Here is a 576,716-nt window from a genome sequence, read left to right as displayed (position 1 = left end):
AATGGCTATGTCATACTGTGTATGTCAGGCAATCCCCACATGTTTACTGGCTGTCTAACAGGTGCGAAACATGTGGGGACTTGAGCATGGGACTTGATCACCTCGATACTCAATCGAATAACAAGTATTCCAAAGCATCCCAATGCTGAATTGATAATCAAGCAGTACGCCTCACCAGAAATGCTACTCCAGTCAGTGACGGGAGTAACATTTCTAGTATAAGGCTACTTTCACACTAGCGTTAACTGCATTACGTCGCAAATCCGTTTTTTTGCCGAAAAAACGGATGCGTCAAAAAAGTGAAAAACGGTGACAAACGTATGCCACGCATCCAGCATTTCGACGGATCCGTCGCAAATCCGCTAAACGTTTCCGTCGAAAATACTGGATGCGTTGCATACGTTGCATACGTTTTACCATCCGTTGTATCCGTTTTTCCGACGGATCCGTTTTTAAAAGGGGAGGCTCCCAAAATTTGATTGGCTACTGGAAAATTTGAAAAACTATATAGTACTGTATTTACAGCCCATCTTTGTGGGTTTTAGTTTTGTGGCAGCGATGGAAGGTGTTCTTGGGAGGATTGCTAGTTTGGTTACCGACGTTATCTTTGAGACGAATCGCCTGGATATCATAGTGCGGGAGAAGGAGGCGGCAGCGGAAAGGCGTAGGATGCTTCTGCAGCAACGGAGACGGAGACGACTGTGGATTCATCCGATTAATCAACTACGGATGACCCGGGGTGTCCAGTCCACTCTCTACCTGGAGTTGCGGCACAATCCACACAAATTCCACAACTACGTGCGGATGAGGATTGAACATTTCGATTTTTTGCTTGCAAAAATGGAGGATGTCATCCGAAGACAGGATACAAGGATGAGGCTTGCCATCACACCGGCGGAGCGGCTGATGGTGACCCTGCGGTAAGCCTCTTTTTTTAATTTCATTGCTGATATTGGATGTTATATTACACGCTGCAGACAATACTGCGCTGCCATATTGCGCACTATTTTCTGCAGCATGTAGTTTTGGTTTTCTTGGCGGACATTCCACTGCTTTATTTAAATGTCATTGCTGATATTGAATGTTTTTCTGCATTTTTTTTTTTTGGGGGGGGTTTTTGGGTTTGATGACATGCAACTGCTTTTTTTCTGTCATTGGTCATTTTGAATGTTATATTACACGCTGCAGACAATACTGCGCTGCCATATTGCGCACTATTTTCTGCAGCATGTAGTTTTGGTTTTCTTGGCGGACATTCCACTGCTTTGTTTAAATGTCATTGCTGATATTGAATGTTTTTCTGCATTTTTTTTTTTTGGGGGGGTTTTTTGGGTTTGATGACATGCAACTGCTTTTTTTCTGTCATTGGTCATTTTGAATGTTATATTACACGCTGCAGACAATACTGCGCTGCCATATTGCGCACTATTTTCTGCAGCATGTAGTTTTGGTTTTCTTGGCGGACATTCCACTGCTTTATTTAAATGTCATTGCTGATATTGAATGTTAGATAACAGACTGCAGAAAATACTGCGCTGAAATATTGCGTTGCATTTTCTGCATTTTTTTTTGTTTTGTTTTGTTTTTTGGGTTTGATGACATGCAACTGCTTTTTTTCTGTCATTGGTCATTTTGAATGTTATATTACACGCTGCAGACAATACTGCGCTGCCATATTGCGCACTATTTTCTGCAGCATGTAATTTGGGTTTTCTTGGCGGACATTCCACTGTTTTTTTACACTGGTTTCATGCTGGTTTTATTGGGTGTCCCGTCCTTAAAAAAAAAATAACAGTGCCATATTAAAACTTGTTGGTCTGTGCAATTTTTTCTAACATTTTTTTTTTTTTTTTTTTTTTAAAGTTTCCTAGCTACGGGTGAATCTATGACTTCGCTCCATTATCAGTTCAGGCTGGGCATTTCAACTATCTCTGGAATAGTGAAGGACACATGTCGGGCTGTTTGGACCACTTTGCAACCAGAGTATATCCCCCAACCATCCATGGAAATCTGGTTGCGAAGTGCTGAAGAGTTTCTGCAAATTTGCAATTTCCCTAATTGTGTGGGTGCAGTTGACGGGAAACATATAAGGATTGCGAAACCGGCAGGAACAGGATCGGAGTATTATAATTATAAGAAGTATTTCTCCATCGTCCTTATGGCTATTGCAGATGCCAACTGCAGGTTCCTTGCCGTGGACATCGGAGCGTATGGACGGTCCAACGATTCGCAAGTTCTTAAAAACTCTCCGATGGGTCGTTGCCTTTATGGAGAGACCTACGATTTCCCGCCAGCCAGACCACTGCCAGGAACAAATGACCCAGCCCTGGAATATGTTTTTGTAGGTGATGAAGCCTTTCAACTGTCGCCGCACCTACTGAAACCGTACAGTAGCCGGAACTTAAACCATACCAAGCGGGTCTTTAATTACCGGCTTACTAGAGCACGAAGAGTAGTGGAGTGTTCCTTTGGCATATTGACGGCGAAGTGGCGAGTTCTGCTGACGGCTATCAAGCTGAAAACAACAACTATAGACGAGGTAGTTAAAGCCTGTGTGGTGCTCCACAACTTTGTCCTGTCAAAGGAGCCCGTTTCTTTGGATGATGAAGAGTTGGAGACCACCTTGTGGGACTACCGCAGCAGCTCGGTTCGCTCTACAAGTTCAGTTACAAGGATGAGGGACCAGTTTGCCGATTATTTTGTCTCACCTGTCGGGCGGATCCCGTGGCAAGACATGATTGTGTAACCTGTTTCCTATGTGTAACCTGTTTCCCATGTGTTTTGTTTATGTAAAAAAAGTGTTTCAGCCCCCCCCCAAAAAAAGGCCCAAAAGCGTGGTTTTCTTGCTAGTAAAACCATTATGTTATACCTTTTACATGTCTGGTGTTTGTTTTTATTAAACCTTTTTTTATTATATTACCTTATTAAATCCACACACACACAAAGAGTAGAATTGTAATCAGAAATTTATTTTATCTCTTTTTTTTTTTTTTGTTTTGCAAAAAAAAATATATTTTTATTTTCCAACTTTTTTTTTGAAAAATTTGAACATTTTTTATAATATTATTTACATTAATAACACTTTACAAATTTTCAAAGTGTTGGGTGGAGATATGAGAGGAGGAGGGGCAGGAAGGTTGGACCACGTCGATAGGTGGGGAAACCCTACTTGTTTGGGGTGCAGTGGAAGGGGGGGTTAAACCAAGAGGCTGACCAGAGGGGGGTGGTGTTGGGGTAGGGGGAAGAGAAAAGTTGAGTAAGGAAAACATTGGGGAAGTAATTTGGTCTGGGGGCCGGGATTGTTGTGGGGACTGGGTCGGGTATTGTGACTGGGTAGGGTAGTGGGACTGGCGTGGGGTTTGGTAATGGTGCTGGTGTGGGGATTGGAGCTGGGTTTGGTAATGGTGCTGGTGTGGGTATTGGGGCTGGGTTTGGTAATGGGGGGTATGGTGTGGAAATGGGGCCTGGGGTGGAATTGGAGTGGAGGTGTGGGGAGGTGTGTGGGTCGATTCATTAATGGCCTGCAGTGCAGCATTATGGCAGGTATTCATTACCCGCATCTGTTGCTCAAAAGAAAGCTTCTCCATGCTCATGAGCATGGATTGGAAAAAAAGATTGGCCGGATCGGGACTTACAGCTGGATGCAGCCTATCCAAGCGACTGCTGGTTTCACGGCTTGTTTCACTGATGCGTGACTGCACCATGTTGAAACCAGCAGTCACTTGCTCTCCCAAAATTTTGAAAGAGCCTTGGAAGGATGCATTCAGGTGTAAGAACTCAGGAGCATAGCTCCTTTCCTGACCCCTCTGTCGCTGCCGCCACGAACCTAATGGTGGTGTCGAGGTGGCAGGATCAGAGGGGTGGGGTAAAGGGAACGCTAACTGTTCAGCATCAGATGCGAGCAATGAAGCCTGCAATAATGCTCCACTGCTTGGGGTGGATGAAGTGGAGGGGACAGAGGGGTCAGAGGAGGGGACAGAGGGGTCAGAGGAGGGGACAGAGGTGTGGGGCCTACCGACGTGGCCCTCAGTGGCGGACTCAGGAGGGATCGCTCCAGAGGGCGCAGAGGAAGATGCAGGCGCCCGGTGGCTGGAGAAGGTGCTGTGAAAGAAAAAAAAAAAAATTAATACATTGGAATGAAAAAGCCCTGACTGAAAGCAAACTAAGTAGACAGGTTAACATGGTTATTAGTGGGCTGTAGAATACTTACACTCTGCTTAGCATGGTTCGCCTCAGGAAGGAGAGGGCCTGGCCATATTTATATTTGCTCCTCTTCCTTCCTGCAGAGCCACTCGGGGCCTGCATCTCATCGTTGAATTCCCTCTTAAAGCGATCCCTCAGTGACCGCCACCGCTTCCTAATCTTTCCAACTGTGAAGACAAGAATCAAAAGAAAAAACAAAAAATTGGTAAATGCAATACATTACAGTCAGCTCAAAACATCACTGGAAAGTGAATACTTACCTAGTTTGCTCAGCTGCTGAGGATGAAGGCTCTCCCGCCTTGGAAACAGGTTGCGACACACTTCGTCCCAGAGCCGACGGGTGACACCGGTATCAGCATGCCTGCGGTCAGCCATGTTCCACAGCGGCTCCCGCTCGCGAACCTCCTCAATTAGATTATCAATGTCGATGTCATCGTCTTCATCGTCATCTACTGCGGGAGCACGCTGTGAAGCCTGTGCCAAAAAAAAGGAAGAAGAAAAACAAACTTATTAGTACACTGAAACACTAAGTACCAATAGAATCCCCCTCCCAAAAAAAAAAAAAAAAAAAACTCACTGATGGCCGACCGCGGCGACGAGTCCGCCGACTCTGGGATTGTCTGGGAGAACCTTCAGCGGCAGCAGCAGGAGCAGCAGGAGCAGCAGCAGCAGCAGCCTGAAATAAAGGAAACAAATTCTCAGTAATGTAGGCATATATTTTCTGTGTTTAGTTATGTATGAAAATCTGTTTTGTGTATGGTGCAGTGTAATGTGCGAAAAAACTGTTTCACCACTACTTACACTTGGTTCCTCCTCCACTAGCATCTCTCCACCCGTCTCGCCCCCTTCTGACAGCTCCTCATCTGATTCAGCTTCCTGTTGAAACATAATTTATGCATGTGGTTAGACATCAAAATGTAATTTTAAAAAACCAAAAAAAAATAAACCCATTTTTTGCGTTAACTTTTACCGATACACGCTGTTGCTGTGGAGGAGGGCTGTCAGAAGAGGACATTGTTTTGTGGTCCTGGTGGGCAGCGGCTGTGGTCCTGGTGGGCAGCGGCTGTGGTCCTGGTGGGCAGCGGCTGTGGTCCTGGTGGGCAGCGGCTGTGGTCCTGGTGGGCAGCGGCTGTGGTCCTGGTGTTTCTGTAAGTTAAAGAGACACTTGCAATCTGCTCGACACATTGAAGTAGCAGATTGTGGGTCTTCAAAACTTACTTCTAACACTTAGCTGTGGTCCTGGTGGGCAGCGGCTGTGGTCCTGGTGGGCAGCGGCTGTGGTCCTGGTGGGCAGCGGCTGTGGTCCTGGTGTTTCTGTAAGTTAAAGAGACACTTGCAATCTGCTCGACACATTGAAGTAGCAGATTGTGGGTCTTCAAAACTTACTTCTAACACTTAGCTGTGGTCCTGGTGGGCAGCGGCTGTGGTCCTGGTGGGCAGCGGCTGTGGTCCTGGTGGGCAGCGGCTGTGGTCCTGGTGTTTCTGTAAGTTAAAGAGACACTTGCAATCTGCTCGACACATTGAAGTAGCAGATTGTGGGTCTTCAAAACTTACTTCTAACACTTAGCTGTGGTCCTGGTGGGCAGCGGCTGTGGTCCTGGTGGGTAGCGGCTGTGGTCCTGGTGGGCAGCGGCTGTGGTCCTGGTGGGCAGCGGCTGTGGTCCTGGTGTTTCTGTAAGTTAAAGAGACACTTGCAATCTGCTCGACACATTGAAGTAGCAGATTGTGGGTCTTCAAAACTTACTTCTAACACTTAGCTGTGGTCCTGGTGGGCAGCGGCTGTGGTCCTGGTGGGCAGCGGCTGTGGTCCTGGTGGGCAGCGGCTGTGGTCCTGGTGGGCAGCGGCTGTGGTCCTGGTGTTTCTGTAAGTTAAAGAGACACTTGCAATCTGCTCGACACATTGAAGTAGCAGATTGTGGGTCTTCAAAACTTACTTCTAACACTTAGCTGTGGTCCTGGTGGGCAGCGGCTGTGGTCCTGGTGGGCAGCGGCTGTGGTCCTGGTGGGCAGCGGCTGTGGTCCTGGTGGGCAGCGGCTGTGGTCCTGGTGTTTCTGTAAGTTAAAGAGACACTTGCAATCTGCTCGACACATTGAAGTAGCAGATTGTGGGTCTTCAAAACTTACTTCTAACACTTAGCTGTGGTCCTGGTGGGCAGCGGCTGTGGTCCTGGTGGGCAGCGGCTGTGGTCCTGGTGGGCAGCGGCTGTGGTCCTGGTGTTTCTGTAAGTTAAAGAGACACTTGCAATCTGCTCGACACATTGAAGTAGCAGATTGTGGGTCTTCAAAACTTACTTCTAACACTTAGCTGTGGTCCTGGTGGGCAGCGGCTGTGGTCCTGGTGGGCTGGTCAGTGGCTGCGGTCCTGGTTTATCTGTTAATATGTATAATGGATCTATAGTTAGACCACCCCCTGAACTAGGTAATGTTCAATGATAAACACCCTACTGAAATGATGTCAGAAATGTTCATACAGGTGAACAACAAAAACCCCCAAAAAGTTGCACGTTATACCATTCATTTCCATGTCCCAAAAAATAAAATTTTAAAATGTTAACACTATGAAAAAATATATTTGACACATTTTATTTAAAAAAAATAACCTCCCCCCCCCCCCCAAAAAAAAAACTTTACAAGTTAACCTTTATTAAAAAAATGAGCCCTCAACCAACCCTGTATTGCATGTGTAACCATTGGTACATACACCAGTTTTAAATTTACCTTTATGAAATAATACTACGGACATTTTTTTAAAACACATTTTATTATTATTTTTTTTCTCTCTTTTTTTAAAAATCACAATTAGGAGCTGACATGCTCTTTATTTTAAATACAAGTACTTCAACTGCTAATGGTTATAACAGTAATTAAAATAAAATCAACACTTTTATTAAATAGAAAAACCCCACACTCACACATTCAAACCACAAGCTGCAGACCGCTAGACTTTTTTAAAAAACACATCAGATTTAAAAAAAAAAAAAAAAAACACATTTAAACCACATGCTGCACAGACCACTATACAGTCCATACATCAGAAAAAGGCAAATAACCAATTACAGCATGGACAAATACACATGCAATCAACAAGACGTACACAAAAAACATGCATGGTATGTTTCCACATTCCGGATTGCATCAGAATTTGGTCAGGATTTCCCATCAGTATTTGTAAGCCAAAACCAGGAGTGTAAAAATTAGGTAAAGTATAATAGGAAAACAGGCACACTTTTGATTTTATCACCCACTCCTGGTTTTGGCGTACAAATACTGATGGAAAATCCTGACCACATCCTGATGCAATCCTGAACATGGACACATACCCTCCCACATGAACAGGCATAAGATTGGCAAAGGCATAATATGGTGCAGGCACATGATACAAAATCACACAGCCGTAAAAAAATACACACATACACATGCACGCACATAGCTTTATGCAAATACACATATGTACAACAAAGGCAGAAAGGTGAACCCAATCAGAAGACGCATACACACACACATACAAAAGGCTGACAATCCTTTGGCTGAAGCAGCAGGTCTTCACAGTGGCTGGCATCATGGTGGATCTGGACTCTAGCATGGCACTGGCTGGTGCAGGACGATGGCAGGCCTCAGGTTCTCTTCAGGTTTTAAGCTCTTTCTGTAGTCAGTACCTCATATACACACACAAATGCACAGGCACACAGATGCACACAAAAATTGCAATACTCACACTGGCTCTATGGTGGCTGGCTCCTGTGGCTGGAGTCCTGTGGCTGGCTCGGGTCTTGTGGCTGGCTGGGGTCCTGTGTCTGTCTCCTGTGGCTGGCTCTATGGTGGCTGGCTCCTGTGGCTGGCTCCTGTGGCTGGCTGGGGTCTTGTGGCTGGCTGGGGTCCTGTTGCTGGCTGGGCTCTTGCTGGCAGTCTTCTCTCTGGCTCTTGCTGGCATATGTGGGGTTGAAGGCCCAGGCCAGGTTTATATAGATTTGGGGGTGTCTGACCAATTGGCAACAAAATACTTCTTCTGAGCATGCTCAGTGTAAAAAAAAATGTATTGCAGCGCTGTATTGCGTCGTACGACGTGTCCCGACGCATCCGTCGCTCATAGGCTTCCATTGCAGCCAACGACGTATGCCGCAGGATGCGTCGCGACACGTTTTTTAGGCGGAGACAAAAAACGTTACAATCTACGTTTTTTTGAGACGACGTGTCGCCAAATTTCGACGCATCCGTCGTAAAACGTACACGACGTATGCCAATCCGTCGCCATACGTCGCCAATACAAGTCTATGGGAAAAAAACGCATCCAGCAAAAAGTTTTGCTGGATGCGTTTTTTCTGAAAAAAGACGTTTTGAAACGTAATGCAGTTAACGCTAGTGTGAAAGTAGCCTAAGAAACACAGGTACTTCTGCTGAATTTTGATGAGCAGACATAGTCTCGTCCTATTTTGTCTCTTCCCCAGCTCTCTCCATTTTGGTAGAGTTGCTTTGAACTAGGGTGAAAATACCAGTCGCAAAATGTTTGCACAACTCCACATGTACAAAACTTTTGCTGCTTTTCAAAGTGTTTTACCCCAGTTTTCTGGCAAAAAAAATACTTTAATGAATTGCTCCCAATGGGTCAGTGAGTTTTCCGAGGAAAAAAACATACAATACTAGGATCCGTACTACAGATGTGTGATGCAGCTTAACAAATCGATTCATATTCTTTTTACATAAAAGACCCTTTTGTCTGATATCTTGTTTCATTGTCCATAATATAACTAAGTTTGTATTTATTACAGCACGAGCATTAGATGTTCATAATATGCATCTTCGAATCCTAGCCAATTCATAGGATTACGTGAAGTGTCATAGTGGCAAGGCAATACATCACTTCTAAAAGAAACTTCCCCAAGACCCATAACTTTTTATGATGGTATTAATGAGTTTTTTTTAGTGATAACTCACCCTCTCTAGTGACAGTTGTCCAAAAATTGGAAATCATTGATTAATGGTATAGTATTGTATTATTTGCATATATGTGGTCATGTGTCGATTAGATATGTGCAGCCTCTCTCAAGAACAACTGAATTGAGCTAGGTCTCTAGTCTCAATGTGATTGTAATCACTTCCAGCACCTGTACCAGAGAATCCTGACAGTGCGCGCTATGAGGATTCACAAGTCTCCAGTCGCATACACAGACTTGAACACCAAGCCAGGACAACTTAAGATGCATTTAAGCTAAATAATAAAGAACATAGATTCATAGAATGTTTAAGTTAGAATGGACCTCCAGAGTCATCGTGCCCAACCGCCTGCTCAATGCAGGATTCACTGAGCCATCTCAGACAGATGTCTGTCCAGCCTCTGTTTGAAGCCTTCCATTGAAGGAGAACTCACCACCTCTCGTAGCAGCCTGTTTCACACATTGATCACCCTCACTGTCAAAAAGTTTTTTCTAATCTGTATCTTCTCCTTTTGAGTTTCATCCCATTGCTTCTCGTGTTTCCATGTGCAAATGAGAATAAGGATAATCCCTCTACACTGTGACATCCCTTCAGATATTTGCAGGGCCACTATCAGGGCATTACTGCCCTTACTGGCATTTGGGGCCCGGTGAGCAGAGGGGAACAGACAGGGCCCCCTCTCTTCTGCTCACCTGGCCCCAGCGGCAGGTTTCTGCTTGTTCAGTAACTAAACATGCGTCCTTGGACGCACATTCAGTTAAAATAATAAACAATATACCAACAACAGCCCATATAACATCAGAATTATGCTAAGATCGTATAGGGGTAGCATATCCCCAATGCACAACCTAGTAATAGTTGCTAGCAATGCTCTTAGACCATTTTATGTGGCGCCATATAGGGCACATATAATACCATGTCCCTGCATATGGAACTATACCCCCATAGAATATCACGGGAGTAGATCCCTGCTATATCAGTGTTCCTTGCATCAGAGCAATATAAAGGAGCAATATGTGCAACGAACATAAGGGAAAAATAGTAGGTAGCAATAATAAAGCCCAGACATACAACCAGGAAGGGGATCACCCGGCATGGCATGAGAATCTGAGAAGGTTATGTTCACCTATGAGCTGTAAATAGTAAAGGCCATAGTTCCAGTTCTGCAGAAATAACCAGGACTAAATAAGCCTGGAATTAAGAGTCAAAAAAAGGGGTGAGGTAAGAGCCCCACGTGTATCGCTGGGGCCCCACACGTATCGTAGTAAGTTCCGGACTGGATCAAGGGAACCCAGTGGACGTACTGTATATGGACTTTTCAAAATCTTTTGATACGGTGCCACACAAAAGGTTGATACATAAAATATGTGTAAGTGGGTTAAGAGCTGGCTCAGGGATAGGAAACAAAGGGTGGTTATTAATGGAGCACACTCGGACTGGGTCAATGTTAGCAGTGGGGTACCACAGGGGTCAGTATTGGGCCGTCTTCTTTTTAACATATTTATTAATGACTAGTGTTGAGCGATACTTTCCGATATCGGAAAGTATCGGTATCGGAAAGTATCGGCCGATACCGTCACAGTATCGGAATCCAATCCGATACCGATACCCGATCCCAATGCAAGTCAATGGGACGAAAATATCGGAATTAAAATAAACCCTTTCTTTCCTTGTAGGTTAATTCTACATGAAGGAAAACAACTAAGAATAATGTAGGATGTATTGGGGGAGGTGGCGGAGACATTAAAGGCACAGGGGTTTATCCCAATCAAATAGAATAGCAGTATTTTTAATTTTTTTATGACGTTCGGCGTTAGAAAGAATTTGACTATGTTAATTTTTTATTTATTTTGTCAGATATTGATGTTTCACTACTTCCACGCCCTTCACCCTATTTTTTACTTCTCCCACACTTTCTTCTTCATTATCCTCATCATCAGCTTCTGTGACATCAACTTCTTCACCTTATTCATCTTCTTCTTTTCTACGTATATATATTTTTTTTTTTTTACATTGTTCATATTCTTTTTATTTAACTATTATCTTTTTTATATTCAACTTCTTCATCATATTCTTATTTGTGACAGGCATTCCCGTAGTTGTTATCTATAAAAGTTTGAAGATTACACCTTCCGTTCTGCCTGTCACAAAACAGTTACATTTGTCCGCGTTCAGTTTGGCCTGCAGCATCAGGCTTTATCCAGGGGCACCACGAGGAGGAACGGACTCACCCCCATACACTGCTTAGTCTTCTTCTGCTTATAATTTAGATAATATCTTTTGCTCTGATATTTAGTCTTATGCTTAATGTTCTTCTGCTCTTTGTTCTGCAGCCTCTTGTTCTTCTGCTTCTCGGTCTTCCAGGTTGTCGTCGTCATCTCCAGGGTCGTCATCTCCAGGGTCGTCGTCATCGGGGTCGTCGTCATCGGGGTCGTCGTCATCGGGGTCGTCTTCAGGGTCATCGTCTCCAGGGTCGTCGTCATCTCGGTGGTTGTCGTCTCTGGTGTCGTCATCATCTTAGGGGTGGTCTTCCGGGTCATCGTCTTTCGGGTCTTGAACTTGGAAATGTAGCAGAAGGTACAAGAAGGCTGAGAAAATGCCGAGAAACAGCTGATGGAACTGGAACTCGGATGGCTACCCGAAGGTCCAAGAGCCAATGGAACTACCGAGGACCAGCTGACGTTACTGGAACCCGGTTACTAAGCAGGAGGTACCCGTGCCTGAAAGCACTACCAAGGACCACCTGACGTTGGTGGAACTCGGATACCCAGAGGGAGGCACCTAAGCCAAAGGCTCTGCCCGGAACCAGCTGACGGTACTGGAACCAGGATGGGGAGCAGAAGGTACAAGAGCAAAAGACACTGCCGAGAACCAGCTGACGGTACTGGAACCCGGATGGGTAGCCGAAGGTCCAAGAGCCAATGGAACTACCGAGGACCAGCTGACGTTACTGGAACCCGGTTACTAAGCAGGAGTGTTATGGTTACCCCAATGACCATGGGAAAAAAATGCAAAACGGACTAGCTCTCGGGTGATGGAAACTAAGGTCGACCGTGACCTGAACCTGACCCAACACTTACAGTAGCCGGGGGATGTACCTACGATGCCCTAGACACCACGCGCCAGCCGGAGATCTAACTACCCCTATAAGAGGAATATACAGGCCTGCCTTACCTCCAGTGAGGAACCCCAAAAGATGATAGTAGGCCCCCACAGATATTGACGGTGAGTTCAGAGGAAATGACATACGTAGGATGAACAGCAGATTTAGCACAGTGAGGTCCGCTTACTAGATAGCAGAAGGACAGGAAAGAGTTACTTCACGGTCGACCTAAAAATCACTATTCAAAAACACCATCCAGAAATTACTTTAAACTCCAGTGACAACTCATGCCACTGGAGTAGTAATTTTCTGTCCACAAGAGCTTCCAGCACTGAAGAGTCACATTGCAGATAGCTGGACAAAAATAGCAAAACAAGAAACAAAATTCAACTTAGCTGAACTGGAACTTGAGGCAGGTGAATGCAACAGAATGCTACTAGCACATTGCTGGCCGGCATGTGACTAACAGCCAAGCAGCCTTAAATAGGAAACTCCCCAAGAGGGTGGCGACAGGTAATCAGAGATGGAGGAAGGCACATAAGAGACACTACCATAACAGACCACCGGGGGAGCCCACAAACCGAATTCACAACAGTACCCCCCCCTTAAGGAGGGGGCACCGAACCCTCACCAGAACCACCAGGGCGACCTGGATGAGCACTATGAAATGCACGAACCAAATCGGGAGCATGAACATCGGATGCTGTCACCCAAGAATTATCCTCCTGGCCATAACCTTTCCACTTAACCAGATACTGAAGTTTCCGTCTGGAAACACGGGAGTCCAAGATCTTTTCCACCACATACTCCAATTCACCCTCAACCAACACAGGAGCAGGTGGATCAGCAGAAGGAACAACCGGTACCTCATACCTCCGCAATAATGACCGATGGAAAACATTATGGATATTAAAAGATGCTGGGAGGTCCAAACGAAAGGACACAGGATTAAGAACCTCCAGAATCCTATAAGGGCCGATAAACCGAGGCTTAAACTTAGGAGACGAGACCTTCATAGGAACAAATCGAGAAGACAGCCACACCAGGTCCCCAACACAAAGACGAGGACCAATACGCCGATGACGATTAGTGAACTGTTGAGTCTTCTCCTGGGACAACTTCAGATTGTCCACAACCTGTCCCCAAATCTGATGCATCCTATCAACCACAGCATCCACTCCAGGACAATCCGAAGACTCCAATTGACCGGACGAAAACCGAGGGTGAAACCCTGAATTACAAAAAAATGGAGAAACCAAAGTGGCAGAACTAGCCCGATTGTTAAGGGCAAACTCTGCCAATGGCAAAAAGTCAAGCCAATCATCCTGATCAGCGGACACAAAACACCTCAAGTAAGTCTCCAAGGTCTGATTAGTACGCTCAGTCTGGCCATTAGTCTGAGGATGGAATGCAGACGAAAAAGACAAATCGATACCCATCCTGGCACAGAACGTCCGCCAAAATCTAGACACAAACTGAGTACCCCTGTCAGACACTATATTCTCAGGAATACCATGCAAACGCACCACATTCTGAAAAAATAGAGGAACCAACTCAGAGGAGGAGGGCAATTTGGGTAAAGGTACCAAATGAACCATCTTGGAAAAACGGTCACAAATCACCCAGATAACAGACATCCTACGAGAAACCGGAAGGTCAGAAATAAAGTCCATAGAGATGTGCGTCCAAGGCCTCTTAGGAATAGGCAAGGGCAACAACAACCCACTGGCCCTAGAACAGCAGGGCTTGGCCCGAGCACAAACATCACAAGACTGCACAAACATGCGCACATCTCGAGACAAAGAAGGCCACCAGAAGGACCTAGACACCAAATCCCTGGTGCCAAAAATTCCAGGATGACCTGTCAACGCGGAAGAATGAACCTCCGAGATAACTCTACTGGTCCAATCATCAGGGACAAACAGTCTACCAGGCGGACAGCGATCAGGCCTATCCACCTGAAACTCCTGCAAAGAACGCCGCAGGTCTGGGGAGACAGCTGACAATATCACCCCATCCTTCAGGATGCCGGTAGGTTCGGAATCACCAGGCGAGTCAGGCTCAAAACTCCTAGAGAGGGCATCCGCCCTCACATTCTTGGACCCAGGCAGATATGACACCACAAAGTTAAATCGGGAGAAAAACAACGACCAGCGCGCCTGTCTAGGATTCAGACGCCTGGCCGACTCAAGATAAATTAGATTCTTGTGGTCAGTGAGGACCACCACCTGGTGTCTAGCACCCTCAAGCCAATGACGCCACTCCTCAAACGCCCACTTCATGGCCAGAAGTTCCCGATTTCCCACATCATAATTTCGCTCAGCGGGCGAAAACTTTCGGGAGAAAAACGCACATGGTCTCATTACTGAGCAGTCAGGATCTTTCTGCGACAAAACTGCACCTGCTCCGATCTCCGAAGCATCCACCTCAACCTGGAACGGAAGTAACACATCAGGTTGGCGCAACACAGGAGCGGAAGAAAAGCGGCGCTTAAGCTCTTGAAAGGCCTCCACAGCCGCAGAGGACCAATTAGCAACATCAGCACCCTTTTTGGTCAAATCAGTCAAAGGTTTAGCAATGGCAGAAAAACCCGCTATAAATCGGCGATAGAAATTAGCAAAACCCAAGAACTTTTGCAGACTCTTCAAAGAAGTAGGTTGCATCCAATCACAAATAGCCTGGACCTTGACAGGGTCCATCTCCATAGATGAAGGGGAAAAAATATATCCCAAAAAGGAAATTCTCTGAACTCCAAAACTACACTTTGAGCCCTTTACAAAAAGAGAATTAGCTCGCAAAACCTGAAAAACTCTCCTGACCTGTTGAACGTGAGATTCCCAGTCCTCCGAAAAAACAAGAATATCATCCAAATACACAATCATAAACTTATCCAGATATTCACGGAAAATATCGTGCATAAAGGACTGAAAAACGGAAGGGGCATTTGCGAGACCGAAAGGCATTACCAAATACTCAAAATGGCCTTCAGGCGTATTAAATGCGGTCTTCCACTCATCCCCCTGCTTAATCCGCACCAAATTATACGCACCACGTAGATCGATCTTAGTGAACCACTTAGCCCCCTTTATACGAGCAAACAGATCAGTCAGTAAAGGTAACGGGTACTGGTATTTAACTGTAATCTTATTCAAAAGTCGATAGTCGATACAAGGTCTCAATGAACCATCCTTTTTACCTACAAAGAAAAATCCTGCCCCTAGTGGAGACAACGAGGGGCGAATATGACCCTTTTCCAAGGATTCTCTGATATACTCCCGCATAGCAGTATGTTCAGGTACAGACAAATTAAACAAGCGACCCTTAGGAAACTTACTACCGGGAATCAATTCAATAGCGCAGTCACACTCTCTGTGGGGAGGGAGAGAATCAACTTTAGGCTCTTGAAAGACATCATAAAAATCTGACAGAAATGCCGGGATCTCAGAGGGAGTAGATGAAGAAATAGGAACCAAAGGTGCATCCCCATGAATACCCCGACATCCCCAGCTCAACACAGACATAGATTTCCAGTCCAAGACGGGATTATGAATCTGTAACCATGGTAATCCAAGCACTAAGACATCATGTAGGTTATATAATACAAGGAAACGAATAATCTCCTGATGGTCTGGGGTGAGACGCATAGTCACTTGTGTCCAATATTGTGGTTTATTGCTAGCCAAAGGTGTAGAATCAATACCCTTCAGGGGAATAGAAACTTCCAACGGCTCCAAATCAAACCCACAACGCTTGGCAAAGGACCAATCCATGAGACTCAGAGCGGCGCCAGAATCCACATAAGCATTCACAGTCACAGATGATAAGGTACAAATCAATGTCACGGACAAAAGAAATTTTGACTGCAAGGTACCTGTAGAAAAAGATTTATCAACCTTTTTATCAACCTTATTTATACGTTTAGAGCATGCTGATATAACATGAGCTGGATCTCCACAGTAGAAGCACAATCCATTTTTGCGCCTGTAATTTTGACGTTCGCCTCTAGACAAAACACGATCGCATTGCATATGCTCCAATGCCTTTTCAGAGGTCACCGCCAAATGGTGCACAGGTCTTTGCTCAGAAGACACCGCCATATGGTGCACAGGTTTTTGCTCAGAAGATACCGCCATATGGTGCACAGATTCTTCCTCAGAAGACCCCGCCATATGGTGCACAGATTTGCGCTCCCGCAAACGCCGATCAATCTGGATAGCCAATTTCATGGCATCATTCAGACCTGTAGGCACAGGGAACCCCACCATGACATCCTTCACGGCATCAGAGAGACCTTCTCTGAAATTAGCTGCTAAAGCGCACTCATTCCATTTAGTAAGCACCGACCATTTACGGAATTTCTGGCAGTATATCTCAGCTTCATCTTGCCCTTGGGAAAGAGCTATCAAGGCTTTCTCAGCCAAAATCTCTAAATTAGGTTCTTCATAAAGCAACCCCAAAGCCTGAAAAAACGCATCTACATTTAACAACGCAGGATCCCCTGGCGATAATGCAAATGCCCAACTTTGTGGGTCGCCGCGCAGTAGAGAGATAACAATTTTAACTTGTTGAGTCTGATCACCAGCAGAGTGAGATCTCAGAGACAAAAACAATTTGCAATTTTCTCTGAAACTCAAAAACCGGGATCTGTCTCCGGTAAAGTATTCAGGCAGAGGAATCTTAGGTTCAGACATTGGAGCACGTATAACAAAATCTTGTAGGTTCTGTACTTTTGTCGCAAGGTTATTCAAACCCGCAACTAAACTCTGTGGATCCATGTTTCAGATGGGTGTAACCCAAGCATTCAGAGGTTAAGAGGAGAGGAGAAAAAAAAAAAGGCTGAAGACTGCAGTTTAAGCAAGGAATACAAATGATCCAACTAAGGTGCACTTTCAAACACAGAAAAAAAACCTTTTCTTCTCCTTCCTACTTTAGTGCATATTTTAACACATAGATTTTTTATAGGGCCGGCCAAACTGTTATGGTTACCCCAATGACCATGGGAAAAAAATGCAAAACGGACTAGCTCTCGGGTGATGGAAACTAAGGTCGACCGTGACCTGAACCTGACCCAACACTTACAGTAGCCGGGGGATGTACCTACGATGCCCTAGACACCACGCGCCAGCCGGAGATCTAACTACCCCTATAAGAGGAATATACAGGCCTGCCTTACCTCCAGTGAGGAACCCCAAAAGATGATAGTAGGCCCCCACAGATATTGACGGTGAGTTCAGAGGAAATGACATACGTAGGATGAACAGCAGATTTAGCACAGTGAGGTCCGCTTACTAGATAGCAGAAGGACAGGAAAGAGTTACTTCACGGTCGACCTAAAAATCACTATTCAAAAACACCATCCAGAAATTACTTTAAACTCCAGTGACAACTCATGCCACTGGAGTAGTAATTTTCTGTCCACAAGAGCTTCCAGCACTGAAGAGTCACATTGCAGATAGCTGGACAAAAATAGCAAAACAAGAAACAAAATTCAACTTAGCTGAACTGGAACTTGAGGCAGGTGAATGCAACAGAATGCTACTAGCACATTGCTGGCCGGCATGTGACTAACAGCCAAGCAGCCTTAAATAGGAAACTCCCCAAGAGGGTGGCGACAGGTAATCAGAGATGGAGGAAGGCACATAAGAGACACTACCATAACAGACCACCGGGGGAGCCCACAAACCGAATTCACAACACAGGAGGTACCCGTGCCTGAAAGCACTACCAAGGACCACCTGACGTTGGTGGAACTCGGATACCCAGAGGGAGGCACCTAAGCCAAAGGCTCTGCCCGGAACCAGCTGACGGTACTGGAACCAGGATGGGGAGCAGAAGGTACAAGAGCAAAAGACACTGCCGAGAACCAGCTGACGGTACTGGAACCCGGATGGGGACCTATTCAAGCTTGTCTTCCTAGGGCCCCAACTGGCGGTGTGTTAGAGCCCAGGGACAGCAGGAGGAGGAGCAGGGGGAGGGGAGTGTAGGCCGAAGCCTGCACTGGCGGCAGCTTTGGGTGTGTTGTGTCTGCGTGGCTTTTGCAGGACACGTTGCCGGCTACACAGCAGGGGAACAGCTGGCGGTGCTGGACCCCACTGACACATTGGCGAGGTGTTTGGCTCTGTGCAGCCAGCACTTCCGGACAGCAACTAGCGTTGTTGGAGCCCGGGCTCTGCAGGTGGAGCAGAGTGTAGGCCGAAGCCTAATTGAACCGATTTCAAAAGTCACCTTTAACCCCCCCTCAGGGGTTACAAAGTAGAAGAGCCACAGCTTATGCAGCAGCAGTGCTGCGCAAGTCAAAGGTTGCTCTTGTAATTTTTCTCCTTGCACACGCTGAATGGAACACGTATAACATTTAGCCCTTTATACAGTCAAACTGTGTAATGGAGGCGAGAGTTCCCTTTGTAATGAGACGCAGCACAGGTGTCAAGAATCCCACCTTGGTGCTGGGTGCAGCCTCCCGAGCGTTGTTATTTGCTGTACAGGAGTCTGCGCTGTTGTGTTATCCCCTGGCCTAGCGCCGTTAGCGCTGCCCATCTTCTGGCATCATGTAATGTCGGCCGGTGCGGTTCGCGATGACCATGAATCCCAGCCCCGCAGTGTCTTAACATTGTTAAAACACTGCGGGGCTGGGATTCAGGGCCTGGCGCAGCACATATGTTCGCCTCTCACACTCGGGTCCTTACACCCGCTTCAGACTGTGCGGCGTCATCTGATCCCTTATCGCATGCCACGGCCATGAAGCCGCACAGTCCGAAGAAGGCGGAAGGAGAGGAGGGACAGGCGAACTGATGCACTGATCCTGCCCATGAATCACACCCTCGCAGTCCCAATAAATAAGACACCGAGGGGCGTTGTGTGGGTCAGGGCGGCCGCAGAGGCGCAGCCAGCCAAACAATGATGCCAGAAGACGGGCAGCGCTACCAAGGGGGTTGCAGCGTGTCATTACAAAGGAAAGTCACACCACCGGGACGGTTAAATGGTCACACAGAGGACACATTTCAGACGTGTTTTCAGTTCCACATGTGCGAGGAGAATACGTTTCTGAGCCACCTTGCACACATGCAGCATTACCGCTGTACAAGGTGGCTGGATAACGTAAAAACGCCTGGGGGAGGGGGGACAGGTTCCCTTCAATTTCAGTTCTTGTGTCTGCGTGGCTTTTGCAGGACACGTTGCCGGCTGCACAGCAGGGGAACAGCTGGCGGTGCTGGACCCCACTGACACATTGGCTGGTGTTTTTCTCTGTGCAGCTAGCACATCTGGGCCCCAACTGGCGGTGTGTTAGAGCCCAGGGACAGCAGGAGGAGGAGCAGGAGGAGGAGGAGCAGGGGGAGGGGAGTGTAGGCCGAAGCCTGCACTGGCGGCAGCTTTGGGTGTGTTGTGTCTGCGTGGCTTTTGCAGGACACGTTGCCGGCTACACAGCAGGGGAACAGCTGGCGGTGCTGGACCCCACTGACACATTGGCGAGGTGTTTGGCTCTGTGCAGCCAGCACTTCCGGACAGCAACTAGCGTTGTTGGAGCCCGGGCTCTGCAGGTGGAGCAGAGTGTAGGCCGAAGCCTAATTGAACCGATTTCAAAAGTCACCTTTAACCCCCCCTCAGGGGTTACAAAGTAGAAGAGCCACAGCTTATGCAGCAGCAGTGCTGCGCAAGTCAAAGGTTGCTCTTGTAATTTTTCTCCTTGCACACGCTGAATGGAACACGTATAACATTTAGCCCTTTATACAGTCAAACTGTGTAATGGAGGCGAGAGTTCCCTTTGTAATGAGACGCAGCACAGGTGTCAAGAATCCCACCTTGGTGCTGGGTGCAGCCTCCCGAGCGTTGTTATTTGCTGTACAGGAGTCTGCGCTGTTGTGTTATCCCCTGGCCTAGCGCCGTTAGCGCTGCCCATCTTCTGGCATCATGTAATGTCGGCCGGTGCGGTTCGCGATGACCATGAATCCCAGCCCCGCAGTGTCTTAACATTGTTAAAACACTGCGGGGCTGGGATTCAGGGCCTGGCGCAGCACATATGTTCGCCTCTCACACTCGGGTCCTTACACCCGCTTCAGACTGTGCGGCGTCATCTGATCCCTTATCGCATGCCACGGCCATGAAGCCGCACAGTCCGAAGAAGGCGGAAGGAGAGGAGGGACAGGCGAACTGATGCACTGATCCTGCCCATGAATCACACCCTCGCAGTCCCAATAAATAAGACACCGAGGGGCGTTGTGTGGGTCAGGGCGGCCGCAGAGGCGCAGCCAGCCAAACAATGATGCCAGAAGACGGGCAGCGCTACCAAGGGGGTTGCAGCGTGTCATTACAAAGGAAAGTCACACCACCGGGACGGTTAAATGGTCACACAGAGGACACATTTCAGACGTGTTTTCAGTTCCACATGTGCGAGGAGAATACGTTTCTGAGCCACCTTGCACACATGCAGCATTACCGCTGTACAAGGTGGCTGGATAACGTAAAAACGCCTGGGGGAGGGGGGACAGGTTCCCTTCAATTTCAGTTCTTGTGTCTGCGTGGCTTTTGCAGGACACGTTGCCGGCTGCACAGCAGGGGAACAGCTGGCGGTGCTGGACCCCACTGACACATTGGCTGGTGTTTTTCTCTGTGCAGCTAGCACATCTGGGCCCCAACTGGCGGTGTGTTAGAGCCCAGGGACAGCAGGAGAAGGAGCAGGAGGAGGAGGAGCAGGGGGAGGGGAGTGTAGGCCGAAGCCTGCACTGGCGGCAGCTTTGGGTGTGTTGTGTCTGCGTGGCTTTTGCAGGACACGTTGCCGGCTACACAGCAGGGGAACAGCTGGCGGTGCTGGACCCCACTGACACATTGGCGAGGTGTTTGGCTCTGTGCAGCCAGCACTTCCGGACAGCAACTAGCGTTGTTGGAGCCCGGGCTCTGCAGGTGGAGCAGAGTGTAGGCCGAAGCCTAATTGAACCGATTTCAAAAGTCACCTTTAACCCCCCCTCAGGGGTTACAAAGTAGAAGAGCCACAGCTTATGCAGCAGCAGTGCTGCGCAAGTCAAAGGTTGCTCTTGTAATTTTTCTCCTTGCACACGCTGAATGGAACACGTATAACATTTAGCCCTTTATACAGTCAAACTGTGTAATGGAGGCGAGAGTTCCCTTTGTAATGAGACGCAGCACAGGTGTCAAGAATCCCACCTTGGTGCTGGGTGCAGCCTCCCGAGCGTTGTTATTTGCTGTACAGGAGTCTGCGCTGTCGTGTTATCCCCTGGCCTAGCGCCGTTAGCGCTGCCCATCTTCTGGCATCATGTAATGTCGGCCGGTGCGGTTCGCGATGACCATGAATCCCAGCCCCGCAGTGTCTTAACATTGTTAAAACACTGCGGGGCTGGGATTCAGGGCCTGGCGCAGCACATATGTTCGCCTCTCACACTCGGGTCCTTACACCCGCTTCAGACTGTGCGGCGTCATCTGATCCCTTATCGCATGCCACGGCCATGAAGCCGCACAGTCCGAAGAAGGCGGAAGGAGAGGAGGGACAGGCGAACTGATGCACTGATCCTGCCCATGAATCACACCCTCGCAGTCCCAATAAATAAGACACCGAGGGGCGTTGTGTGGGTCAGGGCGGCCGCAGAGGCGCAGCCAGCCAAACAATGATGCCAGAAGACGGGCAGCGCTACCAAGGGGGTTGCAGCGTGTCATTACAAAGGAAAGTCACACCACCGGGACGGTTAAATGGTCACACAGAGGACACATTTCAGACGTGTTTTCAGTTCCACATGTGCGAGGAGAATACGTTTCTGAGCCACCTTGCACACATGCAGCATTACCGCTGTACAAGGTGGCTGGATAACGTAAAAACGCCTGGGGGAGGGGGGACAGGTTCCCTTCAATTTCAGTTCTTGTGTCTGCGTGGCTTTTGCAGGACACGTTGCCGGCTGCACAGCAGGGGAACAGCTGGCGGTGCTGGACCCCACTGACACATTGGCTGGTGTTTTTCTCTGTGCAGCTAGCACATCTGGGCCCCAACTGGCAGTGTGTTAGAGCCCAGGGACAGCAGGAGGAGGAGCAGGAGGAGGAGGAGCAGGGGGAGGGGAGTGTAGGCCGAAGCCTGCACTGGCGGCAGCTTTGGGTGTGTTGTGTCTGCGTGGCTTTTGCAGGACACGTTGCCGGCTACACAGCAGGGGAACAGCTGGCGGTGCTGGACCCCACTGACACATTGGCGAGGTGTTTGGCTCTGTGCAGCCAGCACTTCCGGACAGCAACTAGCGTTGTTGGAGCCCGGGCTCTGCAGGTGGAGCAGAGTGTAGGCCGAAGCCTAATTGAACCGATTTCAAAAGTCACCTTTAACCCCCCCTCAGGGGTTACAAAGTAGAAGAGCCACAGCTTATGCAGCAGCAGTGCTGCGCAAGTCAAAGGTTGCTCTTGTAATTTTTCTCCTTGCACACGCTGAATGGAACACGTATAACATTTAGCCCTTTATACAGTCAAACTGTGTAATGGAGGCGAGAGTTCCCTTTGTAATGAGACGCAGCACAGGTGTCAAGAATCCCACCTTGGTGCTGGGTGCAGCCTCCCGAGCGTTGTTATTTGCTGTACAGGAGTCTGCGCTGTCGTGTTATCCCCTGGCCTAGCGCCGTTAGCGCTGCCCATCTTCTGGCATCATGTAATGTCGGCCGGTGCGGTTCGCGATGACCATGAATCCCAGCCCCGCAGTGTCTTAACATTGTTAAAACACTGCGGGGCTGGGATTCAGGGCCTGGCGCAGCACATATGTTCGCCTCTCACACTCGGGTCCTTACACCCGCTTCAGACTGTGCGGCGTCATCTGATCCCTTATCGCATGCCACGGCCATGAAGCCGCACAGTCCGAAGAAGGCGGAAGGAGAGGAGGGACAGGCGAACTGATGCACTGATCCTGCCCATGAATCACACCCTCGCAGTCCCAATAAATAAGACACCGAGGGGCGTTGTGTGGGTCAGGGCGGCCGCAGAGGCGCAGCCAGCCAAACAATGATGCCAGAAGACGGGCAGCGCTACCAAGGGGGTTGCAGCGTGTCATTACAAAGGAAAGTCACACCACCGGGACGGTTAAATGGTCACACAGAGGACACATTTCAGACGTGTTTTCAGTTCCACATGTGCGAGGAGAATACGTTTCTGAGCCACCTTGCACACATGCAGCATTACCGCTGTACAAGGTGGCTGGATAACGTAAAAACGCCTGGGGGAGGGGGGACAGGTTCCCTTCAATTTCAGTTCTTGTGTCTGCGTGGCTTTTGCAGGACACGTTGCCGGCTGCACAGCAGGGGAACAGCTGGCGGTGCTGGACCCCACTGACACATTGGCTGGTGTTTTTCTCTGTGCAGCTAGCACATCTGGGCCCCAACTGGCGGTGTGTTAGAGCCCAGGGACAGCAGGAGGAGGAGCAGGAGGAGGAGGAGCAGGGGGAGGGGAGTGTAGGCCGAAGCCTGCACTGGCGGCAGCTTTGGGTGTGTTGTGTCTGCGTGGCTTTTGCAGGACACGTTGCCGGCTACACAGCAGGGGAACAGCTGGCGGTGCTGGACCCCACTGACACATTGGCGAGGTGTTTGGCTCTGTGCAGCCAGCACTTCCGGACAGCAACTAGCGTTGTTGGAGCCCGGGCTCTGCAGGTGGAGCAGAGTGTAGGCCGAAGCCTAATTGAACCGATTTCAAAAGTCACCTTTAACCCCCCCTCAGGGGTTACAAAGTAGAAGAGCCACAGCTTATGCAGCAGCAGTGCTGCGCAAGTCAAAGGTTGCTCTTGTAATTTTTCTCCTTGCACACGCTGAATGGAACACGTATAACATTTAGCCCTTTATACAGTCAAACTGTGTAATGGAGGCGAGAGTTCCCTTTGTAATGAGACGCAGCACAGGTGTCAAGAATCCCACCTTGGTGCTGGGTGCAGCCTCCCGAGCGTTGTTATTTGCTGTACAGGAGTCTGCGCTGTCGTGTTATCCCCTGGCCTAGCGCCGTTAGCGCTGCCCATCTTCTGGCATCATGTAATGTCGGCCGGTGCGGTTCGCGATGACCATGAATCCCAGCCCCGCAGTGTCTTAACATTGTTAAAACACTGCGGGGCTGGGATTCAGGGCCTGGCGCAGCACATATGTTCGCCTCTCACACTCGGGTCCTTACACCCGCTTCAGACTGTGCGGCGTCATCTGATCCCTTATCGCATGCCACGGCCATGAAGCCGCACAGTCCGAAGAAGGCGGAAGGAGAGGAGGGACAGGCGAACTGATGCACTGATCCTGCCCATGAATCACACCCTCGCAGTCCCAATAAATAAGACACCGAGGGGCGTTGTGTGGGTCAGGGCGGCCGCAGAGGCGCAGCCAGCCAAACAATGATGCCAGAAGACGGGCAGCGCTACCAAGGGGGTTGCAGCGTGTCATTACAAAGGAAAGTCACACCACCGGGACGGTTAAATGGTCACACAGAGGACACATTTCAGACGTGTTTTCAGTTCCACATGTGCGAGGAGAATACGTTTCTGAGCCACCTTGCACACATGCAGCATTACCGCTGTACAAGGTGGCTGGATAACGTAAAAACGCCTGGGGGAGGGGGGACAGGTTCCCTTCAATTTCAGTTCTTGTGTCTGCGTGGCTTTTGCAGGACACGTTGCCGGCTGCACAGCAGGGGAACAGCTGGCGGTGCTGGACCCCACTGACACATTGGCTGGTGTTTTTCTCTGTGCAGCTAGCACATCTGGGCCCCAACTGGCGGTGTGTTAGAGCCCAGGGACAGCAGGAGGAGGAGCAGGAGGAGGAGGAGCAGGGGGAGGGGAGTGTAGGCCGAAGCCTGCACTGGCGGCAGCTTTGGGTGTGTTGTGTCTGCGTGGCTTTTGCAGGACACGTTGCCGGCTACACAGCAGGGGAACAGCTGGCGGTGCTGGACCCCACTGACACATTGGCGAGGTGTTTGGCTCTGTGCAGCCAGCACTTCCGGACAGCAACTAGCGTTGTTGGAGCCCGGGCTCTGCAGGTGGAGCAGAGTGTAGGCCGAAGCCTAATTGAACCGATTTCAAAAGTCACCTTTAACCCCCCCTCAGGGGTTACAAAGTAGAAGAGCCACAGCTTATGCAGCAGCAGTGCTGCGCAAGTCAAAGGTTGCTCTTGTAATTTTTCTCCTTGCACACGCTGAATGGAACACGTATAACATTTAGCCCTTTATACAGTCAAACTGTGTAATGGAGGCGAGAGTTCCCTTTGTAATGAGACGCAGCACAGGTGTCAAGAATCCCACCTTGGTGCTGGGTGCAGCCTCCCGAGCGTTGTTATTTGCTGTACAGGAGTCTGCGCTGTCGTGTTATCCCCTGGCCTAGCGCCGTTAGCGCTGCCCATCTTCTGGCATCATGTAATGTCGGCCGGTGCGGTTCGCGATGACCATGAATCCCAGCCCCGCAGTGTCTTAACATTGTTAAAACACTGCGGGGCTGGGATTCAGGGCCTGGCGCAGCACATATGTTCGCCTCTCACACTCGGGTCCTTACACCCGCTTCAGACTGTGCGGCGTCATCTGATCCCTTATCGCATGCCACGGCCATGAAGCCGCACAGTCCGAAGAAGGCGGAAGGAGAGGAGGGACAGGCGAACTGATGCACTGATCCTGCCCATGAATCACACCCTCGCAGTCCCAATAAATAAGACACCGAGGGGCGTTGTGTGGGTCAGGGCGGCCGCAGAGGCGCAGCCAGCCAAACAATGATGCCAGAAGACGGGCAGCGCTACCAAGGGGGTTGCAGCGTGTCATTACAAAGGAAAGTCACACCACCGGGACGGTTAAATGGTCACACAGAGGACACATTTCAGACGTGTTTTCAGTTCCACATGTGCGAGGAGAATACGTTTCTGAGCCACCTTGCACACATGCAGCATTACCGCTGTACAAGGTGGCTGGATAACGTAAAAACGCCTGGGGGAGGGGGGACAGGTTCCCTTCAATTTCAGTTCTTGTGTCTGCGTGGCTTTTGCAGGACACGTTGCCGGCTGCACAGCAGGGGAACAGCTGGCGGTGCTGGACCCCACTGACACATTGGCTGGTGTTTTTCTCTGTGCAGCTAGCACATCTGGGCCCCAACTGGCGGTGTGTTAGAGCCCAGGGACAGCAGGAGGAGGAGCAGGAGGAGGAGGAGCAGGGGGAGGGGAGTGTAGGCCGAAGCCTGCACTGGCGGCAGCTTTGGGTGTGTTGTGTCTGCGTGGCTTTTGCAGGACACGTTGCCGGCTACACAGCAGGGGAACAGCTGGCGGTGCTGGACCCCACTGACACATTGGCGAGGTGTTTGGCTCTGTGCAGCCAGCACTTCCGGACAGCAACTAGCGTTGTTGGAGCCCGGGCTCTGCAGGTGGAGCAGAGTGTAGGCCGAAGCCTAATTGAACCGATTTCAAAAGTCACCTTTAACCCCCCCTCAGGGGTTACAAAGTAGAAGAGCCACAGCTTATGCAGCAGCAGTGCTGCGCAAGTCAAAGGTTGCTCTTGTAATTTTTCTCCTTGCACACGCTGAATGGAACACGTATAACATTTAGCCCTTTATACAGTCAAACTGTGTAATGGAGGCGAGAGTTCCCTTTGTAATGAGACGCAGCACAGGTGTCAAGAATCCCACCTTGGTGCTGGGTGCAGCCTCCCGAGCGTTGTTATTTGCTGTACAGGAGTCTGCGCTGTCGTGTTATCCCCTGGCCTAGCGCCGTTAGCGCTGCCCATCTTCTGGCATCATGTAATGTCGGCCGGTGCGGTTCGCGATGACCATGAATCCCAGCCCCGCAGTGTCTTAACATTGTTAAAACACTGCGGGGCTGGGATTCAGGGCCTGGCGCAGCACATATGTTCGCCTCTCACACTCGGGTCCTTACACCCGCTTCAGACTGTGCGGCGTCATCTGATCCCTTATCGCATGCCACGGCCATGAAGCCGCACAGTCCGAACAAGGCGGAAGGAGAGGAGGGACAGGCGAACTGATGCACTGATCCTGCCCATCAATCACACCCTCGCAGTCCCATTAAATAAGACAACGAGGGCTGTTGTGTGGGTCAGGGCGGCCGCAGAGGCGCAGCCAGCCAAACAATGATGCCAGAAGACGGGCAGCGTTACCAAGGAGCTTGTTGCGTGTGTCAATACAAAGTCAAATCACACCTGAGGGACGTTTTAATGGTCACAGAGGACACATTTTAGACGTGTTCACTTCAACATGGGCAAGGAGAATAAGTTTCTGAGCCACCTTGAACACATGCAGCATTACTGCTGTTCAAGGTAGCTGTAAAACATAGAAACACCTGGGGGAGGGGGGACAGGTTCCCTTCAATTTCAGTTCTTGTGTCTGCGTGGCGGTCGCAGGACACGTTGCCGGCTACACAGCAGGGGAACAGCTGGCGGTGCTGAACCCCACTGACACATTGGCTGGTGTTTTTCTCTGTGCAGCTAGCACATCTGGGCAAAAACTGGCGGTGTTAGAGCCCAGGGTCAGCAGGAGGAGCAGGGGGAGCGGAGTGTAGGCCGAAGCCTGCACTCGAGCAAGTTGAAAGGAAACCTTTAACCCCCCCCCCCCAGGCGTTTGTAGCTGAAAGAGCCATTGTGTACAGCACTAATGCTGGAAAAGGTAAACTTAGCTCTTTTAATTATGGTCCTTGTACATGCGGAACCTAACATTTATGAAATGTGTCTCCTCACAGCGTTAAACCGTCCGGTAGGTGGAACTTTCCTTTGTCGTGTGACGCAGCACAGCCATCATTTTTACCCCCTTGGCGCCGTGCGCCGCCTCCTCAGCGTTGTTTGAATCTGTCCCGGAGCCTGCGCTGTTAGGTTAGCCCTTGGCCATGCACACATGTTGCGCTGCCCGTCTTCTGACCTCATTTGGTGTCAGGCTGGCTGCGCCTGTGCGGGTGCGCTGGCCGAGATCCCGCCTCGCAGTGTCGTCTAATGTAATCCCACCGCGGGCCTGTGATCCGTGCCCGTGCGCAGTGCATATCCTCTCCTCTCACTCCCCTCCCTACGGCTTCTTATTCAGACTGTGCGGTGTCACGGCCGTGGCATGCTATTAGGGACCAGCTGACATCGCACAGTCTGAAGAAGCCGTAGGGAGGGGAGTGAGAGGAGAGGATATGCACTGCGCACGGGCACGGATCACAGGCCCGCGGTGGGATTACATTAGACGACACTGCGAGGCGGGATCTCGGCCAGCGCACCCGCACAGGCGCAGCCAGCCTGACACCAAATGAGGTCAGAAGACGGGCAGCGCAACATGTGTGCATGGCCAAGGGCTAACCTAACAGCGCAGGCTCCGGGACAGATTCAAACAACGCTGAGGAGGGGGCGCATGGCGCCAAGGGGGTAAAAATGATGGCTGTGCTGCGTCACACGACAAAGGAAAGTTCCACCTACCGGACGGTTTAACGCTGTGTGGGGATACATTTCATAAGTGTTTGGTTCAGCATGTGCAAGGAGCATCACGAAAAGAGGCACTTTTTCCCTTTGCATCATTACTGCTGCACAAGGTGGCTCCTTCAGTAACAAACGCCTGGGGGGGGGGGGGTCAGGTTCCCTTACATTTAACTTGTTGTGCCTGCGTGGCGGTCGCAGTACACGTTGCCGTATACACAGCAGGGGAACAGCTGGCGGTGCTGAACCCCACAAACACATTGGCGAGGTGTTTGGCTCTGTGCGTACAGCACTTCTGGACGGCAACTAGCGGTGTTGGAGCCCAGGGACAGGTGGAGGAGGAGGAGGTTGGAGGAGGTAGGAGGGATTGCCACACACACAGCAGGGGAACAGCTGACGTTACTGAACCCCAATAACAGAGGAGGGACTGTTGACTGTGCGTACAGCACTTCTGGACGGCAACTGGCGGTGTTGGAGCCCAGGGACAGGTGGAGGAGGAGGAGGTTGGAGGAGGTAGGAGGGATTGCCACACACACAGCAGGGGAACAGCTGACGTTACTGAACCCCAATAACAGAGGAGGGACTGTTGACTGTGCGTACAGCACTTCTGGACGGCAACTGGCGGTGTTGGAGCCCAGGGACAGGTGGAGGAGGAGGAGGTTGGAGGAGGTAGGAGGGATTGCCACACACACAGCAGGGGAACAGCTGACGTTACTGAACCCCAATAACAGAGGAGGGACTGTTGACTGTGCGTACAGCACTTCTGGACGGCAACTGGCGGTGTTGGAGCCCAGGGACAGGTGGAGGAGGAGGAGGTTGGAGGAGGTAGGAGGGATTGCCACACACACAGCAGGGGAACAGCTGACGTTACTGAACCCCAATAACAGAGGAGGGACTGTTGACTGTGCGTACAGCACTTCTGGACGGCAACTGGCGGTGTTGGAGCCCAGGGACAGGTGGAGGAGGAGGAGGTTGGAGGAGGTAGGAGGGATTGCCACACACACAGCAGGGGAACAGCTGACGTTACTGAACCCCAATAACAGAGGAGGGACTGTTGACTGTGCGTACAGCACTTCTGGACGGCAACTGGCGGTGTTGGAGCCCAGGGACAGGTGGAGGAGGAGGAGGTTGGAGGAGGTAGGAGGGATTGCCACACACACAGCAGGGGAACAGCTGACGTTACTGAACCCCAATAACAGAGGAGGGACTGTTGACTGTGCGTACAGCACTTCTGGACGGCAACTGGCGGTGTTGGAGCCCAGGGACAGGTGGAGGAGGAGGAGGTTGGAGGAGGTAGGAGGGATTGCCACACACACAGCAGGGGAACAGCTGACGTTACTGAACCCCAATAACAGAGGAGGGACTGTTGACTGTGCGTACAGCACTTCTGGACGGCAACTGGCGGTGTTGGAGCCCAGGGACAGGTGGAGGAGGAGGAGGTTGGAGGAGGTAGGAGGGATTGCCACACACACAGCAGGGGAACAGCTGACGTTACTGAACCCCAATAACAGAGGAGGGACTGTTGACTGTGCGTACAGCACTTCTGGACGGCAACTGGCGGTGTTGGAGCCCAGGGACAGGTGGAGGAGGAGGAGGTTGGAGGAGGTAGGAGGGATTGCCACACACACAGCAGGGGAACAGCTGACGTTACTGAACCCCAATAACAGAGGAGGGACTGTTGACTGTGCGTACAGCACTTCTGGACGGCAACTGGCGGTGTTGGAGCCCAGGGACAGGTGGAGGAGGAGGAGGTTGGAAAAGGTAGGAGGGATTGCCACACACACAGCAGGGGAACAGCTGACGTTACTGAACCCCAATAACAGAGGAGGGACTGTTGACTGTGCGTACAGCACTTCTGGACGGCAACTGGCGGTGTTGGAGCCCAGGGACAGGTGGAGGAGGAGGAGGTTGGAGGAGGTTGGAGGGATTGCCACACATACAGCAGGGGAACAGCTGACGTTACTGAACCCCAATAACAGAGGAGGGACTGTTGACTGTGCGTACAGCACTTCTGGACGGCAACTGGCGGTGTTGGAGCCCAGGGACAGGTGGAGGAGGAGGAGGTTGGAGGAGGTTGGAGGGATTGCCACACACACAGCAGGGGAACAGCTGACGTTACTGAACCCCAATAACAGAGGAGGGACTGTTGACTGTGCGTACAGCACTTCTGGACGGCAACTGGCGGTGTTGGAGCCCAGGGACAGGTGGAGGAGGAGGAGGTTGGAGGAGGTTGGAGGAGGTAGGAGTGATTGCCACACACACAGCAGGGGAACAGCTGACGTTACTGAACCCCAATAACAGAGGAGCGACTGTTGACTGTGCGTACAGCACTTCTGGACGGCAACTAGCGGTGTTGGAGCCCAGGGGCAGGTGGAAAAGCAGAGGAACACAATGTAGGCCGAAGCCTGAGAAAGTCGAAAGGGAACCTTTAACCCCCCCCCCCAAGGCGTTTGTAGCTGAAAGAGCCAGCTTGTGCAGCACAAAAGATGCAAAAGGAAAAGGTGGCTCTTTTCATCATGCTCCTTGCAAACACAGAACTAAACACTTTTAAAATGTGTCCCCTGAAGCCGTGAAACCGTCCCGGAGGTGGGACTTTCCTTCGTAATATGACGCAGCACAGCCATCATTACTACCCCCCCGCCGCCGTGCCCCGGCTCCTCAGCGTTGTTTGATTCCGTCCCGGAGCCTGCGCTGTTATGTTATCCCGTGGCCAGGCACACTTAGCGCTGCCCATCTTCTGACATCATTTGGTGTCAGGCTGGCTGCGCCTGTGCGGCCGCGCTGGCCGAGAGCCCGCCTCGCAGTGTCTTCTGATGTAATCCCACTGGGGGCCTGGGATCCATGGCCATGCGCAGTGCTTATCCTCGCCTCTCACTCCCCTCCCTACGGCTTCTTTTTCAGACTGTGCGGTGTCACGGCCGTGGCATGCTATTAGGGACCAGCTGACACCGAACAGTCTGAAGAAGCCATAGGGAGATGAGTGAGAGGTGGAGGTTCAGATATGCACTGCGCATGTCCATAGATCCCAGGCCCCCAGTGGGATTAAATCAGAAGACACTGCGAGGCGGGCTCTCGGCCAGCGTGGCCGCACAGGCGCAGCCAGCCTGACACCAAATGATGCCAGAAGACGGGCAGCGCTAAGTGTGCCTGGCCACGGGATAACATAACAGCGCAGGCTCCGGGACGGAATCAAACAACGCTGAGGAGCCGGGGCGCGGCGCCGGGGGGGTAGGAATGACGGCTGTGCTGCGTCATATTACGAAGGAAAGTCCCACCTCCGGGACGGTTTTACGGTATCAGTGGACACATTTTATAAGTGTTAAGTTTTGCGTGTGCAAGGAGCAAAACCAAAATAGCTACCTTTTTCCTTGTGCAGCATTACTGCTGCACAAGGTGGCTCTTTCAGTAACAAACGCCTTGGGGGGGGGGGGACAGATTCCCTTACATTTCAGTTGTTGTGTCAGCGTGGCGGTCGCATGACACATTGCCGGCTACACAGCTGGGGATCAGCTGACGTTACTGAAACCCAATAACACTGGGTCGTATGTTTTGACTGTGCAGACGGCACTTCTGAGCCTCAACTGGCGGTGTTGGAGCCCAGGAATTTAAGTTCAGGTGGTAGAAAGATGAACACAACAGGAGACCTGGATAACGTATACAGTGACCTAATTATTTAATCAGGAGGAGGAGTGGCAAATTCCTGCGAGATCCAGGCCTTGTTCATTTTCAGGAAAGTAAGCCGGTCAACGTTATCGGAGGATAGTCGCATGCGACGGTCAGTTAGTACACCACCTGCAGCACTAAAGACACGTTCCGATAATACACTGGCCGCAGGGCAAGACAGCACCTCCAATGCATACTGGCTTAGCTCTGGCCATGTATCCAGCTTTGAGACCCAAAACTTGAAAGGGGAAGAGCCGTCTGGGAGTACAGCAAGAGGGCAAGACATGTAGTCTGTCACCATCTGACGGAACCGTTGCCTCCTGCTGACTGGAGCCGTCTGTGATGGTGTAGACTTTTGTGGGGGGCACAGAAAACTGTGCCACAGTTGGGCCATACTGGTCTTGCCTTGGGCAGAGGCACTGCTTCTGCTCCCTCTTTGTGCAGAGCCTCCACCACTGCCTGGACGCACTGAGCTGCTTTGGAATGCACTAGCAGCACTTCTCTCAGTTGGAATGGAGAAGATGATGGAACTGACCAGTGTGTCTTGGTACTCCCGCATTTTTCGCTCCCGGTTCAACGGTGTGATGAGGCTTTCTACGTTGTCCCGGTAGCGAGGATCGAGGAGGGTGAACACCCAATAATCAGACATGTTGAGAATGTGGTCGATGCGGCGGTCGTTTCTCAGGCACTGCAGCATGTAATCCACCATGTGCTGCAGACTGCCAACTGCCCAAGAAACGCTGTCCCCAGCTGGAGGCGTGATCTCTGCCCGCTCGTCATCACCCCACCCTCGCTGTACACACTGAGTACTGGACAATTCGGGAACTCCCTCCTCTGGACGGATGTCTTCCTCCTCCATTGACTCCTCCTCATCCTCCTCACAAACTGTCCCCTGCCTACGCGTTTGTGAGGAACCACGTGGCGCTGACTGTCCAGAAGATGATGGAAGTGGTGAATCCTCATCCTCCACCTCTTCCACAACATCATCCCTTAGCGCTTGCAGTGATTTTTCAAGCAGGCAGATAAGGGGGACAGTCATGCTGACTAGTGCATCATCTGCACTCGCCATCCGCGTGGAATAATCAAAGGGACGCAAAACCTGGCAGACATCCTTCATAGTGGCCCACTCTGTGGTTGTGAAGTCTGTACGGCGCTGACTGCGACTTTTTTGCGCCTGATACAGCTGGTACTCCATTACAGCTTGCTGCTGCTCACACAACCGCTCCAACATATGTAACGTGGAATTCCACCTGGTAGGTAGGTCACATATGATGCGATGTTCCGGCAGGCGGTGTCGGCGCTGCAGAGCCGCAATGCGCGCTTTTGCCGTGCTGGAACGCCGCAAGTGAGCACACTCTAGGCGGACCTTGTGCAGCAGTGCATCAAGATCCGGATAGTCCCTCAAAAAACTCTGCACGATCAAATTGAGCACATGTGCCAGACATGGGATGTGAGTGAGGTTGCCGAGGCCCAGGGCTGCCACCAGATTTCGGCCATTATCACACACTACCATGCCTGGCTGGAGATTCGCTGGCTCAAACCACACATCGCTCTCCTGCTTGATGGCATTCCAGAGCTCCTGCGCTGTGTGGCTACGATTCCCCCAAAAAATTAATTTCAAGACGGCCTGTTGACGTTTGGCCACGGCTGTGCTCATGTCGGTCGTAACAGGTACACGTTCATCACGGGTCCATGTGGAGGTGGACTGTGACGGCTCCTGCAGCGATGATTCTGAGGAACTGGTGTAAGAGGAGGAGTCAATGCGTACAGAATGGATTCCTGCAATCCTTGGAGTGGGCAGGACACGTCCTGCGCCACTCGCACGGTCTGTACCCGGCTCAACTACATTAACCCAATGGGCAGTGAGGGAAAGGTATCGCCCCTGTCCATGTTGACTGGTCCACGCATCGGTGGTGAGGTGGACCTTGCTACTGACGGCGTTCAGTAGCGCGTGTTTTATGTGTCCCTCCACATGCTTGTGCAGGGCAGGGACGGCTTGCCTGCTGAAGTAAAAGCGGCTAGGCACATTGTACTGTGGGACTGCCAATGACATCAAGTCACGGAAGCTGTCAGTCTCCACCAGCCTGAATGACAGCATTTCCAGTGACAGAAGTTTGGCAATGCCTGCAGTCAGAGCCTGTGCTCGTGGGTGGTTTGACGAGAAAGGCCGCCTTTTCTCCCATGCCTGTACTACCGATGGCTGTAGACTGGGCTGGGAGTGTGTGGATGACTGGGAAAGTGGTGCTGCGGGTGGAATTACAGCGGGTCTCTGGACAACAGGGCCAGAGGTTCTTCCACGGCGATCCTGGGAGGAAGCCGAACCAGCTGCGTGTGAGCTAGAGGAAGAGGCAACACGAGCTGAAGAGGTGGTAGCTGCCGCTGTTGGTTGGCCTAGCTCTTCAGTGTGTTTGTCTAACTCCGCCGGGTGCCTGTTGCGCACATGTTTCCACATGTTGGAGGTATTGAGGTTGGCGACTTTTTGACCTCTTTTGATTTTTTGATGACACACCTTGCATCTGACATAGCAAATGTCATCTGCAACTGTGTCAAAAAAGGACCAGGCACTGCAAGTCTTGGGAGCCCCCCTTTTGACTTTTGGAAGAGACATGCTCCTTACGGGTGCCAAAGCGGAGGCTGCAGGATCCGCAGTCTTCCCCCTCCCTCTCCCTCTTTGGGCCGTACGGGGAATCTCTTCCTCAGAGCTGCTCCCACCACCTTCCTGTCCCTGACGCCAAGATGGGTCAAGGACCTCATCATCTACACTACCCTCTGCCCCCAACTGCTCCTCCTGGGTAGTCTCAGCAGCAGAGCACGCACCAGTAAGTGGCACCTGAGTGTCATCATCAGCTGATGCGGCCTGCGAGGTGGTGACCGGAGCCACTGGCCCACCCGCCTCTTCAGAGGAAGACAGAAAAAGCTGTTGGGCATCACTGCACCCTGCCTCTTCTTCCATTTCTCCAATGCTGCTTGGCTGGCCCCCTGTTTCCAAGCCAAGAGATGATTCAGAGAACAGAAGTAGAGACTGCTCCTGTCCTGGGATCTCTGTCTGCCTGGGCAATTTTGCAGGTGGTGAAGAGACAGATGGCTGCTCTCCAGTGCTCTGTGTCTGAGAGGATGTGACACTAATGGAAGTTGATGCATTAGCTGCCATCCATCCCACAACGGCTTCAATTTGGTCTTCACGCAGCAGCGGTGTACGGCGCTCGGCGACAAAGCTGCGCATGAACGACTGTTCCCTTGTGAAAGTGGGTGCTGATGACTCACCGGTGCCCGCAGCAGGCACAGAATCCCCACGTCCCCTCCCTGCTCCGCGCCCACGCCCACGCCCACGTGCCTTACTCACTGCCTTCTTCATCTTGGTTGACTGATAAAGATAAGCAGAAAAGTACTAACGGCTTTGTGTGCTTATTCCTGAGCAACTCCTCCTAACAGGTATAAGACACACTAATTTTCTAAAGTGTGGACTAGACTTGAATATGAGCTAATGTGGCCTACACAAATGTAAAGTGGTGTAACTGGTGTGTTTGGTGAACTTTATTATTTATTTATTTTTTTTGGGCTGAACTGACAACGGATAGAGCTGCAATCACACGGAGACCGTGCAGACAGCCGTAAACGGCGCTGCAAGGCCCAAAAACCCTCCTCTACTTTATCCTATGTAGTGTTTTTCCACAAATTAGCTGGAGACGGGTGGAAAGACACTAATAGGATTTTTTAAAATAAATTAGCAGCAGACTACACTACTTTGAAAAAAAAGAAAATTGATTTGGCGGTATGACGCAGTGAAAAACCCTGAGCTGCAGACAACCAGGCTACGGCTGCTCACAGACTACAGGGCGAGCTGCAGTCACACGGAGACCGTGCAGACAGCCGTAAACGGCGCTGCAAGGCCCAAAAACCCTCCTCTACTTTATCCTATGTAGTGTTTTTCCACAAATTAGCTGGAGACGGGTGGAAAGACACTAATAGGATTTTTTAAAATAAATTAGCAGCAGACTACACTACTTTGAAAAAAAAGAAAATTGATTTGGCGGTATGACGCAGTGAAAAACCCTGAGCTGGAGACAACCAGGCTATAGCTGCTCACAGATTACAGGGCGAGCTGCAGTCACACGGAGACCGTGCAGACAGCCGTAAACGGCGCTGCAAGGCCCAAAAACCCTCCTCTACTTTATCCTATGTAGTGTTTTTCCACAAATTAGCTGGAGACGGGTGGAAAGACACTAATAGGAATTTTTGGAAAAAATGTGCAGCAGCCTGCACTACTTCAAAAAAAAAAAAAAAAAGGACAGTATGAGGCAATGAACCACCCTCCCTGAACTGAATACAACCAGCTATGGATGGCCTATGTGGCTGCACTCAGACTAGAGAGTGGGCTGCACTCACACACACACACACACAGACCTTGCAGATCGCTGTGAAAACAGCGCTACAAGGCAAAAGCAAGGTGAATAGTAGGTGAACACAGCGGTTGCTAAATTAGCCTTTGGAAAGCACAAAGAAGCAAATCGCTATCTCTAAACTGTCCCTCAGTCAGCAAACAGCGTCCTGTCACTAACTGAATTCACAGCAGAGTGATCGCAAAATGGCGCCAGCGACTTTTAAACTGCATCATGACATCATTTCAGCAGCCAATCACAGCCTTGCCAGTAGTTTCATGCCCTCCATGCTAAACAGGATGTGCCCACACTTGGAATCTTTCTCATTGGCTGAATTTCTGAATTTTGAATCATTGAACTTCCGATTCCGGTATCCGATACGCGCCAAGTATCGGAATCCCGGTATCGGAATTCCGATACCGCTAGTATCGGCCGATACCCGATACTTGCGGTATCGGAATGCTCAACACTATTAATGACCTTGTAAGGGGCATACAGAGCAGAATTTCAATATTTGCAGATGACACTAAACTCTGCAGGGTAATCAGTACAGAGGAGGACAATTTTATATTACAGGATGATTTATGTAAACTAGAAGCTTGGGCTGATAAATGGCAAATGAGCTTTAATGGGGATAAATGTAAGGTCATGCACTTGGGTAGAAGTAATAAGATGTATAACTATGTGCTTAATTCTAAAGCTCTGGGCAAAACCATCAATGAAAAAGACCTGGGAGTATGGGTGGATGACAAACTCACATTTAGTGGCCAGTGTCAGGCAGCTGCTACAAAGGCAAATAAAATAATGGGATGCATTAAAAGAGGCATAGATGCTCATGAGGAGAACATAATTTTACATCTATACAAGTCACTAGTTTGACCACACTTAGAATACTGTGCACAGTTCTGGTCTCCGGTGTATAAGAAAGTCATAGCTGAACTGGAACGGGTGTAGAGAAGAGCGACCAAGGTTATTAGAGGACTGGGGGGTCTGCAATACCAAGATAGATTATTACACTTGGAGCTATTTAGTTTGGAAAAATAAAAGCTAAGGGGTGATCTTATTTTAATGTATAAATATATGAAGGGACAGAACAAAGACCTTTCTGATGATCTTTTTAATCATAGACCCGAGACAGGGACAAGGAGGCATCCTCTACGTCTGGAGGAAAGAAGGTTTAAGCATAATAACAGTCACGGATTCTTTACTGTAAGAGCAGTGAGACTATGGAACTTTCTGCCGTATGATGTTGTAATGAGTGATTCATTACTTAAATTTAAGAGGGGACTGGATGCCTTTCTTGAAAAGTATAATGTTACAGGTTATATATACTAGATTCCTTGATAGGGCGTTGATCCAGGGAACTAGTCTGATTGCCATATGTGGAGTCGGGAAGGAATTTTTTTCCGCAATGTGGAGCTTACTCTTTGCCACATGGGTTTTTTTTTGCCTTCCTCTGTATCAACATGTTAGGACATGTTAGGTTAGGCTACGGGTTGAACTAGATGGACTTAAAGTCTTCCTTCAACCTTAATAACTATGTTACTATGTTACTATGTACAGTACATAGTACATATCGGAGCAGGATGTAGGACACTATTACTGTAAGGGCTAATTATGGGATATTAAAACTGCTGCTGTATATATTTTATTTTTGAGGATATGTTTTCAGTGGGGGGTGAGGGAGGTCCTGTTACTGTGCAGGGTGACATTGTCGCTTTTTTTTTCCATTTAGCATAGCGTAGAAGTTGGAGAAAAAATGGTGAATGTGCTCTAGATAACTGTTATTTTCTGCAGAGATGAGTAATGACTGGAAAAAGTGATGGCGGTGTGAGCTGGATAAAGATGAAAGACTTCAACTAGAGACATCACCTATACATTGTATACTGTTACAGAGGTGCTGTGTATAATGTCACTTGTGATTCCTGTTTTACATGTACACTGACACTACATACAGAGCTCATGTTTATAATACCACCAGTGATCCCTGTATTACCTGCACACTGACATTATGTACAGAGCTCCTGTGTAGAGTTGAGCGACTTTTACTTTTTTCGGACTGAGTCGAGTTTCGCGAAACCCGACTTTGTCAAAAGTCGGGTCGGGTGAAATCGGCCAATTATTGCGAAAAGTCGGGGGCTGACTGAAACACGAAACCCAATGCAAGTCAATGGGGAATCAAAGTCGGCAGTGAGTGGAGGACAGGAAAACACCTACATTGCCCATTTTCATGCCAAAAACATTAAATCTTATTACTTAAGCTTGTCAATCTTAATTTGCTTTATAATAATAGTTAGGCATTGAAAACTGGGGGTCATTTGGCTAAAGTTGTGGGGGGGTAGGGCTGGCTCAAGATTTTCGTGGGCTCAGGAAATGCGGAATACGTCACGGCGTTGGAGCAGGGAGAGGTAAGTATTTAAACTTTGCAAGTGCTGTGATCCTGAGCAAGCATTGGGGCCCACTCGTTGGCATTGGCACTGGCACAGGGCCCCTCATAGTACGACGGTGTCTTTGACGGCGGGTGGCGCCTCCCACCGGCAGAGACACTTTTGCGTACTATGAGGGGCCCTGTGCCAGTGACGTCGCCAACGAGTATGCCCCCCCACCTGATGAAGGAACCTGCACTTTAATCTGCACCTTCCTCTTTGTCCCCGTGTAAGGTGGTATAGTATGCGGGAAGGGGAACCTGACTTTCAGCAGGGTCAGATTCTGGCTGTGTAGAGTGCAAGGGGAATGTAGTGGTCTGGGTTAATGTACCAGCAGACTCATCTAGCAGTGGCTGGGCAATGGGCAGGATGAGGAGGAAACACAGTTAGTAGGCCCAAATAATAAAGTAGGCTAAATGCAGTTAAAAATTGGTAACAGGACTAAACAGGCGGCATTGCTTTGTTCAGCGGAGGACAACTGTAATGAGGGGCAGACACAGTTAGTAGGCCCAAATAATAAAGTGGGCTAAACGCAGTTCAAAATTGGTAACAGGACTAAACTGGCGGCATTGCTTTCTTCAGCGGAGGACAACTGTAAGGTGTGGCAGACACAGTTAGAAGGCCCAAATAATAAAGTGGGCTAAACGCAGTTCAAAATTGGTAACAGGACTAAACTGGCGGCATTGCTTTCTTCAGCGGAGGACAACTGTAAGGTGTGGCAGACACAGTTAGAAGGCCCAAATAATAAAGTGGGCTAAACGCAGTTCAAAATTGGTAACAGGACTAAACAGGCGGCATTGCTTTGTTCAGTGGAGGACAACTGTAATGAGGGGCAGACACAGTTAGTAGGCCCAAATAATAAAGTAGGCTAAATGCAGTTCAAATGTGGTAACAGGACTAAACAGACGGCATTGCTTTCTTCAGCGGAGGACAACTGTAAGGTGTGGCAGACACAGTTAGAAGGCCCAAATAATAAAGTGGGCTAAATGCAGTTCAAAATTGGTAACAGGACTAAACAGACGGCATTGCTTTGTTCAGCGGAGGACAACTGTAAGGAGTGGCAGACACAGTTAGTAGACCCAAATAATAAAGTAGGCTAAATGCAGTTCAAAATTGGTAACAGGACTAAACAGGCGGCATTGCTTTGTTCAGTGGAGGACAACTGTAATGAGGGGCAGACACAGTTAGTAGGCCCAAATAATAAAGTAGGCTAAATGCAGTTCAAAATTGGTAACAGGACTAAACAGGCTGCATTGCTTTGTTCAGTGGAGGACAACTGTAATGAGGGGCAGACACAGTTAGTAGGCCCAAATAATAAAGTAGGCTAAATGCAGTTCAAAATTGGTAACAGGGCTAAACAGGCGGCATTGCTTTGTTCAGTGGAGGACAACTGTAATGAGGGGCAGACACAGTTAATAGGCCCAAATAATAAAGTAGGCTAAATGCAGTTCAAAATTGGTAACAGGACTAAACAGGCTGCATTGCTTTGTTCAGTGGAGGACAACTGTAATGAGGGGCAGACACAGTTAGTAGGCCCAAATAATTAAGTAGGCTAAATGCAGTTCAAAATTGGTAACAGGACTAAACAGGCGGCATTGCTTTATTCAGCGGAGGACAACTGTAAGGAGTGGCAGACACAGTTAGTAGGCCCAAATAATAAAGTAGGCTAAATGCAGTTCAAATGTGGTAACAGGACTACACAGGCAGCATTGCTTTGTTCAGTGGAGGAAAACTGTAATGAGGGGCAGACACAGTTAGTAGGCCCAAATAATAAAGTGGGCTAAATGTCTGCCAAAAAATTGTTCATAAATAAACAGGCGACATTGCTTTGCTCAGTGTCGGAAAATTGTAATGAGTAGCAGACTAAGTTAGTAGGCCCAAATAAACAGGTGGCATAGCTAGGTACAGGGGTGGGCTCCTCTGCTGAGTAGCAGACAGTGGTAGTAGGCGCAAAGTATTATCTGGTCTAAATGGAGGCCAGGGCCCCTGTATATTTTAACTATCATCTATCATTTTAACAAATTTGTATTGGCAGTGCCATTGAAGGATTTAACAGCACAGACTACACAGTGGTGGAGCAGGGAGAGGTAAGTATTGCAAGTGGTAGAGCACTGTTCGAGCTGGCGGGGAACACTCTCTCGTGGGCAGCGGTACTGGCACAGGGCCCTGACGTTGGTTGTGCACCACCACCGTCAGAGACTCTTCATTGTACTATGAGGGACCCTGTGCCAGTGCCGTCGCCCAAGAGGGGGCCCACCCACCTGTCCAGGCAAACGGCACTCGCACAGGTGCTTGCGCCAGGTGGTGACCACGGCCCTGTGGGGGGAGTCAGCCCATTTATTGAGGTATAAAAATGGCCTATGGTGGACATTCAGCAGCTGCAAATGGAGGAATTGGAGAAGTCAGTAAGACGAGGCCAAAAGCAAGACATTTTTCAGGCAAGCTACGTGTCAGCAGGGGAAGGTGGGGCAAAATAATTTGAAATCCATGATTGGTTCATTTTAATGAAGGTTAGATCATCAACATTTTGGGTAGCCAGACGATGACCCTGGCTCAACACCTACAGCCTTAGGTGCTATTGTGCTTTTGCCACTACCACCAGATGCACCACCACCACCACCACCATCAGTACCAGCTGGCAACCACCACCCACGGGCTCTTCCACCAGACTTCCTCATTTTTTGGAAAATCTAACCAAAATAACCGTTATATGGTACTGTAAAACAAGGTAGAAGGTGTATATAAACTTGTTGAGAATTTAAATCTCCCTTTTTTTTGGGGAGACTGAACCAAAACTCTTACCTGTGCATAAAACAACACAATGTAAGTGGCAGAAAGTGGCTGGCTGATATACGACAAACTAACAGGACTGAAGTATATCCACTTTGTGAGAATTTGAATCTCACTTTTTTGGGGGGGAGACTGAACCAAAACTCAGGCCCAGTGTATATAACAACGCAATCTAAGTGGCAGAAAGTGGCTGGCTGACATACGACAAACTAACAGGACTGAAGTATATCCACTTTGTGAGAATTTGAATCTCACTTTTTTTTTGGGAGACTGAACCAAAACTCAGGCCCAGTGTATAAAACAACACAATGTAAGTGGCAGAAATTGGCTGGAAGATATATGAAAAAATACAAGGACTGTAGTACAATTTCAATCTCCCTACAATGATCTCAGGACAAGTATGACAGCAATAAAAAGGACTGCTGCACACAAAAGTGTGGACAAATAAACAAGATAACTGTGCAGAAAGGAGCAACAGGATTTTTGCTTATAAAAAAGCAGTTTGTTTGCACAGCAGCGTGCAAACAGCAATGCAGCTATCAGGGAGCCTTATAAGGCAGCCTAATAAGAAACAGAGCTGATGCACAAAAATATAGCCTCCACTGTCCCTGCAAAAAAAAGGTGGTGTTGGACAGTGGAAATCGCTACAGCACAAGCAGTTTGGGGGTTAATCTTCCCTCCCTAACTATATCCCTTCTTCTTATGAAGCTGCAGCAACCTCTCCCTATGCTAAGATCGGCAGAAGTAAGATGGCGGTCGACGTGCACGCCCCTTTATAGCCCCTGTGATGCCGCAGAAAGCAAGCCAATCACTGTCATGCCCTTCTCTAAGATGGTGGGGACCGAGACCTATGTCATCACGCTGCCCACACTCTGCATCCCACTTCATTGGCTGAAAAATGGCGCTGAAAGCGTCATATGAAACGCAACTTTGCGCGCAGATCGGCAACCTCATGGCCGATCCCACACTAGGATCGGGTCGGGTTTCATTAAACCCGACTTTGCCGAAAGTCGGCGATTTTTGAAGTCCGATCCGTTTCGCTCAACCCTACTCCTGTGTATAATGTCACTGGTGATCACTGTATTACCTGTACACTGACACTATATACAGAGTTCCTGTGTATAATGTGTTATGATCTGGTGGCCTAAGAGCAGCATGAGACATACTCTGGAGAAGGTGTTACCTGTACTGACCGCAGACCCTGAACCTAACACCGCAACTAGAAGTAGCTGTGGAATGTACCTAGCGCTCCCTGGACATCTCGACACAGCCGAAGGACTAATTACCCCTAAAGATAGAAAAGGGAAAACTATCTTGCCTCAGAGAAAATTCCCAAAGGATAGGCAGCCCCCCACAAATATTGACTGTGAGAGGAGAGGGAAAAAACATACACAGACTGAAATCAGAATTTAGCAAAGGAGGCCACTTCTAGCTAAATAGAAAGGATAGGACAGAGTACTATGCGGTCAGTATTAAAACACTAGAAAATATCCACCACAGAAAATACAAAAACTCCACAGCTAACTAAAGATATGGAGGGTATATCTGCATCTCCAGAGATACCAGCTTGGCTAAACAAATCCTTATACAGACCAAGCTGGACAAGACAAAAAAACATGGAAAAGAACTGAATAATAAGGCCACAGCATGTGGACAGCAAAAAATCAAGGCCAGAACTTATCTTTGTTGAAAAGAACTGCAAAGCAGGAGAGACCAGGCAGAGATGTGAATCCTCCAGGAACAATGGGCAACTGGCACTGACTAAAGGGTGAAGCAAGACTAAATAGCCCAGTCAGATTTGCAAAAAGTGAACACACCTGACAAATGCTGCGACACAGAGACAGCAGCGCTACCACTTACAACCACCGGAGGGAGCCCAAGAGCAGAATTCACAACAATAATGTCACTGGTGATCTCTGTATTTCCTGTACACTGACACTGTATACAGAACTCCTGTTCATAAAGTCACTGGTTATCACTGTATTACCTGTACACTGACACTTTATACAGAGCCCCTGTCTATAATACCATCAGTGATCCCTGTATTGCCTGTACACTGACACTATATACAGAGCTTCTGTGTATAATGTCACTGGTGATCACTGTATTACCTGAACTCTGACACTATATACAGAACTCCTGTGTATAATGTCACTGGTGATCACTGTATTACCTGTACACTGCCACTATATACAGAGCTCCTGTGTATAATGTCAATGGTGATCACTGTATTACCCGTACACTGACTCTATGTACAGAGCTTCTGTGTATAATGTCACTGGTTATCACTGTATTATCTGTACACTGACACTATATACAGAGCTCTTGTGTATAATACCACCAGTGATCCCTGTATTACCTGTACCCTGACAATATATACAGAGCTCCTGTGTAGAAAGTCACTGGTGATCCCTGTATTACCTGTACACTGACATTCCAGACACTATGCACTGTGTACTATGTGCAAAGCTCCTGTGTATAATCTCACCCGTGATCACTGTATTATCTGTACACTGACACTATATACTGTATACTATGTACAGAGCTCCTGTGTATAATGACACTTATGGTAATATTAGTAATGTGTTTTTATTAATGATCGGTATTGTAGTATTTGGTCACTATATGGTGGTAATATGTGGTCTGGTCATGTTGTGGCGGTATTTGCCCCTTTTATATGGTATTATTCATTCACTATGTGGTAGTAATATGTGGTCTGATCATGGTATGGCGGTATTTGTCCCTTTTATATAGCATTATTGATTCACTATGTGGTGGTGATATGTGGTCTGGTCATAGTGTGGTGGTATTTGCATCTTGTATGTGATATTATTCGGTAGCTATATGGTGGTAATATGTGGTCCGGCCACAGTGTGGCAGTATTTGTCACCTGTATGTGGTATTATTTGGTCACTATGTGGTGGTATTATGTGGTCTGGTCACAATGTGGCAGAGTTTGTCCTTTGTATGTGGTATTATTCTGTCATTATGTGGTGGTAATATGTGGTCTGGCCATGGTGTGACGATATTTGTCCATTGTATGTGGTATTATTGTTGATTTAAAAAAGTGTATGTGAAACATTAATAAAAATATGCCTAAAAAGAGTACAGGATATTTTAACAAATGTTGAATAGTTTAGATTAGAGTAGGGCCCGGCCAAAAGAGTCTACTTTGTCGTGGCGGTGGCTTAAAAAAAATCTTTTGGCCAATACAAAAGCTGATGGCTATGTATGTGATCTGGTGTTTGATGGGAACTGATAATGTGTGATTGGTGAGGACGTGGTGCAAAAGTGGAGTTTTTCTATGAGTGGGTGGTGGGACTGTGGAAGGCTCAAGGGTTGGAGGAGGAGCTGGGGTGGAACCTGAGCGGAGTCTGAAGGGTGCCCCAAAATTTTGCCTGTATGGGGCCCCAAAATTCTTGGTGGCAGCCCTGGATATTTGTAGACAGCTTTTAAGTCTCCTCTTAGCCTTCTTTTTTGCAAGCTAAACATAGAAAGATCCATTAATCGTTCCTCGTAGGACATAGTTTGCAGTCCATTCCACCCTGGTAGCTCTTCTCTGAACTTCCTATGGATTTTCAATGTCTTTTTAAAAATGTGGTGCCCAGAACTGTACACAGTATTCCAGTTGAGTCTGACCAAGGAGGAGTAGAGGGGGATAATGACTTTATGTTATCTAGACTCTATGCATCTCTTCCTACTATACTATCCTCCTATACATCCTAGAATTGTTTGCCTTTTTTGCTGCTGCATCACACTATTGACTCACATGCAGTCTGTGATCTATTAGTATATCCAAGTCTTTTTCTCACGTGCTGTTGCTTAGTTCTATTCTTCCCATTCTGTAGAGGTAATTTTAGTTTTTATTGCAGAGGTAGAATCTTGAATTTTTCCCTGTTAAATACCATTCTATTAGTCGCTGCCCATTGTTCAAGCTTATCTAGATCCTTCTGAATCCTTTCTCTGTCTTCTCTAGTGTCAGCTATCCCTCCTAGCTTTGCATCGTCTGCAAATTTGATTAGTTTACCTTCAGTTCCCTTATCTAGATCATATATAAAATGTTCAACAACAGTGGGGCCAGGACAGAGCCTTCTGGTACCCCACTTGAAACACTCTTTCGATTGGATGTGCAACGATTTATTACCACTCTTTGAGAACGATCACTGAACCAGTTAAGAATCCACCATAGCCTTGTCAATCCCATACTTGGTAATTTTTTCAAGCATAGTATGAAACACTTTATCAAATGCTTTGGTGAAGTTGAGATATACTTTATCTACCACATTTCCCTGATCCACCCAGTCAGTGATTTCATCACAGAAGGAAATTAAATTAGTCTGGCATCACTCGTTTGCTACAAACCCATGCTGGCTCTGGTTAATTACTGTATTCATATACTAGTACTTACATACATGCTGTTTAATAATTTGTTCAAAGATCTTCCCTGGTATAGAAGTAAGGTTCACAGGCCTGTAATTTCCTGGCTCCATTTTCTTTCTTTTATGGAAGATAGGGACACCATTTGCCCTTCTCCAATCTTCTGGGACTTCTCCTGTTCGCCAGGATTTTTCAAAGATTCTGGCTATGAGTTCTGCAATTTCCTCTCATAACTCTTTCAGTACCCTAGGATGCAAATTGTCTCTTCAGAGAGGAAGAGGACTAGAACTCTAGTGCCACCTATTGGAAGTAGCAAACCTAACAGTCAATATCGACCCTTTAACGAGCCTAAACACAGTACCCCGAAACACAGTGTCTGCAAATTGAGATTCTGGTTTGGCTTTTATCCTAAGTCATGTGACAAGGCTCATTAAAAGATTATTTCACCAGATGAACAAGTGTCTTGCTCGTTCATCAGGTGATTGGAAGCTTTTTACATGCCAAGATAATTGTGAAACGTGGGTTTTTAGCAAAGCTTAGTAGTGATTATTGTTTGACATGACACTCATTCACAATGAAAATCAGGGTCTCTATGTGCTTCTATCAGAACTTCGGTGTGACTTTCTTAACCTCCTTACTGACAACTGCTGTACATGTATGGCGCAAGTTGGTAGTGGGTGTATGGAGCAGCCTCACCGACGCAAAACCAGCAGGTGATTATTGTGTATCACAGCCAAGACCTGCCACTAACAACCACAGGTGGAGCAGAGCAGTAACTGTTAACCTGTTACATTCCCCTGTAAAACTCTGACAGCATTAACACTGCTCAGGCTTGAGGGCCAGACATTCTATGCACCAATCGGCACTTCTGTGACATGGTCGCAGATGGGTTGCTAGGACAGCCAGGAGTCTGTTGAAGATCTTTGTGCCTGTCATCACTGAGATCCTGCAAGGGGTCGCAGAGACTATCTTATGCCCCAAGCATGTCCCGTTCAAACGTTGGTAAATGTTAACTGTATTTCACTGTATGATTCTTAATGCTGCTAAATTTACTTTTGTATATAATTATTTTATATGTTTCTAGCGCTACTATGTACATATATTTATATGTTGAGTAGATAGGGAGAGTACAATACCTCAAGTTGGACACTTGATGGGGTATAATAGTGTACATAGTTTATATAGGATGAGCTAACCATGGATAAGATAGAGGGTTTTCCTGTTCCTAGTCAGTAGTGGCCATAGAGCCCAGTCAGGGTGGTCAGCTCCGCAAAGTTAAAGAAAAGGGCATAGCCATCCAGGGTCAGTGGGCCAGAAGGTTACAGCAGAATAGAACGCAGGTCGCTCCAAGATGTGGCAGCTTTCTGGTGCAAAACTGACAAGGGAATTCCTGAACGTCATGAAGCTGAAACGGGATGATGCTGCGGTAGCGGTCGAGATGGCACAAACCGGTTACAAACTGAAGGACATAGGGAAGAGCACAGGGAAGGTGAAGGATGTGAACGGTGCAGAACTCTACTTTTCAAGTTGGAATTGGACTCTGTCTCTTTATGTGTAACACCACCAGCAGCAGAATTTCAGCAGTCATGATGGGACCCAGAAGGTGCAGAGGGTGAAGCAGAAGGTATGCCAAAAAAGGGACATTGTACTTATGTGACGGGGAACCAGGGCGCGATTGAGCAATACATGTCAGACACAACTATGACCCTGGTGCCCCTCATACTCCCTTGAAACTTAGCCTGTGATCGAGCTGCAAAGTAAACCATGATTGTTACTATATGCAGCAATACTGTGATATTGCTGTATACAGTACAAGCGATCAGACGATCACAGGTTCAAGTCCCCTACGGGGACAAATAGATACATTTCAAAAATATGAAAAAAGTTCAATTCAACCCCTTTTTCCCCATTGAAAATAATAAACTCAGAACATTGCCAGCGAGCCTGGTTCTGACTCTCATGGAACTACATTTAGATAATTCAAAGAGTGACTTCTGCTCCACCTGTGTGATTGGGCTGGTCACAATTGTAGTCATGTGTGGCCGGAACGGACTGGAGCAGTGCTGGATACAGAAGAAAATGGCTACGGGTGAGTATGTTACTGTATACATTACACATACATACATGAGTGCTAACAAAGGCTGCAAACTAAAAAAATCACTGTAGTGATTTTTTAAGACTGAATTGAGTCTAGCAGTTCACACTGAAGATTGTCATAATCTGAGGATTAGCGTGGGGGTGCCATTTGGAACAAAGTCCCAGAATGGAACAGATAACACAGGTCTGCAAAAAGTAAAATTTCAAGAGCGGTTTTGGTTATTCCATGTAATCTTTATGTTTTTTGGTGTGCTGATTTCGAAAATGACCTCCACTTTGTCATAGGACATCACGTTTCCTGACAATTTAGGTAACTATGTTAAATAAGGCAGTAGAGCTAAATAAATGAAAATAGACTTATAAAATTAATTTTTTATTACAAAATTTTCATGAAAATCATTTTTTAACTGAAATGAGCTCACTAACATTCACTAAAATCATTTTTTTCCCTGTGAGGCTCCTCTTGGTACATTTATGCTTGTGAATAGCATCTGGAATGTCTCTCTGAAGCATCCAACAGTAGTCTACTATCATTGTAATGCTCCATTTTCCCTGGTATCAACTCTCTATCTCTTTAATGTCCTGGTGGAATCGTTCACCTTGCTCTTCACTCACAGGTCCCAAATTTTCAGGAAAGTAGTAAAAGTAGAAATGGAGGAAATGCACTGTCAAACTCATCAGGCAACCTAAAGCTTGAAATGCTTTCAGCATTCTTCAAATGATCTTTTTGTAGTCAGGATTTTTTTTATTGCCTATAAATTTCTCTATGACCTCTTTAAATACGATCCACCCTTCTTTTGAGGATCCGTCATTGTATTGACAAACTCTTTATCAGCTATAAGTTGTCTACAGTAATGTCTGGCCTGACGAACACACCTTCCTTCAATTTAGCCTCCGAGAGGCTTGGAAACTTGGTGACCAAGTATTTGAAGCATTCCCCATCTCTTGGAAGTGATTTTACAAATTGCTTCATCAAGCCCAATTTTATATGGACAGGAGGTTGAAGAACTTTATAGGGAGGTACCAAAGTTTCTCGGAGGACATTTCTTTCACCGACTGAAAGCACCCTCAGCTGCCAACTCTTTTTGGTCCAGTGATTTTGTCGGTCTCGACTGTCACACAGACACAGAAAATGAGGGTATTTGGTATACCCAGCTTGTTGCCCGAGCAACATGCACAAGACCTTCAGATCCCCACACACTTGCAAACCATGGTCTTCATATTTAAGTTTGCGAAGAACCAATTCCAAGTTCTCGTAGGTTTCCTTCAAGTGTACAGAATGACATACAGGGATGGAAGCATAAATACCGCCATTGTGGAGTAAAACTGCTTTGAGACTTCTTTTTGAAGAATCTATAAAAAGACGCCATTGCGTTGAACCATATTGGATTTTGAATTGACCCATCAAACATTCGACATTGATGCAATAAACCAACTTGTCTTCCTGGGCAAAGTAAGGAACTAACTCCTTTTCACGATATCTGAACTATGAAAAGACACTCCTGGTAACATTAAATTCCTGATGTGAGCCTTGATCCGAGTAACTCAGCGGCATATTTGGGAAGATTCAAGTCTCTTACTAAATCCTTCATCTCCTCATGGGAAAAAAATGTTGGTCTTGTATCAGCTTCAATGTCAGAGCTTGATTCGTCATCTGGTTCAGGTATGATTCCCCCTTCATCTCTTAAAAAAGGTAGCAGGGGCCTTGAGTACTGGTATATCTGTGCTATGGGGGATGGGACGAATTGCTGAGTGAAGATTGGGGTATGAAATGGAATGCTTCCATTTGGAATTATACCCTTTCACATTGCATGAGCAACAGTAATAGTCGTCACTATGTTTCTTTTGCTCTCGCCATACCATAGGAATCCCATAGCGGAAAGCTTTTTTTCTTACCCTTGAACCAATTTCGGAGGTCCTCAACACACAGTTTGCACAATTTATGAGGCACCCCAGCTTTATCCTGATCTCCAAGTTTTAGTACGAAGTATGCAAAGTTTAATTTTTTCACAAAGTATGTAAAATTCAGCTGTTGATTCAACACTGTATATTCACAACAAATTAAACAGTCAGGCGAATTTATACACTTCCGCAAAGCCATAACGCTAATTTGAGGAAACGCGGTTGATGAATGAAATTCCAATGCAAGCTTCTTGAAAGCATTAGGACCTTTCACTATGTCACTAACCACCTGACTGCCACCAGCCAAACACGTAGTTCCAATTGATGTTAATGGGGAAAGAAAACCAGAGTTTGCAGAAAAACCTACAGGTTTGTGGCCAGTCCTGACATTTAGGATTTTTTCAATATTTTTTTCTTTATAAACACCAAAATACATGGAAATTATATGAAAATAATCAAACAGATTTTTAGTCGCAGACCTGTGAATAATAAAGTGATCAGCAGGGAAACTAACTCCACTGGTACTTATATAATGTACACTACTTTTGGAGGACAAGAATGATAGATTTTGCTGTGCAGACCATGAATAAACTGGCCCACAGTGTCAGAGGATCTGCTGGTTGGCCCAAGGCCCTGGACAGTGATGGACACCACTGGAAATTAATTCACAAATGACCATATATATTATATTCCCAATGTGTGCAAGGATTGCAACAAAAATTAGACTGTTATTAAAAGTAAACGTATATGTAGTAGACAAATATACAGGCAGAAAGTGCATCCAGAGAACTATTACATCTGTTGGACCCAAGGAACCAATTCGCAAATGGACACAGACCTCTGTCAATTTAAAGGAAGATTATAAGATTTTTCGCTATAAAACTAATGTCATGGTATTAGAGGGCCTGTAAATACTATTTTAGACACTGTGCTGTAAAAATCAGAAGGGTCATGCTCCAAGATATTCAAAAATCATAAAAGATTAGAGCCAAGACTAATTACTAGAATTTGGGTCTCTAAGTCCCCTGTGTGAATGGAGTATTATTAGCTGGTGTGACTATTGCTCCATTCACTTCTATGGTACTGACGGAGATAGAGCCAAGCACTTTCTCTGTCATTCACTATGGATAGGCAATGAATGCTTTTCATGAAATAACCCTTGTGAGCCTGGTAGGTGTTTAGGATTGCCTGTACCAACGTTGGCACTTTACAACTCTCCTTTTGTAATGTTAGTGAGCGCGGTAATTCTTGAACACATCAATTGTTGATAACCAACGTAATGAAGTCGTAAATTTTCTATAGCTTTACACATAGAGATATGATCACTGCAAACAGCAACAATTCAACAAATGGCATCTAATTATTTCTGCATATGAAATGTTACTTTGTGTTTTACGTCCAAGGAAGGCGTACTTGAAGGGCTGAATGCGCGATATGAAATCTAGAGCCTTTTTGCCGTTACATATACAGTTTCCAATTTCCGAGATTCATTGCTGTATCATTCCCAGAGTAAGCTGTCACACTATCTGTCGGGAATGTTGTGTGGCCTTTGAAGTTACTATATTCCAATTCATGAGCTGTGAATGGAAGCAGGAATAATTGCAGCGGCAAGAAACAGGCGGCATAAATCCCAGCTTTGTATGAAGCGAACATGCCTCAGAGAATAAACATAATATAATAAGAAGCATGCTCCAGTGTGAGGGCTCCTCGCTTCCTCTATTGATGTGTGTTATTATATTCCATGGATCGCTCTTCTGTTCCTGCTGCATGCCGACATATAAAACATTCATGATAACAGCAGCAATAGAATAATGTGTGCCTGCTGATATACTGAACAATTCAAGATAGGACCAAAACTAAAAATCACTGAATGAAGACTTTTCAGAATCGCTTACAAATATTTACAGATTAAATTATTTATGATTGCCAATTCTCGGTCTGAGGTTTGACAATGATTTTGGTGGCACAGGAAAAAATTGCATACAAATAAGATTATGTTCACATGTCCAGTAGTGATCCGTTAGAACAAGTGATGAGCGAGTGTACTCGTTGCTCAGGCTTTCCTGAGCATGCTCGGCTGACCTCTGAGTATTTATGACTGCTCGGAGATTTAGTTTTCATCGCGGCAGCTGAATGATTTACAGCTATTAGCCAGGCTGAGTGGGGGTTGCCTGGTTGCTAGGGAATCCCCACATGTAATCAAGCAGGCTAGTAGCTGTAACTCATTCAGCTGTCGCGATGAAAACTAAATCTCCAAGCAGTCATAAATACTCGGAAGTCATCCGAGCAACGAGTATATTCGCTCATCACTAGTTAGAACGAATCCAGCAGCAATCCATTGGCAAAAAGTTGTGCAGACACAACTTTTTAGTCCGTTTTTAAAAAGCTGTTCTCTCTTGGATCCGTTTTTTAACATTGAAGTTTATGGAAAACAGATCAGTTTGTAACGGAAATCCTGCATCGCTGATTGGTCGCGGCCAGCCAGCCGCGATCAATCAGCGACGGGCACAGTCCAGCCACAAATTCGCCCTTCCCTACTCCCCTCCAGTCAGTGTCCCCATAGCGGTTTAGCAGTCCGTTAAACGGAGTACGTTACACCGCGGCATAACGCGGTGTAATGCAGTCTGTTAACGCTGCTATTAACCCTGTGTGACTAACTTTTTACTATTGATGCTGCCTATGCAGCATCAATAGTAAAAAGATCTAATGTTAAAAATAATTTAAAAAATAAAAAATCATTATATTCTCACCTTCCAGTGCCTTCCCTGCTCCTCGCGACGCTCCGGTCCTAAGAATCCATTGCGGCAATGACCGGACATGACGTAGCGGTCTCGCGAGATGATGACGTAGCTTTCTCGCGAGACCGCTACATCATCATGTGTTATTGCCGCATTCTTGGGACCGGAGCATCGCAAGGAGCATCACGAAACGCCTGGACTGGATCCAGGGGCCGCCGGAAGGTGAGTATATAACTATTTTTTATTTTAATTCTTTTTTTTAACAGGGATATGGTGCCCACATTGCTATATACTATGTGGGCTGTTATATACTTCCTTGGCTGTGTTATATACTGCATGGGCTGTGTTATATACTGCGAGGCCTGTGTTATATACTACGTCTCTGTGCTATATACTACGTGGCTGTGCTCTATACTACGTGGCTGTGCAATATACTACGTGGCTGTTATATACTGCATGGGCTGTGTTATATACTATGTCTCTGTGCTATATACTATATGGCTGTGCTACATACTACGTGGCTGTGCAATATACTACGTGGCTGTGTTATATACTGCATGGGCTGTGTTATATACTGCATGGCCTGTGTTATATACTATGTCTCTGTGCTATATACTATATGGCTGTGCTATATACTACGTGGCTGTGCAATATACTACGTGGCTGTGTTATATACTGCATGGGCTGTATTATATACTGCGTGGCCTGTGTTATATACTACGTCTCTGTGCTATATACTATGTGGCTGTGCAATATACTACGTGGCTTGGGAATATACTACGTGGCTGTGCTATATACTACGTGGCTGTGTTATATACTACGTGGGCTGTTACATACTGCGTGGGCTGTGCTATATACTACTATACATATTCTAGAATACCCGATGTGTTAGAATCGGGCCACCATCTAGTGAATAATAAGTACTTGTGATATTGCATAACGCCGTCTTCATATCACACCATCAGATTCACTTTTTCTGTGACAACACTATTTTTATGAAAAAATATCTGGACCTATCCTTGCAATGTGTCATTTCTAGGCTGCACTTTATATTAAAAAAAAACAAACTCTGCCGTTGTCCTGGTGTCTGTCATTGTCTGCTGCGCTGAAGTCCTGTAGACAGTACTGCAGCCAATAACTTAGCAGCTTGCCCCATCAGCTTGGGTCGTTGAGCTCGGTTACTGGCTGCAGTGCTGTCTACGTGATTTCAGTGCTGCAGACAATAGCAGACACCAGGAGCAGTGACGGTCACACAGTTATGGACCCACATAGTGGGACAGTATATTGCAAAAATGGAAAACCAATTTAAGAATGGGCAGCAGATGCATTTTTTATTGTCCGTTTTGCCAGTTCCATTCTGTAATTATCGTGCAATGTGAAAATAATCTCCTGGGAATAAATGTCAATGTTATTGTCTGTTTTAGTGAACTATTGCATTTTCCATAGAATAATTATTCTGTTATGGAATACTTGATAATTAAAGCTCTGAAGCCTGTAACGCAAATCTGTATAATACATGCTGTATAGAAGGACCAGTGAAACATACACTACAAATGAAAATTTTGGAATCAGCGAGAAATTTCTTTATCTTTGAAAGAAATCACTATTATTACTGCTTATGAAACATTTAGCAGAAACATGGTGTAAAATGTTAAAAATGACTGTTACGGGTGGAAATGGCTGATTTTTAATAATTGAGTACGTAGGTATTCATCACTCCTTGTTTTATGAAATCTTCAGTCATGTTAAAAAGCAAGCTAGCATTAAAAACTCTTGGTGTAAAACTGTTCTCTGGGCTACATGAGCATCAGGTCATCAGAATTTCTGTGTTCAATAATAATCTCAAAATGAACAGAAAGACAAAGTTTTCTTCACACACCAGTTTCATTGTTCTGTAAAACATAGATTATTCCAGCAACTAATCCAAAAACTAAAGACATATTACAGATATATTACTGTCTTTGCAGAAAACTGTCCCTAATAAGGCTCAGTTAACATGTTTGCCTATCCTTTCTGTTTGTGTGTTCTGTTTATAACAGATAAATGTAATAAGGATTCTGTGCATTCCTGTGCAAAAGGAAGCAGAGGGGCTCCAGTGATTTATAAGGGGTCCATCTAGCACCCATTTGGTGTCATGTTTTAAAAATAGAAAAAAAAAGTTTTCCTTCCATTCTAAAAGTAAACAACAAACCCCATAGAAATGAATATGGCTCCTTTTCTTCCATTTGACACAGACATGCACAGGATTCCTATTCTGTTTATCTGTTCTGTTTGTCTTTTTCTGAATGGAACAATGCTTTGCTGAATCTGATCAATTCTAATAATGCAGATCTTGTTGGAAGTGTCACCGTTCATGAAAACTTCTGTACTGGTGACCACAATATTATTTAATTTAGCTTAAAAAACTATAGAAAAAAAACATTCTTGGATGGAGTGGGCAAAAACACTTAATTTTGAAAAGGCCAGTTTCCACAGTTTGAAGGCTACACTTCAGGTCATTGACTGGGAATGCTTGTCATAGACTCACAGTAAAGTGAAGGTTGCGGTGAGCATGTTTATTGTTAGAGGCAAGCAAAGGAGCAAAGCACAAAGTTTTTACCTGAATGTGAATAGCATAGACATGCATGGAGAAGTTCTGTCCCTCTGCCCCGACGCGCACGTTTTGCCCAGCTTCTTCGTGCAAGCAGCTACTGTCAGATATTGATAGTGACACAAATGATAAAGGGGAGCGCACTGTATTCCTATAGGTAACAATTGATGGCCATTGATGACAAAAAAATGTAACTTAGAATATATAAATCTGAGGGGTCAGCTGTGGCATTTAAAAACTACAAATAGATGAATATAATCTGCAAAAAAAGTAAATAAATTAGCTAAAGTAGAATTGATTGGCAGGTAGCCAAGGAAAGCAGTACAAATCCCAAGAAATTAAAGGGTAACTATACTTTCAAGTAACTTTTCTTTTATGTTCACCAGCTTTCCCCTTGCGGAATAATCAATATTTTAATTTGCAATCCCTTGTGAGCTGTTGAGAGGAAACTGGCTGCTGTAATCTTTCCCATACATAGCACAGCATACAGAGAGGAATTCCTAAATATCTAAAAAAAAAATTAGCACATTGACAGACCACAAAATGGAGGAAATTATATATGAGAGAACTCTCTGCATGTGACTCAGCTCCAGGGTGAAGTCTCCCTCTGCCTGTTTCCTCTCTCTGCTCCTCACTCCTGCTACCTTTTATAAGGGCTGTGTCACAAGACATAATAGTGAGCCAGCCCATCTTGTTTGATTTAGACAGATTTAAGTTCTGTTTCAGAGTGGAAGACAAGTCCAAGAGACAGGAGGGAGACGAACAAGTGTCTGATATGTGTGTCACGCTGGTGGGTGTGGACCCACTGCACCGTGGACCGGGGTGAGCCTGGAGGAATGTAACTAAGCAACCACCTGATTCTTCACTAAAGCCCTGATGGTGTGGTTAGAGTTGAGCCGCAGGTGGTCGCCAGGTACAACTCAAGGACAGACCCCAGAACAGCAGCAGTTGATCCCAAGGGGACAGGGCGAAGGTATAGACTAGGAGTGGCTGATAGCACAGGTACAGGATCACTGCCAGAACAGATCAGAGCTGGTTCAGATGGTACAGATTCAGGATCGTCAGACATACTCAGGGTCCAGGGAGAATGGGATGGCAGATTCAGACAGGATGAATAAACGGTATAAAGCGCCCATCAGGGCCTAGGGGTACTCATTACCGCGTCCGGTCATCATTACAGGGGTGGTCACGGTGGTAGAGACCTGGTCCGTGGCCTTGGACATCCAAGGAAAAAGGGAAGGTCTTTAAAAGGGTTATTAGTAATAAGAATGTTCGTGACACCACCTGTGGTATTTGGTCAGGGATAACCGACACTGCTTAAAGGGGTCCATTTGGGTGATGCTATGGCAGCTGGGATGATATGGCTTCCCACAGGTGAAGCTGGGTCCCCAGGGCTCCCGGTGTAGTAGATAAAGATGGTGTAGTAAGAAACAGAGGACACAAGGTTGCAGTCTCTCTACGTCTTTACTGGTGTAAGGCAGCCACAGTCCAGGGTACGGATCACAGGTGCTGGTGTGGTCCGGCCAGCTTGGAAGCGATTCAGGAATCCCCCTAGCCAGGTTGGGTTGGAAGCCTTCCTCTTTGCGCTGCGTTGTAGTCCCTTGCTGCCTTAGACCTCACACAAGGTCCTCACTTCCTCTCTGTCCCTTTAAGTAGGACACTACTCGCATGGCAGGCAGCGCAAGCCTTTTTACAGGTGTCTCTCAGTATGACTCCGGGCTCTATGTGCTGCTGTGCCTTCGGGTGTTAAAGGTGGGCAGGCGACCTGCAATCTCCTGTTTGCCGGTTTCTGCTGTGGGGCAAACAGTTACCCCCACAACCTCGGTATTCCGGCTACCGGTTTCTTGCACTAAAGCGTGGAGGAAGCTCAATCGCAGCTTCCCTCCCGCTCCTTCTCCTGTGCTTCTCCTCCCCTTCAGTCTCCTACAGACTGCTCTGTTTCTCTCCCCTTCCAAGAGCTGCAGATCAACTCATCTGCACTGCCCCAGCTTTCCTCTCTCAGACTCTCTCTGTCTGCTTCCTCTCTCTTCTGTCCCTCTGACAGACTGACTAACTCCTCCCTCAGGCAAGAATATATATATATCGGGGGAAGCTCCCCTAAAACTGGGTTCAGAGCTCCCCCTTCTGGCCTGGAGTCAGAACAGTGTTATATGTGCAGGTTACCTGTTAAAGGGACCCTTCCTCATTTCCAAGCATAGCATCACCCTCACCTAAAGGAAAGCAATGCCACTGTAACAACCGCTTACCTGGAGTGTTACAGGTATAGGTACTAATTCAGACAGAACATGTTCAGGGGTAATTGCAAAAAAAAGAAAAAATGTTCCAGCTGCTGGTAAAATTTTCAGAGTAATCTATATTCCATCAAAAAAAAACAATTAAAATATATGGTGAACAGGAGCAAGTGACGCGTTTCGAACACGGTTGTTCTTTATCCACCTTTTTTCTTTTTTTGCAATTGCTACACATGAGTGGTTGGCTCATAGTTCCATGAACCCTGGATTTCTATAAACTTCAACGGTGAACTGGCATTATCGTTTTCGTTTTCTGCAGGTTCAGGGGTGGGTTTCAATTACAAGCAGGACAGGTTCAAGAACAAGGACTTGATAATGAACTTAGCAGCTTGAAGACTTACTAAACCCTAATGTTGCTCAGGCACCTCCCTACGAGGGAAGTTGCCTTAAATACTTAGTGCTACTCAGCTATTGGCTGGAGACACATAAGGAGTGTGTGCTACCCCTTTAAGAACCAGGGGAGCGCAGTGTGCGCAGGCCCTCGGACACAGGAGGTGTGGGGAGAGACGGAGCAGAGGACTCAGCTGGGTGGCAATGGCGGTGAGTATGTCTGCAACCTTGCCGGGGAGAGGAGGTGGCAGCCTGCAGGGTTGACAGCATTACAATTTGATCATTCCCGAGACCAGTAAGCTTACTATCCATTGTTGGAAAAATATTTGGTTTCATGGTCTACTAAGGAATTATATACAGGACAGGAGTATGAGGTACAAAATAATATTGTAATTGATAGTCTGCACAAATTTATAAATGATAGAAGATGTCAAACCAACCTGATTTGTTATTATAAAGAGGTGAGTGTGAGTAGAAGTCTGGACCAAGGTGTAGTTGTGGATTTAGGATTTTGGACTTTGCAGAGGCGTTTGTCACTGTACGATATAGAAGCCTAGTGGGTAAGATCTGTCTGTAAGTCTATAACTTTATAGAATAAAATTGTAATTGGATCAAATTCTGGCTCAAGGACCACACCAGAGAATTGTGATGAATGACTGCTGGTTGGAATAATAGTCTCCGGTCATAAGTACTGTACACTAAGGTACAGTGCTGGCTAATTCAGCTTTTGTTTTCATGATAAAGAAGACAGAATTAAAAGTGCTGCTTCTTTTTTTGCAGGTGACACCAAGATGTGTAGTATAATGCAGTCTATGAAAGCTGTTCATAAGTTACAAGCCTACATAGACAAACTGATGTTTGGGCACTCAATTGGAAAATCATATCCAATGTGGAGAAATGCAATATCATCTGTCTGGGCACTAATAATATGTGGGCACCATGTGTTCTAGGGACTGTAAAACTAGGGGAGTCACTTATAGAAAAGGTTCTTTGTGCATTTGTAGATCTCAGACTAAATAACAGCATGCAATACCAGCAGGATGTAGTCATGTATTAAAATAAGCATGGACTGGTGGAACTGGAACATAAGATTGCCACTTAAGGCTACCTTTACATGTTTGTTCTTCCACTACGTGTGGTATCTGTGACCTACATGTAGACATGTTTTTATTTTTCCAGTAGCACAGATGACATACGTATGTCATCCGTGTGCGGTACATATTGGTATCCGTGCTGCATGAAAATAACAGACATATCTACGTTTGTCGTTCATGTGACACGTACCGGAATAAAATGCAGTATAGGAATTAAAGATTCTTAGGTATTAAAAATGTGCAAAGATAGATAGATATCAGTGAGATATATAATTAGTGCTTTGTGTGTGTATACAGAAAAAAGTTCAATCTCCATAGAGCTTCTTTACCACTTGAACTATTGATCTGTGGAATAGTCTACAGTACATCAGGAATCGGTCAAAGTAGGAGCGATCGCTCATTTCAAAAAGGCTCAAATGCTTTTTTAGAAGCACATAACAAATATTTATTTAAATTGATTAAATGTAGGTTCTAAATGTTGAACCAATTAATCAATACTCAGGATCAAGAGAGAAAAATGTGCTAGTTTAGGGCAGACTAAATCATGTATTCTAGTTACACCTATAACCCAATCCCTTTATCTTTTCCTGTCGTTTGAACTTGATGAACGGGTTGTTGTTTTTTTTCAAGCACACTACCAATGTAACTGTATGGCAATAATAGATGTTCTCTTTTTAATGCATTTATGCTAATTCTACCCATGTACAGAATCTCCTTCTTAATGTTGCATAGTTTTATATTCTTCTTTATGCACATTCCAGACTGTAGAGCTCTTGGGTTGCACAATGTGAACCTACTTATTTCCATTTCTTTACACGAGTAGAGTTCATCTCATTATGTTGTATCCATTACCATGGAGATCTATATGTATCACATAGGGAGATATATGCGCAAATCTTACAGAGTTCTTTACAGGTAAATAGCTGCGGTTTTCCTTAGTATATGCATGTGACGATTGTTTCCTGATGTACTCCAGTTCATAAGTGGCACGTGTATTGTTGTACATAGGGTACTAACCTTGAAAACTACACAACTATGGTACGGACCTTGAGATATTTATTAGGCATGTGCTAAGTTGATGTCAGATATGTGCTGTTATCAGATGGGAGTGCTAAGCTATCTATTCCTATGCTGTAGAGAGACATTTCTGCCCATGAAAGAGATACAATGTTTCTTTTATATCTATGGTAATAACATTATACTGTTGATTAAATCCTTTGTGCCCGTAAGTAATAATTGGCACATTACCTAATATTTTTACCATATCGCTTCTCTTTTCCTATTTTCTGAACATCATCTAATAAACCTCCCTAGAATTGCTTATTTGCAGTAGGAATAGCTGGAATAGTTACTATTTTTCATGCAGTTTGGGTGTAAATGTATGAATTTTATAGAGAAGCAATTATGTGTGTTCCTTTTACTTTCTAGAAAACATTGCACCTGTAGAAAAGCATAGACCGTAATAACAACCTACATTGTTTTCTTGTTGGGCTTTTCTTGCTGAAAATGTGCAAGCTATGTATAGAACAATTTATGAAGCTATTAGTAGGCCGGTAGGGGGCTAAGCACACCGGCTTCCAAAGGAAACACTGACGGGATTTATAGCTGTAATATAAGTACATTTACATCTATAGAGAACACTACAGAAAGGATACTATAAAGCCCATCTCCGGACATTGGAAGATATTATACTGAACACCATTGATTTCTTCATTCCAGATGCAGATGTGTCTTTCCTTACCATTCCACTTACCACTCCATCTCTCGATGTATCTGGCATCAGATGTCAAGCTTTAAAAAGATAAACATGAATTCATGATACTCTGCTGGGAGATGTTTATGGGTAATGTGTCTATATTGTATGTAACAACTAGTGGCTTTGATATGAATTACAGCCTGTTGAGGATTTTGCAATAATGTATGAAATTTTTAATGTGAGAAACTGGTGTTTTATTTTAAATTCACAAAAATTAAAGGATGGACACTAGAAATCAGAGAACGTGCCCGGTGATACTCGGATATCACCTGAGCATCTGGGTGCTTATATGTGCTCAGCACTCATCGAGCATTAGCTGGTGCTGTGATGGAATGCTCAAATCCCCATCCAGCATGTTTGGTGCTTGTTACACAGCCAATGAACATGCAGGGATTGCCGGCCAATCACTGTATTGCTGTAGCCATTTTGGTATTATTATTATTATTTATATAGCACCATTAATTCCATGGTGCTGTACATGAGAAAGGGGTTACGTACAGAGTTATAGATATCGTTTACAGTAAACAAATTTATAATGACAGACTGGTACAGAGGGGAGAGGACCATGTCCTTGTGGACTTACATTCTATGGGATAATGGGGAAGAGACAGAAGGTCAATGGTGCGGCAGCTCTGGTGGTGGTGAGGCGGCAGTTCTGGTGGTGGTGAGGCGGCAGTTCTGGTGATGGTGAGGCGGCAGATCTGGTGGAGCAGAAGCTGTCCTGAAGAGATGGGGTTTCAGGATCCGTCTGAAGGATCCGAGGGTGGTGGATAGTCAGACGTGTTGATGCATGGAATTCCAGAGGATGGAGGATATTTGGGAGAAATCTTGGAGGCGGTTGTGTGAGGAACGAATAAGTGTAGAGGAGAGTAGGCGGTCTTGGGAGGATCGAAGATTGAGTGAGGGAAGATATTGGGAGATTAGTTCAGAGATATAGGGAAGGGACAGGTTGTGGATGGCTTTCTAGATCAGTGTTAATAGTTTGAACTGGATTCGTTGGGGAATTGGGAGCCAGTGGAGGGATTTGCAGAGGGGAGAAACAGGGGAGTAGCAAGGAGAAAGGTGGATTAGCCCGGCAGCAGAGTTGAGGACAGACTGGAATGGTGCAAGAGAGTTAGCGGGGAGGCCACAGAGGAGGGTGTTGTAGTAATCGAGGCGGGAGATGATGAGGGCATGCACAAGAGTTTTAGCAGATTGTGGGCTGAGGAAGGGATGGATTCTGGTAATATTTTTGAGTTGGAGGCGACAGGAGGTGGCAAGAGTTTGGACGTGTGGTTTGAATGACGGGGCAGAGTCGAGAGTTACCCCGAGGCAGCGGATTTCAGGTGCGGGAGAGAGCGTGATGCCATTTATCATAATAGAACGATCAGGAAGGGGGGATACGTGAGATGGGGGAAAGATGATGAGTTCGGTTTTGTCTACATTGAGCTTTAGGAAGCGAGAGGTGAAGAAGGAGGATATGGCTGATAGACACTCCGGGATTTTGGACAGCAGAGAGGTGACATCTGGGCCAGAGAGGTAGATCTGAGTGTCGTCCACATACATTTGGTACTGGAAGCCATGGGACTTTTTGAGTTGTCCTAGGCCAAGGGTATAGATAGAAAAAAGTAGGGGCCCTAGGGCAGAGCCTTGAGGGACTCCAACAGAGAGAGGGTGAGATGAGGAGGTAGTGTGGGAGTGGGAAATGCTAAATGTGCTGTCGGAAAGGTATGAGGTAATCCAGGACAGGGCAAGGCCTTTGATGCCAAGGGAAGAAAGAATCTGTAGCAGCAGGCAGTGGTCGACTGTGTCGAAAGTAGAGGACAGGTCGAGAAGGAGGAGGTTGGAGAACTGTCTGTTAGCTTTGGCTGTAAGTCATTAGTAATTTCGGTCAGGGCAGTTTTGGTGGAGTGGAGGGGACAGAAGACAGATTGGAGGTTGTCAAGTAGAGAGATAGATGAGAGGTGGGAAGAAAGTTGAGCATGGACATGCTGGTCAAGAAGTTTTGAAGCAAACGGGAGTAGTGATATGAGGCGATAGCTGGGCATAGCAGTTGGGTCAAGGTTAGTTTTTTTGAGGATGGGTGTGATGGTGGCATGTTTGAAGGCAGAGGAGAAGGTACCAGAAGACAGCGATAGGTTGAAGAGGTGAGTAAGGGCTGGAATGAGCATGTTAGTGAGGTTGGGAAGCAGGTGGGAAGGGATGGGGTCAAGTGCACAGGTGGTGAGGTGTGATTTGGAAAGGAGGTGAGTAAGCTCTCCTTCAGTGATGTCAGAGAGGAAAGTTATTAGGGAAGGGCAGAGGTCTGGTATATGGAGTGGTTGGGGTGGGGGAACAGTAAAGGTTTGCCTTGTTTGGTCGATCTTGTTTTTGAAGTAGGTGGCAAAGTCCTCGGAAGAGATAAGGGGAGTTGCAGGTGGCAGTGGTGGGTGGAGGAGAGAGAAAAATGTGCTGAACAGTTGTTTTGGGTTGTAGGATATGAAGATACAAGGTTTGTGAAATAGGTCTGTTTAGCAGAGGTGAGGGATAATTTGTAGGCAAGTGTAGCTTGTTTGAAATCAGTGAAGTCGTCTGACAGGAGTGTTTTCTTCCAACGCCGCTCCATGACCCTGGATGCTTGTCGAAGTTTTTGGTGAGATTGTTATGCCAGGGTTGCCTATTGATTTGTTGCGCATTGCCATGCATGAGAGGGGCGACTGAGTCTATGGCTGATGTTAGGGTGGAGTTATAGAAATCGGTGACGCTGTCCGTGCCGTGGAGTAAAGATATGGAGGACAGGGGTAGAAGAGAGTCTGAGAATGTCTAGGTGTGCGAGGTTTCTGCAAGAATGTGGTAGTGGCTGGGCATGGAGGGCGGGTGAGGAGGACAAGGATGAGAAGGTGAGTAGATGGTGGTCAGATAGGGGGAAGGGAGAGGTTGTGAGAAATAAGGAACAGAGGCGGGTGAAGATGAGGTCTAGTGTATGTCCGTCTGTGTGGGTGGCTGTGGAGGACCACTGAGTAAGTCCAAAGGATGAGGTAAGGGCCAGGAGCTTGGAGGTTGCTGGCTGGCGGGTGTCAGTAGGGATATTAAAGTCACCCATTATGATGATGATCTTGGTAGTAACATTACTGTGATTGGCTAGCCGCATTTCCTCATCAGAGGTTATAAAAGGACTGCAACTGTCACGCTCGGCACACTAATGCCATTGCACAGATCAGGGACTGTTCTTATTGGAAGTAGTTGTTCAGGCCTGTGTGCACAATTTTAGCATTGATACTGTTGGGGCTAGCGGAACGCACCGAGTAAATAGAGATGTTTATTATAATGGGTGCGTTCGCAGCCCGGGGTCCATCGTGCAGGAGGAACCTGCTGCTAGCGAATGGTGGCACTGTTTGGCGGTATAGACTAGCTCTGTTACTCCACAGAGTAGCCGTGAAAGGGGAAGCACTGCGCCCTGTTAGCCTCACAGGAGCACAAGCTTACTGCCAAGCTGATAGCAGTCAGTGATTATGCAACATGCAATCCTCACCGGAGAAGCCGGTATTCTAGGGGCTTATTTCAGCCGGGTCCCTGAACACACTCATACAATCTCCTCACCGGAGGTGCCGGTATTCTAGGGGCTTATTTCAGCCGGGTCTCTGAACACACTCATGCATAACGACACTGGCGCAAAGCACATATATGAATTGATACTAGCGCATGGCTATGCGGCCATGCGAGCCTTATATAGCTGCAGCAAGAAAAAGACCTTCCTAGAAGGACCAATGAGAGACTGCCATACCTGAGCATGTGACCCTAAATCTCCACGGAGAGATCTTGCCCTGGGCATGCTCAGGGTGTGCAAAGCAGGACTTAGTCCTAGCACCTACAGGACCTTCCTGAAGGGACCAATGGACTTAGCTGCAGTATCTGACCATGTGACCCCCGATCTCCACTGAGAGATCTTACTCAGGGCATGCTCAGAACGAGAAAAGCAGGACTTAGTCCCAGAAGCGTCTGCTCGCCGCTGCCCAGCACTGACTTCAATGGCAGAAGCAGGAAAAGCAGCAGTAACTCTTTGTACAGAGTGGGACTGAGCAAGACGCTGGGACTGACGTCTCCGCTGAGCAGGCTCCACTGTGGCAGGAGAAGAATGGGAGACCGCAGCGGAGATGGCCCGAGATTCCCCCTGTGCAGAGGCGGGAACTCGACCCCTAACATGACCTCGCTACGCTCGAAGGCGGCAATGAGCTGAGGAGCCCGAATGTGCTCAGCAGGCTCCCACGACCTGTCCTCAGGACCATAACCCTTCCAATCCACCAAATAAAATGTTTTGCCACGTACCACCTTGCACCCCAAAATAGCGTTCACCTCGTAATCGTCCGTAGACAAACCCGATGTCCCAGCAGATGACTCGGAAAACCGGGACATGTATACGGGTTTCAAGAGGGACACATGGAAGGTGTCGGTTATACCCAGGCGTGGCGGAAGGGCCAAACGATAGACCACAGGATTAACCTGGTCGAGGACCTTGAAGGGACCCAAGTAGCAAGGTGCAAATTTAGTGGACTCACCTCGCAGCCTGATGTTACGGGCGGAGAGCCACACCAAGTCGCCAGGAGCAAAGGTCGGAGCGGGGCGCCGATGTGCATCGGCGGAGGACCTCATTCTCTCCTTGGAGGCCCGAATGGCATCCTGAGTGCGGTCCCAAATATCCCGTGCCTCCACAGCCCAGTCTGCCACCCTGAAGTCGGCGGAAGACACGGGCATAAGCACAGGTACCCGCGGATGCTGACCATAATTGAGGAGGAATGGGGTTTGTCCAGTGGAGTCGGCTACGGCGTTGTTCAGTGCAAACTCTGCCCACGATAGCAAAGATGCCCAGTCATCCTGCCTGGCTGAGACAAAATGTTGCAGATATGTGACCAAGGTCTGGTTGGCCCTCTCTACCAACCCATTTGTCTCGGGATGATATGCGGAAGAGAGATTTAACTCAATGCTGAGAAGACGACAAAGCTCTCTCCAGAACCGAGACGCGAACTGGGGAACCCGGTCACTGACAATTTTGTCTGGCATACCGTGTAGGCGGAAGATGTGTTTTATGAACAACGCTGCCAAGGCCCGTGCAGAAGGTAACCGTGGTAGCGGCACCAAATGCACCATTTTCGAGAAATGATCGGTGATGACCCAAATGATGGTACAGCCGCGAGACTTGGGTAAACCCACAACAAAGTCCATCCCGACCATCTCCCAGGGCCTGTCTGCCACCGGCAAGGGATAGAGTAACCCAGCTGGCCATTGACGAGGAGATTTATTTTTGGCGCAGGAGACACACGCCTGAATATAATCTCTGACATCCCGGACCAGATGTGGCCACTAGTACGTCCTCGCCAGCAGCTCAGATGTCCTCTTTGTCCCAAAGTGTTCACCCACCCTGGATGAATGAGCCCAAGAGAGAACCTCCGGTCGCAAATTAATGGGCACAAAAGTCTTGCCCGGAGGCACAGACTCTAGCGAAACCGGCGCTACGGTTCTCAGGCTCTCTGAAGGGACAATAAGCCGAGGCTCCCCTTCCTCCTCCTCAGATGACACAACAGAGAGCGCGTCAGCACGAATGTTCTTCTCCCCAGCGAGATAATGAAGAGTGAAGTGGAACCGGGAGAAGAACAAGGACCATCTGGCCTGGCGAGAATTTAGCCGCTGGGCTGTTTGCAGATATAACAAATTTTTGTGGTCCGTGAACACTTGAAAGGGAAAACGAGCCCCCTCCAAGAGATGTCTCCATTCCGAGAAAGCCAGCTTCATCGCTAGCAACTCCCTGTCCCCAATGGAATAATTCCTCTCTGCAGGTGTGAAGGTCTTGGAGAAAAAGAAGCATGGATGCTTCTGACCTTGAGCATCCTTTTGGAAGAGGACTGCTCCTGCACCAACGGAAGAGGCATCCACCTCCAATATGAACGGGCTTATCAACATCGGGACGATGTAGGATGGGAGCGCTAGCAAAATTAGACTTAATAGAAGAAAAGACCCTGGAGACCTCTTCAGACCACAATTTGGGATTTGCTCCCTTCTTGGTGAGGGTACCAAGGGAGCTACCAAAGTTGAGAAGTGGGGAATGAACTGGCGGTAATAATTAATGAACCCCATAAAGCGCTGCACCGCTTTAAGAGAATGGGGTTCTTGCCAGTCCATCACAGCCTGTATTTTGGCAGGATCCATAGCCAATCCCTGGGCGGAGATGATATAGCCCAGGAAAGGTAAAGACTCCTGCTCAAACATACACTTCTCCAACTTTGCATAGAGAGAATTTGCCCGTAAGAGGTCGAAGACTCTGCCAACATCTCTCCGGTGGGAGTCAATATCTGGAGAAAAGATGAGAATACCATCCAGATAGACTATGACCGAGGTGGAAAGCATATCCCGGAAGATGTCGTTGACAAAGTCTTGGAAAATGGCTGGGGCATTACAGAGCCCAAAGGGCATCACCAGATACTCATAGTGCCCATCTCTGGTGTTAAACGCCATCTTCCATTCGTCCCCCTCACGGATGCGAATCAGGTTATAAGCACCCCGCAGATCTAATTTGGTAAATACCTTAGTTCCCCGTAGCCTATCAAAAAGCTCAGAAATCAGGGGCAGCGGGTACTTATTCTTAACGGTGATGGCGTTAAGACCCCTGTAATCTATGCAAGGACGTAATTCTCCATTCTTCTTCTGCACAAAGAAGAACCCTGCCACTGCTGGTGACACTGACTTCCTAATGAACCCTCTTGCCAAATTCTCCTGGATGTATTGGGACATGGCCTCCGTTTCCGGAAGAGAGAGGGGATAGACATGTCCCCAAGGAGGTTCTGCTCCAGGCAAGAGATCTATAGGACAGTCATGGGGACGGTGAGGCGGAAGGATCTCCGCAGCCTTTTTAGAGAAGACGTCTGCATAGGACCAATAGTATTTGGGAAGAGAAGAGAGATCTGCGGGTATCTCAGTGGTGGAAACCTGAACGCACTCTTTCACACATCTGCCCTTACAGGATTCACTCCAACCCAATATCCTCCCAGAAGTCCACTCAATATGTGGGGAGTGGAAACGGAGCCAGGGTATTCTCAGCAGAATCTCATCCATTCCCTCGGGAAGGACAAGAAGGGAAATTATCTCCTGGTGGGATGGGGACATAGCTAACGTGAAAGGGACAGTCTGGTGTGTGATCTGAGATGGAAGTGTTGACCCGTTCACTACTCAGTCACCGGTTTGGCGAGCATCACCAGAGGTATTGCATGGCGCAGAGCAAAAGCCGAGGACATGAAATTCCCCTCTGCTCCAGAGTCCACACAAAGCTTGACTGTTAGAGAGTAAGAGCCTAATATGATTGTCCCCTTGAAGGACAGCTTGGAGGAAAATGCCGCTGTGTCTAGAGAACCCCCTCCAATGGTTGCTAGAGGCGATCGTTTACCCAACCGCCGTGAACATTTATTGGCATAATGTCCTTCTTGTTGGCAATTTCTGCAAACCACGGGTACTCGAGCGGTCCGAGACTTAGGTCCCGCTCGAGAAACCTCCATGGCCTCATGGGAGTCGGACGCCTGAACGGAAGATTATAGAGGTCTGTCAAAGGTGGGAGCCAGCCGAAACCTCTGCCTACACTGGGCCCGCTCCAACCTCCGCTTGTTAAAACGGAGGTCGATGCGGGTAGATATAGAAATAAGCTCCTCCAGTGTGGCGGGAATCTCCCTGGTGGCCAAGGCGTTCTTCACATGGTCTGCCAGTCCTCTCCAGAACACCAGAATAAGGACTTTATCCGGCCACTCCAGCTCTGAGACCAGAGTCCGGAATTGGACGGCGAACTGGCTGACCATGGACGAACCCTGGGTTGTTGCCAACAATTGGAGCACAGTATCGTGGGTGACACGAGGTCCCAAAAAGACCTGTTTCAGAGCGTCCAGGAAGAGAAGAGCACTCTGCACCACACGATCATTGCGCTCCCATAGCGGCGTTGCCCACTCCAATGCCCTGCCCGACAAAAGGGATAAAACAAATCCCACTTTTGCCCGTTCCGTAGGAAAACGTGCAGCCAGAAGCTCAAGCTGTATGGAGCACTGACTCACGAATCCCCGACATTGCTTACTGTCACCAGCAAACTTGTCTGGAAGCGGGAGACGGGATAAAGTCAGAGCAGGGGTGGCAGAGGACAAACTGGCTGCAGCTACACTTGCAGCCTGAACAGCAACTGCGGTAACATCCACAGCTGAGGTTGTGCGCTCGAGAGCCGCCAACCTACCCTCCAGCTGCTGGATGTACCGCTGTAACCGCTGATCGACCGCCATTTACTAGCCAGACCCTGGCGCTAGTATACTGTTAGGGCTAGCGGAACGCACCGAGTAAATAGAGATGTTTTTTATAATGGGTGCGTTCGCAGCCCGGTGTCCACCGTGCAGGAGGAACCTGCTGCTAGCGAATGGTGGCACTGTTTGGCGGTATAGACTAGCTCTGTTACTCCACAGAGTAGCCGTGAAAGGGGAAGCACTGCGCCCTGTTAGCCTCACAGGAGCACAAGCTTACTGCCAAGCTGATAGCAGTCAGTGGTTATGCAACATGCAATCTCCTCACCTGAGAAGCCGGTATTCTAGGGGCTTATTTCAGCCGGGTCCCTGAACACACTCATACAATCTCCTCACCGGAGGTGCCGGTATTCTAGGGGCTTATTTCAGCCGGGTCTCTGAACACACTCATGCATAACGACACTGGCGCAAAGCACATATATGAATTGATACTAGCGCATGGCCATGCGGCCATGCGAGCCTTATATAGCTGCAGCAAGAAAAAGACCTTCCTAGAAGGACCAATGAGAGACTGCCATACCTGAGCATGTGACCCTAAATCTCCACGGAGAGATCTTGCCCTGGGCATGCTCAGGGTGTGCAAAGCAGGACTTAGTCCTAGCACCTACAGGACCTTCCTGAAGGGACCAATGGACTTAGCTGCAGTATCTGGTAGGGATATTAAAGTCACCCATTATGATGATGATCTTGGTAGTAACATTACTGTGATTGGCTAGCCGCATTTCCTCATCAGAGGTTATAAAAGGACTGCAACTGTCACGCTCGGCACACTAATGCCATTGCACAGATCAGGGACAGTTCTTATTGGAAGTAGTTGTTCAGGCCTGTGTGCACAATTTTAGCATTGATACTGTTGGGGCTAGCGGAACGCACCGAGTAAATAGAGATGTTTATTATAATGGGTGCGTTCGCAGCCCGGGGTCCATCGTGCAGGAGGAACCTGCTGCTAGCGAATGGCGGCACTGTTTGGCGGTATAGACTAGCTCTGTTACTCCACAGAGTAGCCGTGAAAGGGGAAGCACTGCGCCCTGTTAGCCTCACAGGAGCACAAGCTTACTGCCAAGCTGATAGCAGTCAGTGGTTATGCAACATGCAATCCTCACCGGAGAAGCCGGTATTCTAGGGGCTTATTTCAGCCGGGTCCCTGAACACACTCATACAATCTCCACTGAGAGATCTTGCCCTGGGCATGCTCAGTGTGTGCAAAGCAGGACTTAGTCCTAGCACCTACAGGACCTTCCTGAAGGGACCAATGGACTTAAGGTACCGTCACATTAAGCGACGCTGCAGCGATAGCGACAACGATGCCGATCGCTGCAGCGTCGCTGTTTGATCGCTGGAGAGCTGTCATACAGACCGCTCTCCAGCGACCAACGATGCCGAGGTCCCCGGGTAACCAGGGTAAACATCGGGTTGCTAAGCGCAGGGCTGCGCTTAGTAACCCGATGTTTACCCTGGTTACCAGCGTAAAAGTAAAAAAAACAAACAGTACATACTCACCCAGCGTCCCCCAGCTTCTGCTTCCTGACACTGACTGAGCTCCGGCCCTAACAGCACAGCGGCTTTCACTTTCACTTTAGGGTCGGCGCTCAGTCAGTGTCAGGAAGCAGACGCTGGGGGAGGTATGACGCTGGGTGAGTATGTACTGTTTGTTTTTTTTACTTTTACGCTGGTAACCAGGGTAAACATCGGGTTACTAAGCGCGGCCCTGCGCTTGGTAACCCGATGTTTACCCTGGTTACCAGTGTAAAACATCGCTGGTATCGTTGCTTTTGGTGTCAAACACAACGATACACGGCGATCGGACGACCAAATAAAGTTCTGGACTTTATTCAGCGACCAGCAACATCACAGCAGGATCCTGATCGCTGCTGCGTGTCAAATTAAACGATATCGCTAGCGAGGACGCTGCAACGTCACGGATCGCTAGCGATATCGTTTAGTGTGACGGTACCTTTAGCTGCAGTATCTGACCATGTGACCCTCGATCTCCACTGAGAGATCTTAATCAGGGCATGCTCAGAACGAGAAAAGCAGGACTTAGTCCCAGAAGCGCCTGCTCGCCGCTGCCCAGCACTGACTTCAATGGCAGAAGCAGGAAAAGCAGCAGTAACTCTTTGTACAGAGTGGGACTGAGCAAGACACTGGGACCAATGTCTCCGCTGAGCAGGCTCCACTGCGGCAGGAGAAGAATGGGAGACCGCAGCGGAGATGGCCCGAGACCCCTAACAGATACTTTGCTGAACCATCATACTAAAAGTTCTTCTTAGGGATAATCTTGTGCTTTCTTGTTTCTATGTGGTACATTCTGCAATTAGCCTAGGGACATCTGGAGCAAGTAGAATGGCTGAATATGGCCTCTAGGCAGGGCTTAGGGCTTTGCAGTCCGCTGCTAAATATATAGCTGCTGCAGGTGACCTCATTTTTTTTTTTTTGCAAAAATGTACAGTATTGTCATCCATACAGTTTAACTTGCTTTGTGTAACATTACGATGGTTTAAAATGTTTAAAAACCACTAGGTGTTCAACAGTTGATCACATTTTTTTGTTCCTAAAATTGAGCATTGTCATCCTGACAGTTTAACATGCTTTGTGTGAAATTATGGTGGTTTGAAAATTTTAAAATCTGCTTAGCTGCTACAGATGTGAATAGGTGCATACCAGGAGGAGCTAATCACACAGGCAGGGACCCATCAGACTTTGAGACCACCATGACGATGGTTGATGGGCAGATATAATTTGGCCAAATTTTATGCTAAGCATCTCATATTTTTCCTACTACTCAAAAGCCGTATTGCTATTCATATTTCATATATTTCACATTGACATGCTTTAGCATGATAGAGTGCAACCTTTTTTCTGTATATTGTATGTGGAAGTAGCTCCTCCTGGTATGCACCTATTCACATTAGTCTGGATGTGCCATTCAGTTTTTTGTCATTTGTATGTTAGCTTACTGACCGAGCACTCTGCCCTTCACCAGGTGGTGATTTTAATTACAGCAGGTCCCTACTTAGCCATAAATGCAGGCATTGCTGAGAGAGGTGTCCATATTCACGCAGAAATTCAGACATCAGCCTTAGAAAGGTATTTACACACGCAGGGACCCATCAGACTTTGAGACCACCTTGACGATGGTTGATACGCAGATATAATTTGGCCAAATTTTATGCTAAGTGTCTCATATTTTTCCTAATACTTAAAAGCCATATTGCTATTCAAATTTCACATATTTCACATTGACATGCTTCAGTATGATAGAGTGCAACCTTTTTTTTGTATATTGTATATGGAGGTAGCTCCTCCTGGTATGCACCTATTCACACTAGTCTGGATGCGATGGTCAGTTTTTTGTCATTTCAATTTCTTTTTAGTTTTGAATGTTTCATTGTCAGTCCTTAAAGTGGAGTAAAAGTGTTACACCATTGTTCTCAGCAGTGATCTGGGAGTCAGGAATGCTTCCAGTGGTCTTCCCCATGCTGTTCTCCTTCCATTCAGCACTTTTTCCATCCATTTCAAGATTTTCACTGCCCCCCATACCTCCCATTCACTCCCATTATACTCCTTACTCGAAATGAGCATCTGACCTTTAGAATTGCTCAGTTCGAGTAACAAGCATCTTAGCATTTTAATGCTTGCTTATCCTTAGTGGACACATCTGTATATGTGGCTGGCTGTAAAGGCATTCATGGCAAAAATACCGGAAAAGGAGATTTGCGAGACAACGTGTTCATTTCACTCCTCAATGTATCAAGTTTGATTGGAAAGATACACCAGAATTCCTCTGATATCAGTTGGCATTTTAGACAAGTTTTACCTCCTGGCTTGAATAAAATGCAGGAAGCACATAACAGTGGTCTTAGATACAGAGAAGTATAGATACACATGATTGGGTTAGAAATGTCCGCCAATTTCTAATAACTTGAGACACTGTATAAAATGTAAAGAAATGCAGTGGTTTGGAAAATTCTATAGCAATATTTTATTCACAATAGAATATAGATCAGAAGTTACACATATTTCCATTTAATTTGTAAAAAAACCAATCAATTTATTTAGAAATTGTTGGCAGCAACACATCTCAAAAACGTTGGGGCATTGTTAACAAGAGGATGGAAAAGTAAGTGGTACTAATGAAAAACAGCTGAAGGGGCAATTTTCAATAAGTCAAATACCATATATACTCGAGTATAAGCCGACCCGAGTATAAGACGACCCCCCTAATTTTGCTACAAAAAACTGGGAAAACTTATTGACTTGAGTATAAGCCTAGGGTGGAAAATGCAGCAGCTACCGGTAAATGTCAAAAATAAAAATAGATACCAATAAAAGTAAAATTAATTGAGACATCAGTAGGTTAAGTGTTTTTGAATATCCATATTGAATCAGGAGCCCCATATAATGCTCCATGCAGTTCTTTATGGCCCCATAAGATGCCCCATATAATGCTCCATGCAGTTCATTATGGCCCCATAGATGCTCCATATAATGCTCCATGCAGTTCTTTATGGCCCCATAGATGCCCCATATAATGCTCCATGCAGTTCATTATGGCCCCATAAGATGCCCCATATAATGCTCCATGCAGTTATGGCCCCATAGATGCCCCATATAATACTCCATGCAGTTCATTATGGCCCCATAAGATGCCCCATATAATGCTCCATGCAGTTATGGCCACATAGATGCCCCATATAATGCTCCATGCAGTTATGGCCCCATATAATGCTCCATGCAGTTATGGCCCCATAGATGCCCCATATAATGCTCCATGCAGTTATGGCCCCATAGATGCCCCATATAATGCTCCATGCAGTTATGGCCCCATATAATGCTCCATGCAATTATGGCCCCATATAATGCTCCATGCAGTTATGGCCCCATATAATGCTCCATGCAGTTATGGCCTCATAGATGCCCCATATAATGCTCCATGCCGTTCTTTATGGCCCCATAGACGCTCCATATAACTTTGTGCCACATGTAATGCTGCTGCTGCACTAAAAAAAAAAATGACATACTCACCTCTCATCGCTGCTCCTCGGCGTCCAGTCTCTCCGCACTGACTGTTCAGGCAGAGGGCGGCGCGCACACTAATACATCATCGCGCCCTCTGCCTGAACAGTCACAGCAAGAGGACGGGAAGACAGAGCTTCGGTGGAACGAGGGAAGGTAAATATACTCACCTACTCCCGGCGCTCCTGACGCGGTCCCTGCATGTCCCACAGTGTATGGCGCGGCAGCTTCTTCCTGTAGTGAGTGGTCACATGGTACCGCTCATTACAGTAATGAATATGCGGCTCCACCCCTGTGGGCGTGGAGTCCATATTCATAACTTTAATGAGCGGTACCACGTGACCGCTGAAGAGGGGAAGAACTTGAAGCTGCCGCGCCGAACACTGTGGGACATGCGGGGACCGCGTCAGGAGCGCCGTGAGTAGGTGAGTATTTGACAGGCGTCGCACCCCCTCACCCCCCCCCCCCGCCTTCCATGACTGGAGTATAAGCCGAGAGGGGCACTTTCAGCCCATTTTTTGGGGCTGAAAATCTCGGCTTATACTCGAGTATATACGGTAACTATATATCAGGGGTGGACAGAGATAGACGCGAGCCCCTGTGCCAGCACAATATATGGGCCCTTTGTAGTTCAAGAGCTCAGCACATTGCACAATTCTACCAAGCCAGTTTTCTTTGACATGGAGCAGTCTGCTTTTATCATAATACTAATTTAATCAATCAATCAATTTTTCAATTTAATCAATAGCGCCAACCTATTCTGGAGCACTTTACAAATCAAAGGGGACACATATGAGTTACATAAGATAGAACAAAGCAATACATTATTGAACAATTCAAACAAGACGAGCAAGGGTCCTGTTCGCAAGCTTACAGTCTGTCATATTGGAAAATTCATAAAAAACATGAAATTTCATTAAAAAGTGAAAAAAAATATACATACTTGGCAAAATGTTGACATGAATACCTTTCTTAGAAACTGACACATTTTCGAGTGCTGCAGTGCTTTGTTCTAGTATATTGTGAGTGAACTAAGTTTGAAGGTTTTATATCTCCACTTGTTCACAAGTGGGCAGTCCAGCACAGGTGGAACATGCATAATTAATAGTGATGAGTAAGCGTGCTTGGATAAGGTGTTATCCTAGCACGCTCATGTTGATAATCAAGTATTTTCGGCGTGCTCGAAAAAAAAGCTCCAATTGCTCAACAGCCACCAGGCATGCAGCCATGGTGACTAGGGCATTTTTTTCGAGCATGACGGAGATACTCAATTAGAATACAAGCATGCTCGGATAACACCTTATCCGAGCATGCTCACTCATCACTAATAATTAAGTATACTGCCAACCACCTAGTATAGTTAACATATTCTTGGTAAGTGACATACTTAATAGCAAACATAAAACAAAAAAAGAAGAAAACACATTTGTATTAGAAAGTACTAACAAACAGGACAATAAAGAATCAATAATAATAAAAAAATTCCATCCTTAACTTTAACCCCATAGGGACTTGTGTATTTAAGTAGCAGATCCAAAAAGCTTCAATATCTCTCCCAATCATCTCCACGTGTGGTAAAGTATTCAATGGCGTGAATAATAAACTCTAATATGTTTCTATTAAGGAGTGAAATAAAATGTTTAGATGTATTTGATATAATAGATGCACATGTCACAGAGATGTACTCACTCTTTTTTTTAGGTTTTATATTTGTAGATCCTATATACACTGCTCAAACAAATAAAAGGAACACTTAAAACAATGTAACTCCAAGTCAATCACACTTCTGTGAAATCAACCTGTCCAGTTATGAAGAAACACCAAGTGTGAATCAATTTGTCCTGCTGTTGTGCAAATGGAACAGACATCAGGTTAAAATGATAGGCAATTAGCAAGACAACCCCTATTAAAAAGTGGTTCTGCAGGGGGTGACCACAGACCATTTCTCTGTGCTCATCCTTTTTGGCTGTTGTTTTGCTCACTTTTCATTTTGTCATTGCTCTCACCCTTAGAGGTGCTGTACAGTGTCTACCATACACAGAAGTTGCTCAGGTAGTGCAGCTCACCCAGTATGGCACATCAATGCGAGCTGTGGGAAGAAGGGTAGCTGTGTCTGTCGGCACAGTGTTCAGAGCATGGAGTACTGTTGTGAATTTGGATTCTGGGCTCCCCCGGTGGCCGCTTGTGGAATTGGACTTGTCATCCTCCTTCCTGTTTCACCTGGTTCCATCAGTAGTGGGTGTCGCTATTTAAGCTCATTTCTCTGGTGGTTTCTTGCCGGTCAACAATGTTATCTGATGCCTCTCAGTGCTTGTTCCTGCTTCTAGACAACTACTAGATAAGTTGGACTTTTGTCCATGTTTTGTTTTGCCTATTTGTTCCAGTTCACAGCTGAAGTTTTGTTACTGTGTCTGGAAAGCTCTCGTTGATCAGGGATTGCTACTCTGGCGTTATGAGTTAATGCCAGAGTTTAAGGTAATCTCTGGATGGTGTTTTGTTAGTGTTTTTCTGCTGACCATGAAAGTATACTATCTGTCTTCTGCTATCTAGTAAGCGGACCTCAAATTTGCTAAGACTATTTTCCTGCTGCGTTTGTTGTTTCATCTGAACTCACCGTCATTATATGTGGGGGGCTACTGTCTTCTTTGGAATATTTCTCTAGAGGTGAGCCAGGTCTTATATTTCCCTCTGCTAGCTATTTAGGTCTTAGGCCAGAGCTGGGCATCTAGCGATAAATAGGAAATGCTACCTGGCTATTTCTAGTTGCGCGGCAGGCTTAGTTCATGGTCAGTATAGTTCCATCTTCCGAGAGCTTGTCCCTCTATAGGCTTGCTATGATCTCTGCCTGCAGAGATCATGACAGTTTGACCGGCCAATAAAGTGTTAAAGACCCAGGTTGAGAAAGGAGAGTTATAGAAGTCTGCTGGAATTTTTTTTTTTTTTTTTTTTTTCCTCCAGTCTGCCTTGCTGCAGTCTTTTTTCTCTCTCTCCTCCTAATCTCTGTATGGCTCTGTGTGCACCTGACAATAATGGATCTCCAGAGTGTAACTGCGGGTTTGAATAATCTCATCACGAAAGTACAAAATTTACAAGATTTTGTGGTACATGCTCCGGTATCTGAGCCGAGAATTCCTTTGCCGGAGTTCTTCACAGGGAATAGAGCTAGCTTCCAGAATTTCCGAAATAATTGTAAGCTTTATTTGTCCCTGAAGTCTCGTTCAGCTGGAGACCCTGCTCAGCAGGTTAGGATTGTGATTTCCTTGCTCAGGGGTGACCCTCAAGATTGGGCCTTCTCATTGCCAGCAGGGGATCCTGCGTTACGCGATGTGGATGCGTTTTTTCTGGCCTTGGGCTTGCTTTATGAGGAACCTCATTTGGAACTTCAGGCAGAAAAAACTTTGATGGCACTATCTCAGGGGCAAGACGAAGCTGAAGTTTTCTGCCAAAAATTCCGTAAATGGTCTGTGCTTACTCAGTGGAATGAGTGCGCCTTGGCGGCAACTTTCAGAGAAGGTCTCTCTGATGCCGTTAAGGATGTTATGGTGGGGTTCCCTGTGCCTGCAGGTCTGAATGAGTCCATGACAATGGCTATTCAGATTGATAGGCGTCTGCGGGAGCGCAAACCGGTGCACCATCTGGCGGTGTCTATGGAAAAGACGCCAGAAAGTATGCAGTGTGATAGAATTCTGTCCAGGAGCGAGCGACAGAATTTTAGACGGAAGAATGGATTGTGTTTCTATTGTGGGGATTCTACTCATGTTATATCAGCATGCTCTAGGCGTACAAAGAAGCTTGATAAGTCTGTTTCCATTGGCACCATTCAGTCTAAGTTTATTTTGTCTGTAACCCTGATTTGCTCTTTGTCATCCATTGCCACGGACGCCTATGTTGACTCTGGCGCCGCTCTGAGTCTTATGGATTGGTCCTTTGCCAATCGTTGTGGTTTTGATTTAGAGCCTTTGGAGACTCTTATTCCTCTGAAGGGGATTGACTCCACCCCATTGGCTAATAATAAACCACAATACTGGACACAAGTTACCATGCGTATCTATCCGGATCACCAGGAGATTATTCGTTTCCTGGTGCTGTATAATTTACATGACGATTTGGTACTGGGATTGCCATGGTTGCAGTCTCACAACCCAGTCTTGGACTGGAGAGCAATGTCTGTGTTGAGCTGGGGATGTAAGGGTATTCATGGGGACTTACCTTTGGTTTCTATTTCGTCGTCCATTCCCTCTGAAGTCCCTGAGTTCCTCTCTGATTATCAAGACGTCTTTGACGAACCCAAGCTTGGGTCGTTACCTCCGCACCGTGAGTGCGATTGTGCCATAGATTTGATACCGGGTTGTAAATATCCTAAGGGTCGTTTGTTTAATCTGTCTGTGCCGGAACATGCTGCTATGCGGGAATATATAAAGGAGTCTTTGGAAAAGGGACATATTCGTCCATCTTCTTCTCCCTTGGGAGCTGGGTTTTTCTTTGTCTCAAAAAAAGACGGCTCTTTGAGACCATGTATTGATTATCGGCTTCTGAATAAGATCACTGTTAAGTATCAATACCCATTGCCATTGCTTACTGATTTGTTTGCTCGTATAGAAGGTGCTAAGTGGTTCTCTAAAATTGATCTTCGTGGGGCGTATAATTTGGTGCGGATCAGGCAGGGGGATGAGTGGAAGACCGCATTTAATACGCCCGAGGGCCACTTTGAGTATTTGGTCATGCCTTTTGGTCTTTCTAATGCCCCTTCAGTTTTCCAGTCTTTTATGCATGATATTTTCCGCGATTTTCTGGATAAATTTATGATAATATATCTGGATGATATTCTGATTTTTTCTGATGACTGGGACTCTCATGTCCAGCAGGTCAGGAGAGTTTTTCAGGTTCTGCGGTCTAATTCTTTATGTGTGAAGGGGTCTAAGTGCGATTTTGGGGTCCAGAAAATTTCCTTTTTGGGGTATATTTTTTCTCCCTCTTCCATTGAGATGGATCCCGTCAAGGTGCAAGCTATTTGTGACTGGACTCAGCCCTCCTCTCTTAAGGGTCTTCAGAGATTTTTGGGCTTTGCCAACTTTTACCGCCGATTTATTGCTGGTTTTTCGGATGTCGTTAAACCACTGACTGATTTGACCAGACAAGGCGCTGATGTTGCTAATTGGTCCCCTCATGCTGTAGAGGCCTTTCAGGAGCTTAAGCGCCGTTTTGCCTCTGCCCCTGTGTTGCGTCAGCCTGATGTGAATCTGCCTTTTCAGGTTGAGGTCGACGCTTCGGAGATCGGAGCTGGGGCAGTGTTGTCGCAGAAAGGTTCCGACTGCTCCGTCATTAGGCCTTGTGCCTTCTTTTCTCGCAAATTTTCGCCCGCAGAGCGGAATTATGATGTTGGGAATCGGGAGCTTTTGGCCATGAAGTGGGCGTTTGAGGAGTGGCGCCATTGGCTCGAGGGGGCTAGGCATCAGGTGGTGGTATTGACTGACCACAAAAATTTGATTTATCTTGAGACTGCCAGACGCCTGAATCCTAGACAGGCGCGCTGGTCTTTATTTTTTTCTCGCTTTAATTTTGTGGTGTCATACCTACCGGGTTCTAAGAATGTTAAGGCAGATGCCCTTTCTAGGAGTTTTGACCCGGACTCTCCTGGTAATTCTGAACCCACAGGTATCCTTAGGGAGGGAGTAATTTTGTCGGCTGTTTCTCCTGATCTGCGGCGGTCCTTGCAAGAGTTTCAGGCGGATAGACCGGATCGTTGTCCGCCTGATAGACTGTTTGTTCCGGATGATTGGACCAGCAGAGTCATCTCTGAGGTACATTCTTCTGCATTGGCAGGTCATCCCGGAATTTTTGGTACCAGGGATTTGGTGGCAAGATCCTTCTGGTGGCCTTCCCTGTCACGAGATGTGCGAGTCTTTGTGCAGTCATGTGACGTTTGTGCTCGGGCCAAGTCTTGTAGTTCTCGGGCTAGCGGACTGCTGTTGCCCTTGCCTATTCCTAAGAGGCCTTGGACACACATCTCGATGGATTTTATTTCAGATCTGCCTGTTTCCCAGAAGATGTCTGTCATCTGGGTGGTCTGTGACCGTTTCTCTAAAATGGTCCATTTGGTTCCTCTGCCCAAGTTGCCTTCTTCTTCTGAGTTGGTTCCTCTGTTTTTTCAGAATGTTGTCCGATTGCACGGTATTCCTGAGAATATTGTTTCTGACAGAGGTACCCAATTTGTGTCTAGATTTTGGCGGGCATTCTGTGCTAGGATGGGCATAGATTTGTCTTTTTCATCTGCTTTTCACCCTCAGACTAATGGCCAGACCGAGCGGACTAATCAGACCCTTGAGACATATCTGAGGTGTTTTGTCTCTGCTGACCAGGATGATTGGGTTGCTTTTTTGCCATTGGCAGAGTTCGCCCTCAATAATCGGGCCAGCTCTTCCACCTTGGTGTCCCCGTTTTTCTGTAATTCGGGGTTTCACCCTCGATTTTCCTCCGGTCAGGTGGAATCCTCGGATTGTCCTGGAGTGGATGCGGTGGTGGAGAGATTGCATCACATCTGGGGGCAGGTTATGGACAATTTGAAGTTGTCCCAGGAGAAGACTCAGCGTTTTGCCAACCGTCATCGTCGTGTTGGTTCTCGGCTTTGTGTTGGAGATTTGGTGTGGTTGTCTTCTCGTTTTGTCCCTATGAGGGTCTCTTCTCCTAAGTTTAAACCTCGGTTCATCGGCCCTTATAGAATATTGGAGATTCTTAATCCTGTTTCTTTCCGTTTGGACCTCCCTGCGTCCTTTTCCATTCATAACGTTTTTCATCGGTCGTTATTGCGCAGGTATGAGGTACCTGTTGTACCTTCAGTTGAGCCTCCTGCTCCGGTGTTGGTTGAGGGTGAGTTGGAGTACGTTGTGGAGAAAATTTTGGACTCTCGTGTTTCCAGACGGAGACTCCAGTATCTGGTCAACTGGAAGGGTTACGGCCAGGAGGATAATTCTTGGGTCAATGCATCTGATGTTCATGCTTCTGATCTTGTTCGTGCCTTCCATAGGGCTCATCCTGGTCGCCCTGGTGGATCTGGTGAGGGTTCGGTGCCCCCTCCTTGAGGGGGGGGTACTGTTGTGAATTTGGATTCTGGGCTCCCCCGGTGGCCGCTTGTGGAATTGGACTTGTCATCCTCCTTCCTGTTTCACCTGGTTCCATCAGTAGTGGGTGTCGCTATTTAAGCTCATTTCTCTGGTGGTTTCTTGCCGGTCAACAATGTTATCTGATGCCTCTCAGTGCTTGTTCCTGCTTCTAGACAACTACTAGATAAGTTGGACTTTTGTCCATGTTTTGTTTTGCCTATTTGTTCCAGTTCACAGCTGAAGTTTTGTTACTGTGTCTGGAAAGCTCTCGTTGATCAGGGATTGCTACTCTGGCGTTATGAGTTAATGCCAGAGTTTAAGGTAATCTCTGGATGGTGTTTTGTTAGTGTTTTTCTGCTGACCATGAAAGTATACTATCTGTCTTCTGCTATCTAGTAAGCGGACCTCAAATTTGCTAAGACTATTTTCCTGCTGCGTTTGTTGTTTCATCTGAACTCACCGTCATTATATGTGGGGGGCTACTGTCTTCTTTGGAATATTTCTCTAGAGGTGAGCCAGGTCTTATATTTCCCTCTGCTAGCTATTTAGGTCTTAGGCCAGAGCTGGGCATCTAGCGATAAATAGGAAATGCTACCTGGCTATTTCTAGTTGCGCGGCAGGCTTAGTTCATGGTCAGTATAGTTCCATCTTCCGAGAGCTTGTCCCTCTATAGGCTTGCTATGATCTCTGCCTGCAGAGATCATGACAGAGTACGTACCAGGAGACAGGCCAGTACATCAGGAGATGTGGAGGGGGCCATATGAGTGCAACAACCCAGCAGCAGGAACCGCTACCTCCTCCTTTGTGCAAGGAGGAATAGAAGCAGTGCCAGAGCCCTGCAAAATGACCTACAGCAGGCCACTAACATCCATGTATCTGCTCAAACTCCAAAACTCAAAGCTCAAACTTAGAAACAGACTCCATGAGGGTGGTATGAGGGCTCAACATCCACAAGTGGGTGTTATGCTCAGAGCCCAACCCTGCGCAGGGCGATTGGCATTTGCAGAGAACATCAAGATTGGCAGATTCGACATTGTAGTCATGTGCTCTTCACGGATGAGAGCAGGTTCAAACTGAGCATATGTGACAGACATGACAGAGTCTGGAGACGCAGTGGAGAAGACTGCCTGCAACACCCTCCAGCATGACCGGTTTGGCAGTGGGTCAGTAATGGTGTGGGGAGGCATTCCTTTGGAGGGCCGCACAGCCCTCCATGTGCTCGTCAGAGGTACCCTGACTGCCATTAGGTACCAGGATAAGATCCTCAGACCCATTATGAGACCATATGCAGGTGCAGTGGGCTCTGGGTTTCTTCTGATGCATGACAAATCTTAGGCCTCATGTGGCTGATGTGTGTCAGCAGTTCCTGCATGATTAAGGCATTGATGCTATGGACTGGCCTACCCGTTCCCCAGACCTGAATCCAATTGAGCACATCTGGGACATCATGTCTCTTTTCAACCACCAACGCCTTGTTGCACCGCAGACTATCCAAGAGTTGACTGATGCTTTAATCCAGGTCTGGGAGGAGATCCCTCAGGAGAATGTCTGCCGCCTCATCAGGAGCATGCCCAGGCGTTGTAAGGAGGTCATACAGGCACGTGGAGGCCACACACACTACTGAGCATCATTTCCTTGTCTTGAGGTATTTCCACTGAAGTTGAATCAACCTGTAATTTAATTTTCAACTTCATTTTGAGTATCATTCCAAATGTAGACCTCCATGAGATATTTAATTGATTTACATTGAGGATTTTTATGTTTTATTGTTCTCAACGCATCCTCTATGTAATGAAAAAAGATTTGCAACTGGAATATTTCATTCAGTGATATCTAGGATGTGGGATTTTAGTACTCCCTTTATTTTTAAGCAGTGTATACTAAGTTGCATTCTTTACATTAAATAATTTATATCATATGGAAAGAATTGCAATTCGAAACATGTTTGATAGAAAAAACTTTACTGTTATCATATGTTGGAAAAAGATTGCACTTTTTAGTGAGTTGACAGGTCTTACACTGGTAATGAACACATCGGTATAAGCTTTTTTATTCATAGCCAAGTGTGAAAATATTGGAGATATAATTTCATGCCAATTGTTTGTATCTTATCTGTCTTGGGATTATAAAACCCCCTACAATGTGCAGATGTAACAGAACACCTATACCTTCTTCAGTGTACAGCTGTCAGCAGGGGGGTCAAGCGTCAAAAGGCTGTGAGTGACAGATCTCAAAAGTGACAAAAGGCTTGCTTTCCATGTAGAAACCAAGTGACCTAAATTGTTTTGCTGAGTCAGCTCTGAATCCATAAGGAGTTATGGAGATACAATACCTCCTAGCCTTACATCATGTATATTTCCGAGATCCCCGGAACATGGCAAACACCCACCTGGGTCTTGACCCGTTCTTGCACCCATGTGTATCAAGATACATAGAAAAGGTAGAAACCAGATAGCAAAGCCATGTTTGGTCTTAATCCGTAGTAGGGGCCCTGACAGTTATAGCTGTGGTACATCTGTAGCTGGGCATACACTAATGTAAGTAACTCTATATCTGATGATTGCTTTGCAGTGCCCTGTTAGTTTTTAGGCACTTGTTCTCAAGCTTAACATATTTACCAACAATACCAGGTGCACTTGTTGTTACTATATTTTTTTAAATTTAGAAGCACTGACTTCAGCTACATATCTCCATTACCACGTTGCACTTTATTTAAAGCTGATTCTGAATATACATTGATTTTCTTCAGGCACATTTGCCAGAAATATTAAAGTCAGTTACGTCCTTCATAGTGCTGCTAAGCCCCCAACTACTGATAATTTATACCTTGTTACCACATTGTAATTCCTTGTGTTTAAAATTTTAAATGAAAAGTTTTTTAACTAATTTCACTAAAATATTTTATTTTATGATATCTGTGTCTATGCCTCATTATCCCTCTAAAACCATTGTTTGGGATAATATAAAAATGTAGGCAATCAAATCTAATACATCTATCAGAAAGATAATTAATAAAAAGACTCAGGTAATAGGAATGAGGAGTCAACACATACATATGGTGACAGGGAGAGTAGGTTATCAATGGATGCTTAGTAAAAACAATATTGCATATATACATGGCTTTTACAATTTATAGTGCTTCCTGATCTAAATCAGTAGTTCAGTTCTACAAAAAAGACTACTAGTCAGTTGGTTTAAACTATATACTCATAATTGGTGCGTTGTGATAAGAGGAAATAATCACTATGTTAAAATACAAACAATGCCAACAATATGACCATATCAACCACTCTTATCCATAGTTATCACTGTGTGACACCTGACCCGCAGCCCCAACGCGTGTTTCACGTGGGCTTCCTCTGGGGGCTGTGATATGTTGTGTGTCTAGACTCACCCTATATACTACCTCTGCAGATGTCAGCTAACTAGGCCCAATTAACAGAGCATAGGTGCATGTTGCAAGTGCCGTAAGTTACATCACTCCATGGCTGCCTATGTGACACGGCAAAGTACTCCCACAGATGTGGATTAAAAAATACACACAGCGGCTTTTGGCACTGTTCTATCACAGACATGGTTGCCTAAGAGTAGAAAAATATGTGTACACCCACATCACTCCCACCGACTCAGTTGAAGATTATAAAAACTTTTCATTACGGATGGTACTATTATAGGCAGGTGTGCAGAGTACACATAGAAAGTATTTCTGTAAAACTGTGCACAAGCAAAAACTAATACTGTCCCTCACTACAGCTGAGTACTGTCCCAACATTAAGCAGAGTAGAAATAAAAAATAAGAATCTTGAACCAGGAGGAACAGGTCCAAGTGGAAGAGGAGGTGGACATGGCGATATAGGTGGAAGAGGCGGAGGAGGTAGCCAACACAGTTTTTTGTGTTTTTTATTTAGGGAGGAGGTCCCTGAATAAAACAAGTGGGAAAAAAGCTGAAGACTGGCTGGGTGTGGCTGTTATAGTTGTCTAGTCATCCAAAGGTATGGACAAGTCCTGATGGATCAAAGCCTGGTTCTTTTTAAGGAATGTTAGATTCCCCACATAGGATGTGGACAGGCGAATCCTGTCTGTGCTAAACACACATTCCGATAGTACACTTGCCGCAGGGCAGGCCATCACCTCCAAGGCATAAAGGGCAAGCTCAGGCTATGTATCCAACTTAGAGACCCAGAAGTTACAGTGGGGGAAAAAAGTATTTAGTCGGCCACCAATTGTGCAAGTTCTCCCACTTAAAAAGATGAGAGAGGCCTGTAATTGACATCATAGGTAGACCACAACTATGAGAGTCAAAATTGAGAAAACAAATCCAGAAAATCACCTTGTATGATTTGGCAAGATTTTTTGTGTGGTGGAAAATAAGTATTTGGTCACCTGAAAACACGCAAGATTTTTGGCTCTCACAGACCTGTAACTTCTTCTTTAAGAGGCTCCTCTGTCCTCCACTCATTACCTGTAGTAATGGCACCTGTTTGAACTTGTTATCAGTATAAAAGACACCTGTCCACGCCTCAAACAGCCACACTCCAAACTCCACTATTGACTGTTGAGCTAGATATCCTGGGCTAATGAAGAGACTGGGCCTTATGGACTAAGCTATTGAGACTAGGTGTTGGAGTATACAACAGCTGCAGGTTTGTGTTGTGAAGGGCTCTGGTTAGCAGACAGCTGATGCCACTGTTACAGTCTGAGTGATGATTATTATAGTAAAATCTGAAATCTTCAGCATGTGAGATCTATACCACCAGACTGCTACATTCACCTATACCTTTCTCAGTATCATCACACTTTTATAATTTCTGGCAACTGTTTCAAATTAATCAACTAGTTATATTTATATATGAATTCCGCAATATTGTTCTGCTCAGCTAAATAACATGATATTTCCTGTGAATTATGAAGATGAAGCCACAAGAGAGTGCCTTCCAGATTAAGCAATGAGCTTATAATTAAGATAGATGATTTCCCAGAGTAAACAAGTTATTAGTGATCCCAAGAAAACACAAAGCTATTTTAGAGCAACTAAACTGACTTTTTTCACTTTATCACATTTTTCTAATCTTTGCTGAAACAGCACTGGGGTAATGCTTAGGACAAAAATCAGAGACAGAGATGAATGGCCATTGACTATGCTAAAAGGTAGAATGATGTGGATCAGACTTTCAATTGTCTACAAGCTAATTACCGTATTTTCTGGTGTATAAGATGACTGGGCGTATAAGACGACCCCCAACTTTTCCATATAAAATATGGAATTTGGGATATGCCCGCTGTATAAGACGGGGGTCATCTTATACGCCCAGTCATCTTATGCGGCGTGTGGTTCCCAGGGTCTGAAGGAGAGGAGACTCTCCTTCAGGCCCTGGGATCCATATTCATGTTAAACATAAAGAATAAAAATAAAAAATATGTATATACTCACCCCTCCGAGAAGCCTGGCTGTCACTGCTGCAAGCGTCTGCCTCCGTTCCTAAGAATTGCAGAGCATGAAGGACCCTCGATGACGTCGCAGTCCTGTGATTGGTCCGTGACCGCTCATGTGACCGGTCACCTGACCGTGACGTCATCGAAGGTCCTTCACGCCCAGAATTTCCTCTCCTTCAGACCCTGGGAACATCCAGGATCGCTCCCTGGCGTATAAGACGACCCCCGACTTTTGGGACAATTTTTAGGGGTTAAAAAGTCATCTTATACGCCGGAAAATACGGTAGGTTACGTTTACACACAGCGGCTATGCTGTAACTGAAAATTCCAGGGCTGCTAGTTTTTTTTTACTGTTCCCCTGCACAATCACTTAATTTTCTGGTGAAACTGTTGTTTCCTTATAAAACTGAGTGATTGTGCAGGGGAACAGTAAAAAGACTGCAGCAGTGTTGGGATTGTGTATGAATAAAGTATTATATTCATTTTGAATCTATAGTTAGAAGACATTTTCATAGGGCGGGTTCACCAATTAAAAGTTACTTAGGATTTTAGGAAACAAGTATACACTGTGGAAAATAAGTATCTGATACACTGAAGATTTTGCAAGTTTTCCCACCTACAAAGAATGGAGAGATCTGTAATTTTTATCATAGGTACACTTCAGCTGTGAGAGATGGAATCTAAAAATAAAAACCAGAAAATCACATTATATATTTTTTTTATAATTAATTTGCATTTTATTGCATGAAATAAGTATTTGATCACCCACCAACCAGCAAGAATTCTGGCTCTCACAGACCTGTTAGTTTTTATAGAAGAAGCCTTCCTACTCTGTACTCATTACCTGTATAAAAGACACCTGTCCACACACTCAATCATTCACACTCCAACCTCTCCACCATGGCCAAGACCAAAGAGCTGTCTAAGGACACCAGGGACAAAACTGTAGACCTGTACAAGGCTCGGATGGACTACAGGACAATAGGCAAGCAGCTTGGTGACTTGGCAACTACTGTTGGCTCAATTATTAGAAAAAGGAAGAAACATAAGATGACTGCCTAAGGTAAAAAATTACAGACCTTTCCATTCTTTCTAGGTGGGAAAACTTCCAAAATCGGCAGTGTATCCAATACTAATTTCTCCAACTGCATACAATACTGCTTTGTGTGTTTGCTTTTTTGTTTTTTTATTTCATCACTGGTTGGTGAACAATAATGTATGTTTAGTGTATGTAGTAAATTACTTATCATTTGCCGTCTTGTACTGTTTCAAGCTTGGCTCTGGTGTCTCTCCGTCATCTTGTGACTACAGCTCTGACTGACTGGAAGTCACTGCCAATCAGAGGCGTAGAAAGGGGTTCAGCTCAGGGGAGGCGAAACATCTGAGGAAACCCCTAACCGGTAACCCTGATTACAACTATGGTGGCACGCTGACATTATCACCATATGGTGACATATAGTGGTAGATACCAGTCCTGCAGAACATATAAGATTACAAATACAGATAGCGCCTTACAGATTACGTTCTTTCTGGTGGAGTCATTCACTTTCCCGTCTATTCCATCTGGTCCAGACTGACAAAACACCCTATTCCAGCTACAGCCCATTTGTAGAAATTACAACAAAGACACATTTGACTTCGCACCTTTCCAGCCAGGCTCAGACTGGAGTGTGTAGGCCCCACAGGAGGAATTGATTCCACAGGGCCCACCCTACTGTTACACTACATACCGTAGACATTTTACCGGTTCATACTCCAGCCTCATGCACATGTACGTGAGGCACAATACACTGTGTAAAACAGCATGTGTCTCCGAATTAATTTGTCACATTTTTCAGCTTACATGCACCATCACGAGATGTCCTACAGTCAGGGACCGGCTGACATTTCTGTTGTATTTACACCACTTTTGTGGAGTAAATAATGTTGAAAACACTTTTTCAAGGGATAGATCAGAGCTTTTTATTTGGTCTCATGCTACCTGTATAGTGACACCAGTCCCGGTAATGTTGCCGAGGCCGGTGAGAACGTCTACAAGAAAGTCTGAGTGGATCAGAATGTTCTCTAATTTTGGCAGTCACAGCAGGAGTGCAGCTGTTTATTACAACCATCCTCCTCCTGCTGTGAACATAATGGCAGTTTCTGCACCATCACCTTCATATCATGGATGGTATGTTAGAAGCACTTTTGCGGCACATGTAATGTAAAGATTTACTCCTGTTACATTTTACATTTTTTTGAAGGACAAACGGGAGGATGGGGAAAAAACAGTGAATCCATGACCAGTTTTTGATGTATTCACTTCGTATTTTTATTATATCAAGGTGTCACGGCCAAGACTGACTGTGGCATCTGAGGGGAAAGCGCCAGCAAGTGACAGTGCAGGCACAGGTCATGTACCTAAACTAACCCTGCATCATAATAGCACCGCAGTATGCTGTGAGAGAGACTACAATTCCCAGCAAGTTTATTTATTTTTACCTTACACACTGCTTTTTTCCACAGAGAATTACAAGAAAGATCTGCACCAAAATCATGAAATGCAAATTTGCTGTTGGGGATTTTTTTGCGGATTCTTGCTAGTTTACGCTGATTTTCAAGTGAAATTCTTCACAAAAAATGTGCTCCATTTAACATATCCTTAAGCCTCATTCAGATATCTGTAGATTTCTGGTACAGAAAAAAGGACATATGATGTCTCTGTGATCTATAAAGTAGTCCTCCTCCCACACAGGGCTGCCACTAGAAATTTTGGGGCCCCATACTGGCAAAATTTTCGGGGGCCCCCTTGAGACTCCGCCCAGGCTCCACCCCAGCCCCGCCTCCATGCTCCACCCCTCAAACTGTGAACAGCCCCACCGTTCTCTCTTGGAAAAACTCCACTTCTCACCAATCACACATTAACAGTTCCCATCACCAGATCACACATATAACCAGCAGCTTTTGTTTTGGCCAAAAGATTTTTTAAGCCGCCACCATAACACTTTTGGCCGGGCTCTACTCTACTGTAACCTATTATATATTTGTTAAAATATGCAATACAATTTAGGGATATTTTTATTTATTTTTCAATTTTTAAAATGACCAATAATATCACATACAAGGAACAAATACCGCTACACCATGTCAAGACCACATATTACCACCAGTGACCGAATAATATCACATACAAAAAACAGATACCACCGCATCATGACCAGACACCATATTATTACCACATAGTGACCAAATAGCACATACAAGGGACAAATACCGCAACACCATGTCCAGACCACATATAACCACCACACAGTGATTGAATACTACAATACTGATCAGTAATAAAAAAAACACAATATCATCACCATAAGTGCCATTATACTCAGGAGATCTGTACTTAGTATGCAGTATCTGTGTAGAGGTAATACAGTGATCACTGGTGACATTATACACAGGACCTCTGAATATAGTATACAGTCAGTGTATAGTGTCAGTGTACAGGTAGCACACTGACTCACCAGTGACGTCTCTAGGTAAAGTCCTTCATCTTTGTTTTTCATCTTTCATCCAGCACAGACCGCCATCACTTCTTCCAGCCATGGCTCGTCTCTGCAGGAAATAACACAGTTATCTCGAACACATTACTTAATTTTTCGCAACTTCTACATTACACCACTTGAAGAAAAAAAGGCGACATAGTGTCGCTCTGCACAGTAACAAGACCGCACCCCCCATTTAAAAGAGTATACTCAAAAAAATAAAATAAATACATCACTGCAGTAATAATATACCTTAATTAGCCCCAATGGTAATAATATTCCCCATCCTGCCCCCGTGTGTCTCATTCCTGGCTTCAGCCATATGTTCTTGCATCCTGCCCTCATGAGTATTCATTCTGCCCCATATGATCACCCCATCCTGCCCCATATGATCTCCCTATCCTGCCCCATATGATCTCCCCATCCTGCCCCATCTGTTTCCATCGTATCCATCCTGCCCCATGATCCTGCACAATCTGTCTCCAAACATGCCCCTATGTCTTTCATTCTGCCCCGTGTCTCCAATCATACCCTGTATCTCCATTCTGCCCCATCTCCAGCATTCTGCCCCCAGTGTGTCCAGCATTCTGCCCCAGTGTCTCCAGCATTCTGCCCCCAGTGTCTCCAGTCCTGCCCCCAGTGTGTCCAGCATTCTTCCCCCAGTGTGTCCAGCATTCTGCCCTCAGTGTCTCCAGCATTCTGCCCCCAGTGTCTCCAGAATTCTGCCCCCAGTGTCTCCAGAATTCTGCCCCCAGCATTCTGCCCCACTGTCCAGCACTCTGCCCCACTGTGTCCAGCATTCTGCCCCAGTGTCTCCAGCATTCTGCCCCACTGTGTCTCCATGATTCTGCCCCCACTGTGCCCAGAATTCTGACCCCACTGTGTCCAGCATTCTGCCCCACTGTCCAGAATTCTGCCCCGCTGTGTCCAGAATTCTGCCCCCACTGTGTCCAGCATTCTGCCCCCACTGTGTCCAGCATTCTGCCCTACTGTCCAGCATTCTACCCCACTGTGTCCAGCATTCTGCCCCACTGTCCAGAATTCTGCCCCGCTGTGTCCAGAATTCTGCCCCCACTGTGTCCAGCATTCTGCCCCCACTGTGTCCAGCATTCTGCCCTACTGTCCAGCATTCTACCCCACTGTGTCCAGCATTCTGCCCCCACTGTGTCCAGCATTCTGCCCCCACTATGCCAGCATTCTGCCCCCACTGTGTCCAGCATTCTGCCCCACTGTGTCCAGCATTCTCCCCCAGTGTCTCCAGCATTCTGCCCCACTGTGTCTCCAGGATTCTGCCTCCACTGTATCCAGAATTCTGCCCCCGCTGTGTCCAGCATTCTTCCCCCACTGTGTCCAGCATTCTGCCCCCAGTGTCCAGCATTCTGCCCCACTGTGTCCAACATTCTGCCCCTCTGTGTCCAGCATTCTGCCCCACTGTCCAGCATTCTGCCCCACTGTGTCCAGCATTCTGTCCCACTGTCCAGCATTCTGCCCGCTGTGTCCAGCATTCTGCCCCCACTGTGTCCAGCATTCTGCCCCCCACTGTGTCCAGCATTCTGCCCCCCACTGTGTCCAGCATTCTGCCCCCACTGTGTCCAGCATTCTGCCCCCACTATGCCAGCATTCTGCCCCCACTGTGTCCAGCATTCTCCCCCAGTGTCTCCAGCATTCTCCCCCAGTGTCTCCAGCATTCTCCCCCAGTGTCTCCAGCATTCTGCCCCACTGTGTCTCCAGGATTCTGCCTCCACTGTATCCAGAATTCTGCCCCCGCTGTGTCCAGCATTCTTCCCCCACTGTGTCCAGCATTCTGCCCCCAGTGTCCAGCATTCTGCCCCACTGTGTCCAACATTCTGCCCCTCTGTGTCCAGCATTCTGCCCCACTGTCCAGCATTCTGCCCCACTGTCCAGCATTCTGCCCCCACTATGTCCAGCATTCTGCCCCCACTGTGTCCAGCATTCTGCCCCCCTGTGTCCAGCATTCCGCCCCAGTGTATCCAGGATTCTGCCCCGGGCCCCCCAGATCGCCGCTTTAAAAAAAAAAAACCCAGTTCTTCTTACCTGGTCCCGCTCCAGCGCCGAAGCTCCCTCCATGCAGCTGAAGCGCGCACTGGCCAGCGACTGACAATGACGTCAGACACCGGCGATGTGCGCACTGCGGCTGATGTCAGCTGCCAGCCTCCGATTGGCTCGCGGCTGTTAACTATTGACGCGCGGGCCCGCACGTCAATAGCGTTACACTGCCGCAGCACCGGTAGGGGCCTGGTGAGCAGATGAGACGAGGCCCCCTCTGCCCACCAGGCCCCATACGCCAGTCAGGGTAGTAATGCCCTGATGGCGGCCCTGCTCCCACACATTGCATATATTACATATACATTTACAATACAGCTACTCACATAAAATTAATTTATAAAGGATACAACTGCCCCACTTTTATGGCATATAGCCAAGTTCCCATTCTCCATACATAGTATATACAGTATACAGCCAGGTCCCCCTCCTCCACATATAGCATAGAGAGTCAAGTCTCCCTCCCTCACATACAGTGGGGCAAAAAAGTATTTAGTCAGTCAGCAATAGTGCAAGTTCCACCACTTAAAAAGATGAGAGGCGTCTGTAATTTACATCATAGGTAGACCTCAACTATGGGAGACAAACTGAGACAAAAAAATCCAGCAAATCACATTGTCTGTTTTTTTATCATTTTATTTGCATTTTATGGTGGAAAATAAGTATTTGGTCAGAAACAAAATTTCATCTCAATACTTTGTAAAATATCCTTTGTTGGCAATGACAGAGGTCAAACGTTTTCTGTAAGTCTTCACAAGGTTGCCACACACTGTTGTTGGTATTTTGGCCCATTCCTCCATGCAGATCTCCTCTAGAGCAGTAATGTTTTTGGCTTTTCGCTTGGCAACACGGACTTTCAACTCCCTCCAAAGGTTTTCTATAGGGTTGAGATCTGGAGACTGGCTAGGCCACTCCAGGACCTTGAAATGCTTCTTACGAAGCCACTCCTTCGTTGCCCTGGCGGTGTGCTTTGGATCATTGTCATGTTGAAAGACCCAGCCACGTTTCAACTTCAATGCCCTTGCTGATGGAAGGAGGTTTGCACTCAAAATCTCACGATACATGGCCCCATTCATTCTTTCATGTACCCGGATCAGTCGTCCTGGCCCCTTTGCAGAGAAACAGCCCCAAAGCATGATGTTTCCAACACCATGCTTTACAGTAGGTATGGTGTTTGATGGATGCAACTCAGTATTCTTTTTCCTCCAAACACGACAAGTTGTGTTTCTACCAAACAGTTCCAGTTTGGTTTCATCAGACCATAGGACATTCTCCCAAAACTCCTCTGGATCATCCAAATGCTCTCTAGCAAACTTCAGACGGGCCCGGACATGTACTGGCTTAAGCAGTGGGACACGTCTGGCACTGCAGGATCTGAGTCCATGGTGGCGTAGTGTGTTACTTATGGTAGGCCTTGTTACATTGGTCCCAGCTCTCTGCAGTTCACTCACTAGGTCCCCCCGCGTGGTTCTGGGATTTTTGCTCACCGTTCTTGTGATCATTCTGACCCCACGGGGTGGGATTTTGCGTGGAGCCCCAGATCGAGAGAGATTATCAGTGGTCTTGTACGTCTTCCATTTTCTAATTATTGCTCCCACTGTTGATTTCTTCACTCCAAGCTGGTTGGCTATTGCAGATTCAGTCTTCCCAGCCTGGTGCAGGGCTACAATTTTGTTTCTGGTGTCCTTTGACCGCTCTTTGGTCTTCACCATAGTGGAGTTTGGAGTCAGACTGTTTGAGGGTGTGCACAGGTGTCTTTTTATACTGATAACAAGTTTAAACAGGTGCCATTACTACAGGTAATGAGTGGAGGAAAGAGGAGACTCTTAAAGAAGAAGTTACAGGTCTGTGAGAGCCAGAAATCTTGATTGTTTGTTTCTGACCAAATACTTATTTTCCACCATAAAATGCAAATAAAATGATAAAAAAACAGACAATGTGATTTTCTGGATTTTTTTTTCTCAGTTTGCCTCCCATAGTTGAGGTCTACCTATGATGTAAATTACAGACGCCTCTCATCTTTTTAAGTGGTTGAACTTGCACTATTGCTGACTGACTAAATACTTTTTTGCCCCACTGTATAACATACAGGGGAGAATAAAAGTATTTAGTCAGCCACCAATTGTGCAAGTTCTCCCACTTAAAAAGATGAGAGAGGCCTATAATTGACGTCATAGGTGTTAGGAGTCGAGTTTCCTCTGCTGCACAGGGGGAATCTCGATCCGTGTCTGCTGCGGTCTCCCATTCTGCATCGGCCGCAGTGGAGCCTGCTCAGCGGAGATGTCGGTCCCAGCGTCTCACTGAGACCGATACTGTGCAAAGGGTTACTGCTGCCTCTCCAGGCTTTACTATTGTATCCTGCACTGATCTACGGCGAACAGGTCTTTCTGGGACTAAGTCCTGCTTTGCACACACTGAGCATGCCCAGGGTAAGATCTCTCAGTGGAGATCAAGGGTCACATGTTCAGGTACTGCAGCCAAATCTATTGGTCTTTCTTGGAAGGTCCTGTAGGTACGCAGGCTCTGTAGCAGTCTCTCATTGGTCCGCTTTAGGAAGGTCTTGTATGTGCTGCAGCTATTTAAGGCTCGCATGGCCACACGGCCATGCGCTAGTATCTTCCTAAGTTATGTGCTTTGCGCCACTGTGGTCATATGCGTGAATGTGTTCAGGTACCCGGCTGAAATAAGCCCCTAGAATGCTGGCACCTCTGGCGAGGAGTGTTGTGTGCATGCATGACCACTGACTGCTCTCTTCTGGGTAGTTAACCTGTGTCTCTGTGAGAGTTAACAGGGCACATAGCTTTGCTTTCTCGGCCATTCTGTGAAGCTAACAGAGCTGGTTAATACCGCCATATTGTGCCGCCATTCACTTAGCGGCAGGATATTTCCTGCACGGTGGATCCCGGGTTGCGAACGCACCAATCACATCAATAAATATATTCGGTGCGTTCCGCAAACCCTAACAATAGGTAGACCACAGCTATAAGAGTCAAAATGAGAAAACATCCAGAAAATCACCTTGTCTGATTTGGCAAGATTTATTAAGCAAATTATGGTGGAAAATAAGTATTTGGTCACTTAAAAACATGCAAGATTTCTGGCTCTCACAGACCTGTAACTTCCTCTTTAAGAGGCTCCTCTGTCCTATTCGGATGAGTTATCCAAAGCTATTCACTCATCCCTAAATATTATATATGTCTTGGAAAAAAAACTCTTCTGCAGGCAGGTTCCAGTGGTGGTGCCTGCACGGCAGCATGATCACATATGCAATAAATGTGTTTATAATTAATTTCTTTGCTGTTCTCTTTAATCAGTACAACGGTGCCGACCTGACAGTGTCTGTAGGTTATTGTGCACAATCCTGCTGACAGGATCCCTTTAAAGGATAATTTGTTAACCAGCATTAAGCAGCATTGGCAGAGGAGAGATGTATGTGAAAGTGGGGGTAGGACGAAAGGCACAAGGAGTTGGTCTATATACAGCTCTGGCAAAAATTAAGAGACCACTCCAAAATGATCAGTTTGTCTGATTTTTCTCTTTATAGGTATATTTTTGAGTAAAATGTATATTGTTCTTTTATTCTATAAACTTCTGACAATATGTCTCCGAATTTCCAAGCAATACATTTTGTATTTTTTTTCTGACAAAGAAAAATGGTCAAAATAAAAAAAAACAACAACAGTGCTTTTAGACCTCAAATAATGAAAAGAAAACAAGTTCATAATCATTTAGAAATAACAATGCTAATGTTTTAAATCAGGAAGAGTTCAGAAATCAATATTTTGTGGTATAACCATGATTTTTAATCACAGCTTTCATGTGTCTTGGCATGCTTTCCACCAGTCTTTCACACTGCTTCTGGCGCAAAAAAATTAAGCAGTTCTTCTTTGTTTGATGGCTTGCGACTATCCATCATCCTCTTGATTACATTCTAGAGGCTTTCAATGGGGTTCAGGTCTGGAGATTGGGCTGCCCATGAGAGGGTTTTGATGTGGTGGTCTCTTAATTTTTGCCAGAGCTATAGGTTCTTGCTCAACAGATCAACTTCTGGAGTTAACATACTTTAGACCCCAAAGATATGGATGGTCAGCTTATCTGAGTTTGCACATGTTAAGATTTGTCTCTTAGTCAGCAGACTTCGCCAACTTACATCATTGGCGGCCCATTTTCACCTCCAAAAGCAGGTAGAATTGTGCATTATGATGAGCTATTGGACTGCAAAGGGCCCATATACTGTTTTTGCACAGGGGCCTTTTCTGTGACGGCCATTTGCCCCTTTAGTTTCCTCACCTTTCTTAGTAACAGAGCTGATCAGTCATTTCAGTGCAGTATCTGCTTTCTAATGTCCTAAACTCCTTGCTGCTGCTTCTGTGTTGAAGGAATCGGTGCTGCAGACAGGCTCTCCTATCTGATGAACAGCATGATGCAGACTAATCTGCTGGAAGATCATAGGGACACAGAGCAGAACCCTCCTTCACTCCTGAGTGTGCATGGCAAATAATGCAGGGAGTGCCTCCACCTTTTGGAGGTGAGCCAACAATTAGAGAAAAGTACACAGAGGAAATGAACTTCTAGACTTCAAAAATTATAAATGTGACATTATGGTTAAGAATAATTATTTCTCAATTACACAAAAATAATGGTTGATTCTCAAAATTCTTGAAGCAAGTTGTACAGAGTCCTATGTAAATTGATGATTCATTGACGATTCCTGATTTGGTTTGTTTTCCATTCTCTTTTTCACTCTATTTATGTCTTGTGGTATTCACTTTTTCGCACCAAAATCTTCCAAATGGTCCACATGGTTCATGCATTTGGTGCCAGATTAAATATGGTTTTCATTTTTGTCATTCATTTTTTGTGTGACTTCTTAGAGCAAAAAGTTGCATATTCTGCTAAAATGTCACAAGATTTTTGCGACGAATACTAGTGTGCATAAAGTCATACTGGGGGAAGATTGGAGAAAATTTGCAGAAACATGTACCAACTTTTTAAAAAGTTGTAACAGAATAATCCACTGTAGACATCTGTAAGCCCCAAACCTTGCTAACAATGGTGAATATAAAAACAACAAAAAACAGGCAAACAGATTTCAAATAAACTTTAAAAAAGGTGGAAATTAAAAGAAGAATAAGGCACAAATAAAAAATAAGTTAAAAAAACACCAAAAACAAGTCTAAAAAGGTGCAAATGGAAAAATGGATTATGCCCGTTGTCTCCGTAGGGCTATCATTTGAGTTGGCTCTGACATATAGTACACAATAGGCATACATTGCCATATGTCACCTATACTGTAGATTCCCATAATTGAAAAAAGTTTATTGTGCAGTATTATTTCTTGGCTGCTTCTCTATAGAAATTTACAGCAGGTTATGTTTTATATACAAAAACCTAAAGAGATGAACTAGAATATAAATTGGTATGCATGCAACATGTAGGCGCATGTTCACACTAGCCCCTAAACAGACAACACCTAGATAAAAACAAAATGAGCAAATACCCTGCAGTAAATAAATCGCAATAAAGCATGAAAATAATATAGGGTACTTAGGTAACATAATTTTGATTAAAAAAGAAACAAAAAAGCCATCACACCACATCAAGGTGACCCTATTCAGGATGGTCCTAACTTCTAGTGTAACTAGAGGTTAGGACCATCCTGTGTAGGGCCACCTTGATGTAGTGGGATGAGTTTAACATTTTTTTTGTATAAAAATTGTGTTAACCATGTACCCCATGTTATTTTCATGCTCTATTGCTATTTATTTATTTACTGTAGGGTATTTGTTCATTTTGTTTTTATCTTAGGTCTTGTATGTTTTATATAGCGTCTATACAGTGGAAAAATGTCATATGATGTTTGCACACCATCAAATGCCAAAGGAAAATCCTTTTGCATTTTTGGGAGTCATATGAACACTTTTGAACCTTGAACATGTTTTTAAAAATGTAATGTGAACATAGCCCTTAAGTGGATTGTGGAATTTAAGTGTTTTCCTTCTTTTACTTCTTTCACTTAACACAAGGCAGTGGCTAATACACATAGTGCAATGATTCCTCCTGGCTCTACTCCTAATTAAGGCAACATTAAGAAGACAGCAATAGAAATGCATTCTTTTTTGCTTAGCACAGCTAGACCATCCAATGTGAAATTAACCTCCCAATTCTCTTATCACTTTAAAATGGGTTAAATGAGATATTGAGATTTATAAATGAAACCGATTCCAATCATTTAAAACCTTAAAATTGAAAAATGACGATGTGCTCACACTGGTCCTGTGGGTGATTGCCCCAGTAAGTGTAATTAGAATAAAATAAAAAGGCTTATTCTCTCGTTCCCCTTGAGCTCTGGTGCGTAATAGCTTATAAATAGATATAATTAATCTCTACAGCACATAGATTACAAAATACCACCAGGGTTTCATAAAACAGAATGATATTAAACATTTGTGGTGCTTACATGCCGATTTCATAGTGACCCGGCAGAACATGTCGTAACCGTGTGGACAAGCAATTTAGTTTATTCCTCCATTTTGCACAGAGCTAGTTTGGAATGGATTTGTTTTCAATTACGCAGACCTCATGGTGTTTACTGTGTAAGTCATTACCAGCCATTCTAATGCTATACTCATATTGTCAATTACATATGCATGATTGCATTTAGAGGGTAATAAATTAAACATAAGAGAAAGATTACACAACAGTCATCTTGGTGCCTCCGCAACATGGTAAATATTTCTGCATATTCTGAGCTTAGACTATAAAATAAAATTATAAATAAATATGGAATTTTAAATCTGTTTTCATTTTTAGTACACATTTTTTGCGCCTTTTTGTAATATGTATTTATTTAAAGTGCAAAAATACAATATTTTTACTCCTATATTGCCTTAAAATACCTCCTGAAATCTCACAAGATGACCTGCACAGAATGTCTTTGTTGCATGTCACACTAATGAGCTTCTAATCTTCATATAAAGTATAATATTAAACTGGATTAAACACAAAATAGTGTACAATTGTCTAGTATCCATATAACTTATAAATACAGTATAACCCGTAAATAATATATGCATCTTAATTATTGAAAACATTTTGGTATCGACGTACATGAAGTAGTTCACTATTTGGACTCACTTTTTCCTTTCTGCTTCTTTAATTTCCAAGACTTTAATTTTCTGATATGTGGAGCTGCAGGTTTAGTGCTCAGTTGGTGTTCCCGGTGAATCATGTTCTTCCTATTCTCATACGTTCTCTCAATATTCTAGTTTATCAATGTCACTCTTTAACTCCTACAACTCCTACATGGCTGTAAAAGCTGTGATTTCCTTAAGAAAAATGTAGCGCAGAATTCTCCTATGTGACATATAACATGCTACATGTAAAAAACCCACCAAACTTCTCTCACCACAAATGCCTGTACAGTGCTCAATGGTGGGATAGCAAGCAGCATGGAGGGACTGAATATGTTACTGCAGAATCTGAAGACAGGCTTTGCCTCTAATCTGTAATGATGGAGTAGGTCCTCCAGCAACCTAGTGTGCATACAGCTCTGGCAAAAATTAAGAGACCACTGCAAAATGTTCAGTTTGTCTGATTTTTCTCTTTATAGGTATATTTTTGAATAAAATGTAAATTGTTCTTTTATTCTATAAACTTCTGACAACATGTCTCCGAAGTTCCAAGCAATACATTTTGTATTTTTTTTCTGACAAAGAATTTAAAAAAAGCCAGTGGTTTCAGACGTCAAGTAATGCAAAGAAAACAAATTCATAATAATTTAGAAACGATAATACTAATGTTTTAACTCAGGAAGGGTTCAGAAATCAAGATTTTGTGGAATAACCATGATTTTTAATCACAGCTTTCATGCGTCTTGGCATGCTTTCCTCCAGTCCTTCACACTGCTTCTGGCGCAAAAATGTAAGCTGTTCTTCTTTGTTTGATGACTTGTGACTATCCATCATCCTCTTGATTACATTCCAGAGGTTTTCAATGGGGTTCAGGTCTGGAGATTGGGCTGCCCATGACAGGGGTTTGATGTGGTGGTCTCTTACTTTTTGCCAGAGCTGTATGTCTCCACATTTTAGTATTTAGCCCATGTATAGCCCAATGCACAAAAAGTCTATAGCAAGCCCAATGCTCGTACATATAATTCATGTCATGCGTATATCACCGAAAATATTTATTTAATCTGGCCCAAAAACCTAGAATGTTAAGGTGCTTGTGCAATGCCATGGTGCACAGTGCTAATGTAGAGAGTAGAAAACACTAGACAGAGTATGGAGATAAAACACAATTTAACAAGTGAGGAAGGGTAAAGTCATAACCTGCAGATGAAGTCCGGACCCCGACGCGCATTTCGCGTTTAAGCTTCTTTCTGTCGGTGAAGTTTTTGCCAGAGCAGTATGTAACTTTGAAGGAGTGGTTATTTATCTATTGCTGCTTTAAACTACGGGCATTTTAATATACATGAAAATATTTTATATAACAAATTAATATATTTAATATGATAACATGTCCTGCAGGTGTTGTTTCTGTACTTATTTTCTTCATATGAATTATATGCACGAGCATTGGGCTTGCTATAGACTTTTTGTGCATTGGGCTATACATGGGCTAAATACTAAAATGTGGAGATATATGTAACTTTGAAGGAGTGGCTATTTATCTGTTGCTGCTTTAACCTACTGGCACTTTAATATACAGAAAAATATTTTATAGAAGAAATTAATATATTCAGGAGTGATGACGTCCTGCAGGTGTTGTTTCTGTACTTATTTTCCCCATTTTTTTATTTGCTTTTTTTAAATGTTTTTTTTTAAATAAAGTTGAATTATCTTCTTAATATTTGTGGCAAAAACTTGTTATATATAGATTTGGTTATTGAATTGGAAGTGCCTGCACTTTAGAGGCCTTTCTCTAGGTATTCACTGAGTCTAAGGTTCGAAGGTCCTTCTCTAGTTCCGTGATACAGTAAGATAAAAAATATAGCAGAGATGCAATGGAAAGGTTTTCAGCATGTAGGTGTGGGACTACAGTATATGCAATATTGATTTGACGTTTTGGGGACATGCACTTTCCTCAGGCAGAAGCCATTAAGATAATAAATTACTATTAGAACAACCCCTTCTCAATCTGAATGTTTGCCTCTGTTAAAATACTCCTATACTCACCTCCTGTGCAGGCACTGCTCCAGCAGTGTCGGCACTCACATTCCTGGGGTTCACATGAGGTTATTATATCACGTGAGCCTTGAGCTCAATAAGCACTGGTATCACTGTCCCCGCCTTTGGACGCATAAGTAATCAAGAGGAAATGAAGAGAAATTCTCGCTCCCTGCTGATTTCTTATATGTCTGAAGGTGGGCACAATGACGTCAGGGCTTATTGAGCGCAAGGCTCACGTGATGTAAACACGTCAAGTGAGCCCCGGAATGCAAGTGTCAACACTACTGGAACAGTGACGGCACCAGAGGTGAGTATAGGTGTTTTTATTATTTTAATGGGGGCAAGCATTCAAATTCAGAAGGGTTTGTCCTAGTAGTAGACAACCCCCTTTAAAATAAACGGAAAAGCTTGTCTTGCAGAACTATGGTGTAACTCATTTGGACTATTTCTCTGTCTTTCATAAACATTTGTCTCTTCAGTAGTGTCATCTCCTTCTGGAAAACAATTTACCTGTATATGCACTTGCTTTATGTTTTAAAAAAGTTTCTTGGTCTTTTTTTTCCTTAAGGGCCTCACCGAATGCATGTGTCATAAGAGTGTGACGTCCCCCTGGAAGACCTGGAGTTAGACGATCACTTCAGGCAATGAATTGCATGTCTTCTTTAGAGTTGTTGTGATTTGTGTCCCAATATTAAATGGATTTTGTTTCTTCTGGTGCTGAGGATGGTAATGACCCTTTCTATGCTGGTCAGAAACATGTATCTCCATTTCAGCTTCTTCTGATCTGGTCATTACCTCTTCCTATATAAACTGGTCAGACCTTCTTGTCCCTGCTGGTGAAAGATTCATCTTCCTGTGCTGTGTGCTAAAACTAAGTAGTTGTAATAGAGTTGTTGAAGAGGTGTTCTGTGGCTTGCTTTTGTACATGTTTGTTTATGTCTTTGTCCCTGTTCCTATCCTTCTCCCTATTGTTGGTTAATAATTTTGTATGATACAGGTTTTTCGTTATCCCTGTTTTATCTTTGTGTCTTGTTTACATTACTTTTCTGTCCTGTGCCTTATGGAGTGGGGGAGAGGACAGATCAGAGTTTACCGGGAGCACAGTAAGGTCAGAGACTCAGGCCTCTCTATCTTTAAGGCCCCCTCCATTACCAAAGATCGTCACAATGCATGGGTCTCCCCATTGCTCATAGTCCAGCATTTTTATTAGAACCTTAAATTATTTTAGATTTTGTCTTTCGAAACTAGTATTACATTAAAATAAACACAAAAAGAGTAGGTTATGCCACTAAACCAGAAATTGTAGCAACTAGAAAAAGACCGGGGCAGCATATGATCACCTATTCAACTATGTCTCCCCTCACCACATTTTGAGAAGTATTGTTCTATAGAACTAATGGAAAAACAAAGCTTAAAAGTGTTGGGTCTAGTGTTCTTTAGGGTCAAAACCCATGTTAATATAATTGATTCTGAATGTGCAAACCCTTTAATGCATTTTGGGGTTGTCCATTTTGAAAGTTATAGAAATGTGCAACATCATCTCTATGTGAGAACACTATCATCATAGTTTATACACAGTGCTAAACTAAGCCTATGTATCCTGTAGGTCTGCAGAAGTGCCTTATATGTAATCTAAATTGTACATCAATAGGTCATTTATCTTTGTTAGAGGGAAAGAGAGCACATTCAATTATTTTCTGTTTGGAATCTTGATACATCTGTCGCCACCAGCATATATTCTATCTGTTTTCATACAAGTCACCTTAAAACTTTATGGTGGGTTTTTACCACCCTATGAGTGTCACAAGGTCACTCCTTTCTGGTATAAAACATCCAAAAGTATAAAGGGAGAACACAGAAATATAGGACACATCATTTGCATAGCACTGTAGGCTGCAAACAACATTAACTTCAATCCCAGCTTCAGAACCCTGGACAGATCTTACAGATCTGGTGCGGCGCTCGATGCATGCTGTGCTATACAAAGCAGCACAAGGTACACACTATCAATCTCTTCTCTCCTGAGCCAGCATCGGCTTTATGTTACCTTAGGTAACCTGGTAATAAGGTTGTCTAGGCCTCCAAAACCTCACGTTCATTCTTCAAGCTGAGCCCATAAATGTGTCACTTGAGTGTTTTATATTTTTGTTTATTCATTTTAAGATTCAAGTAATGAAACTTTAAGAAAAAAGGTAAAACAAAGTAGGGATAATTTTCAGAAAAGTAGACTTAGAGACTTAATTAAAAACCAATGTGTTTTTCTTCCAGAAACAGTGGCAAACTATATGGCCCATGTCTACTGACCTATAAATGCATTTTTTTTATTAGAGAATTAGAAGTTTTAAAAAATAGTATGGTCTTGTTCAGATTTCTAGTCAAAACAATTGATTTTTTTTCTTCACCAAAATTATTTAGACTGTGGGTTTTCAGTCTTCTGCGTGAACCTCATCAGCTGGGGTTCCTTGGCGTCATCAGTGACTGTAGTAAAGGTTATACTTTTCTACAAAGTTCTTTTTTTTACAGCATTTTAATGTTTGTTTGCTTTTAAACCCAGAAAAACATCAAAATAAGTACTCAAAAAAGTTTATGTTGTAAACTTAGAGATTGGTTTTACCCTGAAAAGAGAGCACATGCATGGAGAGCCTGTTTGTTGGGCTCTCCATGCATGTGCTGTGACACAGCTGCGACACATGCAGCTGCGGAGCTGAACAGCTGATCGGCCGACGCGATCCAGGAAGCCGGGTTTCCTCTGCAGATTATTTGGTAAGCGCTATAGCTTGCAGAATAAGAGGAAACCCAAACATATTTTCTCAACTCTACTCAAAACAACTATCAAGAAATGTATTAACCCTTCATGTGCTTCACAGGAACTAAAGCAATGTGGAATCAAAAAATGAACATTTACATTTTTTTCACAAAAATTTAACTTTAGCTTCAAATTTGTTATTTTTACAAGGGTAATAAGAGAAAATTGACCTTAAAATTTGTTGTGCAATTTCTCCTGATTATGCTGATACCCCATATATGAGGGAAATCCACTGTTTCAGTACACGGCAGTGTTCGGAATGATTACCCTTTGACTTTCTGAACACAAAAATGGCTGGAATCGAGAGAGGATGCTATGTCGCATATGGAGAGCCTCTGACATGCCTAAACAGCGGAAACCCCCCACAAGTAACCCCATTTTGGAAACTAGACCCCTCAGTGAATGTATTCAGGGGTATATTGAGCATTTTGAACCCACGGATACTACACACAATTTGATAACATTAGGTCGTCATATTGAAAATGTTCATTTTTTTCACAGAAATGTTTGTCATTTTCACAATGGATAATAGGAGAAAATGGACATCATAATTTGTTGCGCAATTTGTCCTGAACACGATGATACTCCATATGTGGTCAAAAACTTCTGCTTCAGCACTTGACAGGGCTTGGAAAAGAAAGACTGCTATTTGCAAGTGAAAGATTGTGAATGCCATGTTGCATTTGAAGAGCCCCTAACATGTGAAAATAGCAGAAACCCCCATAAATGAGCTGATTTTGGAAACTAAACCCCTCAAGGAACTCATCTAGGTGTGTAGTGAATATTTTGAAACCATAGGTGCCTCACAGAAGTTTAAAACATTTAGACATGGAAATATGACATTTTAGTGGTAATTTTTGTATTTGCTGCAAATTTGTCAGGTAACACAAGGATTAACAGGTCAAACAAGACCACACAATTCATTGCGCAATTTCTCATGAACGCGGTGCTGTTCCATATATTGCTAGAAATTACTGTTAGGCCACATGTTAGGGCTGAGAAGAAAGGAACGCTATTTGGCTTTTGGAACACAGATTTTGCTAGAATAGTTTGCGGGCACATTTGTGGAGCTCTGAAGGTGCCAGAACAGCAGAAAAACTCCAAACATGAAGCCATTTTAGAAGCTGCAACCTCAATGAATTCATCTACGGCTGCAGTGACTATTTTGTAACATCCAAGCCAGGCTTTTTATCTAGAGAATTGTAAATCTGCCAGTTTAGTGCCCATACATTGTGTCCCCATACAGTGTAGTTCCCCCATATATTGTAGTGCCTCCATACACTGTGTTCATAAATTAAGTGCATTCTCTCCATTACAATAATGCCAAACGTGGCCATTTTCTGTGATTTAGGCACAGTAAGGCTCAGCAGGAGGGGGGCATTTGGATTTGGAAGAGCATATCCCTTTTCCAGAGTCTTTGTCTTTGACAGATGATGGACCTGAGCGGGGCTGGTTTTGTGCAGGATGAGTTATGGTCTTTATCGATAACATTTTGTGGTACATAGCATTTTTTGATCGCTTCCAGTATAACACTGCATTGTTGTGCGCTGATAACGTACGTCGGGGTTCCAAGTAAATCCCACAAAAATACGATTCTGATGAAATCCCCAATGGAACCACCCACCATGAGCCAGATGAAGACACTTTGTACTCTGTTTGGTGTTTGCCACCATGGTATCCATCTTTTTAAACAAGCACAGATCTGTGGTCGCCCACACGTGTGCATTAAAATACGCCTAAAATGATGGGACACCACCGGAACACAGACCAGTCCAAAGTGTCTCCATCTGACTCATAAGTGGGTGGTTCAGTCTGGTCTGGGGTTTTGTCTGAATCTTGGATTTTGGGGAATTTACAAGGAAACCCCGACGTAAGCGCTCGGTGGAGAGCGCAGGATAAATGTGAGCAGAGTCTTTTTCCGATTTTTAAGATTAGGAATAGTTCGTAACTTTATTTTTGTGTGATTCATTGTGCAGTAAGACGGATTTATACTTCAGGTCTGTGCGATTACAGCAATAACAGATTAACAGATACAGACTGCTGTACTCCTGTACTGCAGTGTATAAGAGCAGTGTGTTTAACTGACACAGCCTGTGAGATCCAGCTTGTAGCTAGATCTCACAGACCACCGTACCCTGAGGTCATCACATGACCTCAGGGTACCATGGTAGCCATCAGTGTCTTGTTACCCCCTGGCAACAACTTAAATATTGATGTCACGATTGACAGCGGTTCATCAACCCCGATACTGCAGGGTATCAGCTGCCATGTACAGCTGACACCATGAGGATCGTTGCCGCCAGGGGGCTCTATTACCTTGTTCCCCATAGCCATTTTAAAACGGCAATGAGAGAATAAGATCCCTTAACGACCGCCATTTTAATGCGTATCGGCGGTCATTAAGGGGTTAAATAGCAATGATAAATTTGATATTTTTATTGCTTTCTATACTTTGGTTACTCTTCTACGTGCTGCCTCAAGCTCACCATACACAATATTGATTTGTTTAATATGCATAACACATCCTATTCAGTCCTGCACGCTAGTTCTATCCTTAGTAAACAGGAATTAGACTGATTGATGAAGCAATATATGTCCTGCAGCTTGGCCAATTTAACTTCAATGTGAAATGTATTTATGGTGTTTAAAATCAAAATATTGTAGATTACCCCCACGTGGATGGCTGCAAGCATGCAAATTTTAGAGGTAATATGCTTTAGATACAAATTATAGCACAGTGACTGTAGACAGCATTTCACTTGCAGCAGGGACAGGAGAGAACAATATCTTCTTCTAGCTAATGTCTGTCAGAACGGACGTGCTCTGCTGAATTAGACATAGACAAGTGTAAATGTCCAAGCTCACTGCACAAACACACTAAATTCCATGGACTGCCTGGCGCCCTGTTGACAAACACATCTGACAAAAGCACAGTTTTTCTTCTCCGCGGTGGATAATAATTTTCTGTGTGGATAGTAAATGTAGACAGAGTAATCTACCTCAGAGCTCTTCTCCTAAATATCAGCCATCTATCTGTTTGTCCATTTGTCTCTCACCGGCAGGTCTGGTTCTTCTATTCTACCCATTATAACTTTGTTACAGTCAGGAGCTCCTTCAAAAGTATTTTGGTCTGTATGGCTTTTTTAAACTCATGATGTAAATGTAAATCTTGACAACTAGTAAAGATCTAGAAAATACAAATGATGAATCACAAAATATGAGAAAAGAAAGCCATTTAAGTTCCACTGGGTCAAGCAATATTTGCACTTCTATATATATAATTGTCTAAGGGTTTAATTGTCTGTCTGTCCTGGAAATCCCGAGTCGCTGATTGGTCGAGGCCAGCCGGTTACCATTGTAAAAGTAAAAAAAAAAACACATACTCACATTCCGGTGTCCGGCGTCCGCTTCCCTGCACTCCTCCTGCATCCTGTGTCAGCGCCGAACATCTCCGGCATCTCCCACAGAGCAGAGCGGTGACGTCACCGCTCTGCTTTACGGCCGGCACTTACACAGGATGCAGGAGGAGTGCAGGGAAGCGGACGCCGGGCACCGGAATGTGAGTGTTTTTTTTTTAACTTTTACAATGGTAACCAGGGTAAACATCGGGTTACTAAGCGCGGCCCTGCGCTTAGTAACCCGATGTTTACCCTGGTTACCAGTGAAGACATCGCTGGATCAGTGTCACACACACCGATCCAGCGATGTCAGCGGGAGATCCAGCGACGAAATAAAGTTCTGGACTTTCAGCAACGACCAGCGATCTCACAGCGGGATCCTGATCGCTGCTGCGTGTCAAACACAACGATATCGCTAGCCAGGATGCTGCAACGTCACGGATCGCGATCGTTATCGTTTAGTGTGAAGGTACCTTAACCCCTTCCTGACGTCGGACGGGATAGTACGTCCGACGTCAGGTCCCCTGCTTTGATGCAGGGCTCCGCGGTGAGCCCGCATCAAAGCCGGGACATGTCAGCTGTTACGAACAGCCGACATGTGCCCGCAATAGGCGCGGGCAGAATCACGATCTGCCCGCACCTATTAACTAGTTAAATGCCGCTGTCAAACGCAGACAGCGGCATTTAACTACCGCATCCGGCCGGGCGGCCGGATATGACGTCATCGCCGACCCCCGTCACATGATCGGGGGTCGGCGATGCTTCTGAATGGTAACCATAGAGGTCCTTGAGACCTCTATGGTTACTGATCCTCGGTAGCTGTGAGCGCCACCCTGTGGTCGGCGCTCACAGCACACCTGCATTTCTGCTGCATAACAGCGATCTGATGATCGCTGTTATGTAGCAGAGCCGATTGGGTTGTGCCTGCTTCTAGCCTCCCATGGAGGCTATTGAAGCATGGCAAAAGTGAAAAAAAAAAGTTTTTAAAAATGTGAAAAAAATAAAAAAAACATAAAAGTTTAAATCACCCCCCTTTCGCCCCAATCAAAATAAATCAATAAAAAAAAAATCAAACCTACACATATTTGGTATCGCCGCGTTCAGAATCGCCCGATCTATCAATAAAAAAAAGCATTAACCTGATCGCTAAATGGCGTAATGAGAAAAAAAATCGAAACGCCAGAAATACGTTTTTTTGGTCGCCGCGACATTGCATTAAAATGCAATAACGGGCGATCAAAAGAATGTATCTACACCAAAATGGTATCATTAAAAATGCCAGCTCGGCACGCAAAAAATAAGCCCTCACCTGACCCCAGATCACGAAAAATGGAGACGCTACGAGTATCGGAAAATGGCGCAAATTTTATTTATTTTTTATTTTTTTGCAAAGTTTGGAATTTTTTTTCACTACTTAGGTAAAACATAACCTAGACATGTGAGGTGTCTATGAACTCGAACTGACCTGGAGAATCATAATGGCAGGTCAGTTTTAGCATTTAGTGAACCTAGCAAAATAGGCAAGCAAAAAACAAGTGTGGGATTGCACTTTTTTTGCAATTTCACTGCACTTGGAATTTTTTTCCCGTTTTCTAGTACATGACATGGTAAAACCAATGATGTCGTTCAAAAGTACAACTCGTCCCGCAAAAAATAAGCCCTCACATGGCCAAATTGACGGAAAAATAAAAAAGTTATGGCTCTGGGAAGGAGGGGAGCGAAAAACGAACACGGAAAAATGAAAAATCCCACGGTCATGAAGGGGTTAAGGGTCTAATTGTCTGTCTGTCTCGGAAATCCCGCCTTGCTGATTGGTCGATCGGTTGATAATATACAACATTGTTGGTGGTTATTCACCAGCTCAACATTATTCTTATTTCATGGGTACCAGGGTGTATTGGGATATTTTCTACTTAGTAGGGATTTAATAGGGACATCAAGGAAAGCCGCTGACGAGTGGGGGTTCCATACCATAGAAACTAAAGGTGCCAACCTCCACTGTCAGGCAGGACACAGTGTAGGGCCCACTAGGATACATATTATTGCAATTTTCCTTTTCCCTGATTAAGACCCACTCCCTGTGTGTTTTCTTACTTATCTACATTTTGAAACATGATATTAGCTTTGTTACATTAAAAGTTATATTTTAGGGGTCCTTGGTTTTGTGCGGTTTCTTGTTTAATATTAGGGACCCTCACCTAATTTGAAATTAGTTTTTTTCCCATGCCACAAAATTACCCTCTATGAAGAAGTATTGGACAAGATCTTTATCATGGATGCAGAACAAAGAAATCCGAACATCGCCCGCTAGGAGATTTCACTAGAGTGTAAAGGCCCCGTCTCACTTAGCGATTTACCAACGATCACGACCAGCGATACGACCTGGCCGTGATCGTTGGTAAGTCGCTGTGTGGTCGCTGGGGAGCTGTCACACAGACCGCTCTCCAGCGACCAACGATCAGGGGAACGACTTCGGCATCGTTGAAACTGTCTTCAACGCTGCCGAAGTCCCCCTGCAGCACCCGGGTAACCAGGGTAAACATCGGATTACTAAGCGCAGGGCCGCGCTTAGTAACCCGATGTTTACCCTGGTTACCAGCGTAAATGTAAAAAAAAACAAACAGTACATACTTGCCATCTGGTGTCCGTCAGGTCCATCGCTGTCTGCTTCCTGCTCTGACTGAGCAGCCATACAGCGAGAGCGCAGCGGTGACGTCACTGCTGTGCTGCGCTCTCGCTGTACGGCCGGATCTCAGTCAGAGCAGGAAGCAGACGGCAAGGGACCTGACGGACATCAGATGGCAAGTATGTACTGTTTGTTTTTTTTTACATTTACGCTGGTAACCAGGGTAAACATCGGGTTACTAAGCGCGGCCCTGCGCTTAGTAACCCGATGTTTACCCTGGTTACCAGTGAAGACATCGCTGGATCGGTGTCACACACACCGATTCAGCGATGTCAGCGGGACCTCAGCGACCAAAAAAAGGTCCAGGCCATTCCGACACGACCAGCGATCTCACAGCAGGGGCCTGATCGCTGGTACGTGTCACACATAGCGAGATCGCTACTGAGGTCGCTGTTGCGTCACAAAACTTGTGACTCAGCAGCGATATCGCTAGCGATCTCGCTATGTGAGACGGGGGCTTAAGGGCTCAGCCTTATTCTTGGGCAGATCCAAATCTCTAACAAGATCATTTAGCTCACTTTGTGTTATAAGATGTGGTTCAGTTGAAGTTGCTAACAAAGTCTTGGTCATAAGAGGAAGATGTTTCATGACACCAAGCATCCTCTTCTTCCTCAATTAGTTTGACTGAAAATGTTTCCAGTGATTTTGGAACTGGCAGTTCTTCTGTAATTTGTTCTGGGCGTATTGCAGATGGAGTGTTTGGATACTGTAAAGTCCACGTCTTCTTCCTTATTTCTTGAAACCCCAAAAATGCAGAAATAGCAATTGGTAGTGTGATCGGTTGGCTCTCTCCAGATCATTGGGACTGCAAAAGGCATAGATTGCCTCTACCCATGTAACCATTGGGTAAGATATGATGCACATCCATTGCAGCGTATATGTGGAGCCCAACTCTTGTCCTGATCTCATATTCTGCAGCCAAAATGCAGGTTGTAGGCTTTGCTTATCATGATGGACAAGTTTCGCCTTTGTGACACAAAAGTGACTTCTCTGCACATATAGCAAAAACCATCTGAATTGTTAATGCAAAGAACCAGGCATATCTGAAAAAACATATAGAGACATGTCACTATGATAAGAAACTAAGCTAAGGAATTCTAAACCTGTGTAACTTACACAGAGAGCATTTATAAAAGTAGGTAATGCAACTGTAATTAGGTTTACGTTATCGGAGCTGAGTTGGCGTTTTTTGATTGGTCAGCCTAAGATGATAGAATACTGAAGGCTCAATAGACTAAATAGATGATGTATTAGACTAGCTACTAACAATGCAGTAATCATGATGAAATAATAGACACAATTTTTCTATAAGCCTGCATGAAAGGTGTCAAAAGTAATTACAACCTCCTCTGGATCTTGAAAATCAGAGCCAATCAGCAAATTTATGAATCATATTTGTTTTCAGCACCGCAAAATTAGTTAAGTTCAACTGTTTTCGTGTCTGAACCAATTTGGCTGTAGAAGAGTGTAATCAGTATTGGATCATGGATGGATCATGCTGTTTATCAGCAGACAGCTCCGGCAGTGCCTGGATGCAAATAGTCTGAGAGCGGATCACCACCACTCGGTCACAATGATTAGTGGCTGCTCTCAGATCCTGCAGAACAGCTTCTACTCAAATGAATGCACCAGAAAACTGCCAATAAAGAGTGTGATAGAGTGGTGGTATGACAGGTAATACAATTAACCCCTTAAGCCCGTATGACGTACTATACCGTCGAGGTGGGGTGGGCCTTAATTCCCGGTGACGGGATAGTACGTCATACGCGATCGGCCGCGCTCACGGGGGGAGCGCGGCCGATCGCGGCCGGGTGTCGGCTGCATATCGCAGCTGACATCCGGCACTATGTGCCAGGAGCGGTCACGGACCGCCCCCGGCACATTAACCCCCGGCACACCGCGATCAAACATGATCGCGGTGTACCGGCGGTACAGGGAAGCATCGCGCAGGGAGGGGGCTCCCTGCGTGCTTCCCTGAGACGATCGGTACAAGGTGATGTACTCACCTCGTACCGAACGTCTTCTCCCTGCAGGCCCCGGATCCAAAATGGCCGAGGGGCTGTATCCGGGTCCTGCAGGGAGCACTTCCGGGTCGGAGCAGGCTGCAGATGAAAGCTGCAGCCTGCTCCGATGAAAGTATGATCGCGGATCTGATAGAGTGCTGTGCACACTATCAGATCTGTGATCTGTGATGTCCCCCCCTGGGACAAAGTAAAAAAGTAAAAAAAAAAATTTCCACATGTGTAAAAAAAAATAAAAAAAAAATTCCTAAATAAATAATAATAATAAAAAAAATATTATTCCCATAAATACATTTCTTTATCTAAAAAAAACAAACAAAAACAATAAAAGTACACATATTTAGTATCGCCGCGTCCGTAACGACCCAACCTATAAAACTGGCCCACTAGTTAACCCCTTCAGTAAACACCGTAAGAAAAAAAAAAAAAACGAGGCAAAAAACAACGCTTTATTACCATACCGCCGAACAAAAAGTGGAATAACACGCGATCAAAAAGACGGATATAAATAACCATGTTACCGCTGAAAACGTCATCTTGTCCCGCAAAAAACGAGCCGCCATACAGCATCATCAGCAAAAAAATAAAAAAGTTATAGTCCTCAGAATAAAGCGATGCCAAAATAATTATTTTTTCTATAAAATAGTTTTTATCGTATAAAAGCGTCAAAACATAAAAAAATGATATAAATGAGGTATCGCTGTAATCGTACTGACCCGACGAATAAAACTGCTTTATCAATTTTACCAAGCGCAGAACGGTATAAACGCCTCCCCCAAAAGAAATTCATGAATAGCTGGTTTTTGGTTATTCTGCCTCACAAAAATCGGAATAAAAAGTGATCAAAAATGGTCACGTGTCCGAAAATGTTACCAATAAAAACGTCAACTCGTCCCGCAAAAAACAAGACCTCACATGACTCTGTGGACCAAAATGTGGAAAAATTATAGGTCTCAAAATGTGGAGACGCAAAAACTTTTTTGCTATAAAAAGCGTCTTTTAGTCTGGTTTCACACTTGCGTTTTTATCTGCATGCGTTTTTTAAAAAAACCGCATGTGTGAAAAAATGCATGTAAACGCGGTAAAACGCATGCGTTTTTATAGAAAAACACAAGAAAACAAGAAAAAAACAAAAAACCCTAACCCTACCCCTAACCCTACCCCTAACCTGAAATACGTGGCACTGAAATATACGTTTATATACGTATATACGTATATAAGTGCCACGATATTTCAGTGGCCACGTATATAAGTGCCACGTATTTAAGTGCCACGTATTTAAGTGCCACGTATTTAAGTGCCACGTATTTAAGTGCCACGTATTTAAGTGCCACGTATTTACGTGCCACGTATTTTTCAGTGCCTGAAATACGTGGCACTGAAATATCGTGGCACTGAAATATCGTGGCACTGAAATATCGTGGCACTGAAATATCGTGGCACTGAAGTATTTACGTGCCACGTATTTTTCAGTGCCTGAAATACGTGGCACTGAAATACGTGGCACTGAAATACGTGGCACTGAAATACGTGGCACTGAAATATCGTGGCACTGAAATACGTGGCACTTAAATACGTGGCACTTAAATACGTGGCTCTTAAATACGTGGCACTTATATACGTGGCACTTATATACGTGGCACTTATATACGTGGCACTTATATACGTGGCACTTATATACGTGGCACTTATATACGTGGCACTTATGACTGTCAGAAAATGTTCAGTAAACGGTTAGGGGTGAGGTGGTTAGGGGTAGGGTTTCAGGTAGAATTGGGGAGTTTCCTCTGTTCAGGCACATCAGGGGCTCTCCAAACGCGACATGGCGTCCAATCTCAATTCCAGCCAATTCTGCGTTGAAAAAGTATTTAAGTGCTCCTTCCCTTCCGAGCTCTCCCGTGCGTCCAAAAAGGGGTTTACCCCAACATATGGGGTATCAGCGTACTAGGGACAAATTGAACAACAACTTCTGGGGTCCAAGTTCTCTTGTTATCCTTGGGAAAATAAAAATTTGGGGGGCTAAAAATCATTTTTGTGGGAAAAAAAATATGTTTTATTTTCACGGCTCTGCGTTGTAAACTGTAGTGAAACACTTGGGGGTTCAAAGTTCTCACAACACATCTAGATAAGTTCCTTGGGAGGTCTAGTTTCCAATATGGGGTCACTTGTGGGGGGTTTGTACTGTTTGGGTACATCAGGGGCTCTGCAAATGCAACGTGACGCCTGCAGACCAATCCATTTAAGTCTGCATTCCAAATGGCGCTCCTTCCCTTCCGAGCTCTGTCATGCGCCCAAACAGTGGTTCCCCCCCACATAGGGGGTATCAGCGTACTCAGGACAAATTGGACAACAACTTTTAGGGTCCAATTTATCCTGATACCCTTGTGAAAATACAAAACTGGGGGCTAAAAAATCATTTTTGTGAAAAAAATTTTTTTTTTTATTTTCACGGCTCTGCGTTATAAACTGTAGTGAAACACTTGGGGGTTCAAAGCTCTCAAAACACATCTAGATAAGTTCCTTAGGGGGTCTACTTTCCAAAATGGTGTCACTTGTGGGGGGGTTTAATGTTTAGGCACATCAGGGGCTCTCCAAACGCAACATGGCATCCCATCTTAATTCCAGTCAATTTTGCATTGAAAAGTAAAATAGCGCTTCTTCCCTTCTGAGCTCTGCTATGCGCCCAAACAATGGTTTACACCCACATATGGGGTATCGTCGTACTCAGGACAAATTGCACAACAACTTTTGTGGTCTAATTTCTTCTCTTACCCTTGGGGAAATAAAAAAATGGGGGTGAAAAGATCATTTTTGTGAAAAAATATGATTTTTTATTTTTACGGCTCTGCATTATAAACTTCTGTGAAGCACTTGTTGGGTCAAAGTGCTCAACACACATCTAGATAAGTTCCTTAAGGGGTCTACTTTCCAAAATGGTGTCACTCGTGGGGGGTTTCAATGTTTAGGCACATTAGGGGCTCTCCAAACGCAACATGGCGTCCCATCTCAATTCCAGTCAATTTTGCATTGAAAAGTCAAATGGCGCTCCTTCCCTTCTGAGCTCTGCCCTGCGCCCAAACAATGGTTTACACCCACATATGGGGTATCAGTGTACTCAGGACAAATTGTACAACAACTTTTGGGGTCTATTTTCTCCTGTTACCCTTGGTAAAATAAAACAAATTGGAGCTGAAATAAATTTTGTGTGAAAAAAAGTTAAATGTTCATTTTTATTTAAACATTCCAAAAATTCCTGTGAAACACCTGAAGGGTTAATAAACTTCTTGAAAGTGGTTTTGAGTAACTTGAGGGGTGCAGTTTTTAGAATGGTGTCACACTTGGGTATTTTCTATCATATAGACCCGTCAAAATGACTTCAAATGAGATGTGGTCCCTAAAAAAAAATGGTGTTGTAAAAATGAGAAATTGCTGGTCAACTTTTAACCCTTATAACTCCGTCACAAAAAAATGTTGGTTCCAAAATTGTGCTGATGTAAAGTAGACATGTGGGAAATGTTATTTATTAAGTATTTTGTGTGACATATGTCTGTGATTTAAGGGCATAAAAATTCAAAGTTGGAAAATTGCGAAATTTTCAAAATTTTCGCCAAATATTCGTTTTTTTCACAAATAAACGCAAGTTATATCGAAGAAATTTTACCACTAACATGAAGTACAATATGTCACGAGAAAACAATGTCAGAATCGCCAAGATCCGTTGAAGCGTTCCAGAGTTATAACCTCATAAAGGGACAGTGGTCAGAATTGTAAAAATTGGCCTGGTCATTAACGTGCAAACCACCCTCGGGGCTTAAGGGGTTAAATAGCTACAACATTAAAAAAAGGAAACTTATTTTGTTTTCTTCAACAATCTTATGATAAAGTACTAGAACTAGAACACATACAATATGCATTTTCTGTAATTATGTGCAGGTTGGTGTGTTATTTCAATAGTTAGGATACAAGCAATACTACAATAAATCCCTTTATAATAAACTTCTAAAAAAAATAATGATATCTTAAAATGCTTATTGATATTTTCAGGGTCGAATCCAAAATTTGAAAAACAATATCTAGAAACTTTATAAAATGTTACATTTTCTACGCTTCGTGCTCCTAAAAGCAATTACTGTACTGAGCTGTGATCACACCTATGATATGCTGGCGGTGCATGTTCTCTTTCATCTCTTTGTTATTACTTGATATTGAGATGAACACTGTGTGTTGTGCTAAAAAATTCTGCAGATCCCTGCAAAAGTTTTAGCACTGGATACCCTCACGGCAAACATGCCTATATATAATTAAATATATCCATCAATGCAGATTATAATGTTACCAGAAGTCATAAATGAGATCTGATACCATATTATTACACAACTTATCCAAAACTCTATGGAATTTCCATAATTGGAACATTATTTTTTAAAGAGTTTTCTCCATTATGTAGAATGGTGGCAGATTTCTGAAGTACAGTATGTCATCACATTCTGATCACTGGGCATCTAACTTGTGCTAAACCAGCAATACAGTACTTACATTCTAAGGATTGCGATGGTCCATGAAGTCATGAATGGTGGATGAATGGAGCAGCAGTCAAATATGTGCACTGCCACACATTGTAATGGGGATATGAGTGCCCTTTTCTGCCAGTTGGTGCAGGTGCCAGCTGTTGGCACTTCACTGATAAATTCAGCAGATAGGTGATAACTTGTTTTAACTAGACAATTCCTTTAACTTGAAATTGAAAGAGCCCCTATAGTTGAACAGTTAAGGTTCCACATTATAGACTCTTATGTACAATTCAGCGCCTGGTTCGCAGACTATTTCTCCCTCTGAATATTCTGGCATGTCGGTACATTATTTCAATGAGAACTGTGTAATTGTGCTTTTTTCCTGTAGTAATGCAATAAACAATATGCAAATTTGTCAGGTTAATCCAAAGATACCAGCTGATTGCTGAAGGCCACGACGAGTGGAAACCCTGTGATCACTTTATGATGTTGAGGTTTCAAACATAGACCTCCTTGTTAGAATGGATGATTACAAAGTGTTCCCCTTTTGGGACCTCCAGCGATCTGTCATAATCTGTAAGATAATCCGGCAGTAAAGGTACCGTTAAACTAAACGACTTACCAACGATCACGACCAGCGATACGACCTGGCCGTGATCGTTGGTAAGTCGTTGTGTGGTCGCTGGGGAGCTGTCACAGCTCTCTCCAGCGACCAACGATCAGGGGAACGACTTCGGCATCGTTGAAACTGTCTTCAACGATGCCGAAGTCCCCCTGCAGCACCCGGGTAACCAGGGTAAACATCGGGTTACTAAGTGCAGGGCCGCACTTAGTAACCCGATATTTACCCTGGCTACCATTGTAAAAGTAAAAAAAAAACACTACATACTCACATTCTGATGTCTGTCACGTCCCCCGCCGGCATCCACAGGGTTAAAACTGCTTTCGGCAGGAGCGCTTGCTAATGCTGCGCTGCTGCCGAGAGCTTCCCTGCACTGAATGTGTCAGCGGCGCGCCGGCAGTAACAGCGGTGACGTCACCGCTGTGCTCTGCTTTACGACCGACGCTTTACGGCCGGCGCTGACATAGTCAGTGCAGGAAGCTCTCGGCAGCAGCGCAGCATTAGCAAGCGCTCCTGCCGAAAGCAGTTTTAACCCTGTGGATGCCGGGGGACGTGTCAGACATCAGAATGTGAGTATATAGTGTTTTTTTTTTAACTTTTACAATGGTAACCAGGGTAAATATCGGGTTACTAAGCGCGGCCCTGCGCTTAGTAACCCGATGTTTACCCTGGTTACAAGTGAACACATCGCTGGATCGGCGTCACACACACCGATCCAGCGATGACAGCGGGTGATCCACGACGAAATAAAGTTCTGGACTTCTAGCTCCGACCAGCGATATCACAGCGGGATCCTGATCGCTGCTGCGTGTCAAACACAATGAGATCGCTATCCAGGACGCTGCAACGTCACGGATCGCTGTCGTTCTCGTTGGAAAGTTGCTGAGTGTGACGGTACCTTAAGTGTTCAATCACCCTAGATCTCCACCACGGAAGCAGTGAGGCATTATACAATGACCTTTACAATTCAATGGGTCGATCTGCTTAATGCAAAAGAAAACAGGTTCTCCAGAGGGAAAGCAATCTTTTCAGATTCTATTCAATTAAGCGATGAGAAAGTAAACAGTAATTAAGTCAAAATTGCCTAATGGGGTGCACAAATATATTTGTACCTGTACATACCTGTTTTCTGTTTGGAAGGGATGATCAGTCTTTTGTTAATTGTAATTTTATGTCATGGGATTAAAGCTCCTGTTCACCCAATCTAGCAGGAGCAGGTAAGGTCCCTCAACTGTTAGGTCCACACCTGCAGAGAAGTTTTGGGAGAAGACAGAAGTGGTTTATTACCGCTTCTGTCATTTTTTTTGCTAGCTACTTAAAGAGGTTGTCCATAACTTTTTCATTGAGGACCTATCCTTAGGATACAAATGGAGAAAAAGGACTAGCACATCCAAGCTAGTGTGAACAGGTGCCAACCAAAAAACATATAACTATGAGTAACTATAAGGTTGCACCATGAATTACGGTACTAACAATGTAACTCAAGAACACTGAAACTGCATTACTGCCATAAAAATTTGAAAAAAGCTATATAATGTACAGTATATATGAAATATTAATCTGCAAAATTGCTATAAAAATTAAAGTAAAAAAGAAGGTACTTAGCGCATAGAATGGCCAATATACAGTATGTGAGACCAACAGCTAACGTCAAGGTGTTTTTCATTGTTGGGTCCTTGTCCTTATATGTCACCTCTCCTTGGCAAAAAAAACTCAATTTGGAATAGGTCATCAATGTCTGATTGGTCATGGTTCAACACCCGACACCTCTGTTAAATCAGGGTACTGCACATTTGCCTCCTATTGATATGAACAGGAGATGGATATACAATTTCCTGCCATGGTCACTACCAGAAAGTGAAGCCGCTCCGGCTGGCGGCATCCTAAGATGAGGTCATCAATGAAAAAGTAGAGGACAACCTCTTTAACACTCAATGAGCGTCATGTAGTGAACAGAAGCATCAGCAGTGCCAGTATTTCTATAGGACCTGGCAATCACATGATCACAAGGTGCTTGCGCAGCATAGCAGTCATGCTGGGTCCTAGCACATGCATATCAATTCTAGCAGTGATGAGTGTTAAAAATGTAGGAAAAATAAATAATAAAGGGAAAAGAATGTTTCCTGAGATTTTTTATGAATAAAAAATACAAAATAAAAATTGGCTGATAATGTGTCAAACATCAAAGTGAATAGGTTGAGCTAGACTTATTAAGTTGAAAGAGGAATTATATTGCTCATTGGTATGATGAAAAGAGACATCATTTAAAAGAATATTTTCAATATACACCACACACTGATGTTCATTAAAAGTGAACCAAACCATGAGTGTTCAACGTTGTCTTTAATTGAAATCCACACAGTCAATAATTGTTCTAAACTTGTAACAAGGTTGGAATTATTACAATGATAAGTCTTCAATTCAGTCTGGCAAGATTCAACCCTGTAAACCATATTTACCACCTAATCCCCTGGAATGCTGAGAATTTTGGGAGTTACTGATAGGCGGGTGCCTCAGGAGATTTGGACTTGTCCAGCTGATGAGTAGTAACCGGAGCTATCGGCAGAGAACCTCTGGGAAAGGTGAACAGCGTCCAGGTTGATTTCTCCAAAACAGAACTTGTCAAAAAACTGCAAATTGAAAACAGTTCATATAAATGATTGCTGCATTTGGAATCTAGAAAAAGTTCAACATTTCTATTTATCTCATTATTTTTCATATGATGCTCGTGTCAAATCTGCTTTCCATCCAATAATGCTCTTGTAGACACTCAGCATTCAGCATGACGACTCCCCAGAGGACTTATTTTATGTCTGTACTCATTCAAAATTCACTTATATCAGGAACCAAACATGTAAAAACATCAGAATATCCTGCAGCGGCTTCACTGCCAGAGAGTGGGAGTCCTAGAGTAGGTTTAGCTAAGATGTCTGTTTTTTCAGCACAGCATGTAGTTCTATGTATGCCGAGAACTTTGGGAATAATATTCCTATGGGAGAATTTAGTTTCTTTAAATACTAATTGGCAATTTGCATGTTAATCGCTGTGATGCTTCCAGCTTTAATTCAGAGATGGATAACTTAGGATATGATAGTGATTCTTAATATTCACATAGATTAAAGCGAACCTGCTACCAGGTTTGTCCGATATGAGTTACGGCCACCACCTTTCAGGGCTTATCTACAGCATTCTATAATGCATACATCAGACTGCTGACAGTATCGGATAGTTTGACAACGTTAGTTTCTGTATGATTGCTTTAAAGTGAACCTTTCAGCAGGATTTTGCTACGTAAACTACAGGCATTGTCAGGTTGGTAGTGTTAAACTGATTAAAATGATACCTGGGGTGAAGAAATCCATCTTGTGGCTCTTGTGTAATCAAGGTTAGAAGTTTTCAGTTAATGAGATTCTCGTGCTTTGGGGGTGGGACTGTAGGCAGGGTTTTATCTTGGCACACTAGGTCAGAGAGACCAAGGATAGAACTGCCCACAGGCAGCCCCGAAGCACACGCAGTCTGTCTCCATGATGAGGAACATGTTTGTGCTTCGGGGCAACTTGTGGGCCTTGTCTTTCCTTGGTTTCACTGGTTTAGAGCAAGAAGATAAGACTCTGCCTACAATCAAGCCCCGGAGCATGGGCACATCAGTAACTGCAAACTTCTAAGACTGATTATACAATTACCATTAGACAGATTTCTTCACCCCAGTTATTTTAATCAGTTTAACACTGCCAACTTGACAGTGTCTGTAGTTTACTTAGCAAAATCCTGCTGACAGGTTCCCTTTAACGGGGCATTTTACTCCGGCTAAGCCTTAAGTAGATGTAGCACAGTCTATGACTACTGCCTTGGAGGTACTCTGATGTAAGGAGTACTTGACTTGTAGAAACATAAGTAAAACTGTTCTAAAATAACTGACCAGTAAGACATGTAGTTGCACATATTATGGATTGGTTCACCAGGTAAAGTGCAATTTAGTAAGGAACTTGACATCTCAGAATGATTAGCTGACTGCCATAGGTCGGGATTCACCACCCATGGGGCACCACACATTTCCAAGCAAGTAAAATGTTGAGTTATACTGTGCCATGTCATGCAGGATCAAGCAGAGCCTGTCAAGGCTGGCGGCTCTTATAGAGGTGGCAAACCTCTTTCTGTCACACTCATACACTCCAATAGTGATATGGAAATGATGTTGTGCCCCATGGAAGGTTGGGGGGGGGACTGTTTTTGTTTCAAGATTACAGAAGCTACTTATATTGTTTATATGTAATTTGAAAATTACCAAGATTTTTTTCACTACTGTGTTTTTATAGTAATTCAATTATTGTTCTACATTTACTGTAAAATCAGAAAGTATCCAGATCAAGCTCATTAGGAGGAAAGAATGCAATTATAGCACCACTCTACTATATTGTGTAGTAAATGGCTGGCTTCATTCAAACTCTAGGCAACTAACAAAATTGCTTCAGTAAGTGCAATCTGCTGGCAAACGCAATAAACAACATCAACAAGAGCAAACAGGAAACACACTGCCCTCCCGGGGTCTCTGATTCACGGTGACTACAAGCATCTTTGTGTAATTGCTTTTATTGTGAGTGATGATTTTATCCCTATTTATTACTTAATGATTTTATAGTCCCCAATAAAGATATTATTGACTTTAAATAAGATTTAGTATGTGTTTCTGTTTATAGGAGTTTATTAGAAATGAGTGAATAAATTCAAGTGGAATCGAATTCTTGAATTTTCAAAAAATCTGTATTCACAAAAAAAAGATTTTTTTCATTTGTTATAGACATCCATGACATTTTCCTGAGCTGTAAAAAGCTATACAAAGCATTAGAAATACTTATACTCACCTGATTGACCTCTTTGCTCTTCGCCATCACCCATCCAGTCCTCGTTGCATCTTCTGAATCCCGCTGCTCTTGCTGAAATCCCTGAGCTGAAACTTCCAACTCTGATGAAGCCCTGGGAAGTTCTGTGCATGTACGTACAAGGTCACGAAGCATGTCGTGATTTCATGACCTTCTGCGCACTTTCCTCATCAGAAACGGAGAGGCCAGGGAATCTCAGCAACAGCAGCAGAAATCAGAAAATGCAACGAGGACTGGATTGGTGATGGCAAGGAGCGGAGAGGTCGGAGAGGTGAGCGTTGAGGTATACACAAGTGTTTTTCAAATTTTTTACATATTACGTTTATTATGCTCTGGGCTCTAGACAGAACCCAGAGCATAAAAAGGGACAGTAAATTTACAAAGAACAACTTCTCTGCAAATAGTATTTTCTGGGAAAAAACTCAAGAATAGGCCATTTTGCCTGACTGGATTACCTCAAGTGTTTATGTATGTTTTGTGATAGGAAGACACTTCTGGGTGAATCAGTCACAATGATTATACTATACAAACAGCATCTGAAAATGATTTCATTGTAGAAAAAAATATTTACTTCAGCATAATCATTACAGATGAGGAAGAGAATTGATTCTAACCCAGTAAAATATGGGATTGGTGTCTGGGTGTTTAAAGAGGATCTGTCACCAGGTCACAAGTGACCAGTTTTTGTTCTTATTTTATTCCTGCTGCTCCCTTGAGTTTTCTGATTTTTTTTTATTGCACCATATGAATCCATAGATATGATCCTTTTCATTTATTGTAGATTTTTATGGTCTTCACTAAGGAGGCGTGGCTCACAAGGTCCTCAGGGGCGTGTCTTTAGGCTGCTCTGCATTATTATCTTGAGCACACAGCACCCTTGGTAAAAGCCATATAAAATTAGCACTCAATAAAAAATAGGTCCATATCTCTGAATCCATAATGGAATACTTAGGGAAGTAGAAGGAACGAAATAATACAAAAAATGACCACTTCTGACCTGGTTACAGGTTCTCTTTACACCCAACTTTATGGTGGATTGGTGGGGAATTGAGGACTTGTAACTCACTGAAACATTTTTTGTAAAATACATGGTAGAAATTCCCCAGCTCCCCAGAGTTTGTTGCTCTTTTCCATTTTGTGCTGTTGCTCCATTGCAGAAGTGTTCACGATTGTTCTTTTGGATAGGACTATGTGAAATTTCTGCTGGCAGTCCAACTGGGCGTTCTTCAGAGTCTACTCTGGGGCATATACTTTCAGTTTTCCTTCCTAGACACTGCTATTCACAGCTGGATAGCTGATGTAGGCTCAGTCATTGCAGAGCTGTTATTGGCAGCATATTGGAGAGATGGAAAAAAGTGCACCCCCAAAGCACACTCACCCAGTTAAAGTGTCAGCAGAAATGTCACATACTCCACTTCAAAAACAACAAATATGAATACCTCTGCAATGGAGTGACGCAGCACAAAATGGAAAAGAGCAGTGGAATCAGGGGAGCTCTTGGATTTTTTCAAGGTATATAATTTAAATTTCTTGTGCAAGTGACAGGTCCTCTTTAACAAGCGTCGATCGACTATATCGACAAATTTACAAGTTTGCTTACACAGGCTAATGACTAAAGATAGGGATTGAAATATTGCTACTATGGTACAATCAGTATCATGCTATCAGCCGCACATCTCCTGCTGACATAGGGCGATATGCTGCAGACAACATCTTTTTCGTGGGTGTAAACAATCCGACCACCCAACGAGTAAGCGTTTTCCTAAGGTGCTCACCATCATGTTTACACGGGCACACATTTGGCAATGACTGTTGGAAGGAATGCTCATTCACGGATCATTTACTCGTCTAAATAGGCCACGGTTTTTTTGATGTACTGTATGTGATTCAATCTGATTGAACTCACAATCTTGTGTGACAAAGCGTTTCACAAAAACACTAATATTAAGAAGATTTTGCATTCATGCTACATTTTATACACAACCACGTGGCGATTATTGTGGATGACCGTGTGCCTACTAAACTGTGCACAAAGAGGATACGAGGTTTTTTGGTTTTTTTTTGCATTTTATCTATCTGTCTTTATGTTAACATAGAAAGCCATGGTGTTTTTCACATGCTATTCCTGTTTAAATCAGTACAACTGAATAGCAGAGAAAATTCTGGAATAGGGCATGCTGTGTTTTAAGAAAGCCACAAAAAAAACCCTCTACGTTGTGCCTGATAGTGCAAAGGGGGGTAAATGAAATCCTGTTCACTACATCTTACTGTGGCGCTAATAAATCACACGTGACCAGATGCAGGGACCTTACAGTGTTGGCGCAGTGACATTTTGTGAGATCAGATATGCTGCTAAATCCAGATCACGGAGTACGATACCTAGAATATTTTAAGAATTCACAATCTATTAATGAAAACTAGCAGCTTAGCTTATGCCTTGTGTGAGCACTGACGACTCTTCTTCCCGCCACCAGAGTAGCACATTTTCTAAATGTCAGGCGATGACATGCACCTCTCTAGGCCGACTCTCTACGTCTTCATAAAGCCATTTATGGCTTCTCATTGGTATGTTCAGACTTTGACTATATCCATCCATTGCACTCTTAATTATAAAAACTTTCTAATTTGTAAGGCGCATATTTTCCATCTGCCAAGCCTATTTCTCTTCCTACTAAACCACATCTTTCACCAGATCTCACAATATAATGTGCATGCATTATTACGGTATATAAACCTCGTGTACCTGATGGCACTGGTGGAGTTACTTTGACAATCTATTTCAAAATGCAGAGAATGCTCACTTCAATATTAGGCATGGAAACTTTTACTAAGGATCATACAGCCATCGTGACATGGATTTTCATAGTAAGTACAACAGCTTAAAGAAATCTACAGGGTGGGCCATTTATATGGATACATTTGGGTGGGCCATTTATAAAGTTGCATTCAAAAATGTCCGACTTCAAAATGGCCACCATGGTCACCACCCATCTCGAAAAGTTTTCCCCCTCCCAATGTGCCACAAACAGGAAGTTGATATCACCAACCATTCCCATTTTATTTAGGTGTATCCATATAAATGGCCCACCCTGTATTTAATACAATGAAGTATGTATTGTGACATCTGGAGACAGATGCGCTTAAGGCATTCTGAGATAACAGAGGGAAGCCTCTCATTCATGAATTCTATTACATATGGAGGACATGGCTTGTGCATGCATTACACAATTTCTCCCACCTACGTGTGTATCCAGATCTGCTCTTCTGTGGGGGCTACTGACAACAGTCACAATCTGGAGAGCTGCTCTTCTTAGCTGTTTGCTAGAACTGGTGCTGATGCACTAAGCTAACAGACACACATCATAGAGACATGGCTCCCGTATCACAGGCTGGGACTACCTGAAGTAGGGGAAGAGACCATGATTCCAGCAATGTGTCACTTACTGGGTTGTTTGCTATAGATTTGATAACATCACTGTTTTATCAGCAGCAGATTATCCTCGGAGGACCAGTAAACCTGCTGTCATGTATTCCTCCATATTCTGTATAACGCCGCCCCCACCACTGATTGGAAGCTTTATGACTATGCACAATCTACACATAAAGCTGTCATCAGTGCTGTGGGTGGAGTTATACAGAGCTCAGCATTCAGAGCACTGCTAGATCTGCAGCAAATAAAACAGGGATTTTATCAAAACTGCAGCAAGCAGCTCAGTAAATGACATATTACTGGAATCAGGGTCTCTGCCCCTAAATAATACTGCTCTCAGATGGGGTAGACAAAAAACCGGTGACAGATTTCCTTTAAATCCCCTAATGTAAAATGTGATCTGCTACATTGATTCAGGTGTGTATTATTGACAAGTTGTATCTACGATGCTAATAGACTTATGTGATTAATATTTTGTCTAGTGTCTGTTTAGAATATTTGTCCGTGTGCAATAACACATCCGTATGAGGCTGTTTTCCTAATGATGGACATTTTGAATCGGAAGACGTTTGAGCAGGCTCAAATATGTTTTTTGGGGAATGTTCTTTACTGTACGATGTCCACTGGCTTATGGTGAAAATAATACACAGCATAATGTTTTGGTTTAACTATGAAATATGGAAGCAAATCTCTCACAGCTTAAAGCGTATCTTAATCATACTCCGCAGGGAAAGCTTTGTATTTCCTTCCTGTTGTAATTTTACGTTTTGTCAAAAGCAACAGCAGGATGGATCTGAAAACACAATAGTCAAAACATATCGTTTGTATTCAATCTGCCATAGATGTGAAATAGAACAAATATCCCGAATTGCTTAAAGCCTTAAATAGACACAATAGCCAGCAATAGGAGCGAAGTCACATGGAGCTGGAGAAAGACAACGTCGGAAATAATAGGCTGTGTTATAAAATAGCAGCAGAAAATTATAGCTAAAATACAGGTAAAAAAATCTATTAATTGGAAATACTTAGGTTCAGGTTCATATAGTTAAGCTGAAATGATTAGATTTAAAATTTAAGATTTTTCTCAGAAGAGGCAATTTGCATATTTAATTTCCCAGAGGAGCATTGCACGGCGAATAAGCCTCCTTACCTTGACAAGCCAGCTGGTATGTCACTCTCCATAAGGAGAAACGTTACCCCTTAGACCCCAGTCCAGAGCCTCTCACCTAGCCAAATCCGTTCTCATGCTTCGCACTGACGAGGGCCAACAGCCCGAAACACCGTGTCTGAGAATTGAGATACTGATTTGGCTTTTATCCTAAGTCATATTGCACGACTCGTTAAAGGGTTGATTGTGACTTGTAGGATCGCTACTTCCAACAGGTGGCGCTATAGAGTTAAGACCTCTTTTTCTCAGAAGAGGCAATTTGCATATATAGATTTAAAATGAAATTTACGTGGGAGACCATTTTCCCTTTTTTTGTGCGTCTGTTGGGGAACTTTATTTAAAACGAGTATATTACATCTGGGGTATCTTAGAATACTCTCGACATTATTTTACTACCTGTTTGGACCAGAGAACCAATAAACAATATAAGGTTTTGTTCACATTGCTGCTTTTTATTTTCAGTCAAGGCACCGGTATTTGGTATTTCTGATGGCTTTTAGTTTAGCATTACCTGCAGCCATATTCTTGTTTTCCCCATTACAATGGATGGGGTACATCAGAACGTATTAGGATTTATCTGGAAACAGATCCCTATGAACTGAAGCCATGATGCTATTGTGAACAAAACCTACATGATACTTGGTTTATGATTTTTATATTTAAATGTTTGCAAACTTGAAATATAACAGGCAGGAAGATAATGGTTCGGATGTGTATATACAGTAGTGATCAAAATAATAGTAGTCAATATGACTAACTGTTTTTGGTATAAATTATATTACCACACGTCAAACAATTTACCAGTTGGTGCAGTAGATTCTAAGAAGACCAGCAGACTCCGCATTCATGATCTGCAGGTTTTTGAGTCTGTGTATTCGAGTAATTAATTGAAAGGGAGTGTGTTCAAAATAATAGCAGTGTGGAGTTCAATTAGTGAGGTCATTCTTTCTGTGAGAAACAGGTGTGATTCGGGTGGCCTTTGAAGCCAGGACACATACATGCATTTCTCCTTCAAAACCTAAGAAATATGGGTCGTTCAAGACATTGTTCAGGAGAACAGAGTACTTTGATTAAAAAGTTGATTGGAGAGGGTGAAACTTATAAAGAAGTGCAGACAATGATAGGTTGTTCCGATAAAATGATCTCCAATGCTTTACAATGGAAAACCAAACCAGAGAGACGTGATAGAAAATGGAAGACGACCACCCGAATGGATGGAAGAATAACCAGAATGGCAAAGGCCATAATCAGCTCCAGGATGATCAAAGACAGTCTCAAGTTACCTGTGAGGACTGTGACAGTTAGGGTACTGTCACACTCTGCAACTTTCCAACGATCACGACCAGCGATACGACCTGGCCGTGATCGTTGGAAAGTCGTTGTGTGGTCGCTGGAGAGCTGTCCACAGACCGCTCTCCAGCGACCAACAATGCCGAAGGCCCCGGGTAACCAGGGTAAACATCGGGTTACTAAGCGCAGGGCCGCGCTTAGTAACCCGATGTTTACCCTGGTTACCATCGTAAAAGTAAAAAAAACAAAAACGTACATACTCACATTCCGGTGTCCGTCAGGTCCCTTGCAGTCTGCTTCCCGCTCTGACTGAGTGCCGCCGTAAAGTGAAAGCAGATCACAGCGGTGACGTCACCGCTGTGCTCTGCTCTTACATTCCGGCCGGCAGTCATTCAGAGTGGGAAGCAGACTGCAAGGGACCTGACAGACACCGGAATGTGAGTATGTACGTTTTTTTTTTTTTACTTTTACGATGGTAACCAGGGTAAACATCGGGTTACTAAGCGCAGCCCTGCGCTTAGTAACCCGATGTTTATCCTGGTTACAAGCGAACGCATCGTTGGATCGGTGTCACACACACCGATCCAACGATGACAGCGGGAGATCCAGCGACGAAAGAAAGTTCCAAACGATCTGCTACGACGTACGATTCTCAGCAGGGTCCCTGATCGCTGCTGCGTGTCAGACACAGCGATATCGTATGGATATCGCTGGAACGTCATGGATCGTACCGTCATAGCGACAAAAGTGCCACTGTGTGACAGTACCCTTAGAAGACGCCTGTGTGATGCTAATCTCTTAGGCTACTTTCACACTAGCGTTAACTGCATTACGTTTCAAAACGTCTTTTTTCAGAAAAAACGCATCCAGCAAAACTTTTTGCTGGATGCGTTTTTTTCCCATAGACTTGTATTGGCGACGTATGGCGACGGATTGGCATACGTCGTGTACGTTTTACGACGGATGCGTCGAAATTTGGCGACACGTCGTCTCAAAAAAACGTAGATTGTAACGTTTTTTGTCTCCGCCTAAAAAACGTGTCGCGACGCATCCTGCGGCATACGTCGTTGGCTGCAATGGAAGCCTATGAGCGACGGATGCGTCGGGACACGTCGTACGACGCAATGCAGCGCTGCAATACGTTTTTTTTACACTGAGCATGCTCAGAAGAAGTATTTTGTTGCCAATTGGTCAGACACCCCCAAATCTATATAAACCTGGCCTGGGCCTTGAACCCCACATATGCCAGCAAGACACAGAGAAGCAAAGAAGCCTGCCAGCAAGAGCCAGCCTGCCACAAGACCCCAGCCAAGCACAAGACCCCAGCCAGCCTGTCACAAGACTGCAGCCAGCCTGCCACAAGACTCCAGCCATCCTGCCACAAGACTCCAGCCATCCTGCCACAAGACTCCAGACATCCTGCTACAAGACTCCAGCCACCATAGCCAGTGTGAGTATTGCAATTTTAGTGTGCATCTGTGTGCCTGTGCATTTCTGTGTGTATGAGGTACTACTGACTACAGCAAGAGCTTAAAACCTGAAGAGAACCTGAGGCCTGCCATCGTCCTGCACCAGCCAGTGCCATGCTAGAGTCCAGATCCACCATGATGCCAGCCACTGTGAAGACCTGCTGCTTCAGCCAAAGGATTGTCAGCCTTTTGTATGTGTGTGTGTGTATGCGTCTTCTGATTGGTTTCACCTTTCTGCCTTTGTTGTACATATGTGTATTTGCATAAAGCTATGTGCGTGCATGTGTATGTGTGCATTTTTGGACGGCTGTGTGCTTTTGTACCATGTGCCTGCACCATATTATGCCTTTGCCAATTTTATGCCTGTTCATGTGGGAGGGTATGTGTCCATGTGCAGGATTGCATCAGGATGTGGTCAGGATTTTCCATCAGTATTTGTACGCCAAAACCAGGAGTGGGTGATAAAAGCAAAAGTGTGCCTGTTTTCGTATTATACTTTACCTAATTTTTACACTCCTGGTTTTGGCTTACAAATACTGATGGGAAATCCTGCCCAAATTCTGATGCGATCCTGAATGTGGACACATACCATGCATGTTTTTTGGGTACGTCTTGTTGATGGCATGTGCATTTGTCCATGCTGTATAATTGGTTATTTGCCTTTTTCTGATGTATTGACTGTATAGTGGTCTGTGCAGCATGTGGTTTAAATTTTTTTTTTTTTTTTTTTTTTTTTTTTTAAATCTGATGTGTTTTTTAAAAAAGTCTAGCGGTGTGCAGCTTGTGGTTTGAATGTGTGAGTGTGGGGTTTTTCTATTTAATAAAAGTGTTGAATTTTTTTTTATTACAGTTATAACCATTTGCAGTTGAAGTACTTGTATTTAAAATAAAGAGCATGTCAGCTCCTTGTGATTTTTAAAAAAAAAAGTGCAAAAAAAAAATTATAATAAAATGTTTATTAAAAAAATGTCCGTAGTATTATTTCATAAAGGTAAATTTAAAACTGGTGTATGTACCAATGGTTACACATGCAATACAGGGTTGGTTGAGGGCTCATTTTTTTTAATAAAGGTTAACCTGTAAAGTATTTTTTTTTTTTTTTTTGGGGGGGGAGAGGTTATTTATTTTAAATAAAATGTGTCAAATATATTTTTTCATGGTGTTAACATTAAAAAATTTTGTTTTTTGGGACATGGAAATGAATGGTATAACGTGCAACTTTTTGGGGGGGTTTTGGTGTTCACCTGTATGAACATTTCTGACATCATTTTAGTAGGGTGTTTATCATTGAACATTACCTAGTTCAGGGGGTGGTCTAACTATAGATCCATTATACATATAACAGATAAACCAGGACCGCAGCCGCTGCCCACCAGGACACAGCCGCTGCCCACCAGGACCACAGCTAAAGAGCTAGAAGTAAGTTTTGAAGACCCCAATCTGCTACTTCAATGTGTCGAGCAGATTGCAAGTGTGTCTTTAACTTACAGAACCACCAGGACACAGCCGCTGCCCACCAGGACACAGCCGCTGCCCACCAGGACACAGCCACTGCCCACCAGGACACAGCCGCTGCCCACCAGGACCACAGCTAAAGAGCTAGAAGTAAGTTTTGAAGACCCCAATCTGCTACTTCAATGTGTCGAGCAGATTGCAAGTGTGTCTTTAACTTACAGAACCACCAGGACACAGCCGCTGCCCACCAGGACACAGCCGCTGCCCACCAGGACACAGCCACTGCCCACCAGGACACAGCCGCTGCCCACCAGGACCACAGCTAAAGAGCTAGAAGTAAGTTTTGAAGACCCCAATCTGCTACTTCAATGTGTCGAGCAGATTGCAAGTGTGTCTTTAACTTACAGAACCACCAGGACACAGCCGCTGCCCACCAGGACACAGCCACTGCCCACCAGGACCACAAAACGATGTCCTCTTCTGACAGCCCTCCTCCACAGCAACAGCGTGTATCGGTAAGTTAACACAAATTTTTTTTTTTTTTTTAAATTTCTTTAAATTAAATTTTTATGGATAACTACATGCATACATTATGTTTCAACAGGAAGCTGAATCAGATGAGGAGCTGTCAGAAGGGGGCGAGACGGGTGGAGAGATGCAAGTGGAGGAGGAACCAAGTGTAAGTAGTGGTGAAACAGTTGCTTCGCACATCACACTGCACCATACACAAAACAGATTACTAAACACCTGCCTACCTTAACTGAGAATTTGTTTCCTTCATTTCAGGCTGCTGCTGCTGCTCCTGCTGCTGCCGCTGAAGGCTCTCCCAGACAGTCCCAGAGTCGGCGGACTCGTCGCCACGGTCGGCCATCAGTGAGTTTTTTTTTTGGGGGGGAGGGGGATTCTATTGGTACTTTAGTATTTCAGTGTACTAATTTGTTTGTTTTCCTTTTTTTTTTTTTTTTTGACACAGGCTTCACAGCGTGCTCCCGCAGAAGAGGAGGATGATGATGATGACATTGACATCGATTGTCTCATCGAGGAGGTTCGCGAGCGGGAGCCGCTGTGGAACATGGCTGACCGCAGGCATGCTGATACCGGTGTCACCCGTCGGCTCTGGGACGAAGTGTGTCGCAACCTGTTTCCAAGGCGGGAGAGCCTTCATCCTCAGCAGCAGAGCAAACTAGGTAAGTATTCACTTTCCAGTGATGTTTTGAGCTGACTGTAATGTATTGCATTTACCAATTTTTGGTTTTTTCTTTTGATTCTTGTCTTCACAGTTGGAAAGATTAGGAAGCGGTGGCGGTCACTGAGGGATCGCTTTAAGAGGGAATTCAATGATGAGATGAAGGCCCCGAGTGGCTCTGCAGGAAGGAAGAGGAGCAAATATAAATATGGCCAGGCCCTCTCCTTCCTGAGGCGAACAATGCTAAGCAGAGTGTAAGTATTCTACAGCCCACTAATAACCATGTTAACCTGTCTACTTAGTTTGCTTTCAGTCAGGGCTTTTTCATTCCAATGTATTAATTTCATTTGTTTTTTCTTTCACAGCACCTTCTCCAGCCACCGGGCGCCTGCATCTTCCTCTGCGCCCTCTGGAGCGATCCCTCCTGAGTCCGCCACTGAGGGCCACGTCGGTAGGCCCCACACCTCTGTCCCCTCCTCTGACCCCTCTGTCCTCTCCTCTGACCCCTCTGTCCCCTCCACTTCATCCGCCCCAAGCAGTGGAGCATTATTGCAGGCTTCATTGCTCGCATCTGATGCTGAACAGTTAGCGTTCCCTTTACCCCACCCCTCTGATCCTGCCACCTCGACACCACCATTAGGTTCGTGGCGGCAGCGCCAGAGGGGTCAGGAAAGGAGCTATGCTCCTGAGTTCTTACACCTGAATGCATCCTTCCAAGGCTCTTTCAAAATTTTGGGAGAGCAAGTGACTGCTGGTTTCAACATGGTGCAATCACGCATCAGTGAAACAAGCCAGGAAACCAGCAGTCGCTTGGATAGGCTGCATTCAGCTGTAAGTCCCGATCCGGCCAACCTTTTTTTCCAATCCATGCTCATGAGCATGGAGAAGCTTTCTTTTGAGCAACAGATGCGGGTAATGAATACCTGCCATAATGCTGCACTGCAGGCCATTAATGAATCGACCCACACACCTCACCGCACCTCCACTCCAATTCCACACCAGGCCCCATTTCCACACCATACCCCCCATTACCAAACCCAGCCCCAATACCCACACCAGCAGCATTACCAAACCCAGCTCCAATCCCCACACCAGCACCATTAACAAACCCCACGCCACTCCCACTACCCTACCCAGTCACAATACCCGACCCAGTCCCCACAACAATCCCGGCCCCTAGACCAAATTACTTCCCCAATGTTTTCCTTACTGAACTTTTCTCTTCCACCTACCCCAACACCACCCCCCTCTGGTCAGCCTCTTGGTTTAACCCCCACTTCCACTGCACCCCAAACAAGTAGGGTTTCCCCACCTATCGACGTGGTCCAACCTTCCGGCACATCCTCCTCTCATATCTCCACCCAACACTTTGAAAATTTGTAAAGTGTGTAAATAAGATTCTAAAAAATGTTCTAATTTTTCTATAAAAATGTTGGAAAATATATATATATTTTTTTTGCAAAACAAAAAAAAAAAAAAAAAAAAAGAGTTAAAATAAAATTCGGATTACAATTCTACTCTTTGTGTGTGTGTGGATTTATTAAGGTAATATAATAAAAAAAGGTTTAATAAAAACAAACACCAGACATGTAAAGGGTATAACATAATGGTTTTACTAGCAAGAAAACCACGCTTTTGGGCCTTTTTTTTTGGGGGGGGGGCAGAAACACTTTTTTTACATAACCAAAACACATGGGAAACAGGTTACACATGGGAAACAGGTTACACAATCATGTCTTGCCACGGGATCCGCCCGACAGGTGAGACAAAATAATCGGCAAACTGGTCCCTCATCCTTGTAACTGAACTTGTAGAGCGAACCGAGCTGCTGCGGTAGTCCCACAAGGTGGTCTCCAACTCTTCATCATCCAAAGAAACGGGCTCCTTTGACAGGACAAAGTTGTGGAGCACCACACAGGCTTTAACTACCTCGTCTATAGTTGTTGTTTTCAGCTTGATAGCCGTCAGCAGAACTCGCCACTTCGCCGTCAATATGCCAAAGGAACACTCCACTACTCTTCGTGCTCTAGTAAGCCGGTAATTAAAGACCCGCTTGGTATGGTTTAAGTTCCGGCTACTGTACGGTTTCAGTAGGTGCAGCGACAGTTGAAAGGCTTCATCACCTACAAAGACATATTCCAGGGCTGGGTCATTTGTTCCTGGCAGTGGTCTGGCTGGCGGGAAATCGTAGCTCTCTCCATAAAGGCAACGACCCATCGGAGAGTTTTTAAACACTTGCGAATCGTTGGACCGTCCATACGCTCCAATGTCCACGGCAAGGAACCTGCAGTTGGCGTCTGCAATAGCCATAAGGACGATGGAGAAATACTTCTTATAATTATAATACTCCGATCCTGTTCCTGCCGGTTTCGCAATCCTTATGTGTTTCCCGTCAACTGCACCCACACAATTAGGGAAATTGCAAATTTGCTGAAACTCTTCAGCACTTCGCAACCAGATTTCCATGGATGGTTGGGGGATATACTCTGGTTGCAAAGTGGTCCAAACAGCCCGACATGTGTCCTTCACTATTCCAGAGATAGTTGAAATGCCCAGCCTGAACTGATAATGGAGCGAAGTCATAGATTCACCCGTAGCTAGGAAACTTTATAAAAAAAAAAAAAAAAAAAAATGTTAAAAATTGTTTGTCTGTGCAATTTTTTATAATATGGCACTGTTAATTTTTTTTAAAATGACAGGAGACCCAATAAAACCAGCATGAATCCGGTGTAAAAAAACAGTGGAATGTCCGCCAAGAAAACCCAAATTACATGCTGCAGAAAATAGTGCGCAATATGTCAGCGCAGTATTGTCTGCAGCATGTAATATAACATTCAAAATGACCAATGACAGGAAAAAAGCAGTTGCATGTCATCAAACCCAAAAAACCCCCCAAAAAAAAAACTGCAGAAAATGCAACGCAATATTTCAGCGCAGTATTTTCTGCAGTCTGTTATCTAACATTCAATATGAGCAATGACATTTAAATAAAGCAGTTGAATGTCCGCCAAGAAAACACAAACTACATGCTGCAGAAAATAGTGCGCAATATGTCAGCGCAGTATTGTCTGCAGCATGTAATATAACATTCAAAATGACCAATGACAGGAAAAAAGCAGTTGCATGTCATCAAACCCAAAAAAACCAAAAAAAAAAAAAACTGCAGAAAATGCAACGCAATATTTCAGCACAGTATTTTCTGCAGTCTGTTAACATTCAATATCAGCAATGACATTTAAATAAAGCAGTTGAATGTCCGCCAAGAAAACCAAAACTACATGCTGCAGAAAATAGTGCGCAATATGCCAGCGCAGTATTTTCTGCAGCATGTAATATAACATTCAATATCAGCAATGAAATAAAAAAAAGAGGCTTACCGCAGGGTCACCATCAGCCGCTCCGCCGGTGTGATGGCAAGCCTCATCCTTGTATCCTGTCTTCGGATGACATCCTCCAGTTTTGCAAGCAAAAAATCAAAATGTTCAATCCTCATCCGCACGTAGTTGTGGAATTTGTGTGGATTGTGCCGCAACTCCAGGTACAGAGTGGACTGGACACCCCGGGTCATCCGTAGTTGATTAATCGGATGAATCCACATTCGTCTTCGTCTCCGTTGCTGCAGAAGCATCCTACGCCTTTCCGCTGCCGCCTCCTTCTCCCGCACTATGATATCCAGGCGATTTGTCTCAAAGATAACGTCGGTAACCAAACTAGCAATCCTCCCAAGAACACCTTCCATCGCTGCCACAAAACTAAAACCCACAAAGATGGGCTGTAAATACAGTACTATATAGTTTTTCAAATTTTCCAGTAGCCAATCAAATTTTGGGAGCCTCCCCTTTTAAAAACGGATCCGTCGGAAAAACGGATACAACGGATGGTAAAACGGATACAACGTATGCAACGCATCCAGTATTTTCGACGGAAACGTTTAGCGGATTTGCGACGGATCCGTCGAAATGCTGGATGCGTGGCATACGTTTGTCACCGTTTTTCAATTTTTTGACGCATCCGTTTTTTCGGCAAAAAAACGGATTTGCGACGTAATGCAGTAAACGCTAGTGTGAAACTAGCCTTAGCAAGAACTCCCCGCAAAGTCCCACTGTTAAACAAACAAAAAAAAAGACATTCTGAAGTGGATACAATTTGCCAAAGAACCCAACAACTGGCCTAAAGAGAAATAAAGAAACATTTTGTGGACTGATGAAAGTAAAATTGTTCTTTTTGGGTCCAAGGGCCACAGACAGTTCGTCAGACGACTCCCAAACTCTGCATTCAGGCCACAGTACACTCTGAGGACAGTGAAGCATGGTGGTGCAAGCATCATGGTATGGGCATGTTTATCTTACTATGGCGTCGGACCTATTTACTATATACCAGGGATTATGGACCAGTTTGCATATATTAATATACTTGAAGAGGTCATGTTGCCTTACGCTGAAGAGTATATGCCCTTGAAATGGGTGTGCCATATAACACAACGACCCTAAACTCACCAGTAAACGAGCAAAATCTTTTTTCCAATACAACAAAATTTAAGTAATGGGGTGGCCAGCCCAGTCCCCTTAATCTGATAGAATACTGGCGGGGTGACATCAAAAATGTTGTTTCTGATGCAAAGCCAACAAATGCCAAAAAATTGTGGGTTGTAGTCCGAGCATCCTGGGCTGGAATAACAGGTGACAGGTGCCAGAAGTTGGTTGACTCTATGCAACGTAGATGTGAAGCAGTTCTAAAAAAAACTGTGGGTATACAACCAGATATTAGGTTAGTGATTCGCAGGAATGCTAAATCCACAAAAAATGTACATATTTTTTAGAACAGCCCAGTGTTCATTTTTTGCTATTTTCTATAAAGTACTTAAAAATTATATACATTTCTCGTTATGTTTTGAAATAGAAAACTGTGCAATGCTCCCAATATTGGAAATAAAAACTAGTATAACGATTTTGTGAGAACTCATGTTTTTGAATACACTGCTATTATTTTGAACACTACTGTAGGTGCTTTACCAGAAAAGTAATTGATGGCATAGCTCATCACTTACTGCTCAGTGGACTTCACACTGCTGGGACCCCCGCCGATTATCAAAATGAAGAAGTACCGCTGTGCATACCCTTTTATCATATGGGTCATTGGATCACATCACAACTCAGGGCTTTGGTGTGACAGTAACTTCTACACCCCCTATAGTTACACTCATAATTGTTTTTCTTTATTTTGTCATTTGTCATAGCTGCATTAACACATTCGTACATAAATACAAAACAGTAGATGTGGATTTGTTTGTTTTACTCACTTACATAGCGCCATTAATTTCATAGCGCTTTATAGACACTGTTCCCATTGGAGCTCACAATCTAAATTTCCTTATCAGTATGGTCTTTGGAATGTGGGAGGAAACCGGAGAACCTGGAGGAAACCCACACAAACACAGGGGGAACATACAAACTCCTTGCAGATGTTGTCCTTGGTGGGATTTGAACCCCGGACCACAGCCACCGTGCTGCCCACAGTCTTTTACGACAATCCACCAACTGTGATGTTCTGTGGATCACATGAACTCTGTTCTGAGAGCACATGAGTGTTGAAAACAGAAGAAACCCCCATAAGTGGTCCCATTTTACAAACTACACCTCTCAATGAATTCATTTAAGGGTGCAGTGATCATATTGACACCATGGGTGTGTCATAGAATTTTATACCATTGGGCAGTGAAGAAAAAATAATTACATTTTTACCACCAAAATTTTGTTATAGCCCCAGATTTTACATCTTCACACAAGAAGTGGATACAAATGGCACCATAATTTGTCCCACAATTTCTACTGAAAGTGGCAATACCCCATATGTGGCTGTACAGTACTGCTTAGCCATACGGAGGGACTCTGGAGGGTCGGAGCGCTATTTGCCACCTGGAGCGCATTTTCCTAGAATAGTTTGCAGACTCCATATTCAGAGCTCCTAAGTGCTAGAAGAGCAGAATCCCTCCCTCAAGTGACTCCATTTTGAACATTATAACTCTTTGAGAATGTATCTACAGGTGTGGTGACAATTTTGAGTCCATGGGTGCTTTCCAGAAACAAGCAGCAAAGAATGTTTCCGTGTGAAAATTGCAAACTGCCGTTGTAGTGACCAGCACACTTGAGAAAGTGTACTGGTTGTGGTACTGTGTACGGTCCACTAACTTACCATGGGTAAGCATTACATTGCAGTTGTTTCTATATGGACTGACTAACACTGACTTATTAGCTTTACATGTATCTTTGAATTTGATCAGTATTCCTTGATTTAACAAAGCACAATATTTTTTATTGCTACCTGTAGTCTGATCTCACTTACCACCTCCTTTTTTTCTACACTTGCTTTATTTTCCTCTTTTGAATCCACTTACTATATGGTCCATGTCTTTAACATAATTTTTTGGTGAAATAAATTTGTATTTAACTTTACATTTCTATGAGTGGTGTTTTTTTTGGATACTTTGCATTCTTGCTTAGGTTGTGTATTGACCAGTATGTTGCAGAGACCAGTACGTTATGCCAAGCTCATGCTTTTGGAGACATGCACCCGTAAGTTATGCAAGCTCTCATTGCTTAAGAAATGCCACACATGTGGATGCTATATGTGATTTAGGTACACTGTGGGGGCTCAGAAGGGAGGGGGGAATTCGGATTTGGGAGTGCAAAATTTGCTGAATTTCTTTTGAAGGACGAGGAGTCATTTCGCTTTTCCAGAGCCGTTATGCAGTAATGTGGAAGCCCCCTATATTTCTGTTAACAGATCACAGACCTGAGAGGGGACTTGCTTTTTTGTACATTGAGTTGACGTTTTTGTTGGGAACATTTTACATAACATTTGGGATCACATTATCCTGCACTCTACGCTGAGCACTTATATTGGGGTTTCCATCTAAATCTCCTAGTGACAAGATTCAGATCAAACCCACAAAGGATCCATTCACTATAATGAGGCAGCAGAGTTACCCTGGACTCTGGCCCCTCAGGCAGCACTGCATTAAAAAGCCGGATTACTCACCGGTAATGCTCTTTTAATGAGTCCACGACAGCACCCCACATGAGAGAGAGGGATCCGCCCCATAGGAACAGGAAACCTACAGAATAAAAGGAGGCGGTCCCCTCTCCTCCTCAGTTTAGTTTACAGAGTACAAAAAGGGAACCGCAAAAGCTTTAGTATTAATTCTTATTCAGCAACATAAATATCTTAAACTCTATACAACCATTATTTGTGAATTTAAAAGGAAGAGCTGTGCATAACTTAGGGAGGGTAGTAAATGGGTGCTGTCGTGGACTCATTAAAAGAGCATTACCGGTGAGTAATCCGGCTTTTTACCCTTCGCCACGACAGCACCCCACATGAGAGATTTTCAGAGATTCATTATTTGGGTGGGATTACTGTATTAAGAACAGCTCTACCAAAGGTTAGATCAGAAGATGTAGATAGATCAAGTCTATAATGGTTGTAAAAGGTAGAAGGTGTAGACCAAGTTGCGGCCTTACATATTAAATGGATCGGTACATCTGCTTGTTCCGCCCAGGAGGAAGCCATGGCTCGTGTTGAGTGCGCTTTAATACCCGCTGGAGGAATCTCGCCTTTTGATGTATAGGCCAAGCAGATAGCATCTCTAATCCATCGAGATATGGTAGCTCTCGTGACCCCATGTCCTTTCTTGTGGCCCTGAAAGGAGATAAACAGAGCCCTACTCTCCCTCCATGTCTGACACCTTTCTATATAGGTCAGGATGGCTCTTCTGACATCTAAGGTGTGGAATTTATGCTGTTCTGGAGTTACAGGTGAATCAAAAAAGGAAGGGAGAAATATCTCTTGGGACCTGTGGTAGGTGGACGCTACCTTAGGGAGGTATGAGGGGTCTGGTTTTAGGACTATCCGATCATGGAATATCAGTAAGAAGGGTGGGTCTACTGATAGGGCCTGGATGTCGCTAACCCGTCTAGCTGAGGTTAGGGCTACCAAGAGGGCTACTTGATATGTCAGGACTTTTAAAGGTATTGAATCTAGTGGCTCAAATGGGGAGCTGGTTAAAGCCTCTAGCACTAGATTTAAATCCCACGGAGGTAGACGGGGAATATGGACCAGTTTACTACGTTCACAAGATTTTATGAATCTGGAGATCCACCTATTAGCTGCTATATTGCATCCATATAGGGCTCCTAATGCCGAGACCTGAACTCTTAAGGTATTTACAGATAACCCCAACTCTCGGCCTTTTTGCAAGAACTCTAGAATAGGTGTGACTGGAACTTGCTTAGTGAACGGTACCGTGTAAAAGTCTAAAAATTTATTCCATACCCTACTATAGATTAGGGTGGTAGATCTTTTCCTGCTCAATAAGAGGGTGTTTACTAGTTCTGCTGAGAACCCTCTTGAACTTAATAGTTGCCTCTCAAATTCCACGCCGTCAAGTGAAGACCTTTCACTTGCGGGTGGAAAAAGGGGCCCTGGGACAGCAGCTTCTTGTCTGATGGGAGAATCCATGGATCGCATAGGCACATGGTCTGGAGACAAGAGAACCATGGTCTTTTCGGCCAGAATGGTGCAATGAGGATCACTCTTGCTTGTTCCCTCCTGAGTTTTCTGATCACTAGAGGAATCAGAGACATTGGAGGAAAGGCGTATGCCAGCTGGAACCTCCAAGGATGGTGGAGAGAGTCCAACATATCTGGGTGATCCATGGCGTTCAGGGAAGCGAATCTTTCTACTTGCCGGTTGTCTCTTGTGGCAAATAGGTCGATTTGTGGTATTCCCCATGATTCTGTTATCATTTGGAATATGTATTTGCTTAAGGTCCATTCCCCTTGACGTAACTCGTTTCGACTGAGGTAGTCTGCCCTGATGTTCTCTACACCTCTGATGTGCAGGGCTGTTAAGGATGTTAGATGAGTCTCTGCCAGCTGGAAGATGTCTGCCGCTATGGTCATTAGTCTTTCTGACCTTGTACCACCCTGATGGTTCACATATGCCACTGTGGTGGAATTGTCCGAGTAAATCCTTACATTTGCTCCTTGAATCTGCGGAAGAAAATGATTTAAGGCATATTCTACCGCTTTTAACTCCTTCCAATTGGAGGAACACGACAATTCTGCCTGGTCCCAAGTATCTTGGGCCAGACTGTCTTTCATATGTGCTCCCCACCCAATAGGGCTGGCGTCGGTGGTAATTATTTTAGACGGGTCTATTATCCATGGCACACCCTCTGAGAGGTGGTCCATGTCTAGCCACCAGGATAGTGATTCTAAGACATCTTTGGAAAGAGTTATTCTGCTTTCTAGATGTCCGTTTTTTCCCTGAGCCGACAATACCTCATACTGTAATTGACGAGTATGAAATTGTGCCCATGGTACAGCAGGGATACATGATAATGACCCCAGTAAAGACATGCCCTTCCTTAGTGTCATGTAGGGGTTGCGTATTGCGTCTGATACCCTTGATTGTATAGTCAGTTTTTTTGCCTGGGGGAGGAAGCATCTCTGACTTACGGAGTCTAGCTGGATTCCTAGAAATGTCTGAACAGTTTCTGGATTCAGCTGGGATTTTTCGAAGTTGACGATCCAACCTAACTCCTGTAGGGACGAGATCGTATTAGATAGATGAGTTTTACACTGAAGCATAGAGTTTCCCACCACAAGAAAGTCATCTAGGTAGGGTATTATCAAGGTATCTCGTTGACGTAGATGAGCCATCACTTCTAATATCACCTTAGTGAAGATGCGGGGAGCCATAGAAAGCCCAAATGGCATTGCAACATACTGAAAGTGACGAACCTGTCCTTCCAGGGTGACTGCTACCCTTAGGTACTTCTGATGTTCGGCATGTATGGGAAGATGAAAATAGGCATCCTTTAAGTCTTTTTCCGGCCATGACACACCTAGGAAACAAGAGTTTTATGGTTGAACTAATGGATTCCATTTTGAAGGTATGATAACGCAGGAAGGCGTTTAATCTCTTGAGATTTATGATGGTTCTAAATGAACCATCAGGCTTATTGATCAAGAATAAAGGGGAATAGAACCCCTTCCCTTCTTGATCCTGGGGAACTTCTATCAGGACTTTTTTAGACAGAAGAGATAGGATCTCAGATTCCAGAGCCCTTTGTTGGTCTTGACCTTTTGGAGATGTTACTATAAAGGAATCCCAAGGGATTCAGTCAAATTCCAATTTTAGGCCGTATTGCACAATGTCCAGAATCCACTGGCTGGATGTTATTTGTTCCCATCTGGGGAAGAAGAATTTTAATCTGCCGCCCACTTCCTGGTTAGCGGTATTTGCGTTTCGGGTTATGGGACCCGCTAAAAAAGGCACCTTTTTGCTTCGGGTCCTTCGACTCCCATCGCTCCCTTTGTTCGAACGGCTTGTTCTTGGTAAAGGGGCGTCTTCTGAAGGCTCTCCTGTAAGATGGAAGATACTGGTTAGGGAAGCCTTTTTTCCTTTCTCCTGCTTTACTCAGGAGTTCATCCAGCGCTTTTCCGAAAAGGAACTCACCCTGGCAGGGGATCGCACAAAGTTTTGCTTTGGCCTGTGCGTCCCCTTTCCAGTTCTTTAGCCAGAGTGCTCGCCGGGCTGTGTTCACTAGGCCAGCTGACCTGGCTGCTAGGCGTAGCGAATCCACGGAGGCATCAGCCAGGAATGCTACGGCTTCTTTAATTAGAGGGAATTTCAGCAGGATTGACTCTCTCGAAGTTCTACCTCTAATCTGTTCCTCCAGTTGCTCCATCCACACTAGTAGTGACCTCACAGTGCAGGTACTAGATATGGCGGGCCTGAACGCCCCCGTGTTGGCTTCCCATGACCTTTTTAGTTAAGCTTCTGCTTTACGGTCCAGCGGGTCTGTCAGGACTCCTGAATCCTCCACCGGTAAGACCGACTGTTTGGTTGTGGAGGCTACAGTGGCATCAACCTTCGGCACCTTTGACCAGCTATTTAGCTCCTCGTCGCTGAAGGGATAGCGTCTTTTAGAGGATGATGGTAGAAAACCTCTATTTTGCTTATCCCACTCTTTTTTTACGATTTCTTTAATAGTTTTTATGACGGGGAAGGACCTACGTTTCCTCTGTCCTAACCCCGTGAACATGATGTCCTGAGACGATTTACTTTCTTTCTCATCTGAGCACCCCATCGTGCTTCTGACAGATTTTATTAAATTGTCCACACTGCTGTTGGGAAGACAAAGTCCCCCTTCAGTCTCGGATGAGCTCGGCTGGGATTCCGCTTCGCCTGAGGATATACGTACATCCTCTGACTGTGAACTGACTGGAGATTTGGACCTACTAAGCTGACGGGTACTGGTGCTACTTGTCTGCGCCAACCCCTGCATTTCTTCCCGGATTATAGCTCTGACATCTGATGGAGTCATTATATTTTCCTGCCGTAAGGTTTGCATGATACACTCCGAACACAGTTTTTTAACGTAATCATCCGGGAGGGGCTGCGTACATAAAGCACATTCCTTGTGCTTGGACTTGTGTGTCCTTTTCTTAGTCTAGAGGAAGGATACAGGAGGAACATATATCAGCATATAGGAAGAGACTCTTTCAAAAACTCACCCAGTGAAGCTGACAGGTACCGGTTTCGTTTGGTGGTAGAACCCTTTTCTGGAGGTCGACCACCACTCTTTGTGCTGCTCCTAGCGCTTCTCTCCTTGCTGGGAGAACGCTGTTGCACTGCGGGCAAGTGCACATCGTCGGCCAGTGAAGCCATCTTACACACACCGGCCCGACGCTAGCGCTGCATTTTTAAATCTGCCGCCCATTCTCCTGCCTCCCCGGACCAACCCGGAAGTGCTCCAGCGACTTCCGGGTTAGACGCGCCGCTCTCAGTAACCATGCGGCGGCCAGGGATATTAAGCCGGCCGCTGCAGCGCGCGCGTCCTCACGGTGCCGGGCGGACCCACGGTGACCGGACCCGGACCGTGGATGCTTGGCCAGACGAGGGGGGAGGCTGCAAGCAGGGGCTCCCCCGCCGCTGCTTCTGAAACCGCAGCCCCTGCCGTTCCCTCAGATACCGACGCAGGCGGGTGCATGGCCCAGGGATCCTCTTCATCTGTAGGTAAGCCAGGTCCCTGTAGGAACAGGAAACCTAAACTGAGGAGAGGGGACCGCCTCCTTTTATTCTGTAGGTTTCCTGTTCCTATGGGGCGTGTTGTGAACTCCGTTTTCAGGCTCCCTCTTGTGGTCACAGATGGTATTGTGTGACTTTGGTTTTTTGGCTCCCCCTGGTGGTTTGGTTTATTATCCTGCGGGTCTGGCTGGACCGCAACCTGATCCTATCCGCACACAACTATAGGCAGCCGTGGAACGTAACCCGAAAATCCTAGACGTCTCAATAAAGATTGATAAATCTGTCACCATCGGTACTTTACAGCCTAAGTTTAATTTGTCTGTTACCCTGATTTGTTCCCTGTCATCTTACCCGGTTATGGCTTTTGTGGATTCAGGTGCTGCCCTGAGTCTGATGGATTTGTCATTTGCCAGGCGCTGTGGTTTTGTTTTGGAGCCTTTAAAATTCCCTATTCCAATAAAAAACCCTATTCAAAATATCCACGCAGAGATTGCTTGAACCCCCGCACCAACTAACGGTGTGGGGGAAGCAACTCCGTACCCCAGAGCTTACCAGTAAACAAGAAATCACATATTAGCAAGCTGGACTAGACTCATCATACACAGAAATCATATTGCAGGCAGATGAGCAAAAAATATTCAAACAGAACTTAGCTTATCCTGAAGAGGCAGAAAACGAGATAATCCGGAGTAATCAGAATAGCACTGAATACATTGACAGTCGGCAACAAGTGGAAGTGAAGCAGAGCTAAATAGGAGCCTCCCTGGAGAATAACGAGGCAGCTGATCCAGCCAGACCCGCAGGATAATAAACCAAACCACCAGGGGGAGCCAAAAAACCAAAGTCACACAATACCATCTGTGACCACGAGGGAGCCTGAAAACGGAGTTCACAACAGGGGCGGATCCCTCTCTCTCATGTGGGGTGCTGTCGTGGCGAAGGGTAAAAGCAAGAATAATTTGGTCATGCAAATTACTGCCTGGGCTCAAAAATACTTCCAGAAATCACTTTTTGTGAAGTAGTTCACAGTGCAATCCGCATATAGCAACACAATCCAGAAAAACTGCCATCTTCACTTGGCAAAGCTCATACAAAATGGACTAAGGCAAAATGAAAAACTGTTCTGTGGTCTTGATTAAACAAAATGTGAAATTATTTATGGAAACCACGAATGTTGGGTCCTGTGGACTAAAGAGAATAGGGACCTTCCAGCTAGTTATCGACACATAGTTCAGAAGCCTACATCTGTGATGGTATGGGCTTGCATTAGTGCCTATGGCATGTGCAGTTTATGCATCTTAAAAGGCGCCATCAATGCTGAACATGTTATAGAGGTTCATATGCTCCATCCAGACAACATCTATTTCGGGGGAGGCCTTGCATAGATTCAGCAAGACGATGCTAAAGCGCGTACTACATCCATCACAACAAAATGGCATCTCAGAAGAATTTGGGTGATGAACTGGTCGCCTGCAACCCAGACTTCCACCAATAGAAAACATTTGGTGCATTATTAAATTAACAATCCAGGAAAGACCAAGGACTATTGAACAGCTAGAATCCTACATCAGACAAGAATGGGGCAATATTCTTCTAAAACTCCAGCAATTGGTCACCTCACTTCAGGGAAATTTACAAATTATTGTAAAAAATAGAGGGGATGCTACACAATGGTAGACATGACTCTGTCTCAACCTTTCTTAGATATTTTGCATTTCTAAATGAGTTAATTTTTCAAATGAAATGGATAAATATCTGTCACTTCTTATCTGGGAGCGAAGGTCTGTTGTGAATGAAATATGGCTATAAGATATTTCCAAATCATTGCATCTTTGCTGTCTTTATATTTTGCACAGCATCCTAAGTAATTTTGTAATTCTAGTTGTAATATAAGACATTTACAGTAATTATTTCAGAGATTGTCACAAATGATCATGAACATAGGATAAACTAAACACAATGACACCATTCGGAACTTTTACAAAGTCATGTACAAAGGTAATATGTAAGGTTACACCGTTACATAGAGTTATGGATTGCATAAATAAAAATCCAATATTACTGAACTCCTGGCAGCATTTCATCTGTGAGTAGATAATTAAATTAGTAAGGAGCCAACGGTCCGAGGAAGAGCAAACTTTCACTGTGTTTTTCATCTTAGCAGAGAGGTTCTGATGTAGGCAGGTGAAGATAATTTCCCTAAGGTTGACTGAACTTCTGCAGCCTATATCGGGGATCACATGGCACGATGGAAATGCAATATTTCCATGCCATATCCAGAATAATCTGATGTCAACACATTCAATGGATATATCTGTGATCAAGGAACATAATTGCTTCACTGGGTTTAAGCACCAGAATTTGCGGTCTTGGGAAACCAAAGAAATGCAAATTCAACCTGAATTATAGATATATCATAGTCGTGATTTAGTGTGTCTAGGATGGTGAAAGTGTGGTCAGAAATATGGTGGTCATAGTATTCTACAAGAGGTTCCTGTGGGAACATATAACATACATTAGAAGAGAGTCCTACAACCAACTTTCCTTATAATTAGCCACCGTCCTCTCACCCAACCAGGATGAGGGGTGAGGGGTGTGGATGGGACCCATTAAAATCTTTCATCCAGAAAACTCATTATCAGACCCAGGAGAGACAATGTGAATTGTAAATCTGTCAAATTTCTACAGCGCCTCTTCTGTCAAACGTGCCCATAGATCCTCCTTTACGGTTGCATCCAAGTCACATATGCAGTGAGTGCGTGGTGTTCATGACACATGGTTACATAGGTTCAAAAAATACCTAGTTCCATCATTTTCAAACTCTCTCCACAAGTTACACATTCTCTTTCGCTAAATTATTTATAAACCACAATTCCATTTGTTGTTAGAAAATCATCTAACCCTCTTTTAAAAGCTAACAAGTAAAAAAAAGTGATACACCAATGTGTATCCAGGTGTTCGCGCTGATGTAACCCCTCTCAAATGGATTTATGTACGGAAGTCCATAAAAAACAATCCAATAGTAGGATAACTCGCCTGTGGAATAGTAGGTTTAAATGCTCCTTGAAATTTCACACAAGTGATGTGTAAGAACAGTAATAAATATAATGCTCTTACCCCAAGAATACGGAATCCATGCAGCTGAAAGGTATCCTTGTGCGGAGAATATGGATCCTGGTGTTCGGCTGGTGAGCGCCAACTGCCCCGGCCGGTGACAGTATGGAGCTCCTCCCAGCCACACGTGCAGCGGCGTAGAATCCGGCAGGCCGACTCGTGCGCGAAGTGAATAGCGCGCCGGAGTAGGACCTGTGTGACGGAGTGAACCGCGTGATTGTGCACGTGATCAGAAGCTAGGTACGAATGGCGGTGGGGACCAAACAACTTCCGACGTGTTTCGGAGACGTCCGTCTCCTTCCTCAGGGATGGCCTTTTAAAAGCTGTTATAGTATCTGCCATTACTACCTCTTGTGGTCGGCATTCCACAGTCTGACTGCTCTAACTGTAAAGAACCCTTTCCTATTTAGCTGCTGGAATCGCCTTTCCTCCACATGTAATGAGTACCGCTGGTCCTTCGTAAGGTCATTGGAAAGAATATATTATGTGCCAGTTCTTTGTATTGACCTCACAAGTATTAAAACATATAAATAAGAAAGCCACATAGGCTGGTTCAGATTTGCATTGTAGTGTTCATTTATAACAGATGAAACAAGGCGAAGAGGAAGACCAGCAACCTGATAGCTTCAACATAAAAGAGAAGACCCTAGAGGACCTATCTAGGCTTGCACAAGATCGATCTTCCTATAGAGCGTTCCTCCATGAAGTCACCATTGTTCGAGACCAAGTCAAAGGCTGTTAAATGATAATTGCAAGATAGTGCGCTAAGTCTCTTACACTGCAGACACAAACGGCCCCTGATGGGCCTTACTTACTTATAATGGAGCCCATCAGTTCAGCTAAGGGGTCTGTCATCTTGCCAGAAAGATAGCATTGTATGAATTGCCACAATGAGCCATCAACACAAAGGTATCCAGAATTTTGCCTAGAAACATGAGAAGATAGTGATATGGACAGCATGTGCCCGCTGATGCATGGCAGAACGGGAATTCTATGTGCGGATCCTAATTGCCAGCTTTTGTTTTCCTCCATGTATTTCAAGAAGCTTGGCTGAATTATGAATACGCAGTAATCAAAATGTAATATTGCAGCTATTGCAACCTTTGGTAGAGTTACTGCTCTTGTTCTTTCTGAAAATTGAAAATCAAGTAATTAAAATGATCATTGGCAGAATATTAGTGGGCTGCAAACTCTTGAGTGAGCAGATTATCATCTCACTTGAGATCAGGCCTGGATTATCCTTAGCCTGAAGTGTTTTTTTTTTCCAGCCATGAAAAGTGTCAGCTGCCGCATGGCTTCCTTCTTGTGTAGCTGACAATTCACTCAAGTGAGAAATTGTGATGCCTAGCAATAAAATAGTGCAATATGCATTATTCATAAGTCATTGCTCATGCCACTTAGACTGCCTTGTCTGCCTGACTATAAAGGGTTTTGGGTATCGTGAAATATGCCACAATCCATCCCTAAGGCTGTGCGTTTAAGATCTTCTCAATACATTTTGCTAGTGATATGCGGCAAGACTAAAATAAACATAGTAATTGCCATTCGCACTGTTAAACCACTGCTCTAGTAGTATCATGTCTTCATCCTTATAATATCTGTATTAAAGACTTCAAAAATAGCAAATTACTTCACACGAGCAAGCATCCAGACACAGGGAATTCCTCACAGACCAATTAATTGTTCTCTTGCTAGCACCAATTTTTTTTAAAGTATAAAAGGACTCACTTCCTCATTTATAGATGAGCAAAACAAATCAGCTAACAGCACTAACACTGACTCAAATATGTTGTTTATAACAGATAAGCAAAGATTACAAGTTTAATAACCTATTTAAAAGAGATTTTCTGGTTTTGGAAAATCTCTTTACCATGGCTGCAGTTTAAAAAACAAAGCAAAAAAAACCCTGTTATCAATTCACCCTCCCCAGTTCCAGAACTAAGGCTACGTTCACATTTGCGTTGTGCGCCGCAGCGTCGGCGCCGCAGCGCACAACGCAAACAAAAACGCAGCAAAACGCATGCACAACGCTGCGTTTTGCGCCGCATGCGTCGTTTTTTTCATTGAATTTGGACGCAGCAAAAATGCAACTTGCTGCGTCCTCTGCGCCCCGACGCGGGCGCCGCAGCGACGCATGCGGCGCAAAACGCAAGTGCGCCGCATGTCCATGCGCCCCCATGTTAAATATAGGGGCGCATGACGCATGCGGCGCCGCTGTGGCGCCCGACGCTGCGGCGCTGGCCGCAAATGTGAACGTAGCCTAAGTCTCTACCGCTGCTCCTGATGTCTGTTATTGTCTACAGCAATGCTATCACGTAGAGCAGTGGTGCTCAGCGTATCTGCCTGAGCTAAACGGAACCGGTCATCAGGTTTGGCCTATACACGTTATTGCCACCACCTTTCAGGGCTTATTTACAGTATTCTATAATGCTGTAGAAAAGCCCCCGATCCAAAAGAGAAGAAAATTAACTTTTATTATACTCACCCGGTGGGGCGGTTCGGACCGATGGGTGTCACAGGTCTGGGTCCGGCGCCTCCCCTCTTCTTGTGATGCTGCCTTCCTTCTTGCTTCATGGCTCCCCGGCATTGCGCTACTGCGCATGCGCACTTATCTGCCCTGTTGAGGGCAGAGCAAAGTAATGCAGTGCGCAGGCGCCGGGAAAGGTCAGAGAAGGCCAGCGCCTGCACACTGCAGTACTTTACTCTGCCCTCAACAGCCGGGGAGCGCAATGCTGGGGAGCCATGAGGCAAGCAGGAGGACAGCATCGCAAGAAGATGGGAGGCGCTGGACCAGGACCTGCGACACCCATCGGACCAGACCGCCCTGCAACTGAGTATAATAAAAGTAATTTTTCTTATTTTGCAGGTCGGATCGGGGGCTTATCTACAGCATTACAGAATGCTGTAGATAAGCCCTGAAAGGCGGTGGCTGTAACTGGTATCAGGCAAACCTGGTGACAGGTTTGCTTTAACAGCACGAGTCGATGAGCTCACTGATTGGCTGCAGCGCCATTGATATGTCAGCACTGCAGACAATAGACACCGGAAGAAGTGCCAGACACAACTTGATGGACTTTGGAAGGACTGTGCAGCCAGGATCAAGTGATTCCTAAAACTGGGAAATTTCTTTAATTATGACAACCATGGAGAGTGTCAACTGATGGATCCAACTGACAGAGACTGAAGTGCCCACCTAAGCAAATTCTCAGGAAGTGATGTAATTGATCAGGAGCATGGTGATGTTATTCGATCAGACATCAAACGTAAAAGTGGGTACTGCTGGGTTCTGCTTCATACTGTTGGGTTCTGTTTCATACTGCTAGGTTCTGCTTCATTCTGTTGGGTTCTGCTTCATACTACTGGGTTCTGCTTCACACTGCTAGGTTCTGCTTCATACTGCTGGGTTCTGCTTAATACTGCTTGGTTCTGCTTCACATTGCTGGGTTCTGATTCACACTGCTAGGTTCTGCTTCATACTGCTGGGTTATACTTCACATTGCTGGGTTCTGCTTCATTCTTGTAGATTGTGAGCCCTTGTGGGCAGGGTCCTCTCTCCTCCTGTACCAGTTGCGAATTGTATTGTTCAAGATTATTGTACCTGTTTTTACTATGTATACCCCTCCTCACATGTAAAGCGCCATGGAAAAAATGACGCTATAATAATAAATAATAATAATTCTGCTGGGTTCTGCTTTATTCTGCAGGGTTCTGCTTCACATTGCTGGGTTATACTTCACATTGCTGGGCTCTGCTTCACATTGCTGGGTTTTGCTTTATTCTGCTGGGTTCTGCTTCATACTGTTGTTATTACAAGGACCAATTGATCTATATTTTATTCAGTCTCTACTATTTTTAGTGTACCAGTGATCACCAGAAATTGAAAACCACAGACAGCCAGGACCCCACTGTACACACTAAAGCCAGATGTTGTACATATAGTGAATATAAAAAGCCTGCACACCCTTAAAGTGCCATTTTTTGTCATGTTAAAAAAATCCTAACAAGAATCATTTCAGAACTTTTTCCACCTTTTGCAACTGATAAACAAGATAAAAAAAATAAAGAACTAAAGAAAATGTGGCTGTTTAAATATACACCTCAAACTTATACTTTGTTGACGTACCCTTTGAATTTAAGACAGTATTCAGTCTTCTTGGGTAGAAGTCTTATCAGCTTGGCACATCTAGAATTGGCATTCTTTGCCCAGTCTCCCTTGCAGTAGCACTCCAAATCTGCCAGATTGCAAAGTCATCTCTTCAGGTCACCCATAGATTTTCAATTGGATTCAGGTCTGTCTCTGGTTGAGCAAGTCCTAAACTGTGATCTTCTAGCAAAGCCATTCTATTGTTAATTTAGAGTAATGAAGAAATTCATCTTCCGCTTTATAGCAGAGGCCTGAAGGTTTTCTGGCAAAATTGACTTGGTACTGTTCATAATTCCCTCCACCTTGACTAAAGCTAAAACTGGGGCTGCCTCCACCATACTTCACTATGTGGTGTTCTTTTGGTGATGCGCACTGTCGGCTTTCTTCCAAGCCTACTTTTAGGAATTTTGGCCTAAAAGTGCAACCTCAGTCTCATCAGAACATAACATGTTTTCCCACATGCTTTTGCGAAACTTGATGCAGCTTTTGTCAAAAAACAGCTGGACTTGGTTGTTTTTCTTTACAAAAAAAAACCTTACCAGACAGGCCAGGCATATGAAGAGTATGGGAGATTGTTGTCACATGCAGTGCAACCAGTACTTGCCAGAAATTCCTGCAGCTCCTCTAATGTTTCTGTAGCCCTCTTGGCATCAATTTTTCAGTTCTAATTCCGTTGTGTCAAATTTAAGCTACTTCTTGATGACAATCTTCAGAGTGTTCCATGGTATATCTATTGTCTTGTAAAAATTTTTACCCTTCTCCTGACTAATAACTTTCAACAGTAGGATCTTTTGGCTTTATTGTAAGCTGCAAACGGACCATTGCTTTCCTTGTAAAGTCCAACTATGAAAATATGAGGGAAATCCTACTAGTATGGTTAAACTTTATGTGGAGTTAATCAGAATCAATTTAAAATATGACAGCTGTGTACTGACTATTTAACATGAGCGTTATTGTTATTGGCCAATTCTGGACCCAACCACATCACCAATTATAAGAGGGTATTCACACTTATGTAACCACATCATTTTAGTTTTGTTACTTTTATTTTTCCTCTGAAAATTATTTCAACTTTTTTTTCTCCATGGATATGTACAGATTATGGGTGACATTGAAGGTTGACAAAGTTTTGAAATAATTATTTTTGGAAGGTTATTTTACACAAAAAACCTGGCATTTTAACAGGGGTATGTAGACTTTTTAAATCCACTGGATGTATATGTCTCATTACACTGTAGTGGAAAAATCACATAACGTAGTGATTTACAGCATACCGTTATGATAACATTCATAATATAAAGATTTTATTACAATTTAGACATATAATCTAAATATAATGAGGATTGAATAGGATAGCATGGTTCCCCATGTGGACTCCCATTTCATACATTTCCTATGTGATTGATATGGAGATGACCGGGTGCAGTGCTTAGCTATTTCTGTCAATTTCCGATGTAGGGAGGTGGACTGTTTTACCCTGCTCCAGCCACTGAAGACAACTGACGCGTTGTGTGAATACTATTGTGCGGTTTTATATGTACATATAATGTGCGTCTTATGTCATGTATTATGGTAATGTACAGCATGTGAAGTGTTAATGCACGTGAGTAGGAATAGTATTGGATAAGCTCATACAGTTAGTAATTTAGCAATAGCATAGGATAAGGATAATAGGTTTAGCATGTGAGAGAAGGAAATAGTTAATTATAGAACTAGCATAGTGGTTAAGCACTAGTGTTAATAAAAAGGGGGGCACTTTCTGATAGAGTGACTTCAGTGAAAATTAGTGAAGTGCATAGTGAAGGTCAAGTTCAGGTGCAGGGGGGTCGACAGGGGCAGCTTGTGTCCCTTGTTCTAGTCAGTGGGAAGCATTACTGGGATCCTGGGTGGTTGCTCCTGTCATGTCCGGAGCCTAAGGTCTGGCATAGGGGCTGCCAGACACAGTGTCCTCTGGAGTACAGTGGTAGATGGACAGGGATTCGCATAAATGGAAGGTGATGGTTGGTCCCAGGTGCACTGCCGAGGTGGATGGGAGATCCCTGAAACTGATGTAATCAGTTGGCTCCAAGGTAATCCATGATGAGCTAGCGACTGGACTGAAGATGAGTTGTACTGAGGAGAAAGAAAAAGTGAATTGCTGTGCCCTACCCCACTTGTCACCACCTGATGAAGTTGGACTCTTTAGTAAATGTTTGCCTATTGAAAAGAACTTGGTGTCCCATGCATTGTGAGCGGCGGCTCCTGAGGATGGAAGCCTGGAGGCTATGGAGGCCTGTGGCCTATAACTGAGTATGATGCATCTCACACCTTACAGCACACTGGGACACAGTTTGCCTGTACAGTGACAGCGCGAAAGCGGACAGCAACTCGGGTCACTACTACTGCTCTGTGCCCCTTTACACCTAGACAATGAATGGGAGAGGTGGTATGCATGTTGGACAAAGCTGCTATATTCTGAACTCTGTCATGATCACAGCTAGGAAGAACGAGGGCTCATCATCGAGGTCCAAGTGGTAGGACCACAACAATCAGATTATCTCCATTATTAAGTGTTAAGTAGAAATGTTCTATGAGAAACTGTTAAAAGATATTGAGTGCATATAGTGTCATTTTCAGCTCTGTTCCAGCTCTCCACATCTACACTTTGATGAGCCAGATATAAGGAGCTAGGTTTAGATTTATGCAGTGGCGTAGGAAGGGGGGTGCGGGCCGCCCCGGGCGGCACAATGCTGGGGGCGGCTCCGACCCAGAGAGGAGGAGGAAGAAAAAAAAAAAAAAAGAGACGCGAGCCCTTTAAATCTTCGGGCGGTGCCGACCGCCGCCACGACCAGGCCCCCCCCTCCCGGTGCCAGCGCTGGCATTGGGTCCCCCTTTAATACTCACCTCTCCTGGTTCCTGCGGCAGCTGCAGAGTCTTCAGCGCCCTCTGACTCTGCGACGTCTCAGGGCAGAGGGTGCGATGACGTCATCACTGCGCGCTCAGCCTCTCTGTCCTGGGCGTTGCAGATGCAGAGCCGGAGAGACGCTGAGTGCACGGGACCTGCGCTGGGAACGGGAGAGGTGAGGATTTTACTTTTTTTTTTTTTTTCTTTATGTCTGACTCAGACAGACTGGGGGCAATATGCTGGAGACAGACTGGGGCAATATGCTGGAGACACATGTAATAGAGTGCAGGGTTGCGTATGTCACCACGGAACAGACAGACCAACTGTTGAAGGGGATTTATTAACAGGGGTAAAATTCTCCTCGCAGGGAGTAAACGGGGTTAATAGAGTCAAGTAAAACAGTAAACAGTTAAGCGGAATCAAAGGGTTAACGAGTGTTCTTGTAACTTATCAGTCCAGGGAGGTCCTGACTGGAGGGTCCTTTTTCCCAATGTGGATACAGTCACCAGCAGGGCTTGAGGTCCTGAAGTCTCTTCTGTGTCTCCTGGAAAGTCCGGGGTTAAGTCTCTCTGCAATCTGTTCTTCGCAAAGTGAAACTGAAACCAGGAAATAGCACAGTCTCCCTCGTTGCTGCAAGAGCCTCTGTGCACCAGGCTGACAGTCTCCCTGTATTAACGCTGTCACACACACACTGGGTAGTTACTTATCACACTCAGGGATTCTTTGCTTGTCACTGCGGTCACCAGGGATCCTTCGCTTGTCACTGCGGTCACCAGGGCTGCACAGTCACTGTCTCTGATTCTGGAGGCTTCCAAATCTACACCCCCACATCCAGCCTTCACTCTGGTGGGTATCTCAGCCTCAGTGCCCTCACGGGGAGCACTACTTTTAGGGGAGCGTGGCGCTGCAGCCTGCCCTCTCTTTGGCGCGCTGCTTTCTCTCTGCTCTCCCGCTCTTTTCTGACCACACCTCTCTTTTCCCAGCAGTCCCCTGGTCCCCTCTGTCCAGGGCAGAAAGTCTTCCCCCCAGCAACCTAGCTGTCTGACTAAGTGGTTCCAGGCAAGGAGCAGGGAAAGCAACCTCCTTACATTCCCCCTCTCTTAAAGCTCGCCATTCCACGGGCGAGGACTCTTCGTGCTTCTCTTTGTTCTTTGGAGGGGAGTCAGATACCTGCGATTCTCGCATCTCCTTCTGCCTTTCTTCTTGTACATACTCCCAGACTAAATGGTTTAGGAGCTGCTCATCAGTCAGGTTGAGATATGCTTTCTCTGCTTCATCAACAACTGCTGTCTTCTTCTTTTTCTTCTTCTTCTTTTTAGCTTTGCCGCTAGCAGATGTCTGCGTAGATGACTCTTCCTCCTCCTTGTCGTTATCGGAAACTTTAGGGACTTCTTGTTCGGGCTCCTCAGTTTGGGGGCTTAGTTTAAGCAATTCTTCTCCATAGCTCCCCCTCTATTTGACAGGAGCATTCTCGTCAAAGCTTGAGTCAGATGAATTAAGACCATGCAGGCCGGACTCTTTGTCATCTGCGCCGGGCTCTGCGGACATCACTTCCCAGGGCTTCTCAACCACACGCCCTGTCTCACACAGCTGTTCCATTTCCCCTGTCCGATCAGGAACTGGTGAGCTGACAGCCAGCACATTCTTCACCTCAGGGGATGACATCAGTGGTTTCTCCTTCTCATTGGCTCGGACCTTGAAAACGAGTGTCGCAGGAACACTTGGCACTTTCTCTCCTTCTTCGGGAACTCGTGCTGGGCAAGGTAGTAAAGCACTTCGGTGGTCTTCTCGAGCGAACGTCACTTTCTTTCCTCCGGGCTGAGTCTCACCAATAAAACCTTCAGACCCAGGCTGTAGATCCACTAGGCTCGCCTTTACGCGTTGGGACAGCGCACTCATTTCACCAGAGATGCTTGACACCTTCTCCACCTCTCCTTGGCGTCCGACATTGTGGTACTGTCTTGCCTTAGGTGGAACTCTTCTCTTCCTGCCGTACCATTCCCTCCAGGGGCGACGTTCCCTCCAGTTAGCAGGACCCTCAGAGGGGCGAGCGAATCTCTGCCACCGCTCTTCTTGGGTAGGGCAATTTCTGGACATGTGTCCCACCTTTCTGCACGTCCAGCACTCACGTCTGCGTCTGTCTGGAGGGCGCTTCAGTCTGGATCGTTGACCTCGGCGGGGAACACCTCTCATCTGCAGTTGCTCTTCACCCCAGGATACAGAGTTACACTCTGGGGCCACCACCGAAGCCTTCTTCATGCTGCGCACCTCTCCTCTAACTCTTTCTGGCGGCTCCCGCACGTTACCTCGGGGTATGCCGCTGGTCCCCAAAACCGCAGTAAGGGCTTTCCCCAGACTCTCAATCTCCTCCCAGATTCTTCTTATCTTCAGCTGGGAATCTCGGGTCCACATTGCCTCCTCTTCATTCTGACTGGGTGCTCCGCAGTTGTAGCATCTAGGCAGTATTCTTCGCCGAGCGGCACTAGTCTCACTTTGGAGGGCGGTCTCTCTTTCATGCACCGGAGGGCTGTACTCTGCAGCAGGGATCTTCTTATATTCAGCCACCTCCTCACGGACTCGCTTAACCTCCTTCTTCAAGTCTTCTACCCATTGAGGGGCTGTTACCTCCCTGCTCCATACCTTTCCCACTGGCACTACCACCCCTTGCTCTTGCTCGCGTGTGCGTGCCTCACTCCCGACCTCAGAGAAAGTCATGTCTGGCTTTACACGCATGCGCTCTCGCAGGGCCTGTTTCATCAACACGTCTCGCAAGCCTGTCACCAGTTGGTCTCGCAGCACAACGTCAACTGTCCCCACACCTACGCCGTCCTTCCGTATAATGGCAGTATGAAGCTCTTGCAGTGCGTTCATATATTGAGTCACGGTCTCCCCCTCTCTTTGTACCCGGCGGAATAGTCGCATGCGCAGCTCCCCTACGTCAGTGGGGTCCCCATGCGTCTCCTCAAGTATACGTAATACTTTGTCCAGGGTATCTCTCGCCTGGGGGGGTCTGAGCATAACAGAGTCCCGTGCATCCCCCTCTAGGGCCATCACAGCTATTTCTGCCTGCAGAGCCGGTGTCATAGGATGCATCCGCATCATCCCTCGGATGCGCTCCGTCCAACCCCACAACATGACATTACTCCCTGAAAATTTTGGCAGGTTAGCCAACATGGCTCCCAGGGAGATGCTAGACCTGGGACCTCCCTCAACTGCTTGGTCAGCCCCTTCCGCGCTACCGTGTGACATCCTGCCGACTACGCCAAGTGTAATAGAGTGCAGGGTTGCGTATGTCACCACGGAACAGACAGACCAACTGTTGAAGGGGATTTATTAACAGGGGTAAAATTCTCCTCGCAGGGAGTAAACGGGGTTAATAGAGTCAAGTAAAACAGTAAACAGTTAAGCGGAATCAAAGGGTTAACGAGTGTTCTTGTAACTTATCAGTCCAGGGAGGTCCTGACTGGAGGGTCCTTTTTCCCAATGTGGATACAGTCACCAGCAGGGCTTGAGGTCCTGAAGTCTCTTCTGTGTCTCCTGGAAAGTCCGGGGTTAAGTCTCTCTGCAATCTGTTCTTCGCAAAGTGAAACTGAAACCAGGAAATAGCACAGTCTCCCTCCTTGCTGCAAGAGCCTCTGTGCACCAGGCTGACAGTCTCCCTGTATTAACGCTGTCACACACACACTGGGTAGTTACTTATCACACTCAGGGATTCTTTGCTTGTCACTGCGGTCACCAGGGATCCTTCGCTTGTCACTGCGGTCACCAGGGCTGCACAGTCACTGTCTCTGATTCTGGAGGCTTCCAAATCTACACCCCCACATCCAGCCTTCACTCTGGTGGGTATCTCAGCCTCAGTGCCCTCACGGGGAGCACTACTTTTAGGGGAGCGTGGCGCTGCAGCCTGCCCTCTCTTTGGCGCGCTGCTTTCTCTCTGCTCTCCCGCTCTTTTCTGACCACACCTGTCTTTTCCCAGCAGTCCCCTGGTCCCCTCTGTCCAGGGCAGAAAGTCTTCCCCCCAGCAACCCAGCTGTCTGACTAAGTGGTTCCAGGCAAGGAGCAGGGAAAGCAACCTCCTTACACACACTGGGGGCAATATGCCGGAGACACACTGGGGGCAATATGCTGGAGACAGACTGGGGGCAATATGCTGGAGACACTGGGGGCAATATGCTGGAGACAGACTGGGGGCAATATGCTGGAGACACACTGGGGGTAATATGCTGGAGACAGACGGGGCAATATGCTGGAGACAGACTGGGGGTAATATGCTGGAGACAGACTGGGGGCAATATGCTGGAGACACACTGGGGGCAATATGCTGGAGACACACTGGGGGCAATATGCTGGAGACACACTGGGGGCAATATGCTGGAGACACACTGGGGGCAATATGCTGGAGACACACTGGGGGCAATATGCTGGAGACAGACTGGGGCAGATTGCTGGATGCACTGGGGGCAGATTGCTGGACGCACTGGGGGCAGATTGCTGGACGCACTGGGGGCAGATTGCTGGACACACTGGGGCAATGCTGGACGCACTGGGGGCAATGCTGGACGCACTGGGGGCAATGCTGGACACACTGGGGGCAATGCTGGACACACTGGGGGCAATACTGGACACTGGGGCAGATTGCTGGACACACTGGGGGCAATGCTGGACACTGGGGCAGATTGCTGGACACACTGGGGGCAATGCTGGACACTGGGGCAGATTGCTGGACACACTGGGGGCAATGCTGGACACTGGGGCAGATTGCTGGACACACTGGGGGCAATGCTGGACATTGGGGCAGATTGCTGGACACACTGGGGGCAATGCTGGACACTGGGGGCAATTCTGGACACTGGGGGCAATGCTGGACACTGGGGCAGATTGCTGGACACACTGGGGGCAATGCTGGACACTGGGGCAGATTGCTGGACACACTGGGGGCAATGCTGGACACTGCAGCAGATTGCTGGACACACTGGGGGCAATGCTGGACACTGGGGCAGATTGCTGGACACACTGGGGGCAATGCTGGACACTGGGGCAGATTGCTGGACACTGGGGGCAATGCTGGACACTGGGGGCAATGCTGGACACTGGGTGTAATGCTGGACACTGGGGCAGATTGCTGGACACACTGGGGGCAATGCTGGACACTGGGGCAGATTGCTGGACACACTGGGGGCAATGCTGGACACTGGGGCAGATTGCTGGACACACAGGGGGCAATGCTGGACATTGGGGGCAATTCTGGACACTGGGGGCAATGCTGGACACTGGGGCAGATTGCTGATGCACTGGGGGCAGATTGCTGGACGCACTGGGGGCAGATTGCTGGACGCACTGGGGGCAGATTGCTGGACACACTGGGGGCAATGCTGGACACTGGGGCAGATTGCTGGACACACTGGGGGCAATGCTGGACACTGGGGCAGATTGCTGGACACACTGGGGGCAATGCTGGACACTGGGGCAGATTGCTGGACACACTGGGGGCAATGCTGGACACTGGGGCAGATTGCTGGACACACTGGGGGCAATGCTGGACACTGGGGCAGATTGCTGGACACACTGGGGGCAGTGCTGGACACTGGGGGCAATGCTGGACACTGGGGCAGATTGCTGGACACACTAAGGCAATGCTGGACACACTGGGGCAATGCTGGACACTGCGCCTGTGTGGCCGCCCTGCACTCTGCATAATGCATAACACACTGTGGGGCTGGGATTACCAAGGTGGGTGGCCGCACAGGCGCAGTCTGCAAGCCTGGCTGTGACGTCAGACGGCCAGAGCTCTCTGCGCCTGCACCAAACAGCGATACACAGCGCAGGCACCAGATTTCATGGGTAAACAGTGCTGAGGGGGCGGTGCCCGGCGTTGAGTGACGGCAATGGGGGGGGGGGGGCGCCAAAACTCGGAATCAGCCCCGGGCGGCAAAAGCTCTAGCTACGCCAGTGGATTTATGCCAGCAATGTATTAGTCAGCCAAGACTTTGGACACAACTTTTGTGTAAGCAATATATTCGGCTTTCTCTACTTATTTCCCTAGCTTGAAGTGCAATTTTTCTGTTTTCAAACTCTGTTATGATGGAGAGCCAGAAAAATATTAAATGAACTGTCAAGAGACGCAAAAATGGAACTGTAAGGAATAGAAGTAGAAATGCAAGATAAAGCAAGGATAGCACAAGACCGTCAAATGTTATTCTAGACTGTAACACATTAAAACACATCACAGTTAATTGTATGAACTGTCTAATACACCTACTTTGTTGTAAAATATATTATAGTAACAGCCAAGAGCTCGTTCTGTTCTAAAAATGTATGGACTGCAAGGCACACATATTAATAAGTCAGGAGATTGATAACCAAAGCTTGGCTATACATTTTTTTCTTTGTTTCCTTTATTATTTGTGACACAAGTGACAAGCAGATCTGTCATCATATTGGTTGTCACTTTTGCAGCAGCTCCTTAACAGTTAAAACAAATAGTTACTTTTTGATTTCTCTTAATGAAGTATTCTAAGTGATCATCTGTCATGATATGACTTAACCGGGTTTTGCTAGAAATCAACAGTAAGATGTCTATTAGAGATCGTGTAGAATCATAAATTAACTACTTTATAACTCAGGCTAGACTAAATTTTTTGGAGGTGTCTTTTTTTAAAATAATTTTTCACATTAACATACCGTATATACTCGTGTATAAGCCAAGTTTTTCAGCACATTTTTTGTGCTAAAAAAAGCCCTCCCCCAGCTTATACACGAGTCATTGCCCCAGAAGACGGTGGGGGAGGGGCAGAGGAGCAGGTCACAGGAAGCAGGAGACGGTGGCTGCGGCTGTAACTGTGCCTGCCGCTAAAGAGAAATTAATATTCACTTTTGTGGCCCCTTGCCGAAGTCCAACAGTCTCACAGTCTCATGAGACAAGCTTAATCTCAGTGTAAAAAAATTATGGAAAAAAAAATAGAAAAACAAAAAAACATAAAATATCGTAGCTATATTTATGTTATAAAACTCCCTATAAACGTAGTTTCAATACAGAACAATCAAGCAAACATTTTGCTACTTTTAATGACTGTTTGGCCACTAATCCTAATTACTACTAATTGCTGATTCCGCAGTTCTCTCTGTTAATAGTACACAAGACGCAATCTCTAATTAATGTTATGCATTTGTTTGGCTTTTTCAAATTCTAGATTCAATGTACCTGAAATCCATTATAGCATCATAAAGGGGAAATTATTACACAGTTTGAAAATTAGTGACTTTACTTAACATATAAAGAGAAAAGTTTTGTTTCAGCTCACCCTTGTAGATCACATCCGATGTTGTTAAGGCTATTTTCACATTTCCGTCTTTTTGAAGAAATTGCAATGCGTCGTTCTGTGCAAAAAACGCATCCTGCAAAGTTGCCCGCAGGATGCGTTTTTTGCACATAGACTTGTATTACCGACGCATCGCGACGTATGGACACACATTCCATAAGGCTACTTTCACACTAGCGTCGTGCACTGCACGTCGCTATGCGACGTGGCGGCACACTGACGCTAGCTGTGGAAGCGCCGCACAACGGGGGCAGCGGATGCAGTTTTCCAACGCATCCGCTGCCCCATTGTGAGGTGCGGGGAGGCAGGGGCGGAGTTCCGGCCGCGCATGCGCGGTCGGAAAAGACGGGAACGACGCACCAAAAAACGTTACAAGCAACGTTTTTTGGTGACGACGGTCCGACGCAACGTGTGGCAATGCGTCGCACTGCGTCGTTAATAAAAGTCTGTGGAGAAAAAACACATCCTGCAAGCACTTTTGCAGGATGTGTTTTTTCTCCAAAACGACGCATAGCGACGTGCAGTGCACGACGCTAGTGTGAAAGTAGCCTAAGTCGTGCACTGGATGCGTCGGTAATTGGCGGACTGTCGTCCCAAAAAACGTTCAATGTAACTTTTTTTGTGCGACGGGTCTGCCATTTTCAACCGCGCATGCGTGGCCGAAACTCCGCCCCCTCCTCCCCTGACTGCAGAATGGACAGACGATGCATTCATCCGCTGCCCACGTCATGCAGAGAATTCACAACGTCCGTCGGTACATCAGCCCGACACATTGCGACGGGCCCGTACCGACGGAAATGTGAAAGAGGCCTAAGATCAATCCGAGCACGGAAAAGGCATTACTGACAACGTCTGTAACTTGAGTAGAAAAAAGAAGGATTCCAGCTCCGGAGTTAAAATGAAAAAAATAATTTTTTATTGAAACATATTAAAATTGGAAAGTTGCTTGCTAGAGATCAACAGAATCAGTGGGTCATGGCTGTTTCTCTCCAACGATTCTGTTGATCTCTAGCAAGCAGCTTTCCAATTTTAATATGTTTCAATAAAAAATTATTTTTTTCATTTTAACTCCGGAGCTGGAATCTTTCTTTTTTCTACTCACTTTACTTAACACATTTTATGTTGTGCACATATAAACTCACACAGGGCTTTCTTCTGCAAATGATATAGATTTCAAAGGAAAAGGCATTACCACACAGGTATTACATGTGTGTTATCTCTCGAAGCACAAAAAGATATAGCACTTTGTATTAATATCCTCAGGTCCTACCACACCAGGACCAGTGGTAAGTCCTTGTGGGCAGCCACAGCTGAACAACAGGTCACCTTCTCTGCATTTATGATGCCTCTAGAATTCTGCGGTGGCCCTGCTGAACTGAGCCACGGCTCTTCTTTGTGCCCAAGGCAGTTTTGAATTGCCAAATCAACTGATAAAAGAAGATGACATCAGATTTCACACCTTGTCTGAAGTTCATAGTATTTCCATTGTTGACTTTACCAGCGCCACCCCTATGACTGAAACCTGAATAAAGTTAATTTTCTCCCCGCAGCGTTCGGCTAAATATGGGGCCAGGCAGGATAATAACGCTATTAGCCTACAGATTAGCCCCATATCTGCCTGATAATCATATTTTTTCTGGTGACATGTTCCTTTTAACCTCTTTACCACCCAAGCCTGTTTTCTCCTTCATGACGAGGCCAAATTTTACAATTCTGACCAGTGTCACTTTATGCGGTAATAACTCTGGAATGCTTCAACGGATCCCACCAATTCTAAGAATGTTTTTTTAGGACATATTGTACTTCATCATATAGGTAATTGTTTTCGATATGATTTGCACTTATTTGTAAAAAAAAATGGAAATTTGACGAAAATTTGGAAACGTTTGCAATTTTTGAAGTTTAATTTTTATGCCCTTAAACAGAGAGAGATGTCACACAAAATAGTCAATAAATAATATTTTGCACATGTCTACTTTGCATCAGATGCAAAGTGACTTTGAGGAGCCTATATGAAGAAAATACCCCAAAGTGACACCATTCTAAAAATTGCACCCCTCAATGTACACAAAACCACATATAAGACGTTTATTAACCCTTCAGGTGCTTCGCAGGAATTAATCGAATGTGGAAGGAAAAAATGAACATGTAACTTTTCTTTCACAAAAATTTTTACTTTAGAAGCCATTTTTTTGTTTTCACAAGGTTAACAGAAGAAAATGGACCCCAAAATTTGTTGTGCAATTTCTTCTGAGAATGCTGATACCCAATATGTGGGAGAAAACGACTGTTTCGGTGGACAGAAGGGCTTGGAATGGAAGGAGTGCCATTGAACCTTTGAAGCGCAAAATTGGCTGGAATCATTAGCGGACAATATGTTGCATTTGAAGAGCCCCAAATGTGCCTAAATAGTGGAAAGCCCCCCAAATGACCCGATTTTGAAAACTAGACCCCTCATGAAATGTATCTAGATGTGTAGGGAGCATCTTGAACCCCGAGGTGCTTCATAGAAGTTTATAATGTAAAGTCGTGAAAATAAACACTTTTTTCCCACAAAAAATGTTCTTTTAGCTCCATTTTTTTAGTTTCACAAGGTTAACAGGAGAAATATGTTGTGCAATTTCTCCTGAGTACAAAGATACATCATTAAAGCGAAACTGTCACCAGGTTTGGACGATTTAAGATACGGCCACTGCCTTTCAGGGATTATCTACAGAATTCTATAATGCTGTAGATAAGCCCCCCTCCCATGTTCTTATGATCACCGCCCTCCTGCTTGCTTCATGGCATCCCGGCATCGAGCTCCTGCGCAGGCATACTTGCCTGCCCTGTTTAGGGCAGAGGAAAGTACTGCAGTGCGCAGGTGCGGGAGCACAGAATTTGCTGAATTTCTTTTTGGGGCCAAGGAGGCATTTAGCTTTTCTAGAGCTTTTGTACTACCAGTAATATGGAAGTCCCCTATATTTCCGTTAACAGATGACGGACCTGAGTGGGGACTTGTTTTCTTTGTGGATTGATTTAAAGCTTTTGTTGGGAACATGTTACATAACATTTTGGATCACATTTATCCTGCACTCTACACTGAGCACTTACTTTGGAGTTTCCATCTAAATCTCCAAGTGACGTGATTCAGATGAAACCCCCGAGGGATCCATTCACTATAATAAGGCAGCAGAGTTACTTTAGACTCCATCTGGCCTCTGTTCAGCTGTGTCCTTTTCAGAAGTGCACAAAACTGTGGAGGATTACGCTTTTATGCACACCTGAAGAGCGGACACAGTCGGATCACAGGTCCACAGTGCCTCCATCTGCCTCATTATAGGGAATCTTCCGCCAGGGGTGCCATCTGAATCATGTATTTCAAAGATTTAAATGTGCAGGCACCACTCCTGGCATTGAGTGGCGGGTGTCAGCAGTGATATCAGCTGATCACCTGGCTGCGATCGCGCATGTACAGCTTCTCGCCATGACGTACTCAATACGTCCAAAGTCGGGAGGCACTTCCCAACCATGATGTACTAGGTATGTCCAAGGTCGAAAAGGGGTTAAGAAGAATGTTCCACAGTACTAAGTAGTCACGGCGTAGCGAGAAAAAAATTAAAAATGCCAGAAATACATTTTTTTGGTCGCCGTGACATTGAATCAAAATGCAATAATGGGTGATCAAAAGAATTTATCTGCACCAAAATGGTATCATTAAAACCGTCAGCTCAGCACACAAAAAATAAGCCCTCACCCGACTCCAGATCACAAAAAATGGAGACGCTACGGGTAACGGAAAATTGTGCACATTTTTTTATTTTTAAGCAAATTTTGGAATTTTTTTTCACCACTTAGATAAAAAAGAACCTAGACATGTTAGGTGTCTATGAACTCGAAATGACCTGGAGAATCATAATGGCCGGTCGGTTTTAGCATTTAGTAAACCTAGCAAAAAAAACAAACAAAAAACAAGTGTGTGATTGCACTTTTTTTGCAATTTCACCGCACTTGGAATTTTTTTCCCGTTTTCTAGTACACGACATGGTAAAACCAATGGTATCGCTCAAAAGTACAACTTGTCCAGCAAAAAATAAGCCCTCACATGATGGAAAAATAAAAAAGTTATGGCTCTGGGAAGAAGGGGAGCAAAAAACGAAAACGCAAAACCGAAAAAAGCTGGGGCCATGAAGGGGTTAACGCCTGGATTTGAAAGTTTTTTTTCCTTGTGCCTTTTTTACCAGCATTATTTGCAGTAACTTTTTAAACTGTTCACTTTCATACACTGCACAATAAAGAACATTGTAAGCATAGAGATGTAGCAGCGTAATACCTATTTTTTAGATTTCAGACACAGAGAGATAAATTACTTGGCCAAGGTCACAAAGAGCAGATGCAGGGATACAAACCTGGGTTACCAGCAGATCTTTGTTTTGTTTTTGCTGCTTCATTTCATTTTTATTGTCAGGACAAGTCTTTCAAAATAAGAAAAACTAAATACTACAGAACAGAGGTCCCCAACCTTTTCTTAGTTTGAGATCCATGATCAGCTTGGTGGTGTATAGCCACAAAGTATCAAGAGAAAAATAAAGAGAAGTCCAGAATAAAAGAAATATTACACATATTTTTGATGTTCGACCAATTCCCAATGTGAGCAAGAGAAACAACGTATCAGAAAATGTAAGTGTAAAAATGGCAGCCGATGAGCTCTGTTCACACGTTGCGTTTTTGCGGCGTTTTTTTAATTCAAATTTTAAGCGGCTTCCAAAAGCAGGTTTTGCTGCGTTTTTGCTTTCTCTTGTGCATGTTGATAAAGTTTAGCGACCCCCCAAAAAGCCTGATTAAACTTTCTTAGGTTCTTGCACCAAAAATTCAGCAAAAGCTGATACCTGCGGTTTTTGCTGCATTTTTGCACTTACCCATTGTCTCCTGTGGGTGAAAACGCTGCAAATATGCTGAAACAAGTGACATGCTGCAGTTTTCAAAAACACATTGCTTTTCTAAATCAGTCAGAAAAATAAAACCATGTGTACATGAGCTGCAAAAACGCAACGAGTGAACACAGCCTTACAGTAATAATTGTATACTGAAGTAACCTGCCCAGGGACTGACCAATGTGGTGCCATGGTTGTACACTAGTGACAACTGACAGTTTTGCTGCTTTTTATTGTACTTTTTGTTAGGGAGGCATAGTGATCAAAAACCACAATTCTGGTATTTAGATATTTTTAGAATTAACCATAAATTATTCTTCTATACTGACAGACCAAACTTTAACCCTTTAGCGACCGCTGATACGCATTAAAAGGGCAGCCGCTAAGGGTACATATTCCCTCTTCGCCAGTTTAAAATGGAGATTGGGAATAAGGTTGTATCGCCCCCCAGATTCCGGAAATATCCGGGGTCTCAGCTAGTGGGGGTAGCCTAGACCCCAGAGAACATGATCAGGGCTGGATTTTTGGTACCCAATCACGTGATTGCCGTTATTCAGTGAATAATGTCTATCAAAAAAAAGTATGTCCACTATTTCAATGATTTCTCTCACTTCTGACATGATATACAATTTTACACCGACCTGAGTTGAAGGGCTAGAATCACATGCTACAAGCCAAGGGGTTAATAACAATGGCTGTGTAAGCGGGTTACCTTCTCTGCTCCGTGCCTGGAACCACTTAGCTGTGCAGCAGGTTTCCCTGGGGGCAGACTTAGAGGCCGGGACAGGAAGGAAGCCAGGCTGAGAGAGAAAAGAGACGCACTTTCCAGGGCTAGAGCAGCGTGCACAGCAGAGAGAGCAGCGTGCACAGCAGAGAGAGCAGAGTGTGCAGCAGAGAGGCAGAGAGAGCAGCGGATACAGCGGACAGAACAGCATGCAGCTGCACTCTGGGGGGGAGAGAGAGAGCTCCCGGTCGGAGGACTGAGACAGGAAGATTGTCCAGAAAGACTGCATCTTGTGAGTACGTGAAAGCGGACTCTGCTGTGACTGGAGAGGTGCGCCCTGACACTCGTGCAAAGACAGTGACCCGTGCAAAGACAGTGACCCGTGCAGAGACAGTGGCCCCTAGCACCCACGGCATTAGTGCAGAGCCCCTGATTCCTGTTGGGAGACCCAATAATAGACTGAGCATCGTTCTCCTGAGATAGGCTGCACTGTTGAGGCAGAAGACTCAGAGCACAGGGGACCCCGTTTGCCTAGCCTCCCCTCTGCTCACTACAGTAGCCCCTCAAACCCCAGGTTGCGGGTTCCCAGAGACTACACAGCTCACGGATAACAGAGGGACGACAAGTGCCGCTGTTTCCCGGTGCCTACGTTGGAGAAGACGACCCTACAAGCAAGTCCTCATCAGACTGATAAGTGTTTTTCCCAAGAACTTCCGTTTACTTGTTATACTGCTTCCCATATATTTTTCACCGTTATTTCTGCAGTTTATATTCTACTGTTTTCTCCCTGTGAGGAGAATATCACCCGTTAATAAACCCACCTCAACAGTTGGTCTGTCTGTTCCGTGGTGACATAGTCTACCCTGCACTCTATTACAGCTGTATAGAAGGAATTTTTATAGTTTCCAGAGAAGTCTTATTGTGTCTTCTCCTCTGATCAGAAATATCTTGCTGCACCACAGGGTGCTACAATCACATATTAATGACTAGTTAATGGAAAATGTAAAACCTGCTAAAGTCAGTATTGACAGCGAATCTATACAAACTAATCTGCCTGAAATTAACCTGTGACGACTCCTGTAACAAGTGATATAAATGCAGCCGGGGGAGAGTCCGCAACTCTGGGCTGTTAGAGGAAAGATGAAGAAATCTTCTCATAAATAAAACAAGTGCATTTCTCTCTTCTTCTCCAAAGGAAATGCAGCATTTATGACCTACATTGAACTTTGTTTCCTAAGTAACTTCTCAGTACAGCGTACCGTACATCAGCCCAGAAAAGAACTAAGGCGTTCAGATGGTGGCCTTCATACCCTGACTGATCGATACTAATGGATGGTAGTAAGAAATGGTGAATCCGTTGAGTTATATAGATCAGTGACTTCAAATCCAGAAAAATGTTTCCATTTGAGAGGGGCTAGGTGTAGGGTGGGTGAAGTATTATATCATTGAAGTCATGATTGAAATATCAACAAAATTCCTAAAGTGTAACTATCATTATATAAAATTTTGTTTATATTACAGAGGCTGTATAGTGCTCCCGATGAGAGGGGGTCTAAGACTGGAGATCTCCAACCATCGGTCAAAACACTGCTCTGAAGTGCCGGAGCTCCTGCATGAGCTGTACCGTCAGGCTCACCAGGTGGACCTTCTAAAACTCTGGTCCAAGTGAGCACACAGACCCAGGCATTAATGCAGGAAGGCGCATGTGCAGCGAGGACTTGACACACTCAAGAATCTCATTAGCAGCTAGACGGATGAATTGGAACTTAGCAAGAATGGAAGCAAGTAAGTGCATAGTGGATCACAGCAAACATAGAGGTCTAAAGCCTCAATCTCAAGACACAGGTGTATGTCTTTATTGGTCTTAAATATGCCTAGGCAGATAATGTCATTTATCCACATGGCAACTTGAAAAACCCATCGTGGACCGCAACAGAAAGCAGCAGACCCAGGGGAAGGAAGTGGAGCCTGGGATACCCAAAACAGGTATGTGACATGTTCACAGAACAGAGTAAGGGCTCAATAGTGAGTATATGGGCTCAACACAGTAGGGTGAAACAATGGACAGATCCATAGATTTACTCTTGAAGCCACACGGCGCTCTGTGTGTGCGCAGCTCATGCAGGAACTGCATACTTTAGAGAGCTGTTTTGACTGACTGGTGAAGGTCTCAGGACACAGACCCCTACTAATCAGCATCACTATGCTATTCCTTTAATATAACGAAATTAGACAATGACACATATATTTTAAAGGCTGTGTACATGTTCACACAGTACTTTTTATTGTTCACTCACTTATTGAATGCACAGTTAAGCAACTTTCTAAGAGTGTTCATTAAAAAAAATAAAAAGAAAAAGCTTGCTTTTTTCCCCCTTAAATACAAAGCTTTAATGCAGATTCTCAAAGAAAGTTTCATGGTTCTTTAAAACTGACTGTCTCAATATTTGTTAGGGAGATTCCAACTCAAAGCATCCCAATGGTTAACTGTTTAAAGGGCTGTGGCAAATAAGTAAATTCCTAGCAGTCCCCTTCATTGTATGCACTTCTCTGTACATCACAACTCCGTATTTTAAAGTGAACCTGTCAGCCGGATTGTGCTCAGTAAACTACAGACAGTGTCAGGTCGGAGCCGTTATACTGATTAAAATTATACCTGGTTTGATGAAATCCGTCTTGTGGTTGTTGTTTAATCTTTATTTGCAGTTTTAAGTTAATGAGATTCTGGTGCTTTGAGGTGGACTGTGGGGGGACGTGATTGATCCGTATTTAGATATTTTTTATAATACAACAGTCAGAATGTTTATTAATTCATAACTATATGCATTTAGGATTTATATATACAGAAGATCAGGGGCGAACATATCATTCGTGCAACCAAAGCACGTGCAATTCAGCATTTTTAAGAGCTCTTGGGCTGTTAAGGGCCCATATATTGTTATTGCACACTTCACCTTTCCTGTCTGTGTCTGCCAGAGCAGCAGGTGAAACAAGTATTGAACATGTCACCAATTTTGTAAGTAAATACATGTCTAATGGTGCTAATTACATGAAATTCTCACAAGATGTTGGTAACAACTCATCCTATCCACACAGGCAAAGAAATCAAACCATAGATGTCCATCAAATAAGTTATGTGGAGATAAAGTGCAAACCCGAACAGTAAAGTTCGGGGTCCGTACCGAACACCTACTGTTTAGGCACGAACCCCGAACACAGACTTCACCTGTCACGTGCATGACAGGGCGGCAAACACTGCCTCTGATCGGCATTACCGCGGGTCAAAGAGCTGCAGATCCCATGCTGTCATACAGCATGAGCCCGCAGCTGTGACCAGAGAGAAAAAGTTTTTCATCCGGTATCTGACGTCAGCTGATGGGACTACTACTCCCATCAGCCTATGCCTGCTGCCGTTAATAACAGAGAGAGCAGGCGGCGGGTAATGGGTGTATACATCAACTGGCGCCTGCGCTCTAAATAAATAATTAAAAAAGAAAAACAGCATGGGTTCCCCTGTATTTTTTATAAAAAGCCAGGAAAACTGACAGCTGCAACTCTCAGCTGTCAGCATTAGCAAGGCTAGTTATCAAGAACATAGTGGTCCCCACAATGTATTTTTTAATTATTTAAATAAATAATTAAAAAATAAACAGCGTGGGGTTCCAGGGGCCATAGATATTTACCACCCCAGCCTAAAAATAGCATAACAATTTATGGACATCTATGGTTTGATTTCTTTGCCTGTGTGGATTGGATGGATTGTTACTGACATCTGGTGAAAATTTGATGTCAATAGCACCTTTTGAAATATACTTACTTAGAAAATTGGTGACGCGTTCAATACTTATTTAATCTGCTGTGTATATCAATATATAGTGAGACAGTGACCCCTGTTACAGCTAGGGGGAGCTGTTTGTTCTCCCCAGGATGCGCACAGAGGTGTAGTGAGGCCATGAGGGGGCGTTACAGTCGCAGGTGTGGCTGTGATTACAATTGTTAAAAGCCCTGTAGTATAGAGAGGTTTTAGAATTGAGTCTGAGGAGTCTCAGGTATGTCAGGGCCAGAGTGATACCTGACAACCCACAGCATACACAGTGGTGCTGCTGTCCATGATGACTGGTCACGGATGTGGACAGGTCTTGTGCCCAGACGTGAACCGGAGGTAGACTGTCCTGTGCCCGAAAGAAGGACCAGAGTGTGTCACAGCTGCAGACAGGAGGATGTCAAGGTCTGTGTACGGCTGTGAGTAGAGATTGTGATACAGTGGTGCAGGACATCCACGCAACTAGTCAGAGGAGGACTAGCATGTGTAGTGACTGCAATATATAGAATGAACTGGTGTGGACTGAACACTGAAGTTATGTGCATTTAAGTTATATTCTTGGAACCTTTTCTGTGTGAAAATAACGCATTAAAGAGACTTTTATGCTTTAACTTTGTGGGTCACTGCCTCCTCACTGCTACCGGTGCCTCACAATATACTGTATATATACTGTATGTACAAAATCATATTGTATTAATTCATTTTCATTTTGCAATGAGAAATAAGTATTTGATCCCCTACTAACCAATAAGGGTCCTGGCTCCTAAAGACCAGTTAGACGCTCCTAAGCAACTCGTTACCTGCATTAAAGATATCTGTCTTACATAGTCACCTTTATAAAAGACTCCTGTCCACACACTCAATTAAGCAGTCAGGCTCCAACCTCTACAACATGGGCAAGATCAAAGAGCTTTAAAAGAATATCATGAACAAGATCATAGACCTGCACAAAGCTGGAATGGGCTACAAAACCATAAATAACACGCGATCTGGGACACCATGTAAATTCTCAACTCGTGGGATATCCTTGATCATGAGGAAGGTGAAAGATCAGCCTAAAACTACATGGGGGAACTTGTTAATGATCTCAAGGCAGCTGGGAAACACAGTCACCAAGAAAACCATTGGTAACACATTATGCCGTAAAGTTTGCTAATTATGCAAATTGTCTCTTCAGAGAGGAAGAGAACTAGAACTCTAGTCCCATCTATTGGAAGGTAGCAATCCTACAAGTCAATGTCGACCCTTTAAAGAGCCTTGTCACATGACTTAGGATAATAGCCAAACCAGAATCTCGTAAAGGTTTTAAATCCTGCAGTGCCCGCAAGGTCTCCATACTCAAGAAGGCACATGTGCAGGCCCGTCTGAAATTTGCCAATGAACACCTAGATGATTCTGTGAGTGATTGGGAGAAGGTGCTGTGGACAAATGAGACAAAAATTGATGCTGTCTATGACCCAGAGAACACTGTCCCCACTTTCAAGCATAGAGGTGGAAACATTATGTTCTGGGGGTGATTCTCTGCTAAGGGCACAAAACTACTTCACCGGATCAATGAAAGAATGAATGGAGCCATGTACTGTAAAATCCTGAGAGACAACCTCCTTCCCTCCACCAGAAAATTAAAAATGGGTCATGGCTGGGTCTTCCAGCAAGACAGTGACCCAAAACATATGGCCAAGGCAACAAAGGAGTGGCTCAAATAGAAGAATATTAAGATCATGGAGTGGCCAAGCCAGTCTCCAGACCTTAATCCCATAGAAAACGTATGGAGGGAGTTGAAGCTCTGAGTTGCCAAGTGACAGCCTCAAAATCCTAATGCTTTAGAGATGATCTGCAAAGGGGAGTGGACCAAAATTCATCCTGACATGTGCGCAAACCTCATCATCAACTACAAAAACACAGACACAGCGTAACACCACTGACATTTTTTGTAGTTGATGATGAGGTTTGCGCACATGTCAGGAAGAATTTTGGTCCACTCCTCTTTGCAGATTATCTCTAAATCATTAAGATTTTGAGGCTGTCATTTGGCAACTCAGAGCTTCAACTCCCTCCATAAGTTTTCTATGGGATTAAGGTCTTGAGACTGGCTAGGCCATTCCATGACCTTAATGCGCTTCTTTTTGAGCCACTCTTTTTTTGCCATGGATGTTTTGGGTCATTGTCTCGCTGGAAGACCCAGTGATGACCATTTTTAATGTCCTGGCAGAGGGAAGGAGGTTGTCACTCAGAATTTTATGGTACATAGCTTGATCCATTCTCCCACTGATGCGGTGAAGTAACATAGTAACATAGTAACATAGTTAGTAAGGCCGAAAAAAGACATTTGTCCATCCAGTTCAGCCTATATTCCATCGTAATAAATCCCCAGATCTACGTCCTTCTACAGAACCTAATAATTGTATGATACAATATTGTTCTGCTCCAGGAAGACATCCAGGCCTCTCTTGAACCCCTCGACTGAGTTCGCCATCACCAACTCCTCAGGCAAGCAATTCCAGATTCTCACTGCCCTAACAGTAAAGAATCCTCTTCTATGTTGGTGGAAAAACCTTCTCTCCTCCAGATGCAAAGAATGCCCCCTTGTGCCCGTCACCTTCCTTTGGTATAAACAGATCCTCAGCGAGATATTTGTATTGTCCCCTTATATACTTATACATGGTTATTAGATCGCCCCTCAGTCGTCTTTTTTCTAGACTAAATAATCCTAATTTCGCTAATCTATCTGGGTATTGTAGTTCTCCCATCCCCTTTATTAATTTTGTTGCCCTCCTTTGTACTCTCTCTAGTTCCATTATATCCTTCCTGAGCACCGGTGCCCAAAACTGGACACAGTACTCCATGTGCGGTCTAACTAGGGATTTGTACAGAGGCAGTATAATGCTCTCATCATGTGTATCCAGACCTCTTTTAATGCACCCCATGATCCTGTTTGCCTTGGCAGCTGCTGCCTGGCACTGGCTGCTCCAGGTAAGTTTATCATTAACTAGGATCCCCAAGTCCTTCTCCCTGTCAGATTTACCCAGTGGTTTCCCGTTCAGTGTGTAATGGTGATATTGATTCCTTCTTCCCATGTGTATAACCTTACATTTATCATTGTTAAACCTCATCTGCCACCTTTCAGCCCAAGTTTCCAACTTATCCAGATCCATCTGTAGCAGAATACTATCTACTCTTGTATTAACTGCTTTACATAGTTTTGTATCATCTGCAAATATCAATATTTTACTGTGTAAACCTTCTACTAGATGATTAATGAATATGTTGAAGAGAACAGGTCCCAATACCGACCCCTGCGGTACCCCAGCGACCCAGTTAGAGACTATACCATTTATAACCACCCTCTGCTTTCTATCACTAAGGCAGTTACTAACCCATTTACACACATTTTCCCCCAGTCCAAGCATTCTCATTTTGTGTACCAACCTCTTGTGCGGCACGGTATCAAATGCTTTGGAAAAATCGAGATATACCACGTCCAATGACTCACCGTAGTCCAGCCTATAGCTTACCTCTTCATAAAAACTGATTAGATTGGTTTGACAGGAGCGATTTCTCATAAACCCATGCTGATATGGAGTTAAACAGTTATTCTTATTGAGATAATCCAAAATAACATCCCTCAGAAACCCTTCAAATATTTTACCAACAGTAGAGGTTAGACTTACTGGCCTATAATTTCCAGGTTCACTTTTAGAGCCCTTTTTGAATATTGGCCCCACATTTGCTATGCGCCAGTCCTGTGGAACAGACCCCGTCGCTAGAGTCCCTAAAAAAAAGAAATAATGGTTTATCTATTACATTACTTAGTTCTCTTAGTACTCGTGGGTGTATGCCATCCGGACCCAGAGATTTATCTATTTTAATCTTATTTAGCCGGTTTCGCACCTCTTCTTGGGTTAGATTGGTGACCTTTAATAAAGGGTTTTCATTGTTTCTTGGGATTTCACCTAGCATTTCATTTTCCACCGTGAATACCGTGGAGAAGAAGGTGTTTAATATGTTAGCTTTTTCCTCGTCATCTACAACCATTCTTTCCTCACTATTTTTTAAGGGGCCTACATTTTCAGTTTTTATTCTTTTACTATTGATATAGTTGAAGAACAGTTTGGGATTAGTTTTACTCTCCTTAGCAATGTGCTTCTCTGTTTCCTTTTTGGCAGCTTTAATTAGTTTTTTAGATAAAGTATTTTTCTCCCTATAGTTTTTTAGAGCTTCAATGGTGCCATCCTGCTTTAGTAGTGCAAATGCTTTCTTTTTACTGTTAATTGCCTGTCTTACTTCTTTGTTTAGCCACATTGGGTTTTTCCTATTTCTAGTCCTTTTATTCCCACAAGGTATAAACCGCTTACAGTGCCTATTTAGGATGTTCTTAAACATTTTCCATTTATTATCTGTATTCTTATTTCTGAGGATATTGTCCCAGTCTACCAGATTAAGGGCATCTCTAAGCTGGTCAAACTTTGCCTTCCTAAAGTTCAGTGTTTTTGTGACTCCCTGACAAGTCCCCCTAGTGAAAGACAGGTGAAACTGTACAATATTGTGGTCGCTATTTCCTGGATGCCCGACCACCTGCAGATTTGTTATTCTGTCAGGTCTATTAGATAGTATTAGGTCTAAAAGTGCTGCTCCTCTGGTTGGATTCTGCACCAATTGTGAAAGATAATTTTTCTTGGTTATTAGCAGAAACCTGTTGCCTTTATGGGTTTCACAGGTTTTTGTTTCCCAGTTAATATCCGGGTAGTTAAAGTCCCCCATAACCAGGACCTCATTATGGGTTGCAGCTTCATCTATCTGCTTTAGAAGTAGACTTTCCATGATTTCTGTTATATTTGGGGGTTTGTAACAGACCCCAATGAGAATTTTGTTACCATTTTTGCCTCCATGAATTTCGACCCATATGGACTCGACATCCTCATTCCCTTCGCTAATATCCTCCCTTAAAGTGGACTTTAGACAAAACTTTACATAGAGACAAACCCCTCCTCCTCTCCGATTTTTACGATCCTTTCTAAACAGACTGTAACCCTGTAAGTTAACTGCCCAGTCATAGCTTTCATCTAACCATGTCTCAGTTATTCCCACTATGTCAAAGTTACCTGTAGATATTTCTGCTTCTAGTTCTTCCATCTTGTTTGTCAGGCTTCTGGCAATTGCGAGCATGCAGTTTAGAGGCCTTTGTTTTGTTCCAATCTCCTCACTGTGGATTATTTTAGAAATGTTCTTACCTCCCTTCTGAGTATGTTTTCCTGGGTCTTCATTGTTCGAGTCTAATGTTTTTCTTCCCGTCCCCTCTTCTTCTAGTTTAACGTCCTCCTGATGAGTGTAGCGAGTCTTCTGGCGAATGTGTGTTTCCCAGGTTTGTTGAGGTGTAGTCCGTCTCTGGCGAGGAGTCCATCGTACAAGTAATTCACACCGTGGTCCAGGAATCCGAATCCTTGTTGTCTGCACCATCATCTTAGCCAGTTGTTCGCATCAAGGATCGTGTTCCATCTCCTGGTGCCATGCCCGTCTACTGGAAGGATAGAAGAAAAAACTACCTGTGCATCCAGTTCCTTTACTTTCTTCCCCAACTCTTCAAAGTCCTTGCAGATTGTCGGTAGGTCCTTCCTTGCCGTTTCATTGGTGCCAACATGTATCAGAAGAAATGGGTGGACGTCCTTGGAGCTGAAGAGCTTTGGTATCCTATCGGTCACATCCTTGATCATCGCACCTGGAAGGCAGCATACTTCTCTTGCGGTTATGTCCGGTCTGCAGATGGCTGCTTCTGTGCCTCTCAGTAGTGAGTCTCCCACCACCACCACTCTTTGTTGCTTCTTGGCTGTACTTTTTGCTGTCACTTGTTGCTGTGTGCCCTTTTCTTTTTTGCTTGCTGGAATTGCTTCATCCTTAGGTGTGCCATCTTCATCCTCTACAAAGATTTGATATCGGTTCTTCAGTTGTGTGGTTGGTGATTTCTCCTTGGCCTTCTTGCTTCTTTTGGTCACATGCTTCCACTCATCTGCTTTTGGAGGTTCTCTGACACTTTTTTCACCTTCTGTGACGAGTAGAGATGCTTCTGTTCTGTCTAGGAAGTCTTCATTCTCTTTGATGAGTTTCAAAGTTCCTATTCTTTCTTCCAGACCCCGCACCTTTTCTTCTAAAAGGGCCACTAGTCTACACTTCTGACAGGTGAAATTGGATTCTTCTTCTGGTCGATCTGTGAACATGTAGCACATGCTGCAGCTCACCATGTAGGTTGTCACATCTGCCATGTTGCTCCTAGATCCTGCTGACTTGCTGTGTGTTTTCCTTCTTGTGTAATCTACTCAGCCAAGCTTTCTTGCAGTAATGCCCTACAGGCAAAAATTGGTGATGCTTTCCAAGCAGCTAGTCCCGGCTGTACCCAACGATCTTCTTGCTGAGGGAGACTCTTCGCTTTTCCCAGAAGGCACCTGGAATATGTAAATTATCCTCCTCAAGCTTGAATCCCTGGTTTGGTGATGCTTTCCAAGCAGCTGGTCCCGGCTGTACCCAACAATCTTCTTGCTGAGGGAGACTCTTCGCTTTTCCCAGAAGGCACCTGGAATATGCAAATTATCCTCCTCAAGCTTGAATCCCTGGTTTGGTGATGCTTTCCAAGCAGCTTGTCCTGGCTGTACCCAACGATCTTCTTGCTGAGGGAGACTCTTCGCTTTTCCCAGAAGGCAACTGGAATATGCAAATTATCCTCCTCAAGCTTGAATCCCTGGTTTGGTGATGCTTTCCAAGCAGCTGGTCCCGGCTGTACCCAACAATCTTCTTGCTGAGGGAGACTCTTCGGTTTTCCCAGAAGGCACCTAGAATATGCAAATGATCCTCCTCAAGCTTGAATCCCTGGTTTGGTGATGCTTTCCAAGCAGCTGGTCCAGGCTGTACCCAACGATCTTCTTGCTGAGGGAGACTCTTCGCTTTTCCCAGATGGCACCTGGAATATGCAAATTATCCTCCTCAAGCTTGAATCCCTGGTTTGGTGATGCTTTCCAAGCAGCTGGTCCCAGCTGTACCCAACGATCTTCTTGCTGAGGGAGACTTCGCTTTTCCCAGAAGGCAACTGGAATATGCAAATTATCCTCCTCAAGCTTGAATCCCTGGTCCTGTGCCCTTAGCAGAGAAACACCCACAAAACATAATGTTTCCACCTCCATGCTTGACAGTGGGGACGGTGTTCTTTGGGTCATTGGCAGCATTTCACATCCTCCAAACATGGCAAGTTGAGTTAATGCCAAAGACCTTCATTTTTGTATTATCTGACAACAGCACCTTCTCCCATTCACTAACAGAATCATCCAGGTGTTCATTGGCAAACTTCAGACGGGCTTGCACATGTGCCTTCTTGAGCAGGGGACCTTGCGGGCACTGCAGAATTTTAAACCTTTACGGTGTAATGTGTTAGCAATGGTTTTCTTGGTGACTGTAGTCCCAGCTGCCTTGAGATCATTAACAAGTTCCCCCCATGTAGTTTTAGGCTGATATCTCACCTTCCTCATGATCAAGGATACCCCATGAGGTGAGATTTTGCATGATGCCCCAGATCGATGTGGATTAACAGTCATTTTGTATTTCTTCCAATTTCTTACTATTGTACCAACAGTTGCCTCCTTCTCACCCAGCATCTTACTTATGGTTTTGTAGCTCATTCCAGCTTTGTGCAGGTCTATGATCTTGTCCATGACATTCTTTTAAAGCTCTTTGGTCTTGCCCATGTTGTTGTAATGATTATAAGGGATAACTTAAGACAACTACAGGACACAGTTTTATAAGTGGTAAAGTCTATATTATCAAACGGTGATTCAAACAGGTGCAGAGAGAAACTCAAGTCCACAACACTTGGTGTAAATATAAACGCAGCTTAGCAGTCTATAGGAAACTTCAGAGGAAAGTGCAATCACGCAGAAAGACTATGAAGCACAATTATTCTTGAGGATACTTGACACAAATAAGTCCTTGGTATCCAAACACAGATAGATATGCTTATAAGACATTTCAAATAATATCTTAGCACAACCAGGGAGGCCTGGGTAAAAGTCTAAGGTTTAAGCAGCAGCAACAGCTTACATGTCCAGCAAATGCAGATTGAAACAAACACAAGCAGCCAGATGGAGGATTACTGGAACTGGTGTATGCAGCAGAAACTCAGAGCTGGGTAGCAGGATCTCCACACAGGTTCACAGGAGCAGGTGCAGGTGCAAAGCCAGGGAGTAATCAGGAGCTGGATGCAAGGCAGACTACTCTAGCACAGACTAAAGGCTGGGGTGGAGTTATATAGCAGGAAGACACAGTGCACATGAGACCAAAGACGCCATCTTGGAAAAGGGCAGTAATGCACAAAAGGTAATCAAAACGGTCAGAGTCCTGACAGTTGTAGAGGTTAGAGTCCGACTGCTTAAATAAGTCTGTAGACAGGAGTCTTTTATAAAGGTGACTATGTAAGACAGATGTCTTATTTCTCACTGCTAAATGAAAATGAATTTATACAATGTGATTTTCTGGATTTTCCTTTTGATATTCTATCTCTCAATGTTAAAATTAACCTGCCCTTAAAATGATAGACTGTTAATGTCTTTGTCAGTGGGCAAACTTACAAAATCAGCAAAGGATCAAATACTTATTTCCCCCACTCTACATACACTACCGTGTAAAAGTTTAGGGTCATTTAGAAATTACTTATTTTTGAAAGAAAAGCACGTTTTTTTCCAATGAAGCTAACATTAAATGATTCAGAAATACACTCTATACATTGTTAATGTGGTAAATGACTATTCTAGCTGCAAGCGTCTGGTTTGTAATGCAATATCTTCATAGGTGCATAGAGGCCCATTTCCAACAACCATCATGCCAGTGTTCTTATGGTACTTTGTTTTTGCTAATTGTGTTAGAAGGCTAATGGATGGTTAGAATACCCTTGAAAAAACTTGTGCAAGTATGTTAGCACAGCTGAAAACAGTTTGGCTGATTAGAGAAGCTATAAACCTGACCTTCCTTTGAGCTAGTTGAGAATCTGGAGCATTGCATTTGTTGGTTCCATTAAACTCACAAAATGTCCAGAAAAAAAGAACTTGCATGTGAAACTCGATAGTCTACTCTTATTCTTAGAAATGAAGGCTATTCCATGTGAGAAATTGCCAAGAAACTGAAGATTTCCAACAACGGTGTGTACTACTCCCTTCAGAGGAGAGCACAAACAGGCTCTAACCAGAGTAGAAAGAGAAGTGGGAGGCCACGCTGCACAACTGAGCAACAAGACAAGTACATTAGAGTCTGTAGTTTGAGAAATCGACGCCTCACAGGTCTTCAACTGGCAGCTTCATTAAATAGTGCATGCAAAACGCCAGTGTCAACGTCTACAGTGAAGAGGCGACTCCGGGATACTGGCTTTCAGGGCAGAGTGGCAAGGAAAAAGCCATATCTGAGACTGGCTAACAAAAAGGAAAAGATTAATATGGGCAAAAGAACACAGACATTGGACAGAGGAAGATTGGAAAAAACTGTTATGGACAGACGAATCCAAGTTTGAGGTGTTTGGATCACACAGAAGAACATTCGTGAGACACAGAACAACTTAAAAGATGCTGGAAGAGTGCCTGGTGCCATCTGTCAAGAATGGTGGAGGTAATGTGATGGTCTGGGGTCGCTTTGGTGCTGGCAAAGTGGGAGATTTGTACAAGGTAAAAGGGATTTTGAATATGGAAGGCTATCACTCCATTTTGCAATGGCATGCCATACCCTGTGGACAGCGCTTGATTGGAGCCAATTTCATGATACAACAGGATAATGACCCAAAGCACACCTCCAAATTATGCAAGAACTATTTAGGGAAAAGCAGGCAGCTGGTATTCTATAATAGATATATTCTATCTATTCTGTAATGGAGTGTCCAGCGCAGTCACCAGATCTCAACCCCATTGAGCTGTTGTGGGAGCAGCTTGACCGTATGGTATGCAAAAAGTGCCCACCAAGCCAAACCAACTTGTGGGAGGGGCTTCTGGAAGCATGGGGTGAAATTTGTTCAGATTGCCTCAGCAAATTAACTGCTAGAATGCCAAAGGTCTGCAATGCTGTAATTGCTGCAAAGGGAGCATTCTTTGACGAAAGCAAAGTTTGAAGGAGAAAATTATTATCTCAAATAAAAAACTTCTTTTCGAACCTTGTCAATGTCTGGACTAGATTTTCAATTCATTTGGCAACTCATTTGAATAATAAAAGTATGAGTCTTCATGGAAAACACAAAATTGTCTGGGTGACCCCAAAATTTGGACCGGTGGTATATATATATATATATATATATATATATATATATATATATATATATATATCATGCATTTAGGTTTCTGAAGATTTGCAGCAGAGATCTAAATGCCGACCTAGCCAAAGTGGATCTGCCATTACTTCCGTACATGATATGATACCGTGTTTTACAATAATTCACAACACCTTAAGACTGTATTCACATCACAGCTTCACTGCATTTTTTCTTTTACCAAGATCACAGTTTTGGAAAAATGGCGTAAAAAGACTTTTATTTTTGCTGTGATTGCAGCAAAAAATAAAAACCCACAAAACGGCTGCAATGTTTGAAACAACCTTAAACAACACCAGCCGCTGGGTGCAGTGGTGGAAACTCAGCGCTGGACCCAGGGAGAGCGAGTAAGGCAGAGCTTATTTGCTTTTTTAAACACACTTAGTCTGGGCATAGGGCTTTGCCAAAACATGAAAACCCCTTTAAGAGTTTTCCTGATTAAAATGTTTAAAAGATAAAAATGTTTGCTTATTGTATCTGCATCTATTCCTCACCTGGATTTAAATGCATTACATTTTTAAGATATTCAGGGAAAATAATGTGTAAAATCTTGGCTGATAAGAAAAGTGATTGCTGAACACGTCTTCCAAACTTACCGTTATTTATTTATGTTCCTGAGAATTATGCTGAGCGCTATTGATTTTTGTGGTAATGTAGCTGATGCACGTTAAAAGCTCTAAAGCTCGTTTCCCTGCCAGTATCTCTAATTTGTCTTTCTACATGGAAAGGTCCAGATCCCATGAGAGAAGAATACTCCCAGGCTTAAAATACGGTCATGCAAATCTTCTAGGCAGGCCATTCAAATACTATCAGTCTTTCGATCGTACCCTACAACAATGCTGTGTAACACACGGAGAGCGGTCACTAGGAAACAATGAAGATTTCCAGCCAGTATTATTGATCGATGGCACGAAACCCTCACACTGCAATGGAGAGCAGAATAGGACAGCAGAATAGGACTCGGCGCTCTTATGAAAATACCATTTTCTTTACCTGCAGCTCTTAGAATTGTCTAAAATTTGACATCTTAATCATGATCCTCCAAGAAGTGGTTTTATTGTGTGTTAGGCAGCTGTCCTCCCCGTACGTGTTTTACTACCAGAAACAATAGATTTCCACCAGCATGGATTATATCTTATTTTCTAGCTATTTTCTTGCCATTGGAGATAAATGTTTGGCAATGTGAAGTTTTGTAAGAACAAAGACGACACCAGATAACTTTCAAGTTGGGTAGTGATGTAGTGATTTATTAACCTGTGCACTCATCCTTATTATATCAAAGCTTCCCAATACACAATACTCACAAAGACATAAGAGAATAAGCTTCCGTGCCCTCTAAAGAAAGTCATAGGCACCTACGGTCATCAAAATGACTCTTGTCCTCATAACAGTTTATTTTCCGTTTCGAAGAAGAAAGATCCCATAATCCTAAACATGGAAGAGATCTATGTTGATGTAATGGCCACTTGTAACAGTCACAAGTACTCGGCACTGTACGGTATGATAAATGGATAGGTGATAAATGTATGATTGCCGGGTGTTGAGGAAAAAACCACTGGAACCCCACCAATGTTAAGAAAGGAGATCCTAAAGTCTAGTGATGAGCGAGTGTACTCGTTGCTCGGGTTTCCCAGAGCACGCTCGGGTGGTCTCCGAGTATTTGTAACTGCTCGGAGATTTAGTTTTTGTTGACTCAGCTGCATGATTTACATCTGTTAGCCAGCCTAAGTACATGTGGGGGTTGCCTGGTTGCTAGGGAATCCCCACATGTACTCAAGTTGTCTATCAGCTGTAAATCATGCAGCTGAGGCAACGAAAATGAAATCTCCGAGCAGTTACAAATACTCGGAGATCATCCGAGTGTGCTCGGGAAAACCTGAGCAACAAGTATACTCGCTCATCACTACTAAAGTCCTTTGTGTGATTGGAGCGGTTGTGCACATTCATGGCCCTATAATCTATCAGTCCAGTGAAGGTGAATGAAGCAGGGGTCACGATGAGCACACCACTACTGCTCCATTTACTCAGGGAACTTTGGGATAATTACTTCCTGGATGGGTGAGAAACCCAGAGGACAGACCCCCAGAGTTTCAAACCCAGGACTCCAGTGCTGGAAGGCAAAAATAGTAATCACTAAGCCACTGTACAACCCTATATCAGAGACCAGAAAAAGGTAGCAAAAGCTATAAAATTACTTGCAGTAGAGATATCCTTTACAGTGAATCGATCCCAAGATTTGACAATACAAGCAGCCTACGTTAAAAATACTCTGCAAATCCTAGAAGTAAAGGCTCTATAATCCTGATACAATCCTGATATTAATATGAACATTTTAAAACTATTAGTCCAGGTAAAGAATGAGAGAGCTTATGGGTCCAAGTGTATTCAGTCTCTGCATACCCAGGTTGACAGCTGCAGCTTGTACCGAGCAGTGTGAGATCTCAGCAGCAGGAGAGACACCCGTGGAGCTGTCAGTCAGGCTCCCTCAATCTTTAGCTGGACTCGGTGGTCATTTTAATATCAGATTATACAGCTTTTCTGACATGGATTATCAAAGTAAGTACACTATCAGGTCTAAGAGATCCATGTGATAATCTATGCAGCGTGTATTGTGAGATCGGGTCTTTGCTTTAATTATACATTTGCTATTGCTAGTAAATCATGTTCACAAAGTCCAGTAAGAATAAAACCTGCACTACAGACGTTTCGATGCACCAGGGGCTGTAAAACGGAAACTGCTGCTCCTAGATAAAAATCAGTCCCTACAAGTTGGAGCTAACCTTCTCTCACATGGTAGTAAATGGCAATGTTCTTATCTTCATTCACCAGAAATAACGATGATCCAACCATAGCGGTCGCTCACGGTAATTTGCGATCAATATTAAAAGCAATGTAACGGTTGTAAGCACTGTCTATATAGCACATAATGGCGGCCTCTAAAAGGGTAATAACATTTATTACACATACTTTAATGTCTACTTGTATTTTTTTTGTTAAGGTTGACACTCACATGTGCATTTCCATTTTTGAATGACAAAATGGAAATAAAATGATACAGTACAAGATCCATTCATTTATACAGAGTCGAAAATTTCCTAAAATGTATTTTGTTTGACTGCAATTCATTTTTTAGCTGAATAAAATACCATAGTCCACACAATTTTAGTTGCCTGGTCATAAAAACAGCTAGTAACTCAATTTTTGTTATTTTTCCTTTAACACTAAAGTCTATAGGGCACACATCACAACAGATCATAATCAGTTTCCGGATCCATTTTTAAACACTGAACGTGCCCAGAACACTAGATGCTCACACACACCTCTTGGAAAAACTGATCCATTACAAACACAATAAAAACGGATTCAAATTGGAACTTTTTTTCTTTAGTACTTGATCTGTTCAAGTGGATGCCAACTGAACATGTGAACAGACCCTAATAGTTTTGAGAAACAGTAAAACCTGCATAGTGGACTACAACAAAGCTAACTTGCCATTAATGGTTTTCCTAAAGGAGACTTTTTTTTCTAAGCTTTTTCTAAATGTCAGCCATAAATCACATGAACATGCAGGTTAAGGCAGAAGGAAAGTGCTTCCGTTCTGGCAGTAAAAGAACAGGAATAAAAACTATTGTAATCACATTATTTTCAATTCCCTGAATTGTATTTTATGGCAGAACTCAATTGTTACTATATTGAGTCCATGGCCTGTTAAGCTCATAGGAAATGTCATAATCTCCTTTAATGTGATATTCTTATGAAAACTGCCAGTTACCTAAAATGAGACAATTCAACAATAGTGCAGGATAAAAGTAAGGTGGGCACAGAGGCAGCATGCATATATTCCTGGGGATTGTGTGAGGCCACGCTTTGTACATGGTGTACAAAACCCCCTAAGAACTTACCTGTCACGACACAGCTGTCGGGTGACCAGGTGCTCCTTCCTTGTACCTAACACTAGGGGGTACCCTAGCTAGCCCTATTCCCTGGGATACTTCTGAAGGTGAAGATGCCAGGGCCTCCACCCCTGCCTTATCTCCTAAGTTAGCCCTCCATCTGTTTTCCTCCCCCACCCAGAGAAGAGGGGGCGCTACTGTGCAACATAGAACACCAACCCGACAAACAAGGCAACACAAACAAGGGTTAACAGAAAACTCCAGGCATACAAAATACTCACATATAACAGAGGAATGCACCGGGGAGTGGAGGTAGGGGAATAAACAGAAAATAGAGGAGGATAGGGAATTACCACACTTACAAACCAAGCAACAATCACAGATGAACTCCTCCAACTCTCCTTCTCATATGAACACCTCTCCCTCCTGAAGCCGTACAGCAAATGCTAGCTGTGACAAGGATTTGTAACAGAGCCCAGATTATAAAGGGGAAAGGAGTGGCTAACAGAGCTAAGCTGCTAGCTCAGAGATTTCCAACATGGCCGATTAACCACTTTTCTGCCAGAAGGAATAAACAACATTAAAATGAAGGAGAAGTGCTTCTTCTCAGTGCCATAGTAGGAGTAATCAGATGCTGTGGACTTCTGGCCCCACACTGTCACGGTAACCCCGAAACATTACCCTGCTTTGTGTATACCAATTGTTTGAATTTGTGACTACTGATTTTAAGAACTAGTGACATCACCTTATAGAATAAATTCCATTATGGAATATTATATACTGTACAGCATAAATAATATGTGGAATATACATGTAACCGGCTAGAGGATTAAAAATTAAAATGGAAATCAAATTCTGTAACAAGTATAAAAGTCAGGTTCGCAAATAACATTTGTAATGGAATTTTTCAGCTAAGGTTTCTAAAAGATATTACCGTACTTAGGAACACTAAAATACTAACACCTAAAGGACCCTTCTTATAAAGTGATAACATGATGTTAGGTTATACAATTGCTATATGTCCGGTGTGGACCATCGTTAGTCCAGAGAATGAAGGGGTCACAGTATTGATCTGAGCCCGGTGTCCCTCTCTTAAGATTTCCAGTACAGAGACCTATAGCTGCCCTCATTCACTTGAGAATTGCCGTTTCCTGCACAATCGGAGGCTATTCGGCAAAGTACAGAAATGAGAATACAGCACTAAATCAGCTTTGTGGCACCTTCATTCTCCGGATGAGTGGGGATCTATGAGGTGAGAACCAATCAGATCGCAGCATGATGGCTTATCCTTTATATTATCTTCAGTGGTTGGAAATATCTTTAAGTAGAACCATGCATAACTGGAGCTGTACCTAATATACACCCACATGACAAAAATATTGCCAGCGCAGGATCATTTACAGATACAAGAAATTATGTTTGTACTAATTGTACAGTGCAACTTAATTATTAAGATGACAGTCATTCTCCCGCTGAGCCAGCTGGTCGGCAGAGGTCCAGCTACTGGAACCCCGCAGGATAGATCAGCTGCTATACTAAGGGAAAGTCAGTTGTCTATAAAAGGAAAATGCAAATTTGAATAGCAGCTATTCAGATGGTCAACCAAATAGTTAAAGGGTAGGTAAAAGTTTGCTGAAGTGGGAGAATCTCTCATTTTGCCCATTTTGTCTCATGGGACAAAAACATAGGACAAGGATCATCTTTGAGACAATTTCTTTAAGCATTGAGTTATATCAAGCACAGTTCCTGGTAAAGTACAGAAAGTCATTGATTTTACGAGGGGGACTATTGACTTTTTTTAGTCTCCCAACTAGCTATATTCAAGAGTAGGACCCTGGTTACAACAACTGGATGTAGCCAAACCAGACTACTCCAGGTCTTCAAGATCCAAATGTAAACAGATTTCTCAATATGCAGCATTTTTAAAATGGATTACATTGTATCTGAGAGGAACTTGCAGATGTGTCAGTTATAATCACACACAGCTCTGCAGTGAGATCAGGAGACCAGAAAGCGACCATCACACTGGTAACTCCTCTTCATGAAAAAGAATCTCTGGAGGCAGAGTTATCTTCCGGTCAGCGTCCTCCCCAGACCCTGGAAGTGGTCATTTACATAAAGTGATAAAAAAGATGAATTTATCCATAACACAGCATCTGATATGAGACACACAGGGAGGACTGTTTTCAGCATTCTATAGCTTGTATGTCCATATTAATACTTCAGATAGATCAAATGTGGTGACAGATTCCCTTTTAAAAGGATTTTCCACCACCTTGATATTGATGACCTCTTTCTAACTTAGGTCATCAATAGCAGCTCAGTTGGAGTCCAATACCCTTGCACGCCCACAGATCAGCAGGTAACCGGCCACACAGAGGTTGGATATAATCACTGTAAAGAGCCAAACACTATCACTCCTTAAAACCATGACTGTTTGGTGGCTGCCGCTGGGTACTACAGATCAACTCGTATTCAATTACCGGTAACAGAGCTGATGTGAAGCACCCGGCATCGACCACTACTTGTTTCCAGGCCAAGCAACAGAAGATCGGTTGAGGTACCTAATGTCAAACCCTCACTGATCTGACATTGATGTTCTATCCTGGAGATATATGATGATACAATGACATTAAAATGGGGAACATATAAATTAACAACTATTTTTTTACCAATCTCACAGTCTATCAGAATGCGACACTGTAGAAATCATGAGATGTGATGTTACAATGTAACACTACAATCTCAATGTCGTGCGACAAATGTCATCGTGTAGCCCAAGGGAATATGATTATAGTTTTGCTTCCTTTGCACAATTAATCCTTTTTCTAATCATTTATTTTTGTCTTGCTAAATTTAAATTTTTTTGTTTTTATTCCATCGTGTGAGATCTTTATGTTTTGTTTTTCTTCTGAAGAACCTGTTGTTTTTATTGATAACACTGTTCTGGGTAAAACTTAGTATTCACACTTTTTAGGTTGGTAATATGTACAAAAACTACAATTTCTTTACAGTTCTCACTGTGAAATATTTAACATGTTAAATTTATTCTATGGGACATTCAGTAATATTATAACTGTACAAAATGTATTATGGAGATTGCAAAAGTTTTGTGTAAGAAAAAAAATTACTTGTTAAAATAGTAAAGAAACAAAGTCTTAAAGGGAAACTACCAGCAGGTTTTTGCTATGTAATAGCACAGATTTCAGCGATGCGTCTCTTATCAAGCTCAGTGGATTTGTTTGCGTACAATGATTGTTTTAGCATCAAGAGCTTCTCACTGCTGTGACTAGCTGGTCATGTGAGCCTTGGTTCAACACGCCTCCTCCTGTGATAAGCAGCTCACTGTCTATGTACACTGTATATACAGAGCCTGGTGTGGGCGGGGTTAGCTTTCTCAGCTTTGCTTTATTGCTAAATCTAAAACCTCTGATTGGTTGGGAACGGTTGCACCCAGTAATCTAACTGATACATCGTTGGATTTAATTTCTCTTTGCCTACATCAGGCTGTTCTCAGATGAAGTAGCAAAAACCTGCTGACAGATTCCCTTTAAAGATATTACTATTAAAAGGGAATATGTCACAAGCTGTGGAGCTACTGAAGCCAACATAAAGTCATTATGCATCCGGGATACAGAGTATGCGCATATCCCAACTGGGCATTTCAGCATTGGTAAGTAAGAGATGATAAACCGCCTGACAGAATTCTGGACCATCCTACCATCAGCGTGGGTGATTGCATATTGCACAACCTGAAATTTCAGACAATAAGGTTGCAGCCCACTTTCTCTACAGACCACCCTCTCTAAAACCAGTATAGAGACTGCAAGATAGCAAGATACCTCCATCTAGAGTGACTATATCATTGAGCAAATAACATATATAGTAAGTCTGTCAATCATCTAAGGCAGGGGTTGGTGTGTGTACTGCAGCAGAGCAGCTCAGCTACGATCTCCACTTGTATAGTCTATTACTAAGAAACTGGTTAATAAACACAAGGTCTGAAAAGTTCTAACAATTTCTTCATATAATCCTGAAAAATCGAGTAAGATTGTAAGGAAAAAGGATTAAAACAATTTTCAGGGGTATAAATACAGCCACCAACATAAAGCAACAGGCTCAGCATCTCTTATTGGATCCAACAATCAAGAGGGAACCTCTTCTGAGAGATGGGTGAAGTGCAGAAAGGACCAGGTAATGAACATCTGAAAATGAGAAAGGAGGAAGAGAAGAGACCCAATCAGTAGCGTAGCTACTGGGGGGGCAGAGGGGGCCGTCGCCCCGGGCCCTGTCACATGAAGGGGCCCACCGGGAGCCAGGGCAGAACACCGCACAGGAGCAGAGCAGTATAATGTCTGCTCCCGTCGGAGACTCTGCTGGCTATTAGCACAGTGGCCGGCTGCAGTCTCCCTCCTGCAGTGAATGGTTTCGCCCGTCTGACCTGATCATGAAGCTTTTCTGGCTGCAGTTTTTCTTCACTCTGTGCACGCTGGGATTGGCTCAGGCACGCTGGGTCCTAGTGCCCACACCTTGCATTTCACGTACACTTCCTGGTCCTGCCTGCAGTGCACACTATATCAGTAACTGCTGGGGATGGAACTTATTAGGTTTATTAAATTCAGGTATGTCACTGTGAGACCGTTGGGGTATTGTGGGGGAGGGGAGACAGGGTACTGGGGGGTGAATGTAAGACCATGGGGGTATTGTGGGGGAGGGGAGACAGGGTACTGGGGGGTGAATGTAAGACCATGGGGGTATTGTGAGGGCAGAAGGAGGGTGAGGTGGGACAGGGCACTGAGGGGGTGGATGTGAGATGTTGGGGGTATTGGGGCTGAAGTGGGGGAGGGGGACAGGTCACTGGGGGCTGAATATTATAATGTTTAGTTCTGATATTATATGTGCTCTATCATGTAATATTTGCTGTCTGGGGAGGCTGGAGATGGGGGGGTCGGGGGCTTTTGATACGGACCACCTGGGTCTTTTATGACTATTAGTATAAGGAGCCGCATACAGTAACCAAGAGCTGCAGCACATTTACAGCACCACTCCAGCATTATTTTATTTCACTGCTGGAGCGGTGCTAATAATCCCTGTCCCCTGTCTGATACTCACCTTCTGGCGTTTTCATCTGTTTTAGTCTCCGCTCGGCTCCGTCTCCTGCAGTGTGTGACCTGTCCGAGGCTCCAGTGTTTCATGGAGCAGCGCAGAGGTCACTAATCAGTGTGAGTCTGTGGGAGCCTCGTTCTGGCCTCTCTCTCACTGTCAGGCTATGTGCACACGGTGTGGATTAGCCGCTGCAGATTCACAGCAGTTTCCCATGCGTTGTACAGTACCATGTAAACCTATGGAAAACCAAATCCGCAGTGCCCATGGTGCGGAAAATACAGTGCGGAAACGCTGTGTTGTATTTTCCGCAGCATGTCAATTCTTTTTGCGGATTCCACAGCGTTTTGCACCTGCTCCTGTATAGGATTCCGCAGGTGGTAAAACGCAGGTGAAATCTGCACAAAAAACACAGGAAATCCGCGGTAAATCCGCACACGAATCCGCAACAAGTGCACATAGCTTCATAGTCTTACATTGAGCGCTTGTGACATAGCTTCTAACTTCTGGCCAGTCAGAAGCTGCGCTCACAAGTTTAAGCCGTCAGGCTGCAGCAGTGCCACAAAATAGTGAATACGCTGGAGGATGAGTAAATGACCGGGGCATCCAAATCATGACAGGGAGCTGTGAGTCCATCATACTGTGTATAAGGGAGCTGGGGGTCCATCATACTGTGTATACGGGAGCTGGGGGTCCATCATACTGTGTATAAGGGAGCTGCGGGCCCATCATACTGTGTATAAGGGAGCTGCGGGCCCATCATACTGTGTATACGGGAGCTGCGGGCCCATCATACTGTGTATAAGGGAGCTGCGGGCCCATCATACTGTGTATAAGGGAGCTGAGGGCCCATCATACTGTGTATAAGGGAGCTGCGGGCCCATCATACTGTGTATAAGGGAGCTGCAAGCCCATCATACTGTGTATAAGGGAGCTGTGGGCCCATCATACTGTGTATAAGGGAGCTGTGGGCCCATCATAGTGTGTATAAGGGAGCTGCGGGCCCATCATACTGTGTATAAGGGAGCTGTGGGCCCATCATACTGTGTATAAGGGAGTTGCGGGTCCATCATACTGTGTATAAGGGAGCTGTGGGCCCATCATAGTGTGTATAAGGGAGCTGCGGGCCCATCATACTGTGTATAAGGGAGCTGTGGGCCCATCATACTGTGTATAAGGGAGATGCGGGTCCATCATACTGTGTATAAGGGAGCTGTGGGCCCATCATACTGTGTATAAGGGAGCTGTGGGCACATCATACTGTGTATAAGGGAGCTGCGGGCCCATCGTACTGTGTATAAGGGAGCTGTGGGCCCATCGTACTGTGTATAAGGGAGCTGTGGGCCCATCATACTGTGTATAAGGGAGCTGCGGGCCCATCATACTGTGTATAAGGGAGCTGCGGGCCCATCATACTGTGTATACGGGAGCTGCGGGCCCATCATACTATGTATAAGGGAGCTGCGGGCCCATCATACTGTGTATAAGGGAGCTGCGGGCCCATCATACTGTGTATATGGGAGCTGCGGGCCCATCATACTGTGTATACGGGAGCTGCGGGCCCATCATACTGTGTATAAGGGAGCTGCGGGCCCATCATACTGTGTATAAGGGAGCTGCGGGCCCAGCATACTGTGTATAAGGGAGCTGCGGGCCCATCATACTGTGTATACGGGAGCTGCGGGCCCATCATACTATGTATAAGGGAGCTGCGGGCCCATCATACTGTGTATAAGGGAGCTGTGGGCCCATCATACTGTGTACACGGGAGCTGTGCACACATCATACTGTGTATAAGGAAGCTGCGGGCCCATCATACTGTGTATAAGGGAGCTGTGGGCCCATCATACTGTGTATAAGGGAGCTGCGGGCCCATCATACTGTGTATAAGGGAGCTGTGGGCCCATCATACTGTGTATAAGGGAGCTGCGGGCCCAGCATACTGTGTATAAGGGAGCTGCGGGCCCATCATACTGTGTATACGGGAGCTGCGGGCCCATCATACTGTGTATAAGGGAGCTGTAGGCCCATCATACTGTGTATACGGGAGCTGTGCACACATCATACTGTGTATAAGGGAGCTGTGGGCTCATCATACTGTGTATAAAGGAGCTGCAGGCCCATCATACTGTGTATAAGGGAGCTGTGGGACCATCATACTGTGTATAAGGGAGCTGCGGGCCCATCATACTGTGTATAAGGAAGCTGCGGGCCCATCATACTGTGTATAAGGGAGCTGTGGGCCCATCATACTGTGTATAAGGGAGCTGCGGGCCCATCATACTGTGTATAAGGAAGCTGCGTGCCCGTCATACTGTGTATATGGGAGCTGCGGGCCCATCATACTGTGTATAAGGGAACTGTGGACCCATCATACTGTGTATAAGGGAGCTGCGGGCACATCATACTGTGTATAAGGGAGCTGTGGACCCATCATACTGTGTATAAGGGAGCTGCGGGCCCATCATACTGTGTATAAGGAAGCTGCGGGCCCATCATACTGTGTATAGGGAACTGTGGACCCATCATACTGTGTATAAGGGAGCTGTGGACCCATCATACTGTGTATAAAGGAGCTGTGGACCCATCATACTGTGTATAGGGAACTGTGAAGGCATATTGTGCATATGGGAGCTGTTGGCCCATTACACTGTATATAGGGGAGCTCTGGGGGGCATTATACTTTCTATAGTGGAGTTCTGTCAGCATTATACTGTGTATAGGGGAGCATTGGGCTCATATTATCTATAGGGGAGCAGTGGTATCATACTGTGTATAGGGGAGCAGTGGGATCATACTGTGTATAGGGGAGCAGTGGTATCATACTGTGTATAGGGGAGCTGTGGGCCCATCATACTGTGTATAGGGAAGCTTTGAGCTCACCATACTGTGTATAATGGAGCAGTACATGGGGGAACTTAGGGGACATTATTACATGTAAAGTGGGCACTAAAGCATCATTGTTATAGGGGCACTCAGAGTATTGTGACCATCAAAGTTGCATATGGTCACAATATGGCGGTGAAGTCAATGTTCGTTTTTGTATATAGATTTATTTTCAATAACAGTAGGGTCATATTCTGAGGTTCCCGCATATTCACAATAAGAGTGCGCAACCATAGCTGTAATCAGGGTTCGCTGGTCAGGGGCCCACTCAGATGTTTCGACCCCCCTAAGTTAAAACCCTAGCTACGCCTCTGGACCCAATGTATCAATATAATCAAAGCATTTTATGTTCTGAACTGTTATGATTCTGACAGGTGTGGATTGGCCCACAGGGGAACAGGAGAATTCCCCGGAGGGCCCCTGAGTAGTGTTTGGCACATTACACTAAATGCAACATGTGTAGTATCTCATCATTCATTTATTAACAAAAACCCAGTCATTTAGTAAATAAAAGAATAGACAAATTTGTGAATAAAGGCAATGTAATAATGCATGTAACAGAACATTTACCCTCAACCTACTGTCTCCTTCCCCATAATCCTGTAGAATGTAAGCCCGCAAGGGTAGGGTCCTCTCCCCTCTGAATCAGTCTGTAATTGTTTGTTTACTGTAAGTGATATCTGTAATTTGTATGTAACCCCTTCTCATGTACAGCACCATGGAATCAATGGTGCTATATAAATAATAATAATAAATAATTAGGCCTCCAAAGTCAACCTCAGTGGTGGCCCCTTGACACCCTAGTCCGACACTGGGTACTAAAGAAAATGGTGGTTATTCACATTCCGAGTTTTCCTATGGTTATTTGTTAAGCCCCTGACTGGTAGGATCCCATTTTCCTACATTCAGAATAACCATTAAAACCTGTCCTATACAAAACAATTTTAACCCACATTTTTTCCTTGCTTCTCTTACGGTATACTGTAAATGGCAGATGAAGTGGATGCCCCCGTCATGAACCAAAATATTGCCGTTTACTACTGCATATAAAAGGTGCAAATCTCATGACATTCTCCCCCAGAAAATCATACGGCGAAACTGATTACGGCATGAAGAAATGACAGAGGGAATCATGACCTCAGAAGCTGAAATATGCTTTCCATCTCTTGTTGTATGACTGCAAGTAAAACCAATATATAAAAGGTAATAAGCTCTGGTGAGAGCAGCGCGTGGTCACGTGTCCATCTCTCGCTAAGAATCACGCTGTGTACAGGGAATTAGCAATCTTTGTTTTCCCAGTCATGTCCGCCTTCCTGCCAGTTCTGTGTACAGATGTGTAAAACTATATAAACATATCACCAAAGAATACATGATTTTATTGAGCTTTTCAATGTCCAGGAGAAGGTCTGGTAACTGATCCGTCTATTAATTCTTAATGCGATTGATTGCAGATCCAAGACATTTTATGTTTTCTCGTAGACGTGTCTCCTCCACTGCTCACAGCTTTTCTCAATGGACGTGTACAATGCTGACTACTATTCTCCACCCACTTTCACACAGCACAGGATAATAGGCCACCATGTGCATAATTCCAAGCTAAATATTAATATGACAATAGCTCTACTCCTACATTCACACGCCCACTTATAAGCGGTTGTCTCATCTAATTTAATGGGAAAAATTGCAAAGTGCTTATAAAAATAAGTAAATTTTCAACTTACTTTGTATTTAAAAACCTGTTATTTCTCAAGAACAGAAGGCTTTTTTAATTCTACAGTGTACAGCTTGTTACCAAGGTTACCAGCCACCTCAGGGGTGGTTGCTTTCCTAGGCTAGACAGCTTGCAGGTGCTGCTCTAAAGCTGGGCAGATCATTGGATCCGGCCATCTTCAGTTTCCTCTGTGCTCTTCTACTGTCTCTGCTCGTGGCACCAGAGTTCTGTCCTTGACAAAGAAAAAATACTCTACGCCATCCAGACAATTGAAGGACACTCAAGAAGGTGGGTGTATCATTGTTGAAGTCTAAAATCAATAGATGTCCTCATGATTGTAAATCCGAAGAGTTTATCTCACGACGTAAACCACTGGTAACACTCAAGGACACAGAGGCCAGATTAGAAGATTCTAGAAACAATTTAAAACAGCCATCCAGTTCTGTAACAAAACTATGGGCAGATGAGACCCAGGTCAACTTGTACCAGAACAATCGAAAGGGAACAGCAAAAAGAAGAAATGATGTACCTCATATGGCTGCCAATGGAAGTGCGTCACTGGTACTTACCGGTGACTGCGGATATAAGTAGCAGGATGTATTAGAACGTCTATGGAGTTATACATTCTCCACAAATTCAATCTAATATTGCAAAATTGATAGGTTAGTTCTTCTCAAAACATACAGATAATGGTGAAACATATTGCATAAGCAACCCAATAACTTATTAATTCAGAGTAATGGAATATTCTTAAACCCCTTCCTGTCCTTGGTATTTTCCCGTTTTGGGCTTTCATTTTTTGCTCCCCTTCTTACCAGAAACGTAACTTTTTTTTCAATTTTTCAGTCAATATAGCTTTATGAGGGCTTGTTTTTTGCAGGACGAGTTGTACTTTTGAATTACACTATTGATTTTACCATACAGCGTACTGGAAAAAGAGAAAATAAATTCCAAGTGCTATGAAACTGTACAAAAAGTGCAATTCCTCAATTGCTTAGTTTTTTTTTTATTTACCATGTTCACTAAAGGCTAAATCTGACCTGACAATATGACTCCCCAGGTCAGTATGAGTACGCAGATACCAAACATGTATAGTTTTTTTTATTTAAGTGGAGAAAAAAATTCCGAAATTTGTAAAAAAAAAAAAAAAAAAATGGCTTGGGTGATGGCCTTTTTGCATGCCGAGCTGACGTTTTAATTTATACAATTTTGGGGAGGATACAATGTTTTGATCACTTGTTATTGCATTTTATCGAAAGGAAAAGAAAAACAATTCTGGGTTTTCAATTTTTTTCTCGTTCTGCCGTTTACCAATCGGATTAATTTACTTTATGTTTTAATATATAGGACATTTCTGAACACAGCAATACCAAGTATCTGTATTTTTTTATTTCTTTTTTTTCGATCATGTGACAGGGGTGCTGATGGGCGGGACTTGTGACATGTTTCTGCCTGGTGAGTGTTAAATGCCGCTGTCAGTGTTTGGATAACAGCCGCGTGTGGATCAGCTGTCATGTGCGGGGAAAGATGGGGACTCAGCGTTGGAGCCCACATCTAAGGCAGGAACTCGACTTCTGACATACCTATACGTCAAAGATTGTGAAGGGGTTAATGCCTGAGGCAGGCACAGGACCACAGCCGAATGCTTATCACTTACTTAAAAAAAATTAAAGAGCATGTCAAGTTAACACCTATCCACAAGATAAATGATAACTTGCTGAGTGGTAGGTATCTCACCACTTGAACCCATACAGATTGGTAGTTTAACCAATTTTTATCCCAGCGGGTAACATTTATCCCTGTTACAAAATAGCAAGGCAAGTTGGTAGCCCAACTGCCGCATCATTAATTCTCTACAGGGCTGCCAAAAAAAGCCAAGTGAAGAGTGTGGCAACCTCATAGGGAATAAACGGAGCGTAGTTTGAACACGTGCACTATCCCTCCATTCTAAGAGGGATATAAGTTTCCCGTTCTGCATATCGGTGCGAGTCCCATTAGTGAGACCATGACCGATCAACAAGTTATCACTTGTCAAAGGATAAGTGATGACTTCTTTTCACTGGACAACCAAATTAAGGTGGAAAGACCAACAAACAAGTATTATTTGAAGACCTGGCAAAGCATCTCAAAGAAAGAAAACTCAGTATTTAGTGATGTTCATGGGTTCCAGAATTCAGGCAATCACTGATTAAGAAATATTTACACCCAATTAGTTAAAATAATGATTTTTTTTTTTATTTAGAGTTATGTTGGTTTGTCCAATTACTTTTCACATTGTGAAAAAGGAGGGACTGTGTAAAAATATGTAACAAACTAATACGTAATTACTAAATGCTTAATGTAGTATTTTTGCATAAAGTATAGACTTTAATCACATCCTAAAGCCTTTGATTTAAACACATTAAAGTGGTGAAGAAAGGCTAAATTATACAAATTTGTGTTATTATCCCAACACTTCTGGACCCTATGGTATATGCCGAAATTAGGACAGTTACCGTATTTTACTTTCATATACTAGACACAATTTTTGCAGAATATGGACTCAATCAGGATCAAGAAAAATGGGTAAGAATTGCTAGAAGTTGATAGACCTTGTTAAACTATGTAGCATATTTTGTGGTTTATGAGACGCACCAGATTATAAGACGCACACCAAATTTTGAGACAAATAGAATTTTTTTTTTTACTAAAATGGTGGTGCGTCTCACAATCCATGTGTCTTACTGCTTACCGGGGGAGGTGGGTGCGGTGAAGCGGAGTCCCAGAGTCGTTGCTGGTGGAGACAGGAGTGGGGTGATGCTTCGGACCCCAGACTGGGAGAAAGGGGAGTTTGGATCTGCGACACTGCGGGTGTTCGGTGGCGTGGGGGCTACGCCAACATTTTGTGAAAACCCGGAGCCCCCTCACTTCCATTGTTTACTATGCAGTGGACTCTGGGAAAATGGCTGCCGGGTTGCGTATGCGCGGATGGAGATCTTGTTGTTGAGATCTCATCTCCTGAGATCTTGGTACTGAGATCTCCATCTGCGCATGCCCTGCCCCGGCAGCCATTTTCCCAGAGTCCACTTCATAGTAAACCATGGAAGTGCAAGGCTCCGGGAAAATGGATGCTGGGGGCGGCACATGCACAGATGGAGATCTCTGCACCAAGATCTCGGGAGATGAGATCTCAGCGCAAAGATCTCCATCTGCGCATGCGCCGCCCCAGCATCCATTTTCCCAGAGTCCACCGCAATGTAAACCATGTAAGTGCGGGGGCTCCGGGCTTTCACAAAATGTTGGCGGAGCCCCCGCACCACCGAACACCCGCAGCGTTGCACAACTGAACACCCCCTCATTCCAGCATGTGGCCTGCAGCAACACTCCACTCTTGCCTCCTCCATCAGCGACCCTGGGACCCTGCGCCAAGGTGGCCGGTAAGGTATATTCGCATTATAAGACGCACCACGATTTTCCCAAAAGATTTTTGGGGAAAAAAGTGCATCTTATAATCCGAAAAATACGGTTAAGTACAATTCTTATAATTGATTTCAGACTTTCCCATCAAACTGTTCTGTTGTCAAATACACCGTGTGCAGAATTATTAGGCAAGTGAGTATTTGACCATATCATAATTTTTATGCAGATTTTCCAACTTCAAGCTGTATAAACTTGAATGCTTAATGGATGAATATTGTGTGAGGCCTGAGGATATTAGAACCCTTTATCAAGGTGTGCAGAATTATTAGGCAGCTTGTCTTCCTCAGGCAAAATGGGTCAAAAGAGAGATATAACTGACTCTGAAAAGTAAAAAAAATGTAAGTCTTACAGAGGGATGCAGCACTCTTGAAATTGCTCAGATACTGAGTCATGAGCACAGAACTATCAAGTTTTGTTGCAAATACTTAACAGGGTAGCAAAAAAAATGCTGAGAAAAAAAGAAAAATATTTAGAATTGAGAGTCCTCAGTGGTTGATACCTTTTAATGGCTAACTGAAAAGATGGTAACAAATTGCAAGCTTTCGAGACTACATACGTCTCTTCATCAGGCAAAGACTAAAACAAATTCTGAAGAATCACATATTTATGCACAACATAGTATAGAGAAAAAAAAAAAAAAAAAAAGAGGGGAAAAAAAACCATGGATAAGCTAGGTGACATGAAGCAGAATTACCATGGGTGATAAACAGTTACGTCCATAAATATTGGGCCAATAGACGTAACTGTTTATCACCCATGGTAATTCTGCTTCATGTCACCTAGCTTATCCATGGTTTTTTTTCCCCTCTTTTTTTTTTTTTTCTCTATACTATGTTGTGCATAAATATGTGATTCTTCAGAATTTGTTTTAGTCTTTGCCTGATGAAGAGACCTGTGTAGTCTCGAAAGCTTGCAATTTGTTACCATCTTTTCAGTTAGCCATTAAAAGGCATCAACCACTGAGGACTCTCAATTCTAAATATTTTTCTATCTACTGGCTAACACGGTACCAAGATATATTTCTTTCCTGTGAGAAAAAAAGAAGCACATGAACTGTCAAAGATTTGAGAAGAATCAAACGTGAAGTGACCAGGTGCCCATTATCTTCCAGTGCTGTCATATTCCAGAACTGCAACCTCCCTTATTTGCCGTACAATGCTCCTCTGGGAAATTAAATATGCAAATTGCCTCTTCTGAGAAAAAGAGGACTTAACTCTATAGCGCCACCTGTTGGAAGTAGCGATCCTACAAGTCACAATTAAGTCCTCTTTTTCTCAGAAGAGGCAATTTGCATATTTAATTTCCCAGAGGAGCATTGTACGGCAAATAAGCCTCCTTACCTTGACAAGCCAGAGATGGTATGTCACTCTCCATAAGGAGAAACGATACCCCTTAAACCCCAGTCCAGAGCCTCTCACCTAGCCAAATCAGTTCTCATGCTTCGCACTGACGAGGGCCAACAGCCCGAAACACCGTGTCTGCGAATTGAGATACTGATTTGGCTTTTATCCTAAGTCATATTGCACGACTCGTTAGAGGGTTGATTGTGACTTGTAGGATCGCTACTTCCAACAGGTGGCGCTATAGAGTTAAGTCCTCTTTTTCTCAGAAGAGGCAATTTGCATATTTAATTTCCCAGAGGAGCATTGTACGGCAAATAAGCCTCCTTACCTTGACAAGCCAGAGATGGTATGTCACTCTCCTTAAGGAGAAACGATACCCCTTAGACCCCAATGTAAAGAAGGGCAGCTATATTAGTCTTTGTGTTTGTTTGTTTTTTTTTTTTTTTAAATGTCAGAAATGTAATTTTGGGTTATTTGGTTATTATACTCACGTTAAAAGATGAAAATAAGCAATTGAGATGGAAAAATTAACATTTTTATTTAGTTGCCCAATAATTCTGCACACTGATAGTTGCCCTATTCATGAAGTCCAATGTTATTTCACGCTGGTCCTGATGAGGAAATTTGCTGGAGTCAAATGCTTCTGAGCCATGAAGAGGCATATGCAAAAATGCTGTGAGAATGCCAAAAGTTGCATGATTTTAGCACAGCCTTCAGTTGCACCAAAATTATGTGAATTTTTAAAGCTTTAGAGTCTTTAGAGATTCTCCTAAGACAGACAAAACCTAATTTTTACTTTCTTAAATATTCAGGTTTATTAAAACTTTGGAATGACAGACAGCTTAGTAAGTTGTTCAATAATAAAATTAGTCATCAAAAGTACAAATTTCCTAATAATTGTGCACATAATACACATTTAAAGACATGATTAGGTCCATAGATATTTTCATGTGCCTGCTATATACAGTGGATGGATACCATGTTTTGGCATAGGTGGCTTTCCTTTCTTGGATGCTGCCCCTCCCGTGGTTGTTCCTTCCCGGTGAAAGACCTGGCTATTCATTGCTTGCGTTGAGAAACACGTGATGGTGTCTCCGCGGCTTTTCTACATGCATTTGCATATTTCCCTTCAGGGATGGGGGCAGTGTTCTGGATCACTGCATTGAGAAACACGTGATGGGGTCTCCGCGGTGTTGGAAGTTTTGATCTCCCCGAGGTCATTCATTCTTTTGTTTATATACAGTGGCTAGGCAAACATTTTTAAAGGGAACCTCTCAGCAGGATTGTGCACAGTAAATTTCAGACAGTGTCAGGTTGGTGCCATTATACTGATTAAAATGATACCTTGGTTGATGAAATCCGTCTTGTGACTGTTGTTTAATCTTTATTTTCAGTTTTGAGTTAATGATATGCTTGTGCTCCAGGATGGCCTGTGGGGGGCACTGTGGAGGGGTCTTCATGTGGTGCTTTGATGCTCTCACTGACCTGCCCCCCTAGTTAACATAATGAATATCTGTATATACTGAAGAAAAAAAACAACCTTCTGCGGGCAGGCGTGCGCTGCAGCATAATCATATGTTTAATATCCCAAAAATAAATGTGGTTGATATTATTCAGATAGGGAAAAAAAAATTAAAATGGCGCCCGAGCAGTAGCAGTTATCGGTGTATGTCACGTACCCGCCTCTCAACACGTGACTAGGGGTTGTGCCTGCAAGGGTTAATCTATCTCCACTCACTCAGTCCAGCACTCAACCTCTGTCCTATGCTGTAATGGGAGCATAAATCACACCCCGACACGAACCACACACCCCGCTTCACACATGCTGCCACCACTCACTGAACACACGGGCGATGAGTCCTGGAAGTACTACTACTACTGTGTGCCAATCAGCAGGGTCTAAGGCTATGGATTCTTTTAGAGCATACAAGGTTCAAACTTATTCAAGTGTTAAACTTTAATAGAAAAGGTACAGTGCTTGCAATAAAAGGATACAAAAATATGGAAATAAAAAGTGACATACAAATATGCAAAACAGTTATAAAATAAAAGGAAGAAACTTACAGAAATATCTAAACTTTGCAGTCTGGTATTCTGTTCCCAGAGGGGGGATATGAAATGCACCACATCAGCTTGGCTGCCCTCAATCTGTGAACAACTTTCTTTGTGGAGCGCCCACTTTATAGGCTCAGCCTGGAGATCAGATCTCTAGACCAGGATTTCATGTTCATATTCTAATTCCTGGTTTGTGACTGGAGCATAGCTACTTTACCAATGAATACATTATTTTTTTTAAATGCTCTTTTCTTAGCCTTTCTTTCCCATAGTACGAACGGTGCTATCTTGAAGGATTTTTTTTTTTTCAGCAAGATGGCGCCGCCAGTGCATGCGCAGTAGCAGCTATTGGAGATATCCGAGAAATTAAAAAGGATTTTTTTTTATATATATATCTGAATAACGTCAACCACATTTATTATTGGGACATTAAACATGTGATTATGCGGAGCGGAGCGTATACATGAAAAGAGATAAAATTAAATCACTAAGAGAACATCTGGGGGGGCTGGATAGATTTCCCTGGGTTGGCCTCTTTGGATCTTGTCAAAGATAGGATACTAGGGTTAAAAGAGTGTGTACAATATTGTAATACATAGACATGGGTTATGGAAGTGTGATGGGGATATGGGAGGTTTCCTTTTTGGGGGGGGTTTCCCTTTCTTTTTTTTATTATATTCTCATAAAAGAAAGAAAAGTAATATTGTTTGTATACTTGTGCATGCGTATGTATGTAATGTCATTCTCTTCATTTTCTTCAATACAAATTATTTGATTTAAAAAAAAACGTGATTGTGCTGCTGCGCAGGTGCCCCGCCTGGCACCTGCCTGCAGAAGGTTTTTTTTTTTCTTCATTATGTACATGTATTCATTTTGTAAATTAGGAGTAGGTCAGTGAGAGATCAGTGACCTGTCAGCAGTCTGCATTATGAATAAATGATCAGAGCACCACATAAAGACCCCCACAGGCCGCCCCGGAGCACAAGCATATCATTAACCCAAAATTGAAAATAAAGATTAAACAACAACCACAAGACGGATTTCATCAACCCAGGTATCATTTTAATCAGTATAACGGCGCTGACTTGACGCTGTGTGTAGGTTACTGAGCACAATCCTGCAGACAGGTTCCCTTTAACCTTACCAGTCATATTACTGATACTATGTACAGTATATGTATGGAATCCAAGTGACACACATATTCCCATTCTATCAGCCATTTATTTTATGAAACCTGTTCAATGTTCCAGGTGGCTCTAGGAGGCCCAAGTGGCCTTTCTAAGACCTATTGTTGGACATCAACATATAACATGTAAGTTTTTGGACTGTTAGGAAATATATCACCTGAGACCATAGGTTCTCCCTATCTTTGCAGGGGTGGAAAGCAACTCCTTACACTTTGGATGGCTCAGTGTGACAACATATTACCTGGATTCCCAATAGGCATCATGCAATAATTAATTTTCTGCAAGGAAAATGTGAAATCACCTTTGTGCAGCCCATTGATAGCAATGGACTGTGGTGATTGCATCAACAAGATCACTGTCATCATCTGTATATTTACTCAATTATTGCAATCCTTTAATTCCTGTTTGTTTTGAAGAAGTAACTAGGCCACTTCTAGGTCATTTAGAATTACTAAGGTATTAGTAAGTATCCTTTTTTGCAAACAATGTAATGTTCATGAAGTTGATGAATAACACTATTTCATTAGCGGTAGATGTTTGTCACAACATTGATGTAAACATTGCATTATACATTGCATTATACATTGCATTATACATCAAATGTAAATGAATCTGTAAATGCAGATTTTTATTTATGTCAAAACTGTAGACATAATTCTAATTAGAAATGCAAAGTCCAATCCTGGAAACAAAACAGCCCAGCAATAATGGAGCTGGAGCAGATATAAAGCTCGCCAATCAATCCACAATGGAACTTGATTTGTACATGAAAAACAATCTGCCACGTACTGAGTTCTGGGTGCTTAGAGTAATAAGAGGCCATTTTTAATTTCCTGTCTTTATTATTTAGTCGTTTCTCTATGTTCCTAGTAGTAAGAGGTTCTAGAAATACTTGTAACCTTTTTAGTTACCCTTAAATACACATGTGGATAGAAACAAACTAAATTCTGATTAAACCAGTAATGGAAAATATGATTTATACACATAAAATATTTGTTACATACGGTTGGTTGAGTTGGTGGCATGGTCTAAAACTCTTCACTGTTTGTCTACTGTAGAACGGTTGAGAATAGACAATTGTTTCTGTACTATTAAAAGATATTGTTAGTAGAGGTAAGAAATCTGATTTGTAGGGCTGGTCCAGTTGCCACGTCACTATGGGAGCCCTGCGAATCTCGCTTGACCTGCCACCAGCCGCATGGACCTGTCTGACTAGTAGGCCAACAGAAAGTCATGCAATGATGTTGCACCAGACCTACAAATCAGCAGTGGTGCCAAGGATTCCAGCAGGTAGGAGACAGGTCACAGGACTCCCGCTAGGCGACAACCCTGCAAATCATTTCCCTTAACTCTAATAGATACAGTCATATGAAAAAGTTTGGGCACCCCTATTAATCTTAAGCTTAATGTTTTATAAAAATTGTTTTTTTTTGCAACAGCTATTTCAGTTTCATATATCTAATAACTGTTGGACACAGTAATGTTTGTGCCTTGAAATGAGGTTTATTGTACTAACAGAAAATGTGCAATCTGCATTCAAACAAAATTTGACAGGTGCATAAGTATGAGCACCCTTATCATTTTCTTGTTTTAAATACTCCTACCTACTTTTTACTGACTTACTAAAGCACTTTTTTTTCTCACCATTCTTCTTCTCTGCCTTTCTGATGTTTTTCTTGGCCTGCCACTTGAAGTCCTGACTGATATAATAGTGAAATCTACTATATAATTGTCTAAGGGTCACTTCCGTCTGTCTGTCTTTCTGTCTGTCACGGATATTCATTGGTCGCGGCCTCTGTCTGTCATGGAAATCCAAGTCGCTGATTGGTCGTGGCAAAACGCCCACGACAATTGCCACGACCAATCAGCGACGGGCACAGTCCGGCGGCAACATGGCCGCTCCTTCCTCCCCGCAGTCAGTGCCCGCTCCATACTCCCCTCCAGTCAGCGCTCACACAGGGTTAATGCCAGCGTTAATGGACCGCGGTGTAACACACGCCATTAACGCAGCTATTAACCCTGTGTGACCAACTTTTTACTATTGATGCTGCCTATGCAGCATCAATAGTAAAAATATCTGTTACAAATAATAATAATAATAATAAAAAAAGGTTATTCTCACCCTCCGACGTGGCGCGGTGTCCTCGGCAGTGCAAGCGACAGGTTCCGGTGCCAAGGATGCTATGCGAGAAGGACCTGCCATGACGTCATGGTCATGTGACCGCGACGTCATCACAGGTCCTGCGCGCCTGCGCGAGAAGGACCTGCCATGACGTCACGGTCATGTGACCACGATGTCATCACAGGTCCTGCGCTCATACCAACCCTGGGACCGGAAGCTGCCGCATGCACCGTACACAGGCACCAGGACTTCAACGGCACTTCGGAAGGTGAGTATATGTTTATTTTTTATTTTACATCACTGGGCAATATACTACGTGGCTGGGCAATATACTACGTGGCTGGGCAATATACTACGTGGCTGACCAATATACTACATACTACGTGGCTGGGCAATATACTACATGGCTGGGCAATATACTACGTGGCTGGGCAATATACTACGTGGCTGGGCAATATACTACGTGGCTGGGCAATATACTATGTCGCTGGGCAATATACTGTGTGGCTGGGCAATATACTACATCGCTGGGCAATATACTATGTCGCTGGGAAATATACTACGTCACTGGGCAATATACTACGTGACTGGGCAATATACTACGTGGCTGGGCAATATACTACGTGGCTGGGCAATATACTACGTGACTGGGCAATATACTACGTGGCTGGGCAATATACTACGTCACTGGCAATATACTACGTGGCTGGGCAATATACTACGTGGGCTTTGCAATATACTACGTGACTGGGCAATATACTACGTGGCTGGGCAATATACTACGTGGCTGGGCAATATACTACGTGGCTGGGCAATATACTACGTGGGCTGTGCAATATACTACGTGGACATGCATTTTCTAGAATATCCGATGCGTTAGAATCGGGCCACCAGATGGTAATAATTTGTGGGTAATAATAATAATAATAATAATAATAATAATAATAATAATAATCAGTGGGTAATAATTTAGTTAATTATAAAAATACAAAAAAAAGATAAAACAACAAATCAAGCCGAAGGAGAATTTAATATTACAGAAGGATTCATGTAAGCTGGAGGCTTGGGCTAAGAAATCGCAACTGAACTGTAAGGTAGATAAATGTATGGTATGGAAATAGAATCATAATCACAGATGGTAAATCTTTACTGTGCAAGCAGTGAGGCTATGGAAGTCTCTGCCACATGATATTCCAATGGTTGATTCACTACAAAGGTACAAGGAGGGTATGGATGCCTTTTTAAACATTTTATAGGTTATGGGCACAGGATTTTTGTGAAGCGACGTTGATCCAGGGAACTAGTCTGATTGCCATATGTAGAATCAGGAAGGATTTTTTCCACTAACACGGGGCAATTACGTCTGCCCAATGAGGGTTTGTTACTTACTCTGAATCAACACGTTAGGCTATAGGTTGAATTTTATGGACTTACAGTGGTGTTCAAAATAATAGCAGTGTGTTCAAAAACATCAGTTAGTCACAACATGTTTATAGTAGTTATTATTTTCAGCATTGGGAACATTGCACACTGTTTTCTAATTCAAAATATAAAGAGAAATGTATATAATGTTTCACTACTTTACGGAAAACAACAACAAATGAACATTGGGCTGTTCTAAAAAATAGCCGTGTCTGCACTTGTCTTTAAAAACTCAAAATATGTACTTTTTTGTGGATTTTGCAATTCTGTGAATCACTAACCTAATATCTAGTTGTATACCCACAGTTTTTTAGAACTGCTTCACATCTATGTTGCATAGAGTCACCAACTTCTGGCACCTGTCACCTGTTACTACAGCCCAAGATGCTTGGACTACATCCCACATTTGTTTGGCATTTGTTGGCTTTGTCTCAGAAAAGACATTTTTAATGTCACCCAACAAGTGTTCTATCACATTAAGTTCTGATGACTGGGCTGGCCACTCCATAACCTCAATTTTGTTGGACTTGAACCAAGATCCTCTTCAGCGTAAGGCAACATGACCTCTTCAAGTATTTTAAAGTATGCATAATGGTCCATGATCACTGATATGCACCTTAGTAGGTCCGGCACCATAGTAACATAAGCATGCCCATATCATGATGCTTGCACCACCATGCTTCACTGCCTTCAGAGTGTACTGTGGCTTGAATGGCTTGAATGCAAAGTTTGAGGGTTGTCTGATAAACTGTCTGCAGCCCTTGGACCCAAAAAGACCAATTTTACTTTCATCAGTCCACAAAATGTTTCTTCATTTCTCTTTAGGCCAGTTGTTGGGTTCTTTGGAAAATTATATCCACTTCAGTATATGTCTTTTTTTTTAACAATGTTTCTTTTCGGGGACTTCTTGCTAAGTGATTAACTTCACACAGGCGTCTTCTAACTTTCACAGGTAACTTGAGACTGTCTATGATCATCCTAGATCTGATCGTTGGCTGAGCCTTTGCCATTCTGGCTATTCTTCCATTCATTCAAATGGTAGTCTTCCGTTTTCTTCCATGTCTCTCTGGTTTGGCTTTCCATTTTAAAGCACTGGAGACCTAGGTAAACAGCCTATCATTGTCTGCACTTCTTTATAAGTTTTACCATCTCCAATCAACTTTTTAATCAAAGCACTATGTCTAAACAATGTCTGAATGACCCATATTTCTCAGGCTTTTAAGGAGAAATGCATGTACAACATTTCCTGGCTTCACCTTTAAGGGCCACCTGATTCACACCTGTTTCTTCACAAAATGATTGACCTCACTAACTGAATTCCACACTGCTATTGTTACGATATGTAGTGACCCAACCTCTTCTCACCGCTGTCACCTAGCACTGCCCTGGCTAGTGCACTGACCGGCAAGGGCACTAGCCTCACCACTGCAGATGGATCAACACAGGGAACAGTGACAAACACAAGACAGACGAGGAAAAAACACCAAACTTAGCTTAATAGCCTTTTCTGCAGCAAAGCGCCGCACAGCAGAAGAAAGGCAACCAGACCACGAACTCCAAAAAACCAGCTGATTCATCACTGCAGCCAGAAAACTCCTTACTCCAGGCTTGGTCAACATAAATTGCTCTATCACTGACAGTCAGCTGATGCATCTGGTGACCATTTAAAGGATGGTGGAAGTGGTCACCACCCACATCAGCTGACCTAGCAACTCTGCAACTGCAACAATGCCAACAAGGGAAACTTACATTAACCCCTCCTGGCCTGAAAGGAAAAAAGCTACAATTAAACCAAAATGGAACCAGAGCTGCCACGCATCCAAAAATGGATCGTGACAGCTATTATTTTGAACACACAGCCTTTCAATTAATTATTCTAATACACAGAGTCAAAAACATGCAGATCATGAATGCAGACTCAGGTGGTTCTCTGAGAATCTACTAACCAGGGAATCAAGCTTGAGGAGGATAATTTGCATATTCCAGGTGCCTTCTGGGAAAAGCGAAGAGTCTCCCTCAGCAAGAAGATCGTTGGGTACAGCCGGGACCAGCTGCTTGGAAAGCATCACCAAACCAGGGATTCAAGCTTGAGGAGGATAATTTGCATATTCCAGGTGCCTTCTGGGAAAAGCGAAGAGTCTCCCTCAGCAAGAAGATCGTTGGGTACAGCCGGGACCAGCTGCTTGGAAAGCATCACCAAACCAGGGATTCAAGCTTGAGGAGGATAATTTGCATATTCCAGGTGCCTTCTGGGAAAAGCGAAGAGTCTGCCTCAGCAAGAAGATCGTTGGGTACAGCCGGGACCAGCTGCTTGGAAAGCATCACCAAACCAGGGATTCAAGCTTGAGGAGGATAATTTGCATATTCCTGGTGCCTTCTGGGAAAAGCGAAGAGTCTCCCTCAGCAAGAAGATCGTTGGGTACAGTCGGGACCAGCTGCTTGGAAAGCATCACCAAACCAGGGATTCAAGCTTGAGGAGGATAATTTGCATATTCCAGGTGCCTTCTGGGAAAAGCGAAGAGTCTCCCTCAGCAAGAAGATCGTTGGGTACAGCCGGGACCAGCTGCTTGGAAAGCATCACCAAACCAGGGATTCAAGCTTGAGGAGGATAATTTGCATATTCCAGGTGCCTTCTGGGAAAAGCGAAGAGTCTCCCTCAGCAAGAAGATCGTTGGGTACAGCCGGGACCAGCTGATTGAAAAGCATCACCAATTTTTGCCTGTAGGGCATTACTGCAAGAAAGCTTGGCTGAGTAGATTACACAAGAAGGAAAACACACAGCAAGTCAGCAGGATCTAGGAGCAACATGGCAGATGTGACAACCTACATGGTGAGCTGCAGCATGTGCTACATGTTTGCAGATCGACCAGAAGAAGAATCCAATTTCACCTGTCAGAAGTGTAGACTAGTGGCCCTTTTAGAAGAAAAGGTGCGGGGTCTGGAAGAAAGAATAGCAACTTTGAAACTCATCAAAGAGAATGAAGACTTCCTAGACAGAACAGAAGCATCTCTACTGGTCACAGAAGGTGAAAAATGTGTCAGAGAACCTCCAAAAGCAGATGAGTGGAAGCATGTGACCAAAAGAAGCAAGAAGACCATGGAGAAATCACCAACCACACAACTGAAGAACCGATATCAAATCTTTGTAGAGGTTGAAGATGGCACACCTAAGGATGAAGCACTACCAGCAAGCAAAAAAGAAAAGGGTACGCAGCAACAAGTGACAGCAAAAAGTACAGCCAAGAAGCAACGAAGAGTGGTGGTGGTGGGAGACTCACTACTGAGAGGCACAGAAGCAGCCATCTGCAGACCGGACATAACCGCAAGAGAAGTATGCTGCCTTCCAGGTGCGATGATCAAGGATGTGACTGATAGGATACCAAAGCTCTTCAGCTCCAAGGACGTCCACCCATTTCTTCTGATACATGTTGGCACCAATGACACCGCAAGGAAGGACCTACCGACAATCTGCAAGGACTTTGAAGCGTTGGGGAAGAAAGTAAAGGAACTGGATGCACAGGTAGTTTTTTCTTCTATCCTTCCAGTAGACGGGCATGGCACCAGGAGATGGAACAGGATCCTTGATGCGAACAACTGGCTAAGACGATGGTGCAGACAACAAGGATTCGGATTCCTGGACCACGGTGTGAATTACTTGTACGATGGACTCCTCGCCAGAGATGGACTACACCTCAACAAACCTGGGAAACACACATTCGCCAGAAGACTCGCTACACTCATCAGGAGGGCGTTAAACTAGAAGAAGAGGGGACGGGAAGAAAAACATTAGACTCGAACAAAGAAGACCCAGGAAAACATACTCAGAAGGGAGGTAAGAACATTTCTAAAACAATCCACAGCGAGGAGATTGGAACAAAACAAAATCCTCTAAACTGCATGCTCGCAAATGCCAGAAGCCTGACAAACAAGATGGAAGAACTAGAAGCAGAAATATCTACAGGTAACTTTGACATAGTGGGAATAACCGAGACATGGTTAGATGAAAGCTATGACTGGGCAGTTAACTTACAGGGTTACAGTCTGTTTAGAAAGGATCGTAAAATTCGGAGAGGAGGAGGGGTTTGTCTCTATGTAAAGTCTTGTCTAAAGTCCACTTTAAGGGAGGATATTAGCGAAGGTAATGAGGATGTCGAGTCCATATGGGTCGAAATTCATGGAGGCAAAAATGGTAACAAAATTCTCATTGGGGTCTGTTACAAACCCCCAAATATAACAGAAATCATGGAAAGTGTACTTCTAAAGCAGATAGATGAAGCTGCAACCCATAATGAGGTCCTGGTTATGGGGGACTTTAACTACCCGGATATTAACTGGGAAACAGAAACCTGTGAAACCCATAAAGGCAACAGGTTTCTGCTAATAACCAAGAAAAATTATCTTTCACAATTGGTGCAGAATCCAACCAGAGGAGCAGCACTTTTAGACCTAATACTATCTAATAGACCTGACAGAATAACAAATCTGCAGGTGGTCGGGCATCTAGGAAATAGCGACCACAATATTGTACAGTTTCACCTGTCTTTCACTAGGGGGACTTGTCAGGGAGTCACAAAAACACTGAACTTTAGGAAGGCAAAGTTTGACCAGCTTAGAGATGCCCTTAATCTGGTAGACTGGGACAATATCCTCAGAAATAAGAATACAGATAATAAATGGAAAATGTTTAAGAACATCCTAAATAGGCACTGTAAGCGGTTTATACCTTGTGGGAATAAAAGGACTAGAAATAGGAAAAACCCAATGTGGCTAAACAAAGAAGTAAGACAGGCAATTAACAGTAAAAAGAAAGCATTTGCACTACTAAAGCAGGATGGCACCATTGAAGCTCTAAAAAACTATAGGGAGAAAAATACTTTATCTAAAAAACTAATTAAAGCTGCCAAAAAGGAAACAGAGAAGCACATTGCTAAGGAGAGTAAAACTAATCCCAAACTGTTCTTCAACTATATCAATAGTAAAAGAATAAAAACTGAAAATGTAGGCCCCTTAAAAAATAGTGAGGAAAGAATGGTTGTAGATGATGAGGAAAAGGCTAACATATTAAACACCTTCTTCTCCACGGTATTCACGGTGGAAAATTAAATGCTAGGTGAAATCCCAAGAAACAATGAAAACCCTATATTAAGGGTCACCAATCTAACCCAAGAAGAGGTGCGAAACCGGCTAAATAAGATTAAAATACATAAATCTCCGGGTTCGGATGGCATACACACACGAGTACTAAGAGAACTAAGTAATGTAATAGATAAACCATTATTTCTTATTTTTAGGGACTCTATAGCGACGGGGTCTGTTCCGCAGGACTGGCGCATAGCAAATGTGGTGCCAATATTCAAAAAGGGCTCTAAAAGTGAACCTGGAAATTATAGGCCAGTAAGTCTAACCTCTACTGTTGGTAAAATATTTGAAGGGTTTCTGATGGATGTTATTCTGGATTATCTCAATGAGAATAACTGTTTAACTCCATATCAGCATGGGTTTATGAGAAATCGCTCCTGTCAAACCAATCTAATCAGTTTTTATGAAGAGGTAAGCTATAGGCTGGACCACGGTGAGTCATTGGACGTGGTATATCTCGATTTTTCCAAAGCGTTTGATACCGTGCCGCACAAGAGGTTGGTACACAAAATGAGAATGCTTGGTCTGGGGGAAAATGTGTGTAAATGGGTTAGTAACTGGCTTAGTGATAGAAAGGAGAGGGTGGTTATAAATGGTATAGTCTCTAACTGGGTCGCTGTGACCAGTGGGGTACCGCAGGGGTCGGTATTGGGACCTGTTCTCTTCAACATATTCATTAATGATCTGGTAGAAGGTTTACACAGTAAAATATTGATATTTGCAGATGATACAAAACTATGTAAAGCAGTTAATACAAGAGAAGATAGTATTCTGCTACAGATGGATCTGGATAAGTTGGAAACTTGGGCTGAAAGGTGGCAGATGAGGTTTAACAATGATAAATGTAAGGTTATACACATGGGAAGAAGGAATCAATATCACCATTACACACTGAACGGGAAACCACTGGGTAAATCTGACAGGGAGAAGGACTTGGGGATCCTAGTTAATGATAAACTTACCTGGAGCAGCCAGTGCCAGGCAGCAGCTGCCAAGGCAAACAGGATCATGGGGTGCATTAAAAGAGGTCTGGATACACATGATGAGAGCATTATACTGCCTCTGTACAAATCCCTAGTTAGACTGCACATGGAGTACTGTGTCCAGTTTTGGGCACCGGTGCTCAGGAAGGATATAATGGAACTAGAGAGAGTACAAAGGAGGGCAACAAAGTTAATAAAGGGGATGGGAGAACTACAATACCCAGATAGATTAGCGAAATTAGGATTATTTAGTCTAGAAAAAAGACGACTGAGGGGCGATCTAATAACCATGTATAAGTATATAAGGGGACAATACAAATATCTCGCTGAGGATCTGTTTATACCAAGGAAGGTGACGGGCACAAGGGGGCATTCTTTGCGTCTGGAGGAGAGAAGGTTTTTCCACCAACATAGAAGAGGATTCTTTACTGTTAGGGCAGTGAGAATCTGGAATTGCTTGCCTGAGGAGGTGGTGATGGCGAACTCAGTCGAGGGGTTCAAGAGAGGCCTGGATGTCTTCCTGGAGCAGAACAATATTTTATCATACAATTATTAGGTTCTGTAGAAGGATGTAGATCTGGGGATTTATTATGATGGAATATAGGAATATAGGCTGAACTGGATGGACAAATGTCTTTTTTCGGCCTTACTAACTATGTTACTATGTTACTGCACCAACTGGTAAATTGTTTGACATGGGGTAATATAATTTATACCAAAAATGGTGATTAATCCGGTTAGTCATATTGGACTGCTATTATTTTGAACACTACTATAAGTCTACCTTCAACCTTAAAACTATGATACTATGATAAATTAAGATGCCACGTTGTGCTGCTAGTAATATAAAATCTATAAGAGAACATATATATACAGAATAGATAAATATTCACATGCTGAGCTTATATATGTATACACATGAACCTTGTAAAAAGAGTTATGTATGAAGTGATCTGAATACAAACTCTGTAGACTAAAAAAAATATCAGATAGCTGCAGGGAACAGACCTTCGAGACTAGCACGTACAAAACATACCCAAGTGACTAGCACGCTGAAGAAGGATGGATAAATTATCATGTCATTAGCCCGTGGCCTATCAACCCTGCAGAAACAGCACAATTACAATCACTTTCTCAAACACTTTCCCCGATCACTCCCGTCTAACTGCCAGACTGTTCAGAGTACAAGCATATGGAGAGGAGAAATTAATGATCCAGGGAAATATGATAGAAAAATGTGGACATTTTTACTGACAAATACAAAACTAGTACATACATCGTATCTCCGAACGCAGACAGAGAGATGAATATGCAACTGTTTACTATAGTATTAATCACCATTAAAGTGCAGAATAGGTACATTCATAGGAAAGTTTATGCTGAAAATAGCCATTGCTATTATAAATACATGTTTAAGTGATTTTTATGTGATTGTCCATTTAAAGAAAAATGCTAAAATGTTCTAATTTTCACAGAAGACACAAAATCTGTCACAATAGGCTGATACTACCGTACGTTCAGCTCACTTGTCCCTAGTTGTCCTGAAGCAGTAATTTTATGCCCCCATCCCATGACTTATATTAAATTTGGGTTGACCCTGAAAACCCCAAACTATTCGCAATTGTATGCCAATCTTGTAGGAAGCCTGATTAGTAAATATTCTGGAATACCAAGCTATCAAGTTGTTTCCTTTGACCATTGGGGTCATGCCAAAAATTGCAACTTTTTACAATTTTACACTGCTTTCACAACTTTTCAAAAGTGTGCAAGAGGTATGCAAATTGGGTTTTAGTCGAATGTATAAATTGTGATTTTTTTTAATTTTTTTAAAGTTGAAAACTTGTTAAAAAAAGTTACAAAATAAACAAAGTTTAAAGGGGTTGTCCAGCTCCAGTCCACTACTAGGACAACCTCTTCTTAAACTAAATGTTCGGCTCCGATAAAATAATAAAGCGTATACTCACCTCCTGTGCTGGTGGTGTTCCCGCGGTGTCGGTACTCGCTCTCCCTGGGGCTGTGATGCGGTGGAATGACACGTGAGCCTGGCGTCCAATCACTGCTTGTGCCACTGTCCCCGACTTCGGACAAACTGAACATGAAGAGGAAGCCAGGACTGCAGCTCATACCGGACGTCCTCTTCATGTTCAGTTTGCTGAAGGCGGAGACATTGACGCCAGCGCTGCTTGGACGCCGGGCTCACGTGTCATTCCACCGCATCACAGCTCTAAGACCAAGAGTGCCGACACGGTGCTGGCACGGAAGGTGAGTATAGGATTCATTATTTTATCGGGGCCGAACATTTAGTTTAAGTAGGGGTTGTCTTAGTAGTGGACACCCCTTAGTTCACTTGGGTAAGGATGTGTATAAAAAATAAATTCTACACAGAAGTGTAATATATTAAGAGGTGCCAAATTTATCAAACATTGTGCAAGAATTTGAGAAATTTGCACAGGCACATGGAAAAGTGAGTTTACAAAGTTATCTCATAATAACTTTTCCCAAATAATATTTTAAGGATGTATAAAGAGACATAAAATGACTGAGGCTTCTTACTTAATTATTTTTTAATGCCGGGCTGATGAACGAGTACACTGGGGATTGTGCTAGGAATTGAGATTGACAGCGGCATTTAAACAGTTAGCATCGATCACAGCTAGCGGCAATCACTATTGTTATGGGCAGACAGCGGATATGCTCCATACGTCCCGATCAGGATGGGACACACTGGGATGTAATTCAAAGGTTTCTGAAGAAACAGGAAATAGAAGAGGAAAAGCAAAAGATGGAAGCAGATTATTTTGTTTTAGCAAATTCCACATTGCAACAATGCTTTATGACATGCTGTGCAAGAAATGTTTTCAAAACTGTATGAATCAATGAAATTCTGACAATAAATTATCACAGCACCATTTAAAAGAAACATTGGACTGAACACTAGTGTACTGCATCTCTCGAAAAAACACAAACCTAGAAAAAGCTCAGTAATTATGTGCAAGCCAAAATAATGAGTGGAACCTACAGAGAGAAAAACGGTAACAAAAAGACTCAGACCTTTCTGTGTTTTGGGACCGCTCCTGATCTCTGACTTAAAAATATTGATCAAATATGGGCGTGAAAACTAAAGGACTCAGATTAACCCCTTCACGACCAGCGGTATTTTCATTTTTGCGTTTTCATTTTTTGCTCCCTTTCTTCCCAGAGTCATAATTTTTTATTTTTCAGACAATATGGCCATGTGAGGGCTTGTTTTTTGCAGGACGAGTTGTACTTTTGAATTGGTTTTACCATACTGTGTACTGGAAAATGGGAAAAAATTCCAATTTCAGTGAAATTGCAAAAAAGTGCAATTCCACTGTTGGTTTTTTTTTTAGCATGTTCACTAAAGGCTAAAACTGGCATGCCATTATGATTCTCCATTATGATTCTCCAGGTCATTACGAGTTCACATACATCAATCATGCCTAGGTTCTCTTTTATTTAAGTGGCAAAAAAAAATCAAAAGTTTGGTTAAAAAAAATGGCGCCATTTTCCGAGACCTATAGCGTCTTCATTTTTGTTGATATGGGGCTGATTGGGGCTTATTTTTTGCGCCCCTAGCTGACATTATTGATACCATTTTGGTGTAGATACGATCTTTTGATCACTCGTTATTGCATTTTATTGCAATAGAGCGGGGACCAAAAAAACGTAATTCTGGCGTTCTGAAATTTTTTCTTGCTACACCGTTTAGCGATCGGGTTAATTCTTTTTTTATATTGATAGATCGGGCGATTCTGAACATGACGATACCAAATATGTGTATGTTTGATTTTTTTTATTGTTTTATTTTGAATGTGGCAAAAGGGGGGTGATTTGAACTTTTATTTTTTTTTTATTTTTAAAACATTTTTTTTTTTACTTTTGGCATGCTTCAATAGTCTGCATGGGACACTAGAAGCTGCGGTACTCTGATGTCCTCTGTTACACACAGGCGATGATCGCCTGTATGTAGCAGAAATGCTCATTTGCTATGAGCGGCGACAACTGGGCAGCGCTCATAGCTATCTGGTAATGACAACCATAGAGGTCTGCTAGAGACCTCTGGTTATCAGGCCGGGGTCACCAATGGGTGGGATTTATGATGCGCTTCCGGTAAGCGCGAGTTAAATGCCGCTGTCAGAAATTGACAGCGTCATTTAACTAGTTAACAGCTGCGGGTGGATCACGATTCCACCTGCGGCTGTTGCGGGCACATTTCAGCTCTATATATTAGCTGTCATGTGGCAGGAAAGGTGCGGGCTCAGCGCCGGAGGCTGCACCAAAAAGGGGTAGTTATTAGGAGATCAAATAGATAAGTTAATGCTCCTCTTCTCAATGACATCACCGCCCTTCAGACTCTCCAGGTAACGCTGTGCTCTGTGTGACTCGAAAGTGGCTTTCCCAAAGTAAGTCTACGGAGCATCAGATGAGCGAGCGTGCTTGGAAAAGGTGATATCCGAGCATGCTCGAGTGCTAACGGAGAGTTTTTGTCGTGCTCTAATACTATGTTTGAGTTCCGGTGGCTGCATGTCTCGTGGCTGTTGGACAGCTGCAACACATGCAGGGATTGCCTGTTTGTTAGGCAATACCTACACATGCTGTGGCTGTCGAACAGCAGCGAGACATGAAGCCACGGCGACTCGAACATAGTATTAGAGCACGCCGAAGACACTCCGTTAGCACTCGAGCATGCTCAGATAAAGTGTTATCCGAGCATGCTCGAGTGCCAATAGAGTATCTTCGCTCATCACTAGGCTCCATACACTTAGGGCTCATTTACAAATCAGTTTTCCACGTATGAGTCCTATTAGATTTTTTTTCATGGATAGCATTCGCACCTTTGACAGTTATGGGGTTGTTCACATGTTTGTGATTTTCCGTGAACCATGCACAGTCGCAGACCAGACACATGTCCGATGGTGATCGAGTGTGTATGCAGATGTCATCCATGTGTTCTGTGTTGTCCATTTTTCACTAACTGATAGGAGAAGGTGGAAAACCTTTTTTCCTCATTGGTGAAAAAACTGCTAAAATATTGTAGGTTTAAACGCAGGCAAAAACACATAGCATAACATAACCATCTGCTTCACATGCTATTGAAAGGTGAGATCTCATGCAAGAACACATTGTAACACACAGCACCTAGGAGACATAGGTAATAAATGGTCTTCTCTTCGTGTACTATGGTCCATGATATGCAAAACCAAGTACTTGGTATAGTGGAATAAATAAGTTTGATCATAAAGACAAACTTTTCTCAGATCAGGAAGCATTTACAGCTCAGGAGCGATTACTTTCCAGATAATTGACGATTACACACTTGTTGCAGGTGGCAAATTGCAGCCACTTTAAATAGAACAAAATGTATTTGCGGATGTTGGGAAAAGTGAGCAGGAAATGTATGAAAAACAGCAGTATTCTCATAAAATAAGATGCATGGAATTACAAAGTAAAAAAAAAAAAGTTGAAGGTCATTTTAAAGGGCTGGAAAACCTATGGCTAAAATATAGTCTATGAACATCAAGGCTACATTTTTAATTTAAATTTTTAAGAGATTCACAAACTATTTGCAAATGAAATTTATCAGAATTTCTATCAGGTAGTCAGTATGAAAAAATGCTAGCAAATCATTTACCTAGAGAGATCTGTTTTTAGAGATTTTCAAGTCATGTTTCCTTCTAAACATGGATTTCTAAGAAATATTTTGTAGTGAGCGATAAACAGTCAAAGCGGAGGTGGGAGGTAACAGGTTCACCTATCGGTAAAACAACAGCTGCTTTACGGAATTGGGGAGGAGTGGGATGGCGATCCAGATCACCCAGAATTTAATTTTCTTGCACTATAATATTCAATGGATTGCATATATTCAGCATTATACTCTGGGAGCATAGGTTGCAGAACTAATATTTTTAGGGAGCAAAGTAAGCGGATGAACAAAGAAGTCTCTGGGGTTTGCGTCTTATTCTGCTAGGAATTGACAGAGGTGATGATTCAAACGTACAGGAAAGTGTACAGAAAGTAACATACTTATTTTCTATTTTATAGGGCTCCAGCTTTGCAGTTTCATAATAGAGACATAGAGCTTTATGGTTACAAACACCGTCACTAAGCTTTATAGTTATACTCGCTGGTACAGAGCTTTGCAGCTTAGACTACAGTTTAGATACAACTTGTGGAGGTTTGATAAGATAACTTCTAACACACGTAATAATTTGTGACACTGCGGGCGGCGCAATGGCAAATGTATGTGTCCTGTAACGACTCGCTGCATGAAGAAATACAAACACATCTCTCTATAACTCCTCCTGGGTAACAGTTCTCACCTTTTGCCGCTATGTGACAGTTTCACCCGGTCGTTTCTCAAGCTAACACAGATCTGGCCTTGCTCAGCAGCATGGCACCTCTTATGATCTGAGTCCACTACAGGACCTGCAAACTAACCACTTTGGCTCATCCCACTTGGACGGTTCTCGGGCAAATACTCTTGTCACGCCGGTGACGAGCACAGGTGGTAACCACCATCCTACTCATTGCAGTCATCACTCTGCTCTCCCCAGTTGCGGGCTGTCTCGCTGAGCTGCCTCTTGTAGGAATTCTAACACTGCTGCATTCTCCTGCTGCTGGTAAGTAATAATCTGGCATGTGGCACGCCCCTCTTGAAGAAGCACTCTGTGTGAAACGGCGCTCGTCGGGCATTGGGCAGGATTTAGCCTGTTCTTACAGCCGCACCACATCACATCATTTTCTGCAGGTAATGGTCGTATGCTCATCATGACTGATTATGTATCAGGTTGTTTTCCCTTCATCTTCATGTGCTCACGGTAATTAATGTATTAATGTGTTAAGGACATATTAGTAGGGCCTTTTTCATAATGTTTATGGACTTTTAATGTAGGATAAGTGGCCTCTTTAGCCTTGCACAATTTTTTGGCATATATGATTACTTTTTAGGCCTTTTTACTTGATATCCAGCTATTTAAATTTCCATCTGTTTTATAAGTCCTTTTGATGCTTACCTACTTATAGGATTACCCACACACAGCTTTATCATGCTCCTTTAATACCTATAACATAATTACCTGGCGCAGGCATTTGTGATTTTCAGCTATTTCCTCCCCACCATTTGTTGGAGGTATTTGCCCCCTTCTTTCCCCCTGTCTTTTTAGCATTACCTTTTATCATTGTAATTAATAAAGATTTTGTTTTAATTTATTTTGTTCTTTGGGTCACTTCTTACTGTTATGGTACCTTCATATCAGTATGGTGTATATTAAGTATATTGAAGTGCTTTCAGCCACTTCATCACTAAGGACTATGGGATTTATCTCTAAATTAGAGATAATTGCTAATATTATTAATATTACACCTGGTACATATTGGGATAGGATCTTGGAGATGGGAATATCACTTTAACTATGACTGTTTGATCAGTACTTTATTTACTGTATACTTTTTATATATTTGTTAGATTTCATATTAAACTATAGAATATTTAGGATATTATGCACTGTGGGTACTTTCCATCGATTTTCAGCCAATTGTTGAACCCCACCCCTGAGTTTCAGTGTACCTCTGGTCTAGAAGACTGGGACACTTATGGAACCTTCCGCTTGTGGAAGTATTCCTGGTAGACTGTCTTACTGGTTCAGGTTCTTGGGTTATTCTCATCTTCATTGATGTGTATCATTAGATAGTGCTTGGAAAAACAAAGCTACTTTCCAATGTACTTTTTATTAAAGATTGCACCTGTTCTTCTTTTAATAACCGCTATAATGGTTACAAGCTCTTTCCTACTGAGCTTGTAAGCGCTACACCGAACCTATCTGGGGACACAGGAGAACGCTGTTAAAGGGAACCTGTCACCCCCCCAGTCGTTTCAAACTAAAAGAGCCACCTTGTGCAGCAGTAATGCTGCATTCTGACAAGGTGGCTCTTTTAGTTCTGGGTGCTGTAACTAGAGAAATAATCAGTTTTATAATTTGTCCCAAATACCTGGTCTTCAGTCCTGGAGGCCGGCGTTTCCCCCCTGCTTTAGACGCCACACAGCTGTCACTCACATCTTCTTGGCGCCCGGCGCTGCCTCTTCCTCACTGCTGTTTTCAAAATAGCCAGCGCCTGCGCTCTTTTCTCCTGCCTGGTGCAGGCGCAGTGAGCGCTGCCCGTCTTTCCTCATATGCAGCCCAGCTGACTGCGCCTGCGCGGTCGCCCTGCCTGTGAATCCCAGCCCCGCAGTGACTTATGATTTATTCACATTGCAGGGCTGGGATTCACAGGCAGGGCGGCCGCACAGGTGCAGTCAGCTGGGTTGCATATGAGGAAAGACGGGCAGCGCTCACTGCGCCTGCACCAGGCAGGGGAAAAGAGTGCAGGCGCCGGCTATTTTGAAAACAGCGCTGAAGAGGAGGCGGCGCCCGGTGCCAAGAAGATGTGAGTGACAGCTGTGTGCTGTCTGAAGCAGGGGGGAAACGCCGGCCTCCTTGACTGAAGACCAGGTATTTCGGACAAATTATAAAACTGATTATTTCTCTAGTTACAGCACCCAGAACTAAAAGAGCCACCTTGTCAGAATGCAGCATTACTGCTGCACAAGGTGGCTCTTTTAGTTTGAAACGACTGGGGGCTGTGACAGGTTCCTGTTATGATCCCTAGTGGCTGAGGATCACAAATAGACCAGCAAGTGATTAAACTAAGGACGAGCTCTAGGGATATGGTAACTGGACTTATCGCAAATCTGAACCTATCCAACACAACTAGAGGTAGCCGGTGAACGTGCCTAAAAAATTCCTAGACGTCTCGAGCCAGCCTGAGGAACTAGCTACCCCTAAAGAGAAAGAAAGACCTCACTTGCCTCCAGAGAAATAATCCCCAAAGATATAGAAGCCCCCAACAAATATTAACGGTGAAGTAAGAAGAAGGCACATACACAGGGATGAAATCAGATTCAGCAAAAAGAGGCCCACTAGTACTAGAAAGCAGAAAATAGAGCAGGGGTCTATGCGATCAATAAAAAACCCTTACAAAATATCCATCCTGAGATTTCAAGAACCCACACACCAACTAACGGTGTGTGGGGAGAAACTCAGCCCACTAGAGCAACCAGCAAGCAAGGGCATTACATTTTAGCAAGCTGGAACAGAAAACATGATAAACACTGCTGATCAAAAAATGAGCAAACAAAACTTAGCTTGTCCTCGATGGACTGGGAGCAAGGTAGTCAGAAGGAATCTGAGTAGCACTGATTACATCGACAGCCGGCAACAAGTGAAAGTAAAACAGAGCTATATAGGAACCTCCCAGAGGATAACGAACCAGCTGATAGCCAGAGTCCAGCAGGATAACAGAAAAAGCCACCAGGGGGAGCCCAAAGCAAAAGTCACACCATACCACCAGTGACCACAAGAGGGAGCCTGAACACAGAGTTCACAACAGTACCCCCCCTTGAGGAGGGGTCACCGAACCCTCATGAAAACCACCAGGGCGATCAGGATGAGCCACATGGAAGGCACGAACCAAATCGGCCGCATGAACATCAGCGGCGACAACCCAAGAATTATCCTCCTGACCATAGCCCTTCCATTTAACCAAATACTGGAGCCTCCGTCTAGAAATACGAGAATCCAAGATCTTCTCCACCACGTATTCCAATTCTCCCTCAACCAGCACCGGGGCAGGAGGCTCAACCGGAGGAACCACAGGCACCACATACCTCCGCAACAACGAGCGATGGAACACATTATGAATAGCAAATGATGCTGGGAGGTCCAGACGAAATGACACAGGGCCAAGGACTTCAGAATCTTATAAGGACCGATAAACCGAGGCTTGAACTTAGGAGAGGAGACCTTCATAGGAACGAAGCGAGAAGACAACCACACCAAGTCCCCAACGCGAAGTCGGGGACCCACACAGCGACGGCGGTTGGCAAAGAGCTGAGCCTTCTCTTGAGACAGCTTCAAATTGTCCACCACATGATTCCAAATCTGATACAACCTATCAACCACAACATCCACTCCAGGACAGTCAGAAGGCTCCACCTGACCTGAGGAAAAACGAGGATGAAACCCCGAATTACAAAAGAAAGGAGAAACCAAAGTAGCAGAACTAGCCCGATTATTAAGGGCAAACTCGGCCAACGGCAAAAAAGTAACCCAGTCGTCCTGATCAGCAGAAACAAAACATCTTAAATAAGTCTCCAAGGCCTGATTAGTTCGCTCGGTTTGGCCATTCGTCTGAGGATGGAAGGCCGACGAAAAAGACAAATCAATGCCCAATTTAGCACAAAAGGTCCGCCAAAATCTAGACACAAACTGGGATCCTCTGTCAGAAACAATGTTCTCAGGAATCCCGTGCAAACGAACCACATTTTGAAAAAACAGTGGAACCAACTCGGACGAGGAAGGCAACTTAGGCAAGGGCACCAAATGGACCATCTTAGAAAAACGATCACACACCACCCAGATGGCAGACATTCTCTGAGAGACAGGGAGATCCGAAATAAAATCCATGGAAATGTGCGTCCAAGGCCTCTTCGGGACAGGCAAAGGTAACAGCAAACCACTGGCTCGAGAACAGCAAGGCTTAGCCCGAGCACAAATTCCACAAGACTGCACAAAGGAACGCACATCCCGCGACACGGAAGGCCACCAAAAAGACCTGGCCACCAAGTCTCTGGTACCAAATATTCCAGGATGGCCCGCCAACACCGAAGAATGAACCTCGGAGATGACTCTGTTGGTCCATCTATCTGGGACAAACAGTCTCTCCGGTGGACAGCGATCAGGTCTATCCGCCTGAAACTCTTGCAGCACACGTCGCAAATCTGGGGAGATGGCAGACAAAATCACCCCTTCTCTAAGAATACCAGCCGGCTCTGAATCTCCAGGAGAGTCAGGCACAAAACTCCTAGAAAGAGCATCAGCCTTCACATTCTTCAAACCAGGCAGGTACGAAACCACGAAATCAAAACGAGAGAAAAACAACGACCAACGAGCCTGTCTGGGATTCAGCCGCTTGGCCGACTCGAGATAAATCAAATTCTTGTGATCAGTCAAGACCACCACACGATGCTTAGCTCCCTCGAGCCAATGTCGCCACTCCTCAAATGCCCACTTCATAGCCAACAACTCCCGATTACCGACATCATAATTCCGCTCGGCAGGCGAAAACTTTCTTGAAAAGAAAGCACATGGCTTCATCACAGAGTCATCGGAGCTTCTCTGCGACAAAACAGCCCCCCGCTCCAATCTCGGAAGCATCAACCTCCACCTGGAAGGGAAGTGAGACATCTGGCTGACATAAGAACGGAGCCGAAGAAAACCGGCGCTTCAGCTCCCGAAAGGCCTCCACAGCCGCAGAGGACCAATTAGTCACATCAGAACCTTTCTTGGTCAAATCCATCAAAGGCTTAACAACACCAGAAAAATTAGCTATGAAGCGACGGTAAAAATTAGCAAAACCCAAGAACTTCTGAAGACTCTTAACCGATGTAGGCTGCGTCCAGTCATGAATAGCCTGAACCTTGACTGGGTCCATCTCAATAGTAGAAGGAGAAAAAATGAAACCCAAAAAAGAAATCTTCTGGACTCCAAAAAGACATTTTGAGCCCTTCACAAATAAAGCATTGTCACGCAGGACCTGAAAGACCATCCTGACCTGCTTAACATGAGACTCCCAATCATCCGAAAAAAACAGAATATCATCCAGATACACAATCATAAACTTATCCAGATATTCACGGAAGATGTCGTGCATAAAGGACTGAAAGACTGAAGGAGCATTAGAAAGTCCAAAAGGCATCACCAGGTACTCAAAATGGCCTTCAGGCGTATTAAATGCAGTTTTCCATTCATCACCCTGTTTTATACGCACAAGGTTATATGCACCACGAAGATCTATCTTGGTGAACCAACTAGACCCCCTAATGCGAGCAAACAAATCAGTAAACAATGGCAAAGGATACTGAAATTTGACCGTGATTTTATTCAAAAGACGATAATCAATACAAGGTCTCAGGGAACCATCCTTCTTAGCCACAAAAAAGAATCCCGCACCAAGAGGGGAAGCGGACGGGCGAATATGTCCCTTCTCCAAAGACTCCTTTATATAACTCCGCATGGCAGCATGCTCCGGCACAGATAAATTGAAAAGTCGTCCCTTAGGAAACTTACTACCAGGAATCAAATTTATAGCACAATCACAGTCCCTATGAGGAGGTAGAGAATTGAGTTTGGGCTCCTCAAATACATCCTGGTAGTCTGACAAAAACGTAGGGACTTCAGAAGGAGTGGACGAAGCAATTGACACCACAGGAGCGTCACCATGAATTCCCTGACAACCCCAACTTGACACAGACATAGCTTTCCAATCCAGGACTGGATTATGAGTCTGCAACCATGGTAGACCCAACACGACAACATCATGCAAATTATGCAATACAAGAAAGCGAATCACCTCCTGATGAACAGGAGTCATGCACATGGTCACTTGTGTCCAGTACTGAGGTCTATTCATAGCCAATGGCGTAGAGTCAATTCCCTTTAGTGGAATAGGGAATTTTAAAGGCTCCAAATCAAAACCACAGCGCCTGGCTAATGACCAATCCATCAGACTCAGGGCAGCACCTGAATCTACAAAGGCATTAACCGGGTAAGATGACAGGGAACAAATCAGGGTAACAGACAAAATGAACTTAGGCTGTAAAGTACCAATGGTGACAGATTTATCAACCTTTTTTTTGCGCTTAGAGCATGCTGAGATAACATGAGCTGAGTCACCACAGTAAAAGCACAACCCATTTTGCCGTCTATAATTTTGCCGTTCACTTCTGGTCAGAATTCTGTCACATTGCATAGATTCAGGTGTCTGTTCAGAAGACACCGCCAAATGGTGCACAGGTTTGCGCTCCCGCAACCGCCGATCAATCTGAATGGCCAGAGTCATTGACTCATTCAGACCTGCAGGCGTAGGGAACCCCACCATGACATTCTTAATGGCTTCAGAAAGACCTTCTCTGAAATTTGCAGCCAGAGCACACTCATTCCACTGAGTAAGCACCAACCATTTCCGTAATTTCTGACAGTACACCTCTGCTTCATCTTGCCCCTGCGAGAGGGCCAATAACGCTTTTTCAGCCTGGTTCTCAAGATTAGGTTCCTCATAAAGCAATCCAAGGGCCAGAAAAAACGCATCCACACTGAGCAATGCAGGATCCCCTGGCGCCAAAGCGAAGGCCCAATCTTGAGGGTCACCACGCCAAAAGGAAATGATAATCTTAACTTGCTGAACGGCATCACCAGAGGAACGAGGTTTCAAAGAAAGAAACAACTTACAATTGTTCTTAAAATTCCGGAATAGGTATTCTAGGCTCAGACATAGGACTGTGAACAACAAAATCCTGAATACTTTGAACCCTAGCAGCAAGATGACCCAGACTGGAAGCCAAGCTCTGGACATCCATGTCAGCAGCTGAACTAAGAGCCACACCAAGATTAAGAGGAGGAGAGAAGCTAGCACAGCAGCTAGAGACACGGCAACAAGAAAAAAAAAAAATTCTCAAGGCTTCTTTTCTCCTGCTTCTGCCATGCAATTAACACTTTGTTGGCTGGCTGTACTGTTATGATCCCTAGTGGCTGAGGATCACAAATAGACCAGCAAGTGATTAAACTAAGGACGAGCTCTAGGGAGATGGTAACTGGACTGATCGCAAATCTGAACCTATCCAACACAACTAGAGGTAGCCGGTGAACGTGCCTAAAAAATTCCTAGACGTCTCGAGCCAGCCTGAGGAACTAGCTACCCCTAAAGAGAAAGAAAGACCTCGCTTGCCTCCAGAGAAATAATCCCCAAAGATATAGAAGCCCCCAACAAATATTAACGGTGAAGTAAGAAGAAGGCACATACACAGGGATGAAATCAGATTCAGCAAAAAGAGGCCCACTAGTACTAGAAAGCAGAAAATAGAGCAGGGGTCTATGCGATCAATAAAAAACCCTTACAAAATATCCATCCTGAGATTTCAAGAACCCACACACCAACTAACGGTGTGTGGGGAGAAACTCAGCCCACTAGAGCAACCAGCAAGCAAGGGCATTACATTTTAGCAAGCTGGAACAGAAAACATGATAAACACTGCTGATCAAAAAATGAGCAAATAAAACTTAGCTTGTCCTTGATGGACTGGGAGCAAGGTAGTCAGAAGGAATCTGAGTAGCACTGATTACATCGACAGCCGGCAACAAGTGAAAGTAAAACAGAGCTATATAGGAACCTCCCAGAGGATAACGAACCAGCTGATAGCCAGAGACCAGCAGGATAACAGAAAAAGCCACCAGGGGGAGCCCAAAGCAAAAGTCACACCATACCACCAGTGACCACAAGAGGGAGCCTGAACACAAGTCCTACAGGGCTTCCGATGCTGCAAAGACAAAGATGCCTTGTAGAGCAGCATTTGAGGTGTACATTTTGGGTCAGTGGTGCAATGATGCTACTGCCCTAAACGGTCTTCATAGCCCCTTTGAATCCAAGAAGTCACGAGGTTGACGAACTCATTAATCTGCATAAGAATTAATAAAATCGGATGGCAAATGGGATTTAGCCTCCGGACTGTGGCTACCATTGTCCATATAGGAAGCTGTATATGCCTCCACTTCTCTGGAAATCTATATTAAAATCAATTTCAACCAGTCGTCTGTTTATTATGAATATAACAAACATTCAAAGCTCTCAAGACAATTACTGTTACTCAGACATAACATCTAAATGACAGACACGTTGTGTTTTATTTTCCTTCCTTTCATGTCTGCAGAAAGAAAACAAAAGCGGCAAAAAGTCTACATCAGGAGCAATTTTCTCATCTTTGTGCTGTCTGAAAAATGGCTTTTGCTAATAAACAAGAGGCTTATTTAAATACAAAGCAAAATCTACAATGTTCTTTCTAAGTGGAAGTGGCTCTTGTTACAGCAGGCTTAATTACTGGTCGGAGACTGAAAGCGGGACTAAGGCTGGGCGGAAGAGACGTAGACAAGTGGTCAGATTTATGGTAAAGCAGTGCAAATAACAGCACCAAAATACCAGCTAGTATGAACAGATAGCACAAGAGGCTAAACATCCACCACTTCACTTTATAAACTGGGCTGGTGGGTTTTCACACATGGTGATTCCTGACAAAACAAACCATAGGATCCAGAGTCCGATGATGGTTACTTGTAGGTCAGATTGAAAACAGCTCTGTTGGGGCTTTATAGTAACATAGTAACATAGTTAGTAAGGCTGAAAAAAGACATTTGTCCATCCAGTTCAGCCAATATTTTGTCAGAATAAATCCCCAGATCTACGTCCTTCTAAAGAACCTAATAACTGTAAGATACAATATTGTTATGCTCCAGGAAGACATCCAGGCCTCTCTTGAACCCCTCGACTGTGTTCACCATCACCACCTCCTCAGGCAAGGAATTCCAGATTCTCACTGCCCTAACAGTAAAGAATCCTCTTCTATGTTGGTGGAAAAACCTTCTCTCCTCCAGACGCAGAGAATGCCCCCTTGTGACTGTCACCTTCCTTGGAGAGATATTTGTATTGTCCCCTTCACAATATGGGTTTGTCATAAAGGTGAATGAGGTGCTACTAATACACCTCACATGTGTACTCACATTACATATCTGCTGCACAGTGTTGGCATGAAAAATGCAGAATAAAATGCATGCTTTTTTATGCTTTTCTGATATGTTTCTTGCATGAGGTTTTTTCCCTTTTGTTAAAATAGGTGAAAAAATGCTGAAAAAATGCTGAAAGAATTGACATGCTAAAACTGCTTCATATCTACAAGGAAAAAATAAGAAATTAGGAAATCCTTTAGTGTTTGTGACAAAACTGCACAAAAAGGCAAAACTTGCAGCAAATAATTAATGTGTGCACATACCCTGAGCCTCCAATGTCATACACAAAACTTCAGAACTGTTTTGATATGAAATCAAACTGAAAAAAAACCTCTGCCATGCGCCACCAGACTCTGTACTCTGTGTACAGAGATATTCTCCCCTAAAACACTGATGTGTGCATATGTGTAAATGTATATGAAATGGTGGGGATGTCTTTTTCTCAATAATATCATTATATCATGTCTGATTTTTCAGCAGTTTATAAGTTCCACATTTTGCCTTTATTTGGTCTTGGTGCACCATGGGTGCTGAATGCCAGGACATGTGTTCTCGGAGTAAATTAAGCTGCGATCATGTATATGTGCCACACATTCATTCAACCTCTTTGGGCCTGATGAAGATCGGCCTGATGAAGATAGCCAAGAACTGCTTGTTCTAAAGAGATTGAACAGAATGGCAGTGCACATAAAGCAGCCACTGCCGCCACTGAGGAACACAAGATCTCCGCTTTGGCAAAAAGTGGTCAGTCCCCCACAGATCTCTAGTAGCCATCTCCAATACAGTGTATAGGTGATAACATGTAGTAAGTGAAATACCGCTTTAAATACTTGCGACTAAATGCTTCCTGATCTCCTCCGGAGGAGGACAAAGAAGAATTGTCATCAATCAGTGCCTTGACCTTGACAATAACTGTCTGAAATACTGAAAAGGGCAGAACGGGAAGACGTCTATTGCATCTAGTTTGTGTGGCCATTTAAGTTCAACCATTTGCTAACCTGCTTTAATTCACAAAGAAAACAGGATCTTTATTTATATATTTTACTCACTTATATACCACCATTAATTCCACAGCACTTTACAGAGATTATCGGCAAGTTGTCCTTGGTGGGATTTGAACCCAGGACCCCATAGCTGCAAAGTAACAGTGATAGAACACAAAGCAAATATAGTTGAACATTTGAGAATTTTGAAATTGAGAATTCAGCTGACAATTTTTTTTGTTTTGCAAACTCTTGACAACTTGCTTCCCCAGTCTAACTATATGCGTAGTTTTGGATAATAATTATCGATGGCAAAGTACCTTCAATACTTTATTCCATTGCTGTGGCCACCAATAGTCTGCAATCAGGATATATATGCAACGTTCACTTTTAGATTCTGCCCATTTGAAACACGCAGCTATTTTTTGTCAGTTCATTAAACCGCTACAGTACATCGCCAAGATGGTAAATGAGCCCAAAATATATTTATGCATAGGCTGGTTTGTAGAAGTGCAAAAAGAAAAGCAGCGTTACTTTCCAATCAGCAGTTTACTAAAAATAAAAGTGTAGTTTTCAACTCGCTGATTAGAAATGTAGTTATGCTTCAACAATAATTATGTCACAGCAGTAGCAATATGGTTCTACAACTTACATCACATGGTCATTTCACTATATAAGGAGATCATCATATAACCTGAGGCCATACTTTACAAAATTACAAGGTATCTCATTTTTTACAGACTTTTTGGCATTTTTTATGCCGCTCCCCCATGAAGATGAAACTTTGGATCTGCATTGTGTGAATGGGCTTACTGCACTGAAATATACCCTGTGCTACCTGAGCTGAAGTCAGAACCATCCACATACTGGGAAGATGAAGGCACTAGGATATCTCTAGTAGAAGGCACTGGAAAAGAATTTCAGTTTATAAATTTGGATAAAAAAACAATTGGGTTATTTTATCATTTTACTCTCTCTTCCTTTTGCCATACTAAAAGGAGCAATCCATGATTTAAAAAAAAATGTTCAAGAGTAGGCAATGTTAAAAAATAAAGAAATGACCTTATGTCGCCCCTGCATTGCCGCTGCCCTGGTGCTCCATGCCGGTGGTGTATCGATTAGGCGCCAAATATTATTTGTGTGAATACTAGCAGCAAATAACAGTAATTGTTGGCAGCAGGGCTGTGGAGTCATGTGTCCATTTTGGTGGAGTCAGTATAAAATGGACCATATAGAAAGAAAAATGGTATAAAATGGACAAAAAAACTGGTATAAAATGGACCGACTTCTAAAATATATAATAAATTGGGTTCAGTGCAGGATGTGCTGTAAATGTTTTCATAAGAATTTAGGAAAGTTATGAAATGTCCTATAAATGTCTGTTCTGTTCCTGATCTAAGGATCTCAGCTTTTAGTGGAGATGAATCTGTCCTGCACTTTATGCACATGCTCAGTAGTGACCAGTGCTGCAGGGTCGGAGTTAGGGAAGTTGAGGAGTCAGAGTTGGAGGTTTGGCTTACAGACTCCACAGCACTGGTTGGCAGCAGTCATGTGAATGACGGACAGGACACCATCACTGCAGGATAAGCAGGGAACACTGGAGTAGAGTGGTAAGTACTGGGTATTCATTATTTTGTAACATTTCTTGGCCAAGTTTTGTAAAATCTTGGAGATCTTCTTTAGGGAATAAGAGCAACATAGATGGGGGATCCCATGCTTACTACTCCCTCCTATTCCTTGGAGATTAGGAGCTTTAAAACCAAACTGATCATGAATACAATAGATGGATATTGTCCAAGGACTGCTGCAGGGAAAACGTGATGTCGCCTGCAGGTTCCACTTCTCTTTATGATGGGTCTCAGATTTTGATCACCTTACTGTCAGCCTGGCTTACATTTAGAATGGGTTTTCCATAAGTCAACCACTTTAAAATCATATTTATTGTATATGATCTCATGTATTCTATGTATCCATTAACATGATGAGACAGATCTATGACTGTACTGAGAAAAAGCAATTTGTAACAATGAAAATTTAAAACCTAAAAGGGTTCAAAAGAGAAGGATTTCTACTAGAAATATACAGGCTATAGGATGCATGTCAGTGCTACTTTCTGCATCATAAGACCCACCATGTATCTTATGATAAACTACACACTCATTGAAAAGTGCACATCCCAAGTCTAAAAGATGCTAGAAAAATCACTGAGTGATTGGTCTCCAGCTAGATCTGACATACAAGCAGCTAGTCGATGGAAATCATCAGTTGTAGCAATCTGTAGTAAGTATGATGCTGCAATCACTCATATCTACTGGATGTTCTAAAAGGTCACAATCAACTCAAGAAGTGTCACATCAGTAGAAAATGACTTACCACATACAACATTTGTCATTAAGCTCCAACAACAAAAATAATGACTGCTGTTTTCTCCATAGTGAATACAGACAATAAGCGAGCTACAAATTTCTCATGGAGGGAAGACATGTGCAAGGTGGTGCCAGTGTAAAGTCTTAAAGAAGGCACTTCTTTCCTAATAACTCAGGAATGCTTCAACGGATCCCACTGATTCGGAGAGTGTTTTTTCAAGACGTATTGTACTTCATAATAGTGGTAACAATTGTTCTATATGACTTGCGTTTATTTGTGAAAATATCGGAAATTTGATTAAAATTTGAAAAATGTCTCAATTTTTAAACGTTTAATTTTTATGCCCTTAAATCAGAAAGTTATGTTACAGAAAATAGTTAATAAAAAACAATTCGAACATGTCTACTTTACATTTGGCTAATTTGTGAAACTTTTTTTTGTAATTAAGTTATAAGGGTTAAAAGTTGATCAGTAATTTCTCAATTTTACAACAAAATTTACAAAACCATTTTCTAGGGACCACATCACATTTAAAGTGACGTTGGGGGGCCTATATGACCGAAAATACCCAAAAGTGACATCACTCTAAAAACTCAACCCTTCATTGTAATCAAAACCATATTCAAGAAGTTTATTAACTCTTCAGATGCTTCTCAGGAACTAAAGCAATGTGGAAGGAAAAAATGAACATTTAACTTTTTCTCACAAAAAATTTACCTTAGCTCCAAATTTGTTGTTTTCACAGGGGGAACAGGAGAAAATGGCCACTAAAACTTGTTGTACAATTTTTACTGAGTAGGCTAATACTCCATATGTGGGGGTATACTACTGTTTGGGTGCATGGAAGAGCTCAGAAGGGAAGGAGCACGGTTTGACTTTTTCAACGCTATAATGCCTGGAATCTACAGTAAAGCCATAGCATGTAAATATGAAATATGCAAATTGAATTGCATTACTGCATTAGAAATATGAAAAATATGAAAAATGAAATATGAAAAAATGAGTAAGTGGGATTAAAAATACCTGTGGCTAAAAATGTTCATATTTCATATTTTTCATATTTCTAAAGCAGTAATGCAATTAAATTTTCATATTTCATATTTACAAGCTATGGCGCTACAGAGTGCTGCCTTTTTGCTTGAGAGTATATGAGTTGGTGACTCTAGGTTCAGCACCTGTTCACACTTAGTCTATGTTTGGATGTGACGGTCAGTTTTTTGAAGTTTGGAACCTACAGTAGAGCGGACGCCATGTCGTGTTTGGAGAGCAACCGAGGTGCTTAACAGTGGAAATCCCCCACAAATGACTCCATTTAGGAAACTAGACTCTGTAGGGAACTAATCTAGATGTGTCATGAGAACGCAGATAAATCCACAAAACACATTCTCAAATAATAACCTCCAACCACCATCTCCTAACCATACAGTATAACCTACTTGTATCTCTGGCAATGATTGCTAGCCGGGGCCCAGATTATATAGGAGATGGGAGTGGCGAACAGTGAACAGCTGAGAGCCTCGATGCAGGAAAGCTTCCAAAAGATCTCAACTGAGCAGATTAACCCCTGCACTGCTAAAAGAAACCCGCACCGTTTAATATAAAGGTGAAGCGCGGAGGAGTAGGAGAAATCAGATGCTGTGATCCTCTTACTCTCTGTAACGGCAAACCTGTGACAGTGGGGCTCAAAAGGAGGGGGGCATTTGGATTTTGGAGCACAGAATTCACTGGATTTTATTTGAGGTGGCGGGAGCCATGTCGCTTTTCCAGAGTCTTTGCTCTACCAGTGGGAATTCCATAAAGTTCCAGTGAGAGATGACCGACCTGGGTGGGGGCTGGTTTTGTGTGGGATAAAATAGGGTTTTTATTGGTAACATTTTGAGTTACATAATATTTTTTGATCGTTTCCAGTATAAGGCTGGATCTCATTCTTGTGCTCTGCACTGAGCACTTATGTCTGGGTTTCTGTGTAAATCCCACAAAAATGTGATTCAGATGAAACCACCAACGGAACCACCCACCATAATCAAGCATATAGAGACACTTCGTACTCGTTTGGAATCTGCTCTTGTGGAATTCATCTTTTTAGGCAAGCACAGATTTGTGGTCACCCACACTTGTGCGCTAAAAAGACAATAATGTGACACAGCAGGAACAGAGACCAGTCCAAAGTGACTCCATCTGCCTCATAAGTTAGTGGTTCCATCCAGGCTTTTGTCTGAATCATGGTTTTGGGCTATTCACACGGAAAACTCCAACGTATGTGCTCAGTGGAGAGTGCAGGATAAAAATAAATTATTCAGATTTTTGGGAGATAGAATGAACAAATAAACAGCAGTACAAGAGTTCTTAGTTTTATTTTTGCATGGTTCACCGTGTGATAAGGGATTTATTCTTCTGGTTGGTGCGATTACAGCAATACCAGATTTATATAGCTTTTTTTAGGTTTTGCTGCTATCACACAGTAAAAATTATTCTTTTTAAAGGGAACCTGTCACTCCCAAAATCGATGGTGAGGTAAGCTCACCGTCGTCAGGGGCTTATCTTATGTTTAGATTATACTCACCCAGGGGCGGTCCCGCTGTGGTCCGGTCCGATGGGTGTCTCAGGTCCGGTGCGGAGCCTCCCATCTTCATTCCATGACGTCCTCTTCTGGTCTCAATGCCGCGGTCGTGGTGCAGGCATACTTTGTCTGCCCTGTTGAGGGCAGAGCAAAGTACTGCAGTGCGCAGGCGCCGGGCCTCTCTGACCTGTCCTGGCGCCTGCGGACTGCAGTACTTTGCTCTGCCCTCAACAGGGCAGACAAAGTACGCCTGCGCCGCGGCGTTGAGACCAGAAGAGGATGTCATGGAATGAAGATGGGAGGCTCCGGACTGGACCTGAGACACCCATCGGATCGGACCGCAGTGGGATCACCCCTGGGTGAGTATAATCTAAACATCTTTTTCTCTTCTTTCAGGTAACATCGGGGGCTTATCTACAGCATTTCAGAATGCTGTAGATAAGCCCCTGATGACGGTGAGCTTATCTCACCATCGATTTTGGGGGTGACAGGTTCCCTTTAATAAAAAAAAAGTAGTTTTTTGTCACCATATTCTGAGAGCTGTAACTTCTTTATTTTTTGGTGAACAGAGCTGTACAAGGGCCCATTTTTTGCGGGATGAGTTGCAGATGTTTTTGGTACCACTTTGGGGCACATAATACTTTTTGATCGCTTTTTACTCAGATTTTTCAGACACAGAATAAACAAAACCCAGCAATTCAGTTATTGTTTTTATTTTTTTGTGTGCAATTCACTGTGCGGTAAAAGTGATAAGACCGATTTCTTCATTGGGTCCAGACGATTACAGCGATATCAGATTTATATTGTTTTTTTATGCTTTGCTATTTTTACACACTTTGCATCATCATATTTTGAGAGCTGTAACTTTTTTATTTTTTTTGCCAAATTTACCATATTAGGACTTGTTTTTTGAGAAACGGTTTGGCATTTTCATTTGTCTAATTTTTTTCACGTATGACTTTTTATTGCTTTTTATTCACTTTTCTATGAGTCAGTATGATGAAAAAGCGACATTTTTGGCATGTTTTTTTAATTTTTTTTTTTACGGCATTTGCCAAATGGAATAAATAACATGCCAGTTTTATAGAGCGGGTTGTTACGGACAACGTTTTTTTGTTTATTTTTGTTTTATCAAAAACACTGCATTTTGAGCGACGAAACGGATTTTCATGATTTGTGTGTTCTTTTTCGTGCTTTTTTTATATGTTTTATTTAACTTTTTTCACTTTTATAGTTTCTCACCGTGGTACATGTATAATGTTTACTTTGATCAATTGTCTCACTGTGTACTTACCATTGCTCATTTTGCCTTTCTGCTCAGCTAATTCTTCCCTTTTCCATTAGGTCTATGACATCCTGTGATTAAAAACTGACTAGCTGAATCCTTCTAAGTTCTATGTAGAAACAGGAGGTCAATTTTCTGGCATGTACACAGCTCCTACACAATCCAAAACTGGCTCTGGGAAAAATATTTTTAAAGTCTTACACACGCAAATCAAACTTGAAACCATAGATACCTTTCATATAAACTTTTGGGCTGATTTATCATTGCTTTTGTACCTTTTTTTTCAGGGGTTAAAATGGTTCCAGTATTTTTAAGATAAAGTAAACCTGTCAGCAGGATTGTGCACAGTAAACTACAGACAGTGTCAGGTTGGTGCTGTTATTCTGATGACATTGATACATTGGTTGATGAAATCCGTCTTGTGGCTGTTGCTTTAGTTTTCAGTTAATGAGATTCTCGTGCTCCGGGGCGGCCTGTGGGGGGTCTTCATGTGGTGCTCTGATTACACATGCATCTGTATGGCTTATTACAGGTCACCTATACTTCAGTGATCTGCCTCCTATTTTACATACTGCATACAATATTGAGGGATTATTAGAAAAAAGGCACCTGCGCAGTATCATGTATCGCATATAATATTGTCGGGGGGAAAAAAAAAGTAACTTCATCAAAATGACTACGGCAGAGATGCATGTGCACTAGCATCTGAAAGATACTACTGGGCAAAGGCCATTTTGCTGCAGTAACATTTTTTTCTCCAGCAAAATGGCGGCGGCGCTTGCGCTGTAGCATCTATCGCGTTCCGGTAGATGATACTGAGCATACATCGCCACCATTTTGATGAAGTTACATTTTTTAATTTTAACAGACAATATTATATGCATTTTGCGATACTTGACACTGTGCGGGTGCCGTCGGCATCATTTTGCTGAATGGAATTTTTTTTCCTAACCCCACAATATTCTATGCGTCATGTAAAATAGCGGGCAGGTCAGTGAAGGATTAGTGAGCTGCCATAAGCCATACAGATGAATGTGCAAGCAGAGCACCACAAAGCCCTCCCCCACAGGCCGCCCCGGAGCACGAGAATCTCATTAACTGAAAACTGCAAATAAAGATTAAACAACAACAACCACAAGACGGATTTCATCACCCAAGATATCACTTTAATCAGTATAACAGCAGCAACCTGACAGTGTCTGTAGTTTACTGATCAATATCCTGCTGACAGGTTCACTTTAACTTTACTTGGCTTCATCTGAGTTTTTGTCTTTTCAAGTATTATGGGTGTGGTTGTAATCATCCAGATGTTTTAGCTAAGGGGGTTGTCCAAAATTAATAATGATTTTCATCCTTAATGTCTATTTTAATAATATAATAGTTTTTCTAATATGGTTTAATGAAAAAGTTCCTACTGTGACCTCTCTAATCTAGCTGCTTTAATAGAACATCTTTTCAGTTTGGGCGGAATGTGAAGTCTCCAGCAGACACCTGATACTGTTTATGCCAGTAAACCGATAGGGAGCACGAAGCCAGTGTGGGGGAGCAGTGCTGGTGGGGAGGAAAAAAGTTTTTTATCTTTCATTTCCCATTATGGCGGTAATTCATCAAAGAAATCTGGCGTAAAACACGAGCTGTGCCAAAAAATTGTATGCCAGTTTTGACCAACTCTGCCAAAATTGGGCACATCGGGATGTGGAGACTCCCACTCTTCTAATTCATAATGAGCTTTAGCGTGCGTGCATACGTTATGCCACAAATCTTACTCCTGTCACAGACTGGAGTAAGATTTGTAGTGAGGTGCCTCTTAGAGGAGCCTGTCATGTAAAATAACACTATTAACCAGCAGGTATGTGATTAATCTGCAGGTTAATAGCATTCTGACACCGTGCGGTGCCTGCACTAAGAGTCATGGGAGGAAATGAACTTTAATCCCTCTGGCAAGTTTGCTTTTTCAGTTCCAGGGGTGGCGCTGGCACGGACTTAGTGTATAGAGAGCGGTGGCTGTAACTGCGCTCCCAGCTCTGACTGACAGTCGGCTCTAATGCTGATCCTGCTGTCAGTCAGTGCCAGGGGAGCAGTTATAGCCGCATTTTGGTTCCTTTTAATTAATTAAAGGTTCCGTTTAATGACTCAGAAGCCTTTGCTTCCAACATGCCACCTCATTAAAAGTTGTGAGAACAATGCCAGTCTTGAAAACCTATAGGTTTTATAAAGTAAAGAAAAAACCCTTTAAACTGTAGCAATCACTAGCGATACTGTAGATGAATCTACTTGCACTTTTTGACAATCAGCTATTAAATGTTAGCCTCCGTCAATGTCTAATAGCAATGAGTATGATCACTACTATGCTGTGTACATCACAGAACAGTTATAGACACAATATAAATGGTACAACAACCCCATCTCTTTACCAAGACAGGTTCCTTTTATGTTTTGATTTCAGGAAAAAAAATCCTATGTTTAGACATTTGTGTCAAACTGGACATATTTGTTGGCTGTTTGGAGTTACACAGCTGTGCCCAAATGAAGCTCCTCTCAGCTCATTATACACTAATATTCATGAGTTATGATCTTAATTGGATAGGACAAGCAGCAAGACTTTCAATTTGTATTCCACATAGTCATTATGGAGGCATTAAATACATAACTATTCATTTAGTCTTCATTTCCAAATTACCTGCCTTCGTCAAGGTAATACCTTTTGTTCTCCTGCTCAGACAAGGCTCAGTGTAAATTTCTATCCAGGTCACCAAGTTACATTTTTCATGTTCCGCTTCCACATGAATGCAATCCACTTCCAAACAGACAAGTTGTAATTTATGATTATTCTAGGAAGTTTTCCAATAACGCAGACAGTCTACAGGGAACTTGTCATGAGCCTCTACTCCACTTATAAATAATGTTTCAAAGGTTTATCAGCCATCCGGATATTACTGATAGAAATATTTTACTTGTTGTTGTCGTCATCATATTCACGGTTTATTTAACATTTCCAGACTTCGACACAATAGAACTACATACGGTACATTTTTTGAGAATGACTATGTTCACATCTGTTATGGAGGCTCAGTACTCAATAACTTAACATCAATTTAATTTTAATCCCTGATGGTGCCCACTACAAATTATGAGGTGTATTGGGCAAATCTGTCGCACCGAACAATGGTTTCCAGTTGAGATGATGTGAATTGATTCGCAGTACTAGATCCAGTGGCCACTCCAGTATTCTGCGACCAACAGACAGGAGGACATGAACCCTGCCATCTGCCTTTAACCTGGCGGCATCCCCGACTCCTCTTTTGATTAGCCAGGCTAGCATGAAATCATTGTTTTGGCGCGATGAACTTGTGGCGTTGAGTCTGGACGGCTCATCAAAAGAAGAGCTGCAGATGATGACACTAAGGAGACCGTGAGGCTTCCCATCCATCGGCCACAGATCACTGGCTTGGTCGTCAATCAGGGTCCTATAAATTGATTTGCACCATCTCTAGCTACCAACACTCACTATGGCTCTATATTATAGAAAACATATTAAGGAAAAATCCTAGCATTACACCAAAAATGTATAAAGAGCCATGAGACATTTTTAGTGCAGTAGTGAGTGGTTCCAAAGTAGTGAAATAACGCATTTGTAATTAAGAAAAATACAAATACCGAAGCTAGACAAAATCCAGTCACCAAATTGCCATAGCAAGTAGTAACCTGTACCTAGTTTCTGCATTTGGCAGCCATATGCTTTCACTTAGCTCCATTATTAAAGGTGTTGTCTGATAAAAACCGATAAGTCTGCAGTCCCTTTGTGTGACGGCAGACTTATGAATCCCCCCAGCGTACGAACTGTGTGCTACAGGGATTCGCCAGTTTCAGACCGGGGAACGGAAGGTATGTCCTTTCCTTGCACAGCAGACGTGGCCTGTGAGTACCTTTGCCAGGAGACACAGAGCTTAAAGGGACCCGGAACCGTAGGGTATGTATGAGATGTATATACCCCCAGCCAGTGCGCTCAGCCTCCATAAATACTCTAGTATAGAGCAGAGGCCGTGCCCTGCCTAGTGATGTGGACAGCCAGTGGGCAAGTGTATGGAGCGAGGCCGCATCCACTGGCTGGGGGTATGTATAACTCATACATACCCTCCTGTTCCGGGTCCCTTTAAGCTCCATCTCTCCTTCTCCTGGCAAAGGTCAGGACTGCTGTGGAAAGGACATCAGCTACCATAAAATTACACCACTGTGTGAACATCTAGCAGAAGAACAAAGAGGTTAAAAAAAGAAGAAAAGAAGTACTCACTGGCCGATTGCTAAGATTTTCATGTTCCGCCAATGCTCAAAAAGTGCAACTAGTGAAGTACATAGGACCAAAACTGGACTGCAACTTTTGTGATAGACAAATGCAAACTGTCCACTGGCTTCTATAACATCTACTATGAGAAGCTACTTAAAAAAAAGAGTCAACGGGTGGAAGTGGCTAGTTTTTGCTGTTATTTTATTTGAGCTGCTCTCTAAGTATTCTGTTTTTATTTGTCTTTTTTTAAAATCCACCTTATGGTTCCAGAAATATGGTTCCTGTTATTTATTACTCATTTTTCTGGTCTTTGCCAATGGGGCGTGTCTCACAAGGTAATAATCCAGAGCAGACTAAAGACACGCCCCTAGAGAATCCTGTGAGCAAGACCACACAAACTGGCATTAAATATAAACTCCTATATATCTCCTGAACTATATGGCAGACTAAAAAAAATATAATGAAATACTTAGTAGAGAAGTGGGAATAAAGTAAGAGCAAAATCTGGTTACTTTTGACCTAGTGACAGGTCCCTCCTTAAAGGGGTTTTCCAGGCTTCAGCTAAATGTGCACACTGTCAGGATTTAGCTCTGCTGCTTACTTGAGCGTAATCACATGACTACAAGCATAGAATTTGCATACTGACACCTGGCTCATTGAGACAAATAAGACAGGTATCACCTAAAAATCTGTCTCTATATTGTATAAAGTAGTATGAAAATATTTCTGTACTGGAGGCTATACTGCTTCCTACTCTTTTCTGTCATTTCTTATTCTATAAAGAAAAGTCTGCTACAAAGAAAGAAGCAGCAAAAAACACTCCCCTTCCATCAATCAGGCAAGTGAACATTGTTCTATTTCTTAAGCAGAGGGAAGATTGGGAGGGAATGGAGAGGACCTCCACGGGACCTTTCATGGCGGCCTGCTGTGCTTACCGAGTTCTGCATATTTTTTAGGCAAATATGAAAAGCAGACAGTTTTTTTGTTACACAATAAAAAAAAGTTTTCAGGTGTCGGTAAACAGCACAAACTGGTTAAAAAAAACCATATATATCCAAAAAATAAAACGTCTCAAGACTGACAGCTTTTGTAAATATGAAAACATAAAAAATTAAGATTGTGATGCCATTTTATAAAATTTAGGCCACGTTCACATGCTCAGTATTTGGTCAGTATTTTACATCAGTATTTATAAGCCAAAACCAGGAGTGGGTGATAAATGCAGATTGCATAAACCAATAGTATATGGGAATGTAAAAAACAACAACTTTGTAGCATATCTTATCAGAAAATTCAGCTTCTTTCCCCACTTATAAGCCACTTTTTCGCGTCACCGCTTCCTCCTGAACTTGTCATGCACTCTGAAAAACAGCTCAACTCCACCTTGCTCAGGACAAGATGAACTGACAGCACAGCGTGATGTCAGATTACACCTCCAATTACCGTATACTGTATGGAAGGAAGAGGCAGGAGGAGAAGTGAGGCATAAGGTGAGGAAATGGGCCGAGGGAGACACAGAATGATTGTGATGAGCTTTCTAATGAGTTTCATAGTTTGTAAGGTTGAAGGTAGACTTTGGGTTCAACCTATAGCCTAACATGTTGAACCAGAGGAAGTAAAAAACCCCATTAAGCAGATGTTAATAGCCCCATATTAGGGGAAAGGTTCCTCCCCGACACATCACACCATAATCAGACTAGTTCCCTGGCTCAACGTCCAATCACTGAATCTTGTGCTCATAATATGTAATATTATATTTTTAAAGAAAAGCATTTAGGCCCCCTTAAACTTTTGTAGTGAATTAACCCACAGCTGGATTTACATCTGCACAGCTCAGTACTGTGATATAATGTTCTCCATGCTACTGTTGCTTCTGCCTGTGTGCTAACACAGTGTATGGGAGAGATCATAGCAGCTAGTCTCCTCTCACAGCTAAATACCATTTGAAAATAAAAAGATGGGAGCATGGCCTGGACATGGCACTGAGAGGATGCACATACTGAGAGCTCTCTCTTCAGACTGTTGCTCGAGGAATTACAAGCAATTTCCAGACAGAGGTAAATCTGAGGTCCTCCACTCCTGTCAGCACCTCTGATATACAGTGTTTCTTATAGGAGGGCTCCTCTTAACCCTCATGATGCCAGACCGCTCAAGTCAGTAAGTCCGGCACTAACTTCTCCTCTCAACTTCGACCTTTACAAGAAAACAGCTCCACACGTATCGATGTACTCTCACTGAAGCTTATGTACTCAGCAGCGCTTGCTTCACAGGGTACTTTATGCCCTCTAGCCACAGGGGATTCTGATATGGGGAACACCAAAATTGATTTGAAACATCATATTGCATCTATCCCTACTATATAGTAACCTACAAAAAGATACATAACCCCCTCTTTTTTTAAAATGTTATAAATGACTTTTAGTAAATGTAGATAAATATAACAATGAAAAGATGCCACAAGAGACATTGTTTACTAAATACTGTATATTATTTATACATCATGGCTGAAAGTGTTGGCACCCTTGAAATTGTTCCAGAAAATTAAGTATTTCTCCCTGATAATTATTGCAATTACACATGTTTTGTTTTATACATGTTTATTTCCTTTGTGTGTATTGTAACATGAAAAAAATGTAAATAGGACATAATTTCACACAAAACTTCAAAAACAGTCAGGACAAAATTGTTGGCATTTTTCCAAAATTGAGGGTAACCTTTGCTTCAAGTATGTGATGTTTGTTCAAACTCACCTGTGGCAAGTAACAGGTGTGGGTAATATGAAAATCACACTTGAAACCAGATAAAAAGGGGAGAAGTTGTCTCAATATTTGCATTGTGTGTCTGTGTGTGCGACACTAAGCATGGAGAACAGAAAGAGAACAGAATTTGGACTTGAGAACCAAAACTGTTGAACAATATCAACAATCTCAAGGTTACAAATCCAGCTCCAGAGATCTTGATGTTCCTTTGTCCACAGTGCACAACATAATCAAGTAGTTTACAACCCATGACGCTGTATCTAATCTTCCTGGACGTAGACGGCAAAGAAAAATTGATGAAAGATTGCATTGCAGGATGTACCATGTTTTGGACAAAGTTGAAAAAGCATTCATCGGAATGCATTGGACTTTCTTGAAGAGCACCTACGACATATTGGGTTGGGCCCTTCCTTGCTATCTAAAATTATATCCTTATTCACTGACCCTAAAGTGAGAGTTTGGGTAAACGGCCTTCTGTCACATTTTCTATTAAAAATGGGACGTGGAAAAGGGTGTCCCTTATCATCTCTCCTATAAACATTGACGATGAAACATTTAGCGGTAGCATTACGTAAAAATACAGATATTAGTGGAATTACTATAAGCTCACATCACTATGAACTAGCTCTATACGCAGATGACTTGCTGCTCTATGCTACAAACCCAATGACCTTACTTCTCTCTATAATAAAGGAATTAGAAGAATTTGGTCATGCAAGCAATTTTAAAGTCAGCTCCTCTAAAACAGAAGCCATGAACATAAATGTGAAGATCTGAGGCTGTGGGTTGTAATAATCACATTGGAAGGTTAACGATGCAACTGTTTTTTATTCTTTACATCCATGGTTTTACAACAACTCTGGATAGCTAGCCAAAATGCATTGCCCCCAGTCCACAAGATCCCCTCCCCAGTCCTATAGTCCCATTGCCCCAGTACCAAGTGATACTCACGGTCTCTCAACTTTTGGTTGGCCCACAGATTTGTATCTCCCGCCAGTATAGTCTGTCATATAGACACAGCCCACGCTTCTCCAAATGACTGGTAACACAACCAAAGCCCATGTATTCAGCAGAAACAGTCCTTAAGAATGTTCCTGTAATCCAGACGACAGATCCCTCAACAGTAGCACGTGTGTCCAGGCCAGCCGGCAACCGATCTCCAAACCCCATAGCTCATAGCAATCCGGCAATGACAAACACAGGGGTCTCCCACAGACCCCGGGTTGTCATGCCAACCCATTGGTGACTCGCGGTCATGTGACATGGGCGCCGATGGGCGGGATTAGTAATGCGCTTCCGGCGCGATCACATTAAATGCCGCTGTCAGATATTGACAGCGACATTTAACAGGTTAACAGCCTTGGGTGGATCGCGACTCCACCCACGGCTGTTAAGAGGCACATGTCAGCTGTACAAGACAGCTGACATGTGCTGGGAAAGATGTGGGCTCAGTGTCAGAGCCCACATCAAAGGGAGGGACATGACATGCGCAATACATGTACGGCGCATGTTGTGAAGGGGTTAAACTCAAACATTTGTAAAGTTCCTTAAAGTATTCTAATTTCAACATTTCACTGTCCTGACCGCAAAATCTAAGTTTTTGCAGGATGATACATTTTCCATGTTTTTAGGATATAACCAGTTAAGAAATGACATTTATTTCCTGGGAACAAAAATCGTGTTACATGGTGTTATAACTTGAAATCCTTGTTTTTGTTTGGTCGTATTAATGTGATAAAAATGGACATTTTGCTAAAACGTCTTTATATATTCCAGACCATCTCAGTCTGTGTTCCTCAGACCTTTTTATCCCGTCTTAACAAGGTTACTAGAAAGTTTGTATGGAAAACATCGAGGCCTAGGATAAATATTGTGTCGTCCCAAGAACAAAAGGGGTACTAGTCTGTCTGATCTAAAAAAATACCATCAGTCTTATGAGAGCAGTGACTGGTTCAGGTCTGTGGAATACAAGTAACTAGCTGTACTACCCGGCTTCACCCGGGTTAATGACTGCTGTTAGCAAAATAGAATGTGTTAACAAAAATTTATTCTGCACACAAAAACCACAAAACAAATAGATAGAAATGTAATTATTAAAAGGCAAAAACTAAGCTAATAGAAGCATTTCACAACATATATTAGCTTTGTTATACTGAGAATGTCTTTGTTGCCTATATTAACCAATCAGAGCTCAGGTTAATTAACTGTAGCAAAATAGAAGCTGAGCTGTGATTGGTTGCTATTGGCAGCCTGATAAATCCCCAGCCAACAGGAAGCCCTCCCCCCTGGCAGTATATATTAGCTCACACATACACATAATAGACAGGTCATGTGACTGACAGCTGCCGTATTTCCTATATGGTACATTTGTTGCTCTTGTAGTTTGTCTGCTTATTAATCAGATTTTTATTTTTGAAGGACAATACCAGACTTGTGTGTGTTTTAGGGCGAGTTTCATGTGTCAAGTTGTGTGTGTTGAGTTGCGTGTGGCGACATGCATGTAGCGACTTTTGTGAGATGAGTTTTGTGTGGCGACATGCGTGTAGCAACATTTTGTGTGTCGAGTTGCATGTGACAGGTTAGTGTAGCAAGTTGTGTGCAGCAAGATTTGTGCATGGCGAGTTTTGCGCGTGGCGAGTTTTATGACGCTCTCGGGGTCCAGACGTGTGACTATGCAAAATTTTGTGGCTGTAGCTGCGACGGTGCAGATGCCAATCCCGGACATACACACATACATACATACACACATTCAGCTTTATATATTAGATATACCTGTATGTAATCTCCTGTATATAGTATATACCTGTGTGTCATCTCACCTATATATAGTATATATCTGTGTGTCATCTCCTCCTATACATAGCATATACCTGTATGTCATCTCCTCCTGTATATACTATATACCTGTAGGTAATCTGCTCCTGTATATAGTATATACCTGTGTGTCATCTCCTCCTGTATATAGTATATACCTGTATGTCATCTCCTCCTGTATGTAGTATGTACCTGTATGTCATCTCTTCCTCTATATAGTATATATCTGTGTGTCATCTCCTCCTGTATATAGTATATACCTGTGTGTCATCTCCCCTGTAAATAGTATATACCTGTGTGTCATCTCCTCCTGTATATAGTATATAGCTGTATGTCATCTCCTCCTGTAATAGGCCTCGTTCACACGTTATTTGGTCAGTATTTTTACCTCAGTATTTGTAAGCTAAAATGGCAGCCTGATAAATCCCCAGCCAACAGTAAGCCCACCCCCTGGCAGTATATATTAGCTCACACATACACATAATAGACTGGTCATGTGACTGACAGCTGCCGGATTCCTATATGGTACATTTGTTGCTCTTGTAGTTTGTCTGCTTATTAATCAGATTTTTATTTTTGAAGGATAATACCAGACTTGTGTGTGTTTTAGGGCGAGTTTCGTGTGTCAAGTTGTGTGTGTTGAGTTGCGTGTGGCGACATGCATGTAGGGACTTTTGTGAGATGAGTTTTGTGTGGCGACATGCGTGTAGCAACTTTTTGTGTCGAGTTGCATGTGACAGGTTAGTGTAGCAAGTTGTGTGCAGCAAGTTTTGCGCATGGCGAGTTTTGCGCGTGGCGAGTTTTATGTGTGGTGCCTTTTGAGTATGTGCAAGTTTTGTGTGAGGCAACTTTTGCATGTGTTGCAACTTTTGTGCATGTGGCAATTTTTCTGCGTGTGGCAATTTTTCTGCGTGTGAAAGTTTTGCGTGTGGCGAGTTTTGCATGTGGAGAGTTTTGCGCGTGGCGAGTTTTGAGCGGCGACTTTTGTGTTTCTACTTTTATGTGGCGAGGTTGGTGTATGTGTGGTGAAATGTGCGCTGAGGGTGGTATATGTGTTCGAGCACGTGGTAGTGTGTGGCGCATTTTGTGTGTGTTCATATCCCCGTGGTGGTGTGGTGATTATCCCATGTTGGGGCCCCACCTTAGCAACTGTACAGTATATACTCTTTGGCGCCATCGCTGTCATTCTTTAAGTCCCCCTTGTTCACGTCTGGCAGCTGTTAATTTGCCTCCAACACTTTTCCTTTCATTTTTTCCCCATTATGTAGATAGGGGCAAAATTGTTTGGTGAATTGGAAAGTGCGGGGTTAAAATTTCACCTCACAACATAGCTTTGACGCTCTCAGGGTCCAGACGTGTGACTGTGCAAAATTTTGTGCCTGTAGCTGCGACCCCTCCAACACTTTTCCTTTCACTTTTTCCCCATTATGTAGATAGGGGCAAAATTGTTTGGTGAATTGGAAAGCGCGGGGTTAAAATTTCACCTCACAACATAGCCTATGACGCTCTCGGGGTCCAGACGTGTGACTGTGCAAAATTTTGTGGCTGTAGCTGCGACGGTTCAGATGCCAATCCCGGACATACATACATACATACATACACACACACACACACATACACACATTCAGCTTTATATATTAGATGTGTGAAAATGGACGGGGACCTCTCTCCCTGGACACTCAAATCTCTACCTTGGATCGACAAAATAGATGTACAAACTAAATCCTTACTCACTCAACACTTCTTATAAATATGGGAGCAACTCTTAATCTCATTATCTATATCACGTAGGATGGGTCCATTAACGCCCTTATTTGACAACACAGATTTCCCCCCTGCTTCAGATGTGGACTCGTTTCTAATCTAGGAGAGATCCGTTGGGGCTAGATTGAGACACGTTCTCATGGGATCGGGCTCTTTTCCTTCCTTTACAGAACTTGGAGGCTCTTGTCCAGGTAGGTGTCTATCCTTGCTGGCACATTTCTAACTCAGATCATTTATAAGTTCTCAAATATCTCTGACTAGAATAAAGGATGAACTCACACTGCTTGAAACCTTAATCACTCAAGTACGTCCTTGTACTAAACTTCTATTTTGTATATACAGCGCAACACAAAGGGACACCTGCAAATACCCTCCACCCTTTACCGTGGCTTGGTAGAGGGATTTGGGTTGTCAAATTTCAGAGGAGGATTGGCAAAAAGCATTCAGTCTCCCACAAATTACCGATTACTTGCTATGCTTAGGAGAAAAACTCGATGGTACCATTGTCCCACTATGCTACATGGGATCTTCCCTTCTGTGTCAGACTTGTGCCGGTGGTTTGGCAGTGCAGCTGGGTCTATGTTACATATATGGTGGGAATGCCCATTGGTTTGTGGGTTATGGAATTACATTTTTTCTCTGTACAATAGTTACAGCCTCCCCCAAAAACGTCTACTTTACATTATTCCTGGCTCAATCTCAATGGCAAAGAAAGATATCCTTAGGTACTTTCTAACAGCTGTTAAGTCAGTTATTCCACGTCACTGAAAATACACAAAAACTTCCACTGTGAACAAATGGTTAGAAGGATTAACAATATTATGAAAATGGAAAACATAATTGCACATGATAACAATTGCCTCAAATCTTTTCATTGCCAATGGACATTGCCAATGGACATGCTGGACATTATTCAGTGAGGGGAATAACCAGGCAATCCGGGTGTCAGAAAATAATACTTAAAATTCCATTCTTTTTCTTTCCTCCCTCTTTTCATCTTTACATTCCTCTAGTACAGAGGTCCCCAACCGCCGGTCCGCGGACCAGGACCGGGCCGTTGGGGTTTTTCAGCCGGTCCGCGGCGCCCCTGTTCAGCGGTCACGTGGGACCGCTCATTAGAGAAATGAATAGGCGGCTCCACCTCCCATAGGGGCGGAGCCGCATAATTCATTTCTCTAATCAGCGGTGCCGGTGACCGCTGACAGAGGAAGAGGCTGCGGCACCGAAGACCAGCTGTCCGGGGGAAGGAGCGGGACGCCGGGAGCAGGTAAGTATTACATAGTCACCTGTCCTCGTTCCACACGCCGGGCGCTGTCTCCATCTTCCCGGCGTCTCTCCGCACTGACTGCAGGCAGAGGGCGCGATGACGCATATAGTGTGCGCGCCGCCCTCTGCCTGATCAGTCAGTGCGGAGAGACGCCGGAAAGATGGCGCCGAGGAGCTGCAAGCAAGACAGGTGAGTATGTGTTTTATTATTTTTATTGCAGCAGCAGCACAGCTATGGGGCAATAATGGACGGTGCAGAGCACTATATGGCACAGCTATGGGGCAATAATGGTGCAGAGCACTGTATGGCACAGCTATGGGGCAATAATGGTGCAGAGCACTATATGGCACAGCTATGGGGCAATAATGGTGCAGAGCACTATATGGCACAGCTATGGGGCAATAATGGTGCAGAGCACTGTATGGCACAGCTATGGGGCAATGGTGCAGAGCACTATATGGCACAGCTATGGGGCAATAATGGTGCAGAGCACTGTATGGCACAGCTATGGGGCAATGGTGCAGAGCACTATATGGCACAGCTATGGGGCAATAATGGTGCAGAGCACTATATGGCACAGCTATGGGGCAATAATGGTGCAGAGCACTATATGGCACAGCTATGGGGCAATAATGGTGCAGAGCACTGTATGGCACAGCTATGGGGCAATAATGGTGCAGAGCACTATATGGCACAGCTATGGGGCAATAATGGTGCAGAGCACTGTATGGCACAGCTATGGGGCAATGGTGCAGAGCACTATATGGCACAGCTATGGGGCAATAATGGTGCAGAGCACTATATGGCACAGCTATGGGGCAATAATGGTGCAGAGCACTGTATGGCACAGCTATGGGGCAATTATGAACGGTGCAGAGCACTATATGGCACAGCTATGGGGCAATTATGAACGGTGCAGAGCACTGTATGGCACAGCTATGGGGCAATAATAAACGGTGCAGAGCACTGTATGGCACAGCTATGGGGCAATAATGGTGCAGAGCACTATATGGCACAGCTATGGGGCAATAATGGTGCAAAGCACCAGGGAAACAAGCATGGTGCTCCCACTCATTCTGAACCTATGGTAAGTTGAATCACATTCTCATTATAAATGTCATAATTATATGATAAGTATGCACTAAGCTCCATCCCTCCATAACCCCACCCCCATATGACCAAAGCCCCGCCCCTGCCCCACCCCCACCGGGCCATGGAAAACTGGTCTTGCTTAAAGCCGGTCCCTGGTGCAAAAAAGGTTGGGGACCTCTGCTCTAGTACATACGGTAATTTTTTGGTTCATGTAAGAGCTTCTATTACTACCTTAGAAAGCTAGTTTTACTGATATTCTAATGTTTATTATTTTAATGAATGGATTTGGAATGTTCTGTCAATGTTGTTAAAACCCAATACAAATTTTTAAAGTAAAAAGAAAATAAAAGGATAGAGATGGCATTTTTTCTTAAGCCACATCCGGCGGTAGACAATGCATTATCTAGCAGAAAAAGTAATTATTCATACACAGGATGGGGCACAGCATATATCAGTTTTGGGAGTCAGTGATGGTGCCTTGTTTAAGCAAAGGCAGAATTTGAAGAACAATACTAAATCAACATTATCAAAGAATATGAGTTGGAGTTTGACAATAAAGTAAAGATGTGCCTTTTTTATTGAATACTGAGTACAATTTTGCTTGTACTTACTGAAATCATGAAACCCAATTAGAGAGGGTTTCCCCATCACACTCCGATTTTCCAGAGTTTTTTGATTGTGGCCAAGCTTTAGAATTTCCACTGATCCTGAGAAAAAAGCGGATGTGACGCTTTGTCCCCATGACTAGTTTTCACCTGCACAGCAGCGCCTGACCTGGGATTGGACCTGTTGAAGTATAACCAGGTGGGTGGGAGAGCAGCCATGCTGGGAAAAAATAGTTGACGAAGTGCTACACTAGTGCAATGTCCTCCTCATTCCCAAAATTGGTAGTGATCACAAAAGTTTGACTCTACTTATCATAAAATGATGGCACATACTAGTAATATGCTATCTACGGAGATGGAAAACCCCTTTCACCAATTTGTGCAATATGACTTTTAGCATTTTTTGTTTCTATTAATTGGTTTGATTGTACCACACTCTATAAGAGCATCAGACCGGATTTGACCTTTTACGATAATATATTATTTTTATATTACCTTTCATTTTGGTCCATATAAATGCTTTGAACACTTTCCAGTTAACAACCAGTGTGAATAAATCTGCACGTTATCAGACAAGCCCACTAAGAAATGATAAAACCAAGAGCTATATAATGAAAAACTACAAACCCTTTGAATTTAGCCTTTGCCTGATATCATCCAATGAATTAAAGGTTCACACATTTAAAAACAAATCAGAAAGTACTAGGTCAAAATGCTTCCACTTGCAATTCAGTATACAATCTTTATTAAGCCCAATTGTGTGTTTGCCTGAGCTGTTTATCACATTTAAGATGCATTTCATTTTTATAATACTCGTACTACCAGATGGTGAACTCCTTCATGATACTAAGTCGCTGAATAAAGTAAATAGGAAATGCAATCAAGTTAAATGAACTGCAAGTGTTCACTCGTTCTCTGCCATCTAGACTGCCGATTAAAATAGCCAACGAGCAGTTTGTTGTGTGCAGGAAATTTCTATTTAGGTTCACGTACTGAATGCAAATGCTAATCATGGATTAAGAGAAAATGCTATATTATTATTAATAAAGCCCATTTTAGAAAGCTCCACTAGATTTATAATACAAGGCTTATAAAATAATTATTACATTTGAAAACAAAATTATGCCAAAAACCTCAATTTAGACCAAGTCGATACGTTTTGATAATTAGATGGTTTCTAGCACCATCTTTTATGCACTCTTGATATTCTGGGGTAATAGATGGGGGTCACCTGAATTGGATTCCCCTCTAGTTTTAAAATATATACTGAAAAGTGTCTATATAATTTTAAAACTTGTGAAATCAATGAACGTTAAATAATTGGTTGTCATGGGGTTACCACAACAGAGCGGAGCCAGAAGACCGCAGCATCTGGTGGCTCAGTCCACCACTGAGAAGAAGCACTTCTCCAGTGTATTAAACGTGTTTGTTTCTTTTCAGCAGAACAGGGGTTAATTGGCCATGTTGGAGATTTCTGAATTCAGCTGTGATCGGTTAACCACTCCTCTTCCCTATTAAAGCTGGGCTCCATTACCAGGTCCTTGTGTGAGTTAGCATTTGCTACATAGACCAGGAGTGAGAGGAGCTGGTGTGGAAAAGAAGAGCTGGAGGAGTTTATTTGCGACTGTTGCTTGGTTTGTACGCTTGGAAATTCCTTATCCTTTCCCGTCTTACTTTCTTCCCCCTCCCTACACACCCTGGTGAATACCTGTTATATGTGAGAGTATATTTCGTGTGTGTGGAGTATTCTTTATACCCTTGTCTCTGTCCCCCCTGTCTGTCGGGTTGGTGTACTGTGTTAGACAGTAGCACCTCTCTTCCCCTAGTGGGTGAGGGGGACAGACGTAGGGTTGTTGTAGGAGATAAGGCAAGGATGGAGGCCCCGGCATCTTTGCCATCAGAAGTATCCTGGGGAACAGGGCGATCTAGGGCACCCCCTAGTGTCAGGGCCAGGAAAGGTGCCCCCTGGTCCCAGGCCACTCGCCAGTTGAATTGTGACATTGGTGTTGTGCGATGCTTAACTAGGTCAAGACTGGAGCATTTTCCTCTTTTCCTGACCAGGCACATTTTCGGCTTTTATTGTATATTCACTTTTAACGACTCTAAAAAATGTTTTTGACTGGATATTAAGATAATACTTAGCTTTTTTTTCACGATACATGAGGCTTCATTTTTATTTAATTTTTTTGGTGGATATTGGGGTATATGTGCAGAAAACTAAGAAATAGGTGTCAGTTTTTCACAATCTTTAAGAACCACATAGACCGCTAACATTTTTTAAATTTTCTTCCCCTTCTCGTAATTTTTTTTTATATATATTGGCCATCTTTTGTTTTGTTTTTTTACTGGCAGTGTGCTTATTACTCACTTTATCTATTTTTACATTTATTTTAAGGTTTTCAAGTACATTTTGACATATTAATACAATCTTTTTATTACTTATTAATGTACTTCTTTGCCCCAGCTACAGGGAGAATTTCACCTTCCTGCCTGGGTTTCCTCATCCCTGGAGGCTCCTGCTCTCTCCCTACAATCAGCAATCATATGATCACTGGGTCCAGAGAAAGAAGCACTGTCAGTGCTTCCTAATCTGTATTCACAAGCATTTGTTCAGTATCGTGCATACAGAGAATCAAGGCAGAGATAGTAATAAATTATGTCAGATTTCTTTGTGGTGAGTCCAGTTGTGTCTTCAGTTGTGTACATTCTCCTGCAAGCCACTTATTCAGTATTGTCATTGTAGTACATCAGTGCAGAGTAAAATGTGGACCGTCCACACCTATGAGGTCGGTGGGCAGTTTAGAACTGGTTAAGCAACTTTGTAATATATCTTATCAGAGAAATGTGCTTCTTTTCAGTGCTGCTCTTTAACCCCTTCATGACCAGATATTGTAAATTTACGTCGTGTGTGTGCAGCGGGTACATGAAGAAGGCTCAGGAACTGTGTCATCACCCTTCCTGGCAGATGCTGGCTGTGTTAGAAAGTCTGGATCTGTCTGTAACTGCAGCAAATGGTGTTTACTTCTTTCACTGTTTAACCATGTAAATTTCTTTGTATCAGCATTGGTTTGGAATAACAGCAGGGGGCTGGCTGAAGGACCCCATAGATGCCATGTTAATCCTCCTATGAAGCCCAATCGCTCACTGTCACGATTCCCTTGTTATCCCCTTGTGGGGTGGCAGTCACATGCTGGCTATTCCCACAGCAGAAATTATAAAAGCACAAGAATCTACTCGACATGTGACTGCAGGTATTCTCATTTCATACATACGATCACGTGGCTACCACATGCAAATGAATTCAGGTGAATAGTGACTGTGCATATGATTCAGTAGCTTTTTTACTATATCAGAAGCTCAAAAATTTCAAGTTATGGCCCTGAATACCATAGCTAGCTTCAAAATAAGTGAATGTAGAATTGCATGCTGAAAATTCTTCCGTTCGGCTTTTTAAAATAAGACTAAATTTAACAAAAAGGATGTTTTCTGTTGTTCACACCTCATTGTCTTTGGTTTTGTCGACACACTTATTCACCCATAGCTTATTGCCATACTCCAAAAATGGAATAATAAATTTCAAGCATGAAACGCTTACTAAGACCTTTCTACACACATTTCTATACATCATCTCATTAGATAAACAATAGCTACAAACATGACTAAGGTATTACCTTGTTTAGTGAAAAGCTGCAATCTTTGCAAGTTTTAATATATAAAACGTAAGTGATAACGTCATTGGCATAAAATTTACAGCAGAACAAACTAAAAGAATTTACATAATGGAGTTAAACAAAAGCTTTAAGAAAGATAACTTAACCCCACTATATAGTTCTGTACTGTGCAAGAAAATTAGGGAATAAATTTGGCAATCAATTTTATTGCTCCAATTCCCCTACAATTAAAAATTAGGAAGCAAAGAGTCTTTATTTAAAAATATATCATTCTGGGTCCCCAGCTGCTATACAGACATATCTATTTTCATTGTTACTGGATACAAAATAATCGATTGTGCCAGCTGATCCTGCAGTCCAACAAACCATCCATTCATGTATCGATCCTGAGGAAGGTAGAACACCCCTTCCCCCATTGAGGCAGAATTCACATTTTTTTCATGTACATTGATAAAATACCATTTTATGACTACTGTATGTTAGTCCTCACTTCACACTGTGGGCACCATTATTAGGCAATTTGTATTTTTGTTGATTAACTTTATTATTGAAAAACATCAGCGTTGTTGGTCAATCCAAAAGTTTAATAATAACTTGAACCTGTCACGTGAAAAACCCTATCAACCTCCAGATATGGGGTTAATCTGAAGGTTAATGGTGTTTTGAACCAGCCCACTGCCAGGTGGAAATTATCTGTATTCCCCCTGGCAGCACTTGGGTTTCAGTCATGTGGTGGGCACCGGCATGTCTTCAGTCACCATATTCAGGTATTGACTGACTGCAGCTCATCATTAGGGTCAGCCTTCAGCCACTCCCTACACACAGTGCGGTGACTGAATCCGTGCCAGCGCCAACACTATGACCGAGACCTAAACAGTGCCCGAAGTAATAAAGTTTGTTTCCTCCTGGATGTGGGGCTCTATGTGCTGGCGCCGGGTAGATTTAGACCACTTTTAACATACAGATTAACCCAGTATTTGCAGGTTAATAGCATTTTTTTAATGTGACAGGTTCCCTTTAATTAAGTATAATAAGTTTTGTCTTTCTTAGGAGAATATCTGTGTGCGCATAATTATTGGGGAACTATCAATGTGCAGAAATATTATGCAGCTAAATGAACATTTAATGTAAATTTTCCCACCTCAATTATTTATTTTCATCCGGTAAAGTGAGACTAAGAACCAAACAACTGAAAATGTACAAAATGTACAATGACCAATATGAGTCTGCCTCCTTTTCAATAACAGTTATAAGCCTTCCATAGATGGAGTCTGTCAGATTAAATTTTTGGGCAGCACCAACCACAGCCTCCCTGACACTGTTCATAGAGATGACTGTTTTAGTTTTTCCAATTTCAGGGTCCACAAGTTCTTAATAGGGTTATGGTCAGACGAGGCTTCATCTTTAAGGCCTTTTTTGGCTAGACAAGCAGTCGAGGACTTTGATGCATGCGATGGAGCATTGTCCTGCAGATAAATCGTGGTTTTCTTGAAAGATGCAGACTTTTTTCCTGTACCACTGCTTGAAGACAGTGTCTTCTAAAATCTGGCAGTAGCTTTGGGAGTTGATGTTGAGTCCACCTTCAACCCAAAAAGGTCCAAGTAGCTCATCTTTAATAGTACCAGCACACAGCAGTACCCCATACCTCCACCTTGCTGGCATCTGGGTCAAAGTGGAGGTCTGTGCATGTTACTGATCCAGCCACGGGCCCATCCATCTGGTCTGTCAAGAGTCAGTCATATCTCGACAGTCCATAAAACCTTTGAAAAATCAGTCTTCAGATATTTCTTGGCCCAGTCCGTCATATCTCACAGTCCATAAAATCATTGAAAAATCTGTCTTGAGATATTTCTTGGCCCAGTCTTCACATTTCACCTTCTGTGTCAGTCGTGGTCAGGTTTCAGCCTCCCTTACCTTGGCCATGTCTCTGAGCACCTTGTACTTCTGGGCAATTGTGGGGTCAAGCGCTGATGTTGAATGAGAACAATTGGCTTGTGTATGGAGCCTCACATCATTCCAATCATGCTCAAGATGTTCAGGTCACAGCCCTTTAGTTCTTCTTTAAATTCATTACACTTTTACGGACATTACTTTGTGCATAAGGGTACAGTCATGCTGGAACAAGAAAGGGGCTTCCCAAAGGTGGAAGTATATTACTGTCTAAAATATATTTGTGTGCCATAGCATTATCATTACCCTTTAAAAAAGAAAGAAGAGGCCTGGCCCAAGTCTTGAGGACCAGTCTCATACATTTATCCCTCCTCCACTAAATTTTCCAGTAAGTACTACGCATCTATGGGTATCCATTGATCCCAAATTAATTAGACTGACAGATAATGAAATATGATTAAAAGGGTTACCTAACCAAAAACAATTCAAATCGGACAAATAACGACAGTAGACTAAATGTACCCAAAAGATAAAATAGGGGCAAACAAGTAATGCGATATAAAATAAATTAAGTTTATTAATAGTGATGAGCGAGTGTACTCGTTGCTCGAGTGACCTTTGAGTATTCATGACTGCTCGGGGATTTAGTTTTCATTGCGGCAGCTGAATGATTTACAGCTACTAGCCAGGCTGAGTACATGTAGGCGTTGCCTAGTTGCTAGGGAATCCCCACATGTAATCAAGCTGGCTAGTAGCTGTAAATCATTCAGCTGCCGCAATGAAAACTAAATCTCCGAGCAGTCATAAATACTCGGAGATCACCCGAGCAACGAGTACACTCGCTCATCACTATTTATTAATAAGTATATAAAAAATATGAATAGACGATATGAAAAAAGCAGTCTAAAGGATAGACATCAGAATCATCTAGATGGTGTAATAGTCCATAAAATGACCAAAAATATCCTTGGTCCTTGATCCTTGACAAGAAAGCTGCTCCCTCTTTATTATAATGAAGTAGAAATTAATCTACTAAGAAACATACATAATAAGAATGGCACTGGCAATTCACATTACAAGTACAAAAATAGACAACCAGTAGTATGTTAAAATAGACACATAGAGACCTGAGAGACATACAATAATATAATAAGGACCAATCCCATAGTCATAAAAACCTAAGTGTAGCCCCGAAGAGTAGAGGACCCACTTGTGCCTAATTACAAAGTACACTATATAATAATGACAATGTATATACCTTGACACATGATATGGCAAGAGAGAAAATAATGAAGGAAAGGGGGCACTAGCACCTCGAGGCGTGTTTCACCAACACTGGGCTTTGGTTGAGATGATTAAAGGAGACATCTGATAAAAGTCTGCAGTTATTTTATGTGACTGCGGACTTTAAAATCCTGACAGCATGTGATGCGCATGGTCTCATGATTCACCAGTATTGAGTATGCGCATCAAACTATCATAATTCTGAAGTCTGCAATCACGTACAGTGACTGCATGCTTTTATCAGAAGACCGGACAACTCCATTAATCACTCCAGAGGGTAAAATTGATACTGCACCAGAGTCCAATGGAGGTGTGCTTGAAATAACGCCAGCCAATGCTCACCATTGTACATGACAATTTTAGGCTTGTGTGGAAATCCAATTTATGAAGCTCTGGATCCAGAATTCCTGTGCTAATATTAGGTAATGTTACTTCAAAAGGTAGTTTAGAACGCTACGGTGAATAATGCATTAGAGGGCTCAGTGCTTGATTTTATTCTCCTTTTCTAGCCATGGGTGCGGCTGAAATACCTGAATTCAAGAGGTAGAGGGGATATCCATGTCCTTTTAACCATATAGTGCAATTAACTTCAACTATAAATATGGTAATGAAAATAAATCCCTGTATCAATGACCAATCTCTAGTGATCTAGTACATATGAAATATATTATTTTTTCAAAAAAAGCCATCAAACTTCCTCTTAAAATTTTCACTTAATCAACCATGATAACGAGAAAGTTCTCCAGTTTGACTGTTTTTACAGTAGATGTCCGTTTGCACAGATTTACGCCTTGCTATAAAATGATATGAGAAATTAGCACCAGATTTGCCGTGATGGATGTCCGAGCAGTTTCAGGTGGAACTGCTGAGAAAATTTTCTGCTGCAATTCCGCCCTATGTGAACATCCCTTTGGGAGTACCAACCTTTGTTAAATGACTGAGTTATGGAGATACATAACTCTCACATAATCAGGCATGACCTTTTAGATTATACTTGGCAGTGACTTGTCGATCTGAATATTTGGTGTATATTTAATAATTGGCAGGAGCCTAAATTAACCCCTTAACCCCTGGAGTTTTTTTTCGGTTTTGCGTTTTCATTTTTCACTCCCCTTCTTCCCAGAGCCATAACTTTTTTATTTTTCCATCAATATGGCCATGTTAAAGCTTGTTTTTTGCGGGACGAGTTGCACTTTTTAATCACTCCATTGGTTTTACCATGACGTGTACTATAAAACAGGAAACAAATTCCAAGTGCAGTGAAATTGCAAAAAAGTGCAATCCTACACTTGTTTTTTGTTTGGCTTGTTTGCTAGGTTCACTAAATGCTAAAACTGACCTGCCATTATGATTCTCCAGGTCATTACGAGTTCATAGACACCAAACATGTCCAGGTTATTTTTATCTAAGTGGTGATAAAAAATTCCAAACTTTGTTTAAAAAGAAAAAGCGCCATTTTCAATACCTGTAGCGTCTCCACTTTTTGTGATTTGTCACGGCAACCAAAAAACTAATTCTGGTGTTTTGACTTTTTTTCTCACTACACTGTTTAGCGATCAGGTTAATCTTTTTTTTTATTGATAGATTGGGCGATTCTGAACGCGGCGATACCAAGTATATGTATGTTTGATTTTTTTATTGTTTTATTTTGAATGGGGCAAAAGGAGGTGATTTGTACTTTTATATTTTTTAAAAACATTTTTTTCTACTTTTTTCATGCTTCAATAGTTTCCATGGGAGACTAGAAGCTGCCACAAGTCGATCGGCTCTGCTACATAGAGGCGATGATCAGATCGCCTATATGTAGTAGAATTACTCTCACAGCAAGCCGGCGCTGCCAACCATAGAGGTCTCCAGGAGACCTCTGGCTGTCATGCCAATGAACCGGTGACCCACGATCACGTGACAGGGAGGTCACTGGTGGGCTGGTTTCAGGCTCTATGGCCGGAAGCGCGAGTTAAAGACCGCTGTCAGGGTTTCACAGCGGCATTTAACGGGTTAATAGCCGCGGGTGGATCGCAATTCCACCCATGGCTATTCCGGGCACATGTCAGCTGTTGAAAACAGCTGTCATGTACCGTCAAAGATGTGGGCTCACCGCCGGAGCTCATATCAAAAGGAGGGAGTCCGACGTTGCCGTACTATTACACCTGACGTCGGAAAGGGGTTAAAGGTAAGAAAATATAAGGTTAAATACACTGTTTGGCAGCAACTCTACATCTGTATAGTGGAAAGTGGCAAGTTGCCTTTATACTAGTGATTGCTTTATTTAAAAATGGATCTGAGAAGGACAAGCATTCAACAACATCACAGAAAATGAAAGTCTTACCAACACCAGGTGAGATTACCAAAGCACTATACAAGAGAAAAGTGAACTGCACTAGAGATGATATGAGTCCATAATAGAAGTGAAATGGACTTTTATTTAACTGAATAATATCAGCTATACAAACGGTTTGTGGTGCTCAGCACACATTAAACATGTGAGTCTAATGCTTGACTAAAGAGGAAAAAAAAAATGCGGCACTCACCACGTTTGCAGTATTTCTCAAAAATCCTTTATTTCACCAAAGGTGCGGGATTCGGGCTTATGGAGGAATGCGGGGAGTGCTGGAAAGGACGACGGCCATTTCGCGTGTTACCACTTCAACGGGTCCAAGTGAAGCGGTCACTTAGACCCGTTGAAGTGGGTCACTTGGACCCGTTGAAGCGGTAACACGGAGACCCCATGATAAAGGCGGGGGCAGCACAGGTGCAAAATACTGATGAAACAACCACTCAAAAACCTGCCAATTCATGGAGGGGGTGATTGCTTAGTATTAAAAATGCACACAGATGAGGCTTGCATAGGACACCAGTCACACAGATACGAGTGATCCACAGTGTCTGGTTTACGGTTTATTGATGACACCCATACTATAATTTCAGGCGGCCTGCCCAGCACTATATAAGTGCACCTCACAAGAACAAACACCCCAATTCACCCAACCAACACCAAAGGGCCTAGCTGTATCTTACATAAAAATGGAAAAATGTGCAATAAAAAGATGAAAAATTCTGTGTAAAATGAATGAGGTATTGATCGATATTTTGGGCACGCTCGCAACCCATGTCAATGGTCCTCATATTTGCGAGTCCCTACACTAAAATCAAAAACGGACATAAGTTCAAGAAAAATCTCACAGAAAAGGAAACCTTGCCAACACCCGGTCATATTACCAATACACTAGCAGGATGCAGTAGACCACCATGATAAAGATGGGGGCAGCACAGGGTAATGGGTGGTCAGTCTGGGCATTGCATTTTTCGTATATGCACAGTAAAATATGCCTGTTTTAACCTAGTGAATTACTGAGGTAGGATGAGCCACGAAGTGGTTGAAATATAGGTTATGATTACTACAGTTTTAAAAATGATTGTTAATGTCCCAATTTGGAAAAAAAAAATACAAATCAGGGCAATTTTTGCCAACATTTCAGCCATGCCCTGCACACGTTAGAAAATGTGGCAAAATTTTCGATAGAAAGTGCACATTGTCAATGGGAGCTAATTCAAAGTGGACAATGTTGTTGATTTTGCGAAATCTATAAACACACAGGGTCAAATTCATTAACACTAGTGTTTTATGCGCCAGCTTTTATGACCGGACCACTGGAGTAAGAGCCAACTGGAAAATTCATTAAAGCAGTTTTTTCTATTAATCTGAGAGCAGCATAATTTAGGACACAAAAGCCCGATTCTAGGGTTGTACAGATTAACACTACAAGACTACATCTCGCCTTCCAGGCAGTCAGGCTAATCTGTGTAACGCCGCCCCCAACACTGAGTAGCAGCCTGCTGACGGTTCACAGCGTACACAGGAAGCTGCCGTTAGGGGTGTCGGAGGAGTTATACAGAGCCTAAAAATCGTTGCTTTGCTACATCCACATCAGACAAACAAGGATTCCATGAAGACCACAGCAAGCAGTCCAGTGAGTGACACATCCCTGGAATCAGGCTTTCTTGCGCTATGTTATGCTGCTCTCAGATTATACAGCAACAACTACTGACGGATTCGCTATAAGAGGTGCACTCCACTTAATGAATTAGGAGCAGCTTTCATCTGCTGTGCCCCTCCGCCAGAGATGTTACTCCAGTCAGGGTTTAGAGTACATTGCTGGTGTAATTTCCTAAAATGGCATAAATTGTAATGAATTTGCAGGACGGGCTTTGCCACACTTTTGCCACGCTTCGCCTATGTGGCAGAGCTGAGCAATACAGGCGTAAAAATGGCAAAAGCTTCAAGGTATTTCATGCCAGAAAATTAAAGAAAACCTCTTGATTAATTTGGACCAAAGTTCGGAAAAACACAAACCAATTAAATGTAGCGGAAAGCAAACATCTACAGAGACTTACTACCATGATTGACTGGTTATTCTTCTATTCATAGCAGGGCTGAATGATGGTTATGTGCAGGGAGATTTCTTAAATCATGCAAGCACCTGTTTGTAGAATAGCGAGAGGAACAATGGAGCCGTTCAAACCCTGCTACTACATATTTCACCTTACAAACTAATGCAAATGAGTCAGCAACTGGTATATTGATGATTCTGTTTGTTCTGTCTGCCGTCTGAATTACTGACACATACATTTCTTTTATGGCAACTATAACCTTGAGAAATTGTGTCTTCACTTTTAAAACCTTAGGGAAACTTAATCATCCTTTGGAGTTGCTTCTAGAATTAATCTTTACAATGGATTCACTGGGAGTATATAGCTATCATTCCCACAACAAACTATTATCTAATTTTAAATATACTCCCTTTTATAAAGTACTTCTCGAAGAAGTGGGTAGTTGACGGCACAAGATCTGCTTGCTTGGAGCTCTGTGTGTACCTTACAAGCAAAATGATTGCAACTCTAATTCACAACCCTTTTAAAGACCATGAAGAGCCATATGTAACAATCTCCCAATACTGGTACCTAGAAATGAATGACTCAAGTCAAAGAACTCTGGGCTAGTGACCAGGTCAGTAGTGCATGGCCACCGGATGGGAGTCCTGAAATCTGCGTTCTACGAGCAGGAATTCAGGGTATCTCTTCTGATTTGTATGCTCAGTTTAATATGATTGTTGTTGGGTGACACAGGCATGACGTCGTACCGGGTTTAGTAATCAGAAGAAGTGCTTGAGATTCAGGGAGAAGTGTTTCACAGGAAAATGTGCCTTGAATAAGCCAATGGGCATCATCTTCCACACGATCATCTACCAGACATGTACTGAATCTAACCTTATCTAGCTATCAATATTTAGATGAGTAGTGTATACACTAGAAACTCTTTCGTACTGTGATAAAGTTCAGAAATCTCAAAGGCCATATGGTGGCTCAGTGGTTAGCAGTACTGGGATCCTAGGTTCAAACACCACCAAGGACAACATCTGTAAGAAGTTTGTATGTTCTCCCCATGTTTGTGTGAGTTTCATCCAGGTTCTCTGATTTCCTCTCACACTCCAAAGATATACTGATAGGGAATTTAAATTGTGAGCCCCAATGGGGACAGCGATGATAATGCATGTAAACTGTGTGGAATATGATGGTGTTATGTAAGAAAACAATAATAATATCTTTACAGCAGACCTGTTTATAACAAGACCAAAAAAATGAGCCAGGAAATAAGTTGGTATACATGCAATGTAGCATGTTCACACTGTGGTCATTTAACAGAGAGAACCTAAGATCGAAACAAAATTAGCATATACCGTGCAGTAAGTAATAGCACATACAGTCATGGCCGAAAGTGTTGGCACCCTTGAAATTGTTCCAAAGAATTACGTATTTCTCCCAGAAAATTATTACAATTACACAGGTTATGTTATATATATGTCGATTTCCTTTCTGTGTATTAAAGAAACACATAATAACAGAGAAAAAAAGGCAAACTGGACCTAATTTCACACAAAACACTAAAAATGAGCCAGACAAAATTTTTGGCTCCATTCCAAAATTGAGGGTAAACAACTTAATTTTTAACATGTGATGCTCGTTCAAACTCACCTGTGACAAGTAACAGATGTGGTAATATCAAACACACCTGAAACCAGATAAAAAGCGAAGTTAACTGAATATCTGTATTCTGTGTCTGAGTGTGCCACACTAAGCATGGAGAACAGAAAAAAAGAGTAGAGAAATGTCGGAGGACTTGACAAACAAAAATGTTGAAAAATATCAACAATCTCAAAGTTACAAATCCATCTCCAGAGATCTTGATGTTACTTTGTCTCCAGTATGCAACAGGTTTACAACCCATGGCACTGTAGCTATCCTCCCTTGGACGACAGAGAAAAATTGATGAAAGGCTGCAATGCAGGATAGTCCGGATGGTGGCTAAGCAACCCCAATCAAGTTTCAAAGAAATTCAAACTGTCCTGCAGGCTCAGAGTGCATCAGTGTCAGTGCAAACTAACTGTCGACATCTGAATGAAATGAAAGGATATGGCAGGAGACCCAGGAAGACCCCAATGCTGACACAAAAACTTAAAAAAGCTAAACTGCACGACCAAAACGTGAGTAAGCCAAAATATTTCTTAAAAAGCATTTTATGTACAGATGAGGTCAAGATAGAGATTTTTGGTAAAGCACGTCATTCTACTACTTACCAAAAACGGAATGAGCTAAAAATAAGAGAACACGGTACCTACAATCAAATATGGTGGAGATTCAAAGATCTTTTGGGATTGTTTTGCTGCCTCTGGCACTGGATGTCTTGACTATGTGCAAGGCATCATGAAATCTGAAGATTACCAAGGGATTTTGGGCTGCAATGTAGTGCCCAGTGTCAGAAATCTGGGTTTGCTTCATAGGTCAAGAACCACCCAGAAATGGATGGAAAGAGCTGGAGAGTTCTGAAGTGGCAGCAATGAGTCCAAATCTAACTCCCATTGAACCCTGTGCAGAGATCTTAAAATTGTTGTTGTGAGAAGGCACCCTTCAAATACGAGAGGCCTGGAGCAGTTTGCAAAAGAAGAGTGGTCCAAAATTCCAGTTGAGGGGCATACGAAGCTTGTTGATGGTTAGTGGAAGTGATTAATTGCAGTTATATATTTCAAAGGTTGTGCAACCAAATATTAAGTTGAGGGTGCTAACAATTTTGTCTGACCTATTTTGGGGGTTTTGTGTGAAATTGTGTCCAATTTGCCTTTTTTTGCTGATTTTTTATGTTGTTCCAATACACACAAATGTAATAAACGTGTATATAAAAAAAACGTGTGATTGCAATCATTTTCCGGGAGAAATACTTCATTTTCTGGAACAATTTCAAGGATGCGAACACTTTCGGCCATGATTGTATAACTAACATAGGGTACTTAGTAAACAAAGTTTTTAATGAGAAAATCATAAAAGCCATCATACCGCAACAAGTTGCACCCCAATCCAATCCTCTAATATTAAAACCTCATGTTGTGTCAAATGATCTCAATGTAGATGGGGCAAAGCAGGACCGATGCATGACTGTTTCAGTCACGTGCACATGGGTAGCTATAAAAATCAAATGCCTAACTCAAAAAGGGGGAGTCACGCCACATGGCCAGGAGTCTGAGACAGTCGGGCTCTGGTCCTGCTCTGTCCCCGTCTACATTGAGGTCATCAGACACAAGGTGAGGTTATTAGAGGATAGAACTGTCCTGATTGGGGTACACCTTGTGACGGAAGATGAACACAGCTTCTTGTGTCTATGTGCCAATCCTTTCCAGTGTCCTTAAATTGTAATTTATTTTCTAGGTAAGAGAATAATGAAATGATAAATAACATTAGTACAACATTTAGTTGATGAGTTTTCTCAACTGAATGTTATTACTAATATGCTTAGTTACATATATTTGATTTTTACCAGTGAAAATGTAATTCTGCCTTCATTGAAATTTGATTAAAATGTTTATCAATTTGTACAGCAATCATAAAAGCATATTTCCAATTATCTGTTCAATGTTTCCTGCAGAGCAATGCAATAATGAAAACTATTAAAACACTATTGCGCTTAGGAATAAATACTGCGCTAACAGAAAATAGGCAGTGAAACTTTAAGATTTCTTTAGGACAGTGTTGAAAAAAGAAAAACATTTGGTTGCTACATGCAACGCTAAATTTTGTTTGTTCTTTGCAGTTTTTATTAAAATGAAGAGGCCCCGAGTCATCAAGAGCAGCAATTTTCTCATCGGTCTTGATTAGAGAGCATGTCGGTGTCAAACGCTCCTGACTGATAAAGATGCACACGCCTGTTAATGAATCAGGAGCACCTGACAAAAGGCGTAAGCCTGTGTGCACCATGCCAGAAATCTAACTCCAGTCACTGACTGGAGTAAGACTTCTGGAGTAAGGATTGTCACAGTTAGTGAGGACTTAAATGAGCTGTGGTGTTTCACTCTCACCGCGCCTTCACTATGTCCAATTTGGCAGAGCTGGGAGAAAATGATGTAAAAAATTTTGCAACTTTTCAAAGCAATATGAGCCAAAATTCTGGTGAAACTGTTTTGATGAATCCGATCATGAATATTTACCATTATTATGGCAAGTTTCTTCCCAAATGATCTCACCATGAAATAAATGGAAATTGTAGAAGAAAGTTTTCATTACTAGCCCCTTGGGTACACTTCTGCGATTTGCTCTTTCTCATTATTTTCTTAATATTATTATTATGAATAAATTGAAAACTGAATCTTACCATTTCCCTTTTAAAGGGGTGTGTCCCCACACCGTCAGCCCTGATTGGACTATTCTAGGCTTTGCAGAGATACACCCACCACAAATTACAATGTTTGTTAATCTGAGCTCACCTTGCTTACCTGCCTGTATTTAAAAGATCTTTCGGAAGTCAGTAATTTAACTTTTATTAAAAAAAAAAATTGACTGGATTCTCCTAAATATTTTTGATTAGATTTGCACTAGGGTCTGATCAGTTTCAGTTTTTACCATCAGAGTATTATCAGTTCTTTTTTTTTTGGCATACGAGAAGGTTTATCGTCCTAGCAATCAAATATGAAAATTGGATGGTGTAGAATGCAAGTTGAGTGCCGCCCACTTTTTTGATGGACCCAAATACTTGCATTGGTGAGTTTGATCCTAGACTAGGATTAAAAAAATGGACAAGTTTTCTTTTTTTTTGCTTTTTGTGGACAACTATGTGTAAACATGCCCATAGACTACAATGGAAACTAATTATAGTCTTTAAAATCACGAAAAGAACGATTATAAGAATCATGGACATCTGATAGAGCTATAACCTTAAACAAACTAGGTAACAGGATCTCTTAATGTCATGATGCAGGATGAGGTGGTTCTGGCTATGTCCTGGTCAGGTCAGGGTTAAGATAGTTCGCCTTTCTTTGGTTTTGGGGTGGCTATTTAATGCTTGTAGTTTCTGGGTCCACTGTCGGTGATGCTTCCGTTTACTCGGCTAGCGATAGCTGACCCAGGTAACTCGTCTGTAATCGTTGTGCCTCTGTGCGTGTGTGCTTTTCTGTGTATGACCCGATTTGTCCTCTGACTTCTGCCTCTGTTTTCTGCTCTGTGCTGCCCTATCCTTCCTGGTTCTCCGACCCCTTGGCTCATCTCAGTTCACTTGCTGTCTCATCCCTATGTACCTCGCTCTCGTTTGACTTTGACCCTTGGATCTTCATTTGACTACATTTACGTTTTGTGCCCCGTATTCCGCGCTCTGCTGCTTCCCCGTCCTCACACATGGTAGCTCCGCCCCCCTGCGATCTTGTGACTGCTTAGTGTCAGGTCCTGTGCACACTGTGTGATTTAATTCTCACACTCCCTGCGCTTGATTCCGGGCTCCCTGCAAGCGCCCCTGTCAGGACTCTGAACATTTTTTATTACCTTTTGTGCATTACTACCCTTTTCCAAGATGGCGTCATTGGTCTCATGTGCACTGTGTCTTCCTGCTATAAAACTCCACCCCAGCCTTCAGTCTGTGCTAGAGTATTCTGCCTTGCATCCAGCTCCTGACCTCTGGTGACTCCCTGGCTGTATACCTGCTCCTGTGAACCTGTGGGGTTATCCTGCTACTCTGCTCTGAGTTCCTGCTGCATATGCAGCGCCCCAGAGTCCTGGTCGTTGCAGTACTGTGGCTCCGCCGCTAAGGGGGGCTATGGTACGTCTGATGGCACTGAAGGAGTTCATCTGACCAGGTATCACATACACCAATACATTTCACAGTCGGGCCTCCAGAGGGAGCTAAGGGTGCTATTTACTAGGCCACTCCTCACCGTGTGGGTAAACTGGGGGTCAGGCAGGAAGTTAGTTCAGAAAGCTGACTGGGATGGAACCAGGCAACACCTTGTGGCAGAGGGTGTTGTGGGGAAGATTCGGTAGGGTCCCTGTCAGGTTTGGGACCCTGACAGAGGCCTGGCAACAAGAAAGAACGTCACGGGACCGTGCTTGCTCAGCATAGCGGCGGTGCCCTAAGAAAGGATCAGAAGCAAGAAGGAGATTACCAGTAGGAGTCGTGCTGTAAGATCGAGGCAACATCCTACTGAGGCGCACAACCGGCGGCCGGAACGCCGAGGAAGTATTCATATATCTAGCTCCAGGCAATACTTCAAACCAACGGCAGGACAGTCAGTCACAGGCGGGCTGTCTCACCTAAATCACCTATGCAGACTTGGGGGGCAACCTGTGGAGAGGGGCGACTCTAGGGTCCCGGAAGAGCTCCGAGCCTACCCGTCATACGGGTGCGTCCCAACCATAACACCGGGAGGGACGGAGGATTAGCAGAAGATCATCTAATCGAGTTGTTGTGAGGGAACACGAGAAAGAGACACAACAGTTGTGGGGACTATCCCGTAAGCACAGCAGGGGAGGACCACAACACATAGCGCAAGCAGGAAGGCACAGATTTCCACCTGCAAAGGGAACTCTGGAGGTGCCATCGGACCGGCCGGACTTGCGCAGCCTGGTGAACCGTATTCCGGACTGAGGACCCAGAGACCTTCAGTAAAGAGGTAAAGAGACTGCAACCTGGTGTCCTCGTTATTTACTGCACCGCACCACCACCACCATCCACATCTATCATTCACTGTACGCCCCTCAGCAGGGTCACGGACCGGGCCTAGCCACCGTGACAACCCCAGAGCAGAGACTCAGAGGCCCGGTATCGGGTACCCCTCGGCCCTGCGGCAGTGGGGGCGCTACACATACACCAGTTCCAGTAATCCTCCTTCATCTGCTGCTCGTGTTTACTTCCATCTGCATTTGCTAGACATGTAAGCTATTTCTGCTCTGCAAGAACCTGAGACTATTACCCAGGCCTCCCTGGTTGAGCTAAGATATTATTTGAACTGCCTTATAAGCATATCTATCTGCGTTTTGGACTAAGCAAGGACTTATTCATGTCAATTATCCTCAAGAATAATTGTGCTTCATAGACTATCTGCATGATTGCATTTTCCTCTGAAGTTTCCTATAGACTGCTAAGCTGCATTTAATATTTTCTCCAAGTGTTGTGGACTTGAGTTTCTGTCTGCACCTGTTTGAATCACCGTGTGATGATATAGACTTTACCACTTATAAAACTGTGTCCTGTAGTTGTCTTGTTCCATGCAAAGAGTCTCCTGACTTATCCCCTATAATTATTACAGCCCCTTAGACTCCTCAGGTGACACACACCCTGTGTCATTACACTTAACTTATCAGACTGTGGCACAAAACTCAGTTTTTCTTGATCAAAAGGATAATCGGATCTCTACACAATAGAGAAGGAAACTCCTTTGCAGATCCTTAGAAAATCTATCCTAAGACACTCACAAGGATATCAAATTAAACTACAAGAAAACCATTCAGAGCAAGCTAGTGCACCTTGCTGCTGTTAGATCCCCCTGGTTTTCTTTCCTGTCTAAACGTAGCGGAGGTCAATAATGTGCATCTATGCAGCATTCATTGTCTACGGGACTGCCAGAGATAGTGAAATAGAGCATAAAGATACTACCATCAGTCCTACGGACAATGAATGGAGAATAGGTGCACATGTTTCACCTCCACTCCAGTTGGTCAGGGACATGCTATGGACAGGGAATAATTAAAAAAATTGGTAAAAAATATTTTAGTAAAAGCAATTTTGTTTTTTAAAAACAACAGATCAATTGTAGCTTAAAATAATTACATTGGGAAAAAAAAGGAAAATAATCATTAAAATCACTCTGCGTAATGGCTGTTCTCGGCATTCTAATGAGGAACTCCGGTTTTTATCATACTGCAGGCTACAAAGTATGTCACTGCACTAATCAGTCCAATAGCCAATTGTAGAACAATTAGAATTAATTAGAAATAATTATTGAGACGATAAAATGTAGCCGGCTCCTCTCTGTCACGTAGCTAAACTTTGGCTGGCAAAACTTTTATAATACTATCCAGTATTAATAATGGATGAGTGGCACTAGAGAAGATTAACTTTAAGAAAATAAATGGCATATTCTTCACAAAAAATACAACACATGCATAATTCAAGACCATATTAATTTAAGAAGTTTGAGAGAAATTTTCAGCAAGTACGAGCACTTGCCATTTGTAAGGCACTCGAGTGATTAAGAAAAATGAGTCGAAATCTAAGCTTTTGGCATTAGACACACTTAAACCAGCATTCATTTTTTAGCTTTTATTACTTTATATTTGATTTACCAGACTCATATTGCTTCATGGAGAAATCATAAACATGAATGTCAACATGCGATTTGCATTTTATTTTTCATTCAGCATTAATATGCAAGATAAATTTAGCTACGAGAAGCAAACAAAGAGGCAGGAACAGCACGGCGGAAAAAAAAACCCTATACTGATAGCGGCAAATCTGCTTGGGACTAGAATTCCCAAATAACCATCTATGAAAGAGAGAAGAAAGCAGCATTGCAAAAGCCAGGAGAAGGTTGTGATTTATTGACCCAATCTACAAAGATATGTATGTTTTTGAAGCTTGGATGAAAAATCACAACTTTTTTTTAACTTTGGAATGTTTCTAAGGCCACTTAAAGGTAATCTGTTACCAAGATTTTACAACCTCAATTGAGAGCAGAATAATGCAGGTAAAGAGACCCTGATTCCAACAATGTATCACTTAGCTTACTGGGTGCAGCGGTTGTAACACAATCAGTTTTTAGATGCAGCATGTAGCAGAGCTCAGAAAGCTAATCCCACCCACACCACAGCTCTCTGTGTACATTGTATATTGACAGAGGACTGGTTATCACAGGAGGGGGTGGAGTCAGACCAGGGCTCACTGTACTACAGTTCAGGCAGTGATAATCTCCTGGTGATAAAACCTTAATTTGTATGGAAACAACAGCACATAGCCTAATTAATTCTTTCTTAATTAACAGTTTTTTCATAGGAAGAAAACACATAAAATACACATAGCTTACAAATAACCACACTACAAAAAATAAAATAATAAATACTTTTTTTCACTTTGCTGCAAAATCAAAATATAAGCTACCAACCAGGTCTGGCTCTATTGAAATCGTTCAGTAAAATGACATGGATGACCCCTGTCTAGTCCTTACATTTCCTCTGATATACAAAGAATATCTGGTGGTCATATAAATAGGGATTTTCTACTAGGTATCTCCATAATCAGAACAATGTGCTCAGTATCAACTGTAATCTTGGAAAACTCAGATTTTTTTTTAATTGATACTTTACACAACGGTCTATAAGTAAGTTGCTATTGGCCCAAGCCTACAAAGGCTAAACTTGTTAATGGAAATTCTTGAAGCATAAAACTTTCAAGAAAAGGTGGGACCAGGGTTCCCTTCTTGGGACTCCATTACATCAGCCAGAGCAAAGGTCCCCTGCAAAAGGCCTCTGATTTCAGTAGGTGGAGTGAAACGTTTCACTTTCCTTCAGCACTATTATTACAGGGAAAAAAAATGTGATTGCTTCCCTTCGTGAACAAAGATGATTGCCTGAGGTACAGCAAGATTAATTTACTGTTAGACTAACATGAAAGCAAAGTGATGAAAACTTCTAAAAGACCAAAGTTTGACCCAATAGATGAAATAAAAGCCCCAATCAGGTGATTGCTACAAATAAAGTAGCAAGAAAAGGTCTAGACCACGGTTGTGAAATTCCACAGCAGCCCGGAGTGCGGATAGCGTCTCTGCTACAAAGCAACAATATAGGAACAGAAGGATGAATCCAGCTTCATGGACAGGCTCGGACTGGCCCATAGGGGAATAGGGGAACTCCCCGGTGGGCCCCTATGCCGATCTGGGCCACCAACCCCACTGTATGGGCAGGACTTGGCATAATTCACTGGATTCACTCTGTACAGAAAACAGCAGCATCTCATCATTCAGTAACCAAACGGCCAAGTTTATTATTATATAGAGATATAGGTAAATTAGTGAATGAGGGTAGTGTAATATTTGTATGCAGGTGAAAAGTGGGCCCTCTAAAATCAATGTTACCCATGGATCCTTGGCACCCGAGTCCGACACTGTTCACGGACGTGCAATTTTCTTTTATTTAATAAGTCCAAAATGGACGACATAGTAAAATCTTCATGCTAATTACATCTACGTGTTTCAGGTGCTCATTAAGGGTGCCATTAGCACCTGAAACGTGGAGATGTAATTAGCATGAAGATTTTACTGCATGTCATTCATTTTGTACTTATGAAATAAAAGAAGATCGCACATTGGTGAAGCTGGATGAATCCTTCCCTTGCCTAGATTCAGCTGCTCCAGAATACGACAATTAGCTTTTACCACTTGGGGCGGAAGCTATGTGCACAACTCATCTGTAGTACTACTCATAATGTAGCATTACACAATGCCTAACACTATCTACAACTTGTTACTACAAACACCTTTTAAATTAAGTATTCTCCCTTGTAAAATAAAAGTAACAGATACTTCGCTCACCAGTGCTGGCTCTTCCAGGGTTTGCACAACTTTGTCACGACCACGTAAGCCCTCCAGTCAATCAGCGGCCACTATTGGGTTCGCATTCTCGCTTCTGCATGGCCAAAGAAACAATGTCCCGGGAGACCCAGCGCGGCTGCACGGGGTGAGTATCTGTTATTTTTATTTACAAGGGGAAGTATTTCATTTAAAAGGAGGCTGTACAGGCAGACGACAACACCTTTGACGAGAAACAAAAAAATCTGTCAATTCTTGTCTTTTACCAATGAACAGCACAATATTATCAGTTTCAATATTCTATTAAATGAATTTACATAGCCAGAGTACTACTCTAATTTCGTATGCAAACATTAAAATTTATGGTAAGCTAATTACCTACAGGAGACTTTCCTTATTTTAGACACTTTTTAATACTGTGCAGGGTTCATTAGCACAAGCCACAGCAGAGAAACCAAACTTGAAAGAGTATCCAACTGAAGATATGGATTCCAGTGCATTCTCTTTTACATTTCTCTCATTCCGACATTTATAGTTAATAAGTTTATAATCAGCGTTAATTGAGCAACAGTAACCTGGTCTTCATTGTTTAAGACGGTGGAAACTGCTTAGGGACCCTCTTTATCTGTTTATTTTCATTAGTTCATTTCATCTTGAACGAGGACTTGCGGAATAATTAGATTTTTGCTTTGCTTCTGGCTTATAAATGAAGCTTATTGTGTCTGTTCTCTTTAATTAAACAGACTAATTGAGTATGAAAAAAAAGGATATACATTAAAAATAGATGGCTCGAATATTGAATTCACAAATATATTTTCTCTAGGAGAATACTTGTAGAAGAAATGAAGTCTGCTCCCAATTAGTTCCTTTCCCAAGGAAACGTGTCTTCAGGGAACATCACCGCTTTTGTCTATTGGCAAAAGCCGATTTTTGTGCCTGAAGCTAAGGATCACAAGAGATTGTGTCTTTGTGTTTGCAGTGATAAGCAGCCACTGACAGTGAATTATTACGCAGCCCTGCGGCAGTAAGTCTCCGGGACTAGCCCAAAATTAAAATGTGTTGATCCTGACATGTTGATCCATCTCTTAATATAGAAATATTGCATACTTTTATTGCAATGGTATTTAGCAGAAGACAGATGATTTATGGCAAGACTGTATTTCCTTTTTTATAGAGTTTAAAAACGATATTCAGCACTATGTAGATATGTTAATTGAGCCTTTGACTTGCCACCATAAGCATCGGGAAGTAAGTTATGACACTGCCGCAATATTCTGTAAATGTCATCATCCTGATATCTTCTTGACACAGAACAATTCGGAACACTCATCGCAACAAGCTGTAACCTCGGCGGAGATATGGCTAATGTGGATGCTTTGCAAATCTAATCTTAAAAGGCACTTTAACAAGAAATGAGAAAATATATCTATGGCCCACAAACAACATAATCTGCAACTAAATCAATGCTAAGAAACTATGGCCATATTTTAATAGAAACTACCAGGTAACATTACAGTATCGCTTAGAAATGAGCTGGAAGGCAAGATAGCCTGTTGATGTTCTTTTTAGCCATGGACTCCACAGTGACATTGAAATTGGGACAATGAGCGAAATTGTGCAAAGAAAAAAAAAAATCTAACGAAAATGCAAGCATATTATACATTCTGTTTTGTCACATGTCATGAAATGACATGCCAGAATGTCCAGACTCGTAACACTGTATTGTATAATTTTAGATTTCAAATTCATTAAAGGGACTGTGACGATTGAAAAAAATGCTTGGCAAATTACATTTCACATTAAAATATGCATTTGTCCAATATATGTACATTAAAAAAATTAGGCTGCTTCCGTCACCTCTTCCCTTTTTGGTAGCAGTTCTTTAGTCATCTTGTCATCTTAACATAGAGGAAACTGCTCCCACTCTCTTCTTTTCCAGGACATCTTCAAGATAAGGTGACCAAAGGGGTTCACACATTGTAAAGAGATTGTGAGGCAGATGCTCCCCCCGTGGTCAGGTCAGAGTACTACACCGGAAGGCTCGACAAAGTCATGCGCCAAGAATACAGTTCATCAAAAATGTGTATTCTATTTCTTCTAACATGAAGCACTTCACTGAAAGTAAAACTGACAGCTGATACGTGTTGTCCGATCCATGGGTGACATGTATCAGGCTTTGGCTGCATGATTTCAGCCATACATGGTTAACTCAGCTACACTGATTGGACAAGGAGAGATCTGTCACTCCGATGCAGTGGGCGGGGAAAAGCCACCAGAGACTCGCCTGTCTGACTAGTCTCCCATTCAGCTTGGTCCTCAGTAGCTATTAAACTGTTTATCTCACAAACACCACAGTATTTCAGAGTTACAGCGAGTATCCAGGACTTTACAAAAAAAAAAAAAAAAATGTACCCAAGCACTGACAGGCAGGTATTTGCAACTTACCGGTCTGTTGTGCACGGCGCTGTTCTTCCCCAACACAGAGTGGTTATATACCACTCCTGCCAGGGATTCAGCTGCCTCTGCTTACGCACCGGGGCAGGACTTGCAATGTCACCCTGACTGACAGCTGGCTCCCCAGTTAGGCAGGAGATCAGACTGTCAATCAGAATGACGGCAAAAGTCCTGCCCCATCTACAGAGTGGAGCGGAAAAGAATCCTCTGCTGTATAGATGTGACGTCAAGCAGACGCTTCTGACTTCCCGACAGGAGCAGTCTGTGACCACACTGTGCTGGGGAAGAATGACGCCGTTGCAATTACTTGCCTGTTAGTGATTAGGTGCTTTTTTTTGTAAAGTTCCGGATACTCCCTTTAAAGATATATCATATCATAATCATACAGTCAGTGTCTGATACATGCTGCCCATGGACCAAGCATCAAGCATCAGGTTCCCTTTAAGGCTAAGTTCACACTAGGCGTTTTTGTTGCATTGTTTTTCTGCAGCAAAACCTGCACTCTTGACAAAAAAAACAGCGTCAAAACGCATGTCTTTGGTGTGTTTTTTTGTGCATTTTTCAGGATCCCAAAGTTCAACTTTGCTTCCACAACAGAAGCATGAACAGAGGTCACCAAAACAAGACATAGCTTCATGAAAAAATACACATACAAATGTAACAGCTGAGGGAGTTGAATAATTTACCTAAGACACTGGCAGTGCATTCAGTATGTAGGACAGGGTTTAACTTTCACACTTTGGTCAGCCATTGAGTTGCTCACACATTATGCTATCTCACACCTTTGTCAGCCACAGGCATTGTTCAAACTCACACTATTGTCAGCCAATGTTTAGATTGTACACATCAATAATTTAATTAAACTGTAATAATCCAAATTGACATCTCAGGAGACCAAGACAAGATGGTAAGCCTGGGAAAATGACAAAAATAAATGGGTTTCATATACTGCTGTACTTGCTTTTTTTCATTTTGTCAGGATTTTTTTCATCACCCACTACTTTCAATGGCTGAAAAACGCTAAAAAACACTGAAAGACGTGACATGCTCTACATCCAAAAAAAAAGTGCAAAGCACAAAATACTGATGACAAAAAAGCAATGTGTGTTGCAAGAGATTTCTGAAATCTCACAGGCTTTGCTAGTACTGTAAAACACAGCTGAAAATTAGCATAAAAACGCATAAAAAAATGTAGCACAAACGCCCAGTGTGAACTCAGCCTTAAACAGTAAATAAAACTTAAATATTTATAGTTTTTTTCACAGGTCACTTCTTTCAGTTTACAGGGCACGCCTGAGCTTGTGTCACCTCCACACACCGGCATCCATTTCCGTGTACACCGGAGTGTGCACACTCTCTTGTGAGGGTCCAACACTCTGGATCTATCTGTGGCATGATCTTCCAGCTTCTCAGTGAGGATCACACTCACTCCAGATCTCTTGAGCTGCTCTTTCCAGGCAGAACTTGGCACTTCTCTAATCCACACCTGATACTCCCATATCTGCCATGGTTTTCTTCTCACTTGCAGCATGGTCTCCTGGGCTAGTCTTCCCCTCATGGCCTTGGTTCTTTGCTACTTCAGGCTGAGGACACTTTTTACTGACTCTCACTACATTTTTGCTCACCCGTATTTTGTCCGTTAGGCCGGGATCACACATGCAAGAAACACAGCCGAGTCTCACATGTTAATACCCTGCACTGCCGCTGGCACTCAGGAGCGGAGCGTGCGGCTCCATGTATTGCTATGCGGCCAAACGCTCCGCTCCTGAGTGCCGGCAGCAGTGACGGGTATTAACATGCGAGACTCAGCCGTGTTTCTCGCATGTGTGATCCCGGCCATACAGCTATTTCTGGAGGCATGTTCTCACCTTGCGTCTTCACTCTTCTACCTCCTCTTGGGCATATAGGGCGGTCAACTTGTCTTTCAGGCAGTCCGTCAGTCACAGAGACTATCCTCCTCTGTAAATTCTATTTATTCTACATGCAACTGACCCAAATTGGCTGAAAATCATCAATTGGTTCACATTCTTCCCAAACTCACATCAGTAATCAACACACTAAACCCCTAACTGCCTGCAGAAGTAAACACACAATATATGTTAGTGATCTGGACCAACATCATAGTAACAACTTTAGTAAAAGTGTGACAAGAGTCTGATTTGGCCATCTGACAACATTATCAAAGTTTCCCGATTCCCCCAGGCTCCTGGCTCCTCATTTAAATGGTAAATCCCTTTGGTTGCTTGATCTGTTGATGTCTCAACACAAATTTGAGGGGAAGCAGTTTTGTCTGTGTTGTGATTCATCATAAATATCTTGTTCAGATATTTGAAATGTTCAACAATACATTTTTTATTAAAAAAAAATGAGAATTTAAGCATTGCTAAATCTCTCCCAAATAAAGTAAGTTCTGAGTACAGATACGGAAGGTCTGTAACAGAAAAGCGATTATAGCTCTGTATTTAATATTCTATATTGGTCGCCATTTTGTATATAATTCTCACTGAAATGTACATTGATCGCTACAGGACATTCTGTAATATTGATTGATCATTATAAAGTCACTGTGTACTGCCCTCTGGATTGTCAGGCTGTACAGAAGAGAACACGGCATTCCTTCCTTTTGCTCTTATTAGAATTTGCTCCAAGCACTGAATTTAAATTTCTATCTTTTCTAGATTAGGTTTGATATCAACTAATTATTTTACTGTCCTCCAAAATCATACTGAACTAGAAGATAAAGTCAAGCCATTCAAAAGTAGAAAAACAACTTATCAATATTATCATTCACAATTCGATAATAAAGAAAAATCATTATTATACCAAGACTTGTAACTGGTATAAATAAGTTAACAAATAACATAGTAGGTAAGGTTGCGAACATTAATCAGCACACACTGTAAGTGAATGAGAATTGTGAATTAGAGCTTTGCTAGCTTGATTTTTAAACAAGTGGCACCAAGTAAATTGTATACAAAAGATTTACAAAAGAAATACAAAAACCTGTAAGATGCAAATAAACAGAGACTAAGTGAATAGAAAGACTGCAGTTAAATGGCATGCAGTAATTACTGGACTTGTGCACTCTATGTGTACCTTCATTGTATTAAATCTGAATGGTGTGAAGGCAATCGAGAAACAAAAACATACTAAAACATCATGGACAGGTCGTGCTGTGAATGAACAAAAAATGCAGCATGGCCTCAGAGCACAGCATTCAGTAAAAACTCCAAGTTTCTATTGGAATTTAGACGCGTGACACAGAAGCATGTATAAGCCCAGATGAAGCATTATAGGCAACTGGGAGACAGGCAAAATGAAAGCTGGGAGACAGGGAAAACGGAGGCTGTGAGACAGGGAGAACAGAAGCGGAGACACAGGTACAACAGAATATGGGACACAGGTAGAACAGAAGCTGAGAGACAGGGAAAACGGAAGCTAGAAGAGAGGTATAAGGCTATGTGCACACGATACGGATTTGCTGCAGATCCGCAGCAGATTTTTCCACGCAGAAACGCTGCAGATCCGCACTGTGATGTACAGTATAATGTTATTCTATGGGAAAAAAATAGCTGTGCAGATGGTGCAGAAAAATCAGTGCGGAATTGCTGCGAATTTCAAAGAAGTGCATGTCACTTCTTTTGTGCGGATCTGCAGCATTTCTGCACCCCTCCATTATAAAATTCTGCAGAGGCAAAAACCGCGGAAAATCCACACAAAATCTGCATAAATTTCGCATAAAAACCGCTGCAAATCCGCGGCTGCGGATTCTGCCAGGAGATGCGGATTTTGTGCACATAGCCTAACAGAAGTTGGGAGACAGGTATAATGCAATCTGGGAGACAGGTATAACGCAATCTGAGAGACAAGGAAAACAGAATCTGGGAGACAGGGAAAACGGAAGCTAGACAACAGGTATAACGGAAGCTGTGAGACAGGGAGAACGGAAGCTGTGAGACAGGAAGATCGGAAGCTGGGAGACAGCGAAAATGGAAGCTGGGAGACAGGTATAACAGAAGCTAGCGGACAGGGAGAATGAAAGCTGGGAGACAGGGAGATTGAAAGCTGGGAGACAGATAAAACAGAAGCTGGGAGACAGGTATAACGAAAGCTGGGAGACAGGGAAAATGGAAGCTAGGAGACAGGGAAAACGGAATGTGGGAGACATGGAAAATAGAAGATGGGAGAATGGAAGCAGGGAGAACAAAAGCTGTGAGACAGGGAGAACAGAAGTTGGGAGAGAAGGAGAATGGAAGCTGAGAGAAAGGGAGAACGGGAGATGGGAGACAGGGAGAACGGAGACACACTGCAGCACGGATTTTGGCCGACTCTTCCATACACATCTTCTCCAGATCGTTCAAGTTTTGGGATTGTCGCTGGTCAACATTGAGTTTCAGTTTCCACAAACGGTTTTGTACTCTTTTCAGGTCTGGAGACTGGCTAGACCACTCCAGGACCTTGATATGCTTCCTACAGAGTCCCTCCTTTGTTGCCTTGGCTGTGTTTTGGGTCATTGTCATCCTGGAAGATCCAGCTATGACCCATCTTCAATGCCCTGAGGGAAGGACGTTGTTGGCCAAAATCTTGCGATACATGACCCCATCCATCCTCCCTTCAATACAGTGCAGTCGTCCTGTCCCCTTTGCAGAAAAGCATCCCCAAAGTATGATGTTTACTCCACCATGCTCCATGGTTGGGACAGATTTCTTTGGGTTGTACTCATCCTTCTTCTTCCTCCAAACACGGCGAGTGGAGTTGATACCAAAAAGTTCTATTTTTGTCTCATCTGACCACATGACCTTCTCCCATGCCTCCTCTGGATCATCCAGATTGTCATTGGCACATGTCAAATGGGCCTGGACATGTGCTAGCATCAGCAGAGGGACTTTGCGTAACCTACAGGATTTTAATCTATGACGGCGTAGTTTGTTACTAATGGTAATGTTTGAGACTGTGGTTCCAGCTCTCTTCAGGTCATTGACCAGATTATCCCATGTAATTCCTGGTGGATTCCTGACCTTTGGCAGAACCATTCTTACTTCACGAGGCGAGATTCTGCAGGTAGCCCCGACAGAGGAAGATTGTCGGTCATCTTGTGTTTCTTCTAATTTCTAATAATTGTGCCAACAGTTGATGCCTTCTTACCAAGCTGATTGCCTATTCTCCTGTAGCCCATCCCAGCATTGTGCAGGTCTACAATTTTGTCTTAGACAGCTCTGTGGTCTTGGTCATGGTGGAAAGGTTGGAGTGTGGTTAATTGAGTCTGTGGACAGGTGTGTTTTATACAAGTAACAAGTTCAAACAAGAGCAATTAATATAGGTAATGAGTGCACTCTAGGAGGGATTCTTAAATAAAAACTAACATGCCATCATTTAATTATTTAAAAATCATACAATGTGATTTTCTGTTTTTTTATTTTTAGATTCTGTCTCTCACAGTTGAAGTGTACCTACGATAAAAATTACACACCTCTCCATTCTTTGTAGGTGGGAAAACTTGCAAAATCAGAAGTATCAAATATTTATTTTCCCCACTGTATTATGAAGTAGATCACTTGGCCCTGATGAGGATGGTGCACAATCATAGCAAATTCATCCCAGAATGACACCATAATTGTTTCTGAACGCTGGGCATTTTACGAACACAGCTTTACATTGTCAGATTTTATCCAAATCCAAGCTGTAAACTCTATTTCCACTCACCTAGCTTGATTGATTAACTGAAGCCACATCAAGCGTCATTTGTGAAATAGTTAACGATGGGGGGGAATATATAGAAAAATGTGATATTTTTGCAATTGGCATTTAGGCGGCCATTTGGAATAAGTAAATCATTCTGCCTTTATCCTACACAAAACACCCAAAGGAAATAGGGTTCCGTTTTTCGTTGCCTACTCTTAGGAAAACTTGTAACAATTTTAATCCAGCTGGATTACCACTTGGGCTCAGCATGTACTGTAGTTATCAGAAATGAGCAGATCAGACACATTTCAATTTGCATGTTCACATGTTTTTTCTGGGAAATTTGATTTGCAGAGAAGCTATTGTCCGCAAATGTAATGTCTTTTGTTATGATCTGGGCTCTCCATAGACTCCAGAGCCTAAGAAACCTAATATGCAAAAAATACAAAAAAATCCTTATTCTCACTTCATCACTCACCTCTCCTCAACATTTCCCATCTAGTCCTTGAAGCACCTTCAGATCACTGCAACTGGCATTGAAATTTCCAAGCCTCTTATGCTGGGAAGAGTCTTCCAGCTTTGATGAAGACCATTAAGGTTCTGCGCATACTCATGCAAGGTCACAGCGCACGTCATGACATCATGACCTTACAGGAGCTTATGCAAAACACTGCAGGGCCCTCATCAAATTTTTAAGTTCCAGCCTAGCATGACAGGCCTGAGGATTCCAGTGCAAGTAGAGATGATTTAAAGGGAACCTGTCACTCCCCCCGAGGCATTTGTAACTAAAAGTGCCACCTTGTGCAGCAGTAATGCTGCATTCTGACAAGGTGGTTCTTTTAGTTCTTGTTCCTGCCACTGCTGAAAGAATCGTTTATCAAATTTGTCCCTCGTACCTTGAAATCATCCGGGGGGAGGGCTTTCCCCCCTAACACAGACTCACCACATCCGTCACTCAGGGCCTCTGGCCGCCGGGCGCCGCCTCCTCTTCCTTCATTAGCGTCCCCGGCGCCTGCGCTGTAAGTTCGAAGAGCAGCGCAACTGCGCATGCCCGAAAAAAAACTTACAGCGCAGGCGCCGGGGACGCTAATGAAGGAAGAGGAGGCGGTGCCCGGCGCGCAGAGGCCCTGAGTAATGGCTGTGGTGCGTCTGTGTTAGGGGGGAAAGACCTGCCCCCCCTGGCAATTTCACAGTATAAGGGACAAATTTGATAAACGATTCTTTCAGCAGTGGCAGGAACAAGAACTTAGGTTGTGTGCACACGTAGGTTCGAGTCCCTGCGGGTTCTCCCGCAGCGGATTTGATAAATCTGCAGGGCAAAACCGCTGCGGTTATCCCTGCAGATTTATCACGTTTTATCTTGCGGTTTCCGCTGCAGGATTTGGTTTACTATTGATGCTGCATATGCAGCATCAATAGTAATGTTAAAAATAAAAAAAAAATGGTTATACTCACCCCCTCTGACGTCCCGATCTCCTCGGCGCTGCACGCGGCGGTCCGTTTCCAAAGATGCTGTGCGAGAAGAACCTTCGTGACATCACGGTCATGTGACCGCGGCGTCATCACGGTCATGTGACCGCGACGTCACCGCAGGTCCTGCTCGCACAGCAAACCTGAGACCAGACGGCCGCGTGCAGCGCTGAGAGGTGAGTATAGCATTATTTTTTATTTAAATTCTTTTTTTTTACCACAAATATGGTTACCAGGGCCTGGAGGAGAGTTTCCTCTCCTCCACCCCGGGTAGCAACCGCACATTATCCGCTTACTTCCCGCATCGTGGGCTCAGCCCCATGCGGGAAGTAAGCGGATCAATGCATTTCTATGTGTGCTGAATCGCTGCGATTCTGCACAAAGAAGTGACATGCTGCGGGTTGTAAACCGCTGCGTTTCTGCGCGGTTTTTCCCGCAGCATGTGCACAGCGGTTTGCGGTTTCCATAGGGTTTACATTCTATGTAGGAACAGAAGGTCGAATTTCCCTGAATGACTCATGAGTCATTGCAAAAGTCACTAGTAGAGGGAGCAGGGATCAGGGAGGTAAGGAGTTGAAGGGGTGATGACTCATGTAGGGGCAAGAGACTTCCTGTTTCTGCATCCAGCACAGAAAAGAGAAGAATTAGCAGGGCAGAAAGGAAAAATCAGCAATTGTAAGTACACAGTTCTATATAATATGATGACTGCAAAATAATAAGAGCATAAAAACTTTTATGGGAGTGTTTCCTTAACCTTTCCGTATAGCTAAGATCCTCCATGCACTCTACTAGTTTTGTTGCCCTTTCATGTACTTTTCGATCCTTTTATGAACATCTATGTAAAAATCAATTATCGAGAATGAATAATCTGATGAATTAACTAAGGCAGCGGTAACATTGGTCATGTATGTTGAGTAGATTGCATGTATTAATGTGCTACAGAATTCTTCTTTTCTGCTGGAAAACAATAAAAAGTTTCAACATCTACAAATCATCTCCTGCTGCGGCGACTATGGACACTAAATTTCATCTTGTAGCGTTTGCACACAAAACAAATAATGCAGCATGAAAAACCTCACCACATCTAACAATAATGAGTAGAATTTATTTTGTGAACATGGCATTAACTAGACGAGTCTCAGTCCCAGATTTAACATGAGAAAAAAGAGATGAAATATTTCGGCAAAAAAATTAAGTACTCTTCCTACAAATAATAAAAACAAATTAAAAGCACCGTATTCTTAATGACCACAAAATTCACTGTGCTGGTTTACTATTAAGAACACTTTAATTTTACCATACATGCCAAGCTCGCCGCTAAGCACTAGGAGATCCAAAGAATGGCGATAAGTTACAGCACACAATCCCTGAAGACACATTTCCAAAGAAAATGATCTAACTGCAAGTGTCAGAAAATAGTAGGTACTAGCAGAACACAAATGTATCAAAGGTAGTAAAATGGTGATATTTGAATCAATTCTCTTGAGAATAATACAGCTAGACTGTGAATAATGGCGGGAGCCTTTGTGAGGCAAGAACATTACAAAAGAAGTAAATATAATACACGGAGGAGGAAAAAACACGAGGTGTTATTTTACAAAGACGCTTCAGCGAAGGCAAGGATTCTAAATAAGAATAGCTAATAGTGATCAGGGCCTAGAGATTTAGTATAAGTGTATGATTGGTTGGGGTCCAACCACTGTGACCACCACTGATCAGATTTATACTCGACATTGAAATTGCAACACCAAGAACGGAGAGTCATGGAATTATGGAAATCACAGCATCGATAGAAATGTTACTGATATACAAAATAGAAAGATGGAAACAAAAATTTTCAAAAACATCTCAAATGATTCAGTAACGAGTATGAGCGCCACATGCAGAAATCACTGCACTTACACACCTTGGCTGCTATCAATGAGGTTATTAATGGTTGTCTGAGTAATCTTCTCCTTAATGAACCTGAGCTGCAAATCATCAAGATATGATGCTGGCAGCTTCCTTTACAATTACCGACCTATGACATCCCAGATGTGCTTGATGGGACGGACGCAAATCCGGAGATGCTGCAGGCCATTGTAGTACGTTTCAGCCAAAGTAGAAAAAGCAACATGTAGCCTGGAGATGAGGTATTGAAAAATGTTTCTTGGGACCCTTTGCAGAAATTGCTGTACTACTGATGCCACAACCAAATCAATGTAACGCTGTGCTGTTAATGTTTTTGCAATGAAGATTAGAGAAGTTTGATTACTGTACATTATGCCAGTCATCACCAAAATATTGTGAGTAAGAATAATGTGATGTTCCCTTGTCAATGCCTCTTCATTAACTAACACCACTGCTCTTAATGGCTATAATGGTGCAGACGAAGAGGGCAATGGAGGTCCATTCTCTTCAGCAACGAGTCTCACTTTTGTTTTGGATGCAATGATAGCCGGCGATTGGTCAGGAGACCACAAAGTCAGCGCCATGAAGAGTCTTTCACGAGGAAAAGTCACACCAGTTCAAATCCCAGATTATGGAAGTAAGCTGCTACTAGTGATGAGCGAGTGTACTCGTTGCTCGGGTGACCTCCGAGTATTTGTTAGTGCTCGGAGATTTAGTTTTCATCACGGCAGCTGAATGATTTACAGCTATTAGCCAGGCTGAGTACATGTGGAGGTTGCCTGGTTGCTAGGGAATCCCCACATGTAATCAAGCTGGCTAATAGCTGTAAATCATGCTGCTGAGGCGATGAAAACAATCTCCGAGCAGTCATAAATACTCGGAGACCACCCGAGCAACGAGTACACTCGCTCATCACTAGCTGCTACAGATTCTGGTTGTGGCTTACTCCACTTTCAAAACACATGCACACTCGGCATGGAGAGAGAGAGATCGGCTGGCATTAGTGACTACAAATAGGCAGGGATAGTAAATAACTTCACATGAGTGTCCCTAGTCTTAGACTGAGATTTCCCCCACTTTAAAAGGTAACTTATTTTTCACTCATTTAGGGTTCCTGTGCGATACACAGTGTTAAGTGACTGTTGACCGTCAATATGAACATGATGGCCGGTCGGGGGTCATTGAACGGCCTGTCTACATCGTCCAACCACACTTTACATGTGCAATGAACGATCTGTAATAGATTATTCATTACGCATAGCCATGTTCACTCAGGACAATGTGTTGTGCAAACCAAAAGGTCATTTCTACTGATAAAGGAGCATTTTGCCTTTTCATTGGGTGATTAACTTAAATTGTGCGATGCTTGTGAAACGAATGTTCCTAGGAGTGCTCATTCATGATAATCTTGTACGTTAAGCTTTAGTCACTAAAGGAACAGGAAAGAGTGCCGATTGGTAAATCAACATTCACTTTTATTAGACCATGTTCAGGAATGAAGGATTTGTTAATATACTGTGTTTATTCTACACATAAAATTGGTGCAAAATGTAAACTTTTGAGCAGAGTGGTGGAAAAAACAAAGCGGTAAATCTGTGTCTGAGCGTACCCTTCAAGCAACTGGTCACATGAGTGATAGTTTTTTAGTATGTTGAGAACTGTTTTACATGTTTCCAACTTGTACTTTTCTAGCGTTACATAATTAAAGGTTAGAAACCATTCTGTGCGACAACTGATGTGCAGTAAAAAAAGCCCAGGTGAAAAAGGGCAAATTATTTTGTAATCCGTTTATAGCATCCTTCACAACTTACTGATAGAGGGGATGATTTATGTAAGTCTGCATAAATGTGAATCTTCAACCACAAGGTCATTTTGAGAAAATTTTAATCAAGATTGAAAAATAGGCGGCCCCTTTGGCTATGCCCCTCTCGGAGTCCGTGGGAAAATGTCACAATATTTTGCCACGAGCGCAAGTCTCATGGATTCTAACAATAACATACATTTACGTTACATGTCGTAAAGTAGGCAACATGTATATTCACTGTTATAAATCGGGTCATATATCGAAAAATCATTTTATACGTTGGTATCTCCATCACAGTGCATATTTCCAAACTGACAACTCCATAAAATCTTTCTCTGCACAGTTGTCGGCAGGAACACAAAATAATGAAACAATAGTGTGGTTTTGTAAAGGAATGAATCATATGACCTACATAAAATGTCAAAATATGATATTCATACATTTCTGGTCTAATTACTATGATCACTGGAGTCCATCAAGAATGTCATCACTGACGATAGTAAGTGATGAATAGACCTGTTATGCAGCTTCCAAATGTACTTTCTGTTTCAATTCGTCACCATTTTCAGGATCTCTGAATCTTGGCCAGTAAGTGGAAACATTCCCATTTATAACCAGAGGCTGAAACTTCTTGTGATCATAGCTCACTCCCTGCACTTGTTTTAGCCTTTGCATTTTCAGTTTACATTTGCTGACAGCAAGCAGAGATATTGAAATAAGGAACTTAAAGGGAATGTCAGCAGGTTTTTGCTACCTAATCTGAGAGCATCATGATGTAGGGAAAGAGACCCTGAATCCAAAGATGTATCACTTAGACTACTGAGGGCAGCCGTTCTGACACAATCAGAGCATTTATATTTAGAATGAAGCAGAGCTGAGAAAGCTAACCCCAAGTGAGCTGCTTAGTTGCCGGACTAGTCCGGCAATGTTAATCTCATAGTGATAAATCCTTCACGGTTAGTAAATAACAAAGGCACCTTGACAAGTGATACATCCCTGATTTCTGTGTTTCAGCCTCTATCTGCTGCTGTCTTCAGATTACATAGCAAAAATCTGCTGACGGGTTCCCTTTCAATACAGAGAATATTAGAAAGTACAAGAACTTTGGACACAACACTTAAGCATTATTTACATGAAACTGAAAAACCTTTTTAAAAATGTCCAGCTTGGAATTATTATTATTTTTTTTTTACTTTTTAATGATACCCATTTCCCACTGACCTTCAGAACGTTTCTGGCATCAAATGACTCCCTTTCCCTTTGACCAAACTTTCCAAAGAACGTGGTGCTTCTGTCCTCAGCTGTAAAATAGAAAAGCATTTATATAGCATTAAATAATACTAAGAGAAAATAATCCGCTCATACAGGTGATTGTGGCGGCTGGAGGTAAAGATCCATATAATGAGGGTTAAGAGGTTGAAGTTTGTTTTTTTTACTAAAGAGAGGGCATTACCTACACATACAGTAATAAAGGACTTGTTAATTAGTGGAGCGTTCGTGTACCTCTGCTGTATACAGCGCACAACCTGCGACAAGGAATCCATCATAAACACATTACAGACACAATACAAAAAGGCTTTATTATAGTAATGTCTGCAGGTGACGACCAATACATTGCAGCACTGCTCGCTCGCAGAACGCCTTCCTTGTTTCAGCTGCAACAAAGCCGTTATTTCACTAGCGGCAGCTCTGATTTTTATGCGAACCACGCAGCCCTGAGATGCTTGTAGACCACACTGTTATTAGCCATTGTTTCATAATGACCTAAAAAGGTAGATAAACACTATCGAGCTTATTACCAGCACATCACAATCTGATACTACACAGCAACCACAAATGTGTTCTCACAAGTACAGAGCGTTATACAGATACAGTGGGGGAAATAAGTATTTTCTCCCTTGCTGATTTTGTAAGTTTGCCCACTGACAAAGACATGAACAGTCTATAATTTTAAGGGTAGGTTAATTTTAACATTGAGAGATAGAATATCAAAAATAAAATCCAGAAAGTCACATTGTATAAATTATATAAATGTATTTGCATTTTGCAGTGAGAAATAAGTATTTGATCCCTCTGGCAAACAAGACTTAATACTTGGTGGAAAAACCCTTGTTGGCAAGCACAGCAGTCAGACGCTTTTTGTAGTGGATAATGAGGTTTGCGCACATGTCAGGAGGAATTTTGGTCCACTCCTCTTTGCAGATCATCTCTAAATCATTAAAATTTTGAGGCTGTCGTTTGGCAACTCAGAGCTTCATCTCCCTCCATAAGTTTTCTATGGGATTAAAGTCTGGAGACTGGCTAGGCCACTCCATGACCTTAAAGTGAACCTGTCACCAGGTTTGGCTGAAAAGAGATACGGCCATCACCTTTCAGGGCTGATATACAGCATTCTATAATGCTGCATATCTGCCCCCAACCCGACCTGTAAGAGAATAAAAATAATTTTTATTATACTCACCTGTGGAGCAGTCTGGTCAGATGGGCGTCACTGGTCTTGGTCTGGCGCCTTCCATCTTCCGATCCCCAGCCTCCTGCTTGCTTCGTGTGGATGACATGTCCCTTCGTCATCCATACAGTGTCCTCAGCACCACGCTCCTGGGAAGGCGCACTTCTCTGCCTTGTCGAGGGCTCTTTGACTTTTCCCAGCACCTACGCATTGCAGTACTTTGCTTTGCCCTCAACAGGGCAGAGAAGTGTGCCTGCGCAGGAGCGCGGTGCTGAAGAGACGTGTCATCCACATGAAGCAAGCAGGAGGACGGAATTGCAAGAAGGGAGGAGCCAGAACAAGAAGAGGGAAACCCATTGAACCGGACCGCCCTGCAGGTAAGTATAATAAAAGTTATTTTTATTCTCTTGCAGGTCGGGTTGGGGGCAGATATACAGCATCATAGTATGATGGCTGTACGTTTTTGGTCATTGTCTTGCTGGAAGACACAGCCACGACACATTTTTAATGTCCTGGCGGAGGTAAGGAGGTTGCCACTCAAGATTTTATGGTACAAGGCTCCATCCATTCTCCCATTGATGCGGTGAAGTAGTCCTGTGCCCTTAGCAGAGAAACACCCACAAAACATAATGTTTCCACCTCCATGCTTTACAGTGGGGACGGTGTTCTTTGGGTCATAGGCAGCATTTCTGTTCCTCCAAACACTGCGATTTGAGTTAATGCCAAATACCTCAATTATTGTCTCATATGACCACAGCAGCTTCTCTCAATTACTCACAGAATCATCCAGGTGTTCATTGGCAAACTTCAGACAGGCCTGCACAGGTGCCTTCTTGAGCAGGGGACCTTGCGGGCACTGCAGGATTTTAAACCTTTACGGCGTAATGTGTTACCAATGGGTTTCTTGGTGACTGTGGTCCCAAGCTGCCTTGAGATCATTAACAAGTTCCCCCCATGTAGTTTTAGGCTGATCTTTCACCTTCTTCATGACTCTCACCTTCTCAAGGATACCCCATGAGGTGAGATTTTCGATGGTGCCCCAGATCGATGTCGATTGACAGTCATTTTGTATTTCTTCCATTTTCTTACTATTGTACCAACAGTTGTCTCCTTCTACCCAGCGTCTTACTCATGGTTTTGTAGCCCATTCCAGCTTTGTGCAGGTCTATGATCTTGTCCCTGACATCCTTATAAAGCTCTTTGGTCTTGCCCATGTTGTAGAGGTTAGAGTCTGACTGATTAATTGAGTCTGTGGACAGGAGTCTTTTATAAAGGTGACTATGTAAGACAGCGGGCTTTAATGCAGGTAACAAGTTGATTTGGAGTGTCTAACTGGTCTCTAGGAGCCAGAACTTAATGGTTGGTAAGGGATTAAATACTTATTTCTCACTGCAAAATGCAAATACATTTATATAATTTATACAATATGATTTTCTGGATTTTATTTTTGATATTCCATCTCTCAATGTTAAAATTAACCTACCCTTAAAATTATAGACTGTTCATGTCTTTATCAGTGGGCAAACTTACAAAATCAGCAAGGGTTCATACACTTATTTCCCCCACTGTATAATATGATACAAATATATGTAGAATATGCATCAAGCACAATTTGAATTCTCTGGCATCTAAGAGACCTCTGTAAGTGGTCACTGAACTTTCCTAAAATGTGATCTCATTTGATTAATATAATGTAATAGGCAACTTGCAAAGAAATTATCAAAAATTATACTTGTGTCATGCCTATTACCCTCGAAACATTCACTACAAAGTACAATCCGCTGCCTGTTGTTAAGTATAATCCGTCTTTAGAAGATGAGATGCTGAGACATACTCCAGAAAATGGGAAAGGGTGTTTGTCTCTCTGCTCTTGCTCTCCTGTTTGTCAAACTGCATACAAGTATAGAAGAGAGCTGGGATTACACTTAAAGGCAGGCAGACATTGGACAATTTCAGGTATTATGCATGTAGGAAAATGAGGGAAAGGATGTAGCAGCATATAGAGATCAGTCAGAATACTCATTGAGAGGAGCCACCTACTCGACAAAAGTGGATTGCAAGTTACAGTGCACGAGATTCAGGATACTTCCTGGACATATTAGGCTGGCATGTACATTGACGGCTCTGTTCTCGTTTGAGGGATGAGAGCAGCAATGCTTTTTACAAATTTTGTGCAATAGGACATATCTGCTTTAAGTATTAAGCTTCTAATGTAAAAGATCTTACAGAAATCTAGTATACTGTATCCTGTGCTTTGAATAAGGTGACACAATGGGGAAAGGAAAACAGAGCACCACTGTACAGAAACAGTAAGGTGTGTGATGAAGACCTACCACTCAGCAGGGAAGGAAGCATATATGTGGGAGCAAATGATTTTCAGAAAATGGCTCCTTCTTTGTATAGATCTCTGAAAGGGTCTCTGGACAGCAGAAACATCAGATCCCCCTGTATGACTGCCCCAGATAAGGTATGCGGCTGGCAGCACACATTAAAGAGAACACCTGACAAGGGGACTCCTCCTGACCGAAGTACGGGCAGCATGAATCAGACACTGGCTGCTTAACTGTTGCTGCGCAGGTATTACTTTGGAAAGCTGTCCGGGGACCATGTGTCCCGATGGCTAGTCCAAGAGGCAGGACCCAAGCGTCTTCTTCCTGCCACCTCTGTGGACTAGTCATTCTAGTTGCATGTTTCCCAATCAACTTTGCAAAGTATGTCTTCTCTAAAATGCGGAGGCATTTCAGAGTAAAACACATACAGCTGCAATAACACTGCCAGTGTTTAACCCCTTCCCGACATGTGACGGAATAGTACGTCACATGTCGGGACCCCCGCTTTGATGTGCGCTCCGGCGGTGAGCGCACATCAAAGTCGCGACATGTCAGCTGTTTTTTACAGCTGACATGTGCGCGCAATAGCGGCGGGTGAAATTGCGATCACCCGCCGCTATTAACTAGTTAAATGCCGCTGTCAAACGCAGACAGCGGCATTTAACTACCGCATCCGGCCGTGCAGCCGGATATGAGCGCATCGCCGACCCCCGTCACATGATCGGGGGTCGGCGATGCTCCTTCATTGTAACCATAGAGGTCCTTGAGACCTCTATGGTTACTGATTGCCGGTGGCTGTGAGCGCCCCCCTGTGGTCGGCGCTCACAGCACACCTGCATTTTAGCTACATAACAGCGATCTGATGATCGCTGTTATGTAGCAGAGCCGATCGGGTTGTCCCTGCTTCTAGCCTCCCATGGAGGCTATTGAAGCATGGCAAAAGTAAAAAAAAAAAGTTTTTAAAAATGTGAAAAAAATAAAAAAAATATAAAAGTTTAAATCACCCCCCTTTCGCCCCAATCAAAATAAATCAATAAAAAAAAACCCCAACCTACACATATTTGGTATCGCCGCGTTCAGAATCGCCCGATCTATCAATAAAAAAAAAGCATTAACCTGATCGCTAAATGGCATAATGAGAAAAAAATTTGAAACGCCCGATTTACGTTTTTTTGGTCGCCACGACATTGCATTAAAATGCAATAACGGGCGATTAAAAGAACGTATCTACACCAAAATGCTATCATTAAAAACGCCAGCTCGGCATGCAAAAAATAAGCCCTCAGCTGACCCCAGATCACGAAAAATGGAGACGCTACGAGTATCGGAAAATGGCGCAATTTTGTTTTGTTTTGTTTTTTGCAAAGTTTGGAATTTTTTTTCACCACTTAGGTGAAAAATAACCTAGTCATGTTAGGTGTCTATGAACTCGTAGTGACCTGGAGAATCATAATGGCAGGTCAGTTTTAGCATTTAGTGAACCTAGCAAAATAGGCAAGCAAAAAACAAGTGTGGGATTGCACTTTTTTTGCAATTTCACTGCACTTGGAATTTTTTTCCCGTTTTCTAGTACACGACATGCTAAAACCAATGATGTCGTTCAAAAGTACAACTCGTCCCGCAAAAAATAAGCCCTCACATGGCCAAATTGACGGAAAAATAAAAAAGTTATGGCTCTGGGAAGGAGGGGAGCGAAAAACGAAAACGGAAAAACGGAAAAAGCTCCGGGGGTGAAGGGGTTAAGGTACTTACTGTAGATCATTGGTAGTTGGATAACTAGCTTTATGCAGTAGCCATGTGCCTTAGAGCTGGAAGTATGTGACCAACTTTTTCAGATGCTTCCTAAAATGTCTTACCTGCCACACCTGCAAAACCAAAACCGACGCTAATCTCAGGCCCAGTGACACCCCTGAATTGCCCCAAATCATATGCTCACTCCAGACTCCATACATAAGAGTCTACTTATCTACTTCTCGTGCCTCCCTGCATATATACTACATATCTACTGATTGTGCCATCCTGCATATATACTTCTCTATAGTGCCCGTAAGTATTTATAATAATATAATAATAGTAATTTTTATTTATATAGCGCCAACATATTCCACAGCGCTTTACAAATTATAGAGGGGATTTGTACAGACAATAGACATTACAGCATAACAAAAATCACAGTTCAAAATAGATACCAATAGGAGTGAGGGCCCTGCTCGCAAGCTTACAATCTATAGGAAAAAGGGAGACACGAGAGGTGGATGGTAACAATTGCTTTTGTTGTTCGGACCAGCCATAGTGTAAGGATGGGGTGTTCATGTAAAGCTGCATGAACCAGTTAACAGCCTGAGTATGTAACAGTACAAACACAGAGGGCTATTAACTGCATGAAATATATGAGAACTTGACGTGAGGAATCTGATTATGGTTTAAGGTTTTTTATTTTTATTCTTTTTGAATGGGCCACACAGGGATAGTTAGGTTAATGCGTTGAGGCGGTAGGTCAGTCTGAACAAATGCGTTTTTAGGGCACACTTAAAACTGTGGGGATTAATCGTATTAACCTGGGTAGTGCATTCCAAAGAATTGGCGAAGCACGTGTAAAGTCTTGGAGACGGGAGTGGGAGGTTCTGATTGTTGAGGATGCTAACCTCAGGTCATTAGCAGAACGGAGAGCACGGGTAGGGTGTTAGACTGAGACCAGGGAGGAGATGTAGGGTGGTGCTGAGCCATGGAGTGCTTTGTGGATGAGGGTAATAGTTTTGTACTGGATTCTTGAGTGGATGGGTAACCAGTGTAATGACTGGCACAGGGTAGAGGCATCGATGTAACGGTAGGTGAGGAATATAATCCTGGCAGCAGCATTCAGGACTGATTAGAGCGGGGAGAGTGAGGCCAATTAAGAGAGCGTTACAATAGTCCAGACGAGAATGAATGAGTGAGACAGTAAGAGTTTTTGCAGTGTCGAAAGTAAGAAAAGGGCGAATTCTATATATATTCTATATATGTTTTTGAGATGCAGATAAGAAGAGTGAGCCAGTGATCGGATATGGGGGGTGAAGGAAAGCTCAGAATCAAGGATGACCCCAAGGCAGCGGGCATGTTGCTTGGGAGTAATGGTGGAACCGCACACGGAGATGGCAATGTCAGGCAAGGTAGGTTAGTAGAGGGAGAGAACAGTTCAGTTCAGTTTTTGACAGATTCAGTTTTAGATAGAGGGAGGACATGATGTTAGAGACAGTGGTAAGGCTAGGTTCACATTGCGTTAGGGCAATCCGTTAAGCGCATAGCGCTAGCGGATTGCGCCAACGCAATGTATCTATAGGGATCGCGTTTGCCGATCCCGTTAGAGCAGATCCCCGATCTGCGCTAGCGAGGAACGGACCTCGGGCGCACCTCGGACGCTGCAAGCAGCGTCCGAGGTCCGTCAAAAAATAACGGCACATCGCTAGCACGTGCCGAAAATGGCATGCGCTAGTGATGAGTTGGCAACCCATTAGCACATTGCTGTCAATGGGTGCGCTAACGGACCCGTTACATGGCGTTAATTGCGACAATTTCGCCATGTAACGGAGTCCGCTAGCGGACACCCATTAACGCAATGTGAACCTTAGACAATCACTGGTGCTTTCTAAAAAGGCAGGAGTGAGATCAGGAGAAGACGTGTATAATTGGGTGTCATCAGCATAGAGATGGTACTGGAAACCAAATCTACTGATTGTTTGTCCAATAGGGGCAGTATACAAAGAGAAGAGGAGGGGGATTAGGACTAATCCTTGAGGAACCCCAACAGTAAGGGGAAGGTGAGAGGAGGAGGAACCAGCAAAAGATACAGTGAAGGAGCGGTCAGAGAGATAGGAGGAGAACCAGGAGAGAACGGTGTCCTTGAGGTCGATGGAGCGGAGCATAGTGAGGAGGAGCTGATGATCCACAGTATCGAATGCTTCAAGAGAATTATCATGGAGTAGTGACCATTAGATTTAGCTGTTAGACTTTAGTGAGGGCGGTTTCAGAGGAGTGTAAAGAGCGGAAACCAGATTGAAGAGGGTCGAGAAGAGAGTTATCTCAGAGATAGCGGATAAGACAGGAATAGACCAGGCGTTCCAGGAGTTTAGAGATGAAGGGAAGATTAGAGACAGGTCTATAATTTAGCGGCACAGTTTTGATCGAGGGATGGTTTTTTAAGTAATGGGTGTATGATGGCATGCTTAAATGAGGAGGGAAAAATACCAGAAGAGAGAGAAAGGTTGAATATTTTTGTTAGGTGAGAGGTGACAGCCGGGGAAAGGGACTGGAGGAGATGTGACAGAATGGGGTCACTGGTGCAAGTGGTCGGGCGAGAAGATGCAAGGAGCCTGTTTACTTCTTCTGTAACTGGTTCAAAGTCAGAGAGTGAACGGGATGCAGTGGGGGAGGGACGACAGTGCATGGTATGAAGGGATTGGGAGATAATTTCCTGTCGAATGTAGTCAATTTTTTCTTTGAAGTAATTGGCCAGATCGTGAGCGCGGAGATCCGTGGTTGGGGCCTGCACTTTTGGGTTGAGTAGGGAATGGAAAGTGTCAAAGAGAAGTTTAGGGTTATTGGACAGTGAGGTGATGAGGGTGTTGAAATAGGTTTGCTTGGAGAGGTGAAGGGCAGAGTAGTATGTTTTAAGCATAAACTTATAATGGATGAAATCTTCAAGTAGATTACATTTTCTCCACAGACGCTCGGCGCACCTGGAGAACCGCTGTAGGAAACGCGTTTGCAGTGTGTGCCACGGTTGTCGCCGTCTGTGCCGAGTTGTTCTATGTATAGGAGGTGCAATTTCAACCAGGGCACTTTGTAGTGTTTCATTATAGTGCTTCAGTGCAGAACATGAGATGGAGGAGATAGGGGCCAATGAGGACTGCAAGCTCTGCATAAGTTTCTGGGGGTTAATTGCCTGTATGTTTCTATAAGTGTGGAAAGTGGGGGTGACCTGAGCAGCATGGCAGTTCTTGATAGAGAATGAAAGAAGGTGGTGGTCAGAGAGCGGAAGAGGGGAGTTTGTGAAATCGTCCACTGAGCAAAGCCGGGAGAAGACCAAGTCGAGGGAGTTTCCGTCTTCATGCGTTGGAGAGTTAGAATGCTGCGAGAGGCCGAAAGAAGAGGTTAGAGATAAAAGTTGAGAAGCAGATGGGGAGAGGGGAAAAGCAATGGGGATGTTGAAGTCACCCAAGATGAGGGTGGGGGTGTCACAGGAGAGAAAGTGTGGAAGCCAGGTGGCAAAGTGATCCAGGAACTGATTGGAGGGGCCGGGAGGACGATAAACCACCGCCACTCGCATGGAGAAGGGGATGTAGAGTCTGACAGTATGGACTTCAAAGGAAGGGAAGACAAGTGAGGGTACTTGGGGGATAACTTGGAAGGTACATTTGGGTGATAGGAGCAGACCAACTCCTCCACCTGCTCTGTTGCCCGATCTTGGGGTATGAGAAAAGTGTAGTCCACCATATGAGAGAGCAGCAGCAGCGGTGGTGTCTGACTGCTGGATCCAGGTTTCAGTAAGAGCCAGGAGGTTAAGAGAATCAGAAAGGAAGAAGTCATGGATGAATGAGAGTTTATTACACACAGAGCGAGAGTTCCAAAGGGCACAATTTCATGGCAAACAGTAATTACCAGTGTAATAAGCCCAAGGGTGCTTTTAATTAGTGTTAGTTCTACCTGCCCATTTAAAATTGTAGTTTTATAACCTCAGAAAGGCAAATTTATGACAATAAGACCATCAGAAGGAGCTCACCTTGTTGTGGTTGATGGGCATACATGTATTGGCCAATTTATGAGCTAAAAACATTCATTTTTCTAAGTACTTTTTTTGTAAGTACATTTTATTCAGCAACAATGTAGTATAGATCTTGTATTTGCATATATATTGCTCTCTACAGTGCTGCTGTCCCCCCCCCCCTTTTTTGTGTATTACCAGCATAATAATGACATCCCCATGGTCTCATCATAACGATGTTATTACCTTACCAGTACAATGAGACCAGCCATAATGCAGTGTTCACAGAAAATTTGCTGCTAAAGCGTTGTGAAGTGTACCAGACACAGGGCTCCTATAACGCCCCAATGTTCTTCCCTGATCTCCATGCCTCCAAAAGGAATTCAGCCCTAGGAGATGAGCACTAGACAATACTATCAGGCTGCGGTGACTATGGTTTATCTCTTCTATAACTGCTTCTGGATTGAGTCCTTACCAAGTTCTAGGATCAGTTCCTGATGTATATGCTAAATGGAGGCAATGACAATTACCTAATAGTGGCATCAAATAGTCATACACTATAAAAATACCTGGTAAAAAAAAAATGTCCCAAAAAAATAAAGTACAGTAAATTTTAATTAACAGATCTTAAAATATAAATAAGTTCCACAATTGGATATGTTAAAAAATAATGTTCCTGTGCTGAGATAATCTTATAAATGAGCTAATGTGTAATAGCTGTGTCTGACCGTGGAAGAACATGGTCTGATCATACCACATCTCCTGGGCAGGGGAGGAAGAAAAGAGAAGAGTATACAGACAGGACAACATGGGATCACAGCTGATATGTGAATAAAAACAAGTTTTTAAACAGCCAGGGAAATGTATTACCTCACAAAAACCAGAATCAGTTGAGATCCAGTGCTGTAATGTCTGTATACTCCTTTTGCTTCCCCCCCTGCCCAGGAGCTGTGGTATGATCAGATCATGTTCTTGCAGGACACAGCCATTACACAGTACACAGCAGGGGCACATTTATAAGATTATCTCAGCACAGGAACATTTTTATTTAACACATCCAATTGTGAAAAATAGGTTTATTCTATGATCTATTCATTAAAATGTATTTTCTTTGAGGGAAAAACCCTTTAATGGATGCATATTCTTACATAGGGCATGGATGGCATTCAATGGCCATCACAAGCATCCATCAGACATACATGTGATGTAATTGGGTCCATAAAAGTGTTTTCCTGTATGTTTATATAGCTGACCTATGCTCAGGCACCTCGTATCATCTGCCACACCCACCGATCAGCTGTTATGACCTTCACCGGTGACCGGACGTAAATTATGTCCAGAGCGGGCCAGCACAGCATCATACACTGACCGCTTCCAGGTACTGTAGATCAGCTTCTATTGACAGAATAGGAGTTGCTCTGCAGATCCCTGGAGCAGCCACTAATCAGTGCATGGAGCTGCGGTGGTCGCTCCGTACACTATTTACACCTGGTTGACGGTGGAGGTGGTAACAGCTGATGAGTAGGGGTGTTGGATGCTACCTCCGAACATATAATCATTATCTATGTAATGACAGGTCATCAATATAAAATTAGTGGACAAAGCAGTTGTTGAAGTCAGAGTTAATTGCTGCTTGTTTAGGGCGCCATTCAGACGGGCTGACAAAACTGTATGGGGACAGAAAGATCACGAAAAAGATCACCCTGTCCCCTTACAACGTGCACATTATTGGCAGTACATCCCGGGTTTATACTGGGTGATGTGCTCTCAATGATCATTTATGGACCCACATAAAAGATCCAATCCACTACCAAACAAGTGCTTTGAATATATATGTTGAGGGGGCACCACGGCCTATAAAGTGGGATCACCCTGACCTATGGCATATGCATAACCAAAAGACACAAGAGAAAAAGTAAAGGTCATACAAATGGGGATCACCACAAGGATTCAGCTAGGATACATACAGTTTTTATTAGTACACTACAGTACACATGAAAACAGGTAATAAAGTGAACACACACTTAAAAACAATTAAAAAGGCAACATTCTTGTCCATTGTAACTTCAGCCCGAAATAGGGCTAACACCTGCGCCCAAGACCATAGATCAATACCTAATAAGGCAATACCTATGTGGACATCACCATAAAAATACACATGGTTCAATGAAACAAGCTTGTTATATATATGACAGAAGACTGAGTGAAGGGCAACTTTACCAAAGTATCACATAATACAGTGAATACAATGACCAATGCAGCCGTAGAAGACTGCCCCTAAATGAAACAAGTCCCTATCCAGCATAGCACAAGAGCAATAATGTTAATTTGCATCACCACAAGGGGTTAAAATGCAAGTGAAATACCACGGAGCCCTGAACCCAGCCCTGCAAATACAATACCATGGGCTAGAAGTGTGTAACTGGTCAAAAAATGGCGCAGGTGAAGCGGAGACCCAACGCGTGTCGCCCCACTCAGGAGGCTTCGTCAGGGGACCCCTGACGAAGCCTCCTGAGTGGGGCGACACGCGTTGGGTCTCCGCTTCACCTGCGCCATTTTTTGACCAGTTACACACTTCTAGCCCATGGTATTGTATTTGCAGGGCTGGGTTCAGGGCTCCGTGGTATTTCACTTGCATTTTAACCCCTTGTGGTGATGCAAATTAACATTATTGCTCTTGTGCTATGCTGGATAGGGACTTGTTTCATTTAGGGGCAGTCTTCTACGGCTGCATTGGTCATTGTATTCACTGTATTATGTGATACTTTGGTAAAGTTGCCCTTCACTCAGTCTTCTGTCATATATATAACAAGCTTGTTTCATTGAACCATGTGTATTTTTATGGTGATGTCCACATAGGTATTGCCTTATTAGGTATTGATCTATGGTCTTGGGCGCAGGTGTTAGCCCTATTTCGGGCTGAAGTTACAATGGACAAGAATGTTGCCTTTTTAATTGTTTTTAAGTGTGTGTTCACTTTATTACCTGTTTTCATGTGTACTGTAGTGTACTAATAAAAACTGTATGTATCCTAGCTGAATCCTTGTGGTGATCCCCATTTGTATGACCTTTACTTTTTCTCTTGTGTCTTTTGGTCAAACAAGTGCTTTGCTTATTTGTTGGCTGATCGGCTGCGAGTTTACATGGGCTGATGATCGGGAACGAGCATCCTTATAAAAGCTCATTTGCTGATTATCAGCCCATGTAAATGGGTCTTTAGATGTGTGTGGAGGAATGTTACTGCCAAGCTAAATGCGTTTGCGGACTTGACCCCGTTCCTGATAGCTACATGATGTGATTATAATCTGTGCACAATGATTCAGAATATATAAATAATGGGAAATAAAAAGCTGTTATCTCTGATCTCTATTATAGCTGAAATAACTACAAGCAGACCCAGCTTATTCTAGCAGCCTCTTAATAAACTGCATTATGTTACAGAACAGAAGCATCAAAGCTTCCATGATGCTTATTCTGCAGATACTAAATGAATAAACGTGTAGGAAAGTTTTCAGACACTGTCAGAAGTGAGAGCATCTGAGCCAGGATAAAAGCCCATTCTATCACACATCATGCCGCTGTCCTCTTCTGCTATTGTGGCACTGAGCGTTGCTTTCACTGTCAGGGAAGATCTCTGCATATTGGATGCACTTGTCTGTTACTTTTCCTCTCCTTCCTGTATATAACAAAACTGAAGACAAGCAAATATGAAAGGCCGGCCTAGAGAAGAGTAATGAAATGAGCAGCACGCATATTCACGTCTTCATGTCGTGATCAGTAAGACATAAACACTTGCCTAAGGGATCTCGTCGGAACAGTGTGTTCATAACCGTAGCGTGAAGTTTTACTCTGTCCCAGTCTTTTAGCATCAGCCCTGAGCCCACAAATCTCTGCATGAAGCGATCCGCTACAAGCTGCAACCTGCGTGAGAGAGGGACATAGTTTATATCTCTTCGGAAATCTACTTTCTTAACAAATGCTGAGCACACAGTAAAGTATGGCTTCTATCTTCAACGCACCGCAGTCCCTAAAAAAGCCAGAATAAGAGAAACAATTCCTTGTTAGACTCAAGAGTAAAGGGCCAATGCACTCCGAAATGAGGTGAAACACATTAAGCATGACTAAGAAATTGATTTTTAAACTTTAAAACTTAAATATATTTACGAGAAATTATGCCACCATTTATGTTCAGTTTGTTTTTATTAATCAATAGTGAAAACGCAAAAAAACCCACAACATTCGACCAAATATATTATGATCCAATAAGTCACGTTAAGGTCTTAACAAAGCTTGTAAAGATAACAGTATTCATGTGGAAATATAAACAGGTCAAACAACATTGCAGCTGCATAAAAAAAACGACCCAAATTTTTATATCAGCAAATGAAGAATTATTCTGAAAATTCCAACATAGAGGTTAGAAAGAGAATGAGGGGAAAGAAACACATGTGGGAATCCATATGAGTATGGAACTATAAGAAGAAAAAAGGAAGGGAAAAAAAACTGAGGGGGGATTAGAAGGGATAGGAGGGATGACAGGGGGTAGGGTTAACCGGGAGAAGGAGTATGGAAAAAGGGAAGGGGGAAGATGAAGGAAATGAGGCTACAATCTTCAGGTAAGCACACAGCACCAACCCAGAAACACTTCATGTGAGAACAGTCCATCTATTGGAATTATTTATAAAAATTCACTGAGTCCTGAAACAGGATCCAGTCATTCCACTATCTCCTAAATCCATCGTATGCAGACCTTTCCGCTGTGAGTTCTTCCATCGTACAAATATTAACTATCTCGGCAAACCAATCCGACATTAGGGGAGTAAGAGTTGTTTTGCAAGGTCTTCGAATCACTGACTGTGCTGCAGTTAAATAAAACCGGAGACTATACTTCTTTTGGGAACCAATTGAAGAGGGAAAAATAGATAGAAGAGCAATCTTAGGGCTGAACTCCAAACTTCTACCCATAACCAAAGAGTAATTTGAAAAAAACTTTTCCCAGAATGGCTTGATTCTACAATTAACTGTGCTAAGGCAAGGAAATGTGCAATATATGAAATGTGAATAGCATAATGGCTTGGGAAATTTATAAAAAAACACATGAGATTCTTAGCACAAGATTTGGCCAAAAGTTGTGAGCCCATCCACCAAACGTCAAGGTAATCTCAAAAGGGATGGGTACCTGAGCTGACTGCCTAGTGTGAACACCCGCCCTTCACCATGCTGTGATTTCAATTACATCCAGACACAGTTGGTTCTGAGCTTCCTATAAAAGCAGGCTTTATCATGTTATTAGCCATAGGTAAGTGTTCACACTAGGCAGTCAGCTCAGGTACCCATCCGTTTTGAGATTACCTTGACGTTTGGTGGATGGGCTCACAACTTTTGGCCAAATCTTGTGCTAAGAATCTCATGTGTTTTTTCATAAATTTCCCAAGCCATTATGCTATTCACATTTCATATATTGCACATTTCCTTGCCTTAGCACAGTTAATTTTGAGTGCAGCTATTGATCTATTTGCTATATGACTTTTCTGGTTATGCACCAGTTCAGACTATATTGTTGTTCAGTCAGTTTTCTTATATTTACTTGATTCTACAATGCCACCATTTACACACAAGTATATATAAAAAAAATGTTCATCTTGATGAAAGATTATCCCAGACCATGACTTATGCCATATAATACCAGTGACCAATAATTACCGAGTAAAGGGCCCAGTAGGATAAGCAGTAACCATAAGCCCCAAGTAAAGGATCCATTAGAATAACCAGTGACAATATGACCTGAGTAAAGGCCCCAGTAGGATAAATATTGGCCATAAGCCCTGAGTAAAGGGTCCATGAGGATAACCAGTGACAATAAGCACTGAGTAAAGAGTCCAATAAGATAACCAGCGGCCATAAGCACAGAGTTAAAGTTCTACTAGCATAACCAGTAGCCATAAGCCCCAAGTAAAGGGCTGATTAGGGTAACCAATGATGGTAATAAGTACTGAGTAAAAGGCCCTTTAGGATAACCAATGGCCATAGACACTAAGTAAAAAGATCATTAGGATAACAAGTGGCCCGAAACACTGAGTAACGGGTCATTTTGAATAACCAGTGGCCATAGACACTAAGTCAAAAGTCCATTGGGCTAACCAGTGACCATAAGCATTAATTAAAGGAGTATCCCATCTCTAGAAAATGCCATCAATTTATGATCCATGTGGGATTAGAAAAGGGCCACAAAGCTAATAAACAGATGTAGCAGTCACCAACAATACCAACATAGCATGGCATAATGTCTCCGCTACATGAAGAGTGTACTGTGGGCCGTATTTCAATAAATATGGCCATGCTACGCCATTTCCACACAAATGCTTGATGCGCTAAGCCAACAATCATGATTTCAGTCTTCTCTCGCTGCTGCATCTGCAGCGGTGTGGCTCCTTCATGAATCTGCTCCATCATTGTTTTCCTCTAAAGCATTGTCCCCAGCCATCCATTGTGCAGAGAACTACAGCAAAGCCCTATTCACCTGCACAGGGCTGGATGCATCTCCCTGCAAAGCTAGATGGCTGGAAGCACCGTAGTGCAGGAACACCTAAAAAGAGGTGACGAGCTGATTAAGAGCTGCATCCCCTTCATTGTCAGGATCGATGGTGGTCCAAGAAGTCTGATCATAAGTCAATAATAATCTGATTATTCTATTAATATGCCTTCACATCATAAAAGGGGATAAACTTCTTTAATGGAATATAGTAGAAATAACGTATCCCAGTCAAGTCAAGCATGTTAAAATCCAAGTCTAATCCTTTTTATGCTTACCCCCATACACATTGGTCAAGTTAAAAGTGTACGGCTGGCTTAGGCCACCACAGAAAGAACAATCCTTTCTTGAATATTGAATGAGCTACCGATTAAATAATCTCCTGAGGAAGCAAAGAGTGGAGGGCGGGGAAGAAAATCTTATAAAGTAAATCTTATAAAGAAGAAAATCAACTGGTATTACCATATTATCTAGCTATTGTTCAGAAAATAAAGAATTCTTGGAGCAATTTCGGCAAGTGTGCTAATAAGTACGGCATCATTAACGATACGGCTTGAAAGCATATTTGATGAAGTCAAGAGGTGGCTGAAAAGCAATCTGTTTGGAGATTCACACAGCGCTACAGTAATTGTGAGAGAACAATTTTGAGTTCCTCAGAGTAATAAAAGACAGTAACTAAGAAATTGTATATATGTAATTGGGAACAGTGAGTTGCCGTCATTGTCAACCATTAGATGACATGATTGTCTGCCTTTACTTTAAGAAGACTTGTCACCATGGCCAGTTTTTATTCCCTTTGCTCCCCTGAGCATTCTGTTTTGTTTTTTTTTTCTTTTTAAATCCGATGGACAGTTGAAAAGATTTGGGCGTTTTATTTAGTGCTAATTTGCACTGACTTTAGCAAGGGTGTGTGGATAAAATTATTCCCTGGGGGCGGGTCTTTAGGTTGATCTGCATAATTACCCCATGAGCGACACCCCCTTCATAAAGACCATGACAATTAGCACTAAATAAAAAGGTTCATACATATGGAACTGTATGGCAGATAAAAAAAATCATGTGGAGAGCAGTGGGATTAAAAGAAAAGCAAAAACTGGCTACTTTTAGCCTGTGACAAGCCCTTTTTAATCAGTCTCCAAATTTTGTGTACCGATCTGGAAATTGTATTCTAGGTACCCCCAATATCACAATTCTGTGCCATTTATGACTTATGATTTATGTGTCAGCTCTTTTGGAACTCCTAAAGTGAACCCGCAGAACCACGACAACGAACCTCCCAAGAGAGAGCTGGCCTGGTGGACTACTCCCAATACAGGGAGTGTTAGGAGCAGGCCCGAGGGAGACTATTGCCGCGGAAGCTGATACCCGGGGACAGGAAGTAGGAGTGGAAAAGACACAGAACTGGCTATAACGGAGACACAGGACTGACTGGCACTGACTGAGACTAAGAATAGGCTGTATATGGCGCACGCTCAGGACAGACTGGATATGGTGGGAACACAGGACAGGCAGAGTATGGCAGAAACACAAGACAGGCAGGTTATGGCGGAAACACAGGACAGAGCAAGGTATGGCGAACGCACAGGACAGAGCAAGGTATGGCGAACGCACAGGACAGAGCAAGGTATGGCGAACGCACAGGACAGAGCAAGGTATGGCGAACGCACAGGACAGAGCAAGGTACAGAGGGACCTGGGTCAAATGAGGACAAATGACAATCAGGCATGGAGCAGAGGAAGGAGTTACCTTAAATAGAAGAGACGTAGAAGGACTTCCGGGTCAGGGTCCTCCAGGGTCAAAGAGAGGAGGAACGAAGCGTCTGCAGAGCAGAGGAAGGAAGTGCGCGTGTGAAGGAGTTGGAGAGAGGAGTGCGCACGCGCACCCGATGGGAGCCAGGGACCTGCGGCGAGACTGGAGGAGAAGAGACCGGAAGGCGCGCGCACACCACAGGAGCGCGCCGGGTCAGGTAAGTATGTTGGCAAACAGGGTGCGGAGCGGCAGGCGGAGCGGCGGCGCTGAGCGGCGCCGTGACATTATGAAATACTTAATACAAAGGAAAAACCACTCCTACAATGTGGTAGGAATGGCCACAACCCGGTCTAAGTACAATCTGGGACCGAGCATCACAAAATCTTCTTAGGAGCATGATTAATTACTATAAAGTTAGAGTGAGCAATTAATTTTCTCGAGGGGCCACATGAAAACTGTGACTGTTGAGAGGGGCCAAACCAATAGGCTAAAATTAATTCTGCTTAACATGAACATAATAATTATAATTATTTTATATTAATATTAAGCGTATGACCTTGACTCAACCGCTATGTTCAGCTATCGTCCAATATCGCTGCTCCCTTTCGCTTCCAAATTCCTGGAGTAGCACGTCCACGATGAACTTTCCTCCCACCTCTCTCTAACTTACTCTTTGACAATCTACAATCTGGTTTCCGTCCCCATCATTCCACTGATACCGCTCTGACTAAAATTACTAATGACCTACTTACAGCCAAAGCTAACGGATGATACTCTATACTCCTCCTTCTAGACCTGTCCTCTGCTTTCGACACAGTTGACCACTGCCTCCTACTACAGATCCTCTCCTCCTTTGGAATCAAAGACCTCGCCCTATCCTAGATCTCCTCATACCTTTCCAACCGCACATTCAGCATCTCCCATTCCCACACTACCTTTTCATCCCACACTCTCTCTGTTGGAGTCCTGCAAGGCTCTGTTCTAGGACCCTTACTCGTCTCAATCTATACACTTGGCCTGGGAACACTCATAAAGTCCCATAGATTAAAGTACCACTTGTATGCTGATGACACTCAAATCTACCTCTCTGGCCCAGACGTCATCTCTCTGCTGTCCAGAATCCCAGAGTGTCTATCAGCCATATCCTCCTTCTTCTCCTCTCGCTTCCTCAAACTCAATGTGGACAAATCTGAACTCATCATTTTTCCTCCATCTCACAGATCTTCCTTACCTGATCTATCTATCACAATTAATGACATCACGCTTTCCCCCACACCAGAAGTCCGCTGCCTCGGAGTAACCGTTGACTCCGCCCTGTCCTTCAAACCGCACATCCAAGCTCTTTCCAACTCCTGTCACCTCCAGCTCAAAAATATCTCCAGAATCCGTCCTTTCCGCAACTCTCAATCTACTAAAATGCTTGTGCATGCCCTCATCTCCCGCCTCAACTACTGCAACATCCTTTTCTGTGGCCTCCCTGTTAACACTCTTGCACCTCTCCAGTCCATCCTTAACTCTGCTGCCCGACTAATTCATCTCTCTCCTCGCTACTCCTCCATTTCTCCCCTCTGCAAATATCTTCACTGGCTCCCATTTCCCCAGCATATCCAGTTCAAATTACTAATTCTGACCTGACCTACCTCCATATATCTCCAAACTAATCTCCCAATATCTTCCCTCACGTAATCTCCGGTCCTCCCAAGACCTCCTTCTCTCCTCTACACTTATTCGTTCCTCACCTAATCGCCTCCAAGACTTCTCCCAAACATCCCCCATCCTCTGGAATTCTGTTCCCCAACACGTCCGACTATCAACCACATTTGGATCCTTTAAACAGAACCTGAAAACCCACCTCTTCAAGAAAGCCTACAGCCTGCAATGACCCCGCTGCCTCCTCACCACTACCGGAGTTACTGCCTCACCAACACCGGAGCTGCTGCAACCCCCCAACCTACTGTCTCCTTCCCCACCATCCAGTGGAATGTAAGCCCGCAAGGGCGGGGTCCTCTCCCCTCTGTATCAGTCTGTTATTGTTAGTTTGTTTACTGTAACTTGTATGTAACCGCTTCTCATGTACAGCACCATTGAAAGAATGGTGCTATATAAATAATAATAATATTGAGCAGAATTAAGTATGCTGACATCCCCCCTCTATAGCATGAGCCAGCACATAGCCCCCTATATATGGTATAAGCCTACACACAGCTCCCTATATATCATAAGAGCCCCACATAGCATTCTACCTACAGTATAAGCCCCACATAGCTTCCTATATACAGTATGAACCCCCACATAGCCTCCAATACAGTATGAGCCCCATGTAGCCTCCCATGTACAGCATGTGCCCCACGTAGCCCCCGATATGCAGCATGTGCCCACATAGCCTCTGATATACAGCATGTGCTCCACGTAGCCCTCTACATACAGCATGTTCCCCATGTAGTCCCCATATATACAGCATGAGCCACACATAGCCCCATGTACAGTATGAGCCTCACATAGTCTATGCTATTATATACAGAGTGTGACCCACATAGCCTCTGATATACAGAATGAGCCCCACATGGGTCCATTGTACATTATAAGCATCACATGGCCTCTTATATAGTCTGAGCCCCACATAGCCTCTTATATATAGCATGAGCCCCACATAGTATCTTATATACAGAATGAACCCCCTATATACAGTATGAGCCATACACAGTCCCATATATACACTCACCGGCCACTTTATTAGGTACACCATGCTAGTAACGGGTTGGACCCCCTTTTGCCTTCAGAACTGCCTCAATTCTTCGTGGCATAGATTCAACAAGGTGTTGGAAGCATTCCTCAGAGATTTTGGTCCATATTGACATGATGGCATCACACAGTTGCCGCAGATTTGTCGGCTGCACATCCCAAAGATGCTCCATACAAGGCAGGATGGATCCATGCTTTCATGTTGTTTACGCCAAATTCTGACCCTACCATCCGAATGTCGCAGCAGAAATCGAGACTCATCAGACCAAGCAACGTTTTTCCAATCTTCTATTGTCCAATTTCGATGAGCTTGTACAAATTGTAGCCTCAGTTTCCTGTTCTTAGCTGAAAGGAGTGGTACCCGGTGTGGTCTTCTGCTGCTGTAGCCCATCTGCCTCAAAGTTCGACGCACTGTGCGTTCAGAGATGCTCTTAGGCCTACCTTGGTTGTAACAGGTGGCGATTTGAGTCACTGTTGCCTTTCTATCAGCTCGAACCAGTCTGCCCATTCTCCTCTGACCTCTGGCATCAACAAGGCATTTCCGCCCACAGAACTGCCGCTCACTGGATTTTTTTTCTTTTTCGGACCATTCTCTGTAAACCCTAGAGATGGTTGTGCGTGAAAATCCCAGTAGATCAGCAGTTTCTGAAATACTCAGACCAGCCCTTCTGGCACCAACAACCATGCCACGTTCAAAGGCACTCAAATCACCTTTCTTCCCCATACTGATGCTCGGTTTGAACTGCAGGAGATTGTCTTGACCATGTCTACATGCCTAAATGCACTGAGTTGCCGCCATGTGATTGGCTGATTAGAAATTAAGTGTTAACAAGAAGTTGGACAGGTGTACCTAATAAAGTGGCCAGTGAGTGTATATATATATATATATATATATATATATATATATATATATATATATATATAGACACACAAATGTCCCATACACATGAAAAAAAAACAACACATACTTACTTTGCTCCCGTCCCGCACTGACTTTCCGCAATGCACAGCTGATGCGATGAAATGACGTAATCTCATCTGCAGCCTGAAGGGTGAAAGATGGAGCATGAAGCTCCATCCTCCACCAATGTATTCACTGCTGTCTGCATCCAGAGGATGTGGAGAGTTGGAGAAATTGAGCGGCGGATGGACGGTGGGTGGGGGAGAGCATGGTGCGGCCCGTGAGACTGTCTTGTTCCGCGGGCCGGACTGGAACAGCCAGAGGGCCGGATGCGACCCGCAGGCAGCACTTTGCTCAGTATTCTTAAAGGGAACCTGTCACCCCCAAAATCGATGGTGAGGTAAGCTCACCGTCATCAGGGGCTTATCTACAGCATTCTGTAATGCTGTAGATAAGCCCCCGATGTTACCTGAAAGAGGAGAAAAAGAGGTTAGATTATACTCACCCAGGGGCGGTCCGGTCAAATGGGTGTTTCAGGTCCGGTACAGCGCCTCCCATCTTCATTCCATGATGTCCTCTTCTGGTCTTCACGCCAGTGTAAAAAAAAATATTTTTTATTTTCACGGCTCTGCGTTATAAACTGTAGTGAAACACATGGGGGTTCAAAGTTCCCACAACACATCTTGATAAGTTCCTTGGGAGGTCTAGTTTCCAATATGGGGTCACTTATGGGGAGTTTCTACTGTTTAGTTACATCAGGGGCTCTGCAAATGCAACGTGACACCTGCAGACCAATCCATCTAAGTCTGCATTCCAAATGGCGCTCCTTCCCTTCCGAGCTCTCCCATGCGCCCAAACGGTGGTTCCCCCCCACATATGGGGTATCAGCATACTCAGGACAAATTGGACAACAACTTTTGGGGTCCAATTTCTCCTGTTACCCTTGGGAAAATACATTTTTTGTGGGAATTTTTTTTTTTTATTTTCACGGCTCTGCGTTATAAACACTTGGGGGTTCAAAGCTCTCACAACACATATAGATGAGTTCCTTAGGGGGTCTACTTTCCAAAATGGTGTCACTTTTGGTGGGTTTCAATGTTTAGGCACATCAGTGGCTCTCCAAACGCAACATGGCGTCCCATCTCAATTCCAGTCAATTTTGCATTCAAAAGTCAAATCGCGCTCCTTCCCTTCCGAGCTCTGCCATGCGCCCAAACAGTGGTTTACCCCCACATACGAGGTATCAGCGTACTCAGGACAAATTGGACAACAACTTTTGGGGTCCAATTTCTCCTGTTACCCTTGGTAAAATAAAACAAATTGGAGCTGAATTAAATTTTTTGTGTAAAAAAGTTAAATGTTCATTTTTATTTAAATATTCCAAAAATTCCTGTGAAACACCTGAAGGGCTAATAAACTTCTTGAATGTGGTTTTGAGCACCTTGAGGGGTGCAGTTTTTAGAATGGTGTCACACTTGGGTATTTTCTATCATATAGAAACCTCAAAATGACTTCAAATGAGATGTGGTCCCTAAAAAAAAACGGTGTTGTAAAAATGAGAAATTGCTGGTCAACTTTTAACCCTTATAACTCCCTAACAAAAAAAAAATTTGTTTCCAAAATTGTGCTGATGTAAAGTAGACATGTGGGAAATGTTACTTATTAAGTATTTTGTGTGACATATCTCTGTGATTTAATTGTATAAAAATTCAAAGTTGGAAAATTGCAAAATTTTCAAAATTTTCGCCAAATTTCCATTTTTTTCACAAATAAACGCAGGTAATATCAAAGAAATTTTACCACTATCATGAAGTACAATATGTCACGAGAAAACAGTGTCACAATCACCGGGATCCGTTGAAGCGTTCCAGAGTTATAACCTCATAAAGGGACAGTGGTCAGAATTGTAAAAATTGACCCGGTCATTAACGTGCAAACCACCCTTGGGGTTAAAGGGGTTAAATAAAAAAAAGTATACATGTTTTGTATCTGTGTACTCGTACCGACCTGCAGAATCATATTGCCACGTCAGTTTTACCAAATAGTGAACCTTGGTATGAAAAACATTTAAAAAAATGTGGAATTGCATATTTGTTTGCAATTTCAAAACACTTTTTTCCCCACTTTCTGGTGCATCACATGATAAAATGAATGCTGTGCCTCAAAAGTACAACTCATTCTGCAAAAAACTCCTATGGCTAAGAGGACTGAAAAATAAAAAAGTTATGGCTCTGGGAAGAAGGGGAGGAAAAACTAAAACGAAAAAGCAGAAAATCTTCATAGGATGAAGGGTTTAAGGATATGATTAATTACTATAGGGGAAATACTTCTGGCTGAAAATTAAAATAAAATCTGCATCTTGGAAAATTCTATGTTTTCAATATTTGCCGATATTTCTGCACAAAGTTTGAATAAAAAGAGAATGCACATCATCCCGCCTCGAGATTCTGACAATACTTTCCATGTAATCTGTGCATAGTAACTTGAAGATTATAATAGTCTCTCTATAATAACTTAGTATACATCATATAGAAGGATTAGTCAAAGCCTGGACGTTTGTCTACAGCAATTGACATATAAAATTATAGATTGTGACAAAATGATTATACAATGACTTGTCTACTTGTCCACCTCAGCGTCACACTCAAAAGGCAAATCTAAATGAAATAGACTTAATTCATCGGGTTTAAAGCCTCTTTCATAATGCCGTGATTTATCTTGTCTGCAAATAATGAAAGAATTTTCTTGGTTTTGGATCAGATTTTCATCAGTGTTTGGTCAGTGTCAGTTTTTACCATTAATGTTTAAACAGTGATGTTCTTGTATGAAAAAAATAATGAATTGGAAAGTTTATCCTATTATTGCAATGATAATGAAGGGACTGTACACTGATGCCATCCGTGTGATGTCAGTGATTTTCACCGATCCATAAACTTGTGGGGGTCATTCTGATTCATGACTCAGATAAAAAAAAATCACAAAAAATACACAGACATGTGAACAGCACCATAGACTATAATGGGTACATCGTTTATCCAAAAACATCACAGATAGAACAGCTCCCTGAACATTGGAAGTCTGGATAAGGGTAATTTCCCATGTTGTGGTTTTTTTTTTGTTCGTTTCTGAAATTGTCAAAACTAGAAGGTTTTTGACCCTTTTTCAGAAAATTTACAAAAAATTGCAGTGGTTTTTTTGTAGTGATTTTGGAACTTCAACAGAAAAAACATACTATGGCTACAATGTGTGAAAAACTAAGGGGGTTGTAACCGTTAAAGGCCCACCCTTAAAGCGGATCAGTCAAACTGCGTGATAAATAAATGGAACCTCAGACCTGATGAAACTTGTGTACTTTGCACATCCATGTCCAAATGGCTGTATAATGATGATATTAAAACAAGCAATATAATAATTCCATCTCTAGGACTCAAAAAGTGCTCATTTTAATATTGAGGGATATAAAATATTACACATGAATTTTCAAAGTAAGTGCAGCAGCTTCATCAGGTCAAAGATCTATTTATTAAAGCACTTAACTAGGATAATGAAATCTGGTGACAGATCCGCTTTAGGACAGATGGCAAACAGCATAAGCAGTTCAACAAGACAGAGCTACTAAAGCAAATGACTTGTTCTACAGCTGTGTCATTCTACCGACTTGTGGGAGTCCATGCAAAACGTATTCATGTTGTGTTGGATGCCAACAAGTATCAGTTTGAAGCAGTATACACACTTTTTGTACATTTATTTATGCATTTTACCTATATTAATATATTTTACAATGATTTGCACCTGTTTGAACTTGTTACCTGTCCACACACTCAATCACTCCCCAACCTGTCCACCATGGCCAAGACCAAAGAGCTGTATAAGGACACCAGAGACACAATTCTAGACCTTCATAAAACTGGAATGGGCTACAGGACAATAGGCAAGCAGCTAGATGAGAAGGCAACAACTGATGGCATATTTACTAGAAAATGAAAGAAACACAAGATGACCGTCAATCTTCCTCGGTCTGGGGCTCCATGCAAGTTCTCGACTCGTGGAGTAAGGATGATTCTGACAAAGGTCAGGAATCAGCACAGAACTACACAGGAGAACCAGATCAATGACCTGAAGAGAACTGGGACCACAGTCTCAAAGATTATCGTTCGTAACACACTACACCGTCATGGATTAAAATCCTGCAGGGCACACAAGGTCCACCTGCTCATGCCAGCACATGTCCAAGCTCATTTGAAGTTCCAGAATGACAATGACCCAAACCACACAGCAAGGGAAACTATGGCTCCGTAAGAAGAATTTCAAGGTCTGGAGTGGTTTAGCCAGTCTCCAGATCTAAACCCAATAGAAAATGTTTGGAAGGAGCTGAAACTCAATGTTGCCCAACAATATCCCCAAAACCTGGAAGATCTGGAGAAGATCTGTAAGGAGGAGGGGGCCAAAATCCCTGCTGCAGTGTGTGCAAACTTGGTCAAGAACAACAGGAAACATCTGACATCTGGAACTGCAAACAAATGTTTCTGCACCAAATATTAAGTTCTGTTTTTCTATTGAATAAAATACTAATTTCATGCAATAAAATGCAAATTAATTATTTAAGAATCATACAATGTGATTTTCTGGATTTTTTTTAAGATTATGTCTCTCAGGCTATGTGCACACGTTGCAGAAATGCTGCGGAAATGTCCACAGCATTTCCGTAACCCCCTGCCGCGGGTAAAACACATTCGGAATTCGCATGCATTTTCCCGCAAAACACAAGGGTTTTTCAAGCGTTTTTAGCTTGCAGAATGATTGCGCTTTTACAAGTGATTTGAAACATCGCTTGGAAAAGTGATTGACAGGTTGGTCACAGTTGTCAAGCATTGTGCTTGACAAGTGTGACCAACTTTTTACTATCGATGCTGCCTATGCAGCATTAATAGTAAAAGACAGAATGTTAAAAATAATAAAAAAAATAAAAAACATGGTTATTCTCACCTTCCAACGGCCCTCGATCTTCTCAGCGGCGCTCCCGGTACGTTCCGTTCCTAGGGATGCTTTGCGCAAAGAACCTTTGTGACGTCATCTCAGGTGATTCGAGCAATGCATCCCTGGGAACGGAAGCCACCGCGTGCACCGCTGAGAGGCGGGTGGACTCCAGGGGCCATCAGAAGGTAAGTATATCCCTATTTTTTGTTGTAATCCTTTTTTTTTTTTTTACAGGAATATTGTACCCAGAGAGCCTCCTCTCCTGCAGACCCTGGGTACCATCCGCACATGAAGCGCTCACTTTACACATGGTGGGCATAGCCACATGCGTAAAGTGAGCGTTTCAATGCAATCATATGGCGGCGGAATCTCCGCGATTCCGCAGAAATAACGAACATGCTGCGGATTTTACTGCTATGCCATTCTGCAGTGGGAAAATCCGCAGCATGGGCACAGCAACTGCGGAATCCCATAGGATTGCATGGTAATGCGTTTTTAAAGCGTTTCCGCTGCGGCAAAAAACGAGGCGGAAACGCATAAAAAACACAACGTGGGCACACAGCCTCACAGTTGAAGTGTACCTACGATAAAAATTACAGACCTCTCCATTCTTTGTAGGTGGGAAAACTTGCAAAATCGGCAGAGTATCAAACATTTATTTTCCCCACTGTATCTGAAAACACATACAGGTCCTTCTCAAAAAATTAGCATATAGTGTTAAATTTCATTATTTACCATAATGTAATGATTACAATTAAACTTTCATATATTATAGATTCATTATCCACCAACTGAAATTTGTCAGGTCTTTTATTGTTTTAATACTGATGATTTTGGCCTACAACTCCTGATAACCCAAAAAACCTGTCTCAATAAATTAGCATATTTCAACCGTCCAATCAAATAAAAGTGTTTTTTAATAACAAACAAAAAAACCATCAAATAATAATGTTCAGTTATGCACTCAATACTTGGTCGGGAATCCTTTGGCAGAAATGACTGCTTCGATGCGGCGTGGCATGGAGGCAATCAGCCTGTGACACTGCTGAGATGTTATGGAGGCCCAGGATGCTTCAGTAGCGGCCTTAAGCTCATCCAGAGTGTTGGGTCTTGCGTCTCTCAACTTTCTCTTCACAATATCCCACAGATTCTCTATGGGGTTCAGGTCAGGAGAGTTGGCAGGCCAATTGAGCACAGTAATACCATGGTCAGTAAACCATTTACCAGTGGTTTTGGCACTGTGAGCAAGTGCCAGGAAGCATGAAGTGCTCCAAAATCTCCTGATAGCTAGCTGCATTGACCCTGCCCTTGATGAAACACAGTGGACCAACACCAGCAGCTGACATGGCACCCCACACCATCATTGACTGGGTACTTGACACTGGACTTCAGGCATTTTGGCATTTCCTTCTCCCCAGTCTTCCTCCAGACTCTGGCACCTTGATTTCCGAATGACATGCAAAATTTGCTTTCATCAGAAAAAAGTACTTGGGACCACTTAGCAACAGTCCAGTGCTGCTTCTCTGTAGCCCAGGTCAGGCGCTTCTGCCGCTGTTTATGGTTCAAAAGTGGCTTTACCTGGGGAATGCGGGACCTGTAGCCCATTTCCTGCACACGCCTGTGCACGGTGGCTCTGGATGTTTCCACACCAGACTCAGTCCACTGCTTCCTCAGGTTCCCCAAGGTCTGGAATCGGTCCTTCTCCACAATCTTCCTCAGGGTCCGGTCATCTCTTCTCGTTGTACAGCGTTTTCTGCCACATTGTTTCCTTCCAACAGACTTACCATTGAGGTGCCTTGATACAGCACTCTGGGAACAGCCTATTTGTTGAGAAATTTCTTTCTGGGTCTTACCCTCTTGCTTGAGGGTGTCAATGATGGCCTTCTTGACATCTGTCAGATCGCTAGTCTTACCCATGATGGGGGTTTTGAGTAATGAACCAGGCAGGGAGTTTTTAAAAGCCTCAGGTATCTTTTGCATGTGTTTAGAGTTAATTAGTTGATTCAGAAGATTAGGGTAATAGGTCGTTTAGAGAACCTTTTCTTGATATGCTAATTTATTGAGACAGGTTTTTTGGGTTATCAGGAGTTGTAGGCCAAAATCATCAGTATTAAAACAATAAAAGACCTGACAAATTTCAGTTGGTGGATAATGAATCTATAATATATGAAAGTTTAATTGTAATCATTACATTATGGTAAATAATGAAATTTAACACTATATGCTAATTTTTTGAGAAGGACCTGTAGATCATGTCTTCTCTGCATATCCAATATTCCCTTCTGCCATTCTGTATCCTGACTGAGCCGTCATCAATGAAATCACATGTTTCTTATGGCTAATGCTCATATACAAATCCAATTAACTGCCTCTGAGGGAATGCGCTCCGTCACAGGGCATAGATATCAGTGTGACAGCCAAGTCCAAGCAATGGCATCCGGTGCCGGACCATGCCTCATGACTTGTAATTCCTGGCAGGACGGGATCCAGCATCTATTATGGCATTGTTTTCTTTATCTCATATGCAGAAAACTTACAGATGGGAGAGTGAGCCAGACTCTATAATAATGTGAGTTCAGTTATTCACTCGTCACGTAATTACTATGTATTTGAGGTTCTGAATACAGTAAAACTTCAGATTCTACATTTCTCGTGTTATGATGTGGGAAATAAGTTTAAAGGGGTTGTCCATTTTATCTTTATTTGAACAAATGTGCTGGAGGGCCATTTTGTGGCACTAAATATATAAAGACTAGGACTATACGGCAATTTTGGCTATGGCGCTTCATGTAGTCAAAGTGTAGTAAGTGTTGGTGCTATATCGCAGCACAATATAAGTCAATGGGGTCTCATTATTACATTGAGGGTAGTGCAAGTGGGACAAGAAAGCCACAAAAAGTCCAAACGTTATAATTTTTGTGACTAACATGTCAGGGGTCGTAATGTAACCCCATTCACTTGTTTTACGCTGCGTTGAAGCAGCAACACCTAGCGAACTCTGGCTGTGCGACCTGTGTCAAGGCCAAAATCACAATATACTCCTATCCATAGTATTACAGGTTCTCCTCCTCACTCAGACTGCTGATAGAGGAGCATGAAACCAGGCTTGTCCATGGCCTCCTGTAATTGTTAATGAGCCTAGTCCAGTGTTGGAGGAGGCCGATGGACAGGTCTGGTCACCTGCACCTCCATCAGCAGACATTTTTGAGAACAGCAGCGCTGTACGGCTGCATCGAATTTTAATATAATCTACTTGACAAAGTGAGAACTACACGTCCTCTTTTATTTCAGCCGTATTCCTATAAATCTTCTGAACCCCTGTAATAGCTTGCCTATCCACAATGAATTGTAGAGGTTGGAGGTTGAGTTATGTCTTGAAGAACTCGGGCAGACGTCCATAATGATGATGCAGAGCTTAATTATTTTCCCAACCGTCAGCGTATGAGATAGCAAAGAGCTTGCTCAGCACATGCGCCCTTTACCAGCAGAGCCGCATTATCGCATGTTTTCCATAATCCTTCTGGTTTTACATCAGTGGTTTTTAAAATTACCAGTCATGAATGGGAGGAAGAGAAGACAGATGAAGGAAACGTAATTCCATTATTGCCGTCCTCCGTTAGAACTAATGCAGTAAGTGAAAATGACACTAAATGAACTTATAAACCTTAATTGGAGGCAATAAGATTTACTCGCTGCAGTATATGGAGGTTTTGTTTGACTATGCCATGGAGATAGAAAATATCATTCATAAAGGCATTGAGCGAGAATGAGAGAATAAATGGTCGGTAATTACAATGGGAGTTAATATATATGTTTATTGGCTTGGATTGTGAATGCAGATGATTGCATCTATATCAATTAATGATGATGAAGCTGTAATCCAAAGCTGAATTGTAATAACGGAGAAACATTCTTATCTGTCCATGTCAGTCTAATTGCTCTTCATTGAATCTAATGGATCAATATACTGTATATTTGCTGTTTATACTCTTGTCAATAATCAAATTTTTACTGAATTAATCATTTATATCAGTAAAAGGATTGCTGAGAACTGTGCGCCTGGCTGCCGAAGCCCCCACAATCCCATAACATAGCACTGAAAAGCTTGTAGCGGAGTCAAAAGCGGCAGCAGCCAAACAGAAGCGGTCAGGTCAGGTCTCCATTAGTAAAGGCGAACGGGACGGAGGTTATAACTAGCATAATGTCAGCTTAATGCAGGTACGGGCTGGGGATGAAATTCAGTCCTGGCAGTTGAATTCACACAGGCCCATGTTGTCCCCGTCCCCAAGCACCAGATGGGATATATTACTACAAATATTACCCTGGATGGAGGAAAGGAAGATTTACTACAAGACCAATATTTCTAATGATACCCGTGGCCTCCTGAGGTAAGTGACGGAGTCAGCGACTTTGTGCTCCATCACAACACTTAACAGTATGGGTGTCTTGAGAACTCCGATTCTGTTAACAACGTAGCAGACCATGCAGCCCACGACCAGACAGGCCCTTCGGCATTTGCCAGAATTGCCACTTGGCCAGACCGGCCTGGCTTAAGGGCTTATTCACACTACATAATTTTGCTCCAAGAGCTGTCCGTGGAACAAGTGGAATGAATGGGGCAGTGCACCTGAGTAATATTTTTCACTGACTGAATGTGCTTGTGAGAAATGTCGCAGCCTGCACCAGTTACTTCCATAAATCGGATGAGAATACTCTATTCAAGTCTATGGGGCATGAAGACAATCGGATAAGATACGGATTCACAGTACAGTATCTGACGTTTATGGACACATCGCAATTCTGTAATATAAAAAAACTCCAATATGATTATAGCTGCTCCTGTCAAAAAAACTAATTGCACACAGATGAGAAAGCGAGAAAAATTCGTTCCACTTTTCTGGGTGATACTCTGACCAATTTTTTACACACTCATTGTGAACCTACCCTTATAAGTAGCACTCATGGATTCATGAATTAGACAGTGAAAAGAGAAAATAACATTATAATTAGGGATGACCCGAACTTTATTTCAAAGTTTGGTTTTGGTATCAGACCTGAACCCTACGGTGAGGAATACACATCCTCTTTTATTTCAGCCATATTCACACAAATCTTCAAAACCCCTTTAATAGCTTGCCTGTGCTGAAAACAATAGATTTACATACAGTGAATAGGACATCATGTCTCTGGGACAGAGAAGTGGGGAACTAAAAGGCAACAATGCCGAATTCAGGGGAAAAGCATTATTTACAACTAGTTAAAACTATTGCACAGTTATAGCAAGTGACAAGTTACCTTTAATAAAATACTTCCTGGTATGACACCCATATGGCCTAATAGAGCATATATACACTGTGTTCCAAATTATTATGCAAATTGGATTTAAGTGTCTTAAAGATTTAATTGTTTTGTTTTTCAAATAAACTTGTGGATGGTATTGTGTCTCAGGGCTCAATGGATCACTGAAATCAATCTTAAACACATGTGATAATTAGTTTTCCAGGTGATTCTAATTAAAGGAAAACTACTCAAAAATGATGTTCCACATTATTATGCAGGTCACAGGTTTCAACCAATATGGGAAATAAAAAGGATCTCTCTGCTGCTGAAAAGCGTTAAATAGTGCAATGCCTTGGACAAGGTATGAAAAAATTAGATATTTCACGAAAACTTAAGAGTGATCATCATACTCTGATGAGATTTGTGACTGAAACAGAGCACAGACAGAGTTCATGCAAATAAAGGCATAATGAGGAAGTTTTCTGGCAGACAAATTCATTGGATTAAGAGAGCAGCTGCCAAAATACCATTACAAAGCAGCAAACAGTTATTTGAAGCTGCTGGTGCATCTGGAGTCCCTGGAACCTCAAGGTGTAGGATCCTTGAAAGGCTTGCTGTGGTGCATAAACCGACTACTCGGCCACTCCTAAACAGTGTTCACAAGCAGAAACGGTTGCAGTGGGCCCAGACATACATGAAGACTAATTTTCAAACAGTCTTGTTTACTGATGAGTGTCGAGCAACTCTGGACGGTCCAGATGGATGGAGTAGTGGATGGTTGGTGGATGGCCACCATGTCCCATCAAGGCTGCGACATCAGCAAGGAGGTGGAGGAGTCATGTTTTGGGCTGGAATCATGGGGAACCCTTTAAGGTTCCTGAACGTGTGAAAATGACCTCAGCAAAGTAAATAGAGTTTCTGACTGACAACTTTCTTCCATGGTATAAAAAGCAGAAACGTGCCTTCAGGAACAAAATCATCTTCATGCATGACAATGAATACCTCTGAGTGATTGGCTGCTATGGGCATAAAAGGACATAAACTCATGGTATGGCCACCATCTTCCCATGACCTCAACCCTATAGAGAACCTTTGGAGTATCATCAAACAAAAGATCTATGAGGGTGGGAGGCAGTTCCCATCAAAACAGCAGCTCTGGGAGGTTATTCTGACTTCATGCAAAGAAATACAAGCAGAAACTCTCCATAAACTCACAAGTTCAATGGATGCAAGAATTGTGAAGGTGATATCAATGAAGGGTTCCTATGTTAACATGTAACTTGGCCTGTTAGGATGTTTTGGCATTAAATAGCTTTTTTGCTCAGTGAATGTGACCTCCTAATGCTGCAAATTCCACAAATGAGCATTTTCAGTTCTTTAAAACATATCAAATGTTTAGAAATACTACTGTGCCTAATAATTTGGAACAGTGCATTTTGAGTTTTTATTCATTTTGGAGATTATATTGTTATCATTGGGAGGTTTCTTCAATAAAATTCAATGTATACTCTAATGGGTGATTACTTTTATTAGACTGACTGTCATTTGCACTGACCATTTAGGAAAATCCGAGAAAAATGTCATTTGCATAATAATTTGGAACATAGTGTAGAGAGGGTGTCATGCTGGGGCAAAGTTTTAAGTAGAAACTCAGCACTCCTGCAATATATTTCATGTGAAAACCGGTAGCATTAATGTGGCCAAAATGTATTGTTGTGTTACTATATCCATCAATTGCTAAGTGAAAATTGCAATAATCGAGGGATGTTTCAGCCTTTCTGGACCTTGGCCACTAGTATTGCAGAATTGACTTCTGAGTAGGAACATCTTTATGAAATTTTTTTAAGAAAATCTGCCAGCAGGGTTTTGCTTCCTCATCTGAGAGCAGCATAATGTAGGCAAAGAAAAGCTGAATTCAACAATGTATCACATAGATTACTGGGTGCAGCCGTTCTCACACAATCAGCGCTTTTAATTTAAGAATGAAGCAGAGCTGAGGAAGCTAACCACGCCCACATCACAGTTAACCCCGCCCACACCAGGCTCTGTATATACAATGTCCATAGACAGTGAGTTTTTTATCACAGGAGGAGGCTCTCAGACCAGAGATCACACAACCAGATAGTCACAGCAATGAGAAGCTCCTGTTGCTAAAACAATAATTGCAAGCAAACAAAAACTCTGAGCTTTTTAAGAAATGCATTGCTGAAATCTGTGTTTTAACCCCTACAACATGTTGTAGGAACCTGTCATGTCCCCATACCCTATTAACCTGGAGATACGGGGTTATTCTGCAGGTTAATAGAATTCCAAAGCTGCCTGGCCACTGCACTGAACATGTGGCTACCAGGAGGAAATTAACTTTATTCCTCCTGGCAGCCTCCAGCTTTCAGTCATACAGGCACGCCAGCATAGATACAGACATCCCTCAGTGCATAGTGAGCGGTGTCTGTAACCACGCTCTGGCATTGAGTGACAGCCGTTTCTGCAGCACATCTGTACAAAGTAAGTTTACAGCCGCCACTGACTGTACTGAGAGGTGACTGAAGCCACACCAGCTGCCCCTCTATGACTGAAAGCCGGAGGCTGCCAGGAGGAATAAAGTTAATTTACTCCCGGCAGAAGGGGCTCTCAGTGCTGCGGCTGCAAAGCTTCAATGCTCTATTAACCAGAAGATTAACCCCATATCTGCATGTTAATAGAATTTGAGGATTTGAAAACATGACAGGTTCCCTTTGAATGGTTGTCCTAGAATCAAATCTTAATCCGAAAAAACTTGGCACTCTAGATGAATAATTATCATATGCAAAAGGTTTATTGATGTGCATCCATAAAGGCAAGTCGAACGTTTTCGGTCCACATCCGGACCTTCATCAGAACAAATATACTGGATGCAGCAAGAAGTCCTGTCCATGTAGGCGCAGGTGTGATGCGACTGGAGTCGCTGGGTAAATGGCGCCATTTAGAGTGCCAAGTTTTTTCGGATTTGGATTTGTTGGGCTGGATACCCTACTTGAGCACCTACTCTATACACTACTACGAGTGCCGTGTTGTTCTATTATTACTAGAATCAAATCTTATCACCTATCCATCGAACACAAGCAAGGGGCGTCTGCATTGCCCATTTGCATGGAGCAGTCACAAAGCATGCACACTGGGGCTTCATTCAAGGTCATTGTGACTCTGGAGTTACCCAAATGGTCAAATAGTATACTCGCCCATTTCCATCAGTCCTATAGACTTTAATGACGCATCAAGGCATATCCTCAACCACCACTCCATTGCAATGGGAAACTCAGGACATCAGATATATTAAAACATATTATCCAAGGCTGCCAAATTCACTGATAAACAGAACTGTATAAAGCATAAAAGTGCACAACACATTGCAATAATCCCTGTGCTGGCAATTTCTTTTTGTGTTGTCTTACACTTGCTGTCATGAAACAGCTCATTAGAGCCGCTTCCACAACATTTTATAATTAGGAAGAAAAGACTGTATCTGTCAGTCTCCGTTAGGTGCAAAGTGACAAGTGTACAATGCTCAGAGGTTCGGAATCACATGTGCGCTACTATTAGACTGTTACATACCCAAGACAAAAGACTGCGCAGCCAAGCAGCAAATTGTAGGATTAAATCACTGAATGTGACTGGTAAACAAGACCAGTCAATATTGTAGATGCCAAAGGAGAATTGTTAATGAACCAACCCTCAAGAACTCGGAGGAAGCTTACACGGTCCAAGTGTTAGCTGTCAGGTCATGGCGCCCTTGCAAGAATGGAATTAATCCAGACATGTTGCTACAAATGGCAAAAAAAACATGGCCCAAATCGCACATAAATAAAACACTTCAGCCATGCCGGACCGTCACATGTTTAAAAGAGCAATATACCGTGGATTACTTCATTAAAATTATTTTATAATAACTCAGTACAAGCTGTAGCCAGTGCTCAGTCCTGGGTTATCATCTACTCCGAGCCCCCAGGGTGCAATAAATAAAGGGGGCTGACAAGATGGATGATGTGCCAGAATTATACCGATTCCAGTTATAGTTTTAGTCCCCTCTTATACACTATGTATACACTTTTTTTCACCAGACAAACATATAGTCATCAGAATCATGATGTGATAACCTTCTCACTTATTTTTCTGAATATTGGTCCATGTCTTTCTCTTTCCTTCATCACGTAAGTCGTTATATCTACCCTTCATTGTCTGGTTGTGCTCTGGTCCCAAGGCTTTAAATCCATATGTAGGCACTATCTGTGGTCACGGTACCTACCGTAATTTATCAAATTAATTATATTTTTGTTTTTTTGGGATATTCTTACAATATGCCGTACTTTCTTATTGTTACCTAATTATTCCTTTTATCTTTTAGTATCTTTTGTAGCTGACCCTATTGGTATTTTTTTTATTATTCACCAACCACTTAATGATCTAATTTGTCTTTTATAATTATGATTTCATTGAGTTTTTTCTCAGATGTCGTTATGTTTTGTCTTTGGTCTCAGGCTACTTTCACACTAGCGTCGGGCTCGGCTCGTCGCGGTGCGTCGGGCCGACGTTCCCGACGCTAGCGTTGTCTCCGCCGCACAACGGGGGCAGCGGATGCATTTTTCCAGCGCATCCGCTGCCCCATTGTGAGGTGCGAGGAAGTGCGGGGAGGTGGGGGCGGAGTTCCGGCCGCGCATGCGCGGTCGGAAAAAGCGGACCATAGTGAGCAAAAAACGTTACATGTAGCGTTTTTTGCTCCCGACGGTCCGCCACTGCACGACGCATCCGTCGCACGACGGGTGCGACGTGTGGCAATCCGTCACAATGCGTCGCTTCATGTTAATCAATGGTGAAAAAACGCATCCTGCAAACACTTTTGCAGGATGCGTTTTTTCGGCAAAACGACGCATTGTGACGGAATGCAGTTAACGCTAGTGTGAAAGTAGCCTCACAGGTCATTAGACTTTTTAGATCATTACAACATTGTACATGATATTGTTACATTTTCTTTACGCACTAATCACGTCTTTATATTCACCTTTTCCCTTCACTATTTTATATGTTTATTGGACTATGAATAATCCTCGATTGCATGGCCTATTATATGATTTTCTAGTGTGCAGCTACTAGCGCACACATATCTAACAGCCGCTAAGATCCCTCAGTCTATGTCCTCTCATCGTGCCTTGATAGCTCATCTGGCGCATGCGATCTATGGGTGCGCTTTCCTAAGATATCGGTGCATGCCCACATATTAGATGGAAAGTGCATGCTTCCTATTACTAATGCGCTTGCATATATATCAATGCACCAATGTATCACCATACAAAATAGAGAAAAAGATGCGCAAAAACAATTGGGATCACCAAAATATAATACAATGTAAGTTTCTTAAACAAAACTGATGACCAATGACAATAGAAAAATTAAAAATATTTAAAAAGGCAAAAACTGCTATACATAATGTATTCCACCATGTGTGTCCACAATAAGACCAACACCTCTCCTCCAATGTAACCTTAAGTAAAGAGTCCTGATTGGACCTAACACTAATATGCATTATGATCTAAAAATGTATACATAACAATATAGCCTGCATAGGGACAATATCAGTGAGGAAAGGATGAAGCCGTGACATAATCATGCTTCAGGAGGACATCCGCATCAGAAAACAGTTTGCTGCGCATGTTCAGAAAGTGTGTATCAAATACAGTTGGCTCGAGAGTATACATTGCGCATGCGCGTCGGCATAAGCCCAATCAGGGGTCATGTAACAAACATTAGAGTACATGCGTAGAAGGCATAAACAAGATTTGTCAATCACGCAGTGTACATGCGTAGTGTACTGTTTTCTGAAACTGAAGTCCTCCTGAAGCACGATTATGTTCCGGCTTCCTCCTTTCCGCACATGGTAATAATCATACAATTCTTCATTCATTATTTTGCACTATAAATACTTTGAACTTTGACTACCTCATCCACACTTACCCCTGATGAAGCTACGCTAGAGATGGCGATACGCGAGGGGTTTTCATCTCCTCCTTGATTATTGGTCTACCTTACCTTCAGGTTTTTCTCTATGCTCCTGTGATCCATTTGCATACTTTCCCAGCACTTTATATTATTTCTTAAATTAATTTGTGGATTCATTGCATTTTTTTGCATGTATGGCATTGTTGTTTATATAGAGAGATCATTGATATCACCTTTCATTTTGTCCCTATGCAGGTTATATTGTTATGGATCAATTTCTAGAGCATAGTGCATATTAGTGTTAGGTCCAATCAGGACTCCGTACCTAAGGTTACATTGGAGGAGAGGTGTTGGTCTTATTCTGGACACACATGGTGGAATACATTATATGTAGCAGTTTTTTGCCTTTTTAAATGTTTTAAATTTTTCTATTGTCATTGTTCATCAGTTTACATTGTATTATATTTTGGTGATCCCAATTGTTTTTTCACATCTTTTTCTCTCTATTTTATTCATTGCTTATGTGCTATTGGATGATCCCTCATTTATTGGGTAGTGCCGTTAGTTTTGTTTTTGAATGTATCCCCATATGGCGCGCTCACTCAGATGGCGCCGGGCAATGACGCTCGATGACATAATGCTTTCATTAGCGTGAGTTTGCATATGTGTTTTATTGAATGGAGTTTTTCCTACATATGATCTTATCATTTATGTTTCTGCCTTTATTATTCTTGTTATTCCATCTCCTTGACATAAAATTACGGCATTGGAGTGTGTAGTTAGGCTTGCGGCCCATCACATTAGGCCTGGGCATGGTCTGGTATATGCCCAAATCGGTGCTTTTGAGGAGTTTTTAAATCCTCTCTTTCTGTGATGAAATTTCTACATTGCATATCCAAAAACCTTGATATATCATCTCATATTGTGAGATGTAACAGTTCAGTTTGACATCTACTGAGAACTAAAGTAACCCTTGAGAGTTAACTACATCGTTTGAGAGAGCCGCATTTTCTTTTTTTTTTTCCTAGTTTCTTTGATGAAGATTACGGATTTACTTAAAAGCATAGCACCACTGAAGACGTGAACTACTGAATAGTCCATCGTGTCATGGTCCTCTATGCTCCAATAGATGTTTGAGAGCGGTGTTTCAATACTATTTTTGTACATGTTTTATTTGGCGCTCCTACTTTTGATCCTTTTGCTATTTAGGTTGTTCCCCCTATTTATAATTTGGATGTTTCCTACAATGAATTTTTATATTACATTATAACCTTTGTAATAAGTAAAGTGTTCTGAAATCAAGGCTGGAAAACCTGACTCTTTCCAAAGAGTAATGCTGTAAAGAATTAGTAATGTCTATTGACATTGAAGTGAATCAAAGATAATGACTTTAGCCATAGAAGGATTGGAATTTCACATTTAAACCAGAGACAAGCTTCGCTTCAAGATGAACAGACTGCGAATTTGCCAAGAACATGATAATCTTATCTAAAAGTAAGACAGAGCCTCAATTCCCTGATTGTCTGGCCCAGATACATGCCAGCTTCTTGGAAGGATAACTGTGGAGTCAAAGGTGGTCGGATGAAATTTCTGCTGTCTGAGACTCCAATATAGATGCTCCTTTATCCAATACCGGTTTTATTAACAGCCTAATTCAATCCGAGCACCCATAGAGGCACGTCTTAGCCTCCTGACAGTGCTCTTCTATACCTAGTGTGTCACAAATTCTGTGAACAATGCCACATTTGGCTGGGTCGCTAGACAAAGTTGTACAACACGATACTTCCTTAGCGTGTAAAAAAATACTCATACAAATAGAGTTAGTTATCAAGAAATACTTTCAAGGTCTAATTGGTTGTTAAAAAAAAACAAAAACAAAGGGAAAAAAAACAACCAAAAATAAAAAATCTAGTTGTTATGAACAGTATATACAAATTTTATTTGCTTTTTTTTTTATTTTACAAGTTTTGTCTGAAGTAGACATATGACAGATGAAAGAAGGTCTTGGGCTTTTGAGGTAGAGCGTGCTGGACTCAGATGTGTATGGCAGCAGTATATTCCCCTGCCCCTTATTAAGTCCGAAGAGTCAGGCGTGTATGTATATGGCTTCCGTCACACTAGCAGTATTTGGTCAGTATTTTACATCAGTATTTGTAAGCCAAAACCAGGAGTGGAACAATTAGAGGAAAAGTATAATAGAAACATATGCACCACTTCTGTATTTATCACCCACTCCTGGTTTTGGCTTACAAATACTGATGGAAAATACTGACCAAATACTGCTAGTGTGACGGCAGCCTATGGCTGAAAAGGGCAGGAGCAATGGCTGCTGGCCAATCGAGAATTCAATGCTTGTGCAGAATTTTTTCACCCATAGAAAGCAATTAGAAAGCACTGCAAAAAAGGCTAAAAGGTTTTGTTGCACTTTTTGCCATGTTTTTGGTTAAAAAAGTGCTTCTCACAAAATTAGAATATCATCAAGAAGTTAATTTATTTTGGTTCTTCAATACAAAAAGTGAATCTCATATACTATATAGAGTCATTACAGAGTGATCTATTTAAAGTGTTTATTTCTGTTAATGTTGATGTTTATGGCTTACAGCCAATGACAACCCAAAAGTCATTATCTCAGTAAATTAGAATAATTAACAAAAAACACCTGCAAAGTCTTCTTAAGCATTCAAAAAGGTCCCTTAGTCTGTTTCAGTAGGCTCCACAATCATGGAGAAGACTGCTGATTTGACAGATGTCCAGAAGGCAGTCATTGACACACTCCACAAGGAGGGTAAACCACAAAAGGTCATTGCTAAAGCTGGCTGTTCACAGAGTGCTGTATCCAAGCATATTAATGGAAAGTTGAGTGGAATGAAAAAGTGTGGTAGAGAAAGGTGCACAAGCAACCGGGATAACTGCAGTCTTGAAAGGATTGTTAAAGAAAGGCCATTCAAAAATTTGGGGGAGATTTACAAGGAGTGGACTGCAGTTGGAGTCATTGGTTCAAGAGCCACCACACAGATGTATCCAGGACATGGGCTACAAGTGTCGCATTCCTTGTGTCAAGCCACTCATGACCAATAGGCAAAGCCAGAAACGTCTTACCTGGGCCAAGGAGAAAAAGAACTTGACTGTTGCTCTGTGGTCCAAGGTTTTGTTTTCAGATGAATGTATATTTTGCATTTAATTTGGAAATCAAGGTCCCAGAGTCTGGAGGAAGAGTGGAGAGGCCACAATCCAACCTCCTCCTTGAGGTCTAGTGTGAAGTTTCCACAATCAGTGATTGTTTGGGGAGCTATGCCATCTGCTGGTGTAAGTCCACTATGTTTTATCAAGACCAAAGTCAGTGCAGCCGTCTACCAGGAAATTTTAGAGCACTTCATGCTTTCCTCTGCCGACTAGCTTTTTGGAGATGGAAATTTAATTCTCCAGCAGAACTTGGCACCTGTCCACACTGCCAAAAGTACCAATACCTGGTTTAAAAACAAAAGTATCTCTGTGCTTAATTGGCCAGCAAACTCACCTGATCTTAACCCCATAGAGAATCTATGGGGTATTGTCAAGAGGAAGATGAGAAACACCAGACCCAACAATGCAGACGAGCTGAATAATAATAATAATCATTTTATTTCTATAGCGCCAACATATTCCCCAGCACTTTACATTTTATAGGGGACTTGTACAGACAATAGACATTACAGCATAACAATAAACACATAGATCAAAAACAGATACCAAGAGAAATGAGAGCCGTTACAATCTATGAGACTGAAGGCTGCAATCAAAGCAACCTGGGCTTCCATAACACCTCAGCAGTGCCACAGACTGATCACCTCCATGCCACTCCGCATTGATGCAGTAATTGATGCAAAAGGAGTCACGGACAAGAATTTAGTGCATTTACTGAACATACATTTCAGTAGGCCAACATTTCAGATTTTAAAATCATTTTTCAAGCTGGTGTTATAAAGTATTCTAATTTGCTGTGATAATGACTTTTGGGTTTTCATTGGCTGTAAGCCATAATCATCACCATTAACAGAAATACACACTTGAAATAGATCACTCTGTTTGTAATGACTCTATATAATATATGAGTTTCACTTTTTGTATTAAAGAACTGAAATAAATTAACTTTTTGATGATATTCTAATTCGGTGAGAAGCACCTGCAAAGCGAACCTGTCACCAGGTTTGGCCGATACGAGTCACGGCCATCACCTTTCAGGGCTTATCTACAGCATTCTATAATGCTGTAGATAAGCCCCCGATTCGACCTGCAAGAAGGACACCATCACCACACCCGCGAGAGGTGAGTATGTCATTTTTTTTTTAATCGCAGCAGCAGCAGCATATGGGGCATATTATTCTATGGAGCATCTTATAAGGCCATCAACCTTTGTGCAGCATTATTTGGGGCATATTATTCTATGGAGCATCTTATGGGGCCATCAACCTTTGTGCAGCATTATATGGGGCATAATAGTCTATGGAGCATCTTATGGGGCCATCAATACTTGTGCAGCATTATATGGGTCATAATATTCTATGGAGCATTTTATGGGGTCATCAACCTTTGTGCAGCATTATATTGGGCATAATATTCTATGGAGCATTTTATGGGGCCATCAATCTTTGTGCAGCAATAAATGGGGCATAATATTCTATGGAGCATCTTATGGGGCCATCAACCTTTGTGCAGCATTATATGGGGCATAATAGTCTATGGAGCATCTTATGGCGCCATCAATCTTTGTGCAGCATTATATGGGGCATAATATTCTATGGAGCATCTTATGGGGCCATCAACCTCTGTGCAGCATTATATGGGGCATAATAATCTACGGAGCATCTTATGGTGCCATTATTAACCTTTTATGCAGCATTATATGGGGCATATTTTAATATGGAGCATCTTATGGGGCCCATCATGAACTTTATAGAGCATTATATGGGGCGTATTTTGTATGGAGCATGTTTATGGGGCCCATCATGAACTGCATGGAGCATTATATGGGGCTCCTGATTCAATATGGATATTCCAAAACATTTAACCTACTGATGTCTCAGTAAATTTCACTTTTATTAGTATCTATTTTTATTTTTGAAATTTACCAGTAGCTACTGCATTTCCCACCCTAGGTTTATACTCGAGTCAATATGTTTTCCCAGTTTTTTGTGGCAAAATTAGGGGTTTCAGCTTATACTCGGGTCGGCTTATACTTGAGTATATACGGTATGATATTAAAAAATATTTAAAAAATACTTTTAAAGTATTCTAAATCATTAAAATACAAAAAAAAGAATGGCACAAAAACAGACATAACAAAGTGTCCAGTAGGGGGGACCTAGTCCTATCCAAGGTGAACACCCAATTATAATATAAATGTCAATGGTATCAGCAGGTATAGTAAAATAAGGTGCATAGGTTAAATAACCGTGTTACCTATGTGCTGGAATATACCTAATGTTGTAGGGTCAGGGGATATTTTGCAAGGGTATTGTGCAAATAAGCAGTATGAATGTGCAAAAATAATGGCTTCAGGTAAGTTAAACAAATGGGTGCTTAGATCATCCCACGGCACAACAATCAATCCACAGATCGTACACAGCAGTGTATTATAAATAAACTGTTATATAGATAAATAGAGTGCAATTAACAGTGATACTGAAAATATAGAGAAGTTTACCTGAGCGCAATAAACCACTGAACCAGGGAGTTAGGATAGATTAGGCATCCCCCTTAACCCAACACCCATTTCACCCTTAGCTTCTTCCGCGACGTCTGAATCTGGTTATATGTCATTTGTTGTTTTTTAATGTGTATGGGATATTTTTATATATACACTGCTCAAAAAACTAAAAGGAACACTTAAAAAACAAAATATAACTCCAAGTAAATCAAACTTCTGTGAAATCAAACTGTCCACTTAGGAAGCAACACTGTTTGACAATCAATTTCACATGCTGTTGTGCAAATGGAATAGACAACAGATGGAAATTATTGCCAATTATCAAGACACACTCAATAAAGGAGTGGTTCTGCAGGTGGGGACCACAGACCACATCTCAGTACCAATGCTTTCTGGCTGATGTTTTGGTCACTTTTGAATGTTGGTTGTGCTTTCACACTCGTGGTAGCATGAGACGGACTCTACAACCCACACAAGTGGCTCAGGTAATGTAGCTCATCCACGATGGCACATCAATGCAAGCTGTGGCAAGAAGGTTTGCCGTGCCTGTCAGCATAGTGTCCAGAGGCTGGAGGCGCTACCAGGAGATAGGCCAGTACACCTGAACAACCCAGAAGCAAGACCGCTACCTCAGCCTTTGTGCAAGAAAGAACAGGAGGAGCACTGCCAGAGCCCTGCAAAATGACCTCCAGCAGGCCACTAATGTGCATGTGTCTGCACAAACGATTAGAAACCGACTCCATGAAGATGGTCTGAGTGCCCGACGCCAACAGATGGGAGTTGTGCTCACAGCCCAACACCATGCAGGATGCTTGGCATTTGCCACAGAACACCAGAATTGGCAAAGTCACCACTGGTGCCCTGTGCTCTTCACAGATGAAAGCAGGTTCACACTGAGCACATGTGACAGACGTGACAGAGTCTGGAGACGCATGGATAGCGATTTGCTGAGTGCAACATCTTCAGTATGACCGGTTTGGCAGTGGGTCAGTAATGGTGTTGGGTGGCATTTCTTTGGAGGGCAGCACAGCCCTCCATATGCTCGCCAGAGGTAGCCGGACTGCCATTAGGTACCAAGGTGAGATCCTCAGACCCCTTGTGAGACCATATGTTGGTGCGGTTGGCCCTGGGTTCCTCCTAATGCAGGACAATGCCAGACCTCATGTGGCTGGAGTGTGTCAGCAGTTCCTGCAAGATGAAGGCATTAAAGCTATCGACTGTCCCATCCCAAGCCCAGACCTGAATCCGACTGAACACATCTGGGACATCATGTCTCTCGAACTCCACAAATGTCACGTTGCACCTCAGACTGTCCAGGAGTTGGCGGATGCTTTACTCCAGGTCTGGGAGGAGATCCCTCAGGAGACCATCCGCCACCTCATCAGGAGCATGCCCAGGCGTTGTAGGGAGGTCATACAGGCATGTGGAGGCCACACACACTACTGAGCATCATTTCCTTGTCTTGAGGCATTCCCACTGAAGTTGTATCAGCCTGTAACTTTATTTTCCACTTTGATTTTGAGCATCATTCCAACTCCAGACCTCCGTGGGATATTAGTTGTGATTTACGTTGATCATTTTTAGGTTTTATTGTTCTCAACACATTCCACTATGTAATGAATAAAGATTTACAACTGGAATATTTCATTCAGTGATATCTAGGATGTGGGATTTTAATGTTCCCTTTCTTTTGAGTAGTGTATACATATATACATATATACACATATATATATATATATATATATATATCATACACACATATATACACACAGTACAGACCAAAAGTTTGGATACACCTTCTTATTTAAAGATTTTAAGATTTGTCTGTATTTTCATGACTATGAAAAATGTACATTCACACTGAAGGCATCAAAACTATGAATTAACACATGTGGAATTATATACTTTACAAAAAAGTGTGAAACAACTGAAAATATGTCTTGTATTCTAAGTTCTTCAAAGTAGCCATCTTTTGCTTTGATGACTGCTTTGCACACTCTTGGCATTCTCTTGATGAGCTTCAAGAGGTAGTCACCGGGAATGGTCTTCCAACAATCTTGAAGGAGTTCCCAATGATGCTTAGCACTTGTTGGCCCTTTTGCCTTCACTCTGCGATCCAGCTCACCCCAAATCATCTCGATTGGGTTCAGGTCTGGTGACTGGAGGCCAGGTCGTCTGGCGTAGCACCCCATCACTCTCCTTCTTGGTCAAATAGCCCTTACACAGCCTGGAGGTGTGTTTGGGGTCATTCTCCTGTTGAAAAATAAATGATGGTCCAACTGAACGCAAACCGGATGGAATAGCATGCCGCAGCAAGATGCTGTGGTAGCCATGCTGGTTCAGTATGCCTTCAATTTTGAATAAATCCCCAACAGTGTCACCAGCAAAGCACCCCCACACCATCACACCTCCTCCTCCATGCTTCACGGTGGGAACCTGGCATGTAGAGTCCATCCGTTCACCTTTTCTACATCGCACAAAGACACGGTGGTTGGAACCAAAGAGCTCAAATTTGGACTCATCAGACTAAAGCACAGATTTCCACTTGTCTAATTTCCATTCCTTGTGTTCTTTAGCCCAAACAAGTCTCTTCTGCTTGTTGCCTGTCCTTAGCAGTGGTTTCCTAGCAGCTATTTTACCATGTAGGCCTGCTGCACAAAGTCTCCTCTTAACAGTTGTTGTAGAGATGTGTCTGCTGCTAGAACTCTGTGTGGCATTGACCTGGTCTCTAATCTGAGCTGCTGTTAACCTGCGATTTCTGAGGCTGGTGACTCCGATAAACTTATCCTCAGAAGCAGAGGTGACTCTTGATCTTCCTTTCCTGGGGCGGTCCTCATGTGAGCCAGTTTCTTTGCAGCGCTTAATGGTTTTTGCCAATGCACTTGGGGACATTTTAATAGTTTTCCCAATTTTTTGGACTGACTGACCTTCATTTCTTGAAGTAATGATGGCCACTCGTTTTTCTTTACTTAGCTGCATTTTTCTTGCCATAATACAAATTCTAACAGTCTATTCAGTAGGACTATCAGCTGTGTATCCACCAGACTTCTGCACAACACAACTGATGGTCCCAACCCCATTTATAAGGCAAGAAATCACACTTATTAAACCTGACAGGGCACAACTGTGAAGTGAAAACCATTTCCGGTGACTACCTCTTGAAGCTCATCAAGAGAATGCCAAGAGTGTGCAAAGCTGTCATCAAAGCAAAAGGTGGCTACTTTGAAGAACCTAGAATATAAGACATAATTTCAGTTGTTTCACACTTTTTTGTTAAGTATATAATTCCACATGTGTTAATTCATAGTTTTGATGCCTTCAGTGTGAATGTACAATTTTCATACTCATGAAAATACAGAAAAATCTTTAAATGAGAAGGTGTGTCCAAACTTTTGGTCTCTACTGTATATATACATATATATATATGTATATATACACATATATAAACAATTCAAAAATCTCCATTCCTTTACTTTCGGCGGCAGTTGGAACAAATTCTGCAAAGTGCTGCACTGCAAGTTGTACTTAATGAAAAAAAAATACCCAATTAAAGGGTAACCGTCATTTTAATTTGTATTTCATAAATCAATAGTACACGTGAAAATAAGCAACTTTGTAATATATATTATCAGAGAAATGTGCTGCTTTCTCTGCCAAAATTGAACGGTCATTATCAAATTTCTCACTTCTGAGGTAAAATCTGTATTCGATGACGACAGACTTTGCCATTACTGAGATAGGAGATGGCGGCTGCTACTGATAAGATTCTATGAAGATGGGAGGAGCAGGAGGGAAGAGCTGTGTCTCTAGCTCCTCCTTACTCCCATCTGTGATGCTAGCCACTACTCACAGAAAAGCCGTGAGGTTTGGGTAGTCACTGGCAGCTCAGCACACCCCAGCCTCCGATTGGACAGCTGAGCTGTCCATCACCATACTGACAGCTCAGCACACCCCTGTCCTAGATTGGATGCCTGAACTGTCACTCACTTTATCCAAACACACTGATAGGTGGAATGGTCTACATAGAATCTTATTAGTATAAGCTGCCATCTCCTATCTCAGAAATGGTCAAGTCTGTTTTCACTGAATGCAGATTTTACCTCAGAATTGAGAATTTTGATCATGACTGATCAATTCTGTCAGAGAAAGAAGCAGATTTCTCTGATAACACATATTACAAACTTGCTTATTTTTAAGTATACTATTGATTTATGAAATAAAAATTAAAATGACGGTTACAGTATAATACAACCCTTGGCAAAAACTATGGAATCACCGGCCTTGGAGGATGTTCATTCAGTTGCTTAATTTTGCAGATAAAAAGCAGATCACAGACATGGCACAAAACTACGTTATTTCAAATGGCAACTTTCTGGCTTTAAAAAACACTAAAAGAAATCAAGAACAAAAAATGTGGTAGTCAGTAATGGTTAGTTTTTTTAACCAAACATAGGGAAAATATTATGGAGTCACTCAATTCTGAGGAAAAAATTATGGAATCATGAAAAACAAACAAACAAAAAACACTCCAGCACAGCACTAGTATTTTGTTGCACCACCTCTGGCTTTTATAACATCTTGCAGTCTCTGGGGCATGGACTTAATGAGTGTCAGACAGTACTCTTCATCAATCTGGCTCCAGCTTTCTCTGATTGCTGTTGCCAGATCAGCTTTGCAGGTTGGAGCCTTGTCATGGACCATTTTCTTCAACTTCCACCAAAGATTTTCAATTGGATTGACATCCGTACAATTTGCAGGCCATGACATTGACCTTAAGTGTTATTTTTCAAGGAATGTTTTCACAGTTTTTGCTCTATGGCAGGATGCATTATCATCTTGAAATATAATTTCATCATCCCCAAACATCCTTTCAATTGATGGGTTAAGAAAAGTGTCCAAAATATCAACATAAACTTGTGCATTTAATGAAGATGTAATGACAGCCATCTCCCCAGTGCCTTTACCTGACATGCAGCCCCATATCATCAATGACTGTGGAAATTTGCATGTTATCTCCAGGCAGTCATCTTTATAAATCTCATTGGAACGGCACCAAACAAAAGTTCCAGTATCATCACCTTGCCCAATGCAGATTCGCGATTCATCACTGAATATAACTTTCATCCAGTCATCCACAGTCCACGATTGCTTTCCCTTAGCCCATTGTAACCTTGTTTTTTTCTGTTTAGGTGTTAATGATGGCTTTCGTTTAGCTTTTCTGTATGTAAATCCCATTTCCTTTAGGCAGTTTCTTACAGGTCGGTCACATACGTTGACTCCAGTTTCCATCCATTCATTCCTCATTTGTTTTGTTGTTCATTTCCTGTTTTGGAGACATATTTCTTTAAGTTTCCGGTCTTGACGCTTTGATGTCTTCCTTGGTCTACCAGTATGTTTGCCTTTAACAACATTCCCATGTTGTTTTTATTTGGTCCAGATTTTAGACACAGCTGACTGTGAACAACCAACATCTTTTGCAACATTGAGTGATGATTTACCCTCTTTTAAGAGTTTGATAATCCTTTCCTTTGTTTCAATTGACATCTCTCCCGTTGGAGCCATGATTCGTGTCAGTCCACTTGGGTGTGATCACTCCTTTTTAGATGCAGACTAACGAGCAGAACTGATTTGATGCAAAAGTTATTTTTGGGTATGAAAATTTAGAGGGTGATTCCATAATTTTTTCCTCAGTATTGAGTGATTCCATAATTTTTTCCCTACGCTTGGTTAAAAAAAGTAACCATTACTGACTACCATATTTCTATGGAAAGCTGCCATTTGAAATGACTTTAGTTTTATGCCATGTCTGTGATCTGTTTTTTTTCAATAAAATTAAACAACTAAATGAACATCCTCCAAGGCCGGTGATTACATAATTTTTGCCAGGGGTTGTATAAAGAGTTGAATACGTTTCTTAAGCACATTCTGCACTGGGGAATTACACCGTCTTACAGCACAGAGTTGTATTCACCGATTCTCCTGGCTGCGCTTTTAATCTTGGACATATAATCAGGGCAGAACAAGAAACACATTGGTAGTAGTGAAAGGGGTGAGAAAACCTGGGGAATAACCAACCTTTCTGATCCATCCTTCATCTGGACTTTGGCATAGAGGACGTCAACCATTGCTGGATCATCATTCATATATTCTATTCCAGACACTTCCACTTCCAAAGGTTTCCCAGAGCAAATTTTACTTAAAATGAAATAATAAAATGTACAAAGCATTACTGACTATTTAACAATTTCAAAAAACATTCCATACTCATATATTAAATGGAAAGCGTTAGGCTATGTGCACACGTCAGGATTTCTTGCAGAAATTTCCTGAACAAAACCGGACATTTTCTGCAAGAAATCCGCATGTGTTTTTTTCACGTTTTTCTCATGTTTCTTGGGCTTTTTTTGCAGATTTTTTCGGAGGTTCCCAATGCAATAATATAGTGGGAAATCCGCAAAATTAATGAACATGCGGTTTTTTTTTACCTCGATGCGTTTTTTTCACGGAAAAAAAACGCAACATATGCACAAAAATTGCGGAATGCATTATCAATGATGTGATGAATATGTATGCGTTTTTAAGCGTTTTTAACGTGTTTTTATAGCGAAAAAACACGAAAAAAACCACGAAAAATCCGGAACGTGTGCACACAGCCTTAAAATGACGACGACCCGGCTGAAATGACAACTAAATGCCACTTGGCTCTGATAGACATACAGACATAAAACTGGGCACAGATGTTGGCAGCCAAAGGTACACAGGGTTACGGTCACAAATAACTAAACCCTGGTACATCAGAGCAGCAGATTTATGGCCCAGAACTTTAGGGTATGTGCACGCGTTCAGGATTTCTCACTTTTTTCACATTTTTCCCGCTATTTAATGCATTGGGAAAGCTCCGGAAAAAAAACGCGAAAAAAAATCGCGTAAAAAAAACGAGCAAAAAACGCATGCGGATTTCTGGCAGAAATGTCCGTTTTTTGTCAGGAAATTTCTGAAAGAAATCCTGAACGTGTGCACATACCCTTACTCCCACTGATAGACTGAATCTGGACATTGATTCAGGAGATAACCCCCTACAGCTTCCGATGGCTGCTCATTTGTTAACGAAGATAACGCTGCCTCCTCGCTTTTTTTATCCTGTCTTCCTCCTCCCCCATAGTCAGAGTGTCCCTGTGATGTCAGGTGCACGTCCAGGAAGGTCACGCCTGCGCATTACGACTGCCGTCGCTCCTCTCCACTGTTCTGCCCTTCTTTTGGCATTGGCTTCACTTTTGTTCTGCGCAGGCGCCAGAGAGTCACTGTTACTTCTGCTCCCAGTGTTCTCTGGCACGCCGAAAAGGTGCACGCCTGACTTCCTTCCTCCCGCCCTGCATAGTAAGCATGTCATTTGCACCTTTTCTGCGTGCAAGAGAACACTTGGAGTGGAAGTTACAGTGACTCTCCGGCGCCTGCGCAGGAGAAAGGTGAAGCCAATGCCCTTAGATGGGCAGAACAGTGAAGAGGAGCAATGGAAGCTGGAATGCCCAAATGCGGGACTTCTGGACGTGCACCCGACGTATCAAGGACATAGTCACTACGTGGGAGGAGAAAGATAGGATAATGAAGCGAGGAAGCAGCGTTATCTTCTGGGAACCTCCCCCCCAGCCTGAAATAACTCATTTCTATAAAGTAATAAAAGATAATTTGCCACAACAAATCATCATCCCTGAAAGATATAAGTAGGACTTTTTTTCAGCAGTCTATACCATGTGTGCCCAAATTAATAAGTCAGATCGCTCAAATGTGGTGACAGATTTACAGTTATTGAGGGAGCAATCAACAGGTCGCATGATAGGAATGCCCTTTAAGAGAAAGAGTTAAAAACTGCAGCAGCTGTCATCTGACTATCTGGTATGCAAGAGGTCCCAGAAATTGTCTCTGTTATAAAAGAAGCTATATACAGTATAAGGAGGAAAACCCTTTAAGTAGCAATTTCCTTACTCAAGAAATTCTTCTTTGCAGCTTTGTAGAAGTTGACAAGCCTGAGTCACTTCATTCTCATTAAGCAAAACCAAGGTCCCAATTGTCAGATGGAGCTTTGCAGGATTCTGGAAAATGGAGCTTTCCACGCCGTGGTCCTATGCAAGACAAAAAAATAACACATCTTTATACTTCTTCTGCGTGCCACTCTTATCAATATCCATTCTTCATGCACAATCAGTTCTCAGTATAATATCTTTATTACAGTACTGTAGATTTGCATTCTTCATTAGACACAGCAAAAAACACAGTTTTGAAGATGCCATTGCTGATAATGCGACCAACCTGTGGACAGACAGCGACAGGTGCTTTGAGCTTTATACCAGACCAGTATTTGTTACTACAGAGCACATCATGCACAAGGGTCAAACTCTGGCCCGCAGGCTCATCACATTTGGCTCACATGGAAATACCTGCAGGCTGATAATATTTGGCCTGCGAGGAAGGCAGCCCTACCACACCTATCCTGCAGTCTGAAGGAGCTGCATGTCAGAGACAAGCAAGTGCTCTTTGTAATGTTTCTTGCCAGCACTTCCTCAGACCGCCCACTGCACTGTCCAATCAGAGAAGGGAAGTCCCAGCAGGTGACCAGACAAGAGATGCTTCTGCGAAAGGATAGATAAGACCTTTCTTGGACAGTTCGGCTCTTTTTGGATCCTAAATGGATCCCTATTAAATGTGTGTTCACCAAAGGTGAACACATATTTAAGGTGACGTCAATATGGCTGAAATTCTGCCCCACCAGTTGTCGAAACCACGTCCATGTGTAGCCAGCCATTTAAATTGATGAATGGGCAGGGTTTATCACAGTAGATGTAGACACAGGAGATGTAAGGGAGTGCCGCACTGTGGAGAGCTTTGTGGGTGATAACAAGTACTTTGAACTTGATCCTGTAGTGAATGGGAGGCCAGTGTAATGACTGGTGAAGAGCGGACACATCTGAGTACCGATTAGCCAGATGGACGACCCTGGCTGCTGCATTAAGGATGGACTGGAGAGGGCAAAGTCAAGTAAGGGGGAGGGCCAAGTAATAGAGTGTTACAGTAGTCCAGGCGGGAGTGGATCAAGGTGACAGTGAGGGTTTTTGTTGTTTCCATGGTGAGAAAAGGGCTGATTCTAGAGATGTTCTTTAGGTGTAAGCGGAAAGAGTGGGCAAGAGATTGTATATGGGAGGTGAAGGAGAAATTGGTGTCAAAAGTAACACCCAGACAGCGTGCCTGCTGTCGGGGCATTATTATTTGTTTTTGTATTATTATTTGTATTTGAGTTTGACATCCCTGTTATAGAGGAATCAAACCATTTATCCCCTATAGAAACGGTCTTCCCAATGATTTCTAACATCATACATTTCTACAACATGCACATCAGTAGGAACCACATCACTGGCCCAAACATGAACACTCAAGTAATTCAGCAACTCTCCAGAGCTTCAACAAAGACCTTCACAGACATCCAATCATTGGAAATGCCACTTCGCAGCTCAACCTGTTCACATTTTTTAATTATTGAAAAAACAAACAGGAGTTAAATCATCTATATGTCAGAAGCATGATCTCCAAACATACTATCACAGTTTGGCTACCTGGCACGTATGATAATCCCACTGCAAGTCAATGATGGAAATCCAATACTGCATGACCTTCATTGTGTTTGCACATGGACGTGTGGGAAGAGCATGACAGTGCTACAAGTGGCATAAATACAACATCCCATAAACACACTAAACCGACAAGAAAATATCCTATATGGAAAGGATGTTTCTACATATGCACTGAAAAAACATTCACGGAAAGTCTATAGATCCCAAATGTTCTACCTTGGGCTACATGCAGTCCATGGCAGTGTAGCTGGACACAATGCCTGACCTCACATGCTGCCACCCTGGGATTTCTTATAGCAGTGTTAGCTGCATTTAGGCTTAAAAGATTATTCTCACATTTTTCGATGAGTAAAATTACAAAATGAATGTAAGAAGACACAGCTTTGCAATTTAACTCTTATTAAAAATCTTCTCCGTCCTCCAGAATGGAGGATTTTTTAATTCTATTGTGTACTGCTTGTTGTATAGGTCTACCAGCGGTGGCTGGTCTCCTAGGCAAGGAGCGGAGCGCATGCAAGTGTTTTATTACAGAGCTTGAAATTACATCTGGAGCGGTCTGGATTACTGAATCCTGCCGGCTTCACTGCCTCTGTGCTCCTTTGCTGCTGCAGATGCAAGGCTGCCTTTTTTACTAGCATGGATGATGGCACAGTCAGGGCTATGGGTGCAGTGATGCAGGTGTTCCGGGCTGTCAATAGATCAGGAGTGCACCGTCCCGTTCTCCCCTGGCAAGCAGGAAGCCAGGAGGAATGGGAGTGACAACCCTTTTAAGGTGCCCATACACCTTAGATGTTGGCCAACAGATATCTCCCCTAACACCGCCTTAGATACAAACATTTGGCTCAACTCAGCATTTACGTTTTCCCTATAGAAAGAGCACAGCAAGCGCCTGCCAAACTTAGGTTATACAGCTAGTGAAATAAGGGACAGGGTGTTCCAATTTTAACTGCCGAGACCTCTCTCCCCCCAAAATAATAAGTCAGCAGGCTGCCACACAAATGAGATGGCTAGTTGATTTTAGTACTATGTGTTGGGATCTTTAGGCCAGACTCTATCAGCATTAATAACTGATCGACAAGTCTTGGAGAGGCCAACTTCACATAAAAATGCATTGTCCAGAGATCTAAAATGTTTTCTGCTAACAAACACTAATTGTATTTCCTAATAATTTTCCATATACATACCAATGTCCCATTTCAGAACCCGTAGCCTCACTTCCGCTTTTGCTCCAACAGAAGCGTCTATGTGTCAGCACATGAAAAAAGCAGGTTTTTTGGCTACACCGTGCCCTCCTCTGCCTCAGCAATGAGAACACAGAAGAGAGGTTGCTTAGGTAATAAGCCAGGGGAAGGACGCTTTCAGACTGTACCGGATTGGAGAATTGGAGCTGCCATTGAAGTTGAGACCTCAATACTAGTGATGAGCGAGTGTGCTCGTTACTTGGGTTTTCCGAGCACGCTTGGGTGTTGTCCGACTATCTTGGGCATGCTCGTAGATTTATGTTTGCGTCTCCACTGCTGCATGATTTGCGGCTGCTAGACAACCTGAACACATGCAGGGATTGCCTGTTTGTTAGGGAATCCCCAGATGTATTCAGGCTGCCTAGCAGCCGCAAATCATGCAGCTGCGGCAACACAAACATAATCTACAAGCACGCCCAAGATACTCGGAGAACACACGAACATGTTTGGAAATCTCAAGTAAGAGCACACTCGTTCATCACTAGTTAGTACTTATTGTCACATTTAAAATGTATTAGCAAGTTTAGTTAAAAATATATATCCTCAATGCCCTTCAATAATGCATAAGTCATAAAAAAGGAATAATATACATAATTTACATCAATTATCCAAATTACATAATTTGTAAATAAACTCTTTAAGGAACGCTAAATGCTACCATTCTTGCAACTGGTTACGTCTTGTTGCAATTCTTCTTTTGTAAGACGAGCATGCACGGATGTGGTTTCCTTTACTATATGCAGGCAATGGAGGGTTACAATACCGTGCGTACGTAATAGCTACGTAATAGCACTAAAGCCATGCTACAGCAAAGAACAGAGTACATGGAAAGAGTCCTGAGTAATAATTAAGGAGCACTGCTTCCTCGCCATGGATGCTTTGCTGTAGATGGTGCTTTACACACAACTCACCAATGAATGAAACATATAAAGTGAACTGAGAGACAGAGCAATCGGAGGCACATAAGGGACAGTGAAGCACAAATGGCTCATGGGACATTTTAGGTTTTTTACATTAGAAAAGGGGCCACATTAAACACTTTCCAAGACTGGGCATGATCTAACAAGCTTGTTATCCTTAGTGACCAGGATGTCGTCGTAACGACGGGGCCCTCGTGATGACTTCACAGGTGCACCGATTGGAGGGGAGAGGGAGCCCCCTCCCTTCCCTGTACCTGCCTTCTTAATGCTAAAATCGATTTGCAGCATTTAGGGGGTTAAACTGTGAGTGCCGAGTGTCAGCGGTCAGATTCGCTGAAAACCTGGCGACGATCATACTGTATGTGCAAAACTGCCAGGACGTATCTATACGTCCAAGGTTGGGAACTCCTTACTAGTATTTAATAATGTATAACTTGCATTCTCTGGAAAGCTTAGCAGTCTTTAATGGCAGTATTCTATATCAGCCAAATGAGCCAAAAGAAGCGACAGATGAATGTTTTACAAATGAAGCATGATTTATGGCAATGAGTTAGCATTCAGCTATGTTGTAGCAGAAGCAAATTTAAGAGCCTAAAAGCGCATTTATTAACGCACAGCGCACAATAACTCTAAACGAGAAAAGGGCTCCGAAGCTCCTGAAGGCTCAATTACTGCAGAAAGAGGCTGGCTTATATACTGCTGGGTATATAACCTTCAGATTCCAAATGTTTTCATAAAAGTGGAGGGTTACATAGTGATAGCTTAAAATATAGTCCGACAGCTTTGTTAGTTCTGAAATCACTTGGTTATTTAGGAAGTAAGTCCCAGTAAAATAGGAAAAGATTTTTCCACCTCTTTTTTTTTTTTAAAGATATTGAAAAGCGTTTTACTAAAAAGAGTTGTTCATGTTCTTTAACATCTTGATAATGTATATATTGCTCAAAAAAATAAAAGCAACACAATCAGCACAATGTAACTCAAAGTCAATCACACTTCTGTGAAATTAATCTATCCAGTTATGAATCAACACCGACTGTGAATCAATTTCTCCTGCTGTTGTGCACATGGAACAAGACAACAGTAAAAATGATATACAGTTAGCAAGACAATCCCTATAAAGGAGTGGTTCTGCAGGGGGTGACCACAGACCATTTCTCTGTTCTCATCCTTTTCGACTGATGTTTTTGCTAGTTTTGCATTTTGTCATTGCTCTCACCCCATAGGTACTATAGGGTAGCATGAGGCGGTATCTACAACCCACAGAAGTTGCTCACGTAATCCAGCTCATCCAGGGTGGCACATCAATGCAAGCTGTGGCAAGAAGGGTAGCTGTGCCTCTCAGCACAGTGTCCAGATCATGGAGCAGATACCAGGAAACATGGAGGGGGCCGTAGGAGGGCAACAACTCTGCATCAGGACCGCTACCTCCTCCATTGTGCAAGGAGGAACAGGAGGAGAAGTGCCAGAGCCCTGCAAAATCACCTACTGCAGGACAATAACATCCATGTGTCTGCTCAAACTGTCAGAAACAGACTCAAAGAGGGTGGTATCAGAGCCCGACATCCACAAGTGGAAGTTGCGCTTACAGCCCAACAACATGCAGGGCAATCATCATTTGCCAGAGAAAAAGAAAAAGTTGGCAGATTCGACACTGGTGCCCTGTGCTCTTCACAGATGAGAGCAGGTTCACACTAAGCATGTGACAGACGTGACAGTGTCTGGAGACGCTGTGGAGAACATTCAGCTGCCTGCAACATCCTTCAGCATGACAGTTTGGCAGTGTGTCACTAATAGTGTAGGGTGGCATTTCTTTGGAAGGCCGCACAGCCCTCCAAGTGCTAGCTAGAGGTACCGGAATGAGTTCCTCAGACCCATTGTGAGACGATATGAAGGTGCAGTGGGCTCTGGGTTCCTTCTGATGCATGACAATGCTAGGCCTCATGTGGCTGAAGTGTGTCAGCAGTTCCTGCATGATGAAGGCATTGATGCTAAGGACTGGTCTGCCCATATCCCAGACCTGAATCCAATTGAGCACATCTGGGACATCATGTCTCCCACTAATGCCACGTTGCACCACAGACTGTCCAGGAGTTGACTGAAGTTTTAATTTAGGTCTGGGAGGAGATCCCTCAGGAAAACATCCACCGCCTCATCAGGAGCATGCTCAGGCATTGTAGGAAGGTTATAGTGCATTTTCACTGAAGTTGGATCAGCCTGAAATTTAATTTTCCACTTTGATTTTGAGTATCCTTCCAAATCCAGAGCTCCATGGGTTATTAATTTTGATTTACATTGATCATTTTGGTTTTTTTTCTCAATTCATTCCACTATGTAATGAATAAAGATTTGCAACTGGAATATTTCAATGAGTGCTATCTAGGATGTGGTATTTTAGTATTCCCTTTATTTTTTTTGAGCAGTGTATACATTGGGCATTTTGTTTTTCCCAGCTCTCATGCAGATCCATTATTCTCACATTATGGTAACACAAAAAAACATAAAAATATAAGTTTTGATGCAAAAGTAATCAAATTAAAATAAAAAATTGTGGCATCAACGTAATAGCATTGACAAACAAAATGCAGTTTTGGCCAACATTATTGGCACCTTTAATTATTTATTCTAAAAAAAGTCAACATCTTTAGACATTTTACATTTTAATAGCCTGTCTGAATACATTCACCAAAAAGTTGACCTGGAACTATCTATGCAGATATTTCCAAAAAGAAATAAACATGAAAGTATAAAGGCATGGACATGGCATGTTTAAAGGCACCCTTCCCTAATACTTGGCTGTGCAACCCTTGGTAATCAATATTTTTGCTGTCATCTTTGAGCTTCTTGCTCTTGTCTGCTTGTTGTTTTAACTCTTTCACTGCAAACCTCTCAAGGTCTTGAAAGTTCACATGTTTCAGCTCAATTGGATTTTGGAAAGCAATGAGTTCTAATCTGCTTAAGGCCAGTGTCACACTTGCAAGTGTAATGCGAGAAACTCGCGCAAGTCTCTCACATCAATATGCGGCACTGCCGCCAGCACTCGGGACCGGTGTGAGCGGCTGCATGTATTTCTATGTAGCTGAACGCTCCGGTCCCGAGTGCCGACGGCAGTGCCGGGTATTGATGCGCGAGTTTCTCGCATTGCACTCGCAAGTGTGATACCGGCCTAAAGCCTCATTCACAAGTCTGTGTTTAAACATGTACAGTTGTGGCCAAAAGTATTGACACCCCTGCAATTCTGTCAGATAATACTCAGTTTCTTCCTGAAAATGATTGCAAACACAAATTCTTTGGTATTATTATCTTCATTTAATTTGTCGTAAATGAAAAGACACAAAAAGAATTGTCCTAAAGCCAAATTGGATATAATTCCACACCAGACATAAAAAAGGGGGTGGACAAAAGTATTGGCAATGTTCGAAAAATCATGTGATGCTTCTCTAATTTGTGTAATTAACAGCACCTGTAACTTACCTGTGGCATCTAACAGGTGTTGGCAATAACTAAATCACACTTGCAGCCAGTTGACGTGGATTAAAGTTGACTCAACCTCTGTCCTGTGTCCTTGTGTGTACCACATTGAGTATGGAGAAAAGAAAGAGGACCAAAGAACTGTCTGAGGACTTGAGAAACCAAATTGTGAGGAAGCATGAGCAATCTCAAGGCTACAAGTCCATCTCCAAAGACCTGAATGTTCCTGTGTCTACCATGCGCAGTGTCATCAAGAAGTTTAAAACCCATGGCACTGTGGCTAACCTCTCTAGATGTGGACGGAAAAGAAAAATTGACAAGAGATTTCAACGCAAGGTTGTGCGGATGTTGGATAAAGAACCTCGACTAACATCCAAACAAGTTCAAGCTGCCCTGCAGTCCGAGGGTACAACAGTGTCAACCCGTACTATCCGTCGGCGTCTGAATGAAAAGGGACTGTATGGTAGGAGACCCAGGAAGACCCCACTTCTTACCCCGAGACATAAAAAAGCCAGGCTGGAGTTTGCCAAAACTTACCTGAAAAAGTCTAAAACGTTTTGGAAGAATGTTCTCTGGTCAGATGAGACAAAAGTAGAGCTTTTTGGGCAAAGGCATCAACATAGGGTTTACAGGAGACAAAAAGAGGCATTCAAAGAAAAGAACACAGTCCCTACAGTCAAACATGGCGGAGGTTCCCTGATGTTTTGGGGTTGCTTTGCTGCCTCTGGCACTGGACTGCTTGACCATGTGCATGGTATTATGAAGTCTGAAGACTACCAACAAATTTTGCAGCATTATGTAGGACCTGGTGTAAGAAAGCTGGGTCTCCCTCAGAGGTCATGGGTCTTCCAGCAGGACAATGACCCAAAAAACACTTTAAAAAGCACTAGAAAATGGTTTGAGAGAAAGCACTGGAGACTTCTAAGGTGGCCAGCAATGAGTCCAGACCTGAATCCCATAGAACACCTGTGGAGAGATCTAAAAATGGCCGTTTGGAGAAGGCACCCTTCAAATATCAGGGACCTGGAGCAGTTTGCCAAAGAAGAATGGTCTAAAATTCCAGCAGAGCATTGTAAGAAACTCATTGATGGTTACCGAAAGCGGTTGGTCACTGTTATTTTGGCTAAAGGTTGTGCAACCAAGTATTAGGCTGAGAGCGCCAACACTTTTGTTTGGCCCATTTTTGAAGTTTTGCGTGAAATGATCAATGTTTTGCTTTTTGCTTCATTCTCTTTTGTGTTTTTTCATTTAAGACAAATTAAATGAAGATAATAATACCAAAGAATTTGTGATTGCAATCATTTTCAGGAAGAAACTGAGTATTATCTGACAGAATTGCAGGGGTGTCAATACTTTTGGCCACAACTGTAAGTGAAAAAATAGTACAGGTGTCAGTGTTTTTCATGGATGGATAGATAAATGACAAAGTTTCTCTGATACTTTGCATTGTTAAACACGGAAAGCACACGGATGCCGTCTCTATGCTGTACATGTTTTCACGGACACAGACCTGTATTGTCCTCTTTCATCCATGATACTGGAAAAAAATGGACACACACTCTGTGAAAAAACATGAACATGTGAAAAACATCATACACTACAATAGGTACATGTTGTATTTGTGAAAAAAGGATACATACATTGGAGCCCCACAACATTATGTATCCTCCGCCATGTTTCTTTGTAGGTAGGGTTCATTTATCTTTATAGGTTTAACTCGTTTGTCTACAAATATAATGAACTATTCATTGCCAAATAGTTTGGTTTCATCTGACTATAGAACATTGTTTTTAGACGGATTAGGATTTCTCTATATAATTCTTGGCTGATTTCAGTCACTCTTTTTTATGCCTTTCTTGAAAAATTCTGCATAGGTTAAAACCATCACTACAGATTTTTATAGCTCAGCCTAAAACGTTTTTTGGATGGTGTACTTGGTTTCTTTGCCACATTTCAAAAAAAGGGTTCTTTCACCAGTTTTCCTCTTTCAACCACGACCCGGAAGGGTCTTGATTGTTCCGTGAAAAGCACATTTGTTGATAACATTCAAACTGTTGAAATTGAGGTGCCAAGGTCTTTGGAATTAGTCTTGTATTCCTTACCTTAGACTGCTTGTACTTGGTGATAATAGCATTTCTGGTCAGACAGCTTTTGGTCTCTAACATTTTGAACATGAAACTAGGAATAAAATTGACCTTTTTAATCATCAAAGCTATTATTTAGAGGCTGATTAAAGAAGAATATTCACACCCCCAAAACAAACAAATATTCACTTTTGGGGACTGGATTGTCTGTGTTATCCCTGCTCGCCAGGTTCTCCACTTTTGAATGACAGTGAGAGTGCGCTCTTGCAGGCTCATCACTACTTGTCAGAGACGGCGAGATACCGCACTCTCACTGTGCATTGAAAAGAGTATTGCACAGTGACATGGTAGCTCATACTGAGCATATGTTGGAATTGACAACCGACGCATGGTCAGTAGAGTAGGCACTAGCCCTGCCCCTGAAATGGACATGACTGATGAATCTTTGGCTTTGTTTGAGAGTGGGGAGAGAAGCTATGACATTGACTGCAGCCTCTACCCGCTGATGATTTCCTGAACTGTCATCAAACTGGAAGTAGGTAAAAAATAAATGAAGTAGTTCAACAGAGTAGAGCAGGAACAATAGGACTTTTAAACTAAAAAAATTAGAAAAGTGATTATATTATTATATTAACCCCTTTCTGACATTGGGCGTAATAAAACGCTGATGTCGGACACCCTCCCATTGATGTGGGCTCCGGCGGTCAGCCCACATCTTTTCCGGCACATGTCAGCTGTTTTGAACAGCTGACATGTGCCACTATCAGCCGCTGGAGGAATCGCGATCCTCCCGCAGCTGTTAACACGTTAAATGCCATTGTCAAACTCTGACAAGTGTTTCCGACAAGCGTGCTGGAAATCCCGCCCATCAGTGACCCCGTCACGTGATCGCAGGCCACTAATGGGTTGGCATGACAACCAGAGGTCTCCAGCAGACCTCTATGGTTGTCACTACCAGATTGCTATGAGCGCCACTCGGTGGTCAGCGCTCATAGCAAGTGAGCAATTCTGCTATATAAAGGCAATATGATCATCGCCTGTATGTAGCAGAGCCGATCAGGTTATGGCAGCTTCTAGTCTCCCATGTAGACTATTGAAACATGCCAAAAGTAAAAAAAAAGTTTTTACAAATATAAAAAAAATATAAAACTTCAAACCACCCCCCTTTCGCCCCATTCAAAATAAAACTATAAAAAAAACAAATATACACATATTTGGCATCCCGCGTTCAGAATCACCTGATCTATCAATATAAAAAAAGAATTAACCTGATCGCTAAATGGTAGAACGACAAAAAAAGTCAAAACGCGAGAATTACTTTTTTTGGTTGCCGCAACATTGCATTCAAATGCAATAACGGGCGATCAAAAGATCTTATCTGTGCCAAAATGGTATAATTAAAAACATCAGCTCAGCGTGCAAAAAATAAGCCCTCACCCAACCCGAGATCACGAAAAATGGAGACACTATGGGTATCGGAAAATGGTGCAATTATTTTGTTTTTTTAACAAATATTGGCATTTTTTTCAACACTTAGCTAAAAAAGAACCTAGACATGTTTGGTGTTTATGAACTCATAATGACCTGGAGAATCATAATGGTAGGTCAGTTTTAGGATTTTGTGAACATAGTAAAAAAGCAAAACAAAAAGCAATTGTGGAATTGCACTTTTTTTTGCAATTTCATTGCACCTGGAATTTTTTTCTCATTTTCCAGTACATGATATGTTAAAACCAATGGCGTCGTTCCAGAGTTCAACTCGTCCCACAAACAACAAGCCCTCACATGGCCATATTGACTGAAAAATAATAAAGTTATGGGTCAAGGAAGAAGGAGGAAAAAAAAAAAAAAGCAAAAATGAAAATACCTCTGGTCATGCAGAGGGTTAAACAGCTGAACACTTAGGATTAATTCAATGTTAGTGAGTGACAGTAAGAAGGTGGGGACAGTGATGCCAGTGCTGATTGGGTGCCAGGCTCATGTGTTATAACATCTGCTGGAATGGTGCTGGCATGGGAGGGGAGTATATATTTTTTTTATTTTATCGGGACCAAACATTTAGATCAACAAGGAGGTGTCCTATTAGTGGACAACACCTTGAATCTTTTTAAAATAATTTAGAGAGAACTTGACACAAAATGTAGTAATGACTGCACAGTGGAATAAAAACGTTTTTTTTATTTTCTTTTTATTTCGCCACTGAGTTAGCAATCAAATATTTGGCACTTAATCAGTTAACTTTAGTTGAGTACAAGTGGGTGTTATCAGATAATTTTCACTGGAGGTGTGTACTTCTTTTCTCAGTAGGATGCTGACCAATCATAAGCAGACAGCAACATAGAAGTGCAGAAGGACCTCTGATGACATCATCAGTGTCACATAACCTGATGACACATGTCCTGCCTTGCAGTGTATCCAACTTAAATAAGTACTGAAGATATCTTACACAGCACAGAAGCTTGGACCTAATAGCGATCCCGTATAAAGCACTTTCAGAAAGGTATAAATTAAAAGAATTTAAACACCAGTGAAAATAGTCCAAAAAAGGCCAAATGCAATAATAGGGCCTTTTATTTTTTCTTAAAGCTTATTTGCAGCTTTTTAGTGCAAAAAGCCACAAGTTGCAAAATTTAAGGAAGGGGAGGAGCAGAGGGAAATAAGAATGTAAATAAAATCACTCAAGTGGAGGACTGGAGTACATTTGCGCAAAAATGTTGTGACTGGCAATTGATGAATCAGCCAAAAACTCCCAAACCCCACACTGACAAGTACACTGCTCAAAAAAAAAGGGAACACTTAAACAACAGAATATAACTCCAAGTAAATCAAACTTCTGTGAAATCAAACTGTCCACTTAGAAAGCAACACTGACTGACAATCAATTTCACATGCTGTTGTGCAAATGGAATAGACAACAGATGGAAATTATTGGCAATTATCAAGACACACTCGATAAAGGAGTGGTTCTGCAGGTGGGGACCACAGACCACATCTCAGTACCAATGCTTTCTGGCTGATGTTTTGGTCACTTTTGAATGTTGGTTGTGCTTTCACACTCGTGGTAGCATGAGACAGACTCTACAACCCACACAAGTGGCTCAGGTAGTGCAGCTCATCCAGGACGGCACATCAATGCGAGCTGTGGCAAGCTTTGCTGTGTCTGTCAGCGTAGTGTCCAGAGGCTGAAGGTGCTACCAGGAGACAGGCCAGTACACCAGGAGACATGGAGGGGGCCATAGGAGGGCAACAACAAAGCAGCAGGACCGCTACCTCAGCCTTTGTGCAAGGAGGAACAGGAGGAGTACTGCCAGAGCCCTCCAAAATGAACTCCAGTAGCCTCAAATGTGCATGTGTCTGCCCAAATGGTTAGAAACAGACTCCATGAGGATGGTCTGAGTGCCCGATGTCCACAGATGGGTGTTGTGCTAACAGCCCAACAGTGCAGAACACTTGGCGTTGGCCACAAAACAGCAGGATTGGCAAATTCGCCACTGGTGCCCTGTGCTCTTCAGAGACGAAAGTAGGATCACACTGAGCACATGTGACAGATGTGACAGAGTCTAGAGACGCCGTGGAGAGCGATCGGCTGCCTGTAACATCCTTCAGCATGACCAGTTTAGCAGTGGGTCAGTAATGGTGTGGGGTGGCATTTCTTTGGAGGGCCGCGCAGCCCTCCATGTGCTCACCAGAGGTAGCCTGACTGCCATTAGGTACCGAGATGAGATCCTCAGACCCCTTGTGAGACCATATGCTGGTACGGTTGGCGCTGGGTTCCTCCTAATGCAGGACAATGCCAGACCTCATGTGGCTGGAGTGTGTCAGCAGTTCCTGCAAGATGAAGGCATTGAAGCTATGGACTGGCCCGCTGCTTCCCCAGACCTGAATCCGATTGAACACATCTGGGACATCATGTCTCGCACCATCCACCAACATCACATTGCACCACAGACTGTCCAAGAGTTGGCGGATGCTTTAGTCCAGGTCTGGAAGGAGATCCCTCAGGAGATCATCCGCCGCCTCATCAGGAGCATGCCCAGGCATTGTAGGGAGATCATACAGGCACGTGGAGCCCACACACACTACTGAGCATCATTTCCTTGTCTTGAGGCATTTCCACTGAAGTTGGATCAGCCTGTAACTTCATTTTCCACTTTGATTTTGAGCATCATTCCAACTCCAGACCTCCGTGGGATATTAGTTGGGATTTACATTGATTTATTATATTATTTATTTTTTTGAGCAGTGTATATAAAAAACAAAGAAACAAATGGACTTTAAAAAAATGCAAACTAAAAAAAGAATAAGGCACAAATAATAGGTTTCAAATACCAGTCAAAATGCAACCAGGTACTATGTTTGGAATAACACTGTATGTGACACCTAACGTGAAGCATATTTCATTCTTACTCATTTTCCACTTAATTACATCATTAAGTACAAATATATCAATATAACCAAAAGCAAATGATCCCAGTGTGAACACCCTGCATGTTTCAGAAATGACTCTGCTCATGGCCTTGGAACGGCGGTGTGCCGCAGTGTTCTCAGAGGAGTCTCTGATGCGTGACCCCAATTACAAGAGATGCTGTACCTCTGACGCAGACACGGCATTTCAGCACACTATTTGGTAGGAAATCAGTCTTCAAAGTGTATTAAATCGTTTACTTTCATACTGTACACAAGCCTTCTGTCTTTCTTTTTTTGTTTCTACCTTGGATTGCCTTTCCCATCAACAATATCCAAAGCAGATGAAAGCTGTGCTGTGGTCTGGGATATCTTTTATCTTGAATTAATATGGAAATTGAAGAAGTCTACCGATTCCATGACAATAAATGACAGAGAAATGAGTTTCCAAAAAGGAGCAAACAGAAGGAGCAGCTCCGCCAGTGAAAGCGGCTGCCCGCCTGTTGATTTCCCGCGCATATCTAATCTGGAGCAGATATTGAAGTCAATTTAGAAGAAAAACAATGCAGAGAGTCATTCTACTCTATTGTATTTTTGTCAGCACCGCTTGATGATAATTTGCTTTTCCATCTCAACCACATCCTCTGCTCAGCTCTGATTACGATCAGTGGAAACAGGCGCTATTAATAGATTCTTCTCGTTTTAGAAAATAGTTTCTACATTTTTTGGTATGTTTTAAAGGGAATCGGCTAGTAAGATTTACTCCCCCCCCCAAAAAAAAAACCCCTCATCTATGGGCATGCAGGAAATGCTTCCTTTGACACCTTTACATCTTCCATCTGTTGCTGCATTCGCGAGTATTTAGCATTAAATTCTCATTCAAATTCGGTGCTCTAAGCATGACTTTAGCTTGATTGATATCTCAGTGTCTGATTTCCTAGCCTAGAGCCTGAAGTCACACAGTGAGCTATCAATCAAGCTAAGAAGGCTGGTGCAAGGCGAGGAAACACCCTGGGGAGGCAGTGACTCTTTAAATGCTCTGTCACACCCAGAATACTTTACTCATTTGCATATTAAATAAAAAGCTAATAGCTAATGAATGAAGCATCAGATGTATAAGTGTAAATGGTTAAACATTTCAAATACCTGCATGACCTGTATGACATTCAGTTAGAGAGCTTTGATTTTACTGACTGAGTCCCTTTCAAAACTGTGTTCATACCAGTCTCCTTTGATATTCCCTCTGTATATGGAAATATCTATGTACAGGGCCACCATCAGGGCATTACTGTCGTTACTGCTGTATGGGGCCCAGATGCAGAAGGAAAGAGGGGGGCCCGAACTCAGTCCAGTCCCCCCCTTTTCTGCCTATGCCCATCGGGCCCCAGGGTATAATGAACTATTGTGTGACAGCGGCGGCGCACATCTCGGCACAGGGAGCCTTCCTCGAGCTGCACAGTACAGCTGTACAGATCCAAGGGAGTCCCTTCACCTCTTCTGTGACGCCCTAATGATGGCGCGTAAGTGGTGACATCATGTATGCGCCAGCATGAATGTGCGCTGCTTGCCAGGACACCAGAAGCGGAGCTGCACCTGCAGGGGATCGTATGAGAGGTATGTTTTAAGAGTTTTTTTTTTAATAAAGTGAATTAAATGGGCTTGGGGGGAGCAAATGTTGATGAATTGAGGGTGTTGAATGGCGGACAGTGAATGATGATGTATTGAGGTGGGAGAGCGCAAATAATGATGAATTGGGGGTGGGAAAAAACAAATTAAAAATTGAAGGTAAAGGACAGGAACAGCAAACCATGACTTGAGGGAGGGGGATGGGAAGAGCAAATCATGATGAATTGAGGGTGGGGAGTGTAAGTAATGGTGAACTGAAAGTGGGGTACAGCAAATGATAATGAATTGAGGGTAGGGGAGAGTAAATGATAATGTATTGAGGATGGGGAGACCAGATGATTGAGGGTGGGGGTGGGAGAGAGAAGACATGAAATAATGAATTGGGGTGGAGGGATGGTGAAAATATAATGAATGGGGGAGCGGGAAGTACAGAGTGAGGGGATGCAGGTGTGTGACTGGTATTGAATTGGGGGAAAGAGTACAGGTGCTAATTTGATATATTTACTGGGTGGGGAAAGTGGCTATTTATAATTAGTGGGTGCACAGTGGTGGATTACAATTTATACTTGGAATGGTGGGTTACACAATAACTAGTTATATATTAATGGTGGGTGCATGTCTGTATTCAGCTGCATAGTGTAGAAGTTGGAGAAAAATTGGAGAATGTTCTCTGGAAGCGGTGCTCTAGACAACTGTGGTTATTTTCTACAGAGACGAGTCCTGGCTGGAAGAAGTGATTGACATATAATAATAATTATCTTTATTTTTATATAGTGCTAACATATTCCACAGCGCTTTACAGTTTGCACACATTATCATCACTGTCACCGAAAGGGCTTGCAATCTAAATTCCCTATCAGTATGTCTTTGGAACGTGGGAGGAAACCAGAGTACCCGGAGGAAACCCACCAAACACGGGGAGAACATACAAACTCCTTGCAGATGTCTGGGATTTGAACCCAGGACTCCAGCGCTGCAGTGCTATCCACTGAGCCACTGTGCTGCCCATGATCTGAGGTCAATGAAGAAGAGAAGCGAAAATGAAAAAACTAGAGATGTCACTTATGAGTCAGTGTGTTACTTGTACACCTACACTATACACTGTGTATATACAGCTCTGGCAAAAATTAAGAGACCGCTGCAAAATTTTCAGTTTGTCTGATTATTCTCTTTATAGGTATATTTTTGAGTAAAATGTAAATTGCTCTTTTATTCTATAAACTACTGACATCATGTCTTCGAATTTTCAAGCACTAAATTTTGTATTTATTTTCAGAAAATGAGAAATGGTCAAAATAACAAAAAAATGCATTGCTTTCAGATCTCAAATAATGCTAAGAAAACAAGTTCAAAATAATTTAGAAACAAGAATACTAATGTTTTAACTCAGGAAGAGTTCAGAAATCAATATTTTGTGGAATAACCATGATTTTTAATCATAGCTTTCATGCGTCTTGGCATGCTTTCCACCAGTCTTTCACACTGCTTTTGTGTGACCTTATGCCACTCCTGGTACAAAAATGTAAGCAGTTCTTCTTTGTTTGATGGCTTGTGACTATCCATCTTCCTCTTGATTACACTCCAGAGGTTTTCAATGGGGTTCAGATCTGGAGATTGGGCTGCACATGACAGGGATTTGATGTGGTGATCCTTCATCCACACATTGATTGACCTAGTTGTGTGGCATGGCACATTGTACTGCTGGAAAAAACAGTCCTCAGAGTTGGGGAACATTGCCTGAGCAGAAGGAATCAACTGTTTTTACAGGATAACCTTGTATGTGGCTTGATTCATACGTCCTTCGCAAAGATTAACCTGCTCAATTCCAGCCTTGCTGAAGCATCCCCAGATCATCACCTATCCTCCACCAAATTTCACAGTGGGTGCAAGACACTGTGGCTTGTACGCCTCTCCAGGTCTCCGTCTAACCATTAGATGACCAGGTGTTGGGCAAAGCTGAAAATTAGACTCATCAGAGATTACCTTACTCCAGTTCTCTATGGTCCAATCCTTATGGTTTTTGGCAAACTTCAGCATGGCTCTCTTTTGCTTCTCATTGATGAAAGACTTTTTTCTAGCTTTACATGACTTGAGCCCTGCCTCTAGTAGCCTGTTACAAACTGTTCTTGCCATACACTTCACCCAAGCTGCCATTTGCCATTCCTTTTGTAGGTCGCTTGATGTCATCCTGCGGTGATATTTGAATAAGATGACGGTCATCCCGGTCAGTGGAGAGTTGTTTTCGCCCTCTGCCGGTCTGTAGCTTTGTTGTTCCCAATGTCTGCTGCTTGACCTTGTTGTAATGGACTGTTGTCTTAGAAATTTTAAGGATGGAGCCAACATGACGCTCACTGTATCCCTCTGCTAACTAAGCCAGAATTGAGCCCTTTTTTTCTCACTCAAGACTTTTCCTTTCAACTCCTTTGGCATGATTAAAATTTATTTTTTTATTCCTATTACTTTTGGGATATTACTAGCACTTTTTTGCCATCCAGCTTGCCCTATTGCAAGAGGATTGTGAACACCACAGCAGGGTTTTTTATACTTTGCTTTGTTAAATAAGATTTGGTTCAGGTGATCACATAATCAGAAGAAAGTAGAATGAGGCGTACTCTGGTTGGAATTCAACTGACACTGGAATGGAATGGCTGTCAGACATGAAGAGAAGCTGATTTTTATAAAACTGTGCAGTGGTCTCTTAATTTTTGCCAGAGCTGTATATATATGCACTATATACAATGCAGTGGTATCCACGCTGTGCAGTGATGAGGCAGCAACCCAGCAAAGTTCAAAGCAAAACATGTTTAACGTCCAAACTCACACAGTGCACAGCACATGGTATCCTCCGGAAGAGGGCCGGGAAACACAACAGTCCATAAGTGCGTCCGGTTGCTGAGGGCGACTGCACCACCGTATCAGAATGCAGGGTGCCAGGAGTTCGCTCTGCTTGGCTCTGTGGTCCTTCACACAGGCTGAGTTTTTGCAGAGCCGTCCACTCTGCTTGCTGCTAACGCCACATTGACCCACCCAACCCTCCGCTGCAGGGTTTTTTACAAAAGAACATGTGGCTGTCGGCCACATGGAAAACCCGAGCCAGGAAGGAAACAGACTGCCTCACTACCATCCTGTAGTCCATTTAAAAAAAAGCCCAGAGCAGGTTTTTTTATATCTGTCCTGGACACATAGCATGCCCAAGACCAATACTCACTTTTATTTTGCATTGCAATCACAGCTATGCATGTAACTGCAATGCACTCCCATAGCCTCCATATGCTTTTCACATCCTGGAGGACACATAGCGCCCCTCGCATATAACACCTGTCACTGCCTTACAATATACAGATATACACTATATACAGTGTATATGTCACTGATGATCCCTGTATTACCTATACACTATATACAGAGCTCCTGTGTATAATGTCGCTGGTGATCACTGTATTATCTGTACATTGATACTGTATACAGAGCTTCTGTGTATAATGTCGCTAGTGATCACTGTATTACCTGTACACTATATAGTATATACAGAGCTCCTGTGTATAATGTCACTGGTGATCACTGTATTACCTGTATACTGACACTATATACAGAGCTTCCGTGTTTATTGTCACTGGTGATCACTGTATTACCTGTATACTGACACTATATACAAAGCTCCTGTGTAAAATGGCACTGGCGATCCCAGTATTACCAGTATACTATACATTATATACAGAGCTCCTGTGTATAATGGCACTTAATGTAATATTAGTATTGTTTTTTTATTATTATAATTTTTTAATATTATTATTATTATTTAGTATTCTGTTATTTTTTGATCGGTATTGCAGTATTTGGTTACTATGTTATGGTAATATGTGGTCTGGTCACAGTGTGGTGGTATTTTTACCTTGTATGTGCTATTATTGGTCATTTTAAAAATATTACTTGACACATTCCCTTAAAGAAAAATATACCTAAAAAGAGTATTGGTTATATTAAGAAATGTTTAATAGGTTAAAGTAGCGTAGGGCCTGGCCAAAAGAATCCTTGTCGTGGTGGCGGCTTAAAGGGAACGTGTCACCAAAACTGTGCTGAGTAACCTACAGACAGTGTCAGGTTGGTGCCGTTATACTGATAAAAATTATACCTTGGTTGATTAAATCCATCTTGTGGTTGTTGCTTAATCTTTATTTTCAGTTTTCAGTTAATGATATGCTTGTTGTTCGGGGTGGGACTTCATGTGATGCTCTTGTTCCATATGCATCTGTATGGCTTATGACAAGTAACTGATTCCTCAGTACTAAAAGCGGATAGGATCAGGCTCAACCACTGTTAGGTGCTTAGGGGTAAAACGGTAAGACAATACAAAAGTATGGTCCACCATACTATGTATTCCCTTACCTCCATTTATGTACTTTTCTATCTGCTCCATTTTAACACCATTTCTTATAATCTATTACCTTTTTTTCTTTCCAATCCTCTTGTTTCCCCACCCAATCACTACAACACCATCTCACTTTCACAAATGGTTTCAGCATGCACACCAGATAATGTTATATAGTAACTAGCTATTGAACCCGTTCTACGCCCAGGTGGCGAGCATTTATATTGGTATATGGTCTCCATCCTGGTATGTGTTGCTTCCATCCTGCGCCCTAATCTTGTCATGTGCTGCTACCATCTTGCGCCCCCATCCTGTCATGTGCAGCCCCCATCCTGTTTTGTGTGCCTCCATCTTGTGATGTGCTACTGTCTTCCTGAGCACTCATCCTGTCACGTGCTCCCATCCTGTACCCCAATCCTGTCATGTGGTGGTCCCATCCTGTACCCCAATCCTGTCATGTGGTGGTCCCATCCTGTACCCCAATCCTGTCATGTGGTGCTCACATACTCCACCCCAATCCTGTCATGTGCTGCTACCATCATGCGCCCCCATCCTGTCATGTGCTACTCTCTTCCTGAGCACTCATCCTGTCATGTGTTCCCATCCTGCGCCCCCATCCTGTCATGTGCTGCTCCCATCCTGCGCCCTTATCCTGCCATGTGCTGCTCCTATCCTGTGCCCCCATCCTGTCATGTGCTGCTCCCATCCTGTCATGTGCTGCTGCCATCCTGCTCCCCCGTTCTGTCATGTGCTGCTCCCATCCTGTGCCCCCGTTTTGTCATGTGCTGCTCCTATCCTGAGCCCCGATTCTGTCATGTGCTGCTGCCATCCTGCGCCCCCATTCTGTCATGTGCTGCTCCCATCCTACCCCAGTTCTGTCATGTGCTGCTCCCATCCTGTGCCCCCATGCTATCATGCTTTGCTCCCATCTTGAGCCCCCATTCTGTCATGTACCATGTACTGCTCCCATCCTACGCCCCAGTTCTGTCATGTGCTGCTACCATCCTGCGGCCCCATTCTGTCATGTGCTGCTCCCATCCTGCGCCCCCATTCTGACATGTGCTGCACCCATCCTGTGCCTCCATTCTGTCATTTGCTGCTCCCATCCTGCGCCCCCATCCTGTCATGTGCTGCTTCCATCCTGCGCCTCCATTCTGTCATTTGCTGCTTCCATCCTGCACCCCCGTTCTGTCATGTGCTGCTGCCATCCTGCACCCCCGTTCTGTCATGTGCTGCCCTATTCTGTCATGTGCTGCTCTATTCTGTCATGTGCTGCTCCCATCCTGCGCCCCCACTATGTCATGTGCTGCTTCCATCCTGCACCCCTGTTCTGTCATGTGCTGCTGCCATCCTGCACTCCCGTTCTGTCATGTGCTGCTCTATTCTGTCATGTGCTGCTCCCATCCTGCGCCACAGTTCTGTAATGTGCTGCTCCCATCCTGCGCCACCGTTCTGTAATTTGCTGCTCCCATCCATATGCCCCATACGCTGCTCCATAAAGGTTGATGGCCCCCATAAGATGCTCCATAGTATATGCCTCATATGATGCTCCATAAAGGTTGATGGCCCACATAAGATGCTCCATAGTATATGCCTGATATGCTGCTCCATAAAGGTTGATGGCCCCCAAAAGATGCTACATAGTATATGCCTCATATGCTGCTCCATAAAGGTTGATGGCCCCCATAAGATGCTCCATAGTATATGCCCTGTATGCTGCTCCATAAAGGTTGATGGCCCCCATAAGATGCTCCATAGTATTATATGCCCTGTATGCTGCTGCAATAAAAAAAAAATAACATACTCACCTATCGTCGCTGGGCGCCGAGTGCTGGGGGGGGCCTGAGCAGGCGGAGACACCGGCACGCTGTGGGGGGTCAGGTGCCTGAGTCGCCGCTAGCTCAGGCCCCCGGCACTTGCTATAGTCACCTGGCCCTGATCCACTGCTGCGTGCCACTCCGTCTTCCGGGTCCTCTGGCTGTGACTGTTCAGTCAGAGGGTGGCGCGCATTAAGCGCGTCATCGCGCTCTCTGAACTGAACGTCACAGGCAGAGGATGTGGAAGACAGAGCGGCGCGCATCGGTGGAACGGGACAGGTGAATATAGCATACTTACCCTCCTGGCACGTCCCTGCTTCTCCGTTGGAGATCGCGGTGTGCGTTCAGTGATTACGCATACCGCGATCTCCTGGGCTGCGTCATTCTGTGGGGTCCAGACTGCGCCGGCGCTTGCGCAGTCTATAAAGGCTTCGGACAGAGTGACGCTCCCAGCGTTATATTATAGATATCATATGTAGAATATGTGAGATAATTAAAACATGTACCTATGTTTTCTTTTGTTTATTATTCTTTTGATTTTGATTGTAATATTTTTTTTTGTTATTATGTATGAACAGATTGGAAACGTTGGAAACCATTCTCTTTTGCACAAGATAAATTAAAAACTATGAAAGCAACAGTTCTGTCTTCACGTTTTTGGAGTGTGCCGGGGTTAGATCTTTTGTACTGATTCCTCAGTGACCTGCCCCCTACTTTACATACTGATTGCTATATGTATTCAAGGAAAAAAATCACATTCAGCAGGCAGATGATGCAGCATGATCGCATCTATAATATGCATTAGATTGTTTTATTTAGTCATATACATTTATTTTGAAAAAAAAATGTCTCCACCCAGATGGCAGTAGCATCTATCGGATACTGCATATTACAGATGTGAATGTGATTTTTTTTTGTTTTCTTTTCAATACATATAATAATCAGTATGTAAAATAGGGGGCAGGTCAGTGAGGAATCAGTGACCTGTCATAAGCCATACAGATGCATATGCAAGCAGAGCACCACATGAAGACCCCCCACAGGCCGCCCCAAAGCACAAGAATCTCATTAACTGAAAACTAAAAATAAAGATTAAACAACAATCACAAGACGGATTTCATCACCCAGGTATCATGTTAATCAGTATAACGGCGCCGACCTGACACTGTCTGTAGGTTACTGTGCACAATCCTCCTGACAGGTTCACTTTAAAAAATATTTTGCCCAAAACAAAAGTTGATGGCTATGTATGGGATATGGTGTTCGATGTGAACTGTTAATGTGTGATTGGCGAGGAAGTGGTGCAGAAGTGGACTTTTTCCAAGTGTGTGCGGTGGGACTGTGGAAGGTTTGAGGTGTGGAGGCGGGACTGGCTTGTCTTGTCTTTTTCTCTGAAGAGGCAATTTGCATATTAAATTTCCCAGAGGAGCATTGCACGGCGAATAAGCCTCCTTGCCCTGACAAGCCAAAGCTGATATGTAACTCTCCACAAGGAGAAACCTTATCCCTTAGACCTCAGTCCAGAGCCTCTCACCTAGCCAAATTAGTTCTCATGCATTGCACTGATGAGGGCCCAACAGCCTGAAACACCGTGTCTGCGAACTGAGGTACTGATTTGGCTCTTATCCTAAGTCATATTGCAAGACTCGTTAAAGGGTTGATTGTGACTTGTAGGATCGCTACTTCCAACAGGTGGCGCTATAGTGTTCAAGTCCTCTTTTTCTCTGAAGAGGCAATTTGCTTTTAATTTTGCACATCTTACAGCACTCAAAACTCCAGTCTTGATGAATTGGGCCTTTTAAACTGAGCACCTTCTCCAATTGATGCTGCTCCACTGATTCTGGAAAAGTTTTTATTCATCTTCTGTGCTCCTCTGCTCCAAAGTTATTACCCCAAGTAATTAAAGGGAACCTGTCACCACCAGGTTTGGCAGCTAAGAGATAAGGCCATCATCATTCAGGGCTGATATACAGCATTCTATAATGCTGTATATCTGCCCCCAACCCGACCTGTAAGAGAAGAAAAATAACTTTTATTATACTCACCTGCGGGATAGTCTGATCCGATGGGCGTCACTGGTCTTGGTTCGGCACCTCCCTTCTTGTGATGCCGCCCTCATGCTTGGTTTGTGTGGATGACGCGTCTCATCAGCATCACGCTACTGTGCAGACGCACTTCTCTGCCCTGTTGAGGGCAAAGCAAAGTACTGCAATGCACAGGTGCTGGAAAAAGGTCAAAGAGCCCAGGCACCTGCGCACTGCAGTACTTTGCTCTGCCCTCAACAGGGCAGAGAAGCACACCTGCGCAGGAGCGCTGTGCCGAAGAGACTGTGTGGATGACGAAGGAACGCGTCATCCACACGAAGCATGCAGGAAGATGGAGATCGTAAGAAGATGGGAGGCGCCGGACCAAGGAGAGCGACACCCATCAGACAGGACCTCCCCGCAGGTGAGTATAATAGGTTACTCTTCTTCTCTTACAGGTAGGGTTGGTGACAGATACACAGCATTATGGAATGCTGTATATCAGCCAAGAAAGGTGATTGCCGTATCTCTTATTGGCCAAAACTGGTGACAGGATCACTTTAAGATATAAATCTTCCCTTCAACCTACTGGAAATATACCAAAGAAGTTCTCTGTTGGCGTGGCTGTGTTTTGACTGTTCACCATCAGAGGAGAAAGTGCAAAAGTACACAGAGAAGTTCTGTGGTATACGCTTAGTTATTTGAAAGGGCAATTTGCACCATTATTACCGGGGTGCATAACTATGTAACAGAGGGCACAGGAGAAAAGGATAAAACATTCCAGAATCAGTAGAGCTGCATCAATTGTAGAAGATTCTCAGTTTAAATTAAGAAAATCAGTGAATGCACCACGTTAAAGTGAACTTGTCACATGAAAAATGCTATTAACCTGCAGAGATAATAATAATAATAATCTTTATTTATATAGCACCAACATATTCCGCAGCGCTTTACAGTTTAACAGTTTCAAACACAACAGTCATAGGTAACAATGTTAACAATACAGTAATAAAGCAAAATAAGACAAAATAAGACGACCCTGCTCGTGAGAGCTTACAATCTACAATGAGGTGGGGAGATACAAAGTACAGGTGTGTATTTACAATGATGTATTTACAATGATGGTCCAGCCAACTTCAGGGGGTGGGGGGTAGATGGAGATAGTGAATGGGCTACACACACACACACAAACATAAAATGACTGATTAGGGAACGTGATAGGCCGCTCTGAACAAATTAGTTTTGAGCGAGCGCCTAAAACTATGCAAGTTGTGGATGGTCCTAATATCTTGGGGTAGAGCATTCCAGAGGATTGGCGCAGCACGGGAGAAGTCTTGGAGTCGAAAGTGGGAGGTACGGATTAGTGCAGAGGTTAGTCGAAAGTCGTTTGCAGAGCGCAGCGGTCGGCTAGGCCGATAGACAGAAATGAGGGAGGAGATGTAAGGGGGTGCCGCACTGTGGAGAGCTTTGTGGGTGAGAACAAGTACTTTGAATTGTATCCTGTAATGAATGGGCAGCCAGTGTAACGACTGGCGAAGAGCGGACACGTCCGAGTAATGATTAGCCAGATGGACGACCCTGGCTGCTGCATTAAGGATAGACTGGAGAGGGGAAAGTCGCGTGAGGGGGAGGCCAATTAATAGAGAGTTGCAGTAGTCCAGACGGGAGTGGATTAGGGCGACAGTGAGAGTTTTTGTGGTCTCCATGGTGAGAAAAGGGCGTATTCTAGAGATGTTCTTTAGGTGTAAGCGGCATGAGCGGGCAAGAGATTGTATGTGGGAGGTGAAGGAGAGATCGGAGGCAGACATAACACCCAGACAGCGTGCCTGCTGCCTAGGCGTTATTATGGTGCCACCCACGGAGAGGGAAATGTCAGATTTAGGGAGGCTAGTAGAAGGCGGGAGCAGAAGAAGTTCAGTTTTGGAGACGTTGAGTTTCAGATAGAGAGTGGACATGATGTTAGAGACTGCAGACAGACAGTCAGTGGCGTTCTGTAGTACAGCGGGGGTAAGGTCAGGGGCTGACATGTATAGTTGTGTGTCATCAGCATAAAGATGGTACTGAAAGCCAAATCTGCTGATGGTCTGTCCAATTGGGGCCGTGTAGAGGGAGAAGAGAAGGGGCCAAGGACTGAGCCCTGAGGTACCACGACAGTGAGAGGAAGTGGAGATGAAGTGGAGCCGGAGAACAGAACACTGAAGGAGCATTCAGAAAGATAGGAAGAGAACCAGGAGAGAGCAGTGTCCTTAATGCCTAGTGACTGGAGCCTAGAGAGTAGGAGAGGGTGGTCAACAGTGTCGAAAGCTGCAGAAAGATCGAGGAGAATGAGCAGAGAGTGATCACCGTTACATTTTGCTGTCAGAAGGTCATTGGTCACCTTGATGAGTGCAGTTTCTGTCGAATGTAGGGGGCGGAACCTGGACTGTGAAGGGTGTAGGAGGGAATGAGTGGAAAGGTAACGGGTAAGGCGGGAGTAGACTAGGCGCTCCAGGAGTTTTGAGATGAAGGGGAGATTGGAGTCCGGTCTGTAGTTGTTTGCGCATGATGGGTCAAGGGTGGGTTTTTTTAGTAATGGAGTAATGATAGAGTGTTTGAAGGAGGAGGGGAAAATGCCAGAGGAGAGGGAGAGATTAAAGATTGTAGTTAGGTGAGTTGTGACGACTGGAGAGAGAGACTGGAGGAGGTGTGAGGGAATGGGGTCGGTGGTGCATGTAGTTGGACGAGAAGAGGAGAGGAGCTTGGAGACTTCTTCTTCTGTGATGGGATCGAATGTGGAGAGTGAGCCACGGGAGATGCAGGGAGGAATGGGAGTCATTGCACTTGGTGTCTGGGAGCGGATTTCCTGATGGATATTGTCTATTTTCTCTATAAAGTGGGAGATGTGGTTAATCTTCAGGTTAATAGAGCTCTGAACCTGACTGGTGCCCGCACTTAGATCCTCGCTGACGTGAGGAAATTAACTTTATTCCCCCAGACAGCCTTGCTCTTTCAGTCAGGGGGTGTTGTCGGCAAGGGATCAGTCACCGCTCAGTGTATAGAGAATGGTGGTTGCAACTGAGTCACCTATACTGACTGGCAGCAGCTCAGCATTAGTGTCTACTGTCAGGCAGTGCCAAGGGTGCGCTTTCAGCTGCTTTATACAGAGTGATGACTGAACCCTTGCCGGCGACACCCTTTAAATCAGCGATATACTAACTGAATAGACTGTGCCCAGCCTTGTAAGTACCTGGGAAAAAAAGAGCAACGAGCCGCACCAACAGCTGGTTTATCTCACCTGCACACACTTATTCTATGTCCTCATCATGCGTAAATGCCCATGCAGATATCGGGTGCTCTCCATGAAAAAATCCAAAGTTGAAGTACAACAGTCTATTAGAAAATGCGAGCACTCACTCCGCTAAAATCCACTTCTTTATTATGACATGTAGTCAAAAGGCAGGACGAATAAGGGAACAAACGTGATTCCACAATCACATTCCACACACATTTTCTAATAGACTGTTGTACTTCCAGCCTTGTAAGTCATCACTTGTACTCAGTAGCGTAGCTACCGGGGGGGCGGGGCAGAGGCCCAGGGCCCGGTGCTCTGAGGGCACCCAACCGGAGCTACACTACTGTAACTGTATTGGCGTACACATCACGCCGATACAGTTACATTCCGTGGCACATCAGGGAGAATCGATCTCCCTCCACTGCCGACTGGCCACTATATGGCCCGAGCAGGCAGTGGGAGGCCCGATGCCAGCAGTGGGCCCACTGCCCTTCATCTCAGGTTCAGCTGTATCAGCTGGATGCCGATACAGCTGACCGCACTGATGAGAGGGAGCGTTACACGTCCTCTCCCATCAACCACCTGTCTGCATCTGATGTCACGGACGTCGACACTGACAGCGGGCGCAATGACGTCGCTGCTCGGCGCCCGCTGTCCAAAGGTGTGCAGGCGCTCAGAGCAGCGGAGGAATCAGGAGGAAGAGAGGTAAGTATTGGATTTATTATTTTATATAGAGTCTGACTGTCTGCCTATGGGGAGGGGGTGTATGCAGCATACTATAGAGTCTGCTTATGGGGAGGGGGTGTGTGAAATATACTATAGGGTCTGCCTGTGGGGAGGGGGTGTATGCAATATACTATAAATGCAAATTGCCTCTTCAGAGAAAAAGACGACTTGAACTCAATAGCGCCACTTGTTGGAAGTAGCGATCTTATAAGTCACAATCAACCCTTTAACGAATCGTGCAATATGACTTAGGATAAAAGCCAAATCAGTATCTCAATTCGCAGGCACGCTGTTTCGGGCTGTTGGCCCTCGTCAGTGCGAAGCATGAGAACTGATTTGGCTAGGTGAGAGGCTCTGGACTGAGGTCTAAGGGGTAACGTTTCTCCTTGTGGAGAGTGACATACAGTGCTGTGCATCTTTTTAAGGAAAATCGTAAGTTGGTTACCAGTCAGTGATTCAAACCAGTTTTAATATATAATAAATAAATCTTGGTCAACTAGCCAGTGAAAAAAAGGAATTTTCAGAATTAGTACGTAAAAGTGCAATATAACATTTTAATCGAAACACGGTGTCTGCGAATTGAGATACTGATTTGGCTTTCATCCTAAGTCATATTGCACGATTCGTTAAAGGGTTGATTGTGACTTGTAGGATCGCTACTTCCAATAGGTGGCGCTATTGAGTTCAAGTCCTCTTTTTCTCTGAAGAGGCAATTTGCATATTAACCCCTTCATGACCCAGCCTATTTTGACCGTAATGACCTGGCCTTTTTTTGCAATTCTGACCAGTGTCCCTTTATGAGGTAATAATTCAGGAACGCTTCAACGGATCCTAGCGGTTCTGAGACTGTTTTTTTCGTGACATATTGGGCTTCATGTTAGTGGTAAATTTAGGTCGATAATTTCTGCATTTATTTGTGAAAAAAACGGAAATTTGGCGAAAATTTTGAAAATTTCGCAATTTTCACATTTTGAATTTTTATTCTGTTAAACCAGAGAGTTATGTGACACAAAATATTTAATAAATAACATTAACCACATGTCTACTTTACAACAGCACAATTTTGGAAACAAAATTTTTTTTTGCTAGGAAGTTATAAGGGTTAAAATTTGACCAGTGATTTCTCATTTTTACAACAAAATTTACAAAACCATTTTTTTTAGGGACCACCTCACATTTGAAGTCAATTTGAGGGGTCTATATGGCTGAAAATACCCAAAAGTGACACCATTCTAAAAACTGCACCCCTCAAGGTGCTCAAAACCACATTCAAGAAGTTTATTAACAATTCAGGTGTTTCACAGCAGCAGAAGCAACATGGAAGGAAAAAATGAACACTTAACTTTTTAGTCACAAAAATGATCTTTTAGCAACAATTTTTTATTTTCCCAAGGGTAAAAGGAGAAACTGGACCACAAACGTTGTTGTCCAATTTGTCCTGAGTACGCCGATACCTCATATGTGGGGGTAAACCACTGTTTGGGCGCACGGCAGGGCTTGGAAGGGAAGGAGCGCCATTTGACTTTTTGAATGAAAAATTGGCTCCAATCTTTAGCGGACACCATGTCGCGTTTGGAGAGCCCCCGAGTGCCTAAACATTGGAGATCCCCCACAAGTGACCCCATTTTGGAAACTAGACACCCCAAGGAACTTATCCAGATGCATAGTGAGCACTTTAAACCCCCAGGTGCTTCACAAATTGATCTGTAATAATGAAAAAGTACTTTTTTTTCACAAAAAAAATTCTTTTTCCCTCAATTTTTTCATTTTCACATGGGCAACAGGATAAAATGGATCCTAAAATTTGTTGTGTAATTTCTCCTGAGTACACCGATACCTCACATGTGGGGGTAAACCACTGTTTGGGCACATGGTAAGGCTCGGAAAGGAAGGAGCACCATTTGACATTTTGAATGAAAAATTATCTCCATCGTTAGCGGACACCATGTCGCGTTTTGAGAGCCCCTGTGTGCCTAAACATTGGAGCTCCCCAACAAGTGACCCCATTTTGGAAACTAGACCCCCCAAGGAACTTATCTAGATGCATAGTGAGCACTTTAAACCCTCAGGTGCTTCACAAATTGATCCGTAAAAATGAAAAAGTACTTTTTTTAACAAAAAATTTCTTTTAGCCTCAATTTTTTCATTTTCACATGGGCAACAGGATAAAATGGATCCTAAAATTTGTTGGGCAATTTCTCCTGAGCACGCCGATACCTCACATGTGGGGGTAAACCACTGTTTGGGCACACGGCAAGGCTCGGAAGGGAAGGCGCGCCATTTGACTTTTTGAATGGAAAATTAGCTCCAATTGTTAGCGGACACCATGTCGAGTTTGGAGAGTCCCTGTGTGCCTAAACATTGGAGCTCTCCCACAAGTGACCCCATTTCGGAAACTAGACCTCCCAAGGAACTAATCTAGATGTGCGGTGAGCACTTTGAACCCCCAAGTGCTTCACAGAAGTTTATAATGCAGAGCCATGAAAATAAAAAAATAATTTTTATTTTCTCAAAAATGATTTTTTAGCCCACAATTTTTTATTTTCCCAAGGGTAACAGGACAAATTTGACCCCAAAAGTTGTTGTCCAGTTTCTCCTGAGTACGCTGATACCCCATATGTGGGGGTAAACCACTGTTTGGGCACACGTCGGGGTTCGGAAGGGAAGTAGTGACGTTTTGAAATGCAGACTTTGATGGAATGCTCTGCGGGCGTCACGTTGCGTTTGCAGAGCCCCTGATGTGCCTAAACAGTAGAAACTCCCCACAAGTGACCCCATTTTGGAAACTAGACCCCCAAAGGAACTTATCTAGATGTGTGGTGAGCACTTTGAACCCCCAAGTGCTTCACAGAAGTTTATAACGCAGAGCCGTGAAAATAATAAATAAGTTTTCTTTCCTCAAAAATAATTTTTTAGCCCAAAATTGTTTAATTTTCTCAAGGGTAACAGGAGAAATTTGACACCCAAAGTTGTTGTCCAGTTTCTCCTGAGTACGCTGATACCCCATATGTGGGGGTAAAGTGCTGCGGAATATGTTGGCGCTATATAAATAAAAATTATTATTATTATTATTATTATAAACCACTGTTTGGGCACACGTCGGGGTTCGGAAGGGAAGTAATGACGTTTTGAAATGCAGACTTTGATGGAATGCTCTGCGGGCGTCACGTTGCGTTTGCAGAGCCCCTGATGTGCCTAAACAGTAGAAACCCCCTACAAGTGACCCCATTTTGGAAACTAGACCCCCAAAGGAACTTATCTAGATGTGTGGTGAGCACTTTGAACCCCCCAAGTGCTTCACAAAAGTTTATAACGCAGAGCTGTGAAAATAAAACATAATTTTTCTTTCCTCAAAAATAATTTTTTATCCCGCAATTTTTTATTTTCCCAAGGGTTACAGGAGAAACTGGACCCCAAAAGTAGTTGTCCAGTTTCTCCTGAGTACGCTGGTACCCCATATGTGGGGGTAAACCACTGTTTGGGCACATGTCGGGACTCGGAAGGGAGAGAGCACCATTTGACTTTTTCAACGCAAGATTGGCTGGAATTAATGGTGGCGCCATGTCGCGTTTGGAGACCCCTTGATGTGCCTAAACAGTGGAAACCCCTCAATTCTAACTCCAACACTAACCCCAACACACCCCTAACCCTAATCCCAACCCTAACCACAACCCTAACCCCAACACACCCCTAACACTAGTCTTAACCCTAATTCCAACCCTAACTCTAATTCCAACCCTAAGGCTATGTGCCCACGTTGCGAATTTGTGTGTGGATTTTTCGCACCGTTTTTGAAAAATCTGCAGGTAAAACGTACTGCGCTTTACCTGCGGATTTACCGCGGATTTCCAGTGTTTTTTGTGTGGATTTCACCTGTGGATTCCTATTATGGAGCAGGTGTAAAACGCTGCAGAATCCGCACAAAGAATTGACATGCTGCGGAAAATACAACGCAGCGTTTCCGCGCTGTATTTTCCGCACCATGGGCACAGCAGATTTGGTTTTCCATAGGTTTACGTGGTTCTGTAAACGTGATGGAAAACTGCTACGAATCTGCAGCGACCAATCCGCTGCGGATCCGCAGCCAAATCCGCACCGTGTGCACATAGCCTAATTCTAACCCTAATTCCAACCCTAGCCCTAATTGTAACCCTAACCCTAATTGCAACCCTAACCCTAATTCTAACCCTAATTCTAACCCTAACCCTAATTCTAACCCTAGCCCTAAGTGCAACCTTAGCCCTAAGTGCAACCCTAACCCTAAGTGCTACCCTAAGTGCAACCCTAACCCTAAGTGCAACCCTAAGTGCAACCCTATCCCTAAGTGCAACCCTATCCCTAAGTGCAACCCTAGCCCTAAGTGCAACCCTAACCCTAAGTGCAACCCTAACCCTAAGTGCAACCCTACCCCTAACCCTACCCTACCCCTAACCCTATCCCTAATGGAAAAACAAAAATAAATATAATTTCTGTATTTTATTATTGTCCCTACCTATGGGGGTGATAAAGGGGGGGTTACTTACTATCTTTTTTATTTTGATCGCTGTGATAGGTTCTATCACAGCGATCAAAATGTACCTAGAAAGAATCTGCCAGCCGGCAGATTCGGTGGGCGCACTGAGCATGCGCCCGCCATTTTGGAAGATGGTGGCGCCCATGGAGAAGACCGAGGACACCGGGAGGGACATCGGAGCTCGGTAAGTATAGGGGGTGCGATCGGAGCACGGGGGGGGGATCGGAGCACGGGGGGAGCAGACAGGAGGACGGGGGAGCGGACAGGAGGACGGAGGGGAGCATGGGACATGACAGGCTGGAGAGGAGGAGATCGGTGGCGGTGGGGGGGGCAGATCGGGGTCTCCAGCCATGGCAGATGCTATTACAGCATCGGCCATGGCTGGATTGTAATATTTCACCAATTTTCATAGGTGAAATATTACAGAATGCTGATTGGCTGTTTCACTTTCAACAGCCAATCAGAGCGATCGTAGCCACGGGGGTGCGAAGCCACCCCCCCTGGGCTGAAGTACCACTCCCCCTGTCCCTGTAGGTCGGGTGAAATTGGAGTTAACCCTTTCACCCGGCCTGCAGGGACGCGATCATTCTGTGACACAGCATATGCGTCACAGGTCGGATTGGCACCGACTTTCATGACGCATACGCTGTGTCACAGGTCGGGAAGGGGTTAAATTTCCCAGAGGAGCATTGCAGGGCGAATAAGCCTCCTTACCTTGACAAGTCAGAGCTGGTATGTCACTATCTGCAATATACTAGAGAGTCTGCCTATGGAGAGGGTGTGTGTGCAGTATACTATAGAGTCTGCCTATGGGGAGGGAGTGTGTGCAGTATACTATAGGGTCTGCCTATAGGGAGGGGGTGTATGCAATATACTATAGAGTCTGCCTATGGGGAGGAGGTGTGTGCAGTATACTCTAGGGTCTGCCTATGGGAAGGGGGTGTGTGAAATATACTATATAGTCTGCCTATGGGGAGGGGGTGTGTGCAATATACTATAGAGTCTGCCTATGGGGAGGGTGTGTGTGTGCAGTATACTATAGGCTCTGCCTATGGGTAGGGGGTGTGTGCAATATACTATAGTCTGCCTATAGGGATGGGGTGTGTGCAATATACTATAGGGTCTGACTATGTGAAGGGTGTGTGTGCAGTATACTATCGAGTCTGCCTATGGGGGTGCATTATACTATAGAGTCTGCTTATGGGGGTTGTATCATACTTAAGAATCTGTCTATGGGGAGTGCATTAAACTAAATAGAGTATGCCCATGGGGAATGCATTATACTATATGGAGGCCTATGGGGAGTACATTATGCTATAGAGGCCTGCGAGGAGTTCATTATACTATATTGAGAACTATCTGGTGCATTATACTATATGGAGGCTATCTAGGGGGCCATTATATAGTGTAGAGATTACAGTGGGGGGGCATCATTCAGTTTTGGAGCCATTAAACAGTTTGGTGACTACTAAACGGTCAGCATACTGTGTGGGTGGTACTATACAGCGAGGGGTCATTGGAAACAGCGGCTCAGTATTGGGGTATCAGGCGCAGTAATAGTGACACATACGGCAGCAGCGGCTCAGTATTGGGTATCAGGTACAGTAATAGTGACACATACGGCAGCAGCGGCTCAGTATTGGGGTATCAGGTGCAGTAATATGGACACATACGGCAGCAGCGGCTCAGTATTGGGTATCAGGTGCAGTAATAGTGACACATACGACAGCAGCGGCTCAGTATTGGGGTATCAGGTGCAGTAATAGGGACACATACGGCAGCAGTGGCTATGTATTGGGTATCAGGTGCAGTAATAGTGACACATACGGCAGCAGCGGCTCAGTATTGGGGTATCAGGTGCAGTAATAGGGACACATACGGCAGCAGCGGCCCAGTATTGGGGTATCAGGTGCAGTAATAGTGACACGTACGGCAGCAGCGGCTCAGTATTGAGGTATCAGGTGCAGTAATAGGGACACATATGGAAGCAGCGGCTCAGTATTGGGTATCAGGTGCAGTAATAGGGACACATACGGCAGCAGCGGCTCAGTATTGGGGTATCAGGTGCAGTAATGGGGACACATATGGAAGCAGCGGCTTAGTATTGGGGTATCAGGTGCAGTAATAGGGACACATACGGCAGCAGCGGCTCAGTATTGGGTATCAGGTGCAGTAATAGTGACATACGGCAGCAGCGGCTATATATTGGGTATCAGGTGCAGTGATAGTGACACATACGGCAGCAGCGGCTCAGTATTGGGGTATCAGGTGCAGTAATAGGGACACATACGGCAGCAGCGGCCCATGTTGTGAATTCTGCTCTTGGGCTCCCTCCGGTGGTTGTAAGTGGTAGCGCTGCTGTCTCTGAGTCGCAGCATTTGTCAGGTGTGTTCACTTTTTGCAATTCTGACTGGGCTATTTAGTCTTGCTTGACCCTTTAGTCAGTGCCAGTTGTCCATTGTTCCTGGAGGATTCAAATCCTTTCCTGGTCTCTCCTGCTTTGCTGTTCATTTCAACAAAGATAAGTTCTGGCCTTGATTTTTGCTGTCCACATGCTGTGGCCTTATTGTTCAGTTCTTTTTCATGTTTTTGTCTTGTCCAACTTGGTCTGTATAAGGATTTGTTTAGCCAAGCTGGTATCTCTGGAGATGCAGATATACCCTCCATATCTTTAGTTAGCTGTGGAGATTTTGTATTTTCTGTGGTGGATATTTTCTAGTGTTTTAATACTGACCGCATAGTACTCTGTCCTATCCTTTCTATTTAGCTAGAAGTGGCCTCCTTTGCTAAATTCTGATTTCAGTCTGTGTATGTTTTTCCCTCTCCTCTCACAGTCAATATTTGTGGGGGACTGACTATCCTTTGGGGATTTTCTCTGAGGCAAGATAGTTTTCCCTTTTCTATCTCTAGGGGTAATTAGTCCTCCGGCTGTGTCGAGATGTCCAGGGAGTGTTAGGTACATTCCACGGCTACTTCTAGTTGCGGTGTTAAGTTCAGGGTCTGCGGGCAGTACAGGTACCACCTTCTCCAGAGTACGTCTCATGCTGCTCTTAGGCCACCAGATCATAACAGTACAACTGGCCAACAATGAGTTAACCGCATCTCAGAAGAAGGGAAGGAAAGTGCTGAGCCATTTTTTTTTCTGTAGTCTGTTGTGGTTTTTTTTTTTCTTCCCTCTTTACCTCTGGGTGGCTCAGGAGTTCGGCGCTGGTATGGATGTTCAGGGATTGGTTTCTCGTGTGGATCAACTTGCTGCTAGAGTACAGGGTATTTCCGATAATATCGTTCAGACTCCGGTTTTAGAGCCTAGAATTCCAACTCCTGATTTGTTTTTTGGGGACAGGTCCAAATTTCTGAGCTTTAAAAATAACTGTAAACTGTTTTTTGCTCTGAAACCCCGTTCCTCTGGTGATCCCATCCAGCAGGTTAAAATTGTTATATCTCTGCTGCGTGGTGACCCCCAGGATTGGGCATTTGCCCTGGAACCTGGGAATCCGGCGTTGCTTAATGTACACACCTTTTTTCAGGAGCTTGGGTTATTGTATGATGAACCTAATTCAGTGGATCATGCTGAGAAGACCTTGTTGGCCCTGTGTCAGGGTCAAGAAGCGGCAGAATCATATTGCCAGAAGTTTAGAAAATGGTCTGTACTGACTAAATGGAATGAGGATGCCTTGGCGGCAATTTTCAGAAAGGGTCTTTCTGAATCCGTTAAAGATGTTATGGTGGGGTTCCCCACGCCTGCTGGTCTGAGTGATTCTATGTCTCTGGCCGTTCAGATTGATCGGCGCTTGCACGAGCGCAGAGTTGTGCACACTATGGCATTGTCTTCCGAGCGGAGTCCTGAGCCTAGGCAGTGTGATAGGATTGTGTCTAGAGCTGAACGACAAGGATTCAGACGTCAGAATAGGTTGTGTTTTTACTGCGGCGATTCTGCTCATGTTATTTCTGATTGCCCTAAGCGTACCAAGAGAATCGCTAGTTCTGTTACCATCAGTACTGTACAACCTAAATTTCTGTTATCTGTGACCCTGATCTGCTCATTATCGTCATTTTCTGTCATGGCATTTGTGGATTCAGGCGCCGCTATAAACTTAATGGACTTAGAATTTGCCAGACGTTGTGGTTTCCCCTTGCAGCCTTTGCAGAGTCCTATTCCTTTGAGGGGCATTGATGCTACACCGTTGGCTAAAAATAAACCTCAGTTTTGGACACAGCTGACCATGTGCGTGGCGCCAGCCCATCAAGAAGATTGTCGCTTTCTGGTGTTGCATAATTTGCATGATGCTATTGTGCTGGGTTTCCCATGGTTACAGGTGCATAATCCGGTATTAGATTGGAAATCTATGTCTGTGACTAGTTGGGGTTGTCAGGGGGTTCATGGTGACGTTCCTTTGATGTCAATTGCCTCCTCCCCCTCTTCTGAAATTCCAGAGTTTTTGTCAGATTTCCAGGATGTATTCAATGAGCCCAAGTCCAGTTCCCTTCCACCGCATAGGGACTGTGATTGTGCTATTGACTTGATTCCAGGCTGTAAGTTCCCTAAGGGCCGACTTTTCAACCTGTCTGTGCCAGAACATACCGCCATGCGGAGCTATGTTAACGAGTCCTTGGAGAAGGGGCATATTCAGCCATCTTCTTCACCATTGGGAGCAGGTTTTTTTTTTGTTGCCAAAAAAGATGGCTCCTTGAGACCCTGTATTGATTATCGCCTCTTGAATAAGATCACGGTCAAATTCCAATACCCTTTGCCTTTGCTTTCTGATCTGTTTGCTAGGATTAAGGGGGCTAGTTGGTTTACTAAGATTGACCTTCGAGGGGCATATAATCTTGTTCGTATTAAGCAGGGTGACGAATGGAAAACTGCGTTTAATACGCCCGAAGGCCATATTGAATACCTTGTGATGCCATTCGGACTCTCTAATGCTCCATCTGTGTTTCAGTCCTTCATGCATGATATATTTCGGAATTATCTTGATAAATTCATGATTGTATATTTGGATGATATTTTGATTTTTTCAGATGATTGGGAGTCTCATGTGCAACAAGTCAGGATGGTATTTCAGATCCTTCGTGATAATGCCTTGTTTGTGAAGAGGTCTAAGTGCCTCTTTGGAGTACAGAAGATTTCTTTTTTGGGCTTCATTTTTTCTCCCTTATCTATAGAAATGGATCCGGTTAAGGTTCAGGCCATTCATGATTGGATCCAGCCCACATCTGTGAAGAGCCTTCAGAAATATTTGGGCTTTGCTAATTTTTATCGCCGTTTCATTGCCAACTTCTCCAGTGTGGTTAAACCCCTGACCGATTAGACGAAGAAAGGCGCTGATGTGACGAATTGGTCCTCTGCGGCTGTTTCTGCCTTTCAGGAGCTTAAACGCCGATTTACTTCTGCCCCTGTGTTGCGTCAGCTGGATGTTTCTCTTCCTTTTCAGGTTGAGGTTGACGCTTCTGAGATTGGGGCAGGGGCCGTTTTGTCTCATAGGAATTCTGATGGTTCCTTGATGAAACCGTGTGCCTTCTTTTCTCGAAAGTTTTCGCCTGCGGAACGCAATTATGATGTCGGCAATCGTGAGTTGTTGGCTATGAAGTGGGCATTTGAGGAGTGGCGACATTGGCTTGAGGGGGCCAAGCACCGTATTGTGGTCTTGACCGATCATAAGAATCTGATTTATCTCGAGTCTGTCAAGCGGCTGAATCCTAGACAGGCCCGATGGTCCCTGTTTTTCTCCCGTTTTGATTTTGTGGTCTCGTATCTTCTGGGTTCTAAGAATGTTAAGGCTGATGCCCTCTCTAGGAGCTTTTTGCCTGATTCTACTGGGGTCCTTGAGCCGGTCGATATTCTGAAGGAAGGGGTGATTCTTTCTGCCATCTCCCCTGATTTACGACGGGTTCTTCAGGAATTTCAGGCTGATAAACCTGACCGCTGTCCAGTGGGGAAATTGTTTGTTCCTGACAGATGGACTAGTAAAGTGATTTCGGGGGGTTCATTGTTCTGTGTTGGCGGGTCATCCTGGGATTTTTGGTACCAGAGATTTGGTTGGTAAGTCCTTTTGGTGGCCTTCTTTGTCACAGGATGTGCGTTCTTTTGTGCAGTCCTGTGGGACTTGTGCGCGAGCCAAGCCTTGCGGTTCCCGAGCTAGTGGGTTGCTTTTGCCTTTGCCGGTCCCTGAGAGGCCTTGGACGCATATTTCTATGGATTTTATTTCGGATCTTCTGGTTTCCCAGAGGATGTCAGTTATCTGGGTGGTTTGTGACCGGTTTTCTAAGATGGTTCATTTGGTACCTTTGCCTAAGTTGCCTTCCTCTTCTGATTTGGTTCCGTTGTTTTTTCAGCATGTGGTTCGTTTGCATGGCATTCCGGAGAATATTGTGTCCGATAGAGGTTCCCAGTTTGTTTCTAGGTTTTGGCGGGCCTTTTGTGCTAGGCTGGGCATTGATTTGTCTTTTTCTTCCGCATTTCATCCTCAGACAAATGGCCAAACCGAGCGAACTAATCAGACTTTGGAAACTTATTTGAGATGCTTTCTGTCTGCTGATCAGGATGATTGGGTGGCTTTCTTGCCATTGGCCGAGTTTGCCCTTAATAATCGGGCTAGTTCTGCTACCTTGGTTTCACCCTTCTTTTGTAACTCTGGTTTTCATCCTCGTTTTTCTTCAAGGCAGGTTGAGCCTTCTGATTGTCCTGGGGTGGACTCTGTGGTTGACAGGTTGCAGCAAATTTGGGCTCATGTTGTTGACAATTTGGTGTTGTCTCAGGAGGGGGCTCAGCGTTTTGCTAACCGTCGTCGGTGTGTTGGTTCCCGGCTTCGGGTTGGGGATTTGGTCTGGTTGTCTTCCCATCATGTTCCTATGAAGGTTTCTTCCCCTAAGTTTAAGCCTCGGTTTATTGGCCCTTATAGGATTTCTGAGATTATCAATCCAGTGTCTTTTCGTTTGGCCCTTCCAGCCTCTTTTTCCATCCATAATGTTTTTTATAGATCTTTGTTGCGGAAATATGTGGTGCCCGTTGTTCCCTCTGTTGATCCTCCTGCCCCGGTGTTGATTGATGGGGAGTTGGAGTATGTGGTTGAGAAGATTTTGGATTCTCGTTTTTCGAGGCGGAAGCTTCAGTATCTTGTCAAATGGAAGGGTTATGGCCAGGAGGATAATTCTTGGGTTGTTGCCACCGATGTTCATGCTGAGGATTTGGTTCGTGCCTTTCATTTGGCTCGTCCGGATCGGCCTGAGGGCTCTGGTGAGGGTTCGGTGACCCCTCCTCAAGGGGGGGGTACTGTTGTGAATTCTGCTCTTGGGGTCCCTCTGGTGGTTGTAAGTGGTAGCGCTGCTGTCTCTGAGTCGCAGCATTTGTCAGGTGTGTTCACTTTTTGCAATTCTGACTGGGCTATTTAGTCTTGCTTGACCCTTTAGTCAGTGCCAGTTGTCCATTGTTCCTGGAGGATTCAAATCCTTTCCTGGTCTCTCCTGCTTTGCTGTTCATTTCAACAAAGATAAGTTCTGGCCTTGATTTTTGCTGTCCACATGCTGTGGCCTTATTGTTCAGTTCTTTTTCATGTTTTTGTCTTGTCCAGCTTGGTCTGTATAAGGATTTGTTTAGCCAAGCTGGTATCTCTGGAGATGCAGATATACCCTCCATATCTTTAGTTAGCTGTGGAGATTTTGTATTTTCTGTGGTGGATATTTTCTAGTGTTTTAATACTGACCGCATAGTACTCTGTCCTATCCTTTCTATTTAGCTAGAAGTGGCCTCCTTTGCTAAATTCTGATTTCAGTCTGTGTATGTTTTTCCCTCTCCTCTCACCGTCAATATTTGTGGGGGGCTGACTATCCTTTGGGGATTTTCTCTGAGGCAAGATAGTTTTCCCTTTTCTATCTCTAGGGGTAATTAGTCCTCCGGCTGTGTCGAGATGTCCAGGGAGTGTTAGGTACATTCCACGGCTACTTCTAGTTGCGGTGTTAAGTTCAGGGTCTGCGGGCAGTACAGGTACCACCTTCTCCAGAGTACGTCTCATGCTGCTCTTGTGTTTGGTGACTACTAAACGGTCAGCATACTGTGTGGGTGGTACTATACAGCGAGGGGTCATTATACTGTTTATAAGAGAGCATCATACTGTGTATAGAGGAGCTGTACAGGGGGGATACTCGGGACATCATTAAATGTAAAGTGGGCACTTATTGTTATAGGGAACTCAGGTCAATGTGACTGTCAAAGGGGCACACAGGGCATTATTACTTTCTAGGTTTCTTGGGGACAAAATGTGGGCACTGTTTTCTATGGCACTTGCACCCAGCATTACTATATTCTAGAGGGTTGCTTTAGAATTTAGAGGGCACAAAGTGCCACACAGCAGGTGCAATAATATGGACACATACGGCAGCAGCGGCTCAGTATTGGGGTATCAGGTGCAGTAATAGGGACACATATGGAAGCAGTGGCTTAGTATTGGGGTATCAGGTGCAGTAATAGTGACACATACGGCAGCAGCGGCTCAGTATTGGGGTATCAGGTGCAGTAATAGGGACACATATGGAAGCAGTGGCTCAGCATTGGGGTATCAGGTGCAGTAATAGGGACACATACGGCAGCAGCGGCTCAGTATTGGGGTATCAGGTGCAGTTATAGTGACACATATGGAAACAGCGGCTCAGTATTGGGGTATCAGGCGCAGTAATAGTGACAAATACGGCAGCAGCGGCTCAGTATTGGGGTATCAGGCGCAGTAATAGGGACACATACGGCAGCAGCGGCTCAATATTGGGGTATCAGGTGCAGTAGTAGTGACATACGGCAGCAGCAGCTCAGTATTGGGGTATCAGGCACAGTAATAGGGACACATATGGCAGCAGCGGCTCAGTATTGGGGAATCAGGTGCAGTAGTAGGGTCACATACGGCAGCAGCGGCTCAGTATTGGGGTATCAGGCACAGTAATAGGGACACATACGGCAGCAGCGGCTCAGTATTGTGGTATCAGGTGCAGTAATAGTGGCACATACGGCAGCAGCAGCTCAGCAGGATGAGGAGTTTGTGCAGTTTGGGAATAGATGGTGACGGGGCTGGAATATGAGAAGTGAAATGTGTCTTTGTTGTAATCTCTGCAGACAAGTCCTGGCTGGAAGAAGTTGTCATGTCGGTCTGGGCCAGACTGAAAAATTGGGAAAAGTGAACGATTCCATCAGAAAGATCGTCCTCTGTAAGTCACCACCTATAGCTGTACTGTGATCTCCTATATGTTCTGTAGGGCTGGTATCTACCACTGACCATATGGCGGTAATATCCATGTTGGTCTTTGCATAAAGATTATTTTCAGTAATAGAGCGGTCACCTGCTGAGGTTCTTCTCCACTATTAGGGCACGTCACCCAGTTGTAATCAAGGTTACCTGGTTAGGGGCCCACTCAAAAGCTTCACCCCCCCTGATATGCGAACTCTGCTTCAGGAAAATGGCCGCCACGATCTCCATCTGCGCACGCGTGGCATCCCGCGGCCATTTTCCTGAAGCCCCGGGCAGTAGAGCGCTCCATCTGCGCACGCGCGGCCTCAGCAAGATGGCCGCCGCCAGCGATAAAGCGGTGAACAGCGCAGATGGCGCTCTTTTTCTTCAGCTGCGCAGTGCATTCCGCTGTTGGGCATGCGCAAACCACTACGCCACCAACAGAAAGATAAGCAAGATCTGGGGGAGAAGAAGTGATTTCACCACGCCCATTTGACCAGACCACCTTGATTGACAGGCGAAAACGGTGACTTTGGTAGGTATTTCGGCAGCATAGGTGGGGAATCAGGGTACACAAAATACACTATTGTCCAGCACAGCTCAGGCCCTATTTAATGGTATTTTTATCTCATACTGAAAAAACGGGGTGACAGGTTCCCTTTAAGGGATAGCAAGATGGGAAAAACTGTGCAGTGCCCAAATCCCCCCTCCCACTACTCCCCAGGTGATGTCATGATTGGGACGCCCAGCGGACCAACCGAGGAGAAGAGGGAAGTCTGGCCACACCCTCAGGGGTTAAATTCTAGTGCCGGGACCAGTGTCTCCCTTTTATTTTCCCCGGCTGACCCTTGGAAGCTGTTGTCCCGAGGACCCCCGGGATCTCCCCTGCAGCCATGTCCGAAGCGTTGTTTGAGGCCCTGCGGCGGAGAGCAGCACAGGAAGGTGAGGCATGGTTAAGAGATTTTGCTTCTAGCCTAGGGACTCACCTCCCCCTATGCCCTCTCAGGACCCACTGACTTCGCCACAGTCCTCCCCCTCTTCCCCCAGGGCGCCATCCGTGCCTGGGCCACAGTCATCTCCCACAGCCTCTGGGCCCCCATCCGTTCCTGTGCCGCGGAGCTCGCCGGCCCTGCATGTTTCCACGCCCCTTCGGGCCTCCTCCGCCTTGCCCGGGCCCCCACTCCAGCCCGGACCGCTGGGCTCCCCTTCATCCCCCGGGCCCCAGTCTTCCTCCGGGCTCTTCCCCCCGTCAAAGAGGCCGCGCTACTGGGTCCCCGCTCACCTCCTCCCCCGTGCTGTCCACCGCTCCCATGGCTGCAGCTGTGGGGGCAGGCAGGCTCTCCGCTCGGTCCTCCCGCCCCCTGGAGCAACTTCACGTCGGCGGCGGTCCGGAGCTCCCGAGCCGACGTGCCCTCTCTGCCGCCGCTGCCGCTCCATCTGTCGTTGCTGCGCCCACTGAAGCCCCGCCCACTTCCGGTTTGCGGGCCCGAACTTCCGGTCCTGCAGCTGGAGCTCTGCTAGCTCCCTCTCCCTTCTTCTTGTTGCCCAGGCCTAATTACCTGACAGGCCAGGACCGAGCCACGCCACGCAGTGCCGCACCGGCCCAAGCCACACCAGTTCTACACTACCGTGGACCTCCGGCCAGCCCACTCCTGGTCCGCCATGTCCCCCCCAGCAGGCACAGCAGCGTTGCCTGTGCGGGGGGGGCGGGCGGTCAGGGGCCAGAGCCCACCATACGGCCGCAGAGCGTGATGACCGGTCTAACCGGACCGGCCAGCACGCTCTGCAGCCAGGAGAGTACGCACCAAGCACGCACACAGTCGCACCAAGCACGAACACAGCTACAATAAATTATGCGCCGCCAACACCCCCATGGTCCCAAATGCAAATCGCTAGCAGTTTCCTATCAGCCCCCGCCCCTTTAAGCTCACCCTGCAGTGCAAGTCCCTTGCTCTACACCCTAGACCGCCACTCACGCCCCATAGTCAAAATAACGACCCCTGTACTCCCGAATTAAATGCTCCCAACACAATCCCTAGACATGGCGATCGCAGGCATAGATGCCGCAGATCGTCTTCACCCTCATCAGAAGATTCCCGCCACCGTCCTTGCCTTTCCTCTAGCTGTCGGCATTCGCACTCCAGACGCCGACGCAGCTCATACAGGAGCCACCGTAGATCCCGCTCCTCCAGATGGCGCTCGCCATCCACAACCGACGGCTCAGATACATCGGGGAGTCACAACTGGCGGTACCTGTCGCATGCCGAAAGACGGCGGTTTCACCGGTCACACAGAGTGGTTACCAGGAGGGAACAGACACCGACACCCCCCATCACCAACCAGGCGGGGGCCGTAGCCCCACCAGCAGCCGTAGCCTCTCGTCCCCGAGCACACGACAGATCTCATCCATCACGTGCCCCGTCCTTGGCTGCCGCACAGGTAGAACTATCCATACCTCCCCGGTCCACTAGCCAGCATCGAACCATTGAGGCAATAGAAGCCGGAGCTCCCCCCTCACCAGGGGTCGCTCGGCACCAGACGCAATGCAGCGGACAACATCCCCGGGCCACAGCGCTTGCAACTGGCCTCCCACCTTCATCTTCCTGGGCTGGCGGCCAGCACCAGGACAACGCTATGGCCGGAGCCAGAGTCCCTCTGTCCGGAGACACTCTGCCTGCACCTGACAGCGGTGAGTTCCTTGATTTTGGTGAGCACTCTACAATACAAAATGTGGGAGAAAGCGAGCTAGCATCCGCTATCAAGGCCCTAGTTCAGCAGTTAACTCGCCCAGGCTGTCACGGGGAGACTAGGTGAGTGAGAGCTAATAACCCGGGCCCCTGCAATTTCCCTCAGACTAGGGAAATCCTGACTGACCCTCTACCTGGAGTTTACACTGATGGTGTGCATGTCCAGGCCTCGAACCTCACCCTGTCTCCTGTTTCAACCCTAGGCTGAAACCTCCGCCCACCACCCAGTGAAGAGGTAATACACCAATACCCACAGTTAGCACAGACAAGGATAAAGGAAAATATACACCACGCCGCAGTCACTCAGGAAAACACTATAAATGTGCAGGGCAAAATAAATACAAATATAGGAAGGAGTAAATAAGACTAAGGAAAATACACCACCAGCAACGAATCTCCAACAACCAGCTCTCCACTCCAGACCGAGATAACAACGCACAAGACAGAAGCTATAATCGGCGACGCCCAATGATCAGGAGAACTATTTAAAGGCAATGGGCATGGCCCAGCTTCCAATCCGAGGATCAGGTAAATTAACCCCGGAACAGCTAGATAAAATCTAGCCGACGCCAATGAGCAAATAGTGGTCAAAAGCGGAATTACCGCTGTCTGTTGAACGACCTGGTCTGAACAGCGTCCGACATGACAGTACCCCGCCTTCTACGAGGGACCCCAGGGCCCTCACGGCTTATAGGACCCGGCTTGTCTGGATGGCGACGATGAAAAAACCTGACCAGCCGATCCGCATGAATATCCGAGGCTGGTACCCAGGACCTCTCCTCAGGCCCATAACCACGCCAGTGTACAAAGTACTGTAAAGTGCGACGCACTACAAGAGAGTCAACCACCTTGGAGACTTCAAACTCCAAATTACCATCCACCAAGACTGGAGGTGGCATAGGCGCCGCGTCCACAGAACCCACCACCTTCTTTAGAAGAGACCTGTGGAACACGTTGTGTATCTTATACACCGTAGGGAGCTCCAATCGGTACGCTACTGGGTTAATGACGGCGGTGACCCAAAATGGACCAATAAACCGTGGACCCAATTTAAGGGACGGTATTTTGAGTCTTATGTTTTTTGTGGATAACCACACTGTTATGACCCCAATGGCGAGGGTCTCAGAAATATCAGCAAGTCTGCGAAGCACAAAAATCCAGCTCATAGGGCAGTGGTAATTGGGTTGACCATATATCTACTCCTAACGCCAACACTAGAAGTAGCCGGGGAACATGCCTACGTTGGTCGCTATATGTCTCGCGCCAGCCGGAGAGCTAACTACCCCTAGAAGAGGAAAACAAAGACCTCTCTTGCCTCCAGAGAAAGGACCCCAAAAGTAGGATACAAGCCCCCCACAAATAATAACGGTGAGGTAAGAGGAAATGACAAACACAGGGATGAACTAGGTTTAGCAAAGAGAGGCCCACTTACTAATAGCAGAATGTAGTAAGATAACTTATATGGTCAACAAAAACCCTATCAAAAATCCACACTGGAGATTCAAGAACCCCCGAACCGTCTAACGGCCCGGGGGGAGAACACCAGCCACCCTAGAGCTTCCAGCAAGGTCAGGATACAGTTTAATTACAAGCTGGACAGAAATGCAAACAAAAACAAAATAGCAAAAAGCAAGAAAGCGGACTTAGCTTAATCAACACAGGAACCAGGATCAGTAGACAAGAGCACTACAGATTAGCTCTGATATCAACGTTGCCAGGCATTGAACTGAAGGTCCAGGGAGCTTATATAGCAACACCCCTGACCTAACGACCCAGGTGAGCATACAAGGGATGAATGACATACTCAGAGTCAAATCACTAGTAGCCACTAGAGGGAGCCAAAAGGTAAATTCACAACAGTACCCCCCCCTTAGTGAGGGGTCACCGAACCCTCACCAAGACCACCAGGGCGATCAGGATGAGCGGCGTGAAAGGCACGAACTAAATCGGCCGCATGCACATCAGAGGCGACCACCCAGGAATTATCCTCCTGACCATAGCCCTTCCACTTGACCAGGTACTGAAGCCTGCGCCTGGAGAGACGAGAATCTAAGATCTTCTCCACCACGTACTCCAACTCGCCCTCAACCAACACCGGAGCAGGAGGCTCAGCAGAAGGAACCACAGGCACAACGTACCGCCGCAACAAGGACCTATGAAATACGCTGTGAATGGCGAACGACACCGGAAGATCCAGGCGAAAGGATACAGGATTAATGATTTCCAATATCTTGTAAGGACCAATGAAGCGAGGCTTAAATTTGGGAGAGGAGACCTTCATAGGAACAAATCGAGAAGACAGCCATACCAAATCCCCAACGCGAAGTCGGGGACCCACACCGCGGCGGCGGTTGGCAAAACGCTGAGCCTTCTCCTGTGACAACTTCAAGTTGTCCACCACATGACTCCAGATCCGCTGCAACCTATCCACCACGGAATCCACCCCAGGACAGTCAGAAGGCTCCACATGTCCTGAGGAAAAACGAGGATGGAAACCAGAGTTGCAGAAAAATGGCGAAACCAAGGTGGCGGAACTAGCCCGATTATTAAGGGCAAATTCAGCCAACGGCAAGAAGGTCACCCAATCATCCTGATCAGAAGAGACAAAACACCTCAAATAAGCCTCCAGAGTCTGATTAGTTCGCTCCGTTTGTCCGTTAGTCTGGGGATGGAAAGCGGACGAAAACGACAAATCAATGCCCATCCTACCACAAAAGGATCGCCAGAACCTGGAAACAAACTGGGATCCTCTGTCTGACACAATATTCTCAGGAATGCCGTGCAAACGAACCACGTTCTGGAAGAACACAGGAACCAGATCAGAAGAGGAAGGCAGCTTAGGCAAAGGAACCAGATGGACCATCTTGGAGAAACGATCACATATCACCCAGATGACAGACATGCCCTGAGACACCGGAAGATCCGAAATGAAATCCATAGAGATGTGTGTCCAAGGTCTCTTCGGGACAGGCAAGGGCAAGAGCAACCCGCTGGCACGAGAACAGCAAGGCTTAGCTCGAGCACAAGTACCACAGGACTGCACAAATGACCGCACATCCCTTGACAAGGAAGGCCACCAAAAGGACCTGGCCACCAGATCTCTGGTGCCAAAAATTCCCGGGTGCCCTGCCAACACTGAGGAATGAACCTCAGAAATGACTCTGCTAGTCCATTTAGCAGGCACAAACAATCTGTCAGGTGGACAAGAGTCAGGCCTACCAGCCTGAAATCTCTGCAACACACGTCGCAGATCTGGAGAAATAGCAGACAAGATAACTCCTTCCTTAAGAATACCCACAGGTTCAGCGACTCCAGGAGCATCAGGCACAAAGCTCCTAGACAGAGCATCGGCCTTCACATTCTTAGAACCTGGTAAATACGAGACCACAAAGTCAAAACGGGAGAAAAACAATGACCAGCGGGCCTGTCTAGGATTCAGGCGTTTAGCAGACTCGAGATACATCAGATTTTTGTGATCAGTCAAGACCACCACACGATGCTTAGCACCCTCGAGCCAATGACGCCACTCCTCAAATGCCCACTTCATGGCCAACAACTCCCGATTGCCCACATCATAATTTCGCTCTGCCGGCGAAAACTTCCTAGAGAAGAAGGCACAAGGTCTCATAGTAGAGCAACTAGGGCCTCTCTGCGACAAAACGGCCCCTGCCCCAATCTCCGAAGCATCCACCTCAACCTGAAAGGGAAGTGAGACGTCAGGCTGGCACAAAACAGGCGCCGAAGTAAACCGGCGTTTCAACTCCTGGAAAGCCTCCACGGCAGCAGGAGCCCAGTTAGCTACATCAGAGCCTTTCTTGGTCATATCCGTCAGCGGTTTAACAACGCTAGAGAAATTTGCGATAAAACGACGGTAGAAGTTAGCAAAACCCAAGAACTTCTGAAGACTCTTAACTGATGAGGGTTGAGTCCAATCATGAATAGCTCGGACCTTGACTGGATCCATCTCCACAGCAGAAGGGGAAAAAATGAACCCCAAAAAGGGAACCTTCTGTACACCAAAGAGACACTTTGAGCCTTTTACAAACAAAGAATTTTCACGCAAAATCTCAAAAACCATCCTGACCTGCTCCACATGCGAGTCCCAATCATCAGAAAAAAACAGAATATCATCCAGATAAACAATCAAAAATCTATCCAGATACTTCCGGAAAATGTCATGCATGAAGGACTGAAAAACTGAAGGTGCATTAGAGAGCCCAAATGGCATCACCAAGTACTCAAAATGACCTTCGGGCGTATTGAATGCGGTTTTCCATTCATCGCCCTGCCTAATGCGCACAAGGTTGTACGCACCACGAAGGTCTATCTTGGTGAACCACTTGGCACCTTTAATCCGGGCAAACAAATCTGACAACAGCGGCAAAGGATACTGAAATTTGACAGTGATCTTATTTAAAAGCCGATAGTCAATACAAGGCCTCAAAGATCCGTCCTTCTTGGCCACAAAAAAGAATCCCGCACCAAGAGGGGAAGAAGAAGGACGGATATGCCCCTTCTCAAGAGACTCCTTGATATATGAACGCATCGCAGTATGTTCAGGTACCGACAGATTAAACAGTCTCCCCTTAGGAAACTTACTGCCAGGAATCAAATCTATAGCACAGTCACATTCTCTATGAGGAGGCAGTGCACTGGACTTAGACTCGCTGAAGACATCCTGATAATCAGACAAATACGCCGGAACTTCCGAAGGCGTAGAAGAAGCAATAGACAAGGGCAGGGAATCTCCATGAATTCCATGGCAGCCCCAACTAGACACTGACATAGCCTTCCAGTCCAAGACTGGATTATGGGTCTGTAACCATGGCAAACCCAAAACAACCAAATCATGCATTTTATGCAGAACAAGAAAACGTATTACCTCCCGATGTTCGGGAGTCATGCACATGGTAACCTGTGTCCAAAACTGCGGTTTATTTTTTGCCAATGGCGTAGAATCAATACCCCTAAGAGGGATAGGATTTTCCAATGGCTCCAGAACAAAACCGCAGCGCTTGGCAAATGACAGATCCATAAGGCTCAGGGCAGCACCTGAGTCCACAAACGCCATGACAGGATACGATGACAGTGAGCAAATCAAAGTTACAGATAGAATAAATTTAGGTTGCAAATTACCAATGGCGACCGGACTAACAACCTTAGTAAGACGTTTAGAGCATGCTGAGATAACATGTGTAGAATCACCACAGTAGTAACACAAGCCATTCTGGCGTCTATGAATTTTCCGCTCACTTCTAGTCAGGATTCTATCACATTGCATTAAATCAGGTGCCTGTTCAGACAACACCATGAGGGAATTTGCGGTTTTGCGCTCCCGCAACCGCCGGTCAATTTGAATTGCCAGGGCCATGGAATCATTCAGACCTGTGGGGATGGGAAAACCCACCATCACATTCTTAATGGCTTCAGAAAGGCCATTTCTAAAATTTGCAGCCAATGCACACTCGTTCCACTGGGTCAGCACGGACCATTTCCGAAATTTTTGGCAATACACTTCAGCCTCGTCCTGGCCCTGAGACATAGCCAGCAAGGCTTTTTCTGCCTGAATCTCAAGATTGGGTTCCTCATAAAGCAAACCGAGCGCCAGAAAAAACGCATCAATATCAGCCAATGCCGGATCTCCTGGCGCCAGCGAGAAAGCCCAATCCTGAGGGTCGCCCCGTAAAAAAGAAATAACAATTTTCACTTGCTGAGCAGAGTCTCCAGAGGAACAGGGTCTCAGGGACAAAAACAATTTACAATTATTCCTGAAATTTCTAAACTTAAATCGGTCTCCGGAAAACAGTTCAGGAATCGGTATCTTAGGTTCTGACATAGGATTTCTGGTAACATAATCTTGTATGCCCTGCACACGAGCAGCAAGCTGGTCCACACTTGTAATCAAGGTCTGGACATTCATGTCTGCAGCAATCACAAGCCACTCAGAGGTAAAGGGGAAAAGAAAAAAAAAATGAGAGAGAGAAAAAAAACCTCAGAACTTTCTTTCTTATAATCCCGCTTCTGCAATGCATTTAACATTTAATACTGGCCTGGCAAACTGTTATGACCCCAATGGCGAGGGTCTCAGAAATATCAGCAAGTCTGCGAAGTACAAAAATCCAGCTCATAGGGCAGTGGTAATTGGGTTGACCATATATCTACTCCTAACGCCAACACTAGAAGTAGCCGGGGAACATGCCTACGTTGGTCGCTATATGTCTCGCGCCAGCCGGAGAGCTAACTACCCCTAGAAGAGGAAAACAAAGACCTCTCTTGCCTCCAGAGAAAGGACCCCAAAAGTAGGATACAAGCCCCCCACAAATAATAACGGTGAGGTAAGAGGAAATGACAAACACAGGGATGAACTAGGTTTAGCAAAGAGAGGCCCACTTACTAATAGCAGAATGTAGTAAGATAACTTATATGGTCAACAAAAACCCTATCAAAAATCCACACTGGAGATTCAAGAACCCCCGAACCGTCTAACGGCCCGGGGGGAGAACACCAGCCACCCTAGAGCTTCCAGCAAGGTCAGGATACAGTTTAATTACAAGCTGGACAGAAATGCAAACAAAAACAAAATAGCAAAAAGCAAGAAAGCGGACTTAGCTTAATCAACACAGGAACCAGGATCAGTAGACAAGAGCACTACAGATTAGCTCTGATATCAACGTTGCCAGGCATTGAACTGAAGGTCCAGGGAGCTTATATAGCAACACCCCTGACCTAACGACCCAGGTGAGCATACAAGGGATGAATGACATACTCAGAGTCAAATCACTAGTAGCCACTAGAGGGAGCCAAAAGGTAAATTCACAACACCACACCCAGTCATCCACACTCAGGTCCGGACCTGGCACACGCCTACTGTCAGCCACACATTTGTACCTAGCACCCACATTCAACAGGCGTTGTTTAACTCTCCTCCAGACTGATGACAATTGTGCTACTAACTGATCCTCCTCCGGAACGCCGGAAGAGCCCCTCTGACTCAAAGTACAAAATTGAGGATGTAGCCCGTAAACACAAAAAAACGGAGACTCCCCAGACGACTCCTGGCGGTGATTATTGATGGCAAACTCAGCCAAAGGAAGAAAGGTAGACCACTCCTCCTGGTTATCAGAGACAAAGCAGCATAGGTACTGTTCCAAATTTTGGTTCATACGCTCAGTCTGACCATTTGACTGAGGATGGAACGCCGAAGAATGAGACAACTTGATCCCCAGCCGTGAGCAAAATGCTTTCCAAAATTTTGCCACAAACTGAGACCCCCTATCAGACACGATGTCAGACGGAACCCCATGAAGTCTGACCACCTCCTGCACAAATACCTGAGACAGAGTCTTAGCGTTAGGCAACGAAGGCAAAGACACAAAGTGCGACATTTTAGAAAACCGATCAACAATCACCAAGATGACCGTGTTCCCAGCTGATGAGGGCAAATCAGTGATGAAATCCATGGAGATTTCCGTCCATGGCTTACTAGGTACTTCAAGAGGAAGTAGTAAATAAGACTAAGGAAAATACACCACCAGCAACGAATCTCCAACAACCAACTCTCCACTCCAGACCGAGATAACAACGCACAAGACAGAAGCTATAATCGGCGACGCCCAATGATCAGGAGAACTATTTAAAGGCAATGGGCATGGCCCAGCTTCCAATCCGAGGATCAGGTAAATTAACCCCGGAACAGCTAGATAAAATCTAGCCGACGCCAATGAGCAAATAGTGGTCAAAAGCGGAATTACCGCTGTCTGTCGAACGACCTGGTCTGAACAGCGTCCGACATGACACAGGCGTACCAACTGACACTAGCACGACCCAAGCAGCTAGTCTTCACAAGGATGTATTTTTTTGTGGAGTTAACCCATTGGGAGCACACGTAGACTTAGAAACAAAACAGAAAATATGGGATAATGAATACGTAGATATATGATCACTGTTATCGGCCGACCAACAGTCCGTAGACAAGGAAAGGAGGATAGGCGAGCGGCTACAAGATAGAAACAAACCAAAAAAAGCGCAAACGATGAATAACTGGCTTCAGGCTTTCGCGGTTCTCGGCTGCATCATGAGCCAAAAGCACCCAGAACGCTGTTCCGAATTATTTATTTATCAGGACCTAATTTATAATTCATATAAGTGTCACGGCAGGTCTGCATGGAAACGATATGACGAGGAGTTCCACAGGCGGCTGGCCATGCAACCAGACTTGGGCTGGGGGGTAAAAGCGACGGATGTATGGTTACGACTCATGCTGTCCCAAAAACAGCCCCCCTTTTCAGCAGCGACCACTTATTACTCAGCAGCAGCAGGCCAGAATACAGTGGTCGTACGCGGACCTGGGGCCTGCTTACTTTTCAATGATGGATACTGCCGTTTCCACGGGTCCTGTAAATATAGACACGAATGCTCCTCCTGCGGAGGTGGACACCCTGCATCCAGGTGTACCCGCCAAGCAAACAGAGCGCCTGCGAGGCTTAACCCCGGTGAACGTAACCGCAATGGGCCCATGGCTAAACCGTTATCCCAATAAAGAAGCGGCGCAGCAGCTATATTTCGGTTTTAAATACGGCTTTTATATCCCCTTCAAACCCAGTCCCACACCGACTACTGCAAATAATTTGAAATCGGCACGCGAATTCCCTGAGATCTTACATCAAAAAATCGAAAAAGAGGTAAAACTGGGCAGGATGGCGGGCCCATTTAAATCATTGCCATTCCAGAATTTCAGGATCTCGCCATTAGGTATCGTTCCCAAAAAGAGCCAGGAAAATATCGGCTAATACATCACCCTTCTTACCCAAAAGGCGCATCGGTTAACGATGCGATACTCGGGGAAGAGACGTCCGTAACCTACTCTTCTTTTGACAGGGCTGTCGAGCTCGTGCGCGCAGCTGGGCCCGGTGCCCTGCTGGCGAAATCCGACATAGAGTCAGCCTTCCGCCTTTTGCCCGTTCACCCTGAGTGTTTCCATTTATTAGGTTGTGAGGTGGACAGGCTATTTTACTTCGATATGTGCCTACCTATGGGCTGCTCCATTTCCTGTCATTATTTTGAGCTTTTCAGTACCTTCCTAGACTGGGTAGTACGATACGAAACTGGTAGAAATTCAACAATTCACTACCTCGACGATTTTTTGTTCGTTGGTCCCGGGGACTCCAGACTCTGCTCCTTTCTTCTCCAAAAGTTTAAGTCTTTAGCTTGTAAATTCGGAGTACCACTTTCACCGGATAAAACAGTCGGCCCTTGTCACGTTCTGCCTTTTCTCGGTATAGAAATAGATACCAATGCAATGGTTTTTCGACTACCAGCTGATAAAGTGCAAAGAACTCTGCAAATGGTTAAAAACTTCCATGAAGAAAAAAAAAAGTCACCCTACAGCAGATGCAGTCCCTGCTAGGATTGCTCAACTTTGCCTGTCGCGTAATGCCAGTGGGCAGAGCTTTTTCACGCTGACAATCACTAGCAACCAAGGGCATAGCCCAGCCGAGCCACAGAATTAGACTCAACCGCTCCCTGAAGGCAGACTTGCTGGTCTGGAGGACATTCCTAGAGTCCTACAACGGGCATACATGCGTCATGGCACGGGAGACACCAAGCAAAGATTTAGGCCTAGTGGTCGGTGGAAATATTACAGATGGTTTCGTGGCAATCTACAAGGACCAGTGGTGCAAAGGCACATGGCCTAAACTATGGACCACGGCCGCATGGGGCCGTGACCCATCACTGGTTGAAATTTTGGCAATAGTAACATCAGTCGAGCTATGGGGTGCCCAATTGGAAAATACGAACATCAGATTTTTAACCAAGCAGCCGAGAACAGCAAAAACCCTAAACAGAATGTCCTCTTCTTCACAGCCAGTGCTCGCGCTGTTGCGCTGCCTAGCACTATTATGCCTCAAACACAACATCTAGTGCCATGCCAGATTTACATCGATTGTAGATGATAAAATTGTTAACTCTTTGTTATCTTCCGATTGGCAGGCCTTCAAAGTCTTCCTTCCCAATGCGCAACCATCGGGCCTACGGTGTCCTCCTTCCCTCTTGGACATGGTGACCAATCACTGATGCCCTTAATCCGTGCTTCAGTGACACCGGCTACTTGGCAGGTTTACGGTAAGGCGTGGGAGGAGTGGTGCTCGCTAACGCAAGGAAGACCAGTCGATAGGTGCGACCGTGCGAGATGCGACGTGTTAGTAGAACTCTTAGAACGGCTCAAGCGTAGAGGTGCGTCAGGGACATTAGCGCAACGTCTTCTTTCAGCTGCTGGGGTGGGTGGACGTAAGCAAATATTTTTTCATCAAGCAAGCCGTTAAAGGCTGGAAAAGGCTTCAACCTAGTCAGGAATCCCGCCGCCCAGCCTCTTTAAGGCTACTGCACGACATTATTGCAATTTCTTCATCAGTGTGCAAGTCACAATACGAGGCAACGCTGATATCGGCAGCATTTGCTATCGCCTTCTTCGGGGCGCTTCGCATCAGCGAATTAGTGCCGCAGTCAAAAACAGCATCAGTAGGCGGTTTAATCAACGAAGACCTCGTCATATGCAGCGAAGCTCTGCGCATTAGAGTACGGAGATCCAAATGCGACCCCACCAGGAGGGGGACATGGGTGTTGGTCAAGGCGTCAGAGGGCCCTATGTGCCCTGTAAAAATAGTCAAACACTATACGATAGTAAGACATTTGGGTAGATTTTTTCTTTCACACGCCGACGGGTCGACGGGTCTTAATAAATATCAGTTTCACGCAACTTTTAAACTGCATAGAGGCAGTCGGCGTTGCCTCAAAAGAATATGGGACACATTCCTTCCGAATAGGGGCGGCCACCGAGGCAGCTAGAGCGGGGGTATCGGAAGTAGAGGTGCAGAGAATGGGCCGCTGGAAATCCGCATGCTTTGCCAGATACATAAGACCAGACCTGCATCAGAGGGCTTCGGTGGCGTCAGATCTTCCCGGAGATGGTCGACATCGCCAAGAGAGCCAAGGGGCCGGTGGTTCTAGTGCTACATGCCGGAGGCAATGATTTGGGCAAGCGGAAAGGGGCCAAGCTATACACAGTAATGTCAACGGACATTGAGCGGTTTGTTTGTTTATTACCGGATATGGTGGTGGTGTGGTCTGAGATAATACCTCAAGCGGTTTGGCACGGAGCCAAGGACGTCAAAGCCATCGATAAATCAAGAAGAAAGATTAACACAAAGATGTCGAAATTTGTGAGAGAAAATTATGGCATTGTGGTTCGCCACCAAGAGCTAGAAGGAAACAATTCAGCCTTACTAAGACCGGACGGCATCCACCTCACGGACATCGGGCTCGACATATTCTTAGCCGGCTTGCGGGATGGTGTTGAACAGGCTCTAATGATGTTGTGTGGGGGTCGGAGTCCTGTGTAGGTCATACACATGATCCTCCGTGGCGGTAGGTAGAGGGGGGGCAAAGGTTCGTAACCTCTCATCGGCTTGCTGGCCCAGCGCTTGTCGGCGGGGCCTTCAGCAATGAGTCCGTTGCGAAGTGTAATTGCCCTTCTCTACATTTCAAATAATAAACTGTGACCGACCTGTTCAACCCATCCAGGCTTGTCGGTATCTTTCATTATGCAGTGGTGGGACGGGGGAAGGCACTGTTTACGACACACGGGTCTCTGCAGTCTGGTAGGCACGGTGCTGTATAAGGTGCGTGCCTCTGACTGCAGAGCCCTTAAGGGATAGCTAGATGGGAAAAACTGTGCAGTGGCCAATTCCCCCCTCCCACTACTCCCCAGGTGATGTCATGATTGGGACGCCCAGCGGACCAACCGAGGAGAAGAGGGAAGTCTGGCCACACCCTCAGGGGTTAAATTCTAGTCCCGGGACCAGTGCCTCCCTCTTTCTCCCCAGCTGACCCTTGGAAGCTGTTGTCCCACCCTCCCTCCTTTATAAACTTGTGAACGTACTGTGCTATTGTTGTTAAAATGTTTTAAATTATTTAAAACAAAACATTTTTGAAGTTCTTTTTATATATGTCACAGCGGTAGGTAGAGGGGGGCAAAGGTTCGTAACCTCTCATCGGCTTGCTGGCCCAGCGCTCGTCGGCAGGGCCTTCAGCAATGAGTCCGTCGCGAAGTGTAATTGCCCTTCTCTACTTTTCAAATAATAAACTGTGACCGACTTGTTCAACCCATCCAGGCTTGTCGGTATCTTTTATTATGGAGTGGTGGGACGGGGGAAGGCACTGTTTACGACACACGGGTCTCTGCAGTCTGAAGGATACAAAGTGTAACCAAGGCACAAGTGGAGGAAATGAATGATTGCTACAGCCCCAGAAATCAGGACTGTGAAAGCAAATCATTATGCCATGAAAGAAGAACGGATTCAGAGAAGGTACGTGTGTGCCACTCACAGACTAGGAGAGTAAATATCTTATTAGTTCACAGTAATGGCCTACGAGTTCAAAATGGTCTTCCATAGGTGCCTCATTGGTAATCCCAGTTCACACTCTTGGTGAGTGTCACAACTCCACCACTCAGTGTGTCTTGGACGTAGACTGAAAGCCCCATCGTCCAAACTAGGGCAGAGGCGGGCTGAGCTGTCAGTATTTTGATTGATAGCTCAGTCATCCAATCTGGGACTGGGAAGTGCTGAGCTTCTTACTCCCTGTTTTAAGTAACTACCCAGCTACTTATCTAAGCTGTCCGTCTGAGAAAGCTGCCAGTCATAGCTTTCAGCTCTGTGTGGTTTGTTATCTGTGCTTTGTGCTGTGAATTAAGACATTTTGATCTTCTGTTGCCAGACCTTGAATTTGCCTATTGACTACTCGTGTGTATAAAGGCCCCGTCTCACTTAGCGATTTACCAACGATCACGACCAGCGATACGACCTGGCCGTGATCGTTGGTAAGTCGCTGTGTGGTCGCTGGGGAGCTGTCACACAGACCGCTCTCCCCAGCGACCAACGATCAGGGGAACGACTTCGGCATCGTTGAAACTGTCTTCAACGATGCCGAAGTCCCCCTGCAGCACCCGGGTAACCAGGGTAAACATCGGGTTACTAAGCGCAGGGCCGCGCTTAGTAACCCGATGTTTACCCTGGTTACAAAAAAAAACAAACAGTACATACTCGCCTTTCGGTGTCCAGGTCCCTTGCCGTCTGCTTCCTGCTCTCACTGACTCCCTGCCGTACAGTGAGAGCAGAGCGCAGCGGTGACGTCACTGCTGTGCTCTCACTTCTCACTGTACGGCAGTCAGTGAGAGCAGGAAGCAGACGGCAAGGGACCTGGACACCGAAAGGCGAGTATGTAGTGTTTGTTTTTTTTTGTAACCAGGGTAAACATCGGGTTACTAAGCGCGGCCCTGCGCTTAGTAACCCGATGTTTACCCTGGTTACCAGTGAAGACATCGCTGGATCGGTGTCACACACACCGATTCAGCAATGTCAGCGGGGCCTCAACGACCAAAAAAAGGTCCAGGCCATTCCGACACGACCAGCGATCTCGCAGCAGGGGCCTGATCGCTGGTACGTGTCACACATAGCGAGATCGCTATGGAGGTCGCTGTTGCGTCACAAAACTTGTGACTCAGCAGCGATCTCGCTAGCGATCTCGCTATGTGAGACGGGGCCTTTACTCCTTTTGTCTTGACAAGTGTTTCTCAACTCCAGTTCTCAAAACCCACCAACAGGTCATGTTTTCAGGATTTCCTTAGCATTGATTAGGTGATGGCATTAATGCTTGAGCAGGTAATGTAATTATCACCTGTGCAATATTAAGGATATCCTGAAAACTTTACCTGTTGGTGGATCTTGAGGACTAGAGTTGAGAAAAGCTGGTCTTGATGCATTCTGACCTTGGAATTCTTTCTCTGGACTGTGACGTGACTATGCTTTTTGCCTTAGCCTTTTGTATATGACGAGCCCCCTTGCTATCTGACCCCGGATCTCTTGATTACTCAAGACTCACAGCTTGTCCGTGAGCAGTGACTACCTGGAATGCAAAACCGAGAAGGTACTACTAGTGATGAGCGAGTGTACTCATTGCTCGGGTTTTCCTGAGCACGCTCGAGTGACCTCCGAGTATTTGTTAGTGCTTGGAGATATAGTTTTCATCGCCTCAGTTGCATGATTTACGTCTTCCAGATACGCTGAATACATGTGGGAATTCTCTAACAGGCATTCCTCACATGTATTCAGCGTATCTTGAAGCTGTAAGTCATGCAACTGAGGCGATGAAAACTATATCTCCAAGCACTAACAAATACTCGGAGGTCACTCGAGCGTGCTCAGGAAAACCTGAACAACGAGTACACTCGCTCATCACTAGGTACTACCTCTCCATTTTTTTCCTTTTCATTTTTTTTTATAATTGCTGGCATATAAAATGTTATAGGATGAAGTAATCTTTGAATTTCTCTGACGAGTACCCTCATATATTATCTCCTCTTGTACAACCTGAGAATGTTTTTTGGCTTTTTGCCCGCTAATAAATCTACAGCTTTTGTTTCTTTGTTCAGTCTACCCGGTGCATACAATATGTGCACTTAAATAAAATGTTTGTTTTTGACAATCTGATTAATGGGCAGCTGGTTGCCCTGTAAATGTGTTACCATGGTTTAACTTCATAATACAAGAATTATACATCTATTTTTCATATTAATTCATATTTATTTAAAGCTACACATTTGCTTTACAGGGAATCTGTCACCAGGTTTCCATTAAGTAATCTCAAGCAGCATGATTTAGGTGCAGAGACCATGATGCCAGCAATGCATCACTTACTGGGTTGCTTGCTGTCATTTTGATAAAATCCGTTTCCTCTACTTCAAATCTAGCAGATCACAGAATACTGAGCTCTGTATAACCCCACCCACACCACTGGTTGGCAGCTTTCTGTGTACACTGTGCATAGGCAGAAAGTCTCTAATCAGTGGTGGAGTCTGGGTTACACAGAGCAGGAGGACTACATGGCATAAGGCAACCAGTCCTCTAGTGATAATCTCATGCAGATAAAACACTTATTTTATTGAAGCTACAACAAGCAGCCTACAAAGTTACAAATTGCGAGAATCATGGTCTCTGCTCCTATATAATGCCAAGCAGCCACCCCCTCCATTAATTTGGTAGGTTGTGAGTGGCTGCTTCATCGGTTATGCTGCACCTTGTTTTTTCTACCACATGGGTCCACTGCATCCTGAGAGTGCATTTGTTTGGTGGCCTAGGCAGGTAAGCATCTCTGCCTTGTTTTGCTGTATTTTCTAATCTCAGTTTAAATAGCAAAAACCTGGTGACAGGTTCCCTTTAAATAACATTTATTTATTTGCAAAATACTGAATTGGGCAAAAAGGGAGAGTGGCGCTTACTAAGGTAATAATGCTACATATTAAAGTGTGCCTAAATGAGTTCTACAGCTCACCTTCTAGTACTGCGGCAGAACTATTGCGCACAATAGTTTTAAAAATGAATGTATTATTGATACTGATGGCTGCCCATCCGAACTGACTCCAAGCTCAAAGGCCCAAGAAGAGAAAACATATCAATGCTCTGGCGTTCCACACTAAAGCTTCCACAATATCTTCCCTTTGTGTTGACCGATGGTGCAGGTGCAGGATTTCAGAGCTGGCCAAGGAAATCAACACAATAAGGAGGTAAGAGTTTGCCTCCAGAGTTTATTTTAAATTAAAGGGAGTGTTACCATTGTGTGACATGTAAAATGACTGAAAGAGAGCTGAGTGAGATTACAACTAACACTTCTTTAGCTTTCTTCTCACAGGCCAGAGTGGAGGGAGGGACAGTACAGCAGAGCTGAGCTTTGTCTCATTGCAAACACATGTGCAGATGCAGCTCTTCTGTCTCAGTGCGGACAGCTCAGCTTTGCTCACTTCCCAGACACTGACTGCTAAAAGCTGAAGTAGTATTCCAGTATTAGTTGTAATTGCGCCTAGCTCTGCAGAAGAGCAGACAGCACCATAAGAAGAGAACTACAGTTGTGCTTGTAATGAGGTAAAGTTCAGATCTGCTGTTCTGTGTTAGGCTAGGGTCACATTGCGTTAGGGCAATCCGTTAAGCGCATAGCGCTAGCGGATTGCGCTAACGCAATGCTTCTCTAGGGTCCGCGTTCGGCGTCCCCGCTAGCGCAGATCCCCGATCTGCACTAGCGAGGAACGGACCTCGGGCGCGCCGCGGACGCTGCAAGCAGCGTCCGAGATCCGTCACTCAAATGACGGCACATCGCTAGCGCACGCCCAATGTGGGCGGGCGCTAGTGACGCGTTCACCATTACAGGCTATGGCGGCGTTAACGGACTACGTTAACACCGCGTTATGCCGCGGTGTAACGTAGTCCGTTAAACGCGGTCACATAACGCAATGTGACCCTAGCCTTAGTTGTAAGCAGGCACAGCTTTGCAGTGAGATAAGGGAGCAGACTGTCAGTCATTATATGTCTCACAATCTCTGGAGGCAGATTATTGGGGAGATCTGTGTCCGGCTGATAGATTCTTTGCAACTAATTTACATGTTAAGAAAAATGTGGAGTTCTGTGGAATAACACATTGGATCGCAAACATCAAGGTATCATTTTATTCAGCTTCCTATGACCTACATACCCATGTAGACAGCTTAGGAGCATCAATCCTACTGAATTCCCTTAACCATTTATAAATCTTACAGACGGAAATTACATCTCAGCTTACTCAATATCCAGAAAAAAAAAATTCTAAGAAAAAACAAACAAAACCATATTCACTGTATTCTATTTTTCTAGCCAGTCTAACACTAAAGAAAAAGTCTTTTTTCTTTTGAAGTTATCATTTCATTCATCTCTCCATGCTACAACACTATGAAGTAAAGATCCATCTTTCCTTTTAAACTTCTAAAATTTTTATGGCTGCTTAGAAACAAAAAGGAAGATGAGACAGAGCAGGACACATCAATAGCATCAAACATTTCATATAATAATTTACCTTATTAGGTCAAACAAAAAATAACTGTCAAAAACATTTACAAACTGCCAGATGGTCTGTCAGGAAAAAAGAATAATGACATGAATACTGTGATAAGCCACTAATGCAAAAATCTGTGGTCCAATAACTGTAATTGAGATTTCATATCAAGGCTACACAAATACCACTCAGACTTAGGAGACCAACCAAAATGTAAGTGTGTGACATAAATGGGGTCCAAATGAGTAAAGATAAACGTAAAGTCTGAGAGAGTTGGAACAGTAGTTAAGAACTGTTAGCAATGTAATTCACATTTTCAAAACTACAAGAAATTATGATTTTCTCTAAACTGCTATTAGAACAATTTGTGGAAAGTGGTTTTCATGTAAAAATGCTCCTATCCAATAAGAGAGGTCCATAAAAATATAGTTTGTCAAGTTTGTAGAGAAAGAACTTGATTAATCTACATAGCGTCCATTTAACAAAGTGCATTTATCGTGTCTAGTGAAGAGCGAGTGTGCTCGTTACTCGAGTTTACCGAGCATGCTCGTGTGTTCGAGTATCTTGGGCGTGCTCATAGATTATGTTTTTGTCCCCGCAGCTGCATGGTTTGCGGCTGCTAGACAGCCTGAGTACATGGGAAGATTCCCTTACAAACAGGAAGTCCCTGCATGTGTTCAGGTTGTCTAGCAGCCGCAAATCATGCAGACACGGGGACACAAACATAATCTATGACCATGCCCAAGATACTCGGAGAACACCCAAGCATGCTCGGTAAACTCGAGTAACGAGCACACTCCCTCATCACTAATCTAATCCCATCACCTTCCATAGCACTGTACCTAAAAGCCCTGATCTTACACAGTTCACTTATAATTAGTATATGTGACCAAAAGACATTAGAGTTGAGCAAAAAAGACTCACGGCCCTGGTCCAGCAGCCTGCTGTGAGGAATTTTTTTAGCCCTTCAGGTTCTACACAAAAATTAATACAACATCAAATGAAAAAAAAAGTACTCTAAAATGTTGCTTTAGCGCCAATTTTTTCACTTTTACAAGGAAAACCACAAGAAAATGGACCCCGCAATTTGTTACCTAGTTTCTTCTGAGCTAACCGATACCCCACATTTAGCCAGAAAGCTGTTTGGACAAACGGCAGGGCTCGGAAAACACCCACAAGTGACCCCACCACTATAGTGTGCATTTTGAGCTCATTGGTACTACATAGAATTTGAGAACATTAGGTCGCCATATTGAAAATTTTTATTTTTTTTCTAGAAAATGTTGCTTTAATACCACATTTTTCCCTTTTGTCAAATGGTAACATGAAACAGCGGACCACAGAGTTTATTACCCACTTTCTTCTGAGCGTAACAATACCCCACGTGTAGATAAATCTGATTGTACATATGGCAGGGCTCGAAAGTGAAGAAGTGACATTTGGTATATCTGGAATGTAAATTTGGCTGGAATAGATTGCAGACACCGAGTCTCAGTAATAGAGCCCCTGAAGTCCCAAAACAGCGGAAAACCCCACAACTGACCCCATTTTGGAAACTAGGCCCATAAAGGAATTCATCTAGGGGGCTGTTCAGCTTGTTGAAAACCAGGGCTGTGGAGTCGGAGTCGGAGAGTCTGAGATATTTTTGGTTGGAGTCGGAGTCGGTAGAAATGTACCGACTCCGACTTTAAAAAAAATTTATTCATATTTCATAATTGAACTTTCATATGAATTTTATAAATGTTACTCAAATATATATGTTCTATCAAACTATGAACAACAGTGATAAGCAGTTCTGCTGGAGATAGAGACATTTCTTACTTCTTGTGTGTCACTGTTCTCCACTGCCCTTATCTAATCTTATACTTGGTTAACCTCATGCTGCCCCAACCCCCCTACTTACAATGTATGAAACTGAAAGTGAAAATGTGTTGCAAATTCTTAGTAGTAAAGCTCCTCCTCTAGACTAGATGTTTACTAGGTGTGCATCTTCCAAGCATCTCACAGCTGCTACTCAGAAGAGGAAGACTGTAAGAAGTATTATCCTTTCAACAAACTTTGCATCAGTTAACTGTGAGTACATGAGGAATAACAGTATTACTGACCAATATATCAGTTGTACGACCTGGCAATAATTTGGTGCAATTGTTTTTAGGAAAAACAATTGTCATTTGGATTGTGAATGCAGAATTAAAAACCTGAGAATGTCAAAGAAGCGTCACATTAAATCAGCTGTATTTGAACATTTCACCATCACTCAAGATAGAAAACATTATGTCTGTCAGTGTATGACAAATGATCCAGACGAAAACAAATGCTGTGAAGCCAAGATCAGTGCATATTCAGGCAAAGATAAAAATGCTCCTACCAGAGCTTCTAATCTAAAGAGACATTTACAGAGCTTTCATCCATTTCATCCAGAAGTACTGAAAGCAGTGGATGAGAAAGACTGCATCCAAACCAATGAACCAGTGCCCAGCTCTTCCAGCCAAACAAAGGAGCAGAGAACTTTGCAGCCATCAGTTGCAAGATATTTTGTCAGTGACAAAGTTACTGTGACAATGACAGTAGATACATTTAAAAAACAGATCATAGAACTTGTTGTAAAGGATAGTGTGCCTATTTCATTATTTTCACAACCAGCTTTTATGTGTCTGAATGGGGAAATGGCCCGCAAGCTTGGTGTTTCTCTGGAGAGAGAGAGTATTATAAAATTAGTAATCAAAGAAGCTTTTAAACAAAAGGAAGAACTTAAAAAAACTCTCAAGGGACGCTTTCTGTTTCTTAAAATGGATGCCTGCACACGTCACAGAGTGAACTATTTTGCCATCAATGTCTGATTCGTTTGTGACAAAAATGAAATAGTTACCAAGACATTGGCAGTAAAAGACACCAAAGCTCATCACACCAGTGAGTTTCTCCAGGTCTTGGTGGAAAAGGTTCTGCAAGACTATGAACTTAAAAAAGAGCAAGTTCTTTCTGTCGTAACTGACAATGCTTCAAATATGATAAGTACTATTAAGCTAATGAATGAGAGTAATGATGGTGACCAGCAGCTAGAAGAACATTCTGGGTCCACAGACACAGAAATGTTTGAAATAGAGGAACACAGTATTGTAACTGAGGAGCAAACTGAAGTTGCTTCAGATGAACAGCAACATGATAGTTTAGATGATCTTGTTGAAACTGTGTCAATACGTTCTTTCATTCATCACATGTGCTGTGTTGTGCATACGCTACAGCTGGCTATAAGAGACAGTCTGCAAGAAGGACATGCTGCTGCACTGATTGGCAAGGTGAGAAAATTGGCTACTGTTGCCAGAACCCCTAAAGTTGACTCAATTTTGAAGAGACGTGCTGGAAAAGGGGCAATTATTGATCAAGCCACACGATGGGGCAGTACTTACTTAATGATTCAGCGCTTGGTTGAACTGAAAACCTTTCTTGTAGACATGGCTAACCCTCAACTGACGCTAAATGAAAGTCAGTGGAATCAGGTGACTGAGCTGGAAAAATTGCTAGAGCACCCATTTACAGTGACTAAAAAATTACAAGCAGAGGACTTAACTCCAGGTATTTTCTTAACGGAGTGGAAGAACCTGATGTTTCGCCTGTCCCAAAGAGGAGGGTTAATTGCAAGTGGCATTGCTACATCAATGAAACGGAGAGAGGAGCTACTATTACAAAATAACATTCTTTTGGCAGCTGTTTATGTAGACCCAATGCATCGGATTCTTCTAGATGATCAACAGCTAACTAAAGGAAAAGAAGCTCTGTTTGAAATAGCAGTAAGGATGAAAGGGTTGCAGAACAGTCAGGAGGAACAAGAAGAATTTAGTCGTCCTGCCACATCTTCACCCTCCTCAACTGATGAAGAATTTAATTTCGAAAAATATTTGGATCACAAGGACCGTGCAAAGCGTTCCCGCATAGAAGAAGAGTCATCCCCATCAAAGAACACAGCCAGTACGTTTCAGCAGAATTTTTCATGTGCACTAAAAGAAATTGAGAAATTTGACTGTTCATCAAAAATAACAGTGCAACAAGCGATTCCTCTGTATCCTGACATTGTCAGAGATGTTGCCCGAGTGGTTACTGCTTTGCCACCAACCCAAGTTAGTGTAGAGAGGTTATTCTCTGCTCTCAAAATAATTAGATCAGATTTGAGGGCATCCATGAAGGAGGATCTGACAGAGGCAATACTTTTTCTGAGGACAAATTTATAGATTTCTTCTTATTAACTGCATAACAGTGTTTATTGCACATTTACTTACAAGAGTTTAGAAAAGTTTATAAAAGTTATTTTCTATATTCTAATTGTATTGTAATAAATATAGTTTTTGCTCTAAGTGGTCTGATTACTTATAGGATGGTGAGAAACTGAATAAGCACGATGTTAATATTTTACAACAGTAAATTTATTGTTACGAATTGGCCATTTATGAAGGAGTCGGAGACGGAGTCGGAGACGGAGTCGGAACCTGATAAAATCCAGGAGTCGGAGTCGGAGTCGCAACTGTGGCTTACCGACTCCACAGCCCTGTTAAAAACAAAACTTTTTTTTTTCTGCAAAACGTTAGACCCAAATTTGTAATTTGCACAACTGATTATAGTAAAAGACAGAACCATAATTTGTTGTGCAATTTCTTCTGAACATGAAAAAACCCCATACTGTATGTGGTGAAAAACTGCTGTTTGGGCACATGACGGGGCTCAGAATGGAAAGAGTGCTATTTGATTTTTGGAGAGTAAATTTGTCTGGAATAGATTATTAACCCCTTCATGACCCAGCCTATTTTGGCCTTAATGACCTGGCCGTTTTTTGCAATTCTGACCAGTGTCCCTTTATGAGGTAATAACTCAGGAACGCTTCAACGGATCCTAGCGATTCTGAGATAGTTTTTTCGTGACATATTGGGCTTCATGTTAGAGGTAAATTTAGGTCGATAATTTCTGAGTTTATTTGTGAAAAAAACGGAAATGAGGCGAAAATTTTGAAAATTTTGCAATTTTCACATTTTGAATTTTTATTCTGTTAAACCAGAGAGTTATGTGACACAAAATAGTTAATAAATAACATTTCCCACATGTCTACTTTACATCAGCACAATTTTTGAAACAAATTTTTTTTTTGCTAGGAAGTTATAAGGGTTAAAATTTGACCAGTGATTTCTCATTTTTACAACAAAATTTACAAAACCATTTTTTTTAGGGACCACCTCACATTTGAAGTCATTTTGAGGGTTCTATATGGCTGAAAATACCCAAAAGTGACACCATTCTAAAAACTGCACCCCTCAAGGTGCTCAAAACCACATTCAAGAAGTTTATTAACCCTTCAGGTGTTTCACAGCAGCAGAAGCAACATGGAAGTAAAAAATGAACATTTAACTTTTTAGTCACAAAAATGATCTTTTAGCAACAATTTTTTTATTTTCCCAAGGGTAAAAGGAGAAACTGGACCACGAACGTTGTTGTCCAATTTGTCCTGAGTACGCTGATACCTCATATGTGGAGGTAAACCACTGTTTGGGCGCACGGCAGGGCTCGGAAGGGAAGGAGCGCCATTTGACTTTTTGAATGAAAAATTGGCTCCAATCTTTAGCGGACACCATGTCCCGTTTGGAGAGCCCCCGTGTGCCTAAACATTGGAGCTCCCCCACAAGTGACCCCATTTTGGAAACTAGATCCCCCAAGGAACTTATCTAGATGCATAGTGAGCACTTTAAACCCCCAGGTGCTTCACAAATTGATCCGTAAAAATGAAAAAGTACTTTTTTTCCCCCAAAAAATTATTTTAGCCTCAATTTTTTCATTTTCACATGGGCAACATGATAAAATGGATCCTAAAATTTGTTGGACAATTTCTCCTGAGTATACCGATACCTCACATGTGGGGGTAAACCACTGTTTGGGCACATGGTAAGGATTGGAAGGGAAGGATCGCCATTTGACTTTTTGAATGAAAAATTATCTCCATCGCTAGCGGACACCATGTCACGTTTGGAGAGCCCGTGTGCCTAAACATTGGCGCTCCCCGACAAGTGACCCCATTTTGGAAACTAGACCCCCCAAGGAACTTATCTAGAAGCATAGTGAGCACTTTAAACCCTCAGGTGCTTCACAAATTGATCCGTAAAAATGAAAAAGTACTTTTTTTTCACACAAAATTTCCTTTAGCCTCAATTTTTTCATTTTCACATGGGCAACAGGATAAAATGGATCCTAAAATTTGTTGGGCAATTTCTCCTGAGTACGCCGATACCTCATATGTGGGGGAAAACCACTGTTTGGGTGCACGGCAAGGCTCGGAAGGGGAGGCGCGCCATTTGACTTTTTGAATGGAAAATTAACTCCAATCATTAGCGGACACCATGTCGCGTTTGGAGAGCCCCTGTGTGCCTAAACATTGGAGCTCCCCTACAAGTGACCCCATTTTGGAAACTAGACCCCCAAGGAACTTATCTAGATGCATAGTGAGCACTTAAAACCCCCAGGTGCTTCACAGAAGTTTACAACGCAGAGCCGTGAAAATAAAAAAAAAAATTTTCTTTACTCAAAAATGATTTTTGGCCCGGAATTTTTTATTTTCCCAAGGGTAATAGGAGAAATTGGACCCCAAATGTTGTTGTCCAGTTGGTCCTGAGTACGATGATACCCCATATGTGGGGGTAAACCACTGTTTGGGCGCACGGCAGGGCTCGGAAGGGAAGGCACGCCATTTGGCTTTTTGAATGGAAAATTAGCTCCAATCATTAGCGGACACCATGTCGCGTTTGGAGAGCCCCTGTGTGCCTAAACATTGGAGCTCCCCCACAATTTACCCCATTTTGGAAACCACTGTTTTGGCACACGTCGGGGTTCGGAAGGGAAGTAGTGACGTTTTGAAATGCAGACTTTGATGGAATGCTCTGCGGGTGTCAGGTTGCATTTGCAGAGCCCCTGATGTGCCTAAACAGTAGGAACTCCCCACAAATGACCCCATTTTGGAAACTAGACCCCCAAGGGAACTTATCTAGATGTGTGGTGAGCACTTTGAACCCCCAAGTGCTTCACAGAAGTTTATAACGCAGAGCTGTGAAAATAATAAATGTGTTTCCTTTCCTCAAAAATATTTTTTTAGCCCAGAATTTTTTAATTTTCCCAAGGGTAACAAGAGAAATTTGACCCCAAAAGTTGTTGACCAGTTTCTCCTGAGTATGCTGATACCCCATTTGTGGGGGTAAACCACTGTTTGGGCAGATGCCGGGGCTCGGAAGGGAAGTAGTGACGTTTTGGAATGCAGACTTTGATGGATTGGTCTGCAGGCATCATGTTACGTTTGCAGAGCCCCTGATGTGCCTAAACAGTAGAAACCCCCCACAAGTGACTCAATTTTGGAAACTAGACCCCCCCAAGGAACTTATCTAGATGTGTGGTGAGCACGTTCAACCCCCAAGTGCTTCACAGAAGTTTACAACGCAGAGCCGTGAAAATAAAAAATAATTTTTCTTTCCTCAAAAAAGATGTTTTAGCAAGCAATTTTTTTATTTTCACAAGGGTAACAGGAGAAATTGGACCCCAATATTTGTTGCCCAGTTTGTTGTGAGTACGCTGATACCCCATATGTGGGGGTAAACCACTGTTTGGGCGCACGTCAGGGCTCGGAAGGGAAGTAGTGACATTTGAAATGCAGACTTTGATAGAATGGTCTGCGGGCGTCATGTTGCATTTGCAGAGCCCCTGATGTGCCTAAACAGTAGAAACACCCCACAAGTGACCCCATTTTGGAAACTAGACCCCCCAGCAACTTATCTAGATGTGTTGTGAGCACTTTGAACACCCAAGTGCTTCACAGAAGTTTATAATGCAGAGCCGTGAAAATAAAAAATTATTGTTCTTTCCTCAAAAATTATGTTTTAGCAAGTATTTTTTAATTTTTGCAAGGGTAACAGGGGAAATTGGACCCCAACAGTTGTTGCCGAGTTTGTCCTGAGTATGCTGGTACCCCATATGTGGGGGTAAACCACTGTTTGGGCGCATGTTGGGGCTTGGAAGGGAGGGAGCACCATTTGACTTTTTGAACGCAAGATTGGCTGGAATCAATGGTGGTGCCATGTTGCGTTTGGAGACCCCTGATGTGGCCAAACAGTGGAAACCCCTCAATTCTAACTTCAACACTAACCCCAACACACCCCTAAACCTAATCCCAACTGTAGCCCTAACCCTAATCACAACCCTAACCCCAACACACCCCTAACCACAACCCTAACCCCAACACACCCGTAACCCTAATCCCAACCCTAACCCTAATCTTAACCCTAATCCCAACCCTAACCCTAATCCCAACCCTAACCACAACTGTAACCCCAACACACTCCTAACCCTATCCGTAACCCTAACCACAAGCCTAATCTTAACCCTATTTCCAACCCTAGCCCTAATTCCAACCCTAACTCTAATTCCAACCCTAACCCTAAGGCTATGTGCCCACGTTGCGGATTCGTGTGAGATTTTTCCGCACAATTTTTGAAAAATCTGCAGGTAAAAGGCACTGCGTTTTACCTTCAGATTTACAGCGGATTTCCAGTGTTTTTTTGTGCGGATTTCACCTGCGGATTCCTATTGAGGAACAGGTGTAAAACGCTGCGGAATCCGCACAAAGAATTGACATGCTGCGGAAAATACAAAGCAGCATTTCCGCACGGAATTTTCCGCACCATGGGCACAGCGGATTTGGTTTTCCATAGGTGTACATGGTACTGTAAACCTGATGGAAAACTGCTACGAATTCGCAGCGGCCAATCCGCTGCGGATCCGCGGCCAATCCGCTGCGAATCTGCGGCCAATCCGCTGCGGATCCGTGGCCAATCCGCTGCGGATCCGCAGCCAAATCCGCACTGTGTGCACATGCCCTAACCCTAACCCTACCCCTAACCCTACCCCTACCCCTAACCCTAACCCTACCCCTAGTTCTAACCCTAGTTCTAACCCTAACCCTAGTGGAAAAAGAAAAAAAAATATTTTCTTTTTTTTATTATTGTCCCTACCTATGGGGGTGATAAAGGGGGGGGGTCATTTACTATTTTTTTTATTTTGATCACTGTGAGAGGTTTTATCACAGTGACCAAATTATATCTGGAACGAATCTGCCGGCCGGCAGATTCGGCGGGCGCACTGCGCATGCGCCCGCCATTTTGGAAGATGGCGGCGCCCATGGAGAAGACGGATGGACACCGGGAGCCTCAGTAAGTATAAGGGGGTGGAGATCGGGGCACGGGGGGGCGTCGGAGCACGGGGGGCTGTCATAGGAGCACGGGGGGAGCGGACAAGAGGACGGGGGAGCGGAGCACAAGACGGAGGGGAGCGGACCACAGATCGGTGGCTTGGGGGGGCGATCGGTGGGGTGGGGGGGGTCACATCAGTGTTTCCAGCCATGGCCGATGATATTGCAGCATCGGCCATGGCTGGATTGTAATATTTCACCAGTTTTTTAGGTGAAATATTACAAATCGCTCTGATTGGCAGTTTCACTTTCAACAGCCAATCAGAGCGATCGTAGCCACGGGGGGTGAAGCCACCCCCCCTGGGCTGAAGTACCACTCCCCCTGTCTCTTCAGATCGGGTGAAATTGGAGTTAACCCTTTCACCCGATCTGCAGGGACGCGATCATTCCATGATGCCACATAGGCATCATGGGTCGGATTGGCACGGGTTTTCATGACGCCTACGTGGCGTCAAAGGTCGGGAAGGGGTTAATGTCATGTTGCATTTGCAGAGCCCCTGACATGCCAAAACAGCAGAAACACCCCACAAGAAACACCATTTTGGAAACAAGACCCCTCAAGAAATTCATCTAGGGTTACTGTGAGCATTTTTAACTTACAGGATTTACAGGTGATTCATGAAACTTTATAATTTACAAATATGAAAGACAAAAAAATTATTTTTTAAATTAAAATACTGTTACAGCACCGAATGTATCATTTCCATGACGGGTAATAGGAGAAAATGGACCCCATAGTTTGCTATGTAATGCTTACTGAATATGGCAGTACCACATATGTGGTTGCACACTACTGTTTGAGCACACGGTTGGGATCGGATGAAAAGGAGCGCTGCTTGGCTTTTAGAACACAAATTCCATTAGAACAGATTGTGGGCTCCATCATCGAGCCCCAGAGGCGCCGAAACATCAGAAACCCCCAAAAGTGAAACCCATTTTGGAAACTAGACCCCTCAAGGAATGAATCTAGTGGTGCATTAAGCATTTTTAACCTACAGATTATTATTAAAATTTTATAGCATTTAGAATAGAAAATATTTTTTCCACTAAAATACTGTTTTAACACCAAATTTATAATTTTCATGAGGCCTAATAGGAGAAAACAGACCACTTACCGTATATACTCGAGTATAAGCCGACCCGAGTATAAGCCGACCCCCCTAATTTTGCCACAAAAAACTGGGAAAACTTATTGACTCGAGTATAAGCCTAGGGTGGAAAATGCAGCAGCTACCGGTGAATTTCAAAAATAAAAATAGATGCTCCATACCATTCATTATTGCCCCATAGATGCTCCATATAAAGCTGTGCCATATATAATGCTCCATACCATTGATTATTGCCCCATATATTATCCATATATAGCTGTGCCATATAGAATGCTCTGCACCGTTCATTATGGCCCCATAGATGCTCCATATAAAGCTGTGCCACATATACAATGCTCTGCACCGTTCATTATGGCCCTATAGATGCTCCATATAAAGCTGTGCCATATATGCTCTGCACCGTTGATTATGGCCCCATAGATGCTCCACATAAAGCTGTGCCATATATGCTCTGCACCGTTCATTATGGCCCTATAGATGCTCCACATAAAGCTGTGCCATATATGCTCTGCACCGTTCATTATGGCCCCATAGATGCTCCATATAAAGCTGTGCCCTATATGCTCTGCACCGTTCAGTTTGGCCCCATAGATGCTCCTTATAAAGCTGTGCCATATATGCTCTGCACCGTTCAGTTTGGCCCCATAGATGCTCATTATAAAGCTGCCCCATATACAATGCTCTGCAGCGTTCAGTTTGGCCCCATATATGCTCCACATAAATCTGTGCCATATATAACGCTGGTGCTGCTGCTGCAATAAAAAAACAAACACATACTCACCTCTCTTGCTTGCAGCTCCTCAGCGTCCCGTCCCGGCGTCTCACTCTCTCCGCACTGACTGATCAGGCAGAGGGCGGCGCGCACACTATATGCGTCACCGCGCCCTCTGACCTGAACAGTCAGAGTGGAGAGACGCCGGGAAGACAGAGCGGCGCCCGGCGTGTGGAACGAGGACAGGTAAATATGCGATACTTACCTGCTCCCGGCGTCCCGCTCCTTCCCCCGTACAGCTGGTCTCCGGGTGCCGCAGCCTCTTCCTCTATCAGCGGTCACTGGCACCGCTGATTAGAGAAATGAATATGGGGCTCCACCCCTATGGGAGTGGAGTACATATTCATAGGTTTAATGAGCGGTCCCATGTGACCGCTGTACAGGGGAAGAGCTGCGGCACCCGGAGACAGTGTGATGGGCAGGGGGAGCGTCAGGATCGCCGGGACTAGGTAAGTATGCCTCAGCGCCCTCTCCCCCTCACCCGCCGACCCTGCCACAGACCGTGACTCGAGTATAAGCCGAGAGGGGCACTTGCAGCCCAAAAATTTGGGCTGAAAATCTCGGCTTATACTCGAGTATATACGGTAATTTTGTTCTGTAATTTTTACTGAACGTGGTAGTACCCCATGTCTTTTAAAATGCAGATTTTGTTTGAGTAGATTGTGGACTTCATTAGCTGAGCCATTAAGGTGCTTAACAGCCCAACCCCCCAGGTGACCCCATATTGGAAACTTCACTGTTTAAGGATTTCATCTGGGGGTGTAGTGAGTATTTTTGAACCCACAGATGCCTCACAGAACTTTATAACATTGAGACGTGGAAAAATAAAATTTAATTGGCAAAAAAGTAATTTTTGTATTTGCTGCAAATGTGTCTGTTACACAAAAGTTGATAGGTGAAACTGGACCAAACAATTTCTTGCGCAATTTCTTCGGAATGCAGTGATTCCCCATATGTCATCATAAAGTTCTGTTTGGCCACATGTCAGGGCTGAGAAAGAAGGAGCGCAATTTGGCTTTTGGAGAACATATTTTGCTAGAATAGCTTGCAGGTGATACTTGGGGAACCCTTAAAGTGCTAGAACAGGAAAACCCCAAAAGCAACCCCATGGTAGAAATTACACCTCTCAATGAATTTATCTACTGTTGCGATGACTAGTCATCTTGTCCCGCAAAAAAACAAGCCACCATACAGCTCCACCAGGGGAAAAATAAAAAAGTTATAACTGTCAGAATAAAGCAATGCAAAACTAAGAATTTTCTCTATAAAATAGTTTTTATAGTTTAAATTTTGGTCTCATCAGTCATCACTCCAAATTACCTTGTTCCAGAAGTTTTGAGGCTTGTCTCTGTCCTGTTTTGCGTATTGTAGGGGGGATACTTTATGGTATTTGCGCAGTAATGGTTTTCTTCTGGCGACTCGACCATGCAGCCCATTTTTCTTCAAGTGCCTCCTTATTGTGCATCTTGAAACAGCCACACCGCTAGTTTTCAGAGAGTTCTGTATTTCAGCTAATGTTATTTGTGGGTTTTTCTTTGCATCCCGAACAATTTTCCTGGCAGTTGTGGATGACATTTTTGTTGGTCTACCTGACCGTGGTTTTGTTTTTACAGAGCCCCTGATTTTCCATTTGTTAATCACAATTTGAACACTGCGGACTGGCATTATCAAATCCTTGGATATCTTGTTGTATCCCTTTCTTGTTTAAGGGTACTGTCACACTAAATGATTTACCAACGATCACGACCAGCGATACGACCTGGCCGTGATCATTGGTAAGTGGTTGTGTGGTCGCTGGGGAGCTGTCACACAGTCAGCTCTCCAGCGACCAACGATGCCGAAGTCCCCGGGTAACCAGGGTAAACATCGGGTTACTAAGCGCAGGGCCGCGCTTAGTAACCCGATGTTTACCGTGGTTACCAGCGTAAACTTAAAAAAAAAAAAACAGTACATACTAACATTCCGGTGTCTGTCCCCCGGCGCTGTGCTTCTCTGCACTGTGTCTGCCAGCCGGAAAGCACAGCGGTGACGTCACCGCTGTGCTCGCTTTCCGGCCGGCCGGCGCTCACAGTGCAGAGAAGCAGAACGCCGGGGGACAGACACCGGAATGTAAGTATGTACTGTTTGTTTGTTTTTTTTTACTTTTACGCTGGTAACCACGGTAAACATCGGGTTACTAAGCGCGGCCCTGCGCTTAGTAACCCGATGTTTACCCTGGTTACAAGCGAACGCATCGCTGGATCGCTGTCACACACAACGATCCAGCGATGACAGCGGGAGATCCAGTGACGAAAGAAAGTTCCAAACGATCTGCTACGACGTACGATTCTCAGCAGGATCCCTGATCGCTGCTGCGTGTCAGACACAGCAATATCGTATGGATATCGCTGGAACGTCACGGATCGTACCATCGTAGCGATCAAAGTGCCAATGTGTGACAGTACCCTTATACAGTTCAACTACCTTTTCCCGTAGATCCGTTGACAATTCTTTTGCTTTCCCCATGACTCACAATCCAGAAACGTCAGTGGCTGGATGAAAGATGCAAGAGTCTGTCTGGATCCCAGAAACTCACTCAGCTTTTATGCACACACTGATTACAAGCAAACAGGTCACAGGTGAGGATGTTACCTTTAGTAACCATTCAAACCCATTTGTGTCAACTTCTGTGCATGTTATCAGGCCAAAATCACGAGGGTATGTGAACTTCTGATAAGGGTAATTTGGATGTTTTGGGTTGTCATTATGATTTAAAAAGAGAAAACACAGTAGTTTGACAATAAATGGCTTCACCCAACCACTAAACATGAGTGGAGAAAAAGCTTTGGTGTGGTCATTCATATTCTCTGAAAAAAAGGCCAAGAAAGCAAAAATTCTGCCAGGGTATGTAAACTTTTGAGCACAACTATATGTTCACAATGATTTTTGAAAGTCTTCCAGAGCCAATGCAGGGATTTGCACAACCGAATCATGTCTGTTTCTAATGCATTGCCGTCATAGGGTTCGTAGATCATGAGCATCCAATACTGACAATCGGCCTTGTCCCTTGTGCACATGGTTTTCTCCAGAATCTCTGAATCTTTTGATGTTATTTTTTTTTTGATGGTGGGATATTCAAAGACGCAATTGTTCACAGATTGATGAACCTCTGACCATCTTTGCTTCTGAGAGACTCTGCCTCACTAACATGCTCTTTTTATAAATAGTTATTTATTTTTCTCACTTATAAAGCGCCATTAATTTGAACAGTGCCTTACAGACATCAGTAGTCGTGACTTAGTTCAACACTGACCCTCCAGCTCTTTTTCATTAGCACCACCTACTTTTCCCACCTTCTGTTAATCCTGTTCAAACTGTTTTTAGATGTTGCTGTCATCAATTTCTAAGTGAGTTAATTTTTTCAAATGAAATGGAAAAATGTCTTTTGTTCGCCTTCTGATCTGTGTTCTATGTTTTGTTGGCAATAAAATATGGAAAATAAAATATTTTCAAATCATTGTATTTTCTTTAGTATTTACAGTTTTCCAACTTTTTTAAAATAAAAGATTTATTTACTAGTGTATGTAGATCCTGTAATAAAATCTAGTTGTAGCACTATGCCGGCGTCCCTCCGTGACTCCTCTCCCTCCTCCTGGCAGCGACACCGACATGCTCACCACCCCAACCATGGTGGCGTCCTCGTCCCTGCCTCCAGTGTATGCCGAACAGGTTTTCAGCGGGGTGCTTAGTGTGCGCCCCTGATCTTAAAGAGGCTGCGTGCGCACTTTGAAAAATGTCCCCAGCTAGGAGATATTTTGTATAAAAGGCACCCCACCCCAGTAGGCAGATGCCTGAGCAACCCTTGTAGTTTCTCTACATTGTGTGTGTGCAACTGTATGCTGCCAAGTCCCTCATCCTACCTAGTTAAGTTAGTTCCTTTTCCTGATCCTGTAATCTCGTATGGTGTGTATGTTCTCTCCGGCAGTATCTCTAATCTGTAGCCACTCAGGCGGATCCCGAACTAGAGGTCGCTCAGGCGGTACCTGAATTCTGTAGCCGCACCTGTTCAAATAGGTTCCGAACGCAGCCTTGCTGGTGACTCCAAATTCAGTCCGTGTCAGCGTACCTGCCCCTTTGGGGTCAGCAGCTGCAGTTTAGGGGACTGCCTAGGAGTGGTGTCTGGTGGCTACATGCAGCTCAAACTTGACTCCACCATCAGGAGCTCCAGTAAAAAACAGGTAGCCACTTGCCTATGTCCCTCTTAGGCAAACCCGGCTCCGTGGCACAGTGCGCCACTTGTAAGCATGACACTACTGACATATTTTTATTTATGAGGGTGCCTGAAGGAGCCAGTTTTCTTTATTACAATTTTGTACTATAAGGGTGTTGAATAAAACTTGTATACTTGTGACACAGTGTAATGTAAGGGGCCAAAGACGGCAATTACAATAGAAAATGTATACTGTATCTCTACATACCATACACTTTTTTAGCATTATTGGAAAGGCAAATTCTGGAATGTTAGAAAGTAGTAGAAAATTTGTAATAACCAAAATATTTTCAATATTTCAAGGTTCCAAATGATTTTCCATCTATAAACAAAACTGAACAATTCGATCAAAAGTAATTTCACCAGAAAAACATGAAGCAACAGGGTCATCCTATGTTCTCAGATGGTTATCTCTGCAAGAAAATCAAATTCCGCCCTTCATAAACCTCTCTGATAGCAATGACCCCAGGGAGTTAAAATCTGACAAGAGGGTCTCTGAGGAGGCAATGCCCTTTGTATGTCATTGTGTTGTATGTCACAATGTGCGACACCGATAAGTGCTACGTATTACCTTACAAATTATTCTTGAACGTTGATATGACGGTAGCCTTTCTTTCTGTCGTTGTATGGTTAACGACAAACAATACATTATTGTAGCAAGCTTGCTCTCTAACCCATCAGTAGGGAGATGCTGATCACTGATTACCTCTGTTTTACAATGGCGAGCTTATATTTACCTTCCAGCTTGGTCCCAAACAGCCATTCCTAACGCTAAGAATGATTAGGCTGCAGAATATTAAACCTACAACAGCAGCCAGGGGACTACTGTACAGAACAGAGTGAGAGCCTCTCAGCACACGGCTTTTATTGCTAGGTATTGTAATGCAGGAATTAAAGGGCTGTAATGGTTGGTCAGAGTCTAGGGGCTGAAATAATACATTGCCTTTTATTGTGTCAAGATGAGGATGGAACGTAATCCTTTCATGAAATCCGTAATGGAATTGGACACAGAACAATGATTAGATTTGGAGAGGACATAGTATGTGCACAGCATTACCTTTGTGGAATTGGAATTGGTTGTATACAGCAAAAAAAAAAAAGGCTCATTTAAACTGCAATGTTTCTACTAAGGGACAGGAGGGATAAACATTGCCTTCTTGTTCCAGGCCTCCAGGTTTTTAAGGATTACATGAACTGCTATGCTTTTAATTCGCCAGGGCATTACATTGGTAGTGAGTGTCAATAACATTATGGTTTTCAGAAAACTTTGTCATGAAAATTTCATCTCTGCAGGATAAATGAAGATCTTGTGTCCAAGCACAAAAGGCAAAAGTGAAAAATTTTAAAGGCAAGAAATAAAAAAATAATTTTCAATGTGTTAATTTTAATCTCAAATAAAAAAAAAAGTTTCCCTAAACTTTCCAAGTTTAAATCTTCATGCCCCCCATAGTGGGCTACACTATTTATACAGCATGCCATTCTAACACGCTTACTCTTAAGGTACCGTCACACTAAACGATATCGCTAGCGATCCGTGACGTTGCAGCGTCCTGGATAGCGATATCGTTGTGTTTGACACGCAGCAGCGATCAGGATCCTGCTGTGATATCGCTGGTCGTTGATTAAAGTTCAGAACTTTATTTGGTCGTCAGATCGCCGTGTATCGTTGTGTTTGACAGCAAAAGCAACGATACCAGCAATGTTTTACACTGGTAACCAGGGTAAATATCGGGTTACTATGCGCAGGGCCGCGCTTAGTAACCTGATGTTTACCCTGGTTACCAGTGTAAAATGTAAAAAAACAAACACTACATACTCACCCTCTGATGTCTGTCACACGTCCCTCGCCGTCCGCTTCCTGCACTGACTGAGCGCTGGCCGTAAGTGAAAGCACAGCACAGCGGTGACGTCACCGCTCTGCTGTTAGGGCCAGCACTCAGTCAGTGCAGGAAGCGGACGCCGGGGGACGCGAAGGTGAGTATGTACTGTTTGTTTTTTTACATTTTACACTGGTAACCAGGGTAAACATCGGATTACTAAGCGCGGCTCTGCGCTTAGCAACCCGATGTTTACCCTGGTTACCCAGGGACCTCGGCATTGTTGGTCGCTGGAGAGCGGTCTGTGTGACAGCTCTCCAGCGACCAAACAGCGACGCTGCAGCGATCGGCATCGTTGTCTGTATCGCTGCAGCGTCGCTTAAGACCCCGCCTCACATAGCGAGATCGCTAGCGAGATCGCTGCTGAGTCACAAGTTTTGTGACGCAACAGCGACCTCAGTAGCGATCTCGCTATGTTTGACACGTAGCAGCGACCAGGCCCCTGCTGTGAGATCGCTGGTCGTGTCGGAATGGCCTGGACCTTTTTTTGATCGTTGAGGTCCCGCCGACATCGCTGAATCGGTGTGTGTGACACGGATTCAGCGATGTCTTCACTGGTAACCAGGGTAAACATCGGGTTAGTAAGCGCAGGGCCGCGCTTAGTAACCCGATGTTTACCCTGGTTACCAGCGTAAATGTAAAAAAACACTACATACTCACATTCCGGTGTCCGTCAGGTCCCTTGCCGTCTGCTTCCCGCACTGACTTACTGCCGGCCGTAAAGTGAAAGTACAGCACAGCGGTGACGTCACCGCTCTGCTGTTAGGGCCGGCGCTCAGTCAGTGCAGGAAGCAGAACGCCGGGGGACGCGAAGGTGAGTATGTACTGTTTGTTATTTTACACTGGTAACCAGGGTAAACATCGGGTTACTAAGCGCGGCCCTGGTTACCCGGGGACCTCGGCATCGTTGGTCGCTGGAGAGCTGTCTGTGTGACAGCTCTCCAGCGACCACACAGCGACTAAACAGCGACGCTGCAGCGATCGGCATCGTTGTCTGTATCGCTGCAGCGTCGCTATGTGTGACGGGGCCTTTAGTGTGACGGTACCTTTAGAACAGCAGGTTATGTACAATCACAGCCAAACAATTTAAGACGGACACTAATTTTGGTTCTCACAAGGTTTTCATCTTCTGTTTAAAAAAAAATCAAAAACCACTTCCATGAATTTCAGGCTTGCCAGAAAATAACATGCTTGTATAATTTATTGTGTAATTCTTCTTCCTAACTCAGGAGAAAGTGTTAGCGAGGACAAGGCAGCTGATTTCACTCTGCAATGCTTATTGAATTATAAGAACAAAATAGCTGCTTTAAAAAAGGGCTGGTGATAGAAATCATTATCTTCTTCTGCTAGCCAGAATTACCTCCAAGGAAACATGTGAGAGAGGTTTAATTACTGCGAAAAAGGCTTCAGTGCCCCTAAGAACATCTAGCAGGTACCAGGACAATCTCTTAAAAAGGATTCAGCTACAGGATCAGTTCAACACCAGTGCAGAGCTTGCTCAGGAATAGCAGCAGGCAGATGAAAGTGCATCTGCACACACAGTAAGCCTAAGGCATTCAATGGTTTGGCTAGTTTTCCTCCATGAAGGGGGCTCACGCACAATTTTGTCTAAGAACACTGTCATGAATAAAGAACAGGATCTAAACAGCCGCCAAGGGCAACTTCTCCTAACCATGCAGGAGCAATTGGTGATGAACAATGCTCTTTCTGGCATGATGGAGCACCATGTCACAAGGATAAAGTGATCACGTAGGGGCTTAATGAACAAAACATTGAAATTTTGGGTCCATGGTAATGAAACACACTAGATCACAATCCTATTTGTAACTTATTATCAATCCTCAAAAAACGAATGGACAAAAAACCCACAGAAATTGTTATAAACTCCAAGCTCAGATTAGTGAAGGACAAAGCACCATCAGTCAGGATTTAGCTCAGAAGCCGATATCCAGCTGCCAAGGTGCATTGCATAGGTCTTGAAAAATAAGGGTTAAAACAATATTGAATTTTTGAATAAACTTGATCCACTTCTTAATAAATATTTAAAAACGTATCAAATGCTTATAATTGTACTTTAGTAACCATAGAAAAAAAAGAGTCAAAGATCTAAAATACTGAAGCAGTAAACTTTGTCAAATTCAACATTTGTGAGAGTATCAAAACTTTTTGCCACTACTCTACACAGTGTAGTTAGAACATACAGAACTCACAACTAGCTTGTATTAATCGGACTTGACGACATTATGATAGTTTGAATGATGATAGTCTAAATATACAGATCTAGCAACCACCAACATTCCAAGTGGTGGTATAAGTGCACTTTATTGCTGGGTGGATGTAGATTAGCCCACCACTTGGAATGTTGGTGGTTGCTAGATCTGTATATTTAGACTATCATCATTCAAACTATCATAATGTCGTCAAGTCCGATTAATACAAGCTAGTTGTGAGTTCTGTATGTTCAGGATAAAGTCTTTCCTAACTCTCAAGTATTAGCACAGCTTCATCCCTGCACTTATCCTTTACAGTCCACTGATATTGCAACACCAATAAGGAAAAATTGTGGAACTTTGGAAATCACAAGACCAATGGATATGTAAAATGATATGCAAATTATTAAAAAATGGAAACAAAATTTTCAAAGTGTCTCCATTTATTTCTTATCTGGTATGAGTGCTATGAGGAATGTTCTGCCACGCTGAATGCTCTTGGGCACACAAATCATCAAGATCCGCTGCTGGCAGTCAACCAATGACATCGCAGATGGGTGGCAGACAAGTGTGGAGACGCTGCAGACCATGGCAGCACAATTAAGCCACGCACTCTGATCACAGTAGCTATTTGATCAATGTTGTATTTAAGAAGCAAGTGAATATATATATAATAGATGGTGGCCCGATTCTAACACATCAGGTATTCTAGAATATGTATGTATGTATGTATGTATGTACGTATATAGCAGCCACACAGTATATAGCACAGGCCACGTAGTATATATTATCCATGTAGTATATAGCAGACAAATAGTACGTGGCCTGTGCTATATACTATGTGGCCGCTATATACATACATACATACATATTGTAGAATACCCGATGCGTTAATACAGGCCACGCAATATATAACAGTGGCCACGCAGTATATAACACAGCCCAAATAGTATATAACACAGCCCACGCAGTATATAGCAGCCACGCAGTATATAACACAGGCAACATAGTATATAACACAGTGCAGTATATAACATAGCCCACATAGTATCTAACACTGGCCACGTAGTATATAGCAGCCACGCGGTATATAACGCAGCCCACGCAGTATATAACACTGCCCACGCGGTATATAACACTGCCCACGCGGTATATAACACTGGCCAAGTAGTATATAGCAGCCCATGCGGTATATAACGCAGCTCACGCGGTATATAACGCAGCCCACGTGGTATATAACACAGCCCACGTGGTATATAACACTGGCCAAGTAGTATATAGCAGCCACGCTGTATATAACGCAGCCCACGCGCTATATAACACTGCCCACGTAGTATATAGCAGTGTGGGCACATCAGTGTTAAAAAAAGATAATTAAAACAAAAAAGTTATATACTCACCCCCTGGGATCCAGCGAAGCTGTCCTTATGCGCGCGGCTGCCGCCATCTTCCGTTCCCAGGATGCATTGCGAAATTACCCAGATGACTTAGCAGTCTCGCGAGACCGCTAAGTCTTCTGGGTAATTTCGGGAAGCATTTCTGGTAACGGAAGATGGCAGCCGGCGCGAGCGCATCATCGGACTATGGAGGGTGAGTATAGCAGGTTTTTTGTTTTTTTAATATTTTTAACATTAGATCTTTTTACTATTGACGCTGCATAGGCAGCGTCAATAGTAAAAAGTTGGGGACACACAGGGTTAATAGCAGTGGTAACGTTACCCGCGGCATAGCGCGGTACGTTGCCGCTGGCATTAACCCTGTGTGAGCGGTGAGTGGAGGGGAGTATGCGGGTGCCGGGTACTGACTGCAGGGAGTATGGAGTGGACGCCGGGCACTGACTGCGGGGAGTATGAAGCGGGCGGCCGGGCACTGACTGCAGGGGAGTAGGGGGAGGGACTAATCGGACAATGCCCGTCGCTGATTGGTCGAGGCAGCCATGAAAGGCAGCTAGCGAGACCAATCAGCGACGCGGGATTTCAGTGACGGAAGTTGCAGACAGAAAGACGGAAGTACCCCTTAGACAATTATATATATATATATAGAGAGAGAGAGAGAGAGAGAGAGATACATACATACATTTTGTGCAAAAATATTCATTCATTAAAGTTTAACCAATATACAAGTTGGGTTCTAAATAAATTGAGTTATAATAATGCCTAAAATGTTTATAGGGGTTGGCCATCTTTGTGAACAATTATTATTTTTTTGTTAAATGCATATATTTTGGTCTAAAATCATTTTTACAATTGGGTTTCATTACAAAATTTTCACTGTTTTGCTTTTACAGGCTTTTTTATTCCCTGCCATTCAACTTTAATTTACCGTACATAGTGGTGTATAAGCTGAGTTTTTCAGCACATTTTTTGCTGCTGAAAACGCGCCCCTCGGCTTATGCAGGAGTCATTGTCCCAAAAAGACAGCAGGGGAGGGGGAGCGGGAGAGCAGCGAGTCACAGAGGCAGGAGCAGGCGGGTGCGGCTGTATCTGTGTCCGCTGCTAAAGAGAAATGAATATTCACTGTGCTGGCAGTGAATATTCATTTCTCATATAGCGCGTACCGTGTCAGCCATAGCCTACACACCTTCTCTGCGCGCCCTCGCATTATCTCCTTCCGGTGCCAGTCCCCCGCTCATTAAGGTAATGAATAATCACCCCTCTCCACTCCCATAGGTGTAGAGTGAATATTCATTACTTTAATGAGCGGGGACACGTGATCGCTCGGCCGGAAGAGCTGCTGGCGCCGGAACGAGATGCAGCAAGGGCGCGCAGGAAAGGTAAGTAGGATTTTTTTTTTTATAGGAACCATGCATACAGGGAAGGAAGGCATGCATAAAAGGACGGGGAGCCATATTTTTCATGGCAAAATTAAGTGCCTCAGCTTATACTCAGGTCGACTTATACACGAGTATATACGGTAGTCTGTGGTCATAAATCAGCGGAGAGCAGTGACCAGCCCTTCTGTCTGTATAATGGCTGCTGATGGAGGAACATGTGACCAGACCTGTCAGCCTCCTTCAATAGAGAAGCAGCTTTCCCTGCAAAGCTTTACAGTTGGAGGAAGCTGATGGATAGGTCTTGTCACATGATCCTCCACCAGCAGCCATTGTATGGACAGAAGTGCAGCTCAGTATGTGCGGAAAGCTGCACTAACAAGTGAAAGTGCCTAACAGGAAGGTTAGTAACTCTTTTGTATCCTCCTTTTTCTCAGATCCCTCCCTGTTGAATATGAAGAATCATTTGAAAATATGTAGCTAAAAAAATAATAAAAATAATAAACTAGCAAATACATAATTTCTGTACTACTGACAAATTTCATTATGAAACAAAAATGAAATATCTGAAACACCTCCTTGAGGCCTCGCTCATACATGTGTATAAATCGGAAGAGTGCAATCCGATAAAAAAAAGGTATTGCTCTCAGACCAATATTAGTCAACATAGTCAATAGTCAGTGCAGGTCTGCGTATTGTCAGCTGCATTCGGAGAAAGGTCAGTAGTCTCTGGCCGTGGACAGTGGACCCTCTGAGATCCCAGGCTCGGCTCACGATTAGCCAGGCTGGCGGATGTCACCTGTGCGGAGCACTGATGATGTCACGCCAGGCCGGCGAATCCTGGATCCTCAGGAAATTTGCGCAGCTCCAGAGAGTACGGACTTAGACTGGAGTCACACAAAGCCATCTGCTCATCTCTACTGGATTTCATGAAACATGACCTGAAATCTTTTCATAAAAAGGCTGCCCATACTGCGTGACAGTGGCAAATATCGCTTATACATTCTTATGTACCTCAATCTCAATGTGTCTCAGTGATAACTGCACAGTGCAAATGTCTGAAAATAGAAATCCACACCTCAGCATATCTGCATGTATTCATATAAAGGAAAGGCGCCATATGGTTGCTATGGCAGGTCTGAACTAAATGTCATCCAAAATAGGAAGCAACACGAAACTTTCACACACATACTAGAATACAAAAGATAAACAGCATACAAAGCGTGTACACACATGGCAGTACAAAGGAAAGGGATTCAGCAGCATCCACAGACCAAAATAGTATAAGGGGGCAGCCTCTTAAGGTACCTTCACACTAAGCGACGCTGCAGCGATACAGACAACGATGCCGATCGCTGCAGCGTCGCTGTGTGGTCGCTGGAGAGCTGTCACACAGACCGCTCTCCAGCGACCAACGATGCCGAAGTCCCCTGGTAACCAGGGTAAACATCGGGTTACTAAGCGCAGGGCCGCGCTTAGTAACCCGATGTTTACCCTGGTTACCATTGTGAATGTAAAAAAAAAAACCACATACTCACATTCCGGTGCCCGGCGTCGGCTTCCCTGCACTCCTCCTGCATCCTGTGTCAGCACCGAACATCTCCGGCATCTCCCACAGAGCAGAGCGGTGACGGCACCGCTCTGCTTTACGGCCGGCACTTACACAGGATGCAGGAGGAGTGCAGGGAAGCGGACGCCGGGCACCGGAATGTGAGTATGTGTTTTTTTTTTTTACATTCACAATGGTAACCAGGGTAAACATCGGGTTACTAAGCGCGGCCCAGCACTTAGTAACCCGATGTTTACCCTGGTTACCAGTGAAGACATCGCTGGATCGGTGTCACACACACCGATTCAGCGATGTCAGCGGGAGATCCAGCGACGAAATAAAGTTCTGGACTTTCAGCAACGACCAGCGATCTCACAGCGGGATCCTGATCGCTGCTGCCTGTCACACACAACGATATCGCTAGCCAGGACGCTGCAACGTCACAGATCGCTAGCGATATCGTTGTAAAGTCGCTTAGGCTACGTTCACATTTGCGTTGTGCGCCGCAGCGTCGGCGACGCAACGCACAACACAAACGCAACAAAACGCACGCTAAAACGCCGCGTTTTGCGACGCATGCGTCCTTTTTTGCCAAAAGTTGGACGCAAAAAAAATGCAACTTGCTGCGCTTTCTGCGCCCAACGCTTGCGGCCAAAAAAACGCATGCGTCGCAAAACGCAGCACAACGCATGTCCATGCGCCCCCATGTTAAATATAGGGGCGCATGACGCATGCGGCGACGCTGCGGCGCCGAACGCTAATGTGAACATAGACACATAGACTTAGTGTGAAGGTACCTTTAGCCGCTTTCACGCAGGTTATTCATTAATACCAGTGGATACAAGTAAAAAAATCTAATATATAAAGCTGAATGTGTGTGTGTGTGTGTGTGTGTGTGTATAAAGCTGAATGTGTGTGTGTGTGTGTGTGTGTGTGTGTGTGTGTGTGTGTGTGTGTGTGTGTGTGTGTGTGTGTGTGTGTGTGTGTGTGTGTGTGTGTGTGTGTGTGTGTCCAGTATTGGCATCTGCACCGTCGCAGCTACAGCCACAAAGTTTTGCACAGTCACACGTCTGGACCCCTAGAGCGTCATAGGCTATGCTGTGAGGCGAAATTTTAACCCCACGTGTTCCAATTCACCAAACAATTTTGCCCCTAATGGGGAAAAAGTAAAAGGAAAAGTGTTGGAGGCAAATTGACAGCTGCCAGATGTGAACAAGGGGGACTTAAAGAGTGAGAGCGATGGCGCCAAAGAGTATATACCGTACAGTTGCTAAGGTGGGGCCCCAACATGGGATACTCACCACACACGGGGATATGACCACACACACAAAATGCGCCACACACTACCACGTGCTTGAACACATATCACCCTCAGCACACATTTCACCACACATACACCAACCTCGCCACATAAAAGTCGAAACACAAAAGTCACCGCTCAAAACTCACCACGCGCAAAACTCGCCACATGCAAAACTAGGCTCACACAAAACTCGCCACACGTGCAAAACTCGCCACACGCAAAACTTGCACACGCGGAAAAATTGCCACATGCACAAAAGTTGCAACACATGCAAAAGTTGCCTCACACAAAACTTGCACATACTCAAAACGCACCACACATAAAACTCGCCACGCGCAAAACTCGCCATGCGCAAAACTTGCTGCACACAACTTGCTACACTAACCTGTCACATGCAACTCGACACACAAAAAGTTGCTACACGCATGTCGCCACACAAAACTCATCTCACAAAAGTCGCTACATGCATTTCGCCACATGCAACTCAACACACACAACTTGACACATGAAACTCGCCCTAAAACACACACAAGTCTGGTATTATCCTTCAAAAATAAAAATCTGATTAATAAGCAGACAAACTACAAGAGCAACAACTGTACCATATGGGAAATACGGCAGCTGTCAGTCACATGACCTGTCTATTATGTGTATGTGTGAGCTAATATTTACTGCCAGGGGGGAGGGCTTCCTGTTGGCTGGGGATTTATCAGGCTGCCAATTTAGCTTACAAATACTGTGGTAAAAATACTGACCAAATAACGTGTGAACGAGGTCTAATACAGGAGGAGATGACATACAGATATATACTATTTACAGGAGATGACACACAGGTATATACTATATTCAGGGGAGATGACACACACATATATGCTATATACAGGGGAGATGACACAGGTATATACTATATACTGGAGGAGATGACACACACATATATACTATATACAGGGGAGATGACACACAGGTATATACTATATACAGGAGGAGATGACACACTGGTATAAACTATATACAGGGGACATGACAAACAGGTATATACTATATACAGGGGAGATGACACACAGGTATATACTATATATAGGGGAGATGACACACAGGTATATACTACACTGTGTTCCAAATTATTATGCAAATAATATTTCCTCATATTTTCTCTAAATTACCTATCTGAATTGCAGTCATTGTTATTTTCCAGTCATCTACTATTCTAGTATAATTGCAATGTTTTGGAAAAAACTGCCTATGAAAACAGTATATTTAAAAAAAAAAAATAAACACTCAAAATGCATGTTCCAAATTATTGTGCACAGCAGAGTTTTCAACCTTTTTTTTTTATTTTGAACAAAAAAATGGTCAATTGTGAAGTTATTAGCATTATCAGCTTATTACAAAATGAAATCAAACAGTTTTCAAGTGAAAACTTTATTCTAGGTGATGTTACATTTGCACATAGGACTCCTTGTTCGAAAGAAGCTTCTGAACTCTCTCGTCTATTGAATTTGTCAGTTTTTGGATGGTTTCTGCTTCAATTGTTTTGCATGTGGACAGAATACCCTCCCAGAGCTGTTGCTTAGATGTGAACTGCCTCCCACCATCATAGACACTCCTTTTGATGATGCTCCAGAGGTTTTCAATGGGGTTGAGGTCAGGGGAAGATGGTGGCCACACCATAAGTTTGTCCTCTTTTATGCCCATAGCAGCCAGAGATGCAGATGTGTTTTTTGCAGCATGAGACGGTGCATTATCATGCATGAAAATGATCTTGCTGCGGAAAGCATGGTTCTTCCTCTTGAACCATGGCAGGAAGTGTTGTTTTAGAAACTCCACATAGATTATGGAGTTCATCTTTACCCCTTCAGGGATCATAAAGGGGCCGACAATCTCTCTCCCCATGATTCCAGCCCAAAACATTACTCCACCTCCTCCTTGTTGGCGCCTTAGCCATGTTTTCATGGGGTGTCCATCCTCCACTCCATCCATCTGGACCATCGAGCGTTGCACGGCACTCATCGGTGAACAAAACAGTTTGGAAGTCAGTCTTCATGTATCGTTTGGTGTTGTGGATTCTGTTTGTGGGCTCCCTCTGGTGGTTACTGCTGGTACTGGGTGACTTTGGTGGGTTGCGGCCTTTGGTTTCCACCTGTCCATCAGTGGCTGGGTGTTTCCTATTTTACCTGGCCTTTCTGTCATTTCCCTTGCCGGCTATCAATGTATTCAGATGTGCTCTGTTTGGTTCCTGCCTACCTGCTCCCAGATCTTTCAGGATAAGCTAAGTGCTGATTTTCAGTTGTTTGGTTTTTTTTGTCCAGCTTGCTTATTATGTCTCTATGCTAGCTGGTAGCTCTAGTGGACTGAGGTTCTCCCCATGTGCCATGAGTTGGCACATGGGTTCTTGTAATCTCAGGATGGTTTTTTTGATTAGGGTTTTTTGCTGACCGCTCAGTCCCCTTTTGTATCGTTCTGCTTTCTAGTTTACAGCGGGCCTCAATTTGCTAAAACTATATATATCATCTCTATGTGTGTGCCTTCCTCTCATTTCACCGTCAATACATGTGGGGGGCAACTATATCTTTTGGGGTTCATTCCGCTGGAGGCAAGTGAGGTCTTTATTTTCTCTGCAGTGCTAGTTAGCTCTTAGGCTGGTGCGTGGCGTCTAGAACCAACGTAGGCACGCTCCCTGGCTATCTCTAGTTGCGTTTGTCAGGCGTAGGGCAGCGGTCAGCCCAGGTTCCATCACCCTAGAGCTCGTCCGTAATATATTTGTACTTTGCTTGTCCTGTGCTATCCCTAGCCATTGGGATTCATGACAGTTTGGCCCTCTGGAGCCGTTTCTGCTTGTGTGCAGTGGATAGAGGTGGTCGACAGGATGGCTTACGCACAGCTGCAAACCTCTGAAGGACCCTGCATCTTGTTGTTCTGGGGACGTTGGAGGCACCAGCAGCTTCAAAAACTTGTCTGCTGCTATGACAAGGCATTTTTGCAGCTGCTCTTTTAACCTTACGCAATTGCCTGTTGGAAAGAGTCCTCAATTTTTCCTTATCAGCACGCACACGTGTGTGCTGGGAATCAGCTACATACTTCTTGATTGTGCGATGATCACGATGAAGTGTCTTGGCAATGTTGATTGTAGTCATGCCTTGACCTAAATACTCCACAATTTGTTGCTTCTCAGCAGCCGACACATCCTTTTTCTTTCCCATTTTGGCAAAAAATGTAGGCTGCTTAATAATGTGGAACAGCCTTCTTAAGTAGTCTTGCCTTTATTTGGACACACCTGCCAAACTAATTTGCACATGCATCTGCAATTGCTTTCAGTGATATAAAGAGCCCTGACACACATAACCATCAATGAGTTTAAATGACAAACAAAAAAATTCTAACCTTATCACTCCTAAACTCTATGTGCATAATAATTTGGAACACAGTGTATATACAGGAGGAGATGACACACAGGTATATACTATATACAGGAGGAGATGACATACAGGTACATACTATATACAGGAGGAGATGACATACAGGTACATACTATATACAGGGGAGATGACACACAGATATATACTATATACAGGAGATGACACACAGGTATATACTATATACAGGAGATGACACACAGGTATATACTATATACAGGGGAGATGACACACGTATATACTATATACAGGAGGAGATGACACACAGATATATACTATATACAGGAGCAGATGACACAGGTATATACTATATACAGGAGGAGATGACACACAGGTATATACTATATACAGGAGGAGATGACATACAGGTACATACTATATACAGGAGGAGATGACACACAGGTATATACTATATACAGGAACAGATGACACACAGGTATATACTATATACAGGAGGAGATGACTTACAGGTATATACTATATACAGGAGGAGATGACACACGTATATACTATATACAGGAGGAGATGACATACAGGTATATACTATATAAAAGAGATGACACATAGGTATATAGAGGAAGAGATTACATACAGCAGGTATATACTATATACAGGGGAGATGACATACAGGTATATACTATATACAGGAGATGACCTACAGATATATACTATATATAGGAGGAGATGACATACAGGTATATAGTATATACAGAAGAGATGACATACAGGTATATACTATATACAGGAGGAGATGACACATAGGTATATACAATATACAGGAGGAGATGACATACAGCAGGTATATACTATTTACAGGGGAGATAACATACAGGTATATACTATATACAGGAGATGACATACAGGTGTATACTATATATAAGGGAGATGACAAACATGTATATACTGAGGGGAAAATGAGAGGTGTGAGGTGAAAATGAGAGGTGTGAGGTGAAAATGAAAAGGTGTGAGTGCAAAATGAGAGGAGTGAGGGGAAATAGTGGAGTGATAGGAAAATGACAGATGTGAGGTCGAAATGACAAGTGTTAGGGGGAATGAGAGGAGTGAGGGGGGAATGAGAGGAGTGAGGGGGAAAATAAGAGGAGTGAGGGGAAAATGAGAGGTGTAAGGGAGAAAATGAGAGATGTGAGGGGGAAAATGAGAGGCGTGGTGGGAAAATAAGAGAAGTGAGGTGCTATAACTAACCACAGATATTTACTATGCCCAGTCAACGCCGGGCTCTTCAGTTAGTATATATATAAATAACAAAGTATTTTTATCTGTTAATTTATTTTTACAGCTACATGACAAAAAGCTTAAAGGGGTTACCCAATGTGCCCAAGATCTAATGGGCAGGTAGCTGCTAACTAGCTGCCAGTTCTGCCCAGCATTAATCTCTGCCAGCACAGAGCGATCACTGACCAAGAGACCACTCCTGCCAGCAACTCTACAGCTTTCACTGACATAATGTTGAATAAGCAGCGGCTTCTTTTTTTCTTCTTGACTGCTGGCGTCATGCTGATTGACAGCCAGCTGGCTCTATGCTGCCTAACTGTAAGAAGTCAATTATCATGACATCTGAAGTCAAGTCCCATCAACAGAGTAGCCAAGAAGAAGAGCTGTTCTGTTGACATAAACTAGCTGAATCACCAGCATGAGCAGTCGGTGCCAGCACCAGGTACAACTTCAATAGAACAGTGCCTGACGTAAAATAAAAGAAACTGATAGGAAAACACAGCGCTGACATGGTGCTTGTCTGGGAAGTGAGTATAGTAGTAGTTTTATAATTTTACATGAGGCACTGTACAATGCCAAAGTCATATAACACTCCTCTAAGAAGGGTTTGTGGAGCCAAAATGTCAATTTATTTTGTTGATTGCTACAAGGGCAGCAATACTAAGAAGTGAAAAAGAAAAACAATTTGATTTTTAACGATTCTTACTTAAGGTATACAGTAATCTGCTTATAAAAAAATAGATACTCTAATCATCTTCACAACAAATCATTACTTCTCAAATTTCACAAGTTATTTGTATGTACATAAAATTCCATTTAAAGAAAACCTGTAATCAATAAAATATGGCATTTACCTGCAGCTACAGAGGCAATATTCAGGTACATACTTTTTTTAACATATTCAGCAGTCTAAAATTACATTATATTCTCCCTACAGCTGCCCGCTTCCGGTCATTGGGGGCTGCATGGTGGGCTGTGCACACACATTAAGTACACTGCTATCAGTTCCACCGCTCTATGATTGATGATATGATACTCTCTTTTAATTTCATCCAAACACAGTTGGTTCTAACCTTCCTATAAATGCAGGCTTTACCATGTTATTAGCCATAGGTAAGTGTTCACACTAGGCAGACAGGTTAGTTACCCATCCGATCTGAGATTACCTTGACGTTTGGTGGATGGGCTCACAATTTTTGGCCAAATCTTGTGCTAAGCATCTCATGTGTTTTTTCATAGATTTCACAAGCCAGTATGCTATTCACATTTCATGTATCGCACATTTCCTTGCTTTAGCACAGTAAAATTGAGTGCAGCCATTATCTATTTGCTATGTAAGACTTTTTGGTTATGCACCAGTTCAGACTAGATGGCTGTTCAGTCAGTTTTCCTATATTTACTATGTAACTTTTTTTTCTGACTTGAACGCCCCGCCCCCTTCACCATGCTGTGATTTTAATTTCATCCAAACACAGTTGGTTCTAACCTTCCTATAAATGCAGGCTTTACCATGTTATTAGCCATAGGTAAGTGTTCACACTAGGCAGACAGGTTAGTTACCCATCCGATCTGAGATTACCTTGACGTTTGGTGGATGGGCTCACAATTTTTGGCCAAATCTTGTGCTAAGCATCTCATGTGTTTTTTCATAGATTTCACAAGCCAGTATGCTATTCACATTTCATGTATCGCACATTTCCTTGCTTTAGCACAGTAAAATTGAGTGCAGCCATTATCTATTTGCTATGATTGATAGCCTGCTCTGCCGACACGCTGCTACAAGGCTGCACAGCAGAAAGTCAATAAGTGAGCAAGAGGAGTGAGATCAGTAGACTTTCTGTGCAGTGCGTGCTGACTGATCATGTCACGACTCGGTTGTCAGATGACTCGAGAGTAGGGGCTCCTTCCCTGTCCCTAACGCTAGGGGGGCCCTAGCTCACCCTGTACCTCAGGTTACTTCTGAAGGTGAAAATGCCGAGGCCACGTACCTTGCTTCATCGCCTGAATCCGCCCTCCTTCTGTTCCCTTGCCCCACCCAGGGAGGAGGGGAGCAGCTATGAACCACAGTATACCAACTAGATGAACAAAGTGAACAAGGGCAACTGAAAATACCAGGCATACAAATATTCACTCACATATAACAGAGGAATAAACCGGGGAGTGGAGGATGGGGAAAAAAAACTAAGTAGGAGAAGAAAAAGGAATTATCACACTTATCCACCAAACTCCTTTTCATATAACCATCAAACACCTCTCCTCCAAGCCATGCAGCATAAACTAGATCTGACAATGTGTTTCAGTCAGGACCCAAATTATATAGGGAATAGGATTTGCTAACCATGCTCAGCTGAGAGCCCAGACTCTCAGAGCTCCCAACATGGCCGATTAACCCCTGTACTGCCAAAATAAATTAACACCATTTAAAAAGAAGGTGAAGTGCTTCTTTTCAGCGCAGGAGTAAGAGCAATCAGACGCTGCGGTCTTCTGGCTCTTCTCTGTTGCAGTAACCCTGTGACAGATCACTGCCACGCAGCCATGATGACTGGAAGCGAGAAGCTGTAGGGAAAATATAACTTTATTTTCTCCCAGCAGCTGCACTTCCAATTAAAAAGCTATATATGTTTAAAAAGGTAGTTACCTGCAGATTACCCCTATGATAATTTGTTGCTGACAAGTTACCTTTAAGAATTGGTCAAAAAGTATCCCAAGTACATACATTTTTTTAAATACATGATTTTTGTTCTGTCATTTAGAACACTAAAAAGCATTATTTATATCAAGTAGTGTATATTTCCCAAGTTAAGTGTGCTAGAATTTTGGTCTATTTTGCACAAAAACTTGCACCATATTAAATAATGAGGTTTAGACATTTTCTGTGCCTTATGTGACAGAAGAGCATGATTTGAAAAAAAGGAGTGTGGGCTAACATCAACGCCAAATTGTAGCGCAAATTTTTGGCACAGTCTAAACTTAAAAAAACTAGATAGTATAAATTAATGAGGGAATTCATCAAGAGTGACATTTTATATCGCAGCCTTGATCCGGAATCCAGCAGAGTAATATACAGGAGATTCATAAATTTAGATAATTAATTTGGCTTATTTTTAAGGTGCCTCTGAGTCAGAATCAGAAAATATTCTTCAGTTATGAAATCGAACACATTTCTGCTGTTGGTGCAAAAAAAAACAAAAACGTGAAGTCACAAAGTTATGCCCAACTACGTACTGCGCAAAAATGTGAGACTGTTATAGCACTAGTTTCTGGTGTAAAGTGCTTGATGAATCCCCCCTTTAATTAGACAGTCTAAAGGTGAATCAGATTTATGACACAGCATAAATCACTTTGATAAATCTGCTGCATTTTATGACTGTCCAGTCTAGAGTGGAGTCAGACGAGCATATAAATCGGACCCCAGTGCATGGACTGACCGGCGGCTCTCCCATCCCGAGGAAGACAGCTTAGTGTATTTCTATGCAGCTGTCACACTCAGATCGGAGAGCAGCTGAGCGTCCATGCACTGTGGTCCAACTTATACAGCTGTCTGACTGTGCTCTAAAGGTACCTTCACACTAAGCGACTTTGCAGCGAGAACGACGACGATCCGTGACGTTGCAGCGTCCTGGATAGCGATCTCGTTGTGTTTGACACGCAGCAGCGATCTGGATCCCGCTGTGATATCGCTGGTCGGAGCTAGAAGTCCAGAACTTTATTTCGTCGCTGATCACCCGCTGTCATCGCTGGATCGGTGTGTGTGACACCGATGCAGCGATGTGTTCACTTGTAACCAGGGTAAATATCGGGTTACTAAGCGCAGGGCCGCGCTTAGTAACCCGATATTTACCCTGGTTACCATTGTAAAAGTAAAAAGAAAACACTACATACTCACCTTCTGATGTCTGTCACGTCCCCCGCCGGCGGCTTCCCTGCACTGAATGTGTCAGCGCCGGCCGGCCGTAAAGCAGAACACAGCGGTGACGTCACCACTGCTGCCGGCGCTGACACATTCAGTCAGTGCAGGAAGCTCTGAGCAGCAGCGTGTAACCCTGTGGACGCCGGGGTACGTGACAGACATCAGAAGGTGAGTATGTTGTTTTGTTTTTTTTACTTTTACAATGGTAACCAGGGTAAATATCGGGTTACTAAGCGTGGCCCTGCACTTAGTAACCCGATGTTTACCCTGGTTACCCGGGTGCTGCAGGGGGACTTCGGCATCGTTGAAGACAGTTTCAACGATGCCAAAGTCGTTCCCCTGATCGCTGGTCCCCAGCGACCACACAACGACTTACCAACAATCGCATCGCTGGTCGTGATCGTTGGTAAGTCGTTTAGTGTAACGGTACCTTAAGGGTGTACGATTTTTAGGAAGGAGCGAGTACAAGTTGACTTTCAGCTGATGAATAAACAATTCGCTCTTTCATAGTGAGAACATATTTTAAGCTCACTTTTAAAAAATCATCGTTCTCAACAAGACGTGTGCTGCCGAGAACAATGACAGTCTATGTGCACAGAACTACGGTATTTATTACTGATCGTTCTCTGCTGATCAGAATTGTGAACGGCCTGTCTAATTAGGATAATAACTGACAGCCAATCGGTAGGTTAATCAACAGTCATTTACACTGTAAAGTGTAAATCCAGCCTTAGTATTGATGAATCTGCTCTAATGTGTGTGCAAAATCTGCATACAATGCCAGAAAGCGAGTCTTCTCATTAACTAAGCAAGTGTCAATTGGTTTCCAGCATATATGCCTCCTTCATCGCTTTGTTATTTGTGCAGAAACTAATCTAAAGAAGTAATGAAGTAAAATGGAGGGATCAAACAAACAATATGAGGAAACCTAAAGGTACCTTCACACTAAACGATATCGCTAGCGATCCGTGAAGTTGCAGCATCCTGGATAGCGATATCGTTGAGTTTGACAGGCAGCAGCGATCAGGATCCTGCTGTGATATCGCTGGTCGTTGGTTAAAGTTCAGAACTTTATTTGGTCGCCAGATCGCCGTGTATCGTTGTGTTTGACGGCAAAAGCAACGATGCCAGCGATGTTTTACAATGGTAACCAGGGTAAATATCGGGTTACTAAGCGCAGGGCCGCGCTTAGTAACCCGATATTTACGCTGGTTACCATCGTAAAAGTAAAAAAAACAAACAGTACATACTCACCTTCTGATGTCTGTCACACGTCCCTCGCCGTCCGCTTCCTGCACTGACTGAGCGCCAGTCAGTCAGTGCAGGGAAGCGGACGCCGGGGGACGCGAAGGTGAGTATGTACTGTTTGTTTTTTTACATTTTACACTGGTAACCAGGGTAAACATCGGGTTACTAAGCGCGGCCCTGCGCTTAGCAACCCGATGTTTACCCTGGTTACCCGGGGACCTCGGCATCGTTGGTCACTGGAGAGCTGTCTGTGTGACAGCTCTCCAGCGACCAAACAGCGACGCTGCAGCGATCGGCATCGTTGTCTGTATCGCTGCAGCGTCGCTTAGTGTGAAGCTACCTTAAGGCTTTGAGCACACAACCTCTTTTTTCAGTCAGAATTGCGCCTGGAATCTACCTGAAAAAGAGCGGCAAATAAGTGAACAAAATGCACAGCAATGTTGAAATGACATTGGCTCTGCACATGTTCCGTCTTATGTCACTTCTTTTAAGTTTGCAAAACCTTGAAACGGTTATAAGAAGTAACATGTTGATTCTTAGGGCAGCTTTGTTCGAAGGAAAAGAGCAGAGACAGAGGCGGCAGAGCAGGCCAGCTTTTTCTTGAAGTGGCTGTGCCTTGAAAAAACTTGGCTGATCCACTGTGTCTGAGGCCGGGGTCACACATGCGAGTTTTACGGACGTAAGAGCGCAGAAACTACGTCCGTAAAACTCGCATTACATACGGCACAATTATTCTCAATGGGGCTGCTCCTATCAGCCGTATATTACGGATCCGTAATATACGGCTTTCTACGGCCGTACAAAATCGCAGCATGCTGCGTTTGTCAGCGTATTGCGCAAATAATACGCCAATGAAAGTCTATGGGGGCGAGAAAAATACGGATTCCACACGGACCTGCAGTGTGACTTGCGAGAAATACGCAGCGGTGTTAGTGAAAAGTCGGTAATTCAATTGCCGGCTTTTTCCTTCTCCTTCACAAACCCGACAGGATATGAGACATGGTTTACATACAGTAAACCATCTCATAGCCCCATTTTTTTTGCATATTCCACACTACTAATGTTAGTAGTGTGTATGTGCAAAATTTGTGCACTGTAGCTGCTGAAATAAAGGGTTAAATGGCGGAAAAAATTGGCGTGGGCTCCCGCGCAATTTTCTCCGCCAGAATGGTAAAGCCAGTGACTGAGGGCAGATATTAATAGCCAGGAGAGGGTCCATGGTTATTGGCCCCCCCCCGTGGCTAAAAACATCTGCCTCCAGCCACCCCAGAAAAGGCACATCTGGAAGATGCGCCTATTCTGGCACTTGGCCACTCTCTTCCCACTCCCTGTAGCGGTGGGATATGGGGTAATGAAGGGTTAATGCCACCTTGCTATTGTAAGGTGACATTAAGCCAGATTAATAATGGAGAGGCGTCAATTATGACACCTATCCATTATTAATCAAATTGTAGGAAAGGGTTAAAAAACACACACACACATTATTAAAAAGTATTTTAATGAAATAAACACAGCGGTTGTTGTAATAATTTATTGTTCTCGCAATCCATTTGCAAACCCTCGCTTGGCAAAATAATAAACACACAATATACATACCTTCTGATGTCAGATCACGTCCCACGATGTAATCCATCTGAAGGGGTTAACTAATATTACAGGCAGGAGCCCTGCTAAATGCAGCGGTGCTCGTGTCTGTAATCCCCCGGCGAATGAATGAAATGTAGGTCATTGACCTACATTTCCTTCAGTCGCGGTGATGCGCCCCCTGGTGGATGTCCTCATATGACCTGGAGCGTGGGAAAAAGTTCCCAGGCTGCAGTTCATGAGAACATCCACCAGAGGGCGCCTCACCGCGACTCAATGTAAGTACAGATCCAGCTTTCCTTTCAGCACCCGGGGATTACAGGCACGAGCGAGTGGTTTATCGCAGCTCGTGCCTGTAATATTAGTTAACCCCTTCAGATGGATTACTTCGTGGGACGTGATCTGACATCAGAAGGTATGTATCTTGTGCGTTTATTATTTTGCCAAGCGAGGGCCTGGAAATGGATTGCGAGAACAATAAATTATTACAACAACCGCTGTGTTTATTTCATTAAAATCCTTTTTAATAATGTGTGTGTGTGTTTTTTAACCCTTTCCAACAATTGGATTAATAATGGATAGGTGTCATAATTGACGCCTCTCCCTTATTAATCTGGCTTAATGTCACCTTACAATAGCAAGGTGGCATTAACCCTTCATTACCCCATATCCCACCGCTACAGGGAGTGGGAAGAGAGTGGCCAAGTGCCAGAATAGGCGCATCTTCCAGATGTGCCTTTTCTGGGGTGGCTGGGGGCAGATGTTTGTAGCCAGGGGGGGGCAATAACCATGGACCCTCTCCTGGCTATTAATATCTGCCGTCAGTCACTGGCTTTACCACTCTGGCGGAGAAAATTGCGCGGGAGCCCACGCCAATTTTTTCCGCTATTTAACCCTTTATTTCAGCAGCTACAGCGCTGAAATTTTGCACATACACACTACTAACATTAGTAGTGTGGAATATGCAAAAAAAAAAAGGGATATGAGATGGTTTACTGTATGTAAACCATGTCTCATATCCTGTCGGGTTTGTGCAGGAGAAATGAAAAGCCGGCAATTGAATTACCGGCTGTTCACAGATATCGCGCTGAATGAAATCTAAATACAGAATATATATATATGTGTCTCAATGACATATATATATATATACTGTATATATGTTTTCCCTAACATTTGAGCACATAAATCCATTAGATGTCGGTTTTGCAAGCCTGCGCGAAAATCTCGCAGTACGGATGCCATACGGATTACTTACGGAGGATGCCATGCGCAAAATACGCTGACACACCCTGACTACGGATCAATATTTTGGGAACATTTCTCCGTATTACGGCCGTAGTACGGACGTATAATACGTGGCGTATTGTCTTACGCCAAGTGTGACTCCAGCCTAACTATGTTGTGCACATAGCCTAAGGGAAGTTCCTAATTTCGGAAAACCACTACCTGCAAGCTGCAGATTGTTAAACCCCTTAGTGACAGAGCCAATTTTGACCTTAATGATCAGCCAAATTTTACAATTCTGACCACTGTCATTATATGAGGTAATAACACTGGAACGCTTCAACAGATACTAGGTGAGTTTTTCCCTGACATATTGTACTTTATGATAGTGGTAAAATTACTTCAATATGACTTGCGCTTATTTGAGAAAAAAACAAAATTTGGCAAAAATTTTTAAAATTTCACAATTTTCAAACTCTTCATTCTTAAATCAGATATGTCACACAAATCTGATTTAATAAATAACATTTCCCACATGTCTACTTTACATCAGCACAATTATTTAAAACTTTTTTTTTTTGTTAGGACGTCAGAAGGGTTAAAAGTTGACCAGTGATTTCTCCTTTTTACAACTAAATTTACAAAACCATTTTTTTTAAGGACCACATCACATTTGAAGTGACTTTGAGGGGTCCATATGACAGAAAATACCCAAAAGTGACACCATTCTAAAAACTGCACCCCTCAAGGTGCTCAAAACCACATTCACGAAGTTTATTCACCCTTCAGGTGCTTCACAGGAACTAAAGCAATATGGAAGGAAAAAATTAACATTTCATTTTTTTCACAAAAAAAATACTTTAGACCCAAACTTTTTTATTTTCACAAGGGTAACAGGAGAAAATGGACCCCAAAATTTGTTGTGCAATTTCTCCTGAATACACCAATACCTTATTTGTGGGGGAAATCTATTATTTGGGCACACGGTAGGGCTCGGAAGGGAAGGCTCAGCATTTGACTTTTTGAATATAAAATTTGGCTGGATTAATTAGCAGACGCCAGGTTGCATTTGAAAAGCGCCTGATGTGTCTAAACAGTGGAAACCCTCCACAAGTGATCCCATTTTAGAATGCACTCCTCTCAAGAATTTTATCCAGGGGTATTGTCATGACTCTGTTGTTGGGTGACCCGGGACTAGGGGCTCCTTCCCTGTTCCTAACACTAGGGTGCGCCCTAGCTTACTTCTGAAAGTGAAGATGCCGGGGCCACATACCTTGCCTTATCTCCTGAATCTGGCCTCCGTCTGTACCCTTCCCCCATCCAGGGATGAGGGGAGTAGCAAAGCACGGTAGTACACCAACACGACGAACAATGCAACATGAATAGGTGAAATGTAAGATACCAGGTCAATATAGACTCACATATAACAGAGGAATGCACTGGAGAATGGAGGATGGGGTAAAACCAAAGTAGGAAAAGAAAGGGAATTATCACACACTAAACAAAGCAACAATCACAGATAAATCCACCAAACACCTACTCTTATAACTACGAACACCTATCCTCCCAGCCATGCAGCATAAGCTAGCTCTGACAATGTCTGTCAGTCAGAGCTGTACATGAACATCGTTTGGATACTTACCTGTTTTTAACAGATTCAAATAAAGAATATTGTTTTATTTCTGGCGTGTTGGGAGCTGGATCATTTCCTCTTTCACTTTACTCAACAGTGCCACGCTGTTGTGCGGAGTCTGTTCCCGGTGCCTGTTACTGGTTTCATGTCAGCAGTGCTGCAGCTAATAACTGAACTCAGTAGCTCTGAGCAGTTTGTGCCATCAATTCGCGCAGAGCTGCTGAGCTCACTGATTGGCTGCAGCGCTGGTGATGTGTCGTCAGTGCTGCAGACAATAACAGAGAACGGAAGCAGTGGAGGAGACATGGTGCTGGACACCAGGAGGATGAATAAAGCACAGATTGCCTTCTAAAGCAAACATGCGATACTCATTAACTATATATGGTTCTCAAACCTATCGTTAATGCAATATTGCACTAATGGTTCTGGCACTTTATGAACTGATACAGGTGACCACACTAATCAATACGGTGAAGCTACTGGAGTCTATTTTTCCTTGAAAATAGGTCACGCTGCATACGACCATAAAGTCACGCTTCCTTTTATCAAGGACTTTGCAAGTGTGGGAAAAAAAATTTGGAACCTAATAAATGTGTCTTTCAGACTGAAACTCCTTTCCGTTCTACTGGCACAAGAGTATTGAAAAATATGCCCCAGTGACTTACAAAGGGCTTTTCAGTTATCTGTTAACACAGGACATGGCATATCCAAAAAACGAGTGAATGTCCCAGTATAATACAATAGGACATGTGAAGTCAACAAATGGCTATTTACAAACCGCGGTCTGCAATGCCAAGGGCAAGGATCACTTAGGACCTTGGTACAGTGATGGTGAAACTGACCCAGTCCCAGAACCAGTCAACTGCAGTATTGGCCAGCGCAGCCCCTACTACAACCACCCTGCCTGGAGTGCTATTCCTCATCCTGGCGAGGGGTCTCAGTCATACCAGGTCTAAGCTATGGGACATTTGGACTCAAGGAGTTTGGTGACCCTGGTGAAGGCCACACTTCCGCATGTGCTAGTCCCTGATCGCATCTATAACATCCATTTAATTATTTTATTTAGTGATAGAATACTTTTTTTCTACAGAAATTTATTTCTCAAAAAAATGGTTGCTGCCGGCGCCATTCTGCTAGAGGAAAAAAAATTATCTTCACCAAGAAGGCACTGGCAGCGCCTGCGCAGAAGCAACTATCGGTGATCTGTTATCGGATTGCTGATAGATGATACTGCCCAGGCGCATCGGCGCCATTTTGTGAAAGAATTGTTTTTTTCTACAGAAATTTATATCCCTAAAATAAAATAATTAAATGGATATTATAGATGCGACCATGCTACAATGCAGGCGCCTGCCTGATGAATGTGAATTTTTTTTTTCAAAACATATTATATTCAGTATGTAAAATAGGGGGGAGGTCAGTGACCTGTCATGAGCCATACAGATGAATAGCTAAGCAGAGCACCACATGAAGACCCCCACAGGCCGCCCCGGAGCAGGGGCATATCATTAACTCAAAACTGAAAATAAAGATTACACAGCAACCACAAGACGGATTTCATCACCCAGGTGTCATTGTAATCAGTATAACGGTGCCGACCTGACACTGTGTGTAGGTTACTGAGCACAATCCTGCTGACAGGTTCCCTTTAACGTGTTGGGCCTATGACCTGTGATTGAGCCAGGGAGGTAATCACAGGAGGTAACTCAAGCCAAAGCTGGACCTGATGCCAGGGCAAGATCTATGTGGAAGAGGGAGTCATGAGCGTTAGTAAATCTGGAGCATGTCATAGACAAAGGGATGAGGGAGCGCCAGACATCCATGAGGTCAAGGTCAGTTCCCATACCCTGCAGTAGCAAAGGGGCATCCTCCTCACTAACTGGGCTTGGTCCATATTTTTGTCCCAGGTAGAGATAAAATCCTCGGTCCAGATTACTAGTGCGGTGCGATGATGTAGCATAAAACCTACAACTTTGTGTATGTTTTTGAAAACAGAAAGATAAGTTGCAATTCAATAAAGGAGCAAATAATAGTAATGGCCAACAATACCTAGATGCAGGTGGACCGCAGCAGCTGAGGACTGACACTACACTCCTCTTCCAATCTGGGAGTGTAACAGGAGGTCTTGGTCAGAGCGTGAGGCATTTGTCGTGGCTGTAGAACTCCAAGAGAGCCAGTAAATGAAGTATACAATTCAACACAGAAAAGGGGATTTCACGGGATTCTCCCCCTACTTGGAGGGAATCTGTCACCAAGTTATTGATCTGGTATTTGAAAGTATGATGTAGGGTTTCAGACCCTGATTTCAGCAATGTGTCACTTACGGGTCTGCACGCTGCCATTTTGGTACAATCACAGTTTCTCTGCTGCAGATCTAGCAGTGCTCAGAAAGCTGAGCTGTGTATAGCACTGCCCACACCACTCATTGTTCGCTTTCTGTGTATACTGTACCCTGATAAAAAGCTACTAAGTAGGGCATGGTTGCACACAGCAGTTGACTAAGAGGCACGATACACCAAGTCCTCTACTGATGAGCTCCTGGAGATGGAACACAGATTTTATTCAAACAACAACACACAGCCTAGTAAGTGACACATCACTGAAATCAGGCTCCCTGCCCCTACAGATTACATAGCAAAAAACTGACAGATTCTGTTTAACAGATGGCTCCTTTTTCTGAAGTCACACAGCATAGAGGCTGTCAGTCAAGCAGGAGGAGGCGGTGCTGGGCAGGGAGTAGAGCTGGAGTGACAGAGGCTACAGATCTACCATATCACTTTTCATATCAATTCAAACTCTGATCTCTCAATAATGGAGGAACGGTCTGGTCTGGCCATGTTAAGGTATCGCTGGACTTGTCCATGACAGAGCTATATGCGCATATAAATAGCTTGTGGTGTGACCCCTTTAACCGTTTGAGGCAACAAGTGAACATTTTGCAGGCCAGTGATTTATACAAAGCCCTGTTACGTTATATACATGTTCATACCTTTAGTTTGTGCTTGTACAATACGGCGTGAGTGACTAGCACCAAGCTGCCGTGCATATTATCTAACAGTGTACACACACTTCATCCGCTGAATATTTTATAGCACAGATAAAACCAGTCCAGCTCCTCCAAGGCCCTGTCTCCAGCAGAGATCGCCAGTGGGCACTGGGATGAATCAGCCCAGCAGTATAAACCACTACAAAACGTATTGGCACGTTGCACACAGAACACAGCCATGGCCGTACCTTAAGACACATCTAGTATTTATTTCCTTGGCCTTCTCCGTGAACCAAATAAATAAGCCAGGTCCAGGAGGCTTCATCCTGATCTTCTGCCACATGTTGGGAAAAGAGAAATGAGCTCTGGACATATGCTGGGGATGTAAATTGATGCAGATAATTTTTTTTTTCTGCTCCATGCTTTTTACAAAATTGATTCTGTCGCGTTCCCTCCCATGTATCCATCTGCCATTTCCCCCACAAAGCAGGATCAGAGACATATGGCTTCCTGAATAAATATCATGTGAATCTGTTTCTTCCTAGTGCCTTCTTTTTCCTATCTAGCACAACACATTGCCGCCCAGCCCCGAGAACAGAAGATGGAATAATGCACGTATTCCATTAGCGTGACATTACGGCTGCTCGCTGATGGCTGCTGTCTGATGCCAGCCGAGTACTAGAAAGCCGGAGATGTAATGCTCATCTAAGTGAAGGCGCAAGGATCAGAATGCAAATGATCAATCGCTCCTTGAGCTGAGAAGTGAAGAACTTCTGCGAAATCTTTTCACTTTTCAAATCATTTATAAATCTTACTCTGAAAGGTCACAGGCTGGACAGGATATATTTTCTGTATTAAAAAAATCAATAAATCTGAAGAACAAGTAATATCACTTCACATTAGATTAATCACATAGAAATCATTCATAGCATGGGAAGATAAAAGAGGCTCAATAACCGTCCTCTGCAGTACGGTAAGAACAGAACCATCCAGGGTGTGCGCACAGGAATCCCAAAACGGAAGCAAGCCTGCCACTCACAATGCATTACAGAGGTAAAGGGGTATTCCCATCTCAATATGTAATAATATTAGGAAATACCTCCAAATAGAAATATAGTATAGTTCTTCTGATTCACTATGTCGCTTACCCCATGTGCAGGGCATTGCAGTAGCTTGGGTATCCATGGTTACGACCACACCCTATAGTGTCAGTTAGTTAGCTGCTAGTGGTCGTAATTGTGGAATACAAACTTATAAAACAGGGGCTGCTGGGAGAAAATAAAGATATATCCTCCCCACAGCTGCTCACTTCCAGTTATCGGAGAGGTGCAGGGAGCGGCTACAGTCACCGCTCTCTCTATGTAATGACTCTCTATCATATTGATCAATAGCCAGCTCTGCCCCAGAGGGGGCTGGAAATCAAGGAGCAGGGGAAGTGATTACAGAGCGCTCATTGTGTAGTGAGCAGTGATTGTCACAGCTCCATGTATTACTCCAGTGACTGGAAGGGGCAGCTGTGGGGAGAAAACAATCTTCTTTTCTCCCTTTAGCCGCTGCTCCAGTAAGATTGTAAGCTCTCACGAGCAGGCATGTCTGATTTTGCTTTAATTATTGTATTATTTTGAATGTTGTTACTTATGACTTGTGTGTGAGCTGTTAAGCTGTAAAGCGCTGCGGAATACGCTGCCGCTATATAAATAAAGATTATTATTATTATTATTATTATTAAGATGATTAAAATGCTATTTACCTGCAGATTAACACTATACAAGCAGGTGAAAATGTTTTTTTTGAAGGTGACACGGGTGTTATCTACTTTAAACGTTATCCTCATTGGTCCCATGGTGTGGTAATAAAAAAAAATGTTATACTCACCTACCAAACCGGCACCAACCGCCTCTCTATTCTCACTTCTGAGTTCTCCTCCAGTTTCAGAGCATAAAAATCTGAAGGTGGAGCCACGTTACAGCTGCAAGTTTCACATGCAGGAAAACCTACGTTTTTGAATATGACATCCCTTTCAGATGTTGGAGCCCCAAGACTGGGGGAGCACACAATAGCGAGTACAGAGAACTGGTGCCGGTTCAGTAGGGGAGTGTTGAGAATAACATTTTGCCATTGAAAATAACTTTTAAAGAAATAGTCCCATGAAAGTCTTTATCCTATTAATATATTGCAGTCATCATATTACATAGCCCTGTGTAATTACAATTGCTCATTTTGCCTTTCTATCCAGATAATTCTTCTTTTTTCTCTGCTCTATGTAGAAACAGGAATTCTCTTTTCTCTCCATGTATCATTCCCCTCTTCAACTCCTGAACCAGCTTCACCACTCCTGCCCCCTGCCAGGGACTTTTTCAGTGACTTATGAGTCATACAGGAAAAATTGACCTCCTGTTTCTACATAGAGCTTAGAAGGATTCAGCTAGTCCGTTGTCATAGACCTAATGGGAAACAGAAGAATTAGCTGGGTAGAAAGGCAAAATGAGCAAATGTAAGCGACCAGTGCTATAGAATATGACTGCAATATATTAGGAGGATAAAAGTTTTGATGGAAGGAGGGCTTCTTAAAGTAGGGAAAAACTACTTTAATGCAACTTTCTGTGGCAAAATTACTGTATATTGTCAATACATGACAAATATATAGTTACTGTAGCTTACCTGGCGTACACCTTCTGTTTTTTTGTTCCCCATTTTTAATTTTGTCAAAATCATGGATGAAACCTGTTCTTTAGAAGTCACAGATACGTTTCTTCCCCCTCCCTCTCATGGTCCACAACGGTCAATTTTGGAAATGCATAAAACTCTTAGGCTGTGTGCACACGTTGCAGATTTGGGTGCAGAATTTTCTGCAAAAAAATCTGCATCTCCTGGCAGAAAACGCAGCTGTGTTTTTTACGCGTTTTTTTTGCGTGGTTTTGATGCAGTTTTTTGTGCGGTTTTTAATGCGTTTTTGTATGCGTTTTTGAAAGCTAAATAAAGATGTATTATTGAACAAAAAAAAAAGATTTGTGATGTCATTATTGTCTAACCTCCTCTTTTACATTTGTCCAACCCACACTCCATTACACACAGATAGACAAATAGATAGATGAGATGGATAGATAGATCTACATATAGATAGATCTATAGATGCATACATCTATCTATTCATATATCTATCTATAGATACAGTATATCTGGATAGATATATCTGTTGATAGATGTATGGATAGCGTAGGGTATGGGTTCACGTTCAGGATTACATCCGGATTAGCTGCGGATTGGATGCTGCGTACAACCACAGCGTTCAACCCACAGCGTCCAGATGTTACAGCATAGTGGAGATTTTATGAAATCCCGTTTCCACTATGTGTGCGAACACGCATCCGGCGGCTCTGCGTTTACGGACATGCGGCGCGTCTTTTTAGAACACAGCATGTCTGTTTACCTTGCGGCGACACTCCGTCGCCGCAAGGTAAATCACAGGGTCCTATACAGTTATATGAAAAAGTTTGGGCACCCCTATTAATCTTAAGCTTAATGTTTTATAAATATTGTTTTTTTTGCAACAGCTATTTCAGTTTCATATATCTAATAACTGTTGGACACAGTAATGTTTCTGCCTTGAAATGAAGTTTATTGTACTAACAGAAAATGTGCAATCTGCATTCAAACTAAATTTGACAGGTGCATAAGTATGGGCACCCTTATCATTTTCTTGTTTTAAATACTTCTACCTACTTTTTACTGACTTACTAAAGCACTTTTTTTGGTTTTGTAACCTCATTGAGCTTTGAACTTCATAGCCAGGTGTATGCAATCATGAGAAAAGCTACTTAAAGTGGCCACTTGCAAGTTGTTCTCCTGTTTGAATCTCCTCTGAAGAGTAGCATCATGGGCTCCTCAAAACAACTGTCAAATGATCTGAAAACAAAGATTATTCAACATAGTTGTTCAGGGGAAGGATACAAAAAGCTGTCTCAGAGATTTAACCTGTCAATTTCCACTGTGAGGAACATAGTAAGGAAATGGAAGAACACAGGTACAGTTCTTGTTAAGGCCAGAAGTGGCAGACCAAGAAAAACATCAGAAAGGCAGAGAAGAAGAATGGTGAGATCAGTCAAGGACAATCCTCAGACCACCTCCAGAGAGCTGCAGCATCAACTTGCTGCAGATGGTGTCACTGCGCATCGGTCAACTATACAACGCACTTTGCACAAGGAGAAGCTGTATGGGAGAGGGATGCGAAAGAAGCCATTTCTGCAAGCACGCCACAAACAGAGTCGGCTGAGGTATGCAAAAGCACATTTGGAGAAGCCAATTTCTTTTTGGAAGAAGGTCCTGTGGACTGATGAAACCAAGATTGAGTTGTTTGGTCATACAAAAAGGCGTTATGCATGGCGGCAAAAAAACACAGCATTCCAAGAAAAACACTTGCTACCCACAGTAAAATTTGGTGGAAGTTCCATCATGCTTTGGGGCTGTGTGGCCAATGCCGGCACCGGGAATCTTGTTAAAGTTGAGGGATGCATGGATTCCTCTCAGTATCAGCAGATTCTTGACAATAATGTTCATGAATCAGTGACAAAGTTGAAGTTAAACAGGGGATGGATCTTTCAGCAAGACAATAATCCAAAACACCGCTCCAAATCTACTCAGGCATTCATGCAGAGGAACAATTACACTGTTCTGGAATGGCCATCCCAGTCCCCAGACCTGAATATCATTGAACATCTGTGGGATCATTTGAAGAGGGCTGTCTATGCTCGGCGACCATCAAACTTAACTGAACTGGAATTGTTTTGAAAGAGGAATGGTCAAAAATACCTTCATCCAGGATCCAGGAACTCATTAAAAGCTACAGGAAGCGACTAGAAGCTGTTATTTTTGCAAAAGGAGGATCTACTAAATATTAATGTCACTTTTCTGGTGAGGTGCCCATACTTATGCACCTGTCAAATTTTGTTTGAATGCAGATTGCACATTTTCTGTTAGTACAATAAACCTCATTTCAAGGCAGAAACATTACTGTGTCCAACAGTTATTAGATATATAAAACTGAAATAGCTGTTGCAAAAAAAACAATTTTTAGAAAACATTAAGCTTAAGATTAATAGGGGTGCCCAAACTTTTCCATATAACTGTATATGGGGTGCGGAGATTCCGGATGTGTGCAATGAACACATCTGGAATAACCACGTGTACAGAAGGGGTGGCGCTTTGGGCGGAGCAAGTTTTCCGCTCCGTCCAAAGCGCCGGCAATCCGGCCCGTCGACACATACCCTATAGATATATGGATAGATATAGATAGGCCGATGTTTATTAATGAATGTTTAAATTTAAAAAACGGTAAAAAAAATGACGTGGGCTCCTGCGCAATTTTCTGCGCCAGAGGGGGAAAGCCGATGGCCGGGGGCCAATATTTGTAGCCTGGGAAGGGGGTAATACCCATGGCCCTTCCCAGGCTACGAATATCAGACGGCAGCTGTCTGCGTAGCCTTTACTGGCTATTAAAATAGAGGGACCCCCCCAAAAAAATGACATGGGGTCCCCCTATATTTTATAGCCAGAAAGGCTACTCAGACAGCTGCGGGCTGATATTCATAGCCTGGAGAGGGGCCATAGATATTGGCCCCCCCGGCTACAAATACCAGCCCCCAGCCGCCCCAGAAATGGCGCCAGTTCCGGCACTTAGCCCCTCTCTTCCCACTCCCGAGTAGCAGTGGGATATGGGGTAAGAAGGGGTTAATGTCACCTTGCTAATGTAAGGTGACATTAAGCCGGGTTAATAATGGAGAGGCGTCAATAAGACACCTATCCATTATTAATCCTAGAGTAGTGAAAGAGTTAAAAAAAATAAAGACACAGCCAGAAAAAAGTATTTTAATATTCTTAATTTAACCATACTTACCATACTCGATCACCTGCAAAAAATTAAAAATAATAAACCGTATACTCCCTGTCTGACGCAGTCCAATTAATAACGAATGTCCCACGACGATCTCCCCTATAGAACAGTGACATCGGGTGATGTCACTGCTCTATAGACCTTCAGTGACACACTGACAGGAGACAATGTCTCCTGCAGTGCATCACTGACGTTACCTTAGTTCAGGGTCTCACTTTATGGCATTGCTGTATGGGAATTTTCCCACGCAGCAGTGCCACAAGTGAGACTAGGGACTATTTTTTACAGCGGCGGAGGAATACATTGCGGAGGGATATCTTCCGTCATTGTATTCCTGGAGCCCCTGGAGAGCGGTCGCATCAGCTGATGCTGCTCCTCTCCACGGGAGATCGTTGTGGGCCAATCGTATTAATTGGATATCTGCAGCCACAGGGAGTACAGTGTTTATTATTTTAATATTTTTTACAGGTGACACTGGCGTCGGGGATCAAGGTGACGGTGAGTATGTACTCTATGTTATATGTACTGTAAGTCTATATGTATGTATGTACTGTATGTATGTACCTATGTGGCATGTTGCATGTTGTGTGTTGTATATTGCATGTTGCGTGTTGTATGTTGTGTGTTGCATGCTGCATGTTGTATGTTGCATGTATGTTGCACGTTGTATATTGCATGTTGTGTGCTGCATGTTGTGTGTTGCATTTTGTATGTTGCATGTTGTATGTTGCATGTTGTATGTATGTTGCATGTTGTGTGTTGTATGTTGCATGTATGTTGCATGTATGTTGTATGTTGCGTGTTGTATGTTGCATGTTGTATGTATGTTGTATGTTGCGTGTTGTATGTTGTGTGTTGCATGTTGCATGCATGTTGTATGTTGCATGTTATGTTACATGTTGTATGTTGCATGTTGTGTGTTGCATGTTGTATGTTGTGTGTTGCGTGTTGCATGTATGTTGCATGTTGTGTTGCGTGTTGTATGTTGTGTGTTGCATGTTGTATGTTGCGTGTTGCATGCTGCATGTTGTATGTATGTTGTATGTTGCACGTTGTATATTGCATGTTGTGTGTTGCGTGCTGCATGTTGTGTGTTGCATTTTGTATGTTGCATGTTGTGTGTTGCATGTATGTTGTATGTTGCATGTTGCGTGTTGTATGTTGCATGTATGTTGTATGTTGTGTGTTGTATGTTGCATGTTGCGTGTTGTATGTTGCATGTATGTTGAATGTTGTGTGTTGTATGTTGCATGTTGTGTGTTGCATGTATGTTGTATGTTGCGTGTTGCATGTTACATGTTGCGTGTTACATCTTGTATGTTGTGTGTTGCATGTATGTTGTATATATATATATACAATATATATATGACATATAAATGTCAGGGAAGGAGACCCCCACTGGGGATCTGTCCATCTGTGAGCCAGAGAGGACAGCTAATCAGCAGTGGTTCTGGCTCTGGCTCTGGCATCACCAGTATGACTATGTGCTACATGGACAGCCATTAATAAGAATAGTAACAAGTAATATATTCATATAGAGTATCCTTTGGTTATAAAATGACACACTGTGTGCTTGTAGTCACCACTGGAATAGGTTTAGGTGATCACTACATATGTCTATACATTAACATCTAAACCAATATAAAGAAACCTTCACTAAAAGACCAAAAAATAATTGAAAGAATGCACTAAATTTTATTGAAAACAAAACATACATAAATATAAAATCATGATAGTGGCCACCAGTGCAGGAAAAAATGGTGGGACCACGGGTCTAAATACAGTAGTAGTGCATACAAAAAGTTTAATGTTATTGTACAATCAGGGTACTAAACACATAATGTGTCATAAATTAGCAGAGCCACAAAAAGGACATATAAGTAAGAGTAATAAAGTGCAATAGTGCAATTATATTGTATACTTGTGCAGCAGTACAAAATGCAAGGCTAAATAGTGCCAAGACCTGAGCTAAAAATAAGAAACACAGGAACCAATAAAAGTGTATACATTACAAGCATAAAATATGTAAATCATATAAGGTATAGTTACCACAGGAGTAGACCCGGAGACCCACCACACCCGACGCGCGTTTCGCACAGGAAATGCTTCGTCCAGGGGTGGTTGGGTACTGGCCAGAAGGGGGTTTTATATCGGTCATGACCAATGGCGGAGCGAGAAATAAAAAGAAAAGAACCGGCACCTGAGATACAAATGATACGCAGTGTTGAAAGTGAAACCGGAAGAAGCAGCCGGAAACAGGAACCGGAGTAGTGTACAAGAGCGCAGGCGCAAGAACCAGCGGCAACAGTTGCTACAACAATGGATTGCGTATATAGAAGCGAACAATAGTATGAATAACACACCAAGAGCACATCATATAGCCCGGGCAGCCCATAATAAGAAAAAATCGGCAAGAATAAATGAAAAAACAAGCGCGCTAGAAAGAATATAAAGTGCGCATGAGCAGAGGAACTAGGCGTCTGTAATAATGATAGCAGAGTGCAGCCACAAGAGTACGCAAGCGCAGAAAAACATGGCGACAGTTGTCCCATACATGTCCGCCTAGCGCATGCGCAGACAAAAGCCAGTGCCAGCAATAAAGCCAAAGGTGTGCGCAGGCGCAGAAAAACGTGGCAACAGTTGCCCCATACATATCCGCCCGGCGCATGCGCAGATAAAAAGCCGGTGCCAGCGATGAAGTAAGGTAAAATACAACAAGAGCACGTGCGTACAGCAAGGAATCTGCCAATAGGTGTAGCTAAAAAAGTAAAGGTAGATAACATGTAAGACCAGCGCAACAGTGTGCACTAGCTGAAAAACAAGTAGAAAATACGCACCGTGCTACAGCAGGCTTTCCCGAAAAATGTGTAAAAAAACAAGAACCAGACTAAAGAATAGTCATGTGCTAAATGACAGCATATTTTAGAAAACACCAACATGAAAATAAATGAAGTAAAGTGCAATAATGTGACCAATGCACCTATGACAAAAAACCGCCAAATTTGACGGCATTAATGACCTAATGTGAGAAAAAGTTGTCAATGAAATAAATAGATAAACATAATATTCCAATATGGAAGTGTATACAAGACGCACAACTGAATGTGGCATATTATATTATTAAATTAGTGACAGATAAAAAACATCACATAGTGGTAAAATACATAGCAACAAAAGCCAAAAACAATGAGATAGAACAAGGTATGGTATTCAATATTTCCATAGCATGAGGATTAAAACCTGCAAAGTAAACACATACAGTGGTACAAGAAAGATAAAAATTGCCAAGGTAAGTGATCATAACATAAAATGTCACAGCCATTGAAGGAGACCCCCTAAAACAACAAAATGAAAACAGAGTCAGAAAACACAAGAATAAAATAACTTTAATAAAAACAGCCAGAATAAAAACAATCAGAAGACAGTAAGTAGCTCTATGTTGGTAAGAATGGAACAAAGCTATTATGGTCATTCAGACCATGTGGTGAGATGGTATCCAATCTGTATATCCATTTTGATTCTTTTTGGGCTAAAAGCCTCTTCCAGTTGCCACCACGAGGTCCAATGAAGACCCGATCGATACCTTTAATCACCAGCCTGGTGGCATCACAGTTGTGTACCGCCTTAAAATGGCGAGGTATGGGTTTGAGTTTCTGAAGGTCCTTTTCCGTAGAGGCATTCTCAATGTCTAGTACGTGTTCGCGTACTCTGCGGCGGAGCTCCCGTGATGTCATACCCACATATATCAAGCCACATGGGCACGTGGCGTGATAAACAACCGCCTTGGTGGTGCATGTGATGGTATGAGTAATTTTGTAGGTTCTGTCATTATTACTATTGGGGAACTCTGTAGCTTCACAGATATTTGGACACGCGACACACTTGCCACATCTAGTACACCCCCATTTTGGTCCTTTTGAGCCAAAGATGTACTTTTGGCATGGACCCTTATGGTAACTGTGCACCAGTTGGTCTCTTAAGTTCTGAGACCGTCTGAATGTTACTGCTGGTGTATTGCCAATAAATTTTGAGATTGTGTCATCCAACTGCAGGATATGCCAATGTTTGGCTATAATCCGCTTGATCTCCCCACTCCTGGAATGATAATCTAGGACACACCGTACCTGATCCTGCTGTTCATAATCCTTCCTTTGCTGTAGAAGTTCCGTCCTCTGGCTTGAGGATGCCCGTTGTGTTGTGAATTTGGATTCTGGGCTCCCCCGGTGGCTACTGGTGGAATTGAACTTGTGACATCATCTTCCCTGTTCACCTGTTCTGATTAGATCTGGGTGTCGCTATATAACCTGGCTTCTCTGTTAGATGCTTGCCGGTCAACAATGTTATCAGAAGCCTCTCTGTGCTTGTTCCTGCTCCCAGACATCTACTAGATAAGTTGGACATTCGTCCATGTTTTGTTTTTGTATTTTGGTTCCAGTTCACAGCTGCAGTTTCGTTACTGTGTCTGGAAAGCTCTTGTTGATCAGGAATTGCCACTCTGGTATTATGAGTTAATGCCAGAGTCCTAAAGTAATTTCTGGATGTGTTTTGTTAGGGTTTTCTACTGACCATGAAAGTATGCTTTCTGTCTTCTGCTATCTAGAAAGCGGACCTCAAATTTGCTAAAACTATTTTCCTGCTGCGTTTGTTGTTTCATCTCATATCACCGCCAATATATGTGGGGGGCTTCTGTCTCCTTTTTTTTGGGCATTTCTCTAGAGGTGAGTCAGGTCTTATATTTCCCTCTGCTAGCATTATTTAGTTCTCCGGCCGGCGCTGGGCATATAGGGATAAAAAGTAGGACATGCTACCTGGCTACTTCTAGATGATGCGGTAGGTTTAGTTCATGGTCAGTATAGTTACATCTTCCAAGAGCTTGTTCCTATAGAGGCTTATGCTAGTTCTCTGGCCATGGAGATCATGACAGTTTGACCGGCCCACTAAAGGGTTAAAATCCTTGGCTGAGAAAGGAGAGAAATAAGAAGTCTGCTGAGAGTTTTTTTTTTTTTTTTTCTTTTTTTTTTCTGTGCTCTTAATTGGATCACTTGCCAGTCTGTCTATGCTGCAGTCTTTCTTTTTTTTCTCTCTCCTTATAATCTTTGAATGGCTTTGTGTTCACCTGTTAATAATGGATCTTCAGAGTGTAACTGCAGGTTTGAATAATCTCACCACGAAAGTACAAAATTTGCAAGATTTTATTATTCATGCTCCGGTATCTGAGCCGAGAATTCCTTTGCCGGAATTCTTCTCAGGGAATAGATCTAGCTTTCAGAATTTTAGAAATAATTGTAAGCTATTTTTGTCCCTGAAATCTCGTTCTGCTGGAGACCCTGCACAGCAGGTTGGGATTGTGATTTCCTTGCTCCGCGGCGACCCTCAAGACTGGGCTTTTGCATTGGCACCAGGGGATCCTGCGTTGCGCAATGTGGATGCGTTTTTTCTGGCCTTGGGCTTGCTGTATGAGGAACCTCATTTGGAACTTCAGGCAGAAAAAACTTTGATGTCCCTATCGCAGGGGCAAGATGAAGCTGAAATTTACTGCCAAAGATTCCGTAAATGGTCTGTGCTTACTCAGTGGAATGAGTGTGCCTTGGCGGCTACTTTCAGAGAGGGTCTCTCTGATGCCATTAAGGATGTTATGGTGGGGTTCCCTGTGCCTGCGGGTCTGAATGAGTCCATGACAATGGCCATTCAGATCGATAGGCGTCTGCGGGAGCGCAAACCAGTGCACCATCTGGCGGTGTCCACTGAGAAGACGCCAGAAAGCATGCAGTGTGATAGAATTCTGTCCAGAAGCGAGCGGCAGAATTTTAGACGGAAAAATGGGTTGTGTTTCTATTGTGGGGATTCTACTCATGTTATATCAGCATGCTCTAAACGTACTAAAAAGCTTGATAAATCTGTTTCCATTGGCACTTTACAGTCTAAATTTATTTTGTCTGTGACCCTGATTTGCTCTTTGTCATCTATTACTACTGACGCCTATATCGACTCTGGCGCCGCTTTGAGTCTTATGGATTGGTCCTTTGCCAATCGTTGTGGGTATGATTTAGAGCCTTTGGAAACTCTTATTCCTCTGAAGGGGATTGACTCCACCCCATTGGCTAATAATAAACCACAATACTGGACACAAGTGACTATGTGTATTAATCCGGATCACCAGGAGACTATTCGTTTTCTAGTGCTGTATAATCTACATGAGGATTTGGTGCTGGGATTGCCATGGCTGCAGTCTCACAACCCAGTCCTTGACTGGAGAGCTATGTCTGTGTTGAGCTGGGGATGTAAGGGGACTCATGGGGACGTACCTTTGGTGTCCATTTCATCATCTATCCCCTCTGAAATCCCTGAGTTCCTGTCTGACTATCGTGACGTCTTTGAAGAACCCAAGCTTGGTTCACTACCTCCGCACCGTGAGTGCGATTGTGCTATAGATTTAATTCCGGGTAGTAAATACCCAAAGGGTCGTTTATTTAATCTGTCTGTGCCTGAACATACTGCTATGCGAGAATATATAAAGGAGTCCTTGGAAAAGGGACATATTCGTCCATCGTCATCTCCCTTAGGAGCCGGTTTTTTCTTTGTGTCAAAAAAAGACGGCTCTTTGAGACCATGTATTGATTATCGGCTTTTGAATAAAATCACGGTTAAATATCAATACCCATTGCCGTTGCTGACTGATTTGTTTGCTCGCATAAAGGGGGCCAAGTGGTTCTCTAAGATTGATCTCCGTGGGGCGTATAATTTGGTGCGGATCAGGCAGGGGGATGAGTGGAAAACCGCATTTAATACGCCCGAGGGCCACTTTGAGTATTTGGTGATGCCTTTTGGTCTTTCTAATGCCCCTTCAGTCTTCCAGTCCTTTATGCATGATATTTTCCGCGATTTTTTGGATAAATTTATGATAGTGTATCTGGATGATATTCTGATTTTTTCGGATGACTGGGACTCTCATGTCCGGCAAGTTAAGAGGGTTTTTCAGGTTTTGCGGTCTAATTCTCTGTGTGTCAAGGGTTCTAAGTGCGTTTTTGGGGTTCAGAGAATTTCCTTTTTGGGATATATTTTTTCTCCCTCTTCCATTGAGATGGATCCTGTCAAGGTTCAAGCTATTTGTGATTGGACGCAGCCCTCTTCTCTTAAAAGTCTTCAGAAATTTTTGGGCTTTGCCAACTTTTATCGTCGATTTATTTCTGGTTTTTCGGATGTCGTTAAGCCATTGACCGATTTGACTAGACAGGGTGCTGATGTTGCTAATTGGTCCCCTGATGCTGTGGAGGCCTTTCAGGAGCTTAAGCGCTGTTTTTCTTCTGCCCCTGTGTTGCGTCAGCCTGATGTGACTCTTCCTTTTCAGGTTGAGGTCGACGCTTCTGAGATCGGAGCTGGGGCAGTGTTGTCGCAGAAAAGTTCTGACTGCGCCGTGATGAGGCCTTGTGCCTTCTTTTCCCGTAAATTTTCGCCCGCTGAGCGGAATTATGATGTTGGGAATCGGGAGCTTTTGGCCATGAAGTGGGCGTTTGAGGAGTGGCGCCATTGGCTCGAGGGGGCCAGACATCAGGTGGTGGTATTGACTGACCACAAAAATTTGATTTATCTTGAGACCGCCAGGCGCCTGAATCCTAGACAGGCGCGCTGGTCATTATTTTTTTCTCGGTTTAATTTTGTGGTATCGTACCTACCAGGTTCTAAGAATGTTAAGGCGGATGCCCTTTCTAGGAGTTTTGAGCCTGATTCACCTGGCAACTCTGACCCCACAGGTATTCTTAAGGAGGGAGTTATCTTGTCAGCCGTTTCTCCAGACCTGCGGCGGGCCTTGCAGGAGTTTCAGGCGGATAGACCGGATCGTTGTCCGCCTGATAGGCTGTTTGTTCCTGATGATTGGACCAGTAAAGTCATCTCGGAGGTGCATTCTTCTGCGTTGGCAGGTCATCCTGGAATTTTTGGTACCAGGGATTTGGTGGCAAGATCCTTCTGGTGGCCTTCCCTGTCACGAGATGTGCGAGGCTTTGTGCAGTCTTGTGACGTTTGTGCTCGGGCCAAGCCTTGTTGTTCTCGGGCTAGTGGATTATTGTTGCCCTTGCCTATTCCTAAGAGGCCTTGGACACACATCTCGATGGATTTTATTTCAGATCTGCCTGTTTCTCAGAAGATGTCTGTCATCTGGGTGGTGTGTGACCGTTTTTCTAAGATGGTTCATTTGGTTCCCCTGCCCAAATTGCCTTCTTCTTCCGAGTTGGTGCCCCTGTTTTTTCAAAATGTTGTTCGTTTGCATGGTATTCCTGAGAATATCGTTTCTGACAGAGGAACCCAATTTGTGTCTAGATTTTGGCGGGCATTTTGTGCTAGGATGGGCATAGATTTGTCTTTTTCGTCTGCTTTTCACCCTCAGACTAATGGCCAGACCGAGCGGACTAATCAGACCCTGGAGACATATCTGAGGTGTTTTGTGTCTGCTGACCAGGATGATTGGGTTGCTTTTTTGCCATTGGCGGAGTTCGCCCTCAATAATCGGGCCAGCTCTGCCACCTTGGTTTCCCCGTTTTTCTGTAATTCGGGGTTCCATCCTCGATTTTCCTCCGGTCAGATGGAATCCTCGGATTGTCCTGGAGTGGATGCGGTGGTGGAGAGATTGCATCATATCTGGGGGCAGGTGATGGACAATTTAAAGTTGTCCCAGGAGAAGACTCAGCTTTTTGCCAACCGTCACCGTCGTGTTGGTCCTCGGCTTTGTGTTGGAGATTTGGTGTGGTTGTCTTCTCGTTTTGTCCCTATGAGGGTCTCATCTCCTAAGTTTAAGCCTCGGTTCATCGGTCCGTATAAAATATTGGAGATTCTTAACCCTGTTTCCTTCCGTTTGGACCTCCCTGCATCCTTTTCTATTCATAACGTTTTTCATCGGTCGTTATTGCGCAGGTATGAGGCACCGGTTGTGCCTTCCGTTGAGCCTCCTGCTCCGGTGTTGGTTGAGGGTGAGTTGGAGTACGTTGTGGAAAAAATCCTAGACTCCCGTGTTTCCAGACGGAGACTCCAGTATCTGGTCAAGTGGAAGGGATATGGCCAGGAGGATAATTCTTGGGTCACTGCATCTGATGTTCATGCCTCTGATCTGGTTCGTGCCTTTCATAGGGCCCATCCTGATCGCCCTGGTGGTTCTGGTGAGGGTTCGGTGCCCCCTCCTTGAGGGGGGGGTACTGTTGTGAATTTGGATTCTGGGCTCCCCCGGTGGCTACTGGTGGAATTGAACTTGTGACATCATCTTCCCTGTTCACCTGTTCTGATTAGATCTGGGTGTCGCTATATAACCTGGCTTCTCTGTTAGATGCTTGCCGGTCAACAATGTTATCAGAAGCCTCTCTGTGCTTGTTCCTGCTCCCAGACATCTACTAGATAAGTTGGACATTCGTCCATGTTTTGTTTTTGTATTTTGGTTCCAGTTCACAGCTGCAGTTTCGTTACTGTGTCTGGAAAGCTCTTGTTGATCAGGAATTGCCACTCTGGTATTATGAGTTAATGCCAGAGTCCTAAAGTAATTTCTGGATGTGTTTTGTTAGGGTTTTCTACTGACCATGAAAGTATGCTTTCTGTCTTCTGCTATCTAGAAAGCGGACCTCAAATTTGCTAAAACTATTTTCCTGCTGCGTTTGTTGTTTCATCTCATATCACCGCCAATATATGTGGGGGGCTTCTGTCTCCTTTTTTTTGGGCATTTCTCTAGAGGTGAGTCAGGTCTTATATTTCCCTCTGCTAGCATTATTTAGTTCTCCGGCCGGCGCTGGGCATATAGGGATAAAAAGTAGGACATGCTACCTGGCTACTTCTAGATGATGCGGTAGGTTTAGTTCATGGTCAGTATAGTTACATCTTCCAAGAGCTTGTTCCTATAGAGGCTTATGCTAGTTCTCTGGCCATGGAGATCATGACACCGTTGGTATGAACGGCAGATGGCCTTTTTTCCATATCCTCGATCCTGGAATCGTTTAGAAAGATCGGATGCCTGTTTTTCGAAAAGGAAATCATTAGAGCAAATTCTTCTGGCACGTAAGTATTGCCCTGTTGGTATATTTCTAATAAGATGTGGAGGATGTTGAGAAGAGGCATGCAATAATGAATTAACCGAAGTACTTTTTCGAAACAGGTCTGTTTGTATACATCCGTCCTTATCCACAGATATCAAAATATCCAAAAATTCAATTGTGCTGATACTGTGTTTGTATGTTAATTTGATATTTTTACAATTGTTATTAAGGGCAACAAAGAAAGAATCAAGCTCAGTCTGGGTGCCCTGCCAGATCATAAGTACATCATCAATGTACCTCCACCAAGATATCACCTTGGCATTAAGTGGATGAGAAGATGTTTGGAAAATCTCACGCTCCCATAATCCAAGAAACAGGTTCGCATATGAGGGCGCACAGGACGCCCCCATAGCGGTACCCTGTACTTGGAGAAAAAAGGAATCGCGGAACATGAAAAAATTGTGGGTCAAAACAAAACGTAAAGCCTTAATGAGAAAAGTACACAGATCGACATGAAGGCCACTATTGTTTAGATAGAAGGATGTTGCTTCAAGACCATCTTCATGGTGGATAGATGTATATAGCGACTCAACGTCGCAGGTCACAATTATCATGTTAGGTTCCAATTGAATCCCATCTAACTTCCTCAAGGTGTCAGTGGTGTCTTTAAGAAAAGAAGGTAAGGTTTCCACCAGTGGTTTCAAGTGGAAATCAATCAGCTTGGAGATGGGATCAGATATGTTATTGATCCCAGACACAATGGGCCTACCTGGAGGGTTGAGTGGGTCCTTGTGGATTTTGGGAAGCAAGTAAATACTCGGTATTATGGGATCTTCAATCCAGAGACCTTCCATTTGTTTGACTGATAGAACACCGTGATCAACCGCCTCTTGTAAAAGGTCACGTAATTCATTCCTATACTTAGATAAAGGGTTAAAAGTTAATTTTTGGTAGCAGGATGTATTCCTAAGTTGTCTCATCATTTCTTTTTCATAGGCTGAAGTTGCCCACACCACTACATTGCCTCCTTTATCTGATGGTTTAATGGTAACCTCATGTGATTTTTTCAACTCTTTTAATGCATTCCTTTCTTCCCTGTTCAAATTGTCTCCACTGATGGTTTCTGGGACCTCACTCACCTCTTTCATGACAGATCGTATAAATAAATCCAGGACAGGTACGGTGTTGATCTGGGGAAACTTCTTAGATTTCGGAAGAAGGTGTTTAGGGAAATTCCTCAGAGTACCGCCATCTGCCTCCTCTGCTAGTTCTGCTAATATCTGGATTGTCTCTGCTTCGGTTTCTGTTGGGGATAAAGTTTCCTTGGTGTCATGAGAAAACGATTTCTTAAAAAATAACCTCCGAGTAAACAATTGTAGATCTTTAAGAACCGAAAAACGGTCAGGGGCTGAGGAGGGAGAGAAGGTGAGACCTTTACTCAAGAGAGATATGTGAGCAGATGATAAAGTCATATTGGAAAGATTAATTACCTTCATAGAGGGATTCCGAAGCTCGTCCTCATGGTTGGTATCCAGGTTCTTCACTTTTCTCCTTGTGTTATAATACCTCGATCTATCGTCTTTACGTCTCTGGTTGAATCGCAGATGTCGCTCCACCGGCTGATCTATTGACGGTGTAGAGGAGTTAGCGCTAGATGTACTAGCAGTTTCCACTGTGCGACCTGCTTGATTTGTAGGGTCTGAGTGGTACCATTTATATACTTTATTGTCCATTTTATCCTGTTGATCACGTAGGAATTTCTTATTTTTGGTGCTGGAGATATCTTTTTCCCATGTGTCGCACCACTCATCTGTTTCCTTTTTAAACAAATCAAACTCTTCCGTTGTGCACTCAGTTTGAAGTTTCTTATATATCTCATCTATTTCAACGCCCAATTCCATAATGGACTTGGAGTTGATCTCTATTAAAATATTCATAAAGGTGATAGAGCAAAGATTACATGCAGTTTCCCATTTAGTCCGTACTGATACATCACTCACCGGAAATGACGGAAAAATTTGAACCCGCAAACCTCTTGGAATGAGGCTTTTAGATATGTAATTTTCCAGTGATGTTTTGTTCCACCATAGCCTAGTGCGGCGATTAAGAAGATTTTTAAAGGTTTTCTTGAGCGCTGTCTTCTGAATTGGCTCCTGCACCGGTGAACCACTGCCACCAAACACGTTCTGAGCGTGAGCTGTCCAAGAAGCATCTCTACTTCTAAAGTCCATCATGGACAGGGATGTCTGTAACCTCTATGGTACAAAAAATACAGAAAACACCGAATAATATCCCTTATGGGGTCATGAAGGGTACCGAATATTTAAACCAATATAAAGAAACCTTCACTAAAAGACCAAAAAATAATTGAAAGAATGTACTAAATTTTATTGAAAACAAAACATACATAAATATAAAATCATGATAGTGGCCACCAGTGCAGGAAAAAATGGTGGGACCACGGGTCTAAATACAGTAGTAGTGCATACAAAAAGTTTAATGTTATTGTACAATCAGGGTACTAAACACATAATGTGTCATAAATTAGCAGAGCCACAAAAAGGACATATAAGTAAGAGTAATAAAGTGCAATAGTGCAATTATATTGTATACTTGTGCAGCAGTACAAAATGCAAGGCTAAATAGTGCCAAGACCTGAGCTAAAAATAAGAAACACAGGAACCAATAAAAGTGGGCACCCAGACTGAGCTTGATTCTTTCTTTGTTGCCCTTAATAACAATTGTAAAAATATCAAATTAACATACAAACACAGTATCAGCACAATTGAATTTTTGGATATTTTGATATCTGTGGATAAGGACGGATGTATACAAACAGACCTGTTTCGAAAAAGTACTTCGGTTAATTCATTATTGCATGCCTCTTCTCAACATCCTCCACATCTTATTAGAAATATACCAACAGGGCAATACTTACGTGCCAGAAGAATTTGCTCTAATGATTTCCTTTTCGAAAAACAGGCATCCGATCTTTCTAAACGATTCCAGGATCGAGGATATGGAAAAAAGGCCATCTGCCGTTCATACCAACGGGCATCCTCAAGCCAGAGGACGGAACTTCTACAGCAAAGGAAGGATTATGAACAGCAGGATCAGGTACGGTGTGTCCTAGATTATCATTCCAGGAGTGGGGAGATCAAGCGGATTATAGCCAAACATTGGCATATCCTGCAGTTGGATGACACAATCTCAAAATTTATTGGCAATACACCAGCAGTAACATTCAGACGGTCTCAGAACTTAAGAGACCAACTGGTGCACAGTTACCATAAGGGTCCATGCCAAAAGTACATCTTTGGCTCAAAAGGACCAAAATGGGGGTGTACTAGATGTGGCAAGTGTGTCGCGTGTCCAAATATCTGTGAAGCTACAGAGTTCCCCAATAGTAATAATGACAGAACCTACAAAATTACTCATACCATCACATGCACCACCAAGGCGGTTGTTTATCACGCCACGTGCCCATGTGGCTTGATATATGTGGGTATGACATCACGGGAGCTCCGCCGCAGAGTACGCGAACACGTACTAGACATTGAGAATGCCTCTACGGAAAAGGACCTTCAGAAACTCAAACCCATACCTCGCCATTTTAAGGCGGTACACAACTGTGATGCCACCAGGCTGGTGATTAAAGGTATCGATCGGGTCTTCATTGGACCTCGTGGTGGCAACTGGAAGAGGCTTTTAGCCCAAAAAGAATCAAAATGGATATACAGATTGGATACCATCTCACCACATGGTCTGAATGACCATAATAGCTTTGTTCCATTCTTACCAACATAGAGCTACTTACTGTCTTCTGATTGTTTTTATTCTGGCTGTTTTTATTAAAGTTATTTTATTCTTGTGTTTTCTGACTCTGTTTTCATTTTGTTGTTTTAGGGGGTCTCCTTCAATGGCTGTGACATTTTATGTTATGATCACTTACCTTGGCAATTTTTATCTTTCTTGTACCACTGTATGTGTTTACTTTGCAGGTTTTAATCCTCATGCTATGGAAATATTGAATACCATACCTTGTTCTATCTCATTGTTTTTGGCTTTTGTTGCTATGTATTTTACCACTATGTGATGTTTTTTATCTGTCACTAATTTAATAATATAATATGCCACATTCAGTTGTGCGTCTTGTATACACTTCCATATTGGAATATTATGTTTATCTATTTATTTCATTGACAACTTTTTCTCACATTAGGTCATTAATGCCGTCAAATTTGGCGTTTTTTTGTCTTAGGTGCATTGGTCACATTATTGCACTTTACTTCATTTATTTTCATGTTGGTGTTTTCTAAAATATGCTGTCATTTAGCACATGACTATTCTTTAGTCTGGTTCTTGTTTTTTTACACATTTTTCGGGAAAGCCTGCTGTAGCACGGTGCGTATTTTCTACTTGTTTTTCAGCTAGTGCACACTGTTGCGCTGGTCTTACATGTTATCTACCTTTACTTTTTTAGCTACACCTATTGGCAGATTCCTCGCTGTACGCACGTGCTCTTGTTGTATTTTACCTTACTTCATCGCTGGCACCGGCTTTTTATCTGCGCATGCGCCGGGCGGATATGTATGGGGCAACTGTTGCCACGTTTTTCTGCGCCTGCGCACACCTTTGGCTTTATTGCTGGCACTGGCTTTTGTCTGCGCATGCGCTAGGCGGACATGTATGGGACAACTGTCGCCATGTTTTTCTGCGCTTGCGTACTCTTGTGGCTGCACTCTGCTATCATTATTACAGACGCCTAGTTCCTCTGCTCATGCGCACTTTATATTCTTTCTAGCGCGCTTGTTTTTTCATTTATTCTTGCCGATTTTTTCTTATTATGGGCTGCCCGGGCTATATGATGTGCTCTTGGTGTGTTATTCATACTATTGTTCGCTTCTATATACGCAATCCATTGTTGTAGCAACTGTTGCCGCTGGTTCTTGCGCCTGCGCTCTTGTACACTACTCCGGTTCCTGTTTCCGGCTGCTTCTTCCGGTTTCACTTTCAACACTGCGTATCATTTGTATCTCAGGTGCCGGTTCTTTTCTTTTTATTTCTCGCTCTGCCATTGGTCATGACCGATATAAAACCCCCTTCTGGCCAGTACCCAACCACCCCTGGACGAAGCATTTCCTGTGCGAAACGCGCGTCGGGTGTGGTGGGTCTCCGGGTCTACTCCTGTGGTAACTATACCTTATATGATTTACATATTTTATGCTTGTAATGTATACACTTTAATTGGTTCCTGTGTTTCTTATTTTTAGCTCAGGTCTTGGCACTATTTAGCCTTGCATTTTGTACTGCTGCACAAGTATACAATATAATTGCACTATTGCACTTTATTACTCTTACTTATATGTCCTTTTTGTGGCTCTGCTAATTTATGACACATTATGTGGTTAGTACCCTGATTGTACAATAACATTAAACTTTTTGTATGCACTACTACTGTATTTAGACCCGTGGTCCCACCATTTTTTCCTGCACTGGTGGCCACTATCATGATTTTATATTTATGTATGTTTTGTTTTCAATAAAATTTAGTGCATTCTTTCAATTATTTTTTGGTCTTTTAGTGAAGGTTTCTTTATATTGGTTTAAATATTCGGTACCCTTCATGACCCCATAAGGGATATTATTCGGTGTTTTATACATTAACATCATTAAAAGGGTTTTGCATTGCCTTTCATCTGACTGATCAGCGTATGCAGTCCTGGTAGCTTCCAAGATGATTGTCTAGTGCCCACCTGGTCTCTATAAGGGGTAAACCAAGGATGTCAGTCATCTCAGTGATAGGGGATAACTTCTTGATCCCTGGACCTCCACTGATCTTGAGAAAAGTTGTGCACAGCCCATGTCTGAATGGAATGACTGAGTACTTGACATCTCAGGTGGTCCCATAAAGAATAAATGCAGCTGTGGAGCACATGCTCAACCTCTGCTCCATTCACAAGGGGCTCTGCAGAGCTACGTTTTCGGATCATTTTGGTGCTAACGATCAATAAGTTATTCATTTGGGATAACTTATATAACTTGTACTATCCCTTTGAGTACTTAGACACGACCAGCTGGGCAGCGGATGGCTACCTCTGTAACTTCAGTGCGGAAAAAAAGTATTTAGTCAGCCAACAATTGTGCAAGTTCTCCCACTTAAAAAGATGAGAGAGGCCTGTAATTGACATCATAGGTAGACCACAACTATGAGAGTCAAAATGAGAAAACAAATCCAGAAAATCACCTTTTCAGATTTGGCAAGATTTATTTAGCAAATTATGATGGAAAATAAGTATTTGGCCACCTAACAACATGGAAGATTTCTGGCTCTCACAGACCTGTAACTTCTTCTTTAAGAGGCTCCTCTGTCCTCCACTCATTACCTGTAGAAATGGCACCTGTTTAAACTTGTTATCAGTATAAAAGACACCTGTCCACAACATCAAACAGTCACACTCCAAATTCCACTATGGTGAAAACCAAAGAGCTGTCGAAGGACACCAGAAACAAAATTGAGGCCCTGCACCAGGCTGGGAAGACTGAATCTGCAATAGGCAAGCAGCTTGATGAAATCAACTGTGGAAGCAGTAATAAGAAAATGGAAGATATACAAGACCACTGATAATCTCCCTAGATCTGGGGCTCCACGCAAAATCTCACCACGTGGGGTCTAAATGATCACAAGAATGGTGAGAAAAAATCCCAGAACCACACGGGGGGCCTAGTGAATGACCTTCATAGAGATGGGACCACCGTAAGAAAGGCTACCATCAGTAGTAATACACTACACCGCCAGGGACTCAGATCCTGCAGTGCCAGACATGTCCCCCTGCTTAAGCCAGTAAATGTCCGGGCCCATCTGAAGTTTGCTAGAGAGCATTTGAATTATCCAGAAGAGTTTTGGGAGAATGTCATATGGTCTGATGAAACCAAAGTAGAACTGTTTGGTAGAAACAAAACTCGTCATGTTTGGAGGAGACAGAATGCTGAGTTGCATCCAAAGAACACCGTACTTACTGTGCTTTGGGGATGTTTCTCTGCAAAGTGACCAGGACGACTGATCCGTGTACATGAAAGAATGAATGGGGCCATGTATCGTGAGATTTTGAGTGCAAACCTCCTTCCATCAGCAAGGGCATTGAAGATAAGCCGAGAATTGGTCTTTCAGCATGATAATGATCCCAAGTACACCACCAGGGTAACGAAGGAGTGGCTTCGTAAGAAGCATATGAAGATCCTGGAGTGGCCTAGCCCGTCTACAGATCTCAACGCCATAGAAAACCTTTGGAGGGAGTTGAAATTTCGTGTTGCCCAGCGACAGGCCCAAAACATCACTGCTCTAGAGGAGATCTGCATAAAGGAATGGGCCAACATACCACCAACAGGGTGTGCCAACCTTGTGAAGACTTACAGAAAACGTTTGACCTCTGTCTTTGCCAACAAAGGATATATAACAAAATATTGAGATTAACTTTTGTTAATGACCAAATACTTATTTTACACCATATTTTGCAAAATAAATCTTGCCAAATCAGACAAGGTGATTTTCTGGATTTGTTTTCTCATTTTGACTCTCATAGTTGTGGTCTACCTATGAGAAGGGGGAGGTAACCGAGATCCGGTATATAAGGCTATTCATCTGATACATGGGTGAGGATTCACCTTAGACTGTAAACACAGACAGTCACTCCATCTTTATGGGTATTCAGCCACTGCGGGACCCTGATACAAACACGGACATTTGTTGCTTGCACTTTCTGTGCCTATTGGTACTTATATTTATTTGAACTCCCCTTATGAGTCTCCTGCATTGGTGATGAAACGCGTTGGAAGAAGAGTAACTTTTGTTACCTACATTCATTGTTTTGGTGGTTGTCCATAGCAGGGTCCACTTGGGGCCTGTCCCTGTCAGGACAGGAGCTACAAAGGGATTACAGGGTAGACAGCATATATACCCCACTCTGTTCTGATTTCCCCTGGACCATTACTCTTCCAAGTCTGCTGGACTGAAAACAGCTATTACATCCATACGTCCATTATTATTGGTGAGATCATTCCAATTTTTAATATTTTGAGCACTGGGTATTTGAGCACTTTATTGTTTTTTGTATGTGTTTTGTTGGGTTCCAATGATTTTAGTCGCATCTAGTATTAAAAGTTATGTTTTATTAAGGGTTATCCTCCACAGCTGATTTCCTACCTATGAGATCAATTACAGGCCTCTCTCATCTTTTTAGGTGGGAGAACTTGCACAATTGGTCGCTGAATAAATACTTTTTTCCCCACTGTACATGCTCATTTCAGCCGAGTGTGTTCTTGAGATGGGAGTAATCCACCTCTAGAAACAGCTTATGCCCAAGGGTCAGACATGTAGAGTTCAAAATCTCGATCCATTAAACCTCCCCCAACATCTGCCGAACTAACACCCGCTAACAACTAATAGAGATAACTTAGCACAATTAGCAGATTTGTGTATTAGCCCAATGTGTATAGCCACGATAAAGAGTACCCATCACTAGTCCACACACCCACAATATCCACATTTGTAGCCAGTCAGAGATGGCACCGGTTATCGCGAGATCTTCCTCTTCTGACAAAACAAGTGCTGTTGGTGCATTACAAAAGTTATAAGTCAGCACGCTGGGATCCTACAACTCTGAACTTCAGACCTGAGTTTTCAAACTTCGGTCTTTTTTGAGGCAGTTTAGGAAAACATTTATTTATTATTTTTAATTAGGTTTATTTAGTAAAGTTTTTAGCATGTGGCTGCCAATTCTTTCCTTAAATAAAATAGGCAGACACATACCAGAGATAAGTACTCACTAAGAGACGCAGAAAGTTGCCAACATGTGGATATGGAGTGTAAAGAGGTAGTGACATCAGACTTCTGAATGCAAGCTGCAAACCTCATTAAACAGACCTCTAAGACCTCATGAGACTGGTGTATTTACTGGGAAAATCCATGTCAGAATGGTGGTACAATTCTGATAATAAGATAAACATTTTATGAATCCATCTATAGAGAAAACAACAACTATTTGTATTGCGTTTTTCTCTCAATGGACTCGAAGCAATGAGAACGCATGAGGTTAAACCTTAAAGGGTTTGTTCCCAACTTCACTCTTCTAGCACATGTTCCTCGGCCTCCCAGTTTCCAGCTTTCTGTGGTGGGGAGGGATCTATGCGCCTTATGACTGACAGTTGACATTGGGGACCTGTGGCATGGTTGAGCCTCTACAGCATCAGAGGAGAGCAGGGACAAGGAAGCAGGACAGATCCAAGACCTTCCAAGTGCTGTGCTCCTCACTTGGTAGACCAGCCACCACTTCTACCCAGCAGCAGTGGCCAGTATCCTGGGCAAAAAAGAGTAAACTATAAAATAAAAAAAAAACCTACACCTATGAGAATAGCAATGACTTTTAATCAGGAGTAAACTGCAAAGATGGGTGTTTTCACAAGAACTTTGAAATTTTTTCCCATTTAAAAAATGATTAGCATAACCATTCAGAAGTGGAATTTCAAAGTAAGTACACCCTCCTCATCAGGTCTAAGACACAAATTTATTAATGCATATAGTATAAGAAAACAGGAGGTAAGGTCGTAAATGGCAGGTAAGTGTCACCGAGGTGACTGTCTTCGGTGATGTAAACTCCTGACAATAGTGCACCAGTAACAGTAGGTTACTTAGACTGGTTTCACACTTGCGTTTTTATCTGCATGCATTTTTTAAAAAAACGCATGTGTGAAAAACGCATGTAAACGCGGTAAAACGCATGCGTTTTTTAGACGCATGCGTTTTTATAGAAAAACACAAGAAAACACAAGAAAACACAAGAAAAAACAAGAAAACCCTAACCCTACCCCTAACCCTAACCCTAAACGTGACTGAAATACGTGGCACTGAAATACGTGCAACTGAAATACGTGGTACTTAAATACGTGGCACTTAAATACGTGGCACGTGGCACTTAAATACGTGGCATGTGGCACTTAAATACGTGGCACGTGGCACTTAAATACGTGGCACGTGGCACTTAAATACGTGGCACGTGGCACTTTAATACGTGGCACGTGGCACTTAAATATGTGGCACGTGGCACTTAAATACGTGGCACGTGGCATACGTGGCACTGAAATACGTGATACGTGGCACTTAAATACGTGGCAATATGACTGTCAGAAAATGTTCATTAAACGGTTAGGGGTGAGGTTAGGGGTAGAGTTAGAGTTAGGGTTTGGATCCCTTTATCACCTTGATGGTGGTGGGTGGCTTTTCAGTGTGTTTTCTGTTTTTTTTCTATAAAAACGCATGCGTTTTTAGCGCAAACAAACGCATGTGCTTAAAAACGCATGCGTTTACATAGACAGCAATGCATTTTTTTGCCGCGAAAAAACGCATGCGTTTTTTCGCGGCAAAAAAACGCGCAAGAAAATACTGCAGGTAGCATTTTTGAAAATGAACGCATGCAGACAAAAAACGCATGCGTTTGAAAACGCGACCAAACGCATGTGCAAAAAAACGCATGCGTTTTCAATGTTAAATATAGGGGGAAAAAACGCATGCGTTTTTTGTGCAAAAAACGCTGCAGACAAAAACGCAAGTGTGAAACCAGCCTAAGATGGTTTTATTTTGACTGGATTTTAGGTCCTGGATTTAGGAGCGACCAAAGGAGCCTAGGTGGGAAAGGTAGTTCCTATGCTCCAGTCTGACTCTTAGAGACCTAATAACAGACAGCTTGGTTAGTTAAGCAGATTGGGTTGTGCTGAGGCTGGAGAAAGACAGTGCATGGAGGATAGTCTATTGTAGAGTCTGAGAAGTGCCTGTGACAGCAAGTTGATGAGACTGTTTGATTTGTTTTGCCTTACTCAAATAAGTGACTGTTTTGTTATTCATTTGTGCTGAAGAAAGCTGTTTTCCATTTTGGGGCTGAAAAGTTCATGAAGTACAATAAACTTTATTTTATGTTGATTAAAACTGCTTGCCTGTGAGTTTCCAAGCGACGACCAGTGAGCCGAATCCCCCACAATAGTTTGTTGTGAAAACTGGACACAAATCTACTTTAAGCTGTGAAGCAATAGTTAAGATTGTTTGACGTCTTACCTTGGAGCATTTTGACAAAACTTCTTCTCTAAACTGCGAGAACTTATCCTGGATCTCTGGATGGTTGAGAGCAAAGGACAAGAAGTGGGTGAATGGCTGCTTCTTTCTGAATGTCTCTGCCAATAATTCAATGCGAGTCCTTGCAGAAATAACCCCACTGCGTTTCTGTCCAGTAATCACTGAAAGAAAATAAATGTGAAAAATATATCAGTCCAGTATACATTTCCTTAAAGTGTATTTTACAATATACATCTTAGCTTTTGACTCCCTTGGATCCACTGAACATGAGCTGATGCAGGATGGTTCACCCTATGGTGCCTTACTGACTGTAGGCCAAGAGGGGAGACCACCTATGGATCCCAAACAAGAGCCGTTTCTTTACCTGCCTATGAGAAAACTGCCTGGCTCCCGGTCCCTATCCTTGTCTGCATGGCTCCGCATCCCCTATCCTTGTATACATGGCTCCGCATCCCCTATGCTTGTCTGCATGGCTCCGCATCCCCTATCCTTGTCTGCATGGCTCCGCATCCCCTATCCTTGTCTGCATGGCTCCGCATCCCCTATCCTTGTCTGCATGGCTCCGCATGCCCTATCCTTGTCTGCATGGCTCCGCATCCCCTATCCTTGTCTGCATGGCTCCGCATCCCCTATCCTTGTCTGCATGGCTCCGCATCCCCTATCCTTGTCTGCATGGCTCCACATCCCCTATCCTTGTCTGCATGGCTCCGCATCCCCTATCCTTGTCTGCATGGCTCCGCATCCCCTATCCTTGTCTGCATGGCTCCGCATCCCCTATCCTTGTCTGCATGGCTCCGCATCCCCTATCCTTGTCTGCATGGCTCCGCATCCCCTATCCTTGTCTGCATGGCTCCGCATCCCCTATCCTTGTCTGCATGGCTCCGCATCCCCTATCCTTGTCTGCATGGCTCCGCATCCCCTATCCTTGTATGCATGGCTCCGCATCCCCTATCCTTGTATACATGGCTCCGCATCCCCTATCCTTGTCTGCATGGCTCCGCATCCCCTATCCTTGTCTGCATGGCTCCGCATCCCCTATCCTTGTCTGCATGGCTCCCAATCCCCTATCCTTGTCTGCATAGCTCCCCATCCCCTATCCTTGTATACATGGCTCCGCATCCCCTATCCTTGTCTGCATGGCTCTGCATCCCCTATCCTTGTCTGCATGGCTCCGCATCCCCTATCCTTGTCTGCATGGCTCCGCATCCCCTATCCTTGTCTGCATGGCTCCGCATCCCCTATCCTTGTATGCATGGCTCCGCATCCCCTATCCTTGTATACATGGCTCCGCATCCCCTATCCTTGTCTGCATGGCTCCGCATCACCTATCCTTGTCTGCATGGCTCCCAATCCCCTATCCTTGTCTGCATAGCTCCCCATCCCCTATCCTTGTATACATGGCTCCGCATCCCCTATCCTTGTCTGCATGGCTCCGCATCCCCTATCCTTGTATACATGGCTCCGCATCCCCTATCCTTGTCTGCATGGCTCCGCATCCCCTATCCTTGTATACATGGCTCCGCATCCCCTATCCTTGTCTGCATGGCTCTGCATCCCCTATCCTTGTCTGCATGGCTCCGCATCCCCTATCCTTGTCTGCATGGCTCCGCATCCCCTATCCTTGTCTGCATGGCTCCGCATCCCCTATCCTTGTATACATGGCTCCGCATCCCCTATCCTTGTATACATGGCTCCGCATCCCCTATCCTTGTATGCATGGCTCCGCATCCCCTATCCTTGTATGCATGGCTCCGCATCCCCTATCCTTGTCTGCATGGCTCCGCATCCCCTATCCTTGTCTGCATGGCTGCCAATCCCCTATCCTTGTCTGCATGGCTCCGCATCCCCTATCCTTGTATACATGGCTCCGCATCCCCTTTCCTTGTCTGCATGGCTCCAAATCCCCTATCCTTGTCTGCATGGCTCCGCATCCCCTATCCTTGTATACATGGCTCCTCCATCGCTGTCCTTGTATACATGGCTCCTCCATCGCTGTCCTTGTATACATGGCTCCCCCATCGCTCTCCCGGTATGCATGGCTCCACATCCTCGTCCTTGTATGAATATTTCCTTTAAAAAAAAAAAAACATCCTACTCACCTTCCTCCACGCCCTGGATGCATCTCATTCTGGCGCCAGCAGCTCTTTGATCACTTTTATTCCATTTTTTTGTGTGTTAGGTAAATGCTACATTTTTGGTGCGTTTTATTTTTATTTTTGTATGGCATTCATTGTATGGGTTATGGTACACTTTCATTGCTTGGGCCACTCTAGATGCGGCAATACTAAATGTGCCCTTTTTTGTTTATTTTTTTTGTTTGTTTTTACACAAAGCAGCAGTTTTAGTGGCAAAATATTTTTCAGTAATTTTCTCTTTTCTTTTTATTTACTTTTTCACTATATGGGACTTTTACTTGCCTGCAGAGTCTATCCCTCCTCCCGGACACTGTTTGCCGTCCTCCTGCCCTGTATGATGTGGATGATGCCTCCTGCATCATCCACTTAACTAGACGAAATCTCGCGCCTGCGCACTTTGCTCTGCCCTATGGCTTGCCAGGCCTAAAACATAAGGGATAGACTCCGCAGCAAGTATGACTATTGGACCATACCATCAGTATTTACATAGAGCACGGGAGAAGTTCCAAAGGTTTTGGGGGGGTATACAGGGGGGTCAAGGGTTATATACCCCATTATGGGATGAAGCACAGGTGCTGAGCAAAGTGCTAGTCTTAGTTTAGACATGAAAAGAACTGGTGACAGGTTCTTTCTAAGGACAGCTCTACGCCTGAAACGTGTTGGATTTTGCCTTGATGCAATATTATTAATGTACCTGGAACCTTGTAAGCTGTACTGATAAATTGGGGAAGTTTTATATCCAAAAGGCTGGAGGCCTTTGTTTGCTTTGTCTGTATTTCAGGCCAAACAGGGGCTTTTATTTCCGTGCCACGGATCCTAGCAGATAATCTACGGGAGCTGGTGATCTTGGTACTTTGCCTGTTAGATCCTGCCTATTGCAGAGTATTACAGGCCACTACAGCTGGCTAACCTGAAGGCCATTTCCTGGCCTTGGATTGCCACGGCAATTACTGCCAAAATGCTAATAGGCTTAAAAAGTGAGCCCCCTCCCTCAAATAACCATCTAAATACTGCTGTAACTATTGACAGCGGCATATAAGGGGTTAAAATGGCCTCTATCAGTGCTAATAGCCACCATGGCTGTGGCAGCGGGGTGTCAGATATGGTATAGAGCTGACACCCACACACTGCAGACGGTGCCAGCGTCATCATCATGTCCTACATGTGACAAGTCAGGGGCACTTCGGAGCCTCGAGGGCTATAGATGACAGCATCAGGGGCTGCATGTGGCCACTAGTTTGTCACCACTGAGGCCAATTGTGACAATCTTGCAGTTCCATCATATATTGCAATTGACACTGTATACAGAGCTCCTGTGTATAATGTCACCGGTAATCACTGTATTACCTGAACACAGACACTGCATACTAAGTACAGATCTCCTATGTATAATGGCACTTAAGGTGATATTAGTATTGTGGGGTTTTTTTGTTAATGATCAGTAATGTAGTATTCAGTCACTATGTGGTGGTAATATGATGTCCGGCTATGGTGTGGCGTTATTTGCTCCTTGTACAGTATGTGCTATTATTTGATCACCATGTGGTGGTAATATGTGGTCTGGTCATGGTGTGGTATTATTTGGTCACTATGTGGTGGCAATATGTGGTCTGGTCATGGTGTGGTGGTATTTGTTACTTGTATATGGTATTATTCGGTCACTGAGGTGGTAATATGGTGTCTGGACATGGTGTGGTGGTATTTGTTCCTTGTATGTGGTATTATTTGGTCACTGAGGTGGTAATATGGTATCTGGACATGGTGTGATGGTATTTGTTCCTTGTATGTGGTTTTATAGGTCTCTATGTGGTGTTAATATGTTGTCTGGACATGGTGTGGTGGTATTTGTTCCTTTGTATGTGGTATTATAGCTCACTATGTGGTGGTAATACATGGTTTGGTCATGGTGCGGTGGTATTTGTCCCCTGTATGTGATATTATGGATCATTTTAAAAATTGAAAAATAAAAATATACCTAAATTGTATTGGATATTTTAACAAATGTTTAATACAGAGTACAAGTAGAGCTGGGTCAAAAGAGTCTACTCTGTCGTGGTGGAGGCTTAAAAAATCTTTCCTATTTCCTAAATATATTCCTATTTAAAAGTGTATGTATTTTACATGTGCGTCAGGTTAGGCTAGTAAAGAGTAAACCAGATTTATTTGTACTGATTTTACGACGGGGGAGGCGCCATTTTGCAGTTCGCCTCAGGCAGCAGAGAAACTATGTTCACCCCTGATTGCGAACATTAACCATCTTCTCTAAAAGGCAATGCCATTTTAATCTCTCTGTTGACCCTTTAGTTACCTGCTACATAGCTCTGTTTGATGACATTTTACCCTTCTGCTGACACCAAGACAGCATTCACATTACAAGAGACGACTTACTAACAGGCTAAAGAGCCAGACACTGAACAAGGTAACCAGGGGGTTAATGGAAGAACAATATTTCAAAAAAACATCTATTGTTAACATGTTCATTCCAAGATGTATGCAAATCATAGAATGAAATGTAAATAATGTCTAATTAAGCACAGGAGGTATGACAGCAGCGGAGGGAACAGAATTATCATTGTCGTGCTTACAACAATATTTTCTTACACAAAGGATTTATTTATTTTTTTTCCAAGGTGCGTTCATCATAAGTGAACAAGGTTGCGCTACTTTTCGAAAAGGGGATTAAAAACAAATCTGTGGAAACTTCCTACAAGTCTAATGTTTCACGCTGAACTGCAATTGCCGAAGCAATAAAATCCCCCGCTTCATTCATTACAAACAATGGTGGAAGGGCCGGTTCCTAATTGAATCACTTTTTTTCCCTGTGATTAAAAATGGAACATTTTTGCTTGCGTCTTCCATTTTAACAGCTTAATCTAAATTTAAGCAATTTCTCCCAGCCAAATAGATGAAACCAATCATATAAAATATTAATAGTCATACACTGAAAACTTATTTTAATTGCTTTTCATGTATCATGGATACCACTCCAATTTACAAAGGCTTACAGACTTGCCGGAAAGAGGAAAAATTTGTGTATCTGCCTGCAAGTAAAATAAAAAAAAAATGGAACAACTTTTTAATAGGACTAATAAAAATATCCAACCATTTTGCGTATAAAGCTCCTGCACAGAACAGTGTCTCCATGGTAACAGACTACAAACAAACCCTGTGTAGTCAGATCCTGCAGTCATGTGCTCTTTCAATGGTCTACTAATCTTGGTAACCTACTGAATGCTATTGGTAGAAGTACACATGAAAGCAATATATATATAGAAAACAAGACTATTTGCTTTAGATACTTTGAAACAGCAAGAGAATGATTACAATAGTCTTTCCAAAAGTCGTTAATTCAGACTGATAGCACCCAAAAATACAAGATCTTCAGTGCGCATGTACTAGCAAATAAAATTACATCCATACCGCAATGTTTGATAGAGAGATGACGTAAAAATAATGCATTAGGATGCATCCACTAGCGCCAATTTTAGTGCAAAGAATTATCATTTAAGATGCCATATTATAGGAAATTATGTTGAGTGAATTCATTAACACAAATAATAAATACAATCAACTTTAATCCCAATTATAAGCAGCCAGCTGAAAAAGCAGCAATGGTTGCCAAAAAGCAGGTTATTTGTTGTATCAGTGCTCCACCTGGTGGTCAGAGGGCGAAACACACTGCAATGATCAATGTTCAGAGTTCCATTTTTCCATAGGAAAAAAAAACTATGATCAATGAAGAAATCAATAGTTCATAAGGGAGAAATCATTATAAAATATCTTAGAAGATGTGTTACATGCCAAAATAAGTAAGAAAGGTATTGCCATGAATGTCATTCGAACATAGAGGATCAGAAAGCAGATTTTACAAAACACCCTGTGGTGTTATTACATTGATCTCTTAGAGATGATGAATACTTACTTTTAAAATCTAGGTTGGAATGGCTGGATAATACTTTTCCTTCTGAATAGGTCTAGCTGGACTCCTAAGCAGCTAATTTTAATAATGAGAATATACAGCCATTCTACTATGGGTTTTCAAAGTAAGTACTCTAGTCTCATCAGGTCTAGGAGACATACACAACATGTCTATATTGTGCAATCTGGTGACAGATACTTGTACAGCTGCCTATTTGGCTTCTATCAGAAGCTGACCATGTTTAGTCGGGCTGCGCTGCGGGAATGGAGAGTCTTGGGTTTCCAAAATGTTTTTTAATAAAACCAACGCATTTCTGCACCAGACCGGAGTTTTTCTTAGGTTATAATTACCAAGTGGTCACTTGGCTTTTATACCTTGAGAAAGGCACCGGTCTGCTATGTTATTAATAAAAAACATTTTGGAATCCCAAGGCTCTCCATTCCCGCAGCGCAGCCTGACTAAACATGCCAGCTTCCATTTTTGCCACTATACCTGTGGAAAACCATATCCAGCCACAGGCAGCAGCGGCTTTCCAAGCCTTTATGGGTGTTGTGCCTATACTCACCCCTAGGGCAGTGCTGCCATAGATTATATCCCTTACCACACGGTATTGCCCCATTTTGTGTGCGCTTCTGTCCCTCTCTGGGGCTTATCACTTTGCTTTGTGCTCTCACAACAGTGATTTTTCTATGGGGAACCAATTGAAAGGAAACCACAAGGTGTAGACAGGTAATAGTGCTGGTTGGGATTTTAGGAATTTGCAATATTGTCCAGTCTTACATCGGACATCTCCCTGAGCGTGCAGGACACGGAAAAAGGAGGAGAAAATTCTGGAGTCTGAGACATTGTAATATTCAAACCACAGCAGTGAGGGGCGCTACTTCAAAGTGCGGATAATGTGGATGATTCTTCACGAGGTACGTGGTGCTGTGGCTGGCTTTCAAACTGAGGAGGTGGCACTGTGTCTGTGTTCTGCAACCGAAGGTGGTAGAAAGGGGGTATTGCATCTGGCTCTACACGACAACCACTGCAGCTGGCTCTGCACTATGGGCAGGGCACTGGAGACAGCTCTGCACTAGCCCAAAGGCAATGGAGATGGCTCTGCACTAACCCAAAGGCACTGGAGACGGCTCTGCACTAGCCCAAAGGCACTGGAGATGGCTCTGCACTAGCCCAAAGGCAATGGAGACAGATCTGAAATAGCCCAAAGGCACTGGAGACGGCTCTGCAATAGCCCAAAGGCACTGGAGATGGCTCTGCACTAGCCCAAAGGCAATGTAGACGGCTCTGCAATAGCCCTAAGGCAATGGAGATGGATCTGCATTAGCCCAAAAACAATGGAGACGGCTCTGCACTAGCCCAAAGACAATGGAGGCGGCTCTGCAATAGCCCAAAGGCAATGAAGACAGCTCGGCAATAGCCCAAAGGCAATGGAGATGGCTCTGCAATAGCCCAAAGGCAATGGACTACTCTGCAATAGCCCAAAGGCACTCGAGGTGGCTCTACACTAGCCCAAAGGCACTGGAGACAGCGCTGCACTAGCCCAAAGGCACTGGAGATTGCTCTGCACTAGCCCAAAGGCAATGGAGATGGCTCTGCACTAGCCCAAAGGCACTGGAGACGGCTCTGCACTAGCCCAAAGGCACTGGAGAAGGCTCTGCACTAGCCCAAAGGCACTGGAGATGGCTCTGCACTAGCCCAAAGGCACTAGAGATGGCTCTGCACTAGCCCAAAGGCACTGGAGACGGCTCTGCACTAGCCCAAAGGCACTGAAGACAGCTCTGCACTAGCCCAAAGGCACTGAAGACCGCTCTGCACTAGCCCAAAGGCACTGGAGACGGCTCTGCACTAGCCCAAATGCACTGGAGACGGCTCTGCACTAGCCCAAAGGCACTGGAGACGGCTCTGCACTAGCCCAAATGCACTGGAGACGGCTCTGCACTAGCCCAAATGCACTGGAGACGGCTCTGCACTAGCCCAAAGGCACTGGAGACGGCTCTGCACTAGCCCAAAGGCACCAGAGACGGCTCTGCACTAGCTCAAAGGCACTGGAGACGGCTCTGCACTAGCCCAAAGGCACTGGAGATGGCTCTGCACTAGCCCAAAGGCACCGGAGACGGCTCTGCACTAGCTCAAAGGCACTGGAGACGGCTCTGCACTAGCCCAAAGGCACTGGAGACGGCTCTGCACTAGCCCAAAGGCACTGGAGACGGCTCTGCACTAGCCCAAAGGCACTGGAGACGGCTCTGCACTAGCCCAAATGCACTGGAGACGGCTCTGCACTAGCCCAAAGGCACTGAAGACCGCTCTGCACTAGCCCAAAGGCACTGGATCTGAATTACTGATCCAACACAATCCTGTAGGAAATCCCTTTAGACAAGTGGCAAATGGTGCAATAGGATAATAAGGGAAAGGGAGACATAAAAAGTTCTATACATTATATAATGTTGCAGATATCACCGTAAATATAAGACATTATCACAAATGTTTTCAGCAGCTGAAAAGGTTTCTTAAGTTTCATTATTTATACTGTACATTAGTGGAATGCACTTCCCCAGACGATCAGACTGATACCTAGCCCCGACCTATTCAAGCGCGCTTTAAAAACCAATCTCTTCCAACAAGCCTACCACATCAACTACTCAGTAAACTAACTTTGCCCTGTTCCCTCCTTCCAAATATTACTCTGAATCTGCACCCTACTATTCATCTGTCTCCACACCCTCCATGCACACGATAACTGCACTTGATACTTGACTATTGCACTTAAACACGTGGGCTGATGACCGGATCATGCAGCTTTATATGAAAATCCCTATTTATTATAATTGTCTAAGGGTCACTTCCGTCTTCCTGTCTGTCTGTCTGTAACGGTAATCCCAAGTCGCTGATTGGTTGTGGCTGTTTTGCCATGACCAATCAGCGACGGGCACAGTCCAGCGGCAAAATGGCCGCTCCTTACTCCCCTCCAGTCAGCGCTCACACAGGGTTAATGGCAGCAGTAACGGGCCGCGTTATGCCGCGGTGTAACACACTCCGTTAACGCTGCTATTAACCCTGTGTGACCAACTTTTTACTATTGATGCTGCCTATGCAATCAGCGACATTGGTGCGGGATTTAATTCCCACTTCGCTGATTGGTTGCGCCCAGCCAGCGCTACCAATCAGCGACATTGGCGCTGGATTTAGTTACATAGTTATTAAGGTTGAAGGAAGACTTTAAGTCCATCTAGTTCAACCCATAGCCTATCAATGCAAAGTCTTAGAAGAAAAAAGTGTAGCAGCACTGCCTCATGAGCGAGATCAAATGTGGAATTCAGAGGTCACCATAAGAGCCCAGTATTCTCAGGAGGTGCTCGCATCCAGAAAGAAGTTGTTGTCTCCCCCATGCCGTGAAGATGTGTTCACAGTCTCTTCAATAAAAGGACAAGTCTGAATCACAGGTCCGGTGAGTGTTGCCGCATTCTTTCCTATTTTTTGCTGTCAACCCATAGCCTAACCTAACATGCCCTAACATGTTGATCCAGAGGAAGGCAAAAAAAAAACATGTGGCAAAGAGTAAGCTCCACTTTGGGGAAAAAAAATTCCTTCCCAACTCCACATACGGCAGTCAGACTAGTTCCCTGGATCAACGCCCTATCAAGGAATCTAGTATATATAACCTGTAACATTATACTTTTCCAGAAAGGTATCCAGTCCCTTCTTAAATTTAAGTAATGAATCACTCATTACAACATCATACGGCAGAGAGTTCCATAGTCTCACTGCTCTTACAGTAATGAATCCGCGTCTGTTGTTATGATTAAACCTTCTTTCCTCCAGACGTAGAGGATGCCCCCTTGTCCCTGTCTCAGGTCTATGATTAAAAAGATCATCAGAAAGGTCTTTGTACTGTCCCCTCATATATTTATACATTAACATAAGATCACCCCTTAGTCTTCGTTTTTCCAAACTAAATAGCCCCAAGTGTAATAACCTATCTTGGTATTGCAGACCCCCCAGTCCTCTAATAACCTTGGTCGCTCTTCTCTGCACCCGCTCCAGTTCAGCTATGTCTTTCTTATACACCGGAGACCAGAACTGTGCACAGTATTCTAAGTGTGGTCGAACTAGTGACTTGTATAGAGGTAAAATTATGTTCTCCTCATGAGCATCTATGCCTCTTTTAATGCATCCCATTATTTTATTTGCCTTTGTAGCAGCTGCCTGACACTGGCCACTGAATATGAGTTTGTCATCCACCCATACTCCCAGGTCTTTTTCATTGACGGTTTTGCCCAGAGTTTCAGAATTAAGCACATAGTTATACATCTTATTACTTCTACCTAAGTGCATGACCTTACATTTATCCCCATTAAAGCTCATTTGCCATTTATCAGCTCAAGCTTCTAGTTTACATAAATGCTCCTGTAATATAAAATTGTCCTCCCCTGTATTGATTACCCTGCAGAGTTTAGTGTCATCTGCAAATATTGAAATTCTACTCTGAATGCCCTGAATGCCCCAATCAGCGACATTGCCGCGGGATTTAAATCCCGCTTCGCTTCGCTGATTGCTCACGCCCAGCCGGCGCGACCAATCAAATTTTAAAAATAATAAACAAAATAAAAAAATCATTATATACTCACCTTCCGGATCCAGCCCAGGCCTTTCCCTCTCCTTGAGACCGGTCCATGCATTGCAGTCTCGCGAGATGATGGCGTAGCGGTCTCGCGAGACCGCTACGTCATCATCTCGCGAGACCGCAATGCAATCTTGGGATCGGAGCGTCGCGAGGAACATCGCTAAAGGCCTGGGCTGGATCCGGGGGCCGACGGAAGGTGAGTATATAACTATTTTTTTTTAATTCTTTTTTTAACAGAGATATGGTGCCCACATTGCTATATACTACGTGGGCCGTGCTATATACTACGTGGCTGGGCAATATACTACATGGCTGGGCAATATACTACGTCGCTGGGCAATATACTGCGTCGCTGGGCAATATACTACGTCGCTGGGCAATATACTGTACTATGTGGCTGGGCAATATACTACGTGGCTGGGCAATATACTACGTGTCTGTGCTATTTACTAGGTGTCCTGTGCTATATACTACGTGGCTGTGCTATATACTACGTGGCTGTGCTATTTACTACGTGGCATGTGTTACATACTGCGTGGGCTGTGCTATATACTACATGGCTGTGCTATATACTATGTGGCTGTGCTATTTACTACGTGGCTGTGCTATATACTATGTGGCTGTGCTATATACTACTTGGGCTGTGTTATATACTACGTGGGCTGTGTTATATACTACGTGGCTGTGCTATATACTACGTGGCTGTGCTATATACTACGTGGGCTGTGTTATATACTACGTGGGCTGTGTTATACGCTACTTGGCTGTGCTATATTTCTCTGCTGTATCTGTGCATCATGAATCGTGGTTTGTGTTAAAGAGGGGGGCCCACTGAGACTCTTTCGCCCGGGGCCCTCAAAAACCTGGAGCCGGCCCTGGCTTCACTGATTGTTCGCGGCCGGGCGTGACCAATCAGCGACAGACGCAGTCCGCCTGCGAATTGACGCGGAATTTGAACCACGCTTCGCTAATTGGTCGCGGCCGGCCAAATCCTGTGTATAAATTGCATTATTCTGAAAACTTCATAAATAAACTACATATTCTAGAATACCCGATGTGTTAGAATCGGGCCACCATCTAGTTTAATATAATTGCCAGACCTGAAATAACAAGCACTTTTCACCTATTGTGTCCCCCCATTTCCTTGTAGATTGTCAGCTTGCGAGCAGGGACCTCACTCCTAATGTCACTGTTTAAATTGTCTAAACTTGTATTGAATTTATTGTCTGTACATGTCCCCGCTTAATTGTAAAGTGCTGCGGAATATGTTGGCGCTATATAAATAAAAATTATTATTATTATTATTATTATTATAGAACCTAAATATATGCAGGATCGTACATCAATGAGACATTATGGCCGCAGAGGTACCAGAAGTACCAGCACACCTACAGTATTGGGACAGGTGGCACAGGGTATCAGCAGACATGCAGATAATACAAAGAATTGTCAGCAAAACTGGAATCTTACCAATTTCTCCTTCCATCCCCGGTCTGGGGATACTAATTGAGGTGCGAGTCTCCGACTCCAGATTTCTCTTGGTCTCCCCTTTTTTCCCTATTATGTACCTAAAATAGAGGAAAAAATAGGTAAAGTAGTGTAACACTGGGGAACGTCTCCACTTCCATTTTCCCAATACTCCCCATGATAAGTGTCTGCCACTCGCTCCCTCCGTCACCTACATCAGAGGCTCCACTGAGAGGACGTGAATAATAATTGGGTAACTAGTAATCAAAAATGCCAGTCACAAGGCCTATTAGCCAAAAATTAGTATCTGTGGACGCTTCATCTCTACGGGTTTGTTCTCATTAATGATTTCACATCTCATTATCATGCAGCACATTCATAGAGAAATCAGCACATTCATAAAGAAATCAGCACATTCATAGAGAAATCAGCACATTCATAAAGAAATCAGCACATTCATAGAGAGATCGGCACATTCATAGAGAGATCGGCACATTCATAGACAGATCCGCACATTCATAGAGAGTTCGGCACATTCATAGACAGATCGGCACATTCATAGAGAGATCGGCACATTCATAGAGGGGTCGGCACATTCATAGATGGATCGGCACATTCATAGAGAGATCGGCACATTCATAGAGAAATCGGCACATTCATAGAGAAAATGGCACATTCATAGAGAGATCGGCACATTCATAGGGAGATCGGCACATTCATAGGGAGATCGGCACATTCATAGAGAGATCGGCACATTCATAGGGAGATCGGCACATTCATAGAGAGATCGGCACATTCATAGGGAGATCGGCACATTCATAGAGAGATCGGCACATTCATAGGGAGATCGGCACATTCATAGGGAGATCGGCACATTCATAGAGAGATCGGCACATTCATAGGGAGATCGGCACATTCATAGACAGATCCGCACATTCATAGGGGGATCGGCACATTCATAGGGGGATCGGCACATTCATAGAGAGATTGGCACATTCATAGAGAGATCGGCACATTCATAGGGAGATCGGCACATTCATAGACAGATCCGCACATTCATAGAGAAATCGGCACATTCATAGAGAGATCGGCACATTCATAGAGAAATCGGCACATTCATAGAGAAAATGGCACATTCATAGAGAGATTGGCACATTCATAGAGAGATCGGCACATTCATAGGGAGATCGGCACATTCATAGAGAGATCGGCACATTCATAGGGAGATCGGCACATTCATAGAGAGATCGGCACATTCATAGGGGGATCGGCACATTCATAGGGGGATCGGCACATTCATAGAGAGATTGGCACATTCATAGAGAGATCAGCACATTCATAGGGAGATCGGCACATTCATAGACAGATCCGCACATTCATAGAGAAATCGGCACATTCATAGAGAGATCGGCACATTCATAGAGAAATCGGCACATTCATAGAGAGATCGGCACATTCACAGAGAGATCGGCACATTCATAGACAGATCCGCACATTCATAGAGAAATCGGCACATTCATAGACAGATCGGCACATTCATAGAGGGATCGGCACATTCATAGAGAGATCGGCACATTCATAGAGAGATCGGCACATTCATAGAGAAATCGGCACATTCATAGAGAAATCGGCACATTCATAGAGGGATCGGCACATTCATAGAGAGATCGGCACATTCATAGACAGATCCGCACATTCATAGAGAGATCGGCACATTCATAGACAGATCGGCACATTCATAGAGAGATCGGCACATTCATAGAGAGATCGGCACATTCATAGAGGGATCGGCACATTCATAGAGGGATCGGCACATTCATAGGGAGATCGGCACATTCATAGAGAGATCGGCACATTCATAGAGGGATCGGCACATTCATGGAGAGATCGGCACATTCATAGAGAGATCGGCACATTCATAGGGAGATCGGCACATTCATAGAGAGATCGGCACATTCATAGAGGGATCGGCACATTCATAGAGGGATCGGCACATTCATAGAGAGATCGGCACATTCATAGACAGATCCGCACATTCATAGAGAGATCGGCACATTCATAGACAGATCGGCACATTCATAGAGAGATCGGCACATTCATAGAGAGATCGGCACATTCATAGAGGGATCGGCACATTCATAGAGGGATCGGCACATTCATAGGGAGATCGGCACATTCATAGAGAGATCGGCACATTCATAGAGGGATCGGCACATTCATGGAGAGATCGGCACATTCATAGAGAGATCGGCACATTCATAGGGAGATCGGCACATTCATAGAGAGATCGGCACATTCATAGACAGATCGGCACATTCATAGAGGGATCGGCACATTCATAGAGAGATCGGCACATTCATAGAGGGAACGGCACATTCATAGAGAGATCGGCACATTCATAGAGGGATCGGCACATTCATAGAGAGATCGGCACATTCATAGAGGGAACGGCACATTCATAGAGAGATCGGCACATTCATAGAGGGATCGGCACATTCATAGAGAGATCGGCACATTCATAGAGGGAACGGCACATTCATAGAGAGATCGGCACATTCATAGAGGGAACGGCACATTCATAGAGAGATCGGCACATTCATAGAGGGATCGGCACATTCATAGAGAGATCGGCACATTCATAGGGAGATCGGCACATTCATAGAGAGATCGGCACATTCATAGGGAGATCGGCACATTCATAGGGAGATCGGCACATTCATAGAGAGATCGGCACATTTATGGGAATCTCAGGTCTGTGAGCAATACTCCTTGTTTGTCTTTTACTCAGGTGCTAAAATCTTACATAAGGTGGAATCAGTAATACAGTTATTTCTCCAAAATGTACCAAGAGCAGTTTTTTAACACGACGGCTCCAAGCCTCATGTTGCCCGTGCTACTGTGAGCAACCCGCATTGGCCAAATATGCTACCATGGCCTGCAGCACCTTTGGACATGTCTCTCATCGGGAGGGCACATCTAGGACATCATTCATCAGAAATTGCAAAAGGAGCTGCCAGCAGCAGATGTTGATGATTTGTCCAAGTGCATTCAGCGTGGCAGAATATTCCTCAGGCAACCAATGATAACCTCATAGACAGCAGCCAAGGCGTGTAAGTGCAGGGATTGCTGTGAGTGGCGCTCATGCACCATAATGAATAAACTGAGACGTTTTGAAAATGTGGTTTCCATTTGCTTATCATTACTTTGTCTACTGACCCTAATCCCACGACTTTTCCTTCTTGATGTTGCAATGTCACTGTTGAGAATTGTATTACGAGTGAGGGGTGGGCGCTGCATTCTCAGGACTTTCTGGGAGGGAACTTTCCTGCTTAGGTACACTTTCACACAAAACTTTTTTGTAGTTCATTTTTCTTCCCGAAAGCAAATTTATGCAACTTTCAAACATTAAAATGTTCTACAATTTTGTTCTGCTGCAGAATGTCTCTCAAGCTGATTTTAGACAGGCTGATAATTGTTTTAACGTGGGTTTACTAAAATGTGTAAACAGGTGGCCAACCACACAGCGGACAAGAAAAATGTGCGTTCATTGGGGGCAAGGATTTTTTCAGCTGGCTAAAAAAAATCATCTGCTAGTAGCCCATCATTCTGTGCAAACAATATAATAATGATATTCTATGCACCTAGTATGATCATATTAATGATCATTCTGTGCACATAGAATTCTGCTCCGTCTGTTTACACAGGACATTAAATGACCGGCGATAAACTTGCATGTAGCCGATAAGAGGTTGACTAACAGGCGCGGTCAACTTGTAAATGCAGCATAAGTCATTTATCTAGCTGCGTAATCTGCGTCTTGTCAAAGAGCTTGGTGCTCTCCTTTCCCTTCTCTTAGTTTTAGAGATAGCAGAAGTGAAAAACTTTTACAAAGAACTGCAGTGGAAGCGGAACACAGTACATCATATTTTTTTTAGAAGAGGCTCTAGATAAGGAGAGAAAATATGCACAGTTCTGAAGCTGACACATATAGCTGATACATTAAAATTAGTGAAGACAGCAGCACCCTGGATACACACAGAGCTCACATCCAGCCTATATTACTGAGAGGGCCACTCCCACAAGAGAAAAATCTGAAACTTGGATCAGGCTGTAAACTGTAAATCAGGGGTCTGAAAATGAATGAAGGAATGAAGATTGCAGGCTGAAACTTGGGTGACTAATAACATGTATACATCATTTTCCATTTCAAAGGTGTCCATTGTCTTTAAATCTTTAGTTTTCATCCTAAAACAAACATTTTTCAACTATTTTAATACAGTCACAGTTTCTCGCAAATTCAAGATCTCCCCTTGTAGTCAGTGAATGGAAATATTGCTCAAATTCTCAAAGTGAAATCCTCTTCTGATCATGTGGTGTTCAGCCCAAGTGCATGACTTTTCATAAGTCTCCGTTCACACGAGCTATGGTTTTTTTTACAGATGGAAATCACAAATAATGCTGGATCCGGAGCATGACACAAAGGTAGGTGAATCGCCCTTATGACTTATAATGAGGCCAGTTGGGTTTCGCCCAGTGTTATTTTTCACAAATAAAATGATGGATTCTGCAACACAAGCTCCTAACAAAGCCATTGATGCAAATGTGAACACAGCCGTTACATCTATGTATGGCACAGGCTTCTACTTTCTGAATATGAATGGTTCCATTCTCCGCCTAATAAAATAGTTATAGAAATAGAAAATAAACACTCACTTAAAAAGTTGGCTAGGAAGATTGATAAAGCACTGGAAACCCTTCTCAGTCTCCTCAATCATGTCGTCATCACATGGCTCATCGGCACACTGCATGGGCTCTGCGGGGGAAGGGAAACCGGAGAAAAAAAGTTACAAAGTGGAGGTTTTCCTATAGAGCAGACTGAATCAGTGGTATGTACCCCTATAGAAATCATCCTCCTCTTCCTCATTCTGATAGGTTTCCTCCCGGACTGTGTTCTTTCTGTATATTCGACCTCCAAGATTGATCAGGGTGGGCCGTAAAATCTCCATGACTCCTTGGACGTCTCTAAAAGGAGATAAATGATGTAAGATGCATCATCCTCCCCGGTGTATAGGGCACGATGCTACGATGGGCACAGGTCTGCCTATTACAGGGGTGGGCCACGAGTATTATGTTAATGGGAATGTGTCAGCAGAAAATGACTTATTGTATATAGCAGGTTTTTATATTAATTGCATTTTTACAACTTTTGATAATGATTGTTTTATTGTTCATATCACGATTAAGTTTAAAAAAAAACATAAACTCTTGTAACTTTCACACTGACCACCAGACCTAATATTACACTCATACTTCATGTTCTTTTCAGCAGCCACATGAACATAGGGATAGATATAGCGTGCACTCTGTCAAAATACCTGGCTGTGCTGGCGTGTGGGTAACTGGCTGCAGTTCCTATACAGCATCATCTGGATCCTTATCCCCAATTTCCCTATACCTCCTATTCATCTGAATAAGCGATTGTGATAAAGGCTCCGGTGGAGCCGAAACGTCCGCTTTGTCGCTTTATTGAAATATTCTGTTATGCTCCCAGAACATAATATAATGACATTGAAAGTATTTTGCATACTATTCCCTAAGAGAGTGCAGTGAATTAAATTTTTAGCCACATGAACATAGGCAGCAATAGACTGACTCTGACCCTAGGGCGTTGTATAGAAGTATAAACTGGGAGTAGTGCTAAGTGGCAGGGAGGGTGAGCTGTGACCATCAACTATTGTGAATGGTGTTATCTGCTGTGTATAGGCGTGCTATCAGTCATTGTACAGGAAGGGAAAGTGAGCTGTGACATCACCTATTGTAGATGGTGGATTCTGTGTTATCTGCTGTATACAGAGGTGATGTTATGATACAGGAGGGGAAGGTGAGCTGTGACATCACCTATTGTAGATGGTGGATTCTGTGTTATCTGCTGTATACAGAGGTGATGTTATGATACAGGAGGGGAAGGTGAGCTGTGACATCACCTATTGTAGATGGTGGATTCTGTGTTATCTGCTGTATACAGAGGTGATGTTATGATACAGGAGGGGAAGGTGAGCTGTGACATCACCTATTGTGAATGGTGGCTCCTGTGTTATCTCATGTATACAGATGTGTCATCAGTCATTGTACAGGAGGAGGAGGTGAGCTGTGACATCACCCATTGTGAATGGTGGATCCTGTGTTATCTACTGTATATAGAGGTGTTATCAGTAATTGTACAGGGGGAGGAGGTGAGCTGTGAAATCACCTATTGTGAATGGTGGATCATGTGTTATCTACTGTATATAGAGGTGTTATCAGTCATTGTACAGGAGGAGTAGGTGAGCTGTGACATCACCTATTGTGAATGGTGGATCCTGTGTTATCCACTGTATATAGAGGTGTTTTATCAGACATTGCACAGGAGGAAGAGGTGAGCTGTGACATCGCCTATTGTGAATGGTGGATCCTCTGTTATCTCATGTATAGAGATGTGTAATCAGTCATTGTACAGGAGGGGGAGGGGAGCTGTGACATCACCCATTGTGAATGGTGGATCCTGTGTTATCTACTGTATATAGACGTGTTATCAGCCATTGTACAGGAGGAGGAGGTGATCTGTGACATCACCCATTGTGAATGGTGGATCTTGTGTTATCTCATGTATACAGATGTGTCATCAGACATTGTACGGGAGGAGGAGGTGAGCTGTGACATCACCCATTGTGAATGGTGGATCCTGTGTTATCTACTGTATATAGAGGTGTTATCAGTAATTGTACAGGGGGAGGAGGTGAGCTGTGAAATCACCTATTGTGAATGGTGGATCATATGTTATCTACTGTATATAGAGGTGTTATCAGTCATTGTACAGGAGGAGGAGGTGAGCTGTGACATCACCTATTGTGAATGGTGGATCCTGTGTTATCCACTGTATATAGAGGTGTTTTATCAGACATTGCACAGGAGGAGGAGGTGAGCTGTGACATCACCTATTGTGAATGGTGGATCCTCTGTTATCTCATGTATAGAGATGTCATCAGTCATTGTACAGGAGGGGGAGGGGAGCTGTGACATCACCCATTGTGAATGGTGGATCCTGTGTTATCTACTGTATATAGACGTGTTATCAGCCATTGTACAGGAGGAGGAGGTGATCTGTGACATCACCCATTGTGAATGGTGGATCTTGTGTTATCTCATGTATACAGATGTGTCATCAGACATTGTACGGGAGGAGGAGGTGAGCTGTGACATCACAAGCACAGTAATTTCATTATACAGCCCTGCCCCATGTATTGAAACTGATCACGTTGTACTGTGAGGACATGTGAGCACTGTACATGTCTGAGAATGTGGGCGGAGACCAAATCCAAAATGAAAGTGCACCCCCACACACACAATCCCAATAAAAAGGCTCAAGAGTAACCTGTTAGCATTAGTAACCACATTAAAGGGGCTGTCCACTAAACACAGACCCATCCTTAGCATCTGGGTGGCGTCCTCCAGTGTCTACATGAACAATGTAATAAATAACAAATACAATTTCCTATCTTTATGATTGTAATGGATCTGTGAAGAAATGCTTTATATGGACGGTAAGTGACCCGTATGTGATCGGTTTCTGTGCACCCACTGATATATACCGTAATGTGAGAGTCTGATCCGAACCAGGGAACAAAGTAGTGCATGCTGGGATTTTTTACACATGGCTCATCGGCTGACTCGCAGTGCTGTGCGAATGTGACCTGTTTTACATACAGACAACACAAGAACAGAATACCTGCTTGTCTGAACAAGCACTGCTATTAGTCTTGCCTATACTGGTGTGTGGAGCATGAAGGGCTTATAAGTCTCCTCACTCTGACATGCCAGGCCTGGTTTGTCATTCTGCACAAGGAGAACTGTTACCCCTTAGATCCCACTCTTAGGGTACCGTCACACAGTGCCATTTTGATCGCTACGACGGCACGATCCGTGACGTCGCAGCGATCGTATGATTATCGCTCCAGCGTCGTAGACTGCGGTCACACTTTGCAATCACGGCGCTGGAGCGATGCCGAAGTCCCCGGGTAACCAGGGTAAACATCGGGTAACTAAGCGCAGGGCCGCGCTTAGTAACCCGATGTTTACCCTGGTTACCAGCGTAAACGTAAAAACAGTACATACTTACATTCCGGTGTCTGTCCTCCGGCGTCTCAGCTTCTCTGCACTGTGTAAGCACCATAGCCGGAAAGCAGAGCGGTGACGTCAGACGTCACCGCTGTGCTCGCTTTCTGGCTGGCCGGCGCTCACAGTGCAGAGAAGCTGAGACGCCGGAGGACAGACACCGGAATGTGAGTATGTACTGTTTGTTTTGTTTACGTTTACGCTGGTAACCAGGGTAAACATCGGGTTACTAAGCGCGGCCCTGCGCTTAGTTACCCGATGTTTACCCTGGTTACCCGGGGACTTCGGCATCGCTCCCTGGTTACCCTGGTTACAAGCGAACACATCGCTGGATCGCTGTCACACACAACGATCCAGCGATGTCAGCGGGTGATCAAGCGACGAAAGAAAGTTCCATACGATCTGCTACGACGTACGATTCTCAGCAGGGTCCCTGATCGCTGCTGCGTGTCAGACACTGCGATATCGTAACGATATCGCTAGAACGTCACGAATCGTACCGTCGTAGCGATCAAAATTGCACTGTGTGACAGTACCCTTAGTCCATGTTCACACATTGCATTTTTTGCTGCTTTTTGTTATGCAAATTTTAAGCTGCGTTTTACCAGCAAAAGCTGTCAGATTTCAGAAGTCTCATGCACACACATTGTTTTTTTTTTCCTGACTGATTTGGAAAATTGCTGTGTTTTTGCAAACTGCAGCATGTCACTTCTTCCAGCGTTTTTTCACCCATAAGAAACAAAGGCTAAGTGAAAAAATGTAGCAAAAAACGCCGGTATCAGGTTTTGCTGCAAAAACCTTAAAGAAGTTGCATCATGATATTTTGGGGGGACACTAAAAAACTTTATTAGCATGGAAAAGAGACAACAAAAACGCAGCAAAAACCTGCTTTTTGTAAGCATCTTCTTTACTGCCAAGAGAGCAGGTTTTGCCTGCAAAAGAAAAAAAATGCAGTGTGTGAACGTAGCCTTAAGCCTCTCACCCAGCCAAATCAGATCTCATACTTTGTACTGATGAGAGGCAAATCCCCGAAACATCGTGTCTGCTAATTGAAATTCTGGTTTGACTTTTAACCTAAGTCATATTGCAAGACTCGTTAAAGGGTCGATATTGACTTGTAGGATCGCTACTTCCTATAGGTGGCGCTAGAGTTCAAGTCCTCTTCCTCTCTGAAGAGGCAATCTGCATATTTAATTTCCCAGAGGAGTATGCATGGCTTATAAGTCTCCTCACTGTGATATGCCAGGCCTGGCTTGTCAGTCTCCATAAGGAGAAACATTACATTTGGAAAAAATAAACGCTGTAGGCACTGAAAAAAGAGTCCATGTGAACTATGCTTATGTGATTGCAGTCTATGGCCCCACCGGAGACTGGCTTAGGATAGAGCGGACAATGCCTGTAGTACGGTCACGGGACTCACGTCACTTCTTTTAATCGCTTGCGTCTTTGGACACCTGACGGGGTTACAAGATGCCCAAAAGCCTGAACCCGAGTACAGCAAGTCCTCACATACAGAACGGCTTCTGTTCTGATTTTTTAGTGTTTTCTTAGCTGGCAGAAGCATGGAGGGCTGCGCATCCTCCAGATGAGGGGGCTGGCGGAGGGCCGATGTCTCGTCATGTTATTCTAAAGCAGTTTTAGGTCTTTAGACACTAATCTTCCCTAGAAGACCCCTGTATTTGCAGCTGTCACATCCCCTTCTACACCAGGAGGGTCTGCAGGACACCTAGATCTTGTAAGATGACAAGTGATATTAAAAAAAGTGACATATCTGGGTCTCTGCAGCCATTTTCTTACTGCCTGACCTGACTGATAACAGAATAGTTTTTCCCTGCACAGCGACAGTTCAGTGACCATTCAGAAAAGACATGGCTGATCCCTGCGAGTACACAGTCACACACAGCCTCGTGTATTAGTTATGGAGGTCGAGCGCCCACCCAGCTGACATCCCTCCAATACCTCCACCATAAAATGCCCACACAACAAGCTTACCAGCTAATGACGTAGCGGTACGTCATCACCGCGCTGCGGCAGGAAGAGGCTAGCGTCGCCATGTTTGTTACTGGAAGGGACTCTACTAATAAGGCCCTTGGGAATTTTCGGGACTTGAATGCTACATATTTCGTTTTATTTTATATTGTTACTCATGTATTTGTCATGTATTTGTTTACTTGCTCTGCGCGCAGAGGAACAGAAGTTAAACAAAATGTCGAGGACTGACTTCTGCCCGTCTCAAATATGGCGGCGTGAGCGTCCAACTAGTGACGTCATCGTCCGCACTGGTAAACTACGGTACAAGGGCTGGATCAGCAGAGCGGCTGTAAGGTGAGGACATACACTGGGCTAAGAGCTGGGGCATAGCTGCCGCCTGTCAGTGGTGTATAGGGGCACTACAAATCCCAGGCTGCAAAATCAAAGCTATTGAGAGCTGTAGACCACCACTCCTGTCATGTGATTTCTCGGTGTCTCTTGTACCATGGGCCTGGGGTTACCTTTTATTAGAAATGCTGATAGCTACACCTGTAAGACCCCAGGGTGCAGTGATGGGTTATAATCAGGCTCTTCAAGACCCTCTAGGGTGCAGTTTTGGCTGATAACTAGGCTCTGTAAGACCTCCAGGGTGCAGTGGTGGGTTCTAATCAGGCTCTGCAAGACCCCCTAGGGTGCGGTGGTGGTTGATAACTAGGCTCTGTAAGACCCCCCCAGGATGCGATAGTGGCTGATAATCAGGCTCTGAAGGACCCCCTAGGGTGCGGCGGTGGCTGCTGGTGCTCACCATACTTCAGTCATTGTCTGTGGGACAGGTGGGCACCATACCCCTCTGTACCCAGCTATCTGTGGTAGTATATCATACACTGTCACAGTCCATTTTGTCGGGTCGTTCCTCCAAGCCCCATTCTGAGGAGTGGTGGGGATGCCAGTGATCGGACCCTAGACAATAAGTGAGTTTTCATTGATCCCATAGACGGCTTCAGTTTACCCCACAGCAATGTACAAATCAAGCCCCGGCCCCCAGTTCTGTGTGGTTTGTATTTAGCGTCCAGTAAACCTGCATTTATAGAAAAGATCCTTGTATGTTATAAAGTGATGGCGCTTCAGAAGAACAGGATTGGTGATGTCTGGGACTTTTAATGATCCTGAGAATGAAAGGGGGTCTGTGAGAGTGGTATTTGTTTCACCAATTAAATGCTAAAAAAAAAATAAAAATCTGTGCAATTTTGGTATGGCGATTATTACTCTGAGGCTACGGTCACAGGACCGTAGACTCATTGGAGAGAATCGGGCCAATTCTGCAAATGACACTGCACAAACTCTTCAGAGTGTGATCCAAGTGACAGCAGAGTATGATCCCATTCTTTCAGCTGAGATAATTGGAGCACACTGAGGAGAAGATGGAGAACACCATTTTTCCATGTTCTCCATTGTGTGATTGCGTGGAAATTGGACTGCACTCATAGACTTATATGGGTGAGTGGATCCGATTCAAAATGGGATTGCAGCATGCTGTGATGTTTTTTCACTGGCAGTTTGTCAGTGAAAAAAAAAATATTGTGCATCAGCACTGTCCCATAAAATAACATTTGTCCGAGTGTCATCCGACAAAACATTTGTGACCCGGACAGTCATGTTATGAGGTCATTTATGCAGCAGATTGAAAAGGGTAAAACTGAAACCCAAAAAGCAAAAGTGGAATTTTATTTTTTCTCCAGCACTTGGTGTTTATTTCACATTTTTTAGCACATTGCATGGTAAAATGAAAGTTTTGAATTCAACAATCACCTGATCGGGAAGCTGTTAAACGCATGACGTTGTATTTAAGTTGCTTATAATTAGGGATGGACGGTCCCATGGATGCTCTGGTCCATCGTGTTTAGCTAAATTTTATAAAAATAAAAAGATGTTTGGCTCCCGAACCCCATTCATCTGACTGGGGTGCCCAAACATCTGGCGGTTCCCATGCTATCATCTGTGTCATAGTGTGAGAAACATCGGCCTTGACCGGCGGTAACTTTATCGCAGCCACTTCAATGTACTTTAGTTTGTCTTGTGCTAAATCCTTCTTTTTCCACAGATTATACCACAAATCTAATTCTGCAGAATAGGGTTGAGCGAAACGGATCGGACATTTTCAAAAGTCGCCGACTTTCAGCAAAGTCGGGTTTCATGAAACCCGACCCGATCCCACTGTGGGATCGGCCATGCGTTCGGCGATCTTCGCGCCAAAGTCGCGTTTCATATGACGCTTTCCCCGCCATTTTTTTCAGCCAATGAAGGAGTGTGGGCAGCGTGATGACAGGTTCCGGCTTGCTTTGTGCGGCGTCACAGGGGGTAAAACCGCCATCTTAACGTTTGGGATATAGCGATTTGCACAGTGAAACACAAACTTTGCAGGGACGGAGGGGAGAGAGAGAGAATTAAATAAAATAAATACCCATTGACCTGCATTGGGTTTCGGTTGGCCCCCGACTTTTCACAATAATCGGCCGATTTCACACGATCCGACTTTCGAGAAAGTCGGGTTTCACGAGACCCGACTAGATCCTAAAAAAGCAAAAGTCACTCAACCCTACTGCAGAGATATCACCCAACCCATAAAACTCCATGAAAGACTTTACATTTTTTTCCAAATCTTTTGAAGCCATTTTTAGCATGTATGAAGGATGAAGATAGGATAAGGCAAAAGCAGGTGTATTTTCGTGTGAGAGTCTTAACATTCAAAGATAAAGTTAGGGAGTAAAGATAAGGGATAATCCTCGACCGTCTCCAGTATTCAATCGCAGTCTCAGATGGTGGATTACTACTGTGTATATGCTTTTGAGCAATTCGTGGTACAGATAACTCAACCCCGACTTTTTCCACGATATCATGTGATTTATTTATTTATTTATTTATTTATTTTATTCATCAGTAACATGCTCAATTTCTTGTTGATCCTTCTTGATGACATCAAGGATTTCGGCAATATGTTTCCTCACCACAATCAAGTCCATATTTTTACCTTGTAGAACGTTCACAACGAGTTCCAAAATCGCAGAGTATTTTGCAATCATAACTAAACCTACGATGAAAATTGGTTTAGTAACTGCACAGTGCAATTGATAGGCAGATTTTCTTGTAGCATAGTTTCCTTCGACCGAGAGTTGTTCTAGTGCATTTGACGAGTTTATGGAGGCTTTCTGAAAATTTTCTCGTGCTCTTGTATTTCTCACCATCTGGTCTCACAGAGTCTTGATAGATTGGGAACCAAATTCCTGCAGGCTGGCGACTCACGAAAGAAGGATATTGTATCCTTAACCGTTGCAATTGTGTTTCTTATTTCTGGTAGTTTGCTAGCATCATTGACCACAAGATTTAGTTTGTGCAGTGAAACGCAGCTCCGTAATGCATCCCAGCAAAATCAATGGCTTTTGCTGAAATGCGTTCATATACAGCCCCCCCATAGGGCTCCCATCTCATATACAGCCCCCCATAGGGCTCCCCTATCATATACAGTTCCCCATAGGGCTCCTCTATCATATACAGGCTCCCATATCATATACAGCCCTCCCCATAGGGCTCCCATATCATATACAGCCCCCCCATAGGGCTCCCATCTCATATACAGCCCCCCATTGGGCTCCCATCTCATATACAGCCCCCCATAGGGCTCCCATATCGTATACAGCCCTCCATGGGGCTCCCATATCGTATACAGCCCTCCATGGGGCTCCCATATTGTATACAGCTCCCCATAGGGCTCCCCTATCATATACAGGCTCCCATATCATATACAGCCCTCCCCATAGGGCTCCCATCTCATATACAGCCCCCCCATAGGGCTCCCATCTCATATACAGCCCCCCATTGGGCTCCCATCTAATATACAGCCCCCCATAGGGCTCCCATATCATATACAGCCCTCCATGGGGCTCCCATATCGTATACAGCTCCCCATAGGGCTCCCATCTTATATACAGCTCCCCATAGGGCCCCCATCTCATACAGCCCCCATAGGGCTCCCATATCATATAGGGCTCCCATCTCATATACAGCTCCCCATAGGGCTCCCATCTCATATACAGCCCCCCCCCCATAGGGCTCCCATCTCATATACAGCCCCCCCCCATAGGGCTCCCATCTCATATACAGCCCCCCCCATAGGGCTCCCATATCATATACAGCCCCCCATAGGGCTCCCATCTCATATACAGCCCCCCCCCATAGGGCTCCCATCTCATATACAGCTCCCCATAGGGCTCCCATCTCATATACAGCTCCCCATAGGGCTCCCATCTCATATACAGCTCCCCATAGGGCTTCCATCTCATATACAGCTCCCCATAGGGCTCCCATCTCATATACAGCTCCCATCTCACATACAGTTACAGTACAGACCAAAAGTTTGGACACACCTTCTCATTTAAAGATTTTTCTGTATTTTCATGACTATGAAAATTGTACATTCACACTGAAGGCATCAAAACTATGGATTAACATATGTGGAATTATGTACTTAACAAAAAAAGTGTGAAACAACTGAAATGATGTCTTATATTCTAGGTTCTTCAAAGTAGCCACCTTTTGCTTTGATGACTGCTTTGCACACTCTTGGCATTCTCTTGATGAGCTTCACGAGGTAGTCAACGGGAATGGTCTTCCAGCAATCTTGAAGGAGTTCCCAGAGATGCTTAGCATTGTTGGCCCTTTTGCCTTCACTCTGTGGTCCAGCTCACCCCAAACCATCTAGATTGGGTTCAGGTCTGGTGACTGTGGAGGCCAGATCATCTGGCGTAGCACCCCATCACTCTCCTTCTTGGTCAAATAGCCTTCACACAGCCTGGAGGTGTGTTTGGGGTCATTGTCCTGTTGAAAAATAAATGATGGTCCAACTAAATGCAAACCGGATGGAATAGCATGCCGCTGTAAGATGCTGTGGTAGCCATGCTGGTTCAGTATGCCTTCAATTTTCAATAAATTCCCAACAGTGTCACCTGCAAAGCACCATCACACCTCCTCCTCCATGCTTCACGGTGGGAACCAGGCATGTAGAGTCCATTCGTTCACCTTTTCTGCGTCGCACAAAGACACGGTGGTTGGAACCAAAGATCTCACATTTGGACTCATCAGACCAAAGCACAGATTTCCACTGGTCTAATGTCCATTCCTTGTGTTCTTTAGCCCAAACAAGTCTCTTCTGCTTGTTGCCTGTCCTTAGCAGTGGTTTCCTAGCAGCTATTTTGCCATGAAGGCCTGCTGCTCAAAATCTCCTCTTAAAGGGAACCTGTCACCCCCAAAATCGATGGTGAGGTAAGCTCACCGTCATCAGGGGCTTATCTACAGCATTCTGTAATGCTGTAGATAAGCGCCCGATGTTACCTGAAAGAGGAGAAAAAGAGGTTATAATATACTCACCCAGGGGCGGTCCCGCTGCGGTCCGGTCAAATGGGTGTCTCGGGTCCGCTCCGGCTCCTCCCATCTTTATTCCATGACGTCCTCTTCTAGTCTCCGCGCTTCGGCGCAGGCGTACTTTGTCTGCCCTGTTGAGGGCAGAGCAAAGTACTGTAGTGCGCAGGCGCCCGGCCTCTCTGACCTTACCGGTGCCTGCGCACTGCAGTACTTTGCTCTGCCCTCAACAGGGCAGACAAAGTACCCCTGCGCCGAAGCCGCGGTGCGGAGACCAGAAGAGGACGTCATGGAATGAAGATGGGAGGCGCTGTACCGGACCTGAGACGCCCATCGGAGCGGGACCGCCCCGGGTGAGTATAATCTAACGTCTTTTTCTCCTCTTTCAGGTAACATCGGCAGCTTATCTACAGCATTACAGAATGCTGTAGATAAGCCCCTGATGCCGGTGAGCTTACCTCACCATCGATTTTGGGGGTGACAGGTTCGCTTTAACAGTTGTTATAGAGATGTGTCTGCTGCTAGAACTCTGTGTGGCATTGACCTGGTCTCTAATCTGAGCTGCTGTTAACCTGCGATTTCTGAGGCTGGTGACTCGGATAAACTTATCCTCAGAAGCAGAGGTGACTCTTGGTCTTCCTTTCCTGGGGCGGTCCTCATGTGAGCCAGTTTCTTTGTAGCGCTTGATGGTTTTTGCCACTGCACTTGGGGACACTTTCAAAGTTTTCCCAATTTTTCAGACTGATTGACCTTCACTTTTTAAAGTAATGATGGCCACTTGTTTTTCTTTACTTAGCTGCTTTTTTCTTGCCATAATACAAATTCTAACAGTCTATTCAGTAGGACTATCAGCTGTGTATCCACCAGACTTCTGCACAACACAACTGATGGTCCCAACCCCATTTATAAGGCAAGAAATCCCACTTATTAAACCTGACAGGGCACACCTGTGAAGTGAAAACCATTCCTTGTGACTAGCTCTTGAAGCTCATCAAGAGAATGCCAAGAGTGTGCAAAGCAGTCATCAAAGCAAAAGGTGGCTACTTTGAAGAACCTAGAATGTAAGACATATTTTCACGTGTTTCACACTTTTGTTTTGTATATAATTCCACATGTGTTAATTCATAGTTTTGATGCCTTCAGTATGAATGTACAATTTTCATAGTCATGAAAATACAGAAAAATCTTTAAATGAGAATGTGTGTCCAAACTTTTGGTCTGTACTGTATGTCCATATATATTTGGACAGAGACAACATTTTTCTAATTTTGGTTATAGACATTACCACAATGAATTTTAAACAAAACAATTCAGATGCAGTTGAAGTTCAGACTTTCAGCTTTCATTTGAGGGTATCCACATTAAAATTGGATGACGGGTTTAGGAGTTTCAGCTCCTTAAAGGGAACCTGTCACCCCGTTTTTTCCGTATGAGATAAAAATACTGTTAAAGGGCCACTGTCACCCCCTCCACCCGTTATAAACTAAAAGAGCCACCTTGTGCAGCAGTAATGCTGCAGTCTAACAAGGTGGCTCTTTTAGTTTTTGATTCCGTTATTCCCTCAATAAAGCGTTTTAAAATTTGCCCTAACTACCTGTCTGCAGACCTGGAGGCGGTCCGAAGCCTCCTCTGTGAATCTCCCAACGGCCGTCACTCTTCTCTTCTGGGGATGTGGTCGCCGCCCCCTGAGCGCTGTTTCTTCTTAAATCCGGTGCCTGCGCTGTGCGTGCCTGCCTGGGACAGGCGCAGTCTTCATTGTCCGTCATGGGTCAGATGCAGGGTGCCTGACTGTGCCTGTGCGGGCAGTGCGGCCACCCTGTTGCTGAATCCCCGCCCCGCACTGTGTTATTCATTATGCACAGTGCGGGGCTGGGGTTCCTGGGCATGCGCACTGCGCTGTTCAGACGCTCCCCCGGTCCCCCGCCTTCCAGCGTTGCCGTAATATACAGGTTTCCTTGCCAGCGTTTGGAATGAAGCAGCCGCAAATAACGCTGGAAGGCGGGGGAGCGTCTGAGCTGGGGGAGCGTCTGAACAGCGCAGTGCGCATGCCCAGGAACCCCAGCCCCGCACTGTGCATAATGAATAACAAAGTGCGGGGATTCAGCAACAGGGTGGCCGCACTGCCCGCACAGGCGCAGTCAGGCACCCTGCATCTGACCCATGACGGACAATGAAGACTGCGCCTGTCCCAGGCAGGCACGCACAGCGCAGGCACCGGATTTAAGAAGAAACAGCGCTCAGGGGGCGGCGACCACATCCCCAGAAGAGAAGAGTGACGGCCGTTGGGAGATTCACAGAGGAGGCTTCGGACCGCCTCCAGGTCTGCAGACAGGTAGTTAGGGCAAATTTTAAAACGCTTTATTGAGGGAATAACGGAATCAAAAACTAAAAGAGCCACCTTGTTAGACTGCAGCATTACTGCTGCACAAGGTGGCTCTTTTAGTTTATAACGGGTGGAGGGGGTGACAGTGGCCCTTTAAATAGGGCCTGAGCTGTGCATTGCAATAGTGTATTTTGTGGACCCCGATTCCCCACCTATGCTGCCGAAATACGTTACCAAAGTAGTCGTTTTCGCCTGTCAATCAGGCTGGTCAGGTCAGATGGGCGTGGTGTCTTCCCCCAGATCTTGCTTAGTTTTTCGTTGGTGGCGTAGTGGTGTGCGCATGCCCAAGGTCCCGAATCCACTGCACAGGGGAGTGAAAACAGCGCAATGTGCGCTATTTCATTGGTGATCGGTGGGGGCGGCCATCTTCCTTTGGCCGCGCGTGCGCAGAAGCGGCGCTCTGCTGGCCGCGGCTTCAGGAAAATGGCCGCGGGATGCCGCGCGTGCGCAGATGGAGATCGCGGCGGCCATTTTCCTGAAGCCGAGATGCGAACTCTGAAATGAGCGCATCGCCGACCCCCGTCATGTGATCGGAGGTCAGCGATGCGTCGGCATAGCAACCAGAGGTCTCCTTGAGACCTCTATGGTTACTGATGCCAGTTTGCTGTGAGCGCCACCTTGTGGTCGGCTCTCATAGCAAGCCTGTAATTCAGCTACATAGGAGCGATCTGATGATCGTTGCTATGTAGCAGAGCCGATCAGGCTATGCCAGCTTCTAGCCTCCCATGGAGGCTATTGAAGCATGGCAAAAGTAATTAAAAAAAAATAAAAAAAAAAGTTTTAAAAAAAATATGAAAAAAATATAAACGTTTAAATCACCCCCCCTTCGCCCCATTCAAAATAAAACAATAAAAAAAATCAAAGATACACATATTTGGTATCGCCGCGTTCAGAATCGCCCGATCTATCTATAAAAAAAAAAGATTAACCTGATTGCTAAACAGCCTAACGAAAAAAATTCGAAACGCCAGAATTGCGTTTTTTTGGTCGCCGCAACATTGCATTAAAATGTAATAACGGGCGATCAAAAGAATGTATCTACACCAAAATGGTATAATTGAAAATGCCAGCTCTGCGCTCAAAAAATAGGCCCTCACCTGACCCCAGATCACGAAAAATGGAGGCGCTACGGGTATTGGAAAATTGCGCAATTTTTTTAAAACATTTTTTAGCAAAGTTTGGAAAATTTTTACCACTTAAATAAAACGTAACCTAGACATGTTTGGGGTCTATGAACTCGTAATGACCTGGAGAACCATAATAACAGGTCAGTTTTAGCATTTAGTGAACCTAGCAAAAAAGCCAAACAAAAAACAAGTGTGGGATTGCAGTTTTTTTGCAACTTCACCGCACTTGGAATTTTTTCCCCGTTTTCTAGTACACAACATGCTAAAACCAATGATGTCGTTCAAAAGTGCAACTTGTCCCGCAAAAAATAAGCCCTAACATGGCCATATTGACGGAAAAATAAAAAAGTTATGGCTCTGGGAAGGAGGGGGGCGAAAAATGAGAACTCAAAAATGGAAAAGGGCAAGGTCGTGAAGGGGTTAATAAATTCCTGGGTTGCTTTGGCTTTATGTTTTGGGTCATTGTCCATCTGTAGTATGAAACGACGACCAATCAGTTTGGCTGCATTTGGCTGGATCTGAGCACACAGTGTGGCTCTGAATACCTCAGAATTCATTCTGTCCTGTGTCACATCATCAATAAACACTAGTGACCCAGTGCCACTGGCAGCCATGCATGCCCAAGCCATCACACTGCCTCCGCCGTGTTTTACAGATGATGTGGTATGCTTTGGATCATGAGCTGTACCACGCCTTCGCCATACTTTTCTCTTTCCATCATTCTGGTAGAGGTTGATCCTGGTTTCATCTGTCCAAAGAATGTTCTTCCAGAACTGTTCTGGCTTTTTTAGATGTTTTTTTAGCAAAGTTCAGTCTAGCCTTTATATTCTTGATGCTTATGAGTGGCTTGCACCGTGCAGTGAACCCTCTGTATTTACTGTCATGCAGTCTTCTCTTTATGGTAGATTTGGATATTGATACACCGACCTCCTGGAGAGTGCTGTTCACTTGGTTGGCTGTTGTGAAGGGGTTTCTCTTCACAATGGAGATTATTCTGCGATCATCCAACACTGTTGTCTTCCGTGGGCGCCCAGGTCTTTTTCCATTGATGAGTTCACCAGTGCTTTCTTTCTTTCTCAGGATGTACCAAACTGTAGATTTTGCCACTCCTAATATTGTAGCAATTTCTCGGATGGTTTTTTTCTGTTTTCGCAGCTTAAGGATGGCTTGTTTCACCTGCATGGAGATCTCCTTTGACCGCATGTTTACTTCACAGCAAAACCTTCCAAATGCAAGCACCACACCTCAAATCAACTCCAGGCCTTTTATCTGCTTAATTCAGAATGACATAACGAAGGGATTGCCCACACCTGTCCATGAAATAGCCTCGGAGTCAATTGTCCAATTAGTTTTGGTCCCTTTAAAAACAGGGTGGCACATGTTAAGGAGCTGAAACTCCTAAACCCTTCATCCAATTTTAATGTGGATACCCTCAAATGAAAGCTGAAAGTCTGAACTTCAACTGCATCTGAATTGTTTTGTTTAAAATTCATTGTGGTAATGTCTATAACCAAAATTAGAAAAATGTTGTCTCTGTCCAAATATATATGGACGTAACTGTACAGCCCCAATAGGGCTCCCATGTCATATACAGCCCCCCATAGGGCTCCCATGTCATATACAGCTCCCCATAGGGCTCCCATGTCATATACAGCTCCCCATAGGGCTCCCATGTCATATACAGCCCCCCATAGGGCTCCCATATCATATACAGCCCCCCATAGGGCTCCCATGTCATATACAGCCCCCCATAGGGCTCCCATGTCATATACAGCTCCCCATCGGGCTCCCATCTCATATACAGCTCCCCATCGGGCTCCCATCTCATATACAGCTCCCCATAGGGCTCCCATATCATATACAGCTCCCCATAGTGCTCCCATCTCATATACAGCTCCCCATAGGGCTCCCATGTCATATACAGCTCCCCATAGGGCTCCCATGTCATATACAGCCCCCCATAGGGCTCCCATATCATATACAGCCCCCCATAGGGCTCCCATGTCATATACAGCCCCCCATAGGGCTCCCATGTCATATACAGCTCCCCATCGGGCTCCCATCTCATATACAGCTCCCCATAGGGCTCCCATATCATATACAGCTCCCCATAGTGCTCCCATCTCATATACAGCTCCCCATAGGGCTCCCATGTCATATACAGCTCCCCATCGGGCTCCCATCTCATATACAGCTCCCCATAGGGCTCCCATATCATATACAGCTCCCCATAGTGCTCCCATCTCATATACAGCTCCCCATCGGGCTCCCATCTCATATACAGCTCCCCATAGGGCTCCCATATCATATACAGCTCCCCATAGTGCTCCCATCTCATATACAGCTCCCCATCGGGCTCCCATATCATATACAGCTCCCCATAGGGCTCCCATATCATATACAGCTCCCCATAGTGCTCCCATCTCATATACAGCTCCCCATCGGGCTCCCATCTCATATACAGCTCCCCATAGGGCTCCCATATCATATACAGCTCCCCATAGTGCTCCCATCTCATATACAGCTCCCCATCGGGCTCCCATCTCATATACAGCTCCCCATAGGGCTCCCATATCATATACAGCTCCCCATAGGGCTCCCATATCATATACAGCTCCCCATAGGGCTCCCATGTCATATACAGCCCCCCATAGGGCTCCCATATCATATACAGCCCCCCATCAGGCTCCCAGTCCCACATCATATACAACAGCTCCCCACATTCTCTCCCATCAGGTCACTGTCTGATTTTACAAGTATTTAAAAAAAAATGTTGCTTTATCTTCTCTCCTCCTAGCAGCTCCAGCACTCTCCCCAGCTTGTGTGCCAGCACTGCACTGCGGGACTCGGGGCACTCCGTGATAATGTCATCACTGACTCCAGTCCCCGCCGTGCTGATCCGCAGAGCGTCCGGCAGACACTGAGGCCGGGAATAAGGGCTCCTACTCACTTGCGAGCAACTCGGATGAGTCTCGCATGTTAAAACCCGTCTCTGCTGCCGGCACTCAGATCAGAGCGTGCGGCCGCATAGGAATACATGCAGCCGCACGCTCCGCTCCTCTGTGCCAGGTGCAGTGCTGGGTATTGCCGTGCGAGACTCATCCGAGTCTAGCGCAAGTGAGTATGAGCCCTAAAGCTCCTACTAGCGGCTGCAGGTTCCCTCCGCTCCGCCGATGCGTCGTGTCGCCCTGCCCTCTGCTTACCGCCGGCCCTGCCTGAGGCAACCGTTACCTACTCAGACAGGTGGCGGTCAGTGGCCTCATCATGATAGCTGCCCGCCCCTCGGTGGGTGCGCCCATGCAGCAAAGACTAAACAGACTTTTATTTTCCCAATAATGCCAAAATGCAGTGGGGGTGTGCCACTTATACGCCATATTCCAAGTGCAGTGACGCCCCCAGTGCACTTTTAGCTTGATTTGCATATGGCGTCTCTGCTACATTTCTCATGACTGACACTTCTGATCTGTACAATAGAGCGATCTGTTTAATTGGGCGACTATTGCCTGCATGGTCATACCATTACTTCCATGTGTAAATGTACTGATCTCCCTTAGAAGGCTGGCATGGTGACCGTTTTTGCTCTTATTTTATTCCTGTTGCTTCACTGAATATTCAGTTTGTTTGTTTCTTTAGTTCTCCATATGATTCCAGAGATATGGGGTGTATTACTTAATGCTAATTTTGGGGTTTTTCACAGTGCGCAGTGCGATGTGCACACAATGTTAATGAATGGGAAATACAAAAACGCTGTGCACATGCTGGTGAGTTTACTATGAAAAGCCGTGTCGGAATGTGATTGAAATCCAATTACCATAGATGAAATGCTCATTTTATTATCAGGCAGGGATACACCTATTCTCTAAAAGCTTATTAAAGTACATGGTGTATTGAATTATGTTTCCATTGTGAAATCTGGTGGCAGGCACCGTTTTATGTATGCAGTATCTATGCTGAACGATGAGTCCCCATGTATACAGACTACCCAAACCTGATGTAGACTGATCCTGTCATCCGGGGTTCATCTGCCTCCTCTTCTACAGGCTGTACATGAGTTGGAGAACATACTGTATATTCATATGTCTTTAACCTCTTCCTGACTGAAGTTGTTTTGTTTGTTTTTTGTTTGTTTTTTTTCATTATAACGGCAAGCAGAGATCTTGAAAATTGAGGGATTGATACGGAAAGTGTATTCAAAGATGAATCATGTTTTATAAGGTATATTGCGAACTGCAAGAAAAGACACATGATAAATGGACACATCCAATAATTATTTTATTGACCAACAAGCTACCCTATAAACAAAATGTCCATTAAACTGACATTGAGACACATGGTCATCGCATACTGTGGTCACCCATCCAACACAAAGGGTTATTAGCAAAATCATAATGTTTTCTGCATATATAGACTAAATCTGCTCTGATTTGCAGATTTCACCCTCCATGTCCCCCCATGGTTCTCTGTACCATCTGTTACCACTGGTTCTATCCTCCAGTATTTCTACTGCTATCATGAAGCTTGTTCAGATACACCTAATGACCCTGTGCAATAAAACATCTGACAGCAGGGTTGGGCACACTTCAGGGATGCTGAAGATCTCACTGATACCAGCTGCCTTTGTACCCAATGACCCTGCCTAACTGATGTGAAACAGACGCACTCATGACCCTGTCTAATAAAACATCCCCCAGTCCCTTATTGCACTGAGAGCCACCTTGTAGCCCAGCTCAGCTATTCTGTGCTCTGATATGCAATGAAGATCCCCATGAACCACCAATTTAATGTGGCCTTTTTAAATAGTAATAAATATTGATCTAATATTCATCGCAGCAAAGACATTCACAGCTATCAATGGTCACCTAATCCATAAAATACAAATTGCCTGTGTTCAGGTTGCTCTATATATCAGGCAAGCAGAAGCAGGGGCCTGCAGCACTGAGAAGAAGCAGGGTGCTTCCAGAGAATGTAATTTGCAGTGAATCTGTCAGTAGGACCAACCTTCCTAAGCTTTCTATATGGACATTGTCATAAGAAGTGGAATAAAATAATTCCTTGATATCTGATGTCGTATTTCAGAAAAATCCACATTTTTCTTTATGTAAATTGTCTGTTAAGATCTACAGGCTGGACACAGATCTGAATGAGAATCTGCCTCCAGAGATTATTATAAGTGAAAGGAAGCATTGGCAGCGCAAGACATGTAATAAAGATTATTATAAAAAAATAAAGATTATTATATTATGTAATGACTGACAGTCTGCTCTCCTGATCTACATGTCTCACACTGGTAACAACCCCTTTCATTTATAATAATCTCTGGAGGCAGATTCTTAGGGAGATCCGTGTCCGGCCCATAGCCTGTAACAGCTCATTTACATATAAGAAAAATGTGGATTTCTCTGGAACAAGACATCAGATTACAGATATAACGGCATTAATTCATTCAGCTTTATATGATGGATATGTTGGCTTAGGAAGCTTGATCCTACTGACTAATGCCCTTTAAGTCTTGTGCACATGGCTGAATTATTGGTCTGAGTGCGATCCTACAAAACCTTGGATGGCTCTCGGAGCAATCTTATTCTATGGGGCCGTGCACGTGTCTGATTTTTTTTTCAAGGAAAAATCTGCAGCATGCCCGAATTGGATCTGATTATCGTATTGCACTCGGCCATTCAAGTCACTGAGTCAGTGGAAACCATCAGACTGCACTCAGATTACATGTGAGTGCAGTCTGACTTTCATGGACTGAGAGAATGGAGAAAGTGGAGACATTTTTATTTTCTCCGCATCCCAGAGAATCGGATCACACTATGCTCGCTCTCTGATTGGCCCTGTGACGTATAGGACGCTCATCCTGCTGTGTGAAGCTGGATGCATCGAGGAGCAGAAGGAGATAAAAACACAAAGATGTAAGAAATAAACATGTTGGCCTTGTACAGTAATAACAGTATTCATGCGTTATGCTTTGTTTAAAAAAATATTGTCATTTGTGAATAACTCTGTAAGTTAAAAATGGTCTATTCAATAACCATAATAATTTACAGTTTCCTTTGTTACAGAATCGCAATGTATCTGTAAGAAACCTGTGCTGTGCTGTGGCATCTGAAAGGGAACCTGTCACCACGTTTTTGGAAGATGGGATAAAAATAGCGTTAAATAGGGGCAGAGGTGGGCGTTACATTAGTGTGTTTGTTATGCGTTTATTACCCACCTATGCTGCCGAAATACCTTTGCAAAGTCTCCGTTTTCGCCTGTCAATCAGGCTGGTCTGGTCAAAAGGGCGTGTTGTCTTCCCCCAGATTTTGCGTAGTTTTCCGTTGGTGGCGTAGTGGTGTGCGCATGCCCAAGGTCCCGAATCCTCTGCCAGGGGATTTAAAAGAGCGCGCTGTTCGTTATTTCATTGGTGATCGGTGGGCGCGGCCATCTTCCTTTGGCCGCGCGTGCGCAGAAGCAGCGCTCTGCTGGCCGCGGCTTCAGGAAAATGGCCGCGGGATGCCGCGCATGCGCAGATGGATATCGTGGCGGCCATTTTCCTGAAGCCGCGGCCAGCAGAGCGCCGCTTCTGCGCACGCGCGGCCAAAGGAAGATGGCCGTGCCCACCGATCACCAATGAAATAACGAACAGCGCGCTCTTTTAAATCCCCTGGCAGAGGATTCTGGACCTTGGGCATGCGCACACCACTACGCCACCAACGGAAAACTACGCCAAATCTGGGGGAAGACAACACGCCCTTTTGACCAGACCAGCGTGATTGACAGGCGAAAACGACTACTTTGGTAACGTATTTCGGCAGCATAGGTGGGGAATCGGGGTCCACAAACTACACTATTGTAATGCTCAGCTCAGGCCCTATTTAACAGTATTTTTATCTCATACCGAAAAAACGGGGTGACAGGTTCCCTTGAAGCTCATCCAACTTCAGAGTCAAATCGCAGCATGTTGTGATTTCTTTCACAGTCAGATTCTGTCATCTGCACTCCCTCATTCAATAGCATGGGTCAGTGACCTCTCTGATAAAAAGTCAGAAAACACTCGTCCAATCTGTACACTCGTGTGCACAAGCCCTTAATATCCCTAAATCTCAGAAAGTATAATCAATAAGCAGATACATGAACTCAAAAATACAAAGTGACAAGTGTGAGATGCCACATATCAGCGCCATTCTAAGAGCATGCAAAGAACTAATCAAAACAATACCCAAAAGAAGATAAGTACCAATGGTCAGGAGGGTAGATGGGATGGGTGCCATGGTGTGTCCTCGCCATGCCCCTCGCCATGTCCTCATCGTGTCCTCGCTGTGTGCTCACCATGCCCCTTGCCGTGTCTTCGTTGTGTGCTCGCTGTGCTCCTCGGCATGTCCTTGCTGTGTTCTCATTTTGTGCTCGCAGTGCCCCTCGCCGTGTCCTCACCATGCTCCTCGCTGTGTGCTCATCGTGTCCTCGCCATGCCCCTCGCCGTGTCCTCATTGTGCCCCACGCCGTGTCCACGCTGTGCTCCTCGGCATGTCCTCGTTGTGTCCTCATCGTGTCCTCGCTGTGTGCTCGCAGTGCCCCTCACCGTGTCCTCGCCATGCTCCTCGCTGTGTGCTTGCAGTGCCCCTCGCCATGCTCCTCGCTGTGTGCTCGCAGTACCCCTTGCCGTGTCCTCGCTGTGTGCTCGCAGTGCCCCTCGCTATGCTCCTCGCTGTGTGCTTGCTGTGCTCCTCAGCATGTCCTCGCTGTGTCCTCATCGTGTGCTCGCAGTGCTCCTCACCGTGTCCTCGCCATGCTCCTCGCTGTGTGCTTGCAGTACCCCTCGCCGTGTCCTCGCCATGCTCCTCGCTGTGTGCTTGCAGTACCCCTTGCCGGGTCCTCGCTGTGTGCTCGCAGTACCCCTTGCCGTGTCCTCACTGTGTGCTCGCAGTGTCCCTCGCCGTGCCCTCTCAATGCTCCTCGCTGTGTGCTCACAGTGCCCTCACCATGCTCCTCGCTGTGTGTTTGCAGTGCCCTCTCACCGTGTCCTCGCCATGCTCCTCGCTGTGTGCTCGCAGTACCCCTTGCCGTGTCCTCGCTGTGTGCTCGCAGTGCCCCTCGCCATGCTCCTTGCTGTGTGCTCGCTGTGCTCCTCGGCATGACCTCGCTGTGTCCTCATCGTGTCCTCGCTGTGTGCTCTCAGTGCCCCTCACCGTGTCCTCGCCATGCTCCTCGCTGTGTGCTTGCAGTGCCCCTCGCCATGCTCCTCGCTGTGTGCTCGCCGTGCCCCTCGCCGCGTCCTCATCGTGTCCTCGCCGCGTCCTCATCGTGTCCTCGCCGTGCCCCTCGGCATGTCCTCATAGTGACCCTCATCGTGTCCTCGCCATGCTCCTCGCTGTGTGCTCACAGTGCCCCTCGCCATGTCCTCTTTGTGTCCTCGCCATGCTCCACGCTGTGTGCTCGCCGTGCCCCTCTTCGCGTCCTCATCGTGTCCTCGCCGTGCCCCTCGGCATGTCCTCATCGTGTCCTTGCTGTGTGCTCGCAGTGACCCTCATCGTGTCCTCGCCATGCTCCTCGCTGTGTGCTCACAGTGCCCCTCGCCATGTCCTCATTGTGTCCTCGCCATGCTCCACGCTGTGTGCTCGCCGTGCCCCTCGCCGCGTCCTCATCGTGTCCTCGCCGTGCCCCTCGGCATGTCCTCGCCAGGCTCCTTGGTTCCTCACTGTGGGGAGTTTATTGCACGTGTTGTATATGGGGCAGCTTGTTTCTATGTACTTACTACTGGAGGTGCCCTGTTATCTTGTGTCTTTTCTTGTCCGTATTCTCACATCCATTCCTAGCTTTCTTTATACAGTGTCATAATCAGATCTTGTACACACATAAGCATCAATCACACGACTTACAACAGAACACATTTAACTCTTTATATGCTTTTCTCTCAGACCCTCAGGCATGGCCGCCTCTTCTTCATCTTCCTCAGCCGGTGGTGTGAGTGGCAGCTCTGTTACAGGATCTGGGTTTAGTGTTTCAGATTTGGCGCCACCGAGAAAAGCACTTTTCACTTGTCCAAAAGCAGCCGGGGAGATGCTTGAAGGTAAACTACGCTTGCAAAATATAGTTCTCTGATTGTTTTGTAGGGTTTTAATATGTTTTGTTTTAAGTAATGGCACCAACCACTGATATCTTTAGCACCGTACCGATTCCCTGCTCTCCTGAGAGGGCTGTCATTAAAGGGGTATTCCCATCTCCAAGGTCCTATCCCAATATGTAGTAGATGTAATGATAATATAAGCAAATACCTCCAATTAGAAATGTAGTATAGTTCTTCTGATTCGCTATACCCCTTAGGTAATAGAATTATGGAAACTACAATTATGGAAAACTATATACGACCGGGTTATTGGGAAAACCAGACAGGGTAAGGTAGAGGAAGTAAAACAGAGTGCAATTGGCCTGCTCACCACTAGAGGGCACTATTGACTTTCATAGAAATATCTTAGACTCCCTAGGGAAGAGAAACATAGGCGGCAGATCAGCGCATTCTCTAAACAGTGAACTTTGCTAAATGACACAGAGGATGTCTCCCTTTATCGGTTATAGTAAACTACTTGGACAACCACCTTCTTAACTACTATGTTCCTCAGTGGAGACTAAAAATACCAGCTACTCGCGTTCCAGCGATGCCTGTGCTGGGTCTCCCGGAGCTCGCGTAATACTGTTATGCCACGGAAGCACTGCAGCCAATCAGCGGCCACTAATGGGCTGTAGTTCTCAAACTTCCTTTGAACATTGAAAGCTTGTCCTAAGCAAGTGAGAGAAGCAGTCCATTAGTGGCCGCTGATTGGCTGCAGTGCTTCCATGGCAGAGCAATATTACGTGAGCGACAGAGACCCAGCACAGACCTCACGGGAACAGCAGCGGAGCAGGAGGCATCTGGTATCTTTATTTTACACCCCGGAATATAATATTTAAGAAGGGTTTGTCCGAGTCTTGAAAAGCCCTTTTAAGAGTAATTTATTTCCAAATAACATGGAGACGAGCTTTATTTCTGAACAAAGAGCGACAGATACTCGTTCAGTGCATTCAGCATTCTAAAATGTCTGTGGGGTTGAGGAAAATGTAGAAAAAACCACGATCCTTTGGTGAAGCTCCCAGCAGATCTTGATCCCAGTAGACCAATGGGAGACACAGATCCGAGTACGGAGGAGCGACGCTTTCCGGCAGGTGACAATCATTTATTTTGTTTCTCACCTCTCTGGGCCACTGCTGAGGGGCCCCCCACAAAGGACATATTCTTATTCGATATCATGTAAAGGAACGAAGCACCCATGTGTGCCATGCCTCAGTACATTGTTGGCTATACACCTTACAAAGCACAGACCACATGTTTTGTCATCATGTGCCGCCTAGTCTCATCTGGCTTCTCTGAATAGGTGAGATATGAGAAGTCGGCACATGACCGCAACAGTGGAAATTGGACGCATGCGGTGATGTGAGCGCTCCCTCACTCAGGGCATACAGTCTGCAGTCACATAGCCATAACTTGCTGATCGTGGGAGCCTCCACTGGTCCTGAGAACGAGGATGTGAGGTGCCACATCACAGTGGAGAAATAGCCTTTCATGTGCTCCTCCGCTTCATTCATTGTCTATGGTACTGGTGGAGGTTGCCGAGTGCTCTACTCTGTATTTCCAGTAGTCCTATAGATGATGAATGGAGCAAAGTCGGGGGGGCACGTGCTACCTCTGCTCCGTTCTGATGTCAGAGGCACTACTCCATACGCGGTGCGGTCCGGCCTTGTGATGCTGCTGGAGGCGAGACTGTTAGTGATTTGTGGGGTGTACTTAGAAGGTGCAGGGCAGTCCACTAATTAGCTTTATTATTGGTCTTTAAGCTGGAGCCCTGTGACTGTAGGCGTGATACTAATTACCAAAGTCCCTCATGGATGATAGGAGTGATAGTGGCCACTGATCAGTATATTGCACTTTGACCATCTCCCTCATATAGTTTTGGGTGGTGTTTTTGCATACTGCAGAGTATTTGTTTATAATGTCCTTTTATCTGTAGTTATAAGGATATTTGATCCCATTTCCTGTGATTTCCTTGTATCTGTAGTACAGTGTATTTGTAGCTTTGTGATTTTCCCTCTTGTCTGCAGATGGCTCAGAGCGATTCCTATGTGAATCTGTGTTCAGTTATCAGGTGGCATCAACCCTGAAGCAGGTAAAACATGGTAAGTAATGAGTGCAAGTCACATCTGTGTATGCATGGCTCCCCATTCCCTGTCCTTGTATGCATGGCTCCCCCTTCCCTGTCCTTGTATGCATGGCTCCCCCTTCCCCGTCCTTGTATGTATGGCTCCCCCTTCCCCGTCCTTGTACGCATGGCTCCCCCTTCCCTGTCCTAGTATGCATGGCTTTCCCTTACCCGTCCTTTTATGCATGGCTTCCCCTTCCCCGTCCTTGTATGCATAGTTTCCCCTTCCCCGTCCTTGTATGCATGGCTCCCCGTCCCGTCCTTGTATGCATGGCTCCTCACCCCCTATCCTTGTATACATGGTTCCTATAAAAAAAAAAAAACATCCTTCTTAATTTCCTTGCGCGCCCTCGCTAGATCTCGTTCCGGCGCCAGCAGCTCTTTCGGCCGAACGATCATGTGTCCCCACTCATTATGGTAATGAATATTCACTCCACGCCTACGGGAGTGGAGAGGGGTGAATATTCATTACCATAATGAGCCGGACCACGTGATCGCTCTGCCGGAAGAGCTGCTGGCGCCGGAACGAGATGCAGCGCAGGAAAGGCGAGTAGGATGTGCGCTGGAAGCTGGCGACTGTAACTGTGCGTGCAATAAGAGAAATGAATATCCACTGCCAGCACAGGGAATGTTCTTTTCTCTTTAGCAGCGGGCACACGCTTTATCCGCAGCCGCCGGCTCCTGCCTCTGTGACCCGCTGCTCCGCCACCGTCTTTCTGGGACAATGACTCGCATGTAAGCTGAAGGGGGCGTTTTCAGCACAAACAAATGTGCTGGAAAACTCTGCTTATACACGAGTATATACGGTAAATGCTTTCTGACAAATGCACTAGAAGTATAGAGCTTATTGCTGGGGACTCCAGTAAGGAGACACCATGTCAGCATCTTATTTTCTAGGGGCTCTTCTACCAAATAAAATAATAAGTGAAACGCGTTTTAGGAAGGACAATCCATTTATCTCTTCCCTGTATAATTTTAGCCGTATAGCTCCACTTTTTAATATCTATTCGGTTAGAAGCCCGTAACTGGGCATGTGCAGACACCTCTCCACTAATGAAGAGAACTGCATTTCCCTTGTTTTCTGGATTGCTGGGGGCCGCTGCTCTCCCACCCCCCACAATCACACAAGTATTCTAACCACTTAGATTTCTTATCTCTTCTCTGAATCTGTGATAACTTGTAGTTAGGTGGCGGGCTGGGACCCCTACTAATCACTAGAGGGGTTGTGTCTCTAATGCCCATCTTCTTGTGCATGTAGACTTCCTCAGAGAGCAGCCACCTCCCTGGTCTGCTGAGGGTCCATATATCACTGCTAGAGACCATGAGCTGACATATCACTGGTCACAAAAGAAGAGACCGAAATCAATTCTAGTTATTCTACTCCTTATATTTTTTCTTCCCTTGAGGGCAGTCATTTTAGCACCTATCCCAATGGCGACACTTAGATGGGAGTAGAGAAGACCTCGTCTCCCGACATTCACTTGTAGAGCTTTGTTCTTTGATTCCTGGGGCTATAAGGATGTAAGTTGTGCATTTACAGGGCTCTGTAACCTCTGATCAGAGTAAGGCGACTCCCACGATAGTTATCACCAGAAGATAGATAGATAATGGGGAAAACATCCATCTACAGATAGTATTTTGTAGGGGTTTTTCTTATATTTTGTCTTTTCTGCTGCTGGTGCCATACCTTGATTTACTGATCACAGGTAGACTCTCTGATGACAGGTGGTACCTATTCACTATAGATGATGCATGCAATGTACAGGAGCTGAGAGCTACACGTAACGCCTCAGCGGTTTATAGGTGGATCGTATTGCCAGAGATACAACCTTACTGAGATTTTGAGCTTAAAATCTGCAAAACAGAGAGATTCTAGCATTTGCATTAAAATCAGCACGGTGAGATATGGGGGCAAATCTATTAAACTCTCATTTTTAGACAGTGTAAACTTAAATTTGATGCAAGACTGTTTATTTTATCAGTGACTCGTGTTGTGTGATACATTTGGCTCTTTAGACAGTCCAGTCTACAATTACACCACCTACTGTGTTTCTACGAAAATAAGACCGGGTCTTATAATATTTTTTGCTCCGCAAGATTCCTTATTGCTTACTTTTGTTTTTTTTTTTCCCCATGAACAACAATCCACATATATTCTTGAATAGAAAACATTTATTCAAGTATAATCATGTCATCACACACTGCACGTACACGTGTACACGCACACACTGCACGTGTACACGCACACACTGCACGTGTAGACGCACACACTGCACGTACACCTGTACACTCACACACTGCACGTACACGTGTACACGCACACACTGCACGTGTACACGCACACACTACACGTGTAGACGCACACGCTGCACGTACACCTGTACACTCACACACTGCGTGTACACGCACACACTGCACGTGTACACGCACACACTGCACGTACACCTGTACACTCACACACTGCACGTACACGTGTACACGCACACACTGCACGCACACACTGCACGTGTACACGCACACACTACACGTGTAGACGCACACGCTGCACGTACACCTGTACACTCACACACTGCACGTACACGTGTACACGCACACACTGCACGTGTACACGCACACACTACACGTGTACACGCACACACTACACGTGTACACGCACCACACTACACGTGTAGACGCACACACTGCACGTACACGTGTACACGCACCACACTGCACTCACTGCACGTACATGTGTACACGCGCACACTGCACATACCAGCCCATCTCCTCTTCAGTTGCTGTACACTCCTGCAGTTAAAGGACCTTTGGTGAAATCTTGGTCACAAAAGCAGTCTTAGGCCTCTTTCACACTTGCGTCGTTTGGCATCCGTCGCAATTCGTCGTTTCGGGAAAAAAACGGATCCTGCAAATGTGCTCGCAGGATGCGTTTTTTTCCCATAGACTTGTATTAGCGACGGATCGCAACGGATGGCCACATGTCGCGTCCGTCGTGCAACAGATCCGTCGTGTTTTGGCGGACCGTCGGCACGAAAAAACGTTCAAGTGAACGTTGTTTTGTCTGTCCAGAAACTCCGCCCCCTCCTCCCCGGACTTTAGAATGGGCAGCGGATGCGTTGAAAAACTGCATCCGCTGCCCACGTCATGCAGAAATTTCACAACGTACGTCGGCCCGACGCTTAGCGACGGACCTGTACCGACGCAAATGTGAAAGAAGCCTTAACCTCAGAATAGAAATGCTGAAGGCCCCTAAGAGAGTGGGGTTCCTGAGAAATTGCCCAGTTTCCCCCCCTAACGCCGGCCATGCATACCTCTGTAGTTCCTCTAGACCATGATGTCACCTAAGGTCCTCAAGCAATTTTAACCTCAGGATAGAAATGCTGGGGGCCCCTAAGGCCAGGATCACACATACGCAAGAGACGACCGAGTCTTGCAGGTGAAAACCCTCCTCTGGCGCCAGCAATCCAGAGCGGAGCGTTGCAGCTCCATGAATTGCTATGCGGCTGCACGCTCCGCTCCGGAGTGCCGGCGCCAGAGCTGGGTTTTCACCTGCGAGACTCGGCCGTATCTCGCGTATGTGTGATCCCGACCTAAGAGTGGGGGCCCTGGGCAATTGACTGGTTTGCTCACCCAGCATCACCCACCCACAAAAGGAAAACGCACCAGTCCTGACTATAACTAGGGTTTATTTTTAGGGTAGGCCTTTTATTTCTTGTATACTCCAAAAATTCAGTAAAATCATGCTATGGCTTATTTTAGAGATAGATCCTATCTTTGGGGAAGCACTGTATTAATTGGTATTGCGCCACAAATTTGAGCCAAAATGTTTTTTCAAATCTAAAATCGAGTTGTGCCTATATTTTGCAATTTTATTTTTTTTCCTCAAAGCTTTTATATCATAATTCTGGCGTGGAAGTTTTGATGAATCAAACCCTTTACTTTTATTTTTGAGACATTTTATGCAAAGTTAAAACAGTAATTTACAGCTAAAGGTACCTTCACACTAAACGACTTTGCAACGATAACGATAGCGATCCGTGACGTTGCAGCGTCCTGGATAGCGATATCGTTGTGTTTGACACGCAGCAGCGATCTGGATCCCGCTGTGATATCGCTGGTCGTTGCTGAAAGTTCAGAACTTTATTTGGTCATCAGATCGGCGTGTATCGTCGTGTTTGAAAGCAAAAGCAACGATGCCAGCAATGTTTTACAATGGTAACCAGGGTAAATATCGGGTTACTAAGCGCAGGGCCGCGCTTAGTAACCCGATATTTACCCTAGTTACCATTGTAAAAGTAAAAAAAAAAACACTACATACTCACCTTCTGATGTCCGTCAGGTCCCTGGCCGTCTGCTTCCCGCACTGACTGTGAGCGCCGGCCGGCCGTAAAGCACAGCACAGCGGTGACGTCACCGCTGTGCTCTGCTTTTACTTTACGGCCGGCCAGAGCTCACAGTTAGTGCGGGAAGCGGACGGCCAGGGACCTGACGGACATCAGAAGGTGAGTATGTAGTGGGGTTTTTTTACATTTACAATGGTAACCAGGGTAAACATCGGGTTACTAAGCGCGGCCCTGCGCTTAGTAACCCAATGTTTACCCTGGTTACCCGGGGACTTCGGCATCGTTGGTCGCTGGAGAGCTGTCTGTGTGACAGCTCTCCAGTGACCACACAGCGACGCTGCAGCGATCGGCATCGTTGTCGATATCGCTGCAGCGTCGCTTAATGTGACGGTACCTTAAGCCATTCATATTGGAAGGTTCTACAAACTATCCACCTTCTTAATGATGTTAACTGCTCTTGACCGGAGTCAAATGTCACATGCATTCCCACCGTCTCCTCTAGAGAGTCCATGTAGACCCTTCTAACTTTTTTTAATTGCTCAGTTTGTCCCCAGCTTATGAACATCTAGATCACGTCACTATGTGTACACAGATAAAATGTTTCCATGGACGGCTGTGATTGCTGACGATCCTCCTCAGGGATGACCTGAAGTCCTAGAGCAACCTTGAAAGACAGAATATGATCCTGTTCTAATTGCAGTAACATTTGTTTAGGTCTAATCTTTTCAGATCAACAAGTGTCCCGAATGGAGAAGTTGGCTGGATTAGTGGAGGAACTGGAGGCCGATGAGTGGAGATACACACCAATCGAACAGCTCCTGGGCTTTACACCTTCTTCAGGGGGAAAGTGACCTACAGACCACGGTCACCCAAGTCTGACAATTCAAACAAGTTAAACTCTATGGTTTTTGGATGCAGCATTACTAAAAGGGCTTAATATTATGTATCGTGTCCAGTTGTTCTTGAAAACAGTAATATATTACATTGCAGCCTTTTGGAAACTGTAGAGTCTAGAAATAGACACTTGTTGAACACTTCCACGATTTGTACCTAGGCTTTGAAGGAACAGGGAAGAATGTTTACAGATTTCAATACATTAACAACCTATTTTTTATGTGCAATATAGTGCTGCATTTTTGCTTGTTTTTTATTTTTACGTTATTTTCTAAAATTAAAATGAGTAATGGATAACTTTTTATTTCTGTCTTCATTATGAGTAACATTTGGAACAATTTAATGTTAGTAGGAAAAAACTAAACTAATTAGAAAGCCGGTGACCAAGCATAGCCGTATTTATTGACTTCATTAATGTGTGACGATAACTTTAATTATACATGTATGATTCTTAATACCATTAATGCTGTAGATGTTTTTTTTTTCATCCACTTTCCAAAACTCTCATCTACACCAATAGTTTGTGTGACTTTCACCTATTAGGCTTAACAATTTTTATTAAGAGAAAAATATGTTATAATATAAAGTGCTCAGCGTAAATGAGTACATCCCCTTTTGAAAAGTGAGATTTGATTCCATATCGAACATGTTTTAAACCAATAATCTGAGAGTAAGGTTAATATAACTTTCTTTACAAAATGTTCAGTTTCACGCAAATTAGTTGATTCAAAAATGAATACACCCCACATGAAAAACTACTGCACCTAGTATTTTGGATGACCTGCGTGATTTTTAAGGTAAGCACAAAGTCTTCTAGGCATAAAATGAACAAGTTGGTGACATATTCCAACATTTATCTTTTCCCATTCTTCAAGAACGACCTCTTTTAGAGCCTGGATGCTGGCTGGAGAGTGATGCTCAACTTGTCTCTTCAGAATTCGCCATAGGTGTTTGGGTTCATATCAGAAGACATACAGGTCCTTCTCAAAAAATTAGCATATAGTGTTAAATTTCATTATTTACCATAATGTAATGATTACAATTAAACTTTCATATATTATAGATTCATTATCCACCAACTGAAATTTGTCAGGTCTTTTATTGTTTTAATACTGATGATTTTGGCCTACAACTCCTGATAACCCAAAAAACCTGTCTCAATAAATTAGCATATTTCAACCGTCCAATCAAATAAAAGTGTTTTTTAATAACAAACAAAAAAACCATCAAATAATAATGTTCAGTTATGTACTCAATACTTGGTCGGGAATCCTTTGGCAGAAATGACTGCTTCAATGCGGCGTGGCATGGAGGCAATCAGCCTGTGACACTGCTGAGATGTTATGGAGGCTCAGGATGCTTCAATAGCGGCCTTAAGCTCATCCAGAGTGTTGGGTCTTGCGTCTCTCAACTTTCTCTTCACAATATCCCACAGATTCTCTATGGGGTTCAGGTCAGGAGAGTTGGCAGGCCAATTGAGCACAGTAATACCATGGTCAGTAAACCATTTACCAGTGGTTTTGGCACTGTGAGCAGGTGCCAGGAAGCATGAAGTGCTCCAAAATCTCCTGATAGCTAGCTGCATTGACCCTGCCCTTGATGAAACACAGTGGACCAACACCAGCAGCTGACATGGCACCCCACACCATCACTGACTGGGTACTTGACACTGGACTTCAGGCATTTTGGCATTTCCTTCTCCCCAGTCTTCCTCCAGACTCTGGCACCTTGATTTCCGAATGACATGCAAAATTTGCTTTCATCAGAAAAAAGTACTTGGGACCACTTAGCAACAGTCCAGTGCTGCTTCTCTGTAGCCCAGGTCAGGCGCTTCTGCCGCTGTTTATGGTTCAAAAGTGGCTTTACCTGGGGAATGCGGCACCTGTAGCCCATTTCCTGCACACGCCTGTGCACGGTGGCTCTGGATGTTTCCACACCAGACTCAGTCCACTGCTTCCTCAGGTTCCCCAAGGTCTGGAATCGGTCCTTCTCCACAATCTTCCTCAGGGTCCGGTCACCTCTTCTCGTTGTACAGCGTTTTCTGCCACATTGTTTCCTTCCAACAGACTTACCATTGAGGTGCCTTGATACAGCACTCTGGGAACAGCCTATTTGTTGAGAAATTTCTTTCTGGGTCTTACCCTCTTGCTTGAGGGTGTCAATGATGGCCTTCTTGACATCTGTCAGGTCGCTAGTCTTACCCATGATGGGGGTTTTGAGTAATGAACCAGGCAGGGAGTTTTTAAAAGCCTCAGGTATCTTTTGCATGTGTTTAGAGTTAATTAGTTGATTCAGAAGATTAGGGTAATAGGTCGTTTAGAGAACCTTTTCTTGATATGCTAATTTATTGAGACAGGTTTTTTGGGTTATCAGGAGTTGTAGGCCAAAATCATCAGTATTAAAACAATAAAAGACCTGACAAATTTCAGTTGGTGGATAATGAATCTATAATATATGAAAGTTTAATTGTAATCATTACATTATGGTAAATAATGAAATTTAACACTATATGCTAATTTTTTGAGAAGGACCTGTACTTGGCCACTAAATCACTTTCACCCTGTTCTTCTGAAATGCAACAAATAGCCACCCCATCAATTGTAGCTTATGCCAATAAGCTCCCAGTACAGTTATTGTGCTGAGGTTAATGCCACAAAAGGTTTGGACTCTGGAGCTATGGCGTCAACAGAACATTGGTGACTTTTTTGAACTATGCTCCTTAGCACTTGATGACTGCATGCTGTAACGTTACATGGTCTCCTCTTTATGGACGATTTGCTATGGTTCCTAAACACTTCTACTTTTCCATAATAACACAGTTGATCATGGAAAATTTGGGAGGGATTAGGGAAGGAATTTCATAAACTGACGACATGTAATGGTGGCTCCTATTCCAGGACCAGGATCTAATACAGGGAGCTGTTTAGAACAAGACATCCTTTCACAAATCTTTGTAAAGGTAGACTGCATGGCAAGGGGCTGGATATTATACACCTGTGGTATTCGGACTTAATGACAAAACAGAATTCAGTATTTAAGACCTAAGTCCCAATACCTTTGTCAATCTGAACGTTCATGTATGTGGTGGAGTCGGGAGAGATCACGGTTTAGCTCATCGGTATCCAATGTGTATATTCAACTTAACAAAATAATAATAATAATAATAATAATAATTTTATTTATATAGCGCCAACATATTCCGCAGCGCTTTACAACTTATAGAGGGGACTTATACAGACAATAGACATTACAGCATAACAGAAATCACAGTTCAAAACAGATACCAGTAGGAATGAGGGCCCTGCTCGCAAGCTTACAATCTATGAGGAAAAGGGGAGACACGAGAGGTGGATGGTAACAATTGCTTTAGTTATTTGGACCAGCCATAGTGTAAGGCTCGGGTGTTCATGTAAAGCTGCATGAACCAGTTAACTGCCTAAGTATGTAACAGTACAGACACAGAGGCTATTAACTGCATAAAGTGTATGAGAACATGATGGAGGAACGTGATTATGTTGTTGTTTTTTTATTAATAGGCCACACAGGGATAATTAGGTTAATGCGTTGAGGCGGTAGGCCAATCTGAACAAATGAGTTTTTAGGGCACGCTTAAAACTGTGGGGATTGGGGATTAATTGTATTAACCTAGGTAGTGCATTCCAAAGAATCGGCGCCGCACGTGTAAAGTCTTGGAGACGGGAGTGGGAGGTTCTGATTATTGAGGATGCTAACCTGAGGTCATTAGCAGAGCGGAGGGCACGGGTAGGTTGGTAGACTGAGACCAGAGAGGAGATGTAGGGTGGTGCTGAGCCATGGAGTGCTTTGTGGATGAGGGTAGTAGTTTTGTACTGGATTCTGGATTGGATGGGTAGCCAGTGTAATGACTGGCACAAGGTAGAGGCATCGGTGTAACGGTTGGCGAGGAATATGATCCTGGCAGCAGCATTCAGGACAGATTGGAGCGGGGAGAGTCTGGTAAAAGGTAGGCCAATTAGTAGAGAGTTACAATAGTCCAGACGAGAATGAATAAGTGAGACAGTAAGAGTTTTTGCAGAGTCGAAAGTAAGAAAAGGGCGAATTCTGGAAATGGTTTTGAGATGCAGATAAGAAGAGCGAGCCAGTGATCGGATGTGGGGGGTGAATGAAAGCTCGGAATCAAGGATGACTCCAAGGCAGCGGGCATGTTGCTTTGGAGTAATGGTGGAACCGCACACAGAGATGGCAATGTCGGGCAAAGGTAGGTTTGTAGAGGGAGAGAACACGAGGAGTTCAGTTTTTGACATTAATAAGAAAACACCATTAGTTTTCTGCAAAAATCATGGAGAAAATGTTTGAATTTCATAACACAGTGCTAGACTTCCATACTTAAATAGGAAAAGTAATTTTATCAAGTTGTCCATAAATCATTAGTACAGGGGAATATTAAAAACTTTTGTAATATATTTTGTCAGGGAAATCTACTTCCTTCCCCACTTATGAGACACTTCCTTCTCCTCCCTGCCTCGTGAACTTTTCATCCACACTGAAAACGAAGCTCAGACATAAGACTTCTGGTTCACTGTGGTGCCATGTGTCAATGCTCATACACTATGGAATGAGGAGCAGAGTGAGGGAATGGGCAGAGCGAGACCATGAAAGGTCGTGTTAACCGTTCTATCAAGTCATTATCCTCAGACTAGAGATGGATTCACATCTACACTGATCAATACCGCTGTTTAATTTCCTCCATGCTGCTGCTGCTTTCTATGCACTAAAAAAGTGAAGAACAAGTCATATGCTGACCAGAAATAGTGTTATTCCTCATGTATACACGCGCTTATTCTGAAGAGCGTCCTGAAATTAAAGTTACCCTTTTAAGTTGGCCATTCATACAGGTTAGTTGCCAGGTAATTGCTCATTCTAGAGAGCGCTATTTTCCCTGAGCTCACCATGCATTCTTACAGCTAGTAAATGTTTATCCAATAAAGAAACAGCAGATAAACCATTGCAGACAAAAAACTACTGGCAAAATAAAGGATCAGGAATGTTAAAATCTAACATGCTAAAACCTCCCTCCTCACGATTCCCCCATACACCTTTATCAAATGTGCTCTTGGCTGCTGTTATCTATTGACCTTGTGGCATAATCATCTTACAGTTTCACCAGCATGTTCTGCAGCACTTTACAGACCTAGTCTTCACACACTGTCCCCAGGGAGGCTCACAACTTAAAGTTTTTATCAGTCACTGTCTGGCTTTAGAATATAGGAGAAAAGCCACATGAATACAGGGAGAACCTACAAACTTTATTCAGGTTTTGTCCTTGGCTGGATTTAAAGGGAACTTATGTCTGATTACGCTATTAACTTTCAGATTTAGGGCTAGTCTGTGGGTTAATAACGTTATGAAGGTGTGCAGCGCTGTACTGAATACGTGGCACACGGGAGAAAATTAACTTTACTTCTCCGGGAAGATGCCAGCTTTCAGTCATTCATCTGTGCCTGAAGCAATTATAGTCACCGCTCACAGCACGGAGAGTAGCCGCTGTAAGCTTCCCCTGGCAGTGACTGACAGCTGACTGTACACTGGTGCGTTGTCTATCAATGAGTGTCAGGATGTTCTTACGGCCGCTGCTCTCAGTGCTGTGAGTGGTGACTATAATTGCTCTGGGCACGCCTACATGACTGAAAGCCGGCGGCTCCTGCAAGTAAATTTTCTACCCGGTGCCGGCTTTCAGTACAGTGGTTGGGCATCTTCATAACGTTATTAGCCTGAACATTATCGGATATGTTCCCTTAAAGCTCAAGACTGCAAAACAACAGTACTAACCACTAATGCTCTGCCTTGCCATAACAGAAATGGCAACAAAGGATCATGTGTTCTAGCAACATTCTGTTTTAACCCTTCTAAGTTATATAGAGTCGGAATTACTCATTTTAATACTTGAAATGCACCAGATTTGTGTCAGTCGCTCATGGTGTATGATAAATTGGCGCACCTCTCCATCTTCTGACCTTGCACCAAATATTGGTTGTTAGTTTTGATAATGAGTTCTAATACACCTTGTCTATGTCCTCCTCGTCACATTTTCTACTTCATAAACTTCTATATATACTTATAAAAATATATATATATATATAGACCTTATTTTCCTGGCCGCAAAACCAGACTTATTTTTAGTCATTAAGGAACACTCATATTCTGAAATAGATGATCTCCTCGTGCTTGCTTATTTTAGAAATAATACCGCAACAGAAAGACTGAAGAGAAAGGTTACCGAGGCGTCTGCTTGAAGGAGGTGGGCAGAGCTCAAGTTCACCACTCCAAGGGGATGTGGGATTTTTGCACAGATCTGCTAAACAGATCTCTATACATAATTCTAATAGAACATTATATTTATTTCTATGTGGCAAAACATCCAGCAAAATAAGAATTAAAATAATATCTGCAGAATATGTACTACACATTGTGAAAAGTTTCCACAAGTAAAATTAAAGCAAACTTGCCGTATTCAAAAATTCCATATTCCTGTATATATAGATAGAGCGTTAAAATCCTGTTAGGCTTCCTTACTGGAGCAGCGGCTAAAGGGAAAAAATGAAGTCATGTTTCCCTATGGCCACTCACTTCCAGCCATTGGGTCAGTGCCATAATTACTCCTGTGCGCTGCGATTGACAGCCTGAGCTACACACACAAGCTGCAGAGCAAGCTGTCAATCGAAAGGTTGGGGGCGTGATTACAATCACAATTTTCCTCTGTATCCGATGATAAATCTATGATAATATATTAGCAGAATTTATAGGAGTTCTACACTTTGTAAATCCTGCCCCACCGCTGCGGGCAATGACTGCACGATTTTGTTTCATATTCATGTAGCTAAAGACTGACGCAGGTGAGTTTTGTCCGTGCCGTGGTCTCACTTTTTTAAAATTCTTTTTGGGTTCTACTGGTGAAATGAGTTTTGGGAATGTAACCAAGAATCTTATCTTCCACAGTAAGATGGATAAGGCTCTCTTAGGTGCTCACAGGCTCAAATGTTTTTTTTTCTGGAAAGCAGAAGTTTCCACCTGACATCTCCCATGTGGTTATACTTTGTGTAGCCTTTTTCTAATGTTAGACCCGTGCATTGTAACATGTAAGCGTGATAACTGCTTTGTGCAGCTTTTTAGAGAAAGAGGTTATGGAGTTTGCCTCTTCTGTTTTCCAGTTAAACTTTCTGGGAGAGCCTCGCCTAGGCGAGATGACACTTGTTCAAAATCTGGACAATGGAATGATTAATGTACATTCTACGACCCTTTTACCGAAGGCTTCAGAGAACTTTTCGGATCTAGGTTTGATGAAACAACACAAAGATGAAACTAAATATTTGAGGTCCAGTAGCCTGCAAAATCTTATAGTACTGCATCACCTGATTTCTTAAAGGGGTTTTGTGATATAGAATATTTTTTTATTATGACATGGATGTGTTTAAAAAAAACTGTGGCCTGGTCACCTTCCAGCTCCCTTGCTGACCCAGTGCAAGGCGCTCCAGAGATCTGTGCCTAGTCCGGAAGTGATGTCCGCTCCATTTGGAAGTCAGAGAACAGCTGCAGCCTGTGATTGACTGCAGCCATCAGGTGGCTCTGATTAGCACATTTTTAGTCACTTTGCTACTGAACAGAGCTGGCATCTCTTCTAGAATCAGCAAAGGCCTCCATAGTGGCCTGCACTGGCTCCATTGGGGTGCTCAAAAGTGAGTTTACAACGGTTTTTTAGTTTAAGCACATACATACCTGAAATATAAACGTTCTATATCAGACGATACCTTTAAGGTGGCTGAGGAAAAGTCCGGAAGAATCGCAAGTGCTCAGCAGTCTTGGGGTACATTTACACTGCACGATTATCAAAAGAGAGTGTCCTAAGAAACTATCGTTTCCAATAATTAGCAATGTATAGAGGCTGCCAATCCCTCAACGAACAAGGAAAATGTTGATTTGACAGATGAAATTATTTTGAAGCTTGCTGAAAAATCATTCTTGGCAGCACATTGTCCGTTGTAAACAGCAAATGAGCTGACGAGAATAATTACAGCTTATGCGGAAAGAGCTGCCGAGAATAATTACAGCTTATGCGGAAAGAACAATCTATTATCGATCACTGGGCTCATCGGGAGTGTAATCAGCCTGTCTGATTAGGCTACTAAAGACAAGTGCCGATCGGCCACCATTAAACCAATCTGTTGTTGTTTCCGGGAACAGCTCATGAAAACAAGGCCATAATTTACTGAGACATTAACGGTTATTTTGGAGACTGGATTTTTTTATGGGATAGTGGGAAGAGTGGAGTGGACTTCCTATCCCTTCTACCTCTATGTAGCATTTGATCTATATGTAGTTCAAAGGAAGCATCTGAGCTCATTAGTAGACCACCAAAAAATCTGCAGGCTGCACAAAGACCCTTGATGATTCTGACATAGCTTACAGTATTTACATGGTATTAACCCCTTAGCCCCTGGCGCTTTTTTCGTTTTTGCGTTTTCATTTTTCGCTCCCCTCCTTCCCAGACCCATAACTTTTTTTATTTTTTCGGCAATATGGCCATGTGAGGGCTTATTTTTTGCGGGACAAGTTGTACTTTTGAGCGACATCATTGATTTTACCAAGTCGTGTTCTAGAAAACGGGAAAAAATTCCAAGTGCGGTGAAATTGCAAAAAAAAGTGCAATCCCACACTTGTTTTTTGTTTGGCTTTTTTGCTAGGTTCACTAAATGCTAAGATTGAAAAGCCAATATGATTCTCCAGGTCATTATGAGATCATGGACACCAAACATGTCTAGGTTCATTTTTATCTTAAGTGGTAAAAAAAATTCCAAACTTTGCTAAAAAAAAAAAAAAAAAAAAAATTACACAATTTTTCGTTACCCGTAGCGTCTCCATTTTTCGTGATCTGGGGTCAGGTGAGGGCTTATTTTTTGCATGCTGAGCTTATGTTTTTAATTATAACATTTTCGTGCAGATATAATCTTTTGTTCCCCCGTTATTGCATTTTAATGCAATGCCTCGGTGACCAAAAAAAACGTAATTCTGGCATTTTTAATTTTTTTATTGCTACGTCGTGTAGCGATCAGGTTAATCCTTTTTTGTTATTGATAGATCGGGCGATTCTGAACGTGGCGATACCAAATATGTGTAGGTTTGATTTTTTTTTATTGTTTTAATATTCAATGAGGCGAAAGGGGTGTGATTTGAACTTTTATATTTTTTTTTATTTTTTTTTTCAAAACATTTTTTTTTACTTTACTTTTTCTTTACTTTTGTCATGCTTCAATAGCCTCCATGGGAGGCTAGAAGCTGGCACAACTCGATTGCCTCTGCTACATAGAGGCGATGCTCAGGTCGCCTCTATGTAGTAGAATTACAGCATTGCTATGTGCGCCGACCACAGGGTGGCACTCACAGCAATCTGGCATCAACAACCATAGAAGTCTGCAGGAATCCTCTGGTTGTTATGCCGATGCACCGATGACCTCCGATCATGTGGTGGGGTCACCGATGTGTGCATTTCCGTCCGGATGGCCCAAAGCGCTTGTTAAATGCCGCTGTCAGAGTTTGACAGCGGCATTTAACTAGTTAATAGTTGCGGGCGGATTGCGATTCCGCCCATGCCTATTGCGCGCACATGTCAGCTGTTCAAAACAGCTAACTTGTCCCAGCTTTGATGCAGGCTCACCGCCGGAGCCCACAAGAAAGCGGGAGTTCTGCCATCGGACGTACTATTCCGTCCGATGGCAGAAAGGGGTTAATTACACAAATGAAAATGTCGTCTATGAATTTTTGTGTGTCGTATTCGTCAATCAGTGTGGTGTTATTTTTTATATAATTGCATTAAAGGATTGGGCGACTTTATTTTATCAGATGTGTAGTGGACATGATCGTGTGGCACTTACTAATATATCAGTATTACAGGTTCTCCTAGGAGGAAATCAGTTGATGTGGAGCAGCGGTTATTCTGCGCTGCTGGTCTCTCAGTACATGAGAATGTACAGAAAGGGATTTATAATCCGAAATGCAGTTTAATTGCTATTCTTTTCGAAGTCCAACTGACTTCATTAGGTCACAAGGTTCTCCTACATTTCTTAGTACAGCCCAGGGCTGGTACAGAGTATTTTAGTGCCCTATGCAGATGAGGCCAATGGCTCACTCCCCACCCCAAAGGAATGGGTCAGAGAATAAGGTAACAGGACCCCTAATGCACCTCCCTCCTTCCCCTCCAATGGGTTAGGTAGCAAACACTGATGACCAAGTCCACTAGAATTGTTATATTTTTTACCAAAAAAGTCATCAAAATCAAAAAAGTAGTGTAGTTTAGAGATGCGACTTAACGGAGTGCAATTTCAAAGTTAGATAGAGAATCAATCATATTTTGCAGATCATTTACACAATACAGGAGAATAAATAAATAGTGATATTCATCCCTGATGTTCTATATTTAAAATGTAGATCCCAAGAATGGTTATGGAAACTAATAAAGCATAACTATAATCGGGGCCATTTGATTTCAATTAAGGTGTCTAGCACCTGGCAGATACCCTAATGGTAAAAAAAACATACCCCATTACAGATAAAGGGATACATCTGTTTTTGCATGTGTCATGTAACAAATACAGCTTGAACAAAACTGATGGTGTTTCTGTGGTGTATTCATGATGGTGGTTCTGGTGACGTATTTTGGTTTCAGTGAAAGAATTCATGTAATGATGGTTGTTCTGGTGCTGTATTCATGTAGTGATGATGATTCTGTTGATATATTGATCACAAAAACCATTATCAGTACATGAATATGAAAACAAAATCATCATCAGTACATCATTGGAGCATCAGAGCCATCAATAGTGCATGAATATGGCACCAGAAACATAATAAGTAAATAAATTCATCACCAGAACCACCATCGGTACATGGAATATGTTACCAGAACCACCTTCAGTACATGAATATGTCACCAGAACCACCTTCAGTACATGAATGTCACCAGAATCACAATGAGTACATGGAATACATCACCAGAACTACCATCAGTACATGAATATGTCTCCAGAACAGCCATTAGTACATGAATATGTGACCAGAACCACCATCAGTAGATGAATATGTCACCAGAACCACCATCAGTACATGGAATATGGCACACTGTGAAGGTCTCCCACCGGCGCTCCTTGTGCACACATGCTCCCTGATTCTTAAAGGGGCAGCACGCACATTGGAAATGCCCCCATCTAATAGCTGGGAGACATCTGGTATATAAGGTCACCCTCCCTGGTAGGGAGGTGCCCAAGCAACACTTCTCCTTTGGTTAGTTACTGTTGGTACAACTAGTCATTGGCCAGGTCCCAGTACCTCTTGTTAAACATATTTTCCAAACCAGAACCTGATCCTGTTACTGGTGAAACCTGAAACCACAGCGGCGATACCCAAGTCTGAAACTCTCCCAGTGAGGAAAGCAATGCCACTGTGACAACCAAGATCCTGGGGTGTCACACTATTCCTCGTCCTCTCCTATTTAGTTTCTCTACCTTTAATCACCAGTGTTCCGCTCTGTTGTCTGTGAGTGCATATTTGTAGGATTGGTATATTCATTTATCCCGGTATGTCCTTCCTTGTTTGCCTGGTTTGTGTATATACATAGAATATTACTCCCCACTTCCCTGTGTGGGGAGGGGGACAGATATAGAGCTGATACAGAAGTTCATCACCATACATAGCTCCAGCATCTTCATCAGAAGTAATCTGGGGAGTAGGGATACCTAGGGAGCCCCTAGCTTAGGGTCAGGGAAGGAGCCCCTAGCCCCAGGTTATCTGACAACAAAAGCGTGACAGATTCTTAACTGAGAACAGTTGTGTCACAAGAGGTGTCTGATCACTGTATGTCCACTGTACTGTACATCCACTTTGTCCCCTGGTCTGCCATCTGCCAACTGGTCATGCACTGACATCTCCAATAGGAGGGAAGCGGAGACGTTATCTCTACACAGATCATGCGATTGTTCCATGAACCTGCTTCTGGGGTCCTCACTGCCCCAAACGGACACCAGTTTGAAGATGGACCCATGGAAGTTATCTTCAAATCTGAAGTGGCTGGCTGTTGAGAGCATCAAGGCAAATGCGTTTTCCATGTCTTTCCTATCCATCGTCCGGAAGGCAGAACCGCAACTTGCCTTCGATTTTTCCATGATGGTGGCTGGCCTTGCTGGGCCGAAAGAGAGTTTGCAATTCAAGAATCCTGGTACTACGCCCGCTTTAGTCTAATCTGATGTCTTAATGGTGAGAAGCATCCTGGCCATGAAGAAGGTGAGAGATGGAACCTTTCTTCTAGTGGACCGGAGAAGACGTGGCCCCAAAGAAAGACCATGGGAGGCCAAGGAGGATATCTTTGCCCCACTTTTTCAGCAGAGATGACTTGAGGGCTTGAAGAAGAGGGTGCGTAAGGGGAGGGTACAGAAACGCCAATGCCGGCATCCTTGCATGGCACCTACCCCTCCTCCTGGCAGGGACAATGCCATGGGCAGCACGGTGGCTCAGTGGATAGCACTGCAGCCTTGCAAGGACAACATCTGCAAAGAGTTTGTATGCTCTCCCCGTGTTTGCGTGGGTTTCCTCCGGGTACTCCGGTCTCCTCCCACATTCCAAAGACCTACTGATAGGGAATTTAGATTGTGAGCCCCATCGGGGACAGCGATGATAATGTGTGGAAACTGTAAAGCGCTGCGGAATATGTTAGCGCTATATAAATATAAATATTATATCATCCTGGCCGCTCGGCAGTGTCCCTGATTCTTAAAGAGGTAGAGCACACTTTGGAAATGCCCCATCCAATAGCTGGGAGCCATCTGGTATATAAGGCACCATCACCAGTAGGGAGGTGCCAGAGCAACGCTTCCCAATTGGTTAGTTTGTGTTGGTGCAACTAGTCAGTTGCCAGGTCCCAGCTGCTGTTCTTGTTATAGGGAATTTGTCAGCAGGTTTTTGCTATGTAAGGCTACCTTCACACTAGCGTCGTTCGACGCACATCGCAATGCGTCGTTTTGGAGAAAAAACGCATCCTGCAAAGTTGCCCGCAGGATGCGTTTTTTCTCCATAGACTTTCATTAGCGACGCATTTCCACATGTCGCATCCATCGTGCGACGGATGCGTCGTGTTTTGGCGGACCGTCGGCACAAAAAAGTTCCATGTAACTTTTTTTGTGCATTGAGTCCGCCATTTTCGACCGCACATGCGCGGCCGAAACTCCGCCCCCTCCTTTCCAGAAGTCAGAATGGGCAGCGGATGCATTGTAAAACTGCATCCGCTGCCCACGTGCTACTTTAACACACTGTCCGTCGGGCTGACGTTTTGCGACAGCCAGTACCGACGGACTAGTGTGAAAATAGCCTAAGCTGCAGACAGCATGCTGTAGGGGTTAAGATGTCAGCAATGTCTCTCTTATCAAGCTCCGATGTTTGTCTTCAATGATTGTTTTAGTTCCAGTAGGGTATCATTGCTGTGACTCCACTCTCCTGTGACAGGCAGCTCATGGTCTATGGACATTGTATATAAAAAGGCTGGTATGCTTTTCAGTTTTGCTTCCTTGCTAAATCTAAAAACTCTAAGGGTATGTTTCCATGTTCAGGAAATGCGCAGAGCCGCAGCGTCAAACACGCAGCGTCCAGATGTTACAGCATAGTGGAAGGGATTTTATCAAATCCCGTCTCCACTATGTGTGGCAACACGCACCCGACGGCCCTGCGATTCCGGACATGCGGCGTGTCTTTTAAGATCGCAGCATGTCCGTATACCTTGCGGCGACGCTGCGCCGCCGCAAGGTATAACACAGGGCCCTATGTGTGGGGTGCGATGATGCCGGATGTGTGCAATGAACACATCTGGCATCATCGCGTCACAGAAGGGGGCGGAGCTTAGGGCGGCGCGGGTTTGCCGCTCCGTCCAAACCGCCGGCCATCCTGAAGGTGGACACGTACCCTAATTTTGTCAGAAGCCTACAGTAGTAATCTAAGTGATACCTGGTTGAATTCTGCTTGGCAACAGATTTCCTTTAACCGTGCTTTTCAAAACCAGAACCTGTTCCTGTTACTCGTGTTGCCTGACACCACTCTGGCGGTACTTGACTTGAAACCGCTCCGGCGATACCTTAGCCTGAAACTGCACCAGTGGCACCTGAGCCTGAAACTGCTCCGGCTGTGCCTGAACCAGAAACCATATTGCGCAGTACCCACACCTGAAACTGCTTTAGCGGTACCTGAACCCGCATTAGTATCTGTTCTGTCCAGTGACTCCGAGTCCGTGTCCGTAACTTATCCTGATCACTGTGATCAGCTGCTGCTGTGCCTGGGACTGCCCAGGAGTGGTTCCTGGAGGCTGCCTGCAGCGCAAGCCTATCTCCACCATCAAGAGCTCTGGCGAAGACCAGATAGCCACTAAGCCGCGCTCCTCCTGGGCAGCCATGCGCCCAAGCAGTTGTTTTTCAACAAATTTGGGGTACCTGCGTACTTTGGAAAAATTGCACAACAAATTTTGGCATCTCTTTTCTCCGGTTACCATTGTGAAAAAAAAAAATGGGTCTGAAACAACATTTTGTTGGGAAAATGTGTTTTTTAATTTTTACGGCTCAACATTACAACATTCTGTAAAGCCCCTGAGGGTTGAAAGTGCTCACCACACATCTAAAGTCATTTCAGGGGAATTTCTACTGCTTAGACACCTCAGGGGCTCTCTAAATGCGACATGGCATCGGCTACTGATTCAAGCCAATTTTGTATTCCAAAAGTCAAATGGCGCTCCTTCCCTTCCAAACCCTGCCATGTGCCCAAACAATAACAGTTTTCATACACATATGTGGTATCGGCGTACTCAGGAGAAGTCGCAAAACAAATTTTATGGTGCATTTTCTTCTGTTACCCTGGTGAAAATAGAAAATATGGCGCTAAAGTAACATTTTTGTGGGAAAAACTTAAATGTTAATTTTTTCCTTTCACATTCCATTAATTCTTGTGCAGTTCTTGAACGGTTAATAAACTTTTTAAATATGGTTTTGAGCACCTTGAGGGGTGGAGTTTTTAGATTGTTGTCTTTTTGGGGTATTTTCTGTCATATAAGCCCCTCAAAGTCACTTCAAATGTGAGGTGGTCCCTAAAAAATGGTTTTGTAAATTGTATGGAAAAATGAGAAATTGCTGATCAACTTTTAACCTTTCTAACTTCGTAACAAAAAAACATGTTTCAAAAATTGTGTTGATGTGAAATAGACATGTGGGTAATGTTATTTATTAACTATTTTGTGTGACACCACTCTCTGGTTTAAGGGCATAAAGATAAAAAAAATTGAAAATTGTGAAATTTTCAAAAGTTTTGCCAAATTTCTGATATTTTCAGAAATAAATGCAAGTCATATTGAAGAAATTTTACCACTATCAAGTAAAGTATGTCACGAAAAAAAACAATCTCAGAATCAGTGGGATGCGTTGAAGTATTGCAGAGTTATAACTAGGGTTGAGCGACCTTTAGCTTTTTAGGGTCGAGTCGGGTTTTGTGAAACCCGACTGTCTTAAAAGTCGAGTCGAGTGAAATCGGCCGACCACCGTGAAAAGTCGGCTTTCGGCCGAAACACGAAACCCAATGAAGGAATTTATTTTTTTTATATTTTTTTTATTTTATTTTTTCTCTCTCTCTCTCTCTCTCTCTCTCTCTCTCTCTCTCTCTCTCTCTCTCTCTCCCTCCCTCCCCTGTCCCAGCACAGAAAATTTCGTATTGCACATTCCAAATCCCTACTGCGCACAAGCGATAACATGACGATAGGCGTTCACTCCCCTAAGACCTATGTCATCACTCTGCCCACGCTCATTCATTGGCTGAAAAAATGGCGCTAAACGCATAATTCGAAACGCGACTTTAGCGCCAAAATCGCGTACCGCATGGCCGACCACGCACAGGGATCGGGTCGGGTTTCATGAGACGCCAACTTTGCCAAAAGTCGGCGACTTATGAAAATGCACGACCCGTTTTGCTCAACCCTAGTTATAACCTCATAAAGTGACAGCGGTCAGAATTGTAAAAATTGGCCTGGTCATGAAGTCAAAATCAGGCCGTGGCGCGAAAGGGTTAAGATGCTCCTTGGCCACGTCACTCAAAACATGGTTACTGGCAGAAAATGAACTTTTTTACCCTTCGCCACGACAGCACCCCACATGAGAGAGAGGGATCCGCCCATAGGAACAGAAAACCTACAGAATAAAAGGAGGCGGTCCCCTCTCCTCCTCAGTTTAGGTTTCCTGTTTCTATGGGAACCTGAAGTACCTGCAGTTGAAGAGGATTCCTGGGCCATGCACCCGCCTGCGTCAGTCTCCATGTGAACGGCAGGGGCTGCGGTGCCAGAAGCAGCGGCGGGGGAGCCACTGTTTGCAGCCTCCCCCCTCGTCTGGTCGATCGCCATGGTCCGGGTTCGGTGCCGCTGGTCCGCCCGGATCCATGAGGACGCGCGCGCTCTGCAGCCGGCTTTTTATCCAGCAGCCACCGCAAGGTAAGGAGGAGCGGCGCGTCTAACCCGGAAGTCGCTGGAGCACTTCCGGGTTAGGTCCGGGGAGGCAGAAGATTCGGCGCCAAATTTAAAAATGCAGCGCTAACGTCGGCCGGTGTGTGTAAGTATGGCTTCACCGGCCGATGTAGCGCACTTGCCTGCAACAGAGCGGTCTCCCAGCAAGGAGACAAGCGCCAGGAGCAGCACCAAAAGTGGGGATCGATCTCAGGAAAAGCGATCTGCCACCAAACAGAAGGATATTTCTTCAAAGAATCCGCCTCCAGAACCGGTACCTGTCAGCTTCACTGGGTGAGTTTTTAAAAGAGCCTCTTCCCATATGCTGATATGTTCCTCCTGTATCCCCTTCCTCTAGACTAAGAAAAGGAAACATAAAACCAAACACAGAGAATGTGCCTTATGTTTACAACCCCTCCCGGACTCATATACAAAGAGGTTATGTGCAGAGTGCATCATACTAACTTTACGGCAGGAAAACGTAATGACTCCGTCTGACGTTAGAGCCATAATACGTGAAGAGATGCAGGGTCTGGCGCATACAAGTAGCACCAGTACCCGTCAACCTAGCCGGTCCCGATCTCCAGCAAGCTCGGAGTCAGAGGTAGTACAAAAATCCTCTGACGAAGAGGAATCTCAGCCGAGTTCGTCAGAATATGAAGGAGGGCTTTGTCTACCAAATATCAGCGTAGACAATGTAGTAAAGGCCGTCAGGAGCACGATGGGGTGCCCAGATGAGAAGGGAAAGAAGTCAGCTCAGGACATCATGTTTGCGGGGTTAGGACAGAAAAAACGGAGATCCTTCCCCGTCATACCCACAATTAAAGAGCTAGTTAAGAAGGAGTGGGAGAAACAGCATTCAAGGGGATTCTTACCTTCCTCTGCTAAGAGACGCTACCCCTTTAGTGATGAAGAACTTAACTCTTGGCAAAAAATACCAAAAGTTGATGCTGCAGTGGTCTTGCCTGTTGAAGACTCGGGGACTCTGACTGATCCGTTAGACCGAAAGGCAGAAGCCTTACTTAAGAGGTCATGGGAGGCTAATACGGGGGCATTCAGGCCAGCCATTTCTAGCACCTGTACTGCAAGATCGCTGCTAGTATGGACAGAGCAGCTGGAGGAACAAATTAGAGGTGGAACTTCGAGAAAAACAATTCTATTGAAAATCCCTCTAATGAAAGAGGCAGTAGCGTTTCTAGCTGATGCCTCTGTGGATTCGCTACGCCTAACAGCCAGGTCAGCCGGCTTAGTGAACACAGCCCGGCGAGCACTCTGGTTGAAAAATTGGAAAGGGGACGCACAGGCCAAAGCAAAACTTTGTGCGATCCCCTGCCAGGGTGAGTTCCTATTTGGGAAAACTCTGGACAAGCTCTTAAATAAAGCAGGAGAGCGGAAGAAGGGCTTCCCTAACCAGTATCTTCCCTCTTACAGGAGAGCCTTCAGGAGACGCCCCTTTACCAGGAACAAACCTGCTGAGCAAAGGGAGCGCTGGGAAACAAAGGATCCAAAACAAAGAGGTGCTCTGTTTTCCGGATCCTATAACCAAAAACGTAACAAATACCGTTAATTATGAAGTAGGCGGTAGATTAAAATATTTATTTTCTAAATGGAAGCTGATAACATCTAGTCATTGGATTCTGGACATTATTGAAAACGGATTAAAGTTAGAATTCGATAGAATCCCTTGGGATTCTTTTATAGTAACATCTACAAAAGGACGACAACAGCAAGAGGCTCTAGAATCAGAGATCCTGTCGCTTCTATCTAAAAAAGTATTGATAGAGGTTCCCCGGGGTCAAGAAAGGAAGGGGTTCTATTCCCCTTTATTCTTGATCAGTAAGCCGGATGGTTCATTTAGAACCATCATAAACCTTAAAAAACTAAATTCCTTTTTGCGTAACCATACTTTCAAAATGAAATCCATTAGTTCTACCATTAAACTTTTGTTCCCTAGGTGTGTCATGGCCGGGATAGACCTAAAAGATGTATACTATCATCTTCCCATACATGCCGAACACCAGCAGTATCTAAGAGTAGCAGTCATCATGGAGGGACAGGTTCGTCACTTTCAGTATGTAGAAATGCCATTTGGGCTTTCTATGGCCCCCCACATCTTTACAAAAGTGATATTAGAGGTGATGGCTTATATGCGCCAACAGGACACTTTGATTATACCCTACCTGGATGACTTTCTAGTGGTAGGAGATTCTGTTGCTCAATGTAAGATGCGGTTGTCTGACACGATCTCATCCCTGCAGGAGTTGGGTTGGATCGTCAACTTCGAAAAGTCCAGACTGAATCCAGACACTACTCAAATGTTTCTAGGGATCCAGCTAGACTCCGTAAGTCAAAAGAGCTTCCTCCCACATTCAAAGAAAATGACTATTCAGTCAAAGGTGTCAGAAGCAATAAGAAATCCATACATGACACTAAGAAAGGCTATGTCCTTATTAGGATCATTGTCCTCATGTATTCCGGCTGTACCATGGGCTCAATTCCATACCCGCCAATTACAGTACGAAGTATTGTCAGTCCAGGGACGAAAAGGACACCTAGAGAGTAAACTAACTCTCTCTAGAGATGTTATAGAATCTCTGTCCTGGTGGCTAGATATGGGACACCTTTCAGAGGGTGTACCTTGGATAGTAGATCCATCCAAAATAATTACTACCGACGCCAGCCCTACGGGATGGGGTGCACATATGGAAAATGATGTAGTCCAGGATACCTGGAATCGGGCAGAATCATCATGTTCTTCAAATTGGAAAGAATTAACAGCAGTAGAAAAAGCCTTAAATTATTTTCTTCCACAGATTCAAGGGGCACATGTAAGAGTCTTCTCAGACAACTCCACCACAGTGGCCTATGTAAATCGTCAGGGCGGTACACGGTCAGGAAGTCTGATGACCATCGCAGGAGAGATCTTCCAGTTCGCAGAGACTCATCTTGCGTCCCTAACAGCCCTACACATCAGAGGAGTAGAAAATATCAAAGCGGACTACCTCAGTCGAAACATGCTACGCCAGGGAGAATGGTCATTAAACAGAAATGTGTTCAAAGTAATAACAAAAGCATGGGGAATGCCTCAGATAGATCTATTTGCCGCAAGAGCCAACAGACAGGTAGAAAGATTCGCTTCCCTGAACTCCATGGATCATCCAGACATGCTGGACTCTCTACACCATCCTTGGAACTTCAAACTGGCGTACGCCTTTCCTCCAATGTCTCTGATTCCGCTAGTGATCAGGAAGATCAGAAGGGAGCAAGCAAGGGTAATCCTCATTGCACCCTTCTGGCCAAAAAGACCGTGGTTCTCCTGCCTTCAGAGCATGTGTCTATGCGATCCATGGATCCTTCCATTGAACAAGGAACTACTGTTCCAGGGGCCGTTTTTCCACCCGCAAGTGAAAGGGCTTCACTTGACGGCGTGGAACTTGAGCGGCAGTTACTAAGTTCAAGGGGTTTTTCAGAACAACTAGTAAACACCCTGCTACTAAGTAGGAAAAGATCTACCACCCTGATATATAGCAGGGTATGGAAAAAATTCTTAAACTTTCATACAACACCGTTCACTAAACAGGTCCCGGTAACACCTATTCTAGAGTTCCTTCAAAAAGGTAGAGAATTAGGTTTATCGGTAAACACCTTAAGAGTCCAGATCTCAGCATTAGGAGCCCTATATGGATGTAATATAGCAGCTGATAGATGGATCTCCAGATTCATTAGGTCTTGTGAACGAAGTAATCCGGTACATATTCCCCGTCTACCTCCGTGGGATTTAAATCTAGTGCTAGAGGCCTTAACCAGCTCCCCATTTGAGCCACTAGATTCGATACCTTTAAATGTTTTAACATATAAAGTAGCCCTCTTGGTAGCCCTAACTTCAGCTAGACGTGTTAGTGACATCCAGGCCCTATCAGTAGACCCACCCTTCTTACTGATATTCCATGATCGGATAGTCCTAAAACCAGACCCCTCATACCTCCCTAAGGTAGCATCCACCTACCACAGGTCACAAGAGATATTTCTCCCTTCCTTCTTTGATTCACCTGTACCTCCAGAACAACATAAGTTCCACACCTTAGATGTCAGAAGAGCCATCCTGACTTATATAGAAAGGTGTCAGACATGGAGGGAGAGTAGGGCTCTGTTTATCTCCTTTCAGGGCCACAAAAAAGGACATGGGGTCACGAGAGCTACCATATCACGATGGATCAGAGAGGCTATCTGCTTGGCCTATACATCAAAAGGCAAAATTCCTCCAGTGGGTATTAAAGCGCACTCAACACGAGCCATGGCTTCCTCCTGGGCGGAACAAGCAGATGTACCGATCCATTTAATATGTAAGGCCGCAACTTGGTCCACACCTTCTACCTTTTACAACCATTATAGACTTGATCTATCTACATCTTCTGATCTGACCTTTGGTAGAGCTGTTCTTAGTACAGTAATCCCACCCAAATAATGACTCTCTGAAAATCTCTCATGTGGGGTGCTGTCGTGGCGAAGGGTAAAAAGCCGGATTACTCACCGGTAATGCTCTTTTAATGAGTCCACGACAGCACCCATTTACAACCCTCCCTAAGTTATGCACAGCTCTTCCTTTTAAATTCACAAAATAATGGTTGTATAGAGTTTTTAAGATATTTTGCTGAATAAGAATTAATACTAAAGCTTTTGCGGTTCCCTTTTTATACTCTGTAAACTAAACTGAGGAGGAGAGGGGACCGCCTCCTTTTATTCTGTAGGTTTCCTGTTCCTATGGGGCGGCTCCCTCTCTCTCATGTGGGGTGCTGTCGTGGACTCATTAAAAGAGCATTACCGGTAAGTAATCCGGCTTATTCCTCCTGGGAGCTACTCACTTTCAGTCATGTTGGTGTGCGTAAAGCAGTCACAGTCTCTACATAGCATACTTTTAGCGGTAGCTGTAATCACCCCCCTGACAGTCGTTCCAGGGAAAAAGTTACACTTGCAAGTCAATGAGTCTGTCGAAACCATAGGACTGCACTCGAATAACATCTGAGTGCAGTCTGATTTCCATGGACTGACAAAATGGAAAAGATGGAGACTTTTTTTATCTCTCCCCATCCGAGAGAATCAGATCATACTGAGAGTGATTTTCTCGGATGAGAGAGTCTATTGCTGTCTGCACCTACCCTAACACTGGCGGGGTAAGGGCGAATATTTCTGCACGTGACACTCATACTTGATACTTAATAAAGTCAGATGCTTTGCAAACTCTATTTCCATTTTTTCATCATTTCCATATTATTAACATGTCCATCCATCCTGTTATTTCCATAATTACGCAAATTTTCCTGTTTGGTATATTGCAATTTAAATTTTAAGGAATGACTTTAGCGTTTTAAAGGACGTTGGTCAGAAATGTTTGTTTTCTTACTTTAGTTGGATATATAGTATAGGCCGTAGGGTGCATATATTAGATACGTGATACAGTAATAGAAAAAAAATCAGTGATGTGTAATAGTGCCTCTATGTGAGGGACGTGACAGGATGCTGCCATGCAGAATGTATTTTTTTAATATCCCTGAATACGTGTTGTAGCATGTTGAAAGCAAGGAACTTCCTTCATTTCCACAGCTATCCCACCCAATATGTTGTGTGTTTAGTTAAAGTTTTAGCTTGGATACCTGTTAACTCTACAGGATCTAATCTATCAGGATATATAATCTAAACGGCATGCAAAGATTTATCTTAAAAAATAACTTAATAAAATAATAATAATCATAATAATGATAATCATAATAATAATATAATGATAATACTAAAATAGGATTTACCCAGACAATAACCAGACAAAAGGACAACAATGAGCCACTAAATCAGCACAAATACATTAAGCCTATGCTACTAAATACCTAGTCACTGCAGGACAAATCAAATACACGGTGTCATAGTGCAAAGAAACTTGTAGTTCTCATCCATTTGAGCTATAAGGAATCCAGAACCAATGGTGGTTGGCCAAATCTACCGTTGTCTCTTTCCACCCTGTCGTGCCCGGCCCCATGTGTTGCTCTTGCCCTGACAAGGGCAGTACCCAAGTGTGGCTCTTATGATATTTACCCCACAAAAAGATTGTTTTCCCTTCCAACGCGTTTCTTTCTCAATAATGAGATGACAGAGAACTAGCATATGTAAAAGTTGATATTAAAACCTGTCACGCACAGTGTGGGAAAGAATAAGTGAAACACGAAGGGATGAGGGGAAGGAAGCGAAGTGGAGTGAAGACCTCTAGGCAGATCTTAACACCCTGCCTACCCTACCATCCCTAAATTGGTTTCACACCAATCACCGAGCAGGAAACCTAAGTCCTGTATATCCCTAGAGCTAGGGCATGTGGGTCGCCCCCATGTTAGGGCAATGGGGTACTCGGTATCGGGTCCTTCGGTTCGGGGGATGTCATGGTGGCCCGACCCGGTCCGTGGCCCTTTGAGGGGCGTCCAATAAAAGGAAAGAGTTTTTATGGTTTTGGGAAAGGTCTTTAAAGGGGTAGTTCGTGACGCCACCTGTGGTATTCGGTCAGGGTGACCGACGCTGCTTAGGGGTCCTCTGGGGTGATGTGATGGCAGCTAGATGGTATACCTTCCCACAGGTGAAGTATATCCCCAGGGCTTCCCAGAAGTGTAGGTGGTGATGGTGGATGATGTACGGCGCAGTGAATAACGAGGACACAAGGTTGCAGTCTCTTTACCTTTACTGGAGGCTTCAGCATCCACAGTCCAGGGTACAGACCACAGGGTAGGCTGAGTCCGGCCGGTCCGAAGGCAAATCCAGAGTCCCCTATCCAGGTGGAAATCAGTAGCCTTCCTCTAGCGCCTGTGTGTTGTAGTACCTTCCTGCTGAGCTTCTCGGTAAGGTCCTCACACCTATTGTAGATGTTCTAGATGTTATTTCTTCCTCTCTGTCCCCCAGATGGTATGGATAGGACAAACCCGTATGACTGATGGCCTGAGGCTTGTTTATAGGGACCCTAGAGACGCCCCGACCCCCACAAGTTGCCACTGTGTCTTCCTAGGTATTAAGGTCGGGCAGCCAACTTGGAATTGACTGTCCTGCCGGTCTCTGGAGCAAGGCTTGGAGACAGTTGCTCCCTCGGTGTTCCGGCCACCGGCTTCACGCCCTCTACAACACAGTTCTCTTCGTGTCCTTTCTTAGGATGCTGCCGCACGTGGGGCAGGCGCAGCTCCGTAGCTTTCGGTCTAGCTAGGCCTCTGACAGGATCCCAACCCTGTCAGGGACCCTCTGTCTGCAGCTCCGATGTTCCTCCTTTCCCCCTGTCTGACTGACAGGTGTTGCCTGGGCAAAGCCCAGCCAGCTTCTCCCTAACTTTCTATCCAGCCCACCAGTTTTACCCTTCTGTGAGGAGTGCCCTAGTAGATAGGAGCAAGGCTCCCCCTGGTGGTCTGGAGTGTGAAGTGTGGTGTATGGTTTGTGATACCTGGTAGGAAGATCTCCTTTATTACCTTCAGATGTAATATCACTCCCTGTCATGATTCCCAAGGGCAGGGAAACATCAAAACACAAAGATAACGGACGAGCTCTGGGTGATGGAATCTCGAGCTGACCGTGAGCTAAATCTACCACACAACTAATAGTAGCCAGGGAGCATACCTGATTAACCCTAGATGCCACGCGCCAGCCGGAGGACTAACTACCCCTGGTAGAAGAAGGAACAGACCTGGCTTACCTCTAGGGAAATACCCCAAAAGATGATAGCAGCCCCCCACATGTAATGACGGTGAGTTTAGAGGAAAAGACATACATAGTATGCAGGTAGATTTAGCAAAGAGAGGTCCACTTACTAGATAGCAGAAGGATACAAAAGAGGACTTCACGGTCAACTGAAAACCCTATCAAAAAACCATCCTGAAATTACTTTAAGACTCCTGTGTCAACTCATGACACAGGAGTGGCAATTTCAGCCCACAAGAGCTTCCAGCTACAGAGAATAACAAAACTGCAAACTGGACAAAAGATACAAAACAAAAGGACAAAGTCCACTTAGCTGATCAGCAGACTAGTAGCAGGAACATGCAACCGAAGGCTCTGGTTACAATGATGACCGGCAAGGAAATGACTGGAGAGTAAGGCTAAATAGGAAACTCCCAAACACTGATGGGAGCAGGTGAACTGAGACAGCAAAGACACACAAGTCACCAGTACCACCAGCAACCACCAGGGGAGCCCAAAAGCGGATTCACAACAGTACCCCCCCCCTTAAGGAGGGGGCACCGAACCCTCACGAGAACCACCAGGACGATCTGGATGAGCCCTATGAAAGGCACGAACCAAATCCGAGGCATGAACATCAGAGGCAGTTACCCAAGAATTATCTTCTTGACCATAGCCCTTCCATTTAACCAGATACTGAAGTCTCCGTCTGGAAATACGGGAGTCCAGGATCTTCTCCACAACGTACTCCAATTCACCCCCTACCAGCACAGGAGCAGGAGATTCAGTAGAAGGAACCACCGGTACCTCATACCTCCGCAACAACGACCGATGGAATACATTATGGATAGCGAAAGATGCCGGGAGGTCCAAACGAAAGGACACAGGGTTAAGAATCTCCAAAATCCTATAAGGACCGATGAACCGGGGCTTAAACTTAGAAGAAGAAACCCTCATAGGGACAAAACGGGAAGACAACCACACCAAGTCCCCAACACGAAGGCGAGGACCAACACGACGCCGGCGGTTAGCAAACTGCTGAGTCCTCTCCTGGGACAACTTCAAATTGTCCACCACTTGTCCCCAAATCCGATGCAACCGATCCACCACAGCATCAACTCCCGGACAATCCGAAGATTCCACCTGACCAGATGAAAAAGAGGGTGAAACCCTGAATTGCAAAAGAAAGGGGAAACCAAAGTGGCAGAACTAGCCCGATTATTAAGATCAAACTCTGCCAACGGCAAAAAGGCAACCCAGTCATCCTGATCCGCAGACACAAAAAACCTCAAATAAGTCTCCAAAGTTTGATTAGCTCGCTCCGTCTGGCCATTAGTCTGAGGATGGAATGCAGACGAAAAAGACAAATCAATTCCCAACCTGGAACAGAATGTCCGCCAAAATCTAGACACGAACTGGGTTCCCCTGTCAGAAACGATGTTTTCCGGAATCCCATGCAGGCGAACCACATTTTGAAAAAACAGAGGGACCAATTCAGATGAGGAAGGCAACTTAGGCAATGGCACCAAATGGACCATTTTAGAAAAACGGTCACACACCACCCAGATGACAGACATCTTCTGAGAAACAGGGAGATCAGAAATAAAGTCCATAGAGATGTGCGTCCAAGGCCTCTTCGGAATAGGCAAGGGCAACAATAACCCACTAGCCCTAGAACAACAAGGCTTGGCCCGAGCACAAACATCACAAGACTGCACAAAAACACGCACATCTCGAGACAGGGAAGGCCACCAGAAGGACCTAGCCACCAAATCTCTAGTACCAAAAATTCCAGGATGACCTGCCAGAGTAGAAGAATGAACTTCCGAGATGACTCTACTGGTCCAATCATCAGGAACAAACAGTCTACCAGGTGGACAACGATCAGGTCTATCTGCCTGAAATTCTTGCAAAGCACGTCGCAAGTCTGGGGAGACAGCAGACAAAACCACCCCATCCTTAAGGATACCAGCAGGTTCAGAATCCCCAGGAGAGTCAGGCTCAAAACTCCTAGAAAGAGCATCTGCCTTCACATTTTTAGAACCCGGTAAGTACGAGACCACAAAATTAAACCGAGAAAAAAACAACGACCAGCGTGCCTGTCTAGGATTCAGGCGCCTGGCAGACTCCAGATAAATCAGATTCTTGTGATCAGTCAAAACCACCACCTGATGTCTGGCACCCTCAAGCCAATGACGCCACTCCTCAAACGCCCACTTCATGGCCAAAAGTTCCCGATTACCAACATCATAGTTTCGCTCGGCGGCCGAAAATTTACGAGAAAAGAACGCACAAGGTCTCATCACTGAGCAATCGGAACTTTTCTGCGACAAAACCGCCCCTGCTCCGATCTCGGAAGCATCGACCTCAACCTGAAAGGGAAGAGAAACATCAGGCTGGCGCAACACAGGAACAGACGAAAAGCGGCGCTTAAGCTCCCGAAAGGCCTCCACAGCAGCAGGGGACCAATCGGCAACATCAGCACCCTTTCTAGTCAAATCAGTCAAAGGTTTAGCAACGCCAGAAAACCCAGTTATAAATCGACGATAGAAATTAGCAAAGCCCAAGAATTTCTGAAGACTCTTAAGAGAAGTAGGCTGCGTCCAGTCACAAATAGCCCGAACCTTAACAGGGTCCATCTCAACAGAAGAAGGGGAAAAAATGTACCCCAAAAAAGAAATCTTTTGAACCCCAAAAACACACTTTGAACCCTTTACACACAAAGAACTAGTCCGCAAAACCTGAAAAACCCTCCTGACCTGTTGAACATGAGACTCCCAGTCATCAGAAAAAATCAAAATATCGTCCAAATACACAATCATAAATTTATCCAAATATTCACGGAAAATATCATGCATAAAGGACTGAAAGACCGAAGGTGCATTTGAAAGGCCGAAAGGCATTACTATATACTCAAAATGGCCCTCAGGCGTATTAAATGCGGTTTTCCACTCATCCCCCTGCTTAATTCGCACCAAATTATACGCCCCACGAAGATCAATCTTAGAGAACCACTTAGCCCCTCTTATGCGAGCAAACAAATCAGTCAACAAAGGCAACGGATACTGATATTTGACTGTAATTTTATTCAGGAGTCGATAATCAATACAAGGCCTCAGAGAGCCATTCTTCTTAGACACAAAGAAAAAACCAGCTCCTAAAGGAGATGAAGAAGGACGAATATGTCCCTTTTCCAGGGACTCCTTAATATACTCTTGCATAGCAGCATGTTCAGGCACAGATAAATTAAACAAACGACCCTTTGGAAATTTACTGCCAGGAATCAGATCTATGGCGCAATCACAATCTCTGTGGGGAGGGAGAGAACCAATCTTAGGCTCTTCAAAAACATCACGATAATCAGACAAAAATGCTGGAATCTCAGAGGGAGTAGATGACGAAATGGAAACCAAAGGTACATCCCCATGAGCCCCCCGACATCCCCAGCTTATCACAGACATTGTTTTCCAGTCAAGGACTGGGTTATGAGATTGTAACCATGGTAATCCAAGCACTAAAACATCATGTAAATTGTACAACACAAGGAAGCGAATCACCTCCTGATGGTCTGGAGTCATACGCATAGTCACTTGCGTCCAGAATTGTGGTTTATTACTAGCTAAAGGGGTAGAATCAATACCCTTCAGAGGTATAGGGACTTCCAGTGGCTCTAAATCAAACCCACAGCGCCTGGCAAAGGACCAATCCATAAGACTCAGGGCGGCGCCAGAGTCCACATAGGCATCCACAGTAATAACTGATAATGAACAAATCAAGGTTACAGACAGAATAAATTTAGACTGTAAAGTGCAAATAGACTTGTCAGCCTTCTTTGTGCGTTTAGAGCATGCTGATATAACATGAGCAGAATCACCACAATAGAAACATAACCCATTTTTACGCCTGTAATTCTGCCGCTCGCTTCTGGACAGAGTTCTGTCACATTGCATATTCTCTGGCGACTTTTCAGAAGATACCGCCAAATGGTGCACAGGCTTGCGCTCCCGCAAACGCCGATCAATCTGAATAGCCATTGTCATGGACTCATTCAGAACTGTAGGCGCAGGGAACCCGACCATAACATCCTTAACGGCATCAGAGAGGCCCTCTCTGAAATTTGCCGCTAGGGCGCACTCATTCCACTGAGTAAGCACAGACCATTTACGAAATTTTTGGCAGTATATCTCAGCTTCATCTTGCCCTTGAGATAGGGCTATCAAAGCTTTTTCAGCTTGAATCTCCAAATTAGGTTCCTCATAAAGCAAGCCTAAAGCCAGAAAAAAGGCATCCACATTGAGCAACGCAGGATCCCCTGGTGTCAATGAAAATGCCCAGTTTTGAGGGTCACCTCGCAGCAAAGAAATCACAATCTTAACCTGCTGGACAGGATCTCCAGAGGAGTGAGGTCTGAGAGAAAGGAATAATTTACAATTATATTTGAAATTCAGAAACCGAGATCTGTCTCCGGAAAGCACCTCTGGTGTAGGAATCTTAGGTTCAGACATCGGAGTATGTATAACAAATTCTTGTAAATTTTGAACCTTAGTAGCAAGATTATTTAAACCTGCAGCCAAGCTCTGAGGATCCATCTTTAAACAGGTGAGATCAGAGCCATTCAAGGATTAGGAGGAGAGAAAGGCAAAGGCTGTAATTAGAGCTGAAATACAACTGATCCAACTATGGAGCAAACATAGGAAAAAAAAAACTCTACAGACTTCTTTTTCTCTCCTTTCTTCTGCCAGTAACTTTAACACGGGCTGGTCATACTGTCATGATTCCCAATGGCAGGGAAACATCAAAACACAAAGATAACGGACGAGCTCTGGGTGATGGAATCTCGAGCTGACCGTGAGCTAAATCTACCACACAACTAATAGTAGCCAGGGAGCATACCTGATTAACCCTAGATGCCACGCGCCAGCCGGAGGACTAACTACCCCTGGTAGAAGAAGGAACAGACCTGGCTTACCTCTAGGGAAATACCCCAAAAGATGATAGCAGCCCCCCACATGTAATGACGGTGAGTTTAGAGGAAAAGACATACACAGTATGAAGGTAGATTTAGCAAAGAGAGGTCCACTTACTAGATAGCAGAAGGATACAAAAGAGGACTTCACGGTCAACTGAAAACCCTATCAAAAAACCATCCTGAAATTACTTTAAGACTCCTGTGTCAACTCATGACACAGGAGTGGCAATTTCAGCCCACAAGAGCTTCCAGCTACAGAGAATAACAAAACTGCAAACTGGACAAAAGATACAAAACAAAAGGACAAAGTCCACTTAGCTGATCAGCAGACTAGTAGCAGGAACATGCAACCGAAGGCTCTGGTTACAATGATGACCGGCAAGGAAATGACTGGAGAGTAAGGCTAAATAGGAAACTCCCAAACACTGATGGGAGCAGGTGAACTGAGACAGCAAAGACACACAAGTCACCAGTACCACCAGCAACCACCAGGGGAGCCCAAAAGCGGATTCACAACAACTCCCCCTGGTGGAAGAATATTATTACTGCAACGACCAGGACTCTGGGGCGCTGCACCTGCATAGGGAGGGGGGATGAGCACTGGTCAGTCAATATTGATAACTAAAGACAACAAGGGAGACAAACAAGGAAAAAGAAGCTGTAATAATTATAGGGGATAACTCAGGAGACTCTTTGCGTGGAACAAGACAACTACAGGACACAGTTTTATAAGTGGTAAAGTCTATATTATCACACGGTGATTCAAACAGGTGCAGAGAGAAACTCAAGTTCACAACACTTGGTGTAAATATTAAACGCAGCTTAGCAGTCTATAGGAAACTTCAGAAGAAAATGCAATCAAGCAGAAAGTCTATGAAGCACAGTTATTCTTGAGGATACTTGACACGAATAAATCCTTGTCTTAGTCCAAACACAGATAGATAAGCTTATAAGGCAGTTCAAATCATATCTTAGCTCAACTAGGGAGGCCTGGTTAATAGTCTCAGGTTATAGCAAAGCAGCAGCAGCTTACATGTCCAGCAAATGCAGATGGAAGTAAACACGAGCAGCAGATGAAGGAGGATTACTGGAACTGGTGTATGCAGCAGGAACTCAGAGCAGAGTAGCAGGATCACCACACAGGTTCACAGGAGCAGCTATATAGCCAGGGAGTAATCAGAGGTCAGGAGCTGGATGCAAGGCAGAATACTCTAGCACAGACTGAAGGCTGGGGTGGAGTTTTATAGCAGGAAGACACAGTACACATGAGACCAAAGACGCCATCTTGGAAAAGGGCAGTAATGCACAAAAGGTAAAAAATGTTCAGAGTCCTGACAGAAGCTTAGCTTGAGCAGACTCCAGAGAGATCACACCAAACGTCCTCCAAGAGCAACAGAGAGAAAGTTAGCCAACAGCTCCAACTTCAAGCCTTCACAAGGGAAAAAGTGAATATCACCAGCGACTCCCTGCAGCAGGCTGGGAATTTATAAACACCAAGGTCCAGGTGTGTCAATTAGAGCCGGAGGGAGGTTGCCGCTGGGTCCAACAGTCAGAAGGTGTAAGAAGGCATCTGCAATGCCAAACACAGAGACCTTCTGTAGGCAGATGTAGAGCAACTGTCTGTTGCATCTGACACACTCGTGACAAAACCGCATTACATATGGATTGCATACACATGTCATACAGATGTCATAGATGCTAGGTGAGAAAAAAGCACAGTCACATACTGTAGCTCTCGCATGACATACGGATGCTGGTTGAGAAAAAAAAATGAATGACACCAACTTCTCTCTATGCAAATCTCAACGACTTTATATACACAGATATGAGCAAACCCTAAGTTAGGCCAGTCTCATACGTCCAGATAATTCCGGTACTGGAAAAAACGGTACCGGAGTTATCCGTGTCCGTATGCTGTAAGATAGCACTCACTAACGGGTAGGGGATTACTCGCTTGGCACGGGATTCAAGCACACAGGCACGAATTTTCACTTTAACAGTCCATGTGGTTTATTGTGGAGTCATAAGCCATAGAAATATGAACAGCAAGCACACAGTCTTTACATCATAGTATATGGCTTTTAAACACGGTCACTAAACACGCCGAACCACTGTGTCCAGTTATCGTGGGTGACCGCACGCCATTCAATTCATTAATGCCCATGGAGCACAACAGGCACCAACATACGACATTACGGTTGCAGCAACTAAACAAGCTGGTCCTCCTCTGACCAGTTGCCGTGGGTTACCACACAGTTCATGAAACACCATAAGCACTAACAGTCTATTGAGGTACCTTGCGGGAGCTCCTGCACCACCTGCTGACTCCTATACAGTCCTCTCAGGAAAGCTGCCTCACAGGGATCACCAACTTGCCTGGGTGGCACACATTAGTCAGTCCAGACCCACCGAAGGACGATAGCTTCCCCAACAGTTTCACTGTGCGCTTCTCAGGGATCCGGTCCTACTCCCAGGACCTCCCAACACACAACAGTCCAAAGCTCCACCACGTGCTGTTCAGGATTCCTACTCTCAGGACTTCCAACATGGGCTTCCAGGACCTTGTACTTGGACCCTTCAGATCCAAACACTGGAACCACACAGGAACATGTGACCCACACCCTGGTCACATTATATACCTTTTAACCCCTCCTCTGGGTGGGAGTGTGGGTGTGTGTGGCTAGTTTGTCCCGCCCATCTCACATAACTAGCCCTGCAAACCTCCCATGATAAACATACAACACTATAACTAGGGTTGAGCGAAACGGGTCGGCAATTTTCAGAAGTCGCCGACTTTTGGCAAAGTCGGGTTTCATGAAACCCGACCCGACCCCTGTGTGGGGTCGGCCATGAAGTCGGCGATCTTCTGAATCTGGAATCGGAATTCCGATACCGATTCCCGATATGTTTAAGATATCGGGAATTGGTATCGGAATTCAGATTTAAGTGTAAAATAAAGAATTAAAATAAAAAATATTGCCATACTTACACTCTGACGGGCCCTGGTACTAAGCGGGAACCTTCCTTCCTTAGAATCAGCCTTCCATGACCTTGCGGTGACGTCACGGTGACGTCGCGGCTTGTGATTGGTCCGAGGCCGCCCATGTGACCGCTCGCGCGATATTTTTTATTTTAATTCTTTATTTTACACTTAAATATGGATCCCAGGGCCTGAAGGAGAGTTTCCGCTCCTTCAGACCCTGGGAACCATTGGAAACCCAATGCACTGCATTGGGTTTCGAGTTTCGGCCGACCCCGACCCCGACTTTTTTATAGCATCGGCCGATTTCACTCGACCCGACTTTTGAAAAAGTCGGGTTTCGTGAAACCCGACCCGATCCTATAAAAGTAAAGGTCGCTCAACCCTAACTATAACTATAGGACTACAGGTCCCAGAACACCACATCGCTTCAGGCTGGCAGCACAGAGTCTTCTCCTCTGCGACACACGTATCGGCCATTCACAATACTGCCAGACTTTATCACATCCATGCATGCAACTGCCATGTACTCTCACAGCCTCAATACGCCTCTGTGCGTATACTGGGGAGACCATGCAGCGCCCCCTACCTGTTACAGGGGTCACTGCATCACATATCCCCCCCTCTGTTCACACCTGTGGGGTTGAACATTTGTCTTAACCCAGGGGCCTTGAGACCGGGTACCCAAGTCACCTTGCCCTACCAGTCGAGAGGGCCCTCTCAGTCGGGTTTGGGCATCATGGTCAAGCTGGCGTCGCAATCCCCTTGCACCCATATGACCTGTCTGGACTGACTCTTTGTCAACACGTCCGCTACCGGGTCTCCCACCAAGGCCACTCAACACTGAGCTAACTGAGGAGTCACTGCCTCTAACTCTTCCTTCAGGCTGGGTACTTCCACCCCTTTGTTTGTCCACATTTCAGGTCGAAAGTGACCGCCATCTTCTTCGCTTTTCTGACAGCTGTTTATTAATTTGCAGTCTCTCAAGTCTCAGCTGCTCTACCTCCCTTAGGTATGCCATGCGATATTCCAGGAGCATGCGGATATTCTCAAGACTCTCTCTGGATCTGACAACAAGGAATGGCACCATCCCCTCTTCACCCATGACCTGGACCTCGTCATCAGCCGGTATCCTCAGTCTCTTCACACCGGATTTATCCACCATCTCCTGCATCACTCTCCCAAGTCTCCCAATGACTTTCGACCACCAGAACTTTGGGTACTTGGACTGTGTCTTCCACCAAGCCCAGACGACTTTGAGCTTTCTTTTCACGCTCCAAACGTCGAACGGCTTCATTATTCTTCATAATGATCCTCTATTTTGTATGGAGGCAGTGTAGGTGCATATACCTCAGGACAGCCACCCGCTTCACTGTGACTTCCTTAGTCGACAGTATGACCAATTGCTGAGTCTCAGGCGCCCAGTGCGCACTACATGCCTCTATTGCCTTTCTAAAGGCCTCATGCACACCCTTACTGGCACACACTTCTTGCATGTCTTCGGATACTTCTATTATGCTCTTGAAAAGTGGGGTCTCACTCTCTTCAAGGACAGACAGCTCCTGCTTTGCCATGGCCCTTTTCATCAAGACCTCTGCCACCACCGGGTGACCGTCTTGCTCCGCTCTTAGTGCTTTACCCTCTTCCAGATCCCTGGTCAAGATGGGCATTAGCAGCTTCACCTCGTTACCACTCTGGTGCCGGCACGGTAAGTCTGCGACCACCACCTCTTTCTCTTGTAGAGGGCCTTTTAGTGCTTCTCTGAGCACTTCCATGTCTTCCTTTAGGGCCTTGGTCACAATTTGCCACTTTGACAGGTGACCTCTGAGCTCTGCCACCTCTTTCTCCAAGGCACCCACACGGCACTCAGCAGCCTGTCTCCGAAGCTCCTCTTGCTTCAACCGGGTATCCACTTCAGGCCCCACTCCTTTGGTGGCCTCCTCCCTTTCTTCACAAAGTGCAACTGGTACCACCTCTTTGCACCCTTTTTGTCTCCCGCGACAAAAGGATTTGCCCTTCTTATTGGGCTCTTCTTTACTGTTCTCTAATACTTCCTCAGAGTCACAGTCACCCTCGTATTCTGTGTCATACCCCACAGTATGGCGAACCCCCAAGTCACACTCTAACCGGGTGTCAGCTTCACAGTCTTTATTAACCATGTCACTTAAAGTCATCTTGGGGTACACATCAGGTGACATGTCCGTAAGTTGGGCATACGCTCCCTCCCCACTGGTCAATCCGACATCTGACCCATCAGTTTTGGGAGGTGTTTCTGCCAACGTTGTGTCACTAAGTTGGGCCCGTTCACCATTTTCCTTGGTCATGCCCACCTTAGGACTCTCAACTCTAGGGGGCGCATTCTCAACATTACTACCTCCCATACACATAATTTTGACAAACACTTCACCCTTTTTCCACCAGTCCCACAGTGCTTCCAAATCTTGTCCTATTACCATAGGACACGGCAAGTTCGGGACTACAGCCACCTCATGGTATGTGGAAACATCTGCTGCGACAATGTAGAGAGTGGCTACCTGAAGACCTTTAGTGTTCCCAGGTGACACAGAAGTTCCTGGAAGGGTCCTCAGCAAAGACGCTTCCCTCCCCAGGTCTATCAGCCCCCGAACACGCTCTCCATCCAGCCAAAAAGGACACAGTCGTGACTCCTTACTGATTGCCGCCCCTTTTTTGGCTCTGCCCCCTTTTGGGTAAGTGCTCCGTTTTGACACCACCCCTGTTTGGGTTACAGCCCCCTTTTGGGATTCCACCCCTTTTTGGGCTACTAACCCTGTTTGGGTTACCGCCCCCTTTTGGGCAACCATCCCTGTTTGGGTCACCGCCCACTTTTATGGACACCACCCCTTTTAGGGACACCACCCCTTCCCTGGGGTACACCTCATGGACTCCCACGGTACTCTTAAGCACCCCAGTTTGCACAGTATACACACTATATCCCTGGGCTTGCACTGGCCCTTTAAGAGTCTGCACGACCTGGGAAAAAAAATGTTTTTCCTTTTTTATATGCCACTTCACCAGCTCCTGCTGGTACTGCCACAGCTCCCACTGCAGTCACATACAACCGGCACCTCAGGCTGCCGACCACAAGCCGCTACTGCAGCCACTACAGCTCCGGCTGCTGCGGAACCTCTTGCTGCCACTGCGGCTATACTCCACAAGGCTCTACCGCAGACTTCTACCTCTGCGACACATATCGGCCATTCGCAATACTGCCGGACTTTGTCACATCATCATATCCATGCATGCAACAGCCATGTACTCTCACAGCCTCAGCCGTGCGTATACTGGGGAGACCATGCAGCGCCCCCTACCTGTTACAGGGGTCACTGCATCACAGTGCTCACGTAGGCCATCCGTGTGATGTCCGTGAGTACGTTTTAGGGTCCGTGTGCTGTCCGTGTGCTGTACGTGTGTCAGTGTATTGCAACAATTTTTTCAATTTTAACCCTATGACAGGAAAAACGCACACAGACAGCACACGGACAGCATCCGTCTGCGGTACGTGCTTACATTGACTTTAATGGGTCCGTGTGATCCGTGCGCTCCCACAAACACTGACACGTCTCCGTGTTTTGCAAAGGACATACGGTCTGTGAAAACACGTTGACATGTGCAGAGACACATTTATTTTAATGTGTCTACGTGAGTCAGTGTCTCCGGTACGTGAGGAAACTGTCACCACACGTACCGGAGCCACTGACGTGTGAAACCGGCCTCATACTCATTTTGTGAAGACACTGGTCCATAGGATATAATGAAAGAATCCATTCAACTTTTCTTCTTAAAAATATATCAACAATAATGATCAACGCTAATTAATCAGGCAAGGGGCAAAGTGACATGTGCCTCTGTGTGCTCCAAAAGTTTTGTTAAATGTGGGCCATTCTGTTCATACTATCCCTTGTGGCAAAATGTAGATCCTTCATTTATATCATCACATGATGGGTGTGCAAGGTCGGACAGGCCCCACTGGGACACCGGAGAATTCTCAAGTGGACACTCGAGTAGGACGTAGAGGGGACCTGCTGGTTTCAACTGAAGGTGCATCCCCGGATGCACCTTCAGTTGAAATGTATAGTCCCATCACCGTCGCAATAGGCCACCATCCTAGAAGAGGCCGGCAGCTGACATGCGTGAAACTATGTCCGCCCATCGTAGGTGGCACATAACAGTGATGTCATTGGCGTATGAAGTCACTGTCATGAGGCGCCTGCGAATGGCGCAGTGACATCAGCCGCCAGAATCTGCTAGGTTGGCGTCCATTTTAACATGAGCACGTCAGATCTATAAGAAGAGGACGCTGCGCTGCACTGGGAGTGCAGGCAGGTAAGAGAGGTTTTTCTTTTCCCCCTGTGTCACTGTTGATGTGGCATGATGCTGGGGCCAGTGCTACGGGGCACAGCCAGGGCCAAAGTACAAATGGGGCACAGTCAGGGCCAAGAGACATAGGTCCTTGGCCCTGGCTGTACCCCCTAAGTCCCTTGGCCCTGGCTGTGCTCCCTAGATCCTGTGGCCCTGGCTGTGCCCCCTAGGTCCCTTGGCTCTGGCTGTGTCCCTTAGCCCTGTCTGTGACCCCTTGGCCCTGGTTGTGCACATTCAGTTATTGAAATGTATAGCCCCATCACCATCGTAATAGGCTGCCGTCCTAGCAGAGGCTGGCAGCTGATGTGTGCAGAACTGTGTCTGCCTGTCGTAGGTGGCACATGACAGTGACATCGCTGGCATATGACATCGCTGTCATGAGGCACCTGCAAAGGATGCAGTGACATCAGCTACCTGCATCTGCTAGGTTGGCGTCCATTTTAACATGAGCACTTCGGATCTATAAGAAGAGGACGCCATGCTGCTCTGGGAGTGCAGGCAGGTAAAAGGGATTGTTTTTTTTTCTTCTCACCCCTCTGTCACTGTTGATGAGGCCTGATACTGGGGCCAGCGCTAGGGGGCACAGCTAGGATCCCTTGATCCTGGCTGTGCCCCCAAGGTAGCTTGGCTCTGGCTGTGTCCCTTCGCCCTGGCTGTGACCCCTTGGCCCTGGTTGTGCACAACCAGGGCCAAGGAACCTAGGGGACACAGCCAGAGCCAAGGGGGACCAGGATGGGGCACATTATTAAATAAAGGGGGCCAGGATAAGGGACTTAAAGGGAAAATGTCAGGTCCACCATGCCCTGCAAACCAGCAGCATTCAGCCCTAACCAGCGCTGTATAACATTTGTCTGTAAAAATTAGGTTTAAAAAAAAGCATATATATTATCCCCAATTCCTATGCTAATGAGGGCTTTGACTAGTCAATGGGGCATTAGTTGCCCCAACTAGTCATCCCTCTTTCCATGTTATCACGGGGTTCAGAGGCACTCTGCGCATGATTGGAAGTTCAGAAGATGGCTTTTGGTCATGCACAGTGCATCTCTGAAGCCGGGAAGCATACACCTGTCTGCAGAGGTGCAGGGACGCTGCTGAAATGTGCGGTGTAAGTACATGAGATTTGCAAGAGGTGGCAATTACCTGTACACTGACACTATATACAGAGCTCCTGTGTATAATGTCACTGGTGATCACTGCTTTACCTGTACAATATACATTATATACAGAGCTCCTGTGTATAATGTCACAGGTGATCACTGTATTCCCTGTACAATATACACTATATACAAGGGTCATGGATATAATAATGTCATTGGTTAATGTTGCAAAGACAATACCGGTCAATAGTATGAAAAAAATGTTTGAGCAGATATGCATTCTCCATTATGTAAAATCTGAAGTTTATTTATAAAACAAACAAAATGCACTTTACTCACCCTCCCCGGGTCAAGTACTGAGTCACCACTGTTGCCTCCATTTTTTGTCAATTTCAGCAGCGCTGATGTCATGTTGACAGCTCTGCAGCTGATCCGCTCCTCAGCTTTGCCCAACTTGACGACATGAGCCACTCAGAGCTCTCACTGGCTGCAGCGATGTCGACATGATGTTTACAGACAATAACAGACACTGGGAGCAGAGGTGGAGACTCAGCACTGGATCCAGTGAGGTTGAGTAAAGCAGGACGCAGTGATTCAGTGCCATGGGGGGTTACGTGACCCCACCGCAACTATGATTGCTGTGATTGGTATGTCAACAGCAGAAGAGTGTTTGGCACCACTGCGTCGCCTTTATCTCAAAAAGATGAAATGAGGTTAACCACACTAAATCATGAATGCCATATAGCCTCCAAAAACACCGCTGTAGGTGCTCAATGCATATGGAAAAAAAAATGCAGGAAATCCACAATAACCAAAAAAAATAATGGATGGCACTCACCAATGCGTTTTTTCTTGCTTTGTTAGACGCTGTGCGGCTCAGGCACGGGAGACATGTGCAAGGTATGGACTACAGCTGTTTTGCGCTTCAGCGCTTCAACAACACCTGTTGAAGCGCTGAAGTGTGAAACAGCTGTAGTCCGTACCTTGCACATGTCTCGCGTGCCTGAGCCGCAAAGCTGTGATTGGTTTGTGCTAGGGAACAGCAGCCTCAGCGAGCTTAAAACAAAGTTGTTTACCCAAAATTTTGGAAAGATGCCAACAATCATGTCCGGCCCACTTTGGGGGTTTTGTGTGAAATTATGTCCAATTTGCCTTTGTCACAATCCATTTTTGTATTCGTGGCAGTTCTGGTTCCACTAGGTTTTAAATGTAGCTTTTTTCATTTCAGGACCAGCGGTCACCTGATGCATCAGCTGACTGTTGGTGACAGAGTTTCTCTATTGAGACCAGCCGTGCAGTCGCAGCTCTCAGGTGTCAGCTACTTCTGGAGTTTGGAGTCCTGTTTCTGTGTCATCAGCGGTGTGGGGCTTGGCAGCGGAGTCTTGAAGCTAAGTGTTGTGTTTATTCCTTGTCCCTTGTCACTGTCCCCTGTCTTTATACCATCTACAGTGGTGAGTCTAGCGCACTTGCCAGCCAGTGCACTAGCCAGGGCAGTGTGAGGTGACAGCGAGGGACAAGGTTTCTGATGGTGGTGGGGGGGAAGGACCCACTTAGGGCGTTAGGGGAGTGCAGGGACAGGATCAGGTTTGAGCTCAGGGAGTGTCCATCCCTCATTTTCCTATTGGTACAGCCTTCCTCTCCCCTTTTCCATCCCATTGTGTGTTTGTTTTGCTGTCCACTGACCGAGCCCCCGTTGGGTTGTTGTATTTTGTGACAGCCATTTTTTCTCTGTTTTTTTTTGTGTTGTTCTAATACACGCAAACTAAATAAATGTTTATAACAAAACATGTGTAATTGCAATCATTTTCTGGGAGAAGTACTTCATTTTTTGGAACAACTTCAAGGGAGCCAACACTTTCAACCATGACTGTATATGAAAGTGTCCTGCACTTACACTTATTTTCTCCAGTCCATGCAGCCTCATTTTATGCGCCAACCGTTCATGCTTACAGCTGTAATAGGATCCAGAATCCAAGAGTTATCATGAGAAAATACATTATGCACAGAAGCTCTTCACACACTCTTTCAATTCAATCATTGATAGCTCTCAGAAAAAGTATGGTTCTTGAATTAAGTGTGAAAATCCGAAAATCCGTGACAGTCAGGATTACTCTAGCACATTTCCATATTTATTAAATAATTATATTTTGTATTTATATATTTGATAAAAGTTTATAATCACTGGTCAGTTGTATAATGGTATTTTTTCCTGTTGGTTGCTCTGACCTCCAGAATAATGTCTTCATCATCAGATATTTAAAAACAAGTTATACAATTCATCACAAGATTGTTCAGTCCGTATCTTTTGGATCTCACACGTGACAGTCAGACGGCTTTGCAGTTTCTGATGCACTTGCCATAAACTCTTCTGCCAAGTGCTCTGCAGGGACAGATGTGTTGATAGCTTTATTAGCAATGACATTTGTTCTGTAGCATTTCACTGGAGGATGGCATCCCACCTCCTCCGCTTTGTGTAATTCTGTGCTACAGGTTGTCTCCCACGCCCTTATTATGTAAGAATAGCAGATGTCGCGGCTCGCAGTACAGAGCCAGATCAGGAGCATATGATGTATTGTGTTATTCCACATCTAAGTTTACAGCAATACCGTATATCGCACATTCAGAGTTGAAGGAGACTATTCAAATAGACTTAAAGGTTGTTATCCGAGACGGTTATTATTTTTTGTGCATAGAACTAATAACTAACAAGCAGATATTTGCTGACTATCTACCTGGCGACGATTTCTGCTGGCTCAGAGCAGCCAGTGACGGACCGTTTCTGACAGTGATTCTTTTTCATGTGACGTCCTGGGTTAATAAATTTCTGGAATGTGGTTTTGGCCAGTTTGAGGGGTGCAGTTTTTACTATGTTGTCATTTTTGGGCATTTTCTGCCATATAGGCCCCTCAAATTCATTTCAAATGTAATGTGGTACCCCAAAAAAAAATGTTGAAAATTTTGTTGGAAAATGATAAATTGCTGATAATCTTTTAACCCTTCTAACTTTCTAACAAAAAAAAAGATGTTTAAAAAATGATGCTGGTGTAAAGTACATATATGGGAAATGTTATTTACAAATTATTTTATTCAGCATGACTTTCTGATTTAAGGATATAAAAATTCAAAGTTTGAAAATGTTTTCAAAATTTTCACCAAAATTCCGAATTTTTTCAAAAAATAAACGCAAAAAATGTCAACCTAAATTTACCACTAACAAAGTTCAATGTGTCACAAAAAAAAAAACAATCTCAGAATCAATGGGATCCGTTGAAGCGTTCCAGAGTTATTAGGCTAAGTGCACACTTTAGAGAATTGCCGTGTAAATATACTTGCGGTGCCATCACCGAAGCTGCGCCCCCTTGTGGCATAAACTCATATGAACTGTAGAGTGAGTAAATATTCAGAAAAGTTCCCACGCTACAGGAGAACTATATTTGGGCTGCATTATACTGTTTCAATAACTATGGGGAATATATTATACTATATGAAGAACTATGGGGTGCATTATATTATGGGAAGTGAATTGTACTATATGGATGACTATGGCGGTGCATTATACTATATGGAGCACTATGAGGAGTGTATTATACTATATGGAGGACTGAGTAGTGTTTTTTAATATATGGAGGACTATGAGGAGTGTATTATACTATATGGAGGACTGACTAGTGTATTAAACTATATGGTGGACTGAGGAGTATATTATACTATATGGAGGACTGAGGATTGTATTATACTATATGGAGGACTGTATTTTAATTTATGGAGGACTATGAGGAGTGTATTATACTATAAGGAGGACTGAGCAGTGTATTTTAATATATGAAGGACTATGAGGCGTGTATTATACTATATAGAGGTCTGAGCAGTGTATTTTAATATATGGAGGACTATGAGGAGTGTATTATACTATATGGAGGACTGAGGAGTGTATTATACTATATGGAGAACTGAGGAGTGTGTTATACTATATGGAGGACTGAGGAGTGTGTTATACTATATGGAGGACTGAGGAGTGTATTATACTATATAGTGGACTGAGTGTATTTTAATATATGGAGAACTATGAGGAGTGTGTTATACTATATGGAGGACTGAGTAGTGTATTATACTATATGGAGGACTGAGTGTATTTTAATATATGGAGGACTATGAGGAGTGTATTATACTATATGGTGGACTGAGCAGTGTATTTTAATATATGGAGGACTATGAGGAGTGTGTTATACTATATGGAGGACTGAGTAGTGTATTATACTATATGGAGGACTGAGTGTATTTTAATATATGGAGGACTATGAGGAGTGTATTATACTATATGGAGAACTGAGGCGTGTGATATACTATATGAAGGACTGAGGAGTGTATTATACCATATGGAGGACTGAGCAGTACATTTTAATATATGGAGGACTCTGAGGAGTGTATTATACTATATGGAGGACTGAAGCATGTGATATACTATATGGAGGACTGAGGAGTGTGTTATACCATATGGAGGACTGAGGAGTGTATTATACTATATGGTGGACTGAGCAGTGTGTTTTAATATATGGAGGACTATGAGGAGTGTGTTATACTATATGGAGGACTGAGGAGTGTACTATACTATATGGAGGACTGAGGATTGTATTATACTATATGGAGGACTGAGTGTATTTTAATATATGGAGGACTATGAAGAGTGTATGATACTATATGGAGGACTATGAGGAGTGTATTATACTATATGGAGAACTGAGCAATCTATTCTAATTTATGGAGGACTATGAGGAGTGTATTATACTATATGGAGGAATGAGTAGTGTGTTATACTACATGGAGGACTGAGTGTATTTTAATTTATGAAGGACTATGAGGAGTGTATTATACTATATGGAGGACTATGAGGAGAGTATCTATATATATAATTGTCTAAGGGGCACTTCCGTCTGTTTGTCTGTCTGTCTGTCTGTCTTTCTGTTTGTCTGTCTGTCATGGAAATCCCAAGTCACTGATTGGTCGCGGCCAGCCGACCGCGACCAATGAGCGACGGGCACAGTCCGGCCGCAAAATGGCCGCTCCCTACTCCCCTGCAGTCAGTGCCCCCTCCATACTCCCTCCCAGTCAGTGCCTGCCGCCCACATAGCGTTTTAGCAGTCCGTTAAACCGACTGCGTTACACCGCGGCATAAATCTTCCATTTTTTTGTCTCCGTTATCACATCTTCTCTTCCTCCACATTTCTTCCTTCCCAAACCTTTTTCTCATGCTTCTAGTACTGATTGTATCTCATCTGAGTTGCTTTATCTTGCATAGTAAGATATGTATCACAGTCATGTCCCATGATTAGTAACGTCCTCTATTTGTTTAGTTCATTTTGCAAGCTAGTGTTTGTGTTACATGATTGTGCTGCTCCATATGCTTTTGGATATGATACTATTACCTTCTCTATATTTCTGACGTTAAAGGTTTTTTCTCATCGTAAAAGATGGTTTTAATTAGAAAGTGCTTGTAAAACACAAGCAACTTTCTAATTCACTACTTCCACTGATGAAGACTCTTTTTTTTTTTTTTAGAGCTCATTTCCCTAGGAAACCGACCAAACATGCGCAGAGCTTCCAAGCTCTTTCCATTGCACTGAAGCTGGCCAGGACACGGACAAGGAGCTGACAGCGAGCTGCAGTGATCCCATCCAGCTCTGTACACACTGTGCGGCAGGTGCTGCAGAGACAAAGCGGCCTCGTATAACAGCATCAGGCGATCCTGATTAGAAGAACAGCAGCACAATGATACCACTGGTCTGAACTTTCAATCAAGCTTGAACACCCACCCAACTACAAGTAGGAAGCGGGGAGGCTGATCCACACGCAGAATGTCAGGCACTGACTGTATGATCTCAGCCAGGTATATTTGACTCTGAAATGCCACGGTATAACACACTTTAAAAGCCGTCTGGGACCGAGCGCCACAGAGACTAGTCAGACAGGCAGGTCCCCGGTAGCTTCTCCTCGCCTGCTGTCAATGACTAACAGGCCTTTCCCAATACATGCATGCAGGGAAAGATCTGTCACGGTAGGGAGAAGTTGCTGGCGACCCGCCTGTCTCACTAGTCTCTCATGCGGCTTAGTCCCTGGTGGCTTGTAAAGTATGTTTTTTTCTGAAATACTGCAGAGTTAGACGTACATGACTAGCATTGCCTGATATATGCTGCCCATGGAACTCAGCATTTGTCCATACAGTTGCAGTTCTAATACTATGAGGTTGACAATCCACAAACACAAAAATACGTTAAAGTGGCTTGTGAAAGTATTCAAATCCCTACTTCTCTCCCCCACACACACGTTGACATTTTTCATGTTTTGCTACCTCACAACCTGGAATTTCACTGTTTTTTTTTTTTTAGGGTGTGCATCAGTTCATGTAAAGAACATGCCTACAACTGTGAACATTTGGTTTTCTTTTATTGTGAAGCAAACAACAAGTAGAATAAAATAAATGAAAACTTCAGTGTGCATAACTATTCACCCCCCTAAAATCAGTACTTTGTGGAGCCTCCTTTTATGGCAATTATAGCTGCAAGTCGCTTTGGATAAGTCTCTATGAGCTTTCCACATCTTGCCACTTGAATTTTTGCCCATTCCTCAAGGCATTACTGCTACAATTCTTTCAAGTTAGATGGCTTCCTCTAGTGAACAGCAATCTTCAAGTCTGACCACAGATTCTCAATTGGATTAAGGTCTGGGCTTTGACTAGGTGAGTCCAAGACATTTACACTTTTCCATTTGTTGCTTTAACAGTATTCTTTGGGTCATTGTCTTGTTGGAAGGTGAGCCTTCATCCCAGTCTCAAATCACTGAGATTGAAACAGGTTTTGATCAAGAATATCCTTCGCACCATCCATCTTCCCCTTGACTCGGACCATTTTCCCTGTCCCTGCTGCCGAAAACCATCCCCACATCATCATGCTGCCACCACCATGTTTCACTGTAGGGAAGGTGTTATTGGGGTGATGAGATGTGTTGGTTTGGTGCCAGACATAGTGTTTACCTTGGTGGGCAAAAAGTTAAATTTTAGTCTCATCTGAGCATAGCATCTTCCTCTGTACATTTGGGGAGTCTACCACATGTCTTTTGGCAAACTTAAAACGAACCTTACAATTTTTGTGTGTAAGTAAGGACTTTTGTTTGCCTACTATTCCATAAAGGCCACTTCTGCCTATTGTGGTCATATGGATAGATACTCCAGACTGTGCTTTTGAACTCTGCAGCTCCTCCAGGGTTACATTTGGTCTGTGTTGCTTCTCTGATTAATGCCATCCTTGCCCTGGCTGAGAGTTTTTGTGGGCGTCCTCTCTTGGCAGGTTTGTAGTGGTACCATGTTCTTTCCATTTGATGATAATGGATTTGATGGTGCTTCGGGGGATCATCAGAGATTAGGATATTTTTCATAACCCAACCCTGACCTGTACGTTTCAACAACTTTGTCCCTGACTTCTTTGGAGATCTCTTGGTCTTCATTGTGTTATTTGGTTAGTTGTGCTTCTTGCTTAATGATCGTGCAGCCTCCGTGGCGTTTCAGAAAAGGTGTGCATATTCTCCTGGGCTACAAATTCTATAAAATATCTCGGTATTGAGATCACAAAGAACCCTAGCCACCTTTTTCAAGCGAACTATTCTGCTCTAACTAAAAAAGTGCAGGGTATGCTGAAAGCATATAATCTACCCACACTTTCATGGCTAGGACGTATCAATGTCTTCAAGACGTACATCATGCCAATTATCTTGTACACATTAAACATGGTCCCGATAAACATCCCTCAAACTTATTTTAAAAACCTGAAATCTTTAATAACCAAATTCATCTGGAAACAGAAACCAGCCAGAATCACATATAGATTTCTCTCTAGATCAACCCTTGATGGCGGTCTAAGATTGCCTGACCCTGCCCTATATTTCCGAGCAGTCCACTTATGTAGATGGCTTAAAATAATAGCCACTCTTGAGAGTGATAACCATGACAGTGTTGACTTAGCTTTGTTAGGACCGAAGGGAATACCATGCCTCTGGTCGCTGGCTAAGCCTCCCAGTGAACTTAGACTGGATGAGGTGTCTCTAACAACACTCAAAGTTAGACGCTTACTAAACAAGGATCTTCCTTCGGACTCCTTCCCCTCAATGTTTGCTCCAATTTGCACTATACCTTATTTACTAGACCCAAACTATAGTGACCCATACAGATTGTGGTCCTCTCTTCCTAAAGAGCCTTTGAAAAACTTCTATAATGACAACATGTTATATAAAGGAACCTGGCCCCCTAACTCTCTGACGCACCCCAACATTTTTTTACAAGTGCAACATTTTAGACGTACGCTCCTTAATTTCAAAAAAAAATTTCCCCATGGCTTCACTTGGTCTTGGCTCGATATAATGTCTAAAATTCCTCACCCCGAAATGAAAAACGTCTCTCGTATTTATGCACAACTCAGCTCCGTCAACAATCAAAATAAGCCTACATTTATTCATTTCTGGGAGCTGGAGATGGGTACTGTTTTTACGGAGACACAAACGTTAAAAATCTTAGAATTTGCACGGGGATTTTCCCGTTGCATACTACTCCAAGAAAACTCTTATAAAATATTGACCAGGTGGCACCTAACTCCCGCTAAACTATCTCACTTGGGTCTGTTAGAGGACAGCTCCTGTTGGCGTTGTCATGGTTCACTAGGCCATCATACCCATATTTTTTGGGAGTGCCCTAATTTGAGCACGTTTTGGGGAGAGATCAATAGGATTCTTAAGAAACTAAATTTAATTAAAACTAATCTGAAGGCCTCGGAAGTCCTACTTTCCTGCCCATCCACTAATTTCCATCCCAAAAAACACAGACTTCTACCACTATTAGTAAGTGCTGCAAAGCATCTAATCACTTTACATTGGAAAGATACTTCCCCTCCAACCGTGGCTGAGTGGTTTTCCAAAGTTGACCAAATCTCTAGGCTCGAAGAATTATCTAGTTGGGAAATGAACAACCATGACCTGTATGTTAAAATTTGGACTCCTTGGAAAGAGTTACGAGTGAGTGGATATACTTAATCTAATTTTGCTTCTTATTGTATGCCCATATGGTTCTGAGCTATGTCTGGGAGTATTATCACAAACTGTATTTGTTATTGGTTTATGTCTCTATGTAAAGTACCATTCCAAGTTTTAGTCATTTTAATCCCTTCCTTTGATTTTCCCCTGTTCCCTCTCTCCCTTCTCTACCCTACTGTCGTGGGGAGACTAGGTGAGCGAGAGCTAATAACCCGGGCCCCTGCAATTTCCCTCAGACTAGGGAAATCCTGACTGACCCTCTACCTGGAGTTTACACTGATGGTGTGCATGTCCAGGCCTCGAACCTCACCCTGTCTCCTGTTTCAACCCTAGGCTGAAACCTCCGCCCACCACCCAGTGAAGAGGTAATACACCAATACCCACAGTTAGCACAGACAAGGATAAAGGAAAATATACACCACGCCGCAGTCACTCAGGAATACACTATAAATGTGCAGGGCAAAATAAATACAAATATAGGAAGGAGTAAATAAGACTAAGAAAAATACACCACCAGCAACGAATCTCCAGCAACCAGCTGTCCACTCCAGAACGAGATAACAACGCACAAGACAGAAGCTATAATCGGCGATGCCCAATGATCAGGAGAACTATTTAAAGGCAATGGGCATGGCCCAGCTTCCAATCCGAGGATCAGGTAAATTAACCCCGGAACAGCTAGATGAAATCTAGCCGACGCCAATGAGCAAATAGTGGTCAAAAGCGGAATTACCGCTGTCTGTCGAACGACCTGGTCTGAACAGCGTCCGACATGACAGTACCCCACCTTCTACGAGGGACCCCAGGGCCCTCACGGCTTATAGGACCCGGCTTGTCTGGATGGCGACGATGAAAAAACCTGACCAGCCGATCCGCATGAATGTCCGAGGCTGGTACCCAGGACCTCTCCTCAGGCCCATAACCACGCCAGTGTACCAAGTACTGTAAAGTGCAACGCACTACACGAGAGTCAACCACCTTGGAGACTTCAAACTCCAAATTACCATCCACCAAGACTGGAGGTGGCATAGGCGCCGCGTCCACAGAAACCACCACCTTCTTTAGAAGAGACCTGTGGAACACGTTGTGTATCTTATACACCGTAGGGAGCTCCAATCGGTACGCTACTGGGTTAATGACGGCGGTGACCCTAAATGGACCAATAAACCGTGGACCCAATTTAAGGGACGGTATTTTGAGTCTTATGTTTTTTGTGGATAACCACACCCAGTCATCCACACTCAGGTCCGGACCTGGCACACACCTACTGTCAGCCACACGTTTGTACCTAGCACCCACACTCAACAGGCGCTGTTTAACTCTCCTCCAGACTGATGACAATAGTGCTCCTAACTGATCCTCCTCCGGAACGCCGGAACAGCCCCTCTGACTCAAGGTACAAAATTGAGGATGTAGCCCGTAAACACAAAAAAACGGAGACTCCCCAGACGACTCCTGGCGGTGATTATTGATGGCAAACTCAGCCAAAGGAAGAAAGGTAGACCACTCCTCCTGGTTATCAGAGACAAAGCAGCGTAGGTACTGTTCCAAATTTTGGTTCATACGCTCAGTCTGACCATTTGACTGAGGATGGAACGCCGAAGAATGAGACAACTTGATCCCCAGCCGTGAGCAAAATGCTTTCCAAAATTTTGCCACAAACTGAGACCCCCTATCAGACACGATGTCAGACGGAACCCCATGAAGTCTGACATACCTCCTGCACAAATACCTGAGACAGAGTCTTAGCGTTAGGCAACGAAGGCAAAGACACAAAGTGCAACATTTTAGAAAACCGATCAACAATCACCAAGATGACCGTGTTCCCAGCTGATGATGGCAAATCAGTGATGAAATCCATGGAGATTTCCGTCCATGGCTTACTAGGTACTTCAAGAGGAAGTAGTGTGCCAACAGGACGGGAGCGGGGCGTCTTGGCCCTAGCGCACGTGGTACAAGCTGACACGTATGAGACCACGTCCTGTCGGATCTTGGGCCACCAAAACTGACGTGACACCAACTCCAAGGTACCTCTAACCCCTGGGTGGCCAGCCAGGACAGCATCATGATGCTCCGCCAAAACCTTTAAGCGGAGATGAAGCGGTACAAAAGATTTGTTGATGGGAAGCTCAGATGATACCTCCTCCTGAGCCTCGGCAATCTCAGCCTCAACCTCGGTAGTGAGAGCCGAAACCACAACACCCTTTTGGAGGATGGGTACTGGATCCTCCCGAGGTTCTCCCCCCGGAAAACACCTGGACAGAGCATCCGTCTTAGTGTTTTTAGACCCCGGTCTGTAAGTGACAACAAAATTGAACCGAGTGAAAAACAATGCCCAGCGAGCCTGCTTGGGGGACAGACGCTTGGCTGACTCCAAATACAGCAGATTCTTATGATCAGTAATAACAGTAACCTGATGTACCGACCCCTCCAAGAAGTGTCGCCATTCCTCAAAGGCCAACTTGATTGCCAACAACTCCCTGTTGCCGATATCGTAGTTACGTTCAGCAGACGACAGTTTCTTGGAGAAATAGGCGCACGGACGCAAACCACTCAAAGATGAGCCTTGAGATAGTACCGCCCCCACACCAACCTCAGACGCATCGACTTCCACAACAAAGGGTTTTGATACGTCTGGCTGCACAAGAATGGGGGCTGAAACAAAACTGTTCTTAAGAAATTCAAATGCGCGCACAGCAGCCTCAGGCCAAACTGAGAAATTGGTACCCTTTTTAGTCATGTCAGTTAGCGGTTTAGCAATGATGGAAAAATCCTTGATAAATTTCCTATAGTAGTTAGAAAACCCAAGGAACCGCTGAAGTGCTTTCAGGTTATCAGGACGTTCCCAATGCAGCACCGCTTGCACCTTAGCGGTGTCCATTTTAAAACCAGAAGCAGACACAATATAACCCAAGAAAGGCAACTCTTGAACAGAAAATACACATTTCTCAAGTTTAGCATACAGCTTATTCTCTCTGAGAAGCTGTAACACCTGCCTGACATGATTTAAATGAGCATCACGGTCGCAAGAATATATGAGGATGTCATCTAGGTACACGATAACGAATTTCCCCAAAACATGCGAGAACACATCATTGATGAAATGTTGGAACACTGCAGGTGCGTTAGTCAACCCAAAAGGCATCACCAAATTTTCAAAATGACCCGAAGGGATATTAAAAGCCGTCTTCCACTCATCACCTTGACGGACTCTTATGAGGTTGTACGCCCCCCTGAGGTCAAGCTTGGTAAACCACTTAGCACCCGCCACCTGGTTGAACAATTCTGGTATCAGTGGCATCGGGTATGGATCACGAACCGTAATCTGGTTCAACTCCCTGAAATCCAAACACGGGCGTAATCTGCCATCTTTCTTCTACACGAAGAAGAACCCTGCTGCCACCGGCGAGGATGACGGCCTGATGTGCCCTTTGCTCAAGCTTTCAGCAATACAATCTTTTAACGCTTGTCTCTCCGGACCAGAGATGTTAAACATCCTTGCTTTAGGCAACTTGGCCCCTGGTTTAAACCTGATAGAACAGTCATAGGGACGATGTGGCGGCAACTCTGAACAACCCTTTTCAGAGAACACATCCACAAAATCCAGAAGTGACTCCGGAACGCTTGAAGTCACCGCAGCCACACATGTGGCCAGGCAATTCTCCTGGCAGAACTCGCTCCACTGAATTATGTCCTGAGTTTTCCAGTCAATTACCGGGTTGTGCATGGACAACCAAAGAAAACCCAAAACCACCTGAGCAGGAAGATTCCTGAGCACCTTACATGTAACCCGCTCGGAATGTAGAACCCCAATGTGGAGTTTCACCTCAGCCACAAATTCAGTAATCTCCCCCTGAGAGAGAGGAGCAGCATTGATGGTGACCACGCGGATAGGATGAGACAGTTTTTCAATCCTAAAACCTGCTGTGCGCGCAAACTCCTCATCAATGAGATTTGTGGCTGAACCACTATCCACAAAAACAGTAATTGGCAGCTCACTGCCAGCGATAAAAACCTTAGCAGGGAGCATGCATTGAGAAACCACCATGGAGGATATACATAAGCTCAGATTGGTCTCCTCCACACCCTCTGAGCTTAGAAGTTTTCCGCCGTTGCATTTTTCTTAGACAGCAGAGGACAGATGTTAATTAAATGACCAGTGCTTCCTGAGCTCAGGGGCTCGACGCTTCACATGTGACACCCCTGCGATTTGCATAGGCTCCGTGGGCTCACCTGCAGCAACCTCACGTGAACCTAAACCCTCTCCCATAGGCGGTGTCTCATGCTCCCCCTGACGCAAACGGCGATCAATGCGGACAACCAGGCTCATAGCGGAATCTAGAGAAGCAGGAGTCTCATACATCAGAAGGGCTTTTTTAACCCTTCCAGAAACCCCATGAATAAACTGACTCCGCAATGCTGGATCATTCCATTGTGTATCGATCGCCCAGCGACGAAATTCAGAACAGTAATCCTCTGCAACTCGCTCCCCCTGGCGAATAGTGCGTATCTTAGATTCTGCTAGAGCCATTCTGTCAGGTTCATCGTAGATTTTTCCAAGAGAGGAAAAAAAACTCTCCACAGAGTCAAATGCAGCAGAATCAGATGGCAAAGAAAACGCCCATGCTTGGGGATCCCCGCCCAGGCCCACACGCTGAGCCTCATTACCCGAGGAGATCGGGCGCATACGGAAATATAGTTTGCAAGCTTCACGAAAAGAAACAAATTTACTGCATTCCCCAGCAAATTTTTCAGGCAAAGGGAATTTAGGCTCAGCAACTCTTCCTGTCGCTCCAGTTTGCACATTAGATACTGTTAGTCCCTGTTGCTGAACTGCCCCCCTCAACTCAGTGACCTGTACGGACAGCGTCTCCAACTGGCGGGTTATGAAAGTCATGGGATCCATGACAAAAGAAAAAAAAGAAACCCCTTTTTTTTTTTTTTTCTTTTTTGTTGTTGGGCCGATTATAATGTCACGGGGAGACTAGGTGAGCGAGAGCTAATAACCCAGGCCCCTGCAATTTCCCTCAGACTAGGGAAATCCTGACTGACCCTCTACCTGGAGTTTACACTGATGGTGTGCATGTCCAGGCCTCGAACCTCACCCTGTCTCCTGTTTCAACCCTAGGCTGAAACCTCCGTCCACCACCCAGTGGAGAGGTAATACACCAATACCCACAGTTAGCACAGACAAGGATAAAGGAAAATATACACCACGCCGCAGTCACTCAGGAATACACTATAAATGTGCAGGGCAAAATAAATACAAATATAGGAAGGAGTAAATAAGACTAAGGAAAATATGCAGCGCCCCAGAGTCCTGGTCATTGCAGTACTGATGCTCCGCCGCTAAGGGGGGATATGGTACGTCCGATGGCACTGAAGGAGTTCACCTGACCAGGTATCACAGACGCCAATACACTTCATAGTCTGGCCTCTAGGGGGAGCTAAGGGTGCTATGTATTAGGCCACTCCTCACAATCTGGTAAAACTGGGGGTTGGATAGGAAGTTAGTCAGAAGCTGACTGGGTTGGAACCAGGCAACATCCTGTGGCAGAGGGTGTTGCAGGGGAAGATTCAGGGGGTCCCTGTCAGGGGTGGGATCCTGACAGAGGCCTAGCGAACAGAAAGAACGTTACGGGACCACGCCTGCACTCCGTTGCGGCGGTACCCCAAGAAAGGACAAGAAGCGAGGTTTATTGTGCTGAGTGAGAAACGAGATCAACGCAACAAGGAGAAACACCAGTAGGAGTCGTGCTGTAAGTCGAGGCAACATCCTACTGAGGCGCGCAGCCGGTGGCCGGAACGCCGAGGAAGTATTGAGCTCCAGGCCTTACTTCAAACCTACGGCAGGACAGTCAGTTATAGGCGGGCTGTCTCACTCAAATCACCTAAGAAGACATAGGGGGCAACATTTGGAGAGGGGCGACTCTAGGGTCCCGGAAGACCTCCGAGCCTACCCGTCATACGGGTGCGTCACAGCCATATCATCTGGGGGACGAAGCAGAACATCATAATCGAGTTGTGAGGGAACTTCAGAAACAGACACAACAGTTGTGGGGACTATCCCGTAAGCACAGCAGGGGAGGACCACAACACACAAGCGCTAGGAGGTAGGCACAGATTTCCACCTGCAAAGGGAACCCTGGAGGTGCCATCGGACCGGCCGGACTTACGCAGCCCGGTTAACCGTATTCCGGATTGAGGATCCTGAAGCCTTCAGTAAAGAGGTAAAGAGACTGCAACCTGGTGTCCTTGTTATTTACTGCGACCTGCACCGCACCATAACATCATCACCATCCACACCTTTCATTGGACGCCCCTCAGCAGGGTCACGGACCGGGTCTAGCCAACGTGACAAACCCAGAACAGAGACTCAGAGGCCCGGTACCGGGTACCCCTCGGCCCTGCGACAGTGGGGGCGCTCCAACTTGGCTTCACGAACAGGATCTACTTAAGCCTGAAGAGTCAGGTCATGTGTGCCTTGGAACTGTGATTTATTGTGCTTGGATTGAGACTTATCACAAAGACTGTGGATTGCCATTTGCCGCCAAATCCAGCCGCCATTACAGCGCTGAGGAGAGCGCAGGAGGAGAAGAGGGGCGTGGAGTAGGCGTGGACCAGCTGAAGAGCGCGAAAGACAATGGCCGCCCAGTCTAAATATTTCTGTACCTTGAGGACGTGTCCATCAGCAGCCGAGATCCGCCTCTTGATTCTCAATGGTGGGCGGAGGCAGAGAAAACGAAACCGCCCACAAAGGAGAGAGCGGGGAAAAGACCAGGAGGTGACCCACGTGGAGGACGCCATGACCAGTCGCTCAGACCAGGAATGCGGGGTCGGAGCCGAGGACTCCCCCAGCCACCCGGATGAGCACAGTGGTCAGCTCTCCGCGATTGGGACCGGCCTCCTGCAGGTTGAAATGGAAGGCCTGATTGAACAACTCCTCCAGCTGCGGACGGAGGCGCCGGTGGAGGGCCTTCCAATGCCTGACCCTGCGTCGCTGCCGGAACTCCAGCCGACGTTCCTATCGACCATACCGCCAGCGGAGCCGACCAAGGAGGAGGGGCCTGCACCAACTGGTGAGTCCGCCGACCCTGTCCCGCTTGCTGAGGGTCTGTTGATAGGCCCCGTCACGGCACCCCCTCTCCCTGGGACCCATAGACTCCAACGCCTGTTACCATGGGAGGAGACCACGGGTATGGAACACTTCCTGAAAGCCCCGATTCCACCAACTACCCTGCTGTGTGAGGTCCATGCGGAGCGCACAGTGTGCCGCTGGGTGAACCCAGGACCCAACCTCATGGGGTTCCCCGGGGTGAAGACACAGGAAGGGGAGATGGTGCAGGCCCTGAGCTGGGCGGAATACCAAGCCCAGCTGGAACAGCAGTGGGAGGAGAAGGAAAAGGCGTACCAGGCCGGGCTAGAGGCCCACCACCAAAAAGACTTGGCGGTCAAGGACCGGGCCCGCAAAGACCCCACCGCTCACCAGGCCCTGCGCAGGCAGGGCACCGTCGTTGCCTTCAAGCTCCGCGGAGGCTGGGGCTTTATAAAAGAGCCGGGCCTGTACGCCGAAGTCTTCCTCAACCGGCGGGATGTGGAGTCTCATCTCAGAGAAGGCCATCCAGACCGGGTTGTAGCAGCAGAAAGACACATAGAAAGACAAACAGTTAACTATTTACAGGTTCAAAATATTAGGACATTTACTTGAACCACTCAGGAGGCAGCACCGGCGGAGGCAACCCCTTCAGATATTGCCTGCCGCCTGGTACTGCGTAAGGGGGTTTGTTGTCCCATCTGGGGGTCTGCGTACCCACTGTCTTCAGTTCTGGGGCAGCAGGGGCACCGACCACCTGAGGAGACGCCTCCTTGGCCACGACGGTGGTTGAGGTGACGATGCTGCAGGTCGTGGTTTTGACAATGGTGCACGTTGGAGTGACCATGGTGGTCTTGGTGATAATCGTGGGCTGACCACAAGGGGGCACCTTCGCTACGGGGGACAGCTTTACCGGCACCTTAGTCGGGGTGGACATTCAGGGCGAACCACCCCTTTTCCCCAAAATGCCGGGTGTAAGTGACTTCGTTCCCCGGGTAGAGATCCCGACCAGGGTTACTCTTAAAGGGATCCCTTTGTTTACCCGGGATCCCTTCTTTTGCTTTTGTTTTTGTTTCTCGTCTTATCATTGTTGAAAAGAACTGCTGGATCATGAACACTGCATGATTACAAACTTATTGTAAATAGTTTGCACCTTCTTAAAGGTGCCCTCTACTGGTTTTACAAAGAAAAGGACTCTTTGCGAAGAAACTGTTCCTGGAAGCAGTATCGGAGTCCTTGCCGCATACGGACTTGCAGCATGAGAAGTTGCACTACCTCATAGAGACTTGGTCCCCTCTTAAAGGGAACGTTCATCAATAGCACTTAAAGAATGATGATGCTTTAAAAGGAAGTACTAATGATGCTTACATATAAAAGTTATATGTAATGAGCTAGTTAATTGTGAGAAATGTTTAATGATGTTGCTAGAAGAATGAGGACAGGAAGTGAACCCGTATGGGGTTAGTCGGTGAGTCCTCCTAGGAGCCATACCGAGATGGCTCAGTGATCCTGAACTGAGGGAAGGTTGATAAGTTCTATACTGTGTATAGTAGCAGAAAGGCAGTAGGCCCGTGCAGAAAGGGGCGGTCCTGCAACAGAGTGAAAGGCAGTAGGCCTGGGGCAGATAGACAGGTGGTCCTGCAGATGTAAGGATGGAAAGTGAAGAAAAAGATGATTAGCCTTATAGTGTTTTATAAGAAGGTCTTTAGTGGATTCAGCGTGTACGTCCTTAAAGGCAACTTTAAGTTATTGTTCAAAAATTTGCACTTAGTAGAATACCCGGTTGGGTAAGAAAAGTTATTTATAGTATGTTATTTAAAGTATTTAACCATGTTTGTAACGTTCAAGTGTCCTCACCTCCCATAAAGGGAAGCTCTGTTCAAATTTGCTTATTGTTATTGCATTTCAAAATTGTATGTCTTTTTGCTGACATGTATTGTTGTTTTCTTCCCAGTCCAGGAGTACTGGATTTAACCGGGGGGGAGTGCAGCGCCCCAGAGTCCTGGTCGCTGCAGTACTGATGCTCCGCCGCTAAGGGGGGCTATGGTACGTCCGATGGCACTGAAGGAGTTCACCTGACCAGGTATCACAGACACCAATACACTTCACAGTCTGGCCTCCAGGGAGAGCTAAGGGTGCTATGTATTAGGCCACTCCTCACAATCTGGTAAACTGGGGGTTGGACAGGAAGTTAGTCAGAAGCTGACTGGGTTGGAACCAGGCAACATCCTGTGGCAGAGGGTGTTGCAGGGGAAGATTCAGGGGGGTCCCTGTCAGGGGTGGGATCCTGACAGAGGCCTAGCGAACAGAAACAACGTTACGGGACCGCGCCTGCACTCCGTTGCGGCGGTACCCCAAGAAAGGACAAGAAGCGAGGTTTATTGTGCTGAGTGAGAAACGAGATCAACGCAACAAGGAGAAACACCAGTAGGAGTCGTGCTGTAAGTCGAGGCAACATCCTACTGAGGCGCGCAGCCGGTGGCCGGAACGCCGAGGAAGTATTGAGCTCCAGGCCTTACTTCAAACTTATGGCAGGACAGTCAGTTATAGGCGGGCTGTCTCACTCAAATCACCTAAGAAGACATAGGGGGCAACATTTGGAGAGGGGCGACTCTAGGGTCCCGGAAGACCTCCGAGCCTACCCGTCATACGGGTGCGTCACAACCATATCATCTGGGGGACGAAGCAGAACATCATAATCGAGTTGTGAGGGAACTTCAGAAACAGACACAACAGTTGTGGGGACTATCCCGTAAGCACAGCAGGGGAGGACCACAACACACAAGCGCTAGAAGGTAGGCACAGATTTCCACCTGCAAAGGGAACCCTGGAGGTGCCATCAGACCGGCCGGACTTACGCAGCCCGGTTAACTGTATTCCGGATTGAGGATCCTGAAGCCTTCAGTAAAGAGGTAAAGAGACTGCAACCTGGTGTCCTTGTTATTTACTGCGACCTGCACCGCACCATAACATCATCACCATCCACACCTTTCATTGGACGCCCCTCAGCAGGGTCACGGACCGGGTCTAGCCACCGTGACAACCCCAGAACAGAGACTCAGAGGCCCGGTACCGGGTACCCCTCGGCCCTGCGACAGTGGGGGCGCTCCAACTTGGCTTCACGAACAGGATCTACTTAAGCCTGAAGAGTCAGGTCATGTGTGCCTTGGAACTGTGATTTATTGTGCTTGGATTGAGACTTATCGCAAAGACTGTGGATTGCCATTTGCCGCCAAATCCAGCCGCCATTACAGCGCTGAGGAGAGCGCAGGAGGAGAAGAGGGGCGTGGAGTAGGCGTGGACCAGCTGAAGAGCGCGAAAGACAATGGCCGCCCAGTCTAAATATTTCTGTACCTTGAGGACGTGTCCATCAGCAGCCGAGATCCGCCTCTTGATTCTCAATGGTGGGCCCTGCGGCAGTGGGGGCGCTCCAACTACACCACCAGCAACGATACTCCAACAACCAGCTCTCCACTCCAGACCGAGATAACAACGCACAAGACAGAAGCTATAATCGGCGACGCCCAATGATCAGGAGAACTATTTAAAGGCAATGGGCATGGCCCAGCTTCCAATCCGAGGATCAGGTAAATTAACCCCGACACAGCTAGATAAAATCTAGCCGACGCCAATGAGCAAATAGTGGTCAAAAGCGGAATTACCGCTGTCTGTCGAACGACCTGGTCTGAACAGCGTCCGACATGACACCTACATTACCCCTTACTCGATACCTAACTGATCCCCTTCCCCCTCCCCTTTTTCCTCTTTACCCCTAAGTTTTTACTTATTGCATTACGTGATACTTGCATATACTGACACAGATGGTCTTCTTTTCACCAAGCATGTGACTCATGAGAGTAATTGATTGCACCAGTAATTTTTAGGGGCTTCATCACAAAAGGAGTGAATACATTTTTAGTTATTTGATCCCATAAATTTAATTTATGCCTATATTTTGCTCACTTCTCTTCACCAACTTAGACTATTTAGTGTATTTTAGTATTTCAACACAGGTTGTAATGTAACAAAATAGGTAAAAAGCAAAAGGGTGAATACTTTCGCAAGCCACTGTAAGTATCAAATTGTTGTAGAGTCTACACTATAGACTGACCACATGTAGAATTATCACCAAGATGAAATAATACTTGCGCAGGAGATGTGATAAGACACAGCACTATATGGAAATATGGCAGAACGATTGTTGGACACTACTGTCCTAATGACATCTGGTATAAGGCAGCCCTTGCCTCTGTTTACATACTATGAGGAACATGTAAGTATCTTCTGACATAACAGACACATAAGAAAGCAAATCCTTCCTTCTCTCCCCTGACCTATGCAAGATACTGTTTAGCATTCCATATTATTAGCTGGAGGGTTAATCCTATAGATAATGCAACACATGACAGAGTTATTTATACAGCACAACATTCCCTGCAATATATCTCCCTCCCACCATATGTAGAACTCCACTTGTGACTCATTAATCAGATTGTATGGAGAACATCTAATTGTACTGAGCCCCAAATGTTCTACAACTTTTCCATTTTCAAAATTCCCAAGGGTGGGTGCTGTATACGCAACATATGTTCGGTTCTATACACACAGCTTTGTGTGTGCGTGTGCAGTGTACAGCAATCCATATAATCCAAGCTCTTTCCACCTCCTGTCGCCTCCAGCTCAAAAATATCTCCAGAATCCATCTTTTCCTCAACCGTCAATCTACTAAAATGCTTGTGCATGCCCTCATCATCTCCCACCCTGACTACTGCAACATCCTTTTCTGCGGCCTCCCTGCTAACACCCTTGCACCTCTCCAGTCCATCCTTAACTCTGCTGCCCGACTAATTCATCTCTCTCCTCACTACTCCTCTGCTTCCCCCTTCTGCAAATCTCTTCACTGGCTCCCATTCCCTCAGCGTATCCAGTTCAAACTACTAATACTGACCTACAAAACCATCCATAACCTGTCTCCTCCATATATCTCTGAACTAATCTCCCGATATCTTCCCTCACGTAATCTCCGGTCCTCGCAAGACCTCCTTCTCTCCTCCACACTTATCAGCTCCTCACCCAACCGCCTCTAGGACTTCTCCAGAATATCCCCCATCCTCTGGAATTCTCTGCCCCAACACATCCGACTATCAACCACATTCGGATCCTTCAGACGGAACCTGAAAACCCACCTCTTCAGGAAAGCCTACAGCCTGCACTGACCTTGCTGCCTCCTCACCACTACCGAAGCTACCGCCTCACCAACGCCGGAGCTCCTACAACCCTCAGCCTATTGTCTCCATCCCCACCATCCTGTAGAATGTAAGCCCGCAAGGGCAGGGTCCTGTCCCCTCTGTTTCAGTCTGTAATTGTTAGTTTGCTTACTGTAAGCGATATCTGTAATTTGTATGTAACCCCTTCTCATGTACAGCACCATGGAATCAATGGTGCTATATAAATAATAATAATCCCTATACACAAAGCTTGGGTGCAACTTTTCCAAAAATATAGGTGAATATATTATCTTCATAGATAGGTAGTGTTCCCGTTTGAGACATTTGTAGCATATCCACAGGGTATGAAATAAATGCCTGTTTGATGTGAGTCTGATCACTGGATCTCTCGCCCATTGGAAGATCGGGTGAAGTTCTCAGTTCTTTTTGTAACTTCTATAGATTTTAATGGAGAGGGACATTTTCAGGAGCAGAAAATATACGTTGTAAGTTAGTTTCGGATGTGGGAAAAGGGATACACACACTGCAGATAACTCCTACCTATTATACTGGAGAATTGCCACAAATGTCTAAGATGGAAACACCTTATCAAAGGGTATTACATATGTAAGGAGATGGACATATTTCCTGTGTTTCCCCCTAGAAGAACAAGTGTGTTATTGTAATGTATAGCGTGAATTGTGCGCTAGGTTATTGGTGTTATTGATGTGTGTTGTTCAACAGTTGGTTATGTGAGAGATAATAATTGGGACTAGCCCAGAGTGGGAAGGACCGAGCTGAAGGGAGAGAGGCAGTTTCCTGTCAGACTGTCAGAACATCAGAAAGGGCCCAGTGTGTGTAGAAAGCAGACCTATGGTCTAATGTGAGCAGTGCCACATGATGTGGGTGTCCCAAATGTGAGAGGAGATGGAGCTAAGACATAGCAAGATCCTTGCGGAAGTGACCGAAGGAACAGAGTGATAGATCAAAGACGGGTCCTGGGTTAGGATGCTTTACAGTACGGCGCAGAGGTTATAACTCATAAAGGTCATGGGCCTAGACGGGACAGAGAATGCAAGACGAAAAGAGTGCCCCAGGATTGAGTTCCAGAGCGTCAGGGACAGAGAAGATAAGTACCGGCACTACTGGCAATATAGATCCTAGAAGGGAAAGAATACACAGAATCGTGGTTGAGGATAGGACTCTTGCTAACGAATGTAGTCATGAGCTGGGCCGTGGTGAAGTAGAAAGGAACATTGAAGGTAAGGCTACTTTCACACTAGCGTTTTTGGCTGCACGTCACAATGCGTCGTTTAGGAGAAAAAACGCATCCTGCAAAGATGTCTGCAGGATGCGTTTTTCCCCATAGACTAACATTACCGACGCATTGTGACGCAGTGCCACACGTCACAACCGTCGTGCGACGGTTGCTTCGTGTTTTGGCGCACCGCCTCCACATGTAACTTTTTTGTGCGTCGGGACCGCCATTTTCGACCGCGCATGCGCGGCAGAAACTCCGCCCCCTCCTCCCTGGACCTTACAATGAAGCAGCGGAAGCGTCTTAAGACTGCTTCCGCTGCCAACGTCGGGCATTTTCTTCACAGTATGCGTCGGTACGTCGGGCCGACACAGCGCGACGGCCCCATACCGACGCTAGTGTGAAAGCAGCCTTAAGGACAAATGAGTAAAGAAGGAATTGAAACTGTGTTTAGAAAAT

General features: G+C 44.1%; 4 protein-coding genes across 7 annotated transcripts; 2 read left to right on the top strand and 2 right to left on the bottom strand.

Annotated features, from left to right (window-relative positions):
* Nucleotides 1–2,763: 2,763 nt before the first annotated feature.
* LOC143768476 (uncharacterized) lies at nucleotides 2,764–4,340 on the bottom strand. Its single transcript, XM_077257159.1, has 2 exons — nucleotides 4,211–4,340; nucleotides 2,764–4,101 (listed from the first exon to the last, which is right to left on the bottom strand). Exons 1-2 carry the CDS (start codon nucleotides 4,303–4,305, stop codon nucleotides 3,084–3,086), a joined length of 1,113 nt encoding a protein of 370 aa, XP_077113274.1. The 5' UTR covers nucleotides 4,306–4,340; the 3' UTR covers nucleotides 2,764–3,083.
* Nucleotides 4,341–119,981: 115,641 nt separating this feature from the next.
* Nucleotides 119,982–490,668, bottom strand: ASCC1 (activating signal cointegrator 1 complex subunit 1). Of its 2 annotated transcripts, XM_077259130.1 has the most exons (10): nucleotides 490,625–490,668; nucleotides 485,376–485,503; nucleotides 485,195–485,294; nucleotides 480,485–480,582; nucleotides 468,319–468,497; nucleotides 338,004–338,140; nucleotides 336,096–336,215; nucleotides 299,980–300,104; nucleotides 286,886–286,965; nucleotides 119,982–120,287 (listed from the first exon to the last, which is right to left on the bottom strand). In XM_077259130.1, the coding sequence occupies exons 2-10, from the start codon at nucleotides 485,485–485,487 to the stop codon at nucleotides 120,171–120,173; spliced, it is 1,068 nt and encodes a 355-aa protein (XP_077115245.1). In that variant the 5' UTR covers nucleotides 485,488–485,503; nucleotides 490,625–490,668; the 3' UTR covers nucleotides 119,982–120,170. The 2 variants fall into 2 exon arrangements, with proteins under 2 accessions (XP_077115245.1, XP_077115246.1); XM_077259131.1 differs by lacking the exons at nucleotides 119,982–120,287; nucleotides 490,625–490,668 and adding an exon at nucleotides 189,897–189,971.
* On the top strand, nucleotides 131,058–133,654 carry LOC143769991 (uncharacterized). The gene is made up of 6 exons (XM_077259128.1): nucleotides 131,058–131,864; nucleotides 131,954–132,028; nucleotides 132,136–132,222; nucleotides 132,323–132,536; nucleotides 132,630–132,789; nucleotides 132,901–133,654. Exons 1-6 carry the CDS (start codon nucleotides 131,718–131,720, stop codon nucleotides 133,637–133,639), a joined length of 1,422 nt encoding a protein of 473 aa, XP_077115243.1. The 5' UTR covers nucleotides 131,058–131,717; the 3' UTR covers nucleotides 133,640–133,654.
* Nucleotides 490,669–490,803: 135 nt separating the features above from the next.
* On the top strand, nucleotides 490,804–516,271 carry ANAPC16 (anaphase promoting complex subunit 16). 3 transcript variants are annotated; one of them, XM_077259132.1, is made up of 4 exons: nucleotides 490,804–490,957; nucleotides 508,423–508,574; nucleotides 510,638–510,712; nucleotides 515,790–516,271. In XM_077259132.1, the coding sequence occupies exons 1-4, from the start codon at nucleotides 490,839–490,841 to the stop codon at nucleotides 515,924–515,926; spliced, it is 483 nt and encodes a 160-aa protein (XP_077115247.1). In that variant the 5' UTR covers nucleotides 490,804–490,838; the 3' UTR covers nucleotides 515,927–516,271. The 3 variants fall into 3 exon arrangements, with proteins under 3 accessions (XP_077115247.1, XP_077115248.1, XP_077115249.1); XM_077259133.1 differs by having other exon boundaries at nucleotides 490,805–490,957; nucleotides 515,805–516,271; XM_077259134.1 differs by having other exon boundaries at nucleotides 490,955–491,574; nucleotides 515,805–516,271.
* The last annotated feature ends 60,445 nt before the right edge of the window (nucleotides 516,272–576,716 follow it).

This window comes from Ranitomeya variabilis, chromosome 4 (genome assembly GCF_051348905.1).
Source record: "Ranitomeya variabilis isolate aRanVar5 chromosome 4, aRanVar5.hap1, whole genome shotgun sequence".
Taxonomy (NCBI): Eukaryota; Metazoa; Chordata; class Amphibia; order Anura; family Dendrobatidae; genus Ranitomeya; species Ranitomeya variabilis.
The sequence above is the reverse complement of the archived record's forward strand: the minus strand, read 5'-3'. Positions and strand labels throughout refer to the sequence as shown.

Excerpts from the sequence above, each read along its gene's own strand:
- LOC143768476 (XM_077257159.1), bottom strand. The coding sequence starts at position 4,305 with ATGCAGGCCCCGAGTGGCTCTGCAGGAAGGAAGAGGAGCAAATATAAA. Across the intron at positions 4,102-4,210 it reads CGAACCATGCTAAGCAGAGT|CACCTTCTCCAGCCACCGGG; the intron begins GTAAGTATTCTA and ends TTTCTTTCACAG.
- LOC143769991 (XM_077259128.1), top strand. The coding sequence starts at position 131,718 with ATGTGTCGAGCAGATTGCAAGTGTGTCTTTAACTTACAGAACCACCAG. Across the intron at positions 131,865-131,953 it reads CACAGCAACAGCGTGTATCG|GAAGCTGAATCAGATGAGGA; the intron begins GTAAGTTAACAC and ends ATGTTTCAACAG. Across the intron at positions 132,790-132,900 it reads CGAACAATGCTAAGCAGAGT|CACCTTCTCCAGCCACCGGG; the intron begins GTAAGTATTCTA and ends TTTCTTTCACAG.
- ASCC1 (XM_077259130.1), bottom strand. The coding sequence starts at position 485,487 with ATGGAGATTTTACGGCCCACCCTGATCAATCTTGGAGGTCGAATATAC. Across the intron at positions 336,216-338,003 it reads TGCAAAGAAGAATTTCTTGA|TAAAATTTGCTCTGGGAAAC; the intron begins GTAAGGAAATTG and ends TTTCATTTTAAG. Across the intron at positions 286,966-299,979 it reads GTTCCGACGAGATCCCTTAG|CTGAGGACAGAAGCACCACG; the intron begins GCAAGTGTTTAT and ends TCTATTTTACAG.
- ANAPC16 (XM_077259132.1), top strand. The coding sequence starts at position 490,839 with ATGTCGAGGACTGACTTCTGCCCGTCTCAAATATGGCGGCGTGAGCGT. Across the intron at positions 490,958-508,422 it reads ATCAGCAGAGCGGCTGTAAG|ACCCTCAGGCATGGCCGCCT; the intron begins GTGAGGACATAC and ends CTTTTCTCTCAG. Across the intron at positions 508,575-510,637 it reads AGCCGGGGAGATGCTTGAAG|ATGGCTCAGAGCGATTCCTA; the intron begins GTAAACTACGCT and ends TCTTGTCTGCAG.